This window comes from Schistocerca nitens, chromosome 4 (assembly GCF_023898315.1).
Source record: "Schistocerca nitens isolate TAMUIC-IGC-003100 chromosome 4, iqSchNite1.1, whole genome shotgun sequence".
In the NCBI taxonomy this organism is placed as follows: Eukaryota; Metazoa; Arthropoda; class Insecta; order Orthoptera; family Acrididae; genus Schistocerca; species Schistocerca nitens.
Window position 1 is genome coordinate 577293293 of NC_064617.1, and position 576716 is coordinate 577870008.

At 40.6% G+C, this 576716-nt stretch overlaps 3 protein-coding genes across 3 annotated transcripts in view; 2 read left to right on the plus strand and 1 right to left on the minus strand.

The window, feature by feature from the left end:
- Positions 1–5435: 5435 nt before the first annotated feature.
- On the minus strand, positions 5436–47484 carry LOC126251483 (uncharacterized). The gene is made up of 4 exons (XM_049951931.1): positions 47297–47484; positions 37254–37524; positions 21889–22084; positions 5436–8275 (listed from the first exon to the last, which is right to left on the minus strand). Exons 2-4 carry the CDS (start codon positions 37404–37406, stop codon positions 7989–7991), a joined length of 636 nt encoding a protein of 211 aa, XP_049807888.1. The 5' UTR covers positions 37407–37524; positions 47297–47484; the 3' UTR covers positions 5436–7988.
- A 34585-nt stretch (positions 47485–82069) lies between these two features.
- Positions 82070–408902, plus strand: LOC126252980 (serine/threonine-protein kinase Nek8). Its single transcript, XM_049954008.1, has 22 exons — positions 82070–82138; positions 94697–94878; positions 106926–107026; positions 107428–107604; positions 132598–132739; positions 135263–135419; positions 139866–140048; positions 161115–161253; positions 179432–179560; positions 181331–181506; positions 183897–183917; positions 199524–199648; positions 218247–218364; positions 239183–239310; positions 273604–273739; positions 304108–304255; positions 304387–304599; positions 336297–336389; positions 356853–356900; positions 367244–367335; positions 369254–369479; positions 408628–408902. Exons 2-22 carry the CDS (start codon positions 94731–94733, stop codon positions 408694–408696), a joined length of 2769 nt encoding a protein of 922 aa, XP_049809965.1. The 5' UTR covers positions 82070–82138; positions 94697–94730; the 3' UTR covers positions 408697–408902.
- A 79217-nt stretch (positions 408903–488119) lies between these two features.
- LOC126252448 (pickpocket protein 28-like) overlaps positions 488120–576716 on the plus strand; it is a 203007-nt gene continuing 114410 nt past the window's right edge. Inside the window, exon 1 of the mRNA XM_049953342.1 lies at positions 488120–488164. Within this exon, the coding sequence (XP_049809299.1) occupies positions 488120–488164 (45 nt within the window). The remainder of the gene's footprint in view (positions 488165–576716) is intronic.

The window sequence follows — 576716 nt, forward strand, 5'->3', positions numbered from 1 at the left end:
GGTATTAGTTTGGCTCTGCAACATGCAAGTTTTGTTCTGACAACTAATTCATTGATTTGTTTGTCGTAAAGATTTTGCCAATGTTTTGTAGTTATAGTATTTTGTTCATCTTGGCTTATTCTGGCTGTCATGTACCATTTTTGTGCTGATAACTAATTTATTGATGTTTTTGTCATTAAGTTTTGGTGCTATGTTATGTCTGAGACCTTTATTTAGTAACAAGTTCTGCTTCATCAAGCAAAATGCTGGTGGAGTTTAGCACTCTAGCATAAAATTCAAGATCTGGAGTGCTGGGGATGTCAGTGAGCTAATGGGTAAATTCTGAAGTAAGTGACTGACTTACTTTTTATGTCTCATGGAGATAATTAGCATTTCTTTGCTTCTCTATTACTATTATTTTAGAAGTGCATTATAGATAGGTATTTTATTAAATTCCAGACAGGTCTTGTTAAATTTCACAGCTTGTACTACCTTCATAATGTTCTCTTTGCAGAGCTAGTGCTGTTAACCTTAAAGCAGATAGGGATTTCATTAAATTCCAGGCAGATCTTGTTAAACTATACAGCTTGTATTATCTTCATACTTGGTGGTTCTCAATGTATAAACAGGATACAATGCCTGGCTTCGAGATTTGAATGATATTTTATCCATGTTGGATCTTGTGAAACATGTGGCCATGTGGCCACAAATGATAGTTGGTGGATCACACAACCAACCACAAACAATTTTAGACATTTTATTTTAGTGCTGTAACCGCTTTTGGGCTACCATGGCAATCTTCAGCGGTTAGTATTTTCAGTTACACAGATGTTTTCACCAACAGCAAGTCGTGTGCTCACACACTGCACAAGAACATTTGAGTATTTAGTGCCACATCATAAGTTGTTTCCTCTAATAAAGATACACCAAAGCTCTTGCATTTATTTAGGTACAATGCGAAAAAGTTGTGTTCACTTTCATAAGTTCCAGTTGATGGAGATTTATTTTGTTGTAATCCATGTTGTTTTCCAGATATTTGTAGCTGGTTGCGTCATTCACCATTTAATGGCTCCAGAGTTCACAAAATCCAACATGGATAAAATAGCATAGAAATTGCTGAGCCAGGCATTCCAAACTGTTGATACATTGAAAAACTGCAAACTATATCTTCCAAAGATGGTACAAAGGATAAAGTTTAACAAGACCTGTCTAGCTTCTCCCTATCTACGTTAAGGCTAACATTAAGAGCCAGAGTAACTCTACACAGATTTCCAAATCTAAATGCGAAATAATGCTTTAAAAACTCAAATAAGATCCCTAGACAAGGAAAAAGACATACTAAATAATCAAATATGTAAACTGCATCTTTAACTCACTAACCAGATGTATCCTACAGACCTGATGCACATCTTATGTAACATTAATAGATAGATAACCAAAGAAAAGACAACTATCTTCAGGAGCAATAAAAAGAAAATTCAGTAACTTACTTCAAAATTAATACAGTATCTCACTGAAACCCCCAACATCACATAAATTGAATTTTATGGAAGAGTACTTTTCTTTGATGAAGCTGAACTTGTTTCCTAAATAGAGGTCTCAGACATAAGATTGCACCAAAACTCAATGACAAAAACATAAGCGAATTCGTTATCAGAACAGAACTTACATGTGGCGAAGCCTAACTAATACCATGTAACAAAAACTGTGACTTCAAAAGTCAAATAAATTATTGCAGGAAATCTACAATCAACACACAATTCTGGGAAAACTGATTCCAAAATAGTCACTAGAATTAATAGAAACTTAAAGATAACAAAGCCCTTGTTGTTATTGCAGATAAAAATATCTCTGCAGTAATTATATATGAAGAAGATTACATCAACAAAACCTCACAATTATTTCTTAACAATAAGACAAAAGAACTGAAGACTGCTTCCGCACAAACATTAGACAAAGCTACAGAAATTAATTAAAAATGTCAACTACCTTTCATTACATGCTGATATTCAACATAACTTAGTCATGAATCCCATATCTCCAAAACTAAGATTTCAGCCAGAGATTCATAAACCTCACTGCCCAGCACATCCTATTGTTAGTTCAAGGTACAGCCTTGCATATTACATCTTGAAGAAGCTTAAAGATTTCCTTAGCAACTTTTACATATTTGAAGAGAACTTCTCTATCAGAAATTCCCAACGATTTGTTACTGATGTAACCGATGTATACACACCAGGTAGTGCCAGATATGCCTCCCTAGACACTGTGAACCAGTGGACAAATATACCAGTCCAGGAAACTACTGGAATAATTAAGTGCAATTTAATAAAAAACATAAAGCTCTCCAAGGCAGAGAAACGCGAACTCACAGCGATGTTAGAATTAATTCTAGCACGTAACTACTTCCCATTCAACAAGAAAATGTATATGCAGCCAGATGGCATAGCAACGGGAAGCAGCCTTGCAGGCCTATTAGTTGATGTTTGTATTACGCATTTGAAAAATAAATTTGTCGACGCTAGTTCCCATTGTAAAGACAATCTGAAACATTATAAAAGGTGTACTGATGATGTACCGATCTTGTCCTCTGGCGCTATAGATGAAACAGAATCATTTGCAGATGCAGCGAGTATGACACACCCCAGTATCAGATTCATTTTTGAACATCGGACAAAAGAGGGTATCAGTTTTCTTGATCTTAGAATAAAAACGTTGAATCAAAAGCATGCCTCTGAAATTCATAGAGAACCTACCACCACAGATGTAATTGTAAGTAATTCAGCAGACCACCATACACACCACAAAATAGCGATTTCAGATTCATATTAAACTGTATACATAAAATTCCCCTTATTCCATCTGCCAAGGAGAAAGAAATCAATATCACCGAAACAGTAGCTAAAAATAATGCCTATAAACCACAAATAATTGACCACCTATACAATAAGATTAAAGATAGTAAATCACCTGCAGTACATTCACAACTGGTAGCGGAAGATGACCTATTTGCATGCTTTCCCCTCATAAGCACAATCTCCTACCAAAATGATAATCTTTTCTGAAGATCAGGAGTTCTTATAAGTTTCTGCGCCAATAAGACTGTGCAACATATCATTATCCACGGCACTAACATCACCAGCCTAGATGGAGCAAATCTGGAATTTACAAGATTATTTGTGACAATTGCCCCAGCTTTTATCCCGGACAGACTGCCAAAAGCTGTAGTATACAGTATCATGATTACCTGGATACCTTTAGACTAAAAAAATTGAAACAAATCTGCAATAGCCACTCACAAGAATCAGTATGGACACTCTTTTTCTAACATTAACGACAACTTGGAGATAGTACATACCACTACCAAAGACAAGAAAAATGGACCTTTTAGGGGAACTAGAAATATATAATCACACCCTCAGTACAGCCCAATACGTTCTAAATGAGCAGCTGTAGCTAGTAAATGAACAGTTTCTAAATAATTTCCCATTCACAGAAAGCAAATACAAAGTAGCTTCATAACAGGCACAACGCAGAAAAATTCAGCTGTTCCAGACCTCAGTATGAAATTGTATAAATATACAGTACGATGATGAGTAAATGTGTTGTTGTCATTTCTCTATTCAATTTTTTAATTTTGTATTCCCTGCAACTAACTTACACACTGTAATGATAATCAAAAAATGTCTGTATATATAAATGTGTTTGCGTTCATGTGTAATTTATATTATGCAATCAGTTGTCTTTTAAGTATTTCGTCAAGTTTTCTGCTGACGCTTACATAATAAAGAAAGAGAGAGACCCACTAAAAACAATTTGTCCTATTATTCTTAGAATGAATCCTTTTTCTGTTATTAACATGTTGCATTTTCCACATTCTGCATACAATCTTTGTCTTTTTGCATGCTTGGTCAATTGGAAATGAATGATTTTTTAAATTTTTGCTTAATGATAATCTTTGCACTGTAAACATATCATCATGTGTATAGCAAATGTGCGATGCTCAGCACTGACGTTAAGAATATCATGAAATGTGCCTCATTAACTTATTTACAATATGAGTGCTGTGTGTAGCTCAACAAAATATACATCGACCTGGAATATCACGTGGACCACAACAAAACAAACCGCTATATCCTGGAACTCACATAGGTGAACTAAACTACTTCGCATTATTGCTAAAAAAATACAAGCACTTTAGCGTGTCTTTTTTATTAATGTAACCATTTATAATATATATACTCAGTTATTCTTGTGCAGCGTAGGAGGAGACAACATGCTGTTGATCAAACTTCAATGTAACTGAAAATATCAACAATCTGAAGATTGGCTTGGAAGCCCGAAACTGGTTGTAGCACTAAAACTACACATTCAAAAAGTATTTGTGGTTGGTTGAGCCTTCACGAACTACCTTTAACGGCCGTTTAGTTCACAAGCCGCAACATGTCTAAAATAATAAAGACAATTAATATATAAAGAGATGAAATCAATAAGTATGTAAAAGCAAAGGTAAATCCAAATACAGAAGTTAGAGCTCAGCAGCAGGCATGTGTAATTATTTAAAATAATAACGATATTGTGGTTGACCAAAAAATTAAACAAACGTTGAATCTTAAAAAAACAAATATGGCTGCTGGGCGTTGTAGTAAGTACAAAAAAGGTAACCAAAAGACTTTCTAGTAAGAACAAAAAACAGTAGCCAAAATGAGACGAATAAGGACGTACTGTTGTAGCTTTTTTATCAGATCATGTCTTTCGTTCACACTGATTAGTTTAAATATTTAAGTTCTTCTTTTATTTTGGGGGGGGGGGGGGCGCAAAACTGCTATGGTCATTAGCGCCCGATTTAAGTTCTGCCACATGGTATCATTCTTCCTCGGTGTCAAATGTTTATAATGATTACGTAGTCTTAGTACCATTCTTTGCTCAAGTCGCAATGAGAAGTTACAGCGATCAATATTAAAAGTCTCGTGAAGTGAGAACTTCAGCACTCTTCCGACAGGAGACAATGAGCAGAGTTATTTACCTCGATTATGTAGAACACAGTATTTCACACCCGGCTCTATGTCCCTTGGCGACTTGTATAAACGGCTGTGTCACTAATGAGGACTGTTAGAACAGCAGTGATGTTCTAGTGATAGGGGAGTTGTCTCTTGGAGCTGTACTTTATCTTGTTATCTCAGTTTCCTATATTTTGATTGGTTAACTGCAGTATGGATATTGTAAGTCCCATACATGTGATTTACTCGTTGGGACTCACGATATAGATTTTTCAAGGGCTGGGGAAGCGTTTTGAAACATAAATGTCACATATCTAAACATCTTTAAATCTGGTCAACTTGAGTAACAAGACGCGATGTGCAAATGAAACTGAGTGATAAGGTGAGGATCACAGCTGTTTCTTGCAATTTACGAAAATTGGCCATTATTTTTTTAAAAAAGTGTTAAGTTTCAAATCGTTGTTGTGCCTTTTATTTGTAATATTCTTAGCTACAACTGTTTAGGATACACAAAGTTTTACTGAAAAAATTATGATACTGTGTATAAGATCGATATCTAAAACATATCTGTGAAAATCCGCACTACAGAAAATGTAATGGTATAAATGTATAATTGTTCAGCTGATTCAACATTCAATTCCTCTGTCTCTGTTTTTATTTGTAGGAAAAAAGGAAATTTTGCAACAATCCTTTTCCTGTTCTTGTTCCTGGGAATAGAATGTATGCCACCGACAGTTTATCGCCCGAAGTTCGTGCTCTGAAGGTAGTCTCTGTAGCATAGCACGTGGGAGGGCTTCGCCTTCGCGTCGAAACATGGGGCAACTGGGTCTAGCTTTAACCGTCTTGATATGTTACATATTTCTTCAAGAAGGGTGTAAAATTAATAATGACTTTAATAAACGAACACTGTTAACATCCAGTTCCTAGTTTGCTCTACCTACGACCGATGAAGTGTGTGATACTGTTAGACCACGGCATCAAATTTTAAAGATACAGATCTGCTGGGCAGTTCCAAGAAACTTAGAGCACAAGTGGCATTTCCGTCTACAAAATACATTTCTCGCTTACATATCTATTTTCTGCTTGACCTTTGGGAGAGATAAATTACAATTTAACAATGTCTATTAAGACTACCATTATTAGCACTGTAACAAATTGGAATATACTCTTAAGGGAACAAAAGTGAAATTATGTAAAGTTATTTATGAAAAACATATGAAAATTTAGTTCCATATTACAGATAGAACTATTCGGAGCTGAAGTTGTGAGTGATAGTGCTTTTGTCGTAAAATTTGCTGTCAGAAAATATAAGTGACACACCATTCCCCTGTTCTACTTAAATGTACAACTTTTTGATAGAGAAAAAAATCTATACTGCAGTTAGCAGTAGTTAATTCCAACACAATAGGAGACACCGCTGTAACCACATAACCTAGAACTTTCGATTATATTAGGAACCATTTCCTCCAGATTCAGTAAAATACATGAACAAATCAATTAGCCTTATAACATTACGCCATAAGTTAATTATTTTACGTTTTAGTTTACTGTAGCTCCAAGAATGTGGCCATTTTGGTGCTCAGAAATGTCATCAGTTTACTGTAGAGCAACCAAAGAGGCGGCGACGAGGAACTGACCACCGTTTCCCCACTGTATCCTGAAACTACTGCTGGAAAGAATTTCCTCAGATCGTGATTGTGAGCATGTAACTGCTGTACCTGCCCCATTTCTACTGTAAGGAAACGACGATTACCAAACACATGCTTACCGCCGACAAGAGTTAGCACATGTGCTAACACTACCCCTAACTTACACGCCGCTACCGTTGGCGCACCACTGTAGCTGCGCCTGCTGCGTCGCTACAGTAGTGATGGATTTCAATGGTTAATGGGAAAGTGACGAAGGAAATGTTCTACTCGTATTTGCCTGAAGGCTTGCAACTACTACTGACTGAGAACTTTGGCGAGAGTACGATAGCGAAGGAAGCAGGCAGAAGCCTGGAGAAGATACCTGTCTCACTTGTCCTTCCATGTCACCAATTTCACTACTCCATTGCTATATTTGCACTCGAAAACGAGCATCTGCTTCTCTTTGTCCCGCCGCTAAGCCGCATGGTCTTGAATCTCCCTTCATTCGCAAACACTGGCTCGTGGCACTATAGTTTTTGCACTTGAGGGTCTCGATTGAAAATGAGTTAATGTCACTAAAATACAGTTTTACTAGAATAACACTGTAAAGATTTTGTTTCCTCAAGGAGGTTTGTCGGTTTATGTAAGTTCTTTTGAATAAGCATCAAAATATTACAGTCACATATTTCTGGCTTCGCTGCTTTGCTATTGTCCTAAACTTCACTTTGGTAATTTATAATTCCGAATGACTTGAGTCTTTATCTGCCCTGTCATCTTACACCTACAGTGTTGAGCAAGTTGGTTCTGACCCAGCTTCACCGCTGTAGAGCTGAAGATTCGTCCATCCAGCAGAATCTAGTTTCATCTTGTTCCTCAGCTGCGTCTGCTAAACCCCTTCACATATTTTTCATTGCATTCTCCGCCACCATTTCCTTTACGTTTGGCAGTTGTCAAGAAACTTCCATCAGGAAGTTCCGCGACATTTTTCTTTCATAAACATGTAGTTGTTTCAATTTGCATGTCGAACAAAATATCTGATGGCGTCAGCCCTCTGTCAATCTGTATACTTTCATTTTCCTTGGCTTTATATATGTGGTACTAAATTGTGAAATTAGAATCCAGCGGTGTAAGTTAGCAGACGACAGCATAATCGAGAAGTTCTAGCTGAGTGGCGTTAGACCCTTTCCAGTCGCGTCCCTCGATTGCAGTAGCTTCTGACAAGATGGAAATCTCTCAGTTATTCCCACTACTAGCTTCTGTGACTGTCCGATTGTCGGGCTCGTCAGGACAGATGTCAGCTAAGAGTGTGTGCCCCCGCAGCTCGGATGCGTCGCATTTGCAGCGTGCCTGCCGTCGCCAGATGTGCGGCAGGAGGAGGCCCTCAGAGGCGGTACTGCACGGCCTGCAGCTGCGCGTCGCGGTGGCGAGGCAGCTGCGCGCCGGCGCTGCACGCCTGCGGGTCCTTGGGGTAGCCGGCCTCGGTGTGGTTGAGGCGCGCGCGCGACAGCCGCCGGTGCACGTCCGTCATGTCGGCGCGCCGCGCCGCGTCGGCCACGTCGCGCGCCAGCACGGCCGCCGAGCACGACATGGCGTACCGCACGCACGTCGCCAGCGACAGGAAGCGCCCGTCCGGCGACAGGTCCACCACCGCGTAGCCCAGGTACACCGCTGCAGACAGGAAATCGTCGTGCTCTCATGTTGTTCGGTTGTCATTCGGAAAGTGGCATATTACTGATACTGTTCCGATGCGTAGTTGTGGTAGTACACTACTGGCCATTAAAATTGCTACACCAAGAAGAAATGCAGATGATAAACGGGTATTCATTGGACAAATATATTATACTGGAACTGACATGTGATTACATTTTCACGCAATTTGGGTGCGTAGATCCTGAGAAATCAGTACCCAGAACAACCACCTCTGGCCGTAATAACGGCCTTAGTACGCCTGGGCAATGAGTCAAACAGAGCTTGGATGGCGTGTACAGGTACAGCTGCCCATGCAGCTTCAACATGATACCACAGTTCATCAAGAGCAGTGACTGGCGTATTGTGACGAGCCTGTTCCTCGGCCACCATTGACCAGACGTTTTCAATTGGTGAGAGATCGCCGGCAGCGGTGGCCGTGCGGTTCTGGCGCTGCAGTCCGGAACCGCGGGGCTGCTACGGTCGCGGGTTCGAATCCTGCCTCGGGCATGGGTGTGTGTGATGTCCTTAGGTTAGTTAGGTTTAAGTAGTTCTAAGTTCTAGGGGACTTATGACCTAAGATGTTGAGTCCCATAGTGCTCAGAGCCATTTGAACCATTTTTTTTTGAGAGATCTGGAGAATGTGCTGGCAAGGGCAGCAGCCGAACATTTTCTGTATCCAGAAAGGCCCGTACAGGATCTGCAACATGCGGTCGTGCATTATCCTGATGAAATGTAGGGTTTCGCAGGGATCGAATGAATGGTAGAGCCACGGGTCGTAACACATCTGAAATGTAACGTCCACTGTTCAAAGTGCCGTCAGTGCGAACAAGAGGTGAAGGAGACCTGTAACCAATGGCACCCCATACCATCACGCCGGGTGATACGCCAGTATGGCGATGACGAATACACGCTTCCAATGTGCGTTCACCGCGATGTCGCCAAACACAGATGCGACCATCATGATGCTGTAAACAGAAGCTGGAGTCATCCGAAAAAATGACGTTTTTCCACCCAGGTTCGTCGTTGAGTACACCATCGCAGGCGCTCCTGTCCAAGGGTAACCGCAGCCATTGTCTCCGAGCTGATAGTCCACGCTGCTGCAAACGTAGTCGAACTGTTCGTGAAGATGGTTGTTGTCTTGCAAACGTCCCCATCTGTTGACTCCGGGATCGAGACGTGGCTGCACGATCCGTTACAGCCATGCGGATAAGATGCCTATCATCTCGACTGCTAGTGATACGAGGCCGTTGCGATCCACCACGGCGTTCCGTATTACCCTCCTGAACCCACAAATTCCATATTCTGCTAACAGTCATTGATCTCGACCAACGCGAGGAGGATGTCGCGATACGATAAACCGCAATCGCAATAGGCTACAATCCGATCTTTATCAAAGTCGGAAACGTGATGGTACGCATTTCTCCTCCTTACACGAGGCATCACAACAACGTTTCACCAGGCAACGCCGGTCAACTGCTGTTTGTGTATGAGAAATCGGTTGGAAACTATCCTCATGTCAGCACGTTGTAGGTGCCGCCACCGGCGTCAACCTTGTGTGAATGCTCTGAAAAGCTCATCATTTGCATATCACAGCATCTTCTTCCTGTCGGTTAAATTTCGCGTCTGTAGCACGTCGTCTTCGTGGTGTAGCAATTTTAATGGCCAGTAGTGTACTTTGTGCTAGAGCACGTGTCAGCTGTGAGGAAGAGCTGACTGCTGACTAGTGCGGTCCCTAGATAGTCAATAACACTGCGCAATAATGCTGTTCAGTATGTTCGACGTTCTCCCTAGACTGCGCAATAGAATTGTGGTTTCGAATGTTGAGGATAAAGACTCTGCTACTCTGGTGACTGTTCAACTTTGTTGCAAGCAGACAAAAAAGTGTATGAAGACTTGGAACTCGGAACGTCAAAGATCGCTCACGAAACATGTTGAGAGAACTGAAGTTGGACGAAAGAAAATATTATCAAAACTTTTTCATGTGTTAATGGCCCATCATACATAGGCACTTACCCCCAACCCCTCCCTCTTGGAATCTGGAGCACTGTGTTTTGATTACGCCAAATGTCTCGTTTAGCGAAATGTAGCACTCATTACGTGGATCATTACGAGGCAGTACTACGCACTTAGCAATTGCTGTATAATAGTTTGTTGTTCTAAACATCGAAGTAATGAACGTGTGAATAATACTGAGTGAACAACCATCAATTCTCTGAGATATAATGCTTCTTTGTGCCACCTATAAAATTTAGTTCTTGGGGCATGATACGTCTCAGAATTGACCAACTCATTTACATCGATAATGGCAATGTTAGAGTCTTGCACACCCTCGCCCACACCCCGGATAAATATCTGTGGATGCCCATATCCACATCATCAAAAAACAAAACACTACAATGAGAGACACAATTTCCTCAAGTCGGCGTTTATCTGTTACGCTACAGTACCTTGCCACTGATAGTTCAGTTCTTTCGAAGGCTTCTAACTTACAAGTATAGTTTCACCTTAAGGGATTTGAGACATAGTAACGGAAACGTATCGCCTTATGCAATAATACGTGCACTAAGGGATTATATTTGGGTAAGTAATGTATACACACACACATAAGTATCTGTATATACACTACTGGCCATAAAAATTGCTACACCACGAAGATGACGTGCTACAGACGCGAAATTTAAACGACAAGAAGAAGATGCTGTGATATGCGAATGATTAGCTTTTCAGAGCATTCACACAAGGTTGGCGCCGGTGGCGACACCTACAACATGCTGACATGAGGAAAGTTTCCAACCGATTTCTCATACTCAAACAGCAGTTGACCGGAGATGCCTGGTAAAACGTTGTTATGATGCCTCGAGTAAGGAGGAGAAATGCGTACCATCGCGTTTCCGACTTTGATAATGGTCGGATTGTAACCTATCGCGATTGCCGTTTATCGTATCGCGACATTGCTGCTCGCGTTGGTCGAGATCCAATGACTGTTAGCAGAATATGGAATCGGTGGGTTCAGGAGGGTGATACAGAACGCCGTGCTGGATCCCAACGGACTCGTATCACTAGCAGTCGATATGACAGGCATCTTATCCGCATGGCTGTAACGGATCGTGCAGCCACGTCTTGATCCCGCAGTCGACAGATGGGGCCGTTTGCAAGACAACAACCATCTGCACGAACAGTTCGACGACGTTTGCAGCAGCATGGACTATCAGCTCGGCCGGCCGTTGTGGCCGCGCGGTTCTAGGCGCTTCAGTCTGGAACCGCGTGACCGCATCGGTAGCAGGTTCGAATCCTGCCTCGGGCACAGATGTGCGTGATGTCGTTAGGTTAAGTGGGTTTAAGTAGTTCTAAGTTCTAGGGGACTGATGACCTCAGATGTTAAGTCCCATAGTGCTCAGAGCCATTTGAACCAAGCCTATCAGCTCGGAGACCATGACTGCGGTTACCCTTGGACAGGAGCGCCTGCGATGGTGTACTCAACGACGAACCTGGGTGCACTTCATTTTTTCGGATGAATCCAGGTTCTGTTTACAGCATCATGATGGTCGCATCTGTGTGTGTCGACATCGCGGTGGACGCACATTGGAAGCGTGTAATCGTCATCGCCATACTGGCATATCACCCTGCGTGATGGTATGGGGTGCCATTGCTTACACGTCTCGGTCACCTGTTGTTCGCACTGACGGCACTTTGAACAGTGGACGTTACATTTCAGATGTGTTACGACCCGTGGCTCTACCCTTCATTCGAGCCCTGCGAAACCAGACATTTCATCAGGATAATTCACGACCGTATGTTGCAAGTCCTGTACGGGCCTTTCTGGATACAGAAAATGTTCGACTGCTGCCCTGGCCGGCACATTGTCCAGATCTCTCACCAATTGAAAACGTCTGGTCAATGGTGGCCGAGCAACTGGCTCGTCACAATACGCGTCACTACTCTCAATGAACTGTGGTACCGTGTTGAAGGTACATGGGCAGCTGTACCGGTACACGCTATCCAAGCTCTGTTTGACTCAATGCCCAGGCGTATCAAGACCGTTATTACGGCCAGAGGTGGTTGTTCTGGGTACTGATTTCTCAGGATCTATGCACCCAAACTGCGTGAAAATGTAATCACATGTCTGTTCTGGTGTAATATACGAGGGCTATTCCGAAAGTAAGGTCCGATAGGTCGCGAAATGGAAACCACGGTAAAAATCAAAAATTGTTTTATTTGCAACAGTTAGATACACCTTGCAGCTACTTATCTCCATAGTCGCCGACCCGACTTAGACGTGTATCGTAGCGTTGTAGCAACTTTCCCATACCCTCACTATAGAAGGCAGCCGCCAGTGCTCTCCGCCAATTCTCTACGCTGGCCTACGGCTCGTTGTCTTGTGCCGAAATGTTGTCTTCATAACCAGCGGTTTATGTGACCTGAGCTGAAACTCAGAGGGAGACAATTACGGGCTGTAGTGTGGGTAATCTCACATTTCCATTTGAAAACGATGCAGGAGCATCTTCATTGCCCCTGCAGAATGCGGCTGAGAATTGTCTTGAAGACGAAACAGCACGACAGTTATGTAATGTTAGCTGCATAGCTTCAGGGGAAATTTCTCACCAGGCCCCCGTACTTGGCGGCAGACACTATTTTCTAGACATCTTTACGCACTCACTGCGAGCTCAGAAATGAGAAGAGCGACGTGATGCTAACTGGGGTTATACTAGAGACACTACCCAACACATCTGTGCAAAGCTTTATCGGATTTTCATAGTCGTTTCCATTTCGTGACCGATCGGACCTTACTTTCGGAATAGCCCTCGTATTTGTCCAATGAATACCCTTTTATGATCTGCATTTCTTTGTGGTGTAGCAATTTTAATGGTCAGTAGTGTACTCCTTTTCAAAACCTTGCATTAATTAATTTTTTTTAAAAAAACTTCGTCGTTCGTGGGATTTTAGCGTATTTGCTGAGCAACAATTCATACGATTCATGCGTAATTTCTGTTTTTCTACTCATCACCTTAAACATACCACAGTACCGACAGTTATTTATACATTTCGATGAACTCCAATCAGAACGCTGTTTCGTCTTGCTTTGGACTCATTTTCAACACCACAACAAAACGCAAAGGGAACGCACTGATATCCACAGTCTGTTCCTCGAGAGAGCCTGGAAAGAATATTGTCAATACTGCTCGCAGACGGCAGGATGTTTCCGGGCAGCGCAAAATATTTCAGCGCTTTTTGATGTTATCAATATTATTCCACAGCCTCATAACCTCACCCCTAGATGTTCAATATTATTGTGTGTACCTTGGATATTTGAAAATAGTTTGAGATGGTGATTTACGAAAATCTGATAGTCCAGGAATAGTTTATTTATGACGCTGCCACGTCCAGGGATAGGCTTTATTATTGGCAAAACTGGTAAAGTTAACATTCTTATCAGGACATTTGAAAGTGCTTTTGTTGGAGATAGATTCTGCAACTTTAGAATTTGCTTATGGTTCGAATGGCTCTGAGCACTATAGGACTTAACTTCTGCGGTCATCAGTCCCCTAGAAGTTAGAACTACGTAAACCTAACTAACCTAAGGACATCACACACATCCATGCCCGAGGCAGGATTCGAACCTGCGACCGCAGCCGTCGCGCGGTTCCTGACTGAATTTGCTCATTGCTTACCAGAAAATTTATATATATCTCAATGCTAATTGGATCAGTGTCATCATCAATCGAAGGCCTTTGCTTCCTAAGATTCACATAGTTTCAAGAAGGCACTTTCGTTGCAGGAATCTAATACGAAAGCCCTCTTGGCGCCCACAGGTGGGGCAAGTGGCTATCATCTAGAACAGGAGTTCGTCGCAAGCGCTTTTCGACACTCCCGTTTCGCAGACAAGTTACTGAGCCAGACGCCGTCACGGAACTTGCCACCTTCGTTCCTGCTGCGGTTTTCGGCCAGCTCTTCTCATTTGCCGCAGTCAACATTAGATGCGTTCATATCGCGCTTTGCGCACTCCTTAAAGTGTTCAGTCACATGGTCCCTCCATGGTATCCCTAGAATGTTTCGTTTTTCATGTGCACAGCAGGTGAAAGGTGTTGAGCTTAGGTTGTCGTTTATCATATGATCCTTAGGGACAATACAAGAGGCTACTCAACATACATATTCCATATATGAGTATTTTTTTGTTCGCTGTCAAATGTTTGTGGTTCCATATTCTGAGAGGAGCTTCCCGAAAGTAATCGCTGCTTTGACATTTCTCTAGAGTGGCCTTCTGATACTATCGAGTCCAGATAACACAATTTTATGTCTACATTCAACAAGCAGCCATCCAGTCTTATAGCGGGCATATCCGTGTCTCCTTGCAGCATAATCGCAGTCTTCTGTACATCCTTAGATGATGAAACTATGACCAATTACTATTATAATATTATACTGGTCTTTCATCCTTCCAATTCGTTCATATCTACAGGTGAGATCTACTCCAAAAAAAATGCAAACACCAACTCGAAGACTGCTTTGAACAATATAGTACTTTAATAGCATGCTCGTGTTGAAGGCAGTGTTGACTTTATTTCCTCCAACTTACGAATTGTTTCACTCAACTTTTATTGTGTTTATTTTAATGTTATTACTAGATTTATTATTAGTTTTATGTACGTCTTCAGTGAATTACCGTTTTTACTGATGTGATTACTCGCAAAATTACTTTTATCAGCGAATGAAGTATACGTAATTCCAAGAGAACGAGAGTCAAAGGCTGCACTAAAGTGTTACACTGCTGGTGATGAAAACCAACATAAGCAATGTTAACTTAACGTCGTCTTATTTTTGACTTTGGAATTCTAAAATTCTCTGTGTGCTTGTACTGTCACTACGATCTACTTTCAGTCTGTAACGACAGCGGCAGCAATGGGATGTTAAATCATAAGCTTCACTCAGTTGATGTTTCCACTTCGACCTCGTTTCGTTCGATTTCACGTCAAAAATGTATGTTTAATGGAAACTAACCAATCTCTTCAACATATGTGGTGTCTGTTCTTTCGGACATGTCTGAAAGTCCAAACGCATTGCCGGCCGGTGTGGCCGTGCGGTTAAAGGCGCTTCAGTCTGGAACCGCGTGACCGCTACGGTCGCAGGTTCGAATCCTGCCTCGGGCATGGATGTGTGTGATGTCCTTAGGTTAGTTAGGTTTAATTAGTTCTAAGTTCTAGGCGACTGATGACCTCAGAAGTTAAGTCGCATAGTGCTCAGAGCCATTTGAACCAAACGCATTTTGAGATTGCTGGAAAATGGGCAAGGGACACTACATCTGTAGTGTGTGGATAAGATGAGAATGTGGATCTTACAGGAAGCCTGCTAGGATAGTCGTGCAGTTGCGCTGACCACTGTATACAGATGGTGTAGATGCCAGTGCATCTGCATAATAATCAGGAGACTCGAGTTCGAATCCCAGTGTGGCACATATTTTCAACTTGCCTCATTGATACAAATCAATGCCACTGGCAGGTAATGTCTTTCATTGCTTTGCGTCTTCAGTCTCTTCTACTTCGTTAAACGCAGCTAAACATTGTGGAATGTGGCACCTTGAGTTTAGGTAGCGTACGTCCTTCAGCTTGAAAATATTATCTTTGTCGATTTATACATCAGAGTCACGAGCACTGACCATCTGTTTCAGACTTCTACATGCGCAGCTCAACTGTAAACTATCTCAAGTCAGTATCTTTCGATTTCATTGAAAATGCGATAAACGTACTGCTGACCATTAAAACAGTAACACCAGCAAGGATACCAAACATTGCGAAATTTTGTTTATTGTGTGTATACTGTCCAACTGAGCTTGGATTTCTGATGGGTACGTCATTCCATGCTGCTTCAGCTCGGAGCCAGAGTTCATCAACCATACTGGCTGGTGAGTGGATGTGCGCCAGTCTCTCTGCAACACGTGAGCAGATGTTTTCAGTAGAAAAGAGCATCCTGGCTGGTACAACAGTCGAACACCTTGTGCATAGAGGGAGATCAGGATAGGGCAGACAACATGCAATCTTGCATTATTTTGTTGAAAGATAACGTTATGGAGATCTAGAAGACACTGCGCATGCACAGAAATGTAGCGCTTGCTGTCCAAATTGGAGGCTATTGGAACCAGAGGTGAACGATCACACGAGGTGCTGGGCCCGAATAAGGATAGCGAACGGAAGGAAACTGGCACACCTTCGTTCTGCTAGCAACCTCCGCATTCTGATATTTTCATCTTGAGACTGTAAGAAGAACCGGAAATCGTATGAAAATACGACGTGGTGCCACTTCTGTGTCTATTTTGGTCGTTGAGAGTATCAGTCGGCCTCTCTCTTTTGCGACGCGAGGGGAAGCCACGACGGCCGGCATGCTGTCGGTCTTACTCCATACGTCGTCATGATGTCAGTATAGATACTTCTCTTGCTGTAAACATGTCCGTTCCTTGACACAAGGCGCATGGAGTGGCTGTCTCGTCCTGCATCTCCGAGCGAATTCTACGTCGTGTTAGGGTATAAGTGCAGATATTGTTATCATTTGTATCTTAATATGCACCCACGTCAGGGTGTTAACAATCTTCCCGCAAATACGTCAGTACCTGATGTTTTCTGCACAGTCGTAACTGCACCACTCAGTGGACTATGCCTGTTCGTTTGGCGTCTACACCTCCACACTTCAACACCTCTTGCTCAGAAGAAAATAAGCATTAATGGCTCGCTCTTGTCACATGTACTTGGAGATACTAATGAACCTGAAAACAGACTTCTCCTAATCTCCTAGTCTTCAAATGAACTAAATACTGGTGGAATGTTGTTCAGAACACTGTCCTCACTCACCACTGAAGATATCTGCATTGAGACCCTGCACTTCCGTGCTCTCGACCGCAGCTCATGTGGGGCAGCTGCCTGAATGGCGTTGATTATGGCGCTCCTAAACGCATCGATTGCCTATTCACATGATACTTGTGCAATCTCGGACCAACACAGGCGGCAGTATCACGGAACGCTCAACAGCACACTCGATAGGCCAAGATTCTGCCTCTGTCCAATTCCGACACGTGCCGGCAGATGTTTCTCCTCCTCACACGGCGCATAACACGGCCTTCTGACGAATAGCTGACATTTTAATCCGATTTTTAAATAAGAAGCCAGCTGCGTAATGTATCCTTCTACGCAGAATGTACCTGCCGTTATTGATAATTAGTTTGTGCGTTTGTGATGAAATGCTATCATCTGCATATTTAAGCGTTAGTAAGCTTCATACCACTTGAACGTACGCTGCATGGCGCCTTCATGGTGCTGCAATTTTAATTTTCACCAGTATAACCCGTGAACTTGAAAACTTTCCTTGCAACCATCTTCTGAAATACAGTGTGCCCTGGTTAAACATATAATAATCGAAAATACAATCACTTGAGGATTAATTGAGATATTTATTGACGGTATGTTTCTACAAGTAAAGTAATACAAAACTTTTTTTACACATCTAATCCACCTCGATATGCGCACCATTAGTGACGCAACAGACATCTAATCTGTATTCTACTTCTCTCCATGTGTTTTGCAGCATTGCAGACATAACATTTGGGATAGCTGCAAGAATGCTATGGCAAAGATTTCGTATATCGCGAACTGATGTCTGCCACACATGATTTTTTATAAACACCCACAGAAAAAAATAAAGTGGCGTAATGTCTGGGCTTCTAGGGGCCAAGCAATCGATGGACTACCTCTGTCAATCCAGCTATCTGACAAGGAACCGCTTGAATGCGAGGTCGCAAGTTCAATCTTCAGTACCGCTCATTTGAAAGTGTCGTGTTAACAAATATGACAGGAAAAATACTAGCTGCTAGTAACTCATCATGTGCATAAGGAGGGTAACAGAAAATGTGTGTCCCGCGAGATACAGAGATCAGCCTCCTAAGGGATGTGTGTATTACGCTTCACAAAATGGACATCGTCGACATTCAAGTAATGTTCAGAACAAACCATTAACTTGCACAATGAACACCGAATAAAGCAGGGCGCGCCACAGTGATCACATACGTTTGCACCATCACGATCGAAGGTATGCACTTTTAAATAATTCAATTAGAATAATATTGGTGTAACGGGGTGACGAGAACTGATGGAATGTGGTGGCATGCAACCCTATCCGAAATAGTCTGTCTTGGAGCTTATCGTGAAAATGGTTATCTTTAAGGTGTAGATGCAGATAGTGCTATAAAATGTTAAAATCCAACATCCAGAGGCTGAATTTGTCCAGCGGTTCCAGGTCGTATGAACTGCAGTGTCACACACTTTTCACTTTTCAGGAACGTTTGTTTACTCTAAAGAAGTATGATTTTTATACGCAGACCAGGAATCAAGCAAAAACAAGTTATTTTGAGCAGCTATTGGCCAAAAGCACTTCTCATACCATAGCTGCAGTTCTCTTACGCCCATTTTCCCGCCCTTGCTCTTGCTGTCATGTAAATATTGCCTATGGCGCTTGTAAGATCACGCACACGAGAAAGAATCGTAGGGGGCAGAGCACCTCCCACTGCTCTCAATATAACAAATAACTTTCTACCAAATTTATCGTCCAGTTTAACAATCGGCATAATTGTATACGAATACGTTATGGCATTGGGGTTAGCTGATCTTCATACGACTCACTTGGTACATCCAATTCCAGGGTTCCTTTCATAAGCAGCTCCTCTTCAAATCCCGACTGGTCGGGGTTGACAATAAATTCCTTACTGACCGATGGGATAAGTTTGTTTATCTCATCTACACATTTTGGGGCCGATTCCGCAGTTTGATCTGCACCGTCAAGTTGACGGTTGGTTTGAAATTTCTTTGTCTTACGTCTTCCAGTTCTGTAGCAATGTTTGAAGTTATACAATCATCCACTGCTTCCCTAGAAATCACTGTAATTATGTCGTGAGCAATTTGGTAATTTCCAAGAATGATTGCCTATCGAAGTCACGGGGTCCAAAAGATACATATCGAACGTGCGATCGTAGATCGATCATGCGACTCTGGTGGCGGGCGTTATGATCAATTATTTGTGATCGTCATTTTTATCTGTTTTCCGTCGTTCCCTTAGTTGTTCTAAGTTACAAACCTCCACGAATTATTTGTGAGTTGCTAGTGAAACCGAGACGATTTATGTCGGTAGTGAGTGGGATATCTGGTGTTCTTGACGTTTCTGTCGCGGATTCTCTCACACGGAAAAATCTAATTCCATGCTTATCCCCCATAGAAAATTGTTCGACTTAGTCGCAAATATGGAGTACTACCGGACGACGAAAGGAGGGACTGTGTAGACTGTGGTGGTGCGAGGTGTGTAAAACTTCGTAAGAACAGTTTCGATGCTGAAATACCGTTACATTTTCATTGCGGACAGTGCGGAAAACGAACGGGTATAAGGAAGATACATGGTTCGACTCGTCCAAATTATCCGTCCAGACCAGCGTAGTGGCCTTACACATGACGACAAAACCGACGACGACAAAGGTAAGTCGTCTCCTTTATAATTACGAGTATTTCTGTAACGCTCTTATTTTGTCGTTGCTGTAGTGACCATCGTAAACATACTCATAGCGCCCGCCAACAGAGTCCATGATCGATTTATGATCGCAAGTTCGATATGAATCGTTTGGACACCACGACTTCGATAGGCAATCATTCTTCGAAATTAAATATCATAGTAGCTCACTATCACGCACATCCTGTAAATTGTATCGAGCGTCCTTGAAACGCTTTTTTAATAAGTGTACCTTTTCCTCCCTGGAATATCCGTAGTTCTTCTTATGCAATACACGGTCTTATTTCTGCGGACTTATTCGAAATCTGTGAATAACTGTTTTTTTCCTATACTGCGGATGATTTTCCAAGTACGTAATTGCATTTAGTACCCGCTCCTTTGATAACGGTTGTCCTTCACTACGTTTCACTGGAGACGTTTCCTCGTCCGGCAAGGATGATGAACTACATGTATCGACACCTGTTTCAATACGCATCGTCATCACTGATTCCTCATGTACATTGTTCGCACAGTCGAGCTTATACGACACCACACATTCCATTGACGCATCTAAGATTTCATCTGCCACTTATTTCTCACTTTGAGTAATCCCTTGGGTTCATTTATGACGAAATATCAACTTCGGCAACTGTTGGTGTAGATATAATGCTATGTTTGCTCTGTTTATCGTTGCCATAGCTGCGGTTTGTATCAACACCACTAGAACTTTAGCACTGTTGTGAGTTACTCGTAGACTAAATAGTTCTCCTACGCTCCATATCCCCATGCTGTGCTCAACGCTGGATACCTCAAGTCCAGTCCCCAGTTGCCACTAGTAGTCAATATTTTGGTTACATGTTGACAATATGTGGGGGCTCGAAAGACGTAAACATCATTGGCCTTTTGTGACCCCGCCGCACTCAAGGGGTTCCTTGCGAGAACTCATGGTCCAAGAAATCCCTCACAATGTTCGCATAAAAATGGTTCAAATGGCTCTGAGCACTATGGGACTCAACATCTGAGGTCATCAGTCCCCTAGAATTTAGAACTACTTAAACCTAACTAACCTAAAGACATTACACACATCCATGCCCGAGGCAGGATTCGAACCTGCGACCGTAGCAGTCACGCGGTTCTGGACTGAAGTGCCTAGAACCTCAGGGCCACGGCGGCCGGCAGTGTTCCCATAATGTCATTGTGGGCCATCTTGTTGAAATATCAGGCGACGGTGACTGGTAACAGTAAACTTGTTGTTTCATTTAATGCGATTCAAATGGTTCAAATGGCTCTGAGCACTATGGGACTTAACATCGGTGATCATCAGTCCCCTAGAATTTAGAACTACTTAAACCTAACTAACCTAAGGACATCACACACATCCATGACCGAGGCAGGATTCGAACCTGTGACCGTAGCGGACTTGCGGTTCCAGACTGAAGCGCCTAGAACCGCACGGCCACACCGGCCGGCCATTTAATGTGTGCATAAACCAGGCACCTGCTGCAGAGGCGCATATGCACCTGTGTCCGCTGAACAGTCGGTGAGGAGACACTGTTAGTAGCCCTTTGGTTCATCTGGGCCGTCAGTTGCTCAACTGTTACAGATCTATTCGCTTATACACGTCTTCACAGACATCGTTCACTCGTGTCTTGTATGTCCTGTGGTGCAACCCAGTTGCCACGGCACCGTTTTTTTTTTTTTTTTTTATAACATCATTTTTAATGCCTGGTATGCATCAACCAAGGCGGCACGCGAAAAGTTTACACACTTAGCCGTTTCGGAAATGCTTTTATCCTTAGCCCCAAAGCCAATGATCATGCTCTTTTGAACGTCGGCTAAATCACTCCTTTTCCACATTACGACAACAACTGCACTGTTAACATCGAACATCTGCGGTTCCCACATTAATGTGACTGGACCGTGTACGTTTACCCCGGACAACCTGTATTTGCCAGGCTTTCTCAGCCCGTTGTTCAAGTACGTGAAGCTGTGGAAGCACTTCTGCCCAAGGACAGGGGAGGAGAACAGAAGGGCGCAGCGCGGGTGGGAGAGGCGGCGAGCGCTCGTGTGGAGATACGTACCGGGCAGGTGCCAGACGCCGCCGTCCGTCACGGGGATGGCGGGCACCACGGCCTCCGTGCGGTCCTCGGAGCGCACGAACCACTGCACCGTCAGCGTGCCGTTCTCGTCGCGCCAGAAGTCGTACCAGTCGCACGTCGTGTCCGACGACAGCCGGACTGGCGCCACTTCCTCCACCAGGTACCATCGGCCGATGAGCTAGGGACAGAAACAGAGCGACTAGGTCGCTGCTCAGTTACATCTCCCGCACCACAAATTAGAAGCTACCTCGGGAATGATTAGTTAAACCACCGTCAGCACGCGGACCGTGCTTTCGAACGTCAACGTTGAGCGCACCAAGTTCAACGTGCTGCTGAGCGCTCAGAAACGATGCATACGGTAAGTCTGCCTCAGCGTTGCATACACGATCGCAACGCGCTCCAGCGGGACTAGTCGGTTGTGTCTGACTCCCCAGTTATAGTCCTTACGAAATTGACAGGTGTAAACTCCTACGTTAGCTATATTGAAACGCACATTTCCACCCTTGTACGTATGCTAGTCATGTTGTTCTGTCTGCAGTACAAATAAATAAAAATTTCCATATCCATGAACGGTATTAAAGTAAACGGTAAAGTAGGTGTTAAAGTCCATGGAGAAGAAATAAAAACGTTGAGGTTCGCCGATGACATTGTAATTCTGTCAGAGACAGCAAAGGACTTGGAAGAGCTGTTGAACGGAATGGACAGTGTCTTGAAAGGAGGATATAAGATGAACATCAACAAAAGCAAAACGAGGATAATGGAATGTAGTCGAATTAAGTCGGGCGATGCTGAGGGAATTAGATTAGGAAATGAGACACTTAAAGTAGTAAAGAAGTTTTGCTATTTGGGGAGCAAAATAACTGATGTCGAAGTAGAGACGATATAAAATGTAGACTGGCAGTGGCAAGGACAGCGTTTCTGAAGAAGAGAGATTTGTTAACATCGAGTACAGATTTAAGTGTCAGGAAGTCGTTTCTGAAAGTATTTGTATGGACTGTAGCCATGTATGGAAGTGAAACATGGACGATAAATAGTTTGGACAAGAAGAGAATAGAAGCTTTCGAAATGTGGTGCTACAGAAGAATGCTGAAGATGGGTAGATCACATAACTAATGAGGAGGTAGTGAATAAAATTGGGGAGAAGAGGAGTTTGTGGCACAACTTGACAAGAAGAATGGACCGGTTGGTAGGACATGTTCTGAGGCATCAAGGGATCACAAATTTAGTATTTGAGGGCAGCGTGGAGTGTAAAAATCGTAGAGGGAGACCAAGAGATGAATACACTAAGCAGATTCAGAAGGATGTAGGTTGCAGCAAGTACTGGGACCTGAAGAAGCTTGCACAGGATCGAGTAGCATGGAGAGCTGCATCAAACCAGTCTCAGGACTGAAGACAACAACAACAACAACATCCATGAACAAGTTATAGGGCCAAAAGGAGATTACAATGTTCAGCGAGTATGGACATCGGCTTGTAAAAGTTCAGTTACAAATAGTGCGACACAAATTACAATAGTTTTCCACATAAGATTAATAGTAAAATGGGACTTAACATCTGTGGTCATTAGTCCCCTAGGACTTAGAACTACTTAAACCTAACTAACCTAAGGACATCACACACATCACGCCCGAGGCAGCATTCGAACCTGCGACCGTAGCGGTCACGCGGTTCCAGACTGAAGCGCCTAGAACCGCACGGCCACACCAGCCGGCTGATTAATAGTATTTCATCATTATCATGTTTCAGTAAAACCCTAAGCTCATTCTTACGTGACCACTATTCCTATTCACTAGCAGAATATTTAAAACATAGGAAACACCACACTTGAAACAAGAAAGTGCAAAATATCTTACTGCAAGTAGTGCAAGCTGTCTTGTAGACAAAGCCAACCGAACAAACTCACTGCTTGGGAAGAGCGCACCCGTAAATAACATCGAATTTTACGGACCATACTTCTGTTAAACAAGTAAGAAACTATCTGGGCCTATTATAAAACGCGAAATTTATTAAAAGGAGGTCTGGTTTCAGTGTGACGCGAACCACCAGCACACCTCCTTTCAAATTATAGCTCTGCTGATCTACTCATTACACTACACCGACCGTGTATAGTTTGCGACGATACTTCCCACCTTACCATCTCCTGATAGCTTCATCGCAGATATGTTATTAATTGTCATTTAATTACAGTAAATTGTATCAAGAACAATGCGTTTTTGATGGCTCCTCAAAGTGCCGTTACCTTGAAACGGCATACTTTCATAATATTCAAGTTACAATTTTTAACGGCCAATATGATGTTTCCCGTCATTTTATTACAACAGATAATACAATTAACGACGGGTTTTCGAGAGATCCTCAGTTTCCTGGAGCTCAGAAAGGGCTTATATTTATATACATATGGGTTACAACTGAAAGCCATTATGGTGCCTCGCGGCTCTGTACTGAAGAGGGATGGCCTCATGTCTCATTTGCCTACTTTCCAACACACGTTCAGAACGTCTCACATGCTAGATATTGCTCTGCACATTCGCAATGGCTCCCCACCGTGCTTTTTCCGTGTTATGACGTCAGAGACTCGGTACGCTCAACGGTCGACGTTCGAATGCACGGTCCGTGTGCTGACGGCTTTAGACTTCTGCAGAAATGCAGAATGTAGGACCACGTGAGGCAAATATACTACGACTTATAAGGTACACTAAAGGAAATGCAACACTACGCTATTATATTTTTAGATTTAGAAAAAAGTTTAACAATGCTAACTGCAATGTACACTTCGAAATACTGAAAGTAGCAGGAATAAAATACAGGAAACTAAAGGTCATTTACAACTTGTGCAGAATCCAGAATATGGTTACAAGAATCGAGGAGAAGGGAGTGAAACAGGGTACCCTATCTCAAGGATTACTCGTACTGTAAACTGAGAAAGCTATACAGGAAAACAAAAACCAATTTTGAAAAGGAATAAAAGTATGTGAGACTACAAGGCAGTATGCAGCACAATAACACAAGGGAATTTAAGTGTGTGTAACTACAACGCGATATGTACCACTGTATTACTACTAAAATATTTAATTTCATTCCTTTTCACGAAAGCGGTATCTGAAATTTCTTCTTCATGTATGATCAGTTTCAATACTCTGTAAACTTTATAAAAGAAACTTGAGAAATGAATTAATTTAAATTAAATATTATCTGAAACGATTAAAAACCATTTTTAAAATCAGCGCGGTTGTCACACTGATATCAGCTACTCATTATTATATCGAGTCACTGAAAATGTCTTAATGGATAGAAGATAGCGCTGGGAGTGCAAAAAATGTTTGATAACAACAGCGGACCGTTAGAGACATGGGATTAGTAATCTTGATGTTGTATAGCTGCGAGTGAGAAAAGGCGTAAGTGTATGTGGCTCTGGCGTAGGAAATAAATATCTGCGCAGCGCTTTCTTGTGGGCACGAGAGGCACTGCAACTTCTAAATGCTACGGTACGTTGATGACTTTTATTGGTGCTCCGACAGCAATCAAAGAGAGAGTGGTGTTTGGCCACAGTAAATATAAGGAATCTTTGCAACTGGAGACGGGATATAACTGTACTGTTGCCGCCGAGCTATTATTTCGCGGTTGCAACACTTCAGACTTTTAACTTTGTAAAACTCTTCAGAGTGTATTGAGTAGCATGAACAGTATAACCTCTGCGTCAACATTAATTTTAGTTTCGTAGTCGCTATTATTCCATTGTACCAAGTTCTTGAACAAGGTCCATAGCCGATTATCCTAGGTTCCGAGTGTCCATTGTAAATGAATTTCATTGAGCTGAATGTTCAAATTGTTGCTCATTGATTAAAGTCATTAAATAATTTTTGAATTACAGCAACAACTAATTTTTGAAATCAGTACTTAAACAAACTATTGGAACCAGTGAATCTGCCAGATCATAATATATTTTACTTCTTACTTAACAGTATGACTTAATTTTATGTGCTTTTGATAATTTTATGCGGTATTCCATGGGTGCCATGGTACTTCAAAATCATTAACGTTTAAGTCTAGTAAGGTTCAGCGCTAACTTCAAGAGTTTAGAAAATTCTGTCTATCAAAATTCGTAACAGTAAAGATTATTGCTGAGGTCAAGCTACGTCTTTATTATGTATCGTGTACTACTGTAATTCTTTCAATTTTCATTCCGTTCCTCATTATTTCCTTCAACTTAACTAAATATTTCGTGAAGACTTGAATACAAAACATCACTCCCGTGCAGGTGATGAATTACGTCATCAATATGTGCGTTACTCATTTTTACGTGAATTTGAGTCCGATTATAAGCAACTGCTTTCAGAAATAAAACATCCTATGTAGGTCTGGCGACGGGATTATTTCATCCTGTGATTGGAATTTCATTAAAATGTTAATTTTAAATAATAATAAATTCCGCTAACGATTCAAAACCCATCTATGTAATTATATCTCTTGCACTCAGTCTTTATCATGGCACTGTATTACCTTACCACTTTGGTGATTTTCAGGAGGACAACGATTCGAATCCCCATCCGGCCACCCAGATTTAGGATTTTCCGTAATTTCCCTAAATCGCTCCAGGCAAAAGCCAGGACAGTTCCTTCAAAACGGACACGGCCGACGTCTTCCCCGTCCTGCCGCAATCTGAGCTTCTTCTCCATATCTACTGATATCGCTATCAACGTGGTGCTAAACTCCAATCATCCTTTTTTTTCATTTAGATGACTACATGATTATATGTACACTTTTCACATCATTTGGCTCAGTTCACTTCGGAATCGATGCCTTTCTAGTTAATTAGGCACACATAATCACAGTCGATTATACCGTACGAAGTAGGAAGGTTAAAGGTTCAAGGAGAAGACATATGGTCGTCGAGGTTTGCCAAAGACATCGAGATGCATTCTCAAAAGAACTTGACGGACCAGCTGAACGGAATGGATATTGTCTTCAAAAGATTAAGATGACCTTCAACGAAAGTAAAAGAGAGGCAATGGAGTGTAGTCGAATTACATAAGGTGGTGTCGAGGGAACTAGTTTAGGAAATGAGATACGAAGAGCAGTAAATGAATTCTGCTATTTGGGAAGCAAAACAATTGATTATGGTCTAAGTAGAGACGACGGAAAACGAAGACTCACAACAGCAAGAAAAGTATTTCTGACGAAGAGAAATTTATTAACATCGATCGTTAGTTTAAATGTTAGGGAGTTTTTATAAAGGTTTCTGTCTCGATTGCAGAGACTTGGGCGCTAAATAGTTGAGTTAAGTAGAAAGTAGCAGCTTGTGTTGCTACAGAACAATACTGAGGATCGGATAGATACATATGATGACAAACGAAAAGGTACTGAATCGAGCTAGGGGAGAAAGGAGTTGATGGCACAACTTAATTAATAATTGATAGAACACTTCTTGAGGTACCAAAGGATAGTGAATTTGGTAATGGAGAGAAGTGAGCAGAGACGAGACTTGCACAGAACAGTCTACCATGGAGAGACGAACCGAACCAGTATTTCGACTGAAAAAAAGAAAGGAAGATTACAGTTTATCGTCGTGATGACGTCGAGGTCGGTAGACATGTAGCACAAGCTCTCATAGTTTCATGGATGGGGAAGAAAATTGGTGGTGCCCTTTCAAAGGAACCATCCCGGCACTTGCCTGGAGAAATTTGGGAAATCACGGAAAACTCAAATATTGACGGCCGGACGCGGATTTGAACCGTCTTCCTCCCGAATATGAGACCATTGTGCTAGCACTGAAGAGACCACAACAAGACCACGGTATGTTCCACATTAAAGTACAGTTTCGGTATTAGGAATACTAGAGTAGGCATATCTTTGGTATAAGTAGGAACAAGCCATTCAAAAATAGTTAATTTGACACTGGAAGGAGCAGTAAGGAGAAAAACTTTAAGAGACATAAGATAATTGAGCAAAGATGCCGAGAATGTTATTAATGTGGATATCTAGAGATAAAACAGTTAGGATGAAAGTGAGAGGTGGATGAGGCATCATACTATTTAGTAAACATTTTTACAGAGTCCTTAATGACTAGTTGGGTGAACATCAGTTTGAGAACAAAGAAAATTATTTGGTTTTAATGTCCTATCGAAGACGAGGTCATTAAAAACGGAGCACAAGCTCCGAATAGAGGAGGGTGGGAATGGAAACTGTCCACTTTCTTTTCGAGGGAGCCACACCGGCATTTTCATTATGCTATTTAGAGAAACATTTGAAGTGAGGCCAGTGTCTTAACCACTGCGCCACCCTGTTGACCAAACAGCTCTTTCCCCACCAGTACAGCACTGCATTAAAGAGCTTTGTAGCTTGACCACCCGGTACGAAGATCTTAGATTGGCAATACGTGTGTAGCACTTGTTTGTTAACAACTTTTGTTTTAAAATGGTTCAAATAGCTCAGAGCACTATGGGACTTAACTTCTGAGGTCATCAGTCCCCTAGAACTTAGAACTACTTAAACCTAACTACCCTAAGGACATCACACAAATCCATGCTCCAGGCAGGATTCTAACCTGCGACCGTAGCGGTCGTGCGGTTCCAGACTGTAGCGCCTAGAACCGCTCGGCCATTTTGTTTCATAACATGTAACTACTTGTTATTTGGCATTGCCACGAAAAGTAATCCACGGTTGTCGTTTGTGTCCCGTCCGCTGTGGAGTTTCCCGTCGTTCACAATTTATGACTGGTTGTCAAATTTGAAACATTACCCGTTACAGGAATCAGCAGATAGACATATATGTGTGGTATATAAGGATGTAGTGCCCGAAAAGCCGAATGAAAATGCAGAGAAATGTTTCGCAACAGGCTTCGTTCTGGTTCAAAAAAATTATCTTCGTGGTTAGGAACTTAATAGAAACTGGATCGTTAACAGAGATTTGGCCAAGATTCTCGACCGAAATTGGCCATACATTATAAATTAAGAGTGTTGGATTAAATCGGGGAAGATTCAGCAATAAGTACCCATCAGGTTTCAGGAATTACTGCAACCAATCGCCGTTTTTTCTTCAATTTTTATTTATTCATGACCGGTTTCAAATCGCCTGGCGATTCATCATCAGATGATACAAGTTATTTTGGAGTGTGGTGGGGGTCGGGCATCCCACAATACTGCAAACTAAATTGTATCATCTGATGATGAATCGCCAGGCAATTCGAAACCGGTCATGAATAAATAAAAATTGAAGAAAAAACGGCGATTGGTTGCAGTAATTCCTGAAACCTTTAACAAGACAGTCGCAGTATTCCAAATCCAGAATGGATAAAACTTTAAAGTACCCATCAGTTTGCTCATGAAATGCCTAAACCATGAATAAGTGTGACGGGTATTGGTTGAAAAGTAATTAGATTTCTTTTATAAATAAAGCGTGTAAGTAATGGGGCCAATTCATTTAGAACCCGGAATTCAATTATTCCGATGGATTGTATTGCGTTGTTTAAACCCTAAAGATCTCTACGTGCAATGAGATACATCTAAGTAGGTAGTTGAGAAACATTTAGATTACTTTTTTTTATATCTACAGTAATTCTAATACTGTATCATCCGGGACCACCAATAGCAGAGCGTCCATTTAAAATTTATTCTTTATCTTTTGTTATTAAAAGGGCAGCCGAATGAAAATCAAACAGATGGGAAAAAACATAACTTCTGCAGCATCTCGACTACACTGCAGAACTATCGCTGGGAAACCCTTACACATCCTCCACACAGTCCCGAACTCTCCCCATACGACTTCCATAGTTTTGTTGCCACGAAGAAAAACATTCGTGGATGTCGATTTTTTTCGAACGAAGAGTGCGCGCCTGGGTACAGTCACTGTTTCGTAGGCAGCCGTAAACATTTTTCCATGAAGGTACTGACCGTCTTGTCTCACAGTGGGATAAATCTGTTAGCAGGTATGGCGATCACTGTTAAAATAATAAACAGTTTGCTTACTTTTTATCCATCTAGGCCTATGTTAAACTTCATTTATTCAATCTTCTGATAACGAATAGCAAACTTCTCAATAATAATGTCACGACACAGTGACATTGTTGTCAACAATACAGTGGAAATAGTTATTTTTGGTAGATTCTTCTTACTTAGGGCAGTTACAGAGTTTTCCTATGTCCTTTAACACATCCACACATCAAGGGTTTGGTTCGAGAGGGCGGTGAGAGATTCTTGTTTCTTGACCCCCCACCCCCCCTTCCCCCGTCCTAACACAAATACGCCGGCCGGAGTGGCCGGGCGATTCTAGGCTCTTCAGTCTGGAACCGCGCGACCGCTACGGTCGCAGGTTCGAATCCTGCCTCGGGCATGGACGTGTGTGATGTCCTTAGGTTAGTTAGGTTTAAGCAGTTCTAAGTTCTAGGGGACTTATGACCTCAGCTGTTAAGTCCCATAGTGCTCAGAGCCATTTGAACCATTTTAACACAAATACAATTTGACGAAATAAACCTCGGGTGAACAGTCTGGTACGAGTGTGCATAGGAAGAATCACAACAAATACAATTTGCTCTCAGCATCAGTTTTAACGTACCACAGATGCCTAGGATTTTAATAATAATAATAACCAATGAAGATCCTGCAAGAATTAGGGCTAGATGAGAAGACCCACAGTCTTATCCAACAGACTTTAAGCAACACCAGGTCACGAGTAAAGTTCAGACGAACACTATCAAATATTTTTGATATCAGATCATGAGTAAGACAGGGAGATGGTCTGTCCCCTGTGCTCTTCAACTGTGCGCTGGAAAAGGTAATAAGAGAGTGGCGGAAGGATTTAGCTCGAGAGGGGATTCTAAATGGTATCTCTCTGGGACAGAAGTGCAATGGGCTCAATGTTGATTGCCTGGCATTTCCCGATGACCTAGCACTTCTATCAGATTCAACAGAAACTTCAGTGAAACAACTCAAAGTTCTCAGACAGCAAGCTGCAAAGGTTGGGCTTCATGTACTGTTTAAAAAAAGCAGTATGTGACTAACATAGGTAAATCTCCTAGTACACTGTATCTAGACCAGGGAGATATCAAGAAAACCAACAGGTTTAAGTACTTGGGAGAATCGCTGGAACCTAATCTATCTGCAGGAACAGCACTATCAACTCGAGTCAACAAGCTAGAGCTGGCGTACCAGCTGACCAAGAACACTTAGAATAAAAAATGTCTCTCCTGTAACCCTAAACTGAAGCACTGCCAGCCGGCCGCGGTGGCCGTGCGGTTCTAGGCGCTTCAGTCCGGAACTGCGTGACTGCTACGGTCGCAGGTTCGAATCCTGCCACGGTCATGGTTGTTTGCGATGTCCTTAGGTTAGTTAGGTTTAGGTAGTTCTAAGTTCTAGGGGACTGATGACCTCAGATGTTAAGACCCATAGTGCTCAGAGCCATTTGAAGCACTACCAGACAATCATCCGTCCTGAAGCCTTAAATGCTTCAGAATCTTTAATACTCAATGGGAAGGGACTTACTGAAAATCTCTACATCCAGAAGAGAAAGATAATGAGGAAGATACTGGGGCCAATAAAGGAAGGCGACAGTTATAAGAGGTGACCCAACCGAGAGCTCTACGAATACTGTGAAAGAATCACACATGTAGCTAGGAAAAGACGTCTAGCATTTTATGGACACCTTTACAGGATGCATCGTGACAGACTGACCATCCAGCTTCTCTGTTACTGGCAAAAGAGGAAGACCAAGTCACAGTGATTGATGGAAGTCGAGAAAGATCTTCAGGAATTGGAAATAACAGAAGGAAACTTGAAGGACCGGACAATAGTCAGGAAGACGCTTAGACAAAAGTGGTTCTAGGACAGACTACCGAGAAAGAAGACTGGTGCCCTCTGTACACTGGAGAGGAAGGAACAAAACAGCCAGAGAATGTGTAACTACTGGTTAAACCTCAAAGCCCACTCCAAACGTAATAGTTGAATGTCGTGGTCCTTAGTTGGCCTATACGAAATAAGAATAAGAAGAAGAAGAATAACCACTGAGTATACAGGGAGATTCAGCTACCCTACGATTGCGTTTAATGCAACCCGCAAAACCCTTAAATGTGATGCGTAAGATTTTCATATTCTCTCGTTCGTTACGTGCAAACTGCACTGCCGGATAAAAAATTAGTACACCTGAAAAGATGTCGTCCAACTTGGTCCGATGACGGCATTTGCCACCTGGGGAATAGTAGTTGTACTGATAATGGTTTCAACGTCATCCGCCAACAAATAGTGTAGTGGCATAGTTACCCGAGCGCCATCTGTGTCTACCCGTTAATAGGGAATGCTAACAGCCAGAAGATTTAGTGTGGCGCAAACTTGTAAAACAAGGAGGCAATCATGCCATGAAGACGAAGAAAGCAGATCCTGCCTGTATGCAAGTGAAGGTCATTTTCAGGTATGATGTAGACCTGGTGAGTGCTCTCACATAGAGTGCATTCGTCCAATACACACTGGCCCCGTCCCAGGCCTTCACCTTTTGTGCTCCTGGTGGGGTCGTCAATCAGCGCTCGGTACGTACAGAATGTTGTTAGACTCGTTCTTCTGCCCTTCTTCCAACAGGCAGGTGATGTTTTGTTCCCACAGGATAATTCTTGCCCACACACTGCGTGTGCTACTCAGCGTTCTCTGCAAGACGTGCCAACATGATCTCCAATCGAGCATGGGTGGGACAAGAAGTGACTTGAGCGACGCGTCATCCAAACGACTCTTACAGAATTACGTGACCAGGCCGAGCAGGCATGGCTCAACGTATCCTAGGACAATAATCGCCACCTGTACGATCGGCTGGATGCCAGAGTCAGCGTCTGCGTTGCCATCTATGGAGGCTACAACGCAACTAATATGGATGTTTCACCATGGGTCGATAACTAGTACCTCAGAGCCGCTTGTGCTATTGATCTGCATGTATTCATTTCATGTACTCCATATGCACCGTTGCAACAATAAATCTTGAGTGAACTGAAACCTCTAAAAGGATGTACTATTTTTTTCCTATGTGATCAAAAGTATCCGGACACCCCAAAATCATACGTTTTTCATATTAGGTGCATTGTGCTGCCACCTACTGCCAGGTACGCAGTAGTCATTAGACATCGTGAGAGAGCAGAATGGGGTGCTCCACGGAACTCACGGACTTCGAACGTGGTCAGGTGATTGGGTGTCACTTGCGTCATACGTCTGTACGAGAGATTTTCGCACTCCTAAATATCCCTAGGTCCACTGTTTCCGATGTGACAGTGATGTGGAAACGTGAAGGGACACGTACAGCACAAAAGGGTACAGGCTGACCTCGTCTGTTGACTGACAGAGACCGCCGACACATGAAGAGGGTCGTAATGTGTAATGAGCAGACGTCTATCCAGACCATCACACAACTGCGTCAGTATCCACTGCAAGTACTATGACAGGCGGGAGGTGAGAAAACTTGGACTTCATGGTCGAGCGGCTGCTCATAAGCCACACATCACGCCGGTAAATGTCAAACGACGCCTCGCTTGGTGTAAGGAGCGTAAACAACGGACGATTGAACAGTATAAAAACGTTGTGTGGAGTGACGAATCACGGTACACAATGTGGCGATCCGATGGCAGGGTGTGGGTATGGTGAATGCCCAGTGAACGTCATCTGCCAGCGTGTGTAGTGCCAGCAGTAAAATTTGGAGGCAGTGGTGTTATGGTGTGGTCGTGTTTTTCATGGAGAGAGCTTGCACCCCTTGTTGTCTTGCGTGGCATTATCACAGTACAGGCCTACATTAATGATTTAGGCACCTTCTTGCTTCCCACTGTTGAAGAGCAATTCGGGGATGGTGATTGCATCTTTCAACACGATCGAGCACTGTTCATAATGCACGGAATGTGGCGAAGTGGTTACACGACAGTAACATCCGTGTAATCGACTGGCCTGCACAGATCCCTGACCTGAATCCTATAGAACAACTTTGGGATGTTTGGAAAGCCGACTTCGTGCCAGGCCTCACCGACCGAAATCGATACCTCTCGTCCGAGCAGCACTCCGTGAAGAATGGGCTGCAATTCCGCAAGAAACCGCCCAGCACCTGATTTAACGTATGCCTGCAAGAGTGGAAGCTGTCATCAGTTCTAAGGGTGGACCAACTCCATATTGAATTCCAGCATAAAAGCACCACAAAGTCACTTTCAGCCAGTTGTCCGGATACTTTTGATCTCATAGTGTATAAATGAACGAGACCTTTTTTGTGAGAAATATAATAAAGTTAAATTTTTTACTGGGATTCGTTTTCGGTAGAGACCGTAGTTTTCGAATTATTCAAGAAAAACATACAAAAGTGACCTTAAAAAATGCGTTTTTCATGAATAACTGAAAACCCGTGGGCTCCATCCAAAATGTATCCCAGTACAAAATTTAACTGCATTAATTTTTTGTTTAAGACTAATAGTTTGCTAGTAGCGAGCGGGAGAATGTGAAAATCTTGGACGTGGTGTTGTGGGCTGCATAAAACACAACCGTAGGGAAGCCGAATTACCCTTTATACAATGTTTCACTATAATCATAATAATATTTTTTACATTAGTGCTTAGTACCTCGTTTTAGCTTAACTTGCAAGAATTTGCAATTCTGAAAAATACATAATTTTAGATGAAACTGTCAAAATTTGGAAAGTTCATATGTTACCCAGATGACTTAAGAACTGTAATAGCAACAAACTCAAACACACTAGGTAACGTCATAATTGACACGATATAAAATCGTAAGATGCTGTCACTATTATTTGTATTTCACTCCGGTGTTGAACAGAGGTCTGCTGACTATGGCTAGGCAAGTGTCTGCTGACTATGGCTAGGCAAGTGTGTAAATTGGGGAAATACTGTTTCTTTCTGATCAGCAAGTTAGTGTTTCCATTATGGTTTTTATTTTCTTTCCTAGAGGGCATGTTTCCTTCTTCCATCACGCTCTACTCAGCTTCTTGTTCTGCCTGTGGACGCACGAACTATGACGGGTTTGTTGTTGATAGCAGGTACAGTCATGGACAAACAGTTGAAGAGAAAAATCAGTGCAGTAGGTTGAAAACGTAACACTCATAAATTTCAATCATGTGAATGTATCACTAGCTTCTCCTAAGGAAATTTAGAAAATTATACATTCATTCAAAAATAAAAGCTCATCTGGTTTTCATGGTGTGTGTAAAGATTTGTTCCTCTGTAATAAGCTCTATCTTATCTTAAATATGTAACGCGTCACTGGCTCACTGCAGATTCCCAGAGACACTGAAATGTGTTGTTATTACACCCCTCTTTAAGAAAGGTGATAAGACAGATATCAATAGTGAATTTTTGAAAAGATGATGTATTCTGGAACAGCATCTCTCCTTAGTAACAATAATATGCTCGGCAAATCACAGTTTGAGTTTCAGAAGAGTTTCTCTACTGAGAATGCTTTTCACGTGTTCACCCACCAAATTTGACAACCATTAAGTAATGAAACAGCGCCACTTGGTATTTTCTGCAACCTACTTAAGTCATTTGACTGTGAGAATCACAGTTTTCTCCTAGACTGATTGAAGTTGTATGGGATTGATAGAATAGCCAACAAATGGATGATGTCATATCCAACCAAAAGAATTCGGAACTTTGCACTTAGCAGTTCCACCAATATAGTCCGGGTACATAATTCCGACTAGGGAGAAATCACTTATGCAGTTTCCCAAGGCTCTCCCTTAAGTCCACTATTGTTCTTCACACATGTAAATGACCTTCCGTCTAAAATACATCAAACAGAGTTAATTATATTTGCAGGTGACACTTGTATTGTAATCAGTCCAAGCATACATGCAGAAAGAGAAAAAATGGTAAACATTAGGGGTACTACACAAATGATACGTTTAACACATAGTGAGGAAATAATAAATAGTGTGGGAACTTCCCACTGACGAGAATTTAAAGTGAAAAAAGCACATTTTGGAACTCCTAGAACAACATAGTTCAGCCACATCGGCGCTTCAGGAAATCTTGGGGAGAGACAAATTAGTAAACTAACGTATTTCGCATGTTTTCATTCAGGAATATCATATGGAATACTGTCCTGAGGTAACTCATTTTTCAGGAAGGAAGTCTTCATAGTGGTCGAGCGGTTCTAGGCGCTTCAGTCCGGAACCGCGCTGCTGCTACGGTCGCAGGTTCGAATCCTGCCTCAGGCATGGATGTGTGTGATGTTCTTAGGTTAGTAGGGTTTAAGTACTTCTAAGTCTATGGGACTGATGACCTCAGATGTTAAGTCCCATAGTGCTTAGAGCCTTTTGAACCATTTTGAAGTCTTCATAGCTCAAAAACGTGCTCTAAGAATAACGTGTGGTGCTCATGCGTGATCATCTTGTAGACGTCTTTTTAAGGAGTTGGGCACTCTGACTACTGCTTCACAATGCATTTCTTCCCTCATAAAGTTTACTGTGTGTAATTCACTACACTTCAATAGGAACACGGATGTACATAATTGCAGTACCACAAGGGAAAATCACATTCGTTACACCACACTAAGATTGTCTTCAACACAAAAATGGGTGCATAATGCTGCAACAAAACTTCTTGATCACTTACTCAGTGATATGAAATGTGTGACAGAGAGAAAAGTAAAAATTTAAAACAAACTGGAGAAGTTCCTCCTTGACAGCTCCTTCTGTTCCGAAGAAGAATTTGTATTATTGTGATGTGGAAAAGGTGGTGGGTATGAATTACTAACTCGTATCTGTATATTAAAAAAACCTTTAGAGATTCTCAGTATGTAAACATACTTACAGATTGTGTGGGTGAAATCTTATGGGACTTAACTGTTAAGGTCATCAGTCCCTAAGCTTCCACACTACTTAACCTAAATTATCCCAAGGACAAACACACACACACACACCCATGCCCGAGTGAGGACTCGAACCTCCGGCGGGACCAGCCACACAGCCCATGACTGCAGCGCCCCAGACCGCTCGGCTAATCCCGCGCGGCATACTTACAGATTAATGAGCGATGCGAATGTAACGTGATTCGTTCCATATCATTGCAATTTACCGTGCAAAATGATCCACGGAACACGAAATTAACTACTCAGCTTGTGAACGGGCGCCACAGCCTGGCCAGAATGTCTTCTGCAGCTGGTCAGACTGGAGGCACATCCATACCGGTTAGCCCTCCGGCGAGCAACTGGGAATTGTTCCCTGCTAAACACATCTTGCAATTTTCTAGCATTCCTTGCCGTTTTCAGGATATTTGGTTTCCTCACTTCTTCATCTTCTGAATGTTAACTGAGAAAGTTTGAAATCGATATCCGCCCTTCAGCAAAAATGGTTGCAAGAGAGGCCATTGGAGGGTATCTGGGGCATACCTTTTCGAGGTTGAGGTCTGCGGCAGGGGAGACGAGCTCTCGCATCCACACGGAGGCCGGCTCGGGGCTGGCCAGCAGCCAGGCGCCTGGAGCGGCCGTCGACAGGCAGAGGGCCAGCAGCAGCAGCAGCGGCGCCGGCAGGCTGCTCCACATGCTGCTCCACCTACCAGCACGGGCGACGCCGCAAGGCACGGGAACGCGAGCTGCCCGCTCTCCCCAACTGGCTGCGCGCTGGTGGAGATCCCGCCGTCTTCTTGCACCGAGGAACGTGCTACTCACATCAAGAAACACTGCTCTTAATACCGTTGTTACTAACAAATGTGCATGAAATCATTCAGCTACCTAAAAGCTGATGTAATAGTAATTTAAGCTGTGACGCTGAATCCCGGTGGTTTCTTTGTACGCTGTACTTACACAAGACACAAGGGTGAGTCAAATGAAAACCTCAATTTTTTTAATTATTTATTGTGCAGAAGTGGTACAAAGCTGTATCACTTTTCAACATAATCTCCCCAACGCTCAATGCAAGTCCTCCAGCGGTTACAAAGTGCATAAATTCCCTTAGAAAAAAATTCTTTTGGTAGTCTGTGCAACGACTCATGCACCGCGTGGCGTACCTCTTCATCAGAACGGAACTTCTTTCCTCCCATTGCTTCTTTGAGTGTTCCAAACACATGGAAATCCAGAATGAGATTTTCACTCTGCAGCGGAGTGTGCGACGATTTTGGAAAAAATATGTCAATAAGGAAATAGAGTACTACTAGATTGGGGCAAATGAAAACCTTAAATTTGTAATAACAAATCGAAATTTCACGCCGTTATCCTGTAAGCTGATAAGCGTGCTACAAACAGCGTGCAGAAAGTTTTAATCTGCCAGGAAGTTTCATATCGGCGCACACTCCACTGCAGAATGAAAAACTCATTCTGGAAACATCCCCCAGGCTGTGGCTAAGCCACGTCTCTGCAATATCCTTTCTTTCAGGAGTGCTAGTTCTGCAGGTTCGCAGGAGAGCTTCTGTAAAGTTTGGAAGGTAGGAGACGAGGTACTGGCAGAAGTAAAGCTGTGAGGACGGGGCGTGAGTCGAGCTTGGGTAGCTCAGTTGGTAGAGCACTTGCCCGCGAAACGCAAAGGTCCCGAGTTCGAGTCTCGGTTCGACACACAGTTTTAATCTGCCAGGAAGTTTCACATGGAAATCACTTGGGTCAAGGTCTGGTGAGTATGGTGGATGAGGAAGACACTCAAAATGCAGGTCTGTGATTCTTGCAACTGTTGTAGGGCAGTGAGGGGCCTAGCATTATCGTTGCAAAACGACACCTACTGACAGCAATCCAAGTCGCTTTGATTTGATTGCAGGCCGCAGATGAATTTTTAGGAGATCTGTGTAAGATGCACTGGTGACTGTGGTCACTCTAGGCTCCAAAATGACGCCTGTTTCGTCCCATAAGAGAGTCAGCATAACCTTCCCTGCTGATGGTTCTGTTCAAAACTTCTTTGGTTTTGGTGATGACGAATGGCACCATTCCTTGCTCGCTCTCTTCATTTCTGGTTGGTGGAAGTGAACCCACGTTTCATCCCCAGTAACGATTCTTGTTCTCGTTCAAAGCTCTGAAGAAGTTCTTCACAAGCATCAACACGTCGTTCTCTCATTTCAGGAGTCAGCTGCCTTGGCACCCATCTTGGATAAACATTGTGAAACTGGAGCACATCATGCACAATGTGGTGTGCTGACCCATGACTAATCTGTAAATATGCTGCAATGTCATTCAGTGTCACTCGGCGGTTTTCCTTCACTATGGCTTCAACTGCTGCAACGTTCTGTGGAGTCACATCTCGTTGTGCCTGACCTGGACGAGGAGCATCTTCCACTGAAGTCACACCATTTTCGGACTTCCTACTCCATTCGTAGACTTGCTGCTGTGACAAACATGCATCACTGTACTGAATCTTCATTCGTCGATGAATTTCAATAGATTTCACACCTTCACTACGCAAAAACCGAATAACAGAACGCTGTTCTTCCCTGGTGCAACCCGCAAGTTGGGCGGCCATCTTTGTTCTGATACTGCGACGGTATGTGTGCATCTGCACTATGCTGCCACCTACAGGCCATTCTGCACGCTGTTTGTAGCACGCTTATCAACTTACAGGATAACGGCGCGAAATTTCGATTTGTTATTACAAATTTAAGGTTTTCATTTGCCCCAATCTCGTAGTACTCTATTTCCTTATTGACATATATTTTCCAAAATATTCGAAAAAACTATGTACTCAAAAGTTGTCGCACACGTAAGTGGATTGTGTAGATCATGTTACTCTCTTAGAAAAACTCAAGTTTTATGGAGTTGGTTTGGATAATACTTGACAAACAGAACGGGAAATTTTGTGCTGAAAATTAATACAATTCCAGAAAGGTAGACAATTTTAATGAACAGGGTAAAATGACAAAGGAAGTCTCACGTGGTTCAATTTTGTATCCACTTCTGTCCCTTATATACGTAGATGACCTTCCACGTAACATTCAGCAAGCAAAATTGCTACTTTTGCAGATAATACTAACGTTATAATAAATCCCATTTGAGCGAAAACAAGAGAAGAGTTGGTAAATGATACTTTCCAAGAATTATTAAATGGTTCTCGGAAGAAGGATTCCCCCTAAATTTAGAAAAGTCACAGTACTTTCACTTCTGTACAACAAATAGTCACACCAACAACTGACGTAGCACTTGATCAGGAGTCGGTAAATGGAGTAGAATGCTCCAAACGTTTTGGCGTACTTATTGATGAAAATTCGAGCTGGAAAAAGCATATTACTAAGCTTCTCAAACAATTAAGTTCAGCTAATTTTCTTCTTCGTGTAACTGCTAATCTTGGAAACAAACGTATCAACCTGATAACGTATTTTGCGTATTCCCATTCAGTAATGTTTTCCAGCATAATTTTCTGGTGTAACTCATTACTTACAAAGAAAGTATCCATTGCACGTAACTGAGTAGTAAGAATAATATGTGGTGTTTATGTAGATATCACTTCAAGGAACTAGACATTTTAACTCCGCCGTCACAATACATATATTCGCTACTGAAATTCGTCATAAATAATCCATCACAATTTGAGAGGAACGGTGAATTTGACATCTAGAACACTACTGGGAAAAATGACCTTTACTACCCATTGTTAAACTTGTCAGTGGCTCAGAAACGAGTTCAATATTCAGCAATAAAAATTTTTCATCATTTGGGCAATAATATATCCGAAAGGAAGCGAAGCAAGTTTTAAATCTGATTTAAAATCATGTCCCCTGGATCTAATTACGACTTATGTCCGCAGTGTGAAACAAAGAATAATGAATTCCCTTGTCCTCATATTTAAGTATATGTATGAATCAAAGAATAAAATTTGCAAAACGACAATTAGCCAAATGCCTTTATGTTACAAATCATTTTGTTATCAATGTAGAAACAGTAGAAACAAACAAGGGTAAGTTAGATGGTACAACAATATAATAAAAAATTCGAATAAAATTAATCAAACAGAAAATAACCACCAAAAACACCACTGGTATGGCCATATCATAAAAATGAAAAGCAGTAAAACAGCGAAAACCAATTTTCATAGGTAAGGGGAAGCGATCAGATCGGCAAAAGTTGGCTAAAAATAGTGAAGACAAAAGCTGGGAGGAAAGACTTGAAGTACAAGGAATTCCACAAACCGTAAATTTATGACGCTAATAAGAAATGATAAACATTTGTATCACACAGGATATTAATAACAAAAAATGTGATATAAAATATTAGACAATCACTTTAGGGATCACATGGAGCACAGTGATTACAGATGAGAAACATAATAAGGTAATGAAAGCAGAAAATTAAGTGAGGAGCTGGAAATAATACTTGAAGAACTATTATAGTTTCCAGAAGAAAGCCCGCATCTCGTGGTCGTGCGGTAGCGTTCTCGCTTCCCACGCCCGGGTTCCCGGGTTCGATTCCCGGCGGGGTCAGGGATTTTCTCTGCCTCGTGATGGCTGGGTGTTGTGTGATGTCCTTAGGTTAGTTAGGTTTAAGTAGTTCTAAGTTCTAGGGGACTGATGACCTTAGATATTAAGTCCCATAGTGCTCAGAGCCATTTTTTCCAGAAGAAATTAAACTAATTGCAAATGGGAACAATGCAAAAAGATGATCTGGAGAGTCCTTATTACTAAATTTTAAATGGCTTTGCATGAAATGGTGAAATTCTAGTGGCACTCTAGTTGATTTCAGGTCAAAGAACCGAGCAAAAGAAACACACAATTATGAGCAAAATTTGTGTAACTAAGTAAGTTCCAAAATGTTTTGAAAAGAATGTAATTATTAAACTTCTGAAGTAAGCAAGTGGGGACAAGTTCGAAACTTACTATAGATTCAGCTTCTTCATAAGAATAAAAACACCCACACAAGTACTTTGTTGGAAGAGGAAGTTGAGGACCAGTTTGGTTATTTGTGATAAGTTTTGGAGCAGCCAAACTTGACACTCTGCTTCCTTTAACTTGTGTATGAGGAAATTATACCTTCAGTTGAAATGAAGTTTCTGTTTCTTCAATAATGATGTGGTAATTACCATGAACATACTTTGAAAGGAACACCCATACATTCCAATACCGTTCCCTATAAACCGACATGAAAAAGTATATTGTTAAGATGATGAATTATGTATGTTTTTTATGCCAATGTTACAAGAACCACTAGAGATCTTCTGTTAAAGGTGTTGGTTATATCTGTAATTTTTCATAAATGATTTGCGAACAATCTCTGACTAGTTGAACCGTCTGTAACATTCATTAAGAACTTTAACTAAATTTTTACAGCTGTTAAAAAAATATAGGAAAAAGTCCTTTTAGTCTCCAGCAGCTGGCGGAGCCATACTGGAAAAACAAAATGACATCTGTGCAAGACACTATGTACAAACAACATGCTGTAATTATATTCTTGCTACGCTTTTGGTGCAGTACTGTTGAGCGATGGATAAAGAGAGTTATAGCGTCAGGAATGACAGAAACTGAGCATCATGACGGCCACACACGGAACATCCTGTCACAGCTACTGTTCCAAACGTGACAAATCGTGTGAATGCCATTATTTGTGCGGACCAACCCGTCACAACTGGACAATTGTCCTTAAAATTATCGGTGAACGTTGGCATCCTGTACTATGATTGGAACTCTTTGTGGAAAAGGGTGTTCAAGATGGACACTTCGAATGCTCAAAACGGACCACACGATTCAAACAAAAACCGTCCCATCTGATATGTTGAAGCTGTATGAGATCAATGAAAAGACCTATCTGTCGAAGATCGTTACAGGTGATGGAGCCTGAGTGCTTCACTTTGAGCTTCGAAAGTGTTCCTAGGTACATTACGTCTTCCCACCTCTCGCCATATGAATGCACCGAGGAACACTGTCAACATGATTGTTTTGGTGGTCCAGTTGCTATGGTATAGGGAAGCATACTGTTATATGGGCGTACTTACCTCCAAATGTTTGAAAATGGTACACTCAATAGTCAACGTTATTGCGACAGTGTACACCTTTTCCAAGTGCGTCTTTTCAGGGTTGCACTAGGCCTGACTTCATTTCTATTGACGACAATGCGTAACGGCATCGTTCGTACAGGTGGGGGACCTCTTGGAACGAGAGGATACTCGACGAATTGACCGGTCTGCACTTTCCTCCGACTTAAATCACATCGAGCATGTGTCGGATGCCTTAGGGAGACTTTTGCAGCACGTTCACACGCACTACCAAAGAGCGTTCAGCAGTTGTCAACCGCACTGGTGGAGTAATGGAACGCCCTAACAAAAACCTTTTACCAACCTTCTGGCCAGCATGAGAATATGTTGCAGAGCATTCATTGCTGTCCACGGTGATCACACACTCTATTAAGAACCTTTTCCTATCTTTTGTAATGTCCACTGACCACCATAAATACTGACTTCAGTCTAATTATTGTTTCAGAATAAAAGTCTCATTTCTGTTCGTCTCACTGCGCATTTCTTTCGGGTACTTTCTAGACAATACTGTAGCAGTTCTTTCTACGTGTCGTCCAAGTTTTATCGAGCTATGTTACTTGGTATTAACACATATTGTGAAAGTTGCTTTCGTCCTGAAGCTATGACACTGATGTGTAAAACTGGAATTGTGCTCGATCTACTAAAGGTGTATGAAACTGATTACAGTTTCTGTTACAGTACTATTAATAATATTTGAACAATATTTTAGGATTTAAATCAGAATTAAATAAAACAGAGAAGAAAATAATTAAATTTTGTTCTCTCTGTAAAATTAAAATCATTAAAATAGAATTTGAGTCATGGTACAAATTCTTTGAAAAAGTTCTTAGCAAAATTGTAGTAACATCTATTAATCAAAATATAATAATGTCTGCTAGTCAAAATTGAGCTAAGTTTCATCCTATTGTATGGCTAACTTATCGTCTAATACACACTCTAAGATAAAAACAAATGGCGCGCCAAGAAGGAATTATCCGAATGCAACGAAAAAATGACGTACCTTGAAGGGATTATCCGATTGATATGTTGTATGTGTACAAAAAAACAAATGATTAAAATTTCAGAAGAATTACATAATTTATTCAAGAGTAAGAGCATCACAAATTGACCGGTCATAAGGCGCTGGTCTGCCTCTGACGCTTATGCAAGCAGCTGTTCGGCTTGGCATTGATTGATAGAGTTGTTTGATGCCCTCCGGGATACTTCAGGGATATCGTACCAAATTCTGTTCAATTGTAGCGTTAGATCGTCATAGTCCCGATATGGTTGAAGGGCCCTTCCTAAAATGATCCAGAAGTTCTCAATTGCAGAAAGAGCCGGCGACTTTGTTGACTAAGTCAGCATTTGGAAAGTACGAAGACAGGCAGTGCATACTCTCACCATGTGCAGGCAGGCATTATCTTGCTGAAAAGAAAGCTTAGGATGGTCTGACGTGACAGGTAATAAAAAATGGTGTACAATATTCTTGATGTACCGCTGTGCTGCAAGGGTGCCCCAGATAACAACCAAAGGGGTCCTGCTATAAAATGAAGTGGCATCCCTCACTCTCAGGTGTTGGGCGACAGACATGTTGATACCTAACTGCTGTCTGGAGTGTTTTCAATCATGTCTTCGGCCTGGAACTCATTGACTGGAGTAGAATTGTCTTCAGTGATGAGTCCCACTTCGAACTGAGCCTCGATGACTAGCGCCCCATTTTGTTGGCCTTCATGGTAAGCCACCCTGGGTTTATATTTCAGCAAGACATTGCCTTTTCGCACACGGCGAGAGTTTATACTACTTCTCTTCGTGCTTGCCAATCCCTACCATGGCAAGCAACGTCGCTGGATTTCTCGCCAGTTGACACCATTTGAAGCATTATGGAAAGGGCCCTCCGACCAGCTCGAGATTTTGACGATGTAAAGCACCAGTTGGACAGAATTTGGCACGATGCCACTCACTAGGACATTAAACAACTCTGTCAATCGTGCCAAGCCGAACAACTGCTTGCATAAGAGCCAGAGGTGGATCAACGTTTTACTGACTTGCTCAATTCGTGAAGCTCTTTCTCTTGAATAAATCATCCAATTTTTCTTAAATTCCTATCATTTTTTTGTCTGTACATGTACATCACAACTACCGATTTCTGTACCATTCGCATAACTCTTTCGTAGTGCATCGTTTTTTGTGTCTTGGACTGTATTTCAGTCCATGCTCAGCAGCAGAATAAAGAGATTTACTGATGGTTTTAAAATGATGCAGAGAATTAGAATATGAAATAATTTTAAAGAAATAAAGACTACCTGACAGTGCTATTGGCACGAAAAGTAGAAAATATTTTACGTTAATAACATATTGAACATAAAATTTAATTAAAAGTAAATATCCCAGCAAAAGAAAACGAATGTATAAATGCACAAAGTACTAACATTGATATTTGAATGCATTTTTTAAATTAGTTCATTTATGAAATATTTTAATAATTTCAAACACTGAGACACTTAATATCTGGTTCTGTATGTGCTTTTAGGTTAGGCATTAGATTACCAGAAAGAATAAAATAGCAAAGCACCAATGATATACAAGGGACTATAGACCATATGAATGTTCCCATCCTTTCAAAAAACACAGATACTGTAATGTGTCAGAAGGAACCAAGTAAGTTGTCATAGACTGAGTATAAGTAATTGTTTCATAGCTTAGTGGATAGTTTGATAATGAGCTTAGGCTTAAACTAGTCACCAAGCATTAAGAATCAACTTGTGTAATTTAACTTGCAATGTGTTAGCTTCAAGGATAGGATGTAAGCCAGATACGTGTCCAATCCGTGCAGTAGATTAACGACAGTTGCTCTGGTGCACTGTCCAGCCTGGCAATGACAGCAGTTTTTAGGCAGTTTTCCACGATCGTTTAGACAAATTATGGGGTGATCTCAAATCTCATTATGAGAAATACGACACACAAAAATTTGAAATACGGTAACACATGGGAGAAAGATTGTAAGATTCACAGACAGACGGCGCACACGACTTTCCTGCGTTAGGTTAACTGATGACGTGGCGACAGCGAGGGCATCAGACCACAAAAGTTGAAAATAAATGAAAAATTGTAAAATCTTGAAAGCAGACGACCCCATACGACCGTACACACGCTAGAAAAGAGGGAGACAGTAAATTTTATACACTATTAAGTTTGAGAAATTTTGTGAATGATAGAGCTACATTTATTGAATGATGACCAAAAGCACATGGTAAATCTAACTTTTTCATAATGTTGGGACAGTTTAAAAGAATCCAACGGATTTTATCCATGGATTCGATATTGTGAATGAGATGCGGATCAACCATTCCACGGCAGATAGGAAGCAGAAATCAAAGCAGTAGGCGGAAGTCAGTGGCGCTGCATCAAAAAAACTAAAGTAAAAGCCAGTATTTTCTGAGACTCAAAAAGGAGTCTTTTTATTGAATATCTTGTATAGGACACAACAAACACAAGCGAATAGTAAGCAAGTCATCAGGACGAAGTAGATTAAAAGGTACTTAAAATCCAGGCTTCAAAAGAAGATTAAAGAATTAATTTTTGGTTCATTCAGTGTATACATAAATTCTGACACTTGAACTTCCATATATTTACACATGTAAAGAAACTGTTGAGGTGACAGTAGAGATGATGCAACTGTAGACAGTGCATAGCTAACCTTCGAAAATCACATTTGAGGAATAGAATCTAGTCACTGGAAAAATGATGGACAAAGTTCACTCGTCCAAAACAGGGCAAAGTCGAAAAAAGAATTCACTTTTTTTATCTAAAATACACAATCTTACACTCGCAGGAAAGAACATTTCACCTCGACATCCTAAAATTCACCTCTATCAGTGGAGTTGTAAACTAGGTGAAATAAAGAAAGGAGGTCATACGGCACTGTATGACCTAAGACTTCATATCTCGCGAAAATTTCAGTATTGGTATAATACTTTCGTCGACTGTAATATAAGATTGCGTAAGAGATATGTGCCCACTTCTGAATATTTTTAAACACTGAAACAAGGCTAATATGGTCACTACAAAAATGTACAGGAATTGCAGGTTTTGTAGTGGTTGATTTGTTCGATGAAGGTTTCCGATAAAATCACCATCAGATAATCAAAATATGAACAGCATCAACTAGTGAGTATCATGGTGTCATGTACCTTGAAGTTACATTACTGCATGTTAATCTTGTCTTCAGCTTCAAATCACATGAATCCTTTACTCAGATGATAGCTGACGATCACTGTATCCAAGTGCAGCATTAAACAAATCTGTCACCAAAAAACCTTTGACTCCTGTATATTCTTTGTAGAATACGTACTAGTATTGTTTCAACGTTTTCGTTATTTTCCTTTTGTTAACAGATAGAGATAGATCTTTGGAGAGAAAAAATAATATTTCGTGACGAAGACATAACACGCCTTTTAGCAACCACTGGTTGCTTTAGTACAGTACTTGCCAGGTATTTCTTAAAAAACTTGACGCGTACCTTGGACTTTACTCGAATTCCGACCGAGAGAGGAAGCTTTGGGTTTCACGTGAACGAAACGTGATGGCCTCACGTGCAGCGTCGTCGTCGGCGGCGGCAGTACGCAGGTGCCAGCGGACGCAGAGGTGGTGGCTCAGCTACCGGGGACGGAGTGACGGGAGCAGGCGTGGCGCGGGGCGGCAGCGGCAGCGGCACTCGGCCACCGCCAATTGGGCCGATTTGCCGCCGCCAGCTGCGTTGACGAGCTGCATCCGGCGGCTACCCAGCCGCCACTCACACGCCGTCTCCTCAGCAATGAACCCTCTCCCAGTGACCAGTCACCAGCTGCGCTTTACAAAACAAGAAAGGCGTAGAATGAAAGCTCGTTTTGTCGGAATGGTGCGCAAGTTCGTTGCGCTTTTGTTTTGATGTTGGTATTCCGGTTTGGAGGGCAGCGTGGAGGGTAAAAATCGTAGAGGGAGACCAAGAGATGAATACACTGAGCAGATTAAGAAGGATGTAGGCTGCAGTAGGTACTGGGAGATGAAGAGGTTTGCACAGGATAGACTAGCATGGAGAGCTGCATCAAACCAGTCTCAGGACTGAAGACCACAACAACAACAATTCCGGTTTCTATATGTTTATTTACCGATTGTCGTTTTTCTTTTGAAGTTCACTATTGCTATTTGAGTTTACATATTGCCACTTTGTCATCTGGACATAGTGAGTGGAGCCGTGGACGCTAGAAAATGGAGTGCCAAGTGGAGAAACCAGAACATATCCGACATATTCGTTTGTTTGAGTTCACTAGAGGAGGGGGGGGGGGGGCAGCAGCGGAGACAGCCAGAAACAGTTACGACGTGTGTGAGGTTAATGCCACTGGACAGAGCACGGCACGAAATTGGTTTTCTGGTTTTAAGGAGGGCCGTTTTGACATTAGTGACTCTCCACATTCAGGAAGACTTTCGGGATTTGACGAAGATCGTTTAGACGCATTAATCCACAATTATCCACGTCACTGTACTCGAAAACTGGCAAATGCGATGAACTGTGATCATCCAACCACCGTGCCACATTTGCATGCAATGAGGAAGGTTCAAAAATTGAGTGTGTGGGTACCTCATGCTCTAAGCCAAAATCACAAAAATCACCGGGTGACCCATATGTTTATCTGTGCTTGTTCGTCGTCAACTGGCTCTTCAACAACACCGACCATTCCTATCCTGTATCGTTACTGGTGACGAGAAATACTGTCTTTATGTCAACGTAAGGAGAAGCAAGGAATCGTTGAGCCCAAACAAAGCAGCCGCAAAAAGATTTGCGTGCATCCGCAAGACATAATGTTATTTATCTAGTGGGACAGCGGGTGTGTGATGTACTACTTATTGCTTCCCCGAGGTGTTATCACTGCTGACATTCACTGTCAGCAGCTGAGACGTCTTGCAGATGCGGTCCAAGAACAACGAATAGGAAGACTTCGCGAAGCGATGCTACTCCACGAAAATGCCCGCCCACATTCTCCTACACTAAGAAAAACGCTATACTGGATTTGGGTTGGGAAGTCATTCTGCACGCACTTTATTCGTATGATCTTGCGCCCTCAAGTTTTCACCTTCATCACTCTTTATGGAACAGTCTACACGGAACTTCCTTCCGGGATGAAAATGCGCTCCGAATGTGGCTCGACGAGTTATTCGTCTCAAAACCACAATCGCGAAATCTAAAAGGATTGGAACACTGCTGCATATAGTGAAGGATAATATGTTATTCGTGACTAAAATCTCTCTTATGTGTATCTGTTGTGTTTATTAAACTTATGGAAAAACGCTACGAAGTTATGCACCAAGCAAATATTATGACTATCCATTATATTATACGCGACTGCGGCCGGCCATTGTAGCCGAGCTATTCTAGGCGCTTCAGTCTGGAACCGCGCGACCGCTGCAGTCGCAGGTTCGAATCCTCCCTCGGGAAAGGGTGTGTGTGATGTCCTTAGGTTAGTTAGGTTTAAGTAGTTCTAAGTTCTAGGGGACTGATGGCCTCAGAAGTTATGTCCCATAGTGCTCACAGCCATTGAACCGTACGTGACTGCGTTTTTATCGCAAACAGCACGAACACCGCTGGCAACGCTGCTATCTCTGCACGTGAGGCTATAAAATACTCTAAGAACAAGGCAACACAGCACTCTAAACTATAGTAAAGTGGAAATCAGCTGCAGCTACATGAAGCACCTGAAAACCAAATAATTACAACGGAGTGGGAAGACAAAGTTTTCATTGAAGTCAAAGACTAAATGGTGATCTTGAAAAGGCTGTAGCTTTTACTCTGAGATACGTTGTTGTGGTCTTCAGTCTGAAGAGATACGTTGTTGTGGTCTTCAGTCTGAAGACTGGTTTGATGCAACTCTTCACACAACTCTACCCAAATAGCGAAGCGCATATACTAATTTACGTGTCTCATATTCTAATATAATTCCCTCAACATCACCTGATATAATTCTATGCCATTATTCTTGTTTTTCGTTCGTTGATGTTCAGTTTCCATTCCGCTCAGCTGTTTTTCCAAGTGCCGTGCTGTCTCTCACAGAACAACAATGCATCACCAAAACTCAGAGCCGGCCGCGGTGGTCTCGCGGTTCTAGGCGCGCAGTCCGGAACCGTGCGACTGCTACGGCCGCAGGTTCGAATCCTGCCTCGGGCATGGATGTGTGTGATGTCCTTAGGTTAGTTAGGTTTAAGTAGTTCTAAGTTCTAGGGGACTTATGACCACAGCAGTTGAGTCCCATAGTGCTCAGAGCCATTTGAACCATTTTTGAACCAAAACTCAGAGTTTTTATTTCGTCTCCCTGGACTCCAACTCCATAATTTTCTTTGGTTTCCTTTACTGTTTGCTCAATGTACAGATTGAATAACATCGCGGATAGGGTACAACCCTGTCTCAGTCACTGCTTCCCTTTCATGCCCCTGGACTTCTACAGCTCCTGTCTGGTTTCTGTACAAGTTGTAAATCTACAAATGCTATAAATACAGGTTTGCCTTTCCTTAACCTCTCTTCTAAGATACGTCGTAGGGTCAACATTACCTCGATTGTTCCTACATTTCTCTGAAACTGATCTTCCCCAAGGTCGGCTTCTACCAGTTTTTCCGTTCTTCTCTACACAACTGGGTTTATAATGTTGTAACCTTACCTTATTAAACTGATAGTCTGGTAACATTCACACATGTCAGCATCTGTTTTCTTTGGAATTGGACTTATTATATTCTTCTTGAAGTCCGACGATATACAGGGTGTTACAAAAAGGTGCGGCCAAACTTTCAGGAAACATTCCTCACACACAAAGAAAGAAAATATGTTATGTGGACATGTGTCCGGAAACGCTTACTGTCCCTGTTAGAGCTCATTTTATTACTTCTCTTCAAATCACATTAATCATGGAATGGAAACACAGCGACAGAACGTACCAGCGTGACTTCAACACTTTATTACAGGAAATGTTCAAAATGTCCTCCGTTAGCGAGGATACATGCATCTACCCTCCGTCGCATGGAATCCCTGATGCGCTGATGCAGCCCTGGAGAATGGTGTATTGTATCACAGCCGTCCACAATACGAACACGAAGAGTCTCTACATTTGGTACCGGGGTTGCGTAGACAAGAGCTTTCAAATGCCCCCATAAATGGAAGTCAAGAGGGTTGAGATCAGGAGAGCGTGGAGGCCATGGAATTGGTCTGCCTCTACCAATCCATCGGTCACCGAATCTAATGTTGAGGAGCGTACGAACACTTCGACTGAAATGTGCAGGAGCTCCATCGTGCATGAACCACATGTTGTGTCGTACTTGTAAAGGCACATGTTCTAGCAGCACAGGTAGAGTATCCCGTATGAAATCATGATAACGTGCTCCATTGAGCGTAGGTGGAAGAACATGGGGCCCAATCAAGACATCACCAACAATGCCTGGCCAAACGTTCACAGAAAATCTGTGTTGATGACGTGATTGCACAATTGCGTGCGGATTCTCGTCAGCCCACACATGTTGATTGTGAAAATTTACAATTTGATCACGGTGGAATGAAGCCTCATCCGTAAAGAGAACATTTGCACTGAAATGAGGATTGACACATTGTTGGATGAACCATCCGTACCCGTGGAGGCCAATCAGCTGCTGATAGTGCCTGCACACGCCGTACATGGTACGGAAACAACTGGTTCTCCCGTAGCACTCTCCATACAGTGACATGGTCAATGTTACCTTGTACATCAACAACTTCTCTGACGCTGACATTAGGGTTATCGTCAACTGCACGAAGAATTGCGTCGTCCATTGCAGGTCTCCTCGTCGTTCTAGGTCTTCCCCAGTCGCGAGTCATAGGCTGGAATGTTCCGTGCTCTCTAAGACGCCGATCAATTGCTTCGAACGTCTTCCTGTCGGGACACCTTCGTTCTGGAAATCTGTCTCGATACAAACGTACCGCGCCACGGCTATTGCTCCGTGCTAATCCATACATCAAATGGGCATCTGCCAACTCCGCATTCGTAAACATTACACTGACTGCAAAACTACGTTCGTGATGAACACTAACCTGTTGATGCTACGTACTGATGTGCTTGATGCTAGTACTGTAGAGCAATGAGTCGCATGTCAACACAAGCACCGAAGTCAACATTACCTTCCTTCAATTGGGCCAACTGGCGGTGATTCGAGGAAGTACAGTACATTTTGACGAAACTAAAATGAGCTCTAACATGGATATTAAGCGTTTCCGGACACATGTCCACATAACATCTTTTCTTTATTTGTGTGTGAGGAATGTTTCCTGAAAGTTTGGCTGTACCTTTTTGTAACACCCTGTATTACCTGTCTCATATATCTTGAACATTAGATCTACGAGTTTTGTCATGGGTATCTCGTCCAAGGCCATCAGTAGTTCTGGTGGAATGTCGTCTACTTCCGGGACACGTTTCGACTTAGGTGTCTCAGTGCTCCGTCGAATTCTTCTCGCAGTATCATACTTCCCATCTAATCTTCATCCATGGCCTCTTCCACTTCTTTATCACTGCCCTCAAGTACATTCCCCTTGTATAGACCCTCTATATACTCGTTCCACCTTTCAGCTTTTACTTCTTTGGTTAGGACTGGTTTTCCATCTGAGCTCTTGATATTCATACATCTACTTTTCTTTTCTCCAGAGGCCTCCTTAATTTTCCATAAGGCGGTATCTATCTTTATCCTAGTAATATGTGCTTCTGTATCCTTACATTTGTCCCCTAGCCATTCCTGTTTAGCCATTTTACACTTCCTATCAGTCTTGTGTCTGACAATTAGTGTACTTGAATTGACCGCGTACATTGCAGCAAATGTCAACTGTCTGCGGGATGAGCCTTATACATCCTAATCAACGCAGTGCTTTAAATGCGAACATGTTGGGCGCACAACCATGGGATGCAAATAGGAGCGCCCTTTGGTTTATGCCGTTTGGCTGCTCACAACGTTAATACCTCATGCATGGCTCCGTCTATGTGTCTGAATTCCACACAACAACATCCAGTGAAGTAGAGGATGTTCAGTCTTCATAGAAGAGAAAAGGACATAGAAAATCAAAGTTACCCAACGCATTTCTCACTCTAACATCATTCGTCTCAGTAATGAAGTAGCCTGAATCGAAGACCAATACTTGCAGTCAGACAATGAAAGCAGAAGGAAACTCGAAAATCTGCGCCTTTAAATGTACTACGAATCCTTACGGCTCGGAAAGAAACAAAAGTGTTGGTCGACTGCATTGCAGAGAAGTACAACGCACGCCCGCAGCAGGTCAAAAAATGAAGCAAAAATACAACCTTACCAACGTCTTCAACAGCTAAGCAAAGCACCAATAAAAATGAGCTAAAATATCCAGTACAAAATCCTTAGGCCATGTTACCTTAATTCTGTCTGATAGGTCAGATGGTCACAATTACGTATTTAGATTACCTGAATGAGACAGGTGGAAGGTTCCACACACTAACTACCCCCGCCTCCTCACGCCCTTCTACCCGAAAGACCCCGTTGGCAGCGAACTCTCCACCTCTGTGGAATGATACGGGAAGAGAAGAAGGAAAATTTCACACTTAAGATGGCTGCCACATTACAGTGGAACATCACCGAGCGAGTCGGGCGCAGTGGTTAGCACACTGGACTCGCATTCGGGAGGACGAGAGTTCAATACCGCGTCCGGCCATCCTGATTTAGTTTTTCCGTCATTTCCCTAAATCGCTCCAGGCAAATGCCGGGACGGTTCCTTTGAAAGGGCAAGGCCGACTTCCTTCCCCGTCCTTCCCTAATCCGATGAGACCTATGACCTCACTGTTTGGTCTCTTCCATCAAACAACCCCAACCCCACAGTGGAACATCGTGGCTTCAAAACGCATGTGGAGGGACTGCGAATTCAAAAACAGAGAAGGCCAATGTGCCTCCAAGAGGCACAATTTAAGTCTCCTGGCACCGCAGTGCTACATGGCTGCAGCCTATGCCAAAAGGATTCCCTTAGTGGAGAGAGATCTAAGTGAGGAGTGGCTGTTTATTTTAAACAATGCATACGGCTTCTCTACTCTCCTTCCCAACATCAGTCACCAGCACCCGCTATACACAGTGGGGCGTGCTGAAAAGTGATGCCTCTCAATGTTTTATTCTGCCCTCCATGTCGGTTGAGGTATTACAGGGCATGCATATTCCTCGGTCGACTTTTCCGCTGCTCTGACGCAAGTTGCAGCCCTCTGCAGGGCTCTGAACTATAGCGTGTGACATAGTGGTTTGGAACGTAACTGCGTCGGTGTGTGAGAAACAGCGCCGTATAATCGTGTTTCTAACCGCAGAGAACGTGACTCTACTTTAAATCCATAGAAGAATGAAAGCTGTGTACGGTGATGACTGTATTGATATCAGTAATGTGCGACGTCGGGCCTTTCGAGTTCGTAATGAAGAAAACTGTGGTGCTAACCTCAGAGTGTGTAAAAGAGCTTACAGTACTTCACTTTCATAGTGATGAAGCAGTTCAAGCAGAGGTGAGGCTCCGTCAACAAAGACAAACATTCTACCGTGACGTTATCAACAAACTGGCGTCTCACTGGGAGGAATGTATTCTCCGCAAAGATGACTATGTTGAGAATTGAATATGTAGACATGAAGAATCAAGATTCAGAGTATTAATAAAGTTGTCGCATAAAAAATTCAGAGGCATTACTTTTCAGCATCCTCTACTGTGTATCGTACGATAACAATATCTTCCTCCTAACTGCCTCACATAAAGTTCCAGGCTAAAAAAACTCCCATTGAAGTCATTCTGGAGCTCCCCCAAGAATTCCTCGTATGTGGAGATTTGGAACTACCCGGTAGGTTTCTTAAAGTAACTGCCCAGGGGTACAGCTGTTTATAGAGCTTCCTAATGTTTCCAAATACGTGTCAGTTCAAAAGGGGTAAAGTATAAAGATGATTGATACAACAAAGTGGTCACGGATTGTCTGTGTTTTACGTTAACAGTACCTACGTTTCTGGTTTGTGGTCTCTGATGTATTATTTGGACTCTTCGTCCACACATTGGTGCCAACGTTCGGTCAATACTGGCCAACAGTTAAGCGGCAACTCCCACACATTCAGCTGAATTCTTATAGAGCCAACATAAGCATGTGTGACGAACAGATCACAGCCGGTGCATGTGCGGTTTTTAACGAGAATAATTACATTCTGTCATAGCAAAACAAAAACCGAAAATATGAAAAATAAGACGTGGGCAATGACTGTAACACATAAATACAAATAGTCCAGTCTCAGGTGATCCATTATGTGACATTCAGAATTCAAAAAATTAATTAAATAAACAATGTTTGGAAAATTAAGTTTAGAGTCAGTCTTCGTGTGGTTTAATACGTCCTTTACTACACATAGGATAAGTTCAATGTTGAACAATTTCGAAATCAATTGGAGTTATGTGTAGCCCACAAGTTTCAGAGAACAGCATGAACAGAAAAACGTTCTAAAGTTTTGTTTAAGTAGTATGTAGCTTATGGTTAAATTTGTACCTGAATTTGAAATGAACTGTATGTTATGCGGATTAAATATGAAAACTCTGACTGAGAGACTAGACAGATTACGATATAACCCAACCAGCGAGTCGAATATACACTGTAGTTTTTGAGTGACCATAAGTTTACGAAATTAATGCTTAAGAAACTACTTAGCTAAAGTAGCTTTCTCCTGAATTAAGTTTACCATCCATTCCACGAGGTTTCGGAATTGCAGCCAGATCATGTTGACTTATTGCCAGCCGGAATATTGTGGCAAGAAGTCAACATGATCCGGCTGCAATCCCGAAACCTCAGCGAATATTCAGTACGCCGGGAAAACTTCAAGAATCACAAGTTTATCATCTTTTCTTATACCGATTCAAATTTTGCAAATTACACCGATTCAAATTTTGCAAAATGACTACAATACCGATGCACAAAAGGATACCAAGATTTTATTTCGTAGAATAATTTGCAGTTTTTTACATTGCATACTAAAGGCTCCTATTATAATTTATAGCAAGTAACCATCTATTCATAGGAAGTTAACATGGCTTTCTTACTGTAAGCCATGGGAAAATATGTTTCATTCAGATCTCCAAACACGAACAAAAACATTTACTGGATTAACGTCTAATGCATCTTTTCAAAAACCGAATCACTTACTTTCTAATACTCATAGAAAAGAGACGTAATTCACCATCTCGTCCAACCAGCGACTAAGTTTTCAGTCATAACAAAAACTTACGTCATTATGCTCCTGACGTTTCGGAAATGTTAAAACAAGATGCAAGTATTAGTCAGGATTCTCCACCGTTACAGAATTATCGGAATATCATATGGATTAAGATCGATGACGAGAACAAGCTTTATTGCAAGGTACAAAAAAACAGCACAGTTACAGAGCCTACTAACAATGTCTACATTAATAATCAATCTTTTTTTATTTTTTTTTTATAGATATGTGCGTGTATTTATACCCTGAACAGGTACGATTCCCAAAGAGATTCAGCAATTGTGTGTCTGTTTAGTTGTAATCCATCCTCAGTGACTTGCGATTTTTGTAATTCCTCATAGTTAAGAGTCCACAAATATATTTCCTGTTGGTAAAATTCCAAAAACTCGAGAACTTTCATGCTATTCTACTGATTCTGAGACATTGTGTTATTGTGTTATACATCCCATCTGGAACTGCAAGCGGCAAACAAACTCGTGTTTCGAAATAACAACCAAAATAAACAATGTTGGTTTATCGTTATTGGCCCAACGCCATTTAATGTTTGGTCGAAATACCGACAAGCAACGGAGCAGCACCAGCATTGGGACCAACTTTGGTACCAATACCATATCACCGACCCATCCATTGGACAAACATTATTGGCTCCAATGTTGGCCCCATTGTGTGGATCCGGCCTTATGTTCGCTTTTTGCCAGTGAGGTGCTTGTTAGTGGTCCTTTGTTGTATTTTAATACGTTTTATTTCTTAATTTTACTGCCGAATTCCGGGAATCGAGAGTTTTGATGGAAGCACTTGTTAGTGGGAAGCGAGGAGTCAGGGATTCTGCTTCCGTTAGTCATGCAGGGAGAAATACTCGCTAGAGAAACACGCCAGTTAACGGTATGTACCCTGACGCAACCACAGCTGTGCACACGTAAACTGATGCTTATCGCTGTCTTTCGGAACTGACTAAGAGTAAAGGTTGATAGTTTTTAAACAGATTTTTTAGTTCTCACATCGTTTATAACAGTTTTCAAGCTGCTCCGCCATGCTATTTAGAGCCAATAAAATTTTCGTTCAGGATCCAAGTTCCTTGAAACACTGCGTCATCCGTTTGAATAGTCTTTGGTCACAGATGCTAGTAACAACAAATACGCAGACGGGAACACGCTGTACAATCTTAAAAGAAAGAGGGACGATTGTCACGTGGTCTAAAATTATGACTGTGGTTTTTTGTTGAAGAAACATAATCTGTATTAGTCGCTTGGAAGAGACGTTCACGCTTCTGTTGCATCAAAAAGACACTCTTCATGATCTCTTGTAAGATGATACCCATGACTGCGACGCTCTCAAGCGCACGAGGCGTATATATGTCCTGATTCTGTACAGCTGCCAGCGCTTAAGCTGCAACCCTTGCCGATGATGTCCACAACTGGCCATGTTCCCGAGAGCAGTTTAAAAAAATCCATCGAATATAACCCCTTTCCGTAAATTATTAACAAGCACATATTTCTTAGTGGATACCTCACAGGTGAAGTAAACTGCTAAGACACGAAAAGTATTCTCAGTGCTCGATATGGAGATCTGGAGATCGCAGTTGGATAGTCTAAGCTTACTATCTCGATAAAAAAAAAGTTAGGTTGTCTTTCCAGAAAACCTGTCTGACACTTTCATAGACTGCAGTTGACGTAATCATGCCCTTTACTCACTGGGTGCAAATTCTAACGCATATGGGCGTGTAAAAAATACAAATATACCACGCGCATTCCCTGACGACACATGCCGGCGCTCGGTAATTCAAACAGATCGGAAGTAATTATCGGAAGTTAGCATTTTGCAGTTAACGTTGTTTTTGGAGGATGATGTGCGGATGACACTTAACTGAGTAGATCAGAGGGGAACCTAATTCCAGTGGTTTCACTCTTTTTTTATAGCAAAAAAATATGGGCTATCGCATTTACGATGGGGAAGTTCGGCCACCGAGATGCAAATCTTTTCAATTGATACCACACTGGGCAGCTTGCGTGTCGATGATGATGAAATAATGATGTATGGAGAAAATCTCTGACCCGGCCGGAAATCGAACCCGGGTCCGCTGACCAGTCAGCTAAGGACGAGCAGCACTTCATGTTCATTCCCAACTGGCACGTCCTTGCGCAAATCCATGAGAGAATCGTAAGCGTACTGTGTTTTTTGTGAGCTGTCAGATCATTGGCTGAAGACTGTAGGACAATGAGGCTATCTATGAACTTCCACAATACTGAACACGAATAACAGTTGTTTTCAATTTGGCATACATTCAGATCACACATTTATCCAATATAGAACCTTCAGGTTTCAGTAAGGTTACTCGATGTGTTTTCGATAGATGCAGTCAATCAAATTTTATCAGCAAATCCTTGACTGACAGTCTCAAATTAGAAAAAATGACCATTAAGTCGATGACAGTCCAAGCTTTCGAGACGCCTAATGTCACATCTGATTCAAGCCGCGTCGGTACACTAAACTTTTTCGTGACACTCAGCAACTTCTCAAGATTCATATATATTTAGAAAGACACAAAAATTACAATTAGATGATCCCAGAAAAAAGTTGAATTTTCTAATCAGATTAATCACAAGAGCAGACCAGTATTAACTAACAGTTAACCCCGCTGCACCAGTACGTATTTCTCCACTTGTCCGCACAGCTTCGAAGGTTGGTTGGAACGTTACCGGAAGACTTTCATACATCTCCAAAAGCTATTCAACGGTGAACTTAATCACCCTGAAAAAACCTTCCGCAGTGTTTGGGACCTAGAAACTATTATAATAACCAAGGGTTCAGCTCTCCCTATGGGTAAAAGAGATTCTCTACTACTGGAAGAGTTTCACTCATCACAAACTATCGAAGGCGGGTGACGAATTGTTCACTTGCCCCGAAAGCAAATAGTCTTCATACTTAAAAACATTAGTAATATCCATCATCGCTTCGTATCACCGAAAATAATACTTTAACATATGATATTTTCAAGGCTGTGTACAAGGCCCAGATGTTAGACTACAGTAGATGGAGGATTGGAGTTGCACGTCCCATCGACAGCGCGGCTATTGGAGACGGTGCATTAGAGTGGGGGGGGGGGGGGGGGGGGATGCAGAAACAACCCCCTCGGGAACATCACTTACAAGGAAACCAAGCGTACTCGTCACCACCGATTTCTACCAACTTCCTGTTATGTGCAGGGATAGGCCAGAAATGAAAGTCACAGAAGTAGGAGCTCCAGATAGTCGAGCGATTAGAAAAAAGAATAAACAACGGTAATCCTAGGGCCGTGAGTTCGAGTCCCTTAGGGAGAGCTGTTTTTTTCAAAATTTTCCTCTTTTACGTTACTTACACTAGAAATAAACCGCAGTAATGCTCGATATGTGTATTTATTGATATTTTCACTAAAGGCGTGAAAAAGAAAGGCAAAGGAATATCTTGGCCTGCCAATAAAATTCCAAGAAATGATTGTACTTACAGCGTCCATGGGGGATCTGCAAATAACATTTCCAAGAAGGAATTGCAACTAAAGCGTTTGATTAGCCAGGTAAGTAGAGAATTCTCATTCGGGGACATAAATCAAAATACTCTTTTTTAACTTTACGTATAACTGCCAACAGTCTACACATGCTTACAAGAGGATTTGGATTGGATCAAGGATTCAAAAACCGGTGTAAGAGTGCGCGGTAAAATATAGAATGTCGTCATTACGCAATTAAAATCTAGGGAACTTACAACAGGCTTACAGAAAAAAAAGAAAAAAATCTGACTGATGTGACGAAGCCATACACGCAGGAGAACAAATTTCTTCTGTTAATTGACACAACTACACGACAATATATTTCAAGATGCAGCATTCCCATAGTACAGTATTAAAATGATAAAATGATTGCTCCCCCCCCACCCCCCCACCCCAGACGCAATCCACTAATGGAAAAACGCGGTATCTGTTTTTATGATCAGATAAAGAACATGATTAAAAAAGATTCAAAACTGTCCTTATCTCATCGAGAAACGAAAAGAAATCACTTCCCGAGAAGATTGCAACAAAATACCGTCAATTGAACATCACCAACTATCCTCGGCAGTGTTTTGAGGGGTTTGCTGCCATACTGTGTGATGAGAGATAACCATTTTGAGGATGTAAATCAAGTTTGTTTCTCGACAGAAACTTTAAAACAGCCATGTATTTGTAAAAATGTGGCGTTGATAACGTGAGCAAGATGTAAACGAAATTACCTCTTCGCTTGTCTTTACGACAAATGTCACCCCAGCAGCTGTAAATCTTCAACTTTAAAATAATAAAAGTAATTTTATATATGAAATTCTCGTGAACATCTGGCAGTCCCTTTATTTGCAATGCAGCATTTTCCTTTGCCTTTCCTTATCATGACTTTCATGAAAATATTAATGAATACAGTATACTGAACATTATTTCGGTTTACTTGCAGTGTCAGTAACGTAAAAAATTGGCCAAGTGCGAGTAGGACTCACCCACTGACGGTTCCGTACAAATTTAAAAACGCATAAATATATGGTTCACCCATCCTGGGAAACATGAATCTCAACGATTTTTGCCTGTTATCGATGAATCCCAAGATCGCATCAAAATTTCGATAGTAGTTCGTCAGACTACATCTGTCGTACAAAAGAAGCCAGCAGGGGACTTCAGTTTGTATGAGTAGAGACAGAAGACTGCATTTAAAAAATCTTATTTGCTTAGTAGTACATGATTACAAATTACGTTTTATGTTTGCATGCAGTAATGTTCGTATGTTAAGCATTTGATGGAAGATGAATGCAATGTATGTTCAAATGACAAAAAGATATTTTTATGTGATATAACTAAAATTTAATAAGTTCCAGGTTTTTTTATTTTACTTGTACTGTAAGGTTGCGGTTTTTTTTTTATTTTTTTTTTGTTATTCCTTGCTTATTCTTGAATTGAGAACAATTGTGTGAGGAAAAATGACCACGTTTAATGTCGCAATATTTCTAACCACATTACATCTTTTCACACAGTTTTCAACTCGCCAACATAAAAACAGCGTGATGGATAACGCGCCTTGCCATCATCAAAAGTGAAATAAGTTTGGACACAACAATGTTAAATATTAACTCTCTGAAAGAACATTAATCTTAAGCAAAACATTATGAATGTTTAATTGGATTTGGAAAGCCAGCTCCACAACGGCGTAGCGAAATCGAGCTGTGGGAGTTACGCCAGCGACCACTTAAAGGGGTGGAGGGAAAGACGACAGCAACCCTGGGCCAGGTGATTCAAGCTGGAGAGCCACCTGTAGCGAAGGCATCGGTACAAGGGCAGAGAAGAAGCTTTAGAAAACTGTGTTTAGAAGTTCCAACGGGAGATGAACAAAAGCAAGTGACTCATTTTCGTCCAGCGAGTGCAACACACGGAAAGGTTAATGTATTTTAGGTGCCTAGAACGGGCACAAAACGTCCGATTGGCGGAAACTGACTAGGAAGGAGGAAACTACTGAAGTTTCGACGCAGTTTGATAAAGGGACATTGCGACTGGTAGAGAGTGTTTCTACAAAATGAGAGAAACACTCCTATTGGTCGAAAAAATCCATGACGTGAAATAGGAACCCAAGTGGAGGGAGGCAGTTCTGCCATGAGAGGACAAGAGAGAGATTTAGTAGGGACTCTCCTCTGAACTGGCGTCAAGTGCAGAACGGAGCACTTAAAGCTCCGTACGATGCAGCGAAGAAATTGGTGTCGACACTGCGTTCACATTGGCTGCACTCCAGCTAAAATTAGCTGTAGCAACGTTTAGCTCCAACTGTGGAGAAATGAACCAGCCAAATTAGTTAATTGTTCTTGCGAGAACTGAGAGGGCACTATAATATGCATGCTGATCCAACTATGCGCATGTATGTCGCCACATAATAAGACTAGGGCTGAGTAAATGTTTTCTCGCATAATGAGAAACATAGGCAAAGTTTCTGCTGGAAAGTTCAGCAAAGGCCAGATTATTTTTGTAGGAATTTCAGTGTGAGAGAGCGGCCTTGCAGACAGCAGCACGCCGCAGCTTAAGGTAAATACCGCGTAAACTTTGTTGGTTCACCAGCTTGCGTCCACTGTAAACTCGAGCGGCCTTGGGTAATCTTCCACTCAAATTTATCACTTGACTAACCATCCACCGTAGACTTGATTGTCATCCTAAATAGTACCGAACTTTGAACTGGAATCGGACGATTTTCGTAGTACTGACCAACATCATAACGTATGTTTAGGAGCAATTTTGTAAAGAAACGTCCAATTAAACTTTCATAATATTGTGCTTAGGATTGATGTAAAGAAACTTCCAATTAAACATTCATAATGTTGTGCTTAAGATTAATGTTCTTTCAGAGAGTTAATATTTAACATTGTTGTGTATAAACTTATTTCACTTTTGATGATGGCAAGATGCGTTATCCATTGCGCTGTTTTTATGTTGGCGAGTTGAAAACTGTGTGAAAAGATGTAATGTGGTGAGAAATATTGCGACATTAAACTTGTCAATTCTCCTCATGCAGTTGTTCTCAATTCAAGAATAAGCAAGCAATAACAAAAAAAAAACACGACCTTACAAATGGCGACCCTGCCAGGATGGCAATTGGTCTTCCTGGTTGACAAGTAGTCAGATTAGTGATAAAAACAAATTTTTGAATTTTGAAAAAAAATTGTTTATTGTTGTTTTGCGATGCGGGCATCCAATGTATGTAGTTGTATAGTGGAAAAATACAGTAAATGTGTCATCCAAAGTGTAGAAAGGTTGTATTGATTCGTAGAATCAAAGTATCATTGAGTAGAAGTAGATTGTGCCTGACCTGGCTGGCAAGCGCGAAGTTATTCACGGCGTTGTTGAGTTAGGGTGAAATTCCACAAACAGTGAACAGTGTTGCTAATGTTGTGTACATAGTTTAAGAAACTTTCTATGATTTTTGGAAACGTGTAAGGTCCTATAACTTGATGTTGACGAGAGCGCAGGCTCGCGCAGTGCGAGGAAGACAGAGGTTAGCTAAACGATCGAAAATGGCGGAAGAACGGAGAGTATCGCAGATAGGAGAAAGTCAAGATCTTGACAGGATAGAAATTGATGTAGAACAAAAGTTATCGAGTGCAGATCACGAAACGGAATGTAGTGATAGTTCAGAGGGAATGGTAGCAGTTTCAAGATTGGTTTCACAGTCAGCGAATGCGCAAAAACAAACTAATGACGGATCTAGTGGGTCAGAAATAGAGTCAGAGGACGAGCGACTTCGGTATGTTGAACCAAATATAGTAATTTTGAACCAAACGGGACAGTTTCCAACAGAAAGAATGTGTGTAATTGCGTCCGCACTGTGCACGGAAGTCGGTGAAACGCCACGTGAAAGACACGAACGGGAATATTTTCATCGAATAGTGGCAGGTGACGAGGGCCAAGAATCGGATGGTATGTTTGCGTTATTGAAACAACTCACTATGGTCCTAAAACAAACGAGTGAAACAACAAATGCAAGGTTAGAAGATCTAAAGACCAAAACGGCAAAGCTAAAAACAGAGACAAATGCTGCCTTAGGTAGTCTCCAATTTGAAACTTACGCGGGGTTCAAAAAAGTCCGCGAAGATCAGCAAAAATTACGAACAGAAGGCAATGATCAGTTCACTGAAATCCGGAGAGAGGCGAGAGACTCACGCGAGCTGATACAAGTGTTCATGGCTGACCAGAAAAAGCTGCGTTCTGGCGTTGACCAGGTGCAGGATGCAGTGTGTAACGTTAATAAAATAGTGGATAAGTTAGCACATAAGACGTCTGGTAAGACGCATCAAATCGTGGAAGAGCGCAATGTCAGAAAACGTGTCACGCGAGCCGCGTTAAAAAGATTTGACACACGCATTGAAAACATAGTCTCGAAAAATCGAAACAATTTTAAGACCTTCGCACAGAATTAAAACAGTGTATCGAGAATCGTACAGAAAGTAGTAGCGAGACATCCGACATAGTAATACACAGTAATCCAGAAAGGAAAAAGTCAGTTGTGCAATCTTCCGTAGCAGTAGCGGGAACACAAAAACGTCATGAAATTCCAGTCGTTTATTCACAAGAGGTTACATTAGTAATCACCGAAGCGAAACAAAAACAAATAGTAAAGGAACAGTTAACTCAGGGGAGCGAAGTAGGTGATATGCAGTCACACCACACATGGGAGCGAGAAACAGTAGACGCCCGCATTCCAGCAGAGCGGCAGCCGACCCTCCGAAAGTACGTGGGTGACGCGAGAGCGGAGCAAAATGCGGTGACACATGTACCAATTCCACAATGTCCGAATCACAGCATAACCGGTTACAGACCGCAAGCTAATGTGAAGCTAATTGAAAGGCAAAACACGGAACCAGTAACGGGAAATGTAAACGAATCATTCAATCCGATACATGAGGAACGGTACAGTGTAGGCAACTGCACACAACTGCGTAGATACGATGCTAAATGGGAAATAAATATGTCAGCTCAAGACCCAAATGTGGTAGAACGAGTACAAGAAAATATGACACAAGTAAAAGAAATGGGTCATGTTGTGAAAACACAAACGCTGTATGGTGGAAGAGAAAAATTTGACAATGATATCTTTTTTACAGTCAGAAAATTCCAACATTTCAAAGAAAGCGGGAACGGCTTACATCCACGCACGTTGATAAATCAATTTCAGATCGGTTTACCAGAGCATTGGCCGCTTAGCCATAAACTTGATTTCATTTGTGGGCATATGGACGGAGCAATAGCGGAAACCATGCAAAGAGTAGTGGCGAACTGTCATTCATATGAACAATCTAAAACTGCATTCTTGGAGCGGTTCTGGCCAACAGAAAAACAAAACAGGATAAAGTATGAGTCGTTGCTGAAAGAGTTGTTGGAAAATTCCGGAGGAAAGAAACCCGTTAGATTTTTCGAAGATATGACAAAGAAAAATCTGTGTTTAGATAATCCATACAATGATGGGTAACTGATACGGATGTGCACAATGAAGTCAGCAATCATTGGTTAGTAGGGCTGGAGATAACATACAAGCATTTAAAGGAATGTTGTGAGAACTTGACTTCATCTTCAGCGAAGATGACGCAAGAAAACAACGTACAAGCAGAGAAAACAGTTGTAGGGGGAGTAACAAAAAAATGGTTCAAATGGCTCTGAGCACTATGGGACTCAACATCTTAGGTCATAAGTCCCCTAGAACTTAGAACTACTTAAACCTAACTAACCTAAGGACATCACACACATCCATGCCCGAGGCAGGATTCGAACCTGCGACCGTAGCAGTCCCGCGGTTCCGGACTGCAGCGCCAGAACCGCTAGACCACCGCGGCCGGCGGGGAGTAACAGTAACCGATCAGGTATTAATAATAATTCCAACGGTGAGAATAACATAGGAAACGGCAATGGCTTTGTAAGGAGTGGGGGAGGACAATAATAACTATGGTTTTGGTAACGCACAGAGAGCCAGCCTGTGTGGCCGTGCGGTTCTAGGCGCTTCAGTCTGGAACCGCGTGACCGCTACCGTCGCAGGTTCGAATCCTGCCTCGGGAATGGATGTGTGTGATGTCCTTAGGTTAGATAGGTTTAAGTAGTTCTAAGTTCTAGGGGACTGATGACCACAGATGGCTATGGCTCTGAGCACTATGGGACTTAACATCTATGGTCATCAGTCCCCTAGAACTTAGAACTACTTAAACCTAACTAACCTAAGGACAGCACACAACACCCAGCCATCACGAGGCAGAGAAAATCCCTGACCCCGCCGGGAATCGAACCCGGGAACCCGATGACCACAGATGTTAAGTCCCATAGTGCTCAGAGCCATTTGAACCATTTTTGAACGCACAGAGGGCAAATAACAATTATAGTTTCGGGGGACCGAGGAATTATAATGGGGGATTTGGTCCTAGAAACTACGGTGATAACTATGATCGGAGATACAATCCCCTTCCAAACGAAGGTGGAAGGTTTAGAGGTTTTCAGCAGCCAAATCCAGGTTATCCGAGTGGAGGTGGAATGGCCAGAAAGCAGAAAGGCTGGGAAAATCAAAATTCAGGGGGACAAAACATGCGAAAAGAACCGATAGAGGAAGTCGGGGAGAGGCCATCAAACCCAGGTAAAAGACAAAACTGACTATATGAGCGGTACGAAGACCAATCACAAGTAATTCGATCGAATAATGAAGTTAAATGTATAATCAAACAAGTAAATAGACTTAGTTTTGATAAGCAAGATTTTAAAGTAGGATTAAGGGGAGATCGAATACAACACCAGCATGCTGGGATTCAATTTGACTGGGAATCGACCGAAGATGATGAGAAACGGTGAATAAAGACAGTAGGACAAAAATTGATGATGATGACCCAACTGTAGAAGATGTTTAGACGAAACAGAGAAAGTAATAGTATGCCATGAGGATAAAGCACCATTGATAACACCAATAGTGATACCTAGTTAGAAGTGAATTCCCACCAGTTACTAAAGTAAAACATAGACATTTTGTAATTTAGCACCAGGCGATGGGAAGGTTACAGCGCTGAAAGTGAAATTCTTTTATATATACAAAGGTTAGACAAAAGATTAATTAAATAACATAAATTTCGTAAGGAGGTAAATTAGTAATGATGATGAAAAGACAGGAAAGTAACAACTAATGTAACTCTTCTGTAAATGAAATGTGTTCTGGGGAAAGAATTTAACGAAAGAAGAAAAATACTGATCAGCATGTGGATAGCTTAACGAAATAGTAGCAGATCCTCTCTTAAAGACGTAGTGTGAAGGAGCAAGTTGATTTTTGTAGAAGAAAAGAAGTGAAGAAATAGGTAGAAAATAGATGATTAAGAGGGAAGGAGATAGGCATTTTAATTTTTGTTCCGTCGAGGACGGTGAACAAATAATTGAAGAGATATTTTGGGGAATATGTGAAACATATAGGATTTGTGGAAGATAGCACAATCTGATATAGAAATAGAAAGATGAGAGAAAGAAGAATAAGAAGTTGTTAGGAGGAAACTATTAGGAAAGAGAATTGAAATATTAAGATAAGCAAGAATCATGTTATTTCGTGGCAGGAGGTAGAACAGTAGGAGCCTAAGGTCACCCAGAAAAGATTCTATATGGAAGAATACAATGAGGGAAGATAGGAATGTAAAAGTTTGCAATGGAAAAATTAGGAGGAAGGGATAAGTACGAAGTTAAAAACAATACAAAAGAATAATAGAGACGGTTTTTGAAGGACAAAAAAATAAAAATAAAAAGTGTATTCTCAGGTTCTGTTACAGCTAAGGACAAAAAGAAGAGATTGCAGAGAAAAAGACGCTGGAGTCGGAGTCAAGGTGCTAAGTTTTTAAAACAACATCATATACCTGTAGTTAGAAAAAAAAGAAAGGGTTACTTACATATTAATCGTCATCACCATCAATCTCACTCTTACTATCCATCCTGATGAGGTGAGGAAACCATGACCTTTATCTTATAGTAGAATTAAGTTAAATGAAAAAAAAGGGGGAAGCTAATTTTGATAGAATGAATGATACTTTTTGTAAAGTCATATAAAGACTTTGTTTCGTGTTTGTAAAGTTGATTGTGAAACTTGATAGTGGAAGCTAAGGATATAAGGAAAGTAAGATTGTCACATGTTGGAGATGAAGTCGGCAGCCAAGGTGCAGTATCACTGCGGCCAGATCGACAACGAGACTGAGGAGAGCGGTTAGGCGTAAGAGGAAGGAACACTGACTCTAACTGCCTGGTACGTCAGCTTACGAGATGACAAAAGAAGGGTCCTTGGTGGAAACGACGTTCCTAGAGGATAACTCCACTGTGGAAACGTTTGGAGAGATACAACGCAGCCTGAATGCAAGCAACATGTACTCTGAAGTGAGCTTTATTCCTGCGAAAACCACCCAAAAGCTTACTAATAATGGTTTTGGCGAAAGTTTTCGTCACTTGGAACTTCTATCGCAAGCTATTCAAAGCTGCATAAGAAGGGAAAAAGAATGTCCACCGAACCGGAACGGAGGTGGAAATATTACGGCGAGGACGAGCAGAAGTTTAGATTCACCACAGGAAGAGGAAGAAACGCGTTCCTGTAACTCAATGTGCAGAATAGCGGAAACTGTCATCAGACCATACGAAATTCATCATCTGCTTCACAATCCCTGACAACACATGGGACGGAGCAGGAAAAGGATGGAAGGCTGTTCAACTTATCTAGATGAACAACCGATTACAATGAAGAATCGACAACAACTGTGAAGAAGTCGCCATAAGAACGGATAAAAGATAGCGATGTTAAACACGTCTTCAATCCTAACTCCTGGTCCAGAGGAGAACGAAGACACAACTAAGAAGACAGCAAGAAGCACCAAGAACAGAAGACACAACGCAGAAGATTTGGAAGAAAGAAGAGCCTGGACCAGAAGAGATCCAGAAACCTTTTCAAATCCCTTCCTATAAAAGACCATTATTACATTTACCTATCAGCGAGAATATAATTAACTGTTCTAACAGCATATATATTCAATGTTCTTTATGGCAGATTGCAACGCTTTCAGATGGAATACCAGGAAGATGGAAGAGAACAATAAAAAAAAAAAAAAAAAATGGTCCAAATGGCTCTGAGCACTATGGGACTTAACATCTATGGTCATCAGTCCCCTAGAACTTAGAACTACTTAAACCTAACTAACCTAAGGACATCACACAACACCCAGTCATCACGAGGCAGAGAAAATCCCTGACCCCGCCAGGAATCGAACCCGGGAACCCGGGCGCGGGAAGCGAGAATGCTACCGCACGACCACGATCTGTGGACAGAGAACAATTCGAATGGAAATCTACCGACGAAATGACCCACGGTGAATCGGCATAAGGATTCGACGAATGTGGAAGCGGACCTTTCTCGTTGCAGACCGTCATTCCGTTCTCGATGGGAACACGGCGAGGCACGGGCATCCGTCATGCCACACTCAACGGAAACGCAGCGAGACGCATACCAAGCGTCACCCCATACTCAAAGGAGACACGGTGAGGCACACAGCCGACCGTCATTCCACGTTCGATGGAAACACGTAGAAACACTTGAAGAAAAAGTGAACTGTAGTACAGATAGGAGAGAGAACTGTCTGTGACAGACTACTGTCTAGAAAAAAAAGGGACAACATTTTAAATTCTTATCATATTTAAAGATATGTTAATGTAAACTTTTCCCTGTGTTAGTGATATAGTTTTATTAATGAAGTTTTATTAATGAAGTTCGCTTGCTCATTTTGACATGTAAATAAAATTTTCTTATATTGCAGTTTTTTTCAACTTGTTTAAGTTAGTAAAAAAAATACTATTAACAATTTTGAGTGTAATGTGTACATAAAAATACATAGGATAAATAAACAAGAATGACTGTAGCTATTGTAGGATTTCAATGTAAAGTTTGTAATAAAAAAATTAGGTTTAGAAATTCAGTGTTTGTGAAAGTCAATGTTAATAATTTTTGTAAAGTCATGACGTGTAGAATTAAGATTTCTGGAGAATATAAATAGAGTCACAAATAGGATTATAGCTGTAAAATCAGGATATAGGTTGAGAAACAGCTTATAAATGTAATTGTAAGAATTAAACATGTTTTCGATTATGAGTAATCCAAAAGAAAAAGTAAAATTTTTTTTATAAAATGGGGAAGATAATATTAAATGAAGGTTTCCTTAACTTCAATACATATCCATCGTCTTTTAACTTAAATTAACTGAATAAAATATAACAGTCTCAAAATAAAAAGGACAATTTCCAAATGATACAAATTTATAAATATACGCACATTGTTTGAATTTCAGTAACAATTTTACTATAGTCAACTATCTTTAAAAGAGATAAATTTTTTCACTAGTTCAATAGAATTGTACAAAAGGTCAGAAAATCAAGTGCGAGGTAAATAAAGGAGACTGAATAGAATCACTGCGTAAATTATACTAAAATTTAAGATAGGAAGTTGGTCAGTAGACATCTCAATTGCTACAGTCAACAGTTGAACCTATTTTGAATTGTCTTCCATCAGTTACTCAACCATTGATTGACCCAGTACATAATGGAAGACGGAAGGAGGAGGATATGTAAGGTGGCAGAATAAATGGTCAGATATGCACCTTACAAGAGACCTTGACAAATCGCAATGAGAAGGTGAAGATGACACCTAACATAAATCGACAGTTATGAGAACATTTGCCTATCAATATGTAATGCAAAAAAGGATGGCAGTCAATCGATAGTAATTAACACACCATTCCTATACAATTCATATCTTTGAGCAGAAGGTAGAACAGGGAACGCGAGTCGAGTCGCTTTTGGATTTGGAAAGCCGGCTCCACAATTCACCTTCTCATTGCTATTTGTAGAGGTCTCATGTAAGGTGCGAATCTGATCATTTATTCTGCCACCTTACAGTACTGTTAAAACTTGCTTCCTGCCGAATTTCATGATTCTAGGACAAAGGGGGAGATACCTTAAAGGTTTTGACGAATGAGTCTGCTAGTATTAAAACATGTGACATGAATGGCTGAACCTTTTTATTGCATTGACTGAGCAGCTTGAATTTTTTGCACTGCCAAATGACCGAAGATTTTAATATGGGACAAAAATTTGAACTTGAGACGCCAACCACTTCCAGAGAGAAAGGGGTCAGGAAATACGGACAAACAGGCGGATAAAAAAAAAGACAAAAAAATACTATTTTTCGTGTGATATAATAACAAATTAACAATGTTCGAATTTTTTCCGTTATCTTACTGTGACACCTGGCTTCTTGCTGAATTTTATAATTCAGAGTCAATGGAAGGCACCCTATAGGTTTTGATTAATGAGTTTTCGAGTATCAAAATTTGTGACAAAAATGGCTGTACCTTTTGACTGCGTTGACTTAGAAGCTTAAAATTCTTACACCACCAAGGGACCATAGACCTTAGCATGTGACATAAATTAGAACTTGGTATGGTAAACTGACAAATTTCTTGATTCTAGGTCAACGGCATACACCTCATAGGTTTTGATGAGTAAGTTTTCGAGTATCAAAATGTTACATAAATGACCATATTTTTTGATTGCACTGTCTTTGAAGCTTAAAATTTTTACGCTGCCAATGGGCCATAGATCTCAATTTGTGACAGAAATTTGTACTTCAGACTTCTACGCCCTTCTGAGAAAAAGTGTTCTCAACTTCGTCGGATGGACAGACAGACGGACAACAAAACTATTATATAAGGGTTTCGTATTTACGGACTAAGGCACGGAACCTTAAAAAAGAAAATGAAAGAAGAAGAATGGTTAGCCCCGAGGGCCTCGAACCCACGGACCTCGAATTACCGTATCCCAGAGGGACTCAAAATCAAAGCCCTCGAATTACCATTTCGTACAAAACATCGCTCATGCCTCGCGAAGCACCCGCCATAAATATTTTTTTTTATTTTTTATTTTTTTTTTTACAAACGATCGACCATCTGGATGTCCTATTTCTGTCACTTGCATTTATCGCCAAGCCCTGTATATATCTTCACATTCTTAGTGGGAAGGAACGGATGTGGAATTGTTAAATGGGGGATGGAAGTTAGCGGATCTTTGCACCAACAGATTACTTCCTCATTCAATGATTCAATGGTGTACTCGAGATTGGTCCCAACTTTAGACCCATAGTATCCGCAGTACTTGTGAGATTTCGTCTACATACCTCATAGAGTAGAAATATCTCTGGAGTGAGCATTAAGAAGCGCAGAATTGATTCTGTGTTGTCAACATACGTTGCCACAATGGTCACGTGATCTCGGGACGCCGTAGATTTGTCCGACATTGCATTTATCGCCAAGCCCTGTATATATCTTCCCATTCTTAGTGGGAAGGAACGGATGTGGAATTGTTAAATGGGGGATGGAAGTTAGCGGATCTTTGCACCAACAGATTACTTTCTCATTCAATGATTCAGTGTTTTGAATGTTGTCATATCCCTAGTAAAGACAGATTCCCTTCGTTAAGTGCTGTGGATTAGGTATAGACGTTTTGGAGGCACCATAGCAGTTTACGTCTGATATTTGAAATAAATTGGGCTCTTAGCTTTGAAGAGCAAAATGAACGAGCATGACGTCACAGGAGCTTCACGTCAGCATGTATTTACAATGTCTTTCATGTCACATCTCGTCAAGTCGCTCAACACAGTACTGAACGGCGAAATTGGGGTTTTGAGTCACGATCCCTAATATGCATAAAATGTTAGAGTGTAGTATCAGAACTGAGGAGCTAACAACGACAAAATTTGTCAATGGCCGAAGCAAACTTCATAACCTATGTTCTTGATCAATTATGTTTGGTAAATTACTGAGAAGTGAGACAACGTTTCAAAACATCGACAATTATTTGCTAGGGAAAATATGTACATTCATACACATCAAAGAAAGCTTCAAACGAACTAATGAAGCCTGTTAAACTTATCAAAATGGTTCAAATGGCTCTGAGCACTATGGGACTTAACATCTATGGTCATCAGTCCCCTAGAACTACTTAAACCTAACTAACCTAAGGACATCACACAACATCCAGTCATCACGAGGCAGAGAAAATCCCTGACCCTGTCGGGAATCGAACCCGGCAACCCGGGCGTGGGAAGCGAGAACGCTACCGCACGACCACGAGCTGTGGACCTGTTAAACTTATCCCTTATGTTTTTTCTTACATAATTAATAACGTCATAAACAACTGTATTTTACTCCTTCATTAAAGCTGACGTTTTTGCTTAAAATGTCATATGGTGGAATTTGTTTCGTCTACTTATTTTCTTATACATATACATTGTGGGCGTCAGCGCCGTTGTGTTATCGTAAAACCTAAATAACTTTTCGCCTTCAGCTATACGACCTCGATTGTGTAAGAAAGTGGAAAAAATATCCCAGTCGTCATGGAAAATCTCCAATTTGTCACTAAAACAAAGCGCTATTAGAAAATAAATATTATGAAGATACAACAATACAAAATCCACTATTATAAGTAGAATGAGCGCGGCGAAAATAGGTTAACTTAAGATGTTAACAGACTGGTATCGTTAAAATTTTCTTCCCGAGAAACCTTGACGTACCGTGAAATGACGTGACGTTCCGTTGACGACCTGTGCGAATGCCTCCATTCTAAAGGTATTGTAGAATGTTTTGGTGTTATGTGACGAGACGTGACGTTACCTGATGGCGGACGCGAATTGGCGCTAAACAATCGACGTCGTCCCTAGATCACGTGACAATTCCAGTTTAATGTTGACAACATGCGCAGGACGCAATGCTCACTCCAGAGATATTTCTACTCTATGACATACCTACGCAATCATTATGGATAGCTAATCATCCAGTGATTTCTTCCTCTTTCCCCTGATAAAGAAACCATCAAAGCTCTCTGCCAGGTCATTAGTTGTTTGAAAAAATACACTGCAGCAAAAAAAAAAAAAAAAATTTGCACATCCTTTTAAAGGTTTCTAATTTACTCAAGATACATTGTTGTAACAGCACATGTGGAATATATGAACTAATTACATTTAAGAGCAATACCAAAAGCTGTACTGAGGTACTAGATGCTGAAACATCCATATCAGTACGTGCTGTAGCGTCCAAAGGCGGCAATGAAGGTGCTGATACTGGCATCCAGTCGACCGTAAAGATGGGGACTACTGTCCTGGGATACGTTATGCCATGGCTGCTCGACCTTTCCACAAATCCGGAAATCGTTCTGGCCAATAATGTTGCTCCACGTCTTGCACAGCACGTTGAGTTTCATGGACAGTTTGTGGGCGAGCATTATCCTTTTGGAGCAGCACATCAGCTTTCTGTTGCAACGGCAAAATGACGCGTCTAATAACATTTTACACTTACCGAGCACTGGATAGCGGCGCCTCCAGGAACACCGAAGATGAACGAAAGTTGTAGCTTATCGCATCCCAGATCATAAGGTGTCGGGTGGGGCCACTGCGCCTTGGACGAATGTACTCCATGAGCCGGCACTCACCGGGTCTACGTCGTACGTGCAAACGACCATCACTTGCATGCACGCAGAATTTGCTTTCATCGCTGAAGACCACGGCGCATCATTCCATCTTCCAAGTGATCCTCTGACGACACCAGTGGAGCTCTATATGTCGATGCTATGGCGAGAGTGGAAGATGGGCTAGAGGTGTGCGCGCTCATAGTTCCACTGCTAATAACTGGTTCGCAACAGTTCGTGTTGATGCGTCTGCGCTCACAAACCCTCTTATCTGTGCCGTGGGAGCTGTACGATCTGCTACTGCTGCTCTTAGAACACGACCATCCTGGCCAGCGTCTGCGCTATGTGGACGTTCAGAACGTTGTCAATGGGTGTGAAGTTTTTCACGTGACCGCTGATACCAGCATCGTTGCACAATTGACGCAGCACGTCCAACTTGTGTGTTCAGTTCTCCGGAAGGACTATCCCGCCACTCGGAAGGCCACAATTTGACTCCTTTAAAACCGCTCGGTTGGCTGTAGGAAGCGCGATTGCCTGTTTGCCTGTTTGCTTCACACGTTTGCATTGCCTTCTGGCTGTGAGAATTCCCTGTTAAATGGTAGATACATATGGTGCTGTGACAGCTGTACGACTACGCTATCTGTTGGTGAACGACGGTGAAACTATTATCAGTACATCTACTGTCCTCCAGGTGGCATACGCCGTCATCGGATTCAAAATCGATGTCGTCTTTCCAGATGCACTAATTTTTTTTCCGGCAATATATATCGCGCTGAAAATTCAATATGTAAGGAAGAATACCATCATTATGGTGACAGCTTGAATTTTTTACAGGTGATAAAACGTTACGACTATAGTAAGTGACAAACTGCCTATTGGCTTCTGTCTCGGGTTCTTCGGCCGACGTTCATCTAATGATTTTTCTGACGTTTCGCCAGCACGAGTGGCTGGCATTGTCAAAGCTTCACCCTCCATTGCCGGTGGTGAACTGGAGGCGAGCTCGCGGGCGCAGACTATATGTACCTGGCGCGCCAACGTCCGAGGGCTTCTCCGCGGTCATTTCCGGTGCGGTTCTCCTCTTGCTACCTGCGACGGTCGTTCGCTGCAGTACGGGAAGCCAGGATCCGTTTACCTTAAGGCTTTCCTCTTTCTTGTTGAAACTGTTCGCCTTAACAATTTTGTACTATAGTAAGTATTTTTGATCGATAGTAGTGACACGTGTAAGACTCGTTCGACCTATGCATTACATCAAATAATGAATATGGAACAAGTAATGAAGTGAATACAGAGAATAATACTTAATCTCATGTTAGTAAATTGTCGAAGTGTCTGCAGCAAGATCCCCGAGTTAATCTCCGAAATAAACAGTGTTGTTGTTGTTGTTGTTGTGGTCTTCAGTCCTGAGACTGGTTTGATGCAGCTCTCCATGCTACTCTATCCTGTGCAAGCTTCTTCATCTCCCAGTACCTACTGCAACCTACATCCTTCTGAATCTGCTTAGTGTATGCATCTCTTGGTCTCCCCCTACGATTTTTACCCTCCACGCTGCCCTCCAATACTAAATTGGTGATCCCTTGATGCCTCAGAACATGTCCTACCAACCGATCCCTTCTTCTGGTCAAGTTGTGCCACAAACTCCTCTTCTCCCCAATCCTGTTCAGTACCTCCTCATTAGTTATGTGATCTACCCATCTAATCTTCAGCATTCTTCTGTAGCACCACATTTCGAAAGCTTCTATTCTCTTCTTGTCCAAACTATTTATCGTCCATGTTTCACTTCCATACATGGCTACACTCCATACAAATACTTTCAGAAAAGACTTCCTGACACTTAAATCTATACTCGATGTTAACAAATTCCTCTTCTTCAGAAACGCTTTCCTTGCCATTGCCAGTCTACATTTTATATCCTCTCTACTTTGACCATCATCAGTTATTTTGCTCCCCAAATAGCAAAACTCCTTTACTACTTTAAGTGTCTCATTTCCTAATCTAATTCCCTCAACATCACCCGACTTAATTCGACTACATTCCATTATCCTCGTTTTGCTTTTGTTGATGTTCATCTTATATCCTCCCTTCAAGACACCATCCATTCCGTTCAACTGCTCTTCCAAGTCCTTTGCTGTCTCTGACAGAATTACAATGTCATCGGCGAACCTCAAAGTTTTTATTTCTTCTCCATGGATTTTAATACCTACTCCGAATTTTTCTTTTGTTTCCTTTACTGCTTGCTCAATATACAGATTGAATAACATCGGGGAGAGGCTACAACCCTGTCTTACTCCCTTCCCAACCACTGCTTCCCTTTCATGTCCCTCGACTCTTATAACTACCATCTGGTTTCTGTACAAATTGTAAATAGCCTTTCGCTCCCTGTATTTTACCCCTGCCACCTTTAGAATTTGAAAGAGAGTATTCCAGTCAACATTGTCAAAAGCTTTCTCTAAGTCTACAAATGCTAGAAACGTAGGTTTGCCTTTCCTTAATCTTTCTTCTAAGATAAGTCGTAAGGTCAGTATTGCCTCACGTGTTCCAGTATTTCTACGGAATCCAAACTGATCTTCCCCGAGGTCGGCTTCTACTAGTTTTTCCATTCGTCTGTAAAGAATTCGTGTTAGTATTTTGCAGCTGTGGCTTAGTAAACTGATTGTTCGGTAATTCTCACATCTGTCAACACCTGCTTTCTTTGGGATTGGAATTATTATATTCTTCTTTAAGTCTGAGGGTATTTCACCTGTTTCATACATCTTCCTCACCAGATGGTAGAGTTTTGTCAGGACTGGCTCTCCCAAGGCCGTCAGTAGTTCCAATGGAATGTTGTCTACTCCAGGGGCCTTGTTTCGACTCAGGTCTTTCAGTGCTCTGTCAAACTCTTCACGCAGTATCGTATCTCCCATTTCATCTTCATCTACATCCTCTTCCATTTCCATAATATTGTCCTCAAGTACATCGCCCTTGTATAGACCCTCTATATACTCCTTCCACCTTTCTGCTTTCCCTTCTTTGCTTAGAACTGGGTTTCCATCTGAGCTCTTGATGTTCATACAAGTGGTTCTCTTATCTCCAAAAGTCTCTTTAATTTTCCTGTAGGCAGTATCTATCTTACCCCTAGTGAGATAAGCCTCTACATCCTTACATTTGTCCTCTAGCCATCCCTGCTTAGCCATTTTGCACTTCCTGTCGATCTCATTTTTGAGACGTTTGTATTCCTTTTTGCCTGCTTCATTTACTGCATTTTTATATTTTCTCCTTTCATCAATTAAATTCAATATTTCTTCTGTTACCCAACGATTTCTACTAGCCCTCGTCTTTTTACCTACTTGATCCTCTGCTGCCTTCACTACTTCATCCCTCAAAGCTACCCATTCTTCTTCAACTGTATTTCTTTCCCCCATTCCTGTCAATTGTTCCCTTATGCTCTCCCTGAAACTCTGTACAACCTCTGGTTCTTTCAGTTTATCCAGGTCCCATCTCCTTAAATTCCCACCTTTTTGCAGTTTCTTCAGTTTTAATCTACAGGTCATAACCAATAGATTGTGGTCAGAGTCCACATCTGCCCCTGGAAATGTCTTACAATTTAAAACCTGGTTCCTAAATCTCTGTCTTACCATTATATAATCTATCTGATACCTTTTAGTATCTCCAGGGTTCTTCCATGTATACAACCTTCTATCATGATTCTTAAACCAAGTGTTAGCTATGATTAAGTTGTGCTCTGTGCAAAATTCTACCAGGCGGCTTCCTCTTTCATTTCTTAGCCCCAATCCATATTCACCTACTACGTTTCCTTCTCTCCCTTTTCCTACACTCGAATTCCAGTCACCCATGACTATTAAATTTTCGTCTCCCTTCAATATCTGAATAATTTCTTTTATTTCATCATACATTTCTTCAATTTCTTCGTCATCTGCAGAGCTAGTTGGCATATAAACTTGTACTACTGTAGTAGGTGTGGGCTTCGTATCTATCTTGGCCACAATAAACAGTAGCAATGCCAATATTGTATTAGGTACTGAAAGCTGGTTGAAACCAGACATAAAAAGCAGTGAAATTTTGAACTCGGATTGGACAATGTTTAGGAAGGATAGGACTGATGCTATGGGAGGTGGTGTGTTCATTGCACTTAAAAGCTGTTTAAACGCAGTTGAGATCGATACTGGTTCAAATGGCTCTGAGCACTATGGGACTTAACATCTATGGTCATCAGTCCCCTAGAACTGAGAACTACTTAAACCTAACTAACCTAAGGACAGCACACAACACCCAGCTATCACGAGGCAGAGAAAATCCCTGACCCCGCCGGGAATCGAACCCGGGAACCCGGGCGTGGGAAGCGAGAACGCTACCGCACGACCACGAGATGCGGGCCGATACTGGGTCGGACTGTGAAATAGTCTGGATAAATCTGTCAATCAGACAAGGATTGACCATTGTATTAGGAAGTTTTTATAGACCACCAGTATCCACAACAGACGTCGCAGGACGTTTCAGGGAAAGTATTGAGTACATAGGAAGTAAATATCCAAATTATCCATTAGTTATAGACCGAGACTTTAATCTAGCATCCATTGACTGGGAAAATTACACGTTTATAACAGGGGGCAGAAGTAAACATCCGTGTGAAGTTATTCTAGGAGCTCTCTCAAAATACAACCTTGAGCAATTGGTTAGAAAACCAACTCGAGATGGGAACATATTAGCTATCTTGGCGACAAACAGACCTGATCTTTTTGAATAAGTTAAGCTAGAAGAAGGTATTAGCGACCATATTGTCGTTGTAGTTTCTATGTCAGTGGAAGTTGTAAAAAAACCAAAGAAACAGGGTAGAATTTTCTTGTTTGGGAAAGCAAATACGAGTTTCATTAATGAATATCTTCATAGTCAGCTCCAAACATTCACCGCGGTCCACAAAGATATTGAACATCTTTGGTCGGAATTTAAAGGTATTCTCCACCATGTGCTAGAGAAGTATGTGCCTAGCAAAAGAAAAGTATAGGGGAGGGAAAGGATCCACATTGGTACAACAAACATATTAGGAAATTGCTGAGAAAGCAGAGAATTTTGCACAGTCGTTTTAAACGTAGTCACTGCCCCGCTGACAAACAGAAATTATGCGAAATGAAAGCAGCTGTCAGAAGGACAATGAGAGATTCTTTTAACATATTTGAAAGCAAAATTTTATCTGCCGATTCTAAAAATAACTCCAAAAAATTTTGGTCGTACGTAAAATCTATGAACGCTACGAATAATTCAATACCTTCTCTTGCTGACAGTACGTGTAACGTAACTGATGATGATAAACAGAAGGCCGAAATTCTAAACCTAGCTTTCAAAAATTCGTTTACGGTAGAGGAAGGCAGCACCATTTCCCCTTTCAATTATCGAACAAACGAAATAATGGCTGACATGGTGTTTAATGTATCTGGGATTGTAAAACAGTTAAGATACTTAGACGCCAGGAAGGCATCTGGCCCAGACGGTATCCCCGTAAGATTTTATGGTGATTATGCTACAAATATAGCACCATACTTATCCATCATCTATCAGAGGTCATTGGAACAGCGGAAAGTTCCAAGGGACTGGAAGAAGGCCCAGGTCACCACAATCTGTAAAAAGGGTAGAAAATCGGATGCACATAATTACCAGCCAATTTCACTGACATCGATTTGTTGTAGAATCATGGAACATATTTTGTGTTCAGACATAATGACCTTTCTAGACTCTGAGAAGCTCATCTACAGAAACCAGCACGGTTTTAGGAAACAGCGGTCATGCGAGACAAAGCTGGCCCTCTTTGTGCATGATATACAACAGGCTCTAGATACCGGCTCCCAGGTTGATGCCATATTTCTCGACTTTCGAAAGGTGTTCGACTCAGTTCCGCACTGTCGCATGGTCCAAAAAGTGCGCGCATACGGTCTATCCGATGACATATGCGGTTGGATAGAAAGTTTTCTAACAGACAAGGAGCAGTATGTCGTCCTGAATGGGGTGACTTCAACAGAAACAAGCGTAATTTCAGGTGTGCCCCAGGGCAGCTTAATAGGTCCGTTGCTTTTTACGATTTGCATAATCGATCTGGTTGATGGTATTGACAGCAGCCTTAGACTGTTTGCCGATGATGCTGTAGTCTACAGGAAAGTAGTATCACACGAAAGTTGTGAACAAATCACTGAGGATTTGCAGAAAATAAATGCGTGTAGTAATGACGCAGTTATCTCTCAGTATTAGTAAGTGTAACCTACTGCGTACAACAAGGCGAAAATCCCCATTAAAGTACGAGTACAGAATTAATGCCCAGTCTTTGGTAGCGGTAACGTCCGTCAAATATCTGGGTGTGACTATTGGAAATGATCTCAAATGGAATGATCAGATTACACAAGTAACAGGTAAGGCGAACTCTAGATTGCGGTTTATTGGTAGAATCCTGAAGCGATGCAGTCCTTCAGCAAAGGAAATAGCTTACAATACCTTAGTTCGTCCAGTCTTAGAGTACTGTTCGTCTGTATGGGACCCTTACCAGTTGGGTCTGCTTCAAGAGATTGAGAAGGTCCAAAGAAGAGCGGCAAGATTCGTGACTGGTACTTTAGCCATCCCGAGAGCGTTACAAATCTCATAGAAAATTTGAAGTGGAACACACTTGCAGATAGACGGCCCGCTAAACAGAAGGGGCTGCTCACTAAATTCCAAAATCGGAGCTTCACCGAGGATGTAGAGCATATATTATTACCACCAACCTTCAAATAGCGCAATGATCACCATTCAAAGATAAGGGAAATAAGAGGTCGTACTGAGGCGTTCAGACAGTCGTTTTTCCGTCGCGCAATACGCGAGTGGAACAGAGAGGGGGGGAGGGTGGGGGGTGGAATATGACTTTGGCGCGAATTGTGCCCTCCGCCACACACTTCTTGCGGCTAGCGGAGTATATATGTAGATGTAGATGTAGAAGTTATTTTTTTTTATTTATGAATTTGGCCAGCTATGGACCGCATACAACTTAAGACTTATGGTGTTTCTTTTTCTTCCGTTCTTCCCAGTACTTGTTCATTTTCTCGCCAACTGCCCGTCTCTGTTCATCTGTCCACACTCTCTTGGGTCGAGGTTTTGACTCACCTTCTTCATAGTTTACGTTTTCTGTAAGTAGCCTAAAGTGATTCCTGTCACGTATTATTTCTTCTGTAACACCTATTTTGTTGGCGTCTTTCTTTACTGGTTCTATCCATCCTACAGTTTTTTTCAGCTTACTAACGTAATTAAAATTTTCTTTGTAATCCGTGTTTCTTCCGTTCTTTTTAAATGTCCATAAAATTTTAGCCGTCTCTTCCTCATTGTATCTGTGATCTTTTCTGTATTTTTGTATAGGTCTTCATTTCTCCTTTTAATCCACCTATTTTCCTTGTTTTTCTCAGGACCTAGAATTTTTCTTAGTATTTTTCTCTCTCTTTTTTCTAGTTCTCTTAATTCACCTTTTTTATTCAATGTTAGGCACTCTGATCCATACGTTGCTTGTGTCCTAATAACTGAATTATAATGTTTTATCTTCGCTTGTATGGATATTGATTTCTTATTGTAGTAGTTTTGTGTTAATTTATATGCAAATTCTAACTTTTTTATTCTTTCTTTATTTGTTGTGTTATCCAGTCCATTGGCTTGGATCCACTCCCCCAGGTATTTGAATCTATCAACTCTTTTAATTTTTCCATACTTTGTTTTATTAAAATCTGTTTCTTCAAAATAGTAATAGAATTAACGGAGGATGCTGCTTTGCCCTGATAGGTTCAGTAATATCTTCCGACTAGCCGTCTGATGCATGCCTGCACAGCATTGTTTACCCTTTACAATGTAAATGGCTAAAGAAAAAGAGAACGAGAATGTACTGTGTGACCTGGCGAGCCGCAGTTGTCGCTGTGGTGACCGACTGTGTTGACGACGCGACAGAAATCGATGGGCTGGCCCCGGCGGTGGCCGCTTTCGCTCGCAGGTGCGTGCCGACGCGGCTCTGCGCATGCTAGTCGCCTGTCCAGCTGAGCACCTCGAACGTCTCCTCCGAACGTCGTGATTGTAAGTACAGCTCCAAACTGATTGTGTGTAGATTGGAACGTTTTGTTCAAGTTATTTGCGCCATTAGTTGAGAGGACATTTTAAAGTGACATACATAAAGTATACTATGAAACTGTCAAGTAATGATCTGTAAAGCGCTGAATATACATCAGCCAGTCGCAAGGCTACCTCGGTCAGCAGATTTGCTCCTTCTACCCTTACGGGGGCTCCCTAAACTTTCATAATGTTACCGTAATTTATGGACTTAGGCTTTAATGACTGGTGCCGTTAATGTGTAATGTTTAATGTTTAATGTTTAATGTTTATACTGGTCTGATATGGCTCCATTTCATCCCAGCTTATTGACCTGAAGTTACACCGAACATCCTCAGAAGTTTCATGCTCTTCGAGGCTATGTGACCATCGACCTCGAAAGCGCAGTTAATCTTTGAACACATATAGCTAAACTCCACGCGAAAGACTACATAGTTAGACAGAACCGCTGGCCTATTATCCGGTTAAGCAATTTATGTATTACATTCATTTTTAAAAGTGGAAAACATAACTGTGTAGATATTTTGAACAAATGGCCCTCCGACAATCAATAGGTGGGGGGTCACCCTGCTGCCGACAACGTCATCCACAAATAACTTGCAGTTTATGCAAACAGTTTTTAACTATTCTACATTTAACCTCCAAATCGACCCGTTGAAGGCACAGAAATTTATGTGCTTGATCTCTGCTACAGTCCTAAGAATGTTTCGGATAGAATACAAAGAAAGCTGTGTGCACGTGGCCGTACGCAATGGTTCAAATGGTTCAAATGGCTCTGAGCACTATGGGACTCAACTGCTGAGGTCATAAGTCCCCTAGAACTTAGAACTACTTAAACCTAACTAACCTAAGGACATCACACACATCCATGCCCGAGGCAGGATTCGAACCCGCGACCGTAGCGGTCTCGCGGTGCCGGACTGTAGCGCCTAGAACCACTTGGCCACTCCGGCCGGCGTACGCAATGCAGAGTAAACGTAGCCACAGCATAAATTCCTTTCCTGATGGGAAACACAATTTTTGTCATTGTGACTCCAGAAATAATAGTTATTCAAGGTCAGTCAGTGTATGAATTTGATACTGTGAACTGGAACTATGAGGTTTGACAAAAGTGAAAACGTAAACGTCGAAGGATACAAGAAGACATCGAGACTGAAAAATGAAGTTAAGTGTCAAGAACAGCACATAAAACGCCAACTGTTTCCTACTGCAAGTTAACTGTTCAGCTGTCGCGTATTACAGCTACAGGTACAACTTGTAATGCTTGCTTCGATGTTACTACTGTTGATTTTCGGCAGCCGACTGTTCTATTTAAGACCGCATTGGAGAGTGCTAGAACGATTAATTGATGTACCTTTAACGAGCATATCAAATTAACGATAAGCAGATCTTGAATGCGACTAATATCATGGATACACGAATAAAACACAGTGCCGGAACCTAGAAATATCTCTTGTGTGAATAATGGCTTTCGGCGCCAGTAAAGTTATATTTTAAATTGTTAACCGTAAGGTTGTAATTTTGACTCAGAACTGTCAAAACTGGTAGCATAGGACATCATTATTTACAATATTTATAAAACTAAAACCGTACATCATAGTAATAAATTGTCCACTAGAGATTCATCGCAGGACACTTCACCTATATGAAGTTTGCGTGACTTTCGAGACATTTAGTCACACAGAACTGCTTTCAAAATTAGTATCGCACTACGTGTCATTGAAATGCATGAAAAAAGAAACAATCATGAAAAACACACGTTCTGAAATAAAATTACACATATAACATATTAAAGATCTATTTTACTAGCCGTATGAACCGTTGCCAGTTTAACTCTACTGGAGAATTACGCTGACGATGAAAATTTCAATTTGCACGAAATAGTATGTGCTTCGGGAATAACTGGTTTGGTTTCTTATTTGTGCGACCGAGTCAGCTTCGAATGTCTCAAGTGTGCCAATTTCTTTCACATTAGCATATCTGACTTCCTATAATAAATGGCAGGAAGGCCCAAATAATTACAATAATTCTACATCTACATCCATACTCCGCAAGCCACCTGACGGTGTGTGGCGGAGGGTACCCTGAGTACCTCTATCGGTTCTCCCTTCTATTCCAGTCTCGTATCGTTCGTGGAATGAAGGATTGTCGGTATGCCTCTGTGTGGGCTCTAATCTCTCTGATTTTATCCTCATTGTCTCTTCGCGAGATATACGTAGGAGGGAGCAATATACTGCCTGAATCATCGGTGAAGGTATGTTCTCGAAACTTTAACAAAAGCCCGTACCGAGCTACTGAGCGTCTCTCCCGCAGAGTCCTCCACTGGAGTTTATCTATCATCTCCGTAACGCTTTCGCGATTACTAAATGATCCTGTAACGAAGCGCGCTGCTCTCCGTTGGATCTTCTCTATCTCTTCTATCAACCCTATCTGGTACGGATCCCACACTGCTGAGCAGTATTCAAGCAGTGAGCGAACAAGCGTACTGTAACCTACTTCCATTGTTTTCGGATTGCATTTCCTTAGGATTCTTCCAATGAATCTCAGTCTGGCATCTGCTTTACCGACGATCAACTTTATATGATCATTCCATTTTAAATCACTCCTAATGCGTACTCCCAGATAATTTACGGAATTAACTGCTTCCAGTTGCTGACCTGCTATTTTGTAGCTAAATGATAAGGGATTTATCTTACTATGTATTCGCAGCACATTACACTTGTCTACATTGAGATTCAATTGCCATTCCCTGCACCATGCGTCAATTCGCTGCAGATCCTCCTGCATTTCAGTACAATTTTCCATTGTTACAACCTCTCGATACACCACAGCATCATCTGCAAAAAGCCTCAGTGAACTTCCGATGTCATCCACAAGGTCATTTATGTATATTGTGAATAGCAACGGCCCTATGACACTACCCTGCGGCACACCTTAAATCACTCTTACTTCGGAAGACTTCTCTCCATTGAGAATGACATGCTGCGCTCTGTTATCTAATTCATAGCGATGTCAGAGAGATAGTCCTAATGATGGCTAAACAGACATCGCCCAAGCCGGTTATTCGCCTTCATACAATCAGACTCACCCGCACTCCCACAGTAAAAGTTGTAACTAACACACGAAGGGTATTAGTGGTAGAAAATAAAAGAATATGACATAATGTTTGGACAGAAATTAGTGAATATTCTCATTCAAAGACACTTACATTGATACAAGCATCTTAACAGATCGTGGCTAGAAGGAGAATAAGAGGGAAGTAACAAGTGAAGTATTTCGGACAAAAGATGGAGATTGCTCTACAACAATAAGTTGTTTTCTAAACTGATTACTCCAGACGTAACCGCAATATGATTGTATGTTTCACATACATGAGTCTTTTCTTCATCACAAATAACACATTTGTAGTCAGACTATTACATTTGAACTAAAAAAGTAGTTCTATTAAAACATGGCAAAAAAGAGAAAATTAGTAATACGTTGTTGTAATGTGAAATCATCATTGCTCCAAAGAAGTCATCAGATGTGATGAGAGATTATAAATTATTGCTACTTAAATACATAGAGTAGAAATATCTATGGAGAGAGCATTCACATGGGCAGAATTGATTTTGTTTTGTCAATAATCATTGCAACTGTGGTCACGTGACGCGGACAAAGTATCTTTGTCCGCAATGCGTCCTATAAATTTTTTGTGTCATTATAATACTAGTACAGCCATATTCCGTTCGTTAGTCCTGTGTATTTGGTATAGACGTTTTGTAGACACGATAACAATTTGCATTTGATACCTGGATTAAACTGGGCTCTTAGGTTTGAAGAGAAATATCTACGGGCGTCACGACACGGCACCGTTATGTCAGCCTGTATTTACGCTACACATTAGTTTGCTGAGCCCAGTGCCGAAAGGCGAAAGTGAGATTACGAGTCGCCATCTGTGATACAAAAAGTCAGTGTGTAGTGCCTAGTATCAGTATTGGGGAACTAACGACGACAAAGTTTATTAATGGCCAAAGCAAACTTCATAGCATTTTGTTCTTGGCCGCGGGTGAAACAACATTTTAAAACATCGACATTAATTTGCTAGGGAAAACATATATACGTACAAACACATCAAACAATAGCTGTAAAGGAATAAATGGAGCCTCTTTACCTTAACAATTTTTTTCTTGTATAACTAATAAAATCACAACCAATCGCATTTTCCTCCTTCATTAAAGCCATTTCACTTAAAATGTTATGTGATGAAAATTGCTTTGTCAGCTTATGTTCCAATTTATATACGATGTACGATAAATCGTACATTGTAGGTGGCCGCTCTGTTCTGCTATTGTTAAACCTAAATAATGTTTCGCTTTCAGATATCTGACCTGGCTTGTGTTAAGAACACTCAGTGAAAAAAACATCTAAGTCGTCATGTAACATTTCCAGTTTGCGACGAAAGTAAAGCACAATAAGAAAATAAAGAGTACGAAGAAATAGAAGCACAAAATCTACTACTACAGCATTAGTGTTTGCAGAAGACGACACCGGAAAAACTTTCTTCTCGTGAAAGCTTGATGTGCCGTGGTGTGAGATGGCGCATAGTTCATTGACGAACTGTGTGAATGTCGTCATTTGAAACGCATTGTGGAACGTGACTTTACATGGCGTGAGGTGACTTGATGGCCAGTGTGAATTGGCCTTAAACGACCAACGTCGTCCCAAGATCACGTGAGAATTCCAGCTTAATGTTGACAACATTTGCAGAACGCAGTGCTCACTCCAGAGATATTTCTGATCTGTGCTTAACTGGTGGAACAGTGATGTATGCATCCCATACCTAACATAACAGCATTAGAGTAATGTAAGTACTTTTCTGCTGTAGGGGTGGTGGTTAGTGTTTAACGTCTCGTCGACAACGAGGTCATTAGAGACGGAGCGCAAGTTCGGGTTAGGGAAGGATTGGGAAGGAAATCGGCCGTGCCCTTTCAAAGGAACCATCCCGGCATTTGCCTGAAACGATTTAGGGAAATCACGGAAAACCTAAATCAGAATGGCTGGAGACGGGATTGAACCGTCGTCCTCCCGAAAGCGAGTCCAGTGTGCTAACCACTGCGCCACCTCGCTCGGTTTTTCTGCTGTAGACCTAGGTTTGATGTATATTGGTGACCGGTAGACACACAATATATTAATGTTTGGTAGTAGTTGTCCAAACACTTTTGATCATATTCAGTTGGCAAGTGTAGATCACACAGTGTAGAATGTACATCTGAAAGGGGAGGCACTTCGTCAATGTTGGAGTGTTGTCTATTGCAAGTTCCAGAGGATTCTACTATGCAAACCAAAATTATTAATGTCCTCTTTCTGTCATTAATTTTATACAGATTACACTCGGCTCACAAAGAGAGCGTCTTCGGAAGAGAAATGAAGTAACTGACTAGTTTAGAAAATCACTTTTACACTAGGGTGATAACGTCGTGTGATAGCGATATGCACAATACAGATGGCGGTAGTATTGCGTACACGAGGTATAAGATGGCAGTGCATTGGCAGAGCTGTCATTTGCACGTGGGTGGTTTATGTGAAATGGTTTCCAACGTTATTATGGCCGCACGGCCGGAATTAAAAACTTTGAACTCGGAATGGCAGTTAGGAGCTAGGTGCATGGGACATTCCATTTCAGAAATCTTTAAGGAATTCAATATTCCGAGGTCCACAGTGTCAAGATTGTGCCGAGAACGCCACATTTCAGGCATTACATCTCACCTTGGACAACGACCGAGAGCAGCGGCGTTTCCGTAGAGTTGTCCGTGCTAACAGACTTGCAAAACTGCGTGAAAGATCCAATAAATCAATGTGGGAGGTACGACGAACGTATCCACTAGGACAGCACGGCGAAATGTGGCGTTAATGGGCTGTGGCAGCAGACGACCAGTGCGACTACCTTTGCTAACAGCACAACATCGCTTGCAGTGCCTTTCCTGGGCTCGTGATCAAAACGTTTGGACGCTAGACGACTGGAACCGTGGCCTGAACAGATGAGTCCAGATTTCAGTTGTTAAGCGCTGATTGTAGGATTCGTGTGTGGTGCAAACCCCAAGAAGCCCTGGACACAGGCTGTCAACAAGGCATTGTGCAAGAGGGTGGTGGCTTCATAATGGTGTGGGCTGTATTAACATGTTCGGGTATGTGATGACCACTTATAGCCATTCGTGTACATCATGTTCCCCCAAAACGATGGAATTTTTACGGCTGACAGTACGCCACGTCATCAGGCCGCAATTGTTCGCGACTGGCTTGAAGAACAGTCTGTACAATTCGAGTGAATGATTTGGCCTCCCAGATCGTCCGTCATGAATCCCATTGGACATTTATGGAACATAACTGAGAGGTCAGTTCGTACACAAAATCCTACACTAGCAACACTTTCTCAATTGCAGATGGTTATAGACGCAGCATAGCTCAATCAGCATAGCTCAATATCTCTGCAGAGGACTGCCAACGACTTGTTGAGTCCATGCCACTTCGAGTTGCTGCACTGTGTAGGGCAAAGGGCGACCTGACACGATATTAGGAGGTACCCCATGACTTGTCACCTCACTGGGTTTATTTTCTCCTACATGCATCTCATGAAATGACGACAATGGGAGAATAGAGTTAATATGGGTGTTACCAACATATAATGTTTCCACGGTAACAGGAACAGATGTTAAGTGATGGCAGCAGCGCAACGAAATGTAAATACAACTTTTCCTTACTTGGGGCTAGTAACAGATAAGTTTAATCATTTCTAGTAAATGACTAAGAGACTAGTTATGCAAAATTAGAAGAGTGCGTGTCTTAAGACTAGTGTCTGTGGCTGGTCCCTGAACTGCCTGGTATGTTGACTTGAGAGAGAGGACCACCGTTCTTGCAGTTGCAAGGTTGGGGGCTAATGGTTTATATAGTTGTCCACACACACACACACACCCGCGCGCGCGTTAGTAGCAGTATGAGCCATAACGGACAGTAGCAGCGCTGCGACGGACCAATGGCTCAACCAACAGAAGTATAGCGGATCCAGAAAGGAGTACAATCACAGTAGAGGAAGCAGCGGCAGTGGCACAGGTGTGCACGACCACAGGAGTTCTCTTCGCATTTTATTTATTTAAAATAAAATGCGTACCTGTCATATTCCTATCACAATGGTGGTGTTGGTAGCAGCACAGATGGTTGGGGGAAATTTTTTACAGTGTAATTTAGCGATGTCCTGTGCGTGTGTGTGTGTGTGTGTGTGTGTACATTTTTCTCTCTATCAATGTTCCTACTTGGATTTCTGCTGTTATTTACATCTCTGCTGTAATCTTATACTGTAGCGCTCCTCTAAGGCAGCCTGATAGTCATGTATATAATCCCTCATATTTGACCTTAAGTCGTTTTTGTGTGATGCCAGAGATATGTATGCGCACACATTTTTATGTAAATAATACATATCTTTGACCATTATATCACTTTATGACACGGTATGTAAGTGTACATAATTATCTTTCATTTTCAAATGAAATAATGCAGCTTCGTCCCATTTATGTGCATCGTTTTAATACCTCACAATAATTTATTGGAGAGAATAGGGAGTGGGTGTGGGAGCATAGAGCACATTTGAGCATGTTCCATCATCTTCTATTTTTGACTGGGTGAAGCTGGGCAGAAGCATTTTAAATTTCCCTCTAGCAAAACTGGGCTAGTTTCACCATCTTGGATGATGATTGGTTGTTTCATTTTAATACTACACTGTGATTGTCTGGAGGGAGAAGGGGGGAGGAGAGAGCCAGAAGGGGAGAGCAGGTGAGGAGGAAGTGTGGCTTGATGACATCATGCGTTCAAGGTCATTGGTCCCTGTCGCTGAAGGTAGGTTACCCACACTAACACTTGCACTTTCCAAGGTCATTTAATTGCAACATAAGCTAGATAATAACTTGATGTACTACTAACATGTATTTCTAATTGTCTTTATAATAATTCATGAAGTACAAAGCTTTTTCACACACTAACACAAATCTATGCCATGTACTTTATTTCCAACTGTCAGCAGTCAGTAAGTTTGATCAATGCTAATTTACTAAATCCTCTTTCACCCCTAGCAACAGTCACTGGTAGGATACTGAAAATCCTGGGTGCAATGCAAAGTTCAGGAAACACAGGTTATAACCTCAGCTCATAAATTGCATTCAGAAGAAATAGAACCTATTTTTATTCTGTTGTCTTTGTCAAATCCGAGAGGTAGCTGCGCACAGTGACTTAAACATTTGAATTTCTTTGGTGAGATGATCACTCAGACCATCAGGAAACATTCTAATTAGTTTCTAAATTGTATTTATTCCGACAATAACTTCAAAAGTTGCAAAAATGATTCTCATTTCTTCATAGCGAAAATACAGGTGAGAAACAGTTTTGTCTTTGATTATGGCAAAAACTTCTTTTTGAAACTGTTGTTCCTCGGTGTTATCTGGGAGAGTGTTAAGTGCTCCACAATTACCCGAATCAGATTTATCAAAGGAAATCTTCCGTTTCCTTCCTCTCTTTTTTGAAAAAAAAAAAAACTGCTCGGTCCTAATTTAGTAGCCATTTTTTAGCTCTGCTTAAGGACTGAGGCCAGAGAGCTCTTACGTCCTTAACTACGGCATCGATATTTTTCATTTCAGTATCAGGAGAAATATCTTTTGACTGCAGAATCAAGCTTCTTACATTTAAATGGTCAAAAATGTCCCCTCACACATTCAAGAGACTCATTGTTTCAAACTTGGAGAAATAATTGATCAGCGCATTTACTTATGCTACCCCTTCTTGAGACAAACTGCATTGACTTTTTGTGTATTTCAAAGCTTTTATTACTTCTGATAATTGTTCAGCCTTAGGCTTCGCTGCCTCAATTCTTGCGCTCCATCCAGTTTTTCAGATAGGCCCTGAAGAGATCGATCGCCAGTGTTTTTAATAATCCTTCTAATCTCTGTGGGCTTCCACTGAAAAACTGTACAGCTGGTTCAGATGGTTCAAGAATGTACGTACTTTATTGTTTCTAGTACCATGTAACCCTACTAATTTCAGAGTATGAACTGCACGATGAGTAAATGTTGCCAGCGGATAAATGTCTCTAATTTTTGCCTACACACATTTTATTTACCTTGTTATATTTGACCCATTACACAAAGCACTGACCACGACAATAAATCGGTTTCATGCTTGTTAAATACATCTATGGTAGCATTAGTAACTGCATCATCTGTCTTTTTCTGCATATGAAAATATTGCAGAAACCCCTCATTAATTTTCCATTTATTTTCGTTTTTATGAAAAAATACCTGAAAATCATAATGTTCTGTTCGGTTTTAGACACATCAGGATTAGCATTGCAAATAAATGAAGAAAAGCAGAACTTATTGCCTTGATTCTAAAATTTTCTTTAATATATTATCCCTACATAAACATAGAAACTCACTGTGTGTTCTCCAAGATAAATAGTGCGCTATCTTTTCATGTTTCTCCCAATAGCTTTTGATATTAATGGTATCCCTTCTTAAAAATGGGCCATACTTAGCCAATAACTCGGCCAACCCCAAGAAAATACCATTATCTGGCGCCATAATTGCTGACTACTCCGCCTAAAACGCAAATTTCGCGAGGTTAAAAAGACAGTAACATCTAAAATTCTTTTTAACGGCTCGCGTAATAAGTCTCTTTCTTTCAGAAATATCTTCAGGAACGTGGAACGCACAGTGTTATCCGCTTTCCTTTGTTCATAATCTATGCATGCTAAATAATTATTTTTGTGCGACAAACTATTCTCGCGATCAGTTGCTTTCGTGCAGTCAACCTAAATGTAACAGGCGTGTTGTGATCATTCTGCACTGGTAAACATGGTCAACAGAAGAGCTTTTAACTGGCTGTCACTCCGCACTAACCAATTTCTTTGTCTATAAACTGTTGGACTACGAAAAGGTAAATATTTTAAAAACCCTTTCTAATAATTTTGTCTCTAAATGGTTATGGCCATTGCCCAGCATCACTTGGATTCCAGCCACAGTCACTACATCCATCAGATTCAGACTTTTGTTCGGTTACCTCTTCTTCGTTAGGCGGCTAAATGCCTACATCAGATGCTGTTAGTTTAGGTTTCTGCTCAGAACAAATCTCTGCTTCTGCTAACGCCGAAAGATTACACACATGCGACACTGGATTATCTTTTGGTAAAAATAGCCATCTATTAGTTGTTTTATTTTCTCTAGCTCTTTCACAAATTTTTCACAGCTCTAACGTTTTTCTTATCACTTGTATGCACCAGATTTATATGCTATGCATATAAACGCAACACTATCCTGGAAATAAATAATTAAAATACCTACTGAAATATGTTTGCACAAATAAGGAAAGCTTTAAATAATGGAAAAATAGTATTAATAAATTGTTTTTGAAAAATTTGTAACCTACCTCAAAATAAAAACAATATAAACAGGATTGCCTAACAGATTCACAGATACCTGTAGTACTTGCTAAAGCAAAGAAGCCTCATTTTCGCAAAAACTACAACTTGCACACTGCTGTCACTCCTAATGTTCACTGAATTAATTAGAACAAGCACAGCTCTTATACCCGAAACACACTGCATGTAGAACACCAGCAAGCTGACGATAACAACCGAAAACCACACCCGTCAGTTTTGTTGCCAACGCCATTTTTATGATAGCAGCAAGTTTCTAAATTTCAGCAGGCCTATTAATGAAACAACGCTACCAGTATTCTTGTCACCAAAGGGGTTTTAGAAACTCTCTCAGTGCATAATTAAATATATTTAACCTCTAAAGAAGTTATGATTGGCCTAATTATTGCTGACAGACCCGTCATACGCTGGACATGGGGATTTATCGTTTAATTTGGCGATAGGGCAGTTCAGTCATCACCACAGTTGATTACCAGTCTGTGTTCAGAAATTTATTTCGATAGTTAGAAGTAGATAGGTTATAAAGCTTGTCCAGTTTTTCTTGAGTCTTGTTAGAGGCCAGCGTGGCGGACGATGTGGAAGCACTACAGTGACCGCAGGACGAAGAACGTTGTGCGGGAAACATCAACAGTGCTGACAATATGTGCAGATTGCGCAACATTCTGACAACTTGCTGAGAAGGAAATGACGCATGCAAGTAACAATTTTTCGTAAATGTACTTTAAAGCGACGTTCATGTTCACGTGTGGTACTTATTTGTAGCAATGAAACTGATAGGAAATTAAATTGAGGCCACAGCTCAAGTCAAACAATAATCAGAATGATGCGTAATAGCTACTGCAGCGCCGATCAGTGCCGGCTTCCGTAGATCGGCAGCAACGTAAAGCGTCACGAAAACTTACAGTTCTGTCGACGAGTGCTTTGTGTTGCAAGGGGACACTGCCCCCAAAAAATTGGACACGCTATAAAATCATGTTGTTACAGCGTTTTATTTTCTGTGATTTTAAATTTATTAAATAACAAAAGCGTCGCTAGCAACATTGACCGTAAGTGCTTGTACGGTAGCTCAGTACAGTTCGGCGAAAACTTCGATCTTCAAAAAAAAACACAACTGAATAAAGGAGAAAAATACATGTAGAGAAATAATGTTTTCCCTCGCCCCACCCCCACCTTCACCCTCCAAAATCCCGGGGGCCTCCCACATTTATCTGTCAGATAAATAACGAAAAAAAAAACACAACAGTGGTATTTTCGTTGCAGTATTCTCGTATATAACATTTTCCACAGGAAGCGTCACTGTGCCTTGTCGTATCCCATGACTGCTTCGACCAGTATCAGTATACCTACAGAATCCAGCACACAAATACTAGATCATAGCCACAGGAGACGAGATTAACACTTTCGCACTCTCGTCTTCATATGGTCTTGTAACAGAGCAATAGCGTCTGAACTTGGCGTTCCAAGACACGCACCTTTCATTAGAGATGCCCTTAATTAGCTAGTAAGACAGATCCATTTTATATCTGTGTGAGGCCAAGGCCTCATATGTGACATTTAGTCAAGTCAGTCATCTACAAATTTGGTTTACCATACTTTCCTTGTTTTTACTCGAACTAATCAAAGCGTATTTAATGCCTCTTGGAAATTCCTTACTAACCCTATTTTTCTAAAGAGACAGAGATGCCCTGCTTTCCGTTTGTGTCTTAATTTGGTTGATTTGTTCAACAACCACATCTACACAGCCCAAAAAAATAGCATATCATCTACAAAAGCAGAGTTGTAGGTTCATTTCTATGTAGTGAAGCGTGACTCAGTTCCAGATCTTCTTACTGCTCAGTTCTTTGCGCCATTCGCGGACTAGTTGCTCAAGAATCCGACTGAACGGATATGAGAAACCAATTTCCTACCTCGTGTTAATCGCACTTGCATTAAATTCCTTCCAGAATTTCATTTTTCATAAGATAACTCGAAAGCTAAGATTATGGCTACAGATTACTTATTGCTGGACTTCAGATATGAGATAGCTAGCTACTTTCAAATTCAATTGATGTTATGCACGCATGTTACAGGATTTTCCTTCCATCGTAGTCACAGCTGCTACCGATGCTCTCTGGCCGGCCGGACCAGGTGCGCAGCATGGTGCTGGCGTCCAGCAGAGCACCTCATCTCGCTGCCATCTCGGAGTGCGTCAGGACTGACGTCACGGTCGTCTCCTACAAGTATGACGCCGCCTCATTGGACCATATACTGCGTGAGTACGCGAAAACCAATACGGAAGTTAATGACAGAACAACGAGAAATACACTGTAGGGAAAAAAAAAAGAAAGACCAAAAAGGAGTTGTGCGACACAAACGAAAGCCGTTAGACGTGTTTCTGCGTCTGAAAGATGATAGCTACTCAAATTTCACGCCAGTCGCGTGAGAGTGGCGCTAGTAGCGCCACAGCGAGGATGCAAATCAGGTTTGCTTTAAATACACGCTCTAACGGCCATGAGCCTTAGTTACTTTTGACATTAGACGTGGTGAGTTGATTTTAGTCGAGAATGCGTTTAAGGCAACAAAGATGCCATTATCAACTCCCACTGAGTTTGAACGAGTTGTGTAATAGGGCTACGAGGAACTGGATGTTCCTTCTGCGATACTGCAGGAAGACTTGGCAAGAATGTAGTCACTGCACTCGACTGCAGCCAGCGGTGGTCACGAGAATACATGGTCGCAAGAAGACCGGGCTCCGGACGGCCATGTGTCACCACTGACAGGGCGCGTCGTACTGCATCTGTAGCAACAATTTGAGCATTAATTGACAGAGAAGTGACACAACCAGCTGTTATAAACCGGTTACTTCTCGGAGCCAGATGCCCTGAACGTGTATTCCACTGACTCTGAACCACCACAATTTGCGACATCAGTGGGCAGGGTGGAGGTCTGATGTGTTTTTTGATGAAAGCTGGTTCTATTCCGGTGCCAGCGATGGCCGTGTCCTGCTTAAAGGAGGCCACTTGAGGACAAGCACTCAATCTGTCTGCATGCTGGACACACTGGACCTACACTTGGAGTTATAGTCTGGAGTGTGATTTCATATGACAGCAGGAGCACTCTCCTGATTATCCCACGCTCTCTGGTTGCAAAGCTGTTCGTCACTCTGGTGGTTCGACCTGTTCTGCTCCCACTCATGAACACCATTCCAGGCGGGTGTTTTCCAGCAGGATAACGCTCGCCCACATACCGCTGTTTAACCCAACATGCTCTACAGTGTCGACATGTTGCCTTGGCCTGCTCGATCACGAGATCTGTCTCCAATGGAGCGAATATGTGACATCAACGGACAACAACTCCAGCGTCATCGACAAAAAGCATTAACTGTACCCACCAAGTGCAGCAGGCATTGAACTCCATCCGACAAACTGACAACCGGCTGTACAACAGAATGGATGCACGTTTTCATGCTTGTATTCAACTTTCTGGCGATTAGACCGATTATTAGTGTACCAGCATTTCATATTTGCAATGGCTTACCTTGCGCTTACATTAACCTATCTTGCAATATTGATCACTTAAATATGTTACCTAGACAATTGTATTTCCGAAATTTCATTACTGCATATTAACTGTTTTTTGGTGTTGCTATTTTTGCCGTCATTGTCTCTTAATACAAACCACGACTCAAAACACAATTATGTTCGCAATTTGCGTCAACTGGACAGTGAGCACACTTGGGCCGTCACTTGCACAGTAAGCTTGTCTTCAGCCTAGCTCCGACCCGCTTGTTGCGGGCGGCGCATGAGCAAATTCGGCTAGCATGATTCTTCAACGTTTTCGGTTTCTTATGGCAGGCACACTGCAGGACGTCGTCTCCATGAGCTGAATGAAAAGGGTGTAGTACTAGCTAGTGTGAGGTGTCTGTTGAGCACTGATGATGCTGTGAGATCTGAACCCAGTGACAGTGAACAGATCATCCCCCACGAGAACGTGCGACCGAAAAAATGAAGTTACGCAACGGATAACTAATTAAATATCTGAGTTAAACAGGGGCGACCCAATTACACATGAAATATGGGTACCACAACTCACATAGATATACTGATAAAGGTTTCCATCAGATGATATAATGAAATTCATGAAATTAAAGATCATTATAACAAACCGATTTATTTCTGTATGCATTAATGTTATTCTAGCCACTGAATAAACAGTTTCTGTCCCGTTTCTGTGTTGTTTTGCGCTTTTTATATGTGCAGCTTTTTGTCCCCGCTATGAATAGTGGCATTACGAAGTATCCGACATTATATGCCCATTGCGTTCGTTTTGTTCTCCAGGGAAAGGGTTGAGAAGGATTACATTCACTGGCAGCAGCAGTTTCTGTCCGGTTTCAAACCAGCTGTCGCTGACAGTCCTTGTCGGTCAGGACTGTTTTACAACTGTTCTTACAACATGTTAAATGGCAGCCAGTTGTGCACCACTCCTTGTAGACATGCTAGACAGCTTGCGTTGACACACCAACAAGTCGGACAACTTCATTCACGGCGTGGTCACGGACATGTTCAAACGCAATAGCTCCTGAATGAGATTTTCACTCTGCAGCGGAGTGTGCGCTGATATGAAACTTCCTGGCAGATTAAAACTGTGTGCCGGACCGAGGCTCTAACTCGGGACCTTTGCCTTCCGCGGGCAAGTGCTCTACCATCTGAGCTACCCAAGCACGACTCACGCCCCGTCCTCACAGCTTTACTTCTGCCAGTACCTCGTCTCCTACCTTCCAAACTTAACAGAAGCTCTCCTGCGAAGCTTGCAGAACTAGCAATCCTGAAAGAAGGGTACTGCGGAGACATGGCTTAACCACAGCCTGGGGGATGTTTTCAGAATGAGATTTTCACTTTGCAGCGAAGTGTACGCTGATATGAAACTTCCTGGCAGATTAAAACTGTGTGCCGGACCGAGGCTCTAACTCGGGACCTTTGTCTTCCGCGGGCAAGTGCTCTACCATCTGAGCGACCCAAGCACGACTCACGCGCCGTCCTCACAGCTGGTAGAGCACTTGCCCGCGAAAGGCAAAGGTCCCGAGTTCGAGTCTCGGTCCGGCACACAGTTTTAATCTGCCAGGAAGTTTCAACTGTCCATGTATTGACCCACCAAGGGCAACAGGCATTTATCTCCAACCCACAAAATGAAGCCGCCTGTACAACAGAATGGATGCGCTTTTATTCGACATTCCGGCGGTTAGACTGGTTATTAGTTACCAGCATTCCATATTTGCACTGGCTTACCTTGCGCTTACATTAAGCTATCTTGCAATATTAATCACTTAAATATTTTACCAAGACAATTGTATTTCCGAAATTTTATTACTGTATATTAATTGTTTTTTGATGTTGCGATTTTAGCCGCTAGTGTTTGTTAACACAAACCACGACTCAAAACAGAATTACGTTCGCAATTTGCGTCAACTGCTCAGTGAGCACACTTGGGCCTTCAATTACAAAGTAAGCTTGCCTTCAACCTAGCTCCGAGCAGCCTGTTGCGGGCGGCCACTTGAGCCCAATGGGCTAGCATGATTCTTCAACTATTCGGTATCTTATGGCAGGTACACTACAGGACGTCGTCTCCATGAGCTGAATTGTAGTACTAGCTAGTGTGAGGTGTCTGTTGAGCACTGATGACGCTGTGAGATCTGAACCCAGTGACCTATACAGTAAACAGATCGTTCCCCATGAGATCATGTGAATGAAAAAGTGAAGTCACGTAACGGATAACTAGTTAAATATCTGAGTTAAACAGGGGCGACCCAATTACACATGAAATATGGGTACCAAAACTCACATAGATATACTGATAAAGGTTTCCATCAAATTATATCATGAAATTCATGAAATTAAAGGTCACTATATCAAACTGATGTATTACTGTATGGCTAGAATAAAGCCACTGAATAAACAGCTCCTGTCCAGTTTCTGTGTTGTTTTGCGCTTTTTATATGTGCAGCTTTTTGTCCCCGCTATGAATAGTGGCATTACGAAGTATCCGACATTATATGCCCATTGCGTTCGTTTTGTTCGCTAGGGAAAGGGTTGAGATGGATTACATTCACTGGCAGCAGCAGTTTCTGTCCGGTTTCAAACCAATGACAGTGTGTGACGCTCATCTCCAGTCCTTGTCGGTCAGGACTTTTTTACGACAACTGTTCTTACACCATATTAAATGGCAGCCAGTTCTGCACCATTCCTTGTAGACACGCTAGACAGCTTGCGTTGATACACCCACAAACTGGACAACTTCATTCACGGCGTGGTCACGGACACGTTTAAACGCTATAGCTCCTTTCTGCCATTCTGTCACATCACCACGTCGCCCCCCGTTTACTGCAGTGATTCTATACAACCGACTATTACGTACATACAGCCTCACTTCCTTGACTTACATCAGTGATGAAGGGACACGTGGCCACGTGGTGCTGGTTCTACACCATCAACATTGCTCCAAAGCGACCAGTATAGTCTTCCTAGGGCATGTCTAACAGTCTGTCTGGTCAACTTGTTACAAACATTTGTTAGGGTTCCCTTGCATCAATTTCACTATCGCAACTTAAATCATTCGTCATTATTTTAACACTTAGGATTCTAGTCTTGTACGTAGCTGCCATTACATTTGAACTGGCTGAAATACACTGGTGTCCAAAATTGAAGCAATAAACCGAAATTTTGCAAGATTGCGTTTATTTTGCCACAAAACAGTATAACCAGGTGATAGTAAAGTAGAAACGGTATAAAGAATACAGAACGTAAATAGCTGCAACACGCATAACGGTAGACAAAAATGATCCTCGTTTTTTCCAACTTGACGGATTTACACAAACATTCCGACAACTGGTTAATGCGTTCAGTATGAGGTGTGACCACTTCTGGCACCAATACAGGCCCGACAAACGACAGAGCGTGCTGTGAATGATGTCATAAATCTCATGTTGAGGTAATAAAGCCAATTTTTCCTGCAGTGTGCTCGCAAATCTTGGAGAGTGGCTGGTGGACGCTGACATGATGCAACCCGTGTCCCTAGTGCATCCCAGACGTGCTCTGTGGTATTCAAATCTGGAGAGGGAGCAGGCCACGCCATGCGTGCGAAATCTTCCGTTTCCAAGAAAACATCAACTACGTGTGCCCTATGAGGTCGAGCAATGCGAAGACTGGGCCCACGGCACCTCGCAAAAACCGCACATGAGTTCCCAAGATCTCATCGCGATATCTGACAGCAATTAAACCTTGCCGATTTAAGAGTACAGTTTCATGATCATGTATTCGAGTGGTCAACATAGTCCCTGCCCACACCTCAGTCTCTTTCCACAGTGTTTCGGTCCCAAAATCGTGCATCACGTTCCCTGCAGATGCGAATACGTGGAGAATCATTGTCCAGACAAGATCTTGACTCATCGGTGAAAGAAACATTGGCCCGCTGTTCGACCGTCCAGGTGGCATGTTAATGGCTCCATTCTAGACGTTCCCTTCTATGGAGACGCGTCAGAGGTACACATACAGTATGTCCCCGACAATGAAGGCCACTCTGCTGAAGTCTTCTATACACCGTTTGCCTCGATACAACACTTCCAGTGGAAGCTGCGAGATCAGATGCCAGTTGCTGCGCAGTACTAAGGCGGTAACGTCATGCCCTTACAGCCAAATAAGGTTCTCTCTTTCTGATGTTGCACGTGGTCGGCCCCGCCTTGGTCTTCGGGATACAGTTGAGATCTCTATAAATTGTCGCCACATCCGAAAAACAACAGAACGATTCACATTAAGCTACCGTGCCACATCAGTTTGCGATTGTCCTGCTTCCACTTTTACCATAGCCTTCCACCGCAGACAGCCCTGAAGGCGTCTTCTCTGTGCCATACTGCACCATCTGTGACTGTGTACACAGCGATTGTGGATGTAGGACTACCCAGCAAACACTATCCCGGTTGATAGGTGACTTGACGTCATCGTCGGCGTGGTTATCCGTTGACCAGAATGCCATCTTCCGTGCAGGACACGATCGTACGGACATCTGTTGACAATTCCTATGATTGTATCGTGAATTAGACATAGAATGGGGAAAAAGTGATTTGTTGATTTAATTTTGGACATCGGCATACGTCGTTTTTTGGAAGTAGTAACTCGTGTGTAGAAATATATAGTTGTAATTTCAAAACGTTTTTAGGTTTATTAGACTTTCTACTTTAAATATACATATTTTGGCATTGCTACTGTTAAATCTGAATTTACAAATGATATTTCAGTTTAAGTAATAATCACAGATAAAAACTGAGAAGGACTTCTGTATTTCGAATACTACCTCGGGAAGTAAACAGGCGATCTTTCTGATTAAATATCTTTTGAAGCCAGTTCAAATCTAAAGGAACACACAAAACATAAGAACAATGCAAAATTTTGCATTCGTTGTTGGTACAGTGTGATACAAATTGAAACGGCCGGCCGAAGTGGCCGTGCGGTTAAAGGCGCTGCAGTCTGGAACCGCAAGACTGCTACGGTCGCAGGTTCGAATCCTGCCTCGGGCATGGATGTTTGTGATGTCCTTAGGTTAGTTAGGTTTAACTAGTTCTAAGTTCTAGGGGACTAATGACCTCAGCAGTTGAGTCCCATGGTGCTCAGAGCCATTTGAACCATTTTTGAACAAATTGAAACACTACACTCACAGGAATCATATGCTTGAATTGATTTCCTGGTTTACAAGCAGGCGAAATTTTCATACAAGCAGGTGAACCTTTCATAACAACAGTCTGCGAAAACAACACGATAAATGTGTAATTTGAACCATCATCAGGTTCAAAAATGGCTCTGAGCACTATGGGACTTAACATCTATGGTCATCAGTCCCCTAGAACTTAGAACTACTTAAACCTAACTAACTTAAGGACATCACACAACACCCAGTCAACACGAGGCAGAAAAAATCCCATCAGGTATTTCTTTCTCATCATCTGCATAATCAGCAAGGACTCTGTAAATCATTTGCTATAGACGTTTCTTCTCTTTACTGCATATTTTGTACACAAAATCAATACAAGCGTACACAAAACACACGACATAGAGAGAAGTTGAACATCAGCTAACGTCTAAAAAACAGGAGACGATAAAAAATATTTCAAAAACGACAAGTTTTTCCATCTAACAAAATCTGTGAATCATGCGGATCTAACAGACGTTTGCGGGAGCCGTAAATATACGTTTGACACCGTGGAGAATTATCATAATTGGCGTGACGTAGAATTGTGTTCGCCGCATATTCCCATTGCCCGCAAGCGTCGAATATTACGTCAGCCGCACGCTAAAAGTGATAATTGCTGAGACAATGTACTAATGTTCGTCAAACTCGACTCAGAGAAATCCATATGACATCTGTTCACCATAACGCTGAAGAACGAAATCGACGAAGCTGCAGAAAACTTCTAAAACTATTCTGTGTGACAAACACAATAGACAGTAAGGAATAATTATGTACGGTAACTATGTCTTTCGACGTGGTATTCGACTGATACGTCTTTCAACTGAAACGTCTGCAGCACACAATTTGTTCTACATGTATTTTATTATTCTCTAACTTACAGGAATTTTTGTGATTGCTGCCACTCACTGCAATTCTTAAGGCGTGATTATCAAGTTGTTGTTGTTGTGGTCTTCACTCCTGAGACTGGTTTGATGCAGCTCTCCATGCTACTCTATCCTGTGCAAGCTTCTTCATCTCCCAGTACCTACTGCAGCCTACATCCTTCTGAATCTGCTTAGTCTATTCATCTCTTTGCCTCCCTCTACGATTTTTACCCTCCACGCTGCCCTCCAGTACCAAATTGGTGATTCCTTGATGCCTCAGAACATGTCCTATCAATCTATCCCTTCTTCTAGTCAAGTTGTGCCACAAACTCCTCTTCTCCCCAAATCTATTCAATACCTCCTCATTAGTTATGTGATCTACCCGTCTAATCTTCAGCATTCTTCTGTAGCACCACATTTCGAAAGCTTCTATTCTCTTCTTGTCTAAACTATTTATCGTCCATGTTTCACTTCCATACAAATACTTTCAGAAACGACTTTCTGACACTTATATCTATACTCGATGTTAACAAATTTCTCTTCTTCAGAAACGCTTTCCTTGCCATTGCCACATTTTATATCCTCTCTACTTCGACCATCATCTGTTATTTTGCTCCCCAAATAGCAAAACTCCTTTACTACTTAAAGTGTCTCATTTCCTAATCTAATTCCCGCAGCATCACCCGACTTAATTCGACTACATTCCATTATCCTCGTTTTGCTTTTATTAATGTTCATCTTATATCCTCCTTTCAAGACACTATCCATTCCGTTCAACTGCTCTTCCAAGTCCTTTGCTGTCTCTGACAGAATTACAATGTCATCGGCAAACCTCAAAGTTTTTATTTCTTCTCCATGGATTTTAATACCTACTCCGAATTTTTCTTTTGTTTCCTTCACTGCTTGCTCAATATACAGATTGAATAACAACGGGGAGAGGCTACAACCCTGTTTCACTCCCTTCCCAACCACTGCTTACCTTTCATGCCCCTCAACTCTTATAACTGCCATTTGGTTTCTATACAAATTGTAAATAGCCTTTCGCTCCCTATATTTTACCCCTGCCACCTTCAGAATTTGAAAGAGAGTATTCCTGTCAACATTGTCAAAAGCTTTCTCTAAGTCTACAAATGCTAGAAACGTAGGTTTGCTTTTCCTTAATCTAGCTTCTAAGATAAGTCGTAGGGTCACTATTGCCTCACGTGTTCTAACATTTCTACGGAATCCAAACTGATCTTCCCCTAGGTCGGCTTCTACTAGTTTTTCTATTGGTCTGTAAAGAATTCGCGTTAGTATTTTGCAGGTGAGACTTATTAAACTGATAATTCGGTAATTTTCACATCTGTCAACACCTGCTTTCTTTGGGATTGGAATTATTATATTCTTCTTTAAGTCTGAGGGTATTTCGTCTGTCTCATACATCTTGCTCACCAGATGGTAGAGTTTTGTCAGGACTGGCTCTCCCAAGGCCGTCAGTAGTTCTAATGGAATCTTGTCTAATCCCGGGGCCTTGTTTTGACACAGGTCTTTCAGTGCTCTGTCAAACTCTTCACGCAGTATCATATCTCCCATTTCATCTTCATCTACATCCTCTTCCATTTCCATAATATTGTCCTCAAGTACATCGCCCTTGTATAGACCCTCTATATACTCCTTCCACCTTTCTGCTTTCCCTTCTTTGCTTAGAACTGGGTTTCCATCTGAGTTCTTAATATTCATGCAAGTGGTTCTCTTTTCTCCAAAGGTCTCTTTAATTTTCCTGTAGGCAGTATCTATCTTACCCCTAGTGAGATAAGCCTCTACATTCTTACATTTATCCACTAGCCATGCCTGCTCAGCCATTTTGCACTTTCTGTCGATCTCATTTTTGAGACGTTTGTATTCCTTTTTGCCTGCTTCATTTACTGCATTTTTATATTTTCTCCTTTCATCAATTAAATTCAATATTTCTTCTGTTACCCAAGGATTTCTACTAGCCCTCGTCTTTTTACCTACTTGATCCTCTGCTGCCTTCACTACTTCATCCCTCAAAGCTACCCATTCTTCTTCTACTGTATTTCTTTCCCCCATTCCTGCCATTTGTTCCCTTACGCTTTCCCTGAAACTCTGTACAACCTCTGGTTTAGTCAGTTTATCCAGGTCCCATCTCCTTAAATTCCCACCTTATAAGTATGAGCAGCTATTTAGACATGCGCTATTCAGGTTGTACGTCATTCTACCACATCACTCCTATCCCCTGCCACTGGAAGCGTAAAAAAGATTCCAGTCATTTAGCGTCGTGTCTCTTGATTACGATTAGTCCACGCCATAAAATGAATCCGTGCAGGTATTTCGTGAAGTTTCTGATATGTACCTCCAAAAAGACTCATTCCTTTAGTAATTCTATGGTTGACATACAGGGATTTGACAAAATCGTGGAAACATAAGAAACACAACTCATTATCAAGCCTAAAACGGTGTAGGAAAATTGTTAGTATTCAAAACGAGCTCCAATCGTCTTGGAAAGGATAGATGCAGGTCCTGTATGGCTTTCATGCGAATCATACCATTCTTCCTACAGAACAGGAGCAATTTCAGGTGATAATGATAGAGGTGGTTTGCAGCCACACACACTTCTCTCCAAAGAGAGCTCCCTTCGCGTTGCTTTGGTACTGACGGGAATGACAAAAACGACATTCGGTTCTGCAGTGACTTCTGCAGCTGACGTCCTCTTATTTTTGTCACAATCCTGCTCAATGACCGTCTGTCTCGATCACTTAACATGCATTTCCGTTCGCACTATGACTTAGCAGATGATGTTTTTCTGCTTTCCCTGTATAAGGCATAAATCTGTGATACGGTGCCTCTTGTAACACGAAATACTTTGGCTATCTTGGTGACGGAGGTACCCACCGTACGTGGACCAACGATTTGCCCACGTTAACGTAGCGAATGCACTGCAACTACACATAACATTGTTCTGACCACGGCTGACACGTGTAGCGTATAGAGGACATTGCACAGATGCCACTTATGGCCAAACACAATAGCGCAACCTGCAGGCTTGGCTAGCATCTGCATTTACATTCCAGCATCCATTTCTCGCTGTTTTTCTGTATTTTTGTCCAACTCCTGTAACGTGTCTGTATCAAGCTTACGTAACGCCATGTATTTCCTTGTACAGAAATAACATTACACACGTGAATTCCGGTCTGTCTTCGTTGTTATCCCTCTTCGCAGCTTTTATTGTGTAATCCATAAAATTCGATTTATATTTCACACATACACTACCGGCCATTAGAATTGCCACACCACGAAGATGACGTGCTACAGACGCGAAATTTAACCGAAAGGAAGAAGATGCTGTGATATGCAAATGATTAGATTTTCAGAGCATTCACACAAGGTTGACGCCGGTGGCGACACCTACAACGTGCTGACATGAGGATAGTTTCCAACCGATTTCTCATACACAAACAGCAGTTGACCGGCGTTGCCTGGTGAAACGTTCTTGTGATGCCTCGTGTAAGGAGGAGAAATGCGTACCATCACGTTTCCGACTTTGATAAAGGTCGGAATGTAGCCTATCGCGATTGCGGTTTATCGTATCGCGACATTGCTGCTCGCGTTGGTCGAGATCCAATGACTGTTAGCAGAATATGGAATCGGTGGGTTCAGGAGGGTAATACGGAACGCCGTGCTGGATCCCAAAGGCCTAATATCACTAGCAGTCGAGATGATAGGCATCTTATCCGCATGGCTGTAACGGATCGTACAGCCACGTCTCGATCCCTGAGTCAACAGATGGGGACGTTTGCAAGACAACAACCATCTGCAAGAACAGTTCGACGACGTTTACAGCAGCATGGACTATCAGCTCGGAGACCATGGCTGCGGTTACCCTTGACGCTGCATCACAGACAGGAGCGCCTGCGATGGTGTGCTCAACGACGAACCTGGGTGCACGAATGGCAAAACGTCATCTTTTCGGATGAATCCAGGTTATGTTTACAGCATCATGATGGTCGCATCCGTGTTTGGCGACATCGCGGTGAACGCACATTGGAAGCGTGTATTCGTCATCGCCATACTGGCGTATCACCCGGCGTGATGGTATGGGGTGCCATTGCTTACACGTCTCGGTCACCTCTTGTTCGCATTGACGGCACTTTGAACAATGGACGTTACATTTCAGATGTGTTCCGACCCGTGGCTCTACCCTTCATTCGATCCCTGCGAAACCCTACATTTCAGCAGGATAATGCACGACCGCATGTTGCAGGTACTGTACGGGCCTTTCTGGATACAGAAAATGTTCGACTGCTGCCCTGGCCAGTACATTCTCCAGATCTCTCACCAATTGAAAACGTCTGGTCAATGGTGGCCGAGCAACTGGCTCGTCACAATACGCCAGTCACTACTCTTGATGAACTGTGGTATCGTGTTGAAGCTGCGTGGGTAGCTGTACCTGTACACGCCATCCAAGCTCTGTTTGACTCAATGCCCAGGCGTATCAAGGCCGTTATTACGGCCAGAGGTGGTTGTTCTGGGTACTGATTTCTCAGGATATATGCACCCAAAGTGCGTGAAAATGTAATCACATGTCATTTCTAGTATAATATATTTGTCCAATGAATACCCGTTTATAATCTGCATTTCTTCTTGGTGTAGCAATTTTAATGACCAGTTGTGTAGTTACAACAAAAGTGACATGTTTATGTTATCTATGCTTTTCCCACAGAACTAGTCCAAAGAAATCTTGGAAAAACACGAGTGGAGAGAATTGCAATGATGATGCACTGCTCAGAAACGGATATATTCTTGTCCTCTGTTGGTGGGAAGGTATGTATTCTGGCTTCTCTTTAAACTTTATAAAAACTCTACTGTCCAAGCTGTTAATGGTACCTAAATGTATTAATTAGTTAGTTCTCAGCTGCTAAAACAGATTTTTTTTTGCAACATATTTCTCTCAGGTAGACAGTGTAAAGTTCTAAGTAATGACTTATCATTAAAAGTATCGAATATTGTGTTGTAAGCGAAGTAATTTGGCGATATCGTGAAATCAATAATCATAACATAATCTTAGAGTTTCTTCTTCTTATCTTGTCTGTGTTTGAATAAAAGATGAAGTGAGAGAAGTCCTGAAATCCACAAGACATTGATACACATCGCAGTAAGAGAGATAAGAGAGCAATATGACTCCATTTGTAATAAAGTAATTATAATTTCTTCTTGATTAAAAGGTGTTGAGCGTAGTCGGCAATAAAGTTGATTCTGATGTCAGGATCTTCCTGAGACAGCTGATCACAATTCACATGGACCGAACAACAGGGCGTTGTCGACTCGATTTTCTCAATGCCGCTCCAGCACTGCATCCCAACGGTCTCTTCATGGCCAAACAGCTGGAAATTCTTCTTGGGGTGAGTTTCTTCTTGTGTTTTGGTACAATTTGTATAAATGGATATTTATTTATTAGTTGGAACCACTTCCAGGGCTGGAGCGTAATCTCGATACTGGCAGTGGAAGCATAGGAAGGGAGCTCCACGCAGGACATACGTCCGAGCAAGCCCAAATTCATAACTCTCTAGTTACTTGTTCCATGATTAATGATAAACGTTATGATATGGAGTATATAAATGGAACAAATGTAGAACACTTATGTAGCCCATAACTAAATAAAAATAGATGTTGGGCACTTACAGTTTTCCTTTAATGACTAATTATCTCTACTCAAGAAATCTTCTATGGTACAGAAGGAGTTGATAAGAAGAAAACTCCTTAATCTACAGTTAAAAACTCGGACATTTTATTTCCATGGGTTGACTGTTAAAGAGTTTTATAACTACTTATTTAACCCCTTTCTATGCCAAAGTTAAACTCATCAGATCATTTTCTCTTCTAATGTGGTACTTGTTATTATCTCTGTTACTCTCAAACTTACAATGGATTGTTGACAGCAAATTTCATAAGTGAATAATTGTACTCTGAGGCTGCCATTAATATTCCCAGCTGCTTAATGAGATACGTACAAGATGTACGGGTGTGAACTCCATACAGAACTGTATGAATCATGTTTGCCTAAGCGAGGAGTTATCCGAGAATATTGTCCCATAACACATCAACGAATGAACATTTGCACTCTAGCATAAAATGATCGAACACACGAAATAGTCGCTAGTGGACTGCACGTCGGTTTTCTTATTAACATCTCTGAGAATTTCTTCAAGTGTTTATCTGCACTTAGAAGTTGTCAGGAAAGCTGCAACCCAACAATAAACCTGCTTGTTCGTAGTGGGAATGGTTGTAAGCCTTCTCTCAAGCAGCCCAGGGCCTTCGTGACTCAGCAGTGGCCCCCTGCTCCCTGTCAGTCTTGAAACGGGACTTCAGTTAAACCGTATCTGGCCGGCTTGCGAACGAAGAAATGAAGATTAGGTTTAACAACTTACCGACATCGAAGTCATTAGAGACGGAGCACAAGCTCGGAATTTTTCAGGAATAAGAAAGGAAAGCGGTCCTTCTCCTCCAAAGGAACCATTTCGGCATGTGCCTGGAGCGATTTTAGGGAAATGACAGAAAACCTAAATCCGGATGGCTTAACGCGGATTTGACCTGTTGTCCTCGAATACGAGTCCAGTGTGCTAACCACTGCGCAAACTCACTTGGTCCGGCTTTCGAGAAAGACTCATTATTTTCAGATATATCTTAAATAGAGCTCTTTTCGCCCGAACGCCTGGCTGCGAGGTATGACAGTGGGGAGTGAACACGATGTGAGAATGAATAAGAAAGACTGATCCTTTACGATGCTAAACTTCACACACGTTGACATTCTTGCTTCTACAGTTAGAACATTCACCTAGTGACACACTCTAAAAGACACCCAGCAAACGATCATAATTTTATTTTTTATTTGCACGACAAGTTCCGTAGGACCAAATTGAGGAGCAAATCTCCAAGGCCGGGGAACGTGTCAGTACATGAAATTACAACATGAAAGTAATAAAAAATAGAAATAAAATGTTTATGAACCCAAAAAAGTAAAGCCATAAGTTTAAGTAAACGCAGTCAACAATATCAGAATCAGCTTAATTTTTCAAGGAACTCCACGACAGAATAGAAGGAGTGACCCCCCGAGTAAACTCTTCAGTTTCAATTTGCAAGCGCCTGGATTACTGCTAAGATTTTTGAATTCTTGTGGTAGCTTATTGAAGATGGATGCAGCAGTACACTGCACACCTTTTTGCACAAGAGTTAAGGAAGTCCGATCCAAATGTAGTTGTATTTCTGCCGAGAATTAACTGAGTGAAAGCTGCTTATTCTTGGGAATAAACTAATATTGATAACAAGAGTGCGGCTGGTCCCGGCGGGGGTTCGAGTCCTCCCTCGGGCACGGGTGTGTGTTAGTTCAAGTAGTGTGTAAGCTTAGGGACTGATAACCTTAGCAGTTAAGTCCCATAAGATTTCACACACACATTTGATTTTTTTTTTATAACAAGAAACGATGGTAAAGAATGTATATATTGAGAGGCCAATGTCAAAATACCCAGACAAGTGAACGGGGATCGACAAGAGGTTCGCGAACTTACACCACTTACTGCTCGAACCTCCCGTTTCTGAGACCAAAATATCCTTTTAGAAGGAGAAGAGTTACCCCAAAATATAATACCATACGACATAAGCGAATGAAAATAAGCAAAGTAGACTAATTTTCGTGTCGAACAATCACTTACTTCAGAGACCGTTCGAATGGTAATAATTGCAGCATTAAGTATTTGAACAAGATCCTGAACGTGGGCTTTCCACGACAGTTTACTATCTATCTGAGCACCTAGAAATTTGAACTCTTCAGTTTCACTAATCATATGCACATTCTGAGAAATTAAAACGTCGGGTTTTGTTGAATTGTGTGTTACAAACTGTAAAAACTGAGTCTTACTGTGGTTTAACGTTAGTTTATTTTCTACAAGCCATGGACTTACGTCGTGAGCTGCATTATTTGAAACCGAGCCAATGTTGCACACAACACCCTTTACTACGAAGCTAGTGACATCAGCAAGCAGAAATATTTTAGAATTACCCATAATACTAGAGGGCATATCATTTATATAAATAAAGGAACAGGAGTGGCCCCAACACTGATCCCTGCCCCCCCCCCCCCTCCGTCACCATGTTAATAATGACCTTTTGCTGTCTATTGTTAAAGTAAGAGGTGAACCATTTGTGAGCTACTCTCCATATTCCGTAATGGTCCAACTTCTGGAGCAATATTTGCTATCAACACAATCAAACGCCTTAGTTAAATCAAAAAATATGCCTGGTGTTCGAAACCTTTTGTTTAACCTATCCAGGACCTCACAGAGAAAAGAGAATATAGCATTTTCAGCTGTTAAACGACTTCTAAAGCCGAACTGTACATTTGATAGCAAATTGTGTGATACAAAATGATTAATTATCCTTACATACACAGCCTTTAGCAAACTCTGATGGCATAGAAATATGTCTAAAATTGTCTACATTATCCCTCTCTCCCTTTTTATAAAGCGTCTTTACTACTAAGTACTTTAATCGTTCAGGAAACTGACCATTCCTAAAGAAAAAATTACAAATGTGGCTAAATACGGGGCTAACCTGTGCAGCACAGTACTTTAATATTCTGCTAGGCACACTATCATATCCAATGAGAGTCCTTAGTCTTCAGTGATTGTCATTATCACAGAGGGGTATTTCAGACATCAGTCTCGGAAAGGCATTTGCCAAAAGAGTTATATGATTCCCTACAGAAAATAAATTTTTATTTAATTCACCAGCAATGCCCAGAAAATGATTGTTAAATACTGTACATATATCTGATTTATCAGTAACAGAAATATTTTTACTACGAACTGACTCTATATCGTCGGTCTTGTGCTGCTGGCCAGACATTTCCTTCACAGCTGACCATATGGTTTTAATTTTATCCTGTGAATTAACTATTCTATTTCCGAACCACACACTTTTCGCCTTCCTAATAACATTTTAAGCACCTTACAATAACGTTAGTAATGGGCTAATGTAACTTGATTTTGACTACTTCTAACGTTTTGATATAATTCCCACTTTGTTCTACATGATATCCTTATCCCACTAGTCAGCCATTCAGGCTGCCTTTTACTGTTAGTTCCCGGCTTAGAACGTTGTAATGGAAAGCAACTCTCAAAGAACATGAGAAATGTGTTAAGGAAAGGATTATTTTGTGATCTATGTTATCGACACTATAAACATCCTGCCACTCTTGTTCCTTGACGAGGTTTAAAAAACTCTCTATTGCCGTTGGATTAGCTTTCTTCATAGTATGTAATTATATGTGACATTTGTTTGAGTACAATAGCCTTTTAGTGTTAAAATTTGTTCATCGTAAAGTATGCATGCTTCATAATGTCGATACTATTGGTACACAAATCACCATCTCTTATTGCATTAACTTTTTGTGCAAAATATTTACATACCAAATGAACGGTGGCTGAGCTACATCTTCGGGCCTAACTTACAGCTCCGGCTCTGAAGTGGGCAAACGGGGGGTTTCTGCCCCTAGCGCCAATATCAGGGAAAGCCAAATTCATATGTTTGAAGAAAAAACACTCGTTTCCCAAGTTGATTTTTGATTATATGTATAATATACGTGACGTCTCTGACAGGGGAATCCCGTTGCATTTAGAAAAAAAAAGTCTTTCCCGCAGATGATTTAAGCCGAATAAACCCGAAGGGTAGAACGTCAACCGACGATCGCTGCCTTATGTCGTTGACTGACTGTGCGAGTCATCAGGGGTATTATAACATTTCGCGAAATTCATAGATTGAAACTGTCGTAGTGGAAATAAACGATTTACAGGAATAACTAATAAGAAATATTACATAGTACCTTATCGTTGTAATAGTCCAGTTCTTCAGCAAACAAGCCGTATTATTAAATGATAAACATCCAAATAATAGAGTTAAGATCCACTGAACGCAACGTTAGGCATTTGACCCATCACATGCGGTTCGGAACAACGGAAAATAAGGAAAATGTTAAAAGATCCTGGCTTGTTTATTCGGAAACAGAAAATACAATTTACTATACTGTCTGCAAACTATACTCCAGCACTTCTACATCAGCTTTGTGTGCAGAGGGTCTTCAGAAAGATTATCTGAACATGACGCGACATAAACACACAAACAATGTTTTATCAAATGGAAAACCAGTCAGCAGCAAATGAAATTGTCTCAAGGCATCAATCGCAACACTGAGCGATTAATTCACTCTGGGAAAGAAAAATGGAGACACATTTTACTTGTTGTAATGGACACTATCATGTATCTTGCAACAAACTGTATTCCTTTTCGAGGTTCTAAAGAAACACCGAGTGACATCGCTGAAAATTTTCCTCAGCCTAGCCAAAAAAAATTTCTTAATTTGATAACTATGCTCGCCAAATACAGTTCTACTCTCAAGGAGACCATGTAAAAAAAGAACAGGTATGCTGTTTTTCAAAAACAATACAAAATCACATCGTCGATATAGGGGAAAGTCGGGAAAGAGTACGCACTTAGTATATAACCGCTCATATATAGCAGTTGAGAAGCTTAAAACGAGCTTTTCTTATAGCAAATTATTGCTGGTTTATTTGGGAACAGCATGTATCAGTTACAGCTGCCTGACTTTTAACATAAACCTTCAATGTCAACATACGTAAGATACTGCTCGTTTGTAGTCTTAGCCGCATCGTCTGGTAAGAATAGGCGACTTGTTGTCAAAGAGTACGCTGTAACATAAATCACAAGAAAATTAACCATGTCCTTCATAACTTGTAGACTTCACCACACCCTGGGCAATTCAAAACATCAGATCCTTCCTTGGATTTGGACCTGGTTGTTCCTGAAGATGATGACGCGGTTAAGTCCAGGTTAGCCCTAGAGATTCTGCGTTATTGGTACTGGTATTTTGCCTCTTCTTGGTTTTGTCAGGTTTAGCTTGTTTATCTAAGATTGCATTTTTCACTACTTTTTTTTTAATTCTCTTCTTTGTTGTGGGGCGATCATGTTTCGGTAGCGGATAAATACTGGATAGACCTACACCTGTTCGTACATCAGAGCCCTGAACTTCATTTGTGTTACGTTCTTGGTATTTTCCTGGTGACTGCACAGACAAATCATCTGTCACTGAGGAGAAGCATTTGCCCGTGTCCTCCTGTTAAGCTCCTTTGCCCTTTTGAGTTGTTCATGGTTCGACTCTCTGTGTGATGTCTGAGGGAGCAAAGTCCTGTACTGTGAAAAAACCGGATTGAGTGGATTGTTCACTCGAAGGATTTGTCAGGTATCTGGATTGCTGCTACTGTAAAATATGCAGCTCGCAATAAAGCACTCTCATTTTGTCTGCCTAATGGGTCTTCAAAAAAAAAAAAAATCACAAATGGTTTCACTGTTTCTCGTGCCATGGTTTGTTCCTTACAGAACGGTGATTCTTTTGGCAAATAATTTTATTTTCTAAAGCGTGCGTACATAGTGCTTACTGCATACGATACACAACGATTACATAATTTGAAACAAAAACTTATATTTACCTGCTACAACCTATACATCTAGCAGAGCTCTTCAAGATTACGTGTGATGGCGTCAATATAGAACCAACAGCTGAATGTTGTTTTTCGTTGTCGTTAAATGTTGCGAATGTAGAGAAAATGCTACTGCGAACTCATACCAGAAGCGTAAGACAAATTTACACATCCGACCTTACCCTGATGGCAAACTAAGTTCGAAATACTATTATCACTGAGATCAAGGAGACTAACTATTTCACCATCACGTTTGACTGCACTCCATATGTATCTCACACAGAACAAATGAGCCAGTTAATTCGTTATATGAGAATAACAGAAACTGAATGTGAAATAACGAAAGCTTTATTGATTTCATAGAAGTAGAAGGAAAGACTGAAGAATAGGAGTATTTCACACAGCGAATTCTAGAAAAACTAAAAGCTGATGTTTTGGACGTCGTGGACAATTTTACTATAATGGCTCTAATATGGCCGGCATATATTAAGAAGGCCAGTCCAGAGTTGCGGAAATAAACTAGCTGGCAGAGTTTGCACCGTGTCTAGCTCATTCTTTAAATCTTGTGGGCGTGCATTCAGCGTCGTCGTAACCAGAAGCAGTTAGCCTATTTGGGCATCCAAAAAAATTCATTGTTTCTTTGTTGGATCCACGATGTGGTGGAAAATAACGCAAAAGTATACGAAAACCAACTTAAAAGGATGCAGTCAAACAAGACGGTCGGCTAAACACCTAGTTGTTACAGTTCTATTAAATAATTTGCCGTAAGTTGTCAAAGCTCTGTAAGAAACTGAAGAATCCTCTCTTGCCGCAGAATCTACGCACGAAGCTGTTGATCTGCTACATCCGGTGACAGATTTTAAATGTATCTTCAACGTAACTATTTGGGCCATTATTCTTCGAGAGATTAATAGAGTGAACGTCGAAATACAAATACCACTGAAAAGATGAATGAAATAAGTATTAGTGCCGGTGGTGTTGAGAAAGATCTGAAATCGTTAAAACTGAACAAAGCTCCAAGGCCCGATGGAATCCCTATCAGATTATATACCGAATTTGCGGCTGAGTTATCCCCACTTCTAATTAGCTCCTCTTCTAACTATAAAATATTGTAGGTGCCTCGTACAAAAAACCGTGCCCAGTTTTTGAAGAAGAGCACAGCTGACGTTTGTCTACAAGGAGCGTAGTAGAAGTGATCCACAAAACTAACCTTCAATATCCTTGACATTGATTTGTCGTAGAATATTAGAACATATTCTGAGCTCAGACATAATAAGGTATCGACAAAATGACCTCCTCAATGACAACCAGCATGGATTCCGAAAACATCGATCATGTGAAACCCATCTCGCACTTTTATCACATGAACTTTTCTCACATGACATACTGAAAGCTTCGGATCAAGACAGGCAGGCAGACGCTGTATGCCTTGATTTACGAATAGCGTTTGAGTCAGTGCTACACCTACGCTCATTGTCAAAAGTACTATCATAAGGGATATCAAGTGAAATTCCTGACTGGATTGAGGACTTTTTGGCAGGGAGGACACAGCATGTTATCTTGGATGGTGAGTCATATTCAGATGTAGAAGTAACTTCGGATGTGTCCCATGGAAGTGTGTTGGGACCCTTGCTGTTCATGCTGTATATTAATGACCTTGAAGACAATATTAATAGTACCCTCAGACTTTTTGCAGGTGATTTAATTATCTATGATGAAGAACTGTCTGAAACGAACTACACAAATATTCAGATCTTTATAAGATTTCAAAATGGTGCAAAGATTGGCAAGTTATTTTAAATGTTCGGAAATATAAAAATGTGCACTTCAAAAAACGAAAAAAACCTAGTATTCTGGGACTATAATATCAATGAGTCATTGTTGGAATCGACCAACTCGTAGAAATACCTGGGTGCGACACTTTGTAAGGATATGGAATGGATGATTGTATAGGCTCAGTCGTTGATAAAGCAGATGATAAACTTTGGTTTATTGGTAGAATACTGGGGAAATGCAATCAGTCTACAAAGGAGACTGCTTACAAATTAGTCGTGCAACCGATTCTAGAATATTGCTCAATTGTATGGAATCCGTACCAGATAGAGTTAATAGGGGATATTGAGTGTATACAAAGACGGCCAGCAGTAATGGTCACAGGTTTGTTTAATCCATGGGAGAGTGAAATGAAGATACTGAGGGAACCGGACTGAAAAATTCTTGAAGATAGGCGTAAACTGTCCCGAGAAAGTCTATTAAAAAAGTTTCAAAAATCAGTTTTAAATGATGACTCGAAGAATATACTACAGCCTCCTAGGTTTCACTCACATAGGGCAGGTGAGGATAAGATTAGAATAATTGTTGCACGATCAGAGGCATTCACACAATCATTCATCCCGCGCTCCATACGTGGATGGAATGGAAAGAAACCCTAATAATTGGTACAATGGGACGTAAGCCCTGCCATACACTTCACAGTAGTATGCAGAGTATAGATGTAGATGTACAAAACAGGACATTATCATTTTGCGTTCCGTGGCGCCAATGCAAGACCTCAAGGTCTTGTTAAAGATCCTACAAGAATTGTGAGAAAAACCAACAGAACATTGGATCAAAGCAGCTACACCTGTATCAAAAAAAGTTGGAAATCGAGCAAATCCTCAAAATCAAACAAACTTCTAGAAAGAAAAGGCATTACGACGAACTCTGCGAGGTCGAATCAAGAACAATAGACTAGGTTGGGCTGTTTTCCAAAGATGTAAAAGTAGTATTTGACAAAATATTAACACAGATTGAAAGAAGGGTAGAGAGCGCAAAGAGTCTATATGAAAATTTTGCCTCCCTCAGTGGTCAGGCGTTTTTACATATGGCGACTGAGAGTCTGCAGAAAAATGTAGCCGATTTAGCACGAAAATATTCTAAATACTTGAATGCAGTTGATTTTTGCCAGGAACTCGCCGTATTCAAAAAGCCAGTAACCAAACTTAATGAAACATCAAATGCTATCGACTTCTTACAACATCTGTGCAAGCATGACTCACAAGAAGCGTTTCCTAATGTTCGTATATCTTTAAGAATATACTGCACATTATCGAAGATATTTGCATGCTCTGAGCGAAGCTTCAGTAAACTGAAAATAATTATCTGGACTTGCCATCCTAGCTACTGAAAATAAAACTGCCTACGAGACGAACTTCGATGAGCTAATAGATAATTTCGCAGAAAGGGAAGCACGCTGTGTAAAGCTGTAGGAAGATCAGAGAGAAAAAATGCTGAGACCTAAAAACTGATGAAAAGTATACTGTCTTGCTTGTCTGTTGTCTTTACTGGTAGTATGTTTCCTGTATTTAATTTTATGGTATAAGGTGCAAACCCTTATAGTCCCGGTCACAAAAATTCCCACCCAGTATATAATTGCGTGTTTTTCTAAATAACGCTCGAGAAGAGAGGGCGCCACCATCAAGCTTCTTTCTCGCTTCAGAAAAGCCGTACATTCGGGGCTGCGTAAGTATGCCCATGCCCGTTTGCACAGGTCGATGAACATGACTTTCTTTCCTTCCTCTTCCACCAGGAGAGACATTGTTCAGCCAGGCCGTTACATGGTCTGGTAGGGGCCCTGGTAAAGCAGCTGCGAGGCGGAGCAAAGTAGACCTGTTTCGCCGTGGTAGAGGCAGCTCCGAGTCGAAGCAAAATAAACCTGTTTCGCCGCAATCAGGCCTGTGGAAGTGGGTGGGGCTGGGGGGCGCATTGAGGCTGCCAAGCAAGATTGCACAAACGCTTCTCCGATATGTATGAGAAAAGTAATGAGACATTTTTTTACCTGTCTAAGTTTTCAATTTTTTCAAACAACCTTGTCCTCCTCAAAGTAGTTTCCTCTGGCAGCTCTACACCCATGGGGTAGCTGTTCCTAGTGTTGGTAGGAGCACTCAAAGACTTCAAGTCCCAAAATGACGTCCTTCAAAGACATTTTTCGATTTAGAGAAAAGGAAAAGGTGCAAGGACTCAGATCAGGTGAACAGGTGAGCTGTGGAACAACAGGAATGCTTTTTGAGGTCTGCCCCGTGACATGTGGCATTGTCATGATGCAGCACCCACTTGTATGCGGTGTCTGGTCTAATTTGCTTCATGCTTTTCCTGAGCCTTTCAAGGACATCTTTGTAAAACACTTGGTTGACGGTTTGTCCTGGAGGAACAAATTCTTAATGCACTATCCTTCTAATGTCAGAAAAGCAAACAGCACTGTTCTGATCTTTGACTTTCTCATTCGAGCTTTTTTCAGTTGAGGAGATGTCTCTGTGTTCCACTCTTCACTTTGCCACTTCGTCAGAGAATCGTACCCAAAAATCCAGGATTCGTCACCTGTGATAACATGGTTGAAACATTCGTGGTCATTGGCGATCCTCTCAAGAAAATCCATGCACACGTTTCTTCAAATGTCCTGCTGAGTTTTGATGTTTTTCGGCACCTTTTTGGCACAGACCTTTCGAATGTGCAAAATTTTGGTCAAAATCTAATGTCGCCCATCTTTTTTTTTTTTTTTTTTTTAAAGCGTCAGTATGATCTCACAAGAACACACACACACGTTTGGCGTTTTCGTGGGTCCCTGAAGGTGAAGGTTTCCCTGAGAGAGGTTCATATTCAATGTGTTCTCGACTTTCCAAAACTGATTTCTGCCAAAGAAATACTTGAGCATTGGCTAATGAATTTTCCCCATGGACCTCTTTCAACTTTTCCAATGTCACTCTCACAGATCACTCAAATTTAACACAAAATTTGATGGCATAACGTTGCTCTAAATTCCACTGTTCCATTTTCGGAACGCAAAGAAAAGCACAGCTGCACTGATGGCACTCTCAGAAAATCCCATGATGGCTGAACGGAGCTGAAACTCGGACTGGGCATATGGAAGGGGTGTAGGGCCTACGTAGTCGTCTACACAAGTAGAACAACACAGTGTTGCCAGATCGCCGTCTCATTACTTTTCCTCACACACCTCACCATTTTCAAGATGGGTCGTGAAATAGACGCACAACCAATATTGCTGATGTCAATGTGAAACACAACTTGCTCTGTTCATCCTCAAGATCTACAAGTCAGTAGATATCAGTACCAAGATTGATGCCTTGTTCCTTGACTTCCAGAAGGCGTTCAGTACAGTTCCGCACAGACGTCTGATGAACGAAATATGTTACGGAATAACAGTGCAGTTTTGAGTATAGATTGAAGAATTCCTGGCAAATGGAACACGGCATATCGTTTGTACTGGAGAAGTAGCTTGAGGTGCAGGGGAACTCTGCCTATTATCGCACCTAAGCCTAAGCACCCTTCTAAATAACTGCTGGGCGGGAATAGCTTCATCAGATGTGTAACAGAAACCATTCAGTACTGTGTCATCTTTGGCTGGATGGGCAGCGTCGTTCAGTTTGTGTAATTCTTCGAAAGTTTTGTGCATAGCAAAAGTTGGTAATTTCCACAGTCTAACATAACAGTCGCGACACTTCGCCTCGATTTTGTTGCCTTCAGCGCCAGCAGCGCTCCAAGCGGCCGGTAGGTTGAACTGTGAGTTCGGCGCGATCGTGAAAGCGAATAGTGATTGTTTATTTTGATTTATACAATGGTTTTTACCATCGGGAGCGTTTGTAGCGCAATAAATTGCAGCAGCAATAGGAAGAAGACTCCACAGCTGTCTTTTTTAGGTTTCCTAAGGATCCTGAGAGGTATATACCATCATGTTACTAAACTGTATCGTCAGGATTCACTTGCAATGTATGTGTATAAATGATGAATGTTTCGTTTTAGGAGCAAAAAATGGCTAGTTAATAGCAGACGAGAAGACCTTTTGAAGAAAGACCCGGTTTACCTGTATAATAATATTAGGTTTTGTTCGCTACATTTCGAACAAAACCAGTTCATGAACGTAGACAATACAAACTCGTGTGGAATGCAGTACTCACACTGTTTGACATTCCAAATAAGCCACCTCAACTGACGAAGAGGAAACTGCCACAAAGATTCGACAGTCAATCTAAAGGTGTAAAACAGTCCTATGACACAGAAGCAGCCAGTTCAACTCTCCATGTATTAGTGCCAGATTCGTGAGAATCATCAACACAGACCTGCTTTGACGATGAAGTGGTTAGATTAAGTACAGCTGTTCGTGTCTTACAAAAGCGTGTGAAGTGTCAGAAGTTCAGATTGCTAGACTTCGAGCGAAACTATTATGGGACAAGGAAAGTGCCTACAGGCAGATTGTTTGAAAATTATTCAAATATTTGGTTTTTCGTGAAATGTAATGTAATCAGCTCATTATAATGTTTTCAGCATATTTCTCCCACTATTTGTCAGTTGCTTGTCCTACTTAGAATAATATAAAGATGAAGGTCGTACTTGTGGCAACAGGCGACAGTGCCAAACACAGTAGGCCTACAGAACGATAAACGAGCTGTCCATCGCTTTTGCATGTAGAGGTACACGTCCATGCTTCTTACATGTGAATCCGTGTGTTTATATTCTTTTGATATCAACGTGGTAAGCTGCAATTCTGTCCAATGTCACAAGTGTTTCTTCACGAATGTGTTGTAGCTTGTGCTTATTTTAGAATCATTTTTAGAAACATATATGCTTTCTGATACTACACAAACTCTTGGAGGCAAGAAACTAACTCGAATAATTCGGAAATTACCTATGAAACAGATGCAAACACACATGGTGCTTACGACGCGTCTGACGTTCACCTTACCTGCCGCTTGAAGCGCTAGTGTCGCTCCATCTGTCAAACGGCAACAACTTTTACAGCAGTGAGTGTCGCGACTGTTATGTTAGACTGTGGTAATTTCCAAGAATGACTGCCTATCGAAGTTGGAGCGCTCCAAACGATACATATCGAAGTTGCGATAGTAAATCAATTATGGAGGTATCGTGGCACGCGTTACGAGTATGTTTGAAGGTGTCACTAGAGAACGACAAACGTGTTACCGTCTTGTGTCAGTCTGTGCGATGTATAAGTTGCAGGAACAAGTCCTTTTTTGCCATACCCGGGGTATGCAGAGTGTAATCACGAATCCAGCACGACACAAGAATTATGCTCGTCTCAATCGATAATTTAGAGGACTCGAACCACGTATTTTTCCTGATGCTGGTTCGCTTTCCACAAAGTCCGCAATGAAGTTGCAATGGAATGTCAGTGTCTGCACTCCTCTTACGCAGTTTCACAGACTTCGCAGCACCACAGCCAATACAGTCTCTCGTGTCGTCGTCGGGCAGAAGTCCATATTTCCGGGAAAAAGTCAAACATTTGTCTACACTGCGTATGCATTAGATGAGAGTTCTCCATGTGAGGCAATCCGCAAACGAACCTTGAGAAGCAGCACTCATTACACTCGCTATGAAGGGAAAATGTCACAATCAATTATGGCCGGAACGTAATGTACTGAAACTGAAGAAACAACGCAAGCAGAAAAAAAATTCTTTACGAACACTTTTTAATAAAGAGACAACTACTGCTGGCTGGAAATGGCTCCGCTCATTCATGTGGAGACAGTTAGAGCTTAGTTTAAGAAAACCTCAACAAGCATCAGTGAGGATTTAGCAGGGAAAGTGTTCAGCAGTTTTTTGACGTTTACGAATCCCTTCTAGAAAACATAAATTTTGACCCTAAGAGACTTTACAGTTGTGATGAGACTGGTCTGACAGTTCTACAGCATAAGACAAATGAAGTTATTGGATTGAAAGGTAAATGAAAAGTTGGCTCTGAATCCTCAGCATAGAGAGGATCATTAGTAACAGTTGTTACTTGCATGAGTGCGACCAGTCACTTTATACCTTCTTTATTTGTATTTCCACGAAAAAAAAAAAAAATCAAAAGCCAGAGCCATTAGATGTGTCAACGAATGGAAGCATGACTGTCTACCACAAATCAGGATGGATGTAATCTGAAAGTTTCCTTAAACGGTTTCTAGATCAGCTTTCAGAAAGTGTGAAACCTGCCAAGGAAGACCCCTTCATCCTGATCTTAGATAGCCCCTATTCACACATAAGAAACTTACCATTACTTGAGTCAGCTAGGGAAAATGGTGTACACATTGTGAGTTTACCACCTCACTGTTGTCATAAGGTGCAACCTGTTGATGGAACATTTATGTTTCCCCTGAAAACTTAAATATGCACAGGAAATAGAAAACTGGTTAAAAAATCATATAGGTAGAGTGGTGAGTCATTTCCAGATTGCAAAGCTGTTTGCTGAAGCTTACAAAAAGTCAGCTACAGTAGCTACAGCAGAACATGGTTTTAGAATAACTGAACAGAAACATTTTCCAAGACCATGAATTTTCAGTGGCTGACTATCATGTCCACTGGTCAACAAGACGACCCACTAGACTCTGTCCGTCTTTCACCTTAAAATGACAGTTATCTGGCTGAAACAAGTCACGTCAGGCAGGAAGTACTTGAGCCCCAGCCTGGACCTAGTGGCTCCCAACCACCTGTAAACAAGAGTGGTACACACATTGTTCGAGGACAGCCCAGGTGTGAAACATCCTCACCATCTGCAAATTACTGCAGTATTTTTCTGACGGATATAAGCCCCTTGCCACAACTGAAGGACCAAACTGTTCATTCGAAGAAAAGAGGATGACCAAGCTGCCCAGCAACTGTTCTGACAAGTACACTGTATAAAATGAAGCTCATTGAAGACATTTCCAAAAAAATCGAACAAAAATGTTGCAAAAACTATTTTTGCTGATAGATAAAACAAAAATAATCAACTCACTGCAAAACATAAAAGGAAAAAAATCATGCATGAAAAGAAAACTATTGTAATTCAGAAAAGGAATGTCTCACGTAGGCCATTATTGGAGACATCCTCAGAATCAGATGAAGATTCTGATAAACCACTGACAGTGTCTGCAGATGATGAAAGTGAAAATGATTGTGAGCTTCATTTGTCTGACAGGCCTGAAGAAAAATGGATAACTTGTACTAAATGTCGCATGTGGTGTCATGAACAATGTTCTGGAGCTACTGACTATAAAACTTTTATTTGTCATTTCTGTTTGGAAGGATAAATTCCAACTTTTTATAATGTGAGCAGTGTATGACATTTTTATATGTGAAATTGCATGACAGCACTGTATTTGTGCATGTAATTAAATATAATAATGTTCTAAAATTTTCAGTTAATTTATTTTCGCTCCTTAATTCTATTTTAAAAATGTTAGAGCTAGTATCTCTAATATCGCAAATGATGATATTAGGAGGACCCCTGATGCTATATGAGGGATACTTTTTTCCAAACTGCCTAAACGTAGTTGGTGTGGTTTTTTATTTTTGAATTGTTTATTTGATGAGACATTCACTTAATTATTTTGGATAAGGGGCAACAATAAACAGCTTACTTAAAAATTAAAAAAGTAACTTAATAAAAGTAATAACAGCAAAATTTTACCCAGAAATAAAAATGGTTGTGATATTAGGCATAGTTCCCCTACCCAAAGGGAGACTTATAGGACCATTACTGTTCACAATTTATATAAATGATCTAGTGGCTTATGTCAGAAACTCCATGAGTCAGTTCGTGGATGATGCTGTTGTATATAGAGAAGTCGCAACACTAGAAAATTGTTGTGAAAAGCAGGAAGACCTGAAGAGGGTCAACCACTTGGTGCAAGGAAGGGTGTAAATAAATTGAATGTATTGCACATAAATATGCAAGAAGACTGGTCATTCAGTGATTAGACAGTTGCTGATCAAAAACTGAAAGGTCACATCCATTAAATATCTAGATGTACGCGTATGGGGCGATTACTCACTTAAAACTAATCATAGGTAATATAGTTGCCAAACCGAGTTCTTGACAGATCCTCAAGAAGTGTAGAAAACCTACTAAGCAGGTGTCATATAAAATCATCGGCAGACTGATACTTGAGTAGGTCTATTGCACTTCAGTCTGGGTCCTTTACCAGGTAGGATTAATAGAGAAAATGGCATATATTCTTTCTGACATGCTAATTATATATATATTCTCATAGCTGTCCACAAGAGGGGAGAGGGCAGCAAGAGGGGATACTTGCAACCCCCTTCCCTCCCTGGAATCAGGAGTACAGAGTTTTTATTCATATATTGACTGTATAACCATCAGTGTTCTAGGATAGAATAAGTTTCTTGTATCACCTACAAAATTTCATTCTTGAGGCATAACACATCTCAAAACTGTCTAACTTATGTACATAAAAAAATTGTAATTTTAGAGACAGCCCCTCCCTGGATAAATTTCTGTGGATGCCCAGACTTAAAAACACACTTCAGTCTCCTGTGTCTATCTGTCAGCAGCATAGATAGTGGAAGCTCTTTGTACTAACATCCTAATCATAACGCAACAGGCGGTATTGTGTTAGGTAGCTCAATGCATGCAGATACTGGTCAATCTTCCTCTTACTTGTGTAAAACAGAATATCTGAATATGGTAGCTTTCCATAACTCTTAATTTTTACAATAAACATGATGCTTCTGCTTTACTTTTTCTGCAGTGTAACCATAGCTACTGAAACACCATCATCACCATCACGATTTCCTTTCTTGACACATCTAATGGCTTTATACACCTCATCTGGCTTTACTTCTGGAATGACATTATTAACTGTCTCTACTTCTGATTCATCTTTCGGGCTATATTAAATTTTAAATAAATTTTCCAACGGTTCTACAATGGGCCAGGCCAAGATTTGTGTTCCCAGAGCATGCTCACACTCTATGAGCGCAGCAGAGTCTGATCAGTGCTTTGGATTTCCCACCACTGCAGTGTCCTGAGCAGATGTCTGAGTGAGATGGTTGTATGCTGAAGACTGCACATGTGGGAAACTCTGAAAGACATGTTTGCAACACAATTCAACTGTTTCTAAGAGTGAAAATTGCCGTGTACATCTAAAAGCAGGTTTTTATCATGTATGTTTATTTTCAGCTTTTATTTTTCTGCCAATGCAGTAACTTTTATTATTTTATTAAATAAGTTCGTTTAAGGGTGCTAATATGATGAACAGAGCTACAAAATGCTTTACATACAGGCATTTGACATTAAGTTGTGATGTTTATAAATTTACATATATTTTGATTTTATAATGAGTAATATACATACATCAATTCAAATCTAAATGTTGGTGGGACATGGTCAATTTAATAACAGAAAAAAAGGTTTGCAAACTTGTATTGAACTGAACATTGAAATAATTGTTCCCATTCATCACTGAACAATGTGTCTGCTCCAATAACTGAGTGGTCAGCATGACGGATTGATGTCCTACGGGCCTGGGTTCGATTCTCGGCTGGGATGGAGATTTTCTCCACTCAGGGATTGGGTGCTGTGTTGTCTTCATCAACATTTCATCCCCATCTGGCATGCAGATCACCCAATGTGGCACTGAATGTAATAAGATCTGCACCAAGGTGACCAGACCTACACCGCAAGGGGCCTCCCGGCCAATGACATCAAACACTCATTTCCATTTCCATTGAACAATGTGGTCTTCACTTTTTATTTTTTAGACAAGTGCTTGGGTGCTGTAGTATTCCTAATGCAGAATGAAAATCTAATTTAACACAACTGGTGTCTGGGTGCAGCCTCCATTTTCCTCTTCCTCCTCATCCCTCAGCACCACTTGCTCCCGTGCTTGGAGCACTAGGCAGGAGTGTGGCTGAAGAGCTTGCGCTCATGGATCACTGTTTGGGCAGATCTATTCTACAATTTTTTCTCCTCGCCATCCACCATTTTAATTGATAATTCTATTGATTTAAATTGTTTTATTTGTGAAATTTTCATTGTTTAAATAAATTTCCAGACAGATTTGTTTAATTCAGCATACTCTACTGTGCTCTTCCCCCGTTACTGTTTCTTGAAACCCTCACTCTCTTTTACACTGCCTTGTTCCTTTTTTTATTTTCTTTTTCTTTCTTCTTTACTCCAATATCTTTTGCTGTTTGCCTGAATAACTTTCATCTATCTCTTTCTTTTATCGTCTAACATTCTGTACTATTTGCTTAGTTTTTTCTGTTATATCTCATCAAATAAATTCTCACAATGTAGATTTAAAGCTTTTTGCCTAGTGACTGTGGTTCCTTCTACTTTTACATAATTTTTCCCATACATATTATGAGTCTGTGATCAGTTTGAATTCATAACGGGTTTTAGAACTGTTACCCCTTATACAGTTCCTTATTGTTTGATAAAATGTAGCCAGTTGCATTTTTAGTTCAATTTGGTCTTCATGGAGGTCATTTCCTATTTAGAATTACACACATCAAAAAAAGTTTTGCATCACCTCAGTTCTGAGAGTTCCGGAACCTGTACAGATAATTGGAATAGAGATCAACGTAAACGTCATTTCTGCCCTTTTTACTGCTCATGAAAACCACACATTGCATGTTGTACCACCATACAGCGAGACCTTGAGAGGTGGTGGTCAAGTTTGCTGTACACACCGGTACCTCTAATACCCAGTAGCACATCCTCTTGCATTGATGCATGCCTGTATCTTTCATGACATACTATTCACAAGTTCATCAAGACAATGTTGGTCCAGCTTGTCCCACTCCTCCACGGTGATTTGGCGTAGGTCCCTCAGAGTTGTTGGTGGGTCATGCCATCCATAAACAGCCCTTTCCAGTCTATACCAGGCATGTTCGATAGGGTTCATGTCTGGAGAACATGCTGGTCACTCTAGTCGAGTGATGTCGTCACCCTGAAAGAAGTCATTCACAAGATGTGAACGATGGGGGCGTGAACTGTCATCCATGCAGACAAATGCCTCACCAATATGCTGCCAATAAGGTTGTACTATTGGTCGGAGGATGGCATTCACGTATCGTACAGCCATTACGGCACCTTCCATGACCACCAGCAGCGTATGTTGGCCCCACATAATGCCACCCCAAAACAGCAGGGAACCTCCACCTTGCTGCTCTCCCTGGACAGTATATCGAATGCATTCAGCCTGACCGGGTTGCCTCCAAACACGTCGCCGACGATTGTCTGCTTGAAGGCGTATTTGACACTCATCGGTGAAGAGAACATGATGTCAATCCTGAGCGGTCCATTCGGCATATTGTTGGGCCCATCTGTACCATGCTGCATGGTGTCATGGTTGCAAAGACGGACCTCGCCATGGACGTCAGGAGTGAAGTTGTGCATCATGCAGCCTATTACGTACAGTTTGAGCTGTAACATGGCGTCCTGTGGCTGCACTGAAAGCATTATTCAACATGATGGTGATACTGTCAGGGTTCCTCTGAGCCATAATCCATAGGTAGCCGTCATCTGCTGCATTAGTAGCCCTTGGATGGCCAGAATGAGGCACGTCATCGACAGTTCCTGTCTCTCTGTATCTCCTCCATGTTCATGCAACATCGCTTTGCTTCACTCTGAGATGCCTGGACACTTACCTCGTTGAGAGCCCTTCCTGGCACAAAATAACGGTATTGACACTTTAGGCATGGTTGAACCTCCTCCTTGTTGGAATGACTGGAACTGATCAGCTGTCGGACCTCCTCCATCTAATAGGTGCTGCTCATACGTGGTTGTTTACATCTTTGGGCGGGTTTGGTGATATCTCTGAACAGTCAAAGGGACTGTATCTGTGATACAATATCCACAGGCAATGTCTATCTTCAAGAGTTCTGGGAACTGTGGTGATGCAAAACTTTTTTTGATGTTGTATCTATATTTATCATCTTCTGTTAATCTTTTTGTATCACTTCTACTCCCTCACCAGAACCATCAGAATTCGAAAATAGCAGTGCACAGATCTGAATGATTTAGATGAAATGTATTTCATTTTTAAATAAATTGTCCTCTGCAGACTTTCTGGCTAATGAGTCTCTTTCTCTTTGGCTTCATTTCTTTTATCAAGCATTCTACCAGTCACTTGCATTCTTTCAGTATTTGTAATATTGTTTCTAATTTTTTTGCTTATGATGAAGCCTGCTCATAAATTTACTCTCTGTTCTATTCCTGCGTAACAAAATACATGACCTGATTGTATTTCTATTCAGTATTCACATTTGGACCACACTTCTGATAACTCTGCTACGTCCCTTTGAAAAATGCTTCTTCTTTCTCCGTTACATCAAATGTCCATCATCATCTTGTAACTTCAATATATCTGATATCTTACTGTACTTATGTTTAATTTTACATAACTCCCCATCTCTTTCTCCAGTTCACTCATAAGATTCAGGAACATACTACCTAGTAATTTGCCTCTGATGCCAGATCATGCTGCCTTCAAGAAATGATTAAAGCTTTTGCTTTTTCCTATTATCTACTTTATCAGAACCTACCAGCTGGCTGTGTATTCTGCAACAGCAAACCAGTATCTCTGTCAAATTGTTGACACTCTCCTCTCTTTCCTCATCACTACCTATTCCTTCTTTTTCAGCCTACATTGCTTTATCTCACATTATCTCTTTTGTCAATTTTTCCCTGATATTTTGACAGGTTGCCAAATGAATCTTCTCTAGATCTGATTATTCCAGTACTGTTGTCACATATTTCTGTTAATGCCACCTGACAGGAACATTCTGCTATGAAAAATGTACCTAACATGAAGTTATTAAGAGTCAAATTACTTTAGTGACTACATTCAGTTCTAAAGCTATTATTACTGTGTGTCCTAGTAACTCCTAGTAATACTGTTTTCAGTACAATGTTAACTGGAAAGACAATCTTTATGAATGAAACTTCCTGGCAGATTAAAACTGTGTGCTGGACTAAGACTCGAACTCGGGACCTTTTCCTTTCATGGGCAAGTGCTCTACCAACTGAGCTACCCAAGCATGACTCCCGTGCCATCATCACAGCTTTACTTCTGCCAGTATCTTGTCTCATACCTTCCAAACTTTACAGAAGCTCTCCTGCGAACCTTGCAGAAGTAGCACTCCTGTAAAAAAGGATATTGCTGAGACATGGCTTAGCCACAGCCTGGGGGATGTTTCCAGAATGAGATTTTCACTCTGCAGCGGAGTGTGCGCTGATATGTGCACTGAACTGTAGCTCAGTTGGTGGAGCACTTGCCCGTAAAAGGCGAAGGTCCCAAGTTCGAGTCTCGGTCCGGCACACAGTTTTAATGTGCCAGGAAGTTTCATATCAGTGCACACTCCACTGCAGAGTGAAAATCTCATTCTCAGTCTTTATGAATATAAATGAATTTAATAGCTGAAACTTTTTTTTTTCCCATGGTGTCTACTGACAATTACTGTTATGCATTTAACAGGTATCTTCAACACTTGAGGCTAGATAATCAGGCATTTATTATGAAGAATACTTAACAACATATCTTTTTATAATACTTGAATTCGTGTAAGTTTGCAGTTTGTTCCTTTATAATTTTATTAAATTGGAGCTCGTTGAAGTCCTTTGTATATGAATATCACACAAAACACTAATAAAAAAAGACCAAGCCCACAACAAAATGGCCAGATGTGAGTAGGACTCATGCTCTGAGGGCTCCTTCCAAACTTAATTATGTATATAGACAGTACATCGCTTCCTTCATGTGGGAGACAGTTCATTCCTCCCTTCATACGGGAGACAGTTGATCCCTCCTCCCCTGCTCCCACTCATTGATTTTGACAATCTTTGTCTCTTTGTCTTTGTCTGTTGTTGACATTGTTAATGGCAAGATATCAGTCCCAGGTATTCCAAGACTTTTTTAAATTTTTCTGCATTTTGCCAGATTTCATGATTCTAGGTCAATACAAAGGGGCAGGTTGGGATTAACTGAACCTCAGAGTTAATTGGACCACTACATTAATTAACAATTCAAGAGGGAATTTTTTTGTGCCATAAAATTGTTTCCTTAGATTTGATGTACATTTGACCTAATATGGCTGCTTTTTGTTGGCTAAATTTGCAGATATACATATATAATTGTGAAATCCATTGGAAGAAGTAATATTTTTTGAAATTTAGCAAATCCTCCTAAAATTTTAGTAACTAGTAGTATACAATTTTGTTTGTTTGAGATAAATTCAGTGCTTATTGCTTTATGATACTGCGTGAAATATGAGCTGTGCTTGGAGCTATTTTCCTCCTATTTTGAAGATTTTTGATAAAGTGAAGGTAACTGGGCCAGTAAGTTTTGGGGTCAGGTGTACTGGTTCAGTTAACCCTAGAAAGTTGTTGGTGAATGAGTATTATGAATAATTTCACAGGAACACCCACCAGTACCCCCAGAATTACCATGTAAGACATTGCAGCTCTCTGAGGGTAGCATCTCCTTTGGCTTTTGCTGTCTCCAACGTCTTGAAAGGATTTAGTCTCATTGGTACTGAACCTTTCAATTCAAATGTATTTACAGACCAAGTTTTTTTGGTCATTACATGCAAAGGACAGCACATGACGCACTGGAATAAGATGAAAGCAAACCTGCAGATGACAATGTGATGCATCTTGAGCATCAAACAAGATCAGCAAACAGAAATTACACATCCTGTGCAAGTTTGGACATAATCTAAGATTGGTACAAGTAAAACTACAAGAGGTAGAAAGAAAGAAAATAAACTGTCCTTACCAGTGCATCAGTTAAGCAACATCCAGACATAGCAGCAAATGACAGAAGATCAAAGCAGTTGCCAAAAAAGCATGCATTCCATGAAGTAAAGCTTTCACTCAAATGCCAATTACTGGAAGAGAGCAGCAACAGTTCTGAAGATGCTGATCATGTCCAGTACACTGATTTCTGTAATACTGACTTTTACACAAGTGGTGATGAAAATGTTGAAACAGTGCAAAAGAGAACATTATTGTAGTCAAAGTAAAGGGAGTGGTCACTGTTATATTGTTCAAGCCATTAAAATGTACGGTATTGTCTGTGAAGTAAATTTTTTAAGTGAGCTGTGTCTACTCCAAAATTTGAAGCTGCAAAAGAAGATGATATCTTGGTTGCTTCAAATGAAGTAGTAGTGAAACTGCAGAGTCCAATACATGGCAGTAGGGCTCACAATGAAAACATGATCTGATTCTTCAGTTTCTCCCGGCATATTTCTTGCTCAAACAGTCCACATGTGTACTGTCGATCCATAGTGCCCAACGGGCACAATATTTCGGCGATCAGACATGTCATCATCATCAGGTGAGCTGACAAACTGAGCTACTGAGGGCGGGTGGCTGTCTTAAATCCCTCCCCCTGCAAGGTGTTCCCTCCACAGTCTGTGTCCGCGGCTGCACATTGGTGGTCACTGAGATGGTGGTGTCGGCGTCTGTCATGGCGTTGGTGTAATTGCCTCATCCGCCCTGGTTGCCAGTTCATTTTCTTGGTTGAGCTTTTTAATTAGACTCTATGCTGGTTCCCATGCCTTGCTGAGGTTATAGCCATCAAAGATCATTTGCAAGAATATCAGATACACACTCGACTTAGGTGCCCCAACAAATCGGTGGTCGCAGAGCACTGTTTGTCCGAAAATCACGAAATGGACTACCAACATACCAGGGTCTTGGCACAGACATCTAAATACTGGGACAGCATCGTTAGAGAGGCTATCAAAATTCATACCAGGGATGGACTCCATCAACCGAGATTCCTCTGCAAGGCATGGGAAACAGCATTGAGTCTAATTAAAGAGATGCTCAGCAAAGAAAACGAACGGGTGGCTAGGGTGGGTGAGGTAATTCCACCGACGCCACCACAGACGCTGACGCCAGTGTCTCAGAAACTGCCATTGCGTGGCTATGGGTGCGGACAATGGAGAGAACACCTCATAGGGGAGGGGATTTAAGACGGCCGCCGGCCCTCAGTAGCTCAGTTCATCAGTGCACCTGACAATGGCAACATGTCTGATCACCGAAATATTGTGCCCGTTGGACACTATGGACTGGCAGTACACCCATGGACTGTTTGAGCGAAACATGATCTGTTTCTAGACAGATATCACTAAATTCATTGTACAGTAGCTTTGTTATTTCCATGATTTTTTTCCATTAATATACTCACGAAGGTGTGTTTAGTATTGTTACTAATGTCATTCAATAAATTTTTATATTTAGGGTACTGTAATGCATTTACTTAACCAAGAGGTCCAGTTAACCCAGCCACTGGGGTTAAATGGTCTAAAAATAGGTTAAAAATTCTTCTCCAGTTCTATAAAATCTGTGTGAGATACTGGAAAAAAGAAAGTGCCCATAGATTTTATATGGTTTTTCCTCCAGAGCCATGAATAATTTAAAAAAACCATTCTTTAAGTAAAATTTCAAGGGAAGAAAAATATAAGTATAGTTAACGCCAATTTCCCCTATAGGTTTCGATGAGTTAGTTTGTGAGTATCAAAATATCTGACATAAATGGTCATATCTGTTTACTGCATTAACTTAGAACCTTAAGTGTTTTACTTTGCCAAGTGATTATAGACCTTATGAAGTGACATAAATGTCAAATTGAAACATGCACCCATTCCTGAGAAAAAGGGATTTTAATAGATGGACAGACAGACGGACACTCAGATAAACAATGACAAAAAATTTTTGCCTTTACATATGTCTGCTTGTGTCTGTGTATGTGCGGATGGATATGTGTGTGTGTGTGAGTGTATACCTGTCCTTTTTTCCTCCTAAGGTAAGTCTTTCCGCTCCCGGGATTGGAACGACTCCTTACCCTCTCCCTTAAAACCCACATCCTTTCTTCTTTCCCTCTCCTTCCCTCTTTCCTGATGAAACAACTGTTGGTTGTGAAAGCTTGAATTTTGTGTGTGTGTTTGTGTTTATTTGTGTGTCTATCTATATACCAACACTTTCGTTTGGTAAGTTACATCATCTTTGTTTTGAGATATATAAGTAACAGATCTAATGTATTTTGCATTTTCTGTACACAGGTTCCTGTTGGTTTGTATCGAGATTTTGATGGTGCTGATGATGTTAGCCAGATTTACTTTTTTGTTGATCAGCTGAAGCTGCGACTGCAGTCCGAGGAGAACAAGCTAGATGGTTATGAGAAACTTCGTGTGGTGGGCAAAGGTGAATGTTTACTTTGTATTACTATTATTGTTCCTGATGTGAATCCATAGCATAGGCGAAAAACAAGAATGGAATCAAACAGTGTTTTGTTTCTTCAACACTAGTTACATTTCCTTATAGTTATTGGCTATCCATTTTTTTAGAGTTGGTATCAATGAAACTTCTACAAAATTATTTTACACTTAAGGGAGTGAAAAGTGTCACACCATAAACACATTGACCAAATGCTGCCAAACTGATACTCAACAATTTCCATACCTATGAAATATTTTGTTAAGATTTCATCCCAGAGGATGTGCACATTCAGCTTCTTGCAATCCTTAAGACTTGGAGAAAGGTTGAATCTTTGGTGTAGGAGACATGGGAACATCATATAGGATGCAAATGGTTGGCTGTGGTGCTGTGACTGCAGAGCAAGTCTTGATGATGTGGACTCAAGACAATAGTGTAGCAGGAAGAACAGGCATGGATCCTTCCAGAAAGACTACACCAGAAGACTGTAGCACTGTTCAACTGTCATTGACAAATAGAACTGACAACATCTAAAATCCAAGCAGAGAGTTACTGGGAACTGTTGGGAACAGTGTACTTGAAGCTGGGTTGAGACCTAGTGTTGCCATGCATTTGTAGTGATGCAGATTGACAAACAAAGCACTAACTAGAAGCCTGTCTGAAATAGCTGTAACTGAATGGCTAACAAAGGACTAACTACTAGACTGTGTGAAATAGCTGTAACTGAAGGGCTTTGGTTTACTCTAGACTTGAATGATTCTCAATGTATTAGTACATTATTTTGTTAGTCAAGCTGGATCACTACATCAGCTTCCTTCTCCTACTTTTTTAAAACCCCTAGCCCCAGGTACATCAGGGTGTTTTTTTACAGTACAGCAAACCTTTTTTCTGCCTGTGGGACAACTTTGTCCACCCATCACTCATGCTGCCATGCAGTGACTCATATAAGCTCCTACAGAGTGGACCACACATCTTAAAATTCAGTGCGGTGGATAAGAGGAAATGGTTTCAGTCAAGTGGTTGGAGGTGGCACACTTGAACATGAAAGTGACTGTGGACACTGCTACAGGACCACCCATCACACTGCCAACTAGACAGCACAGTGCAGAGAAACACACGCAGACCAGCTGCCACCAGTGGGACCTCCCAGTGGTTCCAAAGACTACCAGATCTGGGTAAACTATAAAATACCAGCTGCCTGCCATACCTGAGGCTCCGAGTTTTAAAAATAAAGAAGGGAGGCAGTGCTGATGTATGGACACAGACTGACTAACAAAGGACTGTCTTTTGACAGTGTGAAATAACTGTAACTGAAGGACTCTGATTTACTCTAGACTGACACAATCCTCAGTGTGTTTGTGTATTATTTTGTCCTGAGGTATAGTGTTGTTATTGAAGGTTATAGTGTATAAAAATTGTGTCCTACATTTAGTTTACCACTGACACCATACCACAGACAACTCAGACTTGTGTGGTGTAGAGCCGCACTCAACTGGAACATTGAGTGGCATCTGTAGTCTTCATCATTGAGTCTTGCTTTGTTTGTAGTGGACAGATTGTGTTCAATGTGTCAGTAAACTACGTAGTAACAGGGATTTTCAAGACCCATACTTCTTCGTATCGTGAAATCATGGTATAAGCAGCTGTTAAGTATGGTGAATATGACAACAGTACTGATTTGGTACTTTTTGAAGGGTGACTGAATGCTCACCAGTGTTGGGCAAGAATGGTAAATCCTGCTCTCACACCCTTCCTGACAATGGTGCTAAATGGCATATTCCAGCAAGGTAATTATAGATACCCTACTGCAGTTGACATCACAGAAGTGTTAACATATGTACGAATCCTAAACTGACCAGCCTATTCCCCTGAATTGTCACTGGTAGAACATAACTGGAATGCAGTGAGAAGACATATATTTTTGTAGACTTCAGCTAGCAATTTTCATGCACTGACAAAATATATGTTGGCGAGCATGGCAAGATATTTCTAGGTTTAGGTTAGTGTTGTTTTAACGTCTCGTCGACAACGAGGTCATCAGAGATGGAGCGCAAGCTCGGGTTAGGGAAGGATGGGGAAGGAAATCGGCCGTGCCCTTTCAAAGGAACCATCCCGGCATTTGCCTGAAACGATTTAGGGAAATCACGGAAAACCTAAATCAGGATGGCTGGAGACGGGATTGAACCGTCGTCCTCCCGAATGCGAGTCCAGTGTGCTAACCACTGCGCCACCTCGCTCAGTCAAGATATTTGTAAAATGACATTCAGAAGCTGTCTCATTTCATTGTACAGTGAATACAAGAATGTACACTGATGTTGATGTTGGACACCTGTTCGAAATGGAATGAAAGTTTAATGGTAAATATCCAGCTGGTGCTTCAGAGTGTAGCACTGTCCATTTCTGTAAGTGTATATGTACATAATTCTTGTTCTTTTACGTGTTGCTTGCTGACTCACAGCTTTTTCCAAAACTGACATACTGACTGTTAAATCTCTATTTTATTTGCAACAGGAGCATTTGGCAGTGCGGTATTATATCGCAAGGTTGCTGATGATACATTGGTTGTTATGAAGGAAGTGAACATGACAGAATTAAATGCAGTAGAAAGACAAGCAGCTCTCAATGAAGTTCAAGTACTTTCCATGCTTCATCATCCAAATATTATCAGGTAGTAAAAAAAGGATTTCATAGGCATGTGAAATGAAGTAGTAAATTGTTGATTGTGTAATCTTAAATAATGTAACTGAGATAACCAAAGGCAGACATTACAGTATTTTTCTTATATGAACTGAACCTAACTGCTCAACATTTTAATATCAACATTTGACCATTATGGATAAATTGTTTATTATTACTTTTGCACCTAAACTACTAAAGATACTTGGGTACACAATTCACTTCTCATTGATGTCTATAATGCTCTTCAACCCTCTTTGGGGATTTAAGAGCAGTAAATACCACAAAGCCATACATCAAAAACTCTAGATACATCCAACCAGGATATCAAACAGAAAAGCAATATTACAGTCCTCATGAAAAACCACCTTTCAAAATGGAAATAAATTACAGGTTTCCCTCTATCATCCAGCTTCATTGTCAGCAAACTGTTCTGACCCCACAGAAAACTTTGTGTATAGGGGGATCATTGATCACTGTAATAATAAAAATATTCTTTGTAAAGTTCAGTTCAGATTTCAAAAAGGAACTTTAAATGAATGTGATCATTCTTGTTTGTTAAACAGCTTTGAGAAAGCATAGATAATAAATGTTGCAAGTTAGGATCTAAATCTTTTGAGGACATGAGTTTTACAGAGAGAAGCAAAGCATTATGGCTTCTGTTAGACAACAAGAATGTGGCTTAGATCATGTTCATATGACCAAGAACAGAAATAATACTAGTTTGGCATCTGCATCCCCCAACTAAGGTACCATGACTTGTGAAACATTACAGGGAACTGTGCTAGATACTTGACTAGTCCCTAATTTATAAAATGATAGTGTCTTTCAACACATTTAACTCTGTTCACAGATGGCAGGAAAAATGATGACTGGTGTTCTCTGTACAATGAACCTAAAACTAAGCCTATATTCATCAGATTTCCTAACAAGTTTGAATTCATTTTTGAATGTAGCTCTCCTAAGAAGATAATTAAATATAATACTGGCAAGTCATTAAAGAAGCCTTGGATTTGTACAAAATAGCCAGAACAATAATGACCCAGAAATACCTTCTTAGCATCATAACATGTTAAGAAAAGTTGTAAAAAAATTCAAGAGTATGGACATCTCATCTTAAACAGACAGATAAGATTACAAAACTGAATATATGTGGAATACACTTAAAAGAAAGATGGGAAAAAGTTGTAGAAGGTGGCATTATTTCTGTTCAAGAGACATTATGAAAAACAGAGCATGTGCAGCAGATGTTTTTAATAACTGCTTTTTAAGAGTAGATGAAGAAATTGTTGTAGATAGTTCAAAAGAGAAAGCAAAACAGTTAACTAAAGAAGCAATACAGAGAACATTTGATTAATTAAAAATTAATCCCACATCCCTGTACGAAATAACTAAGATCCTCAGGGGTCTAAAAAGTAAACATTCATAACTTCAACAAGACACTAAATAGGTGTAGCCCTATTATATGTAATGTTCTTAGTCATCAGTGTACTGCATGATTAGCTCTTGGTGTTAGGCCTCACTACAAAAAGGGTGACACCACACATGTCAGTAATTACTGCCTAGTGACACTCCTTACATATTTCCTAAAATTTTTGATAGGATAATATACTCTAGTATTGTCATCCATCTGTGTAGTAATAGACTACTTAGCCGATAACAGTCTGGATTTCAAAAGGGCCATTCTACTGAGTCAGCTATTTATACATTTACTAAACACATAATGAAATCTTTAAATGATAAAACATACAAACTGGGATTTTCTGTGATTTATTTATTTTGTCGATCATAATATTCTAGTGTGGAAGTTAAGTTTTTATGGAATATGTACTTCAGCAAATTTTTGGTTCAGTTTGTATATAGGAAACAGAATTCAGAAAGTTATCCTAGGCTGCTCAAGTAATATAAATAGGGATGCCTCAACATCTGCATGAGGAGGTATTGCAATGACAGTCTCACAGGATTAGTCCACTACAGTTACTCCTTTATGTTAAAGATCTGCCTTTTATTTGAATCAGGAGGCAAAATTAGTCCTGTTTAGAGATGATACAAGCGTTTTTGTGAAGCGAATCAAATAACTGTCAGCATAGAAAATAGTAAATTATGTTTTTGTGAAAGGCTTTGCACAAACAGGGTAGCTTTAAACACTGAAAAAACAAAGTTCATTCAGTTTTGTACTGTCAAAAAATCCTGTCTCCTATTAATCTAGTGTATCAACAACAGATAATAAACAGTGTACAAAACTATAAATTCTTAGGTTTACATGTTGAAAACTTAAATTAACGTGTAGCAGATCTCCAAAAGTTTTTAGATTTGGCTACTTTTACCATAAGAATAATTACCAATTTTGGTGATATAGAACTCATTAACATATTTTCATTAATTAAAGTTTTATTGTGTAGTATTCTTGGGTAACTATTCATTGCACAAAAGAAAGTAATTAGAATTATGTGTATAGAGGTAACAAACATCTATATTGCAGGTATCTCTTAAAGCATCTGGGATACTAACCATTGCCTCAACATACATTTATTCAACTATGAAGTTTGCTATTAACCCTTAACTGCTCTAGTGGGGTCCTGGAGAACCCCAGACGATAGAATACAATAAATAGTACGTGAACGGAACAACAGATGGCACCTGTGTTCTTGGTAATGTCAGTGAAGTGCTGCCTTTTAACGTGGAGTTAAAGCAATGAGAGATTATATCATATTACTGCATACCACACAGTTAAATTTTGTATCCACTGTTAGTAGTGTGTCTAAAAAATGGGCTAGCTGAAGAAGTGATGATAACTAGTGTTTTATTGTTGGCATATATTAGAATTAGTTTGCAGCAACCCTTAGAAATAACTGTGTTTTGTCAGCAGTATTTGTCGTTCTTAGTGTCTCAGATGATCACATCCAATGGCAGTCCATACCATCATGACTATCAAATATCCAATGCGGCATTCTAAAATGTATACTCTAAAAGCATCAGTTTCTCCATTATTTTGTTCTGTCTATTGGTATTAGTCACTTTAATTCAAGATTAAGGCAAACTGTGCAGGGATGCAAAAAGTGGTTGGTCACTCAGTATTTTTCCATTCATTATCCATTTTAATGTCGTGTATCACATTAGTACGGTCTCCTCTTCTTCATAGTACAAAATTATGACAGCACGTTATTTCACTGTCAGTGCCTGTCATGTTTCTTGGAATCATACAACTCTACTATGATTGCACCACTATTAGTTAAAGAACTGTCAATTGGCAGAGCCATAACATCTCTTAGCACTACTATTTTAGAGAAATAGTTTGTGTCAATTGTTTCTAGCCTTCATCTGACCCATAAGACAGAATTAAAATTTCATAACTCTGATGTTGGTGATCAAAACCCTATAGCAGTCTACTTGCATTCAGAGAAATACCGTAATCTGATCAGTGGACTGGACATGTACATTATTAATCTCCTACTAGCTCCTTATAACATGTTCAGCATTCTCAGCAATTAAAAAAGTTTTGGGGTAAGAGTTCATAGATACAAATGTCAAGAAGTCAATCAGCTTTTGCAGATATAATACAGTTCAAACCTCACCAAGACAGTTTCTTCGACCAGCTCATCTATCAATTAAATATGAATTCCCATGTGGGGGCTGAATCCATGTGCTCTTGACACTGAAAAACAAGACTGACAGAAAATTATCAATACACTGAAGACGGTGCTGCCAAATCATGCATACCTGTACTGAAAAGCCAAAGTTAATCTAAGATATTTGAAAAGTGTCAGTAACAGCTCATATCTTGGGCCCATAAAATCTATCTCCTACCCTCTGTGAGGGTCCTTACTGACTCCCTGCGATTAGTGCAAGTATAATAATTTCTCGAATATTTGAAGCCCTTTAGCTAGTCAGTATGGAGGTTACAAAATAATTCTACAGTTTTACAGCCACAGATTATCTCTATGTTTTGATTCCTTCTACAGCCAACAAATCTCACAGCCCTCTGCTCGTAGCTGCTGCTAGGGGTACTACTTCTAACCTAATTTTGGTAACTAATGACCTTGAAAGCTCTCAGTGTATCATAGAAAATCTGTATACTGGCTGTGTCAAGGGCTAGCTACAAAACACCAACAAAATATACACTGTGCAAGAGAAGTCTCCGCTTGTGCCACAATTTGCTCAGCTTTGGGGAAAACCCCGTAGCTCAAATATTGTGTACAAAGGAATTATTCCCACTTCCACCTAGCACAACACATTTTCGTAATATCTACCACATGCATTTATACATCTCAACGACTATTGTGATCTTTTGCATCATAATTTATGTATTTAAAATTACTCTACACATTGAATCAAGATCTTATGAAAACTCATAAACATTCCTCACTGGCTTAGACAAGGTAGGTATATTACACTGAAATTAATTTGAGCACATGTGATATGATTGCCTCTTTTACAGATATTTGGGAAGTTTTGAACGTGAAGGCATTTTGATGATTGAAATGGAATATGCAGATGGTGGAACATTGGCTCAGATGCTCTCCCAGCGCACTGTTCATCTTAATGAGAGAGAAATACTTCTACTGTTTCAGCAGATTGTTAGTGCAATACAGTATATGCATCACCACAACATACTTCATAGGTAGTAAAGTGCATACATTTATCTTATAGCTAAAACATAATGGTAATAAAATCTCGTATTTAGAGTGCACCACTGTTACTTGATGCTCACAATGACTCTGCTCTTGGTCACAACCTGAAGGTGACAATTTATCTGGTTGGTGATCAGGCCCACATAACAGGCTGTACAAAAGCTGTAGAAGACCTAGTGGAAGATATGACTGCTTTCACAAGTGGTTTTGCCTCTGATCTAAAATGATAGGGCACGCCTTTGGCATGATTGGGATAGGATGTGCCATTTGGGTGTAAAGAACAGGTTGCACTTAATCCTCAATAGGTGTATGACTCATGTGGAAAAGAGCTGTAAATATGTGTGGCATCAGGATGGATCAGGATATGTCACTCATTGGGTGGGCAATGGAATACCACTTTTGGAGTGGTAGAAGGATTCAGGGTAGAATGCCTCTCATTTCTGAGGGTCATGAAAAGTGTAGTGAAACCCCTCATTTAAATTTTTCAATGGATTAAAAAATGTAAATCATGGGAAAATGTAAATAATAGAAAATGAATTTTTAATACTGTAATGTTGTTGTTGTTGTGGTCTTCAGTCCTGAGATTGGTTTGATGCAGCTCTCCATGCTACTCTATCCTGTGCAAGCTTCTTCATCTCCCAGTACCTACTGCAGCCTACATCCTTCTGAATCTGCTTAGTCTATTCATCTCTTGGTCTCCCTCTACGATTTTTACCCTCCACGCTGCCCTCCAATGCTAAAATGGTGATCCCTTGATATCTCAGAACATGTCCTACCAACCGATCCCTTCTTCTAGTCAAGTTGTGTAATAAGCTCCTCTTCTTCCCAATTCTGTTCAATACCTCCTCATTAGTTATGTGATCTACCCATCTAATCTTCATCATTCTTCTGTAGCACCACATTTCGAAAGCTTCTATTCTCTTCTTGTCTAAACTATTTATCGTCCACATTTCACTACCATACATGGCACACTCCATACAAATACTTTCAGAAACGACTTCCTGACATTTAAATCTATACTCGATGTTAACAAATTTCTCTTCTTCAGAAACGATTTCCTTGCCATTGCCAGTCTACATTTTATATCCTCTCTACTTCGACCATCATCAGTTATTTTGCTCCCCAAATTGCAAAACTCCTTTACTACTTTAAGTGTCTCATTTCCTAATCTAATTCCCCCAGCATCACCCGACTTAATTCGACTACATTCCATTATCCTCGTTTTGTTTTTGTTGATGTTCATCTTATACCCTCCTTTCAAGACACTGTCCATTCCATTCAACTGCTCTTCCAAGGCCCTTGCTGTCTCTGACAGAATTACAATGTCATCAGCGAACCTCAAAGTTTTTATTTCTTCTCCATGGATTTTAATACCTACTCCGAACTTTTCTTTTGTTTCCTTTATTGCTTGCTCTATATACAGATTGAATAACATTGGGGCTAGGCTACAAACCTGTCTCACTCCATTCCCAACCATTGCTTCCCTTTCATACTCCACGACTCTTATAACTGCCATCTGGTTTCTGTACAAATTGTAAATAGCCTTTCGCTCCCTGTATTTTACCCCTGCCACCTTCAGAATTTGAAAGAGAGTATTCCAATCAACATTGTAAAAAGCTTTCTCTAAGTCTACAAATGCTAGAAATGTAGGTTTGCCTTTCCTTAATCTTTCTTCTAAGATAAGTCATAGGGTCAGTATTGCCTCACGTGTTCCAACATTTCTACGGAATCCAAACTGATCTTCCCCGAGGTCAGCTTCTACCAGTTTTTCCATTCGTCTGTAAAGTATTCACATTAGTATTTTGCAGCTGTGACTTATTAAACTGATAGTTCGGTAATTTTCACATTTGTCAACACCTGCTTTCTTTGGGATTGGTATTATTGTATTCTTCTTGAAGTCTGAGGTTATTTCACCTGTCTCATACATCTTGCTCACCAGATGGTAGAGTTTTGTCAGGACTGGCTCTCCCAAGGCTGTCAGTAGTTTTAATGGAATGTTGTCTACTCCGGGGGCCTTGTTTCGACTCAGGTCTTTCAGTGCTCTGTCAAACTCTTCACGGAGTATCATATCTCCCATTTCATCTTCATCTACATCCTCTTCCATTTCCATAATATTGTCCTCAAGTACATTGCCCTTCTATAGACCCCCTATATACTCCTTCCACCCTTCTGCTTTCCCTTCTTTGCTTCGAACTGGGTTTCCATCTGAGCTCTTGATATTCATACAAGTAGTTCTCTTTTCTCCAAAGGTCTCTTAATTTTCCTATAGGCAGTATCTATCTTATCCTAGTGAGATAAGCCTCTACATCCTTACATTTGTCCTCTAGCCATCCCTGCTTAGCCATTTTGCACTTCCTGTCTATATCATTTTTGAGACGTTTGTATTCCTTTTTGCCTGCTTCTTTTACTGCATTTTTATATTTTCTCCTTTCATCAATTAAATTCAATATTTCTTTGGTTACCCAAGTGTTTCTACCGGCCCTCATCTTTTTATCTATTTGATCCTCTGCTGCCTTCACTATTTCAGCCCCCAAAGCTACCCATTCTTCTTCTACTGTATTTCTTTCCCCCATTCCTGTGAATTGTTCCCTTATGGTCTCCCTGAAACTCTGTACAATCTCTGGTTCTTTCAGTTTATCCAGGTCCCATCTCCTTAAATTCTCACCTTTTTGCAGTTTCTTCAGTTTTAATCTACAGTTCATAACCAATAGATTGTGGTCAGAGTCCACATCTGCCCCTGGAACTGTCTTACAATTTAAAACCTGGTTCCTAAATCTCTGTCTTACCATTATATAATCTGATACCTTTTAGTATTCCAGGGTTCTTCCATGTATACAACCTTCTTTCATGATTCTTGAACCAAGTGTTAGCTATGATTAAGTTATGCTCTGCACAAAATTCTACCAGGCGGCTTCCTCTTTGATATCTTAGCCCCAATCCATATTCACCTACTGTTTCCTTCTCTTCCTCTTCCTACTCTCGAATTCCAGTCACCCATGACTATTAAATTTTCATCCCCCTTCACTACCTGAATAATTTCTTTTTTCTCATCATACATTTCATCAATTTCTTCATCATCTGCAGAGCTAGTTGGCACATAAACTTGTACTACTGTGGTAGGCGTGGGCTTCGTGTCTATCTTGGCCACAATAATGCATTCACTATGCTGTTTGTAGTAGCTTACCCATACTCCTATTTTTTTTTATTCATTGTTAAACCTACTCCTGCATTACCCCTATTTGATTTTGTATTTATAACCCAGTATTCACCTGACCAAAAGTCTTGTTCCTCCTGCCACCGAACTTCACTAATTCCCACTATATCTAACTTTAACCCATTCATTTCCAATTTTAAATTTTCTAACCTACCTGCCCGATTAAGGGATCTGACATTCCATGCTCTGATCCATAGAATGCCAGTTTTCTTTCTCCTGATAACGACGTCCTGTTGAGTAGTCCCCGCCCGGAGATGCGAATGGGGGACTATTTTACCTCCGGAATATTTTACCCAAGAGGACGCCATCATCATTTAATCATACAGTAAAGCTGCATGCCCTCGGGAAAAATTACAGCCGTAGTTTCCCCTTGCTTTCAGCCATTCGCAGTACCACAAGAGCAAGGCTGTTTTGGTTAGTGTTACAAGGCCAGATCAGTCAGTCATCCAGACCGTTGCCCCTGCAACTACTGAAAAGGCTGCTGCCCATCTTCAGGAACCACACATTTGTCTGGCCTCTCAACAGATACCCCTCCGTTGTAGTTGCACCTACGGTACGGTTATCTGTATCGTTGAGGCACGCAAGCCTCCCCACCAACGGCAAGGTCCATGGTTCATGAGGGGGAGGGGGGGGGGTGTACTGTAATATACTTTGTAAAATGTGAGTAATCCATTTTATTAATTGTATTAGTCTTTAAACTCAAATTCTTGATTTTACATATGTTTGATATTTCCTGAATACGATGGTAGTTTTTACTTTTTTACCAAAAAATTCAGAACTGTGCTTTGTTTCAGTTTCTGGTGATTTTTTCTATTTTATTATCTAGTTCATGAAGTTTTGATGTCTACCTCTGTAACATAAATATATTTTTCTAATATAATCACTAATGCATTTAGTAAAACTTTAGCAGAAGTCAAAAGCGATTTAAGACATGGACATATGCTGCATTCACACGAAAGATGTAAGAAAATTCAATGCCCAAACTGACAGATATGCTGATGGAGACAACAACAAACATAATTTGTTAAGCAGTCAGATGTCAGGAAGGTAAACTGAATGAGTGCAGAGTATCCAGTAGGTCACCAAGTATGTTTGAGTTAAATATGTTAAATATGTTTCTATCCTTTATTGTTCTGATCATTATCACAATAAATGTTCGAAATGAGCACCACCTACTTCAGCAAACAGCTATTACCAGATCAGCACATTCTGTATGTGTGTGGCCGCTGCAAGAATTATTGCAACTAATTTCTCTTATTAGTTCACCGTGGTAGAGGAAAATACAGTTTCATGCAGTCCCAGAGAGAGAAGTCCAGTGGAGTGAAGTCCAGGGATCTAGCAGGTCGATGTACAGGTTGTACCCAATCTGCCTTCAGTTTTTGAAAATACAGATTGATGCTGCAACTAGTGATTCTGTAAAACGTGCCATGGCACCATCAAACAGAAATCACATCCTCCCTCTGATAGTGGTACCTCCTCCAGTAAAGCTGGCAATTGTTCATTCAAGAACTGTCTGTATGTTGGCCTCTTGCTGAAAAGGCAACATTTAGGGCCCATAAAAATAGTTGGCGGTGATTCTAACCCACATGTTTACAATGCATTGTCTCTGATGACCTCAAGTAAATGTTGTTCATGGGTTTCAAGCCACCTATATGTGCAAGTTGTGACAAATGTACATGCTTTCTCATGTAAATTGAGCCTCATCCATAAACAGAACAACTGAAGGTGGTCGTTAGCCAGTTCTGGAAACCGGCATGCAGACTCCACCAAGATGGATAATCATCTGGTTCCAGGGCTTATATATTGGTAGAACAAACTTTTCACATAGCACATTCCATATAAACTATGGTGAACATCAAACTCAGCTGCGATTGCTCAGCGCTTGCCTCAGACTTGCTCACAAATCATAACTGCATGTCTTCTTTGAAGCTATGTGTGAAAACCATCCATTATCTGCCTGTGTTCAGCCTGTGTATGATTAATATGCAAGTATTGTTGATTCACTAAAGGATTAAACTTCATGTGTAATAATGGAGACATCTTCTTGCACAGAAATATTCGTGTTACATTCACTGAGCTCTTGGACCATTGCTTCAGCTGCACCATAAACAAAAGCAGTGCTGCAGTTTTCTTCATGTGTAGTACTCCATGTTATGTATTACTTTATTTATTTATTTTTATTTTTTATTTATTTATTTGGTCCTGTTGATTACATATTATACAGCCAGTGTACAAGTAATATAGGACAAGTCAATTGATGCATTTACAGTAGTACATTAACATTTATACATCACATTGCACAGACCTTGGTTTATTTTACAAGAACAATTACTTGCTTGCAGTATTAAAGCCTGCATTATGCCAAAAACAGTCTAAGTGATTGTTTAAAATAGTAGAATAAGTGACAGTGCATATTTTTATGCTACTGACATATGCAGCTTTACTGTATGATTAAATGATGATGGCGTCCTCTTGGGTAAAATATTCCGGAGGTAAAATAGTCCCCCATTCGGATCCCCGGGCGGGGACTACTCAAGAGGACGTCGTTATCAGGAGAAAGAAAACTGGCATTCTACGGATCGGAGCGTGGAATGTCAGATCCCTTAATCGGGCAGGTAGGTTAGAAAATTTAAAAAGGGAAATGGATAGGTTAAATTTAGATATAGTGGGAATTAGTGAAGTTCGGTGGCAGGAGGGACAAGACTTTTGGTCAGGTGAGTACAGGGTTATAAATACAAAATCAAATAGGGGTAATGCAGGAGTAGGTTTAATAATGAATAAAAAAATAGGAGTGCGGGTTAGCTACTACAAACAGCATAGTGAACGCATTATTGTGGCCAAGATAGACACAAAGCCCATGCCTACTACAGTAGTACAAGTTTATATGCCAACTAGCTCTGCAGATGATGAAGAAATTGATGAAATGTATGATGAGATAAAAGAAATTATTCAGGTAGTGAAGGGAGACGAAAATTTAATAGTCATGGGTGACTGGAATTCGTCAGTAGGAAAAGGGAGAGAAGGAAACATAGAAGGTGAATATGGATTGGGGGGAAGAAATGAAAGAGGAAGCCGCCTTGTAGAATTTTGCACAGAGCATAAATAAATCATAGCTAACACTTGGTTCAGGAATCATAAAAGAAGGTTGTATACCTGGAAGAATCCTGGAGATACTAAAAAGGTATCAGATAGATTATATAATGGTAAGACAGAGATTTAGGAACCATGTTTTAAATTGTAAGACATTTCCAGGGGCAGATGTGGATTCTGACCACAATCTATTGGTTATGAACTGCAGATTGAAACTGAAGAAACTGCAAAAAGGTGGGAATTTAAGGAGATGGGACCTGGATAAACTGAAAGAACCAGAGGTTGTACAGAGTTTCAGGGAGAGCATAAGGGAACAATTGACAGGAATGGGGGAAAGAAATACAGTAGAAGAAGAATGGGTAGCTCTGAGGGATGAAGTAGTGAAGGCAGCAGAGGATCAAGTAGGTAAAAAGACGAGGGCTAGTAGAAATCCTTGGGTAACAGAAGAAATATTGAATTTAATTGATGAAAGGAGAAAATATAAAAATGCAGTAAATGAAGCAGGCAAAAAGGAATACAAACGTCTCAAAAATGAGATCGACAGGAAGTGCAAAATGGCTAAGCAGGGATGGCTAGAGGACAAATGTAAGGATGTAGAGGCTTGTCTCACTAGGGGTAAGATAGATACTGCCTACAGGAAAATTAAAGAGACCTTTGGAGAGAAGAGAACCACTTGTATGAATATCAAGAGCTCAGATGGCAACCCAGTTCTAAGCAAAGAAGGGAAGGCAGAAAGGTGGAAGGAGTATATAGAGGGTTTATACAAGGGCGATGTACTTGAGGACAATATTATGGAAATGGAAGAGGATGTAGATGAAGATGAAATGGGAGATAAGATACTCCGTGAAGAGTTTGACAGAGCACTGAAAGACCTGAGTCGAAACAAGGCCCCGGGAGTAGACAACATTGCATTAGAACTACTGATGGCCTTGGGAGAGCCAGTCATGACAAAACTCTACCATCTGGTGAGCAAGATGTATGAGACAGGCGAAAAACCCACAGACTTCAAGAAAAATATAATAATTCCAATCCCAAAGAAAGCAGGTGTTGACAGATGTGAAAATTACCGAACTATCAGTTTAATAAGTCACAGCTGCAAAATACTAACGCAAATTCTTTACAGACGAATGGAAAAACTAGTAGAAGCGGACCTCGGGGAAGATCAGTTTGGATTCCGTAGAAATGTTGGAACACGTGAGGCAATACTAACCTTACGACTTATCTTAGAAGAAAGATTAGGAAAAGGCAAACCTACATTTCTAGCATTTGTAGACTTAGAGAAGGCTTTTGACAACGTTAACTGGAATACTCTCTTTCAAATTCTGAAGGTGGCAGGGGTAAAATACAAGGAGCGAAAGGGTATTTACAATTTGTACAGAAACCAGATGGCAGTTATAAGAGTCGAGGGGCATGAAAGGGAAGCAGTGGTTGGGAAAGGAGTGAGACAGGGTTGTAGCCTCTCCCCGATGTTATTCAATCTGTATATTGAGCAAGCAGTAAAGGAAACAAAAGAAAAGTTCGGAGTAGGTATTAAAATTCATGGAGAAGAAGTAAAAACTTTGAGGTTCGCCGATGACATTGTACTTCTGTCAGAGACAGCAAATGACTTGGAAGAGCAGTTGAACTGAATAGACAGTGTCTTGAAAGGAGGATATAAGATGAACATCAACAAAAGCAAAACGAGGATAATGGAATGTAGTCAAATTAAATCGGATGATGCTGAGGGGATTAGATTAGGAAATGAGACACTTAAAGTAGTAAAGGAGTTTTGTTATTTAGGGAGTAAAATAACTGATGATGGTCATAGTAGAGAGGATATAAAATGTAGACTGGCAATGGCAAGGAAATCGTTTCTGAAGAAGAGAAATTTGTTAACATCGAGTATAGATTTAAGTGTCAGGAAGTCGTTTCTGAAAGTATTTGTATGGAGTGTAGCCATGTATGGAAGTGAAACATGGACAATAACTAGTATGGACAAGAAGAGAATAGAAGCTTTCGAAACGTGGTGCTACAGAAGAATGCTGAAGATAAGGTGGGTAGATCACGTAACTAATGAGGAGGTATTGAATAGGATTGGGGAGAAGAGAAGTTTGTGGCACAACTTGACTAGAAGAAGGGATCGGTTGGTAGGACATGTTTTGAGGCATCAAGGGATCACAAATTTAGCATTGGAGGGCAGTGTGGAGGGTAAAAATCGTAGAGGGAGACCAAGAGATCAATACACTAAGCAGATTCAAAAGGATGTAGGTTGCAGTAGGTACTGGGAGATGAAGAAGCTTGCACAGGATAGAGTAGCATGGAGAGCTGCATCAAACCAGTCTCAGGACTGAAGACCACAACAACAACAACGACATATATAAGGAAGTAAATTTTCTTCATGGTCATGGTTTGAATGAATACAAGTTTTAGAGCACAACATGTTGTTTACTGGGTCAGTACAAACATCCAGACATCGCAACACTATTTACCTTGTATCAGTTTTGGTATAACAATGTTTGAAGAACATACATTTTGAATATTTCCTCCACCCCATGGGTACTTACACATACTCAGTATGCTCAGTCAGTAAATGTTTCCAACATCTGGTTGCTTACTAAAGTGTACTTGTTGTTGACTCCATTGTGATATCTGTCAGTCTGGGTGTTAACATTTTTGAACACCTTGTGTATGACACTAAACTGTAGACAAGAGTTACATCTATTACTTCAAATTGTAAAACTTGCTACACCATACAATAAAAATTATTTTATTAGAAAAATATGCAAAATAGAAGATAGCAGTTTGCAACAGGTGATGTTAACAGCTTATATAGTATGATGAAATCCGTCAGAGAATTGCATTAGATAAATGTCATTATGTATCTAAAACGTAAGTACAAGGAAGGTAACTGTGAGGAAACCATGGTTAACAGAACAAATACTTCAGTTGATTGACAAAAGAATGAAGCACAGTGGAATTTAGGAATAAAGAAACACAAGTCACTTAGGAATCAAATAAACAGGAATTGCAGAAAAGTTGAGGTGAAATAGTTGGAAGAAAAATATGAAGAAATCAAAAAAGAAGCTATTGTTGGAAGAACTAATTCAACATATTGAAAAGTTGAAACAATATTTGGTTAAATTATAAAACAAGGGTACTAACATTATGAGTGTAATGGGAATTCGACTGTGAAATGTAGAAGAGAGAGCAGATAGATGCGAGGAGTGCACTGATAGCTTCTATAAAGGCATGACATGACTGATGATGTGACAGAAGGAGAAATAGCAGTCGATAGTGAAGAGGTAAAGGATCTAATATTAGAATCACAATTTAAAAGAGCTTTGGAAGACTTAAAATCAAATATAGCGGAAGGGATATATAACCCTCAGAATTTCTCAAATCATTGTTGGAAGTGGCAGCAAGGTGACTATCCATGTTGATGTGAGAATGTATGTGACTGGCAATATACCAACAGTCTTTTGGAAAAAAACACCATCCACACAGTTCCAAAAATTGGGAAAGCTCTCATGTACGAGACTTTTTGCTCAATCTGCGTGACAGCTCTTGCATCCAAACTGCTGAGTAGAGTGACATGTAGAAGAATAGAAAAGAAAACTGAGGTTCTCTTACCTGATGATCAGTTTGGCTTTAGGAAATATAAAAAGCACCAGAAACGCAGTTCTGATGTTGCAGTTTATAATGGAAGTAACAGTGAAGAAAAATCAAGACACATTCATAGGATTTGTCAAACTGGTAAAAGCATTTGACAATGTAAAATAATGCAAGAAGTTCAAAATTCTGAGGAAAATAGGGGTAAGCTGTAGGGAAAGACAAGTGATGTACCATATATACAAGAACTAAGAGGAAGCAATACGACCTCATATTAAAAAGTGTGCAATACAGGGATTTAGTCTTTCACCCCTACTGTGGAGTGGGATTACAATTCAAGGTGAAAGGATATCAGTGATGAGATTAGCTGATGACATTGCTATCTTCAGATAAAGTGAACAAGAATTACAGAATCTGTTGAATGGGATGAACAGTCTGAGTACAGACTATGGACTGAGATTAAATCAAAGAAAGCCAAAAGTAGCAGAAATTAGAATACTGAGAAATAGATCAAGTTAAGAAATTCTGCTACCTAGGCAGTACAATAATGAATAATGGACATAGAAAAGAGGGCATAAAAAGCAGACTAGCACTGGCAAAAAGGAAATTCGTCATCAAGAGAAGTCTGCTAGCAGCAAACACAGGTTTTAATTTGAGGAAGAAATTTCTGAGAATATATGTTTGAAGCACAACATTTTACGGACCATGGGAAAACCAGAACAGAAGAGAACCAAAGCATTTGAGATATTGCACTACAGAAGAATGTTGGAAATTAGGTGGACTGATGAAGTAAGGAATGAGGAGGTTCCCCACAGAATCAGTGAGGAAAGGAATAAATGGGAAACACTACCAAGAAGAAGGGGCAGATGATGTGACATCTGTTACTACATTAGGGAATTGTTTTCATGGTACTAGTGGGAGCTGTAAAGTGTAAAAACTGTTGAGGAAGACAGAGATTCAAATATATCCATTAAATAATTAAGGATGCAGGTTTCAGTTCAAAAGATTGGCGCAGGAGAGGAATTTGGGGCACACTGCATCAGACCAGTTAGAAGACTGACACACTCACACACACACACACACACACACACACACACACACACACACACACAAAGAAGAAAAAGAAGAAAGAGAAGATGATGATGAACAGAGTCTAAACAACACCACAGAAATAGGACAGTCTTCAAAAGGACCACGGAAATTGTGTGACAATTATTATTGTAAATTTGTAAATGTTGTTTAACTCACAGAAATTGAGGCTGTACTGTGCTGTGCTGTTACTTCCCAAAATAATCAATGCCTCATAAATATCTAAATATTCTAAAAAACTTTGTTCCATACACAATTTAATAACATCTCCCTACAATCAAAGTTATTGCATTTTGCATATAATTTCCCAACAAATCCCATATATTTTCTGCAAGGGGCAGCAAATCTAATTTGTATATTACCCAGGAGAGGCACTACGAGAGCTTGTTGCTAGGAGACAAGAACTGTTCCAGCTTGTAATATTTCTACTGATTCAGAGCAAGGGATCTGAGCTCTCAAGAATGTTACCTGTGTAATGTTTATAAACATTATTTGTTTTCCCCTGCCATGCCTGCATTATTTTATGATAAGTACACCTTTTTTCATGAACATTGTTTCTTTAAGAGTAGATAGTATGAAATTTATGATTACATTACTGTATAAGAAAATGCAGATTAACATTATGAACATAGAAAGTTTAAAGGGATTGATAAAGAGTGTTGTAAATGGCTGGAAAATGTTAACTATGGGAACATGAAAGTAGGGCTTTTACTGCAGTGGAAGCCCTGGTAAATTCTTCTGGCCCAGGGTAATATTGCATAACGAGATGGGAAGGGATGGTGCTCCTTTGTGCTGATTCATGGAAGTGGTTATCAGCAGTGATTAGTAGGGATACAGATGGCAATGGGCTGGTGTTGGTTGAGGTATAATGAAAGAAGTGGTTTCTCTTCAATGTGGAAAATTAGGCTGCAGACAATGGGTTGAGGGCATTGGTCAAAGAAAGCAAGATTATTTTTATGGATGCGCAGTAACTAGCTACAATTGGGTGTTCAGTATGTTTAGGACAGTGGATTTTGCTACGCATTAGAAGGAAGATTTGTGGGGGTATACTTGAGGGTAAGGAAAAATATGGATTTAGGGGACAGGATGTGGGGTGGACCTACGGATTTCAATAGGGATAGGAGGTTATGCTGGGCATCTGAGATTAAATGACTAGGACAGGGTTTGTGAATAAAAGTTATTGTTCATCATAAAGAGTGTTGCATTTGAAAGAAATATAACTTTAAAAAATAATATCACAAATGAATAAGTGGTCAACAGGATACAAATACAGTGAAGGAAATGACACTGAACCTTAACAGGTTAGAATATAAAACATACATAACACAGTGTAGGAATCTGAAACTTCTCTTTAACATGGAAACTTCCATCACAAATAAAATGTGGGTGAACCTAATGTAAGTTGGATCATGTCACAAGAGAGGCTATAGAAAATCAAATATTTTGTGTAATGGACACATAGCATTTAGGGTAGTAATGGGGCAGGTGGAGGCTGGTCAGAGTGTCACAGTTGAATAAGAAGTGGAAAGCAACAAATAATGAATGTATGCTGACATGAATAAAATACACTTTTTGTGTGTCCATATCCTGGAATTAGCTTCCATATAAAGGCAGAAAATAAGAGCATGAAAGTCATACCAATGTTGAAGGATTTGGAAATTATAGATATTTATAGGAAATCACTGTATTGAAAAATGATAAAACGTCACCATCTCTAGATTTCAGTTGCTATTTAAAGACTGTGTAAATATTTGAAATAATAATTGCTACTAATAAAACACTTACACTCATTTCAGAAACTTTTTGATGTGTATAGTGACAAATAAAAATATCACCTTTCCAAACTCCATACTTACATCTGAGACTCACCTGGAAGCCATACTGACTTATTATTATATTTCTCAAGTAATTCATACACTGTGATTCCATATCTGATCAAAATTTTACTTCGAGACAGCTTTGGCCACACTATCATATCTTCATAATTTCCAATCTTAAAGTGGGCTAGTTCCTGTGAACAACAAAGTTCAGTGGCAGGAAGAACAGAACATCTGGTCAATTGAATACAGGGTTATAAATACAAAGTCATGTAGGGATAATGTGGGAGTGGGTTTAATAATGAATAAGAAAATAGGAATGCAGGTAAGCTACTATGAAAAGCATATTGAATGCATCATCATACCCAAAATAGACATGAAGCCCACACCTGCCACAGTAGCATGAGCTCATATGCCAACTAGCTCCACAGATGATACAGAGATTCGAGAGATATGTGATGAGACTAAAGTAATTGTGCAGGTAGTTAAGGGAGACAAAATTCAATTTTGATGGAGGACTGGAATTCAATAGTAGTAAAAGGAAAAGAAGAAAAAATAGCAGGTGAATATCGATTGGGGGAAAGGAACAAAAGAGGAAGCCACCAGGTGGAATTTTGCACAGAGCATAATTTAATCAGTTAATTTAAGAATCATGAAAGAAGGTTGTATACATGGAAGAGACGTGGAAACATCTGAAGGTCTCAGATTGATTATATAATGGTTAGACAGAGATTTCAGAACCAGTTTTTAAATTGTAAGACATCTCCAGGGGTAGATATGGATTCTGACCACAATTAATAATAATAATGTGGGAAATTAAGGAGATAGGAGCTGGGTAACTTATAAAAAGCAGAGGTTGCTGAGAGTTTCAGAAGGAGCATTAGGCAACATTGGCAGAACAGAGGAAAGGAATACAGTAGACGATGAATGGGTAGCTGTAAGAGATGAAATAGTGAAGGCAGCAAGGGATCAAATAAGTAAAATTCAAGGCCTAGTAGAATTCCTTGGATAACACCAAAGATGTCAAATTTAACTGACCAAATTTAAAATGCAGCAAGTGAAGTAGATGAAAGGGAATACATACTTCAAAAAACTGAGATTGAGAGGAAGTGGAAATTGGATAAGTAGAAATGGTTGGAGGACAAATGTAAGGATTTAGAAGCATATTTAATTACAGGAAATTCAAGAGACTGCCTACAGGAAAATTAAAGCAACTTTTGGAGAAAAGAGAAGCAGATGTATGAATATCAAGAGCGCGGATGGGAAAACAGTACTGCACAAAGAAGGGAAAGCTCAAAGGTGGAAGGAGTATATAGAGGGTAAATACAAGGGAGATGAACTTGAAGGCTATGTTATAGAGATAGAAGAGTATACAGATGAAGATGAGAAGGGAGATATGATACTGTGAGAAGAATTTGACAGAGCTGCTGATAGCCTTAGGGAACCAGCCATGATGGAACTTTTCCATCTGTTGTGCAAGTTGTAGGAGACATGCAACGTACCCTCAGACTTCAAGAAGAATGTCATAATTCCAATTCCAAAGAAAGAAATTCATGACAGGTGTGAAAATTATCAAACAATTGGTTTAATAAGTCATGGCTTTAAAATACTAACATCAATTCTTTACAGAATGGAAAAACTGGTAGAAGCCGACCTCAGGGAAGGTCAGTCTGGATCCCAGAGAAATGTAGGAACCTAAATACGGGGAGAGAAAGGCTATTTACAACTTGTGTAGAAACCAGATGGTAGTTATAGGAGTCGAGGGGCATGAAAGGGAAGCAGTGGTTGAGAATGGAGTGAGACAGGGTTGTAGCCTATCCCCAATCTTATTTAGTCTGTATATTGTCTTAGAAGATAGGTTAAGAAAAGGTAGAACTATGTTTATAGCATTTGTAGGCTTAGAGAAAGCTTTTGACAATGTTGAGTAGAATAATCTCTTTGAAATTATGGAGGTGGGACAGGTAAAATACAGGGAGTGGAAGTCTACTTACAACTTGTGTAGAAAGCAGATGGCAGTTATAGGAGTCGAGGGGCATGAAAGGGGAGCAGTGGTTGAGAATGGAGTGAGACAGGGTTGTAGCCTATCCACAATCTTATTTAGTCTGTATATTGGGTAAGCAGTAAAGGAAACCAAAGAAAAATTTGGAGTAAGAGTTGAAATACAGGGAGAAGAAATAAAAACTCTGAGGTTTGATGATGATATCGGGAGAAGAAATAAAAACTCTGAGGTTTGATGATGATATTTTTATACTGCCAGAGACAGCAAAAGACTTGGAAGAACAATGGAATGGAATGGACAGTGCCTTGAAACGAGAGTATAAGATGAACATCAACAAAAACTGAACAAGTATAATGAAATGTAGTAAAATTAAATCAGGTGATAGCAAGCCAATCAGATTAGGACATGAGTCACTTACAGTGGTGGTAAGTTTTTTATTTGGGCAGCTAAATAACTGATGATGGCCGAGGTAGAGAGGATATAAAATATGGACTGGCAAAGGCAAAAACGGTGTTTCTGAAGAAGAGAAATTTGTTAACATCAAATACAGACTAAAATGTTAGGAAGTCTTTTCTGAAGGTATTTGTCTGGAGTCTAGCCATCCATGGAGGTGAAATACGGACAATAAACAGTTTAGACAAGAAGAGAAGACAAGCTTTTGAAATGTAATGCTGAATGCTGAAGATTAGATAGGTATACCTCATAACTAATGAAGAGGTACTGAATAGAATTGGGGAGACAAGAAATTTGTGGCACAACTGGACTAAAGGAAGGGTACTTGATAGGACACATTCTTAGTCATCAAGCAATCACCAATTTAGTACTGGAAGGCTGTGAGGGGCGGGGGGGATTGTAGAGGGAGACTAAGAGATATATACAGTAAGCAGATTCAGAAGAATGCTGGTTGTAGTAGGTACTCAGAGATGGAGAGGCTTGCGCAGGATATAGTAGCCTGGAGAGCTGGACTGGAGACCACACCAACAACAACTTCTGACTATCCACATGTTTGAAACTATGTTGATAAATCTGTGATGTTATGATATTATTACCATTAACATGGAAACACACTGACCTTACACTATGTTAAAAAAGAAAAATACTGTACACTATTTTCATTAGCAGCAGTCACATAATAAAGGGGACTTCTTCAAAAGGGGGATTGCCTCAAATACTGTTAGCATACAGATACTGAGAATCTATAAATGCAACTAATGCTTTGAAATAACACTTAAGGGGCATAATATGATAATGATAATATAAAAAACAGAATAAGAAAATCAACCTTTCATCATACAGAGAAGACATGAAGTGTTTCGATAAGTACATAAAGAAGAAATTTCACATTGGAACTAATTGTGTTAAGCTTGTAATTATTTCATAAAACATTCACACACACGGGTGCAAACACACACACACACACACACACACATACACAGACATTCAGAAAGAGAGAGAGAGGGGGGGGGGGGGGGGGTACCAACAGTATGTTTTCAGAAGTTGTTATTTTATTTAGATGACCAGTTTCAGCGTCTCATTAATACCATCTTCAGGCCACTGCATGTTAAAATCGACTAGTGCACATGTTGTAAAAAGATATATCACAGTTGACAGTTAAAGAAAATGAAACCTAATTGTAGAAGCCCATAAAACCTACAAAATGTAATATGCAGCATTAAGAAGAGTAACTGTGCACACAAAGCACAAGAAATTAAAATATTTATGCATACTGGTTAGCACTGAAAGTTACTAATTTGTAATGTGACATAACAGAATTCTAGTAGAACATGCCAAACATTTGGAAAAAATGATGAAATAGACAATATACAAAATCAGAAGCACAAATGAATAAAGCCTGTCTAGTTTTTTTCCCTTTTTCATTCTTTTCTACTTTATTTATTATTTATAAATATTTTTTGTTTAAAAAGCCTTCATAATTCTTGTAGGTGAGAAACACCCTAGTTCTCAGGAAAACCTATCCTAATCCCAGTAAAAATATTACAATGTAACCCATGGAGTAAACAATAATGTGCATATCTGTTGCCTAAGTATTATCAACTCTAGTGATGTAGCAGAATTAATTGTCACCATATCAAAAAACACAACCAGAGGCAAAACCCCAATGGTTGACAAATTACTAAGAAAATAATGGTAAGCAAAGGAATACTCAAGTAACACCTAGAGGTGATAATATTATATACCAAAGGAAAAAATAAAAATATATGATCTAGTGTTCCTTAAACATCAATTAATCAGTGTGAAAATACTAGAGTGGAACAAACAAGGACCCCAAATACCATATTAACCATGTGGAGTCTTCCAAAAATCTCAGTAGACTATATAATTACTATTCCTTTGGTAATACAAGGTATCATAACATCTACCTATTTATATAATGACAAAAACCATCCAACTAGGAGCTAACATATAGCAAGCTGTATGGCAAAAGGTAGCTTTGAGACAGGAAAGGTTTAAAGTATGGTGAGTGTGCAAAATCAGCAAGACAACAAAGTATAAGCTCACTAATTAAGGAACATACTGGCGATAAAAGGAGCAGTATTTGTCAGTGAAAAAAGAGTTTTTAAATGACCTCATACCGTAAACCAGTCATGGAAATGGACCAATAGTATCTGCCTGCCAATTAATTGATGTTTAAAGGACACCAAGTCATATATTTTTACTTTTTGATTTGGTATATAGTATTATCCCCCTAGGTATTTTGTGAGTATTCCTCACAATATTCTTGCTTGCTGTTGTTCACTTAATAATTTGTCAGCTGTTGAGTTTTGCCTCTGGTTGCATTTTATGATATCGTGACAAGTAATTCTCATATATCAGTAATGGTGATAATACTTAGTCAATATTAAATTAAAAGGAAGGTCAGCATTGGTCGTAATATTGGTGTTTTATTGATAGCAAAATGAATTTAATGTGTACAGCACAGAAGATGATCACTATGTGATCGAAAATCTATTTTGCTATCAATAAAAGATCAATATTACGACCAACGCTGACCTTCCTTTTAATTTAATTCATTTCATTCATTCATTCATTCATTTATTGGTCCATTTGATTGATTACATACTTAAACAGTACATTGAATATAGGACAAGTCAAAATTGCGAAAGGAGCAGAAACACATACACACACACACACACACACACACACACACACACACACACACACACACACACACACACACAGAGAGAGAGAGAGAGAGAGAGACAGAGAGAGAGAGCATGACAAAATTAATTACAGATAACAATCATAAATTACAAGTGACATATATAGCAATTTGAATTTATCCATTATTACATAATCATTGTTTACAGGGCTATTTTTTGTAATTTAAAAATTCTTTTACAGAGTAAAAACATTTTTCCACTAGAAATGACTTAACATTATGTTTAAAAAAATTTTATGTTGCTGTGGTTTAAATCACTGGGTAGGCTGTTATATAGCTGAATTGTTATCTGTGATACACTTTTTTGGTACAGTGCTGTTCTACACTGTGACATGTGGATATTATTTGCATTTCTTGTGTTGTGACTGTGTATATGCTTATTTTGTTGAAGATATCCAGTTTGGTTTAAAAGATACTCATTTGCAAACAGGATAGACTCATATATGTAAAGGCTCGGTAGGCTCATTATTTTCATCTGGATGAAATGTGGTCTACATGTTACCAGTTTTCTTAGGTGGCAGATAGCCCTGATTGCTCTTTTCTGCATCCTAAAGATCTTTATGTTGGTGGCCTAATATATATGGTCGTTGTGCACACAGCACTCCATGAGTCGCCAATAACTTAGGCAATAGATATGCACACTATTGTGCACACCACAGGTTACATCACGATGTTTTAATTGGAATGAGGATAGATTTCTCTAAGAACTAGGGTGTTCCTCACCTACAAGAATTATAAATAATTTTACACAACAGATTTAGAAAACAAAAATAATTCATAGTAAAAAAGAAATAAAATGAAAAGGAAAGAAAAGGAAGAAACTAGACAAGCTTTATTTGTTTGTGCTTCTTAATTTGTATAATCTATTCCTTTTTTTTTTAAAAAAAAAGTTTGGCTTGTTCTATTATATATGGCAACTCTGTGATGTCAAATTGGTTAGTTTTGATGTTAATCAGTATGTGTACATATTCTGCTTTGGTACACTTTGTGTGCAAAGGTACTCTTCTTAACACTGCATATTGCATTTTGTAGGTTTTTAAGAACTTTCATTATTATGTTTCATTTTCTGTAATGTCAACTGTCATATACTTTATATAAACAACATGTATAATTGTTGTTTTTAACATACAATGGCCTCAAGATGGTGTTAATGAGGTGCAAAACTGGTTGCCTAAATAAAGTAACAACTTCTGAAAACATATGGCTGTTTGGTGATTTTTCTTTGGTAAATATCTGACCAGGCACTGTCCCGCATCCAAGATGGAGCAATAGAGATTGACATAGAAGAAGTGACGCAAGGAATTGATGTGGATCATGAAGAGGCATAGACAGGGGTAAAGGAGAACACAACAAAGAAGCCTCTTTTTCATTACATGATACAGCAGCAGGCTGAGAAAACTGAGAAAGATCTTCCTTTATAACTTTTATTACATTTCATTTTCTCCTAAATTGAGAAATACCCACTGTCTTCTCTTTCCTATTTTCCTTCATCCACTCCCCACTAGCTTCAATATGTTGGTTGTCACTTTGTGCCACACAGATTATATCCATGTGGAAAACCCAGATGCAGACTTTCTTGTACAAGAGAGGACCCAGAAGTAAGCAGGATCCCTATTGCAAGAATGTAATAGTTTTGACAAAAAGTTATTGTTAACACATTGCTCTATCATTTGTACAGAGAGTTTTTATAGTGTCAAGGATTACTTAAATCACCAGCATTCAATATACAATAGCTTATTTCCTTCATCATAATGACACAAAATGCTCATTAAAAACTATATTTTATTCATCTGTTATTCTATTTAGCATATTATGAATGTTGTTACATGTATTGTTTCATGTCATATGTAATAATATTTTATTTATATACATATAATTGCAAATCTTTTCATATCCTATTTTCTGTGTAAGGCAATGTATGACAAATCCTGTATCATTTTTGTAATGATGGGATACAAGGATGCTAAATAAATAAATAAAAATAAATAAATAAATAAATGGGTGCTCAACTGATTAAAAAAATGTGTGTAGTGAAGGCATAAAGCAAAAGATCCCATTACTACCACCCCTCTGCCTATTGGTAAGAAAATCTAGTTACTTTTGGGCACTCTTCATGTATCCATTTATCACATTCTGTTGTACTCATTTCACAGGTGTATCCTGTAGACTGAATGCAGGGCCACTTGTGAAACCTAATGTCTCACAAATGAATGTCACTGTAACAACTGCATGACCTTTTATGCTTGTAATTATGACCACTGACCAACTGTCCACTTGTATAAATGACCACTGATAAAATATAACAAGAGCAAATTTGACCATCCAGTAGAGAGTAACTTGCTCAACATAACTAGGTGCAGTCAGATAGCTTCTTCACATCTTGTGGACTCTGCACCTTCTCCTTTCCACTACTTCTCTGTATTCGAATGATGAAACTGTCTATTCAAAACTTTTCTGTTGTCCCACAGTCCTCTTGCGCTCAACTTCTATTCTCCATCTACCTCCACATCTAGTCTTATTGTATTTCCAACACCATACTTCATGATTTGCTGTCTGGTACTCTTCCCCATCATATTGGTATGCCCATAGGCCACTGTTCATCTTCTAACAGCTGCTCACACATTGTTTGTTGTTTAAATTAGTTACTGGCTCTTTATCCCCTTCATGGCGAAAGTTCCTTAGAGTGGTGGTGCTCGCAGCAAAAAAAAAAAAAAAAAAAAAAAAAGAAAAAAGAAAGAAAGAAAGAAAGAAAGAAAGAATGTGAGAAACAGTTTGCTTAGGTACAGTTACAGTTAAGTAGTCTGTTTCTCATTGTTATTTGCTGTAGGGCACCACCACCTGAAAGGACTTTTGCAGTAAGGGGAATAAAGAGACAACAACAAATGTGTATGTAAACATGAACACCCATCTGGAGACAACCTTGTCAGTTTAAAACCAGTGATTGTGCCATTTGTGTAAATAAATAGTATTAGTATGGGTGGCTGGTTGCTGTTTCCTTCTTTGCAAGAATCCACCCAAAATTATTTTGTATTTGTAGAGAGAAATACAATATTCATTTCACTGCAATTGTTTCTACAGAGACTTAAAAACTGCAAATGTTTTCCTCACAAAGGATAACATAATAAAAGTTGGTGACTTTGGCATTTCAAAAATGATGTCAACTCGAGGACAAGCTCATACTGTTGTTGGAACACCATACTACATCAGCCCAGAAATGGTAAGTATAGTCAAACCATATTGCAAACCTCCTAAAAAATCTAACTTCAGCAAATATTCAGTTATACGACATTTTGGGGATGTAAACTGCAAGTTATTCACTTTTTCCCTTCATTAGTAGTGGCTCAATATTCTCAAGTTTCCCTTCATTCCAGAAAAAGTATCCACTGCAAAGAAATATGCAATAAGAATAATACTCTTAGGTATCCATACATAAATTTCTTGTAAAAAGATGGCATGGTATGCCTATTGTTTTGTAAAGTTTGGTGTCAAAAGTTGTAGTTGTTCAGTGTTTTTTTAACCCACTGGTCTTAGAATGACATAGGAAGGAGATAAATTTACTGTCATTTAATGCTTTGACTATTAACCCAATGTAAACTAAAATCACATTTTCTTAGCTTTTCATTCTGCATCATAGAAAAATTTCTTAACAGCTGATTTTATCTATTGGTCCAGTATAGTTACACCACCACAGTATACTAGGTATTGGAAAAGTTAAATATATTGGTACTGTAAATGCCTACATAATTTATCTGAATAATACTTTAGTGATATATGTGATGCAGTTTAAAATGAGTAATACACAGGGTATCTAGTTTAAGTTCCAGTTTCAAAAATCTGTAGAAAGAAAACCACTCCTCAGAATGACAACAAATTTGAACAGCATATTATTGAAACAAAAGGGGGGATAGGGGTGAAGTGACCAATAGATGATTCTGTAAGCATCAGAATATAACACCAACGGACCTGCAGAAAACAGCTGTTCCTCGGTTTGTGTCCAAGGTCCCCAACATTACTGTCTCCATGATGGATTGCATGTTACCGTATTTACTCGAATCTAAGCCGCACTCGAATCTAAGCCGCACCTGAAAAATGAGACTCGAAATAAAGGAAAAAAAAAAATTCCCGAATCTAAGCCGCACCTGAAATTTGAGACTCGAAATTCAAGGGGAGAGAAAAGTTTTAGGCCGCACCTCCAAATCGAAACAAAGTTGGTCCATTGTAATATGAGACACAATTTAGGTCGAATGAAAGACGATACAGCTACAGTAGTTTGGCTCAAGTCGTAAGCTTAGCAGTTAAGCTTTACCAGGTAGCCATTGCTATGCGTCAGGCGCTCCGTCCGTATTTATACGGGTCCCCTTCCTTTTTCACGTGCTTCGTCTGGTTTGAATCGATTGCTTATTTTGCTTTGATCTGATAAGTGCCGTTTTCTTTGTTATAGGTGTTTCTCACTCTAAGCTGGAAATGCATTACTGTACTGTGTCATGCATTGTTTGTCGCATTTTGATAGTGCGTGTTTACGGCCTGTCGCCGCTCGCAGCATGACTTGCTTTTGTGCGCGCTACCGCCGCTTAAAAAAAAAGAGGAATCGTCTCATTAGCGAAACAATGGCAAGAGACTGCTATTTGTTGTTACTTACACTGCTGCTTTCTTTGATAATGATCAACAAGAACCAAATAATAGACTGCATATGATAGAACATGTTCTGAACGAGAGTTTAGCGAAAATTTTTCTGCGTTTGAAAATCTTTGCGGCCGCTTCTTTAGTACATCAAATTCTGCACAGAAATTAGTCATCTTACATTTAAAATCTAGTCAGTTGCCGTGCTTCATTTCTGACTGTATCACTATTAGGCATAAGAATAATACGAATATAAACATGACACGATACGTATATTCTTCCGCGTTTGCTGTTGTCTCACTCTAGTTTCGTAGTTTATTAGGCAGACAGGATTTAAATGAGATAGCAGCAAACACGAAAGAATACATGGCAAAATGTTTATATTCGTATTATTCTTATGGTGAAGAGAATAGTGCATGTGATTCACATTTCATCAGGTTCCTATTAGCAACCATCTCTTCTCACAGGTAGGAAAAAACTCGGAACGTAGAGTTGGCCATATTGACAAACACCCCTAACAGTCTTGCCAGTCGGATTTTCGTAGTACATTGAAATTCTGCTACATTCGAAGATGAACAATACGGAATTTGTATTTACTTCGTTGGATAATGTATGAAAATACAGTGGTCGAAACTCGGGGCGGAGAAAAAAAAAAGCTCGTCTTCTACCTTTTTTTAAATTTATTTACTGATGCAGAGGTTTTGGCGCCAGTATTTATCTTTGTGCCCACAAAGCATGCTTGTGTAGCGCTACATATATTCGACGGCAGAAGTTAGTTGTTGCGGCACCTACCAACATTTTTCAGAACTTCCGCTTGCTTTGCACTCGATTCTAAGCCGCAGGCGGTTTTTTGGATTACAAAAACCGGAAAAAAGTGCGGCTTAGATTCGAGTAAATACGGTATTCATAAGGCTTTTTTGCAAGAATGTTGACTGTATGCCTGTAGGCCCGCAGAAGTTCTGGAAACTGAAGGGTATGGAAAAAGTTACTGGTCCAATGTCTGCTAAGAGTCTGGAGAAAATGGTTACAAACTTCAAACAGACGGGTTCTTTTGAAATGCAATGTGGCAGAGAGGGGACAGCAGTTGATCTGATTTTTGTCAAAGATGTGGCCACAGCATTGCAGGAAGGGTCAAGCAGTGTTGTGCAAACATGCAGTGCACAGGAAATTGCCTGAGTGTGGGACATGCCTGGGAGCACAGTGCATAAATTCCTATGAAACATCCTGCATTGCTATACATACAAATTCACCCATGTTCCGGAGTTGCTTCCTGCTGACCTACCAGTAAGACAAATGTTCACTTTGATCTTTCTTGTTCACATGGAAGTGGACAATGAACAGCCATTCTATGGACAGATGAAGCCCATTTCTATCTCTAAGGACATGTCAACTCGCAGAAATGCAGAATATGGGCAATGGAAAAGCCACATGCACATCAACTGGTACTACTTCATTTTGCAAAAGCTGTGGGTCCTGTTACTCGTACTATCATTGGTAAACAATATGAGAGTCTTTTGCACACAAACTTCATTCAAACCCCTCAACAGTATGGTTGTGTGGCTAGGGTCATTTTTATGCAACATGACACTCTTCTGCACATTACACTGCCAGTGAAGCAGCTGCTGGAGTGGCGTTTTGGAAATGCTAGAATTATCAGCCATCATATCTCTACAGCCTGGCCATCCAGAAACACCTTTTATAATCCATGTGACTTCTGGCTGTGGAGCTATCTGAAAAATATTGCGTTCAGTGATCCTATTACAAATGTAGCTGAATTGAAGGAATGCATTGCGCAATGCATTCTGAACATGACTGCCGAGACACTCTGATCTGTTGTGGAACATACTGTTTCTTGATTTCAACTTGTGACAAAAAACGGCACAGAGTGTTGAAGGTGTCTTGCACCAGTCTCACAGCAATTGGAAAATAATTTCATTTTGGTTTTGTGTGGTTTTTGGCCCCAGGACAGTTCGAAACTGATGACATCTCACTTTTTATTTATTTTTTGGTCCCAGGAAAATTGAAAACCAGTGTCAGTTTGCTTTTTATACAGTTCTTGGCCTTAGAACATTTAAAAACTGATTTTCCCATCCAATATGGTATGACCTTACCATGGTGCATCAGATTACTTAACTAACAGAGACAGAACTGTTGCTTGCCAAACTTGTGCAGTCATGCACATTGAACAGAATGGATCATGTTAATATGCAACTCATACCAACCAAAGTTACCATATTGCAGTTCATCTGTAATTTACAGCCAACCCCAATTATTTTAGGATGCTTAAAGCACCATCTATTGGTAAATATTGGTAAAACTTTCATGTCCTCCCCCCCCCCCCCCTTGTGACATTTCTCCCTACGACAATAAAATGGTGTTCAAATTTGACATCATTCTGAGCAGTGGTTATCTTAGGTGCACCATTTTGAAACTGGAACTCTAGTTATGGACACCCTATATACTGTATGTATAAATTAGAATTTCCACTATCCAGCCTAATGTGCAGAATATCAAACAGGATAAGAAAAGTTTTATAAATTCTCGCTTCTGCCACACCTGTACCAATTAAAATACCTTTTTCTATACCAAAAACCGAATTTATTAGCATTTTCTGACTTCCTGCGTAATACATGCTAGTTATAAGTGTACATACTGCACCTTTCAAAAATTGTTACAGCAAGTATAAAGTGATCTACATTGTAAAATGTGAATGAATGATTAAACATGAGAAAAGCTAGGCCTAGCAGGAAAGATGAAACTTACAAGTTTTTTATGGTAAGTGATGTCAGCTGGCATTGCTTCCTCCTGCTCTTTAATGGACTGCAGCACCACCATAGCCATCTTGGATCCTTCCAGATACGTGATGACATGTCTTCTGTCACCTAATTTACCTCCTCCTTTTGTGTTATTCCCTCCTGTATCACCATTTCCGAGATATTGTCAGTTAGCTCATCAACTTAGTCATTTGCCATCCATTCTGTGACATCCTCTGCATCAACATCCTCACAGCCTGGTACATTTTCGAGCAGTGAAATGATATCATGGTTTCCATGTTCTACTTCTGTTTCACACGTGGATTCAAAGTTAAAATGTCCACCTTCAAGATCTCGAAGAATTTCCTAAGACCTTACAAGTGATATGTTCTCTTCCCATGCTTTGGCCAACCACCTTATGATATCCAGCAAGTCAGTTCTTTTCAGAATGGTTACACAGTTTTCATTATTATCCGTCACAGAATATCAACAATTGGAGATGATAATGGAGACATTTCTTCTTTAGCATTTCAAAGATACCCTGGTCCATCGACTAGCAAAGAGCAGTCACATTGGTGGTAAAAATAATGCTTTGATATCTCCATCGGTGAGTTTGTCACTAGCACAATGCAAAGGTGCCTTAACAAGAAGCAGCAAAGCTTTCCTCAGAAAACTGTTGTCACTGAAACGTATCTCTACAGCCAGAACAAATTCAATTTGCAGCCAGGTTTTAAAGATTTCTGAATTCATTCACACTTTCTTTTGATGACTGTAATGTAGGGGCAGTTATTCCTGATTTTTCAGGTTTTTGGAAGTTCTAGTCTCCTGTAGTTTCCATATTAATATAAGCCAAAACTAGTAGTTGCCAGTTACTTTAATGCAAGCAAATATAGTAATTCATTTCTTACTTTTCTTTGTAGTCGAGTGCCACAGCTTCCTTTCTTGAAGCAAACATTTTCATAGAGAGCATCTTTTAATTTAATCCACTCTCATTGCAACTCACCAGATATTCCCTCATCATTTAATTTCAAACTATAGTCTTCAAACAGTGGCACAGCCTTTTTGTCAGCAGATAAAGCCTCTCCACTAATGGTAATCTGGTGAATACCAAATCGTTTTTCCCACTGCGCCAACCAACCATCATGGCAGTAAATTCTGTATCTTCTCCTTCTATTTGTTACTGAAACTGTAATGCTTTTTCCTGAAATATCAGCTCAGTAATGGGTGAAACTTTTCCTCTAAAATGTTCATGCTACAAAAATAAGGCTTCCTAAACTTCTTTATATGAGGGTTATCCCAAAAGTAAGGTCTCCTATTTTTTATAAGTATATACAACTGTTTATTTCTACAATGGTTTACATCAGTTTACAGCTTGAATATTTAGCTATTTTTCAACATACGTAATCACCATTTCCGTCGATGTGGGTGGGTGATTATGTTCCACTGAAACTGTTGTGGGAGAGCAACGGTTTGCCGAGCGATATGTGGGCAAGCGTTGTCATGGATAATGTGTACACCTTTGCTCAACATTCCTCTTCTCCAGTTCTGAATTGTCTATTTGAGCTTTTTCTGAGTCTCACAGTACCTGTCAGCGTTAATTGTGGTCCCAGCGATTCAGCTCCGACAACGAGGTGAAAGAAGAGGTTCATAACTTTCTGAACAGCATGGCAGCAAGTTAGTATGACATGGGCATACAAAAACTGCCACAGCGTCTACAAAAATGCATCAACAGAATTGGTGGTTATGTCAAAAAATAGCTAAATGTTCAAGCTGTAAACTGATGTAAACCATTGTAAAAATAAACAGGTCTATGTACTTATAAAAAAAAATAGGAGACCTTACTTTTGGGATTACCCTCATACTTAGCTTTCAAAGTTGTCTTCCTTACTTTTATTCTACTTTCACTAGCTTGCATAGCACACCACTTTACAATTTCTGCTCAGTGTTTCTTCTTATCTCCAAAAGTACTTTTTCCTGCCCATAGCGCCAAAGCAATAGTTTCAGCTACTACCTCAGAATTCAGTCACATATAGCACATATCTTCTGACCCATAGTCACTATAGGTTTTTTTTTTCATTTACCACTAATTTTGGACTTTTAATTAAAACACAAAGATCACACAAAACAATAATTTATCAATGCACACATTTTGGACATCTGATATGCAACAGAAGAAACAAAGAATACTGGATTGCCGACTGTGCTGATTTCTATGTGTGTTCATTTGCGAGCTGTGGAAGAGAACTTCTAAGTACCATTTGTTGAAGAGGGTTCTGGTAATTTATCCAATATTAAAAATACACTATGTACCTTATAACTGTTTCTCCAGATGTGCTACACAACAAACACAAAATATGCATGAAATATTTTGAAAGGCCACACAGCATTGTGGCCAGTACCAACTTGATAAAGCTTTGGAAAGGACAGTACATAGAGTAAATTAATCCTCATTTTATTATGGAGAAATTTTATTATGATATTGATTAAATAGGGTGAATTTTGTAGGCCAAATAGTACGGGGGCAGGATAAACACAATCCACAACTTTGTTGTGGGATATTGCAGGATATTGCTGTTTCAGCCCCTTCAGTTTTATGAACTTCTGATAGGTGGTGGCACTAATGTAGCCTTCAGAATGACAACAATAGTGTAGGTGCATTCCAAGCAGGGAACTGTCATTTTGCAGAAACTAAAACACCACAGATATTCATAGGTGCTTGCAGATGTGTATGGAGATCTGACAGTGAACAAAAGCATGGTGAATCATTGGACAAGGCATCTGCCAACACTGCAACAAGGTCACACAAACCCACCCACTCTCCAGTGTGCCAGCTGGCCACACACAATGTTGTAACATGCTGACGCTCTCTTTTAAGGTGATCAGTGGATCACAACCAGATACCTCACTGCACAACTGGATGTCTCTGTTGGTTGTGCTCACAGACTTGTCCACCAGTGTGTGCCCACTGGGTTCCTCACCACCTAACAGAAGACCTTAAAGAGCACGTTTTTTGTCAAACATTATTACAGGTGGTGAAACAGTGGTTCATCACTTCAAACCAGGAACAAAACAGCAAACCGTGGGGTGATATCACACCAGCTCTCCTCTGAAGAAAAGATTCAGAGCTGCATCTTCAGCTGGTAAAGCATCCTCAGCTGGCAAAGTCATGACAATGGTCTTCCGGGACTCTGTAGAACTTTTACTATTTGATGTCCTTTCCCATGGTGCAACAGACAATGCCAGGCCTCACACAAGTTTGCTGAGCCAAGAGGAGCTCACAAAACGTCATGGGAATGTTCTTCCTCATCACCCTACAGTCCAAATCTCTCGTCTTCGAACTTCCATCTGTTTAGCACAATGAAGAATGTACTCCACAGGAAGCAGTACATGGATGATGGGAAGGTTATTTGATGCAGCAAGTCATTGGCTCCAACATCAACCAGTAGAGTAATACCATGCACGCACACAGACACCCACCTTAAGATTATGTCAAGAAATAGGGTTTTGCAGCCAAAAGGCTGGGGAATAATATGATATACTGGAATCCTGAATAAAACCAACCTGCTGTCAAAAAAGTGTTGTTTTACTTATTGTATGCCTCTCATACACTGAAGCACCAAAGAAAATGGTATGGTTATGCATATTCAAACACAGAGATATGTAAACAGGCAGAATATGGTGCTGTAGTCAGCAATGCCTATATAAGACAACAAGTGTCTGGTGCAATTGTTAGACTGGTTACTGCTGCTGCAATGACAGGTTATTAAGATTTTAGTGAGTTTGAATGTGGTATTATAGCTGACACACGAGCGATGGCACACAGCATCTCTGAGGTAGCATTGAAGTGGGGATTTTCCTGTACGCTCATTTCATGAGTAAAACATCAAACCTCTGACATCACCGTAGCCAGAAAAAGATCCTGCAAAAATGGGGCCAATGACAACTGTCTTTCTTGTTTTGTCAGCTGCCTCCTTAAATTCATTTTCATTTTTGTCTAATTACCATTACAATACATGAGTATATTCCACATTTTCATAAAAGAGAAATATAGCACCAGATCTAATTTTGTGCTTAGTTTTTTGTATGTAATTAATTTCCTACTTTATTTTGACTATGCCTAGTTAATATCACTTGTTATAGGGTGAAATCAGTAATTGTTTCATGACTTAAATTCTGTTGTTGACTCATAAACAAATATAAGTTCTGTAGTAATTATAAACATTTGGAAGAAGAATTACTAGGATTCTTTGAGTATTTATTTGGCTCTATTCGAAAATATTTTAGCAAAGCCAGCCATTAATTAATTCCAAAATAATTATCAGATATGTCAAAAGCATTGTTTTCATAACTATATCCATTAATTTAATTATTTAAGCAAATAATTTGGCCTAACCTTTGTGATAGAAGAAACTGTTAAAGAGGAAGAATTTTTCGATGTATTCAGTTAATTGAATGAGTTATGTTTTAATTGTAATTTCCATAAATATCAAACAATGTATAGTTTCAGTGCTTGTTATTGTGAGGCTATATAAAGGCCCGATTTTTGCTCCTGAGACAGTCAGTCAGTCCACTTATGTTTCAAGTGGATTTAGTGTCCGCCCCTGGTAGCTGAGTGATCAGCGTGACAGAGTGTCAACCCAAAGGGCCCGGGTTCGATTCCCAGCTGGGTCGGATATTTCTCTGCTCAGGGACTGGGTGTTGCGTTGTCCTAATCATCGTCATTTCATGCCCATCAACGCACAAGTTGCCAAAGTGGCGTTAAATCGAAAGACTTGCATCTGGCGAACAGTCTACCCAACAGGAGGCCCCAGTCACACTACATTTATTTAGTGGAATTAGTGTAACACAATAGGCTGTGTGTTAAAACAATGACAGTGTCTGTTCAATTTATTTGAGAAATAGTGTCACAAGTACCTTATTATTCTGCAAGAACTGTGAACTGTATGGTTAGTTATTTACTGCTCATAGATGTTCAACAGCAAACTATTGTAGCAGTATGTTGATGTTTGTCTGCAACTTATTAATGACGCTTAACATTTACCAATAGTGAACTGGCCATATAACTGTGTAATATCGTGGGGTTGTGAACAGTGAAGGTAAAGAACTGTGAAACACAACTGTGCAACTGTTGGCTGCATCATTTACGGTAGACAGTATTGAACTCCCCCCCCCCCATTTTTCAGCCAGTATAACAGTGCAGTATGTCGACCGACACTGAGGACTATCAATGAAGAAATAAAGCAGGCGAACGTCACAAAGAGAATCGTTCAACATGACAGAAGTGCAACTCTTCTGCAGATCGCTGCAGATTTCAGTGCTAGGCCATCAACAAGTGTCTGCATGTGAACCATTCAATGAAAGATCATCAATATGGGCTTTTGGAGCTGAAGGCCCACTCATGTTCCATTGATGACTGCAAGGCACAAAGCTCTACGCCTTGCCTGGGTCTGTCAACACCAACACTGGGCTGTTGATGACTGCAAACATATTTCCTGGTTGGCTGAGTCTCATTTCAAATTGTATTGGAATGGTTGGGACCCCTGGTATGTCTAGATATGGCTCTGACAGGTAATGCATACATAAGCATAGTGTCTGGTCACGTGCATCCATTCTTGTCCATTGTGCATTCCAACAGACTTGGACAATTCCAGCAGGACATGTCCAGAATTGCTTCAGAGTGGCTCTAGAAACACTCTTCTGAGTTTAAACACTTCCGCTGGCCACTAAACTCGGAGACATTAACATTATTGAGCATATCTGAGATACCTTGCAACGTGCTATTCAGAAGAGATCTCCGCCCCTCATACTCTTTTGAATTTATGGGCAACCCTGCTGTAGGATTCTTGGTGTCAATCCCCTCCAGCACTACTTCAGATGTTAGTCGAGTCGATACCATGTCATGTTGTGGCTCTTCTGCCTGCTTGTGGCATCCTACACAATATTAGAATGATGTACCAGTTTCTTTGGTTCTTCAGTATATATAATGATATGGACATGGCAATTTGTAATATTCATATGGTCAAAATTGGCCAATAGTGATGAAAAAACATTTTATTCAAATGAGATAGCTTCAATGGGGGCAACAACATATTCCTTTAGAGCTTTATGGTCTTGATTGCTTTTATGGTCTCAGTTAATTTGTTAAAGGTTCTAAGCCCATGCGAAATGCTTTCTTGTGGCACAGATAGGTTTTTCTAATGATTGTGTGTTACATTTTTGTTCAGTCTGGTATTATGTTTATGAATATCACATTTCTTTCAGGCTTTCTGTCTGGTCAGGTAGATTTGGTTCAATCAAAACAATAGCTTATTAAAGTATGTGATACAGGATGGAAGAAAACCACAGTAGGAGAAGAAACTGAGCTTTACCCTTTCAAAGGCATCATCCTGGCATTCATCTTAAGCAATTTAAGGAAATCATAAAAGAACCTAAATCTGGATGGCTGGGCAGAGAGTCAACTGCAATCGTCCTGAATATAGGTCCAGTCTTGTACCACTGCACTGTCTTTCTGAGCTGTGTGATAACTGACAATGGACTTCAGGAAATGCCGTGATGACATATTTACATGACTCCCTAATTTTACTTTAATTAACTATTGTAATGTCTCTTTTTAGGATTATAAATATCCTGGTGAGTACAAGACAGTCTTCACAAAATATTATTCCATGCATTAATTTTAAGTTAATGCAAGCAGAATGAACTGTTTCCATACCAGTGAAAGATTCCAGAGCTCTTAGGACACAACACTTAACTTCACTTACATTTGACTGCTGCTACTATTCTGTGAGTGGTCTCCTTTACTCCTCAATCATTCACCAATTATTTAAATACTCATTTAAAGTCATTTTGTAGCATTATACTGAGGTTGTTTCTGAGCTTCTTTGCAATGATTCATGATTAGTTGAAACAACATGTTTTAGGATCTATTCGTATAATAAAGAATATTTTTAAATTAAACTTTTATTCAGCTTACAAATGTCTAATACTCGATTCGCACTTGTCCCAGATAGGTGGCTTCGTTTTGTAATTTGGCTTTGGAAGGCTTCTTTCGGAATGTTCCTCAAATGCCCGTGACACATTCTTCTCATTGTCATCAGTGACACTGACCTTTTGTTCTTCAACACAGATTTTAATCTTGGTGACAAGAAAACATTATTTGTAGTGACATTTGAGAACTACGAGGATTTAGGAGAGGGCAGTAATCTAATTTTTTACACAAATCTTGAGATGTAACACAGTTGACTGAGCAGGCTGATTGTTATGACAATGAAAACATAAGTTGTCTTGCCTTGACTGTAGTCTCAGTGCATTTTGTAATGCAACATCCTCAAACATAGCAATGTTGGTTAGCTGTTTTAACAGTACAGTTCTGTAGAGATTGAGAAATAAAGTGGAGCTATCACTCTGACATTGGTTCAAGACTGTTACACTTTTCCTGTTATGGAAATCCTTTCACCATCCATAACATGACTGAGTTTCTGTCTCAATATCTTAGACCTAAATCACACATTCATTTTCTTTGCATGATTTTAAGTCTTTTTTATCTTGTTCAAGGGGTTTCTTATAAACAGTCTGCTAAGTCTCGTGACAGTTGAGTGCATCGAGAACACAGCCCAATTAAACAATTTATAACAGTTATATTAAAAAGTACATAAACCAAAATACTCCTCCTTTGGAGTAAATTTAGTCATTGCAGGTATGTGACAGTTCATAGTTGGCACTGAATTTATTAAAGTCCAACTTAAGCTGAAGGTTATAATGATGAAACAATCAAAGTTAATCTGAACTTGGTTGCAGAACAAAGTAACATAATGAAGGTCAATATCCAATACCAAGTTCCTGGGTATCTCTAATGATGCAGAGACCAGGTACCGGTGATGCCGAAGGCAGACACCAGTGGCTCTGTTGTTTGGTGGTGGCTGCCATGGCATGGCATCATACATAATAAAGGTTCCAATTGAGGCTCTGAGGAACTGCAGATGCAGTTGATGCCTGGCCAAGACCTTGATAGAAGATGCCTTGGAGTAGCTCTGTGCCACCTTTAATGTCCAGGCCACATAGAGATGCCAGAGCAACTCTTTGCGATTATGTCATCCACAGAGGCAAACAGGTTGAGCTCTTATTATCTGTTGATGTAATCCCTTTGAGGTTAGGCCACTTGTTATACAATTGCTGTGAGAAGGGTTGCCTGTCTGTAGACCATACAGCCTGTACACAGTATATATCCCCCTTTCCAAGGATGAGAGGTGTAGCACATCTTAACATCTGAAGAATCTGGCACTTCTTTGTTGGCCGCCTGTGGAGTGGAGACCTCGGCAGGATGATGTTGATGTCCATTCGACTTGGTGTCTGGAATGATGCTGGGCTGTGCTTGCCAGAGGACAGAGGGTGTGGACCCTGTTGTTGCAGCACTTTTGCTGTGTTGTTCCAGGTTCTGAGAGGAGGGAAATCCAATTCTGGAACAAGAGGTTGTGGGTTTCTTAGCAGTTACCTTCCTTGTGCCAATATCTGACTGTCCAACATGTGTGATTGCCCTTTTTAGAGATTTCCATTCCTCTTCAGGTGAACTGCCTACTCTGGTGTTACTTATCCTAGAATCCACATCCTTAGTGAACTTCAATTGTGCCTCATCATTCCTCAGTATTTCAGTATCCTACTTCCTTCCATATTGATCATTTCAGATGTTTCTCGTAAACTTCAGTCTACTCTTCATAATTATTAAATTGTGATCTGATATGCGCCTAGGTAAGCCTTACAATTCAGTATCTGAATTCATTATCTCTGTCTGACCATGCTATTGTTGATATTACCTTATATTCATCTGTCCAGAAGTTCTTTCCATTTCACTTCACTCATCTCTAATACATCTATACTGAGTCTTTCTAATTGTCTTTTCAGATTTTCTGGCTTTCTTACTGTGTTCATATGTCTAACATTTCATGCTTTGACTCATAGAATGTTATCCCTTTTTTTTTTTTTTTTTTTTTTTTTTTTTTTTTTTTTTTTTTTTTTTTTTTTCATGGTCACTTCCACCTTGGCAATCCCCTCCCAGAGATCCAAAAGCCAGACTAATCTGGAATCTTTTGCCAGTGGTAAAATGACACTTTTCAATTACAAGCTACATATCCTGTGGATACACATTGTGTCTTTAATGCAGTGTTTTCCATTGCCTTCTGCATCCTCATGCCACTGATCATTGTTATTTGATTCATCTTTTATGGACCATTTCAAATCCCTAAGGGAAGAGAGTGCCCTGAACCTTTGTACACTCCTCTGCCCTCTTTGACAAGGCCATTGGCAGAGCAAGAGCAACAACTTACGCTGGAAATCTTAGGGCCACCATTGCTGCTGATTTTGATTCAAAATTTGAGCAGTGGCTGGGTTCCAAGCTGGGACGCAGGATTTTTTGATTAATAATCAAAGATGCTACCTGTAGACCATGGTTTCAACTCAATAACTGATTGATTGATCTCAGGGGAGGGGACCAAACAGTGAGGTCATCATTACCATCAGATTAGGGAAGGATGGGGAAGGAAGTTGGCTGTGCCCTTTCAAAGGGATCATCCCAGTATTTGCCTCAAGCGATTTAAGGAAATCATGGAAAACCTAAATCAGAGTGGCCGGATGCGGTTTTGAACCATCATCCTCATATAGGAACCTTAATTCTCATCCTATAAATTTTCTTTCAGCGTGTAATGTGCATGCACACAAGGCTGCCTTATTTGTTTGTTGGTTTTGACCTAATGAACCCATACAATGACCCAAATCAAACGACAATTTTGTCTATGAACAACCTCACTGTTGCCACAATATTCATCATGAGATAATCCACAGGTGAGTTAAATACTGTATTGTGAAGTACAGTGCCATATGGATACAACAGACTACTTATGCAACTGCACAGACCTAAATATGATCAAGTATTGGTTGAAAATAGTCATATCATGCAGTGACAAAATAAACAACAATTAATTTTAAAGATGAGTTTTTTATATATAACTTTGTGTCTAATGGAAGATATGTCTCTCAGCCTATAGTTACTTGTCTATTTTACCCATTTTCCCACCTTTCCTGCACAGGAATGGCTGTAGAACTTTTGAGTCTAAAAAGAGATCCATTTGTTGATAATTATGGTTGTGACATTATTATTTTTAGGCATATAACTTCTGCATAATTGCATGAATGTAATCAGTGTCTGCTTAATAGATTTTTAGCTGCCTTCTTGCTTGTGTGTCTTTCCCGCAAAGGCAGTATAGTATCAATAGGACTGGCAGAACTGAAAGATTACTTAGGTTTTCACTGTCATATGTTAATGTTGTGGTTATGTGTTACTATTTCACCACTTTCTCTTTATTTGTTTTCAGATTGTTTGATAAGCTATTTTTGTAATCATCCTATCACATTCTTTAACCAAGTCCCAGAGGTTTCAGATAAATGTATAAGGCCTTTAACAAAAAGCTATATTAATGGATGTGTGTGTTGTATGTATGTGAATATGTGTGGTTGTGCAAAGGGAAACTAAAATACAGCTAAATTTATTCAAATAATTAAAAAATAAGCCCATGTGCAGTTAAAAAATGGTGGCATATTCACACTGAAGCACTGTAAAGGACTGTCAAACCTGTAGTAGCACTTTTTATCAAAACTTAAAAGTGTGTGAAATATGACTACGAGTTCTGCTGCTGATGTCATCACTCCTATCATCAACAACAATTTGGCATGCACTACTTGATGAAGAATTCATCCAGACTTTCTCTTGATTACAGTTTTCAAAAATAAACATCCATGCTGTTACTGCAGGTTTTCTAATGATATCTATCAAGCTTCTATCAGGCCTTTGTGTTGATCTTTTATTATCTCTTGAAATCCAGCAGAGAACTGGCTGGCTACATGTCTGGCTTATCTTCATTTTGTTCTGATAACAGTCATAACTATGTCTTCTACTCCAGCTCGTTTTCCTGTACCTCCCAATAAATTTAACATGTATTCACCCATAGCTCACTGAGAAATCCTCATTTTCAAAGGTTGTGCTTTAAGTCTGTATCTCATTGTCATCAGTCATACCTGATAATACATGTACCAGAGTCACTAAAAGCTTAGTTTTAAAACTGTCTATTTTACAAACTACCTTTTGTGCCATTTTTCCTCATCTGTTTATTTCTTTTACCATCTATTTAACTATTGCCCTCAAGTGACCTAAACCAAATGTTAATCAGCTAGTCCTATGATTTCACTGTTCATTTGTACTAGGTATTTTCTGATGTGCTCATATACAATATTATGATTTCATTGTAATTGATTTTCAGACCTACTTTCAGACTGCACTAATAAGCTACATGAAGTTCATCTGCACCAGATGTAAATAGTGTTATGCCAAAACAATAGGATGGTAGTGTGTTAGGCCAGAAATGAAGTTTTCCCTTGTTGTAACTTTCATGGATTGTAGATTTTTCTAAATTATTTTTGCTTTGACCAGTTCAAAACTCTAAAGTTATTTGTGTAAAATATAAGTGCTAGACAGTAGAGAAAAGAACAGCAATTGATCACAAAATCTGTTGTTTTATTACAGCGGATCTAGATTTCAATTCCTACATAGTGATCTTCAGTGCATAAAGCAACAGTTGACATTAGTCCGAAGTGTCACATAATAAAAAATATTTGTTGGTGTAGAACATGCAGATATGCTCTAAACCAACCAGTATTGTTTGTTATATGTCACTTTGGACTAATGTCAACTGTTGCTGATGTAATACTTGCAGTCTATATCTGCTGTAACATTTTGCAGTTGATTGCTGTTATTTCCTCTATCGTCTATATTGAAAGTTCACTGTGCACAAGGGGATCATGTGGATTCCAGTCAGATTAATATAACTGCTAGTTCTACTTGTGAAGTCCTCTCTATCATTATCAACAATGATTTGGTATCCACTACGGGATAAATGGCCTGTCCATAGTTTGTCTTTCATTGCAGTCTGCTTATATGAAGTGTGAATAAGTTACCCCATGGTTTACTACACAGGTGAAATTGTGGCCTCCATAATCACTAAGCAGATTAAAATTTTCAAAGAACAGGTGGCCAAAATTTCAATGAAGATTACACCTAAAGAAAGATCAAGGTATTCAGTGAATCTTCACCATTATAAAATCACTTATGTCATGTTGTGACTCTTGAGCTTCGCAGCATATATTCAGGAATGCAAAGAAACTTAGAATATGGCTAATGCAGATTGGCAAGTTTGCTGATGTGATACATCTCCGACCTAGATTTTTATTGAGGTAATATTATACAGATGGATACAGCAATAATGAAAATTTGCTCGGTTGTGTTATTGGACAGTAGTTTTTTTTCTTTTTTCTATGATGGTATAATTTAATTTTTAAGTGAAAACTCTTAAAGCTTTTTAAATCAAAAAAGTTATTAGCATTCTAAATCTTTATTTTTCATGTCTGCATATTTGCAGCCCTCTGCCACTAGAGGGCTTTGAATTGTAGCATGTAACATGGCAGTGTGCAACATAACTATGTCATCTGTTACCAAAACTTAAAGTACATCTTTGAGGAGTACACTTTGATATTGATGAAGCAGTGCAAGAAGAGGTAAGGTTGTGGCTTCATCAACAAAGTCAAATATTCTATAGCAACAGTACAAACAAATTTGTCTTTTGCTGGGAGAAATGTATTCATTGCAAGTGTGACTATGCTGAGAAATAAAAATGTAACATGAGATTCTCCAGAACAAAATGTTAAACTGTTATCCTCTTAGGCCAACAGAAGACGCTTGTGAAAGCGGAAAACATATTTTATGTAGTTTGTACATAGCAAACAAACAACTGTGTGTTATTTATTTTGATATGTACGGAAATAAGGAACAAATTGTGGACACAATACATCAGCAAAGTGCGAAGGACTATTTGAGGTGATGTCATAAGATTTGCTGTATATATTCTACTCAAGTTAATGTGAGATCTGTTCAACCAGTTGTGTAGTGGTTTTATTTGAGCAACAAACTACAGAAGAGTTCTTTCAAAGGTGGTTACATCATTTCAGTAATGGTGAGTTGACATAGTTATGAGCTCTCTTACAGCCCTTGTCCACCTGCAGGTGATGAAGAAGTTTGCACAGTATAATTAGTGGAACTGAGTAGCAGGTCCAAGCTTGAAGAAAATACAACAAGACAACTGTCATGACTGAAAAAGGTAATGTTTATTACAAACAACATTGCAGTGACAGATCAGTTGAGAATTGAGAGCTCAGTTACAACCCATAATAAGAGAATCCTACATTGTACTACTTTAACATGAAGAATAAAGATGTAGAATGTTTATGACAATATTATGAAAGGAATAGGTTGCTATTTGCCACATAGTGGAGATGTTGAGTCACACATAGGCACAAAAAAGATTGTCATACATTTAAGTTTTTGGCCAAAAAGTCCTTCATCCATGTTAGACAACATACACGCACATACCTATGCAAATGCAACTTACATTCATATGGCCACTGTCTCTGGCTGCCACGGCCTCAGTAGAAGGAAGAAGGCCTTTTTGGCTGAGAGCTTACTTGTTTGACAATCTTTTTGTTGTGCCTGTCTGTGACTCAACATGACCACTCTATGCTGAGTAGCTATCAATCCTTTTCTTAATACTGTCATTATTACATCCCGGATTTTCTATTGTTTGAGGTAGAATGTTAATAACATTTGTTCTGTTTAAAAAGCTTCAACAGCTTTCACATAAAGAAATTCAGGGACATTACTTTTCAGTACACCCATGTAGACTATATGACATGTGATGTGTATATTTTGAAAATTTAATCCTTTACATTTGTTATATTAGAGGTCACATTGACCAGTCCCTCCATCCTTGCTGTTGCGTGAAAGCAACACTCAGTAATATAATCCAGCCATGGCTCATCATCCATACACAATAGCTAGAATTTAGTAGACCATACATATGGACTGTTCAGTACTCATTATGTATTTATTACTCTAATAAACTGATAAACTGTTCCTTGATTTTGCAGTGTGAAGGCAAACAGTATGGACAGAAGTCTGACATTTGGGCTCTTGGCTGCATATTATATGAAATGGCATGCCTACAGAAAACATTTGAAGGTTCAAATCTACCAGCACTTGTCAACAAAATCATGAAGGTAAAACTAACTATTCACATACAACAAAATAATTCTTCAATCACTTCTCCTTTTAAAAACAGTTTCTTGTAAAGAATGTGAAGTTACAGCAGATAACGATAAGTCCTAAATTTACACATTATGATTGACTATGACTGTAGGTAGTCTAAAGAATATGAAGACATGTGTTTGTGTGTGTGTGTGTGTGTGTGTGTGATGTAAGCAGGTTTTCACTATGAATATTGTTTATAATGGGGTCAGCTCAAAGAACAGATGTAAAAGCAGAAAAAAATTGGCAGACTCTTCTATACATGAAATGATTAGTAATAGAGTATCAAGTGTCAGAGCAAATGGTAGAGCCAGAAATAACGTATCGAATTTTTGTTCTTTTACAAGAGATATTATTTTCTTGAAAAGGTACGTATGAATGTTGATCAGAGATTAGCCTTAAAAGCTTAACACTTCCAGGAAACTCTGAGGCTGCATTGTGCCACAATAATGCTGAATTTAGTTTCCTCTTAGGCAATCAATTCTTTGATGTTTACTACATGAGAAATTTATTGTGTGTTAAACTGTTGGCCAGATCACACTAGGAAATATCATCAGTTCTTTTTTCTGTTTACTTTGCCAGCTGTACATTAAAAGGAGAACCTTTGATCTTTTAAATATTGTACTGATTCTTTCAGTCACATCCTCATAAGGAGCATGCAAATGATTTATAAAGCTGTAGTTAGCTCTGCAGGTAGTACATCAGTATTCATGTAATAAAACATTATGTGACACTATTTAACTGTCGATGAACAAAATATCAGACATTATGTGAGAGTCATCCTTCTAGACCTTCTTCCTTTTCTGTGGATGTTGTCGTCCTTTCTATTTCATCTATACCTTTCAAACATCACCTGAAGTAGAGTCAGATACATCAAAACTATAAGACATCTTTATGTCAAAGAAAAGCCCACTCCTAGAAGCAGATACAGAAGGGAAAGTGAGTACATTCACTAAACACTGCCAAGCAGTTATTTGTGTGTGTGTGTGTGTGTGTGTGTGTGTGTGTGTGGCTCACATTAGCTCACATATGACAACAGTATTCTAATCATTTTTCAGAAAAGTTACATTTAATGACATAATAAAATATCCAAAATTTGTTTTTCTTTGTGAGTATGTTGGAAACTAAATGCTGCCAATTGGTCCCTTTAACGTATCTTCACACAATAAAAGCCTTCATTACAAAATTTCTTTAGTTCATATTTTGGAATTTGCATGTTCATATTCAGGTACACCTGTGTCAAAAGTGTATACACTTAATACATCTTATTTAAAATGAAAAAGTAATAACATTCTTTCAAATTGATCTGGGCCAAAGAACTTGCTTCTGAACAATACCTAGAAGCAAATGCAAAGTAGAATGGAATGATATCAGGTGATAAATTTCCCAGACCCCCAAATATTTTATGAAAACAGTGAATGTTGTCTAAGTCCACAAGTATAGACTGATTCTGGCTCTCAAATTAGGTAATTAGAAAAAAAAACTGTCCTAATATTGGCCACACACAATGCATTATAGGAGGAGTATTGCTTGAATATCAATATCTTTTGTAGCATATCCTTATATTCCAGTACAAATCTCCCTGTTAATATATCTTTCTATTACTTTCTAATCTGTCTCTAAACACTCATGTCTTCATCATGACAGTCAGTTGTATGGACAAGGTTTTTTGTCAGTGATAAGCTGAGATGACAAGCTACACATTATGTAGGCAGTCAAGTTATCATTTTCTGTCTTTTTAGGGGCAATTTCAACCTATACCATCAGGTTATTCTGCAGGCTTTCGACAGCTAGTTCATGATCTTTTGCAAAGAGATCCAGTGTTTCGACCATCAGCTGCTGAGATATTAGAGTCCAGACTACCCCCATTACTGGACAATGCTCTCAATACAGCATCAGCAGTAAACGTCTCAAGCAGGTACAATTTATTAATACACAAATGCAGATTTTCTGTGGTCCTCTTATTATGTTTAAACTATTTAGCATTTGTTATTCAACTTTGATATTAATCTTATAGGTTTGAATCACCTCATAAAGAAGTAAGATGGTAACTGTGGTACATATTGTGCTCCTGGATAACCTTGTGGAAAGTTAACTCTGCAGTATCAAATAATCAAAAATTATGTTGAGATGTTTCACTGAATAAACGTTTTTTGAAGGTTGCTAAAAATCAGCAATAAAAACATGACAATTCAAGAATACTCTTATTGTAAAAGCAGTTAATGTATTGCCAGATGAAAAAAGTGAAGCATCCAGAAGGGGAGGAGGAAAGGAAATGAAATTTAAAGGGGTTGAGAGAATGTTTGATGTAATTTAAAGGTTACAAAGTTGAGTCAGATTTGTGAAGAACATACTTACCAGTATGATATTGCATGCCACCCTGGCACGGATGCGTTTGCTGATTCATTTGGGAAAGATGTCATAAGACCATTATATCCTCTTCTGAGGTAAGCTGGCCCACACCTGTTGCAACTGGTCCTTGGTATCTTGGACGCTGGTGCTGGGACAGAGTTGAAATCTGAGCTAGTCTCACACCTGTTCTATTTTGTACAGATCTGGGGATCTTGCTGGCCATGGGAGCACCTCAACACTATGCAGACAGATCATGGAGATGCATGCCTTGTTTGGACAAACCTTGTCCTGTTGAAAAGATGGTGCCATGATACTGTCACACAAGAGGTAACACCTGAGGATGCTGGATGTCTTTGACATACTATTATGTCATCAGAGTTCCCTCAATCATTACTAGCCATGAGCAGAAGTCATACTCGTTAACTCCCCACAGCATAACACTAGGAGTAACACTGCTATGTCTCTCCAAAACACTGCAAGAATGGAAGATGCCCCAGGTTGCCACCATATTCACCGATAATGGTCCCTCAGGATAGTGCAGAACTGAAATCCAATGCTAACACAATATGAAGCCATTCATTAGCAGCCCATGCTGCCCGGCCAATGCACAACTCCAAATCCAACTGTTTGTGTAGTGGTGTTAATGGCACCCTATGCATGGAATGGTAATACCCTAGTCCAGCTGCCATTAATCTCTAACCAATGGTGCAGGACGACACAGACTGTTACAAGGAGTGGACACTATTGTTCTCGGATGGCAGGTGCAGATATGAAGAGGCTACAATGTGTTTTGTGCGCAGTACAGTGACCCTTCCTTGTGGTGGTTAGATGTGGTCGAGTGGAACATTTTCAATGAGTATGCCTGCCTTCACATTCCCATGCTGTCCAACATTCAGCTGATGTCAAATCTAAATGCCAAACAAATGCAAAATATGAATGGGAGACTTAGTAGATGGAATGAGAAGGAAAGACTTTTTCCTTCTCATTCTTTCTGGTAAGTCTCCCCTGACCCAGGGTTCTGGATGACTTTTTTGACCTGTATTCCTTTCCCTAAACTGCTCCAGTCCTTTTCCTTCACCTCTCTTCCTTCCACTTCAACTCTTCTTCTAGAAGGGGCCACTGGTTCCAAAAGTTTGTAAAAGTTAAATCCTTTTGTGTGTGTGTGTTCCCCTGACACCGGTTGGTGAGTAGATTTTTTATCTATCCATTTACATTATATTATCAGTAAATGATTATTTTCATTGTTAAAACAAAATTATTGTTATTTTAATATGATTACAGTCTGGAAACAGCATTGTAACTGAACTTTATGATACCAGTACTTAATGAGTCTTCAATTAGTATAATTTCTTTTAATGTGAAGCCAAAAGATTATCTGGCTCAAACATATTTAGGAAATCTAGAAGTGTACAGTTTGCAACTAAGATTGTGGTTTATGTCTTTTGTATTCAGTTAGTGTAATTTCTTTCAGTGTGAAGCCAAAGGATTATATTGCTCAAACATATTGAGGAAACTTAGAAGTATACAGTTTGCAACTGTGATTGTGGTTTATGTCTTTTGACATGCAAAGGAATGGTTTGCATTGATTTCTTCAACGGGTGTACAACAACAAATTTCTACAAATTTAATTTTGACTACATAATCTGACTGCACTAAATGTCATGGATACTGTGATTCACAGATTTATTGTTTAATCATTTTCATGCAGTGTAGTGGTGCATTACCAGTCATAAAAAAAACTTCATTTGCACTTATACTTAATTTGTTTAAAAATACAGTTATATCAAGATTCAATTGTTGTGTCAAACTGAAGAGTGTTCAATACGTGATTAATGTGTACCTGAAAGATATTAGTTTGATAATGTTATGCTTGACGAGTGTGTTAATATAAATATTGGTTAAATGCTGTAGAGCACTTATAATGTTTTATTTTTCTGTTTGTGCTCCAAAATGAAGCAGCAACAAAAAACATCAAAGGTATGGAATTTGCAATTGCTAAATACAATGTAATACTCACTCTTGAATTTAGAAAAACAAGCTTTTTAAAGATCGTGTTTGATGGAAGTACAGTTGTTATGAATATTCTGATAACCAAGATGAATGTACCTGTGGAAGTGAGACAGTTGGTTATTATTAGTTTTATCATTAGTATTCTTTGGAGCTGAGTAATGCCTGGAGCAGTGAAACAGTATTGTCAGAGTTAGATGTATATTCTAGGGTCAGTATCGTTTTTTTATGCTGGCAAGTTAATATTTCCGAGGGATTTTTATTTAAGACCCCTAATAATCATGGCTCACTGAGTCAACCTAGATAAAAACTTGAACTTAGAACTCAAACTGCATTTCCTTATTCAAGCTTTTTTAGAAAAGCGTGCTAACACTAAGTGTATTTTCTGGAGCACTGAATTATGCTGTAGTAACATCCATTTACATAAGTAGAGCTGAGCAAATAATCTCTAACCCTACATTCATTGCCATCTTTCCCATTTTTCAAAACTTTTTGAGATCTTAGCTTATAAAAGAATAGTGAGCCACATTTCTGACTGTAACCTTTTAAGAACTACTTTGTAATGGCTCATCAACAGAGAAAGCAATAAATAATCACACAAACTTCATTGTGGTGGAATGAAACAAGAATCACTGTTTTGTAGGAATTTTCCATGACCTCGTCTAGGTCATGAAATTCTGCAAGAGAATCTAAAAGACTATGGCATAAAAGGAATTCACCTTCTATGGATGGTGTCATGTACAAGGGGCACTCAAAAAGTAATGCAACACATTTCTTTTGCTTGACTAATTTCGGTTGAAAAAATATGAAATTTGCTGTGGGACATCATGGAATATACCTGAATGAGATTTTCACTCTGCAGCGGAGTGTACACTGACATGAAACTTCCTGGCAGATTAAAACTGTGTGCTGGACTGAGACTTGAACTCGGGACCTTTGCCTTTCACGGGCAAGTGCTCTACCATCTGAGCTACCCAAGCATGACTCACGCCCTGTCCTCACAGCTTTACTTCTGCCAGTAAAAGACAAAGGTCCCGAGTTTGAGTCTTGGTCCAGCACACAGTTTTAATCTGCCAGGAAATTTCATGGAATATTCCTGTTTCAGTTCCTATTTCTCTAAGTTCTGATAGGTGGCAGCACTATATGTAGCCTTTAAAATGACATTTCAAGGAGAGAGCTGACATTGAGTTTGTTTTGGGAGAAAACTAGAGCATCACAGATATTCATTCATGCTTGTGGAATATCTACAGAGACCTGGCAAGGATGGTGAGTCATTGGCGAGGCGTCTGTCATAATCACAACTAGGTCACGCAAACCTGTCTGATCTCCACCATGCTGTACACAGCTGTTATTCCTTCAGTGTTGGAATGTATGGAAACTCTCATTCGAGGTGTTCAATGGATCAGAATCAAACACCTTGTTGCACAACTGGACATCTCTGTTGGTAGTGCTCACAAGACTTCATTGGAATGTTGTTCCTCATCCACCGTACAGCTCAGATCTTGCACCTTATGGCTTCTATCTGTTTGCCCCAGTGAAGAATGCTCTCTGCAGGAAACAGTAAATGAATGATGGGGAGGTTATTGATGCAACAAGACATTGGTTCTAACATCGACCAGTAGAAGGATGCCATGCAGGCATCCAGGGCCTCCCACTAAGGTGGTATAAGACCATTGCATTTAACAGAGATTATGTTGACAAATAGGGTTTTGTAGCCAAAAGAAAGGGGAATAACATGGCTCATTGAAATTCTGAATACAATAAACCTTCTTTCAGTAAAGAAAAATAAAACTGTATTGCATTACCAAATGCCTCTCACATTAAGAACAGAAAACAGAGGAAAAGAAAAGGGGGAAAATGCTGTTCTGGCCATAGAGGGCCACTCTGGCCCAACAAACCACCATGCCACCCTCAGCCAATGGCATTATCGAAATGTGGTGTGGAGCAGCATGTGGTCAGCACACCTCTCTCCTGGCTGTTGTTGTGTTAACAGACCTCATGCCAGCTCCTCAGCTGGCACCATGAGACTGAATTCACTCCTTTCCAGTTCTCCCACCATGTAAAAACTGCTGACCATACTGGGATATCTGACAGAATTTTCTCAAGTGCTGTGATCACTTTTTTTCAGATTTAGCCAAAGGTTATAGGCATGTGAATAATTTCTTTTATTTCATAACTTGCCAGATATTTTGTTTTGAAGATATAATTTTAGATCACTGAACCAAAAAAGTGACATCTCTATTCACATTACTAACATAAAAAGATGTAGTTTGTACATACTATTGAAATATTCTTATCATTTAACATCAAAGTACTCTACCTTAAAATAACTAAGTGGATAAATATCATTCATTTTAAGATTTGTGTACTTAGGGCACAACAAGTTTTCAAACTCACCAAATCAGTTACTGGTGTATCAAGCCTGGCAGTTTTAGAATCTTCTCCACTCTTGGAAAATTTTTTTTAGATGCCCGTGAGTATATGAGAAAACTTTTCAACATCATGTTCAAACTGTTGTCACTGGAATTAAATATCAATAGTTGCTGATAGCAATGACAAATCATACTTCAAACCAGATGCTCTTCACACTAAGGTAATTCTTAACTTGAAACATGATGCTTTATAATGAAATGAGTAAAAAAGTAACCAAAACTGGAATATTCAGTGCTGATCTATGAACCATGAATGTTCAAATAAGGATCTGTATTTATATTTTTATAAAATTAAGGAACCCATCTCTGTGTATTTGTAAATGACAAGTTCACAGCTATGTGAAAAATCTCACACATATTTCACCCATACAGGCATGGAATAGAAACTGCACCTGAAGGCTGAGAACCCATACACAGTAACAAACGTTACTGAAGTTGGTAAACTTGCTGCACGTATCCTCAATTGGGCTACAAACATTAGAACAGTTTATCAGCCTTTTTCACCTTTCCATAAGCAACTCTACAGTCCATTGTTTCCAAATCAGAGTAATAAAGTAATTTTTAATGAAATTACACTTAAAATTTCTTTCCATCAACAAATACAGTAATTCCTCGAGTCTTTCACAATTCTCTGACTTTTCCAGTAAATTCAGTTTCCCTGAAAATTGTAGGTCTACTAGACAAGTCAGCACCCTGTTTACCACCTTACTCATCTGCTCAAGAAGAAAGGTCAAAGGCTCTGAATATATTTTCATGTTTTGTTAGGTTTTAGCAATTGGTATTGCAGAATAATGAAATAGCAGACTGTTACAGCATTTATTCTGTAAAATACAGGTGTCTGCTCGGAGCTCAAAGAATTTATGCAGCTTGCCTGTTCTTCAAATAGCAGGTGTTTCTGAGCATGGGAAAGAGACAGATATGGAGGCATCTTCCTTCAAATGCAAAATGATTATTAATGGAAACTACCTTTTCATTTTAGTTTGTTGTTTGTTCCAGTGTCATATGCCCAATATCACATTACAATACTAGATGTGTCAGTATATCACTAAATCAATTTCTCTTTCTGGAGCTTCAGTGAACATATATTAGCTATCTATCTAATTGGACAGTAGCTTATATCTCCTGTGATCCTGACACGTGGAAATTAATTCTTGCTTCACCAGTGGAGGAAAGAACCATATACATTTTATATTGCTAAAATTAATGTTAGTAAGCGTTTCTGTGCCTGTATATGAACTGTGTCTTGTTTCTCTTGCATATGTTTGGTCTAAACATAGCTAAGGAGCAGTGACAGGCCTCCGAAATACAAGACTTGACTTCACAAGTGCTTTCGGTGGGCTCGGTTTCAAGTGCTTCATCCAATGAACCTCATCTCAGATTGTCTGAGATGACACTGAAATCAATAAAATGTATGTGACAACAAAACCCAAACTACTGTCCATTTGCTAAAGCTTGTTCATCAGGTTCATAACCTCTTCAAAGAAGAGCTTTTAATACCAGTTTCTCAGGTGACTACATCTGTGTATAAATACACTCTGAGAAAGAAAGAAAAAAGAAGAAGAAGAAGATTGCATCATGGAGAAATTATCCAAATGGGATGGAAATCAGTAGATGTAATGTACATTTACAGGCAAACCAACGATTATAATTTTGGAACAATTTGCTGTTTGCTGATTTATTGGAGACAAAGAGGTTCACAAATTGAGCAAGTTAATCACATGTTGGTCCATCTCTGGCCCTTAACCAAGCAATTATTTGGCTGCATGTCAATTGACAGAGTTGTTGGATACCCTCCTGAGGGATATCATGCCAAATTCTGTCCAGTTGGCACATTAGATCATCAGAATTCCGAGATGGTTGGAGGACACTGCCCATAATGCTTCAAATGTTCTTGATTCACGAGAAATCTGGCAACCTAGGTGGCCATGGCAGGGCTTAGAAAGTGTGAAGACAGTGATAGAACTCTTTCCATGTGTGGGCAGGTATTATCTTGTTGAAATGTGGACCCAGGATGACTTGCCCTGAAGGGCAACAAAATGGGGCATAGAATATTGACAGTGGACTATTGCAACTGAAAGGCCGCCATGGATGACAACCAAACAAGCCCTGCTATGAAATGAAATGGGACCCCAGACCATCATTCCTCATTGTTGAGCCATATGGCAAGCCATGCTGGGCTTACATTTCAACAAGATAAAGCCTGCCCACACATGGCTAGAGTTTCTACTGCTTGTCTTTATACTTTTCAAACCCTATTGGCCAGCAAGATTGCCAGATCTCTCCCCAACTGAGAACATTTGGACCATTATGGGCATTGCCCTCCAACCATCTTGGGATTTTAATGATCTAATGTGCCAGTTGCACAGATTTTGGCACAATATCCCTCAGGAGGGCATCTGAAGCTCTTTCTCTCAAATAAATCATTCAATTTTTTTGTAATAGAAATCATTTGTTTGTCTCTAAATGTATGTCACATCTATTTATTTCTGCTAAGTTTTGATAATTCCTTTGTGGTCAGTCTTTTCCTTTTTTTCTTTTTAGTGTATATTCAGCAAATCTTTGCCTCTTCCATAATGTTCATAAGTTACATAAGTAACTGGTGGGTAAGTAGTGATTGTAGCAGTGGTTACAGTAAAGAAGTAATGTTTTGGTACAACTCCCATGAAGTTTAGATATTTAATAAACTTTTGTGGAATGCAGAAAGTAATTGGTTTTAACTGGCTTACAACAGTCTAGATTGCAATAATATTTTGTTAATGACAGGTTTCGACTTCATGTAGATGTCATCTTCAGAAAATGACCAACCAGTTATGAACTGTTATGAACTGTTATTTTAAGCAAGTTGTTCACCACATCAGTGTTACTTCTCTGGACCAGGCCTGAATTTATAAATGATTTTTCCAGAAAATAACCTTTCATATCCAAAAATCAGTAATATGAGAGAATAAGTGTTTTATGAATATGTAACACTATTTAACAAAATCCTATTGGTAATTGTTAAACTAGGTGGCACAATAGTAAGACACTTAACTTCCATTGTTCAAAGCCCCATCCTGAAATTCTGCTATAGGTTTTCTGTGATTTCCTAAATCTCTTTAGGTGAGTGTCAGGATGGTTCCTTTGAAAGGAAGTGGCTGACTTTCTTCTTCATCCTTCCCCAATCTGAGTTTCTGCTCCATTTCTGATAGCCTTATTGTTGAGGGAGATTAAACCATATTTTTTCTTCTTTGCTATTTGTATTCTAGAAGAAGTACTGAAAGTTACAACACATAATGTTCAAATATTCTTTACAATCCAATCCACTCTCCTCCACTCTTATCCCCCCCCCCCCCCCCTCACTCTCTCTCTCTCCTCTCTCTCTCTCTCTCTCTCTCTCTCTCTCTCTCTCACACACACACACACACATTAATGCATATATGCACATTAATGCATATATGCACACCTCAGTTTGCAAAACACACTCTCAAATCTAGCAAGCAATGAGTGAGTAGGGGCAGTTTTATTGAAAGCTAACTATTTAATTTCCTCTTGTGTTATATTTTATTACAGTGTAATCTGCCTTTGTTGAAAACAAATGCCCTTCACCATCACTTTCTGGTAGAGGCTGTTGCAGAATTTGTATTTATTGCATGGTGATATTTTGCAATATTTATTACAATAGTCTCAGTTGCAATTTGTCACACTTGATAATTAATTTTGATCAAATTAATAGTTATCTTCAGATCTAAAAATAAAATGAAATATGACATTAATAAATAACTGTTCTGTAGATAACACAGACTGGAATTATTTAAACTTTGAAAATTTCTTTAAATTATACCAAGATAATGAGATAATATAGATTGACAGTATTTATATGTAAGATTCTTAAAATTGTATGTGATTAATCACAGGTTGTCAAAGTCAATTTTTTTTTTTTTTTTTTTTTTTTTTTTTTTTTTTTTTTTTTTAAAGAACATATTCATAAGCTGTATCATAAAAGGGACAGCACTGCAGTACATCTGGATGGTATCTGAGGTGCATTTACTGTTTGTGTACATCAGGCTCAGTCTGCCTGCAACCACACTATGACTCAATCATACTGCCAGCAAGTGCAGTGAATTGCTTAACTTTTCTTCTGCCAACAGATACCACAGCAGAGTTGGAGAGCTATTGCTTGTTAGTCCATCTAAGTATATTCATAAGTATATGCTGAATTCTTGAAGTCACACTGGAGAGTGAGTATTGTATTTGATTGTTTCAGGTGGAATCCATATATTTCAAGTTCCTCGAGATGTTCAGAAAACATCCCTTAGGTGCCATGTGTAAAAATCAAGATGTGTCTATTGGTACTACTGAGTGTTTAGATTCATTTTGATGAACTCCATATGCTGTTCCATTATTTTGTAGTGACATGTTCTTTAAATCATTTTACTGATGATGGAATTCTCTTGCATAAAATATTTTGGAGGTAAAATAGTCGTCTATTTGGACCTTTGGGCAGGGAGTACTTAGCTGGATGCTGTCATCAGAAAATAAAAACTTACACTCTACAGGAGTGAGTATGATCATTTACATCCCTCAGTTTGGTACATAGATTAGAGAATTTAAAACGAGATATGGATATGTTGAAGGTAGATATAGTGAGGATCAGTGAAATGCAGTGCAGGAAGAAAGGGACTTGTGGTAATGTGAATACAGATTTACAAACACAAAATCAGGTAAGTATAACACAGAAATAGGTCTAACAATGAATAAGAAAATAGTAATGTGGGTAAATTAATATGAATAATGTAATGAATAGATTAACACAGCCAAAATAGACAGGAAGCCAAAACTCACAACAGTAACAAAAGTTTAAATACCAACTACCTCCACAGATGGAAAGAATGTATGACGACATAAAGGAAACTAACAGTGTAAGGGAAAGGTAAATTACTACTTATCATTAAGATGACACATTAAGTTGCAGACAGGCACAGCTAAAAGACACTTACACATTCACAAACTCATTCATTCACATAAGCAAGCACACGTCACATGCACAAGACTGCCATCTCTGGCAGCTTAGAATTCTGGTACCAGTTGCTGGAGATGGAGGTCATGTGTGCATGAGGTGTGCTTGCTTGTGTGAATAATACGTGTGAGTTTCTTTTTCTGGCAAAGGCTGTGGCCAAAGGGGCTGATGTTTAAGCGCCTTTTAGTTGTGACTGTCTGCAATGTAATGTGTCATCTTTATGGTAAGCTGCAGTCTATCTTTTTCTTACATTACTGATATTCCAACTTGGAATTTTCATTGTTCCACAAAGGAAATTATTCAGAAGTTAAAGGAGACAAAAATTTATTTGTGACAGGGAACTGAAATTCAATAGTATGAAAAGGAAGAGAAGAAAAAAATCATAGGAGAATACTGACTTAGAGAAGAGAATGAAGGGGAAGATGATTGGTAGAATTTTACAAAGAGTATAATTCATCATTGCTAATCCTAAGTTTAAGAATAATGATAGAAAGATGTTGATGTGGATAACATCAGATAGAGTATGTAATGGTAAAACAGGGATTTCAAAACCAGATTTTACACAGCAAAACATTTCTAGAGACAGATGTGGAATCTGTCCATAATTTATTGAGTGTGGACTCCAAAATAAAACTGAAGAAACTGCAGAAAGGTAGAAAATTAAGATGAACTGGGTAGACTGTAAGAACTAGAGGTTGTATATAGTTTCAAAGGTAGTGTGGTGGACTTGAGTATTAATATTTGTAAATTATACCTCTGAACTTTGTTTACAGTCTTGTTACTTAGAAACTGTTATCATCTCTGATCTTGTTCACATCTACAATGTGTTGAGTGTTCGTTACACATATAAATACATTATTTCTGATCTTTTATGGACCTTCTACCATAAACCATATTGGTGACCTCAGCATGATTAATAAGAGACAGAACGCATTTGTGGTTAGTGAAGTGTAAAAATGATCGTCAACACCAACTATGCAAATCCAACGCCCACATCAGTACAGAATGAAGCAGATATTGCTCATGTTTCAGTGAAGATTACACCTGTCTGGAAGAAAAACATAAAGGTATGGTTCCTTCAAGTTGAAGCACAGTTTACCCCATTGCGTATCACTAACAAAACAATTCAATCATGTTGTTGCATCACTGGAAGCAGATGTTGGAGAATTAATTTCCGACTTTTTGACTCAACCATTATCTACCATTCCATTCACAGAGCTTAAAACAAGACTAATTCAGTTATTTCAAGAGTCAGAAAACAGAAAAGTAACAAAATTATTTAATGAAGAGGAATTAGGTGAAAAAAAGCCAACTCAGCTCTTACATGAGATGCGAACTTTAGCTGGTATGCAGGTCAAGGATGATTTTTTGAGAACCATATTTATGGGAGCAGCTTCCTGTCACCACACATTCTATACTAGCTACAAGTAAAGATGATCTTGACACCACAGCCACTATGGCTGACAAAATTGTCAAATTTTCACAAACAAGATCAAATATATGTGCTCAGACCTTGCAGACATCATCTGCTATTGCAGTCAGTAAAGTAAATGATACCAGTAAAGATAGAATCTCAAAACTAAAAACGCAGATTGCTGAATTAACCTCAACAATCAGAGAATTGAAAACACTGTTATGTTCAAGAGGCAGCTCATGTTCATCTCGCTCCTCACCAAGTAGATCATGAGATAGGTCACGGTCAGCCCAGTGTTTTAATCCTAATGGAGCACTATGTTGGTATCACTTTAAATATAGCCACAGGCCAAAGAAATGTCAGAGCCCATGCTCGTTTCGACCATCTCCCACCCAAAATTCCAACAAACAGTCAAACTCAAATGCTCCACACTAGTAGTGGCAGGTGATCGGAGCCATCTTTCACGTTGTCTACTTCTCACGGCAGAAGTAGCGGAAGTCGTTACTTAATTGACACTGGAGCTGATATTTCTCTGATTCCACCTTCGAATAGTGATTGTTGAAAGAAAATATATCATAAACTTTATGTTGCAAATGACACTGGTATATTTACAGAGAGCATCTATTATTACTCTGTTTGGCTTTACGGCGCAACTTCACATGGAGTTTCATAATTGCAGATGTGCAATCTCCGATTATTGGAGCCGACTTCATTCACCATTATAATCTTTTATTAGACCTCAAGAACAGATGACTCATTCACTTGGTAACATCAGCAGGAACATCCGGCACATTGATTCAGGTCTCGGGCATAGAAACAGTTCATGTAATGCCACCAGATCAAAAATATGCTGCCATTCTAAAGAAATTTCCCAACTTTCTTCAAGAAGACATCCGTATTGACCTCCCAGATACCACTGTTTTTCATATGATTGTCACAGAAGGACATCCTGCAGCAGCAAAGGCATGATGACTACCGCCAGCTAAACTTTAAGCAGCTAAACCAGAGTTCCAGCAGACGATTAATATGAAAATCTGCCAGCCTTCAAAGAGCACCTGGACAGGCCCCCTTCACTTAGTTCTAAAGAAAGACAAATCCTGGAGGCCTTGCAGAGACTACTGTACTCTCAATAAAATCACCAAGCTGGACTGATCCTATTCGTAATCTTCAAGATTTTAACAACCAACTATATGGAAAACAAATATTTTTGAAAATAGATCTGGTCAGCGCTTATCATCACATCCCTGTATGTCCAGATGATGTACCTAAGACCACAGTGATAACTACATTTGGTTTGTTTGAGTTTTTGCAACTTTTATTTGGACTCTGAAACGCAGCACAAACTTTTCAAAGGTATACTGACATTATACTGAGAGACCTCAATTTCGTGTACTGTTATATAGGTGACATTCTAGTGGCATCGCAAGTGAAGAAGAGCACAAGAAGCATCTTCAATTGCTTTTTGAATGGCTCAGTAAATTCAACATCAGAATCAATCAGAAAAAATGCATTTTTGGTTCAATAGAAGTACCTTTCCTGTGGTATGTGGTAACTGCAGAGGGAATTAGACCAGATTGAGTACAAACCATTGTTGACTATCCGCTACCTACAACAATAAAAGAACTGCACAGATTTCTTGGCCTCATTAATTTTTACTGAAGAGCACTACCAAATTCAGCCAGTAAACAAGTAGAGCTTTTGAACGTACTCCATGGGACTAAGAAGAATGATAACAGAAAAATTAATTGGACAGAAAATCTTCGACAAGCCTTCACTGACCTAAAAAATAGCTTGGCCATTTCAGCACTTCTGGCTCATACATCTTCAAATCTACCTCTAATTTTATTGGTTGACGCCTCAGATTATGCTATTGGTGCATCTTTACAGCAAATCAAAGTCAATAATCTGCAGCCATTAGCATTCTTCTCCAAGAAACTGACAAATACAGAGATGAATTACTCAACCTATGAGAGAGAACTCCTCGCTGCCTACTCAGCAGTGAAGCACTTTCAGTACATGCTTGAAGGATGTGATTTTCCAATTTATACTGACTACAAGCCACTCACCTTCATGTTCAAGCAACATTTGGACAAAGCTTCTCCACGTCGGATCCGACACATTAGTTTTGTCAGACAGTTCACCACAGACATACATTACACTACGAGGAAGGGGAAACCTCGCAGCTGACACTTGTTCACAAATTGCTTCAATCAGTATACCTCCAACTGTTACCATGGAACAAATTGTGGAAAGCCAATGATGTGACGAAGAGCTTCCACACATCAAGAATACCATGTCCCTTGCACTTCAAACAATAATGTTGCCAAATGGTAAAGAACTTGTTTGTGACATAGCTGGAGTTATGATTCGCTCATATGTACATCAACAACTACAACAAGCAATTTTTAACTCGCTACACAATCTAGCTCACCCTGGTGTTCAAGCAACCATTAATTTGTTTAGAAAGCACTTCATTTGGCCATCACCAAACAAAGACGTGAAGGCCTAGACTTTATCATGTATTCCTTGCCAATGAAGTAAAGTCTGGAGACAAACCAATAGCACAGTGGGACATTATCCTCAAATGACAACAAGATTCAGTCACATTAACATGGACATAGTTGGGCCCCTATCTCCTTTACAAGGATATCACTATTTACTAACAATTATTGATCATTTTTTCTGATGCCAAGAAGCAGTTCCATTAGCTGACATCACAGCAAAAGTAGTTTCATTTGCCATAGTCTCAACATGGATATCTCATTTTGGCATGCCTCATATCATAACTATGGATCGCAGAAGAAAGTTTGAATGTCAACTTTTCAAATGTCTCACAAGCACACTGGGCACCTGCAGCATATGGAAAAATTGAATGATGGCATCGTCAGTTAAAATCTGCTTTGAAAGGACAGATGTCTGAAAATTAGGTTTTGAAGCTTCCTCTGGTCCTGTTAGTGCTTCACTCCTACATAATCTCATAAGTCAATACCTCACCAGTGGAAATGACTTATGGTTCAGCAATTAACTTACCAGGAGCATCTCTCAATGAACAGAAATTATTAACTGACATCCCAACCTTCGTCTTCAGATTGAAGGAACAAATGAGGAGCCTAAGACCAGCTGCAACAGAACATCACAACCACAAGAAGATCTTTATTCACCCACAACTGATGAAAAGCAAGTTTGCCTTTGTTCAACATGATGCTGTCAGAACACACTTCAGCGAACATATGATGGGCCGTATCTAGTCCTGTCTCACGATGACAAGCACTTCAAGGTGGAGATTCTAACAGGAAAACAAACTTTTAGCACTGACTGATTGAAATCGACCTTCCTTCTGACAGACTATTCATCAGACAACATGGAAGACACAGCAGGAGACACCACTCTGGATATTCCATCACATTCCATTCCAAAGACTGTCAACCTCCAGAAGACAACAGACAGCAATCAAGCCAGTGTGCCTTCACCACGGAACACCAGATCAAGTTGACAGGTTACCTTACCTCAAAAATACATGGACACTGTCACTGTGGAGGGAGTGTGTGGCAGACTCAAGTGTTAATATTTGTAAATTATATCTCTGAACTTTGTTTACATTCTTATTACTTAGAAACTGTTATCATCTCTGATCTTGCTCACATCTACAATGTTTTGAGTTTCATTAAACATATAAATACATCATTTCTTGCATTTTATGGACCTTCTACCATAAACCATAGTCGTATTAGGCACTGGTTGACTGAAACAGGGGAAAGCAATAAAACAGAGATGAATGAGTAGCTTTGAGAGATGAGATAGGGAAGCAGCAAAGGATCAAATAGGCAAAAAGCCAAAGCTAAGCAGTGGGTAACACGCTGGACATTAAATTTAATTCACAAAACTGGAAAATATAAATTTGCAGAAAATGAGGCAGACAAATGGGAATATAAATGTCTAAAAATGAGACTGTCAGAAAGTGCAACTTAGCAAACCAGGAATGAATAGACAACAAATGCAAGGGTATAGAAGAATGCATGACTAGGGGAAAGATAGATGTTACCCAGTGGAAAATTAGAGATCTTTGGAGAAAAGAAAAGCAGCAGCATGAATATCATTAGCTCTAATATCATGTCAGTCCCAAGCAGTGAAGGTAAGCTTGAAGGGTGGGAGGTACATATAGGAGAGAGAAACTAACTTGAAGACAGTGTTATAGAGAGGGGAGAGGAAGTAGATGACAATGGGTTGGGAGATATAACACAGCAAGAGCGATTTGACAGAGCAGTAAAAGATCTAAATTGAAACAAGGCACCTGTAGTAGGTCCTATTCCCTCAGAATTATTGTGATTCCTGGAGGAACATACCACTGAAAAATTATTCCTTATACACACATCAAAAAAAGTTTTGCGTCACCCTGGTTCCCAGAAGTCCTGAAGATAAATGTTGACTGTGAATATTGTATCACAGACACAGTCTCTTTGGCTGTTCAGAGATGTTGCTAAACCCACACAAATATGTAAAAACCCATGCATGAGCAGCGCCTACTAGATGGAGGGGTCCGACAGCCAGTCATTCCACCAGGAAGGAGGTACATGGCTCATGTTGTCTGTAGTTCAACCATGCCTAGACGGTCAATACCGCAGATTGATCATGTCCACATTGTTACTTTGTGCCAGGAAGGGCTCTCAACAAGGGAAGTGTCCAGGCATCTCGGAGTGAAACAAAGTGATGTTGTTTGGACATGGAAGAGATACAGAGAGAGAGGAACTGTCAATGACATGCCTCACTCAGTCTGCCCAAGGGCTACTACTGCAGTGCATGACCACTACCTATGGATGATGGGTCGGATGAACCCTGACAGCAATGCCACCATGTTGCATAATGCTTTTCGTGCAGCCACAGGACGTTGTGTTGTGACTCAAACTGAGCGCAATAGGCTGCATGATGTGCAACTTCACTCCCGACGTCCACAGTGAGGTCCATCTTTCCAACCATAACACCATGCGGCACGTTACAGATGGGCCCAACAACATGCCAAATGGACCACTCAGGACTGGCATCCTGTTCTCTTCACTGATGAGTGTCACATATGCTTTCAATCAGACAATCATCGGAGACGTGTTTGGAGGCAACCCAGTCAGGTTGCACACCTAAGATGACATACTGTCCAGTGACTGCAGCAAGGTTGAGGTTCCTTGCTGTTTTGGGGTGGCATTATGTGAAGCCAACGTACGCCGCTGATGGTCATGGAAGGTGCCGTAACCGCTGTACGATATGTGCATGCCATCCTCTGACCGATAGTGCAACCATATCCACAGCATGTTGGCAGTGCAGTCGTCTTCATGGACAACAATTCACGCCCCCCCCATTGTGCACATCTTGGGAATGACTTCCTTCAGGATAATGACATCACTCGATTAGAGTGGCCAGCATGTTCTCCAGCCATGAACACCATCAAACATGCCTGGGATAGATTGAAAAGGGCTGTTTATGGATGACAAGACCCACCAACCATTCTGAGGGATCTATGCCGAATCACTGTTGAGGAGTGGGACAATCTGGATCAATGGTTCCTTCACGAACTTATGGATAGTATGCCAGGCATGCATCAATGCAAGAGGACATGCTACTGGGTATTAGAGGTACCGGTGTGTACAGCAATCTGAACCAGCACCTTTGAAGATCTCACTGTATGGTGGTACAACATGCTATGTGTGATTTTCATGAGCAATAAAAAGTGTGGAAATGATGTTTATGTTGATTTCTATTCCAGTTTTCTGTACAGGTTCTGGAACTCTTGGAACCGAGGTGATGCAAAACGTTTTTGATGTGTGTTGTATGAAAACTTTTTGAGAAAGGCTGAATACCCTTAGTTTTCAAGAACAATGTAATTATCCCATTTCCAAAGAAAGCAAGTGCAGGCAGGTGTGAATATAAGTAAATTATCAGTTGAATATGTCATAACTGCAAAATACTGACATGAGTTTCATACAGAAGAAGGGAATACCTTGTGGAAATTGATCTCAGAGAAGACCAGTTTAGGTTCCCAAGAAATGGATGAACTTTAGTGGCTATACTGACCCTACAAATTCTCTTAGAAGACTGGCTGAAGAAAGGCAAATTTATGTTTATAGCATTTGTAGATTTAGAGAAAGCTCCTAACAATGGATGAGTGGCACACACTCTTTGTAATTCTGAAGGCAGCAGGATTAAAAGACAAGGAGTGAATGAGTATTCACAGCCCATATAGAAACCACACTGCAGTTATAATGGTAGAAAGATATGAAAGGGAAGCAGCAGTTGAGAAGGGATTGAGACAAGGTTATAGCCCTTCCCCAATGTTATTCAATTTGTCCAGTGAGCAAACTGTAAATGAAACATAGGACACACATGGAAAAAAAATTAAAGCTGAGGGGAAATACATGAGTCTTTGAGGTTTGTCAATGAGATGGTAACTCTATCAGAGACAGCAAAAGGTCTCGGATGAGCAGTTGAACAGAATTATTGTGTCCTGAAAAATGTTATAAGATGAACATCACCAAAAGTGAAACAAGAATACTGGGATGTATTTGAATTAAATCAGGTCATGCTGAGGGACTAAGATTAGAAAATGAAGCACTAAATTTTTTTGAGCTTCACTTTCCCCTGCCCTTTTTCCTTAACCCAGAATTTAATCAGTTAATGTTTCCACAATCATGTATGCACAGAATCTCTGCCTATGACAGTTTTAGTACCCATAAACTAATTTGTTTCAGATCAGTCTTGTATGACCTGAGAGTATTTGAAGATAATATTGCCATTACTCCAATTCAGTTGCCTCCAAGAAGTCACATAAAAGAAGTTGCCTGCAGTAACACACATTTCATTGTGCTTACCTCAGGTGATCATTACTTCATTACATACAACTGCATGAAAGTATAAAAAAATGTTTATTTTTCAAAATACACAGTATCTTTCAATAACACTATAAATTTTCTGTAAATCAACATTTTACATCAAACCCTTCTCATTTCTAATTGAAAGCTTTGAAATATTTTTATCTTCACTACATGGAATAGAACTGACTTATCACAATTTATTTAAACATCACATGACGCCATTTCCAGATGTAACATACACTGTAAATCAAATTCTGTAGGCAAATAATGATAATATGAAAATACAGTTCATACCTGTAATGTCTATGTTAAAAAAATGAATGCTGCTAAAAGCACCAACCATTTTTAGAATTAAGATTTTTGTGAATGTGTGATGACACTTGACTTGACATTAACTCATTTCTTACAGAGAGTAAATTGTAGCTGGTGTTGACAAATCCTTATGCTATGATTCATACTTTTTTGTTGTATTATAAATTGCATGAAATTTGTTCAGATGTTGATCTAATCATAACTGCATAAAATTTCTAAAATACAAGACTGAAAAGGCAACTGATGGAATTACAATAAAATGCAAGACACAGAACTCAGTGAAAAAAATTATAGCACACTTCTTTCTGGACTGATAATGAATTGTGGTACTTTACGTTTTTAAAACCTGATCAATCCATAAATGTGAACAGATACTACAAGTCCCTCAAGACATTAAAGAAAGAAGAGTGGAAAGCTTTTAGAGGATGTCTGCTTGTTGCATTATAAAACTTGGTGTAATACTGCATGCAAAACATTTGAAGTATTTATTGGAATGTTCTGAATCATCCTGCCCATACTCTGGAACTAGTATCAAATAACTCACTTCCTGTCAGCATTTTGAAGGAGAACATGGATGTGAAATATTTTTCAATAAATAATAATTTAGCAGGTCAAGCATTACTCTAAAAGAAGTTGTTAGCAGGGATGTATGCTGTTAGCACTTGGCTGATACCCTGCTCCTTTCAGGCTTGGAGCTTAATAGTGACTGTGTGGAAAATTAGTGGTATACGAAATGTATAATAAGCCATGTATACTTTATGAATACATATGCACTTAGCTGACTGCATAATAGGCAGGAAAGAGATACCCATCATATGATGACCTGTGTGAATCATGATCACTTGGAGCTTAGGCATCTTAAACTTTTACTGTCTGCAAGTATTGGAATGTAGCTATCATCTAATATGGATAGTGTCTCAAAAATTTCTTTCTATTTAAATTGAATGGGTCTTGTTTGAATGCATCTTTGGCCACCAACTAATAGCTCTACTCATCAGCTAGTACCAATGGATAGTTGAATGGAAGCAGTAATGTCATGGCCATTATAAATATTGTAGTTTTGTCTGTGCAGATGCCCTCTATAATGTGCTCCAGACAAACAGTTTTCCACAGTGTAGTGTACAATGATCTGACTGATGTGCTATTATCATCATTGGTTTGATGTATGATTGCTGTTAATGAGTGAAAACCATCAAAAAATTTCAAAAACGATCACAAGCTACACCTTGCATCTGTTTGGTCTACAAGATCAACTGTCTGTAGTACAACCTACCTACTAAAAGTACTTGTACACCCATTATATGATCATTGGTGGTAGTTCATGATACTTATCTTAACTTCAAACTTTCTCTTGATACTCACAGAAAGTACTTCATAATGTAAGATTATTTTTATATGGTCTTCAATCACCAGTTATTGTTTCAGTAGCCTGATTACTTAATGTGGTTTGTCTTTCATGATTTCTAAAATCATTTACATACCCCCATGAACCATGGACCTTGCTGTTGGTGGGGAGGCTTGTGTGCCTCAGTGATACAGATGGCTGTACCGTAGGTGCAACCACAACGGAGGGATATCTGTTGAGAGGCCAGACAAATGTGTGGTTCCTGAAGAGGGGCACCAGCCTTTTCAGTTGTTGCAGGGGCAACAGTCTGGATGATTGACTGATCTGGCCTTGTAACACTAACCAAAACGACCTTGCTGTGCTGGTACTGTGTACGGCTGAAAGCAAGGGGAAACTACAGCCGTAATTTTTCTCAAGGGCATGCAGCTTTACTGTATGGTTAAATGATGATGGTGTCCTCTTGGGTAAATATTCCGTAGGTAAAATAGTCCCCCATTCAGATCTCCGGGCGGGGACTACTCTAGAGGACATCGTTATCAGGAGAAAGAAAACTGGCATTCTACGGATTGGAGCATGGAATGTCAGATCCTTAATCGGATAGGTAGGTTAGAAAATTTAAAAAGGGAAATGGATAGGTTAAAGTTAGATATAGTGGGAATTAGTGAAGTTCGGTGGCAGGAGCAACAAGACTTTTGGTCAGGTGAATACAGGTTTATAAATACAAAATCAAATAGGGGTAATGCAGGAGTAGGTTTAATAACGAAGAAAAAAATAGGAGTGCAAGTAAGCTACTACAAACAACATAGTGAACGCATTATTGTGGCCAAGATAGACACAAAGCCCATACCTATTACTGTAGTACAAGTTTATATGCCAACTAGCTCTGTAGACAATGAAGGAATCAATAAAATGTATGATGAGATAAAAGGAATTATTCAGGTAGTGAAGGGGGATGAAAATTTAATAGTCATGGGTGACTGGAATTCGAGAGTAGGAAGAGGAAGAGAAGGAAACATAGTAGGTGAATATGGATTGGGGCTAAGATATCAAAGAGGAAGCCGCCTGGTAGAATTTTGTGCAGAGCATAACTTAATCATAGCTAACACTTGGTTCAAGAATCATGAAAGAAGGTTGTATACATGGAAGAACCCTGGAATACTAAAAGGTATCAGATAGATTATATAATGGTAAGACAGAGATTTAGGAACCAGGTTTTGAATTGTAAGACAGTTCCAGGTGCAGATGTGGACTCTGACCACAATCTATTGGTTATGAACTGTAGATTAAAACTGAAGAAACTGCAAAAAGGTGGGAATTTAAGGAGATGGGACCTGGATAAACTGAAAGAACCAGAGGTTGTACAGAGTTTCAGGGAGACCATAAAGGAACAATTCACAGGAATGGGGGAAAGAAATACAGTAGAAGAAGAATGGGTAGCTTTGGGGGATGAAATAATGAAGGCAGCAGAGGATCAAATAGGTAAAAAGATGAGGGCCAGTAGAAACACTTGGGTAACAGAAGAAATATTGAATTTAATTGATGAAAGGAGAAAATATAAAAATGCAGTAAATGAAGCAGGCAAAAAGGAATACAAACGTCTCAAAAATGATATAGACAGGAAGTGCAAAATGGCTAAGCAGGGATGGCTAGAGGACAAATGTAAGGATGTAGAGGCTTATCTCACCAGGGGTAAGATAGATATTGCCTACAGGAAAATTAAAGAGACCTTTGGAGAAAAGAGAGCCACTTATATGAATATCAAGAGCTCAGATGGAAACCCAGTTCTAAGCAAAGAAGGGAAAGCAGAAAGTTGGAAGGAGTATATACAGGGTCTATACAAGGGCGATGTACTTGAGGACAATATTATGGAAATCGAAGAGGATGTAGATGAAGATGAAATGGGAGATATGATACTCCGTGAAGTGTTTGACAGAGTACTGAAAGACCTGTGTCAGAACTAGGCCCCGGGAGTAGACAACATTCCATTAGAACTACTGACGGCCTTGGGAGAGCCAGTCCTGACAAAACTCTACCATTTGGTGAGCAAGATGTATGAGACAGGCGAAATACCCTCAGACTTCAAGAAGAATATAATAATTCCAATCCCAAAGTAAGCAGGTGTTGACAGATGTGAAAATTGCCGAACATTTGTAGACTTAGAGAAAACTTTTGACAATGTTGACTGGAATAATCTCTTTCAAATTCTGAAGGTTGCAGGGAGCGAAAGGCTATTTACAATTTGTACAGAAATCAGATGGCAGTTATAAGAGTCGAGGGGCATCAAAGAAAGGGAAGCAGTGGTTGGGAAGGGAGTGAGACAGGGTTGTAGCCTCTACCCGATGTTATTCAATCTGTATATTGAGCAAGCAGTAAAGGAAACAAAAGTAAAAATTTGGAGTAGGTGTTAAAATCCATGGAGAAGAAATAAAAATTTTGAGTTTCGCTGATGACATTGTAATTCTGTCAGAGACAGCAAAGGACTTGGAAGAGCAGCTGAATGGAATGGAGTGTCATGAAAGGAGGATATAAGATGAACATCAACAAAAGCAAAATGAGGATAATGGAATGTAGTCAAATTAAGTTTTGTGATGCTGAGGGAATTAGATTAGGAAATGAGACACTTAAAGTAGTAAAGGAGTTTTGCTGTTTGGGAAGCAAAATAACTGATGATGGTCGAAGTAGAGAAGATATAAAATGTAGACTGGCAATGGCAAGGAAAGCGTTTCTGAAGAAGAGAAATTTGTTAACATTGAGTATAGATTTAACTGTCAGAAAGTCGTTCCTGAAAGTATTTGTATCGAGTGTAGCCATGTATGGAAGTGAAACATGGACAATAAATAGTTTGGACATGAAGAGAATAGAAGCTTTTGAAATGTGGTGCTACAGAAGAATGCTGAAGATTAGATGGGTAGATCACATAATTAATGAGGAGGTATTGAATGGAATTGGGGAGAAGAGGAGTTTGTGGCACAAAGGGTCCAGTTGGTAGGACATGTTCTGAGGCATCAAGGGATCACAAATTTAGCATTGGAGGGCAGCGTGGAGGGTAAAAATCGTAGAGGTAGAGCAAGAGATGAATACACTAAGCAGATTCAGAAGGATGTAGGTTGCAGTAAGTACTGGGAGATGAAGAAGCTTGCACAGGATAGAGTAGCATGGAGAGATGCATCAAACCAGTCTCAGGACTGAAGACCACAACAATAAGAAAATCATTTAAGAAAAAATCAAACAACAGACAATCCTGGATGGAGTGTAATTATGTTATGAAAAGGACAGCTGATACTCATCATATAGTGGAGATGCTGAGTCGCAGATGTACACAACAAAAGTACTGTCACAAAATAAGTTTTTGGCCAACAAGGTTTTTGTCAAAAATAGATGACAGACACACACATACACTCAAGCAAAGACAAACACATTTGACCACAGCCTCTGGCAGCTGAAGCCATGCTACATGTAGCAGCAGCAGCAGCAGCAGCAGTGCGTGATGGAGGAGGCAACTGGGTGGGGGTAAGGAGGAGGCTGGGGTGGGAAGGATAGTGGGCTAGGATCAGGGGACAATGAAGTGCTCCTGGTCAGCATGCAGGGATGAGGTGGAGAGAGGGTATGGCAGCTAAGTGCAGTCAGGAGGTTAGATGGAGGGTGGCAGACAGGTGGGAGAGGGGAGGGCGGTGTGAAAGGAGAGAAGTAAAAAGACTGGGTGTGTTGGTGGAATAGAGGGCTATATAGTGCTAGAATGGGAACAGGGGAGGGGAGGACAATGACTGACGAAGGTTGAGGCCAGGACAGTTATGGGCACATAGGATATATTGCAGAGAGACTTCCCACCTGTGCAATTCAGAAAAACTTATATTGGTGGGAGGGATCCACATGGCACAGACTGTAAGGCAGTCATTGAAATGAAGAGTGTCATGTTTGGAGGCATGTTCAGCAACAAGGTGGTCCAGTTGTGCACCTGCATGGCACCATCCTATGCCAACCTATTCACGGGCCATCTAGAGGAATCTTTCCTAAACACCCAGAATCCCAGACCCCTCACCTGGTTCATATTTGTTGATGACATCTTTGCAAACTGGATTGAGGATGAGGACACCCTATCGACATTCCTCCAGAACCTCAACAGCTTCTCACCCATTCACTTCACCTGGTCCTACGCAGCCCAGAAAGCCACATTCCTAGATGCTGACCTCCAACTCAAAGATGGCTATATCAGTACGTCTGTCCATATCAGACCTACTAACCATCAGCAAAACCTCTACCTTGACAGCTGCCACCCTTTCCCCACCAAGAAGACCCTTCCATACAGCCTAGCCACCCATGGTCATTGCATCTGCAGTGACAAGCAGTCCCTCTTGAAAAATACTGAGGGTCCCACTGAGGCCTTTATAGACCATAATTATCCTCCCAGCATTGTGCAAAAACAAATTCCTGTGCCTTATCTTTCCAGTCAGCCACCATCTCTCAGAGTCTCACTGCCCAGTCACAGAGGAGCATTCCCCTCCTAACTCAGTACCACCCAGGACTGGAACAACTGAATTACGTTCTCTGCCAGGGTTCTGAATACCTCTCATCATGCCCTGAGATGAGAAATGTCCTGCCCACTATCCTTCCCTCCCCTCCCACTGCGGAATTCTGCCATCCACTGAACCTACACAATATACTCCCCATCCCTACACAACCCCTGCTCCCAACCCCTTACCTCATGGCTCATTTCCCTGTAATAGGCCTAGATGCAAGACCTGTCCCATACATTCTCCCACCACCACCTACTCCAGTCTAGTCACAGACATCAAATATCCCATCAATGGCAGGGCTACTTGTGAAACCAGCCATATGATCTACAAGCTAAGTTGCAACAACTGTGCTACATTCAATGTGGGCATGACATCCAACAAGCTGCCTGTCTGAATGAATGGCCAATGACAAACTGTGGCCAAGAAACAACTGGACCATCCTGTTGCTGAGCATGCCTCCAAACATGACGTTCTTTGTTTCAATGACTGCTTCAAAGCTTGTGCCATATGGATCCTTCCCATCAACACCAGCTTTTCTGAACTGCGCAGGTGGTAACACTGCAACATATCCTACATTTGCATAAGTGTCCTGTCCTCAACCATCATTAGTCATTTTCCTCACCCATCAAGCCCCTCCCCTGTTCCCTTTCTAGCACTATACAACCCTCTATTCCACCAATGCATCCAGTCTTTTGCCGGCCGCTGTGGCCGAGCAGTTCTAGGCACTTACCCGGAACTGCACTGCTGCTACAGTCGCAGGTTCGAATCCTGCCTCGGGCATGGATGTGTTCTAAGTCTAGGGGACTGATGACCTCAGATGTTAAGTCCCAGAGCCATTTGAACCAACCATCCAGTCTTTTTACATCTCTCCTTCTCCACTACCCCTCTCCCCCCCCCCCACCCCAACCTTTCCCCTACCCTCCATCTAACCTCCCGACTGCACCTAGCTGCCATACCCTCTACACCTCGTCGCTGCACGCTCCCCAGCAGCACTTCACTATCCCCCACACCTAACCTGCTATCCCTCCCCTCCCCACACCAGCATCCTCCTTACCCCCACCCAGTTGCCTCTTCCATCGTGCACTGCTGCTGCTGATCTTAGTGTGGCTTCAGCTGCCAGAGGCTGTGGTCATGTGTGTGTGAGTTGCATTTGCATGAGTGTAAGTGTGTGTCTGTTGTCTATGTCTGACAAAGGCCTAGTTGGCCAAAAGCTTATTTTTTGACAATCATGTAAGGAAATGGTGATCAAACGATTATTCGAGATATACCACCAGACAGTCAGATGATATGCACATAATCTTGAAGATGTTCATAATCCTGAAGGTGTTCATGGTAGATATGTGTGAGAATTATCATACATTTGGCTTAGTATAACAATAGTGTAAATTCCTGGATTGATATATTAGGCTTATCACTCAAATTGAGAATATTGTGGTTGACAATCAGTCTGGCTGGCACCAAAGAGGCTATTTTTACATTGTGTATGACAATGGAGACAAGATTGAAGAAAAATCAAGACACCTTCATAGGGATCTGCTGACCTAAAAAGAGCTTTTGGCAACTTAAAATGGTGCAAGATATTTGAAAATTTCAGGAAAATAAGTATAAGCTATAGGGAAAGACAGGTAATATTCAGTATTTACAAGAACCATGAGAAAACAATGGGAAGGGAATGTTGATCCTATTGTACAATTAATCACAAAAAACAGTATTTTAAATTTGAAAATATTATTTGGAAACTTCCATTTCTTATAGGAAAAAAATCACAAACCCATACAAAACAATTGATAGCTAGACCTCCATTCCTCTGTACATTTCAAAATGTCATTTGTTTTCAAAGAAAAATAAAGTCAACACAAGGAAGAACTGTTTAAAGAACTGTAGTTTATGAATGTAAATATAACCTTCATCATCCCACCCCTCAGTACTTATGTCAATTATAAGGCTCATTCAGTAAGTACTGCAACACATTTTTTTTTCTAAAATCAGGTCTACTGGTCAATGTAAGAGCCAACATCTTGCTGCTCCATAACCTCCATATCATGCAAGTCAGTGGAGTGATTTCTTCATTATGCCAAATAGATGGAAAATGGAAGGAATGAGATCTGGCTGTAGGTTAGATGAGAGACAAAAGACCAATGAAGTTTTGTGAACTCCTCTCAGGTGTGCAGACTTGTGTGAGGCCTCGTATTGTCATGGAGATGGAGCAGTTTGTTTGCATTTTTGTGGTGATGAACATGCTGAAATAGTTTCTTCAATTTACCGAGGGTAGCACAGTATACTTCAGAGTTGATTGTTGCACCATGAGCGAGGACATCAAACAGAATAGCCCCTACAGAGTCCCAGAAGACCTTTGCCATGGCTTTACCAGCTGACGGTGCAGCTTTGAGCTTTTTCTTAGGAGGTGAGGAGGCATGACGTCACTCAATGGATTACTGTTTTGTTTCCAGTTCATTGCTCTTTATGGTCTTCTTTTAGGCAGTGAGGAACCCAGCAGGCAGACACCTTTGAGTATCACAGCTGATGAGTGTTCCAGAGACATTCAATTGAGCATCAAGGTGTTTGATTGTGATCCATTGATCACCTTGAATGAGAGTGTCTGCATGATCCAACATAGCAGAAGTCACAGCTATGTGTGGTTGGCCAGCATGTGGAAGATCGGACATGTTTGCATGACTTTGTTGCAATGATGATAGATGACTTGCCCAATGACTTACTGAGCTTTTGTTCACTGCCAAGTCTCCATAGACATTCTGCAAGTGCCTATGAATATCTTTGATGCTCTGGTTTTCAGCCGAAAGAAACTCAAAGACAGCTCTCTGCTTGGACTGCACCTCCATACAGATGTCATTTTGAAGGCTATGTATAGTGCCACCACCTATCAGAACTTCATGAAATTATATGGGCTAAAACAGGAATATTCCGCTTAGTCTCACAACAAATTCTGCATTTTTCAACTGAAATTGGCCGAGAGAAAAGATGTGTTATATTACTTATTGAACACCCTTGTACTTGCAATTTTTTGGGGAATTTCACAGCTTGACCTAATCAGATAATTTTGTTTGGTGAGACTCTTGGAGTTGTGGGTAACTCATTTACAGATGAGGTGCTCTGTAGGCTATCCTGTAACCACTGGTATTTGAATTCACTAGGATGTAGGCAGCTATCAATCTGTCAAGTGAGATGTTAGTTGGCACATCCTTAATGTTTAGAGTGAAATATTTTGTTTGTCACTTCAGGACTTCGTAGGAGCCCTCATATGTAGACACTAGTTTGACTTTAACTTAATCATTTCTCACAAATACATGAGTCATATTACACAGATCTTCACTAACTAATGGTGTTTTCTTTGCCTTCTGAATGGTGTAATTGATCCATATGTTGACATAACTGAGAACTGAATGCTGGTAGATCTACTTCTTGTTTGTTTTACAACCTCACAATGAAATCACCATGAAACGTTACGGTTGTGCCGTATAGCAACTCAGGAGCTGAGTTACAACTTCTCTCACACAGCAGCACAGTCATAGAATAATTTTAGCAATGACGTGACTCCATTTATTTCTACCATGTGCTCTGATGGCTGCCTTCAATGACTCTGGAAGATGTGTGATAATTTAGAATCACAAATCTTAGCTAGTGCATGGAACAGCTCTGATTGGAACAGTGTTCATTTGTCTGTCACTATTTGGTTAGCTGCTCCAGACCTAGTGATTCAGGAGCTACAAAGTTCTCGTGCCATGGTTGCCACTCAAGCATCATGCAGTGGAATGACTTCTGCCCAGTTACTGAACCAATTGATACTCATGGAACTGTATATGAACTCATCTGAGGGAGGCAGTAGACTGATCAGATTAATGTTTACAATGTTTACCGCCTCAGATCATCCATCTGTGCTTGAAAACTGGCCAATAGCAGATTTAGTAATTGTGTCTAGTCACTTTGTTCTTTTGGCATGGTATGCATGATTCTACTCTGAAAACCTACCCAAATTACGTGGAAGAGGGTACATTTCATTGTACCAGTTATTAGGGTTTCTTCCCATTCCATTCACATATGGTGCATGGGAAGAATGATTGATTGAATACCTCTGTGTGTGCTGTAATTATTCTAATCTTGTCCTGATGATCCCTATGTGGGTGACATGTAGGAGATTATAATATATTCCTAGAGTCATGATTTAAAGCCCGTTTTTGAAGTTTGTTAGTAGACTTATCCAGATGGTTTATGTCTATCTTCAAGAGCCTTACAATTCAGATTCCATGGCATCACTGCAACACTCTCCCATAGGTTGAACAAACCCGTGACCATCCATGGTAAATTTCTCTTTGTAAGTTCAGTATCCCCTGTTAGTCCTTTTGGTACAGGTCTCACTCACTTCAGCAATATTCTAGAACTGTTCCCATGAGTGTTTTGTAAGTAATCTACTTTGTACACTGATTGCACTGCCCAAGTATTCTACCAATAAACCGAAGTCTACCACCTGCTTCACTCACAACTAAGTCTACATGATTATTCCATTTCTTATCCCTACAATGTGTTACACCCAGGTGTTTGTATGAGTTGGCTGATTCCAACTGTGGCATTGCTATTATAATCATAGGATACTACATTTTTTCATGAAGTGTATGGTTTTACATTTCTGGACATTTAAAGCAAGTTACCAATCTTTCCACCACTCTGAAATCATATGAAGATTTGTCTGAATATTTATGCAGCTTCTTTCTGACAGTACTTCATCACAGATAGCTCCATCATCTGCAAAAAGTCTGAGGCTACTATTACTATTATCCTCAAGGTCAATATACAAATTGAACAGCAAGGGTCCAAATACAGTTTCCTGTAGGGTGTGCCACAGAAAGGGTCCAAACACAGTTCCCTGTGGCACACCCAAAGTTACTTCTACATACAACAATGACTCTGTATCCAAGATAATACGCTGTGTCCTTCCTACCAAAAAGTCCTCAATCTAGTCACAAATTTCACTTGATACCCCAGATGATCAAACTTTTGACAGTAAGTGTAGGTATGGTACTGAGTCGAATGCTTTTCAGAACTCAAGAAATACAGCATCACCTGACTGCATTAATCCAAAGCTTTCAGTATGTCTTGTGAGAAAGGCAGGTGTTGGGTTTCACATGATCAATGTTGTTGGAATCCATGCTGGTTAGCATTGAGGAGGTAATTCTGTTCAAGATACCTCATTATGATTGAGCTATGAATATGTTGTAAGATTCTACAGCAAATCAATGTCAAGGATACTGAATGGTAGTTTTGTGGTCATTTCTCCTACTCTCCTTGAACACGGGTGTGATCTGTGCTTTTTTATGAGAACTGGGCATGGTTTTTTGTTTGTGGGATCTATGATAGCTTATAGATAGGAGAGGGTCTAACTCAACCACAGGTTCAGTATAGAATCTGACATGAATTCCAGCAGGCCTGGAGCTTTGTACCATTTTAATTATTTCAGCCTTTTCTCAACACCTCTGACATTAATATACATTTCATTCATCTTTTCATTGGTACGAAGATTAAATTTGGACAATTCTCCTGTGTTTTCTTTTGTAAAGGAATATTTGAAAACAGAGTTAAGCATTTCAGTTTTTGCTTTGCTACTCTCAGTTTCAGTTCCTATGTCATTTGCTAGGATATGGTCACTAACTTTGGTGCCACTACAGCCTTTACATACAACCAGAATTTCTTTGGGTTCTGTGAAAGATCACTTGACAATATTCTGCTATGGTAGTTACTGAAAGCTTCACATATTGCTCTCTTTGCAGCCACACATGTTTCATTCAGCATCTCTATATCTATAGCCCTGTGCTTTGTTTTACACCTATTATGTAGTACTCTCTGCTTTTTTGGAAGTTTCTTTACAGTGACTGCATACCAAGGTGGGTCCCTCACATTATGAGCTGTTCTACTGGGTACATATCGACCCAGTCCACGATCAAGTATTCTCTTAAACTTGAACTGTGGTACCTCTAAATGCTCCTGTACTGTGCTGAAAGTTTCAAATTCTTCTTTGAGGTACAACCCTACTGATTTTTAAATCTATTTTACTGGACATATATATCTTTCTGCTTGTTAGAGGTGCCCTTCATACTTTGTTAATCATTGTTGCCACAACCACATCATGATCACTGATACCCTTTATGGTGTGGACATCCTCTAAAAGGTCAGATCTATTTGTTGCCATTAGATCCAATATATTTCCATCATGAGTAGGGTACTGAACTATCTGTTCTGGATAGTTTTCAGAGAAGGCATTTATTAATGTTTCACGGGATGTCTTATCATGCCCATCACTAACAAAACTGTAATTCTACCTGTTGATAGATGGATGATTAAAGTCGCCACCAATGATTACACTACGATTGGAGAACTTACGTACATGCAAAGTGAGATTTTCCTATGGTTTTTGATTACATTAGGAGACAGGTCTGATGGGTGATAGAAGGATGCAATTACGATTTTATGCCCACCTCTGATACAGAGTCTAGCCCAAACAGTCTCACATGTAGCTTCAATTTCTATGTCAGTGGATTCAAATTTCTTGTTTACTGCGACAAATACACCAGCTCCAGTTCCCATTAGCCTAGCCCTTTGATACATACTTAAATTTTCTCCAAATTCTAGCTGCTATCAATTTCATGTTTCAACCAATTTTATGGTCCTAGTATTATGTGAGCTTCTCTACTTTTCACAAGTGCTTCAAATGCTGGCACTTTGTTTTGAATGCTTTGGCAGGTGACCACTATGATTTTAACACTCTCACCTGTGGGAAGCATTTCTTGTGGTCTTACACTGATAATTTTGGTTTTCCTACAGCTATCATTATCTGGATTGGATGGAGAGTCACATAACCTAAAAAAACTTTGTGTGCACTCTGCACATTGTCAGCTACCTGGGTAGTAGCCTTTGATGTGTAGTGCACACCTGACCCATTTAGGGGCACCCTACAGTTCTCAGACCTATGGCACAAATCCAGGGAGTCATAGCTAGCTCATCACAGAACTTCCAAAGTTTCTGGTCCAGTCATTCCATTTGACTGAGAACCAATGGGTCATGATCAGTTCTGGGGACAATGTTGCAAACTGTGAGCTTCATTAAAACGCAGTGCACAAGGCTGGTCTTCTCAATCTTCGCTGCCAGCCACTCGACTGATCCAAGTATGACCTCAGAGGCCAGGAGACAGGCACCATTTGTTCCAACAAGCACTGATTTGCTTGCACCCCGTTACCTCAATGATTGCTGGAGTAGCCTCTTCAACATGTTGGATGAGGCCCCCAGGCATACACACTGAGTGCACGTGGTGCCCTTGCCTGTCTCTTGCTGCCATTTCCCTTAGGGGTACCATCATTCACTGTACATTTGAACTGCTGATGATTAATAGACTCCTACCCTTTTGCATTTGCCTCCTCTTGACACCAGACCAAACAGGCTTCCCCGAAACAGGTGAAGTGAGTCTCACTGGCTCAGTTTCAGTAAAAGACAGCACCTCCAAATTGTTCGTCAGGCAGGTTGGTATGACACCCTGAGTCCTCCCTGGTCCCTGTCCACCCTATACAAAATACGGCAGATTGGTATGACCCTGAGTCCTCCCTGGTCCCTGTCCATCCCATACAGAATTCCTAGCTCTACCATTCAAATGCTACTCGCAGTCAAGTGGATGAGTAGCAACATATCCATACTTTCTGCAGTGGAGACACGATATTCAGGAAAAGATAGTACTTGGGGTTCCCACTTGTACTAGTACCACAGATATATGGCACTTAAAAGCTCTTCCAACATGCTAATTTGCAGCAGCTGCCAATTTTTTGAGGGTAGCCATGGTGATTTCCAGCAGTTTATGAATATCAAACAACTCATCCTGTGTTTGAGAACAACATTCACAGCAGGGCTGCATTTTGGCTGGTGCAATGGACAGTGAACAAATAACTTTAAAATAAGCCTGCTGATTGGCTTTTATATCTATTGAGCTACAAAAATTACTAATTCCCTATAAGAATTGTAGCAACCACACAAAATGAGATTTCTGTTCAGGCAACAGAAAAACCTGTGGGAAAAGTTACTAATATCCTAAAACTTTCTGGTGTTAATCACAGTTATTAGGAAACTCAAAAATAGAGTTAATTTATGATAAATATAGATCATATACAGGTGTTTATTTTAACTGAAAACATTGAAATAACTTGACAACTACAAATTGGATCAAAAAAAGTTATAATTTCAGTTTTTCTAATTTGGGGAAGATCCAATGATACCACACTCAACCCCCCACCCCACCCCATGTGTGAGTGGCAGGGGGAAACTTAAAAATCTTCTACTGTGAATTATGATTCTAAGGAAAAATCTGTATGTGTTTTGTTCAAAACAATTTTCTACATTTCAATACAGATGGCACTGTAATTGGAGGAATAGAAATGGGTACACAATCATAATTTATGACATGCTACTCATGACACAGCTCTTGAATATCCAATAAAACTTGGGACCCCACCTTGATGCTGTGAGATTAGGACAGGCCAGTATTACATAACTTTTAATTGGAAACCACATTCACAACATTGTATTCCTCTGATATATCAAACAGGGTGCTATTTGACATGTCACCATGGCCATGCAGTGAACTACTACATATCATAACAGGCAGAACACTGTGATTGGAGCTCATGTATCATGCTGATGTAGAACAGATAGCAGCTCTGAACATTACAGCACTTGCACAGTATTTATTGCTTGCCCACCCACCTATTATTTGGAGAACAGACATGCAAGTGAATGATGAATGTTGCAATCACAGAAGAAAAAATTGAAATGATCCTGATTTATGGAGAATGTAGGAAAAATATTGAGGCTGCTATTGCCTTGTATACTGAGTGTTTTCCAGAGAAAGCTCACTTTCATTCTTTCTTTTACAGGGTTGCAAATGCCATTATGTTTGATGACAGTGAACACACCAGCAAAAGGAAATGAGCAAACATGTTGCAGTAGCAGATAACAAAATAGCTGTACTAGCAGCATGCCACCACAACCCATGGATAAGTGCCTGACAATTATACCATTATTCTGGTATGTCCATAGGTAGTATTGACACAATACTGCATCGTAATAAGTATCATGTCACTGTATCAAGAACTTCATAGCACTGATTTTCTTAACTGAGTACTGGTTTGTGAATGGCCATGTCAACAAGTGCAAAGGACCACCATGTTCTTTGCAAGGTGCTATTTTGCTATGAGGCTACATTCACAAATCATGATAGTGTTAACCAGCATTATGTTCATTTCTAGAGTGTAGGCAATCCTCACTGTTTACAGCAAGTTGATCATCAATGTCCTTGGTCAGTTAGCAAATGGTGTGGCATCATGGGGAACAACCTCATTGCTCCATATTTTATTGATGGCACATTGAATGGACACAAATATTGAATGTTTTTTAAACAGGAACTACCATATTACTGCAGGATGTTGCCCTAGATGTTTGACAAACTATATGGTTTCAACATGACATTTGTCCAGTGTGGTATCCAATTGCAGTGCGGTATACAGTTGAAGCACAGGAGGTGTTAGACTGTATTTACACTGGTCGGTGGGTAGGCAGAGCTGGCCCTTTAACTGACCCACTAGGTAACTGGATTTGTTATCACTCGAATTCCTTCTGTGAGGATATTTAAAAGATAAAGTGTACCCGCAAGTGCAGACAGGCCATGAAGACATGGTTGCCTGCATCAGAGACGCCTGTGCTGACATTCCCACAGATATGCTTCTGTCCTGTGTTCAGTCATTTGAAAAGTGGATCATTAAGTGTATTGAAGTTGGCAGTACTATGTTTGAACACTAACTCTAATTCAGAAAGTAGAGTAATGTTTGCTTCGGGCCACAGCCACAGTGGTGAGTCAAGTAGTCCCCTGTTCAATATGTCAGAAGACATATTGGCCTGTCCTACCCTCGCAGCATGGAGATGGGGCCCATGGGCCACTGGGTATTCAAGGGCTGTTGGGTAGAATATTATAAATTACAATTTTGTCCCCATTTCTGTTCCTGCTATTACAGTGCCATCTGTGGTGAAATGAAGAAAATGCTCCATACAAAACGTATGTAGACTCTGCTGCAGAATTGTAATCAGCAGTAAAAAATGGGGGTTCCCACTGAATATATCAAAGTTGCACCCTGCCATCCATGCATGGCAGTACAAATAGTCACAGGTTTGTTTGACTCATGGTAGAGTGTCACTGAGATCCTGAAAAACCTGGACTGGCAGCTGTTTGATGGTAGATGTTAACTATCCTTTGAAAGCCTACTTACAAAGTCTAAAAAGCTATTTTAAGTGAGGATTCTATGAACATACTACAATCCCCTATATATCACTACCATTAGAAGTTTAGACTAATCACAGCCTGCAGAGACAGTTAATCAGTAATTCTGTGAGGGGCATTCAGTACATAATGTAACACATTTTTTCTTAAAGCAGCTTTGTTTTATTCGGGATTCCTATACACTGTATTATTCCCCACTCTTTTGGCTGAAAAGCCAACAACCTTACCACAGTGGTAACACCGGTTCCCAACAGATCACCAAAGTTAAGCACTGACGGGCTTGGCTAGAACTTGGATTGGTAACCGTCCAGTCTGCCAAACACTGTTGGCAAGCAGGCAAGCAGGGTGCACTCAGCCCTTATGAGGCCAATTGAGGAGGTACTTGGTTGGTAAGTACTGGCTCCGGTCATGAAAAATGACAACAACTGGGAGAGCAATGTGCTGACCACATGCCCCTCCATATCCACATCTGATGATGCGTGTGGGTTGAGGATGACATGGTGATTAGACGGTACCATTTGGCCTTGAAGGTCTGTTTGGGCAGAGTTTAGCTTTAGTTTTTGACTACAAAATCCTATTTTTCAACTTAAACTCCATTCAGTGCAATGAACTTACACCATCTTATTGGGATGGCCTATGTGCCCACATGATATCACTCTATTGGTTGACATCAGAACCAGCATCTTGCTCCCCATGATCCAAGTACAGCTTCCCATGTAGCACATCCTTCTTTGGGTCAAACAGATGGAAGTTGAGAAGTGTGAGATCCAGGCTGTAGGAGGGAATGAAAAAGAAATGTCCAGTGAAGTTTTATGAGGTCCTCTTAGGTGTGCAGACTTGTGTGAGGCCTTGAACTGTCATGGAGAAGAAGAAGTTTGTTTACATTTTTGTGGAGATGGAAACACTGAAGTAGTTTCTTCAGTTTCCTCAGGGTAGCACAATTCACTTCAGCATTGATCATTGCACCATGAGGGAGGACATCAAACAGAATAAACCTTTCAGAGTCCCAGAAGACTGTCGTCATGTCTTTACTGGCTAAGAGTTCAGCTTTGAACTTTTTCTTTGGAGGAGAGGTGGTGTGGGCACCACTCTGTGGATTGCTGTTTTGTATCCACTTTGAAGTGATGAACCCACATTTCAGCAACAGTGACAGAGTTCAACAAATAATTGTCATGATCAGCCTTGTAATTGGTGAGCAGTTCTACACAGATAGCCTGTCATTGCTCTTTACCATCTGCTGGCAGCGAGGAACTCAGCAGGCACACACCTTGAGTACCCTAACTGGTGGATGAGTGTGCCAGCACCACCACCACCACCAGAGACATCCATCTGAGCAGTAAAGTGTTTGACTGTGATCCATCAATCACTTCAAATGAGACTTTCTGCACATACCAATATTACAGGAGTTACAGCTGTGTGCAGCCGGCTGACTTGTAGGAGATCGAACAGGTGGGTGCAACCTTGTTGCGATGATGACAGATGCCTCACCCAATGACTCACCTTGGTTTTGTTCACTGCCAAGTATCCATAGACGTTCTGCAAGCACTTACGAATATCTGCAGTGTGCTGATATTCCACTAAAAGAAACTCAATGACAGCTCTCTGCTTGGGATGCACCTCCAATACAGACTCGCATTTTGAAGACGACTTATATTGCTGCCTCCTATTGGAACTTCATGAAACTGTAGGGGATGAAGTGGAAATACTTCACAATGTGCCACAATAAATTCTGCATTTTTCAACCAAATTTGTCAAAAAAAAAAAAAAAAAAAAAAAAAACGAAAGTTGCTCTCAAATGGTTCAAATGGCTCTGAGCACTATGGGACTTAACAGCTATGGTCATCAGTCCCACGAAAGTTGCATCACTTATTGAACATCCATCATAATGCACTCCAGTGCACATGGAATACCAGGTACCAGGGGATGTATACTTTGCCTTGACTTCATAGTAGTTTGCAGAATATACATGTAGCTCTCAAAGTTAACACTCTTTTAACATGAACTGTACATGATTTCATCTTTAGTGTGTCTTAAATGACGTATTCCATTATTTAATTTTCTTGTTTCTGTCATGTTTTAGGCAGTTTCTTTTTTTATTTATTTTCTAGAGCTTGTTGTTTACACATGGGGTGAAGGAAAGAAAGGACAACTTGGCCATGGTGATACAGAGCTGTGGAAGTCACAGCCAGAACCAGTTGAGGCTCTTAAAGGAAAGTCCGTACACAGGTATGTGAATGTTTTTGTGAATTCTCAAATCTTATTTTTGACAAAGCTGTTTATGCTGAAAATATGTTACTTGAACTTTCATATTCATTTTCAGGTGTCACAACTATGATTTCTTCTACCTCCCCTGATCCCATCTTCCTTATATGAGAAAAAGCATATTTCCTGACCTTTGAATGTAAACACATGCTTTTGTTACAGTACCATTTCTACAGTGTCATTTCATCCATGGACTATGATAAAGAAATAACTTCTACCAAACATAGTACATCTATCACCAACGTGATTTGCATGAAAGCAGCATGTTTGTTTCACAAAGCTGGCACTTACACAGCTCACTCGTGCTCAACAGTGCAGCTACATCATTATGGTATTGTAGGATCTAAAAGAGTGGTAAGGGGATGCTGTAGTGAACTTGCTATTTGAAGAAGGCTTCTGATTTTTGCCAACTGAGGACTGGAGCGATACACGACAGTGGAGGAAGCAAGCAAATAAGGTGGAGGAGATGCATAGCTCACGTGCCTCTCTGGCCAGTACTTTTGATGGTCCCAAGTTTTGATTGATATGATCTGCTGTGTGACAGAAAATAATTCACAAATATGCCCTATGTGGCTGATTAATAATATTACAGGATAGGATACATATTGCATAAAAGCTGTATTAGACATGGAGGTCATATCTTGCACTTATATAAAACTCTCATCTTGAGTGCAAATATTTATTTTATTTCTTTCATCCTTAAGTGTTTTATAGGATTTTGTCCTTTTAAAAATGGTGTAATACCAAAACACTAACAATGAAAGAAATAAAATAAATACTTGTAGTCAAGTCGGTAGTTTTATTATAATTACCAGCGTTGTTAGTCACTGTGCTTGTAGACAGTTACATTCTGTTCATGTAATACAACATAATTTTTCACAGTAGCATTTATAAATAAATTCTTCTTTACTACATCCAGTAAAAGAAAGCCTTTTTCTTGCTGTTTCTGGAATTTATAAAATACCTTGTAAATATGGTAGTATTTACATTGGTCAGTTAATATGCACACTCCAGAGAACGCTGACACCACACTAAATACTGCGGTTCCAACAAATATGCTGTTTCTGAATGTGGTCTCACAAACAAACATAAGATTATATTTGATGAAATGGAAATATTATCTCATGCATCTACCTACAGGGATTCCATTATCAAAGAAGCTGTTGAGATCAGAATGTGTAACAATATCTTTAACTGGGATGCCAGCTGCACAATTATTGCTGCAAAGAAACAAGTACTAGAAACTGAAAGGCTACAGAGACACTGACGGAGTGATCCACCATATAATGAAATCAACATTGCTACCAATGTTGTTCAGACACAAATGTTGACGATCTCTGGTAACATATGGAAGTTACGTAAGTTTGTGATGTTTTCATGACATAATTCTGCTAACTAAATAAATTATATAAAGGCCAACTGAAATCTCCTGCTGGTGACACCAGAGGAAACTGTCAAAAGTTTAGGATTGAAGTTCAATCTGACATGGCAAGAATGTCATGAAGAATTTATTCTGTTCAGGTAAATTGAATCGTCATGCAAACAAATGTATGCTCTGCCATCAGTCATCAACGGAATTGCTCAAGCCTCTGGTGTCATAAGACCATTGGAAGTAGACCTGACATATGTATTATGTATCTGGTTATTATTCTAGTGACAATGAAACTCTGGCATGTACTACTGCATTGAAAATCTTAAAATTCTTTGCTAATCACTTCACTGCATGTTTAATCAAGTAATTTTGGTATCAGATCTCATTGTACATTCAGTTTTTCTGTGCTTCTTTTTTATTGCACTTACATATAAAGTTAAAATTTATCAATATACATAGAAAAAATTGCAGAAAGCTAATTTTTCATGGGAAGAGAGGGCACAGTTTTGGCAGTTCTACCAGGAGCACAGGAGCTTCTCCCTGTGGTTCTGACTGGATTGGGAACTGAACCTGAAATTTAGCTTTTGTAGAGAATCCTCTAATAGATGACACATCCTAGCAAGCTTCTCAGAGCAGTCAAAAGTTTCAGTATACATGTTGTTTCCTACACTTCAAAGCTCAGTACACGAGCTTCTGCTAACAACATATAGCTAGGGTTAGAAGTTATGGAAGGGAATTATCCAAAGCTGCCTGCAGAGTGGATTCTCTCACTCTGCAGTGGATTGGTAGTAGGCCAGATTTAAACACACAAGTCCATCAATGATGCTAAAATAGCTTATATAGTGCAATGAGCATAAGAAGCAAATGTCGAAACTGGACCTTACCCTACATGGTTCAGGTGATAGCTGAACAGGAATGCAACTGGTTCACTGCAAAAATATTAAGTATCAGTATTACCAAGACTCATGTATACAGTTTCAAACAAACAGAAAAGTCCTGGTAGCACCAGAATCTGAGATTCATGGCCCTAAAGTAAATGAAAAACAGTGTGTAAACTTTCTTGGTGTAAGACTTGATAAGAAGTTAAAATTAACACATAAATAAACTAATCACTAAACTCAATTCAGTACATTTTGCTGTCAGAAGTATCAGCATTGTGGCCTAAAGACAAGTATGTTGGTTTATTTTGCATTTTTCATTCTCTGCTTTCTAAATGAGTCATCTTCCAGGGGCAGTCCACCTGAAGTAAATGACGTATTTATGCAGAAGCAATCCAAGCATTAATAATATTGCCTCACAGAGATCTCGTTAAGGATCTTGGGATTTTACACTTTCTTCCCAGTAAATTTGGTACTTGATAGTATTTATTACTAGTGATAAAAATCTACTTCAGTTTCACTGTGAGTTGCACAGTGAATTACAGAAAAAGACACAAAATTATTTTCAAGTAAACTTTGTTTCTTTCTCCAGAGTTCCAAGTAAAGTTATACTCTCTCATTCAATGTCCCATCTGACATGTATGAAGAACATTGAAAATTAAAAACATATCAGTACCTCTTTAGCCACTTCTTCCACATATTATTTGACTATCTTGATCAAGAATTTAAATTCCTGTTTTTCTACATGGCCTATAGCAATTTTGGCTGCAAGTCTACATTGCGAGCAGGGATGTACGGCAGATATGCCTCTTAATTACAAATCGTTATAACTACTTTATTTGAGGAACAGCAATGTAAATCAGTAAATGTAAAGCCATATTTAACACAATGACACAGCTTTTTGTGAAAGTGCTGTGCTCCTTTTTAATGAAAGTGGACATACTTCTCAAAATAAATATTTTTTTCTAAACCCTTTAGTCTTTTTTGTAATATCTCTAATTATATTGTTAAAGATTTTGGCTGCACAGCAAGATTTTGTACTGCAGACAGCCCACCTCTGACTCATATGGGGTGAGGGCTGTGAAATAACAATCAAGAAAAAAAGAAGTCTGTCTGCAATGCTCCAAAGATGGTTGAATGATTCACAGCCAACATGTCTGCATCCCATAAAATTTGGTTACAGGTGAATTCTCTTAATTTTATGGAACAATTAACATGGTGTGGAAACAGGATTCTCAAATATATAGAAATTTTATGTTATCAACAAATTCGAAGTTTTTGTCATTTGTTTTCAAGGGGGAGTGGTAGTATTGATTTTGATGGAGTTTCCATAGCTGAAGTTGTTTCAGTAGCTATTAAAAGTATTTTTGCACTACATTTATGTTAATGGATACTTCACTGTATCTCTGTGTTTCCAGGGGTAATGGTTTGGCTGAGCACTAAATTGTGTTGACAGTTTGTAATCAATTTATTTAAAATACTCTGAATTCCTGTCATGTCTATCTTACTTTAAAATAAATATATCTAAAAACAAAGATGATGTGACTTACCAAACGAAGCGCTGGCAGGTCGACAGACACACAAACTAACACAAACAAACACACAATGACACAAAAACACAAAATAAAATAATGTAGCTTACTGGTACTTTGTTAAACCTTCACAAGCACTTTTAGCAAAGAAGTGTTTAATGATATACAACACAGATGATACAAAGTATTATTCAATTTTTTCATTATATAATCTGGAATGTAACTGAAATCACAGGAAAATTCTTTTAGGGTCAATTACATAAAATGGTTGATCACAGATTAGCACAAAAACGAATTATAATCAAGCTGAACTCTGAAATCTGCATTGTGCTAACATTACTCTCAGATTATTTTGGTGTGAAGTAGGATCAACTATGACTAGAAAAATTTCACAGATTGAGTCAAAACTCACACATTGTTGAAACTGCAAATAACTTTTTCAATTTGTAAAGCTAGGTTAAGGAGAACATTGGCGCTGTCAGTAATTAGTGCAGATAGTAAATGCTGCCATAAGAGCACATGCAGAGGACTCCTAATCGATGTAAAAAAAGTTTAAAGGCATTTCATGGACACTTATTGGCAGAGTGAGAAAGGGAATTCAACTGTTTACAGTGAACAGTCTCATATATGGAGTTTGAAAGGACAGCAGTAAATAATGACTATCTCTCTTACAACAATTGTATCTAGAAATGAATACCAGTATCTATACTGTTTCTATTAAATTTTTAACTACCAAACATATGCTTAAATTGCTAAGAAACTGGAAATAACTCTTTCAGTCTGTAAAGCTAGGTTAAGGAGAACATTGGCACTGTCAGCAATTAGTGCAGACAGTAAATACAACCATAAGAGCACACCTAGATGGAGAGAAATAGTAAGCATGTACCCTTTAATTCAATATTGAACACCTGTTTATTGGCTGTTTCCTAAAAAGATGTGTCTCAGTTGCTCAGTGGTTACATGCTGGGCTATGATACTGAAGGGTCGGGGCTGAAATCCAGCTCACAGTTAACATTTCTTTCAATTACCACCTCTTTTATGTTTGGCAATATTCACTAATGTGCAAAATGCCAAGTAGAATTATAGTTTGGCAACAAAAGTTAAACTATTGGTCCCTACACATCTGTGTGGGTAAGTATATTCACAGATCTAAAGAAGGCAATGGTACACCACCTCAAAAATGACTATGCCCAGTAAATCATTGTGATGGTCAAACCAAGATTAATGCAATCACAATGACTAACATCTGGCTGCAAATGGTCCAGAAAATAATGTTCCTGTGACACCTCTATCTTATTATGAGCCTGCAATGGCACCAAAACTAGTTAAAGGAGTAATAAATTGTACTGAATTTAAAAAGTGGCTGACTGCATCTCAAACATAAATAAACCACAAATTTAAAACATTCACAATGGGTATAATGATATTTTGACTTTACTATTTACCCTGCTACTATTTATAATATTTCGACTGACCTTGTCTTAAGATGTCTCCACTGGACTGGGTAACGAAGGAAAGATGATTTCCATTTCCACTCGTGACTGTACTGTATGGTGGCCTGAAATGGTGAGCTTCAAAACTGACACAGTGTGTGTGTGTTTTGAGTTATATATGTTTTCCAGGAATGATTTTCTGTCACGAAGTTCCAAGATGGCATCAGTTGCGGAAGTATTGAATATAGAAGTTCGCGAAAATAGTGTTTTACAGTGTCTATCTTGCAAAAAGTGCACAAAACCTGTTAAAAGTGGCTTTGTCTGTGTCCAGTGTAACCATAAATTTCATTTTCGTTGCGGAAAGGTTGATCCTTCACTGAGAAACGACGATAATTGTGCGACTATGTGGAACTGTGCGGATTGTAAACAAAGGGCTGCATCCCTTAATGGTCAAGAAACGTGTACGTGTGATGCAGCAAGGAAGACCGACAGTATCAAAAAGGAAAACCAAACATATATTACAATTATTGGACTCTTACAGGACGAATTAAAAAAAAGGACGAATTAAAAAAACTGTACAAGAAATATGAATTAAATCCACACAAGTCGGAGCAATGGCGTGGTAAAACAAAAACCAAAGATGTGAAAATCGGTGCTTCATCCTCCGAAAATGATCTGTTGTTAATTATTGCTGAGCTACGAAAGGACACAAAAATTCTGAGTGATGAAAACAGAAGACTCAAGCTTAAATTGGAAGAGATTGGTCATCAGGTATGTCTTAATATCCCAAAACCTATGGAAGGATTGCCAGAAAGTGAAGCTACGACTAAAACGGCTCACAACAGGCCTAGCAGTAGATGGGTAACTGTAAAATCGAAGGGGGGCGCTTACACACATATTAACAATAAACATAGGCAGTACTTTGTGTTACCATTGTGGCGGCAGCACCGTCCAACGCACGCAGGGCTGAACTACGGCACTGCCGACACAAGTAGGGGCAGCTGTACCGTTACGCGGAATTTCGGCAACGGTGCGTCGCACACCGGACCGCACGGGAACAAAGCTGCCACCAGTGCGAACTAGTCGACGGGACGCGACACACGTCTCCCCAGTTCTTCCGCCACGGACCACGTGCGTCGAGTCAACGTGACTCCGCCGTAAATGCGTATGCGCGGTCGCAAACGCAGTCGCCGTTAAATTGTCTTTCGTTTCTTCGCGGACGTTACGGCGCCTCCTGTCGCACCAGGAGCAGAACATTCGGTGACGCGGCCTTTTGCCTCACTCGGTCCACGCGGTCGCGCCACGGCTCGTCACTGGAGTGTACACCCTCCGGGATCGGTGAGCAAGCCGTGCCGCCAGTGCAACGCACCCATATAGACGAACATCAGCGAAGATTGTTATGTGACATTTATTGCAGCGGTAGGAAAAATAAATGTGTCCTGTCCCGAAACCGCTTTAGTCGTTTATTGCTAGAAAGCCTCTCCCTTGAGCATAGTGCGTGGGTGCGGCAATAAAGCCGGTTCACTGCACATGAGCGACTGTAAGCGGAGATACAACACGTTCCCGCTTCACTGGTGACCCCGACGTGATCTGAGGCTAAAAAAAACACGTGGTGACGAACGTTCTTCGGTACGAGAGACGTGGAACCGCGAGTAGGCTTGCGCGTATACGCCCGCGCCGAACAGTGCTCCATAGTAATTTTTTTTTAACTAACTTTTTTTTGTATTGTTTTTTGTGCGCGTTTGTTTTGTTCGCAGACTGCTTAGTGTTATTTTTTTTCTTTTCGTGTGTTTCCCTTGTGTTATTTTCACTGTGTACTTTCCTCTTGTACGAGGATTCGACTCTGAACTAAGATGGCGACACTAGAGGAGTTGCAAAAGACCGTCGAAGAACTGCTCGCACGCAACACGAGGCTAGAGAGTGAAGCAGACTTGGAGGAAATCATCGATGGCCTTCAAGAGCAAGAAATGGAAGACAAGAAGATGCGATCCTATGCTGTAATCCCCCCGATACTCTTGGATGCGAGGAAAAGGCGTGTGACGTTCTCTAATGACAATGGTCGTATCGAAGATTTTACGGCAGAATATAAGGAACGACAATTGCTGAATGTTTGGACCGAGTCGGAAAGCGAGTTATTTAAAGAGAAGTATTTGCAGCATCCGAAGAACTTCGGCCTCATCGCCTCTTACCTGGAGCGCAAGAGTGTCTGTGATTGCGTCCAGTATTATTACTTGAGTAAGAAGACAGAAAATTACAAACAGCTCCTGCGCAAATCGCGACAACGGACACGCGCTTCTCGAAACAATCCTCACGGGAAAGTAAGTGGTGCCAGTGGTTCCGGGAGTGGTAGTGGTGCTCAGTCCCTTGCCGATGTTCCTGGTGGTGTGACGACTCTTCTCCAACGAGAGCAGCAACAACAGAAGCAGGAGATGGCGCCTCCTCCTCTTTCACCACCTCCTGTGGCACCTGCACCATCCTCGTCACCTGCTCCGTCCGCAACCACGCCTTTAGCAGTTTCTACCACGACATCTACGACATTAGATGTCAAGGACGGTCGACCCACACCAACAGCATCACCAGCTGACAAGGAACAGACGGCGTCTGACAAGGATAAGTCTTCGGGAGATGGGAAGGTAGAGAACAAGAAGAAAGACAGGAGAAAAGAAGACAGGAAGAAAAAAGGAGATGATGAATCGAGTGATGAGGAGTGCACAGACTCTCAGGCCGGAACGGCCTCCACCGCCGGCACAGCCCCCGCAGGCGCCTCCGCCCCAGCCGCCACCTCCATCGCAGCAGACGTCTCGCCAGGCCCCACCTCCGCAACCGCAACCTCCCCAGCAGCAAGCACAACCGCAGCAACCACCGCAGCAACCGCCTCCGCCGCCACCTCCCCAGCAGCAACCACCACAGCAGCCACCTCCTCCACCTCAACAGCAACCACCTCAGGCACAGATCGAGTACCTGCCCCCACCTTCGCAGCCTCGTAACCGAATTTCATTGTTGCATCCTCAGGAGTTCCTCAGGCCTCTGCCACAGGGGGCACGCCTCCAACCTCCGACCGACCAGGTGCGTGAAGCGATGCCCTTGGTGGCATCTGCACCCACTGTCCATTACGATATTGGTCCACCGTACAAGAGAATGCGGCTCGGAGAGGCTAAGCCGGATGTGCAGCAACCTCTGCGTATCGACACGAGGGAGCAGCAGCCGCAAGCTTACACCCCACAAGTGGAGGCAATCTCACCGACTCTGCCATCGGATTCTTTACAGGAGGAGACCACTTTTCGTTCTACAAAAGATGAGCTCTTGCAACAGATTGGGAAAGTGTACCGTGAGATTGCAAAGGCGGAAACTCAGATCCATAAACTCAAGAAGAAACAGCAAGAACTTGAGGAGGCTGCAAGTAAGCCTGCCATTAAAAAGGAGGAGGAAGAAATTGCTCTGCCAAAACACCAGAGCCCGGCACAAAAAATCTACGCGGAGAATAGAAAAAAAGCTCAAGAAGCCCACAGTTTGCTGGAGAAGTTGGGTCCAAAAATTGAACTGCCGTTGTACAACCAGCCATCGGACACTGCTGTCTACCATGAGAACAAGAGAAGGTGCCAGTTGTTGAAGAAACGCTTGGTAGAGCATTTTCGAAGACAGCACGCTGAGTGGGAAAATCGTGAGAAGTTTCTGACGGCAACATACTCCAAATTGATGCAGGAATGGTTGCGTAAGGTGGAAAAAGCGGAAGCCTCTCAAAAAAGGAAAGCTAGGGAAGCGAAGAATCGTGAATTCTTTGAGAAAGTGTTTCCAGAGCTTAGGAAGCAGCGGGAAGATAGAGAAAGGTTTAATACAGTTGGTGCCAGGATCAAGAGTGAAGCGGGAATGTGTTGTATCTCCGCTTACAGTCGCTCATGTGCAGTGAACCGGCTTTATCGCCGCGCCCACGCACTATGCTCAAGGGAGAGGCTTTCTAGCAATAAACGACTAAAGCGGTTTCGGGACAGGACACATTTATTTTTCCTACCGCTGCGCACCGTCCAATGCACGCAGGGCTGAACTACGGCACTGCCGACACAAGTAGGGGCAGCTGTACCGTTACGCGGAATTTCGGCAACGGTGCGTCGCACACCGGACCGCACGGGAACAAAGCTGCCACCAGTGCGAGCTAGTCGACGGGACGCGACACACGTCTCCCCAGTTCTTCCGCCGCGGACCACGTGTGTCGAGTCAACGTGACTCCGCCATAAATGCGTACGCGCGGTCGCAAACGCAGTCGCCGTTAAATTGTCTTTCATTTCTTCGCGGACGTTACGGAGCCTGCTGTCGCGCCAGGAGCAGAACATTCGGTGACACGGCCTTTTGCCTCGCTCGGTCCACGCGGTCGCGCCACGGCTCGTCACTGGAGTGTACACCCTCCGGGATCGGTGAGCAAGCCGTGCCGCCAGTGCAACGCACCCGTATAGACGAACATCAGCGAAGATTGTTATGTGACATTTATTGCAGCGGTAGGAAAAATAAATGTGTCCTGTCCCGAAACCGCTTTAGTCGTTTATTGCTAGAAAGCCTCTCCCTTGAGCATAGTGCGTGGGCGCGGCGATAAAGCCGGTTCACTGCACATGAGCGACTGTAAGCAGAGATACAACACGTTCCCGCTTCACCATTAAATAACAAATATAATTCGCTTCAAAACACAGATGACATAGAAACTGTATCAGCACATTCATCTGATAAAGGTGGTGCAGGACTCTCAAAATTTAGCGAACAGCCAAGGAAGGTATAAGAAAAAACATAAAATCAAGATTTATTCAGACAGTTACGCCAGATGATTAGCAGCTATGTTAACGGAAAGCGGACCTCGTGTGATTAACGAGTTTGAAATAGAAGGTACTGTTAAATCAGGAGCTGGTTTACGAGATGTTTCAACATCAATCAAGAAAGAAAGCACAGTCCTCGCGGACAGAGACTTTGTAGTGGTAATGGCCGGAGCAAACGAAAGGAAGATTGCTACTTCGACACTGAAGAAGAATCTCGGAATGTTAACCCACACCAACGTGATTGTTGTTAATGTGCCACATCGACATGATTTGTCACAGTGGTCATGTGTGAATAAGGAAGTGGAGCAGACAAACAAGGAGTACAAAGCTATCTGTAAGCACTTTAAGAATGTTTCCCTAATTAACACCAGTAGTTGTAGCAGAGAATGGCATACCAAGCATGGTCAACATTTCAGTTATCTAGGTAAACGTGTTTTAAGTGATACAATTATCGGAATAGTATTGGATAAGCTAGAGAAGGAAAAAAGACCAGTAATGTGTTTGGATTATGTTTCAACTGAGATGACTAAAAACGTTTATGCATAGACCAGGTTGGGTGTTCTAGTAACATAAGGACACAACCTGGTCAACTTTCATGCAGTAACAGTAGGTCATGTCAACTAAGAGAATACGCAAAAAAAGAAATGCCTAAGTAGAGTTTAAAATATGCTACCTCAATATTCAGGGCATGGCAGATAAAAACTTAATTGTCAACGAATTTTCAAATGAAAACGTGATAGATATTCTGTGTTTAAGTGAACATTGGTGTAAAGAGGATGAGCTTGGGTACAAAGTATTGGATGATTACACACTACTTACAAGGGAACCTCCCCATTGCACCCCCCTCAGATTTAGTTATAATTTGGCACAGGGATAGGCCTTGAAAAACTGAACACAGATCAATCGAGAAAACAGGAAGAAGTTGTGTGGAACTATGATAAAAATAAGCAAAATATACAAACTGAGTAGTCCATGTGCAAGGTAGGCAACATCATGGAAGCTGTTGGCTTACGAGCGCTGTGGTCCCGTGGTTAGCGTGAGCAGCTGGGGAACGACAGGTCCTTGGTTCAAATCTTCTCTCGGGTGAAAATTTTAATTTTTTATTTTCAGATAATTATCAAAGTTCAGGCACTCACACATAATCAACTTCGCTCTCAAACATTCCAGGATATGTTCAGATTTGCTTGGACATATACAGAATTTGACGGTCTATGCACGGAAACATTTGAAAACGTAAAAAACATATGTTTTGACAGAGCACAGGGAAAACTGTGCGACTCTGAAACTGTTGCATTCATTTGATGCAGTTTATGTGACAAACTCTTATGTTTTCATCACTTTTTTTGGAGTGATTATCACATCCACAAGAAAACCTAAATCGGGCAAGGTAGAAGAATCTTTTTACCCATTCGCCAAGTGTGCAAGTTAGGTGGGTCAACAACATATTCCTGTCATGTGACGCACATGCCGTCACCAGTGTCGTAAAGAATATATCAGACGTGTTTTCCTGTGGAGGAATCGGTTGACCTATGACCTTGCGATCAAATGTTTTCGGTTCCTATTGGAGAGGCACGTCCTTTCGTCTACTAATCGCATGGTTTTGCGGTGCGGTCGCAAAACACAGACACTAAACTTATTACAGTGAACAGAGACGTCAATGAATGAACGGACAGATCGCAACTTTGCGAAAATAAAGAAAGTAAAATTTTCACTCGAGGGAGGACTCGAACCAAGGACCTTTCGTTCCGCAGTTGATCACTCTAACCATGAGACCATGGCACTCATCAGCTAATATTCTCCTTTATGTTGCCTATCTTGCACATGGACTACTCAGTTTGTATATTTTGCTAATTTTTTCATAGTTCCACACAACTTCTTCCTGTTTTCTCGATTGATTTGTGTTCAGTTTTTCAAGGCCTATCCACTGTGTCAATTTATAACTAAATCTGAGGGAGGTGCGATGGGGAGGTTCCCTTGTTAGTTGCTATTGCAGAAAACAGCACTTACGTGGTGGGGTAGCAATATATGCAAAAACAACTCTTGCACCAAACTGTGGCAGGATAGATCTCAATACCCTTTGTGATGAAATGCATTTTGAAATGTCAGGTCTAGTAATTGAGAGCCTTAAGCTAATGGCAGTAGTAGTGTACAGGCCACCTAGTGGTGGGGTCTAGTGTAGCAGGGGATACAACCCGTCGGCTTTGAACAATGACGTCACAAGTTGCCAGAGAGCATGTATTACAAAGATGAAAGAGCTGAGGAGAATGTTGAGAAACAAAGGAATGCGAGAGAGATAAACTTTATTTCACATATGTAAGGGCCAGTAGTATTTTCACGTTAACGATAACGCGTGTTTGTATCTTAGTATTTCTGTGCAAAATACAATGGAAAGAAATGAATGAAATTACTAGCAAAGCATACATCACGTTACATGTATGTCAGTTGTATCTCGAAAGTCGGGTCTAGTGCAGCAGGGGATACAACCCGTCGGCTTTGAACAAGGAATGCGAGAGCGATAAACATTGATCTTGTCAAAAGCCGAGAAGCGATTCTTCTTAGTGTTGTAGCTCCCTTCAGTAGCTAATAACTGTTTTTTGGCTTTTTAAAAAAAAATCTCACGAGATATAATAAACTGATCCTACTTTATTAAGCAATCAATAAAAAAACTAAACTAAAACATAACAGCAATAGTTTTTTATTGATTGCTTAATAAAGTAGGATCAGTTTATTATATCTCGTGAGATTTTTTTTTTAAAAAAGCCAAAAAACACTTATCAGCTACTGAAGCATGTGTATATTCTAATGGGTGCGGGAGTTCCGACTCCTGGGGAGGTGGGTGGGTGTTATGCATGGCTAATCTATTCTATTTGCAGTTTACCATTTTCGCTTTTGCTGTTATGTTTCAGTTTCGTTTTTTTTATTGATTGCTTAATAAAGTAGGATCAGTTTATTCTATCTCGTGAGATTTTTTTTTTTTTTTAGAAAAGCCAAAAAACACTTATCAGCTACTGTGCCTTGGACGCTAATAGTATCCCATTCGTTACTTGAGCTATATAGCTATACGCAACATTTTTATCTTGTTCGCGAATTGACATATATAGTGTCAGTGTAAAGGCGAAGTGAAGTACGGGATACAAATTATAGTTGTGTCGTCAGTGTAAAGGCAAAGTGAAGGATGTTGTTGTGATGGGGGTTTCGGAAGTACACATTCCAAAATGTCATGCTGATACTAGAGCTGGGAAACGAAAAAAGATCGCCAGCTCCCAAATTTCTGTTACGTACTTCGCAACACGGAAATACACATATTGGTGGAATAAAAAAGTGAAATATGGCAAAATAATGAAAGATAGATAAATAAGGAAATGGAAAAGAGAACTTACCACACGGAAATATCGACGAATAACGGAAGCTCGTCTAAAGAGACAGTAATGAAAATCACATACCCACACTCACAACAAACACATTACGAAATCTCTCTCTCTCTCTCTCTCTCTCTCTCTCTCTCTCTCTCTCTCTCTCCCCCATACACACACACACACACACATTTACCAACCCCCCCCCCCCTTTCCTCCCCCCCCCCTCCCTCCTGAAATTAACTGAGATGTTTGGGACGGTACATTTTGCCCACATGTTTAATGAAACATTTAAACGGGCAATATGTCCGCGGAATGCTTTGTCTCCAAGAATACTCATCTAGATGGCTTTGAAGAGTTGTAATTTGCCGTTTCCCTTTCCCTATGAGTGATTTTACCGCTGACCAGTACCCCTCTATGCTGTTAGTACAGGTGCCTGTCGATAGAGATCTAAATTCAATGTTATGGTTTACTACAAGATGTTGGTAACCCCTATCCCCTAAATCCCTATAAGAAGAAAACCCGTCTGAAATAACAATAGATCCCTCTTCCACCTCATCTTCAATTAACCTAACCAAAACTTCCTTACTTCTATTTGGTACTACTCTAAAGACTACATCATTACAATGCTGACCTGAAACTACTGCCCCCCACACCCATAATCCAACCGGAGGTTCCCCCCTATTGTATTTCCTTTTCCCAAAATGAGACTCATCAATTTCCACCATAACGCCCGGCCCCCCCAACGGCCCCCTATATTTCATATATTCCCCACAAACCTCCCTACAAAACGAATACCAGTCTACTACGGTATGTTTACTGACACGACACTCATGCATACACAGCCATACAGGATATCTTAAACACCAACAATATGTTATTTTCATTATGTCTCTGAGGGCGAGCTTAGATTTCTCGAACCACGTCCCTCGTCTAATGGACCGCCACAACCGATCTTTGCTGCAGCGCCATATGAACAAGTCGTGAGTACGGCGACTCGATACACTCGTAAGATGCATATGTTCGCCGCACTCACGACATTGAACGTATTCCGCTATGAGATCACACATTTGCAGGAAGCAAATTGTGGTCAACATATCTTGGCCCATAACTTCCCTTAAATCGTCCAGATTCATAGGGGTAGACAAATCCATTCCTAAAAACGAAAATAAGACACTACAAATTGTTCTATAATAAAAAATTAATAATCCGCATTACCTCAATATCATTACGAAAAATATTAAGTACCGGCCGAATAAAAAACAAACAATTAAGTTAATTAAATCACACGTTTAATGATGTACCGAATATCAAGCGATCTCTTTTAGATGAACATTCAATTATTTTAATGATAGTGCTTATTAGAACACAGAACTGCTTTATTATCTATGCCTCGAAGTGAAGACATTATGATCTATGACTAAGGAATGACGTCATTGTTCAAAGCCGACGGGTTGTATCCCCTGCTGCACTAGACCCCGAAAGTCTTTCGAACTGTATTGCTTAAGTGCAGTATGGGATACAAGTTCAGCGTACTCGATTTCTTAGTTTCAAGTGGCATTGCTGTCCTGTTGTTCACTTGAACTATGTATCCCCTGCTTCGCTAAACCGCAAATGAAACACCCGATACAAATTAAAAGCTGATTCGAAGTGTGTTGCTTAAGTACAGTCCGGAATACGAGTTTGTCGTAAGGCGATTTCTTCATTTTCACTAGCATTACTGTCCTGTTCTTCGCCTGAACGATGTATCCTCCGCTTCAGTAAACCCTAAGTGGAACACGGGATACAAATTGTAGATGTGCTGTTTATTTCGTCTCCGCTATTACTAACAGTCCTTTCTTATGTACATATCAGTATTACTGATGACAGAAGGACATACGTATGTAATATATGTATACCAGACTTCTATTGACCTCGATATATGTACACTGGTAACGAATAGGTGGAAATACACGTACGTTACATTTGCAACCTGTTTCATTTTATACGTTTTACGAAGACTTCGTAATCTATTCTATTTGCAGTTTACAATTTTCGCTTTTGCTGTTATGTTTCAGTTTCGTTTTTTTATTGATTACTTAATAAAGTAGGATCAGTTTATTCTATCTCGTGAGATTTTTTTTAAAAAAAAGCCAGAAAACACTTATCAGCTACTGAAGCATCTGTATCTTAGGATCAGTTTATTCTATCTCGTGAGATTTTTTTTTAATAAGCCAAAAAACACTTATCAGCTACTGAAGCATATTGGTGGAATAAGATAGTGAATTATGGTAAAATAGTGAAATATAGATAAACGATCGCTTTTAGATTCACATTCAGTTATTTTAATGATAGCGCTTATTAGAACACAGAACTGCTTTATTATCTATGCCTCGAAGTGAAGACATTACTATCTATGACTAAGGAATGACGTCATTGTTCAAAGCCGACGGGTTGTATCCACTGCTTCACTAGACCCATGACCCCCATATCTTTCTGGAGAAACTTGAGGAACTCTTAATGTACTTATGTATACCGAAATGGAAAAAATACAATGTTGTCATTGGAGGGGATATCAATTCAAGTTCTGATGTCCTGCAGGACAGAAAAACTGTGACAGAGCTCAAAAATGTGCTTCGACAATTTAACATGTACTATGTTAACTGCAAACCTACCAGAGGCTCATCCTGTCTAGACAATATATTTACAAATATTAAGAGAACTTGTATGTCCACTGATGTAATTAGCTTCCCTTTCTCAGACCATGATGCAGTATATCTGAGTCTTAATAATGTAACTTCAGACTGCACCAAACCAGAATCTAAAACTGTGATTACTAGACCAGTGAGCAGAGAGAGGATGGATAGGTTTAGACATGCCCTCACTTATTTCAGTTGGGACATATGTTTTATTAGGCTTCAACACTGTTCAGCCGATATTGTATTCACAAAGTTTTTCTCCATCTTTTTAAATGTATTTGAAAATAGCATCCCTCTGAAAAAATGTACAGTGAATATTAGTAGTAATTACAAGAAAAGGAAAACGAAGGAATGGTATACTCCACAGTTAGGGCAACTGAAAAATACTGTTATGCTGTATTCTAGTCTGTACAAAACCAGTAAATCAGAACTGTATAAAGACCTGTATGCTAAAGCTAAATGCAAGTACAGGAAGGCAATAAATGAAGCAAAGAAACTGCATAACATAGTAAACATTGAAAAATCTAACAATAAATGCAAGAAGGCCTGGAGTGTAATAAACTCCATTGCACACACTAAACACAAAGAGGAAATTGCCATTAACCCAGAAGATTTTAATAAATATTGCATTCAGTCCATTGAAGAAATTAGTAGTTCAATAATCAAACCACCTGAAAATGCACTTAGTATTATGGACAGATGCTTTGAAAAGCTTCCCCCAAGCACCTTCACTTTCACAGAAGTGAGCCCAAATAATATCCTAAAAATAGTGAAAAATTTCAAACCTTCAGTTAGTGTTGATTACTATGATATGTCATGTAATTTGTTGAAAGATGTTATTGATTGTGTGATTTATCCTTTAACCTTTTGTGTTAACAAATGCCTAGTTGAAAGTAAGTTCCCCGACATACTAAAAATTTCTAGAGTTGTGCCCATATACAAAAAAGGGGAAAAGAACTGTCCCGCTAGCTACCGACCTATATCCATGACCCCAGTTTTTTCAAAAATTTTAGAAACGATTATGTATGAGCAAGTTAGTGCCTACTTGGGTAAACTAAATATAATTAGTGATAAACCGTTTGGATTTAGGAAAGGTAAATCCACAACAGATGCAATGGACTCCCTTGTAAAATTAGTCCTAGATGTGTTCGAGGCTAAGGACTATGCCCAGGCTACATTTTGTGATCTGAGCAGAGCCTTTGACTGTGTAGAGCATGACACTGTGCTGAATAAGCTAGTTTACTATGGTTTTGATGACAACAGTATAAATATGTTCAGGTCTTTTCTAGAGAACCATCAACAAGTTGTGTGCATTGGTAGGGAGAAATCAAATTTGGTTAATGTTAGGTACAGAGTGCCTCAAGGATCGGTGCTTGGACCTTTACTGTTTATACTAATGATTAATGACCTGCCCTTATTCATAAAATCTCATACAATATTGTATGCTGATGACACAACTTTTCTACATAAAAGCTCTGATCTAGGTACACTGAAAACACTGACCACAAATACCCTTGCTCAGTCCTCATTATGGTTCAAAGCTAATGGCTTCTTGCTAAATGAAAACAAAACCCAGACACTTTACTTTAGCCTCAGAGAGATTCCTAACTACCAGGAATTAGAAACTGTTAAATTTTTAGGTGTTACTATTGACAATAAATTGACGTGGGAACCACCCATTAAAAATATATTGGGTAGGCTTTCAAGAGTGATTTTTCTAATTAGAAATTTAAAAAGACATGTTCCCAATGACTATGTGAGATCAGCATATTTTGCCTTCTTCCAAAGCATCATCTCTTATGGTATTTTACTGTGGGGTAGTAGCTGTCATGTAAATGACATTTTACTTTTACAGAAGAAAGTAATAAGAATAATAACAGATTCTGATAAAACAGAACACTGTGAACCTCTGTTTATTAAATTGCAGTGTCTTACAGTAGTAAACATATTCATCTACAATGTTTTAATGTACATTAGTAACAATGTGTCTAATTTTGTGTTGAGAAGTGATATTCATAGCCATAATACTAGAAACAGAACATCTGTAGATGTACCATATCATAGATTATCAAAATCACATAACTCTTACCTACTTCTTGGACTAAGGATGTTTAATAGACTAAGTGCTGCCTTTAAAGAACTGCCTGTGAATATCTTTAAAGCTAAATTATACAAGCTACTAGTGAACAATCCGTTTTACTCCATTGATGAATTCTTTGAAGATGAAAATACTGTATTCTAACGTGTACCTATTTTATGTAAACCAATTCACTTCGATATAGTAGTTTATGTAGAAATATATGCTCTTGACTTTGTCTATTGCTGTAATCAGCTGAACGACAATAAAATTATTATTATTATTATTATTATTATCTATTAAGAAAGCAATATGTACCGTGAACTTTAATCCCTTGTGCTAGAGTCAGGAGTTTCTCAAATTTGCTGATATGTGAATTGCAGTTTTAATTACAAAATAAGTATACAGGGACAGTTTTCATAATGATCCTTCATGAAAGTTTGTAATTATATTCTGGGCTACGACTCTGATTTTTGGCTACTACTTACCAGTAGCAATGGTAGTAATGGTATAACAACTCAAGTGTCCTTAAGTACCTCTCCCTGACAGCACAAATGTTCATCCAGTCTTACAAAGTGGTGTATGCTAAAATGTGCTTCTAAGAGAAAAATGAGCCATAAGCCTAGCTAAACTTGATCCAATTGTACCCCAAGGAATTTTACACACTGCATTTCATTTAATAGAGGACCATAAATCACTAATTTTGGTGCTACCAGGTCTTTTCTGTTTATTTAGAACTGTGTACATGATTCTTTGTAATACTGATACTTACGCTATTTGCAGTGAACCAGTTTAATTCCTTTTCAGCTATCATCGGAGCCATGTAGGGTAAGGCTGAGTTTAGACAGGTTTTTATTTAGGTGGTGGTGGTGGTTACTTTTCTGGAATTTTCCAATCTTTCATTTATTATTATTATGACTATTATTATTGTTATTATTATTATTATTTCTTTACTTTCTCAGACGTTAAGTCTGGTTGAGAATGGAAAGTGACGCGGACCTTGATCAAGCGTCACTTCCTATTAACTGTACGGTATGTGTTATATTGCATTTAGGAACTTTCGAGTAATTGAACATGTATCAATAATTACGGATTTCTGTAGTTGTATATATGTGTTTGGATGTAGCTGTATTGCATTGATGTACTGGTGGATATTGTGTGGTATGACTCCTGTAGTTGATACTATAATTGGTATGATGTCAACTTTATCCTGATGCCACATGTCTTTGACTTCCTCAGCCAGTTGGATGTATTTTTCAATTTTTTCTCCTGTTTTCTTTTGTATATTTGTTGTATTGGGTATGGATATTTCGATTAGTTGTGTTAATTTCTTCTTTTTATTGGTGAGTATGATGTCAGGTTTGTTATGTGGCGTTGTTTTATCTATTATAATGGTTCTGTTCCAGTATAATTTGTATTCATCATTCTCCAGTACATTTTGTGGTGCATACTTGTATGTAGGAACTTGTTGTTTTAAAAGTTTATGTTGTAAGGCAAGCTGTTGATGTATTATTTTTGCGACATTGTCATGTCTTCTGGGGTATTCTGTATTTTCTAGTATTGTACATCCGCTTGTGATGTGATCTACTGTTTCTATTTGTTGTTTACTAAGTCTGCATTTATCTGTTGTGGTATTGGGATCTTTAATAATATGCTTGCTGTAATACCTGGTGTTTATTGTTTGATCCTGTATTGCAATCATGAATCCTTCTGTCTCACTGTATATATTGCCTTTTCTTAGCCATGTGTTGGATGCGTCTTGATCGATGTGTGGCTGTGTTAGATGATACGGGTGCTTGCCATGAAGTGTTTTCTTTTTCCAATTTATTATTATTATACGGGTGCTTGCCATGAAGTGTTTTCTTTTTCCAATTTATTATTATTATTGTTATTATTATTATTATTATTTTGTTCTGACTATGGCTGTGGGAGGAACTGCTCTCTGGCACTTGCAAACTTCTCATTCACGTTATGTACTGCTACTAATTTTTCTTTTGAATACCTTGCATCACACTTTTGATTTAAAAAATTATCCCAAGATGAAGTATCTAGGCAAAGATATTTACCTTCACAAGCTGCCTGCATCTCTCCTACTTTTCCTCCCATTCCTTTCTTTTCCTCACACTGCTACACAGTAACAACACTTTAATATGGAAATTTGTCTTTTAGTACAAGTATAGTAATTATTCTTAAATTTTATGCAAAGTTCCTCATCTCTACTGATTCATTTTTATTTCACCTGTATTTTTATCATTTTAAAAGGTGAGTTTATTAATTTAGTTGTACATCTACTAGTATTAATAAAGCAATATTGTGAAAAGGATAGTTGCTACTCACCCTGTAGCGGAGATGTTGAGTTGCAGATACCACAACAAAGAGACTGTCAGAAAGTGATCTTTCAGCCAACAAGGCTTTTATCAGAAATAGAAAACACACACACATACACACACACACACACACACACACACACACACACACACACACACACGACCACAATCTCTGGCTGCTGAGGCCTGACTCAATCTGAGTAGCAACTATCCTTTTCATAATATTGTTACATTCCATCCTGGATTTTCCTTAGTTTCAGTAAAGGAGAGATAAGTATGTAGGCAAATTTAATACTTAGGTACTGCTGATGATCTTGAACACTTTCATTACAGAGTTGGAGCAGGAGATGGCTACAGTGTATTTGTAAGTGACTCTGGAATGCTAATGACCTGTGGAGATGGCACATTTGGTTGTTTGGGTCATGGTGACTGGAATAATTGCTTGCGACCAAAGCTTGTTGGTACGTAGTATAATCCATATGTAATTTCAGTAGAAAACTCTGATGGTTACATCTCACTGAACATGTCAGCAAGCACTGTTATATATTGCAGGATGGCTGCGTTCAGATCTGCTATTTGTAACTCTAAAAAATCCCAGTAATCTACTTCAGCTGTGCATATTTCTCAACCAAATAATTCAGAGATAATTCTTTTCTATCATTAATAATGTAGGAAAAGACATGCCAAGTTGCAGGCAGGCACAATTAAAAGACATAAATAAAGTGTTTGGCCACAGCCTTCATCAGTAAAAGAGAGACAACTCACCATTTGCACACACACAAGCAAGGAAACCTCATGCACACACAACTGTCAATTCCAGCATCTTGGGTCAGCATTCCGCCTCGAAATGCTGGAATTGGCAGTTGGTGTGCAGTGTTTTTTTGTGCCTGTGAATGATGTGTGAATCTCTCTTTTACTGATAGAGGCTGTGACTGAAAGCTTTGTGTAAGTGTCTTTTAATTGTGCCTGTCTGTAACATGACATGTCTTCTTTATGGTAAGTAACAACTGTTGATATTCCTATCTGGAGTTTCCATTGTTTGACTTTTCTATCATTGTTTGATTGATACATTTGTAGGAACAGACAGCATTTTTTCGTTATATGTGATACAGCCCGAACAATATGTAACTTTTCTTATAAACACTGCCATATGAACATGACTGCCCAGAGGTACCCATGGAGTGAATATACGGTAACGACTTCAGCAACACATACTTCCTTAGAAAGTACGAAAGAGAGGATATACATTTTTATGAAAAGGAATATTCATTCAAGGTTGGTGAAATTTCCATTCTAGAACCAACAGTTCTTTCCTCAGGGAGGAGGAAGAGGTGGGTTGGAGAAGGTTGAAAAGGAAATGCCTACCAGCACTTCATCCCCAACATAAAGACCAAACTATTGTGGGGGCAAAGCGAAATTAAGATCTCTGGACTAAAGTTAGCACAGTGCTTACCACTGTACTAACCATGACTAACGTCTCTGACACCTCCCACCCCCTTTTTTTCTCCTTCTTCACACAACTGATGAGACCCAGTCATTTTGGAGTCTCTTTTACCTGCCCTTATTTTATAATCTTCTCTAACCCATCCATCTCTCCTCCCTGAGGAAGGAACTGTCAGTTCCAAAAGCTAGGGTAGTGTATTTTCTATTCCGTCTGTTGATTGTGCTGAAATATTGTCTCCTGAAGGTAAGTATTGTCAGTAACACTGTCTCATAATTTAACTGTATACACACATTTCCAGAGAGCCAACTATGAATGTCAGAAGTGAAAAAGGTGGTCATGTGCATAATACACTGCTGGTCATTAAAAATTTCAAACACCATAAAGATGGCATGCAAGATGTGTGAAATTGGCATGATGTGTGATACGTGCCTTGATATGCAAATGATTAGTGTGCAGTACACTCACACAAAACAGGTATTATTAATGCCATATATTTTTCGTGTATAAGAATAGATTACACATCAGTTTTCACATTCATAAATTCCATTTGAATGGTGGTTGTTTGTGAGGAGATTGTGTTATGCCTTATGTAAGAAGGAGAAATGTTCACCAACACATTAGAATTTGAAAGTGACAGGATCATGGTGTGTCAAGACTGTGCTTTATTGTTCCACAAAATTGCTGATTGAGTTGGTCAGGATCCCTCACTGTCATGCAAAAATGGAATTGATGGGTTCAGGAGTACGATACTCAACACCACGCAGGGTCTCAACAGCCCCAAGCATCTAGCAACTGAGAGGACAGGCCAGCTGTTTTCTTGCTCTTAAAGATTGTACAGTCATGTTATATAACTTGAGTAAGTAAATAGGATTGTCTGCAGCAAGAACAGCATCCACATGAAAAGTGTGACTGTATGTGGAACACCACAGACTATCAGAATGGCAATCTCTTCACACAGCAGCAGAGGGAGGTACCCTGACAGTGGTGTGCCCAATGGAAATACTGGATGCAGGAATGGCACCATGTCATCATTTCAGGTGTGTCCCAGGTCTGTGTAGAGCCTCAAAGTAGACAGTACCTTTATGTGGAGGCTTCAAGGTACTATATTATAGTCGTGCCAAATCATCAACAGTGGGAATTATAACGTCTGAAGAGCAAAACCCAATTGAGGCCAGAAGACAAGCTAGAACATCAGTTGAGCATGTAATTAAGAGTTCAAATGAGAAGAGATTTCCCTAAACATGCAAATGTCTAAGCGGCCAAATATACAAAAGTCAAGCTGCTAAGCTAGTAAATGCATAACTAACTTGAGTCAGTGGCTGCCTTAACTTGGCACCTAAGGAACAAGTGGCTGTCTATAGAACACACGACATGGGTGCCCCGTGTTGACAGCCATTGTATCCAGTTTGCTGGCTGCCGACATCATTGGTTGCGCAACCTCCATTACCATGGCATTATTGGCAGGTGTGGATACCAAATCCGTCTCCTCTTTAGTGGGCACATAAGGGCAAAAGAGCCCAGGTCTATGTCTTAAATGTCTGAGGAGGGAAGAGGGAGAAACTGAAAGCACAGCCAGCAGTTCAAAATGTAGAAACTGGTCTTTGTCATGTTCAAGGGACTGCTGAGGTGGCATTGGATGGAGTGGTTCAAGCTCTATTGGTTGCTCCACCTGCAGTTTGGAAGAGGAATATGATGTGATCTTAATCATTATCAGGGTGCAGGGGTCCTGTTGCCTCATATTTGAGGGAAATGGGGGGGAGGGGGGGGTGGATGTTATCCATACAAAGTGATGACCCTGAAGGTGGCTTCTGAAGTGGTGGTGAACTATGCTCCTATAATGGCCACAAATGATTTCTGTGTCTCATGCACCTATTGTCCCTAACTGTGACCTCAAATAGCTGGCAACCCCTGTTCTGGACCATCACCTGTGCTGTCCATCCCAGTTGACATCAATACATGTGGACCCAAACCAACACACCCTTCCAAAAATGAGGTATACAATGGGACTGCTGAAGGTGGGGGGTAGGGCGCAAAAGATTAAATAACCTATGGGGCTGTTGTCCATGCAGGAGCTATGCCCAATTACCATGATGGTGGGTATGTGGCTAAGAAGTGTGAAAGATCCTCCTCTTCTGACATAGTTTGCACTGCCTTTCTAATTTGGGTCTTACAAGACTGGACCAGCTGCTCTGCCATGCTGGATACCATTGCGACTACACGAGGCCTGAAATTCTGACATCGTTAACTGGGAGCCATTGTCAGAGACCAAGGTGACTGGTACATCATCTATGGCAAAAATAGTTGTGAGCACCCTGTGCTGGTGGGCATTGGTGCTGTATAGGGGAAAGTTTGACAGGCATCCACCAGTATCAACCACATCTCCTCAAGAAAAGGACTGACAAAGTACTCTTGTACTCTATTCTGTAGCTAAGCCAGTTGAGACCACAACAAAAACTTCTGGAGAGGGTTGGCTTGGCTCTGTGGACAGGTATGACACTGCCTCTCTGCACATCTGATATGGGTGCTTATTGCAGGGCAACACACATGCTACTGAGCTAACACTCTCATGTGAGACACTCCCAGTGAGAAGAATGCAACAAGTGAAGGATGCATGTGTGGAGTTAGAGAAATACTACCATTCTCCATTGTAAGAAACATTACTCCCTGATGTACATTGAGCTGATCTTTTTACTGAAATAAGATCCAGAATTAGGATGGGCATCCTTAGGAGGATGCGCAGACCATCCTGAACGAACTACTGCAGCAATGCTGCACAACTTGTGGATACCACTGCTTGGTGATGATGGAAAAATTGTGCAGAATAATTTCTAATGCATCATTAAACACCAAATAAACTATAAAACCTCATGAGCAACCTGGACAACACATCACGAGTCACATGCTGTGTGGTGGGCCAAAAATGGATATCATAAAAATAATTGGTAATAAATAGCACCCAATGCTGCAGTCCTTAAGAGGGCTTGTTAGAGAAGCCAGCCATATGGCTGAACAATGATACCAACAGTTTATGATTCATTAGCAAGTGAAATTTTGAGCCAGACAGGAAAATGTGAAACTTCTTTAACATCATAGACTATGGCCAGTGCCTCTTCCCTGTTTGAGAGTAATTCTTTTGGGCAGCTGAGAGGGTCTTAGATGCAAAAGCAATCAGCTGTTCTGACCTGTCCACATTTGTGTGGGGCAGTATGGCACTGATCCCATACTGTGATGCATCAGCAGCCTGTGTTAGGCTTTTATTGAGACCAAATAGTAAGGCAAGGAGCGGTGTGTAAACAAAGTTTTAAGTGCATAAAAGCATGCTGAAAAATTTTACACCTTTCTTACAAATCTGATTGAGAGGTTGTGAGACCTCTGATGCATCTGGTATGAATTTGTTGTAATTTACCTTGAAAAGGAATTACTGCAGCTCCTTAAAGTTCCAAGGGGCAGGCAGTTCATCAGTTGCCGCAACATGGCCATCAAGTAATTTAATGCCTTCCCTATTTAAGACATGTGCTAAATACTTGACACCAGTTGTAAAAAAAGTACACTTTTCCAATTTACAATGCAAACCACTGCCCTTCACTGCCTGAAACAATGCCAGTAAGTTTTGTAGATGTTCTTCTGGGTGGCATCTGTGACAATTAAATCATCCAGGTAAGTTGCACACTTTGGGAATGACAAACTTTCTGCTCAATAAAATGCTGAAAAATTCCTGGAGCTGATGCAACACAAAAACGTAACCTGGTAAATTTTTAGAGGTCAGATGGTGTATTAATAATGAGCACCTGCTGTGACTTATTATCAAGGACCAACTGCTGATAGGCATCTCGCAAATCAGTCTTCGAAAAATAGTGTCCACCAGCCAGCTGCATAAATAAGTCCTCAATGCAAGGAATTGGATAAACCTCCACTTCACTCTGGGAATTAATTGCAGTTTTGAAATCGTCACACAGGTGAATTGCCCCTCAGGGTTTTTTAACCACAACTAATCGCATTGCTCACTGACTTGATGCTACAAGCAAAATAACCTCCAAGTCCTGGAGTTCATCTAATTCAGCTTTAATGACCTCTCTCATGCCAAATGTCAAGTATGGCAAAACTTAGGGGGTGTGGAAAGCTTAAGCTGAATATTGGTCAGGAAATCTCTTGCTTTACCCAATGTTGGCTCAAACAACTGTTTATGGAGCTGCAAAAGCAACTCAAGGCCATGAAAAGGAATGACTGGAGACACTAAATTATTGTGATCAATAATTTAGAAATCATGATATAAAAGTATCCAGCCCAAAAATATTCAACACCGAGGTGTAATTGAATACTAATAATGTTACTTGGCTTTCCACATTTTTATGTTTTGCCACTGCAACTGGTTGATCTCTAAACAGCATGTGTTGGTGGCTATAGGAGATCACGGTTTTGGAAACTGCTTGTGACCTATCGATCCCCAGATACATAGCCACAAAGATCAACAAGCTGCAGCCCCAATATCGAGCTGAAACTCAACAGATCATCCCAAAATAAACAGTTGCAACTCAAGCACATGAGCCATCTGCCAGATGTGAGCTTGATGTGGAAAGCATATTAATAGAAAACTGGTCAACATTGCAATCAGGACACTGCATAGCACAAATGGTAGCAATATGGCCACGGTGGTTGCATTTGTACCAAAATTTATTTAAATGCAGACATTTCCACCACTTATGTTAGATGAGGAAACTGGAGCAAGCCCTAGAATCTAAGGAACTGCCCAATGCTGAAAGAGGATGGGCATTACTGTCTGCTACACCAGACCAAGAATTGCAATGACCACTGTGCAGTTTGCAAGAAAATCAGTCTGCTAGCAGAGAAATCTGATTTCTGGCATCCACTGTATTAAGGTACTTAACAGGGCAGTGGTGAGACCACTTCTTAACAACTAAAGGTGACCCAGACACATCAGACCCCGGGAATGAGACCCTGCTGTGTCACCTGACAATGTACTGTGGGAAGAACTATAATCCACTTCCGCTACTTGACATTCACCAACAAAAGCTTCCTGAGCCGCTGCAGACAGCTCATATGACCATACTAACTGTGTCACATCAGCTAGAGAAGGGTCAAACAACTCTAAGACCTTCACTTGAAATGACTTATCTGGAGCCAACTGAATCTCCATAAGGTATGCCAAACTGACTACAATTGAATTTACAATCACCAAACAAACCCTGGAATTCCACTGTTCATTCCATGTATAACTCACTAACCTGCTTTCATTGCTGATTTAACTTAAGACATACTGCCACAACATGATATTTAGGCTCAAAACATGCAGCCAAAGCCATACACAACTCATCAAATTTCAATGAAGTGAGGTCCATAGCAGACAAAGTTTTTGCACCTAATTATAAAGAAAGAAACTCAAAGAGAGTAGGTGTGCATTCATATCTGAGTTACTGGTAGCTGCCCCATCTCTGTGTACCAACAGCAAAAGGTCCAAAACCCAGAGGGAGCAAAAGGTCCAAAAATCATAGGGGGCTGGAATCAGTGGCATCTGTTGCCATGGTTGTTCTCATGAATATCTGCAGAAGCTCAGCATGTTATTGTTACTGCTGCTGTTGCTGTTGTTGCAATTGGAGCTGCTGCTGCCATAAATTCATAAATCTGTCCTCCATGATGATGCAACCCAACCAATAAATGCATGAGTCAGACTCATCACCACTTTACTATATCCTAGGAATGCCAATCTCTCAGCGGTGGGAATTATAATGCCCAAAGAGGAAAAACCAATCAAGACCAAAAACACAAGTGAGAATGTCAGCTGTTCATGTAATCAAGAGATAAACAAGAAGACATTCACTTTAAGATACAAATGTTTAAGTGACTGTATATCCACATCTCAAACTAGTGAACATATAACTGACTTGAGCCAATGCCCCCTTTAACTTGGTATCTCAGAAACCAGATGCTGTCTCCAGTACACATGATGGAAGCATCTCCTGTTGACAGCCATCATATCCAGTTTCCTGGCTGATGACATCTTTGGTTCCTCCATTGCCATGGCATTATTGGCAGGCACAGATACCAAAGAAATAGAACAAATGATACTAGATTGTAGTCTTCACTGTCACACAGAATCAGCATCTGATGTGACGATACAACAGCCTCAGATTCACATAGCCAGTAATTTGGACAGCAAGTGTTACATTTCTGGTGTTTTAATGTCAGTGGCCATGTCATATCTCCAGTGTCTTCATGCCTTTATATTTTAACAGTATAACACAAGGCTGAAGGTTCCCCATGCATCCTGATCTGTGTCAATACAGTGGGTGGTCATGTTGCCTTTGCTTGCACAGCCTCCATATTTCTCACTAACTGAAAACATCTCCTCATGGATTGCCATGGGACTGGCAAGACCCCACTTACCTAACCAGGTTAGAGCCATTGTTGGAAGGTACGTGTATTAAATTTCTCTCCCTGTGTACCCTCAAGTCACCTACAGATTTCGTCATGTGTTCTTCCTGCTATATAGTACCATGCACAATAAGCAAATTTTCATTTTTGTTACATTTCTTGGTGTTACAATTTTAAAGACCAGCAGTGTATGTGTGTATGATATAATTACTGACTCTGGAAAGGTAATTATGCCAGTTATTTCAATGGTAGTTAAATGTGGAAGACAGGTAACTTGGGAGTGCATCACAAGAAAAGTAATGAAACAGCCTTAGAGAATATCATAACGTAAGGCTATCTAAAGTCAGTTATAAAAAAGTTTGTTTTATTGTACAAAAATCACTTAGTTTGAGAATATTTCTGATGGGCTCCTGTACAACAAAAATTTTAATTGTCATGCAATGGATCACAACTAAGCACTAACCAGTAGCAGTCTATGATCTTGTATTGTTACAATAAAGCTTCTTATTGAATATTAATTTGTCAAGTGTCACCTTAAATCAATTCAGCAATGACCCTACAATTCTGTAATTTTCAATGTGTCTTCGGTAGCTGCACATATGAACAGCTCTGATGTTAGAATTGTAATACTTTGCAAAGAATACAGCAAAATATTGAAGCAAGTAATCCAAAAATCGAAGCAGCTTTATTATGAGAAAAAGATGATTACATCAGGCAACAAAATAAAAACTGTGTGGGGTATGGTGAAGACAGAGACAGGTGGTGCCAAAAAGGAAGAGGAACAGATAACTCTAAAAATAAATGAAACTTTGGTAACAAGTACAAGTAGTGTTGCAAACCTCTTACACAGGTACTTCATTTCTGTTACTGACAGCTTGGGGTTATAAGGTTCGGTGAACAGGGAAATGGAGTACCTGAGAACAGTCTTTAAAAATAACTTCAGTAAAATGGAAATGAGACTCATGTCTTCCAAAGAAGTAGCATCCATCATAAAATCCTTAAAATCTAAGTATTCCAGTGTGTATGATAATATATCAACAAAGTTAATAAAAGGCTGCTCCTGCGAGTTGAGTTCTATCTTAAGTTATTTGTGTAATCAATCTTTTTTCAGTGGAACATTTCCAGACTGGCTAAAATATGCTGGAGTTAAGACTCTTTACAAGGAGGGGGATAAAGAGACACCAACAAACTATCAACCAATTTCACTTTTTCCGGCTTTCTCAAAAATATTAGAAAAGATTGTGTTCAAGCCTCTCCTTTAAGCTTCTGACTGCAAATAATATATTATCCAAGTCACAGTTTGGGTTTCTGAAGGATTCTGATATAGCGAAAGCTATTTACACTTACAGTGAGAATGTACTTAATTCATTAGATCAGGGGTCTCCAAACTACGGCCCGCGGGCCGAAACTGGCCCGCGAGGGCCGCCAAACCGGCCCGCGTTAGCTAGCCGGATATCCCCAGTATCCGGCCCGCCAGATATTTGAGGGGGTACCTATACTGCCAACAATTGAGTTTCGAGGCCTATCTCGACCAATACACCATGACATTGGCTCTGCTACTTGCTACAAGACTACATAACTAAACTTATTGTTGCGCCACTTGAAATAACAATGCATTGACACACTCTACCTGTGTTACGCTTTGCAGTAATAGTGTTGTTAACAATGATTTTGAGATTTCGTTAACTTTGCAGGACACTTTCGCGAAGAATGTGCAGTGACATAATTTTTTGCCAGTGAAATTCGCCAGAATAAAATACGCCAGAATTTCCAACAGGTATGTTCACCAATCAAAATTATGTAAATAAATAAAAATCGTAGTTCATTTCAGTGCTAGCTATTCCCACAACCTTAGACTTTTGCGGTTTCATCTTTCCTTTAGCCTTACATTACGGTGATCGTGGAGTGCTTTAATCCCACTAGGTAGATCTTGGCCCTTATGACTCGTGGAGGAGTCAATGTGGCCCGCGGACTAATAAGTTTGGAGACCCCTGCATTAGATAATAAATTATTTGCTACTGGCATTTTCTGTGACCTGTCAAAAGCCTTTGACTGTGTAAACCACAGCATTCTCTTAAGTAAATTAGAATATTATGGTGTCACCGGCAATGCTGCAAAATGGTTTGAGTCTTATCTGTCTAACAGGAAACAAAGGGTGTCATTGCAAAATACCTGTGCAGTAAGCAGTGAGTCTTCATCTGACTGGGAATTAAGGTTCCAAGTTTCCATCTTGGGTCCATTGCTTTTTCTTATGTACATTAATGACCTCTCATCTGTTACATTGTCATATGCTAGGTTTGTTTTGTTTGCATATGATGCAAATATTGCAATAAGTAGCAAGTCAGTTACAGATTTAGAAATAGCTGCGAATCAAATTTTCACTGACATTAATAAGTGTTTTAAAGCTAATTCACTGTCATTAAACTTCGAGAAGACCCGCTATATGCAGTTCAGAACCTGTAAGAGACTTCCTTCCAGCATGAGTATAACATATGAAGACATGCAGATCGAAGAGGTTGACAGTGCTAAATTTCTGGGCTTACAACTTGGTAATAAATTCAGTTGGGAAGGGAATACCACAGAATTGCTTAAGCCTAAACAAGTCTGTATTTGCTGTGAGAATGATGTTAGATGTAGGAGATATAAATATAAAAATACTTGCCTACTTTGCTTACTTTCATTCTATTATGTCATATGGGATCATATTCTGGAGCAACTCATCAAACCAAGCAAAAGGTTTTAGTGCGCAAAAGTGTGTGATAAGAATCATTTGTGGTGTAAATTCAAGAACATCGTGTAGAAACCTGTTCAATGAACTTTGTATTCTAACCACTGCTTCTCAGTATATTTATTCCTTAGTGAAATTTGTTGCAGGTAATACATCTCTATTCCCAACCAACAGCTCATTACATAGTATCAATTCTAGGAATATGAACAATCTACATAAAGACCTAAGTCACTTACCTTGGTCCTAAAAGGGGTCCAATATTCAGGAACACACATTTTCAATAAATTGCCGGCAACCATTATAAACTTGGTTTCAGATACACTGTTTAAACAGAGTTTGAAAGACTTTTTGATAGGCAACTCCTTCTACTCCATAGATGAATATCTTAACAGAGACTGTTAAGCCAGCATAAGTAAAAATATCTGTTAGATTTTAGTTTTGTCAAAACTTGGTCACAGCAGTCAAGATTAGGTATTTTGTGTATGATAAATATATTAATAGTGCAGAACAATGTTTCATTCTGACAGTGTGTTAGTTCTGTAAATATTAGCTGTTCCAGTTTACTGCATTGTATTAACCTATTTTGACTACCTCCTGACAAATGACCAGGGTAGTATTATATTCAAATGTTTTATGTTATACTTTCTGACATGTTCCACATCCACAAGAATCATCTCATTTTTTGGGTCTATGGAATGAAAACTGAATCTAATCTAATATGTGGTCATATCTGCATCATTCAAATGACTGGTAGAGAATGTTGTGCATGTTAATCTGGTTCAGATTGTTTCAACAAATTTCATAATCTGCAGAATTGTCTCAAGAACTGGCTCCCTGATTTTAGTTGAAAGGAAGACATGAACCAAGGACTTTGAAAGTTCTGTTCTGTGGCTAGCTAAGATGTACTTTCTCAGGCTTCTGCCACAAGGCTGATGACTGTAGGATCCCCGTAAATGGGTCTGTTGTGCACTTCACATCAGATGCTGTTTCCCAGGTAACTGCCTGGTCATGGGCAGCGAACAATTTCTTTTTTAAATTAAGTGACCCTCCCTCCATTCCAGATAACAAAGCCATAGGAAGCCTGGAAATTAACTGTTGTAGTATTTGAAACAAAGCGCTAGAGCTTGAAGGACCCCTAGAAGCTGTGGAAATCACATAATACCATGTACAGAAAGCTGATTAAAACCTAGAACTAATAGCAGTGAGATTTTTGGAGAAAATCAAAGAGTATATTGAAATGGTAGGCTAATGGGAAATGGAGGTGATATATTTGTCTCAGTAGACAAAAAACTAAAATCCATTGAGGCACAAATGAAGCTGCATGCAAGATTATTTGGGGAAGACTTATTATCAGGGGTAGCCATAAACATATTTATAACTGGCTCCTTCTACCAACCATCAGACTTGTTATGATGTTCACCTTCTTTGTTTCTTCATTTGTTGTCCGCGGTGTCAATGTACTGGATGAAAAAATAGGGGGTGGAAGTGTAGTATTGCCTACTGTAAATTATGTAGCCGACAGGTGCACATTTCTGTTTCACAGTTCTTTACTTTCACTTATCACAACCACCCAATAATACACAGTTATATGGTGAGAGCACTATTGTTTAGCCTTTGATAAGCCCCATTAATAGGTTTCAACCGAACATCCACATACTGCTACAATAGTTTACTATTGAACATTTCTGAGCAGTAAAGCCCTAACCACATAGTTCACAGTTCTTGAAGAATAGAAAGGTATGTATGGAGCAGCCACTGTCATTTTTTAACACATGGCCTAATTGTGTAACACTTATTTCACAGTTAAGTTGAAGCATTGTTGTTGTTCTAACCATCACAGGTTTCTTGTCTGGTACTCGGCCAAGGACTGACTGTCTCGGGACCAATATCCTCACAATAATAGGTGCTGAAACTACACATTTTTCAAAGTTAAATTTACAGAAATTACAATTAAAACTTAACTCATTAAATTAATTGAATACGTTAAAAGATTCTATCTTTTTAACAATTTCTTTCACTACAAGGGTTAAGCCAAATTATTTGTTTAAATCATGAAAGTAATGTATATCATTATGCAAATAATACTTTTGACAAAAGTGTTAATTATTTTGGAATTAATTAAGGGCTGACTTTGCTAACATGTTTTGCTAACATGTCAAATAGATCCTTTAAGAATACTATTAGTTGTTCCTCCAAATATTTATAATTAGTACAGAATTTATATTTGTTTATATGCCAACAATAGACTTTAAGTTATGAAAAATCACTGATTTCACCCTATAACATAAGTATTAACTAGGAATAGTCAAAATAAATTAGAAAATCAATTACATACATAAAACTAAGCACAAAATTAGATCTGGAAGTATATTCCTTAAAAATGAGGGCCAACCGTTCTCTTTTATGAAAAAGCAAATTATACTCACATAATGGTAATTAATTTAAAAATGAATTTTAAGGAGGCAGATGACAAAACAAGACAGGAAGTAAAAATATTCCAGCTTGCTTCATCACAGACTCACTCACAGCTGTAACCAAAAGCCTTAAAGAAATCTTCAATTCACTAGTACCATATTAAGTTCTACAATGCACTGTCATCATTGGAGGAGACTTCAGTCATGTGACAGTCAACTGGGATAAATACAGATCATCATTAAATGTCTTCTCAGACAACTTTTGTATGGATTTGATATGGAACAATTGCTTTGCAGACTTTGGTTCATTAGGAGCATACTTGGGAACTGCAGCGTCTACAAAGGAGATCATTTACAAAACACTTATGCATTCCATCTTAGAATATTGTTAAAGTTTGGAGACCCATACTAAATAGGACCAAAATGGGTGCTGAATGTACACTGAAGTGACAAAGTCATGGGATAGCAATATGTCCACATACAAATGGCAGTAGTATTGCATAAGCAAGGTATAAGAGGGCAAGTGCATTGGCAGAGCTGTCATTTGTACTCTGGTAATTCCTGTGAAAGGTTTCCAACATTATTATGACTGCACAGTGGGAATTAATAGACTTTGAACACAGAATGGTAGTTGAAGCTAGACACATGGGACGTCCTATTTTGGAAATCATTACAGAATTCAGTATTCCAAGATTCAAGGTAGCAAGACTGTGCCAAGAATCAAATTTCAGGTACTGGCTCTCACCACAGACTACACAGTGGCTAATGGCCTTCATTTAATGACCAAGAGCAGTGGAATTTGTGTAGAGTCATCATTGTTAACAGACAAACAACACTGTGTGTAATAACCACAGAAATCTATGTGTGATGAATGACAAATGTATCACTTTGGACAGTGTGGCAAAATTTGGTGTCATTGGACTATGACCAGTGCGAGTGCTTTTGTTAACATCACATCAATTGCAATGACTCTCCTGGGCCCAAGACCATATTTGTTGGACCATGGTTGAGTGGAAATCGATGGCCTGGTGAGATGAGTCCCAATTCCAGTTGGTAGGATTTGAGTGTGGCCTAGACCTCCTGATGCCATGAGCCAAAGTTGTCAACAAGGCACTGAGCAAGCTGGTGGTGGCTCCCTAATGGTGTGGATTGTCTTTATGTAGAATAGATGGGTCTTCTGGTCCAACTGAACTGATCATTGACTGGAAATGGTTATGTTCAGCTACTGTGGGGCCATTTGCAGCATACAAATATGGAATTTTTATAGATGACAATGCACCATGTCACCAGGCCACAGTTCTTCATAATTGGTTTGAAGAACAACCTGGGCAATTTGAGCCAGTGATCTGGCCACCCAGACGACCTGACATGAATCCCATCGAATGTTTATGGGACATAATCAAGAGGTCAGTTCATGCACAAAATCCTGCACAGGAAAAACTTATGCAATTATGGTCAGCTGTAAAGGTAGCATGGCTCAATATTTCTGGAGGGAACTTCCAACAACTTGTTGAATACATGCTATATTGAGTTCCTGCACACCTGGCAAAAGGAGTTCCGAGATGATATTAGGAGGTGCCCTGTGACTTTTGACATCTCATTGTATACAAAGAACGTGATGGTCACAGGTTTACTTCACCCAGATGCTAAAGGAACTGCCAAACAACCGGAGGTACATGCAAACTATGCCATGAAAGCCTACTTAGTAAGTCTCAAGAACCAACTTTTGTGTATCTACATCTTCATCTATACTCTACAAACCACTGTGAGGTGCACAGCAGAGGGGACGTCTCATTATACCAAGTATTAGGTTTTATTCCTGTTCTGTTCATGTATGGAGTGCAGGAGGAATGATTGTTTGGATGCCTCTGTGCATCCTGTAATTATTCTAATCTTATTTTCATTATCCCTATGTGAATGATACATGGGGGACTGTAGTATATCCCTAGAGTAATCATTTAAAGCCATTTCTTGAAACTTTGTAAATAGGCTTTCTCAGGATAGTTTATGTCTTTCTTCAAGAGTCTGGCAGTTCTGTTCCTTCAGTATATCTGTGACACTCTCCCATGGATTAAACAAACCTGTAATCATTCATGGTGCCCTTCTCTGTATACGTGCAATATCCCCTATCAGACCTATGTGGTACAAGTCCCATACACTTGAGCAATGTTCTAGAACCAGTCGCATTAGAGATTTGTAAGCAATCTCTTTTGCAGACTGGTTGCACTTCCCTGGCATTTCATTGATAAACCAAAGTCTACCACCTACTTTACCCACAACTGAATGTATGTGATCATTCCATTTCATATCACTACAAATTGCTACGTCCAGGTTTTTGTGAGAGTTGGCCAATTCCAACAGTGACTCACTGATATTATAGTCATAGGATACCGTGTTTTTTTCATTTTGTGAAATGCAAAATGTTACATCTCTGAACACTTAGAACAAATTGCCAATCTCTGCACCACACTGGATTATTATCAAGATATGACTGAATATTTCTGCAACTTCTCTCAGGTGATACTTCATTAAAGATAACTGCATCATCTGCAAAAAGCCTGATTTTTGAACAGCAGGGGTCCCAGCACACTTCCCTGTGGCACACCCAAAGTTACTTCTACATCTGACAGTGACTCTCCATCCAAGATAATATGCTGTGTCTTCCCTACCAAAAAGTCCTGAATCCAGTCACCAATTTCACTTGATACCCCATATGATCATACTTTAGACAATAAGCATAGGTGTGGTACTGAGTCAAATGCTTTATGGAAATCAAGAAACACTGTACCAGCCTGGTTGCCTTGATCCAAAGCTTTCAGTATTTCATGTGAGAAAAGTGCGAGTTGGGTTTCATATGATCGATGTTTTCAAAATCCATGCTGGTTGACCGAGCGAGGTGGCGCAGTGGTTAGACACTGGACTCGCATTCGGGAGGACGACGGTTCAATCCCGCGTCCGGCCATCCTGATTTAGGTTTTCCGTGATTTCCCTAAATCACTCCAGGCAAATGCCGGGATGGTTCCTCTGAAAGGGCACGGCCGAATTCCTTCCCCATCCTTCCCTAATCCGATGAGACCGATGACCTCGCTGTCTGGTCTCCTTCCCCGAAACCAACCAACCAACCATGCTGGTTGGCATTGAGGAGGTCATCTGTTCAAGATTCCTCATTATGTTTGAACTCAGAATATGTTCTAAAATTCTATGACAAACCAATGTCAAGGATACTCAATGGTATTTTTGTGAATCACTTCTACTATCCTTCTTCTAGACATGTATATTACTTGTTACTTGAAAGTTTGTTAAATGCTTTCATGTACACAGTAATAATATGTTATGTAGAATCATTTAAATCTTTGTTTTGTATCAATCATCATATTTTCATATGACAGTTTACATAACACAAAACACTGAAGTACCTATCACTTGCATATAATTATTGTTGATTGTAAGTTACACAAATTTTGATAGATTAGATTAGGTTAGATTAGATTAATACTTGTTCCATAGATCATGAATATGACACTTCGTAATGATTCGTAATAATACGGCTGAAAGCAAGGGGAAACTACAGCCGTAATTTTTCCCGAGGACATGCAGCTTTACTGTATGATTAAATGATGATGGCGTCCTCTTGGGTAAAATATTCCGGAGGTAAAATAGTCCCCCATTCGGATCTCCAGGCGGGGACTACTCAAGAGGACGTCGTTATCAGGAGAAAGAAAACTGGCATTCTACGGATCGGAGCGTGGAATGTCAGATCCCTTAATCGGGCAGGTAGGTTAGAAAATTTAAAAAGGGAAATGGATAGGTTAAAGTTAGATATAGTGGGAATTAGTGAAGTTCGGTGGCAGGAGGAACAAGACTTTTGGTCAGGTGATTACAGGGTTATAAATACAAAATCAAATAGGGGTAATGCAGGAGTAGGTTTAATAATGAATAAAAAAGTAGGAGTGCGGGTTAGCTACTACAAACAGCATAGTGAACGCATTATTGTGGCCAAGATAGACACAAAGCCCATGCCTACTACAGTAGTACAAGTTTATATGCCAACTAGCTCTGCAGATGATGAAGAAATTGATGAAATGTATGACGAGATAAAAGAAATTATTCAGGTAGTGAAGGAAGACGAAAATTTAATAGTCATGGGTGACTGGAATTTGAGAGTAGGAAAAGGAAGAGAAGGAAACATAGTAGGTGAATATGGATTGGGGGGAAGAAATGAAAGAGGAAGCCGCCTTGTAGAATTTTGCACAGAGCATAACTTAATCATAGCTAACACTTGGTTCAAGAATCATAAAAGAAGGTTGTATATGTGGAAGAATCCTGGAGATACTAAAAGGTATCAGATAGATTATATAATGGTAAGACAGAGATTTAGGAACCAGGTTTTAAATTGTAAGACATTTCCAGGGGCAGATGTGGATTCTGACCACAATCTATTGGTTATGAACTGCAGATTGAAACTGAAGAAACTGCAAAAAGGTGGGAATTTAAGGAGATGGGACCTGGATAAACTGAAAGAACCAGAGGTTCTACAGAGTTTCAGGGAGAGCATAAGGGAACAATTGACAGGAATGGGGGAAAGAAATACAGTAGAAGAAGAATGGGTAGCTCTGAGGGATGAAGTAGTGAAGGCAGCAGAGGATCAAGTAGGTAAAAAGACGAGGGCTAATAGAAATCCTTGGGTAACAGAAGAAATATTGAATTTAATTGATGAAAGGAGAAAATATAAAAATGCAGTAAATGAAGCAGGCAAAAAGGAATACAAACGTCTCAAAAATGAGATCGACAAGAAGTGCAAAATGGCTAAGCAGGGATGGCTAGAGGACAAATGTAAGGATGTAGAGGCTTGTCTCACTAGGGGTAAGATAGATACTGCCTACAGGAAAATTAAAGAGACCTTTGGAGAAAAGAGAGCCACTTGTATGAATATCAAGAGCTCAGATGGAAACCCAGTTCTAAGCAAAGAAGGGAAAGCAGAAAGTTGGAAGGAGTATATAGAGGGTCTATACAAGGGCGATGTAGTTGAGGACAATATTATGGAAATGGAAGAGGATGTAGATGAAGATGAAATGGGAGATATGATACTCCGTGAAGAGTTTGACAGAGCACTGAAAGACCTGAGTCGAAACAAGGCCCCGGGAGTAGACAACATTCCATTAGAACTACTGATGGCCTTGGGAGAGCCAGTCATGACAAAACTCTACCATCTGGTGAGCAAGATGTATGACTTCAAGAAGAATATAATAATTCCAATCCCAAAGAAAGCAGGTGATGACACATGTGAAGATTACCAAACTATCAGTATAATAAGTCACAGCTGCAAAATACTAACGCGAATTCTTTACAGACGAATGGAAAAACTTGTAGAAACGGACCTCAGGGAAGATCAGTTTGGATTCCGTAGAAATGTTGGAACACGTGAGGCAATACTAACCTTACGACTTATCTTAGAAGAAAGATTAAGAAAAGGCAAACCTACGTTTCTAGCATTTGTAAACTTAGAGAAAGCTTTTGACAACGTTAACTGGTATACTCTCTTTCAAATTCTGAAGGTGTCAGGGGTAAAATACAAGGAGCAAAAGGCTATTTACAATTTGTACAGAAACCAGATGGCAGTTATAAGAGTCGAGGGGCATGAAAGGGAAGCAGTGGTTGGGAAAGGAGTGAGACAGGGTTGTAGCCTCTCCCCAATGTTATTCAATCTGTATATTGAGCAAGCAGTAAAGGAAACAAAAGAAAAAGTTGGAGTAAGTATTAAAATTCATGGAGAAGAAGTAAAAACTTTGAGGTTTGCCGATGACATTGTAATTCTGTCAGAGACAGCAAAGGACTTGGAAGAGCAGTTGAACGGAATGGACAGTGTCTTGAAAAGAGGATATAAGATGAACATCAACAAAAGCAAAACGAGGATAATGGAATGTAGTCAAATTAAATCGGGTGATGCTGAGCGTATTAGATTAGGAAATGAGACACTTAAAGTAGTAAAGGAGTTTTGCTATTTAGGGAGTAAAATAACTGATGATGGTCGAAGTAGAGAGGATATAAAATGTAGACTGGCAATGGCAAGGAAATCGTTTCTGAAGAAGAGAAATTTGTTAACATCGAGTGTAGATTTAAGTGTCAGGAAGTCGTTTCTGAAAGTATTTGTATGGAGTGTAGCCATGTATGGAAGTGAAACATGGATGATAAATAGTTTGGACAAGAAGAGAATAGAAGCTTTCGAAATGTGGTGCTACAGAAGAATGTTGAAGATTAGGTGGGTAGATCACATAACAAATGAGGAGGTATTGAATAGGATTGGGGAGAAGAGAAGTTTGTGGCACAACTTGACTAGAAGAAGGGATCGGTTGGTAGGACATGTTTTGAGGCATTAAGGGATCACAAATTTAGCATTGGAGGGCAGAGTGGAGGGTAAAAATCGTAGAGGGAGACCAAGAGATGAATACACTAAGCAGATTCAGAAGGATGTAGGTTGCAGTAGGTACTGGGAGATGAAGAAGCTTGCACAGGATAGAGTAGCATGGAGAGCTGCATCAAACCAGTCTCAGGACTGAAGACCACAACAACAACAACAATGATGTGGAACGTGTCAGGTTAATAAAAGATGTCTGTACAAGATATTACATTACACAAAATATTGCATGACACTAATGTTTAAGTTTTTTTTTTTTTTTTAATCTAAAAATTCAGCCAATGAGTAGAAGGAATTGTCATCTAGAAATTCTTTTAATTTATTTTTAAATGTTGGTTGGATATCTGTCAGGCTTCTGATGCTGTTTGGTAGGTGACCAAAGACTTTTGTGGCAGCATAATTTACCCCTTTCTGTGCCAAAGTCAGATTTAACCCTGCATAGTGAAGATCATCCTTTCTCCTGGTGTTATAGCTATGCACACTGCTATTACTTTTGAACTGGGTTGGATTATTAACAACAAATTTCATAAGTGAATATATATATATATACTGTGAGGTTACTGTGAGGATCCCTAGATCCTTAAATAGATGTCTGCAGGATGACTGTGGGTGGGCTCCAGCAATTATTCTGATTACACGTTTTTGAGCAATGAATACTTTTCTACTCAATGATGAATTACCCCAGAATAAGATGCCATACGAAAGCAGTGAATGAAAGTAGGCATAGTAAGCTAATTTACTGAGATTCTTATCACCAAAATTTGCAGTAACCCTAATAGCATACTTAGCTGAACTCAGAAGTTTCAGAAGCCCATCAACATGTTGCTTCCAGCTTAACCTCTCATCAATGGACATACCTAAAAATTTTGAAAATTCTACCTTAGCTACAGACTTCTGTTCAAAGTCTATATTTATTACTGGAGTTGTGCCATTTACTCTACGGAACTGTATATACTGTGTTTTATCAAAATTTAAAGAGAGTCCATTTGCTGAGAACCACTTAATAATTTTGTGAAAAACATCATTTACAATTACATCACTTAGTTCTTGGTTTCTGAATGTTATTACTATACTTGTATCATCAGCAAAAAGAACTAACTTTGCATCTTCATCAATGTGGAATGGTAAGTCATTAATGTATATCAAGAACAGTAAAGGACCTAAGACCGAACCCTGTGGGACCCCGTACTTGATAGCCCCCCCCCCCCCCCCCCCAGTTTGAGGAATCAGCTGTCATTTTAACATTACATGAACCACTTATTTCAACTTTCTGCATTCTTCCAGTTAAGTATGAATTAAACCATTTGTGCACTGCCCCCTCAAACCACAATGATGTAGCTTATCTAAAAGAATTCCATGATTTACACAATCAAAGGCCTTTGAGAGATCACAAAAAATACCAATGGGTGATGTCCAAAGGCCTTTGAGAGATCACAAAAAATACCAATGGATGATGTCCAGTTATTCAGAGCATTTAATATATAAAATCAGCACAGAACAAAGTATTGAAATTATTAATCATAGGTGGTAATTGATTAATCATAAATTGTATATTTTTGCAAATAGTGTGAAATTACAAGTTATGAGCTCAAATTATATTTATGTACCAGTTTCTTCACTAAAAGTATAGATTGAATAGTGTACTAAAAATATAAGACAATTATATTTCATGATTTAGCCATAGGACTTTGAAAAGACATTTCCAAAATTAGCCATTGCTAAATTAAATGTAGATGATACCTCTATCATCAGCTTTAAAAATGCAAAATTATTTGGAATAAGTGCTGAGTCTCAGCTGAAAAGGTGTGAACGTGCAAAAATACTGACAAACAGAATGTCATCAGAATGTTACATGCTTAGAGTCCTGTCATCAGAATGTGACCGATAATGTCTTTTAGTAGCATAATGGATAGCATAGGATAATGAAATGTAGTCAGACTAAATCAGGTGATGCTGAGGGAATTAGATTAGGAAATGAGACACTTAAAGTAGTAAAGGAGTTTTGCTATTTAGGGAGTAAAATAACTGATGATGGTCGAAGTAGAGAGGATATAAAATGTAGACTGGCAATGGCAAGGAAATCGTTTCTGAAGAAGAGAAATTTGTTAACATCGGGTATAGATTTAAGTGTCAGGAAGTCATTTCTGAAAGTATTTGCATGGAGTGTAGCCATGTATGGAAGTGAAACATGGACGATAACTAGTTTGGACAAGAAGAAAATAGAAGCTTTCGAAATGTGGTGCTACAGAAGAATGCTGAAGATAAGGTGGGTAGATCACGTAACCAATGAGGATTTGGGAGAAGAGAAGTTTGTGGCACAACTTGACTAGAAGAAGGGATCGGTTGGTAGGACATGTTTTGAGGCATCAAGGGATCACAAATTTAGCATTGGAGGGCAGTGTGGAGGGTAAAAATCGTAGAGGTAGACCAAGAGATGAATACACTAAGCAGATTCAGAAGGATGTAGGCTGCAGTAGGTACTGGGAGATGAAGAAGATTGCACAGGATAGAGTAGCATGGAGAGCTGCATCAAACCAGTCTCAGGACTGAAGACCACAACAACAACAACAATTCACTCTGAGTTGTGGAATTCTTTTGTGGGAACAAAAGCATAACATGTGATCCTAGTTTTCAAACTACAGAAAAGGGGAATAATTATAATGACCACCAATAGTAATTGACTTCATTGTAAAAATCTATTCAAAAGACAGGGGATATTAACCACTTCATATGAATACATAAAAATGCTGCAACACTGATCATTACCGCTCAGTCAGCTCTGTCTATAGGCATGGAACAAGATCTAGACTGAACTTACATTCACCACTATAAATTTAAAACTCAGAACACCAATTTCTAGCAAAAAATAAAACTATTGAATAAATCACTCAAAGTAATGAAAGAAATTATTAAAGAAACCTATTTAAAAATGCAGTTAAAAAGTACCTTTTGGGTAATACATTCATTACAGTGAAGGATTATTTAGAAAAAATAGATTAGTGGTTTGGCAAAAAGAAGTAACATAACTAAATAATAATAATAAAACATCTATCACTACACTTTCACAATTTTTCAACCTTATTCTCAAAACCCTGCAAGATATAATACTAGCATCTTCTTCTCTTTCTGTGTTCAACATCTCACTCATTATTGAGGAATGCTGACTCAGTTTTCCAGGCTAGTAAATGGGAAGTTGTGGTACACAAAACGGAAAAAAACTTTTTCAATATGGTCATGATGTCAGCTAGTAGCATGTGTAGTGTTACATTATGAAATAATGTGTGTGGTATTTGGTATGACTAGTAGTGAGTAATGAATGAATAGTGTAACACTGAAGGAATAATGTAGCACTAGCCTTTTTCATTATTAAATAACTTCTTAGCAGGACAGTACTGCACACTAATGATAAACCAACTGAGATTGTGCTGTTTTAAACAGACTGGCCTTGTATGGGAGGATAGAGACTCATATCTCCATCTGGCTACCGTGATTTAGGTCTCCTGAGGCTTCCCTAAATTATTTCAAGCGAATGCCAGAATGGAACATTATAATGAAAAGGAAAGTTGCTACTCACCATATAGTGGAGATGCTTAGTTGCAGGTAGGCACAACAAAAAGACTCTCACAATTAGCTTTCAGTCATTAAGGCCTTTGTCAACAATAGACAACAGACACATATACACGTACACACACACACACACACACATACACACACACACACACACACACACACACACACACACACACACACGCAAATGCCGTGTGTGCAAGTTGCATTTGCCTGATTGTGTGTGTGTGTGTTTTTGTTGTTTGTTGTCTATTGTTGACGAAGTCCTTAATGGCTGAAAGCTTTAATTGTGAGAGTGTGTGAATCGGCATCTCTGCTATGTGGCGAGTAGCACCTTTCCTTTTCATACTAATGTTACATTCCATACTGGATTTTCCTTTGTTTGAGAAATGCCAGAATGGTTCATATTATAAGGACCTGGTGAACTACTTGTCCCATCTTTGTCTAACTAGAATGGTAAGTATGTAAATGACAGTACAAATAATCTTATTTTTTGTGTTCTTAAATTGTAATACCATATGTCCGATGTACTTACTGACCTCTAATAAGTTGTGCGTATTTGTAAGAATAAGTCAGCTCCTTGAAGAAATGCAATTTAAGTGTAGCCTACCATATATTGAGCCTGTTTTCCTGTTACACCAGACACTGGTGGAATATCATAGCAGTGATCACATCTCCTAACACTTAAAACTAAGCAAAAGAGACAATTCAAGTATGGCAGAAATGTTAGAAAAGTTGATGAACTATCTGAAGAGTCCTTTGTTTTATGCAAGTGAGTTTTTGACACAGAAAACTCCTTTTGCTGACCCTCAGGTTCATTCTCCCTATGTCTGTCAGGGTTGGGAGCATCTAAAGCCTCCCTGGCTTTTTGACACATTTCATATTCTCTACTATTTTATATTATCATTCAGTTCTGTATCCAAGTAGAGGTACATGGGCTAGAAGTCTTTAGTAAACCAAAAAATACATCATTCTCCATGACAGTCATACTGTAATTAGGAGAAATACGTGATATTGCTGGTGCTGTACAAGGCTGAAAGCAATGGGTAACTACAGCCATAATATTTCCCAAGGATATGCAGCTCTACTGTATGGTTAAATGAGGATGGCGTTCTCTTGCATAAAATATTCCAGAGGTAAAACAATCCCCCATTCAAATCTCTGAGTGGAGACTATTCAGGAGGATGTCATCATCAGGTAAAACAAAACTGGCATTCTATGGTCAAAGTGCAGAAAGCTAGAGCCCTTAATCAGGCAGTTATGTTAATAAATTTAAAAAGGGAAATGGATAGGTTGAAGTTTGATATTGTGGGAACTAGTGAAGTTAGGTGGCAGGAGGAACAGGACTTCTGTCAGGTGAATACAGAGTTATAAATACGAAGTCAAATAGGGGTAACGTAGGTGTGGGTTTAATAATGAATAAGAAAATAGGAATACGCTAGGAATAATAAAGAAGGATCCTTTATTGTATGATTGTATGATAGCAGAACAAACACTGGTAGCAGTTACTTCAGTAAAATATCTGGGAGTATGCATACGGCATGATTTGAAGTGGAATGATCATATAAAATTAATTGTTGGTAAGGCGGCTTCCTGGTTGAGATTCATTGGGACAGTCCTTAGAAAATGTAGTCCATCAACAAAGGAGGTGGCTTACAAAACACTCGTTCGGCCTATACTTGAGTATTGCCCATCAGTGTGGGATCCGTACCAGGTCAGGCTGACAGAGGAGATAGAGAAGATGCAAAGAAGAGTGATGCGTTTCGTCACAGGGTTATTTGGTAAGTGTGATAGCGTTACGGAGATGTTTAGCAAACTCAAGTGGCAGACTCTGCAAGAGAGGCACTCTTCATCGCAGTGCAGCTTGCCGTCCAGGTTTCGAGAGGGTGAGTTTCTGGATGAGGTATCGAATATATTGCTTCCCCCTACTTATACCTCCCGAGGGGATCACAAATGTAAAATTAGAGCGATTCGACCGAGCACGGAGGCTTTCTGGGAGTCGTTCTTCCCACGAACCATATGCGAGTAGAACAGAAAAGGGAGGTAATGACAGTGGCACGTAAAGTGCCCTCCGCCATACACCGTTGGGTGGCTTGCGGAGTATAAATGTAGATGTAGATGTACTATGAACAATATATTGAATGTAGTGACTACATTATCATAGCCAAGATAGACACAAAGCCCATGCCTACCGCAGTAGTAAAAGTTTACATGCCAACTAGCTCCGCAGATGATGAAGAGACTGATGAAATGTATGATGAGGTAAAAGAAATTATTCAGGTAGTTGAAGTAGATGAAAATTTAATTGTGATGGGGACCAGAATTCAATAATAGGGAAAGGAAGAGAAGGAAAAATAGTAGGTGAATATGGCATGGGGCAAAGGAATGAAAGAGATTTTAACAGGGTACAATTTAATTACCGCTAACACTTGGTTTAAGAATTATAAAAGAAGGCTGTAGACTTGTAACATACCTGGATACACCAGAAAGTTTCAGATTGATTATACAATCATTGGACAGAGATTTAGGAACCAGGTGTTAAACTGTGAGACATCCAGGGGCAGATATGGACTTGAACACAATTTATTGGGTATGAACTGTAGATTCAAATTGAATAAATTGGTAAAAGGTAGGAAATTAATGAGATGGGACATGGGTAAGTTGAAAGAACCAGAGGTTGCTGAGAGCTTCAGGAAGAGCATCAGGTAATGGTTGACTAGAATAGGGAAAAGGAACGCAGTAGAAGACAAATGGATAGCTTTAATAGATGAAATAGTGAAGGCAACAGAAGATCAAATAGGTAAAAAGACAAGGTCTAGTAGAAATCCTTGGGTAACACAAGAGATACTGAGTTTGACTGATGAAAGGAGAAGATATAAAAACATAACAAATGAAGGAGGCGAAAGAGAATACAAACATTTAATAAATGAAATTGACAGGAAGTGCAAAATTGCAAAGCAGAAATGGCTAGAGGACAAATGTAAGGATTTAGAAGCATATTTCACTAAGGAATAGATAGATACCACCTACAGGAAAATTAAAGAGGCCTTTGGGGAAAAGAGAAGCAGCTGTATGAATATCAGGAGCTCAGATGGAAAACCAGTCCTAAGCAAAGAAGGGGAAGATGAAAGGTGGAAGGAGAATATAGAGGGTCTTTACAAGGGAGATGCTCTTGAAAGCAGTATTATAGAAAGGGAAGTAGACATAGATAAAGATAAGATGGGACATATGATACTGTGAGAATAATTTAACAAAGCTCTGAAAGATCTAGGTTTAAACAAGGCCCCTGGAGGAGACGACATTCCATCAAAACTACTGATAGCCTTTGGAGAGCCAGCCATGACAAAACTCTTCCATCTGGTGCACAAGATGTATGAGACAGGTGAAATACCTCAAACTTCAAGAAGAATGTGGTAATTCCATTTCCAAAGAAAACTGTTGCTGACAGGTGTGAAAATTACCAAACTATCAGCTTAATAAGTCATGGTTGCAACATAATAACATGAATTGTTTACAGAAGAATGGAAAAACTGGTACAAGCAGACCTTTGGGAAGATCAGTTTTTATTCTGGAGAAGTACAGGAACACACAAGGCAATATCAACCCTCTGACTTATCTTAGAAGATATCTTAAGGAAAGGCAACCCTACATTTCTAGCATTTGTAGACTTAGAGAAAGCTTTTGACAATGTTGAGTGGAATACTCCTTTGAAATCCAGAAGGTAGCATCAGTAAAATACAGGGAGAAAAGGCTATTTACAACTTGTACAGGAATGAGAGGGCAGTAATAAGAGTCAAGTCGTGTGAAAGGGAAGCAGTGGTTGACAAGGGAGTGAGATAGGGTTTTAGTCTATCTGTGATGTTATTCAGTTTATATATTGAACAAGCAGTAAAGAAGACCAAAGAAAAATTTGGAGAAGGAATTAAAGTTCAGGGAGAAGAAATAAAAACTTTGAGGTTTCTCAGTGACATGGCAATTCTGTCAGAGGCAGAAAAGGATTTGGAAGAGCAGCTGAATGGAACTGACAGTGTTTGGAAAGGAGGATATAAGATCAACAGCAACACAAGTGGAACAAGGATAATGGAATGTAGTCAAATTAAATCAGGTGATGTTAAGGGAATCAGATGAGGAAACAAGTCCCTTGAAGTAGTAGATAAGTTTTGCTGTTTGGGAAGCAAAATAACTGATGGTGGCTAAAGTAGAGATGATATAAAATGTAGGTTGGCTATGGCAAGACAAACATTTCTGAGGAAGAGAAATCTGTTAACATCAAAGTATAGATTTATGTATTAGGAAGTCTTTTCTGAAGATATTTGTCTGGAGTGTAGCACTGTATGGAAGTGAAACATGAACGATAAACAGTTTATATAAAAATAGAATAGAAGCTTTCAAAATGTGACGCTACAGAAGAATGCTGAAGATTAGATGGGTCAATCACATAACTAATCTAAAAAAAAAAAAAAACTGAACAGAATTGGGGAGACAAGAAATTTGTGGCACAGCTTTATTAAAAGAAGGGATCAGTTCACTGCACACATTCTGAGACTTTGAGGGATCACCACATTAGAATTGGAGGGAAGTGTGGAGGGGGTAAAAATCATAGAGTAAGACAAGGAGATTAATACAATAAGCAAAGCCAAAAAGATGTAATTTGCAGTAGTTATTTTGAGATGGAGAGGCTTGCACAGGATAGCTGCATCAGACAAGTCTCTGGACTGAAGACCACAACAACAATATGATATTATTTCAAGATACATGATGGTCTCATCCTTCTCAAGGTATGTCCAGGCATAGAAAATTTGTGTATGTTCCTCTCTGGTGGATGGATGGATGGATGGATGGATGGATGGATGGAGAGGCTTGTATGGGCACACGACAGCAAGGTCTTCAGCGCCCGCTCAGTAACAGATTGAGACGGGTGTCAAGAAAATACTCAGAACAGTAAGATAAAATAGAACATAAAACACAGGTAACAAAGCTGGAAAAATATGTGCCTACCCACACCAAAATGGGGGACGAAGTGTGCCGTCAGCAGTAAAACATGGACAACACAAGAAAAAAGAAGTAGAGGGAGCTAAAACAATGTAGCAGATGGAAGTGGCTGGCTGACCCCAAGGAAAAAAGGGAGGAGCCAGCCACTTTGCAATACACTAAAACCTCCAGCCTAAAAGTTTAGGCCAGAGTCCAGACACATCACAAATCCTTAAAACCCTAGACACACACGTCTCATCATTAGCTAAAACACAGGGCAGATCCCCAGCAACTTGTGCTTCTGCCCTTGCATCACAGTATAAAATGAAGTCTGTTAAAATGTGCCACATAGAGATATGCACACCACAAGCATCACAAAGTGGGGGATCCTCCTGCCATAGTAGAAAGCTATGTGTGATAGGACAGTGCCCAATCCGAAGACATGTGAGGGTCACTTCCTCACACCTGAGCAACCAGCAGGAGGAACGCCATGGCCGAGTTGTTGACTTCACCAATCACAATTTATTGGCCGTCACCACCAGCCATTCTTCCTCCCACAACTCCATGCACTTCTTGAGGATTGCAGAAATGACACACTGCAAGGGAATAGGACACTGGACCACATCCTGCTCTCTGCAGGCCTCCTTGGCAGCCCGATCGGCCTGTTCATTGCTCCATATACCTACAAAAAGACCAGGCACCCAGCAGAAGGACACCTCCTTACCCCACCATTGGAGCAAGTACAGTTGGTCATATATCAGCTGGACCATCTCCTCAGTTGGGTACAGATTCTGCAACGTTTGTAAGGCACAAAGAGAATTGGAGCAGAGGAGAAACTGATTGCCCTGAACACAATTCATCTGCTCCAGTGCCTTCAGGATCACATGGAGCTCCACTGCGAAAATGATATATTCATCAGGGAGGCAAATCCGGGTAACATGATCAGGGAACACTACAGACCAGCCAAGGAAATTCTCTTGTTTGGAGCCATCAGTGTACACAACAGTAAAACCGTGATGCACATCTAAAATGTTGAAAAACAGAGATTTGAATGTAAAATCTGGTGTACTATCTTTCTTAAAATTAGTCAAATCTAACATAAGTCTGGGTCTCTGGAAGAGCCAAGGTGGAAATCTGCTCCAACCGTGATGGAAAACATGAAGACCAGCCACATTCATCGCAGAGAGGCAATCCTGTGTGCGAATCCCACAGGGCTGCGTTGCTTGTTGCCGGTTATGACATAGTCATGCCAGAGGAAGCTGAGCAACAGTATGGTATGGACAAAGTTTTACACGTCGCCGCCACAAATGAAGTGGCGGTTCACCAGCCTCTGCACAGAGGCCTGGTATGGGGCTAGTTCTGAATGCCCCAGTGACCAACCGAAGCCCTTCATGGTGCACAACGTCCAACATCTTTAAGTAAGAAGGCCTCGCAGATCCATACACCGCCATATGTACTGTGGCTAAGATATTTTAAAATACTTAAAGCCTTAAGTGACCATGATTTAAGGTCAGTAGATGAGGTAACCTTGTAAGCTTCAAGTCAAAAATGAGCCCCAGAAATCTCACCATGTCTTTAAAAGTAAGGACAGTGTCCCTCATCCTCAACACAGGAAAGGTTAAAATCGAATGAGAACAGTGAAAAAGGACACATACGGACTTCTTGATGGAAAACTTAAAACCACTCTTCTGTGTCCAGTCATCCAAACATCTAAGAGTAAGTTGCAACTGACGCGTTGTCACTGCAAGGCTTGAAGAAGAACAAAACAAAGAGAAATCATCCGCAAACAAGGAACACTGGACAGGACTTTCCACTATAGAGGTAATGTTATTAATAGCTATGGCAAAGACAGTCACACTTAAAATGCTATCCTGAGGGACACCATTCTCCTGCTCAAAGCGGTCAGTCAGGACATCACCAATTTGGTATCTAAAGTATTGTGGCGACAGAAAAGACTGAATAAAAAGAGGAAGACAACCACGAAAACCCCATTCGTGAAGCTGCTCCAGGGTGAGACACCTCCAAGTGGTATCGTAGGCCTTCCCGATGTCAAAATACACCTACAAGGTGATGACAGCATAGGAAAGCTTGTTGTATAGCCACTTCCAGGAGGGCAAGGTTATCGAAGGTGGAACGAAATCTCCTGAACCCACACTGAAAGCAACTAAGGAGTTGCCGGGATTTTAACATCCAGACAAGGTGGCAGTTGACCATCTGCTCCTAGGTCTTTCCCATGCAACTTGTGTGGTCAACACTATGGTAGCTACTTGGGCTTGTGTGGTCTTTCCCAGGTTTAAAAAAAAGGAATTAAAACTGCCTCACACCACGAGTCAGGAAAGTGACCTGACGACCAAATGGCATTAGAAAGTGCGAGAAGGATTTCTTTTTTGTGCTTTGTGAGGGCAGTAACATACTGTAATGAATCCTGTCGTGACCAGGGGATGTGTCATGAGCTACAGACAATGCAGAATCCAGCTCCCACATAGAAAATGGGCAGTTGTAAACTTCATTAGAGGTGGACTGGAAGTATAGACTACAGCTCTCAGCAACCGCTCTATGGCGCTGGAAAACTGTATCCTGACTGGTTGTTGCAGTAACCATGGCAAAATACTCTGCCATAGTCTGGGCAATGTCTCGCAGATCCATATGGAGAGTACCGTTATTCATTACAGAAGCCATGGGGCACCTCCCTCCTCTCCCAGAAATTCTCCTGATGGTCTCCCACACAATGGATCTTTCGGTGGAACGATTAATGGTGTTCAGGAACTGTTGCCATGACCTCTTCTTGCTCTCTCGAATAATGCGGTGACATTTTGCCCTCGCCACCTGAAAGGCTATAAGATTCTCAGCAGTTGGCCCACCCGGGAACCTACACAGAGCTGCACGCCTGGTCCTGATTGCAGAGCGGCATTCGGCACTCCACCAAGGGACAGGTTGTCTCTTTCAGTGGCCTGTGGACTGTGGAATGGATGCTGCAGTGGCATGGTGGACCGTTTTGGTAATATGATCCACCCACGCCTCAACATTCGCACAGTGTTCGAACTGGGCCAACTGGCTATAAAGTGTCCAGTCGGCCCCACTGAGCACCCATTGTGGTGGTTTCCTTTCAGGGCCCATGCCATCTGGCAGGTGAATCCAGATTGGGAAGTGATCGCCGTCGTGCAAGTCAGCGACCACTTCCCATTGAGCACTGGTGGCAAGAGCTGAAGAGCAAAGTGAGAGATCAATGGCAAAGAATGACCCAGTCGCTGTGCAGAAGTGAGTGCTCTGTCATGCATTGAGCAAGCAGGCACAGGTTGACAGGAGAAGCCTCTCAATTGCTCTACCCCTGGGACAGATAATTGCAGAGCCCCAAAGCACATTGCGGGCATTAAAATCACCACAAATAATAGACAGCTGTGGGAGTTGTGTAAGAAGGTCGGTGAGGGCCGCTTCATCAAGTGCATCATGTGGGGGTAAGTAAAGAAAACACACAGTCAATGGATGACGCACGTGCACGGACACAGCAATGGCTTGTAAACTCGTCGTAAGCAGGAGAAGCAAGGAGTGGTAGTTTGTCCTGATGAAAATACGTATGCCTCCTCTAGCTCTCTCACCATGCAGGTCGTCCTTTTTGTGGAGTGTCTAGCCTTGTAGCTCAGGGGAGTAAGATGGATGGAAATAAGTCTCCTGGAGACACAGACGCAGAGGTCCACCCTGAGAGAGTAGACGAAGTTCCTCCAAATGCGTCCTGAATCCCTGCAAGTTCCACTGAAGTATGGGAGCCATCTATGAAGGGGGTAGCACCTTCATCCTGTCTCTCTGATGGGGTGGGGAGACTGCAGTAGATGGAGGGGCAGTCGTGGGGCGAGATGATTGCCCCACACATATGTCGTACTTCATCAGCTCTGGGGAAGAGTCAGATGAAGCCTCACATAAAACGACATCTGCATGGTCAGATGGTTTACCACGTGATTTGACCCACTGTTGCTGCTGTATAGGAGCTTTCTGCAGTTTGGTGAGCTTTGGGGGAGCCGACATGGGAATGGTAATGGCCATACTGGGCTTTGGAACAGCCTCAGCTGTTGGAGGTGCCAGGGGCTGGCCTAAGTTCGCCACTGTACCTTTGTTTGCCATTCGAGTAGGAGCTACAGGTTCTGAAACACTGACTGCGTTCCAAGTGCACTGACATCTGCAGGTGTTAGTGCAACACTCACCACCTCTGTCTGCATAGAGGCATCAGCTTTTGGAGTAGGCTTCTGAACCACGGATGCAAAAGATATAGCAAATGTGGGAGGTTGCATCGATTTGTAGATCTTTTTGGCCTCACCATAGGGGATACGCTTGGTTGTTTTTATTTCCTGGACTTTGCGTTCCTCTAAAAATATTCGGCAGTCCCTACTCCATACAGTGTGGTTTCCAGAGCAATTGATACAGGTGGCTGGAGATGAGCAACTAACTCCTTCATGAGCAGCCTTACCACAGTTGCCACAAGTCACTTTGCCTTTACACCCTAAGGTGGTATGCCCAAAACGCTGGCATTTAAAACAGCGCGTTGGGGTTGGGAAATAAGGCCTCACACTAAGGCGAAGGAAGCCAGCTTTAACATGTTCAGAAAGATTCGTGCTACTGAAGGTCAGAATAAAGGAGTCAGATTTGACAAGATTGCCATCAACCCTCTTCATGATATGTTGGACGTCAACGATACCTTCTGGAGCCCACTCACGTTGCAGTTCTTCCTTGGGAATGTCAACTAGATCCCGGCATGTCACAACGCCTTTCCTATAATTCAAGGTGCTGTGCAGTTCAGTGTCTATGGCATACTCCCCAAGGCATTTAGAAGATTGGAGGTTAGTTGCTTGCTGGGAAATGGGAGTTTCCACTAGCAAGGTCCCATTACGTAAGCACTTCACCGATTTTAAGGAGCCACAGATCCCCTCCAAACCATTTTGTATATAGAAGGGCGAAACCTTTCCAAAACTACCCCCCTTCTGTTTCACAATGAGAAACACGTTCTGATTACCAGAATGCATTCTGTTACCAAAGACTGGACTTGTCCAAGAAGTGCTGGAGTCAGTGGGACTAACTGCATGAGCCCTCTTAAGAGACTGGGTTTTAGAACCTTCCAGTGGCCGACCCTTTCCGCTGGGAGGAAGAAAAGAGGATGTCAAAGGGCCCATCTCGGTCCCACAAGCAGCTAGGGAACTAGAAGTCCACCTAGACAGAGCCCTGCATGCCTAAGTAAGCCTTATACAACTGAGGTGCGGCAGGTTCCCCAGAGGTTGCCCGCTAACGACTGTTCCACCTCAACATCCATGCATCTCATCAGCGCGCAGCACACCTTGAGATTGAGGGGTTGTTTATAGAGGTTTATTCCTTCCTTGCAATCTGGGTGGTCAAGCCAAGATCCCCATTCCCTGAGACACACAACGTTCCACCGCCGCACCGCACGGTGGTCGCTGAAGTATGCCCAGAGCTAACGGTGATGGGGACTGGCGGCGCTTACCAGTCCCCAGCTCAGGAACCCCAGGGTCACCAAGCCCGTATCCATCACCTGCATGCCGAGCCCCTGGGGGCTCCTCTCTGGTATCTGGGATCTTAAGAAGAAGGGTGTTTGATACCAAACTCACCGTGTTGGCCTTTTGTTTCCTTGGCCTGCCCTGCCATACTGGATAATGAAACATGACCACTAAATAAATACATGGAATCTACACTTTGCCAAATAAAATGGTTCTCTTTATGAAGATACCAATTCAAAATTATATTTTAACCAACCTATTGGGAAACAAAACATATCAGAAGTTTGATTAAAAACTTATACTAATAATTGTTGTCACATATTAATTAGATATGGCAGTCTGTCACATCTTCACATGAAACTTCCTGGAAGATTAAAACTGTGTGCTGGACCGAGACTCGAACTCGGGACCTTTGCCTTTCGTGGGCAAGTGCTCTACTGACTGAGCTACCCAAGCATGACTCACGCCCCATCCCCACAGCTTTACTTCTGCCAGTATCTCATCTCCTACCTTCCAAACTTTACAGAAGCTCTCCTGCGAACGAAGCAGATCTATCACTCCTGAAAGAAAGGATATTGTGGAGATTTGGCTTAGCCACAGCCTGAGGGGTTTTTCCTGAATGAGATTTTCACTCTGCAGCAGAGTGTGCGCTGATATGAAACTTCCTGGCAAATTAAAACTATGTGCCGGACTGAGACTCGAACTCGGGACCTTTGCCTTTCGCGGGCAAGTGCTCTACCGACTGAGCTACCCAAGCACGACTCACGCCCTGTCCTCACAGCTTTACTTCTGCCAGTATCTCATCTCCTACCTTCCAAACTTTACAGAAGCTCTCCTGCGATAGAGCACTTGCCTGCAAAAGGCAAAGGTCCCAAGTTCGAGTCTCGGTCCAGCACACAGTTTTAATCTGCCAGGAAGTTTCATATCACCGCACACTCTGCTGCAGAGTGAAAATCTCATTCTGGAAACATCTTCACATGTCCACCTGGCACGATGGATATTAAGAATCAATACTTTGAATGTTTTATGTGATCTCACTGATTTTATACATGTCAGCACACTTGAAACTGGCCTATGAGATTGGAACAAGTTAGTTGTGCATATGCACTGAATAACACTTTATGGACAAGGAAAATCATTGATAGGTTATCATTTCCAACAATATTTTAACTAATTTACAAGCTCTATATATATCCTTTGTAAAAAATGAAATTTTTTTTCCTTTTAACTGTGGTCTCTGCTGTAGTGGCTATAACTGTTGTTGCTGCTGTGCAGGTTGCATATTTTATTGCCACAAATACTAATAAACTTTTCATTATTTTTTTAGAGAATCTGCTAAGTGTTGATGTCATCATGCTAGCTTCTGCTGCTCAGCATGTTGTGATCCTCAGTGCAGATGGTGATTTGTTCTCATGGGGAAGAGGTGATGGTGGAAGACTAGGCATTGGAACTGAGGATGATCGGTTTGTATCAATATTTAATTGGCCATTTCTTCTTCTGTTAAAATGTAGCATTTTGTCTACTGTGTTCTCATTGCATATAAAGCAGTTGTTGATATCTTCATATCTGATAATGACTGAGCAACTGTCAAACTTCCACAGGAGCCATGCTCAAATTTTTGGAGTCTGTTTTTGAGAAAACACTGGCATTAGAATTATTGTCTGTTGTCCCTTTGTTACAAAGAAAAAATATATAACATTGATATGGCACAGGTTAGCGGGTGAGAGGAGTGGTCAGATACTGGCCCATAAATAGCAATAACATAGAACAAACAATATTTATTATACAATTCAAAAATTTCTTTCATTAATACATTAATCACACTAGCCCGTGGGAACAGTACTAAATTACTGTAGCCCCAGTCCATAGACCTTCAAGCCCATAAAAGACAAGCATACATAAATATTCCAGAGTTCAGATGTGATGTGTGTATCCTTAAATGAAATGGGCATTTAATCCAAAAGCATTAAAAGGTACAATTTAGGAAAATGTGATGTATGTCACCTTGGAGAAATGCAAGACTTTACTTAGACTGAAACAAAAGATATAATATAGTTAAACATAATGCATGTCACCTTTAAGAAAACAGAAATTTACTTAGAGAAAATCCGAAGATATAATATAGCTTAGATGTGGTGTATGCCACTTTTAAGAAAACAGAAATTTACGTAAACATAATCAGAAGACATAATATAGCTTGTACATGATATAGACCACTTTTAAGAAAACTGTAGTTTACTTAACGGAACCCAAAGATATAATATATTGTAGATGTCATCCCAGGATTTAGAAAATACAACACATTTAATTAAAACAACCCCAAATTATACACTAACTGGATATGAGGTACAGCACCCTTAAGGGAAGCAAGTATTCTTTTGCTAAAACAATTTACATCCATGTCACATGCAGAAAATTACATAACACTGTTTCATTAGGATGGAATAACAAATCTGTAACAGGCAGTGCTAGTTATGAAAGATGTGACTTCAAGTTGGGCAAAAAATAACTATACAATACAAGATAAGCACAAAAGCAATCTATCAAAATTTTTCAATAACCACCACACTGGAGTCGTAGCAATAGAGGCTTGATATCAATTACTGAAGTGGTGTAACCAAATAACAGGGAATGGATTTTGATTAAGGCATAAGTTTAAATTATGGCAGTGAGAATGCCTACTGCTGAGATGATATTAGTTAGCCTTAAAACAAGATACCGGATCCTCAAAATAATGCTATTGGAAGAATCTAAATTACTCACTGGGTCAATTACATGTTACCCTCAACAACCGATAAGTAAGCACTTTAATTGTAGTTGACAATACCAATTATGAGGCAACATGCTGCTATACAAGGCAGAATGGTGTGAGTTGTACACAAATTTAAACAGAGCCAATGACCAGCCATTGCCTGGCCTCAACTAACTTCCATTAACTTACAAGTGGGCTTCTGCACATATATTAGAGGACATAGCTTATTACTTTAATTAAGTAAAAGATAAGGAATTGCATACAAACACCATAGGAACAAAGTATTGACATCAGTAGACACAGTCCTGTGTGAATTTATAGTCACTGCAGTTGCCTCTGAACATAAACTGACTTCATGCAAATGACAGGCACATAAATCTTGTACAGGTCAGTGACTCATGTGCTCACAAGCAGCCTTATAATACACACACACACACACACACACACACACAAGCACAGGCACACTACATAAATCACAAGGTTCAATAACCACTACACAGGTAGATGCACTTACACTAGGCAATCCTCCCTACTGTGACCACACTAGGCAATCCTCCCTACTGTGCCATTGGTAGTGAATAGGTATGCACGCATATCCACAGGCTTGATAAGTACATGTTTCCAAAAGTGAGCTTCTTGTAAGCCTTTCATTTCCACTACTGTGGCAGTAAATAGCTAGACATACGACACATTCTGTGAATACTAACAGAAGTACAGGTGTCTCAACTCCATGCCATACAAACATTGTTTTCTGCTACCAGTACCCGTCAGCAAAGTTCATTACAACAGCCCTTCAGAGCTACTCAGCACACACTGTCTCTCCATGGTACTCATGCAAGCCCTTCCAACCTCTCTCTTCACCAATGACATGACCTCCAGTGGTCAGACCACTGCCAAAGACACTGCTACGCTGGTTATACCAAAACATGTGACTAAATAATTGATATACCCACTGCACGACACAGATATGTTTCATTTATGTTACGTACAGTACAATTTATTCCTCTCTTTTCTCAAATAAGGAAATTAATCATGTTTTGCCAACCTCTGCTCACCCAGAGCTGTGACCAATGTTGGCACTCTCCGTGCACTAAGTTGTGCCTCAATACATCCTACATTCACCTTAAACCCTCCAAGTTTACGCTATATGCCAAACACTAATACCCCAAATATTCTTATAAACTTCACATGGAAATTAGACATACATACACACATTTGTACACACTTATTACATTCTTTTTTCTATTAATAATCACCGCTCTGTCATGTTTTGTAGCCCCAGTAATTTTGCCAATACAGGATACACATTTGGGTGTGGACATTCAGAAGAGGGTTTTTTTTACCGTATTTACTCGAATATAAGCCGCACTCGAATCTAAGCCGCACCTGAAAAATGAGACTCGAAATCGAGGAAAAAAAATTTTCCCGAATCTAAGCCGCACCTGAAATTGGAGACTCGAAATTGAAGGGGAGAGAAAAGTTTTAGGTCGCACCTCCAAATCGAAACAAAGTTCGTCTAGTTGTAATATGAGACACAATTTAGGTCGAATGAATGACGATACAGCTGCAGTAGTTTGGTTCGAGTCGTAAGCTTAGCAGTTACGGTTTACCAGGTAGCCATTGCTACGTGTCACGCGCTCCGTCCGTATTTATACGGATATCCTTCCTATTTCACGTGCTTCGTCTTGTTTGAATTGATTGCTTATTTTTCTTTGATCTGATAAGTGCCGTTCTCTTTGTTATAGGTGTTTACGTCACTCCAAGCTGAAAATGCATTACTGCACTGTGTCATGCATTGTTTGACGCTTTCTGATAGTGCGTGTTTACGGCCTGTCGCCGCTCGCGGCGTGGCTTGCTTTTGTGCGCGCTACCGCCGCTTACAAATAAAAAATAGAGAGGAGTCGTCTCATTAGCGAAACATTTGTTGTTACTTACACTACTGCTTTCTTCGATAATGATCAACAAGAACCAAATAACAGACTGCGTATGATAGATGATGTTCTGAACGAAAATTTAGCGAAAATTTTTCTCCGTTCCAAAATCTTTGCAGGCGCCTCTTTAGTTCATTACATTCTGCACAGATATTAGAGTCATCTTAGATTTAAAAATCTAGTCAGTTGCCGTGCTTCATTTCTGACTGTATCACTATCAGGCATAAGAATAATACGAATATAAACATGACATGATATGTATATTCTTCCGCGTTTGCTGTTGTCTCACTCTAATTTCGTAGTTTATTAGGCAGACAGGATTTAAATGAGATAGTAGCAAACACGAAACAATACATGGCAAAATGTTTATATTCGTATTAATCTTATGGCGAAGAGAATACTACATGTGATTCACAATTCATAAAAGCTCCTATTAGCAACCATCTCTTCTCACAGGTAGGAAAAAATTCAGAACGTAGAGTTGGCCATATTGACAAACATCCCAAACAGTCTTGCCAGTCGGATTTTCGTAGTACATTGAAATGCTGCTACATTTGAAGAACAACAATACAGAATTTGTATTTACTTCGTTGGATAATGTACCAAAATGCAGTGGTCGAAACTCTGGGCGGAGGAAAAAGGCTCGTCTTCCATTTTTTTAAATTTATTTACTGACGCAGAGGTTTTGGTGCCAGTATCTATCTTTGTGCCTACAAAGCATGCCTGTGTGGCGCTACATATATTCGACGGCAGAAGTTAGTTGTGGCGGCACCCACCAACATTTTTCAGAACTCCCGCTTGCTTTGCACTCGATTCTAAGCCGCAGGCGGTTTTTTGGATTACAAAAACCGGAAAAAAAGTGCGGCTTACATTCGAGTAAATACGGTATTTCTCCATTGACTTCAATAGATTTTTTCACCAAGCTACAGTCCCAGATCTTGTACATAATAATCTTATAACACCCATCTTATCACTTTTTTCTTTCATTTATCATCTTCTCCGTACAAGTCTTCACTGCTTCCTCTCTTTTGGCTGTGGTTACCAGTTGACCTGGTGGAAATCCACCACTCCAGTGAGAAACAACTTCAACTTGCTTGCTGTCATTCATTCTAATTGTGAGAACCCTGCAAGCATTACTCTTAATTCTATTTGATATGCCTTCAAATGATCTGACAAACTCCAACCAGTGTTTGTTATTTGAATACATTCTACACAGGCAGCTAATTTGTTGTGTATAGTACTCACACAGGTTACATGTTGGATGGTATACTGATATATTTATGTGTTTGATACCTTGATTATTCATGAAATCATTCTACATTCTATATGTAAATTGTGATACATTGTCAGACAATACCCTCTCTGGATAGAAATCCTTATCCAGTTTGAGAATCTTAGTTTTTCTGTTAGCTTTCTATATTGAATACAGTTTGATAAACTTTGAAAACAAATCAATAACCACAAATATACACTTCATACCACCTTAACCATTTGGGAGTGGCCCAAAATTGTTTACAGCTCACTAACTTTGCTACAGATGATACCTTGAATTTCCCCCTGATGTGAGGTAGTGCAATGTCTCTCCCACTGGCATTTGTCACAAGTGGCCAACTGAGCACACACCCATCTTGGTAGTTTTTTATGTGCACATACTCCTCAATGATTTCTACACTCTTTTGGGGCAAATGAGGTAGAGAGGGCGAGCAATGGTGGATACCCCGGGAATGAACTCAGAAAAGCCTTAAATTCTTGCAACAACAAGGGATGCAGCAGGTCTGTAGCAGCTCTGACAAGACTCTCCATGGGTTGGATGACATGCTGTGGGATGGTGTGGCCCAAATACTCAACAGACGGTTGGAAAAATTTAGACTTTGGCAGATTGCAGTGCAGACTCACAGGTACCCTGAGATTGTGCAGGTGGTCACTCATAATACGTCTGGTAATGACAACGTCATCCACATAGTTGAAACAGTGCAGAGTAATGGACGTGACCTGTTCCAGATAGTGATGAAAAATTTTGGGGGCACTTGCCACCCAAAACAAAAGCCATTGGTATTGATACAGGCCAAAAGATGTATTACGAACTGTGATACACTTGGACACCTCATCCAGAGGTAACTGGTGACAAGGGATGTGTCCCGTTCAGTAGAGGAAATGGGAAATGCCTATACTCTTTTGATCCTAACAAACCACTGACAGTACAAAGTGGGGGCAGCCTTTGTCCATTGGAATGCAGATAGCTCAGAGCAGCCTCTGGCATTTGCATCCAAAACTCTCAGTTCAGCAAATATCCACTAACCCAGGGTGAGAAGAAGGCTCTGGCCATTCTGTATGCTGTCACAAAATTTCATGTTTTCTTGTATTGTATGAAATTCTAACTAATTATTGACCTCAAGCCATTAATTTTGTTAGTTAGTTGATCAGCCCAGGTACCCAGTAGGGGAGCCCAAATGTTGCAGCAGTAGGCCTTGTTCCTCTCCAAATGCAACTATGACATTCATTTTCTCCTCAACGCGTGTTACGCCAATGCAGACACCTTATCCCAGATGCCTGCTGGCCTAGACCCCAAGTTTCATCAAGAAGTGCTCATGTTTTCATTTGGATATCTCCTCCCACCAAATAGTTGATGGCTTTCTGATCACAGTTGCCCAAGTTGCCAAGGCAACAGCACCTGTCCCTGTCCTCAAGCAGGTAGTTTGCCTTGACCAGCAGATTTGGTTTTTCCATCCTCTGGGCCATGCTTCCAAACCCCTTCATTACAGCTTTGTCTTGTTCCATTTTCTCTTGGTCTGAGATGGTGCCCTTCTCTCCACAGTCTGTGGAGCTCCCATGGTGGTTATTCTCATAAGTTTGCAGTGTGAGGTCTTACAGTTGTTACATGAGGGTCACTGGGGTGTTTCCTGGCTTTCAGTCGTGTGTATTAGTCCAGCATTGACTGGGAGCTGGTGCATTTGTTTGCTGTGTGTCCCCAGTGTGCTAGTCAACAGGCAGCTCCCAAGGCTTCATTCCACCTACGGCCTCAAGCAACTCAGCCCTGGGAACACATCCATGTGGATGTTGTGGGTCTGTTTCTGAATGTGTTTTGGCTGATCATCATTGATGTGTTTTCGCAACTACCATTGGTGTTCCAGTGCTCCTTAGCCTCTACTGAAGTCACTACTCAGGCTCTCTCAAAAATGTTTTCTGTCAAAGATCACACTGTTACTCTCATTTCTGACAACAGACCTTAGTTCCCGTCTCAGGTGTTTCATGATTTCAGCATGTGGTCAGGCATTCGACATGTTCACTCCCCTTCCTTTCAGCCCCAATCTAACAGGGAAGCAATGTGCATGGTTCAAACCTTATGACCCAGATGAATAAATATCTGCAGGACTTCCCCACTGAGAAGGTACTACAGTTTTTTCTGGTGGCCTACTACGTGACACTTATTGGTTCCCGTAGCCCTGCTGAGCTTCTCCACAGGTGTCAGCTGATGACACTGCTCCATATCCTCCAACCAGGATCTTGCACACCATCTTCTACCACTGAGAAGAGTTTTCCACTGGGTATGGTACTCTGGGCGTGTTGTTTTGGTTGACACCCCCACTGTTTGCCAGCAGTCATCAAGTGTCAGAATGGCCATTGTGTCTTCACCCTCCAGAATGGAGAGCGATAGTTCCAGTGCAGTGCCAACAAAAGCAGTTCCGCATCTGGATGGGCACTTACCTCCTCTCTTGCGTTTACCACATCACCAACTGCTGTGCCCCTGTTGCTGGTTGTTGCCTATCCGCTGGTGTTCCATCCTCCTCTTCTGCGTGTGTTAGAACCTCCACCCAATGAGCTTATGACTTTGCAGCCCTCAGCAGCAGCTCCAGTGGCCCTCCAACAGTGGGCATGCCCCTTGCCAGTTCAATGTCTCCTGCACAGCCTCAGCCTGTGGTGGAGTTGCTTCCACCTTCCACACTGCTGCTGGAATTCACCTTGGATCCCGGCTTCTACTGCCCATTGCTGATGCTGTTGTCTAGTGCTCCAAGGCATGAGTGTCAGGGTACTCCTCATGCGAGCCACTTTCACCCATATTTTAAGGTCTCCAGTGGCTGGGAGCTGCTCTCCCCTTTTGCGTCTGAGACCTCCAGAGGCTGCCATTCATGGATGTGTGCGCAATTCTCCTCTGTGCACTCTGCTGGCTGACTGACAGCTTATAGAGTCAGGCTCAGCCAGCCTTGGCCTCAGTTACATGTTGACATTTCGACTAGGATTATCAGACCAGCAGTGTGGCCACTCTGCCACAAGCATCTTTTGTAACAAGTTATTTCTAAATGTAAAAACTGGTGGGTCTGTCATTGTCTCTGTGTGCTTGTTAGAATATACGTATGTGACTTTGTCTGCTGTTCTTTGCAAGAGTATACATAAACTGATGAAGGTTATTAGTGGTTATCATTTGTATTTCTTAAAAAAAATTGTTTTCTCTGTGTTTTCACTGTCTTCAATATCTGGTTACTATAGCTTACATGTTATCAGTAGTATTACTTAAAACAATTGTTTTTCTGTATCTACAATAAATCTGTAAGTAATTTTGTTTATTCTGTATAAAGCTTGCAACATGACATGTCTGATAACATAAAACTAACCTAATTAAGCAAGAAATTGGAAATAATGACCAGTTCAAACTAAAGTTAAAAACATACCTCTTTAGTAATTCCTTTGGCAAATCATCTGATTATCTAGATCTAAGATTTGACAAGTTCTGTCAGCGACATGCTAATTAGTGGTAAATACATGGCCTACATCTAAATTTGTATGAAGATCTTCCTCATTCTTCTACTTAGAATAGAAAGTTTTGTGCTGATAGATCGCAATTTCTGAACACTTTGCCATCACATTCTTTACAGAGAAATGTATTTCTGTCTTACACTTTTTGTTCAACAAAAGTGATCAAGAATACTATAATAGCCTCTGGCTCACTGATCCCTATCTCTGTATTCATTGAATTAAAAGGTTTTGGCCCCCTTTTATTGCAAGTAGCATGATCCCCTTGCAGGTGAGTTGTTTCAACAACTACTCAAGATAATTTTCGGAAAACAGGTTTTGTACAATGACACAAGATTTATTTATTTATTGAGTCCTTTGATCATATGTAGTACAGTGTACAGGATGATATTGGACTTATTACTAAGTTCAAAACAATACATATTTCCATAATCATTTTTCAACATGCTACCAGTTTCAATAGTTCTAGTTCTTACTACTAAGTTCAAAACAATACATATTTCAATAATCATTTTTCAACATGCTACCAGTTTCAATAGTTCTAGTTCTTACAATGATACAATGTTACAAATTACAGTAGCTTTAGTTCTTAACAGTTATTCTGGTCCAAGTATTCCTTTACTGAGTAGAAACAGTGGTACTGTAGATATTCTCTGACAGATCTTTCAAAAGCACTAATATTTTGTAAGCATTTTATACTATTTGATAGTCTATTATAGAGTTTAATACCCAGATAGCATGTACCTTTTGGATACAAATTGGTACTGGCTTGGGGTACATGCAAATTATATTTTATTCGAATATTATAATCATGTATATCTTTGTTTTTTAAAGTATTATCATCATTTCCAATAATATACTTTTTTACGTACATTAGTGTGTCAACAATAAACATACATGGTAGAGGTAGTATATTCAGTGCTTTAAATATTGGTTTGCAGGACTGTCGAGCACCACTCCCTGTCATAATCCTAATGGCTCTTATGAAACTTCCTGGCAGATTAAAACTGTGTGCCCGACCGAGACTCGAACTCGGGACCTTTGCCTTTTGCGGGCAAGTGCTCTACCATCTGAGCTACCGAAGCACGACTCATGCCCGGTACTCACAGCTTTACTTCTGCCAGTATCTCGTCTCCTACCTTCCAAACTTTACAGAAGTTCTCCTGCGAACCTTGTAGAACTAGCACTCCTGAAAGAAAGGATACTGCGGAGACATGGCTTAGCCACAGCCTGGGGGATGTTTCCAGAATGAGATTTTCACTCTGCAGTGGAGTGTGCGCTGATATGAAACTTCCTGGCAGATTAAAACTGTGTGCCCGACCAAGACTCAAACTCGGGACCTTTGCCTTTCGCGGGCAAGTGCTCTACCATCTGAGCTACCGAAGCACGACTCACGCCCGGTACTCACAGCTTTACTTCTGCCAGTATCTCGTCTCGTGAGTCATGCTTTGGTAGCTCAGATGGTAGAGCACTTGCCCGCGAAAGGCAAAGGTCCCGAGTTCGAGTCTCGGTCGGGCACGCAGTTTTAATCTGCCAGGAAGTTTCATATCAGCCCACACTCCGCTGCAGAGTGAAAATCTCATTCTGCTAATGGCTCTTTTTTGTATTCTGAAAGTCCCTTGAGCTGCTGGGGAATTTCCCCAGAATATGAGTCCATACTTGAGATGGGCATTGAAGTATGCATAATAGGCCTGTTCATTATGCATTGTTTGAGAACCCTAAGAAGATAACAGCCCGTGCTCAGCTTGGCATTAATTTGTTCTATGTGTTTGTCCCATATTAAGTCTCTTTGTATGCAGATGCTGAGAAATTTTGTAGCCTCATCATTTGCAATAGGGTGTTGATTGATTTTTATTTCTGGATATATCAATGTGGTGTTTTGGTGGTTATGGAAATTTAAGGCTACTATTTTGTTGCAGTTTATTATCAACTGATTTTCTGCTGTCGAATTACTTAGATGTTTTGTAACTGTGTTTACTTCTTCTTGTAAATCTTCATATTTTGCTGCTTTTACCAGTATTGTCATGTCGTCAGCAAACAGTATTACTTTGTGGGAATCAATATGTATATCCAAATCATTGATATATAACAAGAAAAGTAGGGGTCCCATTACCGACCCTTGCGGTACCCCATAAGTGATTGGGCTTGTAACAAATAAAAAAATATAATAATAATAATATATATAATAAAATATATAATAATATTAATATTGTAATAATAATAATAATAATTTGTTAGTTTGTTTTGGATAAGTAATTGAGGGATTAAAATTTACGCCGTGAATTTATCGAGCTTCGCACGTCCGAAGATGTACGGAACGTAGCCAGGGCTCATCATGTATTATTTTTTTTTGTAGACAGAGTCTGATATCTGACCTCGGCATCAATCATGAAAATGGAGTGACTAAAACTACTAAAACAAAGAAAAGCATACGATTAAATAAACATGTATTCATTTCAACATATACATTACGATATAAATTACACTTACGTAAAATTTTAGATAAATAATGGCAGATCACAAATGAGAGCGACTTATTAATTCTGCGCCTCTTTTCTGCTAATAAATATCAATATGGCTAACTGTGGAGCCGCACAAAATATTAAGTCCTTCTAGGACAACGAATGACATGAGAGTGATGATGCGTACAGGCTGTGACAAGAGAGCGGTGTTAATTGCTTTATTTTGCATTCTCTTGTCTTAAAAATCGATACATATAATCTAAGTTAACTAAATTAAATATTGTCTGTGCTCGAGTGCAAATGGTTCCTTAAACTGCCCCCCAAATTGCGAGAGCAAAGGTGTACCACCTGCAGCTGAGCAATTTGTTGACGTATTTTCTTTATTTGTCATGTCATGAATCATAAGTTATTACGTATCTTGTTTCACAGATTCAACATACTTAAAATATGATAAAATGTCATACATCCACAAAAATACATAAATAATATTTACATACAAGGTCAATGAAAGTGAAAAGAAAAAATAAAAATAATTAAGATTCCTAGCAGTATTGAACCCGGGATCTCAGTCCACTACACTGGCTCAGTGCTATCACTGCTAATCCGTATGTAGCTGTGAATGTTATATAATACTTCTACAGAGACTGTAACAAATTTCACAGTTCGTATTCACTTGTGCTGTTACTTTGTAAAAAATTGTAGGGCATATACTCCATTGTTCTCTTTCACTTCAAAATGTTATTACACATGTTCATTCAATAAATAAAATTAATTAATGGTTTTGTGCATATTCAGAGATATGTGAACACATTCTCTTTAGAATGTCACTTGTCGCTAAAGGTTTATACTGTGCTAAAGTCTTTGCACTTTACAATAAATGTCACATGTCACACGTTTTGTTTACGTTGAGACGAAAGTTCTTGAAGAAATAAGTTGGAGATCAAGAATCTCGCAATGAAGCGTGCTTTGGAAGACGTAGTTAAATGTGGTTTCGTCTTGGTAGGAATACATGGTGTCAGTGGTTCCGTACTGACCAGTCCGTGTTACATCTACTCAATAACCTCCATATTTCGTCTTCCAAAAAAGCGTATGTCGTCTCCTGGATATTGTGTCGTCGTTTCGTCGAAAAGTGTGCCGTGGTTTTGCGACTCACGTCACCTATAGTGTCCCATCATGAGCGCAGTGAACCGTTTTTTTTTTTTAAATATTTGCACACAACTTGTTCATACATTGTTCGTTGCAAAACAGAATGTTCGTTCACAACAGAGAGCACAAAACGTAACAAATATCACTTCACTTTGAGTACAGTTTTCTGTTACATATTTACATAGATATGAAAAAAATTCTGTGGAAAATGTACCAATACATTTACATTACATTGTTTGGTAATACATATACATATTTTACATTTTTCAATTGCATTAAACTAGATATTTACAAATACATATGGGTCAGACATAAAAAATTATCTTATAGGTTCAGTGTATTGTGATACATTCAGAAAATCCATTTTCTTTTATAGGTCTCTTCCCCTTTTTAATAAAGTTTTCCTTTTAAGTATATTTTCCTTTACATCAGTACTACACAATAAGTGTTCTTCCTCATTAAATGTTTCCTGCAACATAAACTTTAATAACAGGTTAGAAAACATCCTTGAGATGATCTGTCCTGAAAAGTCATGATTACAATAAGACACGACACGTCACATCCACAATCAATTCCAAATTAGCACATGCACAAAGTATCATTTACAAATAAAATAAAGTATATAGCCTTGCTCAATTAATCTCATTTGTCATTTCCTGTAGAGTGTTTTTGTGCATGTTGTGTTCATGTGGATTGTGGTGTGAGCGTGAATAGAAAATCAAGTGTCTGTCATGCCTATATATCAGGTTCAGGGCAGCAATTGTCTCCGGTCATTTAGTCTGTCAGCTTGTCTGCAAGGTATTAATAAATATAATGAGTAGCTGTGCTTTGCATGAAAATTGTTAGTCCTTCCTGTGTCTTATCTTCTTGCTGCTGCTGCTGCTGCTGCTGTTACTGCTGGTGCTGTAAAATGTAGATACTTAAGATTATAGCTTATATCTTCTTCTTCTTCCAGCTTGAAGTACCAGATGTGACTTACCTTGTTTTTGTATCAGCATACTCTGCTAAGGGCTAAAAGTTTTCAAATCTTTGTGAGGGTACAAACCTAAAATTCTCTTATTCTTGGGGTTTTGTAACAGATATGCTCCAGGGTGTGGTATATCAATGATTGTGTAAGGACCTTCATATAATGGACGCCACTTAACATTACGTTTTAGAGGTAATGACGATTTGTAGTGGGTCTTAAGTAAAACTTGCATGCCTATTGTAAAGTTTTGCCTTCTTTTCAGATTAGCACCATAGTTCTTATTTCTAATGTCAGCTTGTTCAGTAATTGCAATGAGTACTTCCCTTACCTTTTCCTCGTGTGAAGGTTTGGTGTCAGAAAATTTTGGTAGTGGGTTGCTCCATTCATTAGTTTCCTTTGTGTCAAACATGATTTCTCTGGGAGTGTAGGGTGTGTTGTATATATTTAAATTGTTGTGTATTTCCTCAAAAAGTGCTAAGTAATGTATCCAGTTTGTGTGCTGTGTTGAGGTATAAGTTCTCATGAATCTATTTAATTCTCTAAAAATTCTCTCACAAGGGTTGGCTGATGCATGAAACTTTGAAATAAAGATGCTCTTAATGTTATTGTCCTTTAGAAATTTTCTCCAGGTGAATCCTGCATAATACTTGGCGTTATCTGATAGAATGGCTTTAGGTTTTCCACAGTATGGCATGTAATCGTTTGTGAATCTTCTGATGATGGTGTTTGCTGTGGGTGACTTAATGGCAAAAAGTTTGATGTGCTTAGAAAATATGTCATAAAATGCTAGAATGTATTTGCAACCTCCGATGCTAGTTGGATGAGGTCCGCTAACATCTGTACAAAGTATCTCTCTAGGTCCAGTAGGTAAGATAATTTGGTTGATAGCTCTTGCATCTAATACTAACCTGATACTTCCATTGTGTCTTTTCACTACATGCAAAGGGCTACAATATGGAGATGTTGATGGTTCTATAATATTCCATGTAATCATTTTCTTTAGTTCTTCCAAAACAGCAGGTCGCAGAGCTAGAGGTACATTGTATGACTTGTGGTAATAGATTTGGTGAGGCTTGACTTCAATCGTATACATATATGTGTTGATCCTACCTGGCTTACTAGTGAAAACATCCTTATTCTTAAGTAAAATATGTTTAAGCTGGGATCTCTCCTCTTCATTAATAGCATCACATTCTGATAACTTAGAATTAATTTGTGTAAGTACATCATTCACTACCTCACCGTGTGATACAGGTTGTTGTGTGGAATCTATGTCAGTCTCACGTATAATCTGTATCTTGTAGCCAGAACAGTGCTTGTTATGGTCTACTAGTCGAGTGTCCAAGTTCAAAACTATGTCTCTGCCTTCATACTTAAAATAACAAATGCCTTTGGAGAAGTCTATAGTACAGTCCTTCTCACAAAGAAAATCAATACCCAGTATACAATTGGCAGCAAGGCTTTGGACAACTAGGAAAGGCCATTGTACGATTCCATTTCCAATATTAACAGTCACAAATACTTGCTTATTAACTCTACTTGACTTATTACCTAATGCAGTTAATATTAAACAGTTTTGAACTGGGAACTCTGGTATCTTAGAAGTTTTCTTCATCATAGTATAAAAATTGTGAGAAATCACACTGACAGCAGCTCCTGTATCAATAATTATGTTAGTAGGTATACCTCCTACAATGCCTGAGGTGGAAGACAGTACAAATCTTTTCTTTACATTGTAACATTGTGTGTTGTCATTTATCAGATCATCAGCTAAGTTTCCACTTTCATTATATCTTAAGAATAGTGTAGGCAACTCTTGTTGTGTAAATGTTAATTTTTCTTGTTTCACAGTTTCACTAGCAAGTGTGTATTCAAACATAGTTTCTAAATTGAAGTTGCCCCCCAAATGTTCCTCAGTCACGACCTGGGGCTCAGTATGACTGGTTCTAGTTTACCTGGTTTGTCTGGTCATTGGCAAGTGTAGTTGTAGTTTCATTAGCTACCTCAATAATATTTACATTAGGATATTGTCTTTGCCAATCGCCTGTCTGTTTTCGGTTGGCTGAAGTCACTTGTTGGTTTGTGTTGCTTGTTTGTGCAAAATTCCCTTGTGGCATCTGAATATGATTTTGTGGTGGCGGTGTTTGCCACTGTCTCACATAATACTGGTTGTCGTTCTGGTTAAAGTGCGGTGTAGGTGTTCCATTTCTTGTGTAATCTGTGTTGTTGTTTCCTTGCCAGTGTTTCTGTTTGGCTTTGTGTCCGTTGTTGTTTCCATTATTCCTTCTTGAATTAAAATTGTCGTTTCTTCGTTTTTTGTACGGGTTATCTCCCTGTGTATAGTTGCAGTTGTTGTTTGTGTGCAGCTGTGAGTTGTGGTGATTGTTTTGCATGTTTACTGTGTGTTGTGAATTTTGCTGCGTGTTTGGTAATGTAGCAATGTAGACATGTTGATTCCTACTGCGTGAGTTGTGTGTTGGTTCTTGTTCTTCATACAGTAAATCAACAGCATCTAACTTTTCCAAAAAATATTCAGGATCGTCATCCGGTAAGTACAGTAATTTCTCTTTAATATTAAAAGGAAGTCTTGCTTTCAGTGATCGGATCACATCTTTTGGTTTCACTGGTTCATTGAGGAAGTGTGTCATGTTTAGGTACTTCTCGAAATATCTGCGCAGGTTGCCGTTTTTAGGATTGAAGTGTTCGGGTTCAGTGACTTGTTTGCGGATACGTTCCTGCACAGTGGGTGACCAAAACTTATTCAAGAAGGCGCGTTCAAACTGCTCGTATGTTACACATCTGTCGCTTTCATGGTAAGCCCAGACAGCAGCGTCCCCTTGAATGTAATCCACAACGTACGCAATGCGTTTGTGGTCGCTCCACGAACGTGGGAATGCGTTCCTAAAAGCTTTTAAGAAGATGACAGGGTGTACAGTGTTTTTGCCTGGTATAAAAGGTTGGAATTTACGGTGCTTGAATAGACTTTCTTCTTCTTTGTTACGTGTTCGTCTGTTTCTTTCCGTGTAATCATTGAATTCTTCCCTGTGTGTACATGGTTCTTCATCAGAATGATAATTGTATTGTATTTCGTGTGATGGGTATCTGTTGCTATGCGTGTCAGTGTATTGTGTATTTGAGTGTTGAAATTCGTGTGTGTACATGTGTTCATTCCCGAATCGAGATTTTCTTCTGTGTGTGTAAAAATGTGTAGTGGGTGTACTATTTTGTTGTACCTGGCATTGAGTTGTCTTTGTTTGCATATCGTCATCGATGACTTGTCTATTGTTGTTCATGTATTCCACTACAGAATCGTGCACAATATGTGGCAATTTGTTTTGTATACATTCTTCAAAAATTTCGTCTTTGTGTGCCGTCCATTCTTTAAATTGTGAATTAATGCGAGACAGATGGGGTTCAGCCTCTATCTGTATTGTTGTGTGAATCTGTTTGTGAATGTCAGCTACGTCTGTTTCTATTGTATTCACCTTTAAATTAATTTCGTCACATGCGTGCGTGTTTGATTCTAATTTGCAATTAATAGTTTCACAGGTTTTTGTCAAGTCATGGATGTGATTGGCATTGTCGCTTTGTCGTAACTCTAAATTTTCGAATTTTTCCGTAAGATCGTCGACCTGTTTGGAAAGACGTGTATTAATTTCATCTACCTTTTGAGTCAGTGTGGCGAAGTCTGATTTTATGTCATTCCTGAAGGCTGCATTATCTTGCTTAATATCGGATATGCCTTCCAAAATTGAATTCAGTATAGCGGCAAAATTTTGATTGCAAAATGAGCTTGCCCCCGCCGCGTTATTAGACGTGACGTGGTCTCTCAGGTTTGGTTCGGAGTTGCTCCTTTCGGCGTTTATGTGTGTCTGTAGCGGATTATTATTTTGATGCGTTTGCGTGTCTGTATTAATTTCTGTGTCTGAATGTGTCCGTGTATCCATGTTTGCATTACTTGATTGTTGTTCCATTGTGTACTGGTGTCGAGTTTTTACCATATCGTGAATAAATTGTGTCCAAGAAAAAAAAATCGTTTAAACGCGTAGTGTGAAAATGTACTGCCTATGTGTGTGTTTAAATGACTGAGAATGATTGAAAGATGACTTTAAAGATCGAAAGAAGCATACGTGTTAATGGTGACTAGCCATGTTGCTTGAATCTTGTATAATGTCGGCCATATTGTGCAATGTAACTTGCGTATTGTTGGATCGGAATGTAATCGTCTGAATGAGATTTCGCGGAATTTGGAAAAAATTACTGAATGAAAACTGAATATTGAATTTAATGCTGAGAAAAATAATTTTGAATGAAAAATGTGCTTGGAATCAATTGTGGATGCGCGAGTGCTGCGTCTTACCGTACATGTCGTCTTGATGCGAAGATTGCATTTCCAGTCCAAATTGTCTCCAGATTTTATTCGTTTTCTTCAATATTCTCGTCACATAGGTTGTTGCCGGTCAGGGTGTACATGAAAAAGAACAATTAGTTGTAGTACAGATACAATAATGAGTCCTGTCACGGTCGCCAGTGTAACAAATAAAAAAATATAATAATAATAATATATATAATAAAATATATAATAATATTAATATTGTAATAATAATAATAATAATTTGTTAGTTTGTTTTGGATAAGTAATTGAGGGATTAAAATTTACGCCGTGAATTTATCGAGCTTCGCACGTCCGAAGATGTACGGAACGTAGCCAGGGCTCATCATGTATTATTTTTTTTTGTAGACAGAGTCTGATATCTGACCTCGGCATCAATCATGAAAATGGAGTGACTAAAACTACTAAAACAAAGAAAAGCATACGATTAAATAAACATGTATTCATTTCAACATATACATTACGATATAAATTACACTTACGTAAAATTTTAGATAAATAATGGCAGATCACAAATGAGAGCGACTTATTAATTCTGCGCCTCTTTTCTGCTAATAAATATCAATATGGCTAACTGTGGAGCCGCACAAAATATTAAGTCCTTCTAGGACAACGAATGACATGAGAGTGATGATGCGTACAGGCTGTGACAAGAGAGCGGTGTTAATTGCTTTATTTTGCATTCTCTTGTCTTAAAAATCGATACATATAATCTAAGTTAACTAAATTAAATATTGTCTGTGCTCGAGTGCAAATGGTTCCTTAAAGGCTTTCTGATGATACATATTCTGTGATTATTCGTGCTTTATCATCTATATGTCTGATGGATACTTTCTGTTTACGGTCGCTGAGAAATGAACGAATCCAATCATTTGCCAACCCCCTAATTCCATAGTGCTCTAGCTTCTTCAATAGGGTTTTGTGGTTTACCATATCAAAGGCTTTGGTTAGGTTCAAAAATATACCTGTTGTTTATTGTCTTTCATCTATTGTTTTTAATACAGTAGATATGCATTCATAGATTGCTGCCTCCATTGATTTCTTGCTTCTAAAGCCATGTTGAGTATTAGATAGCACATTATTTTTGTTTATAAACTTTAACAACTTACTACACATAATTTTTTCTATTACTTTTGAGAAACAGGATGTTAATGTAATGGGACGATAGTTTATTACTTCATCTTTGTCATCAGCTTTGAAAATAGGGATGACTTTTGATGTTTTTAGTAGATCTGGAAAGATGCCTGACTCTAGGGAACAGTTGCATAAGTGAGTAAGGGGGTCGATTATATTTTGGACACAGAGTTTTAGGATTCTGTTCGGTATACCCATCAATTCCTGCTGAGTATGTTGTCTTTAGTTCTCTGACAGCCTTCAATGTCTCCTCCCTGCTTACTTGGTCCACAAACATTGAAAATTTATTACTGTTGCACTTGTTTACCACTTGATGCTGAGTTGAACTAAATTTGTTTTTATTAAATTTTCAGCTATCCCAGTGAAGTATTTGTTGAATATATTTGCTGTTTCTCTAGGCTGTAAAATCTTTTTATTGTTGTGTATCAAGACTATGTTCTCCTCAGTTCTCTTATTTTTGCCAGTTTCTTTTTTAATGATGTCCCACATAGCTTTCACTTTGTTTGTAGAATTATTTATGTAGTAATCATTGTACATTCTTTTTGCCTGTTTAATGACCTTTTGTAAGATTTTAGTGTATGTTTTGTAGTGAGTATGCATTTCCTCAGTGGCATTATTTTCTTTGCAGGTTCTGTGGAGCTCACTTTTTTTCTGGCAGGAAGTTCTGATTCCCTTAGTAATCCAACCCTTTCCTCTTGTCTTCTCTCTTATATTTACCATTTTTTGAGGGAAGGCTGTATCAAAATGCTTTACCATTTTTTCTAGAAAAATATTGAATTTCGAATTCAGATTTTGCTTGTCATAGACATCAGACCAGTCTTCAGTATGCACTAGTGAGTTAAAGTGGTCAATGCTTTTCTGCCTGTAGATCCTTCTCTTGACCTTTAGTAAGGTATTCTTAACCGGTCTTCCTTCCTTTGTGGTGGTAAATATTTGAGCTTTGTGGTCACTGTATCCTCTGTTAAACACTTTTACTGACCACTCAAATTTCTCTTTATCAATCAGGATTTGATCTAAACCTGCCTGACTGGTTGGTGTTATTCTCGTTGCAACTTTAACTGTGGCTGTAAGGTTATGTGTTTTAATAAGATTGCCAAGGGCGGTTTTCTGTTTACATTTACTAAGAAAATCTATGTTAAAGTCACCACATACTACAACATCACACCTTGTTTTATGCAGCTTATTTAAGAAAATTTCCATTTTTTCTAAAAATACCTCAAACTTTCTTGTTGGAGAGCGGTACACTGTAGCTATTATCAAACCTAATTTTGGAATTTTTATCACTGTCATCTCAAAGTCTTTTTCACAACTTAAGGAGGTGACATTATCTATTTTAGTAACCTATATATTATATTTTACATATATGGCTACACCTCCATAGTGACCACTAGGTCTACAATAGTACTCAGCCAGAGTGAAATTGTGTAGGCAGACAGATTTAATTAAGTTCTTGTCAAGCCAGTCCTCTAGTTCATGCATTAATAAAATATTTAGTTCTTCTACTTTATTGCTTAGGGACTGAACATTTTGGTGAAAGATCCTTATTACAGAATTTGTGGGAAAATCTACAGTACCACCTACCTTCAGTTTAAATGTTTCTTGTTTGTGCAATTTGTAGCTACTGCTTTTGGCAGTAAAAAATCATTCAGATGAGGAGGCTGCCTTATGCTTCTTTTAGTTGGGCGAGATGAGTCTTCCCTAGTGATCCATTTCTCCAAGGTACTCTGATCTGCAATCGTTTTGTGCTTCTTGTCACTCTTGTTTACAAGACGGCAGATTTCTTCAGCCAAGAACTGTTTACCATAGTAATTCATATGTAGGCCGTGACTGTTATGCATGTCTCTGTTTAATGTACTGACATCTATTAGATTCACATAAAGATATTTTTTGCACAGTTCATTTATCTCAATGTTCACTCTTTCTATCAGTTTGTTTACACATGACCAGGGTGGTAAGTCATACCTATGGGGTTGATTTACCACAGTTACATTTGTTTTGTTTAATTTGGGCAGCACACTGTCGAGAACTGTGATGAGTATTTTACCTTTATCTCTGCCAACGTCGTTTGCGCCTGCACAAATTACGACACAGTCATTAAAGTCAAGGTTTTCATATGATTTTGCAAGAGACTTGCCCCTTGCTTTATAAAGGCTTGTACACTTAGGTTTGACTGTGTGTCTGTCACTTTTTCCACCAGTTGACAACCATGACTATCGGCAAAAATTAGTACTTTTTTGTCTTCTTTGCGTTGGTCATGTTTTGAAACACTAGTAGATTTCACGGAATGTGACTCCTGCTGTTTTTTAATAGTTTCTAGACTCGCTTGTTTTTCAGCTACACCGTTTCCAGACTCGTTTGGAGTTTTGTTTGAAGCAGTTACTTTGATATGTCCAAGTTTTGTGCTTGTGGCTGCTGTACTTTTTTCGTTTACTTCACTGGTGTCTGATATTGTTTGGAGCTTGTGTTGATAATGTTCTTCTTGATTATTACAGTCAAGATTTTCCAACTGTTTCTCTAGTTGGATTACAGTCATTTTTAGTTCTTCTATTTCACTATATCTTGCGGATATCACAATACGAAAGTCGTCACAATGGTTACACTTGTTGTCCACTGAACTTGCTTCTGTCTTTTCACTTGCTTTCGATCTTTTGATGATTTCATGTACGTTTTTTACTTTTAACTTAGGGCAATAACATTTCCCTGGTTGGATTAAACTAGTTTTTCTGCACTGGTTGCATAGAAACTCATTTTGTTTAATGATTTTCACAGAACTCGAATTTCGCGTACCTTTTTTCACCGCCCCTCCTTCCCATTCTTCAGTTGTGCTTTACTCAGTCTAAAAATGGAAATTTGAAATCTCCTCCTACATCTATGGTATGAATAAAACACTTGTACACAATATTTTTCAAACTTTTACCAAAGAGTTTCTTCATCACATCAGTATATGCTGTGAATAAATTAAAGGAAAATCAAATTACTGTTTCATGTTTGTCACTTATGTTTGACTAGATTATCATACATTCCAACTTTGTATTATTATGGAGCTATAACAGTAAATACACTGTCACAATTTATGTCTAGCTCATGTTTGCAGTATGTATCCTGTTCAGAATTTAATATTTCATTACTGTTTATTTCTGGTGTCATGCAGTTCATTTTTCCAGGTGTTAAGTGCACATTGTTAGTATTAATCAGTGAGAATGATTTTGAGAATCACCCTGAATTCTTTGACAGTAGGTAAAATGTTTTATCTATGGCTAGTTTCCGCATCTTTACAATTGACCCATTCGTGGCTCTGTAGTGTACAACATGTAGCTATTTCATGCATGTACAAAGATGTTTCTCCTACTGAAACATCCTCATGTGCACACCATATATAAACTCCTACTTTTCCCATTTTTCCCCAGTGCAGTTATTCTGTTTAGTGTTGTATACAATCTGCTTTACAGATACTCCAACCCTTACCTTTGCTAGAATTACCCCAATAAACAGAAGTCATTCATGCCCCTATGCCCCCTAAAACACCACTGAATTTATGTGCTCATTCTACATCAATCTGGTTTATATCACCACACATGAAATAAGGAAAAGATGCAGAGCAGTGGATAGGCACAAAGCAAATATGGAAAACACAGACACAGTTACCCAGTCTCTCTCTCTCTCTCTCTCTCTCTCTCTCTTTCTCTCTCTCTCTCACTCTCTCTCTCTCTGTGTGTGTGTGTGTGTGTGTGTGTGTGTGTGTGTGTGTGTGTGTGTGTGTGTCTGACACACACACATGTATAGTTGGTGCATGCATGGTAAAACAAAATGTAAGAAAAAGTACAGGTGAGTATTTACAATAGGGAAAAGAGACAAAGAAGTATTGCAGTGTATGTGCCAGCTAAAATGAGAAGGAAGACAGGGACAAGGGGAATAACAGGCTTATGTGGAGGGCTAGAGGTGGAATGAAGTGAGAATAGGAGTGTGGGGCGACATGGAGGATGGTGACTAGGTAAAACTGTGTGCCAGACTGAGACTCTAACTCAGAAACTTTGGCTTTCTGGAAACAAATCCCTGTGGTGTAGCTCAGCCATTTCTCCATGATAACCATTCTTCCAGGAGTGCTAGCCCAATAAGGTATGCAAGGAGAATATTTATGAAGACAGGAGAGAGGTATTGGTGGGAGCTGTGAGGGCAAATCATGAGTCGTGCCTGAATAGGTCAGCCAGTACAGCATTTTCTCGTGATAAGTAAAGCTTCCATTTTGAGATGTGGTTGAACAAATGCTTTTAATCTGACAAGTAGTTTCAAATCTGTGCACACACCACTGAAGAGTGAAAATTCATTCTGGGAACATATGAATGTGCATCAGTTTAGCAGACAGCCACTGACTAACATACAAATATGCTAGCATTTCAAGAAAAGTGATACTTTACAAAGGTTTGTGAGGAAAGGGGTGAAGGTAAATCCTGAGATTCAGGCTAAGGGAGGTACAGTAGGACAAGATGAAAAGATTCACAAGTGGGATTACAGCAGTTCACAAAAAGTGTAAGAGAAGAAAATATTTTGATAAGGAAATGATGAAATGCATATAAAAAAATATGAATTGGAAGGGAAGGCCAAAATCCAAGAAAAAAGACATCAACAGAAACTATCAAACACTAGTGATACAGGCAGAGAAACTAGCAGTGCAGGCAAACAACAGACTATAGCTTACAGGCAGCATGGTGGGAAAAGAGAAATGAGGTGAAAAGTTAAGTAAAGTAAAATAAAGTAAAGTAGACAGCTGACAGACAGAAAAACTTAAGCTTGAAGCCATAAGAATGATGGCAACCACCATGATGTAAGATGGGTTTCCACCTGTGAAGCTGAGTTATTAGTGCTGGGATGAACAATATGAAGTACTTGTAAGGTGAAGTAAATATTGGACAATGCTATTGCATTGCAGATTAAACTTGCAAAAACTTATTGTTCCTTTGATAACATGGTTCCTTCATCTCTATTAATGGTTTAGCACTCACATGCCTACACAGAAAACTAAATGGAGGTTATGTGGTAAGTGCTATGTCAGATAAAACTGCTGTAGCAAGAACAAACATGATTTATGGAACATAGTACTTCATGGAGAAACATGTAAGATACAATGTACAGGTTGTGCGTAACACTGGACACATTGACTGGTCAACAATAACACAGGTTACAAAATAGGCCAAACACTCCTTTTTGATCACTTAAATAAAACTGTTTCTTGGCGGCTCATCAGAGCATGCAGGCCAGGGGGCTGACCTAGGTGGCCTCTATAAGGAGGGCTGTGAACAGTACGCACATGTGATCTCCGAAATCACATGCATCATGAGTGAAGGTAAATCACTCCTCCCTTTCAGGGGTGGAAAACCATGTACATAAAAACACTAAGCACAGAAAAATACATGGTAAAGAAAAATGTGTGGTAGAGAAGAAATGTGTAGTACAGAAAAAGCACTGGTACACTATGTGGTCAAAAGTATCCGGACACCCCCGAAAACATATGTTTTTCATATTAGGTGCATTGTGCTGCCACCTATTGCTAAGTACTCCATATCAGCAACCTCAGTAGTCATTACACATTGTGAGAAAGCAGAATGGTGCACTCCGTGGAACTCAGACTTCGAAAGTCAGCAGGTGATTGGGTGTCACTCGTGTCATACGTCTGTACATGAGAGTTCCACACTCCTAAACATCCCTAGGTCCACTGTTTCCAATGTGATAGTGAAGTGGTAACATGAAGGGACATGTACAGCACAAAAGTGAACAGGCCGACCTTGTCTGTTGACTAATAGAGACTGTCAACAGTCGAAGAAGATTGTAATGTGTAATAGGCAGACATCTATCCAGACCATCACACAGGAATTCCATACTGCATCAGGATCCACTGCAAGTACCATCAGTTAAGCGGGAGGTGAAAAAACTTGGATTTCATGGTCAAGCAGCTGCTCATAAGCCACACATCACACCAGTAAATGCTAAATGACACCTCACTTGGTGTAAGGAGTGTAAACATTGGACAATTGAACTGTGGAAAAACGTTGTGTGGAGTGACAAATCATGGTGCACAATGTGGTGATCTGATGGCAGGGTGTGGGTATGGTGAATGTCCGGTGAACGTCATCTGGCAGCATGTGTAGTGACAACAGTAAAATTTGGAGGCAGTGGTGTTATGGTGTGGTCGTGTGTTTCATGGAGGGGGCTTGCACCCCTTGTTTTTTGTGTGGCACTATCACAGCACAGGCCTACACTGATGTTTTAAGCACCTCCTTGCTGCCCACTCTTGAAGAGCAATTTGGGGATGGCAATTGCATCTTTCAACACAATCGAGCACCTGTTCATAATGTACGGCCTGTGGCAGAGCGGTTACACGACAAATACATCCCTGTAATGGACTGGCCCATACAGAGTCCTGACCCAAATCCTATGGAGCACCTTTGGAATGTTTTGGAATGCTGACTTTGTACTAGGCCTCACTGACCAACATTGATACCTGTCCTCAGTGCAGCATTCCGTGAAGAATGGGCTGCCATTTCCCAGGAAACCTTCAAGCACCTGATCGAATGTATGCCTGCGAGAGTGGAAGCTGTCATTAAGGCTAAGGAGAGCCAACACCATGCTGAATTCCAGCATTACTGATGGAGGGTGCCACAAACTTGTAAGTCATTTTCAGCCAGGTGTGCGGATACTTTTGATCACATAGTGTACCAAAAAAGCACTGGTTCTGATAAAATACTGGTACTGAAAAAGTATTGGTACCAAAAAGCCCTGGAGCACTGGTACCAGAAACGCACTGGAACCATGGAATAAAAAAAGAGAAACCACTGATCTCACAAGGCACTGAGAAAACATTGATGGCTGCACTGACATCCATTTCATCACCTGATGATGGTGACTACTGCAGAATGTCACAGGCAGACAGTGGCGATTAGGGGCAGAAGTGATGAGGAGGCAGTTTGGTGCTCCTCCCCCCTCTTGTGAGAGACTGTAGGGCAGGACTGGGGAAAGCATCTCCATAGCGAGCGACATCCTTGTCAAAGTCAGCGGTCAGTGCCGGAGGTGTCAGTGGGTGTGTCGGTGTTGATGGTAACACAGGACACAGCAATGGAGGTGGCAGTGGGTGCAGCTTCAGGTGCAGTAGGGGCTGCACCAGCAACGGCAGTCTAGGAGTGGGGCCAGAGGCAGGAACCCCAGACAGTGATCTGCCAAGCAGCAACCCATGCTGCAGCACGAACTGGACCATCTGCAACAGTGGAACAGGCATTGGTGGCAGGGGAGGTGATGGCCCCTCTGGAACAGACCTCACCGTGCACAGCTGGAGGTGGTCAAAGCGACAAGATGTTCACCTATTAGGAGTACAGACAATGTACAGGCGCCAGCCCTGGCAACACTCGATGACACCAGAAACCCAGTTCGGCAGCAGGAAAAACCAAAAGCCCAGACATGTGCACCTGGCCAGTGTCATTACAGAGCTGGTGATGCCAGCAGATGCAGCACTGAATCTAGCAAGTGAAGGAGGGCCCATGGTTGATGTCCATGTAGCAGCTCCACCAGGCTCTTGTTCCACATCAGAGTGAAACAGTACAAATTAACAAAACAGTCTAAAGCAGCTTCAGGTGAACTTCCAGATCATATACTTCCACATCTGAATTTTATAAGTCCAAACCATGTCTTCAGCCTCATCATTAGATTGAGGATGCACAGTGGAGCTGTGAGATGGCAAACATCGCTAGCCTGACAAAAAGAAGCAAATTCTTGAGAAACAAACTGGGGTCCATTATCAGTAACCACAGTATATGGAAGTCCCTCAATTGCAAAAAATGTTAGACAGGGCTGAAAACTGGCCACCATGGACATGGACGACAGTGCATCATGTAGGAAAACTTGGAATACATGTTGACTACAGTGAGCCAATACTGATTAGGAGGGGACCAGCAAAATTGACATGTAGATGTCTCCACGGGCACTGCAGCATGGGCCAGGGGGAAAAGGGCACCTGTGGGGCCATCTGTTACTGAACATAGTGAGTGCAAGGAGCAATAAGGGACATTATGTCCGCATCTATACCCAGCCAGTACACATGGCAATGGGCCAAGGTTTTGATGTAAGAGGTCCCACAATGACTGACATGCAGAAGCCGCTGTACATTACAGCTTGGAATCACAACCTGGGGAACAGAGTCCTCTGTAGCTTACAAAAAACTCCATCAAACACAGAGAGGCTGTTCCGGGGGGAGACATCATTAGGAAAGGGATCTGAGGAAAGGCTCAGGGGTTTCTCTGGCCACCTGTGCTACACAAATGAGAGGACCTGACTAAGTACAGAATCAGCAACAATGGCTGATGTTATAGTGGCACTAGTGGTCTGGAAACCATTGACCACTTTCTTGTTCTCAATTCTAAATAGATTCAAAGTAGGTCATCCTGATCGAATGCCAGTTATGGGCTGATCAGAAGGCAAGATACGGCATCAGTGTTGGCATGTTGCACCATTGGCTGGTAATGGATCTGATAATGATAACAGAAGAGGAAAGAGCCTACCATTGCAAATGATGCCCTGTCTTGTCCAGCACAGAAGCCAAAAGGTTAAAAAGAGCAACCAATGGCTTCTGATCCACTATTAAATGGCACTTAGAACCATAGAACAAGATGTGAAATTTCTTAAGGGGAAATACAGTGGCTAAAGCCTCCTTTTCAACCTGAGAATACCAGTGCTGAGCAGGAGATAAAGTCTGAGAAGCGTAAGTAATTTGTCATTCAGACCCATCTGTGTATTTGTGCACCAACACTGCACAAAGGCCATGCTAAGAGGCATCTGTAGCCAACAAGAGATGCTGACCAGGCTGAAAAGTAGCCACACACCCTGCAGATTGAAGCTTAGGTTTAAGCAAAGTGAATGCTTGGTCAAAAGCTGGGGCTCAAAAAAAAGAGCACATTGTATGCAAAACACATGTAGTGGATGCATCTGGTAAAAACTTATGGTAGTATGCAACTTTATCTAGAAATGCCTGCAGTTTCTTAAAAGATGTGAGTCACAGCAAGCCCTTAATTGTATCAACATGGTGATGCAACAGCTTGACTCTTGTGGCAGAAACCACAAAACCTAGGCTCTCAATTGGTGGCTGAAACACTGAGATTTGGCAAGATTGCACTTGAGACCCACAGACTGCTAGATAGGAAAGAATGATAGGAGATTGCAAAGGTGGTCTTTGGTGGAAGAAACAATCATATCATTGAGGTAATTGATGCAGCCAGGTACAGAGGCTGTGAGCTGTTTCTAAAAACACCAAAAAATTGTAGGCCCACTAGTTAGCCAGAAGGCAAGTGTTGCTATTGGTATAGGCCAAAAAGAATGTTGACAATGAGAAGGCGCCTAGTGACCTCATCCAAGGGGAGCTGGAGATATGATTCTGACAAATCAATTCTGGAAAAGCAGTGGCCACCTGACACTTTTGCAAGCAGCTCATCAGGGCGAGGCAAGGTATCTATCAGAGACTGTGCGTTATCGTGACACTGAAGTTGTCGCAAGGGTGAAAGTTACATATTGGCTTCTTAACAATGACCAGTGGTGTAGCCCATTCACTGGAAGAAACAGGCCAAATGACCCTAAGCTATGTCAAGCAGTCTAATTCGGCCTTGACAGAGTCATGAAATGCCACTGGCATGTGATGCGCCAAAAAAAAAAAAAAAAGAAAAGAAAAGGGCAGGTGGACTCTTTCATGATAATGTGGGCCTGAAAACTGGTAGCATAACAGATCCCAGGGGGAAACAGGGGCTGCAGTTGATGATATGGAACTTGATCTGACACTAAAGTTACCTCATTGGCAATGAAGAAACAGACCATTAAACACATCTAACTCGAATTGGTCTGCAGGAGGGGAATGATCCACAACAAGGAAGGTGAGAGAGTGAACAACAGATTTGTAAGAGACATGAGTGAAAAACTGACCTAGGATTGGAATCTGCTGTTTTCTGGAGTTAACCAACTTCTGTTAAACCTGCGTGTGTGGAGATGAGGGGGGGAAGGGGGAAGCGAGGATGAAAGTCCACATATGTTTGTGTTTACTAAAGTCACTGCAGCTCCTGTGTCCACTTACATTTTTAACAGTATATTAAACACAAACAAGTTAATAAACAATCTGTTTGGGGAAACAGTCATTGTAGAGATACAGTTTATGTCCATTGGTGTTAATGTGCCCACCACATTTGAAGAGGAGTTACACAAAAATGAAATGTTGCCTTTCTTTTGACACTGTTTGCAAACCACTCCATGTGTGTGGCATGCATCATGCTCTTGTTGGATGAAGAAGTATGGGCAAGATGCAAGAGGGCACGTGGCCACTGCACTGATGTGTCCTGTTGCTGCTGTTGCCATAACCGACGCTGCCTCATGCGATGCTGAGTCAAAGGTTGTACTGGATCAATGGCTTCCCCATCATCTTGAACACTTGCAGTGTGCCCCACAGATTACGACTGAGCAACTTCCAATACCTCTCCCCAGGCAGCAATCTGATCACCTGCAGCCCATGACACTTCGAAGGACTGTGCCATATTGAGAACATCTGTAACCATCGAATTAGTACATTGAAGTGCTTTTTCATGGACTTCCCTTTCTGGGGCAAGATGGATAATGTCATCATGCACCATTTGATCAGTGTAGGATTCTTGATGGGTACCTGTGAACAAATTTACAGTGACGGCTCAACCCTTGTAATTCTGCTGCCAAGGTGTTGGAAGATTGGTTTGGGCATTTCTGCCAATGGTTAAATTCTACACATTGTTGCAATGACAGGCATTCTGTCACAGTAATAGGTTGAGAAAAGCTTGCACACTTCATCAAGTGATAAGGTGGCCAGTTAGTGCAAAGCCACAAGTTGCCACAACATCTGATAAATAAGTGGTGAATGCCAGGAAAGAAAGGAAGCCCTAAACAGGTTTGCTTCATCCATGTGAAAAACCTTGAAATGTTGGTGTAACCAAGTTTCATAGGAGTCCCAGTCTTCAGCCGATTCATCATATGTTGTTAAGGATGACGGTTGCACTGACAGGAGAGTAACCTGTCTCAAACACACAGATGCCACTGAATTCAGATCAGTAGTGAGTGTTTGCTGTCATTTCACGAAAGCTTGCTGCTGGGCAATGATATGTTGGAGTATTTCTTCCATCAAGACATTCACTGGGTGACAGAGAACTGACACAAACATGCAGAGAAGATGTAAACTTCACTCATTGCCAAGTTTGCTATAGCAAGAACAAATGTGATTCATAGAAGTAGTACTTAATAGAAAAACATGTAAGGTACAATGATGTACATTTAGTGTGTAGCCCTGAACACATGAACCGGACAGCAGTAATATAAGCTATAGAACAGGCCAAGCACTCATTTGCGATCGCTTAAATAAAACTGTTTCTTTGGCATCTCGCCAGAGTATGCCAAGGGGCCAACACAAGTGGCCTTTATAAGCAGGCATGTGAACTGTGTGTGTTCTTGATCTCTGAAATTGTGCAGGTAAATTGTGAAGGTATATTATTAATACTAGTAGAGAACTTGTTTGATTCAGTCCTCATCATCACTGCATCATAATAATGAGAAGTTCAGTACTTTCCTGTTTGTGAGAAGTAATGAAAATGACATGTACATACAGAAAAATAAGGTTGAGCATTCAGTTTAGGTTTTGTGAATAAGCCTTAGCCCTAAAATGTATTTACAATTCTGCCACTAATGAACAATTTGAGTATTAAATAAGTCAAAATTATAACAAAATATTGAATTTCTAACTGCAACAGCTCTAGTTTATATATTCTTTTTTAAGTTCTGAATAGTTTCTCTATATTACCTATGTAAAATGAGCCAAAGATTTGTTAAAACACATTGAAATGATCTGGTTCCAAATTTTAGCAATTGTTCCATCTATAGCTGCCTTGCTGACTGTGGTTATGACACTCAACTATAAAGAAGAAAAAAACCCTGTCTCTGCTTCCCAGTTCTGAATAGTTTCTCTATGTTACCTATGTAAAATTAGCCAAAGATTTGTTCAAACATATTGAAATTAATTGATTTCAAATATTAGCAATTGTTCCATCTATAGCTGCTTTACTGACTATGGGCATGACACCCAACAACAAAGAAGAAGAAAACCCTGTCTCTGCTTTCCAATACAAATATCAAATGAGAAAATCAACAATGAATACTATCAAGTGGACTTTTCAGGAAAGAATTGTAGTCACAATTTCTATAGTACTTCTTGTAATAATCATCTGACATTGGTCTTAGACGTGTGCTTTTGTGAAACAGATGTGAACCACAACAAGTGCCTCTGCCAAGGGAAACAGTAGTCAGGTCTGTGCACACTGGTGTTGATTGTACAGCAATTATTACCACAGATGGTTTTCTGCTTAGTTGTGGACGTAATACTCATGACAAGCTGGGATTTTCTGTCAAGGTAGATATCTATATAATTACATTTTCTAGGCCTTCAATCAAATTCTGCATGCAGATCTTTCTGTTCAAACTAAAATTGCCATTACTTTCTTGAAAAATTCTGTATTGTTGCATTTTGTAACTGTTGGCAAGGAAAATGATGGCAAAATATTACTGCTGAAGAGAGTGAAAAGCATTCCAGCCAAGGTTCATGATATTTCACTGGGTCCCAATCATACAGCTGTTCTCATGGATAATGGTGCAGTAATAACAATGGGGCGCAATGCAGAGGGACAGCTAGGAAGAGGACATTGCAGAGTAACGGGGCCAGCTGCTGTCAAGGTGTTGGCAGACAGGGTCATTACCGTAAGTAAAAATGTTTTGTGTGTGCATACTTTCCTATGCCTGTTTGTTCTTGTATAGTGATAGTTGCAGTTGGTTTCAAATGACAACAATTGAGCTCCTCTATATCATTTATAAATAAACAGTTCTAACAAGGACCATTATCGAAGACACTGTTGTAAGTAAGAAAGAGGCCTTATCCACACCATTTGATACAATTGAAATTCCACTCACCTCTCCTTCTGAAATTAGGAAGATAATAAACTCTCTCAAGGATAAAAGCTCACATGGAATTGATGGCATTTCCAGCAGGATAATAAAAGCTTGTTCCCAAGAAATAAGTGGGATTCTTATCCACAAATGTAATAGCTCTCTGAAGCAGGGTATTTTCCCAGATAGACTGAAGTATGCCATTGTTAAACAACTGCATAAAAAAGGGGATACGTTTGATGTCAACAACTACTGCCCAATCTCTCTTCTGACTGCCTTATCCAAAATTCTTGAAAAAGTAATGTATTGTAGAGTAGCTTCACACCTTTGTAAAAATAAAGTTTAACAAAATGTCAGTTTGGTTTCTAGAAGGGTTTTTCAACAGAAAATTCTATATATACTTTCACTAATGAAATATTAAATGCTCTGAGTAACCGGAAGTCACCCGTTGGGATTTTTTGTGATCTATCAAAGGCTTTTGATTTTGTAAATCATGGAATACTTCTAGAGAAGCTAAAGTACTGTGGTATGAATGGGATAGTGCTCAAATGGTTTAAATCATACCTAACTGGAAGAATGCAGAAAGTTGAAATAAGCAGTTCACATAATATGCAAAAAACTGGTGATTTCTCAAACTGGGAAACAATCAAAAATGGGGTGCCGCAAGGTTCAGTCTTGGGTCCTCTGCTGTTCTTAATATATATTAATGACTTACCATTCTATATTCACGAAGATGCAAAGCTGGTACTTTTTGCCGATGATACAAGTATAGCTATAACACCCAACAGACAAGAATTAACTGATGAGTTTGTAAACGATGTTTTTCAGAAAATCATTAAGTGGTTCTCTGCAAATGGGCTCTCATTAAACTTTGACAAAACACAGTATATACAGTTCCACACAGTAAATGGATACAAATGTGTGTGAAATCTTATGGGACTTAACTGCTAAGGTCATCAGTCCCTAAGCTTACACACTACTTAACCTAAATTATCCTGAGGACAAACCCACACACTCATGTCCGAGGGAGGAATCGAACCTCCGCCGGCACACAGTAAATGGAATGACACCATTAATAAATATAGACTTCGATCAGAAATTGGTAGCTAAGGTAGAATATTCAAAATTTCTAGGCGTATGCATTGATGAGGGGTTGAACTGGAAAAAAAACACTGAGGATCTGCTGAAACGTTTGAGTTCAGCTACTTATACTATTAGGGTCATTGCAAATTTTGGCGATATACATCTCAGTAAATTAGCTTACCATGCCAATTTTCATTCTCTGCTTTCATATGGCATCATATTCTGGGGTAACTCATCATAGAGTAAAAGAGTATTCATTGCACAAAAGTGTGTAATCAGAACAATTGCTGGAGCTCATCCAAGATCATCCTGCAGACACTTATTTAAAGAGCTAGAGATCTTCACTGTAGCCTCACAATATATACAGGGTGTTTCAAAAATGACCGGTATATTTGAAACGGCAATAAAAACTAAACGAGCAGCGATAGAAATACACCATTTGTTGCAATATGCTTGGGACAACTGTACATTTTCTGGCAGACAAACTTTCGAAATTACAGTAGTTACAATTTTCAACAACAGATGGTGCTGCGGTCTGGGAAACTCTATAGTACAAAATTTTCCACATATCCACCATGCGTAGCAATAATATGGCGTAGTATCTGAATGAAATTACCCGAAACCTTTGACAACGTGTCTGGCGGAATGGCTTCACATGCAGATGAGATGTACTGCTTCAGCTGTTCAATTGTTTCTGGATTCTGGCGGTACACCTGGTCTTTCAAGTGTCCCCACAGAAAGAAGTCACAGGGGTTCATGTCTGGCGAATAGGGAGGCCAATCCACGCCGCCTCCTGTATGTTTCGGATAGCCCAAAGCAATCACACGATCATCGAAATATTCATTCAGGAAATTAAAGACGTCGGCCATGCGATGTGGCCGGGCACCATCTTGCATAAACCACGAGGTGTTCGCAGTGTCGTCTAAGGCAGTTTGTACTGCCACAAATTCACGAAGAATGTCCAGATAGCGTGATGCAGTAATCGTTTCGGATCTGAAAAATGGGCCAATGATTCCTTTGGAAGAAATGGCGGCCCAGACCAGTACTTTTTGAGGATGCAGGGACGATGGGACTGCAACATGGGGCTTTTTGGTTCCCCATATGCGCCAGTTCTGTTTATTGACGAAGCCGTCCAGGTAAAAATAAGCTTCGTCAGTAAACCAAATGCTGCCCACATGCATATCGCCGTCGTCAATCCTGTGCACTATATCGTTAGCGAATGTCTCTCGTGCAGCAATGGTAGCGGCGCTGAGGGGTTGCCGCGTTTGAATTTTGTATGGATAGAGGTGTAAACTCTGGCGCATGAGACGATACATGGACATTGGCGTCATTTGGACCGCAGCTGCAACACGGCGAACGGAAACCCGAGGCCGCTGTTGGATCACCTGCTGCACTAGCTGCGCGTTGCCCTCTGTGGTTGCCGTACGCGGTCGCCCTACCTTTCCAGCACGTTCATCCGTCACGTTCCCAGTCCGTTGAAATTTTTCAAACAGATCCTTTATTGTATCGCTTTTCGGTCCTTTGGTTACATTAAACCTCCGTTGAAAACTTCGTCTTATTGCAACAACACTGTGTTCTAGGCGGTGGAATTCCAACACCAGAAAAATCCTCTGTTCTAAGGAATAAACCATGTTGTCTACAGCACACTTGCACGTTGTGAACAGCACATGCTTACAGCAGAAAGACGACGTACAGAATGGCGCACCCACAGACTGCGTTGCCTTCTATATCTTTCACATCACTTGCAGCGCCATCTGTTGTTGAAAATTGTAACTACTGTAATTTCGAAAGTTTGTCCGCCTGAAAATGTACTGTTGTCCCAAGCATATTGCAATAAACGGTGTATTTCTATCGCTGCTCGTTTAGTTTTTATTGCCATTTCAAATATACCAGTCATTTTTGAAACACCCTGTATATTCACTTATGAAATTTGTTATTAACAATCCGAATGAATTCAAAAGTAATAGCAGTGTACATGGCTACAACACTAGGAGAAAGGATGATCTTCACTACTCAAGGTTAAATCTAACTTTGGCTCAGAAGAGGGTAAATTATGCTACCACAAAGGTCTTTGGTCACTTACCTAATAGCATCAAAAGTCTGACAGATAGCTATATAGTATTTAAAAGGAAATTAAAAGAATTTCTTAATGGAAACTCCTTCTACTCATTAGATGAATTTTTGGATATAGTAAGTGGGTAATTTTGTAATATTTTGTGTAATGTAGTATCTTGTATTGACACCTTTTATTAACCTGACACAATCCACATCATTACAAAGTGTCGTATTCATGATCTATGGAACAAGTACTAATCTAATGTAATCTAAAGTATAATCTGATGAAGTATGTGATATCTGTTTCTCAAACACCTTGGTGTTTACTGTTTGTTACTACTGTAATTTGGTAGATAATAGCAACAACTGTATCAGATGAATTGTGTGAAAAAATAAGTATATTTATGTGGTATAATAATGAGTCAAAACGTCTGTGGATGGTATTATTCATTGTGATCTCTATTCTTCCCAAGAGTTTTCATTGAAGTAACATTTAGCTTCTATAGCTTGTAAACTTGCCACTGAGAGGTAACTAGGATTTTTTAAATTATTGCATTCTATGTAAACAAAAGAATAGATCAGATTATATACCAACGATGTTTTGTATTTAGGCAGCAGATAAAAATGGAACTTCTGAAATTGCATGCAGCTGTAGTTTCATTGTAAGTGAGGAACTTACATACACCATCGCAGCAGATGTCAACCAATCTAATCTCTTTATTTTGCATGTGCAATTTTTTTAGTCTGATGTAAATGACAGAGAAGCTATCTGCATATACAATAAAATATACAAATACAATAAATACATTCCAACAAATATAACATCCATGTAACTGACTAAAATTCAGTATATGATTTTTATTTTTTATCCAGTGATAAATTCTACCTTCTTCAGATTAGTTCTATAGTTTTTTTATTTTAATTATTACTATCTCAGCTACAGTAGGCATAAATTTTAATTTATGTTTTTGATGATTTTTCCATGCCAAGTTTCAGGTTGTTTCCATTAGTAAGGGAAGAGCAAGTTTCCAGCTATGCTTGTTATGTTTGACTTTTTGCTTCACTTCTAATTACCTTGTCATCAGTGAAAACAACTCTAGTCTCACTTCCTTACTTCATTAATGATTACCAAAGTTCCATTTCTCATGTCTCTAACATTTGCCTTTAGTGAAATTCTGTCCTTATTTTCTGCCACCTAAAGAGAAAAGCCTGTTTTGATAAAAAAAAGGTAATAAAATATTTTTTTGGAAACTCATGGTTTGCACACAACTGTATTGTCATTTTACTACACGAACAGTTTCAGTCATAAACAGACCATCTTGAGTAATTTTATGACATCTTAATCAGATGTATGACAACATATAACCACTAATAAGAATCATGTCTCCAACTAACATGTCAATTCAGCTATAAATCTGCAGCACATATAGCTTACAGTACACCAGTGGCAAAGCACATGGAATGACTGAAGTGGCATGTGACCTTCAGTCATGAACACATCATGAAGTCTACCTTGTTTGATGATGTATTTATGGCTGAAGATCACATGCCACTTCAGTCTTGTCACATGCTTTGCCACAGATGCACTGTATGTGTTTCTGATTTATAGTTGAACTGTCATGTTGGTTGCTGACATGATGCTTGATACGGGTTATGGGTTCTCATACTTCTGATGATGATACCACAAAATACCTGAAGGTGGTCTATTTATGACTGAAACTGGTTGTGTAATAAAGTGACAATATAGTAGTGTGCAAACCATGATTTTTTTAAAAATTTCTAAAAGCTATAAATCATGACCTCCACAAAATAATGATAAAAAGATACACAAAAACAAACTGTTGGCTACCAGATTCAATAAACTCTTTCGAAGAGTACTGAATACTGTAATTGTAAGAAATTCATAGTCAAATTATACTTATTATGTATGTTTGTAGAAGCCAACCTTGGGGAAGATCAGTTTGGATTCCGCAGAAATGTTGGAACACGTGAGGCAATACTGATCTTACGACTTATCTTAGAAGAAAGACTAAGGAAAGGCAAACCTACATTTTTAGCATTTGTAGACTTAGAGAAAGCTTTTGGCAATGTTGACAGGAATACTCTCTTTCAAATTCTAAAGGTGGCAGGAGTAAAATACAGGGAGCGAAAGGCTATTTACAATTTGTACAGAAACCAGATGACAGTTATGAGTCGAGGAGCATGAAAGGGAAGCAGTGGTTGGGAAGGGAATGAGACAGGGTTGTAACCTATCCGCGATGCTATTCAATCTGTATATTTAGCAATCAGTAAAGGAAACAAAAGAAAAATTCTGAGTAGGAATTAAAATCCACGGAGAAGAAATAAAATCTTTGAGGTTCGCTGATGACATTGTAATTCTGTCAGAGACAGCAAAGGACTTGGAAGAGCAGTTGAACGGAATGGACAGTGTCTTGAAAGGAGAATATAAGATGAACATCAACAAAAGCAAAACGAGGGTAATGGAATGTAGTCGAATTAAGTTGGGTGATGCTGAGGGAATTAGATTAGGAAGTGAGACACTTAAAGTAGTAAAGAAGTTTTGTTATTTGGGGAACAAAATAACTGATGATGGTCGAAGTAGAGAGGATATAAAATGTAGACTGGCAATGGCAAGGAAAGTGTTTCTGAAGAAGAGAAATTTGTTAACATCGAGTATAGATTTAAGTGTGAGGAAGTCGTTTCTGAAAGTATTTGTATGGAGTGTAGCCATGTATGGAAGTGAAACATGGATGATAAATAGTTTGGACTAGAAGAGAATAGATGCTTTCAAAGTCTGGTGCTACAGAAGAATGCTGAAGATTAGATGGGTAGATCACATAACTAATGAGGAGGCATTGAATAGAATTGGGGAGAAGAGGAGTTTGTGGCACAACTTGACAAGAAGAAGGGACCAGTTGGTAGGACATGTGCTGAGGCATCAAGGGATCACAAATTTAGCATTGGAGGGCAGCGTGGAGGGTAAAAATTGTAGAGGGAGACCAAGAGATGAATACACTAAGCAGATTCAGAAGGATGTAGGTTGCAGTAAGTACTGGGAGATGAAGAAGCTTGCACAGGATAGAGTAGCATGGAGAGCTACATCAAACCCAACCTTCAACAGTACCTGTGTTTTGACAGCTGGAATCTATTCCACATAAAAAAAAAAAAAACCTTCCCATAAAGCCTGGTCACTCAGAAATGACGTACTTCCAGTGACAGAAACTCCCTTGCCCAGTATGCTGAAAGTCACACCAAGGCCTTCATGTGAAGGCAGTATCCCCTAGACCTAGTCCACAAATAGATCACTTCTGCTATCCCTCACCTCACTCCCCTCCCCCCTTCCCACAATCCTCCCACCAACCTCAAATGTTCCATTGTCTATCAAACCTCCACAGTATCCTAGTCCATCACTATGCTACTCCCAATTCTGACCCCCACCCACAGGTATCATATCCCTGTGAAAGGCCCAGAGGCAATACCTACCTAATCCATCCACCCAGCATTTCCCATTTCAGTCCTGTCACAGGCTTAGCCTACCCCATCAGGAACTGGGCCACCTGTGAAAGCATCCATTTCATGTACCAACCCTGTTGCATCATTGCACAGCTTTTTATATTGGTATGATGACCAACTATCTGTCCACCAGGATGAATGGCCACTGCCAGACTGTGGTTAAGAGCAAGGGTGACCAACCTGAGGCACATGCTTGACTTCAGTGGCTGCTTCACAACCCAGGCCAACTCGATCCTCCCCTCTACCACCAGATTTTCTGAACTGCAGTGATAGAAATTGTCCTTACTACACTTTCTTTGCTCCCAAAATTATTTCCACCTCAACCTACAGTAATCTACTATTCCCACACACCCCACCCAATAGTTTCCGCCCCCTCTGTGCTGTCACCTCCTCCCTATTCACATCCCATCACCCTCATTATTTGCCACCCTCTGCCAGTGCACCCTCACATCTTTCCTCTTCCCTGCTCCTCTCCATTCCAATCCCCCCTGCTCCCTCACCTCTCTGCTTCACAGCTTCCGACACTGCACCTGACAACCTTCTCATGTGTCTATGTAGTCTCTGCAAGCTCCATCACACAGTGTTCTTCTCTCGTCTCACCTGTACTCTGCTACCTCTCCTCCATCCATGCCCCATTCCAGATCACCACATGTGACAGATGCATTCCTATTTGAGCTGTCAGAGATGGTGTTCACGAGCTCTTGAGGTGTGCTTGCTTGTGTGAATGTGTATGCATTTTCTTTTCTGAAGAAGGCTTTGGTCGAAAGCTAAATATGTAACAGTGCCTGTCAACAACTCAACATGTCTTCTTTACAGTGAGTAGCAATCTATCCTTTTCCTAATATTGTTTCCTAATGTTGTTGTGGAGCTTCTGTTGTTTAATTTTTGGGGAAACATTTTCAAAAGTAGGCACTTCGGCAGTTAATGAAATAAATGTATAACTGTTGCTATTAGAAAGTCCTCTCAGACACTTAAATTTCTCAGTTCTCTATAAATGCACAACAGTAATCCACTACTTCTTGTTTATTATCTCTGGTAAAAAAACATATGCAAGAAATCATGAAATGACAAAATAATATATAAGGCAGAAAATAAATGTGAAGTAGTTTGGGAGTCACAAAATATGAAACTGGAAAAGACAGACACAAGTATAATAATACACAAATCAAAGATGGGGGTAGAATAAGAGACATTCCACTGAAATTGGCAAATTTTATACATAACTATGACTCTGGTATTGCATAGACATTGCAACAAAATCTTCCTAAAATACATGTAATACCATCTCAGTCTTACATGGAAAACAGAGTGAAAATGGTAGACATAGCTCACACATCTGCTGATGATAAATTATTTTGTAAAATAAGTTTCAGACAGAAAAAAAAAATTGCAAGTGTTCCTCAGGGTAGTGTTTTGGATCCAGATGTGTTAGTGGTTTTCCAAACAGTGTAAGACATGGAAAAATAGCTCTCTGCTAATGGCATCAGTCTCATAATCACTGATAAAAAACCAGAGCTATTAGAGAAAGCAAATGAAATCCTCAGTGATGTTTAAAATTGGAAAGTATGTAATAAATTAACATTGAACATAAAAAAAACAAACAGTGTGTACTTCTGCATAGAGGGAAAACTGTCACATTAAACATAGAAGATAAGTTTATAGATTGTGTTCAAATACAGAGTTTTAAGGTTTGAATATTGATTGTCAGTTGAAATGAAATGAACATACAAATATAGTGGCAAAAAGAATAATTAGGGTTCTGTCATCAGCTTGTAACAGCGAGCGTATTGTGATGACATACTATTCCTACATACTCAGTTGTTAGCTATGGAATTCTTTTCTGTTTATCGTAGGCATGAACTGTTGACTCAGTTTGTAAGTCAGAGAAAAGGGTTGTAACAATGATAATGGGAAGTAATAGTTGGGCTCCTTGTGAAAGTCTATATGGGATGTGGAGTGGAGTGTGTAAGCATTGGAAGAGGGGCAGTGAAATAAAAGAGTTGATTAAAGAAAACTTCGGGGATATTCTCAGTGTTTGGATGCAGAAAGGAGGTGGATGTAGAGGTTGGCTACTAGCCTAACAGTTGAACACAAAAATGGACAGAGCAGAAAATGGAAGAGCTGGCAATTTATGTTCATATGGCTGGTCGCCATTACTGGTGAGTGGACACAGACAGCACATAGCTGTCCGATCTGTATGAACACTCAATCAGAAGAGCATCTGCTTTGTATGGCAGCTACAACAAAGGAGAGTTGACCAGTGCCTCTCTGCCCTCCAGAACCCTCCAACAACTGCACATCTGACTCTTATCCCACATCCCCTATTGATTAACTTGGTGGTATGGGTACACCGGTTTACTCATCAGAGATGCCAGAATGGGTGAAGTGATTCTGTCTTCAGCAGATTTTACTGGAATATACTGCTTCTGTTCTGAAGAACGGGCTGGGTTGGCACATAGGCACTGATGAAGTTATTCTGGGAGGAAAGATTCAATGGAAAATGATGTTTGAAATAAAATTTTGCAAAAAATCCCAAATATTCTCAGACTGGCTGCCTCTACAGAACTATTTAAAATGGCATCCTTACTGCACCAAATAAATACATATACCAGTCTGATCTGTATATCAGGGAAGATATTACCAACCATTTCATTAAAAGTTGTATACATAACCATGGGATAAGAACTTGTTTGGACTTACATTTACCAAGGAAATACAAACAAAAAACTGGAAACAGCACTTTCTAACAAGAAATGAAACTGTGTAATACACTGCCCAACGAGGTGGAAAGCTTACTAAAGTCAGGTAAAACATTCTTCATAAGTAATTCATACTACACAATTACAGATAACTTAGAGGACTCAGAGAATTGGTTAGTAATGAAATGAGATAACTATAACACTCTGTCAATCACAGTGCAGTGCTTTTATATATATATAAAAAATAAATAAATAAATAAAAATTGTGTGCCAAGATTTATAAGTACAGATCTGCATGGATAAGAAAAATGTTATCCACACTGCATACACAATACAATTATCCATATCTGCAGAAAATCAAGTTTAGGTAGGCAGTTTTATCTGCCACTCTCTGGTAAAAGGCTTATGTCTGGCCTGAAATTTCATCTGCTGATGTGTGCACTCAGCTGTGATGTGAATTAAGGCTAGACCTATTTCAATGGCAGTCATATCAAATTCAAATTCATTTTTATTTTGTTTATAGGAGTAGTACAAAACATATTTTTTCCATGCATATGGAGAAAGTTGTTTGATTATTTTCACATTTTAAGCACAGGCCTCATAATAAAGATAACCATTATCATGTGAACATCAATTACCACAGTACTAAGTTATTTCAAAATGTTACTATTCTCACTGTAAAAACCATTATATAGTGCACTTTTAAATGCACCTAACACAAACGTTGATATATTCACTGATTTTTTACTGAATGTTTCACTGATGTGCAAAGCTTAAGGACACATGTAACTTTCATGTTACATGTTGCTGCCAAGTACTATAGGCCAATAACACTTGGACCATACACAGAAAGAAATACTACAGTTCAAAAACAATAATTACACTGAAGTCATCACAATTTATGACAGTCTTCTGGTCATTACAAAAGATGGGACATGGTTCTTAAAAGAATGTGTGATGATTACAGACAGCATGCGTGCTCTGCAACATGCTGCCACACTGTCCACAAGGTTGGTAAGAAGTTCTTGTAGTAGGACGTTCCATTCCTCTAGCAGCACAGTTGACATCTGTTGGATGGTCCTAGGGGCATGTGGACATGATGCAATACATCTCCAGAATGCATCTCACATGTGCTGGATGGAATTTAAGTAAGGGAGCTAGGCAGGCCAATCCATTTGCCAAATATCCCATCATTCCAGGCTCTCCTTCACCTGCACTTCCCACTATGGTTGCACATTGTCATCCATAAACATGAAGTCAGGGCAGAATATGCTGTGTCATCCAAACAAGATACAGCCAGGGCAAAAGCACCACAGATGCAAATATGTGAGCTGGTGCCAGTGTCATAGAGACTCGCCACTTGCGCAAGTTCCACCATTGCCATGGGCGATGTTGAGGGTGAAGAATGCCTCAGCCAATTGATGCCTGAGTACAATCCACAAATGACCAGATGACAATGGACAGAAGCCTAATCGAAAGATAGATGAGCAGCTGTTGCCTACTTGATTGTGGATCATCATCCAGGGCTGACTTAGACAGGGAACATCATTTAGTGAACTCTTGGAAGTGAACAGACAGTTGTTGTAAATTGCATTTGCTATGTACTGTGAAGTTTACCTACAACTATTTGCACTTAGCCATTGATGGCATTTTTGCGTTATATTACAAACAGTGTTGCCAACTTCCTTGTTCACAAGTCACAAGGATAAGTAAACCTTTCCAACTCATTTGAGTGACTTCATTACTAATTTGATGGAGGGTTGTGGAACCTTCTTTCTCCTCATGTTACCTGACCCAGGGGCATAGCTGTGTAATAGTGGCTGGGAGAAATTGTCTTTGTGGTGTACTGTATGAAAAGACGTTTCACAAACTCGGCCTACCATAACAATAGTGGCAACTTGGCCTCCACAGCAGTAGTGACGAGGCCTTTACAAAACTGGCAATAAGGGTTTACAAAATAATGTACCTCTGAAAAGATACACTTGGGAAAGTAGTGCATTGTCACAACAAAACTGACTGCTGAGTGTACCAGGTTCAAAGATTTGGAGGTCAGAACACCCATGCAACTTATGCCTCCTCATAACATAAGATCTGGAACACAAAAACAATTGTTTCTCGGTGCATTACGCATTCCCACCATATGAGGGTATGTCCAGAATCACTTCTCAGACAGAATCTGCTCTCATCCAAGAAGAACATGCGACCCCCAATCCTCCGTGGTCCAGTCTCTAAGCTCTCAGCTCCATTGCAGACAGTGCCACTGATGTGCAGATATGAGTGGAACACAATGTACTGGTCTTTGTGCAAAGAAGCCGCCTCCATGCAGCCTCCGTACCACTGTGGAGCACAAGATTGCCTGCCTTGTAGTCCTATTAAATGTGGTTGCAACTGCACTCACTTTTTTATGTGGATCCCTTCATGCCTGTTCACAATGCTGTGGTCTTCTAATGTAATTGACTATGTTTGACCATGTCCTCTCCTTTGAATTGCAGTGCCTGTGGTTCAGAATGCTCCTCATGCACATAAAACAGTGCTGTAAATAAAACCAGAATCCTGAGCTACATCCATCACAGTTGGTCCTTATTTCAATTCCCTGATGATTCTTATGTGAGGTATATAAATGTTGACTCTGGTTCATGTTGTAATGAAGAACACCACCTCAGTGCACCATCACAACTCGCTGATTCACACTCAACTGTCTTCTCCTGTTCCTTCAGCTGTAGTTACTCTGCCTCCAAGTCATGTGATGTTCAGCTTTTGTGCACAGCTGGGTAACCTCAGCCAAAATGCCCCCATACTTTCGTTCATTCCCACTGAGTAGTTAATATCTTATGTTGCTTTATCTATCTTATTCTTAAGTTTTTCAGATCAGTGTATTTATGGTGACTATGATTAACAAGCTGGAGTGAGATTATGAAACAAAGATTCCAAAGAACAGCTCATCCTAGAAGAGCCTATTTATCACATTGCAGTATTTTTATTTATTTATTTATTTATTTTAAATTGCATAACTGAGCTCTGTTGCTGCAAAAGAAATGCGATTTACTCAGATGTAGGGCGGATGCTTATAGGATGTATATAGAATGTATGAGGGTGAGTCAAATGAAAACCTTAAATATTTTTTTTAATCTCATTTATTGTGCAGAATGGTACAAAGCTGTATCACTTTTCAACATAATCTCCCCCACACTCAATGCAAGTGCTCCAGTGCTTACAAAGTGCATAAATTCCTTTAGAAAAAAATTCTTTTGGTAGTCTGCACAACCACTCATGCATCGCATAGCATACCTCTTCATCAGAACAGAACTTCTTTCTCCCATTGTGTGTTTGAGTGGTACAAACATATGGAAATCACTTGGGGCAATGTCTGTGAAGTATGTTGGTTGAGGAAGACATTCAAAATGCAGGTGTGTGATTGTTGTAACTGTTGTACGGGCAGTGTGGGGCCTTGCATTGTCATGTTGCAAAAGGACACCTACTGACAGCAATCCACGTCGCTTTGATTTGATTGCAGGCCATAGATGATTTTTAGATCTGTGTGTGATGCACTGGTGACATTGGTCCCTCTAGGCATGTAATGTTCCAAAATGACGCCTTTTTCATCCCAAAAGATAGTCAGCATAACCTTCCCTGCTGATGGTTCTGTTCAAAACTTTTTTGTTTTGGTGATGATGAATGGCACCATTCCTTGCTTGCTCTCTTCATTTCTGGTTGGTGGAAGTGAACCCAGGTTTCATCCCCAGTAATGATTCTTGCAAGGAAGCCATCACGTTCTCGTTCAAAGCTCTGAAGAAGTTCTTCACAAGCATCAACACGTCATTCTCTCATTTCAGGAGTCAGCTGCCTTGGCTCCCATCTTTCAGACATATTGTGAAACTGGAGCACATCATGCACAATGTGGTGTGCTGACCCATGACTAATCTATAAACATGCTGCAATGTCATTCAGTGTCACTTGGTGGTTTTCCTTCACTATGGCTTCAACTGCTTCAATGTTCTGTGGAGTCACAACTCGTTGTGCCTGACCTGGACCAGGAGCATCTCCCACTGAAGTCACACGATTTGCAGACTTCCTACTCCATTTGTAGACTTGCTGCTGTGACAAACATGCATCACCATACTGAACCTTCATTCATCGATGAATTTAAATAGGTTTCACACCTTCACTATGCAAAAACCAAATAACAGAACACTGTTCTTCCCTGGTGCAGGTCACAAGTGGGGCGGCCATCTTTATACTGATACTGTGACGGTATGTGTGCATCTGCACTATGCTGCCACCTACAAGCCATTCTGAATGCTGTTTGTAGCACGCTTACCAACTTACAGGATAGTGTTGCGAAATTTCGATTTGTTATTACAAATTTAAGGTTTTCATTTGACTCACCCTCATACATTTAAAAATGTGGTAAACCAGAAGAGCATGTCACTGCCCACAGCCCTTGCAGATGTTATCAACACTTAACTCCTTCTCCAAGGCACTATAAAGTCAAACCTATACAGTGGTATTCCATCCACTGCAATAAAAAAATTAAAAAGAAAACTGTCATTGTAAAGTTCAATGGAATGTCTTACAGAAATTCATGTTTCTTAAAAAAGTAGACATCTGGGGGTGAATAATCAAGTGGGCTGGCATGCCACAGATTGTATTGTATTGTATTTTTATTGATCCAGGCAATCATAGTATTGTACAGTTGTACATATGATATTGGGTAGGTCAAGATAGCTATTTACAAGTAATTTTTACAAATTGATTTTTACATTATTTTGTAGCAAGGAAATTATCTATGTTAAACAAAACAGTTAATACAAATCATAGAAATGAAAGGTTGTACATACGATATTGGATAGGTCGAGGGAACATATTTGCAGGTAATATTTAATAAATTGATTTTACATTATTTTGCAATGAGGAAGTTAGCTATCTTTAACAAAACAGTAAATACAAATGATATATGGTAAAATGCGAACAGCCAATACAAATGTAATAGTAAAGTAGTCCAGCGTATTTCATAGACATGCGCAGTATATAATTTTCAGACCTAATTGAGCATTTATCATATTTTTTACATTTTTAACCTCTTTCAAAAAAATGATCAACTGCATAAAAGCAATGGTCCAAGAGATATTTTTTTAACTTATGTGTGAAGGCTCTTGGGTTCTTTGTTGCTTTGATTTCATTGGGTAAATTATTATACATTTGTATCCCAACATTTAAAACACTTTTTTGGTAGCAGGTGGTTCTGGACTGAATCATATGTAGGTCAGATTGCTGCCTTGTTGCATAGTTATGAATATCTTCATTGAATTTTAGTGTGCAGTCATTGTTTAACAGGTATGACTTGACAAATGAGACGATATTATAAATGTAAGCAGAGGGCAGTGTCATAATGCCATTTGTTTTGAAATGTTGTCTGCATGATTCGTTATGTCTTAGTTTACATATTATGCATATTGCCTTTTTTTGCATTTTGAAAATATATCTACCTCCAGGTGAGTTCCCCCAAAATATGATTCCATACTGTAATGTAGAATGGAAGTAAGCATAATATACATGTATGAGAACAGATTTTGTGACTGATTTTTTGAGTATCCTTTAAATGTTACACACAGTTGAGAGCTTTTTTGAGATATAATTTGTGTGAGTCTCCCACTTAAGATTTTCTGCAAGCTATATGCCAAGAAACTTGACAGAGTCCACACACATAAGCTCTTGGTTATTTAGAATCACATCAGACATTTCTTGCTTTTGGGATGAGAGTCTGAAGTTGATGTACGTTGTTTTCTGTATGTTTATAATCAGTTTGTTCTCGTTGAACCATTTGCTTGCTGTGAACAATCAAATGGGCTGGCATAGCGGAGCCTTCTGATCTATCAGCTGCTAAAGCAAATCTCTATGTTGTATGATGTGAGAGATGTGGTTCTGTTGCAGAATGTTAACTTATTATTAATATCTTAATTATCTATGTCACTTTTGGTTTTCTGTTGCTAAAAACAAGATAGTGGATACTGTAGCACTCTTGCTTCTTCCTTGAGCCTCACTACTATATGGATGCATATAATATGTACTCTGATTTTTATTGTGAAATAACAACTTACTTAAAATCTTTTACCCTTTATTTTGGTAGTAATATACCTAAACCTGTTCTACACTAATGATGGAATCTTTTGTATATTTTTTTGTCCTTTAAATATGTCAGAAGTGGTTGGTTTGGTGATGCAGCAGTCACATACCAATATCATGTTATCGTTTTTGCAGTTCAATATTTGTAAGTTGAGCCTGAAATCTGTGTTCTTAATAAAGACCAATAATTACTATTATTATTACTGTTATTACTATGCAAATAATTTCTTTGCATTGAAATTTAACAGTAACAAAGGTCTTGCATCACCAAGCGCGCTGCTTACCAATGATGGCTTCTAGCTCTGATGCAATTATTAGCCTGATAGCAAGAGATAACTTGTTGTTGTTGTTGTGGTGGTCTTCAGTCCTGAGACTGGTTTGATGCAGCTCTCCATGCTACTCTATCCTGTGCAAGCTTCTTCATCTCCCAGTACCTACTGCAACCTACATCCTTCTGAATCTGCTTAGTGTATTCATCTCTTGGTCTCCCTCTATGATTTTTACCCTCCACACTGCCCTCCAATACTAAATTGGTGATCCCTTGATGCCTCAGAACATGTCCTACCAACCGATCCCGTCTTCTGGTCAAGTTGTGCCACAAACTTCTCTTCTCCCCAATCCTATTCAGTACTTCCTCATTAGTTATGTGATCTACCCATCTAATCTTCAGCATTCTTCTGTAGCACCACATTTCGAAAGCTTCTATTCTCTTCTTGTCCAAACTATTTATCATCCATGTTTCACTTCCATACATGGCTACACTCCATACAAATACTTTCAGAAACGACTTCCTCACACTTAAATCTATACTTGATGTTAACAAATTTCTCTTCTTCAGAAACGCTTTCCTTGCCATTGCCAGTCTACATTTTATATCCTCTCTACTTCGACCATCATCAGTTATTTTGCTCCCCAAATAGCAAAACTCCTTTACTACTTTAAGTGTCTCATTTCCTAATCTAATTCCCTCAGCATGACCCAACTTAATTCGACTACATTCCATTATCCTCGTTTTGCTTTTGTTGATGTTCATTTTATATCCTCCTTTCAAGACACTGTCCATTCCATTCAACTGCTCTTCCAAGTCCTTTGCCGTCTCTGACAGAATTACAATGTCATCGGCGAACCATACAGTTTTTATTTATTCTCCATGGATTTTAATACCTACTCCGAATTTTTCTTTTGTTTCCTTTACTGCTTGCTCAATATACAGATTGAATAACATCGAGGAGAGGCTACAACCCTGTCTTACTCCCTTCCCAACCACTGTTTCCCTTTCATGTCCCTCGACTCTTATAACTGCCATCTGGTTTCTGTACAAATTGTAAATAGCCTTTCGCTCCCTGTATTTTACCCCTGCCACCTTTAGAATTTGAAAGAGAGTATTCCAGTCAACATTGTCAAAAGCTTTCTCTAAGTCTACAAATGCTAGAAACATAGGTTTGCCTTTCCTTAATCTTTCTTCTAAGATAAGTCGTAAGGTCAGTATTGCCTCACGTGTTTCAGTGTTTCTATGGAATCCAAACTGATCTTCCCCGAGGTTGGCTTCTATTAGTTTTTCCATTCGTCTGTAAAGAATTCGTGTAAGTATTTTGCAGCTGTGACTTATTAAACTGATAGTTCGGTAATTTTCACATCTGTCAACACCTGCTTATGCAAGTAAAATTCAATTGCTGTGTCATAATAAAGGATCTTACACCTAAATACCAGTTTGATGATTTCATGTTTCCACCATCTTCTTGTTGGCAATTTAAAGTGCCCTTACTTTGCCAATATCTCACCATCTTATTTACCTTTCAAAAATTAACACAATAGAAGGGCAGGAAGGTATCATTTTACTGCACCTCAGATGATCACTGACCTCATACTCTTGGCATCATTCAGAATGCGTGAGACAGGCTGCACAAAAGTGGTCATGGGAACACCTAGTCACTAAGTGCAGGTCCCTTGCGTGCAGTTAAAGCGATCATAGCCATAAGGTAAGGATGGAAACAGACTTCTGTTTTACTTGGGCCTTGCAAACATTCCAAGAACACCGACAGATTTCAGGCTTTCAGCTAATATTACAACATATGTATGGTGCCAATCAGGGGTACGAACTTGTAAAAAATATTTGGAGGGGTTCTTGCCCCGGGAAATTTTCTAAATTTTATATGAAAAATAATGAGTTTTAAAGTTTCTTTAAGCATTTTAGAGACATTTGATCAACATTAGAGCCCCTAAAACTGGACTCTCAATAACTCAAGACTCCAAGAAACTCAACAAGTGTAATACATTTTTTGTGGTTGAAAAAAGAAACAAAACATAAACATGCATGTTATTTTCATAAAGAGATAATTTAATTTGCAGTAATAATCATGCTTATAGACTATTACAGGGCAGTGAATATATAGCTCTGAAAAGACAGAAATTATATTTAAATAAATTCTGAACTATCATTAAAACAATAAAACATAAAATATTGCTGTTGCACAGTAAGAGCACTTTGATTAATAAGTAAAATATCTCATTTAAGCTTACTTTTAATAAGGCTCAGGGTTCATTAAATAAAAACAATATCTCAAAGTTAATGCTTTAATACAGTTAAAAAAATTAATACAATATGCCTAACCACTTTCAGTCAAAAAGTATGTAAATAGTGGGTTATAATTGGGTCTTGCACCCTAAAAATATCTAAGTATTTGAAAATAACTAATACAGTACTATAGTAATATAGTAAATTAGTACTAAATTAGTACTAATATTTCAAAACTGAAAATTTAACATTATGTATGTATTTAATTCTCTATTTTATAAAGACTTTTAGTGTTGCTCTAAATGCCATTATTAGGGCTAGAGTGTCTAGAAAGGTGCAAATGTCGGCCGTCTGACTGGATTACTGAAAATGAAGTAATTGATGACTGGTCAGGTATCCAACTCATCCGAAACATCTTGGTGGACATGAAGAACAGCCAAGTTGTTCAATCGCTTCTGTCCCATTGTTGATCGGAGATATGACTTCAGACATCTAAGGGCACTAAATGACTGTTATGCTGTTGTTGTCATCATTGAACTACTTGGAGAAGCTTAATGCACTTCACTACTTCACATAACATTTCTCCTACTGCAGGCTCTTGTGTAATGTACTTTCTTACATCAAACATGTTTTTAAGACCAGTTGTCTTGTATTAGCAATATCAGCTAACATATTCAAGTGTAAGCACAGTCTCTCAATGTCTAGGTAATTTTTAAAATTTGTTTCCCTTCTGTTTACTAAAAGCAGGCACTCTTGTTCAACTGCAGTGACCTGTGTGTGTCCATTTGAAGCAAACTGCTCAGTAATGCAAGATTGCACCATTTGACAAACTTCAATGTAAATATCTTTGTAGTATTCCTTTGGGGTTTTGAAAGTGTGCAGTGAGCTGGCTTTATTGTTTTCCTACTTCTTTGGTATACTTTGATCCCGAGGTAGCGAAGGATCATCAACTTGTGAAGGTTTTTCTTTTAAACACAATTCCCAATAGTCTTCAAAACTATCACGCCTTCCATTCAGTATACAAATCAAGCCCCCATATATTTTTTCCAGATCAGCAACGCTTAGTTGACGGCATTGGATTTTTTCATTGACATCATCTACTGGGTTCATTGCATGGTAATAAAGATGTAAAAAGAAATAAGTCTTGAACTGTAACATTGACTCAAGATAGCCTGCACATTTGTAACGTGCATCAGTTTTGTCCTCTGCAGAAAATGTTTCAAAAAGCTCTAGAAGTTCTTCAAAGTTTTTCAGTATTCTCAAATACTGGAAGTTCGCATAGTCCATCGAAAGGGGTCATAGACCAGCTTGTTCGTTGGCGCTCTCACAGCGTATGCTTCTGAAAAGTCCCATCCTTTTGTTGGATTTCCTTAGGGTGTTTATTAAGTCCTTGGATAAAGCCATAATATCCCTCATAGACATAAGAAGGTGGAGACTGTCTACAACTGCCAAGTCTAAACTGTGAGCAGTGCCATGCACATAATGTGCTTTTAGTTGTATATCCAAAACTAACTTTTTCAGTCCTTTGAACTTATCTCTCATATTTGAGGCACCATCATAGCACTGTCTTCTTAAGTTATCCATTGACAAATCAAGAAGAGCAAAAACATCTTTTAAAATACTAAACAGAGTTTGTGATTAAGTGTTGGAGGTCTCGTATAAGCCAATAAAGTCTTCATTGATGATTAAGGAATCATCGACAGTACGAATACAAAACACTTGTTCATGAATTGAAGAATCACTTGTTTTGTAAACCATAATAGAAAAATGTTCAGTCTTCTTGATTGAAGCCAATACCTTTCTCAACACAGACTTTCCTAGTAGATCAGTGTTCTTGTTTTGAATATCATGGGATGTCCACTTACACCCCGAATGCCCTAACCAATCTTTAAACTCAAGTATGTCATTCTTTCAGAGTTCCAACAATCAAAAAAATTTGAGTTTACATCATTGTGCCCTCTAATTGCTAGTCCTTGTCGGCATAGAAATTTGCACAGTAGTAAAAATCGTCTCAAGAGCTAAATGGCCTTTCCTCATATCACTATCTAATGTTCATTCAGTTGGGAGGCCACACTTTGGTTAGTGATAGAATTTAGTTTCAGAACACCTTCTTTATGCGTAAATGTATTTTCATGAAGACAGAATTTTTCTAAAGCCTTTTTCCAGTTAGAAAATCCTAAGGAAGTAAATACATCTTCTTTTTTTGAAGGAAAATGTAATAGATTTTTAGCATCTGCCTCTTTGCAGGTTTTGCAAAAACCTTTTTTGGTAGATGCTTCATATTATAGCCATGTATATTTTATCAGCCAAGACTTCTGAAATGATGTCCAGGTTTTGGCTGTGAATGGTTCTCACCTGAAAACAACAAAGCAATTGACAGCACAATAATTGTTGGATGCTGACTTGCAGCAGCATCAACTTCCAAGTGCACCTTTTTGGTAACAAATTCATCCATTGCAAACTTAATTCACAATACACTAAGAGACTAAAGTAAATGAATAAAATATATTCATATAAAATAGCCCACTAGACACTGAAGTCGGAACACTAAACACGTCTTCAGCATGCACTGAACAAAACTATCCACACTGAATGACTGTGACAGCAGGTTGGGCTTTATTTAGCCACGCTGGCCCACTGGCACCAGACTTTACCCAAACTTTCGTGCACCGGGACAAATTTTAAGTGTGCCCACAGCACCGTAACACTATTATGATTCACACCACTCCTTTTCAGTTAACCTGCTTACTACTGTAATAATTATTTGTTTTAACTCGTTACTGATTGTATTTTAAAAGGTGATATTGTCAAACAAGGAAAATAAAAAATTCCAACATAATTTTGTGATTTTATAAAACATAATATAACTAATAATTTTCTTAAATTATTGGGGGGCTCCGCCTCCCCAAACAAATTTTGGAGTGGTCTCGGGCCCCCTCAGGTCCCTTGGAGTCGGTGCCTGTGGTGCCAGCTCACCTAGTCTTGTTCATTGACCCCGGATAATGCAGTGTGACAAAAGCATAGAATAAAATTGATATTAGCTTTCATTTTTAACTACAAAGCAGTTATTATTGTATTATTGTGGATGTCTACAGATGACCCACAGATATCCACAAATGTACATGCTTTTTTTCTACAAGATAACAATTACCACATATATCCATGGATATTTGCATCCATGTAGACCTCTATCTATAGTGTATGGCAGTAATGTCCTGTCAGTCTTCACACTCATCACGGGTGGATGCTGACCCCGTTTTTCAGGTGGGTGGAGGGGAGGACATGAAGACATGTACAGGCCTGGAATCAGTTTTACAAACAGACAGGAATTAGTGCACGGGGAATATCAGGAGCTGATAGGTCAGAAGTCACCAGCAGGTGCCCTTAATGTGTGCAGCAATGAAGAACAAAACTGTGTTTCATGCTATAAGTTATCTGGAGCAAATTGTATGTAAATCAAAGAATTTTGCAAAAACAAACATAATGTCTTATGGGATAACAGCAATCAGTGATTTTATAATGTTACTTGAAATCCGTCTTGATTGCAAATTTTTTTATTCATATGACCGGTTTTGGATCATTCAGAACCATCTTCAGATCTGTAAAAATAATGATACTAATTTACTATTTCATGGAAGCAAATCTTTTTCATCCTATCTAATCAACATCAAATGTACCAGAACATACCTGATATTTCAGTTACAGGAGTAACCCGTCCAAATCCAGCAACTTTCACATGCTACGTCACATAAAATTGGTTGGCAGAGTGCACGTCATTTATATTAATAATAACACTATTACCGAAAGGTGGCGTCTGGTACATTTGTTACATTCCATTTGCACATACTGTATTCAGTAGATCTTTTTTATATTAAAAATACTTAATTAAAATATGTAGATGCCAAGGTTAAAATCTGTACTTGTCAAAATTAAAAAACAGTAAAATTATCATTTTTATACGATCTAAAAAGCATAGGGCGATTTATATATCTATGGTGATGGTGTGAGCTTGTTTTCCTCTACGGTCTGCTTCCGTGGTTCCCGCCATTTTGGTGTTGTGCTGCGGTCCGCTCAGTTGTCTGATGTCCATCGCCGCGGGCAAGAGGGCCACACAGGAGGGCCCCGTCAACAACGCCAGGCGCTGCACGCGTCTTCCGGCTTCTCCACCATGCACCATCTCTCATCCCTTGGCCTGGATCTCCACATGCAACAGTTGTCATCTTAGTAGGTCATCATAAATGCTAAAATAGCCGTTATGATTGAATTCGCTTTGCTCGTTGAGGATTAAATCCGGATCTTTATTTTTGTGGGTGTATATTTCAATCTCTTCCAAAATGTTAAGAAACCATCCCTTATGAGCTCTATGCAGGATGTCTAAATTGTGTTCAATGTTCGTGACTGACTGCTTTGTCGCAGCCATATGCGCCCCAAAAGCTGTTTTGTTTTGAGAGTAGGTGGGCTCCCTGAATCTGGTTTCAAAGTTCCTACCAGTCTGCCCTATATATTGTTTACAGCAGTCATTACATTTGATCTTATATACACCTGAATCCTGAAATTTATTCCTACTATTACATATTCTATGCCGGAGCTTCAATTTTAACGTGTTATTGGTCGGAACCCTATTTTAACGTCGGATTTACGAAAGCATCTTGCAATTTTGTCTGTAATTCTTCCATTGTAAGTGAGAGCTACATATTTTTTCTTGTTGTTCCTCTTAACTGCTACTTGACTTCCTTCTATTTGTTCCATTTGCCTCTTCTTTATCTTCCTATAAATATTCATCACCTGCTTACATGTATATCCGTTCGCTACGGCCACTTGTTTTAAAATACTTAACTCCTTTTCTACTTCCTGTTGGCTTAGTGGCAATCTTAGTAGCCTGTATACCATCGAAGTAAAATATGCCCATTTGTATCGTGGTGGGTGACAAGAGCGCTCATTGATAACTAGATGTGTACATGTAGGTTTTCTGAATATGCTAAATTCATGCTTCCCAAACGCTAACACAGTTTAGGTTTATTAACTTGGTTCACCTAGCAATGATAAACCAAATGTTATAACCATATTTTGTGTTCCTTCCTAATAAGATAATTGTTAATCTTCTGAGATGGCTATGCATTAATGTGTCAAGTCTATAGCATTGTGAAGGCAAGTGCTGTCTCTTTTCGACCTATGTTCATTCTGAGTAGAGTCTTGATCAGTCTCAGTGCACATTGCTGGCACTTACCTGCACTCATCCACACTCATCCACTATCAGCATGCCACAAATAGTCACAGTTCCGTGTGGAGCTTATTCTACAGCCTGAATTACCAACAGTGCTCACTAACCACACTAAGAATGAGCTAAATATCTGCCACTAGAATTCACTGCTCATGTAGCACATGCACACAAAGCGCTTTCCTCTTCCCTTTGTTGCTTGTCTTACCAAAAGTGGACTTTTCATGATGCGACCATGGAGTCATGCCCACAGTGAATGCACTGCGCCACACAGAAACACATGATGCAGAGCAGTGCAAAACTGTACAGAATGGAGCAGAGTGTTCATAGGTGTGCAGCATGGTTCCAGTTTTCATGGGTGCATGTCAACAAAAATTAAAGTCAAAACTCTGAAAATTTCAAGTATTGCTTTCATAGTTGTTTGTCATGAGCTGAAAGGGGGAAAACATAGAAAACATCATCAGTGGATGGCGCCAGTACTGAAATATTGAAGGGTATATGGTGGATGTAATCTTTTAAGTGATTTATGTTTTGATAGTGCTGAGTAGGATATCAATGATAAGATACCTTTTATGACATTGCTACCTTCAGTGAAAGTGGAAAGATTTACAAGACATGCTGTACTGAATAGAATGACCAGATTACAGTACTAATCAGAATAAGGACTGAGAGTAAACCAAAGAAAGACAAAACTAGTGAGGAGTGGCAGAAATGAGATTAGTGAGACACTTAGGGTACATAAATGCTACAGCCGAACCACTGGCACATCACTTCCTACTGCTCACAGGTAGTCTTGCTACATTTCCACTGCAGCCTCACTGCTGGCACTGCACTGCTTGCTGGTCATGCAGCATTTCATTTTCCCACCAGGAACTTTTACCTTGTGGCTGTTAAAATTGGTAGCTGAGCGGATTACTTGCAGTCTATGAGGCAAAAACTGTGTTGGTTCATTCACACAAAAATGTATTATTCATAACAAGAAAGAAGAAGGTCTGGATACACCCTTTGAATATAGATTATAGTATCGTAAGTGCTAACAACAGCTAAAAATTTATTCAGAGCACCTTTTCTGATACTTAATGAATGTAGTTAACAGATATTCCAGTTTATTTTAAATATTATTCAACCAGAATTGTTTAAGAAATGAAGATTCAACCCAAAATTATTAGCATAATTTTTCTTGAAGAGGATTCATAGGTCTGTTCACTCTGAAAAAATATTTCATCTATTTTTATCTGCATTTACTTCATCAATAACAATAATAAATTTCTGAAAATATAATTAATTTGATAGATTAAAAAAAAACTATACTTGCCAAGCAGTGATAAGAGAACACACATATAAAAGGTATTAAAGTTTGCAAGCTTTTGGAGCCAGTGCATCCTTCTTCTGGCCGAAATGTTGAAGAGGAAGGAAGAGGGGTGCAGGAAAAGGACTGGCGAGGTCTAGGAAAAGGAGTGGAGTTCATAAGAGTTATCCAGAACCCCAGATCAGGGAAGACTTATCTGACAGAACGAGAAGGAAAGACTCCTTCCTTCCTCTTCAAACCTTCTGCCAGAAGAAGGCACCATCTGCTCTGAAAGCTTGCAAACTTCAATACATTTTATAAGAGTGTTCTTCAGCAGTTGCTTGGTGAGTAGATTTTTTTATCTACATAGTTACATCATGCACTAAAACATTAATCTACCACTTTTAGATCTTTGTTGAGATATTTTAATGAAAAAATAATAAATTATGGTAGGTGAAGCAGAAGCACTAATTTCCAAAAATTATTAAACCTAATACTAACCATCATAAAGCAGTTATGATTATCCTTTTGCTTCTTGTTTCAGATAGCTTTGAGTCCAGAAATAGTTGAGATGAATTCTTGTTTAAAAATCATTACTTATAGTTCCCACAACATTAGTGTTTGTGTATAGTGGTTTCAGTTGTAGGATACAGGGAAGTTACAACAAAAGTATCTCTCGATACCTTATTTACAAAGTTTCAATTGCTGGTATTAAGTGAGGAATCTAGGAATGTACTCCAATAGCCTAAAGCTCTTGTAGAGTGCAAAGGGACATCCACCTCTAGCATTACTTTTCCTCAACAGTAGTAGTCGATACCAGTAATATTTTTTGAATTTTGGAAAGGTCAGTATTACCTCAGTTGTTTTTCTGAAAAGTTTCATATAATTTTACAAACAATGTTATATTTTAAGCTAAAATTTATGAAAAGGAATTATTTTATTTTCATTGTTACAATGGATATGTATTAGCTCTGAACGTACAGTTGAAAGTGCTTTTTTTTTTTTTTTAATTTTTTTTAGGAAAAAAAGATTTGAAATTATGGAATAATGGGCCCACTTAAAATTTCTATTATTAATTATGCCACCTAGTACTGTTTATTATTTTTACTTTCGGATTCATTTATGAAATAATTATTAAAACTAATAGAAATTCATTTGTCAAGAAAACTTGTAAACTGTTTGGAATGTTATTTCCACTGAGTGAGAGAGGAGGTATTTTTGTATTTTGGGTGAACAATGGAATTTTTGGCTTTGTTAATTTGAAAATTCGGAAGACTGTGATGTAGTAAAATGTGACAAAATAAATTAACGTAAAAATGGAAATTCTGCAACAACATTCTTCAAAATTATGTAGATCAATTTGGCAATGAGGACCTAAAATATGATAATTTCAGCTTCTAGAATCAGATCCCTAGGAATGAATAACTGGAGCCAACTTAGAAAAGATAAGTAAACTAAAAAGTTTATCATAAATCTTACTCCTTTCAAATCTTCAGGAAAGACTTTAGCATAGTGGACAGTGTCAGTAACAAAGAACGAAGGGGTAGATTACAAGTGGTTGTGAAGATAAGTTTAATCTAATTATAGCTTGCACAATGGCATTTAACAAGTCATTTCCCCGATTCTCTATAATGCAATATAGGGTACTGTGAAAAACATCCTCTGCCACAGACTTCACATTAGCTTGCAGAGTATGGATGTAGTTGGAGATGTAGAGGTAGATATACACTGTGTGAGAAACTGCACAATGAGGAGCAGTCAGACACGGCACTGACAGAGTGACCTTGAAGCAGCCAACCATGGCTTAAGTTTCAGGACATGCAATGGTGGTCTCATGGCATGAAACAGACTGTCGGAAATGCAGAACACAAGAGAATCAAAGTGTTTGAAATGTTGTGCTACAGAAGCATGTTGAAAATTTGGTGGACAGGCAAGATAAGGAAAGAAGAGGTTCCCTGCAGAATCTGGGAAGAAAGGAACATATGGAAGTAGGAACAGGATGATAGGACATGTGTTTAGGCATCAGGGAATAGCCTCTACCGTACTAGATGGAACTTTAGAGGGTAAAAGGTCTAGGGAAAGACAGAGATTGGAACACATCCAGCAAATAACAGGATGCAGGGTGAAAGTACTGCTATGAGATGAAAAGGTTTGCATAAGAGAGGAATTTGTGGCAGGCTGTATCAGACCAGTCAGAAGTCAGTTGACCCCCAAAACACTGATCATAAGCTCAATATTTTTATTGCATGTCATCAGACTTTGGACATTGATCAGTTTGACTGAGACCATAGACATGCACAAGGGGGATTTACCATTCCCCAGCCTGCTCACCAGTGTGAGGACTACGAGTTTTTATCCATTATAGAATACTCATTCATCTAGTATAGCCATCAGTTCTCTGGATATACATTGTCATGTATAAGATTTAGTTCTTGTTGCATGACACATCTCTGAACTAAACAACTCATTTATGTAAGAAATGGCTATGTTAGAATTTGCCACCTCTGTATAAATCTCTGTGGATGCCCATGGTTGAAGCAGTAATAAAGAAACAATAACTAATTCTAGAAATGCAGTATGTTTGAAAGAGAAAATGGCAATAGCAGTGTGTTTTTTGGATTTGTGTAAACGTTTTATGTATCTATTTAAAATATCCAAGCGAAGCATTTCAGTAATTGTTCCTGAAGTGTGCATGGCTCATAATGATACACTGAAAAAATTATATTCTTAATCTCAAGTTTCCTTTATTAGCAGTACAACTTATGAGATAAAATTGTTAACAGATTCTGGAAAAGAGCCACAGTACTGATAGGGAAGCACATCATATCTTTCTTGAAGGGGTGACTGGGCTACCTGATGTGAGAACATAGAAGTGTAGGGGTCAGAGTTAATTGGCAGGCAGCTGGTGTTTCAGAATTGTACTGAACAGCATTGTACCCAGGAATATGTTTGCATTGTGTGTGTGTGTTTTTTTTTTTAAATGTAATCATTACATTTCAAATTCTACAGTGCCATTTGTTCTCAATACAGGTCTATTAAGTTTCCTAATTTCTGATGATTCCACTTGACACTCATTTTGAGACAGAAGTTAAATAAATTTACATACCTGCTACTCCTGTCGGTACATTACCCCCTTGTTCTGGCTTGGTAGTGAGAAACTCCCCTTTGATGACCAGCATTGCACAGAACTTGTTTGCTGTTGTTCAAAAATGACAGAGTGGCATGGTTTGCCTTCCACATTGGATATGGTGTGATGCTCCACACCTCTTTTCTTGGTTTCGTGCGATGCAGTGTGGCATATCTGGTATGGTCACAACTACACCTGTTCTTTATTACATGTCATATTAAAATCAAAGTTCTAAAGAGTACTCATAAACAATAAGATATAGATATTAAACAATGGAAAATCCAGGATGGAATGTAACAATATTATGAAAAAGAAAGTCACCACTCACTGTATAGCGGAGATACTGAGTCACAGATAGGCACAACAGAAAGACTGTCACAAATAAGCTTTTGGCCAGCAAGAGCTTTGTCAAAAATACATGTAAATCAATTTTTGATGGAGACCTTGCTAGCTGAAAGCTTATTTGTGATAGTTTTCTTGTTGTGCCTATCTGCATCTCAGTATCTCCACTATATGGCCAGTTGCAACTTTCCTTTTCATAATAATGTAAGGTTTAGGTATTGTTGTACTTCCACTTTCTTTAGAAAGTTTGCATGATTTGTAATTTATTTGCAACGATAATACATTTAATTTGTTGGCTGCAATATTTTTTATCTGCATAGTTCATTTGTGTAAATTTTTTCAATAATGCTAAATTTTTGTTAAAGTTACTTATAAAATTATAATATTGCTAAATGTGATTAGGAAAAATTACAGAAAAGTATGAGGGGGGGGGGGGGGGGATGACTGTGAAAATTCTACCAGTGACGTAGGAGGATCATGTTGATAGGACCCTGGTTAGCTATTTGTTTCCAACACATGTTTGCTAAATTGCATTTATTACTGTCAATGTTAACATATAGAAGTCATGAAAATTATGCTGTATATCCATTAATATGAACAGGTGTGAATTTTTTAATGAGTGTAATGAAAGACACTAAAATTGGAAAAGCATTTTCTTAAATTTATCTCTCATCTTCCCACTTTTAAGAAATATGTGTCAAAGTCACTTTTTATGGTTATTCTGTTGATATCCAATAGGATTTAATCAGTTGTCACTTTTTTATTATACCAGTGTCTCAATTTTTAGTTTCAATCTACATGTTGGTGTTGTTGTGGTTTTCAGTCCAAAGACTGGTTTGATGCAGCTCTCCATGCTACTCTATCTATCCTGCTATCCTGTGCAAGCCTCGTCATCTCTGAATAACTGCTGAAACCTACTGCCTTCTCAATCTGCTTACTGTATTCTTCTCTTGGTCTCCCTCTATGATTTTTACTTCCCTTACTTCCCTCCATTACTAAACTGCTGATCCCTTGATATTTTAGAATGTGTCCTGTCAACTGATCCCTTGTTTTAGTCAAGTTGTGCCACAAATTTCTGATCCCTCGATATTTTAGAATGTGTCCTGTCAACTGATCCCTTGTTTTAGTCAAGTTGTGCCACAAATTTCTTGTCTCCCCAGTTCTTTTTATTATCCCCTCATTAGCTGCAAATTGAGTATTCACAGTTTCTTGAAGGTTTTAAGCCAGTACTTCAGTCAGAATATCTTAAAAAGTAAATTACTGTACATATTGCAGAGTCTGTTTTAAAAATCTAAATTTTTTTACACCTCTTTGTAGTATGTTTATTCCTTTTGATATTTAATGCTGAAAATAAAAATCCTTTTTAGCTGAACTGCAGTCTACACAATCACAATGAAAGAGAGAAAAATAATTTTCATTTAGATTTTGCCTCCTTGTAAAGGGTTCTGAGCGATGTTATGGTATTTACTCTGGTTCTAAGTCACTGTGAATATCAAATAACTCAAAAGGGAAATTCAAAAATACACTTTATTTCCCACTTTCTCTTAAAATTATCTGAATATTTAGATTTAGGATTAAATGTTCCATTAACTACATGATGGGTACTGGTAGCAATATCCTTAGTAAAGTTGAATGTCATGTGGTAATATAATGTACAATAAATGTGGCTCTGTGTTTATGGACATAGGTAACGATTATCTTGAAAGAGATCAGTTTAATCAAATAAATGTCAAGCTATCAATAGGATACAAAGAGCAGTGCAAATAAGGATGCAGCTGATTCAGTTTCAGTGACTTGTTTGTCTTTTGTTGATGTCAGCGTGTACTTTGTTTCATTAAATGTCCCTGAATGTTCTCCTTCTGGATAGGATATATATGACACAATGAATCAATGAATAACAGTTCAGTGTCTTATCTTGGTCAATGTATGTGACAAAATTTGGTTGTCTGTGCTCAATCCTTTGTTGAGGATCAAAACTTTAATTATTTATGAATCTCTTTGGTTTTATATTTACCCATGTAGGATAAATATTACTGCAGTGCCAATTTATATCTTTATTTTGAAACAGTATTACCATAAAAAGAGTTCCAGGATAAGAACATCAAACAAAAATAAGGAAAAGAAACCACCCATCTGCACTAGGTGTTATTCTGTAGTATTTCTCTGTTTCCAATTCAAGAACATACAGTGGATAACGTTAACATCTGCACCACTGTGCAGACACTTTTAGTGCAATACATACCCAACGATAATTGGGAGTAAGAAATCGAACTATAATCGAATACCCTGTAACAAGTCACTACAGACCACAGAGACAGAGAGAGAGAGAGAGAGAGACAGAGTAGGAGGAGGGAATGTTATGGGGGTGAATGTACTTACACTAGAAAATGAGCATTATTGTAACTTGAAAGCTAGAGAAATTTTCTAACCACTTATGTGTGTCTACCTGCCACCTGTCATTTATCTACAGGGTGAATGAGAACTCCATCGACAAAATTTCTAAATTTATTCAGGGATATTTTCTGAATATTTTGGTGTAATGGACCTATAATCTCCTGAGGCTCACTACAGGGTATTTACCTATTGTTTCATTTCTTAATTCCATTTATTCTTGTATCTGTATAGCACTGAAAATATCTGGAGCACAGTGCAAATTTTGTTTGGAAACAAACTAGCTCTATTCACTCCTTGTACTTGCTGTTGATAACTGTAATGGCCACTTTACTCTTCATATCCCAAGCATGAATTAATTGTTGCTCAGTTCTGCCTTAGGGTTGCTTTTTCCACAGTGTTAGCTGTATTTTAACGGAGATACACAACTGTAAGGATAGGTTTACTGATAAAGAGTTAGTTAGTCTGTACCTGGAGCATGGATATATTGAATGGAATGGGAGAGTAGCATAATGATACCATGCTGAGCTGTTGTTGGAGTAAAGGAAACTTCACAGTGCTTTTGCATTTGATGATATTACTCTGTGTTTTTTGCTGTACTTTCAGTTATAGCACATTACAGGCTCTTTTACTATTGTGATAATATTTTAGCAGAATCAAATGTAATTAGGTTCACAAACTGAACAAATAATAATTACATTACTGCTCTATAATGAGCCACAAGAGACCATTAATTCCTAATACCAGAATACTCAGAAAGTATCTCTGAACAACCTCTGAAATTTTGTGACTGGGTGGTCACATGTCTTAACTTTTGATTGTATGTTTACATTTTCTAACCTAATGAGTAAATAATGGTTAATTAGGTCCATTATGTTATTCCCCTCCATGCCTGACAGGTTCACTGAAAGAATTACAAAATTATTCATTTCCTTAATGTTCTCTGCTCTTTGTCAAAGTGTTTTTCAATTCTGTCTGCTGTCCACTTTGTTTCCTTCTGTTTCTGTCTACATACTTTGACATTCACATATAATATTTCATTATTCCACCTGCCATTTCTTTATTATTGTCTCTTATTCAAATAAATTACTGATTATAAAAGCCCCCAAAACATTATCAACATAAGAAATGCTGTGAGTTTTATTCTCTTTTTGCAGTTTGTCAAATGTGGTCCGACATATACTGTGGTAGGCACAAGTGAGAATGCTGTGTACTTCTGGGGAACAAGATTTTTTGCACCCGCTGGCATGGTACGTTCTTTTAGGATTAAAGATGTGTAGGAAATACTTTGCATACTTATCACTGAACACTGGAAATTAATTGTGATTAAAATTATTATTTGTATGCTATCACAGTCTATCATTGTAAAATATTAGTTATGTGCTTTATATACTTTACTGTAACTCTTAACAAAATAAAAGATTCCAATGACCAATGGCTACTGAATATGGAAACCAAAGGAATCTCAAACAAAAATGTCAAAAATACTGATCAAACACATTCAGTGATTAATGGCTAAGAATAGTGAATATAGAAGAAACTTCTCATAACTGTACTTTGACACGGCATGTCAAGGAAAATTTGGAAAACATTTTTTTAGTAAATGGTTATAAAACTGTCTTAAAGTGCTTTTAGACTGCAGCCTAGTTTATAATTTAGAATCATACTCTAGTTCCATGAGTTCTCTTTGTAATGAATGATCTACTGAGGTCACATACACAGGAAACATTTTTCACCTTTGCATGTGTTTTGTTGGTGAACAGTTTCTCAAATTTGGTCGGAAATTTTCTTAGAACTGAAGTTCGTAAAACTAGAATTAAAATAGTTCTTGAAGATAAATGTGTTTTTTTTGTGCTGCAACCATATTATAATACATGTTGTAATTATATTTGGTAAATTACTGGGTGGATAGGCTGGACTATAGGTAAAGGATCACTCCCTTGGATTTTTGATCAACATGGTTGTTGTAATTTTCCACAAAATTTCCTGCAAATGTCACATTAAATTTAATTTCTTGACTGGTTTAGTAGTTTATGCCACAATAAATGTTAAAGAAATAACAACCATAAAGAGATAGAGGTTCTTCCATGTGACATTAGAAACAGTTGGACTTGGGAGCCTGCTATTACTGCTGCCACCTCACAATCCACTAAAAACAGGGAATTTGAGGGGAAAGTAGATAGTAGAAACATACAAGATAATATTGGACTTAACTCTAGTCATTACAGGTAATAATCAAAATATCCACGGGTGTACTGCCGGTCTACTGTGTCCAACGGGCACAATATTTCGGCGATCATACATGTCGCCATCGTCAGGTGAACTGATGGACTGAGCTCCTGTGAACGTGCCGGCACAGAGATCCGTACATTATGGCTGCTCAGGGGGAACTGGGTTCGGTCGCGGCGGCAGCTGATTTAAATACCCTCCGCCCGCAGCGCGCTCACTCCGCCACCCGCGCCCCGCGCCATGGTCTTGCAGTGAAACAGATTGCGACGGCGTCTGAGATGACGTCGGTGTGATGGCTCTGTCTGCCGTGGTCGTCACAACTATACATTTGCTCGATTTACTCTTGATTAACCCAATCGCTGGTTCCCAAGCCTTGCTAAGATTATAGCCACAGTCACGGTTTATGAGGTCGTCATTGGTGCGAATTTCGATGGCCTCTCTAACAACGCTGTCCCAGTATCTCGACGTCTGTACCAGAATCCTCGTGCGTTCATACTCCATAGTGTGATTTTCCGACAAACAATGTTCAGCGACCGCCGACTTGCTCGGATACATCAGTCGAGTGTGCCTCTGTTGTTCACGGCATCGATCCTCGACGGTACGCATCGTCTGACCAATATACGACTTGCCACATTGACACGGAATCTGGTACACGCCGGCCTTCCTCAAACCGAGGTCATCTTTGGCGCTCCCCACCAGTGCACAAGTTTTATTCGGAGGACAAAACACAGTTCCGACCCGGTGTTTCTTCAAAATGCGGGTGATTTTCCCCGAGAGTGCGCCTGTATGTGGGATAAACGCAGTGCCTACCTCCTTCCTCGTGATTTCATCCATCTCCACAGGTTGTGCTGTAGTGGGTGGGCGGAGAGCACGTTGAATCTGCCACTCTGAGTACCCATTTTTTCGAAATACAGTTCTCAGATGTTCCAATTCCTGGGGTAGACTCTCTGCGTCAGAGATAGTGCGCGCCCTATGTACTAGAGTTTTAAGCACCCCATTCCTCTGTGAAGGGTGGTGGCAGCTGTCTGCGTGCAAATACAGATCAGTGTGCGTTGTCTTCCGATACACCCCATGGCCTAGGGTGCCGTCAGGCCTTCTCTTGACCAAGACGTCAAGAAAAGGTAGTTTACCCTCCATTTCAGTCTCCATAGTGAATTTGATGTTGGGGTGACTGTGGCTATAATCTTAGCAAGGCTTGGGAACCAGCGATTGGGTTAATCAAGAGTAAATCGAGCAAATGTATAGTTGTGACGACCACGGCGGACAGAGCCATGACACCTACGTCATCTCAGACGCCGTCGCAGTCTGTTTCACTGCAAGACCGTGGCGCGGGGCGCGGACGGCAGAGTGAGTGCGCCACAGGTGGAGGGTATTTAAATCGGCCGCCGCCGTGACCGAACCCAGTTCCCCCTGAGCAGCCATAGTGTACGGATCTCCGTGCCGGCACGTTCACAGGAGCTCAGTCCGTCAGTTCACCTGATGATGGCGACATGTATGAGCGCCGAAATATTGTGCCCGTTGGACACTGTAGACCGGCAGTACACCCGTGGATATTTTGATTATCAAATACGCCGGGAGAAACTCAAGAATCACATTACAGGTAATGTTTTCAAGATTACATATAGTTCTACATGCTATATATTAAAAAAGTTCAGATCTATAGTGTTATTGTAGTTCAGGTATTCACTTAGTGAATGAAAGCAGTGGTATTGTATATATTCTGTAACAGATCTTTCAAAAACCTTAATATTTATATATGTTTTTTATCATTTTGCTACATGTTGAATAGTTTCATTCCCATGCAGTAAGTGCCTTTCTGATGAAAACTTGTATTACCTTTTAATCTAATGTAGTGATTATGTAAGTCACATATTTTCCTAATGCTGTTATCATTTTCAGTTACACTTTTTATTATACATTAGTGCAGTAAGAATAAACATGCCTATTATTGGTAGCAATTTCAGTATTTTAAATATTGTCTTACATTACTATCTAGATCTGTTCCCTGTAGTAAGCCTTTTTTGAAGATAGCAACCTGTACTCAGCATTAAAGTGTTCAATATGTTTGTCCCATTTTAAATCACTTATTTTATGCCAACAAATTTTGTTACCTCTTGATTCACAATTGGTTGTTGATTGATGGGGATATGTGGATAATACAGGGTCTTGTTTTGAGAGTTTTGGAAATTTAGTGCTACTATTTACTTGTTGTTTATTATAAGGTGCTTCATTGCCGTCCATTTACGTAGTTCATTTGTAACAGAGTTTACTTCATGTTGGATATCATCTTTTTTACTGTTGTGTCATCAGCAAATACAATTACTGTATTTTATTTTATTCAACATGCACATCCAGATTCTGGATGTACACCAGGGAAACGAGAGGTCCCATTACTGAACCTTGAGGTATGCATAGTTGATTGGGCATTCTTCTGACAGGTATTCCAAGACTATTTGTGTTTTTGTCTACATGCCTAATGGACACTTTTTGCTTGCAGTCATTGAGAAATGAACAAATCCGTTCATTAGCCAGTCCCCTAATGCCATAGTACTCAAGCTTTTTTAGATTCTGTGATTAACCATGTCAAAAACCTTAGTTAAGTCTAACAATATACCTGCCATTTGCTTTGTTTTGTCAATGGATTTTAAAGCAGTGGTTATGCATTCATAGGTTTGCTGTCTCAGTTGATTTCTTACTTTGGAAACCATGTTGAGATACAGCAAATACTCAATTTTTGTTTATAAACTTTATTAACTTACTGTACCTTATTTTTCCCAGTGCTTTGGAAAACGGGATGTTCATGTAATGGGGTGTTAGTTTATCACTTTACCTTTGTCACCAGCTTTGAATATTGGAATAGCTTTGCATGTTTTTAGCTGATCAAGAAAGAAGCCCATCTCTGATGAGCAGTTACATATAAAGTGAGAGGGTCAATAATATTTCGGAGGGAGAGCTGTAAGATTCTGTTGGGTATTCAGTCAACTGCTGCTGAGTATGTTGCTTTTAGACATGTAACAGCCTTGATTGTTTCCTCCCTCTTCACATGATCCACAGACATTGATAATTTACAGCTGTTGGTCTTCCCTGTTGGCTGCTGATTACCAACAACATTAGGTTTTATTAAACTTTTAGCTATTCCAATGAAATAGCTGCTGAGTATATTTTCTGTTTCACTTGTTTCTGTAAAATTTTTATTGTCATGTAACAAGACAATGTTATCATTGATTTTCTTGTTTCTGCTTGTTCCTTTTTTTGTATGATGTCTCAGAAGGCTTTTACTTTACTTGTAGAATTTTTAATATGCATATCATTGTGCACTTTTTTGCCTGTTTTATGACCTTTTGTTGAATTTTTGTATATGTTTTGTAGTGAGTATGCATACTTGCTGTGACATTATTGTCCTTGCAGATTTGATACAGTACTGTTTTCTTCTGATGAGAAGTTCTAATTCCTTTAGTAATCCACCCATTGACTCTTGCATTATTTCTGATATTTATGATTTCTAGAGGAAAGGCTGTATTAAAATGCTGTATCAGTTTTTCTAGAAATATGTTAAATTTTGTACCAATACTTTCCATTTACGCACAGCAGAACAGTCTTTATTGTGTGGTAATGAACTAAAGAAATTTATGCTTTTCAAACAGAAGATCCTATATTTAAACTTAGGTATGTTGTTGTTTGCCTGCCCTCCTTCAGTGGTGATGCTCATTATTAAAACTTTGTGTCCACTGAAACCTAAACTGAACACTTTTAGGGACCATTTAAATTTCTCTTTATCAGTCAGGATTTGATTGAAGGCTGTCTGAGTGGTTGGTGTTATTCTTGCTGCATGGCTTACTGTGGCAGTAGGTTTATGTGATTTGAGAGACTGACATGAGTGGCTCTCTGTTTATAATTACTGAGAAGATCTATGTTAAAGTCACCACAAATTATAACATCATATCTCGTTGCATTTACTTTATTAAGGAACAATTCCATTTTTTGTAGGAATACCTCAAACTTTTCTGGTAGGGAATGGTATACCATGGCCACTATCAAATTTAATTTGGGAACTTTTATCACTGCTGTCTCCAAGACTTTTCACAACTTTGATGTGTAATATTAGCTATGTTAGTGACTTCTATATCATCTTTGGCCAGTATGTTGATTTCCCCATAGTGGCTAACTGGTTTATAATAGCAGTCAACCAGAGATAAATTTTGTAGGGAAACAGATTATGTTAAGGTATTATCAAGCTAGTGCTCAGAAAGACACATTACAGGAATCTCTTTTAGTTCATGGATTATTAGCGTATTTAAATCTTCAACTTTTTTGTGTAGGGCCTGTACATTTTTGTGAAAGATCTTCATTCCTGAAGTTGTGGGAATATCTACACTACCACTTACCTTCATTTTAAATGCTGTTGTAGCTGCTGCTTTTGGCAATAAAAAATTCCTTTGCATAACTTAACTGTCTCATCTTCCTTCTAACTGGCTATACTGAACCATCTCCTGCTGCTGGGGTGGTTGCAGTTTCTGTTTGTGAGGTTGGTGTTGGCCCTTGTGACATTGTTGCTATTGAAGTTTCTTCTGATGCTTGGATGGTTTCAATTGAGATTGCAGGTTTTGTAACAGCATTTTATTTTTCAATCATTGGGACGTTATTTTAAGACAAATGCAACAGGTTTTTAGATATACTGATTGACATCTTGACTTTGTCTTTCCTCTGTGTAGTTTATTAGCTCTAGATTGTTGTTAATTTTTCAGATATCTTCTTTTCTGTTACCCTGAACCTCTGACCATTTGTAGTCTGCAATGTTCCAGTTACTGTCTTTCCTATGCTTTAGGCTTTTTTTCCCACTGATCAGTTATAGTTTGTACTGTTTTAGTGATTGTCTTTAGTATACCTTCTGCTTTCTCGTTTCTTATTCTCATGCCCATAGTTTTCTAAGACTTAATTAACACTTGGGATTCTTACTTTGTTATCACTAATGAGTAAAATGAGTGTTTCATACATCTGTTTCTTTCCATCTCTGTTTAAATGGAAGCCTTGTAAAGAAATTTTGTTTCAACCTAATGCTTCCATTTAAATATTAACAGCAATTCTCCATTTGCTTTCATTTCTTAACTCATTGATTTTCTGTACCATATGCAATTTGTTGCCTCTGGTTTTTAGTTTAGATGTCATACAACATGTCATTTTGGGGTAGGATGGATTATTACATTCATTTTATGGTTAAGTTTCAGTACAGTTTCTAATGTTTGGACCATGTGCTTTTTAACCTAATACAGCTAATTTCAAATTATTTAGGAATAAAGAAGATAACTCATTGAAAATCAGAAGTGCTGTCTCATCAACAGGTACACAAACAAAAGGTACAGAACTTTCTTAGCTTTCAGAATGAAATTCATTCCTACCTTTTGGTGATTCATTTCCTTTATTCCTAAATAATTCATAATTCTCAACCAGAACTTTCCACACACCATTATACAGCTGATTTCAAGGAATTCACATCAGCAAATTAATTTTTTAGTACTTTGTACAACTGTGGATCATCAACAGTGTTCTCTCAGATGTGCATATAAGTAATCATATAAAGCTAAAAACAAAGATGTGAATATAATAGAGGGAAACATTCCACGTGGGAAAAATATATCTCTTTACCAAATGAACGCGCTGGCAGGTTGATAGACACACAAACATACACACAAAATTCAAGCTTTCGCAACCAACGGTTGCTTCATCAGGAAAGAGGGAAGGAGAGGGAAAGATGAAAGGATGTGAGTTTTAAGGGAGAAGGTAAGGAGTCATTCCAATCCCGGGAGCGGAAAGACTTACCTTAGGGGGAAAAAAGGACAGGTATACACTCGCACACACACAAATATCCATCCGCACATACACAGACACAAGCTGGCCGTGCACCAAGATATGTTTAGCCACAGGGTGCCACTAACACCAACCTGTCAGAACTCCGGAGATGGGAACTTGCCCTTCAGTATAGCCTCTCTTCTCGTTATCCGCCAGGCCTCAACCTCCGCTAATTTCAAGTTGCCGCCACTCATACCTCACCTGTCTTTCAACAACATCTTTGCCTCTGTACTTCTCCCTCGACTGACACCTCTGCCCAAACTCTTTGCCTTTACAAATGTCTGCTTGTGTCTGTGTATGTGCAGATGGATATTTGTGTGTGTGCACGAGTGTATACCTGTCCTCTTTTTCCCCTAAGGTAAGTCTTTCCGCTCCCGGGATTGGAATGACTCCCTACCCTCTCCCTTAAAACCCACATCCTTTCGTCTTTCCCTCTCCTTCCCTCTTTCCTGATGCAAAAGCTTGACGTTTGTGTGTATGTTTGTGTGTCTATCAACCTGCCAGAGCTTTCATTCGGTAAGTCGCATTATCTTTGTTTTTAGATATATTTTTCCCACGTGGAATGTTTCCCTCTATTATATTCTAATCATATAAAGCTTAAGACTATTTGAACCACAACAGCAGCATCTGTTTTCCCGAGATTCTCTCCCTTCCTGCAGACTTGTAAATATCCTTTTTTATTCTTATTCATTTTCATGTTATACTCATATGCCATGGATCTATACTGCAAACATGTTGCTCAAGTGTGGCACTGGAGATACTATAAAGTATGTAGCAAATACTCAGATATACTGAAGAAGGGGAGCTTACTGACCCCCACCCCCTACTGTGCCCTTATAATCTGGAGTTCAGAGTTTCTGTTTACATATTTTGTAGTAACTACCAATTTTCTGGGACATAATAAGTTTCTTGTGTCATATACAAAATTTAGCTTCATGGCATGACACGTCTCAATACTGACTAACTCATTTATATAAAAAATGGCAATGTTGAACTCTCCCCTCCCCCCCCTCTCCCCACGATAAATTTATATGGACACACATGAATAATTACAATAGGAAAAGAAGATAATAATGATTGTTAAGAATATTTATTTAGTAAAAGGAAAATACAAATACATCTGTCTTTACACAGTGAACACATTCATGGGATGGAAATAACAGACTAAATGTTGTGTAGTAAAAATATAATACTGATTGTTGAGATCTCTGTCAACACAGTCAAAAATATTGATATAAATATAGCACATTCCAACACATCTCCTTACAGTTATATCACAATCAAATTATATTCAATATTTATCAAAATTTTACAGATTAACCTTGCTCAAAGATTTGGTAAAAATATCTGCTACATTGCTTTCTGAATCTACTTTATAAATGTCTATAGTTCCATTCATATAGCATTCATTCACAGAATGGCAGTGTGCTTCCATTTATTTTGAATTTTTAGTAAGGTTAATAATAAATAATTAAAATATTCAGTATTGGGTGCCCCTGAGTTTTAGCAGACTTCTCAGACTTTGCATCAAGAACTTTACATCACTTGTTTAGTTACTCGTTTCCAGGTTTTATTCTTATTTAAATTTCTGATTTTCTTATCCCTTGCTCACTTCCAATTTCTGACTTGTTGCTATTCATTGTCTCCTCAAAATTTTGTGTACTGTTAGAAGTTTACATAAATGGAGTTACTCATGACATAATAATTAAATATATCAGGCACTCTGCATTTTCTAGCTGACCTTTTCAACTCTTGTTGCTGTTTTTATTTATAATTGCTTGGACACCCCTTGATATCTTTTTCTTCCTTTCTATGCTTTTGCACTCAGAATCACTAAAATGTTCACTCCCTGAATCAGAGTCCCTAATATCAACACATCTGACATTATCTTCCACAGTATAAACATATCTGGCAATGACAACCTTGTTGTTAATCAGTACTCTTTATCCAACTTCACTGTACCCTATTAAAATTCCCAAGTCTACTTAATGACCTCACTTTAACTTTATAAGTTGCTCTGACACTCATACAAAAACCCTAATTCCATAGAACTTTAAATGTTCAACATTAGGTTTCTTCCCAAACAATATCTCATAAGAAGTTTTTCTTTCAATAATATTAGCTAAAGTTCTTCTTTTAAAGTATGCAGCTGCACAATCTACTTCAGGCCAAAATCTCTTATTTTCTCTCACTTCAGCTGACAGGCATCTTGACATATCAGTAACAGTCCGGCCCCGGTAGCTGAGTGGTCAGCGTGACGGAATGTCAATCCTAAGGTCCCGGGTTCGATTCCCGGCTGGGTCGGAGATTTTCTCCGCTCAGGGACTGGGTGTTGTGTTGTCCTGATCATCATCATTTCATCCCCATCGACGCGCAGGTCGCCTAAGTGGCGTCAACTCGAAAGACCTGCACCAGGCGAACGGTCTACCCGACGGGAGGCCCTAGCCACACGACATTTCATATCAGTAACAGATTTGTTGTATCTTTCAGCTGTACCATTTAATTTATGTACACAGGGAGGACATGCATTTAAAATGATTCCTTTCTGTCTTGTAAAATGACACACATATAAATTTAAATATTCTTTCCCCTTTTTAACATAATTTCTTAATAGTTTTACCAGTTAAATTTTCAATTTCATTAACATACTGGACAAAACAACCATAACTTGATTTTTAGATAACATGAAGTCTCTGGTTTATTCTAATCGTCAATAAAAGTGAGAAATATCTTTCCCCAGCAAACCGTGAGTTGAGTGAGGTCCATTCAAATCACTATGAATAATCTCAAATGTTTCTGTTGCTTTGCTCCTATTATTTTCAAAAGGTAAATTGTGTATTTGCTTTCAATACATACTTTACACTCCATAAATTTTGAATCTTAATTCGTTGGCAGTCCATCTGCTAAATGGTGTTTACAAAACATATTCAAATAATTAAAATTTATATGTCCAAGTGTACAATGCCATTTGTCCCTTACTACAAGCTATCCATACCACTGACAGTATCCACATTAATCTCTTTCTTGTTAATTTTACTTGTCACTTTACACAGCCTATCTTCTTCCTAAGCAATCATGATTAAGTTATAGTCTTTATTAAAAACCTTTGAGATATTGCCTACAGATACAATTTCTTGTTTTTCTGTTACTTTAGCATAGCTAATCAAATTTCTGCCAATGCCCATGACATAAAATAAATTTTTCATTTCAGTTGGAATCATGTCATTATAATCTGTAAAATAACTAATTATGTTTCTTATTTTTTTAATTTGCGAAACTTTACCATATACAGTTTATACATTCAAAGGCTCTTTTGAAGTTATGCACTCAGAAAAATAATGTTCATTATTAAAAACATGATCTGTGCAACTACCATCTAATAACCAACACTGTGCAACAATGAAAATTTAAATCGAATGGAAATAGCCAATTCCTACCAGTTCTAATGTGCTGATCACGAATATCAAACAGGCAATTCAAAGTTAGCTTTGGTATTCATTTTGCACTGTTTTATTACAGTGAGATAACTATATACAGATTTTTATGTTAAGTTTAAAATCAAATATTATAATAGTTTGTCAAAGCAGTGCTTTTACATATTGGTAATAAGCTTCCTTCTATTCCAGTTGGGCATAGTGTGCATATGAAAGAGTCATACCAAAACATGAAAATTTTACTAGAAGCCATCAAGTATAATGACTCTCAATGGCAGATTTGTGGTGACTTGAAAGTGGTAGCACTGCTGTTAGGTATGCAGTTAGGGTATACTAAATATTGCTGCTTTCTTTGTGAATGGGATAGCTGAGCTCATGCACCTCATTACAGTAAACATGACTGGCCCACCAGAAAATCTCTTCAACCAGGTATACAGAACATTAAGTGTGAACCTCTAGCAGACCCTAAAAATATTCTGCTCCCACCCTTGCACATCAAGTTGGGTCTCATGAAAAACTTTGTTAAGGGAATTTACAAAGATGGTGATGTGTTTAAGTACTTAAGGCAAAAATTCCCTTACCTAAGTGATGCCAAAGTAAAGGAGGGCATCTTTGTAGGACCACAGATTTGAGAGATTTTTGGAGACCTTTAGGGAACAAACAAGCAATAAATTATGATGAGATTGTTGATAACATGTTGTTATCTTATGAAAAACTTGGTTGCAACATGTCATTGAAAATGCATTTCTTACATAATCATCTTGACTTCTTCCCCAAAAATTGTGGTTCAGTAAGTGATGAACATGGGGAGCAATTTCATCAAGATATTGCCACATTTGAGAAGAAGTATGCCGGAAAGTGGAGCCCTACTATTTTAGCAGATTACTGCTGGACTGTCACAAGGGATGTGTCCAAGTATGTGTATAAATGTCAAGCAAAGCAAAAATGGTCATCTTCTGAATTTATCTCGGACCAAAATATGTAATGGTATATGCTGTATACAGTGTGTTGCAAAAAGGTACGGCCAACTTTCAGGAAACATTCCTCACACACAAAGAAAATATGTTATGTGGACATGTGTCCGGAAACGCTTACTTTCCATGTTAGAGCTCATTTTATTACTTCTCTTCAAATCATATTAATCATGGAATGGAAACACACAGCAACAGAACGTACCACCGTGACTTCAAACACTTTGTTACAGGAAATGTTCAAAATGTCCTCCGTTAGCGAGGATACATGCATCCACCCTCCGATGCATGGAATCCCTGATGCGCTGATGCAGCCCTGGAGAATGGCGTATTGTATCACAGCCGTCCACAATACGAGCACGAAGAGTCTCTACATTTGGTACTGGGGTTGTGTAGACAAGAGCTCTCAAATGCCCCCATAAATGAAAGTCAAGAGGGTTGAGGTCAGGAGAGCGTGGAGGCCATGGAATTCGGTCACCGAATCTGTTGTTGAGAAGCGTACGAACACTTCGACTGAAATGTGCAGGAGCTCCATCGTGCATGAACCACATGTGTTGTACTTGTAAAGGCACATGTTCTAGCAGCACAGGTAGAGTATCCCGTATGAAATCATGGCGGTGAATTGAGGAAGTACAGTACATACTGACGAAACTAAAATGAGCTCTAACGTGGAAATTAAGTGTTTCCGGACACATGTCCACATAACATCTTTTCTTTATTTGTGTGTGAGGAATGTTTCCTGAAAGTTTGGCCGTACCTTTTTGTAACACCCTGTATATGGACATTTAACATTTGTAATCCTTTATATACATTGGTGACCAGTTAACTTATATATTTCTTTTGTGCTTTATATAGTTCTGGTACAAAGTAGGCTTAAAAGGATTTTCATTGATGTGATACTCTCTTCATTTTTTCTTAATATTTTACTTTTGTGCTTCCAGAATGGTACTGAAATTTATCAATGCATAACACATAACATAATTCAGATAATTATTTGCTTAAAATTTGTTATGCTGACTCTTGGAACACGAATGCATATTTAGTTTGTGAGTTATTTATACAAATATGTAGATTACTTAAAAAAAATAAATAAAAAATAAAACTAGAGCTAAAAATTTATGAAGATGATGATTTTGTATCATTTTATACTGAAATAAACATAAATAACTCAAAATCCTGCAATTTCCAGACTTTCACTTCAAATTTGTTGTTCAGTGCAATCAGTCTGTACATTGTTACCTGATTCTACATTATTACACACCACTGTAGGCTTTACCTCCATTACAAAACTGCTCATGCTTGTTCCATTCTGTTGAAATTCTCAGTGTCCTGGGTAATGATTGCTTCTTGGACCTTAACATTCACTCCTAGCACATGACCAGTTGTTGCTGCCCCAACTGTGCTAATCACTTTGCCCATGTTCCAAACCGCTGTGACTGCATCCATGGTGATGTCCATTAATCTCTGCTTGTTCTTATCTGGTGACAGTCTCCCCTGAAATGTACTGGTTTGCCACATCAGTAATGCAACTGCTCCCAGTAGCTCTTACCAGTTTTATTTTCAGTGTGAAATGCACTGTATTTTACTTTTTCCCTTCCATCCTTGTCCTTTAAATCTGCCATCTAAAGTTTACTTCTAACATGCTCAACTGTCTGATTTTCTTCTACCAAAACATTGCTCAAGTCCCTGAAATTGCTCAAGGATTCCAGCAAGGTTCTCAACATGTTGTTTAGCTTCTCATTTTCTGATACTTTTGTACCTGCTATTTTAATTCATTCACCATTGTTTTTTCAAAAATACTGAAGGATGTTGTCATGTCACTCTATAGTTTTTCACCTAAGTTTGTCCAACTAGTTTCTGGGCGCAATTTGTTGTATTGTTGATTCTTCAGAACATAATTCATAAAACATTTTCGTTATCTCAAATGCAGCTTCATTATCACTCTTGTTGCTTGCTCGAAATTGCTCTGTATATGTAATTCACTGTAGACAGATTTTCTTCATCCCAAATATCCACCTTGTCCATGCTCATTTTTGCTCTTGAAGCCACTGTATAGCATTTCTTCATTTTCAGATACCTTTCCATTCTCTATTTCCAGTTCACATGGTCTTCTCCATCTAACACCAGTTTATTAATGTCAGCCATGTCCAATTTCACAAAGCACACTCTTGACTAATGATCCTTTTTTTAGTTCACAACCAATCTCTGCTTTTCCAAATGACACTTTTCTTTTGCAGTTTACGGCCACTGACTGCTACTATGATGTTAAGTATATTTATTTAGGAAAACATAAATAAAAATACATCTATTTTTACAAAGTGAACACATTCGTGACTTGGAAGTAACTGACTAACTGTTGTGTAGTAAAAATATAATACATATTCTTGAGATCACTATTGGCACAGTCAATACTATCAATGTAATTGTACCACATTCCAACAAGGTTAATATTTGACAAACATTGTATGTCTTATTTTCATCATAATATGTAACAGTTTTTAATATTGTGACACTAAATTAATTACAATGTGAGGTTATGTTTAGATATATATTTATTTCTCAGACATTTAATGCTAGAAGAAGGAAAATTCACTTGTGAAAACTACAAAATTATGAGAGATAACTGATGACCAGTATCTACTCTCTGGAGAACTGTTAATTCATTCTTCAGGGAGGAGAGATGGGGATATTGGGTCAAGTTAGAAAGGAAGGACAAGTGACTCAGATCTAAGAATTAGAGGAGTCCACCTACTATGAGGACAGAGGAGAGACAGAGATGAAGAGAGAGAGAGAGAGAGAGAGAGAAAGAGAGAGAGAGAGAGAGAGAGAAAGTAGGTCAAAGACTGGTCACTGGTAGGCAATGTACCATTTACTTTTTCCATTTTCACACATCTCTGTGGCAATGCCTATTCATGGTTATTGTTTTCACCTACTGCAAATTTCATGCATGATGTAGCATTTTGTCAAACATGTCAGTGTTTATGATATCATATCTCTTGAACTATATGGTGTACAAAGACATACTTGTGGTGGCACATTCAGTGGCATATGTAAATATTGTGTGTGGATTGAGAACAGCATGAATGGCAACAGGTTTGTTTGACTCACAGGACAGTTTCACAGAGATGTTGAAAGAACTGAATTGACAGATTCTTGAAGATTGATGGAAACTGCCCTGAGAAAGTCCCTGGACAAAAGTTGAAAGAACTAGTTTTAAATGATGAATCTAGTAATATACTACATCCCCCAATATATTGCTCCCTTAGGGATTGTGGGGAGAAGATTAGATTAATTACATCTCAAACAGACATTTGGACAATCATTCTTCCTACGCTCCATATGTGAATGGAATGGTAAAAAGCCCTAATAATTGATACAGTAGGATGTACCCTCTGCCATCCACTTCACAGTGGTTTGCAGAGTGTAGGTATAGACATAGATGCAGATGTGTCATACCAACCAATCCCTTCTTTTAGTCTAGTTGCACCTCAGTTTCTTTTTTCCCAACTTCAGTTTATTTGTTATTCAATCTACCCATCTAACCTCAGCATTCTTCTATAGCATGACATATCAAAAGTTTCTGTCTTCTTCTTGCCTGAACTGCCTTTTGTCCACATTTCAATTCCATACCAGCCAACACTCCAAACAATTACCCTCAGAAAAGACATCATAACACTTAGGTCTATATTAGATATTAACAAGTTCCACTTTTCAGGAAAGCTTTTCATTCTATTGCCAGTGTGCATCTTATGTCTCCCATTCTTGGACTACAATCATTTATTTTTCTGCCTAAATAAGGAAACTCATATATTACTTTTAGTGTCTCATTCCATAATCTCATTTCCCCAAGATCACATGACTAACTTTGACTACATTCTATTGTCCTTGTTTTACTTTTATTGATGTTCATCTCATAATCTCTTTTGAAGACAGAATCCAGTCCACTGAACTGCTCTTCCAAGTCATTAGCCATTTCTGGCAGATTTACGTCATCAGCAAACCACAATAGTTAGTATGTCTTCTTCCTGAACTTCAATTCCCTTTCAAAATTTCTCTTTGGTTTCCTTCACAGCTTGCTCAGTGAACAGACTAAATAACATTGAGTATAGGTTGTGCCCCTGTCTCACTCCCTTCTCGACTACTGGTTTCATTTCCTTTGAGTCTTATAAGTGCTGTCTATTTTCCGTATAAGTTTCAGAAACGGTCTTTTGGTTTCTTTATTTTAACCTTGATACGTTTAAAATTTCAATGAGTGGAGCCCAGTCCCCATTGTCAAAAACTTTCTCAAAATGCTATAAACATAGTTTTCTGTTCCCTTATCATATCTTATAAGATAAATTGTAGCTTCAGTATTGCCTTCTGCATTTCATTATTTCTCTGGAACCTAAAACGTTATTCTCCAAGATCAGGCACTGCCAGTCTTCCAATTTCTGTGTAAATAATTCACATCTGATTTTGCAAACATCACTTATGGTTTTGTAATATTTACACCCATCAGCACCTGTCATCTTAGGAATTGGTATTATTACATTCTTCCTGAAATCTGAGTGTATTTTGCCTCTGCTAAATATCTTGCGTACTGGGTAGAATAATTTTGTCATGGCTGGCCCTCCCAAGAATCTCTTATAATTCTGCAGTAATGTCATCTACTCTTTCATTGCTCTGTCAAATTCTTCTCGAATTACCAAATCTCCCATCTCATCTTCATCATTTCTTCTTCCCTTTCAAAACTAGCTATGTGTTTTCTATGATATTCATTTCCCTTGTTACAGTCAAAGATTGCCTAGCATTCCCCCTGAAATACTCAATGACCTCTCATTGCTTCAGTTCATTTAGGTACCATCTCCTTAATTTCTTTTAGCAATGGCTTCAGTTTTAGTCTGCAGTTCAAAACCAATAAGTTATTTCCTACATCCTCCTCTTGATATGTTTTACAGTTTAAAATCTGGTTTTGAAACCTGTATTATCATTATATAACCACTCTGAAACCATTCAGTGTCCAACTTTCTTACATGATTCTTAAACCAAGATTAAATTATGCTCTGTGTGACATTCCAACAGGTTGCTTCCCCTTTCATTCCTTTCATGTCTCCTGCTCTTTTTTGCCTTCCTTTATCTACTACCAAATTCCAGTCACCCATCAAAATTAGTGTTTAATCTCACTTAATTATCTGATTAATTTCCTTTACCTTATCATACATTCCTTCAATCCATTCATCATCTGTGGAGCTAGTTGGCATCGAAACTTGTGACTCTTTGGGGTTTGTTGGCTTGTTTTTTTTTGTCTTTCAGGGCAGTGATAATGCATTCATTATGCTGTTCATAGTACCTTACCCACATTTCTATTTTCTTATTCATTATTAGACTTACTCCTGCCTTACCTCTTGTATTGACCTGACTGATACTCATGTTCTTCACACTACTGCACTTCACTAATTCCCACTATATCTAACTTTAACCTAATCCACTTCCCTTTTTAAATGCTCTAATGTACCTACCTGATTAAGAGATTGAACATTCCACACTCCAGCCCATAGATAGCCAGTTTTGTTTTTCCTGATGAAGACATCCTCGTGAGTAGTTATTGCCCAGAAATCCAAATGAGGGACTACTGTAACTCCCAAATATTTTATGTGAGAGGATGGCATCATCATTTAACCATGCAGGAGAGAAGCATGCCCTTGGGAGAAGAAAGTCATGGCTGTAGTTTCACTTTCCTTTCTTTTGTTCACAGTACCAGCACAGCAACGCCATGTTTCCTAAAGTTACAAGACCAGATCAGTCAATCGTGCAGACTGTTGCCCTTGCAACTATTGAAAAGACTGATGCCCCTCTGTAGGAACCATGTGTTAGAGTGACTCTTCACAGATATTCCTTAGCCAGCAGCATCTACAGTATGGCTATTGTATTGTGTCATCTATATACCTCATTTAACTAACATTTTTCAATAATGCTTCATTTGTATTAAACCTACCTTACAAATTATAGAATTTTCTAAATCTATGTAGAAAAAATGCAGAAAGGTAGTTTCTAATGGGGTGATGTGGGGTGGGGGACATAGCCTTGACATTTTTGCTGAGGGCACAGGATCACTTGGGTACACCTCTGTCTGACTGAATTAAAATGTCGTAACAAACCTCAAAGTTTTTACTTATCCTCCCTGAACTTGAAGTCCCTTACCAAACTTGTTTATTTCATTTACTGCTTGCTCAGTCTACAGATTGAATATCAGAGATAGTATAGAATCCTGTCTCACTCTCTTCTAAGCTACTGCTTTCCTTTAATGTCATTCAATTCTTATGACTGGTTTTTGTAAAAGTTGTAAATAACCTTTCACTCCCTGTATTTTATCCCTGCTTGCCTTAAATTTCAAAGAGTGTAGTCTAGTCAATGTTGTCAAAATATTCATCTAAATCTATAAATGCTATAAATGTAGGTGTACCTTTCTTCAACTTGCCCTCTAAGATAAGACATTGGGTCAATATTGCACCACACAATCCCACGTTTCTCCAGAACCCACTCAGATCTTCCCTCAGTTCAGCGTCCCTCAGTTTCTCCATTCTTCTGTAAACAATTTCTGCCAATAAATTGGAACCATGACTTATTAAATGAATGGTTTGGTAGTATTCACACCTGTCAGCACATGTCCCCTTTGGAAATGGAAGTATTAGATTCTTAGTGAAGTCTGAAGGTATCTCTCCTGCCACACATCTTGCACACAGGGTGGAATAGTTTTATCATGGCTGGCTTTGCTAAGGATCTCAATAATTCTGAAGGAGTATCCTCTACACCAGAGGCCTTATATCTACTTATGTTTTTCAATGTTCTGTCAGATTCTTCTTTCAATATTGTACCTCCTATGGCATCTTCACCTACTTCTTCTTCTCTTTCTACAATATTGTTCTCAAGTTAGTTTCCTTTATGTAGATCTTCTATGTGTTTCCTCCACCATTTAGCTTTCCCTTCTTTGCTCAGTATTGTCTTTTGCCATCTGTGCTCTTGATATTCATAGAGCTGCTTCGCATTTCTTGAAATGTCTCTTTAATATTCCTACAGGTAGCATCTATCCTTCCTCCTCTAGCCATGCATGTTTCTAAAGCCTTCCATTTTCCTCTTGCTATTCCTGCTTAGCTATTTTACATTTTCTGTCAATCTAATTTTTTAGACATCTGTATTCCCTTGATCCTGCTTTCTTTTGCTGAATTTTTATATTTTTTCCTTCCATTATCCAAGGATTTCCACTGAGTCTTGTCTTTCTACCTACATGATACTCTGCTGCATTCACTATTTCATCTCTCAAAGCCACCATTCTTCTTTTGTTGTATTCCTTCGCTTGTTTCAGTCAAACATTACCTAATGCTCCATCTGAAACATCCACCAATCTTCGGTTGTTTCAATTTATCCAGGTTCCTATTGCCTAATTTCCTTTTTCTCTGTAATTTCTTCAGTTTTAATCTGCAGTTCATAAGCAATAAATTGTGGTCATAGTCCACTTCTGCCCCTGGAAATGTTTTTCAGTTTAAAATCTGGTTTCAAAATCTATGTGTCACTGTTATATAATCAATCTGAAAACTTTTAGTGTCTCCAGGTCTCATCCATTATACAACATTGTCTCATGATTCTGAAATGTAGTGTTAGCGATGATTACATAACACTCTGTGCAAAATTTTACCAGATGACTACCATTATCATTCCTTTGTCCCAGTCCATTTTCTCCAACAATTTTTCCTTCTCTGTCTTTTCTTACTGTCATATTCCAGTCACCCACCACAATTAAATTTTCATCTCTCTTAACTGTCTGAATAATCTCCTTTATCTCATCACACTCCCTTCTAATACCCTCATCCTTTACACAGATAGCTGTCACACAAACTTGTACTGCTTTTGTGGGTGTTGGTTTCATCCTTATCTTGGCTACGATAATGTGTCCACCATGCTGCTCATAGTGGCTCACCCTCATTCATAATTTCTTATCCATTATTAGGCATACTTCTGCATTACCTGTACTGACCTGATCAGAAGTCAAGCTCTTCATGCCACTACACTTTGCTAAGTCTCACTATATCTAACTTCAGCATATCAATCTCCCTTTTTAAATTCTCTAACCCTTCTACCTGATTAAAAAGTGTAACATTCTGCCCTCTGATTCTTAGAATGCCAGTTTTGTGTTTTCTGACAACCACTTCCTCCTGAGTAACCCCGCCCAGAGATCCGAAAGTGTGTTTAAGTTCTGTCATTCATTCAGACTATTGCCCTCACAACTCCTGAAAAGCCTGTTGCCCATCTTTGGGAACTATGGATTAGTCTGACCTCTCGACAGATGCCCCTCCATTGTGATTGCACCTACAGCACAGTACAGCTGTCTGTATTCTTGAGGTGTGCAAGCCTCCTCATCTTGGCAAGGTTGGTGATACATTTTATGTTAGTGGAGACCAGCAAATAAATATTGGTGTCAGTTTTCTCGAAACGATCTTCAGGGGAAGGGGGGTGAGGGGGGGTTGGTGTATCTACTGCAAGTGAATGACAGCTTATAGTTTGGTTAGATAGTTTCATGTTCCACAGATCATTTGCATTGTAATGATGTGGAATGAGTCATCCACATTGCAAATTAATTTGTAAATGTGGCTGTGTACTGAACGTTTATGTTTTATTTATTTCTTATTAAATATACAGATGAGAGTTAGTAATTCCTACCCATAAAACAACAGAAATTCCTATACAGAATAGAAGAAGTTGTCAAGGAAAAACTTTTTTAGATTGTTTTAAAATTTTGCTTCACTGTCTGTCAGACATTTTATATCACTATGTAAGTTATCAAAAATTTTAATTGCAGGACTGTGAACCCATTTTCAGGAATTTATAAAAGATTGTTGGTAAAAAAATTCAACATTGTGTAGAACCTGGTGTTTCTTTCATCAGTCAATTCCTTTCCTTGTTGCTGGAAGAAGAAGCCCCAGGTTCTTAAAACTACTGATTATCTCAGATTTTGTATCAGTCTTTTATTTTGTTGCCACCAACTAGATTGGCACATTTTCTATATTTATTTAGTTGCAATTTCAATGTATCTATTCTTTTCTTTGCAGGGACTTTTAGTTACAGAAGACTTATTGTTTTAATTTATCTTTTGGAATCCTTGATTAATTGCTCGAGCCATTGTGGTCTGTATGTCATCATTTGCTGTTTGATTTTTCTTCTTTTTCCATAAATTTAAAATTTTGATACTTTTTTGCAGGATGGAAATAAGGCAGCAGATGCCTCTGCAGCATGGCATACATCACAGGTATTTAATACCACAGCTGTAATAACAATAATGGAAATAAATGCAAAATGAGGGAAAGACAGCCACTTAACTATAGTGTTCTGATGTATGGAACATTGAAACATGTAACAGGAAATACTATTCACACTAGCTTCGGAGATCTTGCTCTTTCTCTAGTAAAAATACACATTCACACAGACAACCAAATGCACATTCCCATGGCCACAGTGAGACTGATTATTGTTTATTGATTATTGAAAAATAGTTGTATATGCTGAAGGAAGTGGGGAGGGTGTACAGTAGGACACGAGGAGGGAGTAGAAGAAAAGAGGCAGGTCTTTCAACAGATGACTCAACAGCTGCACAAGATGAAAGAGTGAAGAGGGAAGAGCACAAAAGAGATACAGAGGACAAGGAAGGAGTGGTGTTGACAGAGTAGAGATGGCAAAAGGAAAGGTGAGGCAGTGGGAAACCAGCTAGTGGAGGTTTAGGCCAGGGTGATTTCAATAATGCAGGATGTGCTGGAGAAACAGTTCCCAACTGCATAGATCTGAGAAACTTTTGCTGGAAGAGCAATTAGAATTCTGAGAAGAAGGCAAATAAGCAGGACATCTGATTGTACTTGGGGTAGGAGCATGCAACTGAAAATAGAAGAATGCAATGATGAACAGCACTGGTATGCAGAAGGCATCTGAAAGCATTACACTGACTTCAGAATATGTATCTCCATGAAATTCTTTTGTAAAAAAGATCTAGAGATAAACAACTACCTGGGTGGGTCTGCATATGGGGAAAGCTGTTATAAGAAGAACAATAAATAAAACCCATGTTATAAGAAACAGAAACTTAAATAATGTGTAACAATGTGAATAAAAACAACAAACATGGAAAGACTACATTATTACTCACTGTAAAGATGACACTGTGATTAGCAGACAAGCATAACAAAAAGACTGTTAAACAGTAAGCTTTCAGCCAAAGCCTTCATCAGAAAAGGAGACAAACATTCACAAAAGCAAGCACATGTCACACACACATGACTGCTATCTCTGGCTGCTCAAGCCAGACTTAAACTGAAACACATAAAATAGGAGCAACAATTTGTAGTGGAGCAGGAAACACAGTGGTATAGTAGAGTATGGGTGGGGGAAGAGGAAACAGTGCTGTGTGATGGAGCTTATAGGGACTAGAGGTGGCAGACAAGGCTACCTGGTGCAGCTTCAGGAAACTGTGGAGGAGGGAGGGAAAGGAAAAAAAGGTAGCAGAAAGGAGAGGATCAGGAAGGGAAAAAGATTAGTGGGTGCACTGATAAAGAGAACTGTGCAATGATAGTGGGGGCAGGAGTCGGGAGGAAGTAATAGTACAGGGGCAGAAACTGTGGGTGGAGAGTGTGGGGACAGTAGGTTACCGTAAGTTGAAGCCAGGATGGTTCTGGGAGTGGAGAATGTGTTGTAATGATAACTACCATCTGAAAAGCTGGTGGTGGAGGGGAGGATCCAGATGACTCAGGTTGTGAAGCAGTTGTTGAAATCTAGCATGTTATGTTCAGCTGCATGTTGTGCAGGTGGATGATCCACATTGCTCTGCAGCAGAGCCCAGCCTCTGACAGGACTGAAGTAGAAAGTCATCCTCACCATCCTACCTCTTGGATCTCTTCTCATCACTGTTGATGCCACGTCCCTCTACACCAGCATCCCTCATGTCCATGGTCTTTCTGCTATTGAACACATTCTCCCCCAACTTTCTTCAGACTTCAAACCCACTACCTGGTTCCCCATGCACCTTACTAACTATATCCTAACACACAGCTTCTTCTCCTTTCAAGGGAAAGTATACAAACAAATCCACAGCACAGTCATGGGCACTCGCATAGCACCCTCCTATGCCAACCTGTTTATGGGCTGTCCTGAGTACCCCTTCCTAATCTCTCAAACCCTTGATTTGGTTCAGGTTCATTGATGGAATCTTCTTGATCTGGGCTCAGGGCCAGGACAGCCTATCCTTCAAAACCTCAACACTTTCTCTTTGATTCACTTCACTTGGTCCTTCCCAGCACACTATGCCATCTTCCTGGAAGATGAGCTCCTCCTATCTAAGGGCTTCATACACACCTCTGAGCACATTAAATCCACCAACCACCTGCATTTCAACAGCTGTCGTCTCTTTTGTGCCAAAACATTGCTCCCATACAGCTTGGCCACCCAGGGATGGCGTATCTGCAGTGACAAGAACTCCCTTGCCCATATGCTGAGTGTCTCACCAAGGCCTTCACAGACAGTCACTACCCTGCAGACCTGGTTCGCAAACAGATCTCCCATGACATTTCCCCTCACACCCCCAATCCTCCCTCCAACCCCAAGAACCGGCCACAAAGGAGTGCCCCCTTTGCCACCCAGTACCACCGTAGACTTCACGGCTTTGATTACCTATCATCATTCCCTGAATCGAGGCACATCCTACTTGAGATCTTTTCCACCCCTTCTAAAGTGGTGTTCGGTCACCCACTCAACCTCTGCAACTTCCTAGTCCATCCCAACTCCACTCCCAATCCCAACCCCCCACCACAAGAATCATATCCCTTTGAAAGAGCCATGTGCAAGACCTGCCCAATCCACCCACCCAGCACTTCCTTTTCCAGTCCTGTCACACGATTATCCTATCACATCAGAGGCCAAGACTCCTGTGAAAGCAGCCATGTCATGTGTCAGGTTTGCTGCAGTAATTGCCTATCTTTTTATATTGATGTGACTATCAACCAGCTTTCCACTAGAATGAATGGTCACCTTCAAACTGTGGCCAAGAGCAAAGGGGACCACACTGTTGCACAACATGTAGCTGAACAGAAACTGCTAGGTTTCAATGGCTGCTTCACAACCTATGCCATCTGGATCCTCCCCTCCACCACCAACTTCTTAGATGGGAGTTATCCTTACAACACATTCTCCACTCCCGGAATCATCCCGGCCTCAACTTATGATAACCTACGTTCCCCACACCCTTCATCCAACAGTTTCTGCCCCCACTGTCTCATCACCTTCTCACAGCTCGTGTCCCCATCCTCATTGTGCACCGCTCTATGTCAATTCTCTGACCAATCTTTTTTCCCTTTCTACTCCTCTCCTTTCTACTCCCTGTTTTCCCTTGCTTCCATTGCTGCACTGGGTAGCCTTCTTTGTCAACTCTAGTCCCTGAATGCTCTGCCAGGCAGCACCATTTCCTCTTCCCCAACCAGTACCCTGTTAACCCTTCCTGTTTCCCACTCCACCGTGGATTGTTGCTCCCATTTGATACATTTCAGTTTTAGTCTGGCCTGAGCAGTCAGAGATAGTCATTATGTGTGTGTGAGGTATGTTAGCTTTTGTGAATGTATGTGTTTTTCTCCTGTCTGACAAAGGCTTTTGGTTAATGTGTAACAGTCTTTTCATGTATGGTATCCAACATATCATCTTTATGGTGAGTAGCAATCTGTCCTTTCCATGTTTGTTGATACACCAACCTGGACTTCTCACTGTTTAATGTAAATAAAAAGCTAGGTACAGATGAAGTAATTATGAGCATAAAATACCGCACCAAATGCCACTGAATTGGTTTACATGCTTACATCATAAACTGATGTTGGAAAGGAAATAAATACGAGATAATAAGGAATTAATAAAAAAACAGAGGAAAAACGTGATAGTCATGAATGATTCAACCTTCCACAAAATTATATTGTAGTGGTGAAGATATGGATAATTTGTTTATTTTTGTATGAAATGTTTCAAGAAATACGCATCATTTATCTTAGATTGTTATGTAACTGTTTGATGTAATTATTTTGAATCACAGTGTGCAGTTTTTACAAAGGAAACATCAGCAAGTCCCAATGTGAAAAGAAAGTGTTGGTAAAAAAAGAAGTCCCCTTTAAAGTGCAAAAAATTAAAAGCCAAAATTTGAGTTTCCTGCCATGTTACTCAGAATCAATCACATAATAGCATGTTTAAAAATGCAGATCACTTGTGTTTGCAAGTGTGACTGAAAGAGTTATATCTTTCTGGCACTCAGGACAAGAACACTCTGTCTAAAAGCAGAGAATAAATCCTGGAAAGGGCATTTACTGAGGTGACGTAAAGGTCAAAGATGGAACCATGGTAAGAAATGCCTCAATTTTGAGGAAAACAACATATTGTGTAAGTAGCTCAGTAAGTTTGTCAGAACACTGGAATTTCACTGCTCATTGCTATGTAAGATTTCAGTATTCTCAAGATGATTCTTTTGTTTCTGCTTTAAAATGTTACATACCTACAAAATATGAAATTAACAAAAAAAAAAATTACAGTTCTTATGAAGACTTTTGAGGCTTGGATATGGTAGCATCTGCAATTTCCTTATCACTTAGTATCTATCCAAGTGACCATATGTATACTGTGAGGCAGAGTGTCTCTGAGTTGATTTTTCAGACATCATTTCATGTTCTCACCTACTCCAGGTGAGACTGGAAGTAGGTTTGCCACAGTCAAGTAGTCAGCTTCAGTGACTGCACCTTGTTGTTTATCACTTGCTCTCACTTTTCCTGGCACTGAGACATCATTCTGTATGTTGTTCACACAATAGAACATGACAGTGGCAGTCAGAACAAGATATTTTATGATAGTCTGCTATCACTGTTCTGTTTTATATCTCATTTCCCTTGTTGTCCATGTGTGTAGGCACCCAGCAGAAAACATTCTCCTACTCCTGACTTTTTAGGAGAAGTGTATCATATTGACTAATTTATCTGCTGGATGCACATGTAGGATTGTGAGGAGGATACTGGCCTGTATCATATTGACTAATACATCTACCAGGTACATGTATCAGATTGCTTGTAAAACATTTAGGGAGTCAGAACACCTAAGGAACTTCCCATCATCTTGAGATTTTTGTCTTCCCCATTGTGGTCTTGATGCCCCCAGCTCAGCCTGGTGCACCAAGAAGTGACTTGGTCACCAGATTTTGATGCAATAAGGGAAACCAATAAAGCACCTGAGATAGTCCCTTGCTGTAGACCTGTTGGTGAACAGCACAATATGCATGTGTTACTAAAATAAAAATGCTGTTGACCATATAACAGAAATTCTGAGTCACAGACAGGCACAACAAAGAGACTGTCACAAATATAGCTTTCAGCTGGTAAGGCCTTCATCAGAATAGATGGCAAACACACACATACACATTCACACACAGCTGAGACCACACTGTGAGCAGCAGCACTGTTGCATGATGGGAGTAGTGACTGGGTGGGGGTAAGGAGGAGGCTGTGGTGGGGATGGGGAGGGGTAGTAGGGTAGGCATGGTGGACAGTGACGTGCTTTTGGGGAGCGCAGAGGGATGAGGTGGAAAGAGGGTAGGGCAGGTATGTGCAGTCGGGGGTTAGAAGGAGAGAGCGGAGAGGTGGGGAGGGGGATGGTGGAAAAGGAGAGAAGTAAAAAGACTGGGTGCAATGGGGGAATGAGGACTGTGTAGAGCTTCTGAGAACAGTGAAGGTGCTGGATGGGAAAGAACAATGACTAACGAAGGTTGAGTCCAGGAGGGTTACAGGAATGTAGTATATATTGCAGGGAAAGTTCCCACCTGCACAATTCAGAAAAGCTGCATTTGGTGGGAAGGATCCATATGACACAGGCTGTGAAGCAGTCATTGAATTGAAGGATGTCACGTTTGGCAGCGTGCTCAGCAACAGGGTGGTCCACTGTGGTGAAGAAACAAGTGGACCACCTTGTTGCTGAGCAAACTGCAAACATGGCAGCCATCATTTCAATGAATGCTTCACAGCCTGTGCCATATGGATCCTTCCCACCAACAGCAGCCATGACGTTCTCCTTCTGTGTGGATGCACATATATTACCCGAACTCTTACGGGACTTGGTAAGAATGTCTTCCATGAGTAATGACTCTGTTGGGAAGGGACACTACAAATGTAGTGTGTGGACATATAAGGTGAGAATGTGGGTCTCGCAGGAGGCAGTCACGAGATACTCCCCGCAGTCGCACTATCCACTGTGCCCTCGGTGGCTCAGATGGATAGAGCGTCTGTCATATAAGCAGGGGATCTCGGGTTCGAGTCCCAGTTGGGGCATACATTTTCACCAGTCCCCGTTGGGACTGGTTGGGCTTTGTCCACAGTTCATTGCATACTCATTCAATGAACTGTGGACAGAGCCTGACCAACAGGCATTACATGCATTAACCAAAAATGATAGTGCATTGACAATGGCTAGTTTCTAGCTGAAATCTAGATCTGCCAATAAAAATTCCAAAGGACGACTGATAGCTGAAATCTATTATTTACAAATTAAAATAATGGTTGCTGCGTGCAACAGCCTTTGAATGGAGGGTAACCTGATGAAGTCAGTAACAGCTAATATTTTCAGAGTTGCCTACACAGTTGCCAAAAGGAATCCACTGTTACATGATCTCAAGTCAGAAATTGGTGTTCATAAATTAAATGTAGTGGACATGGGTGTATTCTTTCTTCCTGGTTTGCATGTGTCAACATATTAAGTCAAACTGTTTGCTGCAATAAAAGTCAGAGTCATCAAAAATATAATTGAATCATCAGCAAAATTTCCTTGATTCTTGATGAAAGTTCAACAATCAGCCAGATTTCTCCCCGATTATTTATATTCAAACAGTGCTACCTGATATGACTGAACCAACTAATATTCCCCTCAAAAATACCAGAGAACTAAGAAGAAATGCAGAAAAACTTGAAACTCAGATTCTTAAAAGTGTCAGTCTTGGGTACTTAGTGGGTTGTCCATAGCTTTTGAAATGTTTCAGCTGTTTGGAGAAATTATCAGGTGTTAGTTACATTTTAGTAGTGCTAAGAGTGATATGACCAGAGACAACACTGATAAGGGGTTGGGTTGGGTTGTTTGGGGGAAGAGACCAAACAGCGAGGTCATCAGTCTCATCGGAAGGATGGAGAAGGATGGAGAAGGAATTCATCCGTGCCCTTTCAAAGGACCTCCATCTGTCCAATGGCCAGCTTCACACATCCGTCCACATCAAATCCACCAACAAGCAACAGTACCACAATTTTGACAGCTGCCACCCATTCCATATCAAACGGTCCCTTCCCTACAGCCTACGTCTTCATGGCAAACGAATCTGCTCCAGTCCTGAATCCCTGAACCTTTACACCAACAACCTGAAAACAGCTTTCGATCCCGCAACTACCCTCCCGACGTGGTACAGAAGCAAATAACCAGAGCCACTCCCTCATCCCCTCAAACCCAGAACCTCCCATAGAAGAACCCCAAAAGTGCCCCACTTGTGACAGGATACTTTCCGGGACTGGATCAGACTCTGAATGTGGCTCTCCAGCAGGGATATGACTTCCTCAAATCCTGCCCTGAAATGAGATCCATCCTTCATTAAATCCTCCCCACTCCACCAAGAGTGTCTTTCCGCCGTCCACCTAACCTTCATAACCTCTTGGTTCATCCCTATGAAATCCCAAAACCACGTTCCCTACCCTCTGACTCCTACCATTGTAACCGCCCCCGGTGTAAAACCTGTCCCATGCACCCTCCCACCACCACCTACTCCAGTCCTGTAACCCAGAAGGTGTACACGATCAAAGGCAGAGCCACGTGTGAAAGCACCCACGTGATTTACCAACTGACCTGCCTACACTGTGATGCATTCTATGTTGTCCATGAATGGACACAGGCAGACAGTGTTTGTTGGTAATGAGGATCACCCTGTGGCTAAATATGCCTTGGTGCACGGCCAGCACATCTTGGCACAGTGCTACATCGTCCGGGTTATCTGGATACTTCCCACTAACACCTACCTATCAGGACTCCGGAGATGGGAACTTGCCCTTCAATATATCCTCCGTTCCCATTACCCACCAGGCCTCAACCTCCGCTAATTTCAAGTTGCCGCCGCTCATACCTCACCTGTCATTCAACATCTTTGCCTCTGTACTTCTGCCTCGACTGACATCTCTGCCCAAACTCTTTGCCTTTACATATGTCTGCTTGTGTCTGTATATGTGCAAGACGGTAGGGAATGTGGTTTGGGGATTTCATAGGGATGAACCAAGAGGTTATGAAGGTTAGGTGGATGGCGGAAAGACACTCTTGGTGGGGTGGGGAGGATTTAATGAAGGATGGATCTCATTTCAGGACAGGATTTGAGGAAGTCATATCCCTGCTGGAGAGCCACATTCATAGTCTGACCCAGTCCCGGAAAGTATCCTGTCACAAGTGGGGCACTTTTGGGGTTCTTCTGTGGGAGGTTCTGGGTTTGAGGGGATGAGGAAGTGGCTCTAGCTATTTGCTTCTGTACCTGGTCGGGAGGGTAGTTGCGGGATCGAAAGCTGTTTTCAGGTTATTGGTGTAATGGTTCAGGGATTCAGGACTGGAGCAGATTCGTTTGCCATGAAGACCTAAGCTGTAGGGAAGTGACCGTTTGATGTGGAATGGGTGGCAGCTGTCAAAATTGTGGTACTGTTGCTTGTTGGTGGGTTTGATGTGGACGGATGTGTGAAGCTGGCCATTGGACAGATGGAGGTCAACGTCAAGGAAAGTGGCATGGGATCTGGAGTAGGACCAGGTGAATCTGATGGAACCAAAGGAGTTGAGGTTGGAGAGGAAATTCTGGAGTTCTTCTTCACTGTGAGTCGAGATCATGAAGATGTCATCAATAAATCTGTACCAAACTTTGGGTTGACAGGCCTGGGTAACCGAGAAGGCTTCCTCTAAGCGACCCATAAATAGGTTGGCGTACGAGGGGGCCATCCTGGTACCCATGGCTGTTCCCTTTAATTGTTGATATGTCTAGCCTTCAAAAGTGGAGAAGGTGTGGGTTAGGATGAAGCTGGCTAAGGTAATGAGGAGAGAGGTTTAAGGTAGGGCAGCAGGTGATCGGTATGAAAGGAAGTGCTCCATCCCTGGACATACGGGATATTTGTGTATAAGGAAGTGTGGTTACAAGGATGGTTTCTTGGGGTAAAAGATTGGGTAAGGATTCCAGGCGTTCGAGAAAGTGGTTGGTGTCTTTGATGAAGGATGGGAGACTGCATGTAATGGGTTGAAGGTGTTGATCTACGTAGGCAGAGATACGTTCTGTGGGGGCTTGGTAACCAGCTACAATGGGGTGGCCGGGATGACTGGATTTGTGAATTTTAGGAAGTAGGTAGAAGGTAGGGGTGCGGGGTGTCGGTGGAATCAGGAGGTTGATGGAGTCAGGTGAAAGGTTTTGTAGGGGGCCTAAGGTTCTGAGGATTCCTTGAAGCTCTGCCTGGACATTAGGAATGGGATTATCTTGGTAAACTTTGTATGTTGTGTTGTCTGAAAACTGAATAAAGACTCAGAGTGATTGAAGAGAAAAAGAAAAAGCACAAATGCAGTTGAAGGAAATGAAAAAAGATGTATTGCTGGACCAAGCACATTGACCCAACATCGTTTTATGAAAAGTTATGCAAGTGAATGGGTGGTAGACTATGAAGTGATGATGATGATATTATTTCGTGCACTAAAAACCTGCATCCGTCACACTTGTCTGACAGTTCTGCGTCAACTTGTGAGGAAAATATAAAAATTATGTCAAAGATTCAGATTTTCTGAAAAAATAGTAATCATAGGTTTCCGGGAGTTCCTAGAAGAAAAGGAATATCCAGCTTCTTTACTGCCTTTCATAAACTCAGCTAATTGTGTACCAAAATCCCCTACTGAATGTGTGAGGAGTTTTAACAAATTAACTTAGTTTAATGGCATTAAAAGCATTACTGCAGCTGAGGAACGTTGAAAACTTGATTTTCTTCAACTTGTAGGACCTCTTGTACAACCATATAACCCAATCCTTCATGTGGAGACCTGGTTCCTGAAAGAAAGGTAGTTGGCTATATACAGCAAAATCATGGGACAGAAGCATGAGAAACATGATAGTGATATTGTGATGCTGATTAGGAACCTGCTCTAAACAACCAGGTTTATCTGCAAAGTACCTGTTTTAACATTAATTCCAGATATTATATATAAATCTGGACTAGTTGATTAAGGTACTCAGTAAAAGTGTGTTATAATTTCTTACAGCAGTAATTAGTAAATGTTAGGCATTGGCACAGGTCACAGAGTATCGCTTAATTTTTTTCCAGAAAATCAGCACTGATAATAATTTTTAAAAATTAAAGATATTATTACTACCAAATATTATAACAACACTATGACCAAATGTTATCAGATGTAATCAGAAAGAATATGAAGGATGTAATTCTGGAGTATAACATCTAATAGAAAATGAGGCAATTATAATAAAGGTTCAGAATGAAAAGATATTGAAATACATTTTTCTTTTGCAATTCACTGGTAAAACATTCTTCTTTCTTCCAGAGAGGATCTCATTATTTCACAGCATTGAATGTTTCCACTGTTACTAACAGTCAACAATCAGAATTGATACTTGAACCTCAAGAAATACTTGCGTAAGTAAAGAAAATTGTTTTTAAAACCGGTGTAATAGACTAATAGATGTTAAATTTGTAAGTTTTGGTTTCAGCAGGAAAATTAATGAAAATATTACTGACTAGCAACTCACTTTGGAAGTAATATATTTGCAACCCCATATGTTAGAGGACCTATGCCCATAGGAATACTGACATTTTTGGTTGTATAGATTTATAATGTTTTTAACTTTTTTTGTAGGGCCTATGACTTAAGAGTAAGTTCCATATTTTGAGTATCAGAGTGGTCTTTCTGTAATTGTTTAAAGATTTTGTTATAAGGTGTCAAGTAGTTTTCTTGCATCTGACAGATATTACAAGAGGATGATGTGTTAACTACACAGTCTAGTACAGAGTAATAGAAGTAATCCAATGGTCACTAAAATAATCAGAAGACCTGACTCACAGAACAATTACATCCAATAACAGTTAGTGTCATCTTGAATAATTTCCTCCACAAAGGTTCATATATTTTTTTAAGAATACTTCTTATGCATGAAGTTTCTTCTCAACTAGTAATGGCCATGCAATAGACCAGTATGACAGCAATTTGACAAGCAGAATCTTTTCTCCAGGGCCTGCATTTCACACACACACACACACAGAGAGAGAGAGAGAGAGAGAGAGAGAGATCCTGGGAAGTGATACAATGTAGGACAGTGTTTGGTAATAGTTAATGAATGGAACCTCTAAGTGGTACTATGATAACTGTGTCACATCTTCAAAGCATCATTCATGTCCTGATAAATTTACCATAGTGCAGCAAATTTTCTGTATAAATAATACAGTGCTAAGCAGCAAGATATGCATTTCATCACTATCAGCTCAATGAAACTTTTACTTTCATGTAAGAATCTATGATCAAGAAATGTTTAAAATAAAAATGTAGCTCAATAAACATAAACAAAATCTGTGCCTACCATATGCCAGGAGAGTTCAGATTTCTATAGCTGAAAGTCCTACTGAGTTGTAGAATCTCTGGCTCCTTCTTTCAGATAAACAGAGTAGGGATAATTTGACAAGATATAAGGAATTTGGAACCCTGAGGCTTTGTTGATGAGTCAAAGAACAGATTAAATGACAAACAGTGGCAGTAATTTTCCAGTTTTGATGTATTCTGTTCTACTGTTTTTGTCAGTGGCATAGGGTTCTTGTGACTTCCTTGTCTAATATTAATAAATTATTCATTCTTTCAACCCTTTCTTCTCTTATGTTTGAGACAAAGGAACTGCAGTTTGCTCAGTTTCTAGTGCCTATTAGATTTTGAAAATCTGGTTATGTGAATCAGCTGGCAGACAGGCAACTTTGTTTTCACTTGATTATGTGGTAAATAGTGTGTATTCTGCCATATTGTGTAAAGTTTGCCATGAATCTTTGATTTCGTCAACTGCATGAGAACTTAAACAGTTAACAGATGATGAAATTAATGTTTTGTTGTGACTTTTCATCTTATTTTTGTGACACTCTACCATTTAACTTATGCAGACAACAAAATTAGAAATATTCTAGAAATTTACCATAGGTTTGTGAATGGTTGTGACAGCTCACATTCACATAACTCATATTGTTTGTTATAACTTATCACATCTATTAAGAATATACACTGACATAAACAGAAACATACAAACTGTTATGGATCTTCATATGCCTAGAGAATATCTTTTAAATAACAATACTTTAATTGGACAGATAAAAAATAAGAATAGGATATTCATATTGAAATATATGAAAAACAATGTATTAGTGAAGAGGAGTTAGTGCTTTAAGTACATGTAATATGCACAGCACATCTCAGCTTGTTTTGTATCTGTTTATGTCTGATTTTCTTTCTTCTTCTTCTTTAACTGAAATATGTTACATGCAAAATGTCAGCAATTAATAATGTAACGTAATATTTCAGACTCTATGCATCTCCAAATCACATAGAGAAAGGACACTTGCTTACGCTCTGTGGCCTCTTCCCACTAAGGGTCAGTGTGATGGTTTTGGTGGAGACTACAGCACCACTTGGTCATGTTCTGGCACAAGATGCAGATAGTGATAACTCTGCTGATGAATCTACATATCAAAGCAACCTACAACATCGTAATTCATTGTCTTCTACTGAATATGACAGCTTTGGACCGGTAAGTCATATGTCTTCCTCTGTGAGACTTCATGAAGCAAACATCTTGAAATATTGTGGCATAATAAATGAGGGGATGTTATTATTTTGAATGGTTTCCACAGTATTGTTGTCTGTATTAACTTTTTATAAGAACAACTGTTAATTCTTTCTGACATTATACGTCTATCTATTTATGTAGAACAAGATTAATTCACTTTATGAGAACGGTTTCTCCTATATGGACTTCAATATTTTTAATCGAGTTGAATTTTGGAATAAAAAGATATTTGTTTCCCATATTACTCAACTGAGAGAGTTGGCATTACTGTTAAAAATCTGAACCAGGGCTCCAATCCTCATCTGGCAATTCAGTTTTAAGGTTCCCATGGTTTTCTAAATTGGTTAAGGTAAATTCTAGGATGCTTTCTTTGAAATAGACACAGCCAATTCACTTTCTTGTGTTTCATTAATGGAAACTCGTAATGTTCTCATAATGGAAAATTAAAATTAATTTTCTCCTGTCCTTCTTTATGCAAGATGGGTCTGCCTCAGCCTAGGTTTGGTGCACCCTGTTCCTGTGTCCAGGCTTCCCCAGTTAACTCCTCTTTGCTCCCTGGAAAATGAGTATATTCTCCTGAAATCCGGGAGTGCAGTGATATGTTTTATGTGTCTTGATTAGGGGTACTATTGCACACAGTAGCTGCCTCTGCACTACTAGTGAAAAATAAACAATTTTCATACGAAAAAAGTGATTGCTTGAAGCATATTTTGGATGTAAATTTGTTCCTTTATACATCCTTCATGTGGGCAATTGAAGATTTCATGATCTGAGGTTTTGTATTTATATTGTCACATAAAATCTCATCATGCATAACAGGCCACAGTTTACCAATTGTAAACATTGTCTAGCATCAAGTAATATTCATAAAAACTATTAATTAAAAGTTACCTTTCATTATGAATAAGCTAATTAACATATCCTGCAGTTAAGTTAATACTAAGTTCTTATTTTAAGTGGAAATAACTAACATCTTATGTTGCATCATGCACCTGAAGTGCTAAGCCGTAGGCCTAGTTTTTGCAATTCATAAGTAACAAAAATCTTTGAAGTGTAGAGTGTATTAGGTGTTCAAGTTATATTTGAAAGTGTTTAGTCTGAATTATAATGTGTGATAAGTTTGGATGTTGCCATAGTGTAGTCAGACAGGGAATGGTATTTGTAGATTGTGGGTTGGAATTCCACTGGGGAGAATTGTAGTGGAGAATGGACTTTAGTCTCTACAAAAAAGACAAATGAATCACTGAACAGGAGGCAAAGGTTTGTGCCCTTCAGATTGAATTACATTGGGTGAAATATGAACTAGATAAAGGGTAAACAGACTGTGGGAACTGGGTAGAGGTAACAAGCAATGTGTGAAAGGGGAACAGCTCTTCAACTACATGTAAGCTTATAGCATCTAATAAGCTTGACTTGTTACCTGAAGTAGGAGAGGAAGAACCTTATCCAGCTGTAAGTCACAGTAGAGTCCAGCAGACTTCTAACAAAGAAACTAAGTGTAGGTCAGTAACAAAAGAGATTAGATAGTAGCCATGACAGGCATGTAGGCCAGGTGGTACAGGACAATTTATTTATTTATTTATTCCATGTGAACTTATGGTACATAGAGTGTTGCAGATGTCGGAAAATATCAGTTAATATTGTTAACATATATTAACATAGGCCTCTAATATCCTAATGTATTATATTGCTCAATGTTTTCAATTTAACACAAGTAGCAAGATTACTGTTCTAAGTATTCATTTACAGAGTAAAAACAGTGACACAACAAATATGACTTCATGGCTTTGCTAAATTTTATGTTGTCTTCAATAGACTTAATACTAGTGGGACGATTGTTGAACAATTGGAGGCCCATGTGGAAAGGTCCCTTTTTACACAGTTGAGTGTTTGTATGTAAAACATGCAGATTTGAGTTTTTCCTGGTGTTGTGTTCATAGATTTTATTATTTTTTATGACTCTGGTGTCAGTTGGCACTATGTGGTTTCTGAAAAATTTTAGAGTCTTGAGAATGTATAGGCAAGGCAGTGTAAGGATTTCCAACTTTCTGAAGATGGGTTTGCAGGAGTCTCTGAGTTTGCTCCCAGTAATAATCCTCATTGCTCTCTTCTGGATTCTGAATGTGCTCAGAGAATTGTGGAGAATTTCCCCAGAATATCACACCATATTTTAGGTGGACTTGTATGTAAGCATAGTACACGCTGGTTAATGTTTTCAGGCTAGCACATGATTTTAGTACACTCAATGCATAACAGCCAGTACTAATTCTGGCATTTACCTTTCCTGTATGTGTATTCCATTTAAGGTTATCTTGAACCCACAGACCCAGGAATTTGAAAACAGTGTCAGTATCTATTGGCTGGTTATTTACAGTGACACATGGCTGAGAGGAATTTGCATTTTGTGTTGTGTGAAAGTTCATGGAAGCTGTATTTTTGGTGTTGATAGTCAATCTGTTGATTTTAGCCCAGTTGCTGAGTTGTTCAGTGGCCAAGTTCGTAGCTTTTTGCACAGCTTCTGTATTCTCCCCTTTGAGGAGTACAGTTGTGTCATCAGCAAATATTATTGTTTTGTGTGCGTCAACATTCAGGCTCAAGTCATTAATATACAGGAGGAAAAGTAGGGGTCCCAATATTGAGCCCTGTGGAACACCATGCTTTACAGTTTTATTACTTAATAGTATTTCAGTTATTGAGTAGCTTTGTCTGTTAGCGTATTTCATGCTGACTCTCTGCATCCAATTGGTTAGGAATGTAGCAATCCAATTGTTTGCAATTCCTCTGATACCATAGTGTTCTATTTTTTCCAGCTATATTTTGTGGTCAACAGTGTCAAAAGCCTTTGACAGATCCAGAAATATGTCTGTTATGGCTTGTTTTCTATCTAACAGATCTAATAGCGTATTTATGCAATCATATACTGCAGTTTCAGTAGATTTGTTGCTTCTGAACCCATGTTGAGCTAAACTTAGTAAATCTTTTTTTTTTTTTTTCAATGAAGTCCATCTTTTTTTTTTTTTTTTTGTACATTATTTTTTCAAAAACTTTAGAAAAGCAGGATGAGATTGAGATAGGCCTGTAGTTATTCATATCTTTATTATCACTTTTTTTGAAGACAGGAATTACTTTAGAAAGTTTCAGAGCTTCAGGGAAAATACCTGCCTAAAGAACAGTCACAGAGGTGAGTTAATGGTTCAGCAATTGTGTGTTCACAATTTTTGATTACAGGTGCTGGGATACCATCAATTCAAGCTGAATATGAATTTTTTAACTCTCTGATGGCTTTTGCAACATCATTTTCAGAGACTTTGGTAATGAAAATTGACTCTGCACATGCGTGATATATTTGGTTTGCTGGTTGGTAATTTATGTTAGGATTATTTTTGACCAATTTTTCAGCTATGCTCGTAAAGAAATTGTTGAAAGAGTTCACCACAACTTCGGAATTAGATATGGATTCATTGTTGAGTTTGATTCCTATATTCATGTGAGAAGCTTTCATTTCACCTCTTTCCCTTTTTATGATATTCCACATTGCTTTTACTTTATTGCTGGATTTGTCAATCTACTCATCATTTTGCATCCTTTTTGCTTGTCTTATCACTCTTCTTAGGATACATCAGTAGTTTTTATAGTATTCTGTTAGTTGGGGGGAGTCACTACTTTGTTTACATAACATGTGGAGTATTCTTTTATGTTTGCAAGAGATTTTTATAGCTGCTGTAATCCAACTCTTGTTTCTCTTATTATTATTATTATTTATTCTTACTGGTTCTTGTGGAAAGGCCTCTTCAAAGTGGTGGATCATTTTGTTAAGAAATATGTTGAATTTCATGTCGACATCATTGGCTGTGTACATCTCTGTCCACTTTTCTTTACTAAGGAGGGCATTTAGCTTGTTCAGGTTATCTTGGGTGAAAAACCTTCATAAAGTTTTAGGTGGGTCTGGGTTTGAGGTATCTTTGCTAACATCGACCTTTAGAATGACAGCTTGGTGGTCACTGAATCCTGCATTGTATACTTCTAGATTGGGTTAAGTTTATTTCTATTTGTGAAAATTTGATCTAGAGCTGTCTTGGATGTGGGTGTTATTCTAGTGGGCTCGTTTACAAGGCCATGCAGATTATAAGTTTTTGCAATGTTAATCAATGTCTCCTTGTTTCTGTTGTGGGTGAGAAAGTCTATATTAAAGTCACCACATATAATCACATCCTGTTTCCACTGACTTATTTTGGATAGAAACAAGTCCATTTGTAACAGAAAATCATTAATACTACTGGAGGGGAGACAGTAAATTGTAGCTATAATTAGATCTCGATCTGTAAGCTTTATGGCTGCACATTCAAAGATCTTGTCTGTTCCTATTTCATTTTGGGTAGGAAGCAGGCTATATTCATTGTGTTGTTTGATGAAGATGGCAAACCCACCATGTCCATCATTTAATCTGCAGTAGGAACGGCAGACCAGGTCACAAGTATTGTGAAACCAAGTGCTACTGCTAGCCAGGTGACAAAGGACATAGATAACTTGCGTAAGGATTTTGATAAAGAGGATCAAGTGATGACAGTATCTGGAGCAGGAAACATCCTGGTGATCTGAATGGGATAGGAGTAGAAACTTCAGACACACATGTGAGTTTTGTGGCTGTTGTACAGCATCATGCTAAGACCCGGTTTAACACTGTTATGAGCTATGTGAAAACAGAGTTGGGCAGGCTACTACTGACTGAAACGAACTCTCATGTGAGTGCCATGCCGGTTACTGCAGTTCAGAGATGGGGATATACTAGACACAGCCTATACTTGAATAAAAGATGGAAATGTAGTTTGGCTGAGATTTTTGCAGAAAATGTATGAGGGTGTGGGGCCACCATTACACAAAGCAAGATCCACACAGTTACACATGTAAGAGGGTACCTCTTTTATGATCAGAATATAGAAGTGCATGCTTGTGAATTAACACTGAAGAATAGTGCACTTACAACTGTAGCTGAACAGAGATCCCCACTGGGAAATTTTTATCCATATACAAGGCACGTGGATTCCTAAGTATGCTGTCTGCCAGACAGCAGCAAGCATTTAATAGTGAAAGAAGTTAAAACAAAAGAAGAGCCCCACAAAATGCATAAGAATGCAAAGAGAAGTAATGAGCTTCTTGCAAGGCAGTGAGAGCCCAGAATTGAAAGAGAAGTAATGAGCTTCTTACAAGGCTGTGAGAGCCCAAGAGATGCCTACTGGCTGGCCATTGTGTCATCCTCTGTCTTGCAATGACATGTAGATGTAGATGTGGTATTTTGGGGGGGGGGGGGGGGCAGCATGTGGTCAGCACAGCTCTCTCCCAACTGTTTTGCAGACTTTCCAGACCATGGATTCACTACTTCTTAGTCAAGTAGGCCCTCAGTTGGCATCATGATGCTGAGTGCACCCCTTACCAGTCCTCCTACTGTGGAAAGATCCTTAGCTGTACCAGGAATTGAACCCAGGTCCTTCATATGGTAGCTAACTATGCTGCCCACTCACCTACAGAGAAGAACACAGAAAAAGTAAGGTTAGCTTATCTGTGAGAATATTAGAGGACTGAATAATAAGGTAGAAGAACTTCTTACCTGTAAGAGAAATTTGGAGAGCTCTGGGAAGATAGACACACTGTGCCTATCTGAGCACCACATAACCATAGGGTTAGAGACTCAATATAAAAGATTACACTCTTGCATCTTACTAATGTAGAACTAATATGAGAAAACAAGTAGGTTTTGTAGTGATCAGCTCATGGAAATGTGTGCTTATGAATCAATACTGAAAAATAGTTCACTGATAATTGTAACTGTATAGAGATCCCCAATGGGAAATTTTGAACTGTTTGTGAAGCATTAGATTTTCTAAAGGATTCTGATAGGAAAAATGACCTATAAAAATCTTATTTGGATCCTACAATTTGATCTCACTAATTAACTTTCTTACATGGGTGGAAAAAGAAGCAGGATCATAATTGATAATGTTTTCTTTGATAGCAATAAAATAACTGTATACCAAGTAACAAATGCTCTCTCTGATCATGGTGCACAGTTAGTTAGGATGAATAAAATAGTGCCTTAAGGTACAGATACTCCTCAATGGAAATCAGTTAGAACAACTAACAATACCTGGACAAACATTTTTAAGATTTGTTTGCAAGAGATGACTTGGGATGGAATTTATAATCAAACAAATGCCGACATAAAATTTAATCTATTCCATGATAAATTCATATCATTATTTGAAAATAAATGTCTGCGTAAACTAAACAGAAATGAGATCAAAAGCCACATAGAAAACCCTGGATCATTTGAGGGATCAGAGTATCTTCTGTAAGGAAAAGGAAAATGTAATTCTTGGCAAGAACAAGTAAAGATCCTGCAGCAGTTGCACACTACAAAAACTACTCAAAATTACTAATAAACATTATTAAAAAGTTGAAAAACATGTTTGTCAAAAATCAATAATTCCAACTACAAACTTAAGGCTGAAATGTAATGAATCGAAAGCCAGGACAACTGACCAGATCACAGGATTATATCACTATTGATTTGAATGGGAAGGCTATACATGATGAGTCAGAGGTAGCACATGTGTTTAATAATCAATTCTTAAATGTAGTAGGAAATATAAAGACCAACAGTTCAATAGCAAAGTCACAGCAGTACCTTGAAAAATCAACTCATAAAATCATCTGATTGCATCACCAACTTCCTCCTCTGAAATTAAGAAAATTATACATCCTCTCAAAAAATAAAAAAAATCATATGGATTTGATGGTATTTCCATCAGAGTACTAAAGATTTGTTCCCATATAATAACCTCTGTTTTATCTGAAACATGTAATGCATCACTAACTTAAGGAATTTTCCCAGAGAGATTTAAATATCCTATTGTTAAAAACCTCTATAAGAAAGATGATAGGAGAAATATGAACAACTACCAACCAGTGTCACCACTGATATCGTTTCCAAAGCTTTTGAGAAGGTGAGGTGATGTATTCTAGAATATCACCCCAACTGAAAAACAATAATATCCTCTGTGAATCACAGTTTGGATTTCAGAAAAGTTGTTTTACATAGAATGCCATTTACAAGTTCACTCACAAAATTTTATGAGCATTGATGTGAAGGGCAATCAAATGAAAACTGCACACTTTCCACATCGGTGCACGGAATGGTTCCATTCAAAAGTAACCATCATATGTATTCACACATTTATCCCACTGGGGGGGGGGGGGGGGACAATCATTTCCTGTTTTGTAAAACACGGTCAGCTGCTGACGGATCCACAGCCACAACTATTCTTGCACTTCCTCATCCATCTGAAACCGACTTCCTTGTATGTCTTTCTCCAGACTGCCAAAGATGTGAAAATCAGGTGGTGAAAGATCCAGGCTGTGTAGAGGATGTTGCAGTGTTTCCTAACCAAATTACTGAAGAGTAGCCTTTGTTCAATTGGCAGCAGTGTGAGAAATGCGAAAACCACACTGTGAAAGATCTGGGTTGTACGGAGGACGTTGCAGTGTTTCCCAACCAATACCTTCATTCAGTTGACAGTGATGGGGCAGGCAATATTGTCCAACAGAATGATTCCATCTGACAGCAATCCTGGGCATTTTAAGTGCAGAAGATGTTGCAATGTTTCCCAAGCAAATTGCTGAGGAGTAGCCTTCATCCGATTGGCAGTGTGGGGGCATTATCAAGTAATGGCAGGAGAGAACATACCTAAAGCTTAACCAACTGTGCAAGCTTTCAGAGCCAGTGACTCCTTCTTCTGGCAGAAGGGTTGAAGAGGAAGGAAGAGGGATGAAGAAAAAGCATTGGCAAGATTTAGGAAATGGGGGGAGTTCGGAAAAGTTGTCCAGAACCCTGGGTCAAAAGAGACTTACCAGACTGGATGAGAAGGAAAGACTGATTGTTAATTTGAGAACCTGAGAACTCAAAGGTGGAAGATAGGGTAGTAATCAAAACATCATGCAAGAGTTTATAGGAGTGAAACACTAAGTGCATTTTATGTAGGGGAGGAGCAAGGCAGGGAAAAATAGACAGGTCTGAAAACAAAAAAATATAGAAAACGGAAAGGGGGTGAAGAAAGGAGCAGTTACCAAGAAAAAATTCTGAGATCAACAAAATTAATGTCAAGGCCAGATGGGTGGTGAGAACCAAGGACTTTTTGTAATGCCAGTTCCCACCTGCAGAGTTCTGAGAAACTGGTGTCTGGGGCAAGGATTCAGATGGTAGATTTGGTGAAAAAGACACCAAGGTAAAAACTGTCAACAGGATATTGTTTAATGGCAGTATACATCCTCTGTCTATGTCCATTTATCCTAACTGATAACTTGGTGGTAGTCATACCAATGGAAACACTGAACAGGGTTAACATAGCAGTTACATGACATGTGTCGTTTCACAGGTGACTCTCCCTTTGATAGTATATGTTTTGCCACTTATTGGATAAATGGTGGTGGTATTAGGGAACATAGGGCACGTTTTGCAGCAGTGACAGTGACAATGGTAGGAGCCATAGGGAAATGGGTGCAGAAGGAGCATTGAGTTTGACCAGGCTATTGCAGAGATTTAGGTGGGGGATGGAGGATGTGGAGTTGCTGAAGAGCTATTCTAGGTGTGGTACCAAAATGTCAGGCAGAATGGACTTCATTTCAGGGCATGCTTTTCAGAGTTACAGCCTTGTTAAAGTAACTGATTAATATGCTCAAGATGATTATGGCACTGAGCAACAAGAGATGTACTCCTAAGTTGTGTTTTGAGGGATCAGCAGTACCAGGACTGGATGTGGTGACCCAGAAAAACTAGTCTGGTGGGGTAATTAAGTCCACTGAAGCCTGAGGCAAGAATGAGAAGTATTGCCTCAAGTGCCAAGGCTGTCTGGGAGACATCGAAAGGATGGCAATTGACAACATGTAAGTACTGTTCTTTGTTAGCAGGTTTAATGTGAACAGAAGTGTGTAGCTGAATCTGTGAGGATGAGGTCAACATTACAGAAAGTAGCATGGGATTCGAAATAGGACCATGTGAAATTTAACTGGGATAATGTATTTAGAGGTTCCAAAAACTGTAAAAGGTCAGCTTCATCATGAGTCCATATGTCATCAATGTATGTAAACCAAACCAAATGCTGAAGGCTTATGTATCCCAGGAAAGCCTCCTCCAAGTGACCCATGAAAAGATAGGTATAGAAAGGAGCCATCCTGGTTCCCATGGCCGGCCCCCTGATCTGTTTGTATTCATCCACTGAAAGTTTCAAGTTCCTTGTTGAGATATGACACTGCTGATTTTTTATCTATTTTACTGAACTTATTATCTTTCTTCTTTTTCTAGTTGCCCTCTGTACTATGAGTTGGGGCATGGAATGTCTGAAATTTGAACATGGTAGGGAAGCTGGAAAATTTGAAAAGAGAAATGCTGAGGAGGCTTAATTTAGATGTAGTGGGAAGGGGGGGGGGGGGGTCAGTGAAGTGAAATGGAAAGAAGACAAGGATTTCTGGTCAGACAATTATACAGGGAAAGGATTGGAAGAAAGGATTGTGGGAGAATGTGAGCTTGGCACTAGGAACCAAAGAGGAGAGAGGCTAATGGAATTCTGCAATAAATTTCAACTAGTAATAGAGAATACCCTGTTCAAAAAACACACGAAGAGGAGGTATGCTTGGAAATGGCCGATAGATATGGCAAAATTTCAGTTAGATTACATTCTGGTCTGACAGACATTCCAATATTAGATATTGGATTATAAGGTGTGCCCAGGGGCAATATAAATTTAGATTACAATTTCATAATCATGATGAGTAGGCTGATGTTTAAGAGCTAATCAGGAAGAATCAATGGCTAAAGAAGCATGATATGGAAGTACTAAAGAACAGAGAGATACCCTTGAAGTTCTCTGCAGCTATACATATTGTGATAAAGAATATCTCAGTAGGCAGTTTAGTTGAAGAGTATCCCAGTAGGCAGTTTAGCTGAAAAGGGATGGACATCTCTGAAAAGGGCAATCACAGAAGTTGGAAAAAACATAAATACAAAGAAGGTTAACTGCAACAAAATCATGTGTAACAGAAGAAATACTTCAGCTGATTGGTGAAATAAGGAAGTTCAAAAATGTCCAGGGAGATTCAGAATTACAGAAATATAAATCACTTAAGTATGAAATGAACAGGAAGTACAGGGAAGCTGAGACGGAATGGCTGCATTAAAAATGTAACGAAATCAAAAAAGAAATAATAATTGCTGAAAGGACTGACTCAGCATATAGAAAAATCAAAGCAACCTGCTGTGAAATTAAAAGCAAGGGTGGTAACATTATGAGTGCAATGGGAATTCCACTGTTAAATGATGAGGGGAGAGTAGATAGGTGCAAAGAGCACATTGAGGACTTGTGTGATGGGGAAGACCTGTCTGATGACATGATATAAGAAACAACAAGAGTCAATACAGAAGAGGTATTATAATCAGAACATGAAAGAGCTTTGGAAGACTTAAGATCAAATAAGGCATAAAGGATAGACAAACATTCCATCAGAACTTCTAAAATCGTTGGAGGAATTGGCCACAAAATGACTATTAACATGGGTGTGTAGATAGTATGAGACTGGCAACATACCATCAGACTTTCAGAAAACATCAACAACACACTTCTGTAGATTGTTAAGAGCTCACAAGTGTGAGAATTACTGCAAAATCAGTTTAACAGCTCATGCATCCAAGTTGTTGACAAGAATAATATATGGAAGAATGGAAAAGAAAATTGAGGATCTGTTAGCTGAAAATCAGTTTGACTTTAGGAAAGGTAAAGGTACCAGAGAGGCAGTTCTGACAACATTGTGATGGATTATGGAAGCAAGACTAAAGAAAAATGAAGGCATTTACATAGGATTTGTCAACCTGGAGAAACTGTTTGACAAAGGCAAATGGTGCAAGATGTTCAAAATTCCAAGAAAATCAGGGGCAAGCTATAGGGAAACACAGCTTGTATACAATATGTAAAAGAACAAAAAAACAAACACTCTCAGGACAGGCCAGGATGGCCCAATGGTACCGACTGGCCGCTATGTCACTCTCAGCCCTTAGGCATCACCAGATGTGGATACAGAGGGGCGTGCGGTCAGCGCACCACTCTCCTGGCTGTTGTCAGTGTTCATGACCAGTTCCATTACTTCTCAACAAGTAGTTCCTCTATGGCCTCATAAAGGCTGAGTGCACCATGCCTGCCAACAGTATTTAGCAGACCCACACAGCAACCCATCCAAATGGTAGCCTAACCCAACAGCACTTAACTTTGGTGAACTGACAGGAACCACTGTTTTCACTGCAGCAAGGCCGCTGGCTGTACAAGAACCAAAAGGGAACAATAAGAATGGAAGACCAAGAATGAAGTGCTCAGATTAAAAAGGACAGTAGACAGGGATATAATATTTTGCCCCTACTGTTCAACTCACACATCGAAGAAGCAATGATGGAAATAAGGGAGAGGTTCAAGAAAGGGATTAAAATTCAAGATGAAAGGAAATTAATTATAAGATTTGCTGATGACATGGCTGTCCTGAGTGAAAGTGAAGAAGAATTACAGGAGCTGTTGAATGGAATGAATAGTCTAATGAGCACAGAATAGGGATGAAGAGTAAATTGAAGAATGACAAAAGTAATGAGAAGTAGTAGAAATTAGAACAGCAAGAAACTTAACATTAGGATTGGTGATCACAAAGTACATGATGTTAAGGAATTCTGCTATCTAGGCAGTAAATTAACCTGTGATGGATGGAGCAAGGTGGACATGAAAAACAGACTAGCACTGGCAAGGAGGACATTCCTGACCAAGAGTAATCTGCTAGTATCAAACATAGGCCTTAATTTGAGGAAGAAATTTCTGAGAATATGCATTTGGAACACAACATTGCATGACAGTGAAACATGGACTGTGAAAAAACTGGAACAGAAAAGAATTCAAGCATTTAAGATGTGTTGTTATAGAAAAATGTTGAAAATTAGATGGACTGGCAAGGGAAGGAATGAGGAAGTTCTCCTGAGAATTGACAAGGAAAGGAATTTATGGAAAAAACTGACCAGAAGAAGGGACATGATGACAGGACATCTGTTAAGACATCACAGAATAACTTCTGTGGTACTACAGGCAGCTGTAGAGGGCAAAGAAAAATTGTAGAGGAAGACAGAGATTGGAATACATCCAACAAGTAATTGAGGATGTAAGTCACAAGTGCTACTCTGAGATGAAGAGATTGGCACAGGAGAGGAATTTGTGGCAGGCCGCATCAAACCAGTCAGAAGACTGATGACTCAAAAAAGAGAAAGGTCATACTTTTGTTAATAAGTGCTGGAGCGGTACTGAATGAGATGCTCTTTTGAAATAGTAAGTTTACAGCCTTTTGAATGCCTTATAATACATATATTTTCAGTGTCCATTTAAAAAAAGCTAAGTGTTTTAAATAATTTTTAAATAGTGCAACACAACACTAATAATGCCCAAGTCTCAACTTATTCATATTTATTTTCGCTGTCCACAATGATGATGATTAACCTTTAGTTAGTGAGCTTCATACCTGTAACAAAATATTTTATTAAATTACAGAGACTTCAAGGAGTTTAAGTTAAACAAACAGGTGGCATTTTACAGTAATACTGATGAATAACTGAACTTTGAAAAATTGGCTACTCTACTGTAACCCAGCACAGACTGACTGTACAATCATAACTCAGTGAAGGTGCAACCAAGACTTTTTACATTCTGATGATTTTGCAAATGTGTACTTATAATATCATGGTTCAGAAAAATTCAGCTTGGAAAACAACTTGGAAATTTCATATGTGCATGTGTCTGTAATTGCATGTGTGAAACAAAGAAGAACAGAAAAAAATATAAAAACATTATTTTATGTTAGGTATGGTATTATACTGAATGGGATGATATCATCTTATTGTGTCTGAAAGTAAGAAAATTTTGGGTCTGCAGTTTATCTTGACCCATGGCTTTCAGAATGACGTGTGGGAAAAGTGGTATTTATTTATATTTTATTTATATTCATATTGCGTAGATCTGTTTAGGCATATGAGACACTAGAATGCAGAAGGAGTCAAAAAATATATAAATTGCACAGAATTTGTAACAAAGGAAAATACATTTAATTTTCAAAAACAGATGCAGGGAAAATAAAAACACAAAACTGGAACAAACACTAAAGTAAAGTGGAAAAAAGACATCATACAAGGGTTAGGACATATTGTACGACAATACATAACATATTAACAATAAAAATATAATCTTAAAAACTATACATATCTGTTTAAAAAATTCATCTAATGAATAAAAAGTTTTATCAAGTAAATACACATTTACTTTCTGGAATGAAATTTCACTCTGTAGCAGAGTCTGCACTGATTTCACATCTTTATTATTAAATAATAACTGTTACCTTGCAGACTTCTATTGTTATTTGACAGTTAATTAAATATTTTTACTGGGATACTATACGCCAGTGTGTACCTGGGGTTACATTTTTAAATCACAGTAGTGATCAGCCTTTCTTTTTTATTGTGTTCAGGGTACATTTTATTGGTTTCATAATGCACAGGATGGTCAACCATGAAGCTCATAATGGAATTAATAAATTGGGAAGAGGTGCTAACTATCCCAAGTTTCTTCAGAAGATTATGACAGGAGGGTCTTGGGGGCAGCTTTGTAGCCTTTTTCTGCAACAAGATAATTTTTTTTGGTGTTGGAGAATTTCCCTGGGAGATATGTCCGCAACACGTAATAGAGGAGAATTATCAAAAGTAAGTGGGCTGTGTGACTGTAAGGTCTCCAAAATGTGTAGTTGTCCTAATGGATAAATAGCCAAAGGCAAGCCTTTTATGGCCTGAACGACATGATTTTGCAGCTAACTGTAAGACTTTGGTGCAGTATAACCTTTGTACTTGCTAACTGTCATATGTATCTCTCGCAGGATATTGTGAGCATAGCTGAAGTGGATATAATTAGTTTTTCTCAGATTTAGTGAGTGACTTTACTTTGAAGCAGGTTAGTAGTTCTGAGAGTAATTTGGTGGTACCAACATCTAGGTGGTGAGAGGCTTGTTGTTTATGACAGTGCTTGTATTGACAGCAAACTTAGTGAACTTACCGATCATTTATACACTCCTGGAAATTGAAATAAGAACACCGTGAATTCATTGTCCCAGGAAGGGGAAACTTTATTGACACATTCCTGGGGTCAGATACATCACATGATCACACTGACAGAACCACAGGCACATAGACACAGGCAACAGAGCATGCACAATGTCGGCACTAGTACAGTGTATATCCACCTTTCGCAGCAATGCAGGCTGCTATTCTCCCATGGAGACGATCGTAGAGATGCTGGATGTAGTCCTGTGGAACGGCTTGCCATGCCATTTCCACCTGGCGCCTCAGTTGGACCAGCGTTCGTGCTGGACGTGCAGACCGCGTGAGATGACGCTTCATCCAGTCCCAAACATGCTCAATGGGGGACAGATCCGGAGATCTTGCTGGCCAGGGTAGTTGACTTACACCTTCTAGAGCACGTTGGGTGGCACGGGATACATGCAGACGTGCATTGTCCTGTTGGAACAGCAAGTTCCCTTGCCGGTCTAGGAATGGTAGAACGATGGGTTCGATGACGGTTTGGATGTACCGTGCACTATTCAGTGTCCCCTCGACGATCACCAGTGGTGTACGGCCAGTGTAGGAAATCGCTCCCCACACCATGATGCCGGGTGTTGGCCCTGTGTGCCTCGGTCGTATGCCGTCCTGATTGTGGCGCTCACCTGCACGGCGCCAAACACGCATACGATCATCATTGGCACCAAGGCAGAAGCGACTCTCATTGCTGAAGACGACACGTCTCCATTCGTCCCTCCATTCATGCCTGTCGCGACACCACTGGAGGCGGGCTGCACGATGTTGGGGCGTGAGCGGAAGACGGCCTAACGGTGTGCGGGACCGTAGCCCAGCTTCATGGAGACGGTTGCGAATGGTCCTCGCCGATACCCCAGGAGCAACAGTGTCCCTAATTTGCTGGGAAGTGGCGGTGCGGTCCCCTACGGCACTGCGTAGGATCCTACGGTCTTGGCGTGCATCCGTGCGTCGCTGCAGTCCGGTCCCGGGTCGACGGGCACGTGCACCTTCCGCCGACCACTGGCGACAACATCAATACTGTGGAGACCTCATGCCCCACGTGTTGAGCAATTCGGCGGTACGTGCACCCGGCCTCCCGCATGCCCACTATATGCCCTCGCTCAAAGTCCGTCAACTGCACATACGGTTCACGTCCATGCTGTCACGGCATGCTACCAGTGTTAAAGACTGTGATGGAGCTCCGTATGCCACAGCAAACTGGCTGACACTGACGGCGGTGGTGCACAAATGCTGCGCAGCTAGCGCCATTCAACGGCCAACACCGTGGTTCCTGGTGTGTCCGCTGTGCCGTGCGTGTGATCATTGCTTGTACAGCCCTCTCGCAGTGTCCGGAGCAAGTATGGTGGATCTGACACACCGGTGTCAATGTGTTCTTTTTTCCATTTCCAGGAGTGTATATACAGGGTGAGTCACCTAACGTTACCGCTAGATATGTTTCGTAAACCACATCAAATACTGACGAATCGATTCCACAGACTGAACGTGAAGAGAGGGGCTAGTGTAGTTGGTTAATACAAACCATAAAAAAATGCATGGAAGTATGTTTTTTAACACAAACCTACATTTTTTTAAATGGAACCTCGTTAGTTTTGTTAGCACATCTGAACATATAAACAAATACATAATCGGTGCCGTTTGTTGCACTGTAAAATGTTAATTACATCCGAAGATATTGTAACCTAAAGTTGACACTTGAAACCTCCGACGTTCAGTTGCGTGTTGTAACAAACACGGGCCACAGTCGGCGAGCAGCATCTGCAGGAACATGTTTATGATGATGGCAGTGTTTACGAGTGTGGCTGTAGTGCACTGTTGTGGTTTGGTCTAGCTGTCACAGTGTCCGCATGTAGCGCTTGCTGCTATTGTTATTCTGCATTCGTCTCCGCACGCAGACCAACTGTAGTACACTGTGTTACCAGATGTCTGTGATAGTGTAGTGTTGTAGGAACTGTGACCATGGTGTATTCGAACTCTGAAAAGGCGGAGATGATACTCATCTATGGTGTGTCGACGAAATGCAGCTGAAGCCTGCAGGGTGTATGCAGAATGGTACCTGGACAGAGAGCATCCAACGTGCCGCACATTGCAAAACATCTACCGCCAACTGTATGCAACAGGTATGGTCGTAGCACGCAAACGGGTCTGTAACAGGCCCATCACAGGAGAAGTGGGTGCAGTTGGTGTGTTAGCTGCTGTTGCCATGAACCCACACATGAGTACATGGGACATTGCGAGAGCCGGTGGACTGAGTCAAAGTAGTGTCATGCGCATACTGCATCGTCACCACTTTCACCCATTTCATGTGTCACTACATCATCAATTACATGGTGATGACTTTAATCATCGAGTGCAATTCTGTCAATGGGCATTAACAGAGAATGCGTTGCAGTTCTACCTGTTTACCGATGAAGCGGGTTTCACAAACCACGGGACAGAGAATCTACGGAACATGCATTACTGGTCCGTGGACAATCCTCGCTGGCTCAGACAGGTAGAGCGACAGCGACTGTGGACTGTAAATGTATGGTGCGGAATCATTGGCGACCACCTCATTGGTCCTCACTTCATTGCAGGGGCCCAAACAGCTGCAACTTACATCACGTTTCTACAGAATGATCGTCCAGCGTTGCTCAAAAATGTCCCACTGGAAACGCGTCAACGTATGTGGTATCAGCATGATGGTGCACCTGCACATTCCGCAATTAACACTAGGCTGACCCTTGACAGGATGTTCGACGGGCGTTTCATAGGACGTGGAGGACGCATAAACTGGCCAGCCCGTTCTCCTGATCTTACACCTGTGGACTTCTTTCTGTGGGGTATGTTAAAGGAGAATGTGTACCGTGATGTGCCTACAACCCCAGAGGATATGAAACAATGTATTGTGGCTGTGGTGTCACTGCCAGACACCACACTTGCTAGGTGGTAGCTTAAATCGGCCGCGGTCCATTAGTACATGTCGGACCCGCGTGTCGCCACTGTGTGATCACAGACCGAGCGCCACCACACGGCAGGTCTCGAGAGACGTACGAGAACTCGCCCCAGTTGTACGACGACATTGCTAGCGACTATACGGACGAAGCCATTTCTCTCATTTGCCGAGAGACAGTTAGAATAGCCTTCAGCTAAGTTAATGGCTACGACTTAGCAAGGCGCCATTAGCCTTAAATAGCTTGTATATAAAGAGTCACTTGTATCGCCACAATCTCCAGATGTCTCATCAAGAACGATGTATACAAGGATGTATTAAAAGTTAAGTATATTCCAAAGATACGTATTTTCTTTATCACATTCATTAAGTCTCCTGTTTCAGACCTCACTCCATCCTTCGTGAGTTAGCGCGTGCATCTTGGCCGCCTCTTTCAATTAGTGTGCGTAGTGTTGGCAAGTCTGCCGACACTACAGTGGCAGCCTGCGGCGACATTACACCAGATGTAGTGCAGCGTGTACGACATTCATTACGCCAGAGATTGCAATTGTGTGCAGCAATTGATGGCCACCACATTGAACATCTATTGGCCTGACATGTCGGGACACACTCTATTCCACTCTGTAATTGAAAACGGAAACCACGTGTGTGCATGTACCTCACCCCTCATGGTAATGTACACGTGCGTCAGAGAAAAAGACCAATAAAAATGTGTTAGCATGTGGACGTAATGTGCTGTTCCAGTCTCTTCTGTACCTAAGGTCCATCACCGTTCCCTTTGGATCCCTACGTAATTCGGTGCTCTCCGATACACACGATCAAACAGCGGAGGAGTGGTACTCAAGCGTCAACTTTAGGTTACAATATCTCCGAATGTAATTAACATTTTACAATGCAACAAATGGAACTGATTACGTATTTGTTTATATGTTCAGATGTGCTAACAAAACTAATGGGGCTCCATTTAAAAAAACGTAGGTTTGTGTTAAAAAACGTACTTCCGTGCATTTTTTTGTGGTTTGTATTAACCAATTACACTAGCCCCTCTCCTCACGTTCGGTCTGTGGAATCGATTCGTCAGTATTTGATGTGGTTTACGAAATATATCCAGCGGTAATGTTAGGTGACTCACCCTTTATATGAGAAACAGCCACCCATTTCACTGATCCCATCCACAACTATCTTCTGCTTCTTGTTCTGGATGTATGATTTTAACCAGTTTTCCTCTGCCCTTATGTTGTCACAATAGCATGCTGTGTTGGGAATATTTTGTGAGCCACTCAGTTAAAAGCATCAGAAAGATCACAAAATATATCAAGTATCTTCATTTTTTGTTTAGGGATTCCAGTATATCATTCATGAAACAAAACACAGTTTCAGTTGTGTACATATCTTTTCAAAAATAAACCTGTCTTTCATTGATAATGTCAAAGTTTTTGAGATGCCTCACGTTCTGGAATGCAGTATATTCTTGAGAACTTCTGTGACTTTGGTCAAGATAGAGACAAGATGATAGTTTGTACCTTACGTTGTGTATCCCTTTTTGTGGAGAGGCTTCACTAAAGCAAGCTCTGTTTTGTCTGATTCATAGATGCATTAGATATGTGGGCCAAAACTTTGCATAATTTATCTGGGCAGAATTTTAGGAGTTTACTGGAAATGTTACCTATACCTCGTGATGTGTTGCTTCTTTTATGAGGCAGTAGTTTTCTTTACTTTATTTCGAATTACGGAGTTACAGGGGACACTTATCCCACTAATGGGGCAAAGAAAATGTTTCAGTATTTCCACGGCACTTTTTAAGAACCTGTATGGTCACCAGCACTTTAAAAATGGCCATTGGATTTCTGCAATATGTCATGGTTTCCTGGATATTTATTATCAACATTTTAAACAATGTTTTTGTTTTTACTGGAACAGTTCAAACTTTTACCACTCCTAATTATGTCCAAAACTGTTATGATCTGGTTAAAAGATTAGTTGATTTTGGAGCTAAAATTAAAGCTTTTTGATTGTTTGGTTACTTTCAAATGGTTCAGATGGTTCTGAGCACTGTGGGACTTAACTTCTGAGGTCATCAGTCCCCTAGAACTTAGAACTACTTAAACCTAACTAACCTAAGGACATCACACACGTCCATGCCTGAGGCGGGATGCGAACTTGTGACCTTAGTGGTCACGCGGTTCCAGACTGTAGTGCCTAGAACCGCTCGGCCACACCGACCGGCTTGGTTATTTTGCTTAATATTTTATAGTACTTTTCATAATGATTTATTGAGTAGGGTTGCCTGAACTTTTTGATGTACTTTACAAAATTTTTGTCTTTGTTTAACACTATTATGAAAAGGATAGATTGCAACTCACCATAAAGGTGACACATTGAGTTGCTGACAGGCACAATGAAAAGACTGTTACACACTGTGCTTTTGGCCAAAGCCTGCTTCAGAAAAGAAAGGAAAACACACATTCACATCAGTGGGAACCTTCCAGTTTTATTGCAAAACAAATTGTATTTGGAATTTACATCTCTTTCACAATAGATCAGTTTACATCTTCGAGATGTGATTTACAGGGCTTAATCATTTCGTTATACATTGGTCTTACTACTTTCCAGTGTTACTCAATTTTATTCTAGCAGTTAACAGTCATCAGTGTCTGATCATCAGGTATGGACAGACCATTCAATACTTTACTGCTTTACAAAAGTTTTGTTGATGGTACACATCAAATTTCCCAGTACTGTATGTTGGAATATTTACAATGAAATCCCAAAGTGCTGTTACATTTTTTTTTACATTTAAACGAATGCAGTAGAAGTGAGTCTAACTGTTACACAGAGGGCAAGATTCACTGAAGCTGTCCTACATATTGCTACAATTAACTAGATTGAACTGTTAATGGGCAATTCAATGGCAAAGGCTTCAAATGTTGCTCTAGACAAAAATTGTGCACCACAGTTCCATTACATTTGCCACTGTACTTAACAAAACTAGCAACACCTTCTTTTTGCCTTTTGTTTTCTGCTGTATAATGCCATAAGATTGTGATCAGATATTAAATGTCCATCAGCTCCGGAACAGATATGGTGTTCCATGAACCACAGTGATGGGCATGGTCTATACTTTCATAGTTGTACACATTGACTGTGTGTTCATTTAGCTTATTACACAAGCTACCGAGATAGCTGCCCCTGGTGGGTTGTGCATCCCTGAGATATCTTACAGATATCCTATAGATCTCAAAACTCATGGCACAAGTCTTGGAAGTTTCACCAGTTTATTACAAAACCTTTGAAGTCTCTGATTTCTGGCTAATGCTTGACTCTGAACCAGGGGTACAAAATCAGTTCTACACAATGCAGAGATTGTGAATGTCACTGAATTCTCATAAACAAGGTTGGTCTTCTCAAACTTCTCTGTCAATCACAATGATCCAAACATGAACTCAGAAATAGAAGACAGACATATTTTATTCTAACACTTCTCAATAAGCAAAGAGTATCCCACTGGCTCATTTTCAATTTGAGATGGAGACAACACTTCAAACTTGTTTAAGGCATCCACTTGACTCAGAACCAGGAGGCCACAAACAATTCTGGGGGCAATGCTGGAGATTGTTTCTCGTTAGCAGCATAGTCTTGATGTAGTATCCTTAGTTCTCCCTGGTCCCTGCCTCCTCTTTCCACGGCCCCTAGATTTACCATTGACATGTCACTCAGTCAAATCAACAAGATATGATTGTCGTTTAGTGATCCAGCTACACACAGCAAACAAAATTATGACCTATCTATTTCAGTTATGAATCAAACCACATGTAGTGATCATGACTCAGCCCTGACACTAAATTTTCACCAAACTTTCATAAAGCATGTGTGTGTGGGGGGGGGGGGGGGGGGGGACCCTCTCTCATTTTACTAACTAACATTTATCTCTGCATACACAGTTAAGTACAGTACAACTGGATGCACTTATGGTTATGATGATGTGGCAATAGGGCATTTACGTCTAAGTGAATACACAGTGCTCTGTCTGACACAAGTTATTATGTTTACTCTCATTCCGTGTGTACTACACCAATCGGGTGTAAGCAGCTCTGCTGTCATTCGCTGTTGCATTCAACTTAATAGCGGATGCCACAATTCAAACAAATACAATGCCTAAATAATTGTACTTTAAATTCACTCACAGAAATTACAGTGCACATGTGTTTAACACCCACCAAAAGATAATTAAAATAGCAGGTGTGTCAGTAGTGCTAAAATTATGAATGAAAGAAATAGGCATAGGGTTGGAAACAACTACACTAATGGAGGTCAACAATGTCTACATTAATAAAAATTTTTTGGTAACATGACATTTATTTTAAAGAAGAAGCAAATTAAATATTAGTTTCTTTGCACAAGTTCAAAAAAGAAAGTTTACAATTTTAATAGAGGTTTTAATCATTGATGAGAGCTAAAGCAGCTATCCTTATCTGTGACAATACAGGCTGTGAGGTGAAATGTTGTCGGCAGCTTATCATTGCAGACAGCATGTTGAAGTTAGCTCCGTCACCTGTACATGCTGCAGATGAATTATCTCATGTGGAATTTTGCTTTCCACTTGGCAACGATTTCATCATTGGCGTATTATAGGCCATTGGACAGTCTGATGTTGTCACAGTTGTTGCCAACATTTGACCTTGCGTGAGCAATTTATTATGTCTCTACTGCACAACACTGAAGTAACGCAGTTCAGTAGATGGTTTTTGAAGTTATTTTGATCACAGAATTATGGTCTGTTCATTTACCAAGTGAATAATGAGGCGCAAACTCGCCACTGTTGGATGTAACATGCAAACTCACAATAAACAATTTCTACGTGCATGTCGCACAGTTAACTATTCAGGCACACAGCAGCCAGTGATGGCGCAAATATATATTGAAATTATAAACTATTTAAAATGTACATGGCACATTCACAGCAAACACAGTTCTTTCCAGAACACTGTAACTACAACGTCGTCTGTCCATAGCTGTATTATCATAGTTATGCAACACTGTTCGTCTGGCGGTTTTACATAGTCCAACTTATCTGTTCACTTTAAACATTTTATATTCCATTACAGGAAGGAGCAGAAATGTATCTTATCGTTAATCAGTTTCGTTTGCACTGATTGTTTCACTACACAACAAAGTCAACACACTATTAACCAGTGGTGGCTGTTGAGGCATTCCATTGGTGGTGCCAAAAAAACTTGTTTGGTAGCATTGAATGCATTATGGAATTTTGTCGATTATTCATATATTTCATAAGATATTATATTAAACAAAACATATAGAGAAACAGAAATAAACACTTATTACAGATGGCCCTTCTTATGCACAGTTGTTGTTGTTGTTGTGGTCTTCAGTCCTGAGATTGGTTTGATGCAGCTCTCCATGCTACTCTATCCTGTGCAAGCTTCTTCATCTCCCAGTACCTACTGCAACCTACATCCTTCTGAATCTGCTTGGTGTATTCATTTCTTGGTCTCCCTCTACGATTTTTACCCTCCACGCTGCCCTCCAATACTAAATTGGTGATCCCTTGATGCCTCAGAACATGTCCTACCAACTGATCCCTTCTTCTAGTCAAGTTGTGCCACAAGCTTCTCTTCTCCCCAATCCTATTCAACACCACCTCATTAGTTATGTGATCTACCCATCTAATCTTCAGCATTCTTCTGTAGCACCACATTTCAAAAGCTTCTATTCTATTCTTGTCTAAACTATTTATCGTCCACATTTCACTTCCATACATGGCTACACTCCATACAAATACTTTCAGAAATGACTTCCTGACACTTAAATCAATACTCAATGTTAACAAATTTCTCTTCTTCAGAAACGCTTTCCTTCCCATTGCCAGTCTACATTTTATATCCTCTCTACTTCGACCATCATCGGTTATTTTGCTCCCCAAATAGCAAAACTCCTTTACTACTTTAAGTGTCTCATTTCCTAATCTAATACCCTCAACATCACCCGACTTAATTCGACTACATTCCATTATCCTCGTTTTGCTTTTGTTGATGTTCTACTTATATCCTCCTTTCAAGACACTATCCATTCCGTTAAACTGTTCCTCCAAGTCCTTTGCTGTCTCTGACAGAATTACAATGTCATCGGCGAACCTCAAAGTTTTTATTTCTTCTCCATGGATTTCAATACCTACTCCAAATTTTTCTTTTGTTTCCTTCACTGCTTGCTCAATATACAGATTGAATAACATCGGGGAGAGGCTACAACCCTGTCTCACTCCCTTCCCAACCACTGCTTCCCTTTCATGCCTCTCAACTCTTATAACTGCCATTTGGTTTCTATACAAATTGTAAATAGCCTTTCGCTCCCTATATTTTACCCCTGCCACCTTCAGAATTTGAAAGAGAGTATTCCAGTCAACATTGTCAAAAGATTTCTCTAAGTCTACAAATGCTAGAAACGGAGGTTTGCCTTTCCTTAATCTATCTTCTAAGATAAGCCGTAGGTTCAGTATTGCCTCACATGTTCCAATATTTCTACGGAATCCAAACTGATCTCCCCCAAGGCCGGCTTCTACTAGTTTTTCCATTTGTCTGTAAAGAATTCGTGTTAGTATTTTGCAACCGTGAATTATTATACTGATAGTTCGGTGATTTTCACATCTGTCAACACCTGCTTTCTTTGGGATTGGAATTATTATGTTCTTCTTGAAGTCTGAGGGTATTTCACCTGTCTCATACATCTTGCTCACCAGATGGTAGAGTTTTGTCAGGACTGGCTCTCCCAAGGCTGTCAGTAGTTCTATTGGAATGTTGTCTACTCCCGGGGCCTAGTTTTGACTTAGGTCATTCAGTGCTCTGTCAAACTCTTCACGCAGTATCATATCTCCCATTTCATCTTCATCTACATCCTCTTCCATTTCCATAATATTGTCCTCAAGTACATCGCCCTTGTATAGACCCTCTATATACTCCTTCCACCTTTCTGCTTTCCCTTCTCTGCTTAGAACTGGGTTTCCATCTGAGCTCTTGATATTCATACAAGTGGATCTCTTTTCCCCAAAGGTCTCTTTAATTTTCCTGTAGGCAGTATCTATCTTACTCCTAGTGAGATAAGCCTCTACATCCTTGCATTTATCCTCTAGCCATCCCTGCTTAGCCATTTTGCACTTCCTGTCGATCTCATTTTTGAGACATTTGTATTCCTTTTTGCCTGCTTCATTTACTGCATTTTTATATTTTCTCCTTTCATCAATTAAATTCAATATTTCTTCTAAAAACAAAGATGATGTGACTTACCAAACGAAAGCACTGGCAGGTCGATAGACACACAAACAAACACAAACATACACACAAAATTCTAGCTTCCGCAACCAACGGTTGCTTCGTCAGGAAAGAGGGGAGGAAAGGGAAAGACGAAAGGATGTGGGTTTTAAGGGAGAGGTTAAGGAGTCATTCCAATCCCGGGAGCAGAAAGACTTACCTTAGGGGGAAAAAATGACGGGTATACACTCGCACACACACACATATCCATCAACACATATACAGACACAAGCAGACATATTCAAAGACAAAGAGTTTGGGCAGAGATGTCAGTCGAGGCGGAAGTGCAGAGGCAAAGATGTTATTGAATGACAGGTGAGGTATGAGTGGCGGCAACTTGAAATTAGCGGAGATTGAGGCCTGGTGGGTAACGGGAAGAGAGGATATATTGAAGAGCAAGTTCCCATCTCCGGAGTTCGGATAGGTTGGTGTTAGTGGGAAGTATCCAGATAACCGGACGGTGTAACACTGTGCCAAGATGTGCTGGCCGTGCACCAAGGCATGTTCAGCCACAGGGTGATCCTCATTACCAACAAACACTGTCTGCCTGTGTCCATTCATGTGAATGGACAGTTTGTTGCTGGTCATTCCCACATAGAATGCATCACAGTGTAGGCAGGTCAGTTGGTAAATCACGTGGGTGCTTTCACACGTGGCTCTGCCTTTGATCGTGTACACCTTCCGGGTTACAGGACTGGAGTAGGTGGTGGTGGGAGGGTGCATGGGACAGGTTTTACACCAGGGGCGGTTACAAGGGTAGGAGCCAGATGGTAGGGAAGGTGGTTTGGGGATTTCATAGGGATGAACTAACAGGTTACGAAGGTTAGGTGGACGGCGGAAAGACACTCTTGGTGGAGTGGGGAGGATTTCATGAAGGATGGATCTCATTTCAGGGCAGGATTTGAGGAAGTTGTATCCCTGCTGGAGAGCCGCATTCAAAGTCTGGTCCAGTCCCGGAAAGTATCCTGTCACAAGTGGGGCGCTTTTGTGGTTCTTCTGTGGGAGGTTCTGGGTTTGAGGGGATGAGGAAGTGGCTCTGGTTATTTGCTTCTGTACCAGGTCGGGAGGGTAGTTGCGGGATGCGAAAGCTGTTGTCAGGTTGCTGGTGTAATGGTTCAGGGATTCCGGACTGGAGCAGATTCGTTTGCCACAAAGACCTAGGCTGTAGGGAAGGGACCGTTTGATGTGGAATGGGTGGCAGCTGTCATAATGGAGGTACTGTTGCTTGTTGGTGGGTTGAATTTTTCTGCTTGTGTCTGTATATGTGTTGATGGATATGTGTGTGTGTGCGAGTGTATACCCGTCATTTTTTCCCCCTAAGGTAAGTCTTTCCGCTCCCGGGATTGGAATGACTCCTTAACCTCTCCCTTAAAACCCACATCCTTTCGTCTTTCCCTTTCCTCCCCTCTTTCCTGACGAAGCAACCGTTGGTTGCGAAAGCTAGAATTTTGTGTGTATATTTGTGTTTGTTTGTGTGTCTATCAACCTGCCAGCGCTTTCGTTTGGTAAGTCACATCATCTTTGTTTTTAGATATATTTTTCCCACGTTGAATGTTTCCCTCTATTATATTCATATCATTAATTTGAACCCAACAATTACGTTTGTTATTGTCACTGTTGCATTTCGAAATCTTTTCTATCGTCTTATTTTCTCTTTCTGTTTTTGCCAGTAGTTTCACTTTGTATTCAGCTTCTCCTTTTTACCGTAATCTACTACACAATGTTATCCCGCCTATATATACTCAATAATATGTAACCCACTTCCAAACCATAACCAAAAACAATTTTTTCCGCTTTCAACACTACCGCTGCTATAAAATCCACCGTTTCTAATTCACAAACAGTTCCTTTCACCTATTAAACAACCATTTCGGCTGGTTCTAATAACTTTCGCTTTATTTCCATTTCCGTTTTTCCCACATCACTGATAATTTTTAGCCGCTTCCCACAGGTTTTAACGTCATTATTTCTTAGTCAGACAATTGTTAGCCTCATCTTCATAATCTGCCACCACAAAACCACTCCTTTTAATACATTTACGCGCAGTTTTTTTGAAATTTTCCCGAATTTATCCGTCATTTAACATGTTTTGGTGGCAACACAACCACCTAACCTTTGTGCACATCGTTGTCTACCAACCCAAGTCCAACATAGCCCAGCTGTAACCAACACCTTTTCGCCTTTTTTTCACACCAGATCTCCAGTTACTTTCCAGTTCATTTTTATTTTCATTTTCATTTCAGCCTCATGTTACACTTTCCACCTTCTAATACTATGTCACCCTCACAACACCCCCACAATGACCCCATTAAGTTTTATTTACATTCCCTCCGCAAACATGCCTTCGCCCTAGCCAGATTACACTCCCATATTCTATTTTCTCAGGCTTGTCTGACATTTGGCATTACCTCCAAAGGCCTCACACTTAAAGTTCCCATCTCTGGCTGCAACCCTTCTTTCCATCAGTCCCTATACCAGTTCCAAACTGAACAATCCATTGCCCTCACCCACCTAATCCTTCACCTACACATCAACTCAGCCAATGAACACACCCGTCAACTCCTACCCTTAATAAAAGTCCTCAATCTTTCCTCTCCCACATCCACACCGGCTGTTCAGAGCATCCTCCTACAGGCCAACCGCAAATTAGAACAGCATGCCACCCTCCACCTCAAAAAACTATCCAATCTCCTGGTTTCCCACCTCCGGAAAGGAAACTCACTCACCCTTCACAACCTTTCCAGCAAACCTCAACCTCCTCTCATTGCACACAAACCCAGTCTCTCCCATCTACTCAATCTCCCACTTCCAGCTCCACTCCCTCCAAAACCTCAAAATTCCAATCAACACAGTCTGGAACCACAACACTCTAATTCAGTAGTTAATCTTTCCTCCAAACCTCTCTCCCAATCCGAAACCTCTGTCCTATCCAAAGGCCTCACCTTCAGCCCCACTCCCAGATTCAACCAAACAGCCCTCGTCAAAGATTTACTGTCCTTCACTCATACTCTTTGCTGGAAATATCACTTTGCCACGAAGAAAAATGATCCTAATCCTACTCCTAATGATCCAACTCCCCAAGACACCATCCAAATTGAACCCTGTCTGGAACACTTCCGTCCTCCGTCACAGCGGGACCCACCTCCTCTTCCTCAAAATCACCCTCTCCAAACCTTCCAGGAATTTCTGACTTCCAGCCTTGCATCTCAATCCTTCTTAAAAAACCTTAATCCTACTCCCAACATCACCACTGCTGAAGCCCTGGCTATCCGTGATCTGAGGGCTGACCAATCCATCGTAATTCTTCCAGCGGACAAGGGTTCCACGACTGTGGTACTTGATCGTCAGGAGTATGTGGCTGAGGGACTGCGTCAGCTTTCAGACAACACCACATACAAAGTTTGCCAAGGTAATCCCATTCCCGATGTCCAGGCGGAGCTTCAAGGAATCCTCAGAACCTTAGGCCCCCTGCAAAACCTTTCACCTGACTCCATCAACCTCCTGACCCTACAAACACCCCGCACCCCTACCTTCTACCTAAAATTCACAAACCCAATCATCCCGGCCGCCCCATTGTAGCTGGTTACCAAGCCCCCACAGAACGTATCTCTGCCTACGTAGATCAACACCTTCAACCCATTACATGCAGTCTCCCATCCTTCATCAAAGACACCAACCACTTTCTCAAACGCCTGGAATCCTTACCCAATCTGTTACCCCCAGAAACCATCCTTGTAACCATTGATGCCACTTCCTTATACACAAATAATCCGCATGTCCAGGGCCTCACTGCGATGGAGCACTTCCTTTCATGCCGATCACCTGCCACCCTACCTAAAACCTCTTTCCTCATTACCTTAGCCAGCTTCATCCTGACCCACAACTTCTTCACTTTTGAAGGCCAGACATACCAACAATTAAAGGGAACAGCCATGGGTACCAGGATGGCCCCTCGTACGCCAACCTATTCATGGGTCGCTTAGAGGAAGCCTTCTTGGTTACCCAGGCCTGCCAACCCAAAGTTTGGTACAGATTTATTGATGACATCTTCATGATCTGGACTCACAGTGAAGAAGAACTCCAGAATTTCCTCTCTAACCTCAACTCCTTTGGTTCCATCAGATTCAACTGGTCCTACTCCAAATCCCACGCCACTTTCCTTGACATTGACCTCCATCTGTCCAATGGCCAGCTTCACACATCTGTCCACATCAAACCCACCAACAAGCAATAGTACCTCCATTATGACAGCTGCATCCCATTCCACATCAAACGGTCCCTTCCTTACAGCCTAGGTCTTCATGGCAAACGAATCTGCTCCAGTCCGGAATCCCTGAACCATTACACCAACAACCTGACAACAGCTTTCGCATCCCGCAACTACCCTCCCGACCTGGTACAGAAGCAAATAACCAGAGCCACTTCCTCATCCCCTCAAACCCAGAACCTCCCACAGAAGAACCACAAAAGCGCCCCACTTGTGACAGGATACTTTCCGGGACTGGACCAGACTTTGAATGCGGCTCTCCAGCAGGGATACAACTTCCTCAAATCCTGCCCTGAAATGAGATCCATCCTTCATGAAATCCTCCCCACTCCACCAAGAGTGTCTTTCCGCCATCCACCTAACCTTTGTAACTTGTTAGTTCATCCCTATGAAATCCCCAAACCACCTTTCCTACCATCTGGCTCCTACCCTTGTAACCGCCCCCAGTGTAAAACCTGTCCCATGCACCCTCCCACCACCACCTACTCCAGTCCTGTAACCCGGAAGGTGTACACGATCAAAGGCAGAGCCACGTGTGAAAGCACCCACGTGATTTACCAACTGACCTGCCTACACTGTGATGCATTCTATGTGGGAATGACCAGCAACAAACTGTCCATTCGCATGGATGGACACAGGCAGACAGTGTTTGTTGGTAATGAGGATCACCCTGTGGCTGAACATGCCTTGGTGCACGGCCAGCACATCTTGGCACAGTGTTACACCGTCCGGTTATCTGGATACTTCCCACTAACACCAACCTATCCGAACTCCGGAGATGGGAACTTGCTCTTCAATATATCCTCTCTTCCCATTACCCACCAGGCCTCAATCTCCGCTAATTTCAAGTTGCCGCCACTCATACCTCACCTGTCATTCAACAACATCTTTGCCTCTGCACTTTCACCTCGACTGACATCTCTGCCCAAACTCTTCGTCTTTGAATATGTCTGCTTGTGTCTGTATATGTGTTGATGGATATATGTGTGTGTGCGAGTGTATACCCATCATTTTTTCCCCCTAAGGTAAGTCTTTCCACTCCCGGGATTGGAATGACTCCTTACCCTCTCCCTTAAAACCCACATCCTTTCGTCTTTCCCTTTCCTCCCCTCTTTCCTGATGAAGCAACAGTTGGTTGCGAAAGCTAGAATTTTGTGTGTATGTTTGTGTTTGTTTGTGTGTCTATTGACCTGCCAGCGCTTTCGTTTGGTAAGTCACATCATCTTTGTTTTTAGATATATTTTTCCCACGTGGAATGTTTCCCTCTATTATATTCAATATTTCTTATGTTACCCAACGATTTCTACTAGCCCTCATCTTTTTACCTACTTGATCGTCTGCTGCCTTCACTAATTCATCCCTCAAAGCTACCCATTCTTCTTCTACTGTATTTCTTTCCCCCATTCCTGCCATTTGTTCCCTTACACTGTCCCTGAAACTCTCTACAACCTTTGGTTTAGTCAGTTTATCCAGGTCCCATCTCCTTAAATTCCCACGTTTTTGCAGTTTCTTCAGTTTCAATCTATAGTTAATAACCAATAGATTGTGGTCAGAGTCCACATCTGCCCCTGGAAATGTCTTACAATTTAAAACCTGGTTTCTAAATCTCTGTCTTATATAATCTATCTGAAATCTGCCAGTATCTCTAGGCTTCTTCCATGTATACAACCTTCTTTTGTGATTCTTGAACCAAGTGTTAGCAATGATCAAGTTGTGCTCTGTGCAAAATTCTACCAGGCGGCTTCCTCTTTCATTTCTTACCCCCAATCCATATTCACCTACTATGTTTCCTTCTCTTCCTTTTCCTACTGACGAATTCCAGTTACCCATGACTATTAAATTTTCGTCTCCCTTCACTACCTGAATAATTTCTTTTATTTCATCATACATTTCTTCAATTTCTTCGTCATCTGCAGAGATAGTTGGCATATAAACTTGTACTACTGTAGTAGGCGTGGGCTTCGTGTCTATCTTGGCCACAATAATGCGTTCACTATGCTGTTTGTAGTAGCTTACCTGCATTCCTATTTTTTATTCATTATTAAACCTACTCCTGCATTACCCCTATTTGACTTTGTATTTATAACCCTGTATTCACCTGACTAAAAGTCTTGTTCTTCCTGCCACCGAACTTCACTAATTCCCACTATATCTAACTTTAACCTATCCATTTCCCTTTTTAAATTTTCTAACCTGCCTGCCCGAGTAAGGGATCTGACATTCCACGCTCCGATCTGTAGAATGCCAGTTTTCTTTCTCCTGATAACGATGTCCTCTTGAGTAGACCCCGCCCGGAGATCCGAATGGGGGACTATTTTACCTCTGAAATATTTTACCCAAGAGACTGCCATCATCATTAACCATACAGTAAAGCTGCATGCCCTCGGGAAAAATTACGGCTGTAGTTTCCCCTTGCTTTCAACCATTCACAGTACCAGCACAGCAAGGCCGTTTTGGTTAGTGTTACAAGGCCAGATCAGTCAATCATCCAGACTGTTGCCCCTGCAACTACTGAAAAGGCTGCTGCCCCTCTTCAGGAACCACGCATTTGTCTGGCCTCTCAACAGATACCCCTCCATTGTGGTTGGACCTACGGTACGGCTCACCAATGGCAATGTCCATGGTTCATTGGGGGGGGGGGGGGGGAGGAGGGGGGGGGGCGCACAGTAAGAGATTAATATACTCATGGATAACATGATAGCAAGTGATTGTGAGAGAGAGAGAGGGAGTTGCTTTAGTTATCTTTTTTGCATGTCTGCACGAGATATTAAACATAACACTAACTCTGAAAATCTCTCCCGCACACACAAATGCACACGCATGCACAAAGTCTCAAGTACAAAGGTCAACATAATTCTGTGTGGGGACATTAACATAACACTAATATCATAAATGAATCCAGAGGCACACTCATAAATATCCTTCAAAGTTTTGGTGTGTCCCTATTGGTCAATAGTGCAACATGGGTTACTAAAATGACTGCATCAGTAATTGACCATGCGGCCACAAATATGGACAGGGAAAAATGTGATGTAGCTGAAAAAGATCTCAGACTATCAGACCATCTTTGTCAAATACCAACAGTAAAATCAGGCATTGAATCATTCCCTAAACTACAAGCCTACAAACGACAACTATCAGAAATCAAAATAAAAAAATTTTCAAAGGAACTAGCAAAACAAAGCTGGGATGAAGTGTATAAGGAAACCGAGGTGAATATGAAATCTCTAAATTCTCCAAATTATTTAAATTGAACTCTGAAAAGGCATTTCCAAAAGTATGCATGTCTGTATCAACATCTCACAGAAACAAGTGGATAACAGCAGGTATCATAAGTCCTCCCAAAATTTTAAATACCTCAGTTCCATGAAAAAGAGTCACAATGATACAGAATTCTTAAATTTCTATCTTAGATACAAAAAGATCTATAGGAAGGTGCTGATTGCTGCAAAAAAGTCATTTAATGCCAAAATAATATATAATGCAGAGAATAAAAGCAAAGCAGTCTGGAGTGTTATAAAAAAGGAAACGGGGAGAGGCAAAGAAATGCAGAATAACATACTGCTAAGATCCACAACACTTAGCAAACTATGAAAATGAGCATTTTTAAAGTATTGCACAGAAGTTACAGAAAAAATTCCCCAAAACAAATATAACACCTGTAAATAATGATCAGTAAATACAATGATGTTATTTCCAACCACAGAGAATGAAGTCAATAAAACTGTTCAAAAACTAAAAAATAAAAAGTCAGTAGGCTTCGATGAAGTACCAATGTGGGTACTGAAACAATGCATAGAGATCATACAGGGCCCTATAACAAATATAATAAATGAATCTTTCACATCAGGGACATTTCCAGAGCAGTTAAAACAGGCAAGAGTTGTACCTTTGCTTAAGAAAGGTAATGCAGAAGACATAGAAAATTACTGGCCCATATCCCTGCTGTCACCATTCTCAAATATAATAGAAGCAATTATGAAAGACAGATTAATGAATTACCTGAATAAATACAATTTTTTAAGCGAATCAGTTTGGTTTCCAAAGTGGCAAAAATACGGAGTCAGCCATAGTAGAATTCACAAAGGTTGTACTAGATGCTCTTGACAAAGATGAGTGTGTCACAGGCATATTGTTGGATCTTTCTAAGGCCTTTGATACAGTTGACCACTAGACTGCATTAAATAAATTAGAAGCATTAGGAATAAGAGGGGTAGCTAATGACTGGTTTCGATCATACCTAGCAGATAGGGTACAAAGAGTAGAGATAACACACACTTCAAATAGATCTAAACATTTAGTAAAACACTTATCAGAACCAAAATACATTAATACAGGGATTCTGCAAGGTAGTATATAAGGACCAATACTATTCCTGACATTCATCAATGACTTCCCCAGTAGTGTTACTCATGGTGAAAAAATTCTCTTCGCTGATGACAGCAATATTATAGTCACTGAGAAAACAAGAGAATTCCTTGCAGAGAAAGCAAATGAAGCTCTCAAGGAAGTTTATGATTGGTCAATAAGCAATAAATTGACATTGAACATAAAGAACACTAATGTCATGAATTTCAGTTTGAAGAGGGAAAATGACAATGTTAAATTAAATATAGATGGCACCTCTATAGACTGTGTAACAAATGCAAAATTTATAGGAATGAATATTGATTCTCAGTTGAAGTGGTGTGAACACACAAAGGTACTTGCAAACATAATGTCACCAGCATGTTATGCATTTAGAATCCTATCATCAAGGTGTAACATGCAGTGTCTTTTAGTTACATGCTATTCATATGCACACTCAATTCTTAGCTATGGCATTCTTTTTTGGGGAAAAATGCACAAAATATGGACACAATTTTCAAACTCCAGAAAAGAGCCATAAGAATCATAACCAAAACTGGTAGTTGAGCTCATTGTAAAGGTCTGTTCAAAACACTGGGGATATTACCAGCTCCATGTGAATACATTTACCTATCAGTTGTACATATCAAAAATAACATTGGTAATTACTGCACAAACAGTTCTGTCCATGACCATGGAACAAGAGGTAGACTCAACTTACATTTGCCATGAAAAAATAAATATAAAACTCAAAACAGCATATTCTACCAAGGAATAAAACTGTACAATAAATTACCAAAAGAGATAAAAGAAATTGCAAAAATACACTTACTTAAAAAGGCAGCTAAAAAGTACCTGTTATGCAATACATTTCATACATTAAAGGATTACTTACATAAAACAGAGTAGGGGTTTGGTTAAAAAAAAATTATACAAATAAATAATAATAATGATTATGAAACATCGACCATTCCACATAACACCTTCACACTATGTTGTTTTCCTTCTTTTTTTCTTTTCTAGACAAACTTACACCCAAGCTATGCATTGCTCAAAACTAACACTTCTTCCTCTTTCTGAACTCAACATCTCACTCATTATAGAAGGATGCTGACTCAGTTTTTCAGGAAAGCAAATGGAAAGTTGTGGTACAGAAAATGGCCCAGAGATCACCAGTGTGTATGTGTTTGTGTGTGTTGTGAGGGAAGTGTTATGAAACAATGTGTGTATAGAGTGTGCAGTGACTGATAGTGAGATATGACTGAACAGTGAGGCATTACATTATGTAATAAGTTATTTGTATAAAAGTATTGTATACCAGGAGTAAATCTAATGATTGCCTCTAACTGGAAGTCTGTAAATGTATGTGTATATGAATCAGCTTATTTTAAATTGGTCTAAACTTGTAAATACTTTGACATATCCTATATCCATGTAAAAAGAAATATCCACGGATGAATAAAGCTGCTACTACTACTACTACTACCACTACTTCTACTTCTACATCTACTACTACTACTACTACTACTATTACTATTACTACTATTAACAGCACAATTCTTCACTCGTCACAGGGTATGTTCGGTCACTATTACGTGGCAGTCGTAATCAGGGGGTGTTTTGATGTATAGTTTATTAAGATACCGGTGGAGATCGGGCCTGAACTACCACATAACAATGCCACCAACCTCAGCTTACAACTGCGGTCTAGCCATTACCAAATGATTTATATGCTCTGTTTTGCTTTGAGTTGTGCTTGCTGGTTGTATCCATTTCTTATTTTGAAATGAGTGCAGAGAGCACTCTTCCTCTGTCACAGGGTTCGTATACGACTCTCACAACACCAGATGGAATCAGCAATCCATATGTACATTATTACATCAGTTCTGCCTTCCCAGGAGCATAGAACATGGATGTAAGCTGCAGGCCCTGTGAGAGGGAGGCGTGGCTTGTGTCCCCACAGTGCCCTTCTATCCTTGACAGCCAAACTCTTCATTTGTTTTACATACGTGGCAGACTGCCAGAGAAGTGTCTGCTGCAGCATGAGTGCTAGTACCAGAAATAATAGGGTGCATAAACATTACTTGAACTTGTAAGTTAACCAAATTACCAACATTTAAAACAAAAAGCATTGTACTATCCAAAAGCAGCCATAGTATTGGAAATCCATTTGTTGCTCCTTCTTGTTGGCAAATAAATCTGTCACTCTCAAATTGAAATCTTCAAGTTTACACATGATGGAGTTTTCACAGGATAGCATCCCTAAGACACTCAGTCGTTCTGCTTTCATGGTGTTTCATAGGAATGTTTTAATTCTCTTGAGCATGGAAAAGCACCGCTCAGCTTTCGCGTTGAGACAGGTGTCATGATTAGCAGTTTCAAAATTTTAACAGTCTTGTCAAATGTCACAAAGTGCATCCTCTACAATCAGCAAAAGAAACAGAACTGCTCCAGAAACTGCTCTCAACTCAGGCCCAGCACTCTTCAACTTTCTTTTTTCCAGGAATGTGTATGTGTCTTTAATTTCAAGGTATTTGGCTGGAAAATCTGTGATGTATTTGTCAAACTGATTTACATAAAATAAGTTGGCTGCAAAGAAGTGTCCAGTGAAATGAAAATGTAATTTTATTTCATAAAGGACAGCATCGCACACACATTTCCACAGCATCTCTTTTTCTATGCCAATCAAGAATCTGTGGCTTCTTGGCAAGCATCATTTCATCAATTTTGAAACTAATCTCATTAAGGATGGAATCAATGTCATGTCTGACATTTTGCATTACCGCTTCAAAGTTTTGGTTGTCTTGTGTTGCTGTGGTCGGTTGGGTTATCGTCTTCTGAAGCCGATTAAAAAGTATGTCTGCATGAGGCATTATCTTATAGAAAAATGATAGCCAGAAAATGAAATTACTATCTTGCAGCCTTTGTTTGTACAAACCAGCTTTTTCAACAGTAGAAGATAGTTTTATGCTCTCATTTGTTTCAGCGACTTCCATAACAGTAATAAGATTTTTCCCCGTTTTGAAAAACATCTTTTACTACTCGCAAATGGTAATTCCATCTCGTCACACATTTGGGGAAAGCTGTTTTGAATAATGCTATGTAACACTTTTGATCTCTGTGGCAAGTGAGAAAAGAAAGAAGAATTACCTGAAAGATGTTAAACAAAGATGTGGGCTTTGCGATTAGCAGAGGATGCCATAGACATAAGGTTCAACTGATGTGCATAACAATGGACGTAGTTTGCATTTGGATATTTATCTTTAATTAAGTTCTGAACCCCATTTGACTTGCCACGCATAATGTTTGCACCATCATAACTCTGAGCTATTAGTTTTACTCAGTCATCACCAATTAATGGTTCAGTTTCCTTCAGAACTCTCTCAGCTGTAGTATGAGCATTTTGACTTTCTGGATTAACAAAGTTCCAAAATCTTTCAACAGGTTATTCCTCAACAACATAACACAAAACAATTACCAACTGAAATTTGCAATACACATCTATGCTTTCATCCGCAATTGTTGCAACATAATTGGCACATTTTATTTCTTTACGAACTTCATCATGGTACACTTCCAATGTGCATTGCAGTAGTTCATTCTGAACAGTCTTATAAATGCCTTTGAACACTGATGCTTGGATGAGATGAACTTGAAGATCTTTATCCAGGTCTGTGCTGAACTGAATTAGCTCACATAAAATGCCTTTATTTTGAGAGGCAACAGATTCATCATGGCCTCTGAGAGCCAGTTCCAAAGCACCACAGAACCGAATACAGTTTACAATTAAATTCAGTATATATCTATTCTTTCGTACATGTTTGTTGGGGCTGTCAATTATTCATCTATATTGCAAATTTAGTTTCTGCTGATTGTTGGTTTTGCCCAGAAATAACAGACTGCACATTATTCATATGTCACTTTGACATTTCATGTACTTTCAGTTTAGACCATACATCCCCATCATCAGTTATTCCAGTCTTACACCAATAAACATCTCGCTCAAATAACATACAAGGAGAATGAAAAGCAGCATTGCTTTCTTCACAACCACAAATCCATTTCTTCTTTTGGTAAATTTCTGGATTGAACTTATGGCATCAATTTTTTGTTTGCTGCTACAGATTCGGATTCGGGAGTGTCCTCCCAAGTTTTTTTATTTGAGAGTCCTGTCACTAAATGGAGTTTTTAAACACTCATTCACTTTGTTCATGTTTGCTATTTTCACAGTCAACTGAATTTTCCCTTACAGATAACAATGTGCAGACAGCTATGTACGGTCAATTACCTGACCCCGCAATAACTACAACATGTTTGCACACAACTGTATTACACAAACGTAACAAGTATAAACAGAAATACTACACCTTTGTTTGGAAAACAGATGCTCAACATGTGGTGAATATGTTAGTTTATTTGTTCTGTAGCAATAGCACAGCTGTTGTGAGATAAACCAATATTGAAGTAACGCATCTTAGTTTCAAAATTTAAGGGCATAATTACATTCAAATTACAAATAGTTATTTATAATGATAGTTAAGTGTATTATTTCTGTATTTGATTTAATTAAGCATTAATGAGCGTTTAGGAATGCATTAGCATTAACTTGCAGAAAGACTGTATAAGTGGATTACAAGAAATCAGCACCCCAATGTATTCTAACATGATCGCTAGATGGCAGAATGTGCTTTATAGGTCCTGCACTTTACTACTCTCTGGCGTAAGGAATGTAAAGCTCTGAGTCAGACTAGCTGTGGCTCCACCACCGACATAAGAAGCGTGTAGAAACGAACAGCCGAGCCTTTCACACAGCGCTTATGAGGACAGCTAGTGCCGATCTGCAGTTGGCTCGTAGCTTCTGAAAACTACTGTGAGAGTGCGTGTGATGAAACACTCCTCTTCAAATCAGAAAATACATACTCCAAAACAATGTTTTATGTGCTGTTTGCATAGATTTCTCTTTCTTTCTTTTTTATATAAGTGGTGCCACGGCACAGCGGCACTACCTCAGAAGTCGCTCGTGCTTTTAACATCCTTCCACATTCTCGGTACAAACATGAGTCCACACAAGCTCTTCTCACACTGTTTGACCCTCTCAACTGATGTTCTGATCACTCTCACTCTGTTTGTTCAGTATCTCAGATATGTTTCACTTTACAAAGTCCTTCCAATCAACATTAATGTAATAAATGATAAACGAAGAATCAAAATATTTTATATCTTCAATAGACAAGAAAACCTAATTACTTATGTCCAAAAAGGGAATAATATCAGTTGCATATTATTATTTTTAACAAACAGTTAATCATTACATTATAGAACAACATAAACACTATGCTATATCACCAGAAATTCTTGTAGAACTATTAAAAAAGAAAGAAAGCAAGAAAGAAAACAGAAAAAAACCTCTTGTGCAGGTCGCAACTAGTGATGTCTTCAAGGTCTGTATATCCTGGAGAGAAGACAGTATCCATGGGAGAGTAGTACCTGGTAACTTTATTAGCTTTGCTGAATGTCACCCATTTACAGCAGCTTCTAATAACTTGACAGGAGTCCAGTTTTCAGCTACTTATGAACAGCAACTTATCCCTTTCTGTGTCTTAGAATGTGGAGTTGCATTGTGGTTAATAAAATGTTTTTTTCTGAAAAGAAAAAAAAACTTTGAACTAAGTTGCTTAGTTCTCTTTCAGTTTATAGATCTGTTACAGTACAGGGGTTCCAAGTCTCCTTTAAGAATTGAAGTGAATTGCATGAAAGAATTTGATGTTCTATTATATTAAGTGACAAGACAAAGTAATAAGATGTGTAGATGCAGAGGGAAAAGAAATGTCACTCCAAAAACTGGGTCAGAAGGGTTTGAGACAGTAGATAGAAGCCAAGAGGCAAGTGGTAGATTACCAGTAATGAACTAGTAGGTCAAAGTTAAGAGTTGAAACTCCAAGCCCCTCCTCAAATCAAAAGAAAACTTCCAGATTTCTTGATGTCTCTATCATTTTTAAATTTATATATTGTTTACAATTACTTCCATTTTACCATTTCAGATTCCAGATTGGATAAAAGTTGAATTGGCTCAGTCAGAAAATGCATGGAAGGGGTATCCTGAAAACTGAAGTGAATGTAAGAAAAATTGGTTTGATATTAACACAATTTAACTGTTCTTATTCTGTAAACTATTCACTTGTATTTTGAGCCTATTTAAGTATTAGTGTTTTCTAATAAATTTAATGTATGCAGAATTAAACCACCTTTATGTTACAATGTATTGAAACATTGTAAATCACTATTACATGAAGTAATTAATGACACTGTATGTCAGATTGCCTACCACAATTGATGTATCAATAACAGAACTGTTGTATGATCACTTATGAAATAAATGGTCAAACTTATATCTTAATTATTTGGTATGTGTATGTATCTAAGTGTGTGTGTGTGTGTGTGTGTGTGTGTGTGTGTGTGTGTGTGTGTGTGTGTTACATGTATACACCATAATTCTACTGGTCTAAGTTTTTAATCTCTCCTGAAACCTATCTCTACCACTGCCCCAGGTACATAACTTCACTCATACTACACTGACACTCTCCTCTTGGTAGTCTCTCTCTTCTTATGTTCTCTCCCTCTCCCGTTTCCAGTGCACTCATCCACATCATTTTGCAGTGCACAACTCTTCATGTCTTTGGCCAGAATGAGCTCATCTGTGTGTAAGGAGATGGGGGACAAGTGAGGGGGGATGGTACCCATAGCTGTGAAGCAAAAGTCATCCCAAATCTACCGACGTGCTTGGCCTTATTTATGTGCGTATCAACAAATCAGTGCCAAAACTACTTGGTGACTTATTACCATCACTCCTTCCGCTTTTTGTGTAACCTTACATGTTTAAGCTATAAGATATAATAATTTTTTGCAGATGCAAAATTAAATGAAACCAAAAGTATTTTAATCCAGAATACTTATAAAATGGTTGGAAGACTATATATTAAATATTTAAATAATCATTATTGATACAAAAATTAAGGCTATTACATCAGTGTGCAGAAAATCAAATGAAACAATAATACAAGGTATACTACAAGCTTCTATTACTTGACATTTCTATTACTTTGTATATGAAAGTCATTACACAGCTTCTGTTCTGTGGTGACAGTGTGAAGATAACAACACACTTTTCACAGTTCATCAGAAGACAGAAAAATAATATCTAGACTAAGCTAAGAGGTCAGGCTTTGGTGCAACCATCTTCTTCAACAAACTTCCATGTGACATAAGGCATGAAATTATGAATCTCTAAAAACTACAATGAAGTTATAAATATACTAATTATACATCATTAGCCAAACCTTCAACAAATTAACCATCTAATTTTGAGAGTTGAAGAACCCAGTTATCTGCAGTACAAACAACAGTGCACTACAAACACTCCTATTTTGTTATGACAAATAGGTAACTGATTACTGATCCATTCAGTCATTCACTCATCATGTTGCATAAATCCCATCATGAAGATGAATCTACAAAGATGTGAAACAAGTTGATTTATAAAGTAAAAGGAAGACATTGCCATTGCAGGCTACTGTTATAAACTATACCAACAACAAAGTATAACTTGTGCTAATCTACTTGTACTGACAGTTATGGGAAAATTCAGGTCATTGCAGGCTGTTTCGGTGAAGTGTACCTTCAAAAATAACAACTAGTGCTAGCTTTCTCAGAGTGAAAATTATGGGAGCTCCTTCTAGATTGCTTTGTATATACGTATGCTACTCAGCTGCTGTTGATATTTAATACGTCAAACAGAGCATTTATATTTTACACGGACGTGTATTAGCTCTCAAATACTGGCAAAGTCAAAAATAGTTCAATACATGCTTCAGTATCAATAGTTACATGCTGAACAAAAACACCAGGAGCTATATGCGATGTTGTGCAAAACTGACCTACATGCTCCCTATGAAAGTTGCATTCTTCCAGGCTCAGCTCTGTCTCCATTACTGTTTGTCACCACATTGGTACTACAATGCATGACATGCAGGAGTGTGTACTGTGGACAATGCTATACACTGATGACGTGATGCTTGTGGTGGATGTCAGGGAGGATCTCGAAGTTCAAGTTCAAATGTGGTATGATTGTCTACAGCAATTTTACCTCCATTTAAACATCCACAAGACTGTATAACTCAAAATGATTCTGCCTCTAAAACTATAAAAATTAAAGGATGTCTTCTTTCCAATGGACACATTCTGATATTTTTGTTCTTGGCTACAGAGTGACTGCTATGTGAATGAGGATGTGCAAGCAAGAATCAGAATGACCTGGATGTGTTTCAGAGATGTCACTTGTATTCTCCATGATAAGAACATGTATGTCCACCTAAAATCAAAGACATACCACACAATGGTTAGGCCATCGCATTATATGGTATTGAGTGTTGGCCTACACCTAGAAGTGCTGAACATTCACTACATGTCTTGGAGATGTGGATACTGCTTGACCATATCAACAATACAATCATCTAACAAATAGTTTCAATCAATGAGAAGATATGAGGATGGATACTTCTCATTGTTGAAGGCCATAAACAATGTGGGAGGCCTAAATTATGGTGGCTGGACACTATAAACCCAGACCTAGGATCAAGGAGCCTAAGTCCACAAGAAGCGTTAGACCATAAGAAATGGCTTGCCTTAACCCACAAAGTGGACTCCCTCCAATATAAAGGGGCTAAGAAGGAGAAGAAAAAGATCAGAGTTCATGAAAATTACAGTCCTGAGTCTAAATATCAGTACAAATTGTAGAGTTAGCCTGGGCTGGTGTAAGCAGTTTTGGAGAAACTGATGAAGAAAAAAAAAAGTTTCTGTCTGTTCTAGCTGTCCACATTGCATTTTTCACTTACCAGAACTTTGGAAAAGAGACATGAGTCTGAAATTTGTAACCTCAGTAGGGTTCTTGCGCCTAGTCTTTAATAAAAGCTTATCAAGACTGCCCCACCTGTCTGATCTGAAATATAGATAACAACAAGAAAATATAGATAACAACAAGTACTCAGATTCAGGTTGAAGCACTGTTCTCAGGTTATGTAGAACTTTCATCCATGTGAATCAACTATGGTTGCATAGCATGTAGATCATGTTATCATCAAAAATTTAGGATGTGACCTGCTACATCCATGATTCACCAGACACCAGTGCACACATCAGCAAACAGGTGAGAAATGATGACGATGCAAGATGGGAAGACGGCCTGCAGTCAGGACTCAAACTCATGCCAGAGTCAAGTAACAAGGCAGAGGAACAGCAGCCCCAACAGAACAAGAGCAAGGCAATCCAGGCTACAACAAAGTGTGATGAACTTTCAGCGCAACACTGTCAACAGATCAACAAGGACAACCACAATCCTAATTGAGCCAGAGAGAAAAACCAAAATCAAAGCGAAGTTGTTGGCAAATAGTCAGTAGTACAGTGGGGACAGAAAACAAATGCTATCACATGAACTGCATGACTGAGTGAGTGCTCAAGATGCGTCGGTATTTATGCCGGCCATGGGGGACACTATGGGCCAGGGTATTCACATGGCGAGACGGTGGCACAGTCACTAGGTGAGTGCAGTGCTGAGGCGACACTGCCCTCTATTGACCGTCGAGATCATCCATTTGTTCCAGCAGACATGCAGCTTCCACAAGGACTGATACCAAATCCCTGCCTCCCCCCCTCCCCCCCCTCAAAAAAAACTGATGCATATGGGCAGAAATGGCCCGGACAGTGCCATGGAAGGTGAAATGAAGATACGGATGAAGGTGCTGTCATGTCGACTGCATGTAGGCTGTGGGGAGGAAGTGCGGTTAGCGATGTCTATCGGAACATAGTTGGAGATGGGCATTTCAGGGGGAACCACTGATCCACAGGGAGCCAGAGGGCGGGACTGGGGTGACAATGAGATGTCCACAGTAGCTGCCCGGGTTTCTAGTTGTTGTGGCAAATTGACACCAGAAGGCAGTGGAAGATGGGGCTGCAGACAGAATGCTTGTGTCCACAACCTAAGCTGGTCGTGGTGATGGTACACAACCCCTTCTGTGTTTGAACCAACAAAACTTTTTGACCATGGGTGGACACTACCGTTGATGGCATCCAAGCCTCAGCAGTCCTGTAGGAGTGTGCTCACACCACTGTGCCAGAGGTTTAATGTCTGGAAGGATGCGAGTGAGGTTCTGATGGTGATGGTGACAGCAGATGAAGCTAGGTCCATGGCAGGCGACTGGGGAGGAGCTCTGCAGGGCCATGATTGTTAATCAGTGTGCTGCAATAAGTGCTCGAAAACAAAATAACCGCCACTCTAGTGGCAGAGCATTTGATAGCCTTCTTCATCTGCTGCTTAAAAATCTGGACCAGAAGTTCAGCTTCACCATTGGAGGAAGAGTGGAACAGAGGGCTACAGATGTGCTTGATCCCACTGGCAGCACAGAAGTCCTTGAAGCCAGAGGCCATGAATTGTGGGTCATTGTCAGAGACCAATGTGCGAGGCAATCCTTCGATGGCCAAAACTTGGGCTATATGACATAGGGGTACTTTGAATAAGCATCCACAATGAGCAATGACATAGAACCCAAGAAAGGATTGACAGGGTGCCACCTGGTGGCGGGCACAAGCTGTGCACCTACAGACCTTCTTTTTGATGTAGATGTAGAGATGTAGATCCCAGGCCACTACACATGATGGTGTGCAGCACTGTCATTCGGGACATTCCCCAATGACTCCAGTGGAGCAAACTCAATACCCAATGATGCATTTCCACCAGAACAACCACTGAATGTCTATCTTTCTCAGTATCCAAAAAGACGACACCATCCACAACCAAGAGGCTATGAGAAAGCTGTTTCTAAGGGTGGAGCTCTGTCATCAAATGACGAGTGAGATAACAGGGCCAGCCATGGGTTACATAGTGAAGGACCTGTTTCAAGGTGGGGTCTCAGCACATTTCAGCATCGAAATGGAAGCAGACGCCCTCCTTTGGTCAAAACTCATGTCCCGACCAGCTGGAAAACTGGACAATGCATGGGCATTGGACTCCTGGGCTGTTGCCTTGTACCACATAGTATAATTGTAGGCACTGAGGAACAATGCTCAGTACTGGAGGCATTGTGCTGTTCTTTCTGAGAGAATAGCCCGAATAATGCCACCAGTGGCTTCTGATCCGTACTTAGAGAGGATTCTGTCCCAAAAAGTTAAACATGAAATTTCTTGACTGCAAACACTATTGCCAAGGCTTCATTTTCGATCTGTGAATAGTTGTGCAGTCTCAGGGTCCTGGCCTTGGATACATATGCAATAGGCTGTTTGGAACCAACCGTATTGCCATGTATTGATGCCACAAACAGATGTTTCGGTGGCCACAATCAATGGGCAGTGGGGAGAAAAGGGCATGAGGCAGCATAGTTTTCAATTTGGGAAAACCCTTGTCACAAGCAGGGGTCCAGGTATAAGGGACCTCCGCCTTACACAACTGATTGAGGGGTTGTGCAATGTGGGCTGCATGGGATAAGAATTTAGTATAATAGTTGAGCTTGCCCAAAAAAATACTTGTAATTCAGGTAAATTTATTGGGCAAGGTAAAGATGTGATGGCAGCAATGTTCCAATTGGTAGGCCAGATTCCCTCTTTGGAGATCCAATGCTCCAAGTACTCCACTCCTGACTGAAAAAATCTGCACTTCTCCAAACACAGGCCTGCGTCCTGCAGGGTCATGAACAGGGTGTGGAGGTTTGCCAAATACTCTTGGCAGGAGGATCCTGTGACAATAAGGTCAGCCAAGTAATTGACATGAGCTGGAATATGCTGTACCAACTGTTCCAGAAATCACTGGAATATTGCAGGGACTGATGAAATGATGAAGAGGAGTCACTTGTACTTATGGCATAGTCCATATCAATTTAGGCAGGCTAGGAAAAAATCTTACCTTCATAGTCCTGGATGTTATTGAATTTAGCATATGTTAAAATGAAGGACTAAGTAAGGAACACATATTTTTTTTTGTTTTCTCAAAAAAAAAAAAAAAAAAAAATCTCTGAGATACAGCCCTCCAAAGATGACACAGCACGTACCATTTTGAAAATGCGAATTTTGGAAAAAATTTAGACTTCCCTGTCAAAGTTCTTTTACTATAGTATTCTGAACTTCTTTTTATAATTTATGAAAAAAAAATTTTCAAAAATGCCAGTCCATAAAATTTGATTTTTTTCTGTTGATTAGTACTCGATAGTTCTATATCCCCTGAAAAGGAGAGTTTCCAGTTTCAGGTTGAACAGGTTTTATAAACATTTGACATTTTTGCCAAACATACACCTGTATTATTACCACATTATCACATAACAGGCTCATAAAAATCCAAACCTAGCCTTATTTAATATAATTTTAGTTTTGAAAATGAGTAAGAGACTCATTTTTCAAGCATTTTAAATGGTTCCAAAATGTATATGAAAGTTCCAAAGACTTAAAGCTTTCAGTTTGTACAACTTCTGTGCACCCTGTTTTGTACTGAAATTAGCCAGTTAATGAACTAAAAATGTGTTCCACTGCTCCAGCATCTTCCTTTGATATAGAGTGTTGCCTTCCTATTGAACTGATAGGAACTGGAGCACTAAAAATGTCATGTGATTAGGGCTTCCCATCAGGTAGACCGTTCGCCAGGTGCAAGTCTTTCGATTTGACACTACTTTGGTGACTTGTGTGTTGATGGGGATGAAATGATGATGATTAGGGCAAAACAACACCCAGTCCCTGAGCAGAGAAAATCTCCGACCCAGCAGGGAATTGTACCCCGGCCCTTAGGTTTGACATTTATCACGCTGATCACTCAGCTACCAGGGGTGGGCACTGGAGCACCTACAATTTTCAAAACATTGTGAATAGGAAGTGAGCACTGATGGCGTTGTTGCGGTCCTTCAGCTGGAAACCTATATCCAGCAGCATGTCCATGTGGTAGCATAAAGTTCACAAGAATTTCATTTAAGTCATAAGTCTGCAATCCACCAGCCACAGTCATACACACGTACCACAAATATCCTCCTTCCCAGTTTGTGAATCTGAATATTATCCTACTGTTCCTGAGGTGTTGGCTGAACGAACAAAATTTCTTTGTTTTTGCTCTTTAAAGGACGTGCAATATGAGTTGGCCCATCACTTTGAGTCCAAAAATGTGTCTTCTGAATTCCTTTCACAGGAGTAGTTTGTCTGGACCACTCTTCTTTGCTCTGCTCACAGAATCCTTCGATTTCCTCATTGGACAAAAGAATGAGGACTGTGGGTGTGTAAGATTCCACGACTCTCTTAAGATCCTCAGCATTCTGAATGGCAGCTGTATTTGATCTGGAATGATTATGTTTTGTAGCATGATGCTTCAGCAGGCCTCCTACACCATCAAAAGGCCCCTTCCTGTGACCAGCAGCACTGTATACTGAGTTAGTTGGCACACGTGATTTACTCAATTCAAACAGCTGGTAATGATTTTTAAAATGGCCAGGAGCACCAGCAGAAATAATGATGATCTTCTCTGTCCCTGTTTGCAGTTGAAGAATTTTGCTCATTGCTAGCAAAGCATATGCTGAGCCATGTCCTGTGTCATCACGTGTAGTCTTGTTTTTAAAATATGTCACTCCTGTAAAAATTGAAACCTGATCATTACTCCAATGATACCCTTGTACTTCTTGTCGGGGAATTACAGACCAGTTCTTGGCAAAATCACAGTGAAGCTAAACTTAGTTCTTCAGCCTGTACACATCCTTTCACTTCTGCAATGTGTTGTTGTTACAATTTCTTCAAATGCTGGTGTGTTACTACTTTCACTGACCATTTACCAAGTTCATCAATAAAACTGTCAAAGGCAACAGTTTTATTAATTAGTTTATTTTGCTCCCATGTCATATATGTAATTTATGCAGAGTTATCTGCTATGTCTTCCAGGCCAAGTGCCCTTAAGGACAGTCCTCCCTTTTGAGGGCAGTCACCACATTCTTGAAACAAAAAAGTCTCTCGCTTTACGTCATAGACTACTAATGACTCCACATGCCCAACCAAGGTGTCATATGTCAAGTGCTCCAGTAAGTTCTTCAAAGTTACCACACAGAGTTCAAAATTCGTGCAGTACAAACATAAACAGACATCTCTAGGTGGATGTGGAACTACCCACTTAGGTCGTAGTGCATAAAATTTTGAAGTTGTATAGTTGCTCTCGTAAATTGCAAAAGTTTCTTTAATACTGCGAGTTATGTACCTCTTCACTTTCACAACTTTTTGACCTTCAACTGTTACAGTTATAGTGTCTTTTTTGTTGGCACTCTGGCGAGAACAGTCCCATTTATCTTCAAAAAAAAAAATGACTACACTATTTGAACTTGAGCGGCTTCGACAGGATGAACATAATAGGGTTCTGGTCTTCCAGAGACTCCTTTTACAGACCTCACATTTCTTGATTTTTTTCTACCATGTACTTTGATACTGATGAAATGTGGTTCAAAATTGTTTTCTTTGAAAATATCTCTGGAATAATAGCTAAAACTTGCACCTTTCCACTGTAGGATGCAAAATATTCAACTGCTGAATTAATATGTGTGAAAAATTCTAGGGCAAGAGGTGCAAGAATGCTTTGATTCAATTTCTTCTGAAGATGGAATTTATACGTTGAAGAGTGTGGTCAGTTTTTCTGTAGTGTATTCATCCATAGCTTTAGTAATTTATCTGCACTTTCTTGATGCATAGAGCTTATGACTCTACTTCACTGACCACAGTTTCTTAACGGGACGAACACCTACATCTGTAGTTGACTGATTCAGGGTATTTAATTCTTCTTCTATTGATGCAAAATCTGCATCATCTGCACCATGGGAGGCTTCACCTTGTTGAGATACTATCATTGTTGTTACTCTGTCTAAACGTTTAGAACACAAAAAGTTGTCATTGGAAACATGTTCACTTTGAAACAGAGTATTCAATTGAGAACACTTGTTCCCAACCTGAACAAAGTCCACTTTTTTGTTTGTGTTACATATCACTCTTTTATGGATATGCAAATAGTCAGCACATTTCACTCTCCTGTGGCCCCAGTCAGAAGACATTTCAAACAGTTCTTTTCACAAAACTCACGGCAACTGTGTCAGCTGGCAAATTCCTCTTGCAAATGCAGAAGTCACTGGATGGTCTCATATTTCTTAGAAGCCTCTTTAGTAAACAAATTAGCACTGAACAATTGTACAGAAACCTGCAATGAACAAGCACAACAAAGAACCTGACAAGATACTACAACAAAATGTAAGCAATATCTGCAACAATGAAAGTGAAAAGAAATAACTGCAACAAAGAAAGTGATAAGAAATAACTGCAACAAAGATAATATAAATAAACATCATAACAAGGAAATTAGTAAGAAACAACTTCAATGAAGACATACATTACCCTTGAAAGTTAAATAAAAAGATTTTTTAAATTAAAACCTGTCCAACTTAAAAGTGAAAGCTCTGCTTTACAGAGAAAATAGTGCTGCATGATACTTGTGGCATCTCTAACACAAAGTGGCAGTTCTTTGACTATGCTCTTTGATTTTTCTTCTTGTCTTTGTGTTCTAGCACTATGTTTGATAGCCATCTTTCTGTATTCGCTCTATTAAGTGATGAAATAAACATCATTTTGATCATAAAAGTGTGTTATTACAGTTCAACACCACGTAAAACCCAAAGTGGTGGTGACTCCGACTTTGATGTTGTGTGCTCAGGAATTATTTTGTGCTTATTTTCATCGTTAACGAACTTCGTGTGCCGGTCCACATTGTCGTCGGACAATGGATCTACCAGTGTTGTTTTGTGCTACTGCCACGCACCCTTTTAACTGTGCTTGCATATATACAAGTGTTCCTAATGTACATTTGGTTAAAGGTGAACAACTACCTGGCCCCTGGCATGCCAGTGGCCACTTAACCATTACCAGCCCAACATGGCCACTGTCAAATGCTACTACGCATCAGGGCCAGGGCCCGCCGCCCGGACAGTGCACTCTGCTTAGCAACATAGTGAACTGTAATCTTGTGAAGAAAATTGTGTATCACCTGTCAGATATGTAGTTGCATTCAGGTTTGGTTGATGTGCCAACAAAGTTCTTGTGTTTCACCCATCAGCAACGCAGTCACATTCAGGTTTGGTTGATGTGCCGATGAAGTTCAAGAACTATACTTTGAACGTTCTTGCACATGGGGTTCCACATTCTTACATGCCTGATGTCATTGCACCCCCCTCCCGCCCCCTCTCCCCCTCCCCCCCCACGCTCCCCACTCACACACACACACACACACACACACACACACACACACACACACACACACACCGTCTCAGCGACACCAGTTGCCTTGGCCGCACCAATATCTGCGACCATCACTCCACAGTCAGTCACATCAAGTTCACCCTAGAGCCCGTTCTCGTAACAGCACCGGCCATTTCTTCTGTGCTAGTTTCAGGATCTGTCCCCTCTTGGCTGCATTGCAACTGCCTTCCGCCCACTGTTACAGGAGCTGCCACCTAGTGACCTACAGCAGCTACTGCCTGCGGCCCCTCGAAAGCCGCCAACATTGCCCAAGCACCAACCTGATCAGCTTCCTGCCCCGACGCAGTCACCTGTGCTGTGCTGGTTCCACTCTACTTATGAGGAAGCCACCCACAACTGCCACTCGCCTTGCATCTTTCCCAACTGAGACCGGTGGGCATGCTTACGCACCACGTCCCACCATGATTCTTCACATCACCTACCATCTGATGCCGCACCAATTGCTCTGGCAGCACAACTCCTCTATGTCACTGACTTGTCATCAGACATTTGCTTTCTCGTCTACACTGGCGCTGACATCAGTGTTATCCCAGCCAAGCACACAGGCAACACGCTTTCTCCTGCTAACCTCAATTTGATCACTGCAAATCGCTCTCCTATCACAGTTCTTGGCTTCATCAAGACGTTGCTTCATCTGTCACTGAGCATGAAGTTTTCTTGGACCTTCCACATCACCAACATAGACGAACCTGTAATTGCATCAGACTTTCTACACCATTATGAACCTTCACCAGACCTGCAGGTTGCTACGCTCCACCACGCGTCTGGTTCTACCGTTCTGTGCTCGAACAAACTTGGCATGTCTCTGCTCTCCACTTCCTTGGCTGTGCATTCCTCATGGGCATCGAAGTTATTACGGCACATTTCTCCAATTTACCAGACGTCTGCAAACAGATCGCCAGGTGCTGCACACATAACGCGGGGTTAGGCTCCCACATTGCTACCGCCTCCACTGAATTGGCTCACGCACAGAGTACCTTACACAGCCTCCCCGCAGAGGCGCTTCTTTCGATGCCACCTCCCTCTCCTACTGTGTCTTCATTCTGCTTTGCTCCTGTGGCAAGCAGCTCTTTCCCTGCTGCCAGTTCCATGCTGACACATATGGACCAGCAGGACTCTCCTGTTCTTGCTTTGCAGGACCCTTGGTATCGCGTGGCCACTGCACCACACCCTCTGTCATCATCTGCTGCTGAAACCATGCCCACTTCACTCCGGCCTGGCATGGACGCTCATGTTCTCGCTTCATGGGATCCCTCGCATTTCATGACTACCGTGTCATGTCCTCAGTCATTGCCTGTTGCCAACGCTCCGCACATACCATTCCGTCACACCAAGGTCAGTCAACCGCCGGCGCTCGTGGCCCCCTCTCACCCCTCAACAAGTGCCTCCCTTCACGGGTCTCTGCAATCAGCAATGGCACTGATCACCAAATCCGCATCACAGGCAACTCGCCCGTATGTCACAAAGTTCGCTGTCTTAACACTTCAAAATTGCTACAAGCAAGTACGGTTTCTGTTCAATGAATGAAGCCTACATGGTCTCTTCCAGAGCCACTTCCCGCCACTCCCTGCCTCCAATGATGCCTCATCCACTGACAACAACTACATGGCCCCCGTCGTAACGCCACTGCCTGCACAGCTGTCCGATGAGCGGTACCCTAACAACACGCCCGAGACGCAAACTTCATGCGCCGGTCACTGGCTCCACCCACCGCACTGGCATGAGGATTTTTTTTTTTTTTGTGGCTGTGTGCTAGCTCCGCCTCACTGTGCTCCGCACTGCTGGGAGTGGGCGGAAGGGTGCTCTGTGGCATCTCTGACACAAAGCAACAGTTCTTTGACCATGCTCTTTGGTTTTTCTTCTTGTCTTTGTGTTCTAGTGCTATGTCCGACAGCCATCTTTCTGTATTTGCTCTATTAAGTGACGAAATAAATGTCGTTTTGATTCTAAAAGTGTGTTATTACGGTTCAATGCCACGTACAACCCAGAGTACTAATCTACAGAAAAAAAATCAAACTCTTATGGATTGGCATTTTCAAAAAAATATTTTTTTTCTTTTAATTATACAAAAATTTCAAAACGCAACAGTAAAAGAACTTTGACAGATATGTCCATACCATTGTAATCAAGAAGCAATTATCTTTTAAATAAAAAAACTCTTAACAAAATATCTAGAACTGTTACGGAGATAAAGCATTTTAAAGATTTTTCCGAAATTTGCATCTTCAAAATGGTGTTCCCAGTGCCATCTTTGGAGGCCTGTATCTCGGCGCAGGAATTTTTTTGGAGTAAACAAAAAAATACATGTTTCTTACTTACCCCTGACTTTTGACATATGCTAAATTCAGTAACATCTGCATGAAATGATATGGATCATGCCTTATACAACCCAAATGGCGTGTTAAGGACAACAATTTTCTGATATGCCTCATGTAAGGGCAGCTTGACGTGCACATCAGTGAGGTTGATCTTGGGAACATATTACCCTCGTGTTAGTTTGGTGAGGGGATCTTCTTGCAAGGGAATAGGGTTGGTTTCTACCTGTGACTGAGCATTAGTGGTACCTTGGAATCCCCACACAAGCAAAGAGACTTATTCAGCTTCCAGATGATGACTAGTGGCATGGTCCATGCGCTAGATTTGACAGGTTTGACAACCCCAGCTGCCTGCAGGTGATCAAGTTCCTGCTTCACGACAGCCCGCAACACCACTGGAATCAGTCTGTGTTTTGATGGCGACCAGAACGGTCGCGGGGTTGAAGTGACGGAAGGCGCGATGGGACCCGCGGAGCGGCATGCGAACAACAACACAATGAGAGAGGATGGACACAACCAACGAAGGACAGAATGAACAACAACATGATCGAGACAACAGAGTCACAAGAAAACCTAACAACCACGTCCACTCGTACACAGAACAAGAAAGTAAATAAGCTGTCTAAGGCAAGGTGATGTGTCCAGAGACGTACGCAAGATTAGCCTTGCTGGCTGAGCGAGAGGCAGGCGCTTAAATACTCTATTGGGGTGCTGCTATTGGCTGCTGGAACCATGTGTTCCACTGTGGCACCCTCACACTAAATGCGGGCCAGGAGGCGCGCGCCGCCACAGCTTATAGCACGATGGTGCAGAGACCTCTAGGGGTCTTCAACGTCCATGACGTCTGGTGAGGATTCAAATTCTGCAGCGCATGGTATCAGAGTCTGGCACAGTAAAAATGAGGCATAGCATCCAGCCAAAGCGTGATGTGCACCTAAAAGTCAGAATCCAGTTGAAAGAGTGACACAAACTCCATGCAGAGGTCGTCCAGTTCCTGACAAGGGACCACAGTAAAAACCACCTTGCCTACATCTAAGATTGAAAATCCAAATGCTGTGAGGGCATCAAGGCCAAAATGTTGGTAGCTGACAGATGGTTGACAACAAAGAGTGTCAAAAACCTGGTAACATATTTATAGGCTGCCACAATTGATAACTGCCCATGAAGAGAAATCGCACCATTATCATTGGCCACCAAACTGTGTGAGGGTGGTGACATGTCAGGTGAACCCAGTTGGGCATAAGACGCATAATTGACCAAAGTGATGGTGACCCCAGTGTCCACCTGAAAACGGATATCTGGTGAGACATACAAAGCTTGAGAAGCAATTTCTGTGCGAAGTGGTCAGCCAGGGGGCTACTGTCTGCAGCGCGTGTACCGTGTCCTGGTGTGGTCATGGTGCCAGGTGGGGCTGAGTTATGTGACTGCAACATACTGAGTGGAGGTGCGCCTCCTTGTCACAGTGTGTACAGGAACCCCAACGATCTGGACAGTCTGCTTGGGAGTGAGAGGAAAAACAATGCAGGCACAAAGGGAGCGGCCACTGTAGCAATCTTCAAGGGGTGACTGCAGGCTCAGAAATAATGGAGACATCGGTCAAAGATGAATCATGACGTTGCTGCAACCTGGTGACCATCCTACACTGATGACACTGGGGCAGCACTGTGATAGCACATGAATTGTCACCACTTGCGGCCTTGCCATGTAGCCGCTTGTGCAATTTTGAATAAATAAGCGTTGCACAACATGTGCTCTAACAATGGGTTATCCAGTTTCAAGGCTGCTGTGTGAACCTCTGGATAAGGTGCCAGTTGAATGACAAGTAAAATTTTCAGCTAAGTCCTTGTATCAGTGACCCATGAGTGGTATGACTGTCCCAGCTGTTTATGCTACTGATGAAATTCTAGCCTGGAGGCAACCACATGGTACCAATTTTTGGAAGAGACGATGCTCAAGACAGAAAAGAGTGACCACTACAATGAATTGTCTGTGACTTGAAACACTGTGAAATGTTGGTTCAGTCAGTGCAAATGTTTGTCACAGTTCTCTGTAGCATCGCTAAAAGGAGGAAACGACAGAGGATGGAATGTGGTATCGAGTGCAAGGGGCGCTGGTCCCTGGGGTGAAGCAGCTTCCTGCACACCAAGCTTTCCACTAAGAGCTGAAGGAACTTTTGTAACAAGTCCATCTGTATCTGCTGGTTGCGCATCAGCTGCTACTGATGCTGAAGCAGGCTAACCAATTTAGCTTCCGTGCAATGACACAACTTCCTTGTTTCCTCATCGCCAATTTCTATATCCACAAGTCACTGGATACCAGTACACATTTCAGCAAGCAGATGAGAAAAAATGATGATGCAAGATAGCAAGACTGCCTGCGGTTGGGACTCAAATCCAAGCTGTAGTCAAGCAACAGGGCAGACGAACAGTGGACCCAACACAACAAGAGCAAGGCAATCTAGGGTACAATGAAGTGCGACAAACTTTTGACACAGTGCTGTCAACAGATCAAGGTCAACCGTAATCCAGATTGAGACCAGAGAGAAAACCCAAAATCGAAGTGGAAGACACCATACAATTACAGAACAACGGCACCACAATACATGATCCAAAAGAATGCAAACTTTGCAAATCAATGTTTCATCGACACACTAAGAAGCATACAACACAAATTTAACAAAATACAGCATGTGCAAGCACTGAACTATGTTCCAAACACAATGATGCTGCAATCCACCACTTCAGAAGAAATATGAAACGTTGTTTGGAATGTTAAAAATAAAACTTCAGTAGGGATAGATGAAGTGTCTGTATGCTTGCTGAAGGACTGAACAGACAGTATCAAAGACCCTTTAGCACACATCATAAATAAAGCGTTCACCAATGGGTTGCTTCCCAGAGACACTAAAGGATGCAAAGGTCCTGCCCCTACATAAGAAAGGAGACCCCTATAATATAGAAAAATGCAGGCCCATCTCTTTTCTGTCATCATTTTCATAAGTAAAGGAAACCATAATGAAAATCAGACTCATGTGATACCTACCGAAGTACAGTCTTCTGTGTAAAGAACAGTTTGGGTTCAGACTTGGTAAAAGCACACAGCCAGTATAGCTCATTTTACAAATGTTGTTCTGAAAGCACTAGACATCTTCCTTGACTTCAGCAAAGCCTTCAGTATAGTAGACATCACAATTCTGTTAAATAAACTGCTAAATAAATTGTAATTAATATCATCTTCTCATCACAATCATTCTGTGAGGGAGTTGTAGTATATTTCTAGAGTCATCATTTAAAGCCAGTTCTTCCTCATGATAGTTTACAATTATCTTCAAGGGTCTGCTAGTTCAGTTTCTACAGCTCCATGTGACGCTCTCCCATGGAGGGGGGGGGGGGGGAACTGTGACCATTCATGCTGCCCTTCTCTGTATACATTCAGTATATGCCGTTAGTCCTGTTTGCTATGGTTCTCACATACTTCTTCAGCAATTTCTAGGATGAGTCACATGTGTGATTTGTAAGAAATTTCCTTTGCAGACTGATTGCATTTCCCTAGTATTCTACCACAAAATCAAAATCTACCACCTACCTTCTACATTTACACTCTGCAAACCACCATGATAGGCTTGGCAGAGGGAACATCACATTATACCAGTTATTAGGATTTCTTCCTGTTCCATTCAAGTATGGAGTGTGGGAAGAATGATTGTTTGAATACCACTGTGCATGCAGTAATTATCCTAATCTTTTCCTCGTGATCCCTGTGTGAGTGACAGGTAATATGTAGGGGGTTGCAGTATATCCATAGAGTAATCATTTAAAGCCAGTTCTTGAAACTTTGCTGATAGACTTTCTTGAGATAGTTAATGTCAGTCTTCAAGAGTCTGCCATTTCAGTTCCTTCAATATCTCTGTGACACTCTCCCATGGATTAAACAAAACTTTAACCATTCATGCTGCCCTACCCTGTATATGTTCAATATCCCCTGTTAGTCCTATCTGGTACAGGTCCCACACAATTGAGCAATATTCTAGGATGGGTCACACGAGTGATATGTAAGCAATCTCTTTAGCAGGCTGATTGCACTACTCCAGTATTCTACTGAAAAACCAAAGTCTAGCACAAGTTTTACCCACAACTGAACCTATGTGTTCATTCCATTTCATGTCCGTATAAAGTGTTACACTCAGTTATTTGTATGAGCTGGCTGAATCCAACAATGACTTGATAATATAATAATAGAATACTACATTTTTCTGTTTTTTGAAGTGCACAATTTTACATTTCTGAACATTTAGAGCAAGTAGCCAATCTTTGCCCTATGTTGAAATCTTATCAAGATCTGATTGAATATTGATGCAGGTTCTCTCAAATAGTATTTCATTACCTGACTTTACAGTTAATATTGTCTGAAAGATCATTAATATACAACATGAAGAGCAAAAGTCACAACACACTTCCCTTGGGCACACCCAAAATTACTTGTGCATCTGACGATGACTCTCCATCCAAGATAACGTGTTGTGTTCTCCCTACCAAAAAGTCCCCAACCAGTCACAAGTTTCAATCGGTAACCCAAATGGTCATACTTTTGACAATAAGCATAGGTGTGGTACTGAGTCCAATGCTTTTCGGAAATCAAGAAACACTGCATCTACCTGGTTGCCTGGATCCAATGTCATGTCAGAACATTATTTTTGAGCTCAGAATATGTTCAAAGATTCTACAACAAATCAATGGCAAGGATATTGGACAGTAGTTTTGTGGATTAGTTATACTATCCATCTTGTAGATGGATGTGACCTGTGCATTTTTCCAAGGACTGGGCACGGTTTTTTGTTCAAGGGATCTATGATAGATTGTAGTGAGAAGAGAAGCTAACTCATCTACAACTTCAGTATAGAATCTCACAGAAATTCCATCTGGGCCTGAAACTTGTTACCCTCAATTTCAGTTCCTGTCTCATTTGCTAGGAACTGGACACTAACTTTGGTGCCACTAACAGCCTCTACATATGACCAAAATTTCTTTGTATTTTGTGAAGTATCATTTGACAATATTTTGCTACAGTAGTCATTGAAAGCATCACGCATTGCTCTCTTTACAGCCACACACATGCGTTGATCGCTCCCAGCTCCTTCCACGGGTGTGGCGAAGGCTTGGGGATGTTCAGCGACGTGAAAGGATATGGGTTGTTCCAGTCCGGGTACGACCCATCCTTTATGGACATCGCAATCTTCTTAAGGAACGGCCGCACACTGTGCTCATCTAGGAGCGGCAGGCACAGGGGCGGCTCGTCCTCCTCAAATGCCTCTTCCTCGACGTGGGAGGAAGCGGACGGCGTCCCTTCCTCGGTTCATGCGACTGTCTCCGCAGCGTGGGGCGGTCCAGGCGACTCGACGTCCATCGCCACCTGCATTTCTGCAGAGGGCGAGTCGATGGGCGTCCGCGTGGCGGCGTCTATCCCCACCGGGGGCGGCGGGGGCGGGGGCAGGCACCTTCTTCTTGAGAACACGCAGCTCCTCACGCAGCTGCTGGAGCTGGCGATGAACAGCTGAGAGCTGTTCCTTAAGCGCGGCCCGCTCGGCCGCAAAGGCGGCTTGGAAGCCGGCCATGGCGTCATCAGTGGCGGCTTCCAGTCGGCGCGGCTCACACCCCTGGCCAGAGCGTGGGAGGGGGGGGGGGGGTGTCTTGGCATCAGACACCGCTGCAAGGCCTGTCGCGGCGTGCTGGCGGCGAAATTCCTTGAGATAGTCACAGCTAGGCGAGTTTCCGCCGCAGTTCACGCATCTGCTAGCCACCCCTCGTGGCTTGGTGCAATTACGAGTGTCGTGCGCTACCGCGCACTTCAAGCACGCGACGGCGTTCTTGCAAATACCCGCTGTGTGCCCCAGTTGCTCGCACTTGTGGCACTGCACGTCCTTCCGTTTCCGCTGTGGGCGCTTCGGCTGTCGTCGGCGGCCGCGGTTGCTCCCCATCGCATCGAAGAGTAGCTCGAGTGCGGCTGCAATCTTTCTTCCCTTGCGTCCAACGATATCGTGAGGCTAGTGGCGTACGCGAGCGACGGTAACGAAGTGAGCCGCAGCGAGTCGAGCAGCGGAGTGCGCGTGCGTGTTGGGGACTGCACCAGACGAAACGTGAAGGCCTGAGAGCTTAAAGGTGGAAGACAGGACAGTACGCAAGACGTCTCCACGACATCTGCCAATATTGGATATAATTAGTGGAATAGAGCAGTGCATTAGGAATCTTTCGCACGATGCAGCTGAGGACGTCCAGCCACATCCTGGCGAAAGCTAAGCCACCAAAATCTTATATTAGCCAGGAGGAACGACGTGGCTTACGGTTATTACGTGAGAATGAAGACTTGGTTGTCTTGCCGGCCGACAAAGGGAATGCCACCTTGGTTCTGAATTCTGCAGACTACCACCTGATTTAGTAGGACGCCACGTACCACAAGCTTAGTCGTAATCCCACAAAGGCCATTGTCAGAAAGACAGGGAAGTTATTAAAGGATTCTGGTTCACCAGATGAAGTGGTGAAGAAATTAACGCCTCGTGCCGCCACACCTCCCAGGCTTTATTGATTACCAAAGATACACAAGGAAAGTGTTCCTCTGAGGCCCATTGTTAGTGCAATCACTTCGCCCACCTACAGACTTGCTAAACATCTGGCCGGATTATTAGCACCAAAATGGGACATTGTGGACACCATGTTGTCAACTCGGAGAAATTTGTTGAGACGCTCAAGAGAATGAAGACAGTCCTAAACGATCTAATGGCTAGCCTGGACATCTGGAATCATTAAGTTGTTTCGTCACGTCCTAACGACAACGTACTTTTTGTACTGCGATAAATATTATGAGATGACGGACGGCACAGCCATGGGACCACCCCTGTCTCCAGCAGTCGCAAATTTCTTCATGGAGCACTTGAGGAGCAGGCTCTGCAAACTGCGATATTGCGGCCGTCTTGCTTTCTACGATACGTTGATGACACCTTCTTGATATGGCCTCATGGTAAAGATACACTGCAGCAGTTCGTCGATCACATGAATGGTGTCCATCCCAACGTTAAATTTACTGTCGAGATACAGAAGCACGGCAAGCTACCATTCTTGGATGTTTTGGTTAAGCGGAAGGCAGGAGGCCAGCTTGGTCTTTCAGTGTACCGGAAACCAACACACACTGATCGGTACTTGAACGCCAATAGTTTCCACCACCGTGTACACAAGAAAGCGGTCTTGAACAAGTTGGTTCACAGAGCCAAGATTATCTCTGACGACGACCACCTACAATCTGAATTGCAGAACTTAAAACGTATTTTGGGGGAAAATGGATACAGCAAAAGAGACATCGCAAACGCTTTCAAGGGCCGCCGACGAAAGACACCCGGTGAATCAGTAGAAGAGGCCAAACGGACTGCATTTCTGCCATACTGTGGAGCAACTTGCAGCAAGTTAGGACATCTGCTGCAGAAACATGGGCTAAGACCAGTGTTCCGGCCCACCCCCAAGATACGAGGTATGTTGCGCCCTGTTAAAGACGACATTGCTCTTCGAGTGTTCGGCGTATATGGTGTACACTGTGAATGCGGTAGCATGTATATCAGACAAACAATTCGCGCGGTTGCGGAGCGTTGTACTGAGCACAAGCGCCATATAAAACAAAGGGAGCTTGACAAGTCGGCCATAGCGGAGCATTGCCTAGAAAACGGACATAAAATACAGTTTGAAAATACAAAAGTGTTGGCTCATGCTTCTGCATATTGGGTCTCCGTTATAAAGGAAGCGGCCGAGATTCGTTTAAACAACAACAATTTTAACAGAGACCAAGGGTAAACACTTAGCAGGGCGTGGGGGCGGGCGTTGGACATCGAAAGAGAGCAAAGACAGATGCGCGACGCGGGAGCGGCAGTTTCAAATGTGGCGCCTGACCCTGGCGCCACCTGACATCACCGGTGCCGCCACGGGCAATAAGTCCGCTAGCTGCCCGGGTTGACTTACACAAGCGCGCCACATTGGCTCTATCTGATTGGCTGTTGATGATGCCATCTTGCGTATACAAGTGAGAAACCGTAGCAGCCCCGACGATGGCGGAGATGGTCATCAAAAGCTCGAGGATTTTATACGAATTGACGCAGCTTGAAAACCGAGAACGTTTTATTTATGTGTGCCGTCGCAAAAGACTCCGAGGACACATAACTGTAGGCCAGATTACTTAGAGATCAGACTGCTGAGGGCAGGATTAGTGAGAGTTTACCATAGTATTAACATGTTTCTCCATGACAATTACTGATTCTCAGCCACAGCACTGTATCCTATGCAGCTTTCCATGAAATGGCTGAAATACTTTTCTTCTACAAACCGACATAACAGTTTTAAGTATTAATTCCACTTTGTACCAAATTTTGCACATTAGTTATTTGCCTAGATGGTGCATGAGCACTCACAGGGGCACTTGTTGTTATACAACACGACAATGCTTCACACAGGAAAGATGTGCTCGACACCAGAAGTTCCAGAAACCAGTGATTAGTGACAGACATCGTAGACAGCATTAACCTCCCCCCCCCCCCCCCTTCTCCCCGCAAGAACAACTTTTTCAGTAACAAGTAGTTTTTTGAGATCCCAAAGGAAATAGAAATGCCACATAAAGAAATGAATAACCAATGAACAACCCAGTAATGGTTCCCACCTGATGTGTTATATTGCAATATGACATAAATATACATACGTCTTACATTCTCTCTTCCCTACACTTTTTGTTTGAATGTCTGATGAGTAGGCAGAGAGTATACATAAAAATAAAATTTGTCCAACAACTAGACAAAATAGCAACAAAAATATTAAAATGCTTTTGTACAGACGTCCATGAAAGTAATGGCAAAAGGTACTTCATGCGGTCCATTTAAAATGTCTACAGCGCAGAGCACAGCTTAATCCTACTAATATTAAAGCTAAATAATATAAATATATGGAAGTGATGTGCACAGAAAAAGTCTCATTAACAAATCATTAAGTTACTGAAAATACTTTTTACAACTGTACATGCCAAAATCTAGAAAATATCATTAAGCATGAGATAAATTAATTTAATCTGTTTACGTCAATGGAAGAAAGGGAAACGAAATAAGCGCAAATTTTTTCGTGGAATTAGTTATTTCTGTAGACGCAGTGGCAAAAATAAAATATTTCTATCTCAAGAGTACACTTTTAGCAGTGAACACACTCACTGATAGGTGGACGTAGAAGCTGATTGTCGACACCAGGCGATAGAGGCCAGGTGTCAGCAGTGAACATCGACTGTTGCGTAGTAGCCGACAGTACAGCCGAACGTCATCGTTTCTCACATCCTACCAGGGATAGAACTTAGTCACCTCAATAGCACTTCTCCGTGACGTCATTATGACATGCACTGTGGCAACGATAAATACAAGCCCGAGTGCACGTCTCTGATGTCAGCAATGTAGTGTTTGTGGTCAACGATTAATACGTTTCAAAGCCCTATGGCTAAATATTTGGCAGTGTAATGGGAAGCTTCAAGCCTGTAACAAAGATCTTTGATAAAACTTGAGAGCGAGGCCCTTTTGGTATCGGTCTGAGTATCTGACATCTGAAGATTTGTGTATTAACATTTAGCGGCAGCTTGACGTTAGCAGCGCTCGGAGACAAATGAATGTCTATCAAGTAGTGCTGATTTTCTCCGTTTCTGGCAGCACAATTGAAATCTCCGATCATTGCAATATATGAAGTATACGAAATTCTTCATGACACAAAGCACGCTGACTACGGAAACCGTAATAAGCGGTTGAAATCTTATAAGTAAACAGCTGCAGCAATCAGCCGCATTCCAATTTGATGTATTTACCTGTACTCTAAACAATATACGTTTGGCCACGATAACTTGACGATGTCGTTAGTGCTTCCAGAATCGGAGAAAATCGGTACTACTTGAAAGATATTCATTTGTCTCCAAGCGCTGATAACGTCAAGCTGCTGCTAGATTCTAACACGTCAGTATTACAAAATGCTTGAGTCTACTAGCAATTACCTTCTGTAAGAACTTGCTGAGGTGTTTACATCAGAAGAAAAACTTACTCAAGTTTACTTCTTCAAGTCACTGGGGCAAGTTTATTTCAGGAATTCGCCGCAAGTACTTCTTACGGAAGTGCAGTTATTCTTAAAAACCAGAACAGTCGCCACTGTTGTTGCAGTATTATTAATGAAATAAAATCGTGACGAAAAACGAAACAAAGAAAAATGTTGGAGAGTACATATTGATGTTCCCAAGAAACAGTATTCAGTTAAGTAAAATTAGAGGTTTCACTTAGATTAAAAACTTTGATGATGTCATATGCAGATTCCGAACATGTCTTGCCTATTGTATAATCAAGTATTCGATAACGGGAAACCAAAATGTGGCGTAGTATCTCACCAAGAGACTGCCTTTTAATTACTTTTCGATTTTTGCAAACAGTATTTACTACTTTTATGACAATGCAATGCGTTTATGTTTGCGGTAACATTAAAAAATCAGCTAAAGTTAAAGACGACTGTCCTGCCACTCTACTTTCCCTTCTGGTGAAACAAATTGATTGGTAAAATCATTTCGCAATTCCTTGACTGGTGGTGCTAATTATATGTGTTTGGGGGTTCCAACGGTACATTTGTTTCAGTCCATCTGTCTCTGTGCCCATCTTCTATTCGACATGATATTTTAGCACCAGTACAGAACACACACAACTTCTGTATGTTTGAGGAGAACTTCCACGACTAGACAAATTCGGCGAGTACTTGCAGCAAGATGCAAGAAAGTAGAACGAATTTAAGAATTTTCACCCTGTAGCAGAGTGTGCTCTGATTTCAAACTTCCTAGCAAATTAAAACTGTGTGCCGGACCGAGACTCGAACCTGGGAACCCGATGTGGCACACAGTTTTAATTTTTCAGGAAGTCTGATGCAAGAAACTATTTCCACTAACTTGCGAACATGTTGAAGTTGACGGAACTAGCTGATGTCGATGGGAGGGGGTTGCAAATACGATGGTTAGTAATATTCTACCCAGTTCTGTGATTGTGTGGAAGTGCGCCATACCACAGCAGGAAGTTCGACAGAATGCCTAATAAATACGATTTCAGGATTACAATGTTAGAGTGGTTGAAAGACGGTCAAATAAACTGCAACGAGTCAGTGAGGAAGGCCGAACTGTTATCTGTAATAAAGGGAAACAAACCAGCCTTCGAAGTGCACGTCATGGATAAAATGGCTGACAGCAGAAGTCACAAAGTAGTGCGTTTACCGTCCTACAACCGCGATCTAAATCCGATAGAACTGGCGTAGGCCAAAGTAAAACATAATTTGAGGGAGAAAAATGTTACTGGTGACGTGTCGGAGGAAAGTATGCACAATTTTGGTAATGCTGCTTCCCTTTCAGTTACTGCACAGGACTTTATTGCAGGAATGTGCAGCAGCTGAAGCAAGAGTATTGGACATAAGACGGAATAATGGAAGTGACCATTGATGAAGTTATCATCAATACCAAGTCCTTGAGCGATGATAATGATGATGATGATCTTGAATCAAACACAAATAAATAGGTTGTAGACAAAATCCTCGAGCATGAATATGTCAACAAATTAGGTGATCTTCGGTCTGACGGAAGTGTCACTTAAGTGGGCAACATTTCCGCGAGTGCCACCTCCGGTTTCGTGTTAAGCGCAAAACGCGGGTAGTGGTGCCACCGCGCCAATCGTTATCTTATCGTGGACAAATAGTACTTAACCTTCATGAATTCTTCCTTAGGTGGTTTATATAATGGTATACATTTCTGGAATAATACGTAAAATAGTACACTGTAGCATTCAAGTACTACATTACAAGCTAGAATAGCTTTCACCTGTTGCTAAAAATCTTAAACTAACCATGAGAGTATCTTTAGCAGAAATAGCATTTATGATTCAAATAATGAAACACTGCACCAGTTATGTTTTTTCTCATGATTTGCACGATGCTTTGCAAGAATTTATTCTCATGATCAAGTACAAGTATTTACATAGGTATGTTATATAATGTTGGAAAAATCGGACAAAAGAGGCCTGTCTGATAGCAGTAAAACATAAACATACAACTGCAAGGCAAGAGAGGCAGAACAACAGTATTAAAATCGTGAATGGCACAGCTGCAGGCTATCCAAGAACATCGATTATGATGAATGAAATTAAGAAATGGCCTATACAAATATGAGGTACTAATTTCGTAAGGACAAATTGAAATGTTTGTTCACCCATGCTCAAATAAGCGTTCCTCTATATGTCCTCGCACTGTAGCTGATAAGGCAAATTCACCCGCAGGCGTTTCCATTTCTCTTTCTTCTCAGGCAATGCAGTCGCCACCAATACATGCTGTTGTGCGTGTGATTAACTGTTCAGCTTCCATTCCCAAACAACTGTGACGAAAAATTTTACGACCGTGTAATACCTCCAGTGAAGTAATTTGGTCAAAGGAGTTCGACGAAATCTTTGACAAAGATCTTTTACAATGCAATATGGCCCTCAGGCTTTGGCCGGCAATGATGCTACGTTGCTGACATCACACAGACTTGCGCTCAGGCCTGTATTTGTCATAGGTCACTCTACATGTCATAATGACGTCACAGAGGAGTGTTACAGCGGTGAACCTAGCTTCTCCCCATGAGGGGTGACAGGAAATGCTGTGTTTCCGCCTGCGGCGTACAGTCGCTAATCGGCGGTAACTGGGTTGGTCGGCGTGTTGGCACCTGCTATGCGAATCGAAGTCAGTGGTCTCCAGCAGCCCAGGCGAGATGTAAATGTAGCAACTGCGCAGCCCTTTCCATGTAGGTTTGGCTCCGTGAGGCAAGCAGCATTGCCTTCAAAAACTCAGGGCCGTAATACAGATTTGTTGACATTACGCTTTGAGTCGGCAGTGAGGCGGCAGATTCGTAAGCAGACGTAAATCAAATTCGACTTGTGTGGTTATATTTTCTCATATAAAATTAACCACGGCTTACATGGTTTGCATTCCCTGTACTTTAAAATACTGTTACAAGATTTTGAGAATCGGTATATACGAAATTAACAACATAAACGCATAACGACAGAGTTCGTACTGCACATTGTTTGTCATATATAGAATACATGTATAATCCATTAAACCACTTTGTAATTACTTTTTCTGTTACTAGACGATTTAATATTGCATGCATATATACATATATAAAGAAGAAACTGTAAAATCTGCATGTCAAACAAAATATGGTACATAGGATTCCTTTAGTAAGCTACATTTCAGTTTGATGTTGGTACCCATATACTAATGCAAATAAACACTTATTACCTATTCTTAAACACTGCTATTGTGACTTGTTTGTCTTTTACCTATCACACTAGTAATGAAAGGGAGCAATTTTTTATTCTCAAATGTGTTACTATCTTACATCACTACGGTTATATAAAGATTGAAACCTTCGTAGTACTTTTTGTAGCTACATAACATTCAGCTGTTTTTGTGTGCTTTGTCTCCAACGCAAGATTTTTTGTTGTTCTTGGAACAGTTATTTAGCAGCACATTCAAACAGGGTTCAAATGGCTCTGAGGACTATGGGACTTAAATTCTGAGGTCATCAGTCCCCTAGAACTTAGAACTACTTAAACCTAACTAACCTAAGGACGTCACACACATCCATGCCCGATGCAGGATTCGAACCTGCGACCGTAGCGGTCACGCGGTTCCAGACTGTAGCGCCTAGAACCGTTCAGCCATCCCGGCCGGCAGCAGCACATTCAACCAAATGTCTATGCTACTGTCAGAAATTTCCATTACAGATTTACCACGTTCAGAGGTTATCTGAGAATACTGTAATTCCATCACATCTAAAATTAATGACTTCAGAAATCCCTTGGAGTTTTCACAATTTACAAACATTGTATCATATGTGCGTGAAACAGGAACCTAAAATATTTGGTTCATATAGAATCCAATTTCAATTGAGAATTGGGAGGGGTGTTTTAGACATCCGCGATTCAGACTGTGAAAGTAGCTTACTTCTGGTGGCAACTGAAAGGCGAGAGGGGAATCTGTCATCATAAGACTTTTACGTGTCACACATGCTAATCTATTACATATCTTAAAGCTAACAAACCCAGCAATAAATACAATCACTTCTAAATTACAGGAGTCTATATCCATTTCTGTGGCTTCTGCTATTATTTCATCAGTTTCTACAGGAAGATATGGATCAATATTTATACCCTATAAGGAGGATGCATTAATATCCTGAATAATATAGGAGGCATTCATAGATATGACTTTCTTTGACTGCAATTTTAACAAATTTATAACTTTTAATTTTCTTTCATATTCTATAATATGTTGAGCTGACACATTATAATTACAATTACTCATTCTTCCATATTTTCCAAATCGCTGTTCTAGATCATCTGTCCAGAATGTCCCTCACATTGCAAAATGCAGTTCTAAATCACTGAGCAGATATTCACCAAACTTAACTAATGTGTCAGTAGTGTGTAATAAATCCATGAATGTTTATCTACTGAGTTTCCCACAGTTCTTGGGAACATCAGTTACAAGCACATCATCGCAAATTTGCAACCAAGCACAGAGTGACTGCAAGTACTTGATATTTTCTTAAATCAAGGAACTGATGGGATCTGCATACTTATCTCTTAAATGAACCCCCCTTTTAAGGATGCTTAACATTAACCGGCATCCACCAGTTTCTTATTATTTGTAACCTCTCTTTAGTGCCACCACCATCAATCCCTACTAAAGTTGATACAGGGACTATTGTTGTTTCGTCAAACAGAGACACAACAAGACTAAGAGTTTGCCTTTCTAAACTATTCGACTAGAAAACCCTGAATGAAAAACCAGGAGCATGTTTTATATTGTCAAGTTTTTGTTTCTCATATATTTGTCAGATGTGGGTGAATTTGCATTGTTTTATGTAAGTTAACTCAGACATAGGTGGATAAACTTATGTTGTTCTTTCCATTCAACCAGTTCTTTCTAAGATTTTTGCATAAGTGAATTGTGTCAAAAAGAAGATTTTTTTTTTTTACAGCTATCACATGGGTGACTTATGTATGACTGATTGACTGAATGAGTTTAAGGTCCCGTCGACATCGAGGTCATTAAAGATGGAGCACAAGCTCGGATTGTACCAAGGATGGAGTAGGAAATCGATCGTTCCCTTTGAAAGGAATCAAACCTGGCATTTGCCTGGAGCGATTTAGGAAAACCAGAAAACCTAAATCTGGATGCCCCGGTGCGGGACTGAACCGTCGTCCTCCCGAATGCGAGTCCGGTGTGCTAACCACTGCCGGCCGATGTGGCCGAGCGGTTCTAGGCACTTCAGTCTGGAACCGCGCAATCCTGCCTCGTGCATGGATGTATGTGATGTCCTTAGGTTAGTTAGGTTTAAGTAGTTCTACGTTCTTGGGGACTGATGACCTCAGATGTTAAGTCCCACAGTGCTCAGAGCCATTTGACCCATTTTGCTAACCACTGCGCCCCCTCTCCCTCAGTGATTTATGTAAGCATGAATTGTTATATCACTACATAATGTTTCATACAGCGTGACACTGAAATTATTATCAGTAATGATACATACAACATCATAAACAATTGCATAAAGTATTCTTGGGATATTCACTGTAGTTATGTGTAAAAATTTAGCATCTATGTTTTTTACAGGAACTAGTGATACTACATCTTTGTTCTTAGACAAAATTGGTTTAATCGTAAATGTTTGGACAGTAGAATCTGCTTTCATATGTGCTGAATTACTGCCCAGTCCTACCAATCTATTAGCCTTGCTTGCAATTTACGGATAAACAAAAATTTCGTCCAGTAAAAGGCACCTAAATTTTCATGTGGTTCAAAGGCATCATGCTTAGTTTGCAAATAATTTTTATGAGACTCGTTTATTCCACTGTTAATAACTGATAAATTAAACTTTTTCAAATGATTTGGATGCGGCAAAAAAAAAAAAAAATTTCTTCTCCTGCAAAATTTATAAGCTGCTGGGAATGAAAAGTAAAAACTGCAAGCAGTGGGAAGCAATTCTGAGGAGTACCAGGGCGAGTGTGCACTGCCTGCCTTCCTGGCAGCGGACAAGGCGACGCGTGGCGGTACCACGACTGTGTTACCGGAACCCCCACTCCGCGATGTCGGCCATGCTGCAGACATGGAAACAATAATGTGGCTCATTGTCCAGATGCCCAACACGAAATCAAAATACGTGCAGCACGTGTCGCTCCTGCTTTTGTTAAGTGTGGAATTATGGCATGCCAGAAGAAAGAAAATTTCACAGTTAATTATGAAAGCCTACACTGGTGCTAACCTAATACATATTACGCATTTCAACACAAATAACAAAAAAAAAAAAAAAAAAAAACTACTAAATAAAACGCTCTTAATAAAGACTTCAGTGGCGCAGTGGTTAGCACACTGGACTCGTATTCGGGAGGATGACGGTTCAATCCAGCGTCCGGTCATCTTGATTTAGATTTTTCATGATTTCCCTAAATCGCTTCAGGCAAATGCCGGGATGATTCCTTCGAAAGCACGCGGTCGACTTCCTTCCCCGTCCCTGCTTAATCCGATGACTTAGCTGTTCGGTCTCTTCCGCCAAATCAATCCAACCCCATAAAGACCTGACAGTTCTTTCAATTGCAAGTACCACACAGGCTAAATGTTCAGCCAAAGCCTTCTTCAGAAAGGAAGCGCAGCGCACATACACATTCGTACAGTCATACACACGAAATTCACGCACACGTGACTGCTGTCTCCAACTGTTCTAGCCAGAATCTTTTTTAAAGGGAGGGGGAAGGAGGAAATGTGAACAATGAATAATAATTATCTGCGGGAGGAATTTAGGGCATCAGACACTGCCCCAACAATCAGTGCGGTATGGAAGGCAATGAAAAAAGCAGGAAATAAGAGAAAGAACGGACACTGAGTAAAGTAAGCCAAATCTAAAGTTAAATGACAGAAATAAAACAACTACTAATACAATAGAAGTAAACATTGCAACAATAATTCATGTTTACAAAAGAATATATTGATTAAATTGCTCCACTTTCCATTAAACTTCAAATTTCTGTCGCATCGGTTATTAAACCAATAAACAACGCACGCTGGGATTTTTGATGAAACAACTACATCTCCACACGATAAAAGCATTCAACACGTAATGACACCTCCCTTCTTTCTTACCTTCATGGTATAAACAGTGCCGAATAACATCTTTGACTTTATAGGCCTACTGAAACTCGATCAGATAATAAGACGCAACCTTCAGCGTTTCAGTTCTTTTAATGACCCAATACCATAAAAGCACAGTTAATAACATTAATAAATTAAATTTTAAAAGTATTACTCTTCTGCATTTCGAAAAACAGTAGGAAATAAATTCGGATATCAATATTCGCTGTGTGACTGCTCTCGGAGTTAGTATAACTTCATTGTAAATACAATTACTTATGCACAGTTTGTATGCGAACATTTTAGAATTCTGTAGCAGTATATTTCACGACTTTGGTCGATTAGAGTAATTGAATCGTAATGTCAATGTGTCGTGGTTCAACGAAAATTTAAACACAGATACTATCCAATACATAATGCAGACTACATTATTTACTGAAGTATTTGATATTATTCTTATTATTCTGTGCATGAAATGTATTCCCAGTTTTATGAACAACAATCAGCTGCGTAATGGAATGCCGAGAATGAAAGTAATAACAGCTGTTGCCGCCGCAGTGCCTGCGTCGGACGGAACTTTGCATCGTAAATCAGAATAATACAGGCACTTGATCTGCCAACAGCGGGCTAGCGACTTTCAAGTAAAGTGTCTCTCCTATACGGGAATACGCGTAATGAATGTACGAATACAGTTTGTAGACACATGTGCACACAGGTGTGCAAGTTTGGGTCTAGCCTTGAGTGGTGCTCGGATAGCCTAAGGTAAGGCGACCGCTCGCAATAAGCATGAACTCCGGCTTCGACTCACGCTCCGGCACGAATATTTATTGTCGTCATTCCATTATGCAATTGATGGTTTTTCATATTCTCAACAGAGAATACATTTCTGTATTTCGTAATGCCTGTAGTCGCCGCAGAGTCTGTTCCTTTGGACATACATGCAATTCCGAAGGAATATTGCATCGTAAATCGGAGTAAGACAGGCACTGCAACATTATTATTATTCTGCATTTATGTTCTGCTGTATAGTAAGAATGTGTGTGTGTGTGTGTGTGTGTATGTATACTGGTCTTATTAACTAGCGAGGATGTGAGACAATGCACTAACAGTAACGTTGTTTATCAGTGCAAGTAATACTAATTGAAAAGACAAAAAGCGTTCTTTGTGTGCGTCAGGTCGGTAGTAAAGAGCATGGCACCAAAGCATAAGATACTGTGAAGAGGTAGTATAGCTGTTGCAGCAGAATTTCTATTTATGTTCTTAAAATGGTAGCAAGTGTAAGTCATTCAGTTTACAGTGTAGTTAAAGGAACGTAAAAAGGCAACTGATTTAGGCGTTCGGAGCACTCATTGAAATTACATGATAAATCGCTCGTATGTGGAGGCAGGTGATATTGCTGCCGAGATTGCCAGCGATATTTCGTTCTTGTTTTGTGCGCTGAATGAACTCGTGATAAAAGGGACTACTTGATGACACCAAGGACTGGAGCTATACAACGGCATAAGAGGTATTGGACAAATGATACTTGCTGCTATAAATTACTTACCACTGAAAGGAAACTCTGGATTAACCAATTACTCTGACAGTGTTGCACGGGGACGACCAAGAATTCACTTGTGCATTGCTCTCGCACGTGTGCAGAGTTCTGTCACCCCGCCGCATACTCTCCCCGCTATCACTCCACGCTGCTGGATGGGAATAGTGGGAATCTCCGAACGCACTGAATTTAGGTGGCAATGCAGTCGTGCAAAGAAGAGTGAACGTGTTACATTCGGCTTGGTTTCATATTTCATAAAACATAGATCACAGACAAAAACGGTTCAGTATTATTTAATTATTTTTGGCTTCCTGAAGACATCATAAAATATATATCTGGTACAACTGTCGGCATACGGACAGACACAGAGAATATTGCAGATTTTTGTCACTCAGCTTGCCGTATATTCATGACTCAATTAGTTTCATAAATGAAAAAGTTTTTAACGCACATGTATTGATTGAAACATTCTGTCATGTTTGAACCTCATTATGGAGACGTAGAAATTCTTCCTAAGGGAAGCAATACAGAACTACTGGGCAGTTCTATCGTAAAAGAATCTGTCTTTCGAAGGGGAATTGCGTTACAGACCCATCAGTTCCGTCTGCGAACGTTCAGGGGCGCTTCAACTTATTGTGAAACGACAAAAGGTTCGGAAAACGGCTCGCAAACAGATGTAAGGTTAGTAGTGTCCTCAAAGCGTTTAGAAAACTATTCGTGTAATTCTTTTGACTCTACAATGAAGTCTTCAAATTTAGCATTTTCTTTCACGCCAGTGAGCTCAGGGAAACGGATGGTTCTATGGTCAAAAGTTGTTTTTAAATGCATCCCCACCAAATACACTCCTGGAAATGGAAAAAAGAACACATTGACACCGGTGTGTCAGACCCACCATACTTGCTCCGGACACTGCGAGAGGGCTGTACAAGCAATGATCACACGCACGGCACAGCGGACACACCAGGAACCGCGGTGTTGGCCGTCGAATGGCGCTAGCTGCGCAGCATTTGTGCACCGCCGCCGTCAGTGTCAGCCAGTTTGCCGTGGCATACGGAGCTCCATCGCAGTCTTTAACACTGGTAGCATGCCGCGACAGCGTGGACGTGAACCGTATGTGCAGTTGACGGACTTTGAGCGAGGGCGTATAGTGGACATGTGGGAGGCCGGGTGGACGTACCGCCGAATTGCTCAACACGTGGGGCGTGAGGTCTCCACAGTACATCGATGTTGTCGCCAGTGGTCGGCGGAAGGTGCACGTGCCCGTCGACCTGGGACCGGACCGCAGCGACGCACGGATGCACGCCAAGATCGTAGGATCCTACGCAGTGCCGTAGGGGACCGCACCGCCACTTCCCAGCAAATTAGGGACACTGTTGCTCCTGGGGTATCGGCGAGGACCATTCGCAACCGTCTCCATGAAGCTGGGCTACGGTCCCGCACACCGTTAGGCCGTCTTCCGCTCACGCCCCAACATCGTGCAGCCCGCCTCCAGTGGTGTCGCGACAGGCGTGAATGGAGGGACGAATGGAGACGTGTCGTCTTCAGCGATGAGAGTCGCTTCTGCCTTGGTGCCAATGATGGTCGTATGGGTGTTTGGCGCCGTGCAGGTGAGCGCCACAATCAGGACGGCATACGACCGAGGCACACAGGGCCAACACCCGGCATCATGGTGTGGGGAGCGATCTCCTACACTGGCCGTACACCACTGGTGATCGTCGAGGGGACACTGAATAGTGCACGGTACATCCAAACCGTCATCGAACCCATCGTTCTACCATTCCTAGACCGGCAAGGGAACTTGCTGTTCCAACAGGACAATGCACGTCCGCATGTATCCCGTGCCACCCAACGTGCTCTAGAAGGTGTAAGTCAACTACCCTGGCCAGCAAGATCTCCGGATCTGTCCCCCATTGAGCATGTTTGGGACTGGATGAAGCGTCGTCTCACGCGGTCTGCACGTCCAGCACGAACGCTGGTCCAACTGAGGCGCCAGGTGGAAATGGCATGGCAAGCCGTTCCACAGGACTACATCCAGCATCTCTACGATCGTCTCCATGGGAGAATAGCAGCCTGCATTGCTGCGAAAGGTGGATATACACTGTACTAGTGCCGACATTGTGCATGCTCTGTTGCCTGTGTCTATGTGCCTGTGGTTCTGTCAGTGTGATCATGTGATGTATCTGACTCCAGGAATGTGTCAATAAAGTTTCCCCTTCCTGGGACAATGAATTCACGGTGTTCTTATTTCAATTTCCAGGAGTGTAATATATAATTGGTTTCCACCTAGCAGTGTCTTGTTGTTGATAGTGTACAGTCAAGTGCAGTTAAAGTGAGAGGTCTGCGCCGGCCGGAGTGGCCGAGCGGTTCTAGGCGCTACAGTGTGGAACCGCGAGACCGCTACGGTCGCAGATTCGAATCCTGCCTCGGGCATGGATGTGTGTGATGTCCTTAGGTTAGTTAGGTTTAAGTAGTTCTAAGTTCTAGGGGACTGATGACCTCAGAATTTAAGTCCCATAGTGCTCAGAGCCATTTGAACCATTTGAGAGGTCTGCAATCTCTTCTGGATGTTCTAATTTTCGTTTCTGCTTTTCTTTTTTTTTCTTCATAACCTTAACAATAGCAAGTTTTAATCCGAAAAATCGTTCGAGGTATGCTCCTTGACTTAACAAACGTAATGTATTGGTTACATTCCCCATACTCTTAGGTCAGTTCCATCAATAATTGTTGCAACTGACGACGTAATAGTGCGCGCAGCTTCAGAATATTTGCTATTGATACCTTCAATTACATCACGTGTTCCACGCCTGCTAATTAAGCACAAAGTGCTTCTTGATGTACAGAACAATGAACCCCATACAAATCGCCTGGCCACGCGAATTGGCCGCGCGGTTTGAGGCGCCCTGTCGCAGATTGCGCGGCCCCTCCTGCCGGAGGTTCGGGTCTTCCCTCGGGGATGGGTGTGTGTGTTGTTCTTACCATAAGTTAGTTTAAGTAGCGTGTAAGTCTATGGACGGATGACCTCAGCAGTTTGGTCCCTTAGGAATTCCCACACACACAAATCGTCTGTTGATCGTTGTATTCTTTTGCCCTTTCGTCGTCAAGTAAATCTTTAAGTTCTTTCTGCCTTGTGATGTCATGCCCTTCCATACCAGATTTGCAGTACCTACCTATTATGCGACTGCATAATAGATTTTTAGAATTTTCACCCCTCCTTTTTGTGATTCCCTTTCATTTTTAAAGGTTGGGCCGGTAGATCGCTAGAGTACCCTTGTTTGTGCAAAAGCAATTGGACCTATGAATTTCCTTTATACCAAAAATAAGTAGTGGAGATAAACAGCGTGGACACAATGATACTGGAAAACTGAAGAAAGTTGTGCCAATCACAAAATGCCACTCCAAATGTAGAAAGAAACTGTATCGCATCGCACTGCTAAATGAAATGTCGCGCTGTACCGAGCAGTTCAGAGAAGGATCGAATAAATCCGATACGTGAGGTGACAAGCCGAGCCTCCGACCGCATGCGTGCTGCACATCGCGTACGCGTGAAGTTTTGCATGCCGTGGCCGACCCCGGTGTTGCACCTACTGTGCACAGTATCTTTTAATCGCTCGAGTTGGCAGTGACCTCTGCTGTCCAGTACTAGAAAGATTAAAAAGCCAAGAGAATATGGGCGCACTGAGCTGGGACTGTAGATGTGAACAGCACGCACATAAAGGCAGTAAATGAATTTATTTTCAACAGAAGCAACAGCTGAAAATTACATTCATTTCCGTTAGTAGCCAAAAATCAATTTTGTGACAAAAACACAGCTTGATACACAAAATCTGCACTTGGAACTTTGTAGAAGAATGAATAAATTATGATAGTTCGATTGCTGAAATTACAAGATTTAAGGTTTTCTCAACACAAACTCTTTCAGACAAGCCATGATAAACAGCTTGGATGACTAGTTTGCAAAACCAAACTAATCTGAGTATAACTCGCACGTCCGAAATATCCTTATTCATTACACGTATTACATGCCTGTGATAATTTACATTGTGCATTTGCAGTAGGGTGGAATTGGTTTGACAACTGTGTTTTGGTTGCCAGGGATTGGCAGAACGCGAATGTTAGTTGGAAGCTTACCTTCTGACTTTCTTACCTGTTCCTTGCTGTTAATGCATTTCGCGATTTTCTTCTTTGCTGACTAGTGATGGATATTCCGTATTGCTCACCAATTGTGTAGTCTGATGCCACGTTCAGCAACAGTATGGACCATAGCAGGGACATCTGCAATGTTAATAACTGCCTCACGTTGCGATTTGTTATTTTATCTTTGAGGACACGCAGAAAATAATCCCCGCATGATTCAGGTAACTACCCTGTGGTAACAGCAGGACGTGATTTGGCTGGGGTAAGCGGGACCACGTCCAGGTTCCTCCGAGAACAAGCAGCCAATGGTAGATGAAGAAAAACAGTAAAATTTGCAATTTCTGTTGTGCAGAAATGATTAGCATTTCAGTCACCTCAGTTCAACACGAGTCTTGTAGGCTGGCAGGCATCCTTAATAGATAAGTTTAAACGTACACTCAAGTTCATAGAATAACCGGACACCTTGCACGACTAGAGGTAGGATGTTCATATTCACAGGAAATGTACGGTGATATGTTTTGCAGAAATGATTAGCGTTTCAGTCACCTCGGCTCAACTTGAGCCTTGTTGACTAGTAGGTACAGGGTCCACCATGGGCCTTGATAACTTGTTCTATGGATGATGGTGGTTGGCATTGGGTCACAGCACTGCACCCACAGTTTCGCTATATCCACACATTTTCGAATGGCAACAAGTCTGATGATCTGGTAGGCCACAGCAAAAGGCTGACATCCTATGACACCAAGAAGGGATGGATTCGTGCAGCAACAGGTAGTTGTGCATTGTCTTCATGTAAAATGGCGTCTGGGGTGTTGTAGAAAGGGTATGGCTGAGGGTCGCTGGATTCATTCACGTAGGCCACACTTGTCGCAGTGTCTTGGAAACGCACCAGCTGTGATTTGTGGTTGTACCCAATAGCACCCCACACCATAAGGCCTTGAGTTGGCGCTGTATGTCATGTGCAATGCAGACACTGTGGTTCCGCTCCCCCTGCCTGCGGCGAACCCAAATACGACCATCATTTTCAAACAAACAGAACCTGGACGCGTCCAAAAACACTGTCTAGTGCCATTCCTGTACCCAGTCATGTCGTCCCATAAAACATTGCAATCAAGCATGTTTTTGGACATTCGTCAAAGATAGGCGGAGAAGTGGACGACGTGTACCTAACCCATGCCATAGTAAACGGCAATGGACTGTCACCCCTGATAGTGAACGATGTGTTCCACTGTTGCACCAGAGCCGAGGCGGACGCAGATCTGTCATGCAATGCCATTCGGATGAGGCACCGATGTTCTCGGGGGATGATCTGCGTGGTGCGATCTGACCCATCTCATCGTGTTCTACGGCCTTCCGTGAACCATTCTGCACACACCCGTTGCATTGCCGAAACACTTCGTCCCGCACAAGCAGCAGTCTGCCGGATGGTCGCACATTCTCGAGTGCTAATAATGCGCCCTCTTTCAAACTCACTATTTTGACGGTACGGTTCGCGCACATGTCTGCGAGGCATCCTACACGTCTATTCAAGTCACGCTGATCCATTACCTTCGGTTTGCAGAAACGACAAGAGCCGAAGCACCGGTAGGTGGTGTTGCGTCGCGATATTAATGTTGACCTTGAATCCGCGGTCCGACATGGTTCAAATGTTAATCATTTCTGCGGGACATACTGATGTGCATATCCTGCGAATATGAACGTACTATCTCTGCTCGTGCAAGGAGTTCCAATTTTTATGACCATGAGTGTATTAAGGGCACTAATTCATCCACACATGAAAATACCGCCACCTAACGCCTGGACGTTGCTCTAAGTGGCACGCATCGCCTTTCGACGTTTTCGAGGTATTCGAGCTCTACTTGTCATGTACCCCTCGTATACTTCGACCACCACATTTCCGACCACGTTCAGCGGGCCAGGTAAGACCTCTGCCTCACCTACGGGGTTGTTGATTACTAGACGAGGCGATGCAATGTATACAATCGAGCCGCCAGGAACTACCACAGCGTCTGCGGTTGCCAGCTTCACCTCTCAGACGACACGAGAACAGGTCACAAGGTCAGAAAAAGTGTTGCAAGACGTCAAAGGGGTGCTCAAGGAACTCAACACAAGATCTCGGCCCCTCTCAACGGGGCAATGAAGCAGCAGCCGTTCTGCGGAAGACGGGGATGCCTCGTTCAGACCCCGGCGAAAGTCTAACAACGGACGAGTCCTGAGAAGAAGTAGACTTCCTGTCCCATCCTGCCCGGCCGTAGTCGTCTTATCTTACCTTCTCTTCTCAAGAAAATAGTGATTAATCAGTTGGTCTTTCCTACTCGCTAGCTGTGCCTAACAAGTCAGGAGGTTGTCTCCAGATAACGAGGGGAAGACCTCTCAAATCATATCCAGTTCCCCAAAACCGATATCCCATACATCACCAAATATATTCAAGAAGTCAGATGGGCATAGCCCTATGGTGCTTCTAACATATAAATTTATGGATACTCAGACGGGGAGGAGGTCAAACATATCTTGGACTCCGATTGATCCACAATCGCTTTAAGTCTCCGCACCGGACCCTTTCTGCCGCTCCCGCTGCTCGCCGAGTTGTCGTGACGTCTTCGCCGTGAGCCACATCCGCTTTCGCGCTTCCAACAGCCGTTCACTAGGTGCAGCTTCGCAGTGGTTACCACTGGTTGTCTCGAGCTCCTCTCCTCGTAGGACCGTGCTGAACGATCTGTCCTGCTCCTTCATATATTATCCAGGATAGATAGTTTTCAATTATCGCGCTCTGAATACACTCTCTCATAGAAACGTACTTTGATTAGTTACATTAATAAACAGTTGTGTCGTAAAGGTGTGTTTAGTCACTTCTCGGCGGAGAAGTGTCCAAGGAATAGAAAAGCAACTGAAGTCACTCAACAGAGAAAAGTCCACTGGACCTGACGGGATACCAATTCGATTCTACACAGAGTACGCGAAAGAACTTGCCCCCCTTCTAACAGCCGTGTACCGCAAGTCTCTAGAGGAACGGAAGGTTCCAAATGATTGGAGAAGAGCACAGTTAGTCCCAGTTTTGGAGAAGGGTCGTCGAGCAGATGCGCAAAACTATAGGTCTGTATCTCTGACATCGATCTGTTGTAGAATTTTAGAACATGTTTTTTGCTCGCGTATCATGTAATTTCTGGAAATCCAGAATCTACTCTGTAGGAATCAACATGGATTCCGGAAACAGCGATCGTGTGAGACCCAACTCTCTTTATCTGTTCATGAGACCCAGAAAATATTAGATACAGGCTCCCAGGTAGATGCCATTTTCCTTGACTTCCGGAAGGCGTTCGATACAGTTCCGCAGTGTCGCCTGATTAAAAAAGTGAGAGCCTACGGAATATCAGACCAGCTGTGTGGCTGGATTGAAGAGTTTTTAGCAAACAGAACACAGCATGTTGTTCTCAATGGAGAGACGTCTACAGACGTTAAAGTAACCTCTGGTGTGCGACAGGGGAGTGTTATGGGACCATTGCTTGTCAAATGGTTCAAATGGCTCTGAGCACTATGGGACTTAACTTCTAAGGTCATCAGTCCCCTAGAACTTAGAACTACTTAAACCTAAGTAACCCAAGGACATCACACACATCCATGCCCGAGGCAGGATTCGAACCAGCGTCCGTAGCGGTCGCGCGGTTCCAGACTGTAGGGCCTAGAACCGCTCGGCCACCCCGGCCGGCTTGCTTTTCACAATATAGATAAATGACCTAGTAGATAGTATCGGAAGTTCCATGCGGCTTTTCGCGGATGGTGCTGTAGTATACAGAGAAGTTGCAGCATTAGAAAATTGCAGCGAAATGCAGGAAGATCTGCAGCGGATAGGCACTTGGTGCAGGGAGTGGCAACTGACCCTTGACATAGACCAAGGTAATGTATTACGAATGCATAGAAAGAAGGATCCTTTATTGTGTGATTATATGATAGCGGAACAAACACTTGTAGCAGTTACTTCTGTAAAATATCTGAGAGTGTGCGTACGGAACGATTTGAAGTGGAATGATCTTATAAAATTAATTGTTGGTAAGGCGGGTGCAGGTTGAGATTCGTTGGGAGAGTCCTTAGAAAATGTAGTCCATCAACAAAGGAGGTGGCTTACAAAACTCTCGTTCGACCTATACTTGAGTATTGCTCATCAGTGTGGGATCCGTACCAACTCGGGTTGACAGAGTAGATGCAAAGAAGAGCGGCGTGTTTCGTCACAGGGTTATTTGGTAAGCGTGATAGCGTTACGGAGATGTTTAGCAAACTTAAGTGGCAGACTCTGCAAGAGAGGCGCTCTGCATCGCGGTGCAGCTTGCTGTCCAGGTTTCGAAAGGGTGCGTTTCTGGATGAGGTATCGAATATATGGCTTCCCCCTACTATACCTCCTGAGGAGATCACGAAAGTAAAATTAGAGAGATTCGAGCGCGCACGGAGGCTTTCCGGCAGTCGTTCTTCCCGCGAACCATACGCGACTGGAACAGGAAAGGAAGGTAATGACAGTGGCACGTAAAGTGCCCTCAGCCACACACCGTTGAGTGGCTTGCGGAGTATAAATGTAGATGTAGAACCAATTTGCATCGCATCTCAAAACTCCAGGCGACTTATTTCCATGCTCAATATGGTAGTGTTCATGTGTCCATGCTAATGTCTGCACTCTGTGACGTGCAGTGAGTAGGGGCACACATGCGGGTGGTGGCTTCTACAATCTCCAGCAGAGATCGATCTGGAAGGTGTGACTGCTCACTTGTCGTTGTTGTTCAATATCGATTCTTCAAGTGTTTGGTGAACTGTGGCGAGTATATCTGTTGTTACAACCTGCAAGTAGTTGACGTAGATATCCGCTACCTGCCCTTTGTTGTCGACGACATCTTACTATCACAGAGGCTGCTCTTCTCCAAAGGAGATACTCAAGGCAGACCCTTGACATAGGGGCAAGTGAAATACCCCTGCTTGCTCCACGGTGGAGACTAAGTACCCTGTGTGACAGGCATCCATGAACTGTCCACGTTTGAAATCCAAGGTTGCCTTGCCTCTTGTGCAACCTGCATGCGATCGTCACTCCGGTAGTCAGTACAACGTCTGAAAACATTTCTGTTAATGACAAACTATTGCATTCGCCGTCGCATGCACTAGATGTTTGTAATATAGTTGCTCAAAAGAAAAAAAGTTAAAATGTGTGTGAAATCGTATGGGACTTAACTCCTACGGTCATCAGTCCCTAAGCTTACACACTACTTAACCTAAATTATCCTAAGGACAAACACACACACCCATGTCCGAGGGAGGACTCGAACCACCACCGGGATCAGCCGCACAGTCCATAACTGTTGCTCTTAAAGGTTCTAACACCCAGGATGTTCATTAACTACATGGGAATGTAGTCACGCTGATAACCTCGTACAGGAAACACCTGTATCACACAAGGGCGTGGAAGACTAGATTGGGGTGTCGGTAGTTCGAGGTGGCCATTAAGATTTATTCCACATTAAATACACTGGTGACCGTAACATGGCACAGAACATAGCGACCGTTGTGACATCTGTCTCCAGACAGGCGATCGACGCTTCCTAAATCATCTCGGCGTTGGTGTGCTTTGCAAACCTCATCCCGTACTTAGTGCTTCAATTTGCATGAAAGGAGTGTGTTCCTTCCCGGGTATCTCTTGTGGTAGCCACAGTTGTTTCAGGGGCACAGCATTCATTTGTCACAATAGCAGCTGGAATGTCGCACCAGCCACTTTACACAGAAACAAGTGTCTCCAATAGATCACGCGTACTCTGAAGGAATACCAAAAGGTAGTGATTTTGAGACCCAATTTCACTGTTTGTTGTCAACAGGTCTACTTTCATGTGGAAATTTATGCAACAGAAGCGCTCATTTCAGCCGTATTCTTATAGCAATTTGGGCATACTGCTGTCATGTTGTCCATTACTGTGATGAAATTCCCATTTTAGCCTCTTGGTAAAATATTGTTACATACAAGTAAGTCACACATTGACTCAAGCTCCAGGTGGTTGCTCATCTCTTGTGGCAAACATTTTGAATGGGTTTTTTAACTTTTTAACTGTACTCGTGAAACGTCCCATTAGAAAAATTTATACACGACTGTGCTTAAACTGACACACAGTATTTTTTTTAGCGCAACGCAATCTGACTTTCAAAAAATCCCTACGACAGAATGGCCCTGACTAACATTAAACTATACCTTTCAAAAATCACTTACCTCACAAAAATCTTCGCTACTCAAGCTACTGCAATACAGCGAGCGCCACTACTGCCAGCTAAATAAAAGATTCAAACTACTGAAGGCACTAACTACTGATAGGGATAGTTAGCAAATGAAAGATATTAATAGAGAACAAACAATGTATTTACCTTAATAGTCACAATATATATAGCAGTTCATGACAAATTACAAAACTCCGCCATCTCTCTCCCCACATCCACCACTGCTGGCGGCTCACCTCCAACTGCGCAACGCTACGCGCTGTTCACATCCAGCTGCCGCTGCCCAACACTACAATGGCAGACAGCAAGGCAAACTAGCCACAGACTGCACACAGCACAGCCAGTGATTTTCATACAGAGGTGGCGTTACCAATACAAAAACCTAAACAGCCTACTTACATAGCCCCCATGCTCCCCACAAAAATTTTACAAATTGATTTGGGCAGTGGCCAATAATTATTTGATAAAATTTTTCATAATTACAATAACAAAGAAATCAAATGCACACACTTATCGATACAATGTTGGTCAAAAGCTAAAATTTTCTCACGGTCCATAAAGACAGTCCTGACCGTTTATCACAGTAAAATAGTAGTGTTTTTCTCAAAGTCTGAGCAGTAAAAGAAAATGCACACGGAAGTAGTGGATTTCCATGCAGTCTTGAAGAAGTAGCGTTGTCCTTCCAACGGAAAGACAGTGCTGACTCTCGACATGCAGACAGGTCATGGGCCACAACAGAGCAAACCCACAGCAGAGTCAGTCGAAATTTTGAAGAGTATTGGTAGGTAGGTCATCACAGAGCAGACCCACTGTAGTCCTGGTAGAGATTACGGTATTGGTGGGCCACCAGAGGAAGAGACCCACTGCAGTCCTTGTAGAAATAATGGTATTGGTGGGTCATCAAAGATGCAGACCCACTATAGTCCTTGTAGAGATGGCCAGCAGCCATCTGTTGTGACTGTGCAGGTGCACAATCACCATTGAAGAGTCTTACGGACAATATAGCAAGTCCATAAACCACCACTTGTGCACTCACAAAGTTTTTGGAATTGTCCTTAGAACCAGCAATGCTGTTATCCAGTCCCTTGCTGAATTATTAACACACGTGCAAACACTAACAGTCCCTACTTCTCACATATTGTCCATATACTATGACCAACAGAAACGTGTGCAGTGAAATGGAACTTACAAGTTAATAATATGATGAACTGGTGTCAATTACAATTTTATAACATAAGAATACAATTACAAAGGTACAAATTACATCATTAAAGAACATAACAATACAGATAACATTTGTAGTAACAAACTTTACAAAAGAATCGAAATAACATATACATCAGTGTTACAGGAATTATGACATAAGTGAATATATAAAATAATGAGAATAGTTTTCGAAACATTAATTTCACACATGAGCATTAAAACAGAACAGAATAAATAATGTCTAAACATCTTTACAAAGAAAATAACATAGTATTTGAAAAATTCTACAACATAAATCTTATTAGCTAAACACATAAAGACAAGAAAAAGACAAATACACAAGGGTACATAAACACATACCAGAATAACACAGGAGGAAAGGACAGGGTTTGTTTTCAGTGTAACATTTGGTACTGCAGTCCAACCCAAAACTTCATTCCATAGATCTTTCGTCTTATTTCAACATTTGTTTCCACCAAAAAAATCCTATCCAAGCATGCTTTCTGTATTTATATGTTCACATATTTCTTACCTCATTATTTATTTTCAAGAAAATCCTACCTATACCTGCTTTCTTTACGTTTTTCGTATAACTTCTCAATGCATTTCTTCCAATTCATCGCAACTCATTCTCTTCTATAGTCTACCCCCTCTTAAGCTAACTTAAATCTACTGAGCTCAGATGCTAAACTAAGGGACGAGGCAATGCAGCAGCACAAAACAAATAACACAAACAGCAATGACAAAAAAATGGACATTGGCAAATCAATTGCAATATTACGACTAATATAAGGCAATGAGCAGCAAACAAGAAAAATAAATCAGTAGTAAACTGGCTTAGCAGAGTAACACAAAGTCAAATTCAGTAACACTATGCCTGGCAAACAGCGGCTTATATCTAAACATGACAAAGCTCAAACAGAAAAAAATATTACACTAAAAATGGCCATGTCTAATACCTATGTCACATCTTAACACTACAGTGATGCATCACGATAACTTACTCCACCAAAAAAAAATTACCAAGTAGTTGAAAAGAAAATTATGTATGCAGTTACTGTTATTAATCCCTTCTTATTGTTCTTTCCTTTCCAAGTGCTCCTTTTTCGAAGAACATGGATCATAAAATTATTATTTTATAGATCTGTTGACAGAAAGTTTTCACATTAGCAAATGCATTTAATTTTATTTTATAAAACCAATGCTGCAACATAGCTGGAAAACAGATATCAAATGAAATAAGCAACTATATACAAAGCATAAAAATATCATTCAATAGTCATGTGGCATTTTATAAGTTAGTAGAAATTCTCTCAATTCTCGTAGAAATACGCTTGTCATAATCAGGTGTGCAGATGTAAGTATCTTTCCAAGTAATGAGCGTGTTGTACTTGCGATGCTTTCTACAAAGGAATGTCAACAGCGAGGATAATGGCCTCTTTTTTTTTTCACCTAATGGCTTTTTCTCCAGGCGGCTGGCACACCTGGGCGCCACCTGAGTCACTTAGCTTCCTTACCGAAATATTTACGACAGCAGTTTGCGCTACAGTGACAGTCTCATATAAAAAAAATTTCAGAGGTCGAGAATTTGCGTTACGAATGTGTAGAAACAAAATCCTATAAATATAACAGCGTCCAAAAACTTTTTGCCGGCATTGTGATACATTACGCATATACACACATTTCATAACTCTTAAAGTATGATTCTTGGTTTCCAACACCCTTTTTCACAAGTCAGAGTCCCTAACCACTACTCATTATTCCTTACCTTATGATACATATACATATTCATCGACACTTCTTCAATATTTCATCATAAAAAAAATACGTAGCATAATCAAATTCCTCATTTACGGTAACATCATCTTATTGATCATAAACATACCTCAACAGCATAATACACATTGTCATCGTAAAAATAACATCATAACACCTCAGTCAAATCTCAAAATCGTCGTAGCTTTCTAATTTCAAAACCAAAAAAAATTCTCTGCTCATTTCAATAGTGTCATCTACCTCAAACATACTTTAAAAATCGTGATCCCATACCAAATATATCATTCAAAGCTCTCATAATATCACAATGGTTCCGAAAAAATATGAACAGTTCACAAAGTACAGACAAAATACAATTTCGTAAGTGTGAAGTTATCCAATGTTGTAATTACGTAAACATCTGTCACTGATGTAGTAAAATAAATGTTTGTCTCTCTGTTAAATGATCAGATAGCTGTGTAATTTATGTGTTAGAGAAATATGGTACCGATGTGTAAAGTTGTATAAGCAAATACCATATTAGCTAGGGCTCCTTGTGCTTGCCAAACACATGGTACACAAAGTAGGCGTGTACCCCCCTGAGGATGAATGTAATTATACCCTCAGGTGTTACAGATTACACCAATAGAATGAAATGTATCACGGAAAACTTTCTTTGTAATTAAAAAATCTTTAAAAATAAATGTTTTAAGTATAAAATTAATCACTCAAATATGTGTCCTGTAGCGCTAAACTGTGCGTCTTGTTGTAAGATAATCTCTGTGGAAGTGTTGTAGTTATCGTCCTCCGAAAGCTAAGTTCAGCAGAAGTCAATGTACTTATCTCTGTGGAAGTGTCGTAGTTATCGTCCTCCGAAAGCTAAGTTCAGCAGAAGTCATTGTACTTACCTCATCATAAACGAAAATGAAATGCTTTGCGTATAGATATCTTAGTTATTACGCTTATTGTTATGATGAAGATAGTACTGTGCTATAACGTATTGTTGTGCTACGGAAAAGGCTGTCTCATTGTAGCTATACCACAAAAGTTACTACTAAAACATGTTTTACTTTCCAGAATAGTACAGAAAAACTATGCAGATATAAAACAGAAACAGCGCAAAAGCAACAATGTAAATTGTGTCACTCATTAGTAGCGTCGTGATATAATCGTGTAGCTGTCACATAAACTAACCACTGTGTCATCTGGTATCTCACAGAAAGTACTTTAAATCCAGAATGTATTTTCAGGTAATCCAAAGTGTTGCATTAAAATCTCATTAGCAGTACTAGTATATGTTCTAAGTATGTAAGCCTTATAGTCGTTACGTAATCGTGCAACTAAGAAGCAAGAATGTACAAATAACAACACTGTGTCGTCTGTTCACTATAACAATCCATTCGTAATTTCTGTTTAATTAAGTTCTCTCGGTTCTTGACTGGATATTTAACTTCAAACATTGTTGCATGTTAACAGTTTCTTAAGTCTGACAAAGCATACTAGAAATGTGAAGTGAAAAGTTTTATGGCAAAGACAAAGTTAAAAAGCGGATTATCTCTCAATAAATGGTTTTACATGTGAAATGTGGTGTAAACCTTTACTCTTTCTAGTACGCAGAGTTTCAACTTCAACGCAATTATCATGTGGTATACATCGGTAAAGAATGCTAAAATTTTTCTCAAGGCTAGTGTCTTATGTTATTTTTCTTGGAGCCAGCGGGCGCAGGTGGCTGCCTGCGGTGCGAGTCATTGTCTGGTTCTTTGTTGACGCGCGCCGTTATTGGGATTAGGAGACCGAATTTCTAAAAATTCACCTTGACGAGAGGGCTCTGCCCTGTTTGAAGCTCGCCAGTTCTGATGGAATTCAGGTCTGTCGTTATGATTATCTCGTCTGTCGTCATGTCGGTAGATTTCATAATTTCTTTCTTGTCGGTCATGTGGTGGAGAATTTCTTCCTGAATCGTACCTGCTCGCTGAGCTGTTGCGTCTGAAGTTATTCTGTCTCCCTTGATAATAATTATTTTGGTTCCCATATTGTCTGTTTCTATGGTAATCTCTGTCATATTCATTACTACGGAAATGCGATCTTTCTCTGTAACTATTATTACTCTGCCAGTGGTTGTCATATGGGTGGTGTCTGTTTTGGTCACGATTTGCGTTGTAAGAATAGACTTGTCGTCTCCAGTTATCGTTTCTGTCGTCACGGAATTGTGACGGATGTGACCTGTAGTGATTACTTTCCTGTTTTTGCATCCCGCGACTGTCTGTGTCAATTTCTAATTCTTGTAAGAGTCCCTGAAAAGCTTCAATGTCGTCTTTGCAACGTCCTGCCAAAATAATATGTCGCAAATATTCAGGTAATTTGATTAAGCAAATGCGGATGAGTTCTGAGGGGCTGTATGGGTTTGACAGGTACTGATTCTTGTGCAACATGTCTTCAAAATATTTCACAAGACTGGAAAATTCGGATTGTTCGAAATGTTTCATCATTATGATGCTATGTTTTACTCGATCTTGTGTAGCTTGAGACCAATATGCTGAGAGGAAGGCATGGTAAAATTCTCCTTCACTGTGACAATCGTGAATGACCGATCACATTCTTACAGCTGGTTCATTCTCTAAGTAGCCACACATAAATTCTAATCTGTGTTCTAACGACCAGTTGGGAGGAAAACAATGAGAGAATTGATGAAGCCACGCTTGTGGATGAATGTCGTTGCCGGAATTCTTAAATGTTTTGAATTTACGTGTAGTAATGAACAGCTTATAGTCAAAATCATCATGTCGGCGAGTCGCATATCGGTCATTGTTAGGTCGTGTCGACCGTTCCATCTCAAAATTCGGTGCACATTGCCAATTTCTTTCATAACTTCTGATATGCGCTGTGTTATTATTTTGTGGCTGTTCCGTATTTCTATGTCCCTCTTCCCGTATTGGGGCGTGAGTGTCCTCTGAAATACGTAATTCTTGTACTACTTGTGCCAACTGATCTTGCACTTCCCAGTTTTCTCTTTTGTACTGTGTATTGATTTGATTTTGATTTTGTTTGAATTTTCTAATTCTTCATACTCTTCTGTATCAGTGATGGCTACAGGTCTTGTGTCATTCAGATCATCATCTACCTTTGCAGATAAGTTAGTGAACTGATCCGAAAGTTCGGCTACTTTCTCTGATAGTATACTTATTTCCTCAGTGTGTTTTTCTGAACCAAGTTTCAGAGTGTCCATTTGTGTTGAAATCGAATCTACTGTGTCCTTTAAGTTTTCTTGAGTTTTTGCAAGTTGCGTAACCGAATCAGTGGATGCAACTGAGTCAATTTTAGCCGACAAGGTCTCATGATTTTCATGAACAATGGTTTGCAGTTCTTTTATGGCTGCTTCGTGATTCTGTAATGCATTTTCATGCCGCGAAAAAATAGGTTGAAAATGCTCACAAGTTTGTGTTTTTACGTCATTACAGACTTTTTGACATTTCGATTCAATGTTATGTAACCCAGTAGTTAAATCTTCACGTGTTTTTTCAAGTGTGGTGTCTAACTTTTGAAGCTTTTGCTGTGTTTGTCTCTGATTTTGTTCCATTGTGTCTCACTTTTGAAGATTTTATTCCATTGTGTCTAACTTTTGAAGATTTTGTCCCATTTGTTTCTGATTTTGTTCAAGCGTTGTATCTAACTTTTGAAGATTTTGTTCCATTGTGTCTAACTTTTGTAGCCTTTGTCCCATTTGTTGCATTAATTGTAATAACAATGCACTGGTGTCTGAAACATGTTCCTCAGTGCTTTTAGGCAGTGAAGTTGCACTGGCAACATTCACATTTTGACAAGCAGAAAATGTGTCTTGACTCATCTGAGAAAACGGTGAGAACCCAAAACCTGAGTCTACAGTATTTGCAATATTGTGCTCTCTCATTCCCGATTCCTGAGGCGAGCTGTTGCCAATCGATCGATCGATAATGCTTCCCTGTTCACTACCTGTTTCACTGTCTACACCATTATTTGACGCCCGCTCCATTTCCCTATGCACAGTACCAAATTACTACTTTGAATGTCTGTTAATTCATTACACATCGGTGCTGATAAGCTACGCTCGTCGTCACTATTATTTCTCAGTTTACTTTGGAGCCTAGTGTTACGTTTTTCACACGCCATTATTGTCACAATATTTCACACAACAACACAGAAAAACACAGTTTGAAGAGCAAAAATAAGAGAAAACATTAACATAGCACTGAAAATAATATCTAGTTAATTGCAAGCGCAGCTGCGAAATACTTGGTGCAAATTTACATGCGTGCCACACCTGTTTTACTGTACAACAATGAAAGACTGCAGCTACAAAGGAGATTATCTCTACAATTACGCGCTAGCAATAAACAAAATCTACACTAATTACACAAACTACAAGAAAAAATCAGAAGATTCCAGTGAGGTATCCTCGGCTAAGGGTCGACATATGAAACGTCCCCTTAGAAAAATTTATACACGACTGTGCTTAAACTGACACACAGTATTTTTTTAGCGCAACGCAATCTGACTTTCAAAAAATCCCTACGACAGAATGGCCCTGACTAACATTAAACTATACCTTTCAAAAATCACTTACCTCACAAAAATCTTCGCTACTCAAGCTACTGCAATACAGCGAGCGCCACTACTGCCAGCTAAATAAAAGATTCAAACTACTGAAGGCACTAACTACTGATAGGGATAGTTAGCAAATGAAAGATATTAATAGAGAACAAACAATGTATTTACCTTAATAGTCACAACATATATAGCAGTTCATGACAAATTACAAAACTCCGCCATCTCTCTCCCCACATCCACCACTGCTGGCGGCTCACCTCCAACTGCGCAACGCTACGCGCTGTTCACATCCAGCTGCCGCTGCCCAACACTACAATGGCAGACAACAATGGAAACTAGCCACAGGCTGCACACAGCACAGCCAGTGATTTTCATACAGAGGTGGCGTTACCAATACAAAAACCTAAACAGCCCACTTACACTCGGTTTTCATTCATGGGTTCGCCTGAAGAATCTCAAGATACTGGTCCCAACAAGTGACTCAGCACCAGGCGAAGTCAGTGCCACGATCTTCTCCTGTTGAATTTCACAGTGCACTTGTTCGGCAGCACAGACCACGAATCATCTTTCAGTATCACCACGCGTTAATTCAAGCAATCGTTACACGTATAGGGGCGTGGCGATGGACAGAACAATAGTTTCAAGCGACAACATCTCTCAATAGTAAGGTTAGTATATCGACCAACAACCAATGCAATAAAGACACAGTCACTGTCACTTCGAAAGCAACATGTGAACAGCAACAGACACACAAATATATACTTCTAGCTGGCAGTCCGAAATCTACACAATAAGTGATCCATTTTCATTTGAGTGCTTGGAGCGCTTGTTGATACCAACAGCTTTTTTCCAGGCCCAGGTTTCAGAAAACCTCAGATGTCACAGTAGATAGCGCAAGTGTCACTCCAGTGATAACCGTGGAGACTCTAGTCCTGACATTCGCCTGATCCAGTGTTATATGGAAGCTCATCAGACACTGGTCCCAGTACCAGACTTCTTCTGGACTTCAAACAGGTGAAGAGCATTGGACTGAAGCTGCATTCGAAACAGTAAATTGCGGAAGGAAATCTAGTTATGAAATCATTAGTAATATATTTCTTAATCAATTAACATAACAATGGACAAACTGTTAATATCTGCGGCTGTCCAGCGGTACGGGAGAGCCATCTACTACTGAATCCTCAACGCTGGCACTTCTTGAGAAATCTGCGCCACTACCATCAGTAGCCATGTCAACACCAGGGTGTTGCAGCACTACCAAAACCAACTGCGTTATGTTGATTGTCACGAGACCATGGCGCTTTCCAACCACACCGTATTTCAGTATCCTTCGGGAACGAAGCACGAAGAGAGGTACGTAATGGCATTGACTCTTTATCAACGAGACACTGGCTGCTAAGAAACGGAGTATGTCATGTACTCCACATTTTGGGTTGCATTTCTTTCGTGATGTGTGGATTAAGAATGATGTATTCTACTTCAGATTTCGTCATGCAGCTACCCCAGTATCATTGTCAGCCAAGGACCAGATGTTTGTCGTTTGATGTCTCTTTGGTTATTTCTAGTGTTCGAACCTACCACAGTTGTGCTGGGATCTCGTGCTACACTGTTTTTAGTGTAAACTCCGCAACTATTATTCCAACTTTGTATCTATATAATTCAACTGTTTCTCGGTACTGTAATTAACTTTTAGTAAGAAGACCTATTTTATCAGATAACTCGTTTTGTAATCGTATTCTGCATCTAATTTTATACACAACGTCGAGGCTGACTTCCAATATTTTAAAATCTGAACGAAATGTTGTCCATTACGTAATAGTGTATGTGAATACAATTTTCCGCCACAGTCGTCTGCAGCACCGGACGAAAATAGGTTATTTACAAATCTGACAGGTCTTCTCGGCTTTCAGTTATGAAATACATTTGTTTTCTTTGTTTATCTATGTTTGATCTATGAGTGTCAAAAACAAATTTTGCCACGAACGTTTTTTATATTTTACTTTGCTTGTATAGTCTTTGATCTGAAAGTCATCCTGTAATCATTTACGTCTTTCAATTTTGCCCCCTCTCTTACAATGAACTGTGTAAAACAGAAATGATAGTCACGCACATAATTTCCTGTCAAGTATTTTCACCTCTGCGTTGAACAATGCTCCGAAACTTTGGGCTTTGTTTGGGCGCGTAAAACATGCGTTTAGCTCACGTAGAGTTTCGACGAAGAAGTTGATCCCGGGACTCCATAAATCAGATGAAAAGGGTGGCAACATGTCCTTGAAAAGTGATCTTACATCACCCCACATATCTCTGAGTAAATGCGTAAATTACGTAGTGTTACGGCGTGAACAGTTTAAGGAAGTGGTGTAGCAGACAAACGATCACAACTCGCTACAAATATTGTTCCATTAAATGTTTTGTGCACTATTTTTGTAGTATAATGATGGCAGTAAAGCAATTAAAATGGAAAAAGGATTCTGTTTCTGAAAAATTTGTTTGTTGGTGGAAGTTCTCCTAAGAAAGCCACATAACTATGCTGTGCTCATTCTTGGTATTTTTGCTGTAGTTTCTGAACCGGGCAATTTTAAACTGTTCGTCTCGGTAATTGCGACGTCAGCGTGGCGGGTGGGTAGCCGAAGAGGCCCGGCTTCGATTCACAGCTGGGTAGAAGATTTTCTCCGCTCGGGAACTGGCTGTTGTGTTGTCATTTCATTCGTATCGTCATTACTGACAAGAAGACCTCCCTCAAACAAACTGTCTTGTTGTCTTGCCATCTGATTTGGCATGAACTGAAAGTCAACAAATTGAAATAAAAAACTTTTAAAGGTATTTAACTATTTCTATTAAGTCTTTTTATTTATTCATAGTTTGGATATAAAAAAATTTCTTCGTATTACGAATGTACAGTCATACTCAAAAGTATCCGAACGACCTGAATTACATTTCACCGGATTCGCATGCAACCCACATAACGCAGGTGTCTAGCAGGTCCTCTAATCGCTCCTTGGTGCAGTCGTTCGACTATTGAAAATGGTTCCAATAAGTCACCACTAGAAAACACTGCTCTGTACCGCAATAACTCAAGGTGTAAAGTAATACTACGATACTATAAATATCAGGGAACACCTTATCACAGATAAGACTGTCATTAAGGATTGTAAGCTCACATTTATTACAATAAATGACCTACCTGAAATGTTACCACTCTAATTATTACGTCAGATAGGTAAAGCACGTAGTAATTTCGTCGTATTCATTATTTCCTCTTCAAAGTAACTTACCGTACTTATTATTAAACACAAAATGTAATTACAAATTTAAGTTATTCACGAGCAGCTAGTTGAGAATATGTATGAACTTCAAATGACACGACAAACAGTCTCGTTCTGCATATGTATTCTAACCCAGGTCATGCAGACTAAGCAAAGATTTCGTGACTGACGGAAACTAACAGTCATTCCTGATTAGGCATACAGAGAGTGATATACCTCGATTTTAGACAGAATCAATTAGCAAATACCAACTTTAAATTACATAACGCAAACATTTTTAAAGGACGCGAATTACTACCCAGCACCTATTGTCCCTGTTAACGAACTACGAGATACGTTAAATATTGTTTCTTAACAAGTAACTTACTTGAAATGCCGTGAGGTAAACCTTTGTGTTGGACAGGAATTCGAACCCAGACCCTAATAAGATAGATATCGAAGCACAATCAACTGTGACATATCGCATTTTCTTGGCAGTAGCTAGATGTTTTAAGGGGCTCCGGAACGCCCTATACTTGCAATGTTAAAATAACGCTTATAAATTACATCTTTCCTCACAAAGTATTTGAGGTAGGAAGTTGAACTTTTTACAGAGTATTTATTGGAATATGGGCTACAACTTAACACAGGGATTTTACAAAATTTTAGTTAAGTTATTAAAGATGATTTGTTTTCAATTGTAATGAAAATTCACAACATTTTTTTGCAATTTTTTATTTATATATTTAAAAATATACAGTTTTTTGGACAAAGGCTGTGTTAAATTATGCAGAAAGTACTGTGTAACATTTACTGAAAGTTTGAAACAAATATGTTTGGAAGATCCTTAGAAAACATGTAATTAGTATGAGAAAATAATAGTTTTGGGAATCGAGCGACAAAGATTGGATTAACTTTTTAGTGCATTCCAGGTCCATAGGATGGATTATCTTCATCCTCGCAAACTCCTCCTCCAGCTTCCTCTTGTTCCTCCTCCTGTTTACTCTTGCTTGTATTTCTAGACTCTTTACAGCCCTGTCTGCAGCCCGAAGGCGTTCCTTGCCTAAAGCAAGCATCGCTCATACCATGTTAGAACCTATCTTCATTCCCATATTTCTAAATACCTTGCACCTTACAATGTTGCCATCATTGAAAGTCGCATCAGCATCATACACACCAAAGTGAAGTGTTTCTATTCCAACAAATACAGTCTTGGGGATTCTCGACCATATAACACTATTTACACTTTCATTGGGGTTTTGAGTTTTTCTGTGAATACACTTTTTCAACACTTCAGGTGCTGCTAAGTCTCCGAAAATAGGTTTTATCACCTCCATTATTGCATGAGGCAGACTATGCTTATGAGTGTACACTTCACCAGTTAGCAATCCTTTGTTATATTTACACCAACTGTCTTCTTCTTTGGGACACCAGCTATGTTGGGGATTTTCATCGGTTGAAGAAGTATGAAAAAAAAAGAGCCCAAACAGCCTTCTTCATTTCGTCGACACTTTGTGTATTTTGCCTAATAGCCATTCCGTAATAGTTCTGTATTTTGTCAATTACACTGTCAGTTAACCTTCCCTTCCCATCCAACCCTTTACCATCACTGAGTTTTTGTTTTTTGTACGAAGCTTTCAGTCGCCGAAGTCTTGTTCCCATTCGCTTCTGTACGTGTCCAATACACTCAAATTTCTGCACTACAACATCATCACCATAGGGCTTCAGTCCTTGAACATGTTTGAAACTTTTAGAATCACCGTCACCAAGGTAATTAACATATCGCACTTTATCACAAGCCTCAGAACGCTGGAATATACTGGCAACACCAGCCACTTCCATTCCTCCACTACTGCCACTACAGTTAGCTTTGCAATTATTTTCATGTGTACCTTTATATTTTTGTGGACATGTACAATACTTTGATATTACTGGTACATCTAAAACTTTCCCTGTATACATACTGGTGGCAGATACTACACCATGAAGAGATGTGTGTCCCCGTTTATGCCAGGTACCATCGAACGCTGCAGTCAAATCTCTGTTACCATTATTTTCCATTACTGCCTCTTCCACAGCGTTCTTCATAGATTCTATACAGACATCTTCTACTTTAGACCCTATTAATTTATTATAGGTCGTAAACTTGGTTGGGGGATTTGGAAGATTCATGATGCCACAGAAAATTGCACCTGCAGTAGCACCCTTACCAACTGAACGCAAGGAATAAACAAATCTAATGTTGTGTTCGTAGATTTTGCTACCATTTTCTTCAGTTGCAGTTACTGCAACACTGTTCCAAAAGGTGGTCATGTATGAACACTTATCACATTTCAGTTGTATTTCACTAGCAAGTCCTACGTGCTTTATTATGGAGAGTTCCAGACCAACTTCACTACAATGAATACATCTTACACAGTTTGAAAAAATTCCTTTGAGAACCGACATATCAAATATTTCATTCACATCCGATTCGCCCATAAAACATTCATAGTTTTCACTCATTGAACCAAGCTTCTTCTGTGAAGTATTTTCTTTCCCACTTTGACTGCTATTAGCAGGTGTACTTGAGAGGTTAGGTTCACTCACTTGGTTATCGTCTTTATTGTTTACAGTAATAACACATACCTTTGGCTTTCCAACATTTCTCCTTTTCTTAAAAGCCTTCAGAGGATTTCTAATAACTTTACTTTTACTCATTATTATACTTCAACAAAACAGAGACTCAAGAAACAGAATTAATTACGAATATTTTCGAGATAACGACAGAGTAAATAAACATGAGACAATCGACAATCACACCACCGATATATATTGAACCATCACAGGTTAGCCACAACACATACTTTATCTCACATCACTAAAATGTACCTGATGAACACGGACGTTAATAATAACACCATTTGACAGCAGTTTAACAGCGCCACAGTGGGTCACGCCCATGTAGAACACATTTCAAAAAAAATTTAAAAATAGCTGTAGTCTTCAGAATTGAATAAATTATATATCTATTAAAAGGTAATAGTCTGCAGATTCAGAAAACGCAAAAAAGTAAAAATGGAACTTTTCATGATTTAGAGCCTTTCCGGAGCCCCTTAACTGAAATGACGAGACGAAACATTAATTTTTTCCTTCCCAGGACTCCAACCCGGCACCTATCGCTGTTATATTCTAGAAAAAACTAACGTTAAATATGGGTTTGTTGCACCAGCAGCGACATGTGAGCATGTTTGAACTAGAAATAATATGACGAAGAGTTCAGTGCTGACTGGGAACCGAACCCCACACATACCGTTGTTGACTACACACAAAGAGACGCCAGCTACCAAATTTTTCTCCACCAGCAGCTCGGAATAACATCTTGAACTTACAGTGATCTTGCAAATAGTTCTGTGTCTCACTGGGAGTCAAAAACGTCAAATGTCGTTAGTGTGGAAACAAATGAAAATACATTAAACATCGAAATTATTATCCACCAGCAGATAGGTGTTCTCATGGTAGATCTTGATAATACATAATGAAATCTTTAGTTTCGGGCCAGGATTCGAACCCATTCACGCGCAATATGTGGAGATGTTGAGGAATCTGCAGTTTTGAACAAACAACAAATTGTAGCCGAGCTGTATTGTCACGAAGGGAATAAATTCCGCGTTAAGGGCGGTCTGAGATGCATTCCCAGTTCAGAACCAGTTTTATCGACATACAGAAGCTCAGATTAAAGGTGGAATAAGTGTCCTGTGATCCTACATAGCGTATGTTTCGTTACTAGAAATAAATAACTAGTATAAGAAAGGTTACTGGTGATAGAGTTTCTATATGTCACCACTCCAGACTTTCTTGTGGCTCAGCCTAACGTCTACTTGGTAGAGAAGGAATATCATTTTTAAAGGGAATTTCAGACCACAATGCCATTATATCTTCTTCACTTGGTGTAGCCAGAAGAGAATGGAATCTGTCTCTCGGTATCTAAATTCACTGACCGAAGTTGGAATCGAATTCAGACCATAGATATATAAACCTATCATCAGCCCAACAGACCACCCTCTCCTCACTGGCTCATTTTTCCATCATAACGCCGTTGTGCCACACTGGCTGAGAATTCTGACACACAGGCTGCCTGTATCAATTCATTTACTTGGTTGACCGAATCACCATGAACTAGATGCCTCGGCTACCCAATGCATACATTCTACTTTATTTTGTAATCACCGAAATAAAATCACCTAACTGCCACCTACACAGAATTGCCAACAGTGTAGGATGCAGAAATTTAAATAGGAAGTGTTCCTTTCCACTTGAGCTTCTGAGTGCTATCTGTTTGTTGAAAACGTCGTGCAGTGCAAAAGAAAAGGTATAACTGTTTGTCTCTCATAAGTATTGACGTGGCCATATGCATTATCCCACAGCGCTGTGGAATGCACAAGTTCTGGAGGAATTGTTCTTGACTTCTGGAGCTGTTACAGCTACGTGTCAGCTAGTAGCGTAATGGTACGTATCGCGCGCGGTAGGTAAGATGTCTCGAGTACATTCACTGCAATATTTTTTTAAAACGCATTTCTGCTGTCTGCTAAAGTGATCAATCTAATGGAACTTGTAACATAATTCTCTTCACATCTCAACCCAAAATAGTCGCATGTGGGAAAAGGGGTAACTTCTGCGACATTTTATTCTTTTCAGGTTTAATAGACAACCAGGCAGCAGACGCATCTCGAAACTTTTGTATTATGTATGGGGAGAGCGCATCGTAACAAAATACGTCGGAAAAGTATTTTCTACATTATCTGTCGTCTGGTAGTGGCATTTTATTCTTCTTCAAATCTTGTTTGACAGCTTCAACTCAGAACAAGTTTTCTACATGCATGTAATCAATTAACCGCATGTGCGTTTTCAGACTGTTATAGATAACATCAGAGAATTCGCATATATCGTTGATTATTAATTTCTCTCTCATGTTTACTATTGTTTTAACAACACTAAATGAAACCTTAGGAAAATTGTGAGCTGTATTATAAGAAATGTAATAAAACTACCCACAATAACCTTACAGCGAAAGCATGTTTTTATAAAACTGAGTATCTGTACACGAGCGTGCCTCTATCGCCGCGAATTGGTAAAATATTACTCACTTAGATTTTGATTGGGTCTGTGTTTAATTGGTATGCTGTGTCATACTCAAGAGGTATGCAAGTGTGGCATTTCATAAATGAAGTTCTGTATTCCTAGAAACCCAAAATTTGCTTGTCAGCAGCGGAAAGAGGTGTTACCTGTTGTGCAGCATTGTGAGTTTTTCACAATTTCACTATTAGCCGAAAGTATTTTCTTGCAATTTCGCTATCGATGTTTGATCTGACTGTTTGTAGCTCTTTCACAGAAGGGACAAAAACGCTACACTCAGTGAGACTGGAACTGCGAACCATAACAGACGCTTTTTCACAGGTCAGGACGTTACCACAGTTGGCAGAGAAGTATGTGCCTTAGCTTCCTCCTACGACACCAATAGTGGCTAGAACTCGTAAACCGCTATTTGAAGAACGAGATTAGTTACGATTTCCACGTACAACGACTTTCCTGGGCTGAAAACCGTAAATTTACAATCTTTCGTTACACCTCAAGCGGTAATAACTCAGATTATTCAATGGAAATGACAGGTAAAATCAAGTGAACTTTGAGGATTAGTTCCGTGCACACCAGGAAGTTCAAATGGCTCTGAGCACTATGGGACTCAACTGCTGTGGTTATCAGTCCCCTAGAACTTAGAACTACTTAAACCTAACTAACCTAAGAACATCACACACATCCATGCCCGAGGCAGGATTCGAACCTGCGACCGTAGCAGTCCCACGGTTCCGGACTGCGCGCCCAGAACCGCGTGACCACCGCTGCCAGCCACCAGGAAGTAACTCGTCGATCACAGAGTTGCCAAACATACATTGCCTTGTTGCCAAATCTCAGTTACAATAGCAGCAGGAAGAAGACGAACCGATGTGATCTTATAGCGGGCTGGGAAGTGACCATAGCTGGTGTCTCCAAGTCGCGGCTGCTACAGCCTGGAATACGTAATGCGTTTGATTCGCATTTCTGTGACTAGGTTTAGGGACTGGAGCGTAGTTACCAATAATACTCAGAACTGACTGCAAACTAAGCATCATAAATCAGTAACTCTCATAGTTGTTTTTATATTTCTTTCGTAAGTGTATTCAAAACTAAGAAACTCATTCACAGACGTTTTCGGGCCTCGCCGATGGTCGAGCACAACAAACTAATAAAAATAAAAAAAGAATTTGAGTGTGTGTGTGTGTGCGTGTGTGACAGAGAGAGAGAGAGAGAAAGAGAGAGAGAGAGAGATAAAAACCAAAAAGAATGAGAGAGAGAGTAAAAAATTGTAAAGAAATTGAATCAAGGTATGTAAAGAAATCATTCATTAAAATGACACGTTCCACATCATTACGAAATATCCTATTCATGATCTATGAAACAAGAATTAATCTAATGTAATCTAATCTAATCATATCATATTGATGACTAGCAATGAAGAGTCATGAATTACCGAAATTTTTGCTAATACCAGTAACCAAATCTAAACTTGAAAATAAAAGACGACAGTTTTTGTAATAAACCGGGACTTCTATCAAGACCCTTTCATCCCTGTTAACTAACCACGAAAGATGTCTGATATACCTCTATTCTGAAGTAACAAAGTGTGCATGCATTTAAAGGTGAAGTGCATGATGTGAAGTTCTGTGACAGAGATACGAACCCAACACGGTTCTTTCCCTGTCTACGGAATCCTTTTCGTGTTAATATCAAACATCAGTAATTACTCGTAGATTATATTAAAACTATAGTAACTGATGAGGACGTTACTTGATAACAAAAACGCGCTGCCTTCCTTCATTTACTTGCGCCTAGAAGTGGCTATCGAGTACAAAGTTTTCGCAATATTAGTTCATATATTCCGGAGGTAAAATAGTCCCCCATTCGGATCTCCGGACAGAGACTACTCAAGAGGATGTCGTTATCAGGAAAAAGAAAACTGGCGTTCTACGGATCGGAGCGTGGAATGTCAGATCCCTTAATCGGGCAGGTAGAATAGAAAACTTGAAAAGGGAAATGGATAGGCTAAAGTTAGATATAGTGGGAATTAGTGAAGTTCGGTGGCAGGAGAAACAAGACTTTTGGTCAGGAGAATACAGGGTTATAAACACAAAACAAACAAATAGGGGTAATGCAGGAGTAGGTCTAATAATGAATAAAAAAATAGGAGTGCGGGTAAGCTACTACAAACAGCATAGTGAACACATTATTATGGCCAAGATAGACACGAAGCCCACGCCTGCTACAGTAGTACAAGTTTATATGCCAACTAGCTCTGCAGATGATGAAGAAATTGAAGAAATGTATGATGAGATAAAAGAAATAATTCAGGTAGTGAAGGGAGACGAAAATTTAATAGTCATGGGTGACTGGAATTCGACAGTAGGAAAAGGGAGAGAAGGAAACATGTTGTTGTTGTTGCTGTGGTCTTCAGTCCTGAGACTGGTTTGATGCAGCTCTCCATGCTACTCTATCCTGTGCAAGCTTCTTCATCTCCCAGTACCTACTGCAACCTACATCCTTCTGAATCTGCTTAGTGTATTGATCTCTTGGTCTCCCTCTACGATTTTTACCCTCCACGCTGCCCTCCAATGCTAAATTTGTGATCCCTTGATGCCTCAAAACATGTCCTACCAACCGATCCCTTCTTCTAGTCAAGTTGTGCCACAAACTTCTCTTCTCCCCATTCCTATTCAATACCTCCTCATTAGTTACGTGATCCACCCACCTTATCTTCAGCATTCTTCTGTAGCACCACAATTCGAAAGCTTCTATTCTCTTCTTGTCCAAACTGGTAATCGTCCATGTTTCACTTCCATACATGGCTACACTCCATACAAATACTTTCAGAAACGACTTCCTGACACTTTAATCTATACTCGATGTTAACAAATTTCTCTTCTTCAGAAACGCTTTCCTTGCCATTGCCAGTCTACATTTTATATCCTCTCTACTTCGACCATCATCAGTTATTTTACTCCCTAAATAGCAAAACTCCTTTACCACTTTAAGTGTCTCATTTCCTAATCTAATCCCCTCAGCATCACCCGATTTAATTTGACTACATTCCATTATCCTCGTTTTGTTTTTGTTGATGTTCATCTTATATCCTCCTTTCAAGACACTGTCCATTCCGTTCAACTGCTCTTCCAAGTCCTTTGCTGTCTCTGACAGAATTACAATGTCATCGGCGAACCTCAAAGTTTTTACCTCTTCTCCATGAATTTTAATACCTACTCCGAATTTTTTTTTGTTTCCTTTACTGCTTGCTCAATATACAGATTGAATAACATCGGGGAGAGGCTACAACCCTGTCTCACTCCTTTCCCAACCACTGCTTCCCTTTGATGCCCCTCGACTCTTATAACTGCCATCTGGTTTCTGTACAAATTGTAAATAGCCTTTCGCTCCCTGTATTTTACCCCTGCCACCTTCAGAATTTGAAAGAGAGTATTCCAGTTAACGTTGTCAAAAGCTTTCTCTAAGTCTACAAATGCTAGAAACGTAGGTTTGCCTTTTCTTAATCTTTCTTCTACGATAAGTCGTACGGTTAGTATTGCCTCACGTGTTCCAACATTTCTACGGAATCCAAACTGATCTTCCCCGAGGTCGGCTTCTACCAGTTTTTCCATTCGTCTGTAAAGAATTCGCGTTAGTATTTTGCAGCTGTGACTTATTAAACTGATAGTTCGGTAATTTTCACATATGTCAACACCTGCTTTCTTTGGTATTGGAATTATTATATTCTTCTTGAAGTCTGAGGGTATTTCGCCTGTCTCATACATCTTGCTCACCAGATGGTAGAGTTTTGTCATGACTGGCCATCAGTAGTTCGAATGGAATGTTGTCTACTCCCGGGGCCTTGTTTCGACTCAGGTCTTTCAGTGCTCTGTCAAACTCTTCACCCAGTATCTTATCTCCTATTTCATCTTCATCTACATCCTCTTCCATTTCCATAATACTGTGCTCAAGTACATCGCCCTTGTATAAACCCTCTATATACTCCTTCCACCTTTCTGCCTTCCCTTCTTTGCTTAGAACTGGGTTGCCATCTGAGCTCTTGATATTCATACAAGTGGTTCTCTTCTCTCCAAAGGTCTCTTTAATTTTCCTGTAGGCAGTATCTATCTTACCCCTAGTGAGACAAGCCTCTACATCCTTACATTTGTCCTCTAGCCATCCCTGCTTAGCCATTTTGCACTTTCTGTCGATCTCATTTTTGAGACGTTTGTATTCCCTTTTGCCTGCTTCATTTACTGCATTTTTATATTTCCTCCTTTCATCAATTAAATTCAATATTCCTTCTGTTACCCAAGGATTTCTATTAGCCCTCGTCTTTTTACCTACTTGATCCTCTGCTGCCTTCACTACTTCAACCCTCAGAGCTACCCATTCTTCTTCTACTGTATTTCTTTCCCCCATTTCTGTCAATTGTTCCCTTATGCTCTCCCTGAAACTCTCTACAACCTCTCGTTCTTTCAGTTTATCCAGGTCCCATCTCCTTAAATTCCCACCTTTTTGCAGTTTCTTCAGTTTCAATCTGCAGTTCATAACCAATAGATTGTGGTCAGAATCCACATCTGCCCCTGGAAATGTCTTACAATTTAAAACCTGGTTCCTAAATCTCTGTCTTACCATTATATAATCTATCTGATACCTATTAGTATCTCCAGGATTCTTCCAGGTATACAACCTTCTTTTATGATTCTTGAACCAAGTGTTAGCTATGATTAAGTTAGGTTTTAAATTGTAAGACATTTCCAGGGGCAGATGTTGACTCTGACCACAATCTATTGGTTATCAACTGTAGATTAAAACGGAAGAAACTGCAAAAAGGTGTGAATTTAAGAAGATGGGACCTGGATAAACTGAAAGATCCAGAGGTTGTACAGTGTTTCAAGGAGAGCATAAGGGAACAATTGACAGGAATGGGGGAAAGAAATACTGTAGAAGAAGAATGGGTAGCTCTGAGGGATGAAGTAGTGACGGCCGCAGAGGATCAAGTAGGTAAAAAGACGAGGGCTAGTAGAACTATTTGGGTAACAGAAGAAATATTGAACTTAATTGATGAAAAGTGAAAATATAAAAATGCAGTAAATGAAGCAGGCAAAAAGGAGTACAGGCGTCTCAAAAATGAGATCGACAGGAAGTGCAAAATGGCTAAGCAGGGATGGCTAGAGGACAAATGTAAGGATGTAGAGGCTTGTCTCACTAGGGGTAAGATAGATACTGCCTACAGGAAAATTAAAGAGACGTTTGGAGAAAAGAGAACCCCTTGTATGAATATCAAGAGCTCAGATGGAAACCCAGTTCTAAGCAAAGAAGGGAAAGCAGAGCGGTGGAAGGAGTATATAGAGAGTCCATACAAGGGCGATGTACTTGAGGACAATATTATGGAAATGGAAGAGGATGTAGATGATGATGAAATGGGAGATACGATACTGCGTGAAGAGTTTGACAGAGCACTGAAAGACCTGAGTCGAAACAAGGTCCCGTGAGTAGACAACGTTCCATTAGAACTACTGATGGCCTTGGGAGAGCCAGTCCTGTCAAAACTTTACCATCTGGTGAGCAAGATGTATGAGACAGGCGAAATACCCTCAGACTTCAAGAAGAATATAATAATACCAATCCCAAAGAAAGCAGGTGTTGATAGATGTGAAAATTACCGAACTATCAGTTTAATAAGTCACAGCTGCAAAATACTAATACGAATTCTTTACAGACGAATGGAAAAACTGGTAGAAGCCGAACTCAGGGAAGATTAGTTTGGATTCCGTAGAAATATTGGAACACGTGAGGCAATACTGATCTTACGACTTATCTTAGAAGAAAGATTAAGGAAAGGCAAACCTACGTTTCTAGCATTTGTAGACTTAGAGAAAGCTTTTGACAACGTTAACTGGAATACTCTCTTTCAAATTGTGAAGGTGGCAGGGGTAAAATACAGGGAGCTAAAGGCTATTTACAGTTTGTACAGAAACCAGATGGCAGTTATAAGAGTCGAGGGGCATGAAAGGGAAGCAGTGGTTGGGAAGGGAGTGAGACAGGGTTGTAGCCTCTCCCCGATGTTATTCAATCTGTATATTGAGCAAGCAGTAAAGGAAACAAGAGAAAAATTTGGAGTAGGTATCAATATCCATGGAGAAGAAATAAAAACATTGAGGTTTGCCGATGACATTGTAATCCTATCAGAGACAGCAAAGGACTTGGAAGAGCAGTTGAACGGATTGGACAGGTCTTGAAAGGAGGATATAAGATGAACATCAACAAAAGCAAAACGAGGATAATGGAATGTAGTCGAATTAAGTCGGGCGATGCTGAGGGAATTAGATTAGGAAATGAGACACTTAAAGTAGTAAAGGAGTTTTGCAATTTGGGGAGCAAAATAACTGATGATGGTCTAAGTAGAGAGGATATAAAATGTAGACTGGCAATGGGAAGGAAAGCGTTTCCGAAGAAGAGAAATTTGTTAACATCGAGTATAGGTTTAAGTGTCAGGAAGTCGTTTCTGAAAGTATTTGTATGGAAGTGAAACATGGACGATAAATAGTTTGGACAAGAAGAGAATGGAAGCTTTCGAAATGTGGTGCTACAGAAGAATGCTGAAGATTAGATGGGTAGATCACATAAGTAATGATGAAGTATTGAATAGAATTGGGGAGAAGAGGAGTTTGTGGCACAACTTGACAAAAAGGTGGGACCGGTTAGTAGGACATGTTCTGAGGCATAAAGGGATCACAAATTTAGCATTGGAGGGCAGCGTGGAGGTTTAAAAATCGTAGAGGGAGACCAAGAGATGGATACACTAAACAGATTCAGAAGGATGTAGGTTGCAGTAAGTATTGGGAGATGAAGAAGCTTGCACAGGATAGGGTAGCATGGAGAGCTGCATCAAACCAGTCTCAGGACTGAAGACCACTACAAACAACAACAGTTCAAATTTAATATTCGCTTCTATAATGTAGGAGAGTATTTCACAGTTGCAAAACTCGCATCCGACTCATTGACCTTGCACTTAGTCGCTGACCATAAATTCTAGCTCAGAGTGACACCAGATTAAGTAACCTAATGTAGCGAAGACGGTTTGCCAGTGCTCTTTGTCACCGGAAAATACCCAATTCACTCATTGGGCTCCATAAGTACAATGTAACAGCAATTTCTGTGTGTATGCAATGCATACGGATTAGAATTTAGTGGTGCTCTCTCTTCCACTTCTGTATACAATATGCCTGACCTAAACGGGCCCTTTTTCATTACAGGCCCTGGCCAGTGCAACATCATACTGACAACAGTAATGTGCTTATACTGACAACCTGACTGTTCGTTTTACCTCATTTTGTAATCATTTAAATAAAACAATATGACCTTCTAGTGGGAGACATTTTGTCCCACTTTTCCTTCTGTGAAATTTGTCAGTAAGCCTTTTGCCTTCCAACCAGTGAAATGCGGCAGAGTACGGCCGGTAAACGATTCACAAACCACGTTTTAGTGCCGTTAAGGCGATTTATTTAAAAGTCACAAGACTGCACATAGATGCAATCGATTTCGAGGTGCAAAGTGTTTGTTATCTTTCTTTTGTGAGAGGTGGGCATAAGTGATTTCCAAAGACTTTTTATTGTACTAAAATAATCTTTTGCCACAAAGTATCAAGGTAAGTATTTTAATCATATATACACTACTGGAAATGGAAAAAAGAACACATTGACACCGGTGTGTCAGACCCACCATACTTGCTCCGGACACTGCGAGAGGGCTGTACAAGCAATGATCACACGCACGGCACAGCGGACACCAGGAACCGCGGTGTTGGCCGTCGAATGGCGCTAGCTGCGCAGCATTTGTGCACCGCCGCCGTCAGTGTCAGCCAGTTTGCCGTGGCATACGGAGCTCCATCGCAGTCTTTAACACTGGTAGCATGCCGCGACAGCGTGGACGTGAACCGTATGTGCAGTTGACGGACTTTGAGCGAGGGCGTATAGTGGACATGCGGGAGGCCGGGTGGACGTACCGCCGAATTGCTCAACACGTGGGGCGTGAGGTCTCCACAGTACATCGATGTTGTCGCCAGTGGTCGGCGGAAGGTGCACGTGCCCGTCGACCTGGGACGGGACCGCAGCGACGCACGGATGCACGCCAAGACCGTAGGATCCTACGCAGTGCCGTAGGGGACCGCACCGCCACTTCCCAGCAAATTAGGGACACTGTTGCTCCTGGGGTATCGGCGAGGACCATTCGCAACCGTCTCCATGAAGCTGGGCTACGGTCCCGAACACCGTTAGGCCGTCTTCCGCTCACGCCCCAACATCGTGCAGCCCGCCTCCAGTGGTGTCGCGACAGGCGTGAATGGAGGGACGAATGGAGACGTGTCGTCTTCAGCGATGAGAGTCGCTTCTGCCTTGGTGCCAATGATGGTCGTATGGGTGTTTGGCGCCGTGCAGGTGAGCGCCACAATCAGGACGGCATACGACCGAGGCACACAGGGCCAACACCCGGCATCATGGTGTGGGGAGCGATCTCCTACACTGGCCGTACACCACTGGTGATCGTCGAGGGGACACTGAATAGTGCACGGTACATCCAAACCGTCATCGAACCCATCGTTCTACCATTCCTAGACCGGCAAGGGAACTTGCTGTTCCAACAGGACAATGCACGTCCGCATGTATCCCGTGCCACCCAACGTGCTCTAGAAGGTGTAAGTCAACTACCCTGGCCAGCAAGATCTCCGGATCTGTCCCCCATTGAGCATGTTTGGGACTGGATGAAGCGTCGTCTCACGCGGTCTGCACGTCCAGCACGAACGCTGGTCCAACTGAGGCGCCAGGTGGAAATGGCATGGCAAGCCGTTCCACAGGACTACATCCAGCATCTCTACGATCGTCTCCATGGGAGAATAGCAGCCTGCATTGCTGCGAAAGGTGGATATACACTGTACTAGTGCCGACATTGTGCATGCTCTGTTGCCTGTGTCTATGTGCCTGTGGTTCTGTCAGTGTGATCATGTGATGTATCTGACCCCAGGAATGTGTCAATAAAGTTTCCCCTTCCTGGGACAATGAATTCACGGTGTTCTTATTTCAATTTCCAGGAGTGTATTTTTTAGGAAACTGTAATCGCGATGTATGATTATACACCTGAATGTTTGACACAACTGGTAGGAGAAAACGCTCCATATTAACCAAACCCCGCGCCTCCTCTCAATATCCTATGACACGAGCACTGGATTCTCCTCGCATACCGTTACAGGGCTGTTCCTAGCACAGCTGAGAATTGGCAACATCGCCACAAACATTAGGCAACACTGTGACAATGCAATCACTTCCGCGTATGGTACTGAATTGACTCGCTAAATTCACTTGATATTCCCTTTCCATTTGAATGACTCGTGCTATATAATCCTCATGTAAACTAAGACACTAAGTCAGAATATTAAATTTTTTGCCTATAGAAATGCTATTCTTCACATAAGTGACAACTTTTATTATCTTTCACGATGCGTTATGAGGCTGAGCGAGAAATACTATGATGAGAGCGGCGTACAGGCAGCAGTTTGTCTGTAGCCCGGTAGTACCGCCCGTGTCTCTGGGCAGAACGGCTCAATCAGTCGTCAGTTCTAACCGTGGTAGGGGCCAGCGTGTGCGAGCTTTTTTTTTCTGATATATTTTTTTCGGAGCTGCGAATTTCCAGAAAAAATTCTGTATCGAAATCGGAAGAAAACCTTCACACATCAAATCCTCTTGGTAGCTCGACTCAGTAAGTTGTGTTAATGGTCACAGATCTTGGCTTTCTGACTGCCAAGCTGCTTCGCAATACCAGCGTCTCTGAAGAAATTCGAATCGACCATCAGCGATACGAATTTCAATATTGTTCTTCACTTAAGACTCACATGTCAGGGTGATAAGTATGAAGGAAATGAACCTCTTGATTACTATAGGGCCTCTATGCTAAATTTCCACAGTAGCAATTAGGAACTCCCTGCAGACATTTGCTGACAGCGGCTCTAGCAACTTACTTTTTCTCTGGGTAGCTTCAAATATGGGCAATTTTGTCGCCTTAAAACCAATTGAAATTCTAAGTAGCACTTTTGAACAGCGTTCACTTCTCCATTAATTAAGGTATAGACCTCAAAACAAGCAATTTGTCTGAGTACCTATAGAGCAGGTTCTGATAGATATTGACACAATCTTTTGTATTCATTTACCATAGAGAATCAAAGAAAGAAATCAAACACATTACATTGCATTTACTCTCTGTGCCTTGACTAACACATATGAATCCATGACAATAATAAATTTATTTGAGGAACCTCCCGTGAAAGGAAAAAAAAACAGAATGTGACGCTTTAATTGTAGTGCACTGGATCAGAAACAATGAAATTAATCCTGTGCCACATTTCGTATTGCATTCTAGTGTAATAAAATAATCATCAAATGAAAACGGTTTTGTGCCTCCTTTGCTATCAAGAGTGAAACACAAATCGTAGACAGATTTAATGGGTCACCACTCAATATTATTAAAGCATTTTACATGGTCGAGAGTGCGGAGTGGAGCAGACATTGTCGGCAGTAGGCGAGACAATGCAGCGCCTCAGCCCCCGCCGGTAGGCAGTAAACGGGTCCCAGAGAACTCAGACGCATGCGGTGTTCAGAGGCAGATGGTCGGCAAAGAAATCTTTTGCTAAAACATTGTTGGACCAAACTGTTATTACCAGTGTGACAGAAAGCGAAATCTATTGTAGATTAGCTTGAATTACACTCATAGCTTCAGCACCGAGAGGAAAGGGGCGATAAAATCTTTGTAGACGTGTGCTTTTAGTTGCCAGACGTCGTATTAGCTAGTCTCGCGTTTTACCTCAAGACTACGGTCGTAGTCAAGAATAGAGTACTAAGGCTGAAGTCAAGACTTCCTCTGGGAAGTGCCGCAGTCTACAGTGTTGCCAGATCGAGCATATTGCCGGACATAGGATTCTGAGAGGAGCACGACTGTATTGCCCACCTTACGAGAACGACTCGGCAGTCAATGTTTTGCTCTAAGACCGTATCTACAACACATATTGCACGCTGAAGGCCCAGAAGAATTAAAAAACAAAAGTAAATTATGAGAGCAACGTTAACTATAGCCTTCGAAGTATTCTTAGTATTGTATACGTGTGTGTAAACGCCTTCCAATGCCCACTCAAGGAAGACAAGGATACACAGTCTAGCTTCAATATTATAAATTCGCCTCAGTTTGCGGATGAACTCAGACTTAGGTTGATAATCATTTTGAATATTTAGCAGCACTGTACACATTGGTGTTAAATTGGTTTTCAACCAATGATTCCCACAGCTACAGGAAAACATAGACAAAATACTTACGCAGTGCCATCAGACGAAAAGATCAAACTGACACAAACTGTGGGAAGTTTGTTTTCCAACCTTTGTACGTGGATAATGAGCTTTTTCCTATTTAAGATGTCTGTGAACATTGCTGCTTGAGACGATTTAAGACGAAACTAAGTTCCTTCAGCTACGACAATTTTTAAAGAAATCGTCTTAATGGCACTAAATCTTGGTTTGTGAATCGTTTACCGGCCGTACTCTGCCGCATTTCGCTGGCTGGACGGCAAAAAGCGTACTGACAAATTTCACAGAAGAAAAAGATAGACGAAATGGCTCCCACTGGAAGGTCATGTTGTTTTATTTAAATGATTACAAAATCAGGTAAAACGAACATTCAGGTTGTCAGTATAAGCACATTACTGTTGTCAGTATGATGTTGCACTGGCCAGGGCCTGTAATGAAAAAGGGCCCGTTTGGGTCAGGCATATTGTATACAGAAGTGGAAGAGAGAGCACCACTAAATTCTAATCCGTATGCATTGCATACACACAGAAATTACTGTTACATTGTACTTATGGAGCCCAATGAGTGAATAGGGTATTTTCCGGTGACAAACAGCACTGGAAAACAGTCTTCGCTACATTAGGTTACTTTATCTGGTGTCACACTGAGCTAGAATTTATGGTCAGCGACTAAGTGTAAGGTCAATGAGTCGGATGCGAGTTTTGTAACTGTGAAATACTCTCCTACATTATAGAAGCGAATATTAAATTTGAACTAATATTGCGAAAACTTTGTACTTGGATAGCTTAGAATGAAAATCTTTCTGTTTATTGCAAAGGAAAACAATTGATTTTCTAAAACATTGTCTGTCATACACAACTTGATACAGGTCATATCGACCAAATCATATGGAAGAACTGACAGCGACGTATATCGGAAGGCAGTAAGATCTGTTGCCTTTTGGTTTGGCAGTACTCGGTAGCCATTTCTAGGCGCAAGTAAATGAAGGAAGGCAGCGCGTTTTTGTTGTCAAGTAACGTCTTCATCAATTACTTTACTTTTAATATAATCTACGAGTAATTGCTGACGTTTGATATTAACACGAAAAGGATTCCGTAGACAAGGAAAGAACCATGTTGGGTTCGTATCTCTGTCACAGAACTTCACATCACGCACTACTCCTTTAAATGCATGCACACTTTGTTACTTCAGAATAGAGGTATATCAGATATCTTTCGTGGTTAGCGAACAGGGATGAAAGGGTCTTGATAGAAGTCCCGGTTTATTACAAAAACTGTCGTCTTTTATTTTCAAGTTTAGATTTGGTTACTGGTATTAGCAAAAATTTCGGTAATTCATGACTCTTCAATGCTAGTCATCAATATGATATGATTAGATTAGATTACATTAGATTAATTGTTGTTTCATAGATCATGAATACGATATTTCGTATTGATGTGGAACGTGTCATTTTAATGAATGATTTCTTTACGTACCATGTTTCAATTTCTTTACAATTTTTTACTCTCTCTCTCATCCTGTTTGATTTCTCTCTCTCTCTCTCTCTCTCTCTCTCTCTCTGTCACACACGCACACACACACACACAAACTCACATTCTTTTTTTATTTTTATTAGTTTGTTGTGCTCGACCATCGGCGAGGCCCGAAAATGTCTGTGACTGAGTTTCTTAGTTTTGAATACACTCACGAAAGAAAGAGCTACAAACAGTCAGATCAAACATCGATAGCGAAATTGCAAGAAAATACTTTCGGCTAATAGTGAAATTGTGAAAAACTCACAATGCTGCACAACAGGTAACACCTCTTTCCGCTGCTGACAAGCAAATTTTGGGTTTCTAGGAATACAGAACTTCATTTATGAAATGCCACACTTGCATACCTCTTGAGTATGACACAGCATACCAATTAAACACAGACCCAATCAAAATCTAAGTGAGTAATATTTTACCAATTCGCGGCGATAGAGGCACGCTCGTGTACAGATACTCAGTTTTATAAAAACATGCTTTCGCTGTAAGGTTATTGTGGGTAGTTTTATTACATTTCTTATAATACAGCTCACAATTTTCCTAAGGTTTCATTTAGTGTTGTTAAAACAATAGTAAACATGAGAGAGAAATTAATAATCAACGATATATGCGAATTCTCTGATGTTATCTATAACAGTCTGAAAACGCACATGCGGTTAATTGATTACATGCATGTAGAAAACTTGTTCTGAGTTGAAGCTGTCAAACAAGATTTGAAGAAGAATAAAATGCCACTACCAGACGACAGATAATGTAGAAAATACTTTTCCGACGTATTTTGTTACGATGCGCTCTCCCCATACATAATACAAAAGTTTCGAGATGCGTCTGCTGCCTGGTTGTCTATTAAACCTGAAAAGAATAAAATGTCGCAGAAGTTACCCCTTTTCCCACATGCGACTATTTTGGGTTGAGATGTGAAGAGAATTATGTTACAAGTTCCATTAGATTGATCACTTTAGCAGACAGCAGAAATGCGTTTTAAAAAAATATTGCAGTGAATGTACTCGAGACATCTTACCTACCGCGCGCGATACGTACCATTACGCTACTAGCTGACACGTAGCTGTAACAGCTCCAGAAGTCAAGAACAATTCCTCCAGAACTTGTGCATTCCACAGCGCTGTGGGATAATGCATATGGCCACGTCAATACTTATGAGAGACAAACAGTTATACCTTTTCTTTTGCACTGCACGACGTTTTCAACAAACAGATAGCACTCAGAAGCTCAAGTGGAAAGGAACACTTCCTATTTAAATTTCTGCATCCTACACTGTTGGCAATTCTGTGTAGGTGGCAGTTAGGTGATTTTATTTCGGTGATTACAAAATAAAGTAGAATGTATGCATTGGGTAGCCGAGGCATCTAGTTCATGGTGATTCGGTCAACCAAGTAAATGAATTGATACAGGCAGCCTGTGTGTCAGAATTCTCAGCCAGTGTGGCACAACGGCGTTATGATGGAAAAATGAGCCAGTGAGGAGAGGGTGGTCTGTTGGGCTGATGATAGGTTTATATATCTATGGTCTGAATTCGATTCCAACTTCGGTCAGTGAATTTAGATACGGAGAGACAGATTCCATTCTCTTCTGGCTACACCAAGTGAAGAAGATATAATGGCAGTGTGGTCTGAAATTCCCTTTAAAAATGATATTCCTTCTCTACCAAGTAGACGTTAGGCTGAGCCACAAGAAAGTCTGGAGTGGCGACATATAGAAACTCTATCACCAGTAACCTTTCTTATACTAGTTATTTATTTCTAGTAACGAAACAAACGCTATGTAGGATCACAGGACACTTATTCCATCTTTTATCTGAGCTTCTGTATGTCGATAAAACTGGTTCTGAACTGGGAATGCAACTCAGACCGCCCTTAACGCGGAATTTATTCCCTTCGTGACAATACAGCTCGGCTACAATTTGTTGTTTGTTCAAAACTGCAGATTCCTCAACATCTCCACATATTGCGCGTGAATGGGTTCGAATCCTGGCCCGAAACTAAAGATTTCATTATGTATTATCAAGATCTACCATGAGAACACCTATCTGCTGGTGGATAATAATTTCGATGTTTAATGTATTTTCATTCGTTTCCACAATAACGACATTTGGCGTTTTTGACTCCCAGTGAGACACAGAACTATTTGCGAGATCACTGTAAGTTCAAGATGTTATTCCGAGTTGCTGGTGGAGAAAAATTTGGTAGCTGGCGTCTCTTTGTGTGTAGTCAACAACGGTATGTGTGGGGTTCGGTTCCCAGTCAGCACTGAACTCTTCGTCATATTATTTCTAGTTCAATCATGCTCACATGTCGCTGCTGGTGCAACAAACCCATATTTAACGTTAGTTTTCTCTAGAATATAACAGCGATAGGTGCCGGGTTGGAGTCCTGGGAAGGAAAAAATTAATGTTTCGTCTCGCCATTTCAGTTAAAACATCTATCTACTGCCAAGAAAATGCGATATGTCACAGTTGATTGTGCTTCGATATCTATCTTATTAGGTTCTGGGTTCGAATCCCTGTCCAACACAAAGGTTTACCTCACGGCATTTCAAGTAAGTTACTTGTTAAGAAACAATATTTAACGTATGTAGTAGTTCGTTAACAGGGACAGTAGGTGCTGGGTAGGAATTCGCGACCTTTAAAAATGTTTGCCTTATGTAATTTAAAGTTGGTATTTGCTAATTGATTCTGTCTAAAATCGAGGTATATCACTCTCTGTATGCCTAATCAGGAATGACTGTTAGTTTCCGTCAGTCACGAAATCTTTGCTTAGTCTGCATGACCTGGGTTTGAATACATATGCAAAACGAGACTGTTCGTCGTGTCATTTGAAGTTCATACATATTCTCAATAGCTGCTCATGAATAACGTAAATTTGTAATTACGTTTTGTGTTTAATAATAAGTACGGTAAGTTACTTTGAAGAGGAAATAATGAATACGACGAACTTACTACGTGTATTACCTATCTGACGTAATAATTAGAGTGGTAACATTTCAGGTATGTCATTTATTGTAATAAATGTGAGCTTACAATCCTTAAGGACAGTCTTATCTGTGATAAGGTGTTCCCTGATATTTATAGTATCGTAGTATTACTTTACATCTTGAGTTATTGCGGTACAGAGCAGTGTTTTCTAGTGGTGACTTGTTGGAACCATTTTCAATAGTCAAACGACTGCACCAAGGAGCGATTGGAGGACCTGCTAGACACCTGCGTTATGTGGGTTGCATGCGAATCCGGCGAAATGCAATTCAGGTCGTTCGGATACTTTTGAGCACGACTGTACATATAAATGATACCTTTACACGAAAATATCCCAGTCGTCCTTTGCAGTATATCCTGACGACTGAAAAAATTGCGACTGTTGATAATGACTCATACGTGGGAATTGCATGAGGTGGCGGGGCGATTGAGATAATGAATTTGTACTCCGTTAAGTGGGGTTCCAATATCCGTCCGGAAACCCTGCTTCAACTTTTCAAGTGATTTGTGGCACTTGCCAAGATGGCTCCTTTACAAAGATCACGATCGATTTCTCTCGTCATCTTTGTCCCGTCCGAAGCAAAGGAAAGGCGATTTGAATTTGCCTCTCTTCCATCCAGCGTACAAGAGGTGTAACGCTGTCTAATCTTCGTTCTTCCCCGCGTTATGTTTTGGTATGTCAAGAATGGAAAAGTGGGCAAATATCTATGAAAGGCAACCACTTTTGAATCTGTCTTTGGTTGCTACTGATGCGAATAAATAGATGTGCTATACACATTACATTTAAACCTACATAATTTGATTTTAGAGCTTCAGAAGTTATAGCTACTTTAAGACGATGGCTTTTCCTTCAGGGAGGGCTTAATACCCAATTTGAAGATAAAGCTTAATTCGCATAATTTCTTTAGTGACAAAAAGAGCCTGACGATACAAATGAGTCTTGTGCCGATATAGCTGGTGGTGGTGGTGGTTAGTGTTTAACGTCCCGTCGACAACGAGGTCATTAGAGACGGAGCGCAAGCTCGGGTTAGGGAAGGATTGGGGAGGAAATCGGCCGTGCCCTTTCAGAGGAACCATCCCGGCATTTGCCTGAAACGATTTAGGGAAATCACGGAAAACCTAAATCAGGATGGCCGGAGACGGGGTTGAACCGTCGTCCTCCCGAATGCGAGTCCGCCGATATAGCTGCTTTGGAGTTGTCGTCTGACCATGCTGGGCTTGTCATTGCCCCGGAAGGTACAGAATCCATTTAATTTTGGTCCGCCACATGGGGATTCTGTTCATTTGCACATGAAAACGGTTGTCGAAACTGGCAATATGTTTTAAAAAGAATAAGTGATGTTAGATTCTCATACAGCCGCTGTTTTTTTTAAAATCATTATTCAAGTATTACATGTCCGGCTGCAGTCCCACTTGATGGATTACCATATCTCTGAGGTCTGTGTGACGTCTTTCGACAGGATGACGCAAGACCGATGGGTACCGTTTTGTCCCGAGCTGCGACAATAGAGGGGTTGTTCGACCGTTACCGTGGCTAGTACGTCTCCAGATCTTTCACCCACAGTAAATACCTGGTCAATGTTTGCCGACAGGCGAGCATGTTACCACTCGACAGCCACTACGATTGCTGAATTCTGGCATAGCGTTAAGGCAGCAAAACACGACACACTTGTATCTGTCATTCAGTCTCGGTTTGACTAGATGTCTAGCTAGGCCAGACTGTAGTTGCTGCCAAAGGTACACTTAATTTCATACTCTGTTTACCGCAACTTCCCTACAAAACTTCCTACTATACTGTCTGCACATAATGACCAAAAGTTAGTTGCTTGCTGCGCTTCGCCGCGCGGGATTAGCCGAGCGGTCTCAGGCGCTGTAGTCATGGACTGTGCGGCTGGTCCCGGCGGAGGTTCGAATCCTCCCTCGGGCATGGATGTGTGTGTTCGGCCTTAGGATAATTTAGGTTAAGTAGTGTGTAAGTTTAAGGACTGATGACCTTAGCAGTTAAGTCCCATAAGATTTCACACACATTTGAACATTTTTTGCTGCGCTTCTTCATGTTGCAATTTTTAAAGCCTGGAATAAAATCTATGCTACTATATAAAGACAAATCGTAGTTTAATGTTGTTACGAAATATCTCGAAAATTTATTAACTGATTTATTTCCGATTTGTACACGATACTTTGATGAACATTCTGACAAACGTGTTTTTAATACACTACTGGCCATTAAAATTGCTGCACCACGAAGATGACGTGCTACAGACGCGAAATTTAACCGACAGGAAGAAGATGCTGTGATATGCAAATGATGAGCTTTTCAGAGCATTCACACAAGGTTGGCGTCGGTGGCGACACCTACAACGTGGTGACATGTGGATAGTTTCCAACCGATTTCTCATACACAAACAGCAGTTGACTGTCGTTGCCTGGTGAAACGTTGTTGTGATGCCTCGTGTAAGGAGGAGAAATGCGTACCATCACGTTTCCGACTTTGATTCACGTCGGATTGTAGCCTATCGCGATTGCAGTTTATCATATCACGACATTGCTGCTCGCGTTGGTTGAGATCCAATGACTGTTAGCAGAATATGGAATCGCTGGGTTCGGGACGGTAATGCTGAATGCCGTGCTGGATCCCAACGGCCTCGTATCACTAGCAGTCGAGATGACAGGCATCTTATCCGCATGACTGTAACGGATCGTGCAGCCACGTCTCGATCCCTGAGTCAACAGATGGGGACGTTTGCAAGGCAACAACCATCTGCACGAAGAGTTCGACGTCGTTTGCAGCAGCATGGACTATCAGCTCGGAGAGCATGGCTGCGGTTACCCTTGACGCTGCATCACACTCAGGAGCGCCTGCGATGGTGTACTCAACAACGAACCTGAGTGCACGAATGGCAAAACGTCATTTTTTCGGATGAATCCAGGTTCTGTTTACAACATCATGATGGTGGCATCCGTGTTTGGCGACATAGCGGTGAACGAACATCGGAAGCGTGTATTCGTCATCGCCATACTGGCGTATCACACGGCGTGAAGGTGTGAGGTGCCATTGGTTACACGTTTCGGTCACCTCTTGTTCGCATTGACGGCACTTTGAACAGTGGACGTTACATTTCAGATGTGTTACGACCCGTGGCTCTACCCTTCATTCGATCCCTGCAAAACCCTACATTTCAGGAGGACCGCATGTTGCCAATCCTGTACGGGCCTTTCTGGATACAGAAAATGTTCTACTGCTGCCGTGGCCAGCACATTCTCCAGATCTCTCACCAATTGAAAACGTCTGGTCAATGGTGGCCGAGCAACTGGCTCGTCACAATACGCCGGTTACAACTTGATGAACTGTGTTATCGTGTTGAAGCTGCATGGGCAGCTGTACCTGTACACGCCATCCAAGCTCTGTTTGACTCAATGCCCAGGCGTATCAAGGCCGTTATTACGGCCAGAGATGGTTGTTTTGGGTACTGATTTCTCAGGATCTATGCACACAAATTGCGTGAAAATGTAATCACATGTCAGTTCTAGTATAATATATTTGTCCAACGAATACCCGTTTATCATCTGCATTTCTTCTTGGTGTAGCAATTTTAATGGCCAGTAGTGTACATATGTAATACATAAACAGGTAACGTTGTTACCAGAAATCTCTAAAAGCTCTTTACCGACTCACTTCAAATTTTTACACGATAAGCTAATAAACATTCAGACGGATATCGACTTTATATATTTTTTAAACGACAATGTATAGGTTTTCTGCTCAGACCATGTATGAGAAAGAAAATGTTGGGCTGTGAAAACGAGTGGTTTCGTTTCCTTTCTTGCTGTCAGCGTCAGCTGTGACAGCCTGCCGCAGTTGTTAGGTCGGTTGCTTTTGCTACACTGAGAGGTTATCAAGATTTAAGTGATTTTGAACGTGGCGTTACAGTCGGCGCACTAGCGATGGGACACAGCATGTCCGAGGTAGTGATGAAGTGGGGATTTTCCAGTACGATCATTTCACGAGTGTATCGTGAATATCAGGAATCCGGTAAAAAATCAAATACCCGACATCGCTGCGGCCGGAGAAAGATCCTGCAAGAACGGGACAAATGACGACTGAAGAGGATCGTTCAATGTGATAGAGGTGTAACCGTTCCGCAAGTTGCTGTAGATTTTATGCTGAGCCATTAACAAGTGTGTGTAATGTGTGTGAAATCTTAAGGGACTTAACTGCTAAGGTCATCAGTCCCTAAGCTTACACACTACTTAAACTAACTTATCCTAAGGACAAACACACACACTCATGCCGGAGGGAGGACTCGAACCTCCGCCGGGACCCGCCGCACAGTCCATGACTGCAGCGCCTGAGACCGCTCGGCTAATCCAGCGCGGCCATTAACAAGTGTCAGCATGCGAATCATTCAACGAAACATCATTGATATGGGCTTTTGGTGCCGAAGGCCTACTCGTGTACCCTTGATGACCGCACAACACAAAGCTTTACGCCTCGCCTCGGCCCGTCAACACCGACATTGAACTTTTGATGACTGAAAACATATTGTCTGGCCTGACGGAGTCTCGTTTCAAATTGTATCAAGCGGATGGACGTGTACGGGGATGGACACAACCTAATGAATCAAGGGACTGTTCAAGATGGTTTTAGGCTCTGTAATATTGTGGGGAGTGTGCAGTTGGATTGATATGGGACCCGTGATACGTCTGGATACGCTCAGACAGGTGACGCGTACGTAAGCATTCTGTCTGATCACCTGCATCCGTTCATGTCCAGTGTGCATTCCGACGGACTTCGAAAATTCTGCAGGACAATGCGACACCCCACACGTTCAGAATTGCTACAGAGTGGCTCCAGGAACACTCTTCCGAGTTTAAACTCTTCCGCTTGCCACGAAACTCCCCAGACATGAACATTGTTGAGCATGTCTGGGATGCCTTGCAACGTGCTGTTCAGAAGAGATCTCCACCCTCTCGTAATCTTACGGATTTACGGAGAGCCCTGCAGGATTCATGGTGTCTATTCCCTCCCGCACTACTTCAGACATTAGTCAAGTCCATGGTTCTGCGCTTCTGCGTGCTCGCAGGGGCCCTATACGATGTTATGTAGGTGTACCACTTTTTTGGGTACATATATATAAGAATCTTAATCGTCCGAACCTATCGATTCGCAGATAAAAACTATGCGAAATACGTCGTTGAAGCTACTGACAGATCTAGCTATGATACCAACCGATTTAGCGATTAATTTTAAGCGACTTGAGTTCCTAACAAAGGTTTCGTTTGCAGTAACGATAGACAAAGCTCAAGGTAAGACAGCGGGTTAAGTGGATAGAGGGGCCGTGTGCAGGGGGTGGAGGAAGGAAATGGAGAGTGAGATGGGGTAGAAGGTGATGCACAGAGAGAGAGAGAGAGAGAGAGAGAGAGAGAGAGAGAGAGAAGGGGCGTGAGATGGACAAAGGGGAGGGGGGAAGGGGGAGATGGGCAGAGAGGGTGGAGGAAGAAGTTTAGGACGTATATCCAATTCCCAAACATATTTAGCAACTGCGAAACATTGCCAGGTTCGCTAGTAATAATGCAAGGCCAAGAAACCAGTGTGTACAGCGACGGATGAGCCGCCCTAGTGCACTTTCCCAGTAATAAAATTGGAGCTTTGCACTTGGAGATAAGCAGTAGTTTAATAGCAAATTGTCATGTCATTCATTCATTTATTCTGAGCTACCGACGATGCGACTAGTAAGGGAAAGAGGCAAAAGTGATTATTGATAGATAATAATGATTTATACCGGCGCTGTTATAGCCTGTGTTAAGGCAGAGCATGGAGGCGAGGGTGCACGCAGGCTGGCGACATAGCTTACACGCATGGTCGTGGGAGTGTTATCTCCCGGGCTATCGGCGCGGCCGCCACTGCGTGTGTAGGAGCCGGTGACTGCGCAGCGGCGCCGACAGCAGCGCCTCTCTGCGACAACCATGGGCGTCGCCGAGACCCTACAGATGCCCAGCTTCAAGCTGCAGGTACCGCGAACCTTTCACGAGCCCTTACTGTAACGGTACGATCATGGTTACTAGAATACACGGTAAGTACCAGGGGCGCTCAATAAGTAATGTAATTCTTTTTCCTCAGACAATTTCGGCTGAAAAAATTGCGGAATTCATCGTGAGACAGCGGAAATATTTCCGCTTCAACCCCTGTAGTTTCGTGTTGTTCCGGTAGGTGATACATAACCTTCAAACTGGCATCTGTGGAGGACGTACGTTCCAAGCAGCGAGAAGTCATTGAGTTTGTTTTGGCGGAAAACGAGAGCCATTCATAGGCACTTACAGAACATCTACAGAGATCTGAGAGTGAACAAAAGCACGGTGAGCTATTGGGCGAGGAGTCTGTCATTATCGCTACAAGGTCGCGCAAACCTGTTCTATCTTTCGCATGCCGGCCGGCCAAACACAGCTATGATAACAGCAGTGTCGAACGTGCGGACATTCTCATTCGAGGTGATCGACGGATCACAAACAAACACTTCCATGCTCAACTGTACTACTTTGTTGGCAGTGCTGGGTCGCCCGCTGCGGCCAAGCGGTTCTAGGCGCTTTAGTTCGCAACCGCGCGACTGCCACGGTCGCAGGTTAGAATCCTGCCTCGGGCATGGATGTGTGTAATGTCCTCAGGTTAGTTAGGTTAAAGTAGTTTTAAGTTCTAGGGGACTGATGACCTCAGATGTTAAGTCCCATAGTGCTCAGAGCCATTTGAACCATTTTTGGCAGTGCAGGCACACTCGTCCACCAGTTGAGTTAGTCAAAGGTGTGTGCCTGTTGGGTTCCTCGCCACCTAACAGAAGAACGTAAAGAGCAACGAAGGATCGTCTGTGCGGAATTGCTTGTCCGTTGCGGGGCTGACTGTGACAGCTTTTTGTCGAACATCGTCACAGGCGATGAAACATGCATTCATCACTTCGAACCAGAGACAAAACGCCAATCCATGGAGTGCAACACACCACCTCTCTCTGAAGAAAAAGTTAAAAGCCGCATCCTCAGCCGGTAAAGTCTTGGGGAAGTTCTTCTGGAAATCTTTTATGTCCTCCCTCATGGTGCAGCGATCAACTCTGAAATATGTTGTGCTACCCTCAGGAAATTCAAGAAACGCCGTCAGCGTTTTTATAGCCACAAGAAATGCAAACGAACTTCTCCTTCTCCATGACACTTCAAGACCCACACAAGTTTGCCCAACAGAGAGGAGTAGAAAAAACTTCATTGGACTGTTATCATCCACCCTACAGCCCAGATTTCGCACTTTCGGACTTTTATCTGTCTGGCCAAATGAAGGATGCGGGAGCCAGTACATAGATATGGGGAAGTTATTAATGCAGCAAGATGTTGGCTCTGACGTCGACGAGTAGAGAGGTACTATGCGGGAATACAGGCCATCCCAATAATGTGGCGTAAGGCCGTCGCATTGAACAGATATTCTGTGAGGAGTGACGAAATAGCTGACCCTCTCGCCTCACAACACCACGCAGAAGCGTACCAGTAAATTTTCTTGTATGAAACAGCTTAAACGGCTGGTTGCCTTGCTAATGAATTAATGTTTTAAATATCTGATGCTAACCATATGATTGGAAAAAGTTTATAAAAGGTTTGAAATTCTGTTTAAAGTTCGTTGGAACTCCTCAGGTACTGTTCGTGTAAAACACAGGATGAATATAGTCCTGAATACTTGCGCTCCATTTCAAGGAAAACCTAGTTTTCCCGAATTTCAGTGATTATGTGTCATACAATGATATAATTTCGCAAGTAAATTATATGATGTATGTTGATACTGTCTGGTAGATGTGTTGCGAATAGTGTTAATAGAACACAAGAAATAAATTAAAGCGTAAAACCTGATGCTGAATTTTTCTGCATGAACAGCGAAAATGTTTGTGTGGGGAAGGGTGGGGTTGGGGATTGGGGGGGGGGGAGGGGGGTGCACCTGAGAAAGAGTCTGGTAAAGATTTGAAATTATGTGTAAAGTTAGTTGGATATCGCTAAATGCTCGAATTCTCAAATGCTGGATGTAAATAGTCTCAGTAATTTCTGCGTCGTGATCTATGCTGCCTCAATACATATACACAGTTTGTGAGTGTAACACCTGCCTTACTATGTCAAACCTTCAACATAAGACTTCCACCTCCTCCACCACCAATTCTCTATCTCCTCCTACCAAATTCTCTGTCCATTTTCTACATCCCCCGCTCTATCTGCTCGTTCCCTCTTTGTCCATATACTCCTCCTCCTCTCGGTCTCCATGTCCTCTTTCCTCTTCTCTCTGTTCATCTCCTCCTCTTTTCCTTTTCTGACTATCTGTTCCTTTTTCCTCTCAGTCCATCACCTCCTCTTCCCTTTTTCTTTCCATTTCCTGCTACCCTTCTCTTTGTCCATATCCTCCTTCCCTTCTCTCTGCCCATCTCTTTCTCCACTCTCTCTCTGTCCATATCGTCCTGTTTCCTCCCTGAGTCCATCTCCTCCTCTCCCCTCTCTCTGTCCATCTTCTCCTCCTCCTCTTCTCTTTCCATCTCCTCCTTCCCTCTTCTCACTGCCCACACTTTCCTCCCTTCTCCCTGTCTATCTCCTCCTTGTCATTTCTGAGTCCATCTCCTCCTCTCCCCTCTCTCAGTCCTCCTCCTCTTCTCTTTCCATCTCCTCCTTCCCTCTTCTCTCTGCCCACCCATTGCCCCCTTCTCTCTCTCTCTGCCTATATCCTCCTTGTCGATTTTGAGTCCATCTCCTCTCCCCTGTCTTTGTCCATCTCCATCTCCTCCTGTTCTATTTCCATCTCCTCCTTCCCACTTCTCTCTGCCCACCCTTTGCTGCTGGTTCTTACACTTGGCTGGCTGCTGGTTCTTACACACACAATATTTCTTTCCAGATAGTAAATAATACATGCACCAAGTTTGGTTGAAATCGTTCAGACGGTTTCGGACGTAATTTTTATCCATGGCTTTGCCGACATACGAACATGTCACATATATTTAATGTAGTTCCCACATACTTGTACACATATTTTACCAGTATCTCTAAATAATTTCGTTCTGCAGTTTTATTGTAACGTAGCTCCGTGTTTATGGCATCATTATCTCCTGAACTACGAGTCTTGGAATGATATAATTTTGTAGGTACATCTCGTGGTATATGTGGATACTACCTGCGAAATGTGTTGCGAATATTGCAAGTAGTAAGGCAGTAATATGTTAAAACGGCATGCATAAAGATGTAGTTTCTCGCGGTGCTCAAGGCGTATGACGTCATATTTCCTGAAGTACGTGTCGTACAATGATATATTTTTGGAAGCACATTCAGTGGTACATGTGTAAACTGTCTCCTAAATGTGTTGCAAGCACAGTTAGTAGTAAAAAGTAATAAATTAAAAGGTCACGTCTGATGTGGCAGTTTTAATACCTGAACAGCCAAAATGTAGTAACTGATAAACTTTTTCGTTTCATCGTTTAGTGGAGGTTGTCACCGAGAAAAAGTCATTTAATGGTTTGAAATTACGTGTAAAGTTGGTTACAAGTCTCTATGTGCTCTCATTCACAAATATTGAATGAATTTAATCTGGCTATTTGCACATTGCGAGCTACGCTTCATTTATACCCCCACCAGCTACCACTTCGGGACGTAGATGGTTCTTACCACCACGCTGGTATTTTAAAGACAGTCAGTATACGTGTACCAAATATAGTTTAATTAGATGTTGTGGTTTAGGAGGAAATGCGGAACATACATCATCCATATTTACAATATGTATGAATACTGAAAATAAAACTTTTGTTGGACCTGCAAACCATCAGAAGTGGGATTGGGTGCCACAGTTAGCCATTTACAATATAAGTAGGCTTAGTGCTGACACACATTTAACTCATACACAATTGTGAATACAATCGTGACTTCTCATGTTACACTGTATCATTATTATTATTATTTCTTTACTTTCTCAGACGTTAAGTCTGGTTAAGAATGGAAAGTGACGCGGACCTTGATCAAGCGTCACTTCCTATTAACTGTACGGTATGTGTTATATTGCATTTAGGAACTTTCGGGTAATTGAACATGTATCAATAATTACGGATTTCTGTAGTTGTATATATATGGTTGGATGTAGCTGTATTGCATTGGTGTACTGGTGGATATTGTGTGGTATGACTCCTGTAGTTGATAGTATAATTGGTATGATGTCAACTTTATCCTGATGCCACATGTCCTTGACTTCCTCAGCCAGTTGGATGTATTTTTCAATTTTTTCTCCTGTTTCCTTTTGTATATTTGTTGTATTATTATTATTATTATTATTATTATTAACTTATTTACTGGGGAAATAAACAAATAAAATTGTCTTTATTTGAAAATATGTAGCTTTATAAGATATACAATGTAAAGTCACAGCCTTTCACTATCTTCAGACAACCATTCGTTATTGACAGTCAGAAAAATAACCTCAAATACACAATGTGATCAAAAGTATCCGGACACATGACTGAAAATGACTTATAAGTTTGTGGTGCCCTCCATGGAATGCTGGAATTCAATAAGGTGTTGGCCCACCCTAAGCACTGATCATAGCTTCCACTCTCGCAGGCATACGTGCAATCAGGTGCTGGAAGGTACTTTGGGGAATAGCAGCCCATTCTTCATGTGGTGCTCAACAGAGGAGAGGAATCGACGTTGGACGTGAGGCCTGGCATGAAGTCGGCTTTCCAAAACATCCCGAAGGTGTCCTATAGGATTTAGGCCAGGACTCTGTGCAGGCCACTCCATTATGGGGCTGTTATTGTCGTGTAACCACTCCGACACAGGCCGTGCATTATGAACAGGTGCTCGATCGTGTTGAAAGATGCAATCGCCATCCCCAAATTGCTCTTCAACAGTGGGAAGCAAGAAGGTGCTTAAAACATCAATGTAGGCCTGTGCTATGATAGTGCTATGCAAAACAACAAGGGGTACAAGCCCCCCTCCATGAAAAACACGACTACACAACTGCCTCCGAATTTTGCTGTTGGCACTACACCCACTGGCAGATGACATTCACTGGGCATTCGCGATACCCACAACTTCCATTGGATCACCACATTGTGTACCGTAAGTCGATACTCCACACAACATTTTTCCACTGGTCAATCGTCCAATGCTTACGCCCCTTACACCAAACAAGGCGTCGTTTGGCATTTACTGGCATGATGTATGGCTTATGAGCAGCTGCTCGACGATAAAATCCAAGTTTTATCACTTCCCGCTTAACTGTCATAGTACCTGCAGTGGGTCCTGATGCATTTTGGAATTCCTGTATGGTGGTCTGGATAGATGTCTGCCTATTACACATTACAACCCTCATCAACTGTTGGCGGTCTCTGTCAGTCAACAGACGAGGTTGCCCTGTACGCTTTTGTACTTAACATGCCCCTTCATGTTTCCATTTCACCATCACACCAGAAACAGTGGACCTAGGCATATTTAGGAGTTTGGAAATCTCGCGACAGACATATGACACAAGTGACACCCAGTCACCTGACCACATTCGAAGTCTGTGAGTTCTGCAGAACGCCCCATTCTGCGCTCTCACGATGTCTAATGACTACTGAGGTCGCTGATATGGAGTACCTGGCAGTAGATGGCAGCACAGTGCACCTAATATGAAAAACGAATGATCCTATAAATCAGTATTCTTATACCTAAGTTCTTTTATTTCTTTTCCATAATTTCTAATAACTGTATTTTCAGCATTGTTTGTTTTCATAGTTAATGTTTTCTCTACACTTAGTTTTATTAGTTAGGAATAGATTTCTCTGTAAAAACTCTTCTACTTCATTGCGATACGTAGGCTTTTTTGCCAGAATTTTTCTCTCATCATTAGGTTCATTACTAACATGTAAATAAAATCTGGAGGATGACTGATGCAGAGCTGGAACAGTTTCACCATTCGACTTGTATTTGAAAGGAAGCTTCAACTGTTCACTTTTCAAATCTCTTTCATAAACTGAATCAGCAAAATGTGATGAGTGCACACACACACAACTGAATTGGTTTGTGAGATTGTCCTCACTTTGTATCTGCACTGTGAGTGGACTAATGTATGCAGACTTAGTTTACCACTTAGCGCGCAAATGGTCAAAACATCTGAACTCTCTTCTCAAGCCCAAGGTGTTAAACAGACATTCTGTATAAATATGGGCCTATAAGGCAGCTAATAGCATGTGTGGATCATAACCAAAATCATTAGATATGGTGTTGTCACTTAACTAGAATGCATGAATGAATAAAAGTAAAAGTTCGAGGTCTATTCTAGAAAGACAAAACAGCTATTCCCTTTTTTATTCTACATATAATTTATCAACTGTGTTTTCAGGGGTCAAGTGATACAGAACAATCATGTTCAATTACTTTTGACACTCAGTAACAAAATATTTAACTCTTGGACATATTGAATTGACGATTATTAAAATCGCTATTTCTACATATTAAAAGAATGATTAAAATCTTCATTAGCTCATTTAAATCTATGATATCATAGATGTACTGAATATGAGGGTATGTTAGTATCCCGGCTTCTGATATTCAATGGTCAAAACATATGCAAGTTGGAGTGAGCAAAATCTCGACTCAACATTTACTGTGGCCTAATGTGCAATGGTACTTTACCAAGTGGCATCTGCAATGGTGTTGTCTCCATGCTGGATGTGAAATGCTAATTTCCTACTCTAGTCTTGACTGAATTCACTCAGTCTCAACTTTCCTGCATTCCGTAGAATGTTAATTTTTCCCTAGTCAAAATTATGGCTATTGCACACTCTCTAAGGGTTGGAGTGATGTGCACAATTTCTTTGCCCCCAAAAATTCCCACAGGAATAATTAACTATCTCTTTGCTATCTATTACCATGATATGTAATGCGTATCATTCACACTTCACAGTAAGCAAAGCTCTCAACGCCCTCCCTATTTTCCACACACCAGTGCAGTCTGCCATGAGATAAGAGAGATATGTATAAATTTTACTTCACAAAATGCTTCTATATGTTGGGGATCTCCCCATCATGTTGCATCTTCATCACCCAGTATGGCTTCAGCCAATTGCCATCTTGTTAGAGGTGAATTTTGTTTTTCTTTCTGGGTCACAGACTAGCCCTGTTAAAGCTGTCCAGCCACATATCATCAGTCCTGGTCATATTTATGTTAAAAGGAATAAAGTATTGTCCTGGCCTTATCCCTTTCTGTGCTGAAGCTCGGAGTTCTCTTGTTAAAAGGGGTTTTCTGATGCCATTAACCATCTGCTCAGTTCGTCTCCAAAATGCATTTAACTTTAACTTATTTATTCATGCAACTGACTATATTGGTAGGTTTTGTTTTGTTAGTTTTTGGTGCATGAGATTACTGCAATTGCCTTTTGTTGATATAATATAATTATTATTTTCTGAGGATCTCATACTGTATTGTACTGTCATTATGGATCAAGCTCATGTAAGGTCTGTAAAATCCGGACACCTTACACATGCCGTACCTTTCGAATGAAGTTTGTGCTGCTGTGATCAATGGTTGAGGCATTGCTCATTGCAGTGCAAAATTATGAATTCAATTAATTTTAATCATTGTCCAGCTACTTGTCTATCTTATGCTAAATGATATCGTTTTAACATTCTATTTTGATTTGAAATGTATTGCTTTACAAGGCATTTTCTGTTTAGATTATTATTATGTGGCTTTACAGTCCTTTGTAGCAGTTATTTGACTAGTCTTACAACATTTTTCTCTAGTACTTGTGGTTAAGTTCTATTAAAATGGTTCATCTGGCCTTTGGATTCTTTCTTTACAATAACTTCAGGCATTCCACATTTCTCAGTCATTCATGATATTGATGATTGTGAAAGATGAGTGAAGTTAAGGAAGCGTTTGTTTCTCTTATCTTGTCTCAACATGTAAATACTACATCAATAATGAATTATCATCATATTTAAAATAGTTAATATTTTTGCATAACAAAGACTTTATATTCATTCACACTATTTATAATTAAAAACACATACTTCGAAAATATCTACAATACACAATTTCTTATTAACATATTTTTAAATTGAATGGACATATAAAAATTTATATATGAAATACAAAATATAAAGCATGGTACATTTATGAATATACTTTAATAACTTACAAATCGAATTATAGAATACAAATGAAACACATAATTTATAAATTCTCTGTGGTACAGGTGCGACTGAATATTTACAGGCATCTCCACTCCATGCTGAAGTGATTATCTTTAGAATTCTTTAAAATATTACAATGAATTCGTCACACACATCACTTTCTTTCTTAACACACTTTACACTTTAATGTTTGGGCTGTGTTTGCTTCCCGATGCTGCTGTCGATCAGTGGTGGTTGATTGTGCTAGTAAGTTGCAGACATGAGATTACTGCAATTGCCTTTTTTTGATATAATATAATTATTATTTTCTGAGGATCTCATACTGTATTGTACTGTCGTTATGGATCAAGCACATGTGAGGTCCATAAAATCCAGATGCCTTACAGGTTTTCTGCAGTGGTTAATAGAAGTTGTTATCGAACGGCAAACCATTATTTTTCACCGAAAACAATTCGAAATATACTCACAGAATCCCCATATTCACTAGCAACTCTAGCGTAATTCAGTACCTAATTGTCATTGACTGATAGGAACTCATACATAGCTGATAGGAACTCATACAACCGTGAACAAATTCATATCCGCTCAAAACAGCAATTGCAACTCAGTAGATTAAGGCAAAGTTCTGCTGCTGGGCGGACGCTGGGTCGACTGTGACGTCAATGCTACAACATTGGTGTTACATACACCTCCCGTGATGATGCGTATTATAGCAAACGTGGGTGCGATTATGCCACAACCTTGCTGGTTACACATCACTGGTATGGCCTGATGACAATGAAAAAGCGCACTTACCTGATGGGTGCCCACAGAAATTTTTACTGGGCTGGCCTCTATAATTTCCACTTGTAACGCAAATGACCAGTTGTGCTCTAAGAACGAAATTTTATAGGTGACACTAAAAACTTCATTACATCACAGAGAACTGATGGTTATATGAAGAAAAACTCTGTACTCAAGATTCCAGGGGGGTGAATGTGGGTTGTGGGGTGGGGTGGGGGGGGGGTGCGGCTAGTGCTTCGTCTTCCACACCTCTCCCTTCCCTGTCCCCATCCACTCCTGGCGGACGTCTGTTACCTGTACACGGAGCCTTTGATCCCCACTAGACGAGGATATCAAGCTGCTTCGTGTTTGGAGCAGCGCCCATTGGTGGTCAGCTTGAAACTTGAGCTGTGATTGGCTACTTCAAGGTCACTCTAGCAGCGCCTTGCGGTCTCTTTGGCACCATATGCAGTTACTAGTTTTTCTTGACACTCAAAGATAATTTCAATAGTGAGAACTATGTGTGGCGGAATTAAGTAGGCGTTAATTGCAGACGTTTCTTTTACCCAGCACTTAGTGTCAAACGACTGACAAGAATATTTCAGAAAACGGTATTTTATATTCTGAAAGTTACCTCTTGCGGGCAACATGTGCGACTAAGATCGGGAATGAAGTGAACAACCAAAGTTTTGTTGTAATTATCACGCTCATCTTGAATTTCATCACGTGATTTGATATTTATTAAATCTATAAGTAACATTTCTAACATTCAAGGCTATTTAAAGTTTCACAGACGTAGCACATTTAGTGCATTTTTCATTTTTTGAGAAAGCAGTTTACTGATTCTCTCACTGCCTTACACCGTATTACCTCATACAGTTATATTGTGTATTAATCTGGTCACTAACACACGCTCCTGCGGAAAGCGTTGGGTGTGAAGGAGGCTGGGGTTACTCATATCTTTTCAGCACTAGTATTTTGCCAAAGACTTCAATTTTGTCTGCTACAGGTCTATATAAGGAAGAAATAAAGTGATTGGGCTAATAACGTAGCTTGTTTTCATTTTAAGGGATGGACAAAGTTACCACGACTTTCGCAGCGGACAGTTAGAAGAGATGACGTGACTTCATACAGTAAAGGTGGTGGTACGTTACAAACATGTTTTTGTCTAGAAAACACGTTCTAAAGCAAGAATAATCAGCCATTAATTGTGATGGCTCTGCATTTGTCAGTCTGATACAAGTTGAGATATATTATCATGTTAACGGAGCATTTAGTGTCATAAGTGGCGTTTTTGCGATGCTATCCTCTGTTGAAAATTACAGTTTATTGGTAGATGGACAAGTGAAGATCTGACGTGGTGTTCTGTACACTGGTCATCACAGCTAATTAATAAACGAGAAAAGTGACATCGATGCTCTTGAAAATAGGTTTATAATGTTTTATGTCTTATCTGTCTCCTTCTGTTATGAGTGTAGGATCCAGAGAAATTAATTTTCCTGCTGACAGTCTGTACAGCTTTTTGCAAGTTTCTGTTGTATTACTTTTCCTCCAGCTTTAACCTCTTCTAAGTATTCATACATTACATGGGTTTATTTATCTGGTCTATCATTATCTTAGTACTATCTTTATATCCTCTCTAGAACTGCGAAAACATTTACATAAGTTTTTGAATGCTTGAATTATTGTTTCTCTATTCATAGTTACTTTGGCTTCTGATTTCTTAACGAATAATATGTGCTCCCTACTTAACTTAAATTTGTTTTTCTTTCTTCATACTTTCAGTGTTTGCTGTTGTTCCTCTTGTCATATTTTCATTGTATCTTCTCACATCCTCTCGAATACGTTTCGAGTAATTCTGTACAGTTACCTAAGCATATTCTACTAACACCATAACGTCGTTTGAGGTTACTGACTCTGACTCTCATTCCCTCAGTAAAAGCAGCCTCGTTTCGATTTTCCTTTGTTCCCTTATAACCTATAATTTGTTTTACTTGTATGTTTGTGTGTGTGTGTGTGTGTTCATACAGGGAGAAAGAGAGAGACAGGGATGAGTGGCAGGAGGGAGTAAAGAGGGGTGGAGAGGGAGTGGGGTGAGGAAGAACACAAGAGAGCCTGTGCGATGCGCGGTATACTTCCGTGTGTTGGAGAAGTGGTGGTCAACGTTTAATTACTTCTTTGTTGACGCTACGCAAGACACGTCACTTCCAAGTAAACAGCATCTCGATCGGCGGTTTGCATGCACAAAGGAAGCAATGGAACTTCCTAAAACGATGCAGGAGCAGGCTATGAGGCCATCGATCCCCGGAGTTTTCCGAAGGAAAACACCCCGCGCTCGTTAACCACCTGTGCTCCCGTGACAATGCCTCGTTAACGCTGCCCAAGTGGCTCACTTACTGTAGCAGCTGCCTACATCTGACGAGCGACGTCAAATCGAGTGTACTGTTTCCGCAAAACGATGCACCCACCATTCAGAGTGTGTGTCGCCCAAACCCGTCTAACCCAGATCTCCCCCGTGCAATGGATTAGTAATATAAGATGACCTGTGGGATCGCAAATTCCTAGAATTTCAATTTTACGTTCTGGCAATCCAATTAACTATCGCGATTACTCTTAACTGCTGGGTAACGTGTCTTCGTGGTAAGTAAACACCTGTGAGTAATCAACTGAGAGGCTCATGAGGGTATCAGCCTAAGCGAAGCTTTTTAACTGATCACTGTTCATTTCCGGAATACGCAAGTTTGTAACTTATCCATATTGTGTACAACTACTCCATGAATATTTATTCGGTAGCTGATCATGCCATGTGATGGTTATGACATAAAAAACGAAATGTTGATGATGATGATGTTGGTGGTGATGATGTCTCCGTCTTCTCCTTCTTAAGTGTTGGTTTGTAACAATGTTGGTTTGTAGCAGTATCCCATTACACTCTCATGTTTTACTGCCTCTTCATTTCCGCATACGTAGCGCATCGCAGATGATACATAATCTGCTGTGTGTATGGCATTCTTGGTCGATTCCTTCCTTCCGTCTTTAGCTCCTTCTGCTATCGTTCCACGGATGTTATTGTTTCTTGAAAAGTAAGCTACGATTTTGTTGCGCCTCCTGAGAGATCTGGTTTCCTGTACTCTTCTCAACACTTCTTCAGTGGTAATTTTCTCTCACCATTTGATCTTCATCATCCTTCCTGTAGCACCAAATCTTCAGAGCTTACAGCCGTTTTCTGCCTTATTTTCCCATTGTTCAAGTTTGATCTGGACTGTGAAATTAACTGTTATTGGCAGATGTCTCTTTCCAAAGTCCTTGTCGTGACTGCTGAACTGCCTCCGAATGTCAGTGAAGTTGGAATGACGTCATATGGTGAAACCAACCATAAACTCAAACGACAAGCACGTGCTATTCAGTAAAGAGATATTCTATTTACATGCCTGAGTCCAGAGGCGGATACATGTGAGGGGTGGCACGCGGGGCGCCTCTTCCCCTCCCCCCCACCCCCTTGCCGAGTCACCCGCATTGCCACCCGCGCCGCCCCCGCCAGTCAGCCCGCACGCTATTCGTTCGTTTCCTTCGTCAGTCGACTCGACTGTTATCGAGTAGTTTTACTTTCATATGGAGCACGCACATCCGCGTCATCGTATTTTATACGTTTCTGTGTGGCACACATACTTACGAGAAAAGTCGCGGCCATTCGAGTGATCTCGATTCGTTATTCTGTCTGGCATTTGTTCGAGAAAAGTCGCCAGTATTCTACTGTTTTCTTGTTCAAAGAACCTTCGATACGTAGCGTTATAAATACGGACTATTCGCCGAATAGGAAACTAGTTTACATTCAGAAGCAGATATATTAAGACTGAAGAATGAATAAGTAAAAAGTCCTAGTTGTAGCAAGAGCAACTGTGAAGAGTGAGAGTGATCAGTTGATTGTGAAGTATTAATAATAGGAATTCATAGTAATTTCTCAGTAAAAATATTCGTTACAATATATTGTAACGAGTGTATGTTTACTATTAATATAAATTTTTACTATATATTTTTACTTATAACCTAACAATAGTTTCCCATATTCCCATACCTACCTCGTTTATGTCATAAGATGGCATTGTCTTGCATATGTGTATAAACAGTTTAAATAAAACTTTCTTAAACTTTGCATGTGACTTGATTATTTTTTATTACAGTAAAAGTAAAGGTAGCTCAAGACATCTTTAGCCCCCCTCCCCCGAGATTTTCCTGTATCCACCACTGTCTGAGTCCACTGTGGTACATCTCTAATAACGACATTTATTGCTAAGTATTTCATCTTCTGAAGACGTACTGTTGTGGTATGTAATGCTTTCGTTTCTTTTTCTGAGTCATCAGTCATCCATCTGGTTTGAAGAAGGCCATCTCAGAATAGAACTTTTATTCTACATCTTCATTATTTGTTGGATACATTCCAATCTTTATCGTCCCCTACAGTTTTTATGTCCGCAGCTCGTGGTTTCGCGGTAGCGTTCTCGCTTCCCGGGCACGGGGTCCCGGGATTTTCACATCCTTCGTGATGACAGGGTGTTTTTGTGTCGTCTTCATCATTATGATTCATCCCCATTGCGGAAGGAGGAAGGCAATTGCAAACCACCCCCGCTAGGACCTTACGTAATATAGGGGTGCTGGTCTCCCGCATCGTCCCCTACGCTCTGTCAAGGAGTATGGGACTTCATCATCACAGATGTTATCCTCTACTGTGTTAACCTCTGATATCGTAACACACCTCCTATCATCCTCCCTCCTATTAGTCAATGTGTGTTATACAGGATGATTCAGCTGGCTCTATCCTCGTCGCTTTACGCAAGCCGCGATGTTATACCTGGTCCTCAAAAATCACGCGCGAAATCGTCATACTCTCTCATTCGCTAAGCGCAAACTATTAGTTCTGCAGAAAAATGCACAGGACCTTTTTGTAAGAATTCTAATGTAGTTAAATTTCGCACTAGGGTAATTTTTCGCTAGAGGCCGTAGTTTTTGAGTTATTCAAGAAGTTACCTTAAAAGCCACACTCAGCCACCAGCGGTCAGGATTTCTAGTCTGTTGTTCATGGCACTCTCTCCTACCACTGTACAAAAATTTGCAACTGCATAAATTACTTCCAACATTCGACCACCTTTTGTCTTCATTGACTGGCCGTATTAAGTCATCGGCTTTGCCGAGCACTTAAAAATTGTAGAACTGACGCTGAAGTTTGTGTAAATCTTGTATATTTTGACAGCATAAAATATCTACAATTACATCGTTGTATTCGTCAGGCCTTCTGACTACGAAACTACTGTGCTTGTAAGGGTTAAGTTTGGATTGAATTTTCAACGTCATTAGTTTTATCGTTACGTTTATGAAAATCGTTTTTCTTTTGTTACCCTCGCATACACGTTTAAATTAATAATGTTAACGAAATAGCCAACTATGCTGGTGGCAAAATAGGTCGAATACCGGAAACAGTTCGTGTAGTCGGAAATATTTGCACGGGGGAAACGCTGATTGGTGAACGATGAGCGTGGGAGTGGAGATGCGTTTGAACATTACTTTTGTACGTTTTTCTTGAATAGTTCGAAAACTATGGCCCCCAGCAAAAACGTATCCCAGTACAAAATTTAAATACATTGAAATTCCTACAAGAAAGTCCTGTTTTTTTCTGTAGAGCTAACAGTTCGCGCGTAGCGAGTGAAAAGTTATGAAAATCTCACGCGTGGTTTTTAAGGCCAGATATAACATTGCGAGGTGTATAAACCGACATCGGTAGGGGCTGCTGAATCACGCTGTACGTTCCTTTCTTCGCCGACTCTGAGGAGAACGTCCTGACTTCTTATGAGTCCATCTAATATTCAACATCTCAAACGCTTCGATTCTCTTCTTTCCTGGTTCCCACACAGTCCATGATTCACTAATAAACAGTGCTGTGCTTCAGCACAGCAGTTTCAGTATTTCTTCCTCAAATTAAGAACTATGTTCGATACTAGCAGATTTTCTTTGGTTAGGATTTCCCTCTTTACTTAAGCTAGTCTGCTTTTTATTTTGGGTCGAAGAAAGCAGAATTCTTTCACTTCGTCTACTTCAATTCATTAATTGTGATGATAAGATAACGCTAAACTCATTTCTGATACTCCTCTTTACTTTCATATTTCTTCGGTTTACTTTGAGTCCATGATCTGTACCCAACAGATTGTTCATTCTAGGCAAGAGGACCTTATTTTGTCCTTCACTTTCACAGAGGACAGCAATGTACTTAACGAATGTTATCACTGATATCAACTCTGAATTTTAATCCAACTCTTGAAGCTTTCATTTATTTCAGTCATTGCTTTATTCGATGTGTACACTAACGGAAAAAAATATCACAACGCCAAAAAATAATTAATGTAGAGTAATGAAATTTCTGGAATACATTTGTCTGTGTAACTTATTTAAGTGATTAACATTGCAAGATCCCTGGTTAATTTAAGCGTGATATAAGCTATCGCAAATGTGAAATGCTGGTACATTAATAACCGGTTTAACAGCCAGAATGTATGCAAGCATTCAAACGTGCATGCATTGCGCTGTGCAAGTGCCAGATGTCAATTTTTGTGATGGAATTACGTGCCTGTTGCACGTAGTCGGTCATACGGGGACGGTTAATATTGGTTGTGGATGAAGCTGCAGTTGTCGTCCGATGATGTCTCACATGTGCTCGATTGGAAACAGATCTGGTGATCGTGCAGACCACGGCAACATGTCGACGCTGTGTAGAGCATGTTGGGGTACAACAGTGATATGTGGGTGAGAGTTATCAAGTTGGAAAACATCCGCTGGAATGCTGTTCATGAATGACAGCACAAATGTAAGCGATATTCACTGAAGTTGTCACCAGCTGCACAGAAGATAAAGATATAGAATCTTAACCAGACAAAGCAACGAACTGGCTTTAGAAGTGAGAAAACCACAATGGTTCATTTGCAAGTTGGTAACGAAATTCACCACTTTGTCTGAGATTTTTCATTTTCTTCCTGACTCCTTTGATGTACTCCATCACTATTTCCTCTACTATGCCAATCTCAGAGTAGGATTTACACGCATGGCATTCTTAGAGTGTGAGTAAGATTTTGACTCTGTTACAACGAAATCTGAGCAGACCTAGAGGAACAAAGCACTGTTCAACACAAGTTAGTGTATTGAAGATCATTATGAATCGTACAGGTTCGGTGAAATTCATCAACATAATCAGATTTTAAACTGCCACAGAGCTACATTCCTTATATGGATGACTGAGCAGAACTCGTCATTCCATCAAGGTGTAGGCTGCCTTCTGAGATGATCTGAAGACTTTGGTATAGATGAGTCAGCGGCATGGTTTAAAATACAGCACAATTAAGGATGGCAAGGAAAGGTCATGACATGCGTTCGTGACCTCTGTCAACCGTTCCACCTGTTCTCGAAAAGTGTGAAAAGCCGTTTTTTGGTTGGAAAAATACTCTGCTTGGTCCAGAGTCTCTATAGACACCCTACTCACTTTTGGGCGTTGGTGTCGCTTTTAATCATATTATTTGTCAACGTGATGTTTTGTATTCTAGCGGAGACCATAGTCAATACTAATGTGGCTAGCTCTTCTAGCGTTTCGTGTGGTTCATAGAAATGTAATGAGTGCTCTGCATCACAAACGGAACGGAGGTAGTTATCAAATCCGAATGAAAGTGAGCAGAGGCGACTAATTACTCTTTATTGTATGGTCAAAAATAGTGTATTTAATTTAATATTTTCCAATATGGATACTACGTTACTTCCGCCACTATTGCAACTTGAAATGAAAAATAAAGCACGGTTATGTAGTCACTTATCGTTATTTCTCAGCTTCACTACAGGGTTTTACTCCCTAAATCTGAGATAGATAGAACATGTACAGCTACATAAATGATGTTCAGTTTCAGCTAAACTTTACGAAGAAACTTCACCCGTTAAAATTGAGTTAGAGGAAATTGCAGATTCTGTTGTATCAGTGAGAATACGTATTAATTAAATACATCACGTTACTACCAAAATGGATCAGTTACATAAATTACATCATGAAATGAAATCGTGGTAAATATATGCCCTAATCATGTCATCATTTATTCCCGTTTGTTGTTGCGTGTCTAAGCGTGTTTGCTTTTATAGCTCTGTAGGCCTCGATATGGAGAGAGCCATAAAATTTAATTGGTCGCGCATTACGTCGAAAAACATGGGGTACGAGAAGCAAAGTCGACTCAGTTAGCTGTGTATATAGAAACATAAGTAAGTGTACTGTGCTTTTACGGTAATTATCCTCTACGTCACTGATAGAGCCAACACAATTTACGAAGGCTGTCCTGTATATTTTTCGTACCCGTAGACAATTCAGTTACTGTAAACACTATAGCCATATAATGGGGGTACGATGTAAAGCTGTCGTAATGTATTACAGCGTAGTACTGAAGTTGGTTTTCTTCAAAGTCACTTACTATTTTTTATTTAATCTTGTATCGATTGATCGCCTTGATTCTGTCCTTGATGTTTTCATATCTTATGCCAAATATTTTAATAATTGTGTATCTACTGCACTGTTTGTGCTCCATGTTTGGTTTTACGTGTTATCCTCTTCGTTTACCGTTCCAACTTTCCCCTCTATGTTCCTTCCGGTGGTAAGTTAAATATTTCTAAAGACTTTGGAAAACTGTTTCTCTTCGGAATTTTCTTCAGATTTATCTCCTCTTCCGCTGTTTCTAGTACCTCTATATTTCATACTTGATAAAGCGAATGCCTTTTTTTATTTTATAGTGTGGTTAATCTTATTCAGTTTTGGAGTGTATTTTACATTACAAGTGTTTCTCCCTCTTTATTAAAGACTTTTGAGGATTTTCTACCAGTTTATTTTACTGAACATTTTCAAAGGCTTCCTCTAATTTCAGAAATACCGTGGAACAATTATTTAATGACGTTTCCTAGCCTCGGTTTGTAAAAACGGAACTCTTACACGATCGCTTTGTTGTTCGTCTGTAAGTTTGTCTGTCTGTGCGACTGTTAAGAAGTCTTTTTCTCAGGAACGGGTGGACTATCAAGTTTAAATTTATGTCACTTATTAATGTCTATGGTCACTTGGAGGTATAAAATATTTAAGCTTCGAAGTCAATGCAGTTAAAAGATACGCCGATTTATACCACATATTTTACACTCGAAAACTCACTCATAAAACCTGTAGGGTACTTCACGTTGACATAGAATCATGAAGTTTGGCAAGACGGAAGGTTTCAGAAGAAAATGTATGATTATATAACACGAAAAAATCCTTTTTGTCTGTCCCTTTTTCTCTGAAAGAGATTGGCGAATCAAGTTCAAATTTACGTCACATACTAAGGTCTGTGGCCTCTTTGCAGTGTAAAAATTTTAAGCTCCTTAGTCAATCCAGCCTAAAATTAAGATCATTTATGTCACAATTTTTGTACTCGAAAAATCAGTCCTCAAAATCTATAGGGTAATTCTCGTTGCACTAGAATCATAAAATTTGGCAAAATGCAAGGTTACACAATACAAGCAAAGGAAAAATCCGCAATTGTTAGTGTACAATTATAACACGAAAAAAAACTGTCATTTGTTATCCTACTTCAAACTTGAAATAAAACGTCCTCCAAAGTCTTGGAATATCTTGCCACTATAATTGTCAATAACAGATGAAAATCATCATTATCCTCGGTTCCCGGAATGGATAAACTGAAACCGTACTGCGTGAGTACTACTTGCACCTGACCCATTTTCTTTTCTTTACACTTTTTTCCGCTACAAAGAGTGAAAAAAAATCTTTTGTGGAACATTTAAATTTTTATTATTAAACTGATCTTCACACAATACACTCTTCTATTTTTTTTCTTTTCCTTCTCACCAAATGAAGTAATGACCTCCATCGATTTTTATAAATACGAAGATACATTTTTGGCTGCTGATGACTTGTTTCAGCTCATACCGTTCATGGTCCACAAAAAGTCTCACCACGCCAGTGGCAAAACCTACTTATTAAACATCAAATTCTTGATTTTCGTCATTCCGTGGGGTAGCTGTTCTCAGTCATACTGAGATCTACAGTTATCATTTATTTTCCTTTTCTTTCACGTGTAATATTGGCATTACAACATTTAGTTGCTGATATTTCCACTTTTTTCTTCTGGTATGTAGCGTTTCATTTTCATGAAAATCTCCCTCCAACCATCAAGATTTCGATTCTCCGCAGTTTTTCTGAATCGCCTCAGATGAATAAGCAAATCTTCTATTGAAAATACACTTCTGATTCAATTTCCCGTTTTTGTCCAGTTCTAGCTCATGCACCGACCCTAATGATTTCATTGTCGTCAAGACGTTAAACCCTAACTTTCCTCACATTATTCAGACAACATAGATTTCCTATAATATTCAAATTTTTAAACTGGGTAACTAAAAACTTCTAATGTGGCTCTTATGTCCTCCTGTTGATGTACTTTTATGGAACAGATACTAAAGGTTTCCTGTCGCATCTTTGGCATTTTAGGGTATCCTTCTTTTGAGAATAAGGTGATGCGTTTTAGAGGATATCGGTAACTCTTCCCAGCCCTGCATGTACTTGTGATAGTGTTTGTACTTTTAAATATTTCGTTCTCTTTGTTTCTCTTTTCTTCTACTGAATTATCGTTACTACTGTCGTGGACAACAGATAAATGTCTGACCCAAATCATTGTATCTAATTAGTCTGTACTACGATCTGGTATCCTGTCCTTTTTGCTGATGCATTTTCTCATTCTAATGAGATGACAAAGCATGCGAGGGGGAATTTCACGTGCTCATCGAATCTGCTCACAAGACTCGCTACTTCTCAACTTAATGTTCTGCTACTGTTCTGATGATGCTCTGCGTTGCAAGCAAATTAAGGGGCATTGACAACTACACCAGTTCTGCCAAACGGTAGATCAAATTATGAAATTAAAAAAAAAAGCACTGATCAAAAAAGAGACAAAGATACATCGCACTGAATATATTCCTAATTTCAATTGACAAAATTATTTTATTAAACCCCAAACAAAATACATAAGTGAGGAAAACAAGGAGAACAAAAGTAAATACCAAATATACATCGTGACCTTTAAGAATTCTCAGCACAATCTAAAAACGAGTTTCTACGCCTGATACCTTCTCATTAACGGTAAATTCACCTGGTGGGCTCTGGAGTGAAAACAGTACACGCATAGTTCCAATCATTTCGTTTCTAAAAATGGTGGATAAAATGGTTATTTGAAACGTCTCATCCAACCGTCCTATCACAGATGCATTCCTTGAATACCGTAGTTTCGTTTAGTATCGTGATTGCCCGCAGCTCGTGGTCGTGCGGTAGCGTTCTCGCTTCCCACGCCCAGGTTCCCGGGTTCGATTCCCGGCGGGGTCAGGGATTTTCTCTGCCTCGTGATGGCTGGGTGTTGTGTGATGTCCTTAGGTTAGTTAGGTTTAAGTAGTTCTAAGTTCTAGGGGACTGATAACCATAGCTGTTAAGTCCCATAGTGCTCAGAGCCATTTTAGTATCGTGATTTGTCCAGAACTATAAAGAACATACACTTGTTCAAAACATAATGCTCCAACACTGAGCGCATGTAAACTGTTGCCACATTCAATTTGACGTCTCCGGAGTGGCAGAGTTGTCGAGCGATTGTCAGAATCAGTTTTTTCCCACGAACCAAGCAGTTCATTATTTTAGAAATCGTATCACGTAAATCCTGTCAGGAAGGAGAGCTTTCAGCGATGACTGACGAGTCAAGTTACGCATTAAAGGGCTGAAGTCGCCACTACTTGCTACACTGACAACAAGTTATGACTAGCACTAACCTGTTCAAAGTTATAAGTTCTATACGTGTGTATTTGAAGAAGAACAGCTACGTTAAGGAAAGTATTTAGGTAAAATAAAATGTGCATATGGCATATTTTGGCCGGAGTATTCGGGGAGTTCAGCCGCCTGTTGCTAGTCGCTACTTCGGTGACTTGCGTGTCGATGATGATGAACTGATGATGAGGACAACACGACACTCAGTTCCCGAGCAGAGAAAATCTGCGACCCCGTCGTGAATCGAAACACTGTCTCTCGCATGGCATTAAGCTCCCTGGCCACTCAGCTTTATCGTACTGAAAAACAATGAATTTCATTTTTATACAAGCGTTGATGTACAATTCAAGCACTACCAACACATATTTGAAAGTATTACATGAAAGAAGAAATGATTTAAAAAATCTAAACAAACAAGAAAGAGAGGCAATGCCAGTGTACTCTTGTATCCACAAGAATTTATACATTTTCTTTTAACAGACATATGATATGTTGTTGCAGAACGTTTTGTGTGTTTTTTCTTCAGTTTACATGAACTCAACGGCATGGTTATCAGCACTCACATGAAAATTAGTAGGAAAGAATGTGGTTAAAAATAGCTAAACATTTCGAAAATAATAAGCGGAACATTTTATTCTCTTCGGTGTGCAAATGGTTCTCCAAACTGCTGACAACGATGATGAAGGCGGTTGCAAAGGGACGCATCAAAGTCGTAGAAGCTCTAGTATTCCATGAGATTAACTAAAGCTGCAGCTGGCGCGCATGTTTGGGAACCAAGTCCACGCAAGTGTCAAATGCATCATCACAAACTTCTTTCTTTTTAGGTACCTCGCAGAAATCCATTGGTGACCAGGCTGACCAGTCAGTAGGACCTTAATGTTTCAGTCAGCATTACTCACGCGTGGTCGCTGATGTCTTGGTTCACGGCTCTATACGACCGCTACGGTCGAAGGTTCGAATCCTGCCTCTGGCATGGATGTGTGTGATTTCCTTAGGTTAGTTAGGTTTAAGTAGTTCTAAGTCTAGGGGACTGATGACCTCAGGTGTTAAGTTCCATAGTGCTCAGAGCCATTTGAACCATGGCTCTATATGACTGCGCGTATGTGTGGTTTGCATTTTGATCCCAGTTTCAGATTTGTTAGTAATTTCCATCTTTCTTACAAAGGTGCTCCTGGAAACCTCTGCACGGTTTTTCGTTATGTCTTATTAAATACGATATGTAATTACAAATCAACCAAGTTAGGGTTCTCACTTCCGTGCACGGAAAGGATCGAACGTCTAGTTAAATCATCTTTCTCTTCGGTGGTGGTGTTGATTTACTAGATTTACGCATCGCTGTATTGTGCATTTCCAAACGTCTGGTTTTCAAACAGCCAACCATTCCGTGCATGGCGGTGTCTCTCATATTGAATTGTTACTTTAAAAAAGAAAGTTTTCTGTATTTTGTGTGGCGCTTTTTGGTGGTAATTGAAAAATAAATTTTGGTAAAAGGAAGTTAACTGGAGTGCCATTAATTAAAGGAAGAAGCCAAGTGAAAAAAAAAAGATAATTTTAAACTATCACACGGCACAGATGAATTTACCATTAAGAGAGAGAAAATTAAAATTCAAGATTTTATTTAACCTGCTTTGATACCGTGGAGTGGACTGCCCGCTCACATCGTTTGTTGGCCACATGCCGATCATTAATATTACGCATTAAGAACAGAAGTGCTACCCGGAAACTGTGTTTACAGATCGGCTTAATAGATCTCAGGGACGCACGAGTGACTGCCATAAATTCGAAAATCAATGACGTTCGGCAGCGGCCAGCGAATTTGTCGGCCGTCTTGCAGTTCTCCTAGCTGAAACACAGAAACGTTAGCAGGCAAGATTATTGTTGTTGAAATGAAACTTTCATAAACAAGAACAATTATTCATATATTGCCGCTACTTTTACATAGATAAATACTTTACACCCATAGAGAAAATTTTTCAAGTACAACTGCCTGTTACAAAATCATTCGAGAGAGTGATGATTAAGAGAGAGCGATCGATAAGAGCGGATACTTCTATAGAGAGCGGGCATCAGAAGAGAAAGAGATATCGAGAGGGAGAGAGCCAGACGCCACTCGTGTTTATATACAAGGAGGCAACTGAAGGCAACTTTATTGTCATTTTTCCCCAGTCTCTTACTGTTCTGGAAGCTTCGTGCGTGGAAAACTGTTCGAGACACTTCGCTGCGTTCCTTTCCGTCGTAGCTGATAACACAAAATTTGGTTGTTGACGTCGCATGCGCCGCGTCTGATGCATTATTTGTCAATTAAAAATTACAATAGCTCTCTTTCACTAATTTTAACATCTGTATGCTCTCTCACCTTTAAAAATTAATTAAAATTTTATATTATAAGACAATTTAAAGACAATACACGGAATTAATACAAAAATACAGCGTTTCTTACGTACGTTTACATGAATTATTTTAGTTTTTGGGACTTTAATTTATTTACACATAAAAAGAAAGTTTCAGTATGGCAGTATTGACAGTATGGATTCGCTTCTAGGTTGATCTTGTCCCTTCGCTCACGGGTGAGTAAAAGGTCTTTGACGAAGGTACAAGCACCACAGAGGACGTCCGAAGCTATACAATGATCAGGGAGATTTTTCCATGTAGTCTTCCGCTGTACATCCAGCATGTGCCGTGTTACTCATTTATCTGATAATAAAATTTATTTAGTACTCTTGGTACTATCATTGGAAGTGTTAACTGTTCTCTGGCCAGGCGGAACAGCATCTCACCCCTCAGAAACCGCCCTACGTATGTTTTTATTCTGGAAACAAGTCGATTTTTCAGAGGAAGTATCTGTGATATGTACCACACCATGTAAAACACATAGGTGTTAACGCATTCGACACGTAATTTTATTTTTAAGTGTTTTTGGTGGAAGCGTATCAAGGCTTCCCTTCTTTTCTGTAAAATTTGTTTGCGCTCTCGTTCACGAACTCATCTATTCTTTTTCTTAATCGAATGCTGTCACACCTTTAAGTATTTTTACTTCGTTACAATCATCAAAGGATGAGTGCCGAAGTGTATGTGATTAGTTAAGTTTGCTTTGCTGGCCTCAGTAGCTGCTCCATATTTCAAAAATATGTTTCGTGCGTATCACTTCAGCGTTATTTTCACTATTGTCGTTAATTCATCTGCATACGCTTTGAATGTACAGTTGCTGTTTCCAATCTGTTTGCTACGTAGCGTACGTATTAATAGCTCTAAGCATACTACCTCATGTCAGCACGTGTTAGGTGTCGCCACCGGCGCCAACCTTGTGTGAATGCTCATTTGCATATCACAGCGTCTTCTTCCTGTCGGTTAAATTTCGCGTCTGTAGCACGTCACCTTCGTGGTGTAACAATTTTAATCCAGTAGTGTATAAATAAAACCATGGTCAACAGGCACCCTTGTCTAACAGATGCGAGCACTGGAAGTCCTTCTGTTAGGTATCCGTTCACTCGGGCCTTGAAATCATGGAGTTACCGGTAGAACTGTGTGAAATATTGGTTCCGGGATCGAAAGTGAAGCATCACTGCTGCCAAGAATTCGTGGCTCACTTCGTCGAACGCAAGGTCTAAGTCAATACTGAGGAAGCCGGGGCCATGTTGTTGATTTATGTGGATGAGTGAAACACAGTCTCGCAATAATCTGATTCCACTGGGGATGCTTCTGCCAGGAACGCTACATGTCTGGCCTGGTCTAATAATGTCTCGTAGTGCTCTCTTTATTTTCACCGTGAGAATTTTTACTGTTGCCTTCTAATCTGTGCAAAGCAATATATTTGGATGGTAATCTAATATTGTGCACGTTGTTGGGTGTTTCGTCACAAGTACTATTATTTCTGGATCTCTAACCGTGTCTAGCTTCCTGTTTTCGATTATGTCTTTATGACTTCAAAAAATTCCTTAGCTATCATATGCCAATATTTTGTGTAAAATATCATGCCTCTGGTCGGGTCCTTGGAATATTCCTCAATTGTATGTCGCTGATACCACGTTTTAAACGATGATTTTGGATTCATGTCGCCAGAAAAGCGTTAAGGGGATCAGAGAAAATTGCACCAAAAGCTAAAAATTTCATACTTTCTAGAAATTAAAGGGTATGGTAGAATCTGATCAACCAACATTCAAAGCTAAAACTTGCCAGGTCCATAGTTGTAATCGTTGCAGGCTTCTGTTCCTCCCAGCTTACGTTTGGAGGCCCTCTTTTGAGTTCTGGTCTCTTTTGTCACTTGCGGGGTATTTTTTCTCAGCCTCCTGCACCATAGCTGGTCAAGTGACAGAAAAGAGTTCTTCATTTTCATTCCAGGCTCTTTGCCCGGACCACTGAAAACTTTCATTCTGATGACTGACACATCACTGAAACAAAACACTGTATCCATGACACAAGTTTTTTTCGTGGTCTTGAGCCTCGTAAATACTGTTTTAGGCAAGCATACTGACACACAATTACTGAAATCCCATGGATGCGTTTACTAAGCATGTTTTTACTAGTTACCTCTTGAGATGAGATTTCCTTCGCCCGTGGATAAGGTGTTGTCTTGTCCTCATCATCACCGACCTTTCCTTTCTTTTTTTTCATAGAGAGGTTTCATGACATCTGCTGATGACATCGGTAGAGGATGGTTGTGTCTATATGTATATATATATATACATTAGCGATTACACTTATTGTCTCATATTTACACCACGACTCAGGGCCCTGTGGACAGAGAGAATGACAGGAGTCCTCGCCTGTACCAGTCCTGAGAAAGAAGGTTGGCCATACAGATTCTCTCATTTCTTCTAAATTATTAGATTTCACTGTGTTTTCTGCCCATTATGAATACAGATAAATATAAATATAAAAAGATTTTTTCTTGAAATCAAGTATCTTCTTCAGATCACTGCGACAAATCAAGTATCTTCTTCAGATCACTACGACGAGAAGAACGTAATCAGAAGGCTGAATTCATGTTAAACTGCTACCTTCACTCGCTTAGCATCTGGCTGACCGATTTGAAAAGCAACGCCCAAAGAATAAATAAAAACAGAGAATGTCTGATGCAGCTGGGATAAAAGCAGCTGAACAAACAACAGACAAAAGGAGGCTAGCCAAAAAATGGTTCAAATGGCTCTAAGTACTATGAGATGTCATCATTCCCCTAGACTTAGAAGTAATTAAATCTAACTAACCTACGGACAGCACACACATGGAAATGGTTCAAATGGCTCTAAGTACTATGGGAGGTCATCATTCCCCTAGACTTAGAACTAATTAAATCTAACTAACCTACGGACAGCACACACATCCATTCCCGAGGCAGGATTCGAACCAGCGACCGGACTGAAGCACCTAGAACCGCTCGGCCACAGCGGCTGGCGGAGACTAGTCGTTGTTTAAAAAAGGCTCTGTCTTTCCTATCAGTATACACCCAACACATATAAACTATACACATTCTTGAAACGTCCTGGCAGATTCAAGCTGTGTGCCGGACCGGGACTCGAACACGGGTCCTTTGCCTTTCGCGGGCAAGTGCTTTACCATCGGAGCTACCCAAGCACGACTCAGGCCCCATCCTCACAGCTTTACTTCTGGTGGTACCTCGTTCTTACCTTCCAAACTTCACAGAAGCTCTCATGCGAACGTTGGGGAACTAGCACCCCTGGAAGAAGGGATATTGCGGAGACATGACTTAGCCGCAGCCTGGAGATGTTTCCAGAATGAGATTTTCATTCTGCAGCGGAGTATGCGCTGATATGGAACTTCCTGGCAGATTGAAATTGTGTGCCCGACCTAGACTCGAATTCGGGACCTTTGCCTTTCGCGGGCAAGTACTCTACAATCTGAGCTACACAAGCACGACTCACACCCCGTCCTCAAAGGTGGCAGACGTAAAGCTGCCAGTACCTTGTCTCCTACCTTACAAACTTACTTCATACATATTCTCGTTCAGAAACGATCAGGGAATAACTTAACACCAAAATAATAATAATAACAAAATTCGTTATTATGACGAATTTTCACTTCTTAGTTCCCTAAGTGTTCATGACTTCTGGCAGTCTGCCATTTCTGGTTAAAATACGTCTTGTGATGTAGTGAACATGATTTTTATCTACACAATCTATGTTTTTAAGGTATCGTTTCCCGTGCGGTGGAGCTATTACACTCACTCAGAGTGGACGGCTGCAGGCGTGCCATGTCCGTAACGCGTGCAGCACCACAGACAGCACGTACGTCCCTGGCCGGTAATTGTGATACCATGCTCTGATGGCGCGACATAGGGGGGGGGGGGGGTTATCGCGGGCCGTCGGTGACGATCAATGGCGAGAACGCAGCATTCTGTGTCAGCCGTGCGATACCTCGAGGTTCGCTCATCGGACTGGTTTCATTTCAATGAAAACGATTTCTGTGCCTGAGAAATCGGCGAAAGGTACTCTATTGGATAAGGTGAGTGCTGGAGAAAGTTAAACATGTTTTCAAAAACAGCACACGTTACCTCTGTGGAATATTCCAGAAGATCGTTCCGACGTGAACCAGTTCAAACTAGAAGTAGTTTGCGCTGTCGTGATAGAACATAGAGATAATAGCTGAAAATTCGTCCATGATTGAAATTAATCAGTTTGTACAAAATAATTGTAGGATTACAACAATATTGCTGCAAGCATGAGAGAGTCTACCTTATCGGCAAGTTGGAGCTTCGTTCCGTTCAGTACAGCAAGTAACGGGTTGAGAAAGTTTTTTTTCTATTGTATTATTAAGAAAGAAATGTCTGTTCGACTCAGTATTATCTCGCTTGGAGTGAAACAGTTTCGAAATGACACTTTTTGACTTACCTGCAATTTGTTCCATCTGAATGCAGACAGATATTGCACCATTTGTTTGTGTTTTTCACAAATGTTGGGTTTTTATGTTTACACTTTTTACAGCATTTTGAACACGATTTCATGAAACACTGAGCTCTAGTGCAGTCCTGTTTATAGGAGGACGATGTTTTCACATTTGAAGTATCTGCTTGCACCTCTTTTCGTTAGAACGCTTTGATTCACTGATCTCGAAACCGGAATATACAATAAATGAGGTTTATTTGTTAGTACAAATAGAAGGACGAACTAATAGAATTTCAATATTTTGGTTAAGTGAATGCGACACGAAGTGGTTCTATTAATGTGATAGATTTAACGTATACATTTGCGTTCTATTACAGCCTGTAAAGCTTTGCTTGTGGACTGCATACTTTCACTGTTGATTTACTTAAACCAGTCTGACGATAAGTTAAATGTTGCGCTCTGTAACATAATATATAACTAGGTTACAAAGCATTCGTCACTTTTATTTTTGGTAGTGCCTTCTTTTCGTGACCGTCATTTATATGCTGTCCCGCTTTACCATCTGAAGTTAGGAGACAACGATTCACAGGAGAACCTCAGTGACAGAGTGTCTGCAGCAGCCTCCTCCTCCACAGATCCGACTCGTCCAGAGGTGTTTGACCTTCCGCATCCTTCTGACGGATTTTTTTCCTACGTTTTGCCCAGACAGAATACACAGGTAGAGCAGATAGAGCAGACGGATCTGGGACGGCATATCCCACGCTCACATATGTGTCATTTGTGCCATGCCTCACCCCCCCCCCCCCCCCCCCTTCACTTTTGGTGAAATTAAAATCATGAGCTGTAACATTAAGAACGGAACGTGTATTCCACTGTTATTGCGGAGGGGAGAGCAGTTAGGTGTAAAGAATAGATTGAATGGCTTTATCAGGTGGATGACTTGCCTGGTGACGTGGCAGAAGAAGAAACTGGAGTCGATATGGAAGACATTGGGGTTCCAGTTTTGCAGTCAGAATTTAAAAGAGTTATGGAAGAGTTGAGATCAAGTAGAGCATAAATTTCCTTCATAAATCATTGGTGGTAATATCATAAGAAGGATCATTTACTACTCTACTAAACCGGCGAAGTGCCACCAGACTTTGGGAAAAATATCATCCACACAATTACGAAGGTAACAAGAGCAGATAAGCGCGAAAACTATCGCTCAGTCAGATGACAGCTCATGGATCAAAGCTGCTGACACGAATAATATACAGATGTTCGGGAAAGAAAACAGAGAATCAGTTGGATGACGATTAGTTTGGCTTTAGGAAAGGTACAGGGACCAGAGATACTTTAGGGGTTGCGATTGATATTGGAAGCAAGGCTGAAGAAAAAGCAAGATACCCTCGTAAGATTAGTCGATGTGGAAAAAGCGTCTGGTCGCATCAAACCATTCAGAAGACTGATAACTCAAAAAAAAGGGCATTCAGATGTGACAGTGGCCTGATGCTTGAATGTATGGGAATGTGTGGACAGGTGTAAGTGTGATCAACGATCAGGTCGACCACGTGTGACCACCACAATGGAGGATTGCCATACTCTCAGTCCCTTCACATTTCTTCGTGCCATTCAAGAACAAGTAATGAAGTCCCCACAGCATTCTGAGTCATCACCCACCATTGGTCGGATACAAGCAGGAGCCGAACTATGAAATTACCGTCGCATTCTTAGGCTGCAGCTAACACCACAGAACAAACGGCTTCGTTAGAAGCGGTTCCATGACCAGGAGTCATGGACTGCAGATGAATGGCGTCATCTGGTGTTCAGTGATGAATTGCGGTTCTGCACTATTCCGGATGAGTATGGTGGCGATCTGGGGAGACATTACACTCTTTTAATATTTTGGAGAGATATAGTAGTGTTACCCCTGGAGTCATAGTGTGGGGAGGCATTGGTTATTACCTCAGGTCATGGCTTGAGTGATTAAGGGAACTGTGACAGCACGACGCTGTGTCACACACATCCAGTGTCCTCAGGTGCTGCATCACATGTGACAGTATCTTGGTGTCACTTTTCAGCAGGGTAATGCTCGTTCACACATAGCACGTGTCTCTATGAACTCCCTGCATGATGTTGAGGCACTCCTGCGGCCAGCGAGATCCTCAGATTTGTCCTAAATGTAACATTTATGGACCCACTCGGACATCAACTCCGTCCCAAAACCAGTATCTGAGATATAGAGGACCAGCGTCAACAGTTGTTGGGCAGCCTGCCACAGGAGAGGATACTTCAGAATTATGGCGCACTTCCCAAGCCGAATTAGTGCATGCTTCCAGGACAGAAGGGGTGCGAAGTCATAATGATAAGTGTGCTCATACAGCCAAGTTCTTTGTAAATTTGAGTAGATTCTTTTAGCACTGTAGTAACATTACATAATCTTTAGAGTCGTGAAGTTTCATTTCGCTTCCTCCTCCCTTTCGGAGAACTTCACTTCTTTTGTTAGGCAGTGTGTTAATCTTCCGCCCGGCGGGGTGGCCGAGCGGTTCTAGGCGCTACAGTCTGGAACCGCGCGACCGCTACGGTCGCCGGTTCGAATCCTGCCTCGGGTATAGGTGTGTGTGATGTCCTTAGGTTAGTTAGGTTTAAGTAGTTCTAAGTTCTAGGGGACTGATGACCTCAGAAGTTAAGTCCCATAGTGCTCAGAGCCATTTGAACCATTTGTTAATCTTCTTTTACTTTTGTCTTTCTCTAGCGTCGGCGCAGGGTCGATATGGTTATGAAGGGACGTGGTGTGGTTAATTTAATGGGTGGCCGGATGCCCCTCCTGTTGCCACCTCGTTACCCCCTGGGAGGGAATATGTGTTCATCAAGTGTCTCCGAGTAGTGTTATTCATGTGAAAATGAGCGAAATTTTTCTAAATGTTTGAAAATCGTGTGGCTGAGGCGGAGCTTGATGTCAGCCTAGTATCTACGTAGTGGGATGTGGGAACCACGTTAAAACCACATCCAGGCGAACCAGCACACCGTCTCTCGTCGATAACCCCAGGGGCAATCGACATGGGACCGGTGCACTTCCCTGTGCCAGAAACGGTCATAAACAAGCACAGACACCTGGGTAGAGAAGCAGTGCATTAATGAAACACTTGAATTATTTCAGCTCGCAAGAGCGTTTGAATTATCAATGGGTTCCCCAACGTCAAGAGCCTTACCAAACATTGTTAAAATGACGTTGAGATATGATTTTTAGGAAAATAGTTGCAAAAGATCACAACATATTAGTCTGTCAGATGTATTGCTGATATCTCTGCTTAATAGATGAACAACTAAAAAAAATTAATCCATTACATGCTGACATTTACAAGATGCATAAAATTTCATTCACAATAGAAAAACAGCACAATAATAAAAAATATGGTTCAAATGGCTCTGAACACTATGGGGCTTAACTTCTGAGGTCATCGGTCCCCTAGAACTTAGAACTACTTAAACCTAACTAACCTAAGGACATCACACACATCCATGTCCGAGGCAGGATTCGAACCTACGACCGTAGCGGTCGCGCTGTTCCAGACTGTAGCGCCTAGAACTGCTCGGCCACTCCGGCCGGCCACAATAATCAAATCGCCTTTTTAGACACAGCAATTAAAAAAACAAAATAGCAGGCATGTATTGTAAAATTTACTGTAAACTCACTATGAGGAACAGAGTCATACACCAAAATTCCAACAACCGAAACCAACAAAAACAAGCAATGCTTCGACAGTGCTCCATAGACTTAATACACCACTACTCAACAAAAGAAATCACCAGAAAGGGTTAATGTTGATCATGCAGATAGTCACAAACAATGTGTATAATAGTAACATAGTCCAAAACTAAACGACAAAATTCAAAGACAAACTACAACACAAAGCCACAATATGTAAAAATTACGCTATGAAGTGTCTTATCTATAAGCAGATTAAATCCACTGAAGATGCTGTAATATAACGGCTGAAACTCCCCTGGAACGTTAATAAATATTAGATTCCAACAAGAAAATGCATTTGAGTTTATAAGATGTTTGAACATGTTTGATAAGAATGAAGAGTGAAGCACAGGAACAAATGGAAAGAGCAAATATCAAGGATCCAAGAAACCTGAACAGCAAAGTCGCTGTTGAAGAATTAGCCAAAATGATGATGAAAGATAAATCAGGATAAGAATAAATGGATAGTGGAAAACACTCAAAGAGGAAACAAACCAGAGATGGTTGGTGTTAGTTATGAAGAGCAGTGCACACTTATATCACTTTTACATTTAGCACTAAAGGCCTGTATAAACTATACAATTAGTGGGTCAGAAAGGCACTAAGAGACACAGGTCGTGGATTTTCACTTTGTTTTCGTATAGTAGTGGAACCAACACGCAACAAAAATAAATTTGTGGATTGGCCTCTGGTAAAATGGTAGTTTATGTTCGATGGAAGATGATAAGGAAGCGTATACACAATCGCTGGGTCGAGCAGGGTCCAACAGGGCGTCATGGGAAAGTATAGTGTTATAATAATAATGGCGTGTGACGAGGGCCTCCCGTCGGGTAGACCGTTCGCCTGGTGCAAGTCTTTCGATTTGACGCCACTTCGTCGATTTGCGCGTCGATGGGGATGAAATGTTGATGATTAGGACAACACAACACCCAGTTCCTGAGCGGAGAAAATCTCCGACACAGCCGGGAGTCGAACCCGGGCCCTTAGGATTGATAGTCTGTGACGCTGACCACTCAGCTACCGGGGGCGGACAGTATAGTGTTCACAGAGATATAAAGAAAACTTTTACATAAAAATCCTAGTTCAGGATTCTATAATTTGATTCATAAGTGTGTACGAATGTACGATCCATCATTGTTTAATGAAACAGCTCATTTTTTCCTGTCTGCAATAACTCAGTTGTCTCCGCCTTCTCCTCATAACCATCTGCTGTTGCAGTGGGATGTGTTATGTCGGACCTAGTGGAACAAATGACACGCCATTGTATTCCCGACGAGTCCTGCACCAGGAAGGTTTATCTGCGCCTAATGACATGGTACTTCGCCTGGCACTCTGGCCTAAGGCAAAAGCACCCATAACCATTCTAAAGTAAATCTCCTATGAAATGAAGAGTAGAAACAAAATTTACTCATTGCAAATCCTTATGTATTCCTTGAAACAAATGGCTCTGAGCACTATGGGACTTAACTTCTAAGGTCATCAGTCCCCTAGAACTTAGAACTACTTAAACCTGACTAATCTAAGGACACCACACACATCCATGTCCGAGGCAGGATTCGAACCTGCGACCGTAGCGGTCGCGCGATTCCAGACTGTAGCGCCTAGAACCGCTCGGCCACCCCGGCCGTCTGTATTCCTTTAAATAATCGCATATTATATTACTCTGATATTAAGTAACACTCAGTATTCACAACCACAATTAAAAATACTGTAACCCACGAATTGCTGCACAACAATTTATCAAACTGCTGATATACACTCCTGGAAATGGAAAAAAGAACACATTGACACCGGTGTGTCAGACCCACCATACTTGCTCCGGACACTGCGAGAGGGCTGTACAAGCAATGATCACACGCACGGCACAGCGGACACACCAGGAACCGCGGTGTTGGCCGTCGAATGGCGCTAGCTGCGCAGCATTTGTGCACCGCCGCCGTCAGTGTCAGCCAGTTTGCCGTGGCATATGGAGCTCCATCGCAGTCTTTAACACTGGTAGCATGCCGCGACAGCGTGGACGTGAACCGTATGTGCAGTTGACGGACTTTGAGCGAGGGCGTATAGTGGGCATGCGGGAGGCCGGGTGGACGTACCGCCGAATTGCTCAACACGTGGGGCGTGAGGTCTCCACAGTACATCGATGTTGTCGCCAGTGGTCGGCGGAAGGTGCACGTGCCCGTCGACCTGGGACCGGACCGCAGCGACGCACGGATGCACGCCAAGAACGTAGGATCCTACGCAGTGCCGTAGGGGACCGCACCGCCACTTCCCAGCAAATTAGGGACACTGTTGCTCCTGGGGTATCGGCGAGGACCATTCGCAACCGTCTCCATGAAGCTGGGCTACGGTCCCGCACACCGTTAGGCCGTCTTCCGCTCACGCCCCAACATCGTGCAGCCCGCCTCCAGTGGTGTCGCGACAGGCGTGAATGGAGTGACGAATGGAGACGTGTCGTCTTCAGCGATGAGAGTCGCTTCTGCCTTGGTGCCAATGATGGTCGTATGCGTGTTTGGCGCCGTGCAGGTGAGCGCCACAATCAGGACGGCATACGACCGAGGCACACAGGGCCAACACCCGGCATCATGGTGTGGGGAGCGATCTCCTACACTGGCCGTACACCACTGGTGATCGTCGAGGGGACACTGATTAGTGCACGGTACATCCAAACTGTCATCGAACCCATCGTTCTACCATTCCTAGACCGGCAAGGGAACTTGCTGTTCCAACAGGACAATGCACGTCCGCATGTATCCCGTGCCACCCAACGTGCTCTAGAAGGTGTAAGTCAACTACCCTGGCCAGCAAGTTGTCCGGATCTGTCCCCCATTGCGCATGTTTGGGACTGGATGAAGCGTCGTCTCACGCGGTCTGCACGTCCAGCACGAACGCTGGTCCAACTGAGGCGCCAGGTGGAAATGGCATGGCAAGCCGTTCCACAGGACTACATCCAGCATCTCTACGATCGTCTCCATGGGAGAATAGCAGCCTGCATTGCTGCGAAAGGTGAATATACGCTGTACTAGTGCCGACATTGTGCATGCTCTGTTGCCTGTGTCTATGTGCCTGTGGTTCTGTCAGTGTGATCATGTGATGTATGTGACCCCAGGAATGTGTCAATAAAGTTTCCCCTTCCTGGGACAATGAATTCACGGTGTTCTTATTTCAATTTCCAGGAGTGTATGATCGTCTTGGATCAATTCCAGGCTGTTAATGGTTGTTGACTCGATTGGCCAAATTTTAGATCAAGTATATCAGTTCTGGAATGAGGTGTGAAAAGATTTCGCAGGTTTTCATGACACTTCAATGAAGCGTCTCTGCATCAGAAATCTCTACTGGATGAACCAACTAGTTTAGGTGACCCTACAGATGAAAATGAGAAAGAATGAGGTTAGAATATGTGCATGCCTTCCCTATCTGTCCATCCTATGAAATTCGAACAAAGTGAAATGTAGCAGAACCCACAGTGCAAAAACCACCGGATTCTCCTATTTTCACGGGGTCTTTCGCCTTCCACTCACCTGCCGTGCAGGAATTTTTAGCGATAGTTCGTTGCTAAATCTGATAATCCGTTGTTTGTTTCTTCTGTTTTGTTTCCATGCATGTAAGTCTGGAAGATTGTTCTGAATAAAGTTTTTACAGACAAAGCCTGTAAGATATGGTGGGAAAATATGTGGATCGTAAACTGGTACCGGTGTCTAGACAGACCTGTAGTGCAAAAATTTTTCTATGGTCACAAGAATCGGTCATAAAAATATGACACTAGGTCTCTTACATGCATGGAAACAAAACAGAAGAAACAAACAACGGATTATCAGATTTAGCAACGAACTATCGCTAAAAATTCCTGCACGGCAGGTGAGTGAAAGGCGAAAGACCGCGTACAGATAAGAAAATGCGAACTCTTCTACACATGGTGCAATGGAATGTGTCACATGCTACGCTGACGGGACGTCTGCATATGTCTTTTTCAACAGTCTGTGGGGTGCGTTCTTTTCGTTTATGCCAACGAGAAAAATCTTGGTCTGCATTCAGCTATCGTTTGTGGTGCTATACATTATCTCCTAGCAATACAACGATAAACGGCAACAATATTGGATAAATGAGCTGTGTTCTGCAAGGAAACACGTTTCAATAAAGCCATGCAGCTTCGCGTCCGTTGACATTCTTGTAGACGTTCTTAAAAGTATGTTTGCCTGGTCACAAAATGAATATTCGACAGTAAGTAAACAGAGTTCTCATCGGGTAATTCACTGCCAATACGCACATGAACCATTGAAGACAGATTGAACTCAATTGTACATGACTGTTAAATATAAACTGAATTCTCAGCAACACACCGAAATTGATGATACAATGGCTGTATTAGGAAATTGATTTATTTATGATTAATTACCTAAAAAATTGAATTTGTTATTATTTGGATACTAGCTGGATAATTTTACCTTGAATGAATTGGTCCTAAGCTTTTATTATATCGATAATTGAAAAAAATAAAGGATATTTGGAAATATGCTGATACTGATTTTTTCCCTTGCTTTTGTGTGAGGAATACGCATCCAGAGATAGAGTATTTATTTAGCACCCTGTAGTGGAATCAGATTTCAATAAGAATTTTTTAATGTTTCTTTCCTGTTTATCGGAATTTAAAGATGTTTAGTCATGGCATTTTATGGCTGTCTATTTTTATTGATGTACATCTACATTATCTCGCCATTTTTGATTTTTTTATGCTTAGGGATATGAATATCCCGTGACGATAATTATATGGACAAAATACTTGCTTAAAAAGAATTTCTTTCATTCTGGAAACATCAACCAGTCTGTGGCAAGTCATTTCTTCGCAATATCCTTTCTTCCAGGAGTGCTAGTTGTGCAAGGCTCGCAGGAGAGCTTCTGTGAAGTTTGAAAGGTGGGAGACGAGGTAGTGGCGGAAGTTAAAGCTGTGAGGACGGGGCGAGAGTCATGCTTGGGTAGCTCAGTCGGTCGTCCACAGCTCGTGGTCTCGTGGTAGCGTTCTCGCTTTCCGAGCCCGGGGTCCCTTGTTCGATCCCCGGCGGTGTAAGGGATTTTCACGTGCCCCGAGATGACTGGGTGTTGTGTCGTCTTCTTCATTATCATCATTCATTTCCATTACGGTCGCAGGAAGGCAACGGCAAACCACTTCCATTAGGACCTTAACTAGTACGGCGGCGCGGGTCTCCCGCATCGTTCCCCTGTGCTCTGTAAGGTAGCATGGGACTTCATTTCCAAACAAATTCTGACGCCGGCATGGTAGCTCAGCGTGTTCGGTCGGAGAGCTGGCTGGTCTCTGAAATAAGAAAAACTGAGTGAAGGGATCAAAAACGATCTTCAACATGTCATGTGACGTCCGCTGCGATCAAAAACAACGAACCATAACGAACAAAAAATGCAAAACAAAAAAAAAAGGAAGTCGATAGAATACTTGCCCGTGAAAGGCAACGGTCCAGAGTTCGAGAGTTTCGGTCCGGCACATAGTTTTAATCCGCCAGGAAGTTTCGCATCAGCGCACACTCTGCTGCAGAGTGAAAGTTTTATTGTGGAAATATTCTGGAGATTAAAAAGAATTTGTTCAATAATTGCGTTGCGTCGATGATCTTCTTACGACAACTAAGACAGTGATCTTATTTTGTGAGAAAATTCATGGAAATAACAAACGCTAGACACACCGGGAGAGCCATTCTCTCATCTTCACTGCTCGTTCTTTTTCAAGCCTATACGTTTACGGTGAGACACGCTCAACGGTACATCAGTATTTTGCTCTTGATACCCTATTGTCGTAGCGAAAACAGATATTCGTGTCTGACCTAAAACAGTAGTTCTGGACAACATTGCGTGACCTAAGTCGGAACAGAGATAAGCAACGTAGGCAAAGGTAATGACTACGATATTCGTATACGGGTCGTCTCTTTAGGTGCAAGAACTTTTGTTTTCCTTTCGAAGATCAATGATTAAGCCTCACGTAATGTGTAAATTCTGTCTACAGCTGAAGATGCGAGCAATGCCGCCGACAGAAATTCTGTAAATTTTTTTCCCACAGGGGAACCATTATTTTTCTTCTTTCACGTTGCACAACGTAAGTATAGGCTTGCAAATCGAAGTATACGTATGCTTAGTTTTCTCCACCAATTTTGTCATTTCTTTAATGTGTGTAAAATCTTATGGGACTTAACAGCTAAGGTCATCAGTCCCTAAGCTTACACACTGCTTAACCTAAATTATCCTAAGGACAAACACACACACCCATGACCGAGGGAGGACTCGAACCTCCGCCGGGATCATTTCTGTAAGCATCGAATTCTAATATTTTTGATTATGAGCCGTCGGAGAAAGAAAGTGCAGTTACTTTTGTTATCGGATTCATACTTCAGTCTCGCAGACAGTCTCGTTCCAAATTAATTTTCAACTGAGTTTTTGAATTTGTGACATTAACGTGGAAGAAGTGATTTCCTTTTGTGTAGAGAATAAACAAGATACGTCTTATTCAGCGGTATAGAGATGATGCTCTTGCTCGTTTAGGACATACTCATGATTATCAAGGATCTTGAATGTATCATTGAACATTTGAGTTTGATATGCTAGAAATACAGGTTATTAGGGTTAGAAGAGCAGATATTTTTATCGGTGAGTGAGGACAGTATGCTGAACAACATTAAATTAGTATTTACTTCATTTGCAGACTAATAATTGTAGGTATTGAAGTAGTATGTTTTTAGGTCGTTTAGTACCTCCAAGTATATGTGGCAGTGCAAAAGTTAATGTTTGATTTCCCCTGTGCAGCAGGTCAGATGTTGAAGTGTATTTATATGGATACAAAACGGATAGTCTATACAGAAAAGCGTTGTCCACTTAGTGTTGCAATTACTACCATGCAGACAAAATCAGCTAGTGGATTATGTGACGTGTTTGCGGGAAAACTGTTAAATGCAGAGGAAAAAAATCTACATTTGTACTACTAACGCCCTATATATCAGAGAACGTGTTATTCAGATGAAAAATCAAACGTCAACCGAAGGAAATTCAAAGAGGTTATTAGAGGTCATTGTGACAGAAATAAGTCTGTCTTGCGTAGTAACCCCAGAGACAACTGTCAACTGCATCACAGTAGGCACCTGTTAAAGTAACACGTTGTTCCATAAGGTGATTCTTACTGAAAGACTGTATTATTAAACGTTTTATATGTCATAATTAATGAGATGTAATATTTCGCTATTCTTATCGCTAAGCAACGCTTAAATCACTACATAATATTTGTTTTCAGTATACCTAGTGTGTATTTTTTCTGGAAGATTTCACACGTGGACTCTGAGTACCAGTGAAATTTAGCCCTCAACTTGATCAGTCTTTTACGTTTCGTTAATATGTCTTCATAAACTAAGTTACTAACACACACTGGTGTAGCGACGCTTGACCCGTAGGTATGCATTCCAGACTCCAGTTGGAGAAAGAAAAGTTCATTGTCAAAATAGAGCACTAAAGGAGAGGCGACGCACAGTGGGCCAATTCGCTTCAGAACCTGGATATAACAGAAAAAGGGATAAAAATCCTATAAAACTGTGTTCTTTTTAGATTATTTATGTCGATGATTCGGGATCCGGTGTCGGAATTACAAAATTCAAAATGGCGGATCCAATTAGACGGATGAGAAATTATAAATTTAGTGGACTAGAGTAAAACTTCGGATATAAATTATTCCGAGGCCGCTAATAACGAACTGGATGAGTAAATTGCCGTGCTGAATTTCTTTGTTCGAAACTTTACATTTTTCACTCGAAATCATATTCGTCGCGTGCGTTGCTTTCAGAAGGTTCGTTGTTGGCTTGTCTACTTGGAAATGGTTCCAAAAGCAGATCTTTTACAGTAGGTGGCTTCTATTTATCTTCTACAATTGTCACTTTCTGGACTTGGAGATGAACGGATCCGAAGATGCCAGACACCGATGGAATACGACATACATTGTTTTCTCACAGCAACACTTGTGAGTAAAATCTTCTCCTTAATACCAGGGTCCTTATTCTGAGCTTCCCGCGCACCTCCGGATAGCTGACTATTCGGCAACGGAGCAGCTTCGATTATGGCATATCCTTGCATGAAAACTACATGCACTGACGTCGCCCCTCGGCCATATTGTTAGTCCGGAGAAGTTGGCACCCGACTTTTGAGAAATATATATTTTTTAGAGTTGTTGAAAGATACGTTTTAGTTCTAGAGTTCTTTGTACAAAATTTAAATTGTCCCTCAACATTTCACAAAAAAACAATATTGCAAGAACAAAAATGGTTCAAATGGCTCTGAGCACTATGGGACTTAACTGCTGAGGTCATCAGTCCCCTAGAACTTAGAACTAATTAAACCTAACTAACCTAAGGACATCACACACATCCATGCCCGAGGCAGGATTCGAACCTGCGACCGTAGCGGTCGCGCGATTCCTGACTGTAGCGCCTAGGACCGCTCGGCCACTCCGGCCGGCTTGCAAGAACAAATTTTAATCTTCTAAAAAAATTTGTACTAGTTAGTGAAAAAAAATATGCTCACAATTTCGCATATCTGCATAAGAATTCTACACGAAACCATAATGACATTTTTGTGCAGATAACAGTTAATGAGATAATTGCAACTCTCAGAAATCCATGTTTACCGTGTAACACCGCCATACGGTACAGAAAGGACCGTCCACTAAAAAGTTGCAAATGCGTGCACATAATTGCATTTCAGCTCGTTTACTATACTATTAATGTAGGAGAAGAGCCACATAGAAAAGTGGAGCCAAGCAGAGGAAATTTTGTAGACAATGATTTTGGATAATATCGGTAGTAGTTAAAAGTAGATGTACGTCATTACACTGATTAAAATGTGATAAACATGTCGTCTGGAATGCTGCCCATTTTAATTTATCCTGACAACTAGGCAAGTTCGCTGTCGTATATTAAAAAGGCCATACACACAATGTTAGAAAAATTTTTCGTTCTCCGATTCACTGCTCACTCTCAATTGTCACAGCACGTACCACATCGTCTTTTACGGACTATAAAACGCACTTTTTTCTTCGAAAAATAGCCACCAAAATTCAAGTGCGTCTTACACTCGAAATTAATATAAAAATGTCCAGTGTTTGATTTAAAATTCTCGCCTGTTTTAAAAATGGCCATATGTTCGATGCCACGGGAAACGTGTCTCTACCTGGCAATATTGGATTCAACTTGCACCAGCAGTGCACCGATGTGGCGAACATAAGTTTCAGGGATTCACAGACTTGCTAATACTATCTCCCTCCCGCCCCACCATCACAAACCCAGAACACTGTCTAGCCTATGATGCGACATTGCAGTCTACGGTGCCAATGAATTTGAATTGAAAGTGATTCGTGTTATCGGTAAGAGAACAATTTTTTTGTTGGTAACTAGTTTCGTAATGGAAAAAATTAAAGGTATTCATATGATGCGGTCCTTAAATTGAAAGTAACAGCATATGCAGAAGAACATGGAGACAGATCAGCTGACCGGCATTTCGGCCCTCCACCGACAGAAAAAAACCATTCGCGATTGGTGGGTTAGTAAAGAAGAACTGAAAAAAATGAGGAAAACTAAATAGGTAAATAGAGGATTGAATGCAAACTAGCCAAATCTGGAAGGTGTACTGAAATGGAGTCAAGGTCATCGTCAAAATGGTATTGGGATTAACACAAAAATGATTCAAGTATACACTTGTAAGCTAGCGCTACAATGTAACTTAACAGACTCTAAGGGTGGAGTTGGTTGGGTTACAGGTTTATAAAGGGTCATGGACTTAGCATCAGAACCAAACACGAAATATTCCAGAAAATGCTACAAGAGTATGAAGAGAAAAACATTACGTTTCCATCGGTTAATTATTCAATATCGAAAGAAACCAATGTGGAACTAAGCCAAATAGCGAATATGGACGGAACTCCTCTGACATTCCATATGTCGAGTAACAGAGCTGTTGCTGTGAAAGATGCTAGAACTGTACCTATAAACACAAGTGAACATGAAAAAATGAAATGCACTGCACTGTTGTCCTTTCGTGTTTTGCTGACGGTTCTAAACTTAATCAAATGATCATTTTCAAGCGCAAAACAATGCCAAAACTTTCTGAAATAACACGTGGTGTTGTTGCTCATGTATATGACAAGAACTGATATGAAATTATGGTTTAACAGTGTGGGAGAGAAGGAAAGGTGCTTTATTGAAGAAGAGTTCTCTCCCTGTAATAGATCGGTTTAGTAGTCATTCAAAGAAATCCGTGGAAGAGAAGTTGAGACAGAGGTTGCTGTTAATCCGAGGGGGGGGGGGGGGGGGGGACTTATTTCACAATTGCAACCTCTTGATGTCTCGATAAATAAACCATTTAAAGTGTATATGAGAGACGAATGGAACAAATAGATGATGGATGAAACCCAACATGAATTCACGCCGAACGGAGCTTTAAAACGATCTACAACGAAACAAGTTTATCAGCGGGTAAAATAGTCGTGGCTTACAGCGACAAAAAACATTATTTTAACCCCATGCGGGTCCGGGGGTTAGAACAGGCCTGAGTTATCCCTACCTGTCGCAAGAGGAGACTAAAATGATTCTCACACTTTTAGGAGTTATAAGTTCAGGTCCCATTCTATGATTTGACCTGCCACTTTCCCAATTCTACAGAACTGCTGGCCATATGGGAAAGGACGCATTACGTGGTGCTTGAGTTATCCGTAGTGCCCTTAGATTCGACCTCCTTAACCTCTTATCATGTCCACCTGCAATTCAACTATTTGTGCGAGGGCACTTTCCAGGTTATGTCATCTTCTTCCGTCGTCTCTTCTCCTCTTCTGCCCCCATGATAGTATTGGATTTCTCTGCGCCCATTATCCAGTACGGTGCCAGTCCGTTGTGGTGGGGCCGTCATGTACCCATTTGGTGGTAGCCCCCTCACAACATAGGGCTCACACTGCTGATGCCTGAGCTGTAAACTCCCCACCTATGATAAGGAGTAGATGCCTGTCTTCTTGGGGCATCAGGACTTCGGGCAATGGCCATCATGCCAGGTGGCCTTTGCTGTGGCTGGGTTGCGCCTGTGGGGAGAGGCCCTGATTGGAGTGGGTGGCATCAGTGTGGATGACCGGCAATGAAGCGGACTAAGTCACCTCTTGCTGGTGACTATATAGCGCCAGCAGTCTCTAAGAAGGGCCAGATTGAGTACAATGCTGACAGATATGAGTAAATCGTTTCTCTCCCTCGCTACACCATGGGAGGAACGTAGGGCTACAGAAAGAAGAGAGCCGTATTCGCCTTGGTATTTAGTCTGTAGCAGAATGGACGTGGACTCCTTTCTACCTATGAAGCCTCAATTTTTTGTTGAACAACTTGAGGAATAGTTTGGGGGAGTGACAGCGCTGTCCAAGAAGAGAAGCGGTGTAGCCTTGATTTAGACAGCATCCCCAGCCCCATCCCGGGCGTTACTCGCTTGTGACTGGCTAGGTGATATTCCTGTTTCCGTCACTCCCAAATAAAAGCCTCAGCCTGGTCCAGGGAATTATTTTCCATCGCGACCTCCTCTTGCAGTCTGACGACGAGCTCCACGCCAATCTAGAACGACGGGGTGTTCATTTCATATGGCGCGTTTGTAGAGGACCCAATGACAATACGGTTGCTACCAGTGCCTCCATCTTGGCCGTTGAGGGCGATTCACTGCCTGAAAAGGTCAAGGTGAATGTTTACCGCTGTGACGTTAAACCATAGTCCCTCCCCCAATGTGGTGCTTTCAATGCTGGAAATTAGGGCACATCTCTTTCCACTTCATTTCCAACGCCACATGTCGAGACTGCGGACGTCCTCTGCCTCCTCCCACCTGTATCAACTGCGGAGAGCAGCACGCCCCATGCTCGCCAGACTGCACAGTACCCCAAAAGGATCGGATAATCATGGAGTACAAGACCCTGGACCGGTTGACTTACCAAGGGGCTGAACGTAAATTTGAACGATTACATCCCATTCAGTTGAGGTCTACATATGCTGCAGCTACATTACCATCTCCATCACAAGTACCAATCGTACCACACTCTGTGCCATGAACAGTGGGCTCTCTGGGCCTCCAGAATACATCTGTCCCCTTGGTGGTAGGGGGAAAATATCCTTCCGTTGCTCCCAAAGCACCGAATTTGGGAGCAAGGTTCCCCCCGCCCCCCCCCCCCCCCCAAACGCAGGGGACATCGGTCCGCTCCCCCAACTGGAGAAGCAACAGTGGCTCCTCTCGTGTGGAAGGGGTCGCTTAGGATCCTCTCTCCCAAGGTCTCCACTAATGCCACAGCAGACTTAAGGAGCCATAAGCTGCTGGACAAAGAGCTTCACAGTCATCTTCCGTGCCTGAAGCTACTTCAGAGAAGATCTCCCAGCAAACCCCTAAAAAGAAGTGAGAGGGCGAGAAAACAAAGAAGTCTACTAAGAAAAAGGACCCTCTAGTGGCCCCAACACCACCACTCCCTACCATTTCTGCACTTATGGATAAGTGGAGACCACAGCTTCCCCTCAGGACCTGGATCTCACTGATGCCTCATTCACAATATGAATGGATGGAAATACTCCATCAGTGGCAGCAGGTGACTATGAGGCGTAACCTGCCTCCTTGCATGCTTCATGCCTTCCCAGCCTTACGACAACGTCATCCTCCAGTAGAATTTCTGTGGTTTTTTCCACCACGCGGCTGAGCTATGGCAACTGCTAAGCTTTACAACTGCTTTCTGCATTGCCATCCAGGAAACCTGGTTCCCGCCAATGTGGACCCCTGTCCTTCACGGTTATAGGAGATATTACAGGAACTGTAGCGACTATGATAGAGGGTCAGTGGAGTTTGTGTCTATGTCCTGAACTTAGCATGCAGTGAACCTGGGCCCTTTCAAGCCCCTTTTGAAGCTGTGGCTGTCAGGATAAGGTCGACGCATGAAATAACTGTGTGCAACTTATATATTACTCCAGACGGTGCAGTACCCCTGAAGGTATTGGCTGCACTGATTCATCAACTCCATAAACCTTTCCCACTTTTGGGAGATTTTAACTACCATAATCCCCTGTGGGGCGGCACTGTACTTACTGGCCGAGGCAGAGATGTCGATACTTTCCTGTCTCAACTAGACCTCTGCCTCTTAAATAATGGGGACCCCACACATTTCACTGTGGCTCAGGGCACTTACTCGGCCATTGATTTATCCCTCTGCAACCCAGGCCTTCTCCCATCTGTCCACTGGAGAGCCCACGATGACTATTATGGTAGTGACCACATTCCCATCTTCCTGTCACTCCCCCAACGCCATTACGCCAGACGTCTACCAAGATGGGCTTTAAACAAGGCAGACTAGGGAAGCTTTCACCTCTGCTGTCACTGTTGAATCTCCACCACATCGTACCATTGATGTGGTACTTGAGCAGGTCACTAGAACGATCGTTTCTGTGGCGGAAAACACGATCCCTTGTTCTTTGGGGTGTCCCCGGCGAAAGTCTGTACTTTGGTGGTCGCCGGAAATCGCTGAGGCCATTAATGATCGTCGGCGAGCTCTACAGCGGCATAAGCGCCACCCTTCCCTAAAGCACGTAATAGCTTTTAATGGGCTCCGTACCCGCGTTCGCCAGCTTATAAAAAGACGGAAGCAGGCGTTTTGGAAGGGATACGTCTCGAACATTTGGTGCCATACGTCACCTTCCCAAGTCAGGACGAAGATCAGACGTGTTTGTGGGTACCAGACCCCGAAAGGTGTTACTGTCATTAACATCAAAGGCGTGTTATCTTACCGACGCAAACGCAATTGCCGAGAACTTTGCTGAGCACTATGCTCGAGCTTCCACGTCAGAAAATTAACCCCCAGCATTTCGCACCTTCAAACGGCGGATGGAAAGCCCTCTCGTTCACTGAACGTCACAGTGTACTATATAATGCTCCATTTACAGAGAGGGAGCTCCTCAGCGTCCTTGCACATTGCCCCGGCACAGCTCCTGTGCCAGATCGGATCCACAGTCAGATGATCAAACATCTCTCGTTCGACTACAAGCGACATCCCCTTGTTATCTTCAACCGGATCTGGTGCAGTGACGCTTTCCATTGCAATGGCGGGAGAAAACCATCACTCCAGTGCTCAAATCCGGTAAAAACCCGCTTGATGTGGATAGCTATCGGCCCATCAGCCTCACCAACGTTCTTTGTAAGCTGTTAGAATGTATGGCAAATCGGCAGTTGTATTGGGTCCTGGAGTCACGTGGCCTACTGGCACCATGCCTGGGCGGTTTCCGCCAGGGTCGCTCTACCATTGATAATCTAGTTTTCCTCGAGTCTGCCATCCGAACAGCCTTTTCCAGACGCCAACACCTGGTTGCCGTCTTTTTTGATTTACGAAAAGCTTACGACACGACTCGGTGACATCATATCCTTGCCGGATCTAAGGGGCCTGCTCCCGATTTTTATCCAAAATTTCCTATCGCTCCGTACTTTCCAAGTTGGTGCCTCTCATAGTTCCCCCCATATCCAGGAGAATGGGTGCTGAAGGGCTCTGTATTGAGTGTGGCCATTAACGGTCTAGCAGCAGCTGTCGGGCTGTCGGTCTCACCTTCTCTGTATGCAGACGACTTCTGCGTTTCGTACTGCTCCTCCAGTACTGGTGCTGCCGAGCGGCGCCTACAAGGAGCCATCCAGAAGGCGCAGTCATGGGCTCTAGCCCACGGCTTTCAGTTTTCAGCCACGAAGTCGTGTGTCATGCACTTCTGTCGGCGTCGTATCGTTCATCCAGAACGAGAACTTTACCTTAATGACGATCCACTCACTGTAGTGGAGACATACCGGTTCTTAGGACTGGTTTTCGACGCCCGATTGACGTGACTTCCTCATCTTCGTCAGCTGAAGCGAAAGTGCTGGCAGCACCTCAATGCCCTCCGCTGCTTGAGCAACACCAACTTGGCTGCAAATCGCTCTAGGCCGCTGCAGCTCTACAGAGCCCTTGTTCAATCCCTCCTTGACTATGGGAGTGTGGTTTACGCTTCGTCCACGCCCTCAGCGTTGCGTTTACTCGACCCAGTGCACCACTGTGGCGTTCGCCTAGCGATGGGTGCTTTTAGAAAGAGTCCAGTGACCAGTGTCCTGGTGGAGGCCGGTGTCCCTCCATTGAAGGTCAGGCTTGCACAACTGCTCGCCTGTTGCGTTGCACACGTTCGTAGTTCTCCTGCGTATCCGAATTACCGTCTCCTTTTCCCAACCACGGCGGTTCATCTCCCGCATCGGTGGCCCAGGTCAGGGCTTACGATTGCGGTTAGCGTCCATTTCCTGAACTGGAGTGCTTCCCATTACCACCTCTCCTCGAGGTACATTCACTTACACCTCCAGGGTGTATACCTAGGCCGCAGATTCTTCTGGACCTTTCGCATATCCCTAAGGACTCTGTTAACCCTGCCCGCTATCACTTCATCTTGATTCTCGACATGTGCCTGGGCCATGAAGTGGTTTACACCGACGGCTCGATGGCTGATGGTCACGTAAGCCTTGCGTATGTCCATGGAGGACATATTGAACAGCACTCCTTGCCAGATGGCTGCAGTGTTTTCACTGCAGTTCTGGCGGACATATCTGTACTCTTGAGCACATTCGCTCATGCCCTGGGAGTCATTTCTCCTGTGTACTGACTCCTTGAGCAGCCTACAGGCTATCGACCAGTGCTACCCACGCCATCCTTTGGTAACGCCCATCCAGGAGTCCATCTATGCCCTGGAACGGACCCGTCATTCAGTGGTGTTTGTGTGGTCTCCACGATACGTCGGACTCCCAGGCAACGAACGTGCCGACAGGCTGGCCAAACAGGCTACGCAGAAACTGCTTCTGGAGATGGGCATCTCCGAAACTGAGCAGCTTTCTGTCTTACGGCGCAGGGTTTTTCGGCTTTGGAGGATGGAATGGCATAACAGTACGCACAACAAACTGCGTGTCATTAAGGAGACTACGAATGTGTGGAAGTCTTCCATGCAGTCCTCTCGCAAGGAATCGGTTGTCCTCTGCCAGCTCCGCATTGGCCATACGTGGCTAACGCATGGTTACGTCCTCCGTCGCGAGGACCCACCTCGGTGTCGCTGTGGCTCACAAATGACGGACGTCCACCTCTTGCTGGACTGCCCACTTTTAGCTGCGGACTTTTAACTTTCCCGGAACCCAGTCTTCGATGTTGGGCGCAATGCCTCAACAGCAGCTTCAGTTTTACGTTTTGTGGGTGAGGGTGGGTTTTATCATTCGATCTAAGTTTTAGCGCATGTCCTTTTTCCCTCTGTGTCCTCCACCCTAGTGCTTTTAGGGTAGAGGTTTTAATGTGTTGCAGAGTTGCTGGCTTCTCCATTTTATTCTCATGGACAGCCAGCCATGGTAATCTGCTTTCTTGTTTTAATCTCTACAACCAGTTACTTGCGTCTCTCTGTGGTTTCCTTGTCCACTTTTGACCATTTTTATGTTTGTTGCTCTTCTGTCGTTCTTGTGGTTTTTTCCTTTCTTCCAGCTGTGTTTTGTATGTCTCTATTGTTTTACTCCAACCCTTGTGGAATTATTTTAATCGGAACGAGGGACCGATGACCTAGCAGTTTGGTCCTTCCCCGCTCTTTTCAACCAACCAACCATTATTTTAAATCTTTCAAGAAGTGTGGCATAAGTAACGCCGTTGATGGCAGTGAAGACCATCTTATATATGAAGAGGACAACGAAGATGACGAAGAAGAACAAGAAGAAGAAGAAGAATGTTCAGTTGAAGATTTTCAGGTATTTTAGAAGTCAGTTCGGTTTTATAAACTAAGAATTTTTTTAGTCTGCTTTTTCAACATAATAATAAAGTCCCTGAGTCCGACAGCCGATCAGTTCCAGTCATTCCACCAGGAAGGAGGTACACGGCTCTTGTTGTCTGTCGTTCAACCATGCCTAGACGGTCAATACCGCGGTTCGATCGAGTCTGCGTTGTTACTTTGTGCTAGAAAGGGCTCTCAACAAGGGAAATACCCAGGCATCTCGGAGTGAACCAAAGCAATGTTGTTCGGACATGGAGGAGATACAGAGACACAGGAACTGTCGATGACATGCCACGCTCAGCCCGCCCAAGGGCTACTACTGCAATGGATGACCGTTGCTTAACGGATTACAGCTCGGAGGAACCCTGACAGCAACGCCACCATGTTGAATAATGCTTTTCGTGCAGCCACAGGACGTCGTGTTACGACTCAAACTGTGCGCAATAGGCTGCATCATGCGCAACTTCACTCCAGACTTATATGGCGAGGTGCGTCTTTGCAACCACGACACCATGCAGCGCGGTACAGATGGGCCCAACAACATGCCGAATGGACCGCTCAGGATTGGCATCATGTTCTCTTCACCGATGAGTGTCGCATATGCCTTCAACCAGACAATCGTCGGTGACGTGTTTGGAGGCAACCCGGTCAGGCTGAACGCCTTAGACACACTGTCCAGCGAGTGCACATCAATTTTGCAGAATTAAAGTTCCGTTCAATACCCATACCTCCCTAACGAAGCATTTGCGGACGTATGTTCATATAACATTTTTGGTTTAGAATTACTTATACTATCATTGTGTAAAATATTTATCTTTCCTGCTCAAACACCCTTTATATGCAGTCTAAAGTGACGAACGAAAATTTGTGACTAGGCAGATGTGCTAACGGCTAACCACTACACAACTCAGGCACAGTGTTGTTCGACTTTAGAGGGAATACCAAGTGGTCTCAGGCTGCTAGGGTAGTCCATGCAGTTGTACGAAGCCACTGTGTCAGTGTGCCGTAGTGGCGTGACCAGGAGACCTGGGTTCGAATCCTGGCGTTGGTTCAAATTTTCATTCGTCGCTTCTGTCTTAATATATACAACAGAGAAAATTTTGCCTTCATTGTCACTGTTGTTCATATTCTGTACTGCATGCCTCAACTGCAAACAGCAAATATGGATCGAAACAATTTCATGAAATGAGGTTCCTGTCCCGCAACATCTGATGATGGAAGTATGAACTATATTTTGTCTGGCTAGTGAATGAGTTCGGCGTTTTCGATACTGTTTTGTCAGCCTAGAAAATTTTTCTCATTACCAACGCATTCTTACGGATAATGAAATGTTAGTAACAGTACAGTGGTTTTGGTCATTGCATTAGTGTTTAATCACTGACTTCAGATTTACCAAGCAGAGATGGAAATACTGATGCTAAACGTTTGAAAATAAGGAAAAAAGACTAGTGTATAACATCCTGTCAATGACGAGATCGTAAATGACTGTCGCTGCTCGAGATTGAGAATGAAGAATATGGAACCTCAGTAGACAAAAACTCTATTCGATAACAATAAAACGTCTTAGAACGAAGACAAGTCCTAAAATCATTAGGAATCATTTTCTGCATTAGAAAATGTAAAACAGTCCTCCTGCATGTTTCACATATCTGGTTTCTGAAAATTTAATTGGATTACATACATTCAGAACCCAGTGCTATCCAAGAACTTGAGTGTAAATGAACACAACTTCGGAATACAGGATAAGACACATCGATGTTGTGTGTAAGCGCATGCAGTATTACTGACACCAATTAAAATTCAGGCATCCTGCATAGTACATGTTGTATTACTATAAATTGGGTTGAATGTCTCGTAGCTCTTTCTTATCGCGTCATAAATTTGCGAGGCTGTAGCAACGTGGGAAGGGACGAGATAATTGTGACCTCATTGCACGTGCCGTTCGCGTACATCAGGCCATCGACCAGTGTACACACGAGTCCTGTCGTGCGGTCTATCACTAACGAGCCGATCGTACCCTAAGCCGGCCTTAAAGTGGCGGCAATTAAGGAGGCACTTAAGGGCCTGGGAGAAGGGGCGCTTGCCGCAAAGAAGCACGCGACCCACTTCTGGGCCTTCCGAACCCGACGGCAAACTTGGAGGCAATGAGGAAGGCCATCATCCCACTCAGTAAGGTACGCTTTAAGATTTCACAGTCGTTATTATTAATTGTATCTATGTTCACTCTACTACTACACTGATTCCCTTCTGCAGTTCATCTACTAAAAATTCATATTGGTACACTGAGGTGAGAAAAGTCTTGTGATACCTCCCAGTATTGTGTTGGACCTCCTTTTGCATGTCGTAGTGCAGCGATTTGACTCATGGGCTCAACAAGTCGTTGGATGTCTCCTGCAGAATTACTGAGGCATGCTGACTCTATAGCCGTTCATAATTGCGAAGCTGTTGCCGTTGCAGGATTTTGTGCACGATCTGACGTCTCGATTCTGTACCTAGAATGTTCGATGGGATTCATGTCGGGCGATTTGGTTGGCCAAATCATTCGCTGAGATTGTCTAGATGTTCTTACTTGGTACACTGTCATCCACAAAAATTCCATTGTTGTTTGGGAACATGAAGTCCATCAATGGCTACAAAAGGTCTCCAAGTAGGTGAATAAAACCATTTCCAGTGAATGGTCGGTTCAGTTGCACCAGAGGACCCAGTGCATTCCCTGTAAACACAGCCCACACCATTATGGAAATACTACCAGCTTGCTCAGTGCCTTGTTGAGAACTTGCGCCCCTGGCTTCTGGATTCACACCACACTCTAACCCCTACATCAGCTCTTACAAATTGAAATCGGGACTCATTTGACTAAGTCACGGTTTTCCAGTCGTCTAGGGTCCAACCGATATGGTCACGAGCCCAGGAGAGGATCTGCAGGAAATGTCTTGCTGTTATCAAAGGCCGGCCGGTGTGGCCGTGCGGTTCTAGGCGCTACAGTCTGGAACCGCGTGACCGCTACGGTCGCAGGTTAGAATCCTGCCTCGGGCATGGATGTGTGTGATGTCCTTAGGTTAGTTAGGTTTAAGTAGATCTAAGTTGTAGGGGACTGATGACCTCAGATGTTAAGTCCCATAGTGCTCAGAGCCATTTGAATCATTTGTTATCAAAGGCACTCTCATCGGTCGTCTGTTGCCGTAGTCATTAACGCCAAATTTTGCCGCACTGTCCTAAAGGATACGCTCATCGTACATCCCACATTGATTTCTGAAATTATTTCAGGCAGAATTGTTTGTCTGGTAGCAATGACAACTCTACACAAACGCCGCTGACTCTATAGCCGTTCATAATTGTGGAAGTGTTGCCGTTGCAGGATTTTGTGCACGATCTGACCTCTCGATTATGTCCCACGAATATTCGATAGGATTCATGTCGGGCGATCTGGTTGGCCAAATCATTCGCTGAGATTGTCCAGATGTGGAGCAAGAATGATGCAATGTATATTGCTGCTGATCACTGTAATGGAAACTAGGAAACTTAAATGAGATTTAATATAGTACACTGATATGTAAAACTTAAGGACTAAAGTAACTTTCGCATGATGCGTCACTGCGAACTAAGATAGCTCGATGAAGCTGTTATCATACACTTAGAAAATGTAACAGACCTACTAAGGAGACTGCCTACATTATGCTTGTCCGTCCTCTTTTAGAATACTGCTGCGCGGTGTGGGATCCTTACCAGATAGGACTGACGGAGTACATCGAAAAATTCCAAAGAAAGGCAGCACGTTTTGTATTATCGCGAAATATGGGAGAGAGTGTCACAGAAATGATACAGGATTTGGGCTGGAAATCATTAAAAGAAAGGCGTTTTTCTTTGCGACGGAATCTTCTCACCAAATTCCAATCACCGACTTTCTCCTCCGAACGGGAAAATATTTTGTTGACACCGACATACATAGGGAGGAACGATCACCATGATAAAATAAGGGAAATCAGGGCTCGCGTGGAAAGATATAGGTGTTCATTCTTTCCGCGCGCTATACGAGATTGGAATAATAGAGAATTGTGAAGGTGGTTCGATGAATCCTCTGCCAGGCACTTGAATGTCATTTGCAGAGTATCCATGTAGATGTAGATACACAGAAAGAACTGTTATAGTGTAGTAAATAGGGTAATTGTGTAAAAACGCAATGAGACGTACAGGAATGGCACTTTCATTCAAAGAAAAACTGCATTGAAGTAACCTGGGTTTATGATGGTGCCCTGGACGTTACAATAGGGAGTGTGATCACCACGGCATGCTCTGCAATGTACTCGCGTGCTGACCACAGTATTGGTGAGGAGTTCTTGTGGCAGGGCGTTCCATTCTACCACCAGTGGAACTGATAACTGCTGGATGATCGTCCGTACCTGTAGACGCGCTGCAATACATCTTCCCAACATGTTCCATACATTATCGATAGGATTTAAATCGGGGAATGGGGCAGGCCAGTTATTCGCCGCGTAGCCTCTCGTTCTAAGAGCTTCGATGTTCGATGCGGTCGCGCATTTTCGTGCATAAAACTTATGCCATTACCGAAGACACACACGGAGGAGGAGTACAGTGTCACGATAACGCTTACTGGTGGGTGTACTGTGCTGAGAGGTTTGGAGGCTAGTACGCCAATGAAATATGATTTTGGAACATGCCTTGTTCGAATATTAGGAATGAGCCCGAAGAAAACGGTTGACTCATAGCACGAGTTCAGAAAATATCGTTCTTATGATACATAACTAGCTCTTTTTGTCCTGAAGTAATGAATGCTATTGACAGAGGATCTCAGATTGATTCCATACTTATAATGTTCCCGTAGCCTTTTGATGCCGTTCCTTACAATTCTATCGAATCTGGGGTAAAGTCTCAGTTGTGTGACTGGAGTCGTCGTTTCTTGTCAGAGAGGTCACATTTTGCAAAATGATTTAGACAAAATTCCGTGAGGTGCGAGAAGTGGCAAGTGGGCCCAAATAGTTTAAAGTGTGAGATCGCCTACATGAATACTAAGAGGAATCCGTTGAATTTCTGCTTCACGATAAATCACACAAGTCTAAACCCTATCGTTTCAACTAAATACTTACGGGTAACAATTACGAACAACTTAGACTGGAATTATCACATAGCTAATGATGCAGGGAAGGCGGACCAAAGACAGCGCTTTATTGACAGAAGGCTTAAATGATGCAAGAAATCCATTAAAGAGACTGCCTATATTACGCCTGCCCGTCCTTTGTTGGAGTATTGCTTTGCGTTTTGGGATCCTTATCAGATAGGATTCATGGAGGAAGACATCGAAAAAGTTCGAAGAAGGGTAACTCGTTTTATATTATTGCGAAATAAAGGAGAGAGTTTTACGGATATGACATGTGAGTTGGGGTGTCAGTCACAAAGCAAAGGCGTTTTACATTGCGGCGAGATAATTTTACGTAATTTCAATCACCATCTTTCTCCTCCGAATGCGGAAATACGAGGGTGAGTCAAATGAAAACCTTAAATTCGTAATAAAAAATCGAAATTTCGCGCCGTTATCCTGTAAGTTGGTAAGTGTGCTACAAACAGCGTGCACAGTGGCCTGTAGGTGGCAGAATAGTGCAGATGCACACATACCATCGCAGTATCAGTATAAAGACGGCCGCCCCACTTGCGACTTACACCATGGAAGAACAGCGTTCTGTTATTCGGTTTTTGCCTAGTGAAGGTGTGAAACCTATTGAAGTTCGTCGACGAATGAAGAAGGTTCAGTACGGTGATGCATGTCTGTCACAGCAGCAAGTCTGCGAATGGAGTACAAGTTCGCAAATGGTGTGACTTCAGTGGAAGATGCTCCTCGTCCAGGTCAGGCACAACGAGTTGTGACTCCGCAGAACATTGCAGCAGTTGAAGCCATAGTGAAGGGAAACCGCCGAGTGACATTGAATGACACTGCAGCATGTTTACAGATTAGTCATGGGTCAGCACACCACATTGTGCATGGTGTGCTCCAGTTTCACAAAGTGTCTGCAAGATGGGTGCCATGGCAGCTGACTCCTGAAATGAGAGAACGACGAGTTGATGCTTGTGAAGAACTTCTTCAGCGCTTCGAACGAGAAGGTGATGGCTTCCTTGCAGGAATCGTTACTGGGGACGAAACCTGGGTTCACTTCCTCCAACTGGAAACGAAGAGAGCGAGCGAGTCATTCCTCCTCAACAAGTGATTGCCATATGTTTGGATCACTCAAAGACGCAATAGGAGGAAAGAAGTTCCGTTCTGATGAAGAGGTACACCACGCGGTGCATGAGTGGGTTGCGCGGACTACCAAAAGAATTTTTTTGTAAAGAAATTTATGCACTTTGTAAGCGCTGGAGGACTTGCATTGAGCGTGGGGGAGATTATGTTGAAAAGTGATACAGCTTTGTACCACTTCTGCACAATAAATAATATTTAAAAAAATATTTAAGGTTTTCATTTGACTCACACTCGTATGTTGACCCTCACGGATATGGAGAGAAATGATCATCGCAATAATAGAAAAGAAATCAGGACCGTAGTGGGAAGGATTAAATGTTCATTTTTCCCTCGCCGTTGTCGGGTGTGGAACGACAGAGAAATAGTGTGAAAGTGGTTCATTGAATCCTCTGCCAGGACTTAACTGTGGAGTGCAGAGTAGTCTTATAGATGCAGACACCTCCCCACACCACAACATCTTCACTACAAAAACGATCACGTTAGAAAATATTCCTGGACGCATTACGTGTTCGCACCTCTCGCCTTATGAAGGTAGTCCAGCATTGTCGAACACGATCGTTTTGGTGGCCCGGATGTTATGGTTTAGAGAGGCGTAATGTTGCCTGGGCGTACTGACATCCAAATATCTGAAAACGGTATACTCACCGGTCAAAGTTATTGTCAGCGTACTCCTTCCCCATGTGTGTATTTTCAGGGGTGATGTCTTAATTTTTATCAATGTCAATGCACTAGCGTATCGAACTGTGCAGATTGGAGGAGCTCTTGCAACGAGAGAACATTCGGCGAGTGGATTGGCCTGCTTGCTCCTCCTACTTAAATCCCATCGAAGACGTGTGGTATGCGATGCGGAGACATATTTCAGCAAGTCCACATGCACCAACGACCATCCAACAGTCGTCAACCGCTCTGGTAGAGAAATGGAACGCGATTAACATCCTTGTGGCCAACATTGGAACACACTGCAGATCAGCATAGCCGTCTGTGGTGCTCACACACCCTCTTAAGAACGAAGTTCCGTAATGTCCAGAGGACGATCATGAATCGCGGTGACTTCAGCGTAATTACTGTCTTTGAATAAAAGTGTCGTTTCTGTTAGTCTCACTGCGTATTTCTTTTGGTATCCTTCTGTACTACACTGTAGCAGTTCTTTCCATGTATGGTCCAAGTTTCAACGAACTATGCTACTTGGCAGTCATACATCATGCAAAAATTACTTTCGTCCTTAAGTTTAGCACATCAGTGTATTTTGAGTAGGGAACGGCGGTAGTTGCGGGGGGAATTAATGGGAAGAGAACGACAGTATTAGTCGTAAATATAGTGCTAATAGGGGTGCTACTAATGGTGAGGATGGTAATCCTACTAATATTAGTAGATGAGTGGCAGTGCAAGAAAGTGGAATACGAGTTAGAGTAGAACAATGTAGTGAGTAGTGAGAGTAGAGTGTTTCTTTATCATGACGAAGTAAATGAAGCGATTGTTGCGTGTGAGCTACTCAATCGTTCTGGATTCTCCTTTGTAACGCAGACCATCGGAAATTCTTACATAAGGCGTGATTAAAAATTTTGGGTTTGAAGTCGTTGCTGCACCGTATATACAACGCAGCGCAACTCGGATGCGGGTAAATAAGCACCGGCATCTAGAAAAGGCATTAGTGTCGCATTCGTGCCTACCGAAGTGAGTGCGGTAAACGCGGAAACGTGAACAATAACGACGTCTTTACCACATTCGTCCAAATGGGACCAATGTTTTGTTATTCTTTTCTTGTCTGCCGATGACAAACACCGGTAGACATCCTTGGGAGAGTGAAGAATGTGCACGGGATGGCAAGTCTGTCGAAAACTGCCGCTGGATTATAGTGCACCAGGCTCCGTGCAGCTCGCGATTCGACACAAGATGTCGGTCGATCTGGGAGACCAACTAGAAGTTGCGCCAACGCAAGTGGTAGACATTCGAGCACCAGCCCTATTGTCCTGATCTCTCCCCATGTGATTATCATCCCTTCGATCCCTTAAAAAATGGTCTTGGAGCCTCGACGATTCCAGTCGGACGATGATGTGCAGGAGACATTTACGAACTTCTTCATTCAGCAGGATACGGTGTTTTGCCGAGTATCTTCAGCCTGGTGCATCGGTGGGATGGTTGCGTCATTGCTCAAGGAGATTTTACACGTTTGACATACCGATTCTGGACTGTACGGCATTCGAACGGAAAGTTTTTTGATCGCCCTCTACAGTTAATGGAAACACGAAGCTATGATACTATACATCATCAACAGAGCTCAGTTGTCTTCTCAATGTCGGAAATAATTTTCCTTAAATGTAAGTAATATTTCTTGCAAGGAGAGAGACAGAGAGAGAGAGAGAGAGAGAGAGAGAGAGAGAGAGAGAGAGTGGCGATATTCGTCCATGATTCGTTTCTCACATCTGAAACTTCAGCTGCACAAATTTACATACCTTCGAAAACTATAATGGTTTCTCATACACTACTGGCCATTAAAATTGCTACACCACGAAGATGACGTGCTACAGACGCGAAATTTAGCCGACAGGAAGAAGATGCTGTGATATGCAAATGATTAGCTTTTCAGCGCATTCACACAAGGTTGGCGCCGGTGGTGACACCTACAACGTGCTGACACGAGGAAAGTATCCAACCGATTTCTCGTACACAAACAGCAGCGTTGCCTGCTGAAACGTCGTTGTGATGCCTCGTGTAATGAGGAGAAATGCGTACCATCACGTTTCCGACTTTGATAAAGGTCGGATTGTAACCTAACGCGATTGCGGTTTATCGTATCGCGACATTGCTGCTCGCGTTGGTCGTGATCCAATGACTGTTAGCAGAAAATGGAATCGGTGGGTTCAGGAGGGTAATACGGAACGCCGTGCTGGATCCCAACGGCCTCGTATCACTAGCAGTCGAGATGACAGGCATCTTATCCGCATGGCTGTAACGGATCGTGCAGCCACGTCTCGATCCCTGAATCAACAGATGGGGACGTTTGCAAGGCAACAACCATCTGCACGAACAGTTCGACGACATTTGCAGCAGAATGGACTATCAGCTCGGAGACCATGGCTGCGGTTACCCTTGACGCTGCATCACAGACAGGAACGCCTGCGATGGTGTACTCAACGACGAACCTCGGTGCACGAATGGCAAAACGTCATTTTTTCGGATGAATCCAGGTTCTGTTTACAGCATCCTGATGGTCGCATCCGTGTTTGGCGACATCGCGGTGAACACACATTGGAAGCGTGTATTCGTCATCGCCATACTGGCGTATCACCCGGCGTGATGGTATGGGGTGCCATTGGTTACACGTCTCGGTCAGCTCTTGTTCGCATTGACGGCACTTTGAACAGTGGACGTTACATTTCAGTTGTGTTACGACCCGTGGCTCTACCCTTCATTCGATCCCTGCAAAACCCTACATTTCAGCAGGACCGCATGTTGCCGGTCCTGTACGGGCCTTTCTGGATACAGAAAATGTTCTACTGCTGCCGTGGCCAGCACATTCTTCAGATCTCTCACCAATTGAAAACGTCTGGTCAATGGTGGCCGAGCAACTGGCTCGTCACAATACGCCAGTCACTACTCTTGATGAACTGTGGTATCGTGTTGAAGCTACATGGGCAGCTGTACCTGTACACGCCATCCAAGCTCTGTTTGACTCAATGCCCAGGCGTATCAAGGTCGTTATTACGGCCAGAGGTGGTTGTTCTGCGTACTGATTTCTCAGGATATATGCACCCAAGTTGCGTGAAAATGTAATCACATGTCAGTTCTAGTATAATATATTTGTCCAATGAGTACCCTTTTATCATCTGCATTTTTTATTTATTTATTTATTTATTTTTTTTTTTTTTTGGTGTAGCAATTTTAATGGCCAGTAGTGTATTTACTGCATAGCCGCCTTGACGATGCAGTTCTTGAAAGCATCGCCAATGATATTTAAACCCCCCCTCCCCCATCCCCCATCTTTCTCCTCCTCGAAGACTTCATTCCAGATATGTGGGGTGACGGACGTTGGAGTATCGTACTGACAAATCGAAAAGACAATTGGCTACCTGCAGGGACTGAGACCGAATAGTGATGAGATGAACTCAGCACACTATCTTAGGATTCTTCCAGTGTTTCTGATGAACAGACGGATGACAGCTTATGAAATCTTGGCAGATGTTACAGGCAGAGCTTAACCACGAACTGTCGGGAACATATTACTCGAAGCCTTTGTTTACCGTAGTCACCAGACCACAGACGAAGGAGACTCTCGTAGTGTAGAGTCAGAGTCTAGTGGTACCTTGAGTGGCATTCTGTAGTGTTCAGTGATGAGTCTCGCTTCTGTTTTTCCGCACAGGATTATCCGAACTGTCTAAGGCGCTGCAGTCATGGACTGTGCGGCTGATCCCGGCGAGGTTCGAGTCCTCCCTCGGGCATGGGTGTGTGTGTTTGTCCTTAGGATGATTTAGGTTAAGTAGTGTGTAAGCTTAGGAACTAATGACCTTAGCAGTTAAGTCCCATAAGATTTCACACACATTTGACCATTTTTTTTTCGCTTCTGTTTTTGGTGATAAGATCGGCACCAACCTGCCCAAATACGATCTGGTCCTGGAAAACAGCGACTCTCGAGACCCAAACCACTTCAGGTTCTAGAACCTTGGTGTAGAGATACTGGATATAATAGCAGGACTCTTTTACTTGGCAATTCTCGGAAGGAGGCTGAATGCTCGCAGGTACATGTATATGCCGTGAATGGTAAACACTTCTGTCACACCTTTCATGATCGGTGTACCATATTACACAATCAAGTCGGATAATATTAGTACATACACCACAGTTCACTCAACAAACATCTTGAGGATTGTGTGGATCCTTGGCTAATTTGTTCGATCCTCTGATTTCTTACCCACAGAGCGGTGGAAGTCATTATTTCAAACTAATCTCCAGTCAGAAATCTTTATAAAAAGACACGGTATGAGTGTCAGGCTTGGCAAGAAGTTCCTCAAGATGAGATTCAGAGGTGGTTTGTTTTCAATACACAACGAGTTCAAGAATGTGTTATTTTTCTGATGGACATCTCCACGAAGTTTGATAATTATAAAAAAGGTTCAAATGGCTCTGAGCACTATGGGACTTAACTTCTGAGGTATTCAGTCCCGTAGAACGTAGAACTACTTAAACCTAACTAACCTAAGGACATCACACACATCCATGCCCGAGGCAGGATTCCAGCCTGCGACCGTAGTGGTCACGTGGTTCCAGACTGTAGCGCCTAGAACCGCTCGGCAATCCCGGCCGGCGATAATTATCAGACTGGTCCTTTAGAGTGTAGCACTTTTCATTTAAGTGAGTACAAATATAGAAGATGTAACAAAAATTCCCTTTACAGACTTTGAGGACAATTTAGTTACACCAAACTAAGAAAAAATGTCCAGTACATATCAGCTCTAAAATGCACTTGTCCATCTGCGATATTGTGAAACATCTCTTTTACTGCAAGCTCTTTGCTTTCCATATTTTTGGAGGAAGTAGTATGGTCCAAACAAGCAAAAAAATTTCAGTAAATATGGGCTCTAAAACACATATTTCAAGTATTATGAGCACTTTCTCATCTACGCTACTGTGAAGTAAATCTCTGCTGTTGAGCAAGTGCTCATTGCTCTTCAGGAGTGCATTTTAGAGTTAATTTCACTAGACTTTTTTCTTGTTTTGGTCCATACTATCACCTCCCTAAATACAGGAAACGATAGCTTGCAGTAGAAGAGATATGCTTCACAGTATCGAACATGGAGAAGTACTCATAGCTCTTAAAGTGGGCGTTTTAGAACCAATGTCTACTAGACTTTTGTTTCTATCTTCAAAATCCGTAAAAGGATTTTAGTTACACCATATATACATCAGATGTAATGTGCAGATTGTGATATAAAATGTATACAGTGGATACATTAACTACATTGGTATGCCTTTGATAATGGAAATGTGTGTTCTGAAAACAGCTACGCTGTAACAGGCGAGACGTTAATACCTGTTTGGGAAAAAGTTTTTTTCCACTTAGTGAGAAGAATGTCGAGAAGAAGTAACATTATGTGTTTTGTTCAGACCGATGCTGCAACTGCGAGGGGCTTTCAATAAGTAGAGCAAGACTTTTTTTTCTGGAAGCAGCATAGGTTTATTCAGCATTCCACTACACCATATTATTCCCCACTCTTTTGGCTTCCGAACAGTTCAATGCGGCGGGCTTAAGGTAGCTCATAGGTCGGGCCTTATGCCCTCGTGGTACCACTCTACTAGTCGACGCAGGAGCCAACGTCTTTCTGCAGCAATAACTTCCCCGTCATCCACGTACTTCTTCCCGCGGAGTGCATCCTTTAGTGGGTCAAACAGATGGAAGTTTAAAGATGCGATATCCGGGCTGTGGGGTGGATGACGAAGTAGTCCAACGAAGTTTTGTGAGCTCCTCTGGGGTGCGCAGAGTTGTTTGAGGCCTTGCGTTGTCAAGGAGAAACAGAAGTTTGATTGTGATCTGTCGATAGCCTCGAATGAGAGTCTCCGCACGTTCCAACATTACAGAAATTACAGCTCCGTACTGCCGACCAAAATGCGGAAGATCGGGCAGGTTTGCGCGATTTTGTTGCGATAATAACAGAAGCCTCACCTGCCTCTCACCGTGTTTTTGTTCACTGCCAGGTCGCCGTAATCATTCTGCAATTGCCTATGAATAGCTGCAAAGATCTGGATTTTCGCCAAAAGAAACGCAATGACAGCTCCCTGCTTGAAGCTCACCACCATCATGGACGCCATTTTTAAGGTTGGTATAGCGCCTACATCTAGCGCAACGAAACTATAGCGGCTAAAGCGGGAATATTCCGCATTTTTTCAACTGAAATTGGTCGAGAAAAAAATAAATGTGTTGCACTACTTATCGAACGGTCCACGTGCTTTCTTTCGGATACATTAAATCTACTGCTGTTCATTTGATAATGGAAATGTGTGTTCTGAAAACAGTTGCGCTGTAGCTAATGAGATATTAATACCTCTTTGCGATATAATTTTTCCTATTCTTACAAAAACGAGACGAGTGACGAGAAGATTTGAGGTTCTGGGTTTTGTCCAGGCTTCTGCTCCCATTATTAGGTAGTATACTTTATGTGAGTTTGTGTCTGGTCCATCCTTTACTGAAAATAAAACATTCATGTCTAACTGAAAAACTATTTCATAATTTTGGAAGTTTGCCTATTTTTACTTTTTTCGGTTCTAACAAAGAATTTGTTTTCAGTTACACTGTAAGGCCATACAGTCAATATGGACACTTTTTCATTGTTTTATCAAACACAGTTTATTAGTTTCACGATACATGTTCCTCTTTACGAAAGCACGGATGCTAGTCACAAAGTTTTCGCTGGCCATAAACGTACACTATGTGATCAAACGTATCCGGACACCTGGTTGAAAATAACTTACAAGTTTGTGGCGCCCTCCATCGGCAATGCAGGAATTCAGTGTGGTGTTGGCCCACAGTTAGCCTTGATGACAGCTTCCACTCTCGCAGGCATACGTTCAGTTAGATACTGGAAGGTTTATTGGGGAATGGCAGGCCATTCTTCAAGGAGTGCTGCATTGAGGAGGGGTTTCGATGTCGGTCGGTGAGGCCTGGCACGAAATCGGCGTTCCGAAACATCCCAAAGGTGTTCTATAGGATTCAGGTCAGGACTCTGTGCAGGCCAGTCCAAAACAGGGCTGTTATTGTCATGTAACCACTCCGCCACAAGCCGTGCATTATGAACAGGTAGACGATCGTGTTGAAAGATACAATCGCTATCCCCAAATTGCCTTTCAACAGTGGGAAGCAAGAACGTGCTTAAAACATCAGTGTAGGCCTCTACTGTGATAGCGCAACACAAAACAACAAGGGGTGCAAGCCCCCTCTATGAAAAACACGACCACACCGTAACACCACAGCCTCTGAATATTACTGTTGGCACTACACACGCTCGCAGATGACGTTCACTGGGCATTTGCCATACTCACACCCTGATATCGGATCGTCACATTGTGTACCCCCTCCCCATGAACCATGGACCTTGCCGTTGGTGGGGAGGCTTGCGTGCCTCAGCGATACAGATGACCGTACCGTAGGTGCAACCACAACGGAGGGGTATCTGTTGAGAGGCCAGACAAACATGTGGTTCCTGAAGAGGGGCAGCAGCCTTTTCAGTAGTTGCAGGGGCAACAGTCTGGATGCTTGACTGATCTGGCCTTGTAACATTAACCAAAAGGGCCTTGCTGTGCTGGTACTGCGAACGGCTGAAAGCAAGGGGAAACTACAGCCGTAATTTTTCCCGAGGACATGCAGCTTTACTGTATGATTAAATGATGATGGCGTCCTCTTGGGTAAAATATTCCGGAGGTAAAATAGTCCCCCATTCGGATCTCCGGGAGGGGACTACTCAAGAGGACGTCGTTATCAGGAGAAAGAAAACTGGCGTTCTACGGATCGGAGCGTGGAATGTCAGATCCCTTAACGGGGCAAGTAGGTTAGAAAATTTAAAAAGGGAAATGGATAAGTTAAAGTTAGATATAGTGGGAATTAGTGAAGTTCGGTGGCAGGAGGAACAAGACTTTTGGTAAGGTGAATACAGGGTTATAAATACAAAATCAAATAGGGATAATGCAGGAGTAGGTTTAATAATGAATAAAAAAATAGGAGTGCGGGTTAGCTACTACAAACAGCATAGTGAACGCATTATTGTGGCCAAGATAGACACAAAGCCCATGCCTACTACAGTAGTACAAGTTTATATGCCAACTAGCTCTGCAGATGATGAAGAAATAGATGAAATGTATGACGAGATAAAAGAAATTATTCAGGTAGTGAAGGGAGACGAAAATTTAATAGTCATGGGTGACTGCAATTCGTCAGTAGGAAAAGGGAGAGAAGGAAACATAGTAGGTGAATATGGATTGGGGGGAAGAAATGAAAGAGGAAGCCGCCTTGTAGAATTTTGCACAGAGCATAACTTAATCATAGCTAACACTTGGTTCAAGAATCATACAACAAGGTTGTATAACTGGAAGAATCCTGGAGATACTAAAAGGTATCAGATAGACTATATAATGGTAAGACAGAGATTTAGGAACCAGGTTTTAAATTGTAAGACATTTCCAGGGGCAGATGTGGATTCTGACCAAAATCTATTGGTTATGAACTGCAGATTGAAACTGAAGGAACTGCAAAAAGGTGGGAATTTAAGGAGATGGGACCTGGATAATCTGAAAGAACCAGAGGTTGTACAGAGTTTCAGGGAGAGCATAAGGGTACAATTGACAGGAATGGGGGAAAGAAATACAGTAGAAGAAGAATGGGTAGATCTGAGGGATGAAGTAGTGAAGGCAGCAGAGGGTCAAGTAGGTAAAAAGATGAGGGCTAATAGAAATCCTTGGGTAACAGAAGAAATATTGAATTTAATTGATGAAAGGAGAAAATACACTCCTGGAAATGGAAAAAAGAACACATTGACACCGGTGTGTCAGACCCACCATACTTGCTCCGGACACTGCGAGAGGGCTGTACAAGCAATGATCACACGCACGGCACAGCGGACACACCAGGAACCGCGGTGTTGGCCGTCGAATGGCGCTAGCTGCGCAGCATTTGTGCACCGCCGCCGTCAGTGTCAGCCAGTTTGCCGTGGCATACGGAGCTCCATCGCAGTCTTTAACACTGGTAGCATGCCGCGACAGCGTGGACGTGAACCGTATGTGCAGTTGACGGACTTTGAGCGAGGGCGTATAGTGGGCATGCGGAAGGCCAGGTGGACGTACCGCCGAATTGCTCAACACGTGGGACGTGAGGTCTCCACAGTACATCGATGTTGTCGCCAGTGGTCGGCGGAAGGTGCACGTGCCCGTCGACCTGGGACGGGACCTCAGCGACGCACGGATGCACGCCAAGACCGTCGGATCCTACGCAGTGCCGTAGGGGACCGCACCGCCACTTCCCAGCAAATTAGGGACACTGTTGGTCCTGGGGTATCGGCGAGGACCATTCGCAACCGTCTCCATGAAGCTGGGCTACGGTCCCGCACACCGTTAGGCCGTCTTCCGCTCACGCCCCAACATCGTGCAGCCCGCCTCCAGTGGTGTCGCGACAGGCGTGAATGGAGGGACGAATGGAGACGTGTCGTCTTCAGCGATGAGAGTCGCTTCTGCCTTGGTGCCAATGATGGTCGTATGCGTGTTTGGCGCCGTGCAGGTGAGAGCCACAATCAGGACTGCATACGACCGAGGCACACAGGGCCAACACCCGGCATCATGGTGTGGGAAGCGATCTCCTACACTGGCCGTACACCACTGGTGATCGTCGAGGGGACACTGAATAGTGCACGGTACATCCAAACCGTCATCGAACCCATCGTTCTACCATTCCTAGACCGGCAAGGGAACTTGCTGTTCCAACAAGACAATGCACGTCCGCATGTATCCCGTGTCACCCAACGTGCTCTAGAAGGTGTAAGTCAACTATCCTGGCCAGCAAGATCTCCGGATCTGTCCCCCATTGAGCATGTTTGGGACTGTATGAAGCGTCGTCTCACGCGGTCTGCACGTCCAGCACGAACGCTGGTCCAACTGAGGCGCCAGGTGGAAATGGCATGGCAAGCCGTTCCACAGGACTACCTCCAGCATTTCTACGATCGTCTCCATGGGAGAATAGCAGCCTGCATTGCTGCGAAAGGTGGATATACACTGTACTAGTGCCAACATTGTGCATGCTCTGTTGCCTGTGTCTATGTGCCTGTGGTTCTGTCAGTGTGATCATGTGATGTGTCTGACCCCAGGAATGTGTCAATAAAGTTTCCACTTCCTGGGACAATGAATTCACGGTGTTCTTATTTCAATTTCCAGGAGTGTATAAAAATGCAGTAAATGAAGCAGGCAAAAAGGAATACAAACGTCTCAAAAATGAGATCGACAGGAAGTGCAAAATGGCTAAGCAGGGTTGGCTAGAGGACAAATGTAAGGATGTAGAGTCTTATTTTCACTAGGGGTAAGATAGATACTGTCTACAGGAAAATTAAAGAGACCTTTGGAGAGAAGAGAACCACTTGTATGAACATCAAGAGCTCAGATGGCAAGCCAGTTCTAAGCAAAGAAGGGAAGGCAGAAAGGTTGAACGAGTATATAGAGGGTTTATACAAGGGCGATGTACTTGAGGACAATATTGTGGAAATGGAAGAGGATGTAGATGAAGATGAAATGGGAGATATGATACTGCGTGAAGAGTTTGACAGAGCACTGAAAGACCTAAGTCGAAACTAGGCCCCGGGAGTAGACAACATTCCAATAGAACAACTGATGGCCTTGGGAGAGCCAGTCCTGACAAAACTCTACCATCTAGTGAGCAAGATGTATGATACAGGTGAAATACCCTCAGACATCAAGAAGAACATAATAATTCCAATCCCAAAGAAAGCAGGTGTTGACAGATGTGAAAATTACCGAACTATCAGTTTAATAAGTCACAGCTGCAAAATACGAACGCGAATTCTTTACAGACGAATGGAAAAACTAGTAGAAGTCGACCTCGGGGAAGATCAGTTTGGATTCCGTAGAAATGTTGGAACACGTGAGGCAATACTAACCTTACGACTTATCTTAGAAGAAAGATTAAGAAAAGGCAAACCTACGTTTCTAGCATTTGTAGACTTAGAGAAAGCTTTTGACAATGTTAACTGGAATACTCTCTTTCAAATTCTGAAGGTGGCAGGGGTGAAATAAAGGGAGCGAAAGGCTATTTACAATTTGTACAGAAACCAGATGGCAGTTATAGAGTCGAGGGGCATGAAAGGGGAGCAGTGGTTGGGAAAGGAGTGAGACAGGGTTGTAGCCTGTCCCCGATGTTATTCAATCTGTATATTGAGCAAGCAGTAAAGGAAACAAAAGAAAAATTCGTAGTAGATATTAAAATTCATGGAGAAGAAGTAAAAACTTTGAGGTTCGCCGATGACATTGTAATTCTGTCAGAGACAGCAAAGGACTTGGAAGAGCAGTTGAACGGAATGGACAGTGTCTTGAAAGGAGGATATAAGATGAACATCAACAAAAGCAAAACGAGGATAATGGAATGTAGTCAAATTAAATCGGGTGATGCTGAGGGAATTAGATTAGGAAATGAGACACTTAAAGTAGTAAAGGAGTTTTGCTATTTAGGGAGTAAAATAACTGATGATGGTCGAAGTAGAGAGGATATAAAATGTAGACTGGCAATGGCACGGAAAGCGTTTCTGAAGATGGGAAATTTGTTAACATCGAGTATAGATTTAAGTGTCAGGAAGTCGTTTCTGAAAGTATTTGTTTGGAGTGTAGCCATGTATGGAAGTGAAACATGGACAATAACTAGTTTGGACAAGAAGAGAATAGAAGCTTTCGAAATGTGGTGCTACAGAAGAATGCTGAAGATAAGGTGGATGGATCACGTAACTAATGAGAAGGTATTGAATAAGATTGGGGAGAAGAGAAGTTTGTGGCACAACTTGACTAGAAGAAGGGATCGTTTGGTAGGACATGTTTTGAGGCATCAAGGGATCACAAATTTAGCATTGGAGGGCAGCGTGGAGGGTAAAAATCGTAGAGGGAGACCAAGAGATGAATACACTAAGCAGATTCAGAAGGATGTAAGTTGCAGTAGGTACTGGGAGATGAAGAAGCTTGCACAGGATAGAGTAGCATGGAGAGCTGCATCAAACCAGTCTCAGGACTGAAGACGACAACAACAACAACACATTGTGTACCGCAATTCGTCACTCCACACAACGCTTTTCCACTGTTCAACCGTCCAATGTTTACGCTCCTTACCCCAAGCAAGGCGTCATTTGGCATTTACCGCAGTGATGTGTGGGGTATGAGCAGCCTCTTGATCATGAAATGCAAGTTTCCTCGCCTCCCGCCTAACTGTCCTAGTACTTGCAGTAGTTTCTGATGCAGTTTGGAATTCCTGTTTGATGGTCGGGATAGGTGTCTGCCTATTACTCATTACGACCCTCTTCAATTTTCATTTGTCTCTTTCAGTCTTCAGTCGAGGTCGACCAGTATGGTTTTGTACTGTATGTGTCCCTTCCACGTTTCCACTTCACAATCACAACAGAAACAGTGGACCTAGGTATGTTTTGGACTGTGCAAATCACACATACAGACGTATGACACGAGTGACACCCAATCACCTGATCACATTCAAAGTCTGTGAGTTCTGCGGAGTGCCTCTTTCTGCTCCCTCACGATGTCTAATGACTACTGAGGTCGCTGATATGGAGTACCTGGCAGTTGGTGGCAGCACAATCCACCTAGTATGAACAATGTTTGTTTTTCAGGTATCTGGATACTTTTGATCATGTAGTGTTGTAAGGTGACAGAATAAATGGTCAGATTCACACCTTACATGAGACCTTTACAAATCGCAATGAGAAGGTGAAGATGACACCTAATGTAAATCGACAGTTATGAGAACATTTGACTATCAATATGTTATCCAAAAAGGGATGACAGTCAATCAACGGTAATTAACACACCATTCCTATACAATGCACGTCTCTGAGCGGAAGGTAGAACAGGGCACGCAAGGCGAGTCACTTTTAGTTTTAAAAAGCCAGCTCCACAATGGCGTAGCGAAGCCACGCTGTGGGAGTATGCCGGAAACCACTTAAAGCGGTGGCAGGAAGGAGGGCAGCGACCCTGGGCCAGGTGATTCAAGCTGGAGGGCTGCCTGTAGCGGGGCATCTGCACAAGGGCAGAGAAGAAGCGTTAGAAAACTGCGTTTCGGAATTCTAACGGGATACGAACAAGAGAGTGATGCATTTTCATCCAGAGAGTGGGACACATGGATAGGTCAATGTACTTTAGGCTTCTAGAATGGGCACAAAATGTCCGATTGGCAGAAACGCACTAGGAAGGAGAAAAATACTGAAGTTTCGATGCAGTTTGATAGAAGGGACATTGCAGTTGGTAGAGAGAGTTTCTACAAAATAAGAGAAACGCTCCTATTGGTCGAAAAAAGCCATGACGTGAAAAAGGAATCCCAGTGGAGGGAGGCAGTTCTGCCAGGAGTAGGACAAGAGAGAAATTTTCAGGGACTCTTCTCTCAACTGGCGTCAAGTGCAGAACAGAGCGCTTAACGCTCCATAGAAGGCAGAGAAGAAATTTGTGTGGACACTGCATTCACAGCAGCCGCACTACAGCTAAAGAATTAGCTGTAGCAACGTTTATCTCCAACTGTGGAGAAACGAACTAACTAAATTAACTAACTGTTCTCACAAGAACTGAGAGGGCACTATAATATGCATGCTTCTCCAACCATGCGCGTGTATATCGCCACATAATAAGACTAGGGCTGAGTACATGTTTTCTCACATAACGAGAAACATAGGCAAAGTTTCTGCTGGAAAGCTCAGCAAAGGCCAGATTAGTTTTGTAGGAATTTCAGTGGGAGAGAGTGGCCTTGCAGACAACAGCACGTCGAAGCTTAAGGTCAATACCATATGCTGAGGTGTGACGTTGTTGGTTCACCATCTTGCGTCCACTGTAAACTCGAGCGGCCTTGGGTAATCTTGCACTCAAATTTGTCACTTGACTAACCATTCACCTTAGGCTTAATTGTCATCCTAAATAGTACTGGACTTTGAACTGGAATCGGACGATTTTCGTAGTACTGACCAACACCATAACGTATGTGTAGGAGCATTTTTGTAAAGAAAAGTCCAATTAAACTTTCATATTACTGTGCTTAGGAATAATGTAAAGAAACTTCCAATTAAACTTTCATAATATTATGCTTAGGATTCATGTTCTTTCAGAGGGTTACTATTTAACATTGTTGTCTATAAAATTATTTCACTTTTTGATGTTGGCATGATGCGTTATCTACTACGCTGGCCGGCCGGAGTGGCCGAGCGGTTCTAGGCGCTTCAGTCTGGAACCGCGCGACCAGTACGGTCGCAGGTTCGAATCCTGTCTCGGGCATGGATGTGTGTGATGTCCTTAGATTAGTTAGGTTCAAGTAGTTCTAAATTCTATGGGACTGATGACCTCAGCTGTTGAGTCCCATAGTGCTCAGAGCCATTTGAACCACTACGCTGTTTTTCTGTTGGCGAGTTGAAAGCTGTGTGAAAAGCTGTAATTTGGTGAGAAATATTGCGACATTAAACTTGTCATTTCACCTAACACAGTTGTTCTCAGTTCTAGAATAAAAAGAAAAACAAAACCCTACGCTTACAGTGTATATCAAATAGGCAAGAAGACAAGCAAACCGCAAAACAGTTTATTTAGCTACTCAGAGTGTTCGTAATTATTCAGGATACCAATTCTACCGATAAGAGACCTAATTCCATGTAACTAAAAAATACGAGCGAATTAGTTACCAGGAAAATTACACTCGTAAATGAGTCCATTGTCACGGACGTTTCTGGAAGCAGTGGCTGGCTTCCCTAATGTGTTTTTGTAATCAACTGTCGCTGTTGCGCAATCGATCAGTGTCTAAAAGGCCTGATTTAATCCCAAAATGCTTGCGTGAACATAGATACGGAGTGTTTAACTGCGGAACATAGCAACAAAGTTCACATTATATTGCATTCATTACAGTTGGTGGAATTCACATACCGCACGTCATTTTAATATCTTACGCGTCGCCAATTTTTGGAACAGTAATTATGTTATACATTGTAACACTACGTCAAAAAAGCGAAGCTGTATCATCATTTTTTCTAATTATCTGTGTCTACATCTGTATAATCGTAGATCAGTTCTTGCCTCCCAGTGACAGACGTTAAGATGGAGCCATTTTAAAAATTACTCCCTGTGTCTCTCTGCATTGTGGTTAATAGAAAATTCTCGACAGCTTTCTGTGAAGACAAGGGAAACTTCTGTTTGATTTATTATTGCAGTGAGAATTTTCAGCTGGACATTCTGGTTTCCTAATGAGAAATTCTGCAATTATTTTTAGTATAGTAACGGAGATAAACAGATGCAAATACATCATCTGTTTACATCAAAGAAATGTGATGGCGGCCGTCGTTTTAATACAGTGTGTGCACCAGCTTCTGTTACTGTTTACTACTATGTGTTTCACCCTGACGCACATGTCCCTATGTCTAGTGTCTAATTTATCTTGAGCCATCCTCATCCTTGTTCTTGCTTACAGCCGTAGGTGTCCTCCAGTTTTTCTGCACCTCATCGTACTGATTACTTCTCTATCTCCATTCTTTCTTTCACCATCACCATTTTTATTCTGTAAAACTGTTGTTGTTGTGGTCTTCAGTTCCAAGATTGCTTTGATGCAGCTCTCCATGCTTCTCTGTCCTGCACAAGCCTCTTCAACTCCGAATAGCTACTGCAACATAAATCCTTCTGAATCTGCTTACTTTATTCGTCTCTTGGTGTACTTCGACGATTTTTACCCCTTTTCCCCACTTCCCTCCAACACTAAACTGGCTATCCCTTGATGTCTCAGAATGTGTTCTATCAACCGATGCCTTCTTCTAGTCAGGTTGTGCCACAAATTTCTTTTCTCCCCTGTTCTGTTCAGCATATCCTAATGAGTTACGTGAGCTACTCATGTAATCTTCAGCATTCTTCTGTAGCTCCACATTTCGAAAACTTTTATTCTTTTCTTGTCTAAACTGTTTATCGTCCATGTTTCACTTCTATAGATGGCTACACTCCAGACAAATACCTTCAGAAAATACTTCCTAACACTTAAATCAGTATTCGATATCAACGAATTTCTCTTCTTCGGAAAAGCTCTCCTTTCAATTGCCAATCTTCATTGTATATCCTTTCTCCTTCGGCCATCATTATTATTTTGCTACCCAAAGAGCGAAACCTACCTACTACTTTAAGTGTCTCGTTGCCCCGTTCCTAATTTAATTCGACTATATTCCATTATCCTGTTTTTGCTTTTATTGATGTTCATCTTATATCCTCCTTTCAAGACACTGTCCGTTCCGTTGAACTGCTCTTCAAGTCTTTTGCTGTCTCTGAGAATATTAGAATGTCATTTGCTAATCTCAAGGTTTTTATATGTTCTCCTTGAACTTTAATTCCTAAGCCAAATTTTTGTTTGGTTTCCTTTACTGCTTGGTTCAATGTACAGATTGAATAACATTTGGGATAGGGTGCAGCCTTGTCTCACTCCCTTCTCAGCTACTGATTCCTTTTCGTGCCTCACGACTCTTACAACTGCCGTCTGGTTTCTGTACAAATTGTAAATAGCTTTCGCTTCCTGTACTTTACTCCTTCTACCTTGAGAATTTCAGCAAGTGTATTCCATTCAACATCGTCAAAAGCTTTCTCTAAGTCTACAAATTTGACTTTCCTTAACATATCTTCTAAGAGAGGTGGTAGGGTCAGTATTGCGTCGCGCGTTCCTACATTTCTCCGGAATCCGAACTGATCTTCCCCGTTGTCGGTTTCTGCCAGTTTTTCCATTCTTTTGTAAAGAAGTTGTCTTAGTATTTTACGACGGTGATCTGTTAATCTGATAGTTCGGTAATTTTCACACCTATCAGCATCCGCTATCTTTGGACGTGGAATTATTAGTCTTCTTGAAGGCTGAGATTATTTTGCTTGTCTCATACAGCTTGCATATCAGATGGAATGTTTTTACAATGACTGGGTCTTCTCAAGGCTGTAAGTAGTTCTGACGGAATGTCATCAACTCCAGGGGTCTTGTTTCGACTTAAGTCTTTCAGTGCTCTGCCAAATTATTCTTGCAGTGTTATATGTCCCCTTGCATCTGCATTTACGTCCTCTTCAGTTTCTGTAATATTGCCTTCAGGTACATCTCCATTCTATAGACTTTCTATATGCTCTAATCTACATCTACTTCATACTCCACAAGCCACATAATGGTGAGTGGCAGAGGGACTTTCGGTATAGTGCGTGGGAAGAATGATATCCGGTAAGTCTGTGTATTGGCTCTAATTTCTCGAATTTCCTCCTCGTGGTCAATACGTGAGATGTATATGGTGGGGGGAGTAATATGTTGTCCGACTCCTCCTGAAAAGTGCTGTACCGAAATTTCCATAGTATATCTCTCCGTGATGCACAACGCCTCTCTTGCAACTTGTAGCACCTACGTAACGCTCTCTCGCCAGATAAACGATCCCGTGACGAAACGAGCCGCACTTCGTTGGATCATCTCTATCTTCTCTATCAGTCCTACTTCATAGGGACCTCAGATAGAGGAACAGTACTCAAGAATCGGACGAACAAGCTCCTTATAAGCCACTTGTTTCGTGAATGAGTTACGTTTCCTTAAGATTCTTCTGATGAATCTGACTCTGGTGTCTGCTTTTCCCACTATCTGTTTTATGTGGTCACTCCACTTAAGGTCACTCTGGATAGTTACGGCTAGATATTTTACGTGCACTTTTTTCCAGTCGTTAGGTACCTTTCGTTGCTCAAGCGATCTACGATAAATTGCTGCTAGAAGGGGAGAAAGTCATTTCGCATAATATTTACAGAATCATATAGGTATCTCATCTGGTCCTGACGCCTTGCCACTGCTAAGCGATTGTAGCTGCTTTTCAATTCCGAGATCGGTTATTTCAGTATCTGCCATTTCGACTTTCATACGAAAATTGAAAGGAGGGACCGTGTTACGATCTTCCGCGGTGAAACAACTTCGGAAGACCAAATTCAGTATTTCGGCCTTCTCTCTGTTATCTTACATTCGGTGCCGCTGTGGTCGCTGGATTTTGACCCACGTACTGATCTTACGTACGACCAAAGTCTCTTAGGGTTTTTACTCAGGTCGGTTGACAACGTCTTACTTTCAGAATCATCGAACGCTTCTCTCATTGCTCTCCTTACGCTCATTTTCACTTCGATCAGCTTTTGTTTGTCAGCTAGGTTTTTACTTCTCTTGAATTTGGATGAAGTGCTCTTTCTTTACTTAGCGCTTTTGTAACACGGCTATTAAACCACAGTGAATCCTTCCCATCCCTTAAAACCTTACTCGGAATATACTCGCCTAGGGCATATTTAGAGATGTCTTTGAATTTTTTCCATTTGTTCTCCACATCTTTGTCCTCATCACCGAATATTTGACCCTGACTGCTGAGATATTCTGAAATTTGTATCCTGTCCCCCTTGCTGAGCAAATATGTCTTCCTGCCTTTCTTAATATTCCTTGTACGACCCTTCGTCATAGATGCTGCCACAGTCTTATGATCACTGATAGCTTCCCCTACGTTAACTGAGTCGATAAGTTCAGGTCTGTTTGTTGCTGGAGGTCTAAGACGTTACCTTGACGAGTTGGTTCTCTATCCGCTCAAGGTAATTTTCGGACAAGACCTCCAGAACAATACCACACGAATCCCTGTCCCTGGCACCAATTTTGTTGGCATAACGCACCCAATCTATACCTTGTAAGTTGAAGTCACCCCCTATTACAACAGTATGACCAGGAAAATTGCTAATTGTATTCTACAAGTTCTATCTGAACCGCTCTACAACAACAGATCCTGACACAGGTGGTCTATAACAGTATCCTGCGGTTAAAGGCGCTGCAGTCTGGAACCGCAAGACCGCTACGGTCGCAGGTTCGAATCCTGCCTCGGGCATGGATGTTTGTGATGTCCTTAGGTTAGTTAGGTTTAACTAGTTCTAAGTTCTAGGGGACTAATGACCTCAGCAGTTGAGTCCCATAGTGCTCAGAGCCATTTGAACCATTTTTTTAATAACAGTATCCGATCATCATTTTTGACCATTCTTTGATACTCAGTTTCGCCCAGATTAATTCACCTTCGGTATCCGTGATAACCTCACTAGACTTTATCGAATTTTTTACTACAATAAACACGCCGCCACCATTGGCGACTAACATATCCTGACGATAAACATTCCAATCTGAACTTATGATTTTGTTGTCAGTGACGTCTGGTTTCAACCAGCTATTTGTTCCCAATACTACCTGTGCATTATAACCTTCAGTAAACGATACTAATTCTGGGGCCTTTCCTTGTATGCTCCTGCAGTTTACTAAAATCATAATAATCATTTCTATCTCTGATCTGCGAGGACCAAGATTCTCTGAGGTCACTGTGGCTGATTTAACAGGCAAATCGTCTTTGATCGCAAGGGAGGAGTTCTCTAACCTAAAAATGCCCCATGTGCACGCCACACGCACTCCGCTACGCTAGTAGCCGCCTCCTGCGTCTACTGCACGCCTGACCTATTAAGGGGAACTCTACAATTCTGCACCCGATAGCGGAGGTCAAGAAATTCGCATCCGATCAGATATCGTCGTAGAGTCGTCTGAGCCTCTGGTATAGACATTCCACTGTGCATCAGACCCGAGGACCTCGATCAACGATGCTACAAATAGACAGCTTAGCCTGCATCCTGCGTGCGTTGCTAGTTGCCTTCACCAAATCAGCCAGCCGCTGAAAGGAGCCGAGGATGGCCTCAGAACCCAAGCCGCAGGCGTCATTCGTGCCGACATGTGCCACCACATGCAGCCTGTTGCACTCAGTGTGCTCGATAGCTGCCAGCAAGGCCTCCGACCACATCACGGATGAGACCTCACGGCAAACATACCGAATGCACACTGGAATTCTTTCCCGCTTTGCCTGCTATCTCCCTGAGCGTCTCCGTCACCCGCCTAACATTGTAGATCCCAATGACTTGTATACCCACCCTCTGTACTTGTCCGGAGTGGGCAGGAAAATCGACCGCTGGCCCAACAGGGGAGGCATCCCGTACTGGCTCAGAGTTATCAACAATGAGTAGCAACTCGTACCTGTTGCTAAGACGTAGGGAGCCAGCCGCACGGCCTGCTCCCTCTTTCGCCTTCCGCCCAGTGACACGCGAACCCACCACTGTCTGCCACCCACTCATGGACGGACCGGTCAGGTGTTGCGTACCAGAACCCGGAGCGATGTCCGGATCACCAGTGGGACCAAAGGTGTCGCAGTTCTCGTCACTGTCATCTTTAAGCATTAGCTAGAAGTTGTCGTCGGTAGCCAACGCAGCTTCCAGCTGTTTACGGACAGCAGCCAACTCCCCTGGTGTCCGTTCACAACAAGCACAGTCCCTAGCCATACCGTACTGTATTAGATATAAGGTCTCAAATGGCGCCATTGAGTTTGAAATGTATACAAAATATGCCAAAGGAGAATAAAGTAACACTAAAAGTTGCTGTGCAGATTCTTCACTGTACTCTGAGACCGCAAGCTATTAAACAGGAATAAACTTCTCTGCTGAAGTTTATGTATTTACAGATACCTGTTATTAGAAATCTTGTTCAATGAAAAGTTACTGCACGAGATAAATATTCAAACTAGAATGCACTGATCTAAACTGTATGCTGTCAACTAGCACAAAATTAAAACTTGGTGGCGTGACGGAGTTTCTGGTGACGGGAAAATTTACACTAGGAAGCTGCCCTGCACAAGGATATTCGCAAGACTTATGCAAAAACAAAAACTACGATTAATTTTCGAACCACTAGTCTACTCAGTAAAATACACACGTATAGTTCACTTCTTTGCAGAAGCACGTGAGAAAAAGCAAAGTCTAAATTAATTAACTATTTATCAGACAAATGCTGCGCGTTTTCTCGGCTTGCCGGCTGCCGCTACACTCATCCTACCTTCCAGCTTTTCCTTCTTTGCTTAGTACTGGTTTTCCATCCGAGTTCTTGATATTCATACAACTGCTTCTTTTTCCTCGGAATGGCTTTTTAATTTTCCTGTTGGTGATACCTATCTTTCCCCAAGTGCTATATGCTGGTAAATATATATATGCCGTTTCTGCATGGCCATTTTGTACTTCGTGTCTGTTAAATTTTTACACGTTTGTATTTCCTTTCGTCTGTTCCGTTTGCTACATTTTTATGTTTTCTTCTTTCATCAGTTCAATTCAGTATTTCTTGTGAAATCCAAAGATTCCTGCTAGGCCTAGTTGTGTTAGCTCTTTGATCCTTTGCAGCTTTTACTCTTTCACCAAAGCCACCCATTCGTCTTCTACTGTATTCCTTTCCCCTGTTTTAGTCGATCATTGCCTCATGCTCCCTCTGAAACTCTCAACAACCTCTCGTTCTTTCAATTGATACAAGTCCCATCTCTTTACTTTCCTATCTTTCTGCAATATATTCAGTTTCAATCTACATCTCATGATCAAAATTATGGTCAGAGTCCACACCTTCCCCTGGAAATGCCTTACAATTTAAAATCTGGTTTAGACGTCTCTGTCTAACCATTATATAATGAACATGAAACCTTACGGTATCTCCAGGTCTCTTCTACGTATGAAACCTTATTTCATGAGTCTCAAACCAAGTGTTAGCGATAGTTAATTTATGCTCTGTGCATAATTATACCAGACGGCTTACTGTTTCATTCCTTTCCTTCCGGTCCATATTCATCTGCTATTTTTCCTTCTCTTCCTTTTCCCACTATCGAATTCCAGTTACCCATCACAATTAAGTTTTCGTCTCTCTTAACTATTTGAATAATTTCTTTTATCTCCTTACACATTTCTTCAATCTCTTCATCAGTGGAGCTAGTTGGCACATAAACTTATACTACTTTGGTGAGTTTGGGCGCCGGCCGGAGTGGCCGAGCGGTTCTAGGCACTACAGTCTCGAACCGCGTTACAGCTGAGGTCGCAGGTTCGAATCCAGCCTCGGGCATGGGTGTGTGTGATGTCCTTAGGTTAGTTAGGTTTAAGTAGTTCTAAGTTCTAGGGGACTGATGACCTCAGAAGTTAAGTCCCATAGCGCTCAAAGCCATTTGAACCATTTTGAGTTTGGGCTGTAAAACTGCCGATATCATCAACTGATGGAACACATTTGGAGCACATTCGTACATTACAAGCCGACCAGTCAAGGGCCTGAGATTCTTGATGTGAAAAGATGTAACCGTGCAGATAGTTACAATGCTTCCTATTGGTATTTCTTAATTTAAGAAAAGAGATCTATAGCAGAAAATGTGCTTACCAATAGGCGCAACTGGTTTGCTGTTAACTTGCGTAGCAAGAAAAATGTGAGTGCCAAAGGAAAAAGATTAGAAGACATTCAGATAAACTGCTCAAAATACACTCCTGGAAATGGAAAAAAGAACACATTGACACCGGTGTGCCAGACCCACCATACTTGCTCCGGACACTGCGAGAGGGATGTACAAGCAATGATCACACGCACGGCACAGCGGACACACCAGGAACCGCGGTGTTGGCCGTCGAATGGCGCTAGCTGCGCAGCATTTGTGCACCGCCGCCGTCAGTGTCAGCCAGTTTGCCGTGGCATATGGAGCTCCATCGCAGTCTTTAACACTGGTAGCATGCCGCGACAGCGTGGACGTGAACCGTATGTGCAGCTGACGGACTTTGAGCGAGGGCGTATAGTGGGCATGCGGGAGGCCGGGTGGACGTACCGCCGAATTGCTCAACACGTGGGGCGTGAGGTCTCCACAGTACATCATGTTGTCGCCAGTGGTCGGCGGAAGGTGCACGTGCCCGTCGACCTGGGACGGGACCGCAGCGACGCACGGATGCACGCCAAGACCGTCGGATCCTACGCAGTGCCGTAGGGGACCGCACCGCCACTTCCCAGCAAATTAGGGACACTGTTGGTCCTGGGGTATCGGCGAGGACCATTCGCAACCGTCTCCATGAAGCTGGGCTACGGTCCCGCACACCGTTAGGCCGTCTTCCGCTCACGCCCCAACATCGTGCAGCCCGCCTCCAGTGGTGTCGCGACAGGCGTGAATGGAGGGACGAATGGAGACGTGTCGTCTTCAGCGATGAGAGTCGCTTCTGCCTTGGTGCCAATGATGGTCGTATGCGTGTTTGGCGCCGTGCAGGTGAGAGCCACAATCAGGACTGCATACGACCGAGGCACACAGGGCCAACACCCGGCATCATGGTGTGGGAAGCGATCTCCTACACTGGCCGTACACCACTGGTGATCGTCGAGGGGACACTGAATAGTGCACGGTACATCCAAACCGTCATCGAACCCATCGTTCTACCATTCCTAGACCGGCAAGGGAACTTGCTTTTCCAACAGGACAATGCACGTCCGCATGTATCCCGTGCCACCCAACGTGCTCTAGAAGGTGTAAGTCAACTATCCTGGCCAGCAAGATCTCCGGATCTGTCCCCCATTGAGCATGTTTGGGACTGTATGAAGCGTCGTCTCACGCGGTCTGCACGTCCAGCACGAACGCTGGTCCAACTGAGGCGCCAGGTGGAAATGGCATGGCAAGCCGTTCCACAGGACTACCTCCAGCATCTCTACGATCGTCTCCATGGGAGAATAGCAGCCTGCATTGCTGCGAAAGGTGGATATACACTGTACTAGTGCCGACATTGTGCATGCTCTGTTGCCTGTGTCTATGTGCCTGTGGTTCTGTCAGTGTGATCATGTGATGTATCTGACCCCAGAAATGTGTCAATAAAGTTTCCCCTTCCTGGGACAATGAATTCACGGTGTTCTTATTTCAATTTCCAGGAGTGTAGTTTTTACTGCCGTATTATCTACTAAGGTGTGCGGGATTAAATTCAAGAGAAGTATGGCATCAAAGAATAGGCTTTATAAAACAAAAATATAATTTTACTGCGAAATAAAAATTAAACAATAACCGAAATATAGGTAACAGTTCGAAAATATACCTGTGTGATACTGGAGACTGCTGTTAGATGACATTCATTTATTTTCTTATGGGTGGGCCCCACAGCCTCAATAAATTTGAAAAAGACATGATTCCACCAGACTGTGTTTTTCAAATTACTTTATTTGCACTACTTGTTTCAAACACGCAATTTTCAACATACCATAAAACAAATAAAAAATGAAAAAAGAGCATGAAAGTCGTAAAATTACATTTGATACAGTCTTAAACAAACATAGTACCTTGTAGTACCAGTTACTATAGGTAAGAATTATGTTTGTTTAACGCTGTATCCAATGTAATTATACGACTTTCATGTTTTTGCTCTCTCTTTTTTAAAAGTTTTTATTGTGGTGTGTTGTACATTTTTAGATGCACTTGAAAATGGACAGTGTCTGAAATTAGTAGTGCAAATAATGTAATTTGAAACACAGCCTGGAGAAATCATGTCATTTTTGAAAAAAAAAGTTCTGAAGTTAAGTTTCTCGCTGTTCTCATTTCTGCTACTGCTCATTACTTCAGTCTTTCTCGTTAGGCTGCTCATTCCATCCAACATATCGTGTTATTCTTCTCGCCTTTCACTGAGGACAGAAATGTATGCAGCTGTTCTGCAGTGGATGGGACAGACTCCAAAAAAGTGGTTCGCGAGTGGACTACAGAAGTTATCACATCGGTGGTGCAAGTGTGTGCAGCTTATTGAAAAAAATGGTGCAAATGGCTCTGAGCACTATGGGACTTAACATCTGAGGTCATCAGTCCCCTAGACTTAGAACTACTTAAACCTAACTAACCTAAGGACAGCACACACATCCATGCCCAAGGCAGGATTCGAACCTGCGACCGCAGCAGCAGCGCGCTTCCGGACTAAATCGCTTAGAACCGCAAGACCAAAACTGCCGGAAGCTTATTGAAGACTATGTTGAGAAATTTCAAGAATTTAAGACAAGATTATGATCCGGGCAGGTCGTTATCTCACCCATATTTTTGCTGAATGTCTCTTCTTTCCCTGGAGCGTTCTCCGCAGCCCTCACAGATTAACTATGGCGATTCAGACAACAGTTTGCTATCCACATGTGCTTGGTGTTCCATTCTGCATCTCTGTGACTTGAATACTGTGTGTCTAAAGTAGCACAGTCAGGACAGCTATACCTCGTCGCCTGCCAACATAACTGTTGGGGGCACAAAATGATATACTCTACCAGGAAATGTAGTATGTGACTTAATTAGCTTTCCTTTTCATTTTACGTTAAGGTTTATGATACACATTAGTTTTGATACTAATGGAGGTCGTTTAATTCTATTTTATGTAATGTGTTAATGAAGGTAATTTTTATTTTTTAAATTTATCCTTTCATGTTGTCCTGCTAAACTTCAGTCTTCATTGTCACGATGGCACATCGTTCGGCCTTATCTCAGAGTGGCTGTACTTAACATCTGTGCTACAGCCATCACATTCACATGTTCTGCTTACAGCCTGTTACCCCATGTTCGCTGATCCTCTCATGACGTTAATTCAAATGGTTCAAATGGCTCTGAGCACTAGGGGACTTAACATCTATGGTCATCAGTCCCCTAGAACTTAGATCTACTTAAACCTAACTAACCTAAGGCCATCACACACATCCATGCCCGAGGCAGGATTCGAAACTGCGACCGTAGCGTTCACCCGGTTCCAGACTGAAGTGCCTAGAACCGCACGGACACAACGGCCGGCTGACGTTAATTAGTGTACATGGAACATACAAACATAGCCGAACAAAAACAGTGGAACACCCAGAAGACATGGCCGGATCTCACAGTAACTTTGTACACACACACACACACACACACACACACACACACACACACAACCATTCATCAACGCGTATGTAGACTATCAGAGCTGGAATTCTTTGTGACAGGTAGGATGTCCACCAGAGTGCACTAGTGTTGTTTGTAATTAGTGTTGTTACCAAACCTGGTACAGTATACAAGGGGCGTGAACAGCCACAGGTACTGAGTGATCATTGTGAAGAATACGGGGTTGCCGCACACTCCTATGAGACAGCGTTACCGCAAACTGACAGAGGCTGAAAGAGGGCTCATTGTAGGTCTCTATTTGGCCGAGAGATCGAATCGTGCAGTATATGGATTTGTGAGGGATTCGGATGTGACAGTGGGCCGATGTTGGACTGCTTGGCAACGTGAGGGCGGGCTTAATTCTCGTCAGGGTCCTGAGCGACCACGTCTGATCGGCGCAAGGACGGACCGGCGTATTGTGCACCAAGCACATCGTAGCTCTTTCGCATCAAATCTTCGGCTGCTATCCTGGAACAAGTAATGGATTCCTTGCAGCATTTTGTGTCACCTCGCACCACTGGAAGGAGTTTACCGGCAGCCAGACTTGTGTATTAGCGTCCCACGCTTAGGCTGCCGTTAACGCGACAACATAAACAACTGAGTCTGGAGCGGTGCCGTGAATGGGAAGCATGGACTGCTGATGAATGTCAACTCATTGTGTACACCGATGAGTCGCGACTCCGCACTACCACAGAGGACCACAGTCAGCGAGTATGGTGACAATTTGGGGTGAGATACCATTCTATCAATGTTTGGAGAGACACAGCGGTTTTACTCCTGGTTGTCGTGTTTATGAGTTCAGGTCAAGTTCGGTAGTGACTGAGGGAACTCTGACGGCACAACGGCTCATTACTGACATCCTGCATCCTCATGTATTACTTCTCATTCAACAGTATCGTAGTGAAATATTCAACACATTGCCCACGTCTCTATAAACTTCTGCGTCATGCTGAGATACTTCCTTGCTCAGCAAGATCCCCAGATCTGTCCCCGATATAACATACGTGGAGGCAGCTTTGTCGTCAACTCCATCCTAGAATCAGTATCTATAATCTAGGGGCCAGTTCTACAGCTGTGGGCCAACTTTCCTCAGGAAAGGATGCAACCCCCCATGACACCATTCCCAAGTGAATCAGTACCTGCGTTCAGACTAAAAGGGCTTCATCGTTGTCCTGATAAGCGGGCTCATAATACCAAGTTATTTGTAAATTTGACTATTTTGTAATCACTGGAGTAACATCACGTTCTTTCTCAACCTGTGAAGTTCCTTATTTCCTTCCTCTCCTTTTGTGTGTTCAACTTTTTTTTTCAGGCAGTGTGGTACATTCGGAGCGAAATGGTAATGTCATACAACCAGTAAGTGTGGATCTGTAGGGCTCTCGTACTTTGGACATTGTAACGTTACAATGTTACTGATGGCGTTACAATATTTCCCCTTTCAGTAATATTTCGAGTCTTCTATCGAACATTTCGAATAAATTTCATTTCTAATCAACAAAACCATACAATATTCAAATAGACTATAAATATGTAGATAATTATTTGATGGTACTTACAATACAAACAATCATTACACGATAATTTCAGAATTTGTGTTATCCGAAGCACAAACGTATGGCCCCAGCAACAACGACAGCATCGTCGTATTGGTGGCCGAGGATCGGAGGAACAGCTATAAAATCCAGTATGTCACATGCATCTCGTATAAATGATTACTTCAGTCACTCCCAGCTTGTTGCAAGAATACAAGAAAGAATTTTTTCTGGTGTTCTTGAAGTTTTCCTGGCTGTACCTTCATCATTCGTGACGAAGGACTACCTTCTGATGATACAGACGCTAAAGTAATTTTGTTAGATACTTACACACATAAAGTGATGTAAGGCACTATTTTAAGCCCTGACGAGGAAGTGATACTCATTACGAAAAACTGTTTCAAATATTTTGTTGAATGACGTGATGTCACCAGCGTAGAGCCATCTTGAGAAAATTGAACGCACATTTCATCCCAACAGTTCATGAATAATTTATACGATTAACCGTATTTCTACCGAAAGAGTTATTTGACATTCAAGTTATACACCCATATGTGAATATGGCTAGGGGGACACCATACCATTTACAATTGGTTTTTAAACATATATAAATTACTAATTCCCACCCACTACTGTTTGGATAGGCTTTGTTTCATCGTAAAATTCTAGTATGGTTGTTATGTTCTACCATTTACACTGGGCTCACCACGGCAATTCTGCTACCTTTTAATCATAATAACTCTGGAAAAATAGTTTTTCTGCTTATTTCTTTGTTATTCGTTAGGTGTAGGTCTGTGTGATAACACCTTCAAGTTTCGACGGCGTACAATTTACTTGTATTGTGCACAGTATTGAAGATAACGCGGCCTCATGCATAACCACTTAAACTGTCCCTAGAAATTATCTTTTGATCTTATCTTGCGTCTCCGGTGAAGATATACTGTGGGGTATCCTCTGCTCAGTAATTTACACGTAGTTGTCTCATAATAAATTTCTACTAAGAGATGTTTTAAATCTTTCTCATAACTTGCTTAATAAGTGTGTTTTTGATCTGAAATCTCTTTCTCAGTGCTACCTTGCATACCTGTCTAATGGAGGTATAAGTGCAATGGAGATAGAAGTAATATGTGCATTCTCAGTGCAGTTCACTAGAGCGTGCTTTGCCAACAATCATTAACGGATGACTGTTACTTACATAAAGAGTGATACAGCTGTACCTACCTATAGGTTTTATGCAATCCACAGCGCCTTCAAAAACCACAGGCGATATTTTCATGTTCTCTCACTCGCTACGTGCAAACTATTAGTACTACCAAAAAAAAAAAAAAAATAAATAAATAAATAAATAAATAAAAAAAAATAAAAAAAATAAAAATTAACAGAACCTTTTTGTAGGAAACTTAATGTTTAAATTCTGTAACAGGACAGGTTTTCACTGGAGGCCACTGTTTCCGAGTTAGTCAAGAAAAACGTACAAAAGTGAACTTCAAAGACGTTTTCCTTGATTAACTCGGATGGCTCATAGATAAACCAAGGAGGGCTCAACAAATCCACTCGTCACGAGAGTACGCAACCGTCTCAACCAGGTCAGTTTAGCCACCAGGTGTCCTTTACCAACTACAGAATAAAACCTACAGAACCATGCAGCGCAAAGAAGATGGGCTACAGAAATACAAACTTGACCAGTTATATTGGGTTCTCGTCGCAGATGAGCACAGGATTAGTCGCAGATTACAGTAGTGACCAGGTACCAATGCAATTCTCAGGCACTCACTCTTCACGAGGTAAGCCGGAAGGCGACTGGAATGGCCTCCAGTATCTGCTGACATGGCCTCAGCTGAACACGCTCGGAAACAGTTGAAACTTGCAGTGCATCACAAACTGACCGGTCACAGGAAGTTCGGCATCAGTGAGTGGGACAGGCTCGAGCAATAAGGTATCGACCGCCCACTCGACAGCAAACCAAGGTGGATGCAAACAAGTTGCAATGTACAGGGTAATCAACACTGTGTTGGTAACTAAAACATGCGTGCGGTAGTAAGTTTCAGTATATCAGACTAGCGTTGAAAGTATACCCTATGTGTGATATTAGAATGAATGCGTGACACGACGGACTTAAGCAGCAGGCAAAGTGAGTGCCTGTGACTGCAACCACCCAGCGTGTGGCACTGGAATGAAGAGCTTGATCAATGGGTATCCATGGTGAGGGGAATAAGGGGGGGGGGGGGTGAGTTACCTCTGAGTTATTTATGTGGCAGCCTGGGCTCAAGAGGAATAGATGAGCTAGTTCCCTTTCATGGTCTACGCAAAAACTTGTGTGTAACGTCGACCCTTGATGGTCGCAATGTTTAAGAGAGTTGGTCGTTGAATCCAGCCACAATCAGGTTAGATGGAATGCATTAATACCACCATTTTATTTATATCATCGAGATGAGCTCATCGGCACTTAGTTCTGGTGAATTAATTAAATACGTCGATGTTGTTGTTGTGGCCTTCAGTCCAGAGACTGGTTTGATGCAACTCTCCATGCTACTCTATCCGGTGCATGCTTCTTCATTTCCAAGTAACTACTGCAACCTACGTCCTTCTGAATCTGCTTAGTGTGTTCATCTTTTCATCTCCCTCTACGATTTTTGCCCTCCACGCTGCCCTCCAATACTAAGTTGGTGATCCATTGATTCCTCAAAACATGTCCTACCAATCGATCCTCTCTTCTAGACAAGTTGTGCCACAGATTCCTCCTCTTTCCATTTCTATTCAGTACCTCCTCATTAGTTACGTGATCTACCCATCTAATCTTCAGCATTCTTCTGTAGCACCACATTTCGAAAACTTCGATTCTCTTCTTGTATAAACTATTTATCGTCCATGCTTCACATCCATACATGGCTACACTCATACAAATATTTTGAGAAAAGACTTCCTGACTTTTAAATCTATAACCGATGTGAACAAATTTCTCTTCTTCAGAAACGCTTTCCTTGCCATTGCCAGTCTACATTTTATATCCTCCCTACTTCCACCATTATCAGTTATTTTGCTCCCCAAATCGCAAAACTCATCTACTACTTTACGTGTCTCATTTCCTAATCTAATTCCCTCAGCATCACCCAACATTCGACTAAATTCCATTATCCTCGTTTTGCTTTTGTTGATGTTCATCTTATATCCTCCTTTCAAGACACTGTCCATTCCATTCAACTGCTCTTCCAAGTCCTTTGCTGTCTCTGACAGAATTACAATGTCATCGGCGAACCTCAAAGATTTTATTTCTTCTCCCTGGATTTTAATTCCTACTTCAAATTTTTCTTTTGTTTCCTTTACTGCTCTTTCAATGTACAGATTGAATGACATCGGAGACAGGCTACAACCCTGTCTCACTCCCTTCTCAACCACTGCTTCCCTTTCGTGCCCCACGACTCTTGTAACTGCCATCTGGTTTCTGTTCAAATTGTGAATAGCCTTTCGCTCTCTGTATTTGACCCCTGCCACCTTCAGAATTTGAAAGAGAGTATTCCAGTCAACGTTGTCGAAGTATACAAATGCTAGAAAATTAGGTTTGCCTTTATTTAATCTATCCTCTAAGATATGTCGTATGGTTAGTATTGCCTCACGCGTGCCTACATTTCTACGGAATCCAAACTGATCTTCCCCAAGGTCGACTTCTAACAGTTTTTCCATTCCTCTGTAAAGAATTCGTGTCAGTATTTTGCAGCCGTCACTTAGTAAACTGATAGTTCGGTAATTTTCACACCTATCAACACCTGCTTTCTTTGGGATTGGAATTATTATATTCTTCTTGAAGTCTGAGGGTATTTCGCCTGTCTCATACACCTTGCTCACCAGATGGTAGAGTTTTGTCAGGGCTGGCTCTCCCAAGGCTACCAGTAGTTCTAATGGAATGTTGTCTGCTCCCGGTGCCTTGTTTCAACTTAGGTCTTCCAGTGCTCTGTCATATTCTTCATGCAGTATCACATCTCCCATTTCATCTTCACCGAAGTCCTCTTCCAGGTCCATAATATTGCCTTCAAGTACATCGCCGTTGTATAGACCCTGTATATATTCCTATAAATGCGTCGATACACAAATCAATAAGATTTTAACCATTGCTACATCTACATAGCTCCAGAAACGTACACAGAGGCTACTCGATAGGAAATACCACCAGCTCCAACTGAGCAAAATATCTTGGCGATTAGTTTACTGGTTCAGAGACGACAGCGCCAATTAAAAGTAAGCAATTTCGAATTTCAGGTTGAACGCCGTAATTCATGGACATGAGCATTGAACCTCAACAGCATGATGCAAGCATGCACAATATCTTTCACACTATGTAAAAATACTTTATAAATGGGGTTGAATTCAGGGTAAAATTAACATTTATTTTAAACGGTGATTGATAATATGAATGTAATTCAAAAGTAGCGTGAAATATGTGAAGTTTGACACCATCAATAAAAAGCCGTTGTAAAATATCAGGTTGTATTAATCGGTAGACTAATATTTAAGTGTATTTGCTTTATTTAAAATATTTTTGAATGACTGATAGACTTAGTAGTTTGGTCTCGCACTGACAGTTATGGAAAGAAAAAAAAAATACTGTTCTAATAGGCATAATGCAATGATACTCTGTATTTCAGTAAATGACCTTTATCTAAAGTTTGCACTGTGCGGCTGATGTAAATTAGTCTGGGGAGGAGGCAAGAGTATTTAACGCAACATGTTCCGTACCTCGTGGTCTATCGGGTTTTCTTGCTTAGAGGAGATTACAAGTTCGTCTTCGGAGTCTGTTAAAATTTAAGCAGTGCGAAAGAGATAGTTGAACTTTGTTCCCTAGCAGTTCAAAATATAATTCAATCTAGATATTTTCGTAAGTGTTGAAATTTTTGAGATAATGAACTTCACCTTAGCAATAAACTTCGACGTTGCACAACATTTTCTATTCTGAGGGTGGATTTGTACGCAGTCACATGATCAGCTACAGAAGGAAATGATAGGGTGCCAATTAAAGATTTCACAAGTCAAGATGACTTCGTAATTCATTTTCAAACAGTTTGTGTGGAAATGTACTCCCTTGAATGAGTACTGCTATGCTTGAGCTGCTATAATTCAATAAATACCCTCGTGTCCGTGCTGTATTGAGACATTTTTGCAGAAACGTATGCTCACTACGTGTTTTAGATCGGTTTGGGTAATTTGAACTATATACTACAACTTACGTACTCCTTTAGGACTTACAGTTGGTTTTAATTAATAGCATTTATTTGACCATCACTGTCTGCAATCAAACAATTAACGAATAAAATGTATTACGCAGTCAAACTATTCGCTCCCTGTAACCTGCTCTTGCATTTTGTGGGTTATTATTTGTAGAATAGATTTAGTGAAACAGATGCATTAACTTGCAGTGTAAACGGATTTGTTGCTGAGCAGGGTTAAGTGTAAGCAAGTGTGATCTGTCTCTGCGACATCAGTCACGCCCGTCACTGTTTAGGTGATAATCATTGGTGTTACCCCATCAGGATGTTCTTAGGAGTGGTGGTGTTCCATAAGTAATTTTTTCTGGAAGCAGATTGGTTTTATTCTGGATTTCAGTACATGATGTTATTCTCCACTCTCTTGTCTAGAAAACTCTGGTTTTCAATGTAAATCGACTGCCTTACGCCAGCTTACTGGGAGGGCCTATATGCCTGCGTAGTACCATTCTACTGGTCGACATTGGAATCAAGGTCTTGCTGCATCAATGAACTCCCCGTCAACCACATACTGCTTCCCGCAGAGTACATCCTTCTTTGTGCCAAACAGATAGAAATGAGAAGGTGCGTGATCCGGACTATAGGGTGGATGAGGAAGAACAGTCCAATGAAGTTTTATGAGCTACTCGCAGGTGGACAAAGTTGTATGAGGGTCTGCATTGTCATGGAGAGGGAGAAGTTCGCTCGCATTTCCGTGGTGACGAACACGCTGAAGTCGTTTCTTCAATTTCCTGAGGGTAGCACAATAAACTTCGGAGTTGATTGGTGGTCCATGAGGGAGCGTATTAAGCAGAATCACAGAAGAGTCATAGAAGACTGTGTCCATGACTTTATTGGTTGAGGGTACGG

Coding starts and splice junctions, on each gene's coding strand:
- LOC126251483 (XM_049951931.1), bottom strand. CDS start 37,406: ATGTGGAGCAGCCTGCCGGCGCCGCTGCTGCTGCTGCTGGCCCTCTGC. Junction 22,085..37,253: donor CAGACCTCAACCTCGAAAAG/GTATGCCCCAGA, acceptor TTCTGTCCCTAG/CTCATCGGCCGATGGTACCT. Junction 8,276..21,888: donor CGGCGTCTGGCACCTGCCCG/GTACGTATCTCC, acceptor TCCTGTCTGCAG/CGGTGTACCTGGGCTACGCG.
- LOC126252980 (XM_049954008.1), top strand. CDS start 94,731: ATGCTCTCTGGCCGGCCGGACCAGGTGCGCAGCATGGTGCTGGCGTCC. Junction 94,879..106,925: donor CTCATTGGACCATATACTGC/GTGAGTACGCGA, acceptor CTTTTCCCACAG/AACTAGTCCAAAGAAATCTT. Junction 369,480..408,627: donor AATATGACAGCTTTGGACCG/GTAAGTCATATG, acceptor TTACCATTTCAG/ATTCCAGATTGGATAAAAGT.